The sequence below is a fragment of the Halichoerus grypus genome, chromosome X (assembly GCF_964656455.1).
Source record: "Halichoerus grypus chromosome X, mHalGry1.hap1.1, whole genome shotgun sequence".
Classification (NCBI taxonomy): domain Eukaryota; kingdom Metazoa; phylum Chordata; class Mammalia; order Carnivora; family Phocidae; genus Halichoerus; species Halichoerus grypus.
The window spans coordinates 27,506,799-28,083,514 of NC_135727.1; the positions used below are offsets into that span (position 1 = coordinate 27,506,799).

Here is a 576,716-nt window from a genome sequence, read left to right on the forward strand (position 1 = left end):
CTCTAGGTGATCCCCACAATCCCAACCTAAGGTCTGGGTGGCACACTGCTATTTAGGTCAAGGGCTCTGAGCCTGACTATGTGTGGCTGCAGTTGAGTGTCGGGCAGGGGTGGCGTCATCCTTTAGGAGAATCACCGGCAAGGTGACTGTGACATCGTTGGCAAAACTTCCGGTGGGAAGTAAATTAGTGAACAATAACGTCTTAGCACCTGCATCCGAGTAAATTTTAAACAGTCAAAGCACAGACATGAATGCTTTCTTTACAATTTTATTTACAAAATGTATTAAAACTTTGTACAATACCTCATGGCAATGAGGCTCCGTAATTTATGCCCACACATGCAATTTACGCTTTTACAGCCATTAGTTTGCTTGGCAATTTTTCTGTTCACTGAAGTACAGCTTTAACAACGAAAAGAAAAGAATCGGAAAAAAAATCCTCAAGTGACTACCGCCAAACTCCCATAGCTTGAAGTTAGTAGCAGAGATTTGAAGCAATCAATGTTTTTTTTTAAACATGCAAGTTTTTAAAAAATAACAAACCAATTTACCCGCCTCTTCATTCCCAGTGAAGTTTCCTCTGAAAAACTGGTTTGAGTCAATAAACATACATTTCTCTTTATACAGTGCCTCTGAAAACATTTGTGTGTAGGTTGGTTGATTCGTTTTATACAACTTCACATTTGCACGGCGTCAGCTTCCTGCTCTGGACATCATAGCATTCAGAAGTTGAAAGTCACAGGTTCATGAAAACAAAACAGAACAAAAACACAACAGCTTTCTTTTTGTTTGTTCAATACCATTTAAAATTTGACAGGTGAGTTATTCGCTGATGACACAATTTTTGGAATGAAAGTTTATATTACACTTTTCTGGAAACGTTTCATTGGAACGAGACTTCTTCCTTCCTTTTCTGAAGACAAGAGCAAATGGGCAGCGAGTCGGCTAAGCATCTAAAGGTCACACTTGGGAAATGAATTCGAGCTCCTAGTTTTTACAGTCTGGAAACTTCCCAATGCATGTCACTGATGAGAGCGAACTACTGAACTACAGGAAGCATACGTCATTATATAGGAGGTAATTAGTGAGCGGAGACTATTTCCTCTGACTGTTCTGATAATGCCAACGGCAGGTGCGCAATTAGTTACTTGATAGCCCGTGGAGCAGTGGAGCGTTCTTCTGAGAGAGCCAGTGGAGAGACGGCTCCGAGCAAGGACCTAGGAGCGATGCTGAGGCCCTGGGTTTAGCAGTAGGTTTGGGAATGCGTTTTAGTCTTTGCAAACTAGAAAAGGACACATGCAGTCTGATGGAGAGCCACGGGCAGTAACAGGCAACAGCTGGGAAGACAGACCTAGCAAGAGTAAAAGTCGGACTGAGAACTGTGGTCTGAACCCACTGGCCCGCCTTGCGACGCGGTCCTGTCTCCGGGGTGTACACTTGAAAGGCATACTTAGCGGAGAAAGCAGAGCTAAACACAGTGTTGTTTCTGAGAAAGATACTCTAAACACATTTGGGAGTGTAGGCAGCATTTCCCTCACCTCAATGCTAAATACTCAGCTGTATTGACTTAAAATGCACACTGAAGCAAGAAAAACAGATCTGTGAGCTGCAATTCCAGGCTTCTTGGAGAGCCCCGGGATCCGTTTTAGGAAAGCACCGAGAGGTTTGCCTGATAGTGCCCCGTCCCTTGCTACACACAAAAGTCAATTTCGAAAGCTCTGTTAATCCCTTCACCGAGTGGGAAGTTATCAAAGCATTTTCACAAAACCATTTCAAGAACACAGAGAAGTCAAGGCTTAGTCCCTTTTCCAAAGTGTTTGAATTTTCTTATGTGTCGCATTTACATTCTAAAGATACACACATTTCAGCAACGTTGAAAGGAAAGAGGGTGCACACAACATCACTACCAACAGGAACTACCAAAAACATCTGGTCAGCAGATCCTAGAAGAAATGCCAGTCTGTCTTCCCAAACACAGGGAGTCAGAGATTTTTTTTTTAATCAGGAGGAATTAATTATTTTAGCTGAGATGGGCCTATTTGCTGAACTGGAATTAAAGATTTTTTTTGTGTGTGTGTGTGTGTGTGTGCTGTGCGCGTGTGCGTGTGTGCGTGCGTGTGTGTATTAAAGAACGTGGTGTTTGTATATTGAGCAGTGGTATCAAAGAATGGCTTTTGTTGAATTGACTTTTTTTAATAAGATTTTTTTTTCACATACTGGAATCTTGCATGTCCATTTTTTTTTGTTGGTTTTATTTTAATTTTTTTTTCAAGCAAAGCAAAAAGATTTCAATGATGGTTTGCATTGTCGTGAGTCTCAGAGTGTTCCGTAAGGCACTGAAGGAAAAAAACATCAGTTTTTCCTATTGAAAGGTCATTGCACCATCAGCAATATTCGTGTCACGCCCGACACCAAGGAGAGTGAAATCTGGCTCAGGATCCTTGAAGCAGCCACGTTTTCGGTGATTCCTCTCATCACATGCCGCCAGTGGGACGGGACCTGCAAAGGCAAGGGGGTAACTTCCATGTGAATGGGCTTTCTCTTAGGGATTTCGACGTTTCTTACGGCTCAGTCTATCTTGGACGAGAACCATGAGTGTTTTCTCAAACTGGCATCGCTGGGGCTGCACCCAGTTTGACTGGCTTTAGGCAACAAGTCTGTTTAAATTCTCTCTCCCGATGCAAAAGCTTTGCCATCGGTTAAATTAGGTTCCTTCTCTACTGTGCCTTGTACTAAGGAATATATGGATGTCACGTGAAGTCTAACTCCAGGCATTGATCACTTAGGATGCAGGTAGACTAGGAAGTCTTGGTAGCATTTATATAGACATATGCAGAACAACTAACCTGTGGGCTGTATTCTGATTGCAGAACCTGTGGCAGGGGACTGTTTACCTAAGACAGAGGATAAACAGTGTTCTGTGTGGCTTGCTCAATTGAAATCCATTTGACTGTGAGAAGAAAATGTGCCGTTCATTGCTGGAAAAGTGACAGCTTGTGTCTCTTAATACCTACAGCCTTGGTTATTCCAATCTGAAAATAGCACACGGGCTTTAAAGGGGCAGCACATACCAGAAAGAGGTCAGAACGGTGGTACCCAGGCTTGGCATCCATGGGGTCTTTGCTTGGATGTTAGAGGCCTGATTGGAATGCTGATGCTGCCCCCACCGTAGGAGGGATTAACTTGGGCAGGGCATTCATTTGCCCCTGACTCTGAAGCCCGCAGGGCACTTTCCTGCCTCCTCTTCAAGCTCATACCCTTCTCCTCCATCCTTTCCCTCTATACCAAGGGAACCCTTGTTTTTCTCCTGAGCCGACAATTTCCCCAGCAAGAATGTTTATGCATGGGCTGCAGAAGGAAAATTGATCATTTTGAAAATGGGCCACACGGACAAAGTTAACATTTTCTGGGAAGACAAAACGGAACCGTCTTAGGGGGAAAATGGAAATCGTTTCCCTTAACTTCAGGCATCTTGAGGTCTTGAAAATGAGAAGCATTTCAAAAATATTGTTGAAGAAACCAAAGAAGCTAGAAGTAGCTCTTGACGGCAATGGGGAAATTGGGAAGAGTCTCTTAAGACAATTAGCAGAGCCAACTCTAGGGTGCAGGGAATCTGGAACACTCGGCGGCCAGTCACCTGCCGAGGCATGCTTGGGGGCCACCCTTCCAGGAGTTGGTCTTTATTAACCAGGTTTCACCTGGATCATATTTTTGCAGGTGATTTGCCCTGGAGTCAGTTTTCCTGAAGAATTAATGGTACCCCAAACTCCTAAGGCGGGCTCTGATAACTAGCAATAAAAGTAAAATCTCAGGGTGCCTCTTGATCTCTGTGCCCCTGCATAGGCCGTGACAGATCTAGGCCAATTCAGAGAACTGGAAGCTTAATAACTAGGTAACAAATGAGAAGTCATTAGGAGATCTTCCAGAACTTCGTGGGAATTAAAAGATGAATGGATAAAGGGCTCACCCTTCACTTAACCAACATTACGTGACCAAACTGGCTGAGAACAGCAGACAGGTTTCTGTTTCCTGCTCAGCTTGCTGTGTGCCTCTTGGACTGACACATGGAAGGATTTTTCTGGCATCCTCTGAGGCTTTTCCTTCTTGTGTGGAGACTTCACATAGACTCAGAGGACAGATTTGTTTGCTGAGGCTTTCCCCAGCTTTTCTTTTCATCCTAGGATGGTTGCCAAGGTGCTAGCTAACTGGGCCCTAACAACATTGGCATTGATGTCTATTAAAATGTGATTTTTGCCTCTTTTAGCCTGCATTTTGCCTCACAAAGTGGATCAACCAAGATGACTAAAGGGAAGCCAGGGAGACAGATGTTGTGGCAATCTCGTTTCTGGGTTTCCATTTGAGGACTGCAACATTCTGCCCAGAGGCTTGCCGACCCCAGCTTTCTCTTTCTTTCCCTTCCTCTCTTTTTCTCTCTTCCTCTTTCTGTCCTTCCCCCTCTGCCCTTCCCTCTGTCCTTCCCTCCCTCTTTCCTTTCCTTCCTTAAGTTACATGCCCTGAGATCATTTTCTCTAGAATATTACTACTCCCTGGACCAGCAGCAGCAACATGGCCGGGGAGATTGTGAGAAATGGAGACTCTCAGGTAGCCTCGCAGACCTGCTCAACCTGAACCTGCATTTTCATAAGTTCCCCACGTGATTCACGACGTACACTGACGTTTAAGAAGCACTGCTCTGGGGCTTTAACAAGAGACTGAGGCTGTGGTAGTCGAGGAGTAGAGACTATAGCTTCCCGGATGGAATGGCTGATAATAAAGAGGGTCTGGGGGCTGTGTGACCCCAAGGCCTGATGCTTGTCTCAGAAAGATTCTTTTTGGGGAAAGCAGGAGATACTGACTATACAACCTCACGTGCAATGTGTAAGAAGGGACGCACATGCCTTTTTTGGTAAACAAGTGGGACACAGACTTAGGATCTGCTTTCCATTTGACGGGATCCCGTTGGGATTTCAAGGTTCCTGGAGGCCACCAGGCCATGGGTGGTTAGAGGCTGAATGGTTTAGCAAAGGGAATCCATCTATGGGAGGAAGGAGGACTGGGTCCTAGTCCTAGAATGGCCACTACCTAGTTGTGTTGCCTTGAGCAAGTCACTCGGCGTGACTGGGTCTTAGTTACCTGAAAGGGAAAACACTTCGTGACCCATTGCCTCAAACGAGGCAATAGATGTGAGAGCACTTGGAAAACTGTTACGCCGATTTCAAATATATTCTTTCTTTGGATGCCAGTATTTCGGAATTTGGGAAATAATTAAGGTAAGCTGAAATCACCCATGTTCTACTCTCTGAAAAAGCAAATCATGTGCCCCGAATTGTAATGGGCGTATATAACTTACTCAAGAATAAAATATTGTAAGCACACTGGAACATGAAACGCTTGCATGCAAACAATGCTAATTACAGATGGATCTATGTATTGTCCATTCAGCAATGCAATGGGAACACTCAGCGGGTGGGTTAGTTCATGTTGCAGCAGAGGGTTGTGGTCTGCAGTAGGAGAGAACAACCAGCAGCTTCACCAAACAAGATAATGCTTTCCATGGTGAAGACACATGATTTATGTGCATGAAGTATTATTTAAAAGGGGGCCGAATTTCGTTCCACAATGTGAAATACAAGGAGATCAAAATGCAAATACTGCATTTGTAGAAACTCGAGAGCATTCAAGGAATTCGTATTGATGTTGACTCATGAGGTAAAACACCTCCCACCTAGAACGGGGGCTGTGAAGTTGCTAATTGTTCTGTTCCCCTTCAGATAGGTGTGTTAGTGATGACAGATGCACTTGAAGGTGACAAGACTATATTCTCTTAAACACTTCCAGAACAGACAGATTAGCCCACTTTAAGCTTGCCTTTGAACACATCTGAGCTACTGGTTGGCGTAGGGGTGGGGGTTTGGCTGTAGCTGCAGGAGTCAAGGTGGCATTAGTCAGGTTCATCTAAATATGGATTTGGGGCAGCCAATAGCAGGGAGCCTAGACTGTTCTTTGGGAGACACTTACCTGAATATCAGTTCCAAGAAAGGGACAACAAAGGAACTCAAAGATTAAAGAAATGGTCTCAGGCTTAGGCTTAAGAGAACCACCGTGCCCTTACAGAAGCACTGCATTTGTCAAGACGTCAGTGCCCCACTCCTATTCCTCACTCTACCATCGGTTCAAGGGCCGCTGCTTTCTCTAGAACTGCACTGTCCAATATGGCAGCCACATGCAACCACTGAACACTCGACAGGTGGCTAGTATGAGTTGAGATGTAGCAGAAGTATAAAATACACCCCAGATTTCTAAGACGTAGCATGAAGAAAATAATGTAAACTATCTCATTCACTTTTGATATTGAGAACATGTTGAGATGAGATCTTGGATATGTTAGGGTAAAGAAAATGTAGCATTAAATTAATTTCACTTGTGTTACTTTTAAAAAGTGTGGTGAGTAGAGCACTTCAGATCATACATGGGGTTCACATATGTGGTTCACAAACATTCCCATTGAACAGCGCTGCTCTAGAGAATTTCTTCTCCTTTTGGGTCACACACCACAGTACGATTACGACGGCGCTATTAGAAAAGCAGCACTGCCTGACAAGAAAGTGCAACCATTGTTCTCAAAGAATCAAATGGTTGCAAAGAACAGACAATACTTGAAACAACAAACTGAAGTGAAAAAACAAAGAGAGAGAGAGAGAGAAAAAGAGAGAGAGATTAACATATAGTAAGGTAAGGCTGATTAGTTTACTAGACCTTGACCGTACCCCTAGATCTTAACACTCTCTGTTCCATACACGTTGTAGCCTTCTCTGTATGTAGCGTAATTTTGAGTGTTGGTGGCAGGAGCAGGCTTAAAGTTTTGGGTGTTCTTTGTGAGTTTCATGCGTTTGGACTCTGCCCGTGATTTGTAACAGAATTCTATCAAGGCCACCATCATGGCCAGCCCCAGACCTCCGACAAGTATATAGAAAACGCCTGCCACATTGCTCAGGCTCAGAGCGCTGGTCTTGTCCTAAGAGAAATGAACAACGCGATTAGTTCTTGGGAAAACACAAGCAATGGGACATCACAATACATGACAACTATATAGGATAGTTCTAAGTTGCAGAATAACTAAACATTGATGTAAGTAAGTGTTATGAGTCGACTCTGGCAACTGGCTGATGTTTCACAATGGCCCGCAAGATGGTAGATTGTGCTTCTGTTGACAGTTGTGGTCCTCACCTAGCTGTTCATTTACTTTGACTCCTTAATTCCTTTGGTACCTCAAAATGGTGTCAATGACTAAATAAAACAGCGCTTGGCCACGGGAGCAAAAGTGTAAACACAAGCCCAATTCATTCCTCTGCCGGCCGCAAAGTGCCATTTGCCAGAGTTGAGCTGTGCCATAATCTCTAGAAATGTAACACTCTTTTCATTTGGGAACTTGAAGCACTCTTTCCCCTCTCTGGCCCGCAACGCCCCTTTCTCCCTCATTCTCCCTGTGACAAACTTGTCAACAACTTGTCTTTAAGATACCAGGTGAGAATATTAGGGGTTCCTGATATTCTTATCTGGGGAGTTACTTATCGAGGGTTTGTTTAAAAGGGATTAACTCTCCCCTTTCCCCTGGTGGCTGAGAGATTACTCCCTTCGGGGACTGGTTGCTGAGCTCGCATCCTCAGGGCAGCAAGTCTTCACGCTGCTGGAACAAGGGCCCAGCACAAAGAATTAGCTCCCTTCCATCTTCCTGAGAATTTAAGGAAAACTGTCAGGAGGACCCACTGGGTCCTGAATTGGCTCCATACAAATCAGAAAGCTTTTCTAAGAGGCTGATGATTAAAAAAAAAAAAAAAAAATCCAGCTCATTTTTAGCTTTACTCCAGGGAATGTAGTGAATATTTAAAAAAAAAATACTATGCTTCTCTGTTTTCTATTTAAAATGGGGGGGAAAAATTGAGGAAGCCGGTCAGTGACTTTCAGGTCGAACTGTGCAAATCTGACTATCTGCCTACATGAAAAAGCAAAAACTGAGCTGCTGAACAATGGAAAGAAAAAAGTTGGTGCCTTGAGCCCTACCTGGAGGTAGGACACACCAAGGGCCCGGAGCCTTTCTTTGGAAAAAATAAAATAAAATAGCATTTTGTAGTCTTTTTAGAGGGAATGTGACCATTTTGCTGCTGAATGCCATTGGATGGAATACCCAAACTGTCACATCAGTGAATTGGATATCGTATTGACATGGTAACACAGTGAGCAGATAATGGCCAGAGCTGACACGCAACACTGTGGCTCAGCTAGCTGAGGATTAAATGGAGAGATGATACGGCCACGTCCTGATTCTATTGTTATAGGAACCAGCACTATACTTGTTTACTTTAATAAGAAGGCCAATTGGAATTGAAGTGCATGGTCAGGGAGGGGCTATGTGTGAGCCTCATGTCTACAACAACCTCTCAAATAGTCACTCTTCTAGGGTGAATGACAGGTAACTAGAGAAGTGGGAATGTCTGTCACTTATGAAACAATGGGTCATTTCCTTCAGGAGGCTGGCCAGGCTTTCTGCAAGGAATGCTCCACGGTCCACTAGGAAATGGACCAGTTCCGGCAACCGTCCCTCTGCCCTGAGATTGCTCCACGTATGTGGTATTTGACGGGGGAAAAGGACATAACCTTGGACATAAGCCGCATTAGGTCGCAGCAACAAGAACAGTTTCCATTTCCACGTATTTAAGTTTCACAGAATTCCCTGCCGTGGGATGTGGAAAACCAGTAGCAAAATGGTTCACTGCGCAGGGGAAATGAGTGGCATTTCATGAAATGAATTAACTGATACCACAATATTAGTTCAAAAAAAGGCAAGGCAAAAATTGAAACTAAAAAGAACTTTCTTAGGGGAGCAAAGGGGGCAGGAAGGAGGCGGGGAAGAGTGTTTCATGCTTATCAATGTGATGTTATCCTGACAATGTATACCCTTAAGGAGCATGCGACTAAATTTCAAAAGTATTACGTACAGAGATTCAAATGACACCTTTGGAAGAGAGAAGTGTGACAGACTTAATGATATTTGAGATCCAAATAGATGCTGAACTCAATACGACAGCAGCTGGGAGGAGGCTAATCACTCTGCTTACAGAGACCAGTCTTTGTTATTTCTTTCTTTGACTGTTTTCACATGGGATCGACATAATGTACAAATAACCAAAGGTATTTACAACTACAAAGTCTCTGACACTGTAAGAGGTTAAGAGAAAGTACTGTCACAACTGGATCTTTTTTTTTTTTTTTTTTGGTTGTGGTTGTTGTTAGGTTTTCTCTTTGAACTTTCGAAATGTGAAATACAGTAAAACCCCTTTATAACACAGCTCGGTCTTTGCACAGCTTTGAAGTGCGGTGGGCCGGATTGCGTTCCAATGTCAACACTAGCTCGGTCCGCTCAAGGTCAATGGTTGATGCCCTGCAGCAGGTCTCCGCCGGCGGGGCGCCTGCCTTGTGCCTTTAGCGCTGGTGTTATAAAGGGGTCCCACTGTGTCGGGGGGGGGGTGTGTGTTGGGAAGGAAAGCTGTTTTGGGGTAGAAAATAAACAGTGGTTCAAAATGTGATTGCTAATCAGTACAAAAAGACCTTCAGCGACTGACCTTACTCCCGGAGTCCTTGGCTCCACATTCCCCCTTATCGTACCACCATTTGTTTTTCAGCTTGTCTAAGATGCCTTGTTCACTGAGTTTCAATACTGCAAGGTTTACAGGCGTTCTTCACGTGGGAAATAACATAAATAACATTATATTATGTTATTTTATGTTATTCAAGCTTCAAACTACTTTAAAACTATAGAAAGCGATAAAGCAGGGGGCCCTGGCCACAGAGTAATTTTAGAACACTGCAGGCAACCTGAGCATTACCTTATAAAAAGTTAACACTACAGCAACGCTATATTTACCAGGGCCTGCCCATATCGCTTTGAGTAATCGGCACACACTGTTAAATAATGAGGATAGAAAAACAGGCACTCCTCGGATAGGTTGTGTGTGGTGGGGAGGGGGTCTCCCCTCAAGTGACAATTGTCCGGCGGCAGCTCGTGGTAGCTTTGTGGCGGAGGTGTGTTAGGTTTGATCTAACCGGGTGTCTTGTTGTACTTCCAGACAGAAAGCAAGCTCTATGGAGGAGCAGGGGGGGGAGGGGGCAGGGACAAGACAAAAGGATGAATCGGAACAGAAGAGAAAGTAGATTCTATGTGCACAACGTGCCTTCTGATTAGTTGTCCTTTATTATACATATCTGTTGCCCAGATGAAACTGATCTCAGAAAGAACTGTCCTACAGACATGTCTTCACTCCACAAACTGAATTCTTACGCACGTCCTGGCCTTAGGATTGAGAGTGGAACGTGGACCTCTGAGTTGTGGCTGAGAGGGGTTTCAACCACGAGAGAACTGGACTCTGGCTTGTTTCTGTTACTGACCGGCTGTCTCTCTGGTGTGGCCGTAGGTCGGCGGTCCACTCAGATAACCAGAGGGTGAACCAGATTGTTTAAAAACGGATTATTAATATGGCATGATCTAAGATGGCAAACTGATTCTGCCACTGTGGGTAGTACTGTAGAGAAGCAGTTTAGGTAAGCTGTTCTTCTAAAAGAAGACTTCCTCAACTGAGAGGCTCCTACAGCTCCAGGAGGCCAGGCCATTGCTCCGTAGCCCTCTGCCTCTTAAAGCATTGGGCCTGCTGTCCGAGCCACTGGGCAGATGCAGGAAACCCTACTGGTCCCCGGTTAAGATTTCTTCTCTTAGAAATTTCTTCAGCTGTAAAATAGGAATAGTGACCTTTACCCTGTCGTCTTTCTAGAACTAATGGATTTTAAGTAAAGTATCTCTCGTAACTTCAGATAAAAAATGCATTATATTTAGAGGGTGGCATAATTCTATTACAAGGCAATAAGCTACTGTGGGTTCAGAGTCACATGAACAATATTGCGAATACTAGTGCATGTTATGCTGAACGCCACCAGTTCACAAGGGGGAAAGCAGACACATTTCTGTGACTATGAACATGCCATAGAATTTCTTAGCTTAGTTGGGATATGTTGGACCCACCAACATATCCGGTCATTGAGAAGACTTCCTGTAGTCCCAGAGATGTGGCCTCTATCGGACCAAGTCCCCGAAGGCTATTTCCTTTCTCTCCCCCTTTGCCTTTGAGAGCAGAGGGACCATCTCATCCTGAGATATTCCGAGAAATGTATCATCATTTAAAAATAATATGCAATTTCAGAGTACTTGAGATTTGGAAAGCTATAAACCTTGAGTGTCAGGGAGGTGACACTTTCTCAGTTGATGCCGGGCTTGGCAGCTGGAATATCTGCATTTTGTATCTCACCAGGAAATTGAGGTCCTTTTATATTTTAAACAAGTTCCTTCAATCAGTGCTCAGAACCTTAGCCTTCTCAAATGCCAACAGGTTTGGCTTGGGATGCAAAGCAACAAAAGATACTCAAAACTTGGAGCCTCTTGAAGATATTATTGGCAGTGAGAGTTAAGTCTTAGACTTTTAATTTCACTTATTTATGTTTAAAGATTTTCTTTTTGAGTAATCTCTATGCCCAACGTGGGGATTGAATTTACAACCCTGAGAGGGAGAGTTGCACGCCCCACTGACTGAGGCAGTGAGATGCCCCAAGTCTAAGACTTTTAAAGGACAGACAGGCCATCTATGGCCCTGAGATCAGTGTTGGAACTGCCTTCTCTCCTACTTCCCACTGCTTGGCCCCCTTCTGTTTCTTCTTTCCCCTTACTAGTTTTTGTTTTATCACCAGCTCACCCCCAGTGCTATGCCTTAAGCCAGGCACTGGCCCCCAGGCTTCGCTGGTGGGGGATGCTTCCCAATGGCACCTGGGTGCCTGATTCCAGCAGGAGAACAGCACAAAGTACAAAGCATTTTCTTTCTCCTTTCTGTGCTTCCCCCTTTCTTATTGCACAGGGCGCAGCGTCCTCCCGCTGCTCTCTGACGAAGCCCTTACCGGTCCCTGTCCTCCCTCAAGTTACTATGTTCTTCAGATGACTTCATTCAATTTCCTTAGGACAGTGGCTCTTACTGGATCTCCGGAACAGAGCAGTCTGATTAAAGGCACTCACGCTATGGTCCAAATAGAGATATCTCCCTAGAGAGCCCGGGTTTTAAAGAAGGTTGTCAACCATTAAGTGAGCTAGGTTGATACGAGTGTTACATGTTAGTTTAGAGGGATAGTTCTCAAAGTGTGGCCCAAGAACCCCCAGAGGATCCCTGAAACCTTTTCATCAGAGGGTTCCCATGATCAAAACTATTTTTCTAATGATACTAAGACCTTCCTTGCCCTTCTCACTCTCATTGCCTCCTGCTGCACAGTGGAGTTTCCTGGAGGCTTCACGACACGTGATCTTGCAACAGATTGAAGGATAAAGCAGAAATGAGAATCCTATTCTCTCCTACGAAGCCAGATATTAAAGAGATTTGCAAACTCATAGGACAGTGCCACTCCTTACTAATTTTGTTTTGGAAAACTATAGTCAGTTTTCATAAAAACTATGTTATTTATGTTAACATATATTGGGTTTATTATTTTAAAATAAATTAATGAATACATGCTTTTAAAATGCCATTTTAATTTCCAGTACGGTAAATATTAGTAGGTATAACACACATAAAATCTTTTGGGAGTTCCCTATAATTTTTAAGGGGTCCTGGGACAAAGCAAAGTTTGCGGAACACTGGTTTGGGAGAAGGGAAGGCTTTTCCTGTGCTGGGGCCTATCCTAGGTTGCCACCATCCACTCTTGCCCAAACCCAGGCTCAGTATGTCAGCAGATTAGAATGCAACTTCTGACAAATGGCCTGTCCCTGCCCAAGGCCATCCAGTGGCCTCCACAGAAAGGCTGGTAACTGCTCTCCACGTCTGTGGCCTCCGGGGTTACCATGGAGGTTACCTTAGGGCAAAGGTTCTCAATCAGGGGTCCTTTTGTCCTCCAGGGGCTATTTGGCAATGTCTAGAGTCACTTCTCATTGTCACAACTGAGTGGGGCGACACCACGGGCACCTAGTGGATAGCGGCTGGGGATGCTGCTAGACATCCTACCGTGCACAGGACAGCCCCCCCCCCCCCGAAGCCCCCAGGGTCAGCTGGGCCGAGGTTGAGAAACCCTGCCTTAGAGCATCCAGACCTCATCCGGTGCCCCAGGACTTTAGAGAAACCTGACAAATGATATACTTTTAGAAGTTTAGTCTTTGGGGGAAAAAAATCACAGGGCTTATGAAATCTGGCAGGGAACCAATGTGTGTTTGGGAATTTCTAAATAAAAATGAAGGAGAAAAACAAACATTTCAAGCAACAGCACAGCCAAGGAGCATAAAAGCTGTAATCAGAAATCACAGATAATGCCACTTAACAAGGTTAGGATAGCTGCCAAGAAAAGAAAATGATTTAAGGGCCTAAATCTCCTAGAACTGTTTGTTACTGTGGGGTGGAATACATTCCTGAGATGGCAGAGAAAAACTGCCAGGATTTTCTTTCTCACTGTACCTTACGGGATTGCCCAGCTCAATCCGAACCAACCGCATGTGCTGACACCCTCCCCCAACACACGCACGAACGCACGCACAATTTGAGCTTTTACAGGAAGAGGATTTAGGTGGGCATTTGGTCATTTTAAATGTCACTTTCTCCATGAAGCCATTTTTGCTCCCCACCTCAGTATTTTCTCCCCTCCTTATTATCTGTACCCATGTCTCGTAACTCCCCCTAAACTGTGTGCTTCTCAAGAGCAGGGACCGTGGCTTACATATTGGTATCCCCGCTTAGAATTGTTCTCTCAACAAATGCTTGTTGAATAGATAACTCTCTTTTAGCGTTTTGCTTTTCAGCCTGGGATCTCACAAAATTATCATACTTCTACTTATTGTTCGAATTTAATGATCACCCTAAGAAGGGAGATTTATGGCCTCTACTTGGTAAGTAAAGAAACCCAAGCACAGATAGGTTAAGCAACCTGCTCAAGCCTGCACAGCAAATGATGGCGCAGGCCAGAGGGCAAATGAATATCTGTTCAACTCTGTACAGTGCATTTTCCAATGGAACACACGAAAGGGTGGCAGTCCTTTTTATTTTTGTTCTTTGCGCTTGGATGTTCCTAATGAAGTTTGTCTTTGGGGACCACCATACTCCACATAGCTATCAACCTAGCTAGGGCATATCTGGTGGCTGGGGCCTTTCACTGTGCTGCCGCCATAGGTCTCCAAGGGAAGGCTTCAGAGCAGTTACTGCAGGCCCTTAACTGATACCTCAGAGAATTATAAGTCAGAAATATTTATTGTACTCACCTCAACAGAGAACAGAAAGAATTAAACAAACTAGGTCAGATTCCTATCATGGAGATTAGTCAGGCATTGTCCCCTTTGGCGGGCTTGCTGTGAACGTTTTGTTGAGTACAGCCCTCCCAAGACAAAGGCAAGGGTCCAGAGGCTGAGGGGGAGAACAGGAGAGCTTTGTGATGTATTTTCAGGGGGTCTGGGGAGTGTCCCCCGCTCCAAAAATATTTTCTTCACGGGGACCTGAAATTCCATCCTGAGAATCGCATACCTTTAAGTGTGCACAACATTCCTTGTTAAAATACAAAGCTTCTTTGGGAAATGGGACATGGACCAGAGTAACTATTTACAGACTCCAACACTCTATTTCGTTTTGTTTAAAAACTGTTCAGGGAGGAAGAGTGTAAAGCTCCCCCTAAGAAGAGAACGATCCGCCGCACCTGAAGTCATAGAGATGTGTATGGACTGGTGAGCAGATAGAGAGCATAAGAGCAGAGGTGAATTAGCGTCATTTGAAAGCACATGAAGCTTTCCTGAGCATGGGGAACAGTCATGGAGTGACATCTATTTTTTTTTAATAGAGGTAGTAATGTAATTCATAATGTTTTGAAAATGAGTCCTACCTTGGAAAAAAACAAAACAAAACAAAACCCGTAACTGGCTGATACAGATTTTTGCTTATCTCTGCCATCCACACCTGGCAGGACCTCAGCTACAAAGGACGGTGCTCACAAATCCAAGGCATCCAGGCCTGGGTGGCGGGTGTCCAGGTTTCCAGCTCATTCCTGGCATGTGCCAGCTGGGTCAGTGTTATCTTAGTGATGGCCAGTGTTACATATGGAGACAGTTTTAGGATAAGAAGACCATTTCCTTTACTGTGAACGTAGAAACTGTTTACTTAAAAAAAAAAAAAACACAAAGTAACTAAAATTTTTGATATATTTCAAAAGAAGTGTCCTATTTATTTTTCAATTTTGAGTTCAGGAAATACCCCAAAATAGGTAGTTTGGAGCCATGAACAAAGAACAGAGAAGTGTGGGGAGAGTGATGCAAGGGTGCTGAGTTTCCCCAGAGTGGGAAAGAAGAAAAAAATGGCCTAGTGAATTAATGACCAAGTTGCTTCCTCCCAATGGTGATCCTGGAAGGGTTGATACAAAAATCTGTACTGTGGCTATGTCTCTGAGCCTGAAAAATACAGGATCCCAGGGGCAGTACGATTTATCTGCCCAAGAGACTATGGGATAGGTTCTGCTCTGAATGGCTTCACTTCTCCTTTCTGAGCAGGGACACCTAAAGAGCAAATGCCTGTTTAATTAATGATGCCAGAAGATCTTCAATGGTGCCCTTAGGAGGGGTAGATATATGTGTAAATACATAGCTTACAGAGACAGACAAGGAGATCACAGAGAAGTAAAAGAAATATATGAGTAAGGGTGATGTATTTGCATAGTTAGTGAGGAACCTGCTCTAACAACACAACCTCTGGATGATGACAATGGAAGCTTATCACAACCTAAGCTGGAAGCCCTCCCCTCACCGCATGCCTCATCTAAACCTCACTTCAACTTACTGACCCTTGCTTCTTGGTACCTAGTGATTTTTTTCCTGTTGAATGACTTCTTAGAATTGTCTTCAGCCCAGTGGAGGGAGGATTGCCATCCTCTCTTTCACTGGTTTTTCTACTGAAGATATTTCAGGTTTTCATGGGGACAAGTCACCTTTCCCAATTGCTCACTTGCTTCCCTCGCCTTTTCTGAAAAACTCCTAGCATCACTCAGGAAATCACAGGCATGTGCAGACAGGCAGCTAGAGACATCTCTGCCCAAGTAGGTCTTGATTTATTAAGTTGAAGCCAATTGATGACCAACCAAGAGAAGATTCTTTGCTAGATAAAAGGATTTACTCTAAGGTCCTTTATATTCTTTTCTGTTGGTTACCGTGGGATAGGTCACCTCTCCATACACTAGCTGTTAGAGGTCATCGTAGTTCAATATATGCCCTAGGCTACACTAGAATCTGGAGCCCTTAAAAAAAAAAAATCTCTATCCAATTCTTTCACAGGGCTTTCTGGATGCAGGACTCTAGGAGAATGAGGATTTAAGTCATTTCAATCCTTCTACCCTTGGATCAGCCTGAGCTTTCTCCACAACCTGGGAGCATGTTCCATACGACTGCTGACATTATTGGGCTCTGGCCACCCAGGCAACCCTCAGTCCCCAGGGGCAGCTACAATGATTTGCAGAGTTATGCAGAGCTTAGCTGCTAGAAGCTCCCTCTGAGTGAGAATTTATATCTATGTAGTTCACAAATGTAGCTCAAACCTATTTAACTCCTTGCTAATTAGACCATAATTTAATACAAGTGCAAAGAGCAAATTCAATAATGCATGCACATAACATGAGGAGTTGAAAGCTGTGAGTCATTTTACTAAGGGCCTAACAATGCTAGTGACTGAAACCTATCAATGAGCATCTATGCTAGAGGAGCAGCTCCAGAAGTCAATTGTGGATATGTGAGTAAAGCCAGTGCATTTCCAGACGGTAATCTCTCAGATTCAAAGTGATAGACCCCTTGAGTCCACAAGTTGTGAATTTCACTGATGGACTTCGGCAAAACCGGGACTTTGTCCAACCTCTCCCTTTAGAACAGGAATCCAAAACCATTATTGGTGTGGACTAACTCACACAACCCAATTTGTTTGGGAGGACTTCTTACTCTGTTTGTCCCTGATAGAGAGAAGGAGCTCAGGGAAGATGCTAAGCATCTGGAGAAGCCAGTTTTGGTTAAAACGTGGCCACAGATACTTCCCCCAGTCATAATTGATATGATGCACTTGAAAACTCTGTTTTAAGATCCATTAAAAACTCAAACTATCAAATTTGGTTGGGCTTTATGACTTATAAACGTGTTTCCTTTAGTTCATCCCAATGGCACCAAGAAAGAAAAACCTAGCTGGACAAGACAGACAGAAACCGATCTCATGTTAGATCAGAAACTCACATGACACGTGTTTCTGAAGATGTCGAGTTCATGCCCCTGACTCTAGGCAAAATGTTCATCGAGAGTTTAATCTGATGGGTGTCGGCATCTTCTTTTCTCCCCAAAAGCCCTCTCTTCAGCATGACCCATAGAAAAATAATCAGTCTTAGCTTATGCTCCATTAGATTGCAACAAATGGGGTCTATCTATCAGATCCGAAAGCTGACTACTGGTTGCCAGGCCAGGACACATTCCATCCTTTCCTAGCATGCAGTCCAGCATCCACTTCTCTGCCCTTTCCAGCAGTGAGGCTACATAAGACACACCAGCAGACTCAGTCTCTCCCTCTCATTCTCTCTCGCTTGCTCGCTCGCTCTCTTTTTTAGATGCAAAGTGTGCTATTGCCTTCAGTTTGTATTTTGAGAAATATTTCCTTCAAGGCCAGATGAAATTCAGCTTTACAGGGAATTTAGTGCTTGCAACACACTTTTGCCACCTGCGACCAATGGGGATTTGCCTCACGTGCCAAGGGCCAAATGCTGTACCGCTCTCTAGAAAGTCAAAAGAGAATGGATTTCCATTGTTCTCCATAAATTTGCCCCCACCCTTCTCCACCAACTTCAACTCCCACCCTCATTGCATATATTTCAATCATTTCAAATCTTTCATGTCTCGGTTCCATGGCTGTCTTGCCTTTCGGAGAGTGTAGTTCTATAACCTTCTCTCCAGATGAAAGGAAACCAAATGATTTGGTCTTAGTGGGGCAGAAAGGGTATAAACACACACCATTTCACTCTGCCTCTGTGGCCGTGTCTCTCCTGTCGGCAATTGTATAACAGCATTCTTACCTGCAGGCTTTTCTCTCCTGCTGCTCTTTCAGTAGCTCAGGTGTTGAACATTTAGTCATTATTTGTCAATAAGAAACACATTCAAGTTATCAGGATAACACCAAAGGCAAATCATCACGTCTTAATCATAGAAATCATGTTAAGGCCACGCAATTGCCAAAAAAAAAAAAAAAAATCGCTAGAATGGATTAATTAAAACAATTTTTTTTTCTGGGACTACAACTTTTTCCTGGTGGTAGAATTGATTCTTTAACACCATCTGGCAAAAATCAGTGGTTTTGGCAGTCACTGGACTGGTTCAGTTCTTAAGGCAAAAAAGGTCCCTTGCTTGAAGCAGCCACTTGAGAGAAAGTGAGGGTTTGCTCTTGGGAAGAAGACCTGAGTAAAGTTCAAGGAGCAAATTTAGTCACTACCAGCAAAGAAAACTGTCAGGTTCTTCATACTTCCAGGAGGCAGCACCAGCACAGAGACATGCAAACCAACGAAGAGCATAATATACTCACCCTACTCCTTGATCCCAAACCAGTCTCGGTGATTCACAGGAACTTCTTCTAAGACCCAGGAAGTGCCATCGATCTGTAATGATTCTTGCCTACACACATAACAGTGTCAATAAAGAGTCATTGGGATCCATCTTAACCCTGGGCATCCAAAATGTCTACCTTTAGGGATGGCTTCTGCCAATAAAAGGTCCATCTTGTTGCAGGTAAAAGGCAGATGCAGATTCACATCCGTGACCCAAGGCCCAAGAATGTCAAAGAATTCTGGGTGTGGAAGAGAAGTGGTTAAGAGACGGTGGCATAGGAGAGGAGGATTGTAGACACACACGGAAGAAGGAATACACACACAACTGAGGCTCTCATTTATACATATGGGAAACATAGTATCACCTCATTCAGCTAAGGGCCACCAAATAGGAAGCTGAGGGCATTTGAAAGCAGGCTGTTCTAAAGTATAACTTTTTACTGTCTTTGAATATGAGACTTGCTAAGCAAATGCAGGAGATCAAAAACATGATTGCTAGTGATAGGAAGGAAGGACGCGTTTGAATTTCTTAAGAGAACAAACTCTTTTTAGGTCCTCTAAAAGCACCCACATGAAAAGAAACACAACTAATTTTAATTGCAAGCCACTTTTTGAATTTAGGAAAACAAGTTCCCTAAATGCTTTCCTAGCGTCACAGTGGCTATTCTAGTCCCTATATAGTTTTGAAGATAACAAAGCTGCGTTTCTCTAACGAGGTTCTGTAAATCATAATGATCACTCAACCATTTCTTTACTTAATCAAAGTTTAACTGCATTTCTCCCATCGTCATCCCTGACTTCCCGATATGCCTTGCAAGGTGAGGCACTGGTTGTGCAACTCTCCTTCCAGACGAGCGGTTCAGGGCGGTTCCATTGAAACATTCTGTTCCAGTGTTCCCCAAAGCACACAAAGCGTGCTGATTGTCAGCTTGGAAAAGACGGACACTAGAAGTCTAAATTCCTGGATAGAACTAAAGCCGGGACAATTTTAGGGTGAGGTGGGGGGAGGGCTTACAAAGTCTTGTCCCGCCAGGCACAGGTAGCTTGTTTCATAGAGCAGACCCCCTCTAGGAAGGTACAGCTACACAGGAAAGCTAAGCTGGTGCCCTTTCCCCAAGATTAAGGGAGTGAAGCAGGGTGAGCGGGGGCGGAATCAGAAGAATTTGGAAGTTTGAGGCGACAGGCAGCTGTGGAGGGAGGCTGATGTGCTTATGTGGTAATTCAGCAGCTAAATCCCTATTCTGCTGTGATTTACAGAGACAGACTTTCACTGGCTATGTCACAAACCCCCCGTGATCTGGGTTTATCGCTGAAACAACCTACTGGCTCTTAATTACCGCATTTACACAACACATTGTAATAACGCACTAACACAAAAGGGTGACTTGCAGGTTAAAAAATTCCCAAACCACAGCTCTAATTTTCATGATCCTTGGCTGTACATTTATAGTCCATCAAGGAAGGATCAGGTCTGATTTGTTTGTGTCCTATTAGCCCAGGTTCAGGAAATGGCTAAAACAGAGCAGGATTTCGGTGCAGGGGCCACCTTAGTGGCTGACCTTGTCTTAATTCCTTGCATTCCGAAAATGAGATAAAATCAGGGAAATGAAAGAAAATAAATATCTGTTGCATTAGTTTAAGCATGTGCACATTTAAAACAGCCTGAAAAATTGTCGGTTCCTTCCGTAGAAGGGTAACTTTTTGAGAGTAGGCTGAAAATTCATGATGTCTCATGCCAGGGGGGAAAAGTCAACAATTTAACATAATTGCCCACTTATTATTTTAAGGTTGCGGGAGAGAAACAGAGAGATAAGTATTGTAGGTTTTTCTCCCTCTCCTGGTTTCAGAGATAATAGGTGTGGAAGTGTTTTTGAAAAAGTAAAAGCACTCATAAATGTCAGGCTTTGTGATTATTGTCATTTTTAGTAATCAGCACTGAGGGCTGAAATGGCTTAAATATGCCAATTGCCTTGTAACCAAGGTAGTTGAGAATGAACCTGGTTTTCGTGGAAATATCTTACATGCAATCAGCTTTGCATTGCTCATTGGATGGGTCTATGTGATCAATTGCTGTCTGCAATATTATCACAAGAGGTGACCCTGAAAGTCAGCAGAGATTTGTGACAGCATTAGCTGTGTGACCATCTCAAAGTCACCACCATCTCTGGGTCTCATTCTCCGTGAAATGATGGTACATTCAACAGTCAATTGTCAGGTCACCTGGGGATGGGATACAATGCGGAAGTGTAATTCTCAAGCCACTTTACTAATACAGTCAAACCTCACTGATTTGGACTAACATAGGGGAAGGACTGTCTCAATGAGAAAGTCCTGAATTACCAAACAGGCTTGAGGAATGACAGCTTTATTACTTTAGGTCTGTTTTGTAATTCAAACTCACTATAATACACTGCCGTAGTAGAGGTCCTTGTGAGAACTACTTTAGCAGATAGATTTGTAATAAATATGATGCTATCTAACGAATGCTTGCAATGTTTGCGAAAAAAATTTGTTCTCTTAAGGAAGAAATTCAACTGACAATCTAAACTCTTCATTTGCTTAACAAACCTCTCCTGGCCCCTTTCTTGATGCTATGCGGGTAGACAGTCCACTGGTCCCTGTCAGGTTTGTCACAAATTGTAAATCTGAGGGCTCCAGATTAATGGGGCTTCGCTGCCTTTTCTACCTTCTCCACTGATTTGCTTTTGGCGTCACCACCAAATAGTGGTAAAAACAAATTCAAGTTCATCTCTTGCCCCTTCTCTTGCTCACTCTCAGCAAACAGCAGGTAGCGAGAAGGGAGAGGACAAAGGCAAACTCCTTGGTAATCCGGAAACAGAATAAGCAATCGTTGGAGATGCGGCACTCATCATACTATTATCCATAGCTGAGAAAGGGGTTGACTTATTTCAAAAGGCTGGCTGGAGGGATGACCGAAACAAGTGATTTTGAAAGATGCCTGGCAGGTAGCACTAGTGTCAAAGAAGCTGGAAACATTTAGGCTCTACTGAACTGTTTTTCCTACTTGCATATCGAAAATCAGATCATCTGGAAATCGTGGGCTGGCAATAAGGTTACTTGATAACCTTGCAGCAGTATCAGCTGAGGAAAAAGAGAAAAGCTTGATTGTTGGTTGTAATTAGCAAAGAGCCGGTCTAAAGTTTTAGGGGTCTTCAGGATACCAAAACCTCGGGGTGAAAAGTAAAAATTCGGCCAACTACATGCAGATTTGTTTTTGGTTTGTGTAACAGCAAACATCTGGTTATTTGAAAACTTCTGGGCACTTGGCATCATGTGGATGTTTTAGAGGCATCTTGACGCAGTCCATGGCTCCTCTGTAACCATGCTGAGGGTGAAGGATGGAGTCACGAGAGCAATGTATCCAATCCAGCTCACTTTTCATTCTGCAACTCACTTGAGTGAGAAAATTAGGTTCTCCGTGGCTTGCTAAGAACACGAGAAAAAGACCAGGAAGAAGGTGCTAAATGCTCTAGGCATCAGGTTAGCCCCTGCAAACTCAACTGAGCCGAAAGCTTGGCTAAGCTGTCAATGTTATCGGTTCACACTGGTGGGAAAGGAAGTTACTGCTTTCTGACACAGTAAAACCTTGATTAATTGGAATCCATAAGGGAGGAATAGAATTTTCACTAAGAGTACTCATTTTGTTTCATTCTTGGCTAACAACATGTTTTTCCCCCCCCCAAAATGCTTGTATCCACTTTCTCGCCTCCAGGAAGCAGCCTCTAATGTTTGAGGGTCAATCCAGATGGAGAGAAGATATGGGAGACAAAGCTGAATGTGACCTAACCATAGGTCATCTCTTGGCAAGTGATTTAAAAGAAAAAAATCAATTCCTTGCAGAATTCTTCTTTTTTGGTACTATTGCTGCTTTCTCATCAATGTGGAGTACTGAGGAGGGGAAATTCAGTTAGTTGGGGTACTGGTTAGATGAGTTCTGGTTAATCAAGGTTTTACAATAAAAGACCTCGCCAATGCGTGGTAAGATTATGGGCTGAAGAAAGTTGTATTTGAATTTATCTCTTTGAAAGTGCTCTGTATCAGTGTTTCCAAACCCATAATATACTGCAGACTGGCCAACTAACTTTTCCATCAGGATCCTGAGGAATGGAGAGAGAAAGAGAAGAGCAGAGGTGTAACCATTGTCTCTGAAGGAGAAAAGGGTTGGCTTGCCTGTCTGTTGGCCTGTGTGTGGGAAACACTGTTCTTCACCTTAAGATGCCCATGGGTATCTTGGTTGTACAAGAGTTGATCTTACATGCTTCAATATAATTCGCATGCCCTTTAGGTCATGGAGGATTTTGTTTTCAGGTCCTCTCTTGTACTTACCCAACGTGTCCTTCCATTACTTGGTATCATGGCTTCTGAGCTTGCCCCTATTTCTTGTTGCTTGGATGAAGGCTATTCGTTTCGTTCTTTCTAGCCCTGAAGAGCATTGTGGAGCCAAAGGAATGCCAAGTAAGATGGATTTTCTCATGAAGGCAGCCTGGATAACAATTAGACCTACCTGAACCAAGAACATGGCTAAGGAGAAGCCAAATCAGGGATTTATACACATGGAGTATCACAGTTAGACGACGCACTTGTTTAAATATACAGAATGTCTTTGCCAAATCTGGATATGGGGTGGCCTATTGAAGAAAGACCCCATTTAACTTGAAACCGAGCTGGTTCTTTGGCTTTCAAGTTAAGTGGGGCCAGCTTAAACAGGCCATCACATATCAAGAACACCATCTCATCACTCACACATAATTGAAGAAGCCAACTCTAATCAACCAACCAACCAACCAACCAACCTCTGTGAGCAACCGTCATGCCTTGGGGAAAAAAAAAAGGCTGTAACCTGACTTTTCAGTAGGTAGATTTGATTTCTCACACCACTGGTGTGAGGCAGGCAGGGATAGTCTTAAGGCAAGCCTGGGGCTCTTGAAAGCCTAGGCCGTTGAAACCCACACTATGGCCTTCATAAGGCAACCAGTCTGGCGTGTGAGGGGAAGGGAGGGGTGTGGAGGGGGAGCCTCTGTCTGGGAGTTTAAGAAGGGACCCAAGTTAGATCAAAAATGCGGGCAGTGCCCTGGAGTCTTTCTGGTTCCCAAAGCTGCCAGGCAGGGGAATAACCTGGTCATTCCACCTTATGTGTGAGTCTTGTGCTCTCTCCTCAATAATAAGATAACAGTCTTGCCGATTACTCGTCACTAAGGGTACCCGGTTGTGGTGACATTGAGGCTGACCTTGGAGTCACCGCCCCCGCTGCCGCACTCTCCTTTGTCGTACCACCATTTGTTTTTCAATTTGTCCAAGAGGCCTTGCTCATTCAGTTTTAATACTGCCAGGTTAACAGCATTTCTTGAAACGATAAAACATAACTTGTAAGAAAATGCACAAATGCTTAGGAAATCGTTAACGTATAAAAAGGAGCACAAGAGGACAAATTGGCTAAATTTCACAGAACGTGGAGCTATAAAAATGTCTGTACAGCAAATACAGGGTTAAATATTGGAAGGTGGCATGGAGGATAACATTTGCTCAAAACTGAAGTGTGCGGGATGGGGAAATTGTCTTTGAGAAAAAAAGTAACAAGAACACCACATCCATGCAATTAACATTCGTCACATATGGCACCATAACTTGGCTTTTACCATTTAAATTGAAAAAGCCGTTGAACTGTAAAATTAAAACAGCAACAAACAGTCAGAGAGGACAACACAGAGAGAGAACATTAAAAAAAAATGGATGCATTAAATCGATGAAACCATAATTTACCGTCTTATTTAACTCCATGGAATAGTGTAGGTTTTAAACTTTAAAAGTTACCTCAAAATCCACAAGAAAGAAAATGACAACAAAATGCATCAGGGTAGGTGGAATACTATAACAACACGGATATTGTTATATTATTCCACCCACCTTAATGCTGAGCCTTTAGGGGTTGCCACACCATAGCCTTTGGAATCCAGATTTCCACCAACTTTCATGGTATCACACGGTTTTCTCTGCTCAATGTACTCATTCATGGTTGACTCCAGCAGGAAGGCAAACTTCCCCTTGGACTTCCGCACTCGGGCCACTCCGTCTGCTGTCGTTTTGGTAAACACAGATGGCTCTGCTGATTTCATGTAAGACCACATTTTCTCATAGACTGCAATTTTGGACCTCTGCAACAGAGAGAAGGATTCTTAGAGCTACCAGATATTAGCACTGGAAAAGGCCTCGGCACAGTGGTTTTTGAACGTGCTCGATTGCCGCTCGCAGGAAGAAGAGCAGGCCACGCTGTGACCCGGTAGGTACACGCATACGTATGTAAGCGTGGTTCCACAATCGGTTTCTCAAAACTGCCCTCGTCTTTGCGATGTGTGATGCTCTCTGATATTTTCCACCCTATTCTAATTCACTGCAAACACACACACACACACACACACACACACACACACACACACACACAAGTCAGGACGCACTGAATTGATTTCGTGGCTCCACTAATGGGTTTGCAATCTAGTTTGAAAAACACTTTCTTGGTTCAATCTTCCTCTCCATTCAGGAATCTCCCCTATGATATCCTGCTCTGTGGTTACCTTTACCTGCCTGAAAAAAACTGCCATTGGAGGGAAGCGTAAACCATTTTAGTGAGCCCACTCCGGCACAGGGCATCAATTATTGGAAGAAAGTCCTTTCTTATTCCGAGCTGAAATTTCTCTCTCTGTAACTCCCAACCTTTATCACTATCTGCAAGAGCTCTGCAAGGCAATCCCATCTCTGCTTCTGCATGATGGCGGTTGTTAAACCCTCTCTTCGTCTGGTCAAACTCCACTGATGTCTAAAGCTATTTCCAGAATGCTCACAGTTTTGGTCTATCTCCCATAGGATTTGAGCTAGCAATGCCTCTCTTTAATTAGATTGCCTAGAGATAGACATGGTACCCCAGATATCCGACAAAGACAGAATGGAAAGACACACGGTTTGCTTCTAGTCATTGGAGCATTATTTTCTAGCACAACACTGCCTGAGTTTGCATTAATGTATTTAGCCTTTCATCCATCCTTTTAACAAATATTTCTTGAGCATCTGCTATATCTAAAGCATTCTACTGGGGGTGTGAAGAATATAATAGAGAGTGAATAGGGTCCCTCTTTCAACTCAGGTGGAGGCCAAACCCCAACTTTTAGTTCTTCCTGCCAAACCAAGTTTCCCTCATTTTTACCATTTTGGATTTTGAATTTAATGCCATTAAATTTCATCTCAATTCAGGTGGTCCTTAGAACATGTACTAAATGCTTATAGCTCTGTATTAGGCATTCTGGAGAATATAAAGGGAGTGTGATCTCAATGACCCCAGAACTTCCAACTGAGTTGGGAGCTAGGTCCTTAGGAATGAAAACCCTACAGAAAAATTCTGAAGTGCTATTTGACCAGAGGTGAGGAAGCACGGTAGAAACTAGAAACCTATGCCATGATATCAAGTGTCATTTTATGGGCTCTCCTGGCCCCGACCTCAGGTTTTTTGATTGTTAATTTAGCTGCTCTCCTCTGGATTTTGGCTGACAACCTTCTTGAGGCCAGCTTAAGTAATTCCAGCTCCCAGAGCTATGGCCATGGAAAGTGTTTATGGCAATCAGATCCCCCACTGAGGCCCTCACTGAGCCACTGAAACTGTTCACTGAGATTGGAAATATGGTTTCCATGTTTGCTTTGCAAAAAGAACAGGAAAAAGAAAAAGCCAATATGGCTGAAGCCAAATGAGCAAAAGGGAGAATGGTAGGAAAGGAGTTTAGAATGATAATCAGAGGTCAGATCTTGTAGGACCCTGTAGGTCATGGTAAAACATTTGGATTTATTCTGACTGAAAACGAAAGATTGTGAGGAGGGGTGTGATAAGATCCGATTTAAAGTTTTAAAACATTACTCTGGCTGCTCTATGGAGAATCCACTCTAAGGTGGGCCAGAGTGGAAGCGAGGGGACTGGTTAGGGGGCTATTCTAGTAGTCCGGGGAGAGATGGTGGTGGCTTCGACTAGGTTGGGAGCAATAGAGGTAGAAAGAAGAGATATGTTTTGGGGAGACAGCACACAAGCCTTGCCGATGGACATCTCCACCTGATGGTCCTATAGACACTTTGAGATTAAACATTTCCAAACCCAACTTACTATCTTTCTTAGAAAGCCTGGCTCTCCTAAATTCTATCAGTAAACCACCTAACATTCAAGCTAGAAAGTTTGGTTTTGGCACCTTCCTCAGCCTCTCATTATGCCATGTCTATTCTGACACAGAAATGTAGGATCTGTCCTTTTGTCTTCTTTCCATCCTCATTACCATTGTCCTGGAGCAAGCTCCCATCATTTTTTGGTCTGGACTACATTGCTTCCTAATTGCTCTCCTGGCTTCATCTCTCTCTTCAATTTATCTTCCAGTGATCCTTCCAAAATGTAAATCTGATCATTCTTTAAAATCTCCTGATAGTTCCCTAAAACCTACAGGACAAAATTCAGACTCTTATGTATGATATTTAAGAGACTTTATGATCTTGAACTACACTCTCCTATGATCTAGTCACATCAGACTACTCACTGTTCACTGAAATAGGCCACACAACTTCACGTCTTATGCCTTTGGTTATGCTTTTGCTTCTGCCTGAATTATCCCTATTCACCTTACAAGGTCCAGAGCAAATATCATGTCTTCTGTGAAATCTTTCCTGACTCTCCCCTGGTCCCACAGAAGTGCTTTCTTGGGTGCTCCGAAAGCACTTTTGCTCATACCTTTGCTACAGAGCTTACTGGAATGCATTTTGGTGAGTTGGCTATGTGACTGTCTTACATTACTGGGTGTTGTTGAGGACAAAGTCCATGCCTGATTCCGTTTGGTAGCCCTCTTGGCAGCCAGCACAAGATATATTTGCTTAATAACTGAAGCTTAGCCTGATCAGGGTGACATCTAGATTGTTGGTCAAAGGTATTGGAAGGTTGGTGAAAAATGGCTACCAGCACTAGTTTTAGAGCACTGTAGAATTCTAGAGCTGAAGTCACTCTTAAGATCATTGGATCCAATTTCCAGCTGAACCAATCAGGATATATGCTTTGTAATCCGTTTTGTTTTGTTTTTGTTTTTGCCACGTGGTCCGCCTTTGTTGTCCACACCAGTAACTCTCCCCTAATAATCAGGTCTTCTAAGATTGAAATCTCACCCATCAACATTTATGCTCATTCCATATCCCATTATCCTCATCTGACACATAAAACAACTTCTAAACATCACAATGAAATGCATTCTCAATGACTGAATTTTATCTCAGTAGGAATTTCCTAGTCAGTGGCTCAAAGAATTTTTAAAAACAGTAAATAATTCAGATGCATTGAAAGATACAAAAAAATAATGTAAGAACACCTTGTATCTGCCACAAAACGCAACAAAACATTATGAAGTCAGTTGAAGTCTGACTATATTCCCCTTCCTAACTGCATACCCTTCCTCTAGACCAAAAGTAACCATTACACTGAATTTGGTCTTTATCATTCCCTTGCATCTCTTTATATTTTTATGAGAATAAATACATCTCCTTTGTGATAGCTGCAGAACATTTCAATCTATGGCTATACCATACTTTATCTACACAATCTTCTATTGAAGGACTTTTAGGTCAGTTCCCATTTCTTTTTTGGTATTAGAGATAACACCGTAGTAGGTGCATATCTCTGTGCACTTGTAAAGAGGTATTTTGTGTTCATCTCGCCCGATCAAACCTGAGTGAAAGCGGGAGGCGGGTAGGCCAATTTGTGTCTTATGCTATTTGCAAACAGTCTGTGGCTTCCAAAGATAAATTTATAAGGCAAAGGCAAAGGGGTCTGTGAATTCTGATCCGAATACACTATAATTTGGATTCATTTACTTCATCATTTACTTGAGCTCTTTGATTGCTGATATAGGTTTAAAGGTTTATTCTTTTAGGTAATGATGAATGTCTAGGAGAATAAATGGCACTGCTCGAAGTGGGCACTTTAAATGTGTGTGATGTACATGCAGCAGATATTAATGAATGCAGTAAATGAAAAGTTAGTTAGTGGCAGAAATGACTGGGTCCTGGTTAATGACTGAATTCTGAACTAGGTTAAGAAGGGGAAAAAGCAATGGCTCATAAGTGAGAAAAATTAAGCTGAAACGTTTGTCTTCCTAACTAGCGTTTAAGTGACAGTCTAACATTTAGATCAAAAAGAAGAAAAAAAAAATCACTAGCATTTTTTTTTTTTTTTTTGCAGTCTGTCTTATTTTGGCTGAAATACTGAAGGCAATAAAAGGAATTGAATCTTAGCTCAATCATCTGGGAGAAATTAAAAAAATTATGGGCAAGTTCATTTTTCTCAAACCCGCCATGATTCATCTATTTCGTCCCACAGAGTACCATGTTGTACCTAAGAAGGAATGAGCGAGGGGTATGCAGAGAGGCTGCACGGAATTCTCTTAGCACTACTAGATAATTAGCATATGAGATCCAAAACGGAGAAATCCATGAATGGAGGAGGAGCAGATGAATCCAAAACAGCAGATAAAGCAGAGCTCTAGCATTCATGGACTCAACAGTCACTGTTCCAACTACTTGTAATAAATCATGAAGGTCAACCATATGGAGGAATTTGCCTTCTTGTTGAGTGGAGATTTGAATCTTGGGCCCAGTGAGGTTGACGCGTGGAAACGTGATCAGTGACCGCACTTAGCCTGCCACTCCGACTTTGTATGTCTTTGCAGTGCTGGTTGCTCTTCATCACTGTGCGTAAGTATTCCTCTGGAGACCCAGGTAATACAAGGTAACTGTATAGCGCAGTGGTTGAGAGTGTGGAGTCACAATGCTTGGGTTTGAATCCCACTTGCTGGGTGCATTAAGTTATCTAAGCCCCTGTGTGTCTCAATTTCCTCATCCATCAAATGGGATAATTTTTTTTTTTTAAAGTGCCTACTTCAAGGGATTCTTGGGAGAAATTGCATGAGTTAATACATGCATCTCACTTAGAACAGTGCCTGGCACACAGGCAGTGCTGAAACCATTACATGTTTTTATAGTACAGAAAGTGTAATTTGTTTTCGTGGCAGAATTTAATAGCTTTATCAATTACTTTAGTCCCATAGTCACAGAATCATTACTTCATTTCATGGAGGGAATGATATGTTCAAGTGTTACTCACGTATTTGGGTCCTCAGATATATTCCTGGTGAATGCCCATGGTCTGTCATCAATAAAAGTCGTTCCCATTTGATTTGGATTTAAAAAACTTGTTGGAAGAAAAATGGGTAGGATGGCAAATTTTCCTTTAAAATTTATGTTTGGTAGTTTAGTTGAGGTTCATACATTAAAATCCCCATTAACCAGAACACTGCTACTAGGGAGACCTGGTGAATGAAGCTTTCTGCCTCCCTAAGAGTTAAATTAGAATATCCACTTGGTCAACAGAACATCCAATTGGAATCAGTAGAGGAACAGGCTTTAAGAAATAGAAGAGACCTTAAATACTATCTGGTCCCGCCTCTCACCCAATGCAGCAATGGCTTCGCTCCTCAAATGTCTGTGGTGGTGAGGCACTCCTGAGTTCAGAAGAGGCTCATAGTTTATGACAGTTCAAGTTGATGGAAAATTCTTTTGGTTGGACTGACATCCTTCATGAGAGTCCCTCTCCCCTCCAGTCCTAAGCCTTCTGCTTGAATTGGGCAGTCTCTCCTTTCTGCTTCCATTTCTCCACTGTAGGTAGCACTGGTTTTATTGCTTTGTAATGGTCATCTCCAGTGCAATCTGAGCTCCTTGGGAATAGCAATTATGTCTCTCTCTCTTTCTCTCTCTTTTTTTGTCTCTGCATTCCCAGTGACTAGCATAATGTCTGGCACGTAGGAAACTCTCACTATGTATCTGTGGAATGAATGAATATTACAATTGCAGTTCTACCTACTGGTCCGAATTCTGCGCTCTGTAGCAATACAGAATAAATATGCTCTTTTCCACATGGTGTGCAGCCTGAAGATGCCCACCACCATGTCGCCTGTTAACTGTCCCTTTCGCAGGCTAAACATTGTAAGGGCCTTTGTTTATTACCCTCATGACATGAATTCCCGTGGTCCCCCTCCCCTGTCTGGGATCCCCCATCTTCTAGACACTTTGTAATTTTGCAGAGTCCCTCCTAAGCTGTGGCTCCAGGAACTGATGCTAATGCGCTTGTTACAGCGGCACTAGCACAAGCGGCAGTGACACGGTCTCTTCTCATGATCTGGACATGAGCACAGTTTTTCATTTTGACAGGATTCCACAGGCACTTTTCGGTATGTTGATAGTCGAGAATTAACTGCATTAACAAAACAGACCAATAAATTGGAAGCATGATTGTCAACAGAGGCGTGCATAATCTGCTAATTCACTTATGGTATTAATTTGCTGTCAGCATGCAGTAAAAGTATTACATAATTTGCCAAGAAAGTATTGGTGTTTGTGATATCTCCATGTCCCAAACATGGACTGTGTGTTCTGAGTAACTAAATTGCAGAGGATAGAATGAAGGAAAGGTCAGGGGAAGATGGTTTTAGGTACTTTTTAAAAAGATTTTATTTTTAAGTAATCTCTATACCCAATGTGGGGCTTGAACTCACAACCCTGAGATCAAGTGTTGCATACTCCACCGGCCAAGGCAGCCAAGTGTCCCAGTTTTAGGTACTTTGTACCCCAGCATTCCTCAAATTGGAATGAGCTAGCTTTATGCATTTATTTTTTGACCACATTTGCCATCATGCCTTTATTGTCCATTTCCACCACTGGATGCGTAAGACTAGCTTTGTACATGTCACAGAGAGGCTGGGTTCTCAGTCTCTACCTCTCTCCCCCAATTTCACTGTCTTCTTTACTCAGAGATCCATTCTGTCCCCCTTCTCTAGCATCAGTAGTCTTGGTCCTCATGGAAGTGCTCACTGATATTATAAGGGTTTCTGTTACCCTTGGGGCACCTGGGTGGCTCAGTCGGTTAAATGTCTGACTCTTGATTTTGGCTCAGGTTGTGATCTCAGGGTCGTGGGACTGAGCCCCATGTTGAGCTCTGCCCTCAGCATGGAATCTGCTTGGGATTCTCCCTCTCCCTCTGCCCCTCCCCCTGCTCATGCTCTCTCTCAAATCCTCTCTCAAATTGTTTAAAATAAAATCTTTAAACAAACAAACACCCCCAAGGGTTTCTGTTACCCTTGAGCAAGGGATCATTTTTATTTGAATAGGGGATTGGTGTCTCAAAAAAGGGAGTGGGTTTCTTGGCATTGTAAAAGGTGCTGTTCAGGGGCTGGAAAAAGCCAGCCCTGCAAACAGGCCACTAACAAAGGGGAAAATGGCACGTTCCAAACAAAAATACCTTACCCTCACTCAGTTTAGCCTTCTCTACTTTTATCGTAGATTATTTATTGCTTAACAGTTTCATCAATTTCTTCTCTAGATTGTACCTTTAGTTAAGAGAACCTCATTAAAAACTCTAGTCTGCTTTTTCTTCCAAATTATTTAGCCTCTCCTCTGAAATTTCACTTTTTAAAAAATATTTATTTATTTATTTATTTGAGAGAGCGAGAGTGCGAGAGTGGGGGGAGGAGCAGAGGGAGAGGGAGAGAGAATCTCAAGTAGACTCCTTGCTGAGCACAGAGCCCAATGCAGGGCTCGATCCCACAACCCTGAGATCGTCACGAGCTGAGCCGCAACCAAGAGTCAGATGCTTAACCCAGGCGCCCTGAAATTTCTACTTGTAATAAAGGTTTGGGGCACGGGTGCTGCTAGCTGGTACAGATTCAAAAAGGTGGTTTTGGCCAACTGTCTGCCTGAACTGAGCACTGCAGGACTGCTGTGTGCCTCCTGTGCCTTCCCTAACATTCAGGAGCAGATGTTGCGTCATTGTGTTTCTCAAATACCGGGATATGGACAGGTGATCCTTGTGAGGGAAGGCACTGGAAGAAAGGAAGCTGGTGACACGACTGCTCTGGAGAGCTCCTAACCTCCTCTTTCCTCCTTCTCTTCTCTGCCTTTCCTAATGCTTGCTGGCATTAGAAGAGGACAGGTGCTTTTGGGTCCTAGTGGGAGGACGGGGGGTGGGGGGGAGAGCAAGGCCTGGATGGAGGGTGCCCATTCTCAATGCTTTAATGTGGTTATAAGTCTCAGGTCTACAAAAGTTCTTTGCGTGGTGACTCTGACAGTGGAAGGTTCAAGCACTTGGGTTAGGCCTGTAAAGGGGAGATTTTGGGGGCAAGAGTGTTGCCCGTCACATAACCTTTCAAGTGTTTCCCTTTCTTATTCAGAGACACCTTAGATTCATCATGACCAGAAGCAGGAGATGGTTGAATTTCTTTAAACTTTCTATTCGCATAGGGCTTTCAGGTTGCCAAGGAGATTTTATACACGCCATCCCATGTAACTTCCACGGCAACTTGGTGTGGTAGAAGCAGCAGGAATTGTATGTTCATTGCTTCATCCCCAGCACCTAGAACAATGTCTGACACGCAGAGGTGCTCAATAAAGATCTGTGGAATGGAAGAATGAATCCCCATTTTATAGACGAGGGAATCAAGAGTGAGAGAGGGTAATTGTAGGGCTGAGGCCAAGCGGTGTCACAGTGGGCGTGTTCCATCAGTCTAGTCCAGAGTCACCACAAACAAACAAGTCTGGGTAATGTGGTGCTTACTACGTGTAGCCTCCAAATGAGTCCCAACCAGAATGCCACCCTGCCGGGCTTCCGATACAGAAATTCGGGAGTTGCTGCTAGCCCCGTGACTTGCTCCAGGTGACACAACTAATGAGGACCAAATCCGCGACGCCCTCCAAGTCTGCGACACCCTCCAAGTCCGTGGAACTCACGGCTACCGATTGTTTTCCCATGACAAGCCCAGACTCGTCGGCTCTGACACTGACAATATCCTTTTTGGTGAAAGAGAGCAACTCATCTTCAAAAACGTTTTAAATTTCTTGTTCAAGCCTTTTTTTTTTTTTTTTTAAATCGGGATAAACTGTCAATTAACCCCAATCTCCTCCCGCTAAGGCACTGGAATCAGTGAATGTTCCTGTCACTCACTGTAACCCTGCTACCGGCCCCTAGTGTTTGCGCCTCACCACGTGATGAGATCCGAGCAATTTGGAGCAGAAGAGGAAGAGAGGCACATCTGGCTTGCCAAATGCATCCAACACATGGTTTTCTTCCACATCTGCTTTGAAGAAGCCAGCCGCTCTGACGAGGTGCATTTGGAAAAAGTAATCATTGAATTTTACACTTTCTTTCCCTAAAGCAAAGGCAATGGTTTCCATTTTGACTTGGAGCAAGGCGCACAGGAAATTACTTCATTTCTAAAGCATGACCAAACCCCAATTTCATTGTCTTTCTTTTTTTTTTTTTTTAAAGGTTTTATTTATTTGACAGAGAGAAAGACAGCCAGAGAGGGAACACAGGCAGGGGGAATGGGAGAGGGAGAAGCAGGCTTCCCGCGGAGCAGGGAGCCCGATGAGGGGCTCGATCCCAGGACCCTGGGATCATGACCTGAGCCGAAGGCAGACGCTTAACGACTGAGCCACCCAGGCGCCCCTTCATTGTCTTTCTTTCCTCCACTTCAAGGTCACACATTTCTAAGCATTCAGACAGGTTCTGCTTGTCAGTTTCCTCTTGCTCAGTCAGCAACTGCCGTGTGACTATGTATTGTAGGTGCAAGCCACGGGGGAAGAAGGGGAAAGAAATACTGGGTTCTATTCTTAGTTTTTCTATCGGTGCATTGGGATCCTGTCCGAATTATTTTGGGGGCTGGGCTTTTAGACAACTTCAGTGGAGTTGGAGGTCACCTTTTGCCCAGACATTGAGTTTTGCCCTCAAGTGTCAGGTGCTTGTTCCAAGTGCCTTTGCCTAACTTTTTCACGCTGTGCTCTCAAGTCCAGGGACAGGTTTCCTTCCACCTCAAGGAGTTTCAGATGTCTCCTCTCCAAAGGTGCAGGTGACAATCCAGATCAGTTCCCAGTGACCTTTCTAGCATCCCTCCCTAGCATGCAAAGTCAGATCACTATTCTGATTTGTCTTCTGCTTCTCTTGCCAAGTTAGACTAAGAATATTCCAATGGGTTAAAAGTAGCATCGGTGGCTGTATGACTTTGAAAGCCAGAGTCAACAAAGGCTTGGAGAAAATGGTTCTAAGGTCCTATTACCCTATTCTGGGGGAACAGAGGAAGGGACCCAGTATCCTCCACCCCTGTGACTCTCAATCAGCAATGATTCTGCCTCCCAGAAGACATTGGGCAACATCTGGAGACTTTTTTATTATTATTACAACTTGGGGAGAAGAGTGCCTACCGGATAGAAGCCAGAGATGCTGTTAAATATCCTACAATGCAAAAGACACCCTCACGACCAACAACAACCTGGCTGGAAATGTCCGTAGTACCACAGCTGAGAAACCCTACTTTATGGGCTTTGATGGAGCCACAATTTAATGGGCAAAACAACAATAATTAACATTTAATTGAGCCCATTCTCCCAGATTCTGTTTTAGGTGTTTTACGTGTGTTGACTCATGTAATACTCACAACAACTTTGTGAAATACATTATAATATTATCCCATTTTAAAAGTGCACAGACAGAGGCACAGAGAAGTTAAGTAACATGCCTAAGGCTGTAGAGCCAGCAGGTGGCGGAGCTGGGCACTCACTCATGCAGCCTCCAGAGTCCATGCTCTCCAACAGTACACTGTGCCCAGGTAGCTTAAAGGATGTTTGCAAATTATACTCTAGGGCTGGACCAAGTTCACATAAATTCTGCTCAGAATGGTGCCTATACTTTAGCATGACATCAAGGGGCATATTTTTTTCTTTTTTTTTTTAATGTTTTATTTATTTATTCATGAGAGTCAGAGAGAGAGAGAGAGAGAGGCAGAGGCAGAGGGAGAAGCAGGCTCCCCGCCTAGCAGGGAGCCCGATGTGGGACTTGATCCCAGGACCCTGGGATCATGACCTGAGCCGAAGGCAGACGCTTAACCATCTGAGCCACCCAGGCGCCCCCAAGGGGCATATTTCTATTATTTCCCCCCCTGAAATGTGAGATTGAAGACCAAGATGCCTTACCCTTAACCCACATTAAGTCCTCACTTTTTAAACCAGAAGTCAACAAATTATTTTTTCCCCTTTATTCTGAGAATGAAAACATATACATATGGACCACTAGGGCTGTGATCAAGCAAGACTGAATCAACTTTTATTGTTTCTGATATTCTCATGTTTCACTCCCCGACCTGGACAGTACCAACTCTTCCCATTTGTCTTACCAGATACAAGATGCCCTCCCCACTCCATCCTGCTCACAGAAAAGGATTGGAAACATTCCCAACTGAGCAAGAAATGATGGGTAAAAGCCTAAAGTGGGATCCCGTGGCAGAAGAACTTGCATTTCAGCAAAGATCAAAACACAGCTAAAGGAATGATAGCCCAATAGTGGACACATCAACTGGTTAAGGGAGAGGTGTGTGCGAGTATCGAAAAGCTGACTTTTCTAACTATATACCTTCACCTTTAGATTGTAGGATCTATTTTCAGGACAGAGAATGGGCCACGGAGATAGTGTGCCTGCCACACCCTTTAACTACTAGCTAAAGCAAAGCCTCCAATTCCCTGACTCCCAAGCAATGGATTGCCTCTAGGACTGCTATCGCTGTTGAAACCTCTAGGGTCACTTCCCTCAGCTTGCTGGACTTCTATTTTTCAATGAAATTTCATCTTCAGCAATCCAGAGCCTTGGCCAATTGGATTTCACTTTCAAGCTGTATTTGTATTTTTTATAACTAAGGTATTTAAAAGAGAAGTTCAATACTCTTATTATTCTTGAATCAGTTATAATTGTAATGCAGAGGTCAAGCCTGACAATCCAGGGCCGAGGAAATGAGAAGAACAAATATTCTTCTACTAAGGAGAAAAAAATCTATCCCGGAATTGCAATATTTTGAGTTTCCACGGTGGCTGTTTCTTCCAGGTCCTTAGAGCAAGAAGTATTTTCATACTAAGGGGGAAAAAAAGCAATAGAAAAAAAAAAAGTAATTTGTTCAGGAAGATCAGGAAGAGCCCAAATTTTCCACTTAGTGTTTTTTGGGGAGAGTTAGTTTTCCAAAAGATGAGCTGGAACTAATCCGAAGAGAAGTTCTCTTAAAGCCAGCCCATCTGTTTCCTATCTGTAAGTAATATATACCTGGGCAGCTACTGATCACAGCTCCTGTGATTCTGATGTAATTGGCCTGAAGTGGGGCCGACAGATTTTTTTAAAAAGCTTCCTAGGTGATTCTAATACTCAGTCTGGGTTTAGAACAATCAACAAAGATTCTGCAACAGCTAGCCACCAGTTATTGCAGTGAATACTGACAATCAGAAGGCTACCATTTATTAAACTCTTGGGTGCACCAAGAATGGCGCCTCATTCTTTACATACATTATTGTGAATCCTCCAAATGGTCTAGTGAAACAAACATTACTCCCATTTTATTGATGAGGTAACGGATGCTTATTTACTGGTTCATTTACTGGTTAATACTCATTTACTGGTTAATTTACTGGTTCAAGATGATACAGCTGGTAAGATTTCTAGCCCTGACCTCTCTAAACCCTGGACCCTTTCATCCAACTGCCTAAGTGGTGTCTCCACTTAGATATCTCATAGGCATCTCCAACTTAACATGGCCAAAATGCACCTCTCGATTCTCCCCACCCCCACTTGCTACTCCTCCAGTGTTCTCCATCAGAGAAAATGGCGCCACCACGCTGTTCAGGCCAATCCCAGGCAGTCATCCTTCACTTCTTTCTTGGCTCTCACATTCCGTTACCTGTCAGCTCAATCTCCACAATATATTCAAAATCCAACCACTTCTTATCATCTTTGCCCCAGTCCAAGCCAGTCATTTTTCACCTGAAAGACCATCTTCGCTTCTTATGTGGTCTCCCTGCTCCTCAACTTTTACCCTCGCCTAGCAGTCTGCATGTCCTTTTGCGCATAAATTGGATCATGTCATTCCTCTGCTCAAAGCACTCAAAATGACTTCCTATCAGACACAGAATAAAATCCAAAATCCTTACCAGGGCTTAGGAAGCCCAGCACAACAGGGCTCTGGTTTGTCTTGTCTCATCTCTTACTGTTCCTTCTCTCTCTCACTTTGCTTCAGCCACGTGGGCCGTCATTCTCAAACCCACCAAGGGCGTTCCCATGTCAGAGCCTTTGCTCATGCCATTGCATCTGGAACGAATCTCTCCCCACCCAACTCCACCTCACGTTTGCATGGTCTGCCCCCTTGCTTCATTCAGGTGTCTGGGCAAATGTCACTTCAACAGAGAGGCCTTCCCCCATCAGCTGAGACGAAACAGCGCTCCCAACATGTCTCCTTACCTGCTTGTTTTCATTTCACTTAACACCAGCTGAAACATATATGTTATTTACATATTTGTTTATCTTTTTTGTTTCATCCACTAAGACAAAGTCCAAAAGGAATTTGTTTCATTTGAGCACTTAGAACAAGGGCTCTCACATAGAAGGTCCTCAATAAATATTAACTGAATGAATAAATGAATGAATGAAGTGGCTGAGATTTAAACCCAGATCATTTGACATGGAAGTCTATATTCTTAATTACATTGTCATCATTTGTCTCCCCCACCATCTTTCAGAGCGTAGAGAGGTAAGGTGATAATTGCATAGATGCCAAGTGCCAGAAGTAGTGCTCAAATCTAGGTCTGTTGGCTTCCAAAACCTGTTTTTTTTTCTACTACTCCACATTGCCTCCCAGTGGAGAAATTGCTAGTGATTACATTGAACAAAATGCCAGTGAATTCATTGAGGTTTACTTCTTTGACCTGTCATTTCAACGTGATTTTATATAGCCTTCATCTTCCTTGGTTCAGCTTTGAAGCCCGTGCAGTACGCTATGAGGGAAAAGGCACCAATATAATACTCCACTGGCTTGTCACAAGCTCCTAAATCCTACCATTATAGAGCATGCCTTCTGTTTGACTTGGACAAATTACTTAAATTCCCCTAATGCTCTAATAATTATCTCTGAAATGGAGATAGAATGTGAAATGAGATAATTTATATAAAGCACCCAGCACAGTGCCTGGAATGTAGTAAATCCTCAATAAATTAGATTAAGCTATCATAGCAAATGCGAGGGCAACAAAACTCATATTCACCACCTTTGTATGATTTGGTTTATTAGAGAATTTGTGCTGGAGGAATATGGGAGGGACAGAGAATCAAGCTAGGTCTTGGGGAGGGCAGGCAAGAGGGGATGCTGTGGGATGATAAGTCAGGAGCACACTGAGGGCATGGCCACATGTGGGTGGGAAGAAGAATGATGCCAGGTTATGTGCTGTCAATGCTGCTGAGGCAGAGAGTAGGATAAAAGCTAATTCATTAGGTGCTTAGCAGAGAATACCTTTAAGTCCAAATGGGGCCTCTAAAATGTTCAATTTCAATATATTCTCTGGTGGCTCTCAATTTTGAACAGTTGGGCTTTAGATTTAAGTCTTTTCCTTCTTGCTGTTAGGAGTGTTCCGGTAAGTATTATTTCTAAAGGTGCTATGCTGATTTAAAAAAGTGGCTGGCTGGGGTTTTGTCTGGCAAACACACTGACTGTGAAAGCTGCAGGAAAATTGATTTTCTGGCATTCGTGTGTCCTGGCACAAACTCTGCAGCATGGAAGCTCAAGTTACAGAACCTTCTGGTAAGTGCAGCATGTGGGCGGTGACTTCAAAAAATAATTAGGTTTCACTAATCTTCATCATTGGGGGCCAGAGGCAATGGCCTCCCTATACAAAATGGCAGATAAGGCTACTACTTTGCTCTTATTTCCTTTAGAGAAGTAGTCAGCCACTTAGCTTGATACTTGCTCACAAACACAAATCAACCTACTTCTTTACACCCCCATTCTTCATGCTCAGGCCCTTGATCCCAGCCTGTTTTTATTCTGCCTTGGTCAGCATGAGTGTTGTGAAGAAGCCACCCAGTCACCAATGTTCTGCCAGGAGCTGGCTTGTCCATGGTGAAATGTGCAGATATGTGTTTTCTTTGGGGGCATAGAGCAGAGGTTAAGAACATAGGTCCTAAAGTTATAAAGACCTGGCTTTGGTACTTATTACCTGAGTAACTTTGGGCAAATCATTTAACCTTACTGAATCTCAATTTCCTCATCTGAAAAATGGGAATGGTGATAAGACCTATCTCACAGTGCTCTTGCAAAGATGAAATGAGAGATCACTTATAATGAATTTAGCACAGCTCTTGACAACATAGTAAGTTAGGAAACTTAGTTAAGGGTCTCCCCCTTTCAATAGTTGTATCAGGCACTGTGGTAGAATGATATAGGGCACAGAGATGTGGTCGTTACATCAAGGAGCCAAAGGAACGAACAGAAGCACAGTCCAATAGAACTTTCTGAAATGTTCTATATCTGTGCTGTCCAACATGGTAGCTTCTAGCCACACATGCCTGTTGGCCACTTGAAATGTGGCTAATGCCACGAGCAACTGAATTCTTGATTTTAATTTTGTTTAAATTTAATTAGTCACATGAGGTTAGTGGGTACCACATTGGATAGTGCAGGTCTACAGCTTAAGGGAAGCAGAAGGCCGAGGGACTAAAAGGTAGCAAAAGGGCACCAAGAACGGCTTTGTCTTCTTCACAATATTTTTCGTGTTTGCTCTGATGGTGGAAGTGACGGCCGTATCAAAGTCCTGTCTGCCCCAGTCGAAGGGATTGATTATACCCTAGGTTGAGGGGCGGGGGAGGAGGAGCCATAACTCCTGCTCCATTCAGGTCTGATCTGTGGCTCTGGATAGCTTACCCAGCCTGTGTTATGAAAGCCCACTCTAGAGAAAGGTAAGCTGTATTATTTGCATGGGCAAAAATCCCTTGGGCATACACAGGAACTGTTTCGTTTAAATTTATTCTATTAGTATAAAATTGAAAATAAATGAACTCCTGGGTCTAGGTATGCCATGAAAGAATATTCTCGTTACTGCTGTCTGAGAACTATACCATCCTTCGAAAGAGCAGAGCGTTATACAAGGGAATATTTGCGCCAAGAAAAATAGAGTATGCTCCCTAAGTTCCCACCTGGCCTGATTTTGTCTTTCTGGCTCTGTGAGTTGCTACATTAAGTTGTTTGGATGCCCTCTCTCTGAGTCTCCTTTCTAAGAGAAGAATTCCAACAGAGGTGGGCAGGCAGGTGGCAACATTCACAATTTCCCCCCGTTTTTAAAAACTACTACTTCCCTGTATCAGCTCTGATAGACGGGTTGAAGGATTGAGTATAATCAAAATTGAAAGTAGTAGAATCTCCAGAGATGCTTTCCACTAAAAATTCCAGATAACTTTGTCAAGTACTCATTCCAAAGGCCTTTGCCTAGCATTTTCAAACTGTGTTACAATCACATTAAGGTCACTTAATAAAAAGGCTGTAAATTTGCCTTTTCTGAGTCACCAAAGGGAGTATGGGACCAGCATTTCATATGGAGGTAAGACTGGGGGAATTAGACGGGTTGAATGTTAAGGCCATTGGGCTTGGTTACTGTCATACGGTGACCGTGATATTGAAACAAGCCCTACCAAAAGTTCCACACTGAGGGGTGCCTGGGTGGCTCAGTCAGTTAACCGTCTGACTTCAGCTCAGGTCATGATCTTAGGATCCTGGGATTGAGTCCTGCATCAAGCCCCACATCGGGCTCTTTGCTCAGTGCGGAGTCTGTTTCTCCCTCTGCCCCTCCCTCTGCTAGTGTTCTCTCTCTCAAATAAATAAAATCTTTAAAAAAAAAAAAAAAGTCCCACACTGAAACGAATGCTGCCAAATCACAAATTTGCAAATCAAACCCCATTATAAATAGAAACAGATTCATGAGCTGAAGCAAAATTGTTCTTGTTTTTAAGAGTCATCTAGAAAACTAGGTTGTTTCATATTCAGGCCTGTTGTATTTACCGCAACTACTGAACAGAAACAAAACCAAAGTACGAAAGCTCTCCAGAGTAAATCCAATCAAACCATTATTTCATTTGACTTGAGTTCTGATAGATAACAGTTATCACCTCTATTCAGTAAGGATCAACAGTCAAACTGCAGAAGGAAGCCATGTTGAATCCTAAAGGATTTGGAAGAGTAAAGGGAACCTGAAAGTCTTGGTTGCATTTCCAAATTTCGTATATTTTCTAGTACCTGTGAAACCTGTGGCCTGTGGGATAATTTATTAGGAGTCGTTGTTTCGAAATTCATTCTCCTTAAGTCCCCATTTTGGTGCCAGCACCTTATTACCAAAGAAATACAGTAACTTGAAAAACAGGCTCTCTATATATCTCAAGCAAGACCATTATTTTCTGGTGCTATTTCAGAAAAGTGGAGTAGGCCAATAATACTTTAAAAAAAAAGTTATGTGTTTTCCTCTAGGATTCTCCCGCTTGCCTTCTATTCCAACTCTGATCAACCAATGGCCGACCTTTATCAGCCGAAATGCTTACCGCTCACTACCTCCCACCTTCCATCCCCACCAGTGTGCCACTAACAGTAGTGAACTCAACAAATTAAAGACTGTTTATGCAGACCCGTATGGTTTTCAGAGCCCATTAGGATAATCTGTCACTGTTATCTGGTTTTCTTTCTCAGAATTAGAGAGCTTGTTTCTCTTAACCCAAGATTTTTTTCAGTCACTTGCAAATTTTAATTTCCATTAGGATGCCTTTTCCATTAGGATGCCTTTCCTGCATGTAAAGACAAGGGAATATTTAATTAAGAACCCTCCTAGATAGTCATCTCTCTTTGAGGCTTGCTTTCAATACCTTCTGCCTTGAAATTGTTTGTCAGTATGGTGGAAAAAAATGGACTCCCTCCCCGCTTCTACACCTAATGGCAATCTGCATTTCTACTGATTTCTATCCAGGTCATTCATTATCTACTCACCGAAAAGTATGTTATTAATGAGAAGCAGGTAGGAGTCATGCTGTCCTCCCCAGGTTTAAATGAATCTTTAAGATGGTACAATCAAACAGATATGCAAAATAGGCCATTAATGCAACATTAAGTTTACAAATTTAAATACAAAATCAGGGAATGCAGAACTTTTTAAGTTTCTCATCATTTCAGTCTTGGCAACATGGGACATGCTGAATATATAGTACAGTGTTGGGAAGACACGGATCCAAAGCATTGAAAAAATAACCGATGTTTAGAAGGGAGACTCCAAGATTAGCTACCAGACTTCTGGAATGCTGTAACTGTATCTATGTAGATTGGCTCAACTTCAGGAAGTAAGGTTTTCGGCACCTTCAAACTTGCCTTTCCCTGGTTTGTGCTGCTATGCCTAGATAAGAGTATGCCTTCCATCATGTAACAGATGAATTCTTAGAAAAATCTGTGCCATGAATTAGATTCATTTTTGAAAATCAAATTTTACCTCTTTCGATGCATGGGCTGTTTTATGTTTATTTCTGACAGCCCTCCTCTTAGGTTTTTCTGACAAGCAGTTAATGATCTGTAAACACCAAAATGCACTAAGGGATCTCCATTTTCCAGGGAAGACTATATTTCTAATGTGAGTAATTAGTATTTATTGCTTTTATAAGTTGTGAATTTTCTGATATAAGGATTACTTAAGGAAGAGTCCGGCTGTGTTGTGTAGCCAAAGGTTTGGGAAGAAAAGGGAAGCTTTCAAGATAACAAATGGTTTTAACTAGCCCCTGTTAATCTCTGGACTGGCAGAAGGGCAATCCCCATAATTGCCGGGGAAGACGAAAACGCCAGCACAAAGCAATTCGAGGTGGGAGGTCCTGATACACTGGATACTGTGCTGCATCCCTGAAGTGCCACTGGCCACCAGAAGAGGTATCCGTGGTAACAGTATGGGTCCCAGTGGAATAGAGGGGAAAAAGATTGGACACTAGGTGGACAAAAACTCATCTGGTCTCCACAGAAGAGAGAAATTACTCTTGAGTGAGGGGGAGGGTGGTGGTCTCGTCTCTGTCGTAATCAGCACCCATGCTTCTGTTTGGGAGATGGTGATGGTGGCACCCCATGGGAGGTTAGAAAGAAGGCATGGTCCCTCTTAAGTATTCATCAGCATTGCAAATAATTTGTGGTGGGAATACTCAACTACCTTCTTAACATTTCCCCACGCGGGCTTCACCCTGTATGAGTCTGAGCAATGCCCAGAGCTCACACTGACTGGAAACCTGTTCAAATGGCCCCTAACCGATGGTGTGGATGAAGGCTGGGCAGTCTGGTCGCTGGGCCGGAAAGCATTTCTCTCCTGCTTGGGAATCAGAACGCTCTTGCTACTGCCCCGGTGCATCACACCCCTGTTTGCCTCATGCTCATAGCACGCAGAAGTGGCAGGGACGATGCAGAATTAGCAAAAGGGAGGGAGGAAGAAAAGAGCACAGCCATTCCACTTTTCTTGAAGGCCCAAAGAGCCAGCACTTCGGTCTGGTTACAAATATCCACCATACCCCTCTTTCCTAGAAAGATGAGCCCTCATGAACCCTTCTTAGTAGAGATACCAGGAGGAGGGTCCAGCTCAAATTCCCCTCACCAGTCACCTGCTCTTACTCTTGGGAGGCTTCACCCTGCCATGTGGGTACCTGGGGCTGTCCACTCCACAGGTCTCCTGTGTGGGAAAGGTTGAACCTCTGGTCTCCCTAATGCCTCTGTAAGAAACAAATGCAATTGTGTATGTGGCCCAATGCCCAGACCCAGCAGGTTAAATAGGAAAAGGGAGGGGGGTAAGGAACAGGGAGGGGTACATTAGAAAAGTGCTTCTGAGACAAACCAAAACCACGATGAGATACCACCTCACACCTGTCAGCATGGCTACAATGAACAACACAGGAAACGACAGGTGTTGGGGAGGATGCCGAGAAAGGGGAACCCTCTTACACCATTGGTGGGAATGCAAACTGGTGCAGTCACTCTGGGAAACAGTATGGAGGTTCCTCAAAGAGTTGAAAATAGTACTACGATCCAGCAATTGCACTGCTAGGCAGTTACCTAAAGGATACAAAAATACTGATTCAAAGGGGCATATGCACCCCGATGTTTATAGCAGCATTATCAACAATAGCCAAACTCTGGAAAGAGCTCAGATGTCCATTGACTGATGAGTGGATAAAGAAGAGGTGGTATATATACACAATGGAATACTACTCAGCCATCAAAAGAATGAAATCTTGCCATTTGCAACAACGTGGATGGACCTAGAGGTTGTTATGCTACACGAAATAAGTCGGGCAGAGAAAGACAAATACCATGATTTCACTCAAATGTGGAATTTAAGAAACAAAACAGATGAACATAAGGGAAGGGGAAAAAAAAAAGAGAGCGGGAAACAAACCATAATAGACTCTTAAGGATAGAGAACAAACAGGGTCGCTGGAAGGAGGTGGGTGGGGGATGGGCTAGATGGGGGATGGGTATTGAGGGCACTTGTGATGAGCACCGGGTGTTGTATGAAAGTGATGAATCACTGAATTCTACTCCTGAAACCAATATTGCACTGTGTGGTAACTAATTAGAATTTAAATAAAAATATGCAGGAAAAAAAAAAAAAGAAAAGGCGTCCAGCTGAAGGACAGGTGTTTCCCAGCTCCTGGCTCGTCTTTCCTTTCTGGACCAGTTTAAAAATACACTCCTCTTCCTGATAGTATTTACGTCCTCCTAATTCTGAGCTCTTCCCAGTGACCGGGTTCATGTCTACCCAGCGAAGTTCCTCTGGACTCCCTGAAGCGTCTGAGGAGCCCTTAACACAGCACAGCACAGCCTCCGCATCATAAAAGACCAAAAGGACCCAGAGGGAGGGAGGCCAGAGGTCATGTGATAGTGGCGAGAGCTTTGGTAATAGCCAAGAGTTCAAAGCTCTTGTTGTAATTTCTCATTCTGCCCCTTTTCATTTTTAAAAAGGCCCTTTCTCGTGCCCATAGTTTCCAATGATATTTTAATACTTGAACTTCCCCAAGTGAAGGCCAGCTGTTGTGTTTGTCTATCTACTGTCCTCTGGCCTGGGGAATTTCGGAGCTTAGGAGTGCCTGAAGCCTCTGTAAGAACCCCAACACAGCAGCCCTGACCCCTTGAGACCCCGCAGGTTACACGGGGAAAGAGATGGAGGGAGGGCTGGTAGCTTCTGTCATGCTGGCGGGAGATTTCAAGCTCCTGAGCAATCTCTACCCTCTGTCCCATTGTTTTATTTCTCTTTATGACATTTCTTGGGCCCCTGCTGCTTTCCAGGTTCTACTGGTTTTGTTCTTCTGTGCTGACTAGCATCTAGGGATGTTCACCGAAATTCTTCCAGGTAGAGCCATTGGAGGTAAGAGATTCTCTGAAGCCTCTATGAAATCGCTAATATGGCAGCCCCGACCATGTGACACCCAGCTGGTAAGAGAAGGAAAGAGAAAGGGAGGTGAGGGGCAGTTAAAGGGAAGTAGGAGAGAGCTATCTTCTACTTCTGTCCTGTTTTTTCCTAGGAAATTCCTCTACTCACAGCTTTGACCTAGGTCATACTGATTGAAATCTCCACTGATAACCAAGCCCTGGACCTAGCCACCAGCCATCCTCTAGGATGGGAAGTTGGAATCAGGGGCTTGCTGAAGGGTCCACAAAGACACTAATACAACAGTCCTGGTCACTCAAGACCCACGCAGTAAATGAGCAATGGAAAAGGAAGGGTGTCATAGGGATCATAGGAGAAAATATAAACATTCCGAGGCCTCTGGACATTATTACCCTGTAGTGTCATTTCTTCCTCACTTTTAGGACTTCTATAGTCCATAGTCTCCAGATACCATTGCTTGAGCTTCCCTATAGATTTCTGTCTGCTCTTGGGGCACCCTAAAGCCTCAGATTCCAGTCCCTTAAACAATCATCTCCCATTGGTTCCTGTTGATCAGAGGAAAATTTTTCCTTTCTTTCCCTCTCTGACAGGAATACTGGGAGGAGGAGGCTAGCACTCAGCCAGTCAGCTGTGTTCACTCTCAAGATACCTCTTCCTGCCAGACAGGCCCTAGCTACTTCTACTCAGGCTTCTCTCTGCCTTATAGGCCCAGCCTCCAGCCTTCCCCCTGTATCCTTCATGTAGGATTAATGGAAAAAAAGCAAATCCAAATCATCAAAGTAGAAATTCTCTTCTATGTTATGCAATCAAACGTTCTTCAAAGCAGCTCTTAGTCATCTGTGTTGGTATCACTTGGGGTGCTAGTTCAAAAATGCTGATCAATAGAACCTATGGGATCAACATGGCGGGAGGAGGCATTAGCCCAATAATCTGTGTTTTAAAATAGCTCTCCAAATGATTTTATATGAAAACATTGCTCTAGTGCAGTCATTCATCAGATTATTGAGTCCCCTATTCAACATCCCTGACAAGTGGCCATTAGCTTATTCCTGAATCCCTTCAAAGATGAACAGCTCACTATCTATGGAGACAGCTCATTCTATTTTTGGATTGCTCTATGAGAATGTTCTTCTTACAATGAGCCAAAAATCTCTATCCCTGTAATATCTACCCTTAGAGTTTTGTTCTGTCCCTTAGGGCCCCACAAAACAAGTACAATTCATCTTTGAAATGTCTACCCTTCAAATATTTTTAAGACAATCCTAATATATTCTACTGCTGCATATTTTCTTCAGGCTAAATAGTCTCAATTCTTGTGATGTGAAAAACAATCTTGTAAAAAACTGTAGGCCAGTCCCTGTAGGTCAGCTCTTTGGGCAATTTCAGCAAGGAGTGTTTTAAGACAAGATCAACACGGAGCTATGGGAAGCATGGTTGTCCTCTTGATGTCAACTCTAAAACTCTGAAGGTGTCCTCCAAGCACCTGTCTCTTACCTTGGACAACTTTCTATGGATCTGTTTTGCGTGAATGTATACAAGCCTCCTTGAATATATTTATATTTCTCCTCAATCACTGACCATGCTATTCTCAACCTTCTTGCTTATACAATTGGCTGAAACCCCAGGCCGAGAAAATAAAGCAAAAATGTGCTTCAGGCTTTGGCCAGTGGGGTAGTTTGCTCCCTGCTGCTTTCACATATAACAAACTTCAGATATTTGTTCATTACGATTACCCAAATGATGGTGGTGGTGGTGGTGTGTGTATGTGTGTGTGTGAGTGTGTGCACATGTGCACACATGTGTATGTGTGTCTGTTTGGAAGAAAGGGGCAGGATACAAATATTTGGAAATCAAACTTCAAAACTCGGTGCAAAGGGGCTTTAATATGATTCTCTTCATGATTACCCCATTAATACTACCACATTCAGGAAAAGGGACTGCTCATTTTGGCTGAAATAATGTCTATTATAGTGGGGTTATTTTTAAATATGAAGTGTTGGTTATGAAATCTTTCATTTGATATTGTTTGCCAAAGCAGCGATGGATTTTGCTTTTCAACACTGGTTCTTCAAACTCATTTAAAAGAAAGCAAAGTATTCTTTGGAGAGTCTCTTTTTAATGAACCTCATCTTCACATGCCAAATGTGAATGATGAAATTAGAAATAAGACATCGCTCAGAGCACCCTGGTCTCAAGCAATGATTTCCAATTTACCCGTGGCAGTCTATAGATTGATTTCTACCATGATGCTATTGTTTCAAAGCAATACTTTTCCTGGGAAACTTTTTTTCCATCCTAAATTTCCTCCCCCAAACATATACACATACACTATCTTGTACAAACAAACTTAGTGTGAACCCTATAGAAAACTAACAGTTCCTCAGTCAAGAATAGCCATAATCTAACATGATATAAAGTCATGGTCTTGTTTTTTTGTTGTTGGTTTTTTTTTTTTTTTTTGTCACATATATATTCTCACGTACCGCTTGAACTATTTTTAAATTTTTTCTACTTTAAAATCTTTTCTCTCCAAATATTTTGAAGATGTCCCTTTCTCCAGAAACCTTTTCTGATTAATTCATCTGACTCCCCTATTGTTTATATATTGGACTCAGGGGTCTGGATGGCATCTCCTATTCATTCCCAGAATGTCTAGGACAGGGTTCTTTACCCAGTGGGTTGGAAAATCAGTGCTACTGAATGATGCTAGAAATAATCTGTGGGTACCTGTGTGGCCTAGTCAGTTAAGTGTCCGCCTTCGGCTCAGGTCATGATCCTGGCATCCTGGGATGGAGCCGGGTGTCAGGCTCCCTGCTGAGTGGCCAGCCTGCTTCTCCCTCTCTCTCTGCCGTTCCCCCTTCCCCCTGCTCATGCACGTGTGCTCTCTCTCTCTCAAATAAATAAATAAATAAAATCTTAAAAAAGAAATAGTCTGTAACCCAGACCAGAGACTCAAAGAAGATAAAATTGAGAGTCAAATAAATCAGGCTGTGAACACACAAGAATTTTTACAAAACTGAGAAGTAAGATTCAGTTCCAGAATTCAGGTTTCTTTAGGCATAGCAGCTAAGCACCTTCAACCACCTTCAGGAACCTCTTCATTAGGGCACCAGGGAGTGTGCACATAGGAGATCAGTTTTGGGAATAATGTACAGACAGATGCCCACAATCAGAACTGGAAAGAAATGCAACAGATCATCACTATCCAAGTCCTTCCATCAGACAGGTAACATTCTCAACCATTTAGAACAGAAAGAAGGTGAGTTTCATTCTACCATCCATCACCTGCATTCTGGTGCAATCTTGCAGGGGCATCAGAATTGCAGCACAAACACAGAAAGAGAAAGCATGTTCCCTCAAAGTTTTGTTACAAGCTGGAATTGGTAGCTAAAATATCCGGGACCCTCCATACACATACGTGATATAGACAGGACTTTAGGTTTTTTTCAACACTTACATACATACACATACCTCCCCCTCAGCTGCAGTCCTATATCAAGATGAAACTTTGTGATACTAATGAAAGTTCTGCCCTAGCGTCCTCTTCCTATTGGGAGAGTGGCATTTATAGCCTAAGAGAAGAGTAGGATTGTTTGAGCAGCAATGGGAAGAAAACAGAACAGAAAATGTCCTCATCTTTTGTATCAAAATAGACCTTAAAAGTTAAAACAGAGAAACAAAGAATTGTCATACAATCCAACAATTCCACTCCTAGGTATATACCGAAAGGATCTGAAAACAGGGATTCAAAGAGCTCTTTGTACACCAATGTTCACTGCAGCATTATTACTTGGATAGGGTTAATCCTCAAAAAAATTTTCAAGTCCAGAAGCCCCTGTGTTTCATGCCTTTACTGTGTCTTACTGCTTTCTTCTTAGAAGATGGATTTATGGTAGAAGTGTATTTTCACAGGTGACTAACTCCATTTTGCAAAAACATAACTACTGTCCCCCTGGTGCCTAACTTGATATGATAGACCCTCAATATTTATTTGCTCTCTGATTAAAAATGTAGAAGATGTTGAAGACTGGGATGAATATGACTGCAGGACATCACCTAGTAGTTTTTTTGGAAAAAAAATCGTATCAAGGTTTTGTTTGTGTGAGTTGCCTTTTCCTTTCAAAATTAGAGTGCAGGGGGGCTGGGTGGCTCAGTCTGCCACCCAGTAATCGTTGGGCGTCTGCCTTCAGCTCAGGTCATGATCCCAGAGTCCTGGGATCGAGTCCCGCATCGGGCTCCCTGCTCAGCGGGAAGCCTGCTTCTCCCTCTCCCGCTCCCTCTGCTTGTGTTCCCTCTCTCACTGTGTGTCTCTCTGTGAAATAAATAGGTAAAATCTTAAAACAAACAAACAAACAAAAAAACAAAAGTAGAGTGCAACCAACCATTCTAGTTGAATGTTTTTGTTAGCTGCGTTTCAGGAAGTTGAAATTTTACTTGATCCTGATGGTCAAGTTTTTAGACATCTGCATGGTGATGAAGGAGAATTTAATAATTAACCTGCGCCAGCTTGCCAGGTGAACTCAAGGAATGTCTAATTGAACAGATGGGCCCAATTCCTCCAACTAGAAGCGCTGAGGGGATTTGATTTTGTCAGCTAAGGAAAGAAAGTGAGATCCTGAGGTGAATTACTCTAGGGAAGAGAGTTTCAGAGTTCTCCCCAAGATCTGGGGATCCTGTGTGGTGTTAATTACTCTGGCATTGTCTGAGAGAGTTGGCAGCCTCAAAGAAAAGGAAGACTCCCTTAGGCTTTCTAGGCTGTGAAATGCTCTCATAAGCAAGTAGGTTACCTGGGAGGACTAACAGAGAAATGCTAATGAAATCCATATGGTTGGTTACTTTGGGCAGATGGCCTGCATGCCCCCTTGGAAGCACCTGAAGGTTCTAGGTGGTCTTCAAGGGCAGCTCTGAATCGTGCATGCTGAAGTGGTTGAATCTGCAGGCCACAAAGGAATGGCTGAAAATGGACTAAGAGATGAGGTCAGGAGTAGTATTTTATAACAGGGGTAGGGATGGGATCAGGAGGATGGGGAGGGGGGAGGATACAAATGAGCTTTCTCTCTCCTCCCAAAGCCAGGCAGAAACCCACCTCTCTTCCACTGAGCCAGCAGAGATTATTTTATTTTCTCTTATTTTCTTCTTGGGAAATACCCCTCCCTCGTGTCTCCACAGAGCCTTGTTGGGAGTCTTTACGCTTTAATTGTTCTAGTGTTGGGCCCTTCCTCTGAAGTCTCCTGGGATTTGGGGCGCCTGGGTGGCTCAGTCGGTGGAGCATGGGACTCTTGATTTCAGCTCAGGTCATGATCTCAGGGTTGTGAGATTGAACCCTGCGTCAAGTTCTGCACTCAGCTTGGAGTCTGCTTGTCCCTCTCCCTCTGCTCCTCCTCCTGCTCTCTCTCTCTCAAATAAATAAGTAAAATCTTTAAAAAAAGTCTCCTGGGACTTACAGAACCCTTCCTACTTTTAGAGATCTTTCTGTGATATTATCCTCTTACTAACCCTATAAGGAAGGTAAAGCAGAGAACATTCCCTTGATAGATGAGGAAACTGAGACCAAATGCTTCTTACCCAAAGAAAAACAAGAAAGTCATGAGTGGATGTAGAACTAGAAATCATTTTCATCCTCTCTCTTTTTCTTTCCAGTTTTATCCAGCCACAACATAACCCTTGGCATATCAGAAACTATAATCAGCTGTGAATAATGGCGGTTTGCTGTGTTTGTGGCATTCACTCTAGTTTTATGGATGTCTTCCTTTTCTATGCCATCTTATCTTGGATCCTTTTGAGGTTATCAGAGCATGGGAAAATGTCATTTAAAAGTGTGTATAGGTTTTCTTTTCTAATTGATCCATCAAGGGATATAAAGACAAAGATCAACTAGGAGATAATACAGACGCCTTAGCATGTGCTGCACCAGAGGCTCGATTCATGCATAACACCCCCTGTTTCTGTGAACACTCAAGCCAGAAAGGCAGTGAGATGGGATGGACAGAGGACCCAATCTGGACTCAGAGTTCTAGCTCTTCCCCGTGGAGCTGAGTGACATTCGGCAAGCCACAAAGCCATTTTGCCCCATGTGTTTCCTCCATGAGGTAGGGGGCAATCATACCTGTTCTGGTAGCATTGCAGGATTGTCAAGGGCATCGAATGTGGTAATGTATGTGAATATGTGTTGCAAATTGACAGCCTGCTGGATTGTGAGCTTCCAGAGGGTAGAGGCCATTTCTGTTTTATTCATTACCTACCTGACTTTCGTGTTGGGGTTGTGAAGAATCATTAACCCTACTGTTATTCACCATGGGGTGTACCCACAGATTGGCAGGTGCGGGGAAGGAGCAACATAAAACTAAACACTGTCAGCTGCCCTGGAGGTGTGATCATCTAGTTTCCTGACATGCCTATATTTCAGGTCAGTCTGTCCCCTGAAATAACCTCCAAATATGGTGGAAAACCCTGTCTAGGTGTTTTCATGTGATTTGGCCAAAGACAGGCAGAAATTTAATTTTGTGTACGGAGATGGAGCCTCAGAGCTTAGCCTGGAACTTGGTATATGGAGTGTACTCAAAAAAAGAGTTATTATTGAAAGAGTGAAGAATACATAGTAGAATCTAGGGCATTATTATTAGCCTGTCTTCATTGCTACATTGTCTCCTTTCTCTTGGAGACAGATATTAGGTGTGTTGTCAGTTGTGGGCAGTTGTCAGGTCAACCAACCTCCACTCCCTTGGAAGGTGTCCTCTCCACCCAGGTCAAGACTTGCATGCAAGGAAGACCTACAGAACCACAGATCCCTGGCTGCCGAGGGCTGGGAAAAGCCAACAGCTGTCTGGGTGTACTTTTCCCTCTTCCAGAGGCCTATGTGGTCAGGCCTCAGCATCCTCTCCTTGTGCCTGCGCCTCTACCTCCAGTCTTGACCTCTGAGGTCTAGGAGTCTTGTTGTGTACGACATAGGAAAATAAGACTGTTTTTGATAAGGTGGCATCCAAATAGCCATGTCAAAATTAAAAGACAAATTTTTTTTTGAAAAACTGTCAAGTGGTATGTACCACAGATGTCTCTGACCTGCCATCCTTCGATGTCAACTCATCTCTGGTTGTTGCTATTATGTTGTCCCTAGTGTGTGGTTTGGCTGTGTCCTCAAACATTTGGTCTCATCATATGTGTCTTCAAACCAATTAAATCTGGTTGCAGTTGTCCAAGTATATTGTCTTTCAAAATTGCAAATTCATCATAGTACTTGGTGAGAAAATTTTTAACAAAAGGATTTTATATTTTGACATGTTTCCTAAGGCTAGGGGTTGGGTTATGGGGTTAGGGAGGTCTGTTGTGTGCATAGCTCAGTTGTAACAAAGCATAAAGATTCACGGTTAGTTTTCTTGACCATGTCAAAAGGTCAACATACTCAGCAGAGGCGCATCTGTGGGGAGACTTTTCCCCTTTCCCCATATACTTCAAAAGCCCTATAATAGGTGGCTGAGAAATGCTGACATGTGGACTCCAATTGAAAATTCTTGTGTGTGTGTGTGTGTGTGTGTGTGTATGTGTGTGAGAGGCTGGGGGAGAGAGAGAGATTCTGAATGTGTAAGCAGGATCTAAATACTATTAGTAGGGACTGTTTTTCAAATCAGTTTGGAGGGCTCTTCATTTACAGCCTGAATTAAAAAAAAATTAAATGACCAATGACAATTAGTCAAAGAGTCCTGTGTTCAAACAAAACAATTTCCGTGAGTAATTCAGTTGTGCTACACGGGGCGTACAACGTCTGCAAGTCAGAAGACGGTGGTCTCCAGATGAAGTTCAATTCCTCTGTCCTGCCCAGGGCCCTAGAGCAACTCACTCTCTTTCCACTCCTCTCCTTTTATGTTTAATTTCTTAAAGGGGTTCAAATTCATATTAAACATTTCATTAAAAAAAAAAAAAACACCTCCTTTAATCCCCTGAACTACCTTCAGTGGGGATTCGGCCAAGTCTCTGGAAAAGAAATCAAGCATCATAGTCATCTCATTATATTGCTAGGGGTCTGAACGCAGAGAGAATGTTGGAATTGCTTTTTCTCCCAGTGCTATTTTTTTAACATGAGTCTGTATCAGGTTAAATTTCCAAAACCTAGTGGAGAATGATCATTTCGGCGCAGCTTTCGAAATCATAGCGGCATTTCTCTGGGCAATGACAATAAAGCTGTCAACTGGCTTGTTAGCATGGGTACTTCCACTGTGGTTGGGACATTTCGTTTTGGAGCTGCTGTCTAAGGAAATCAGTTTGTAAGCCAAGAGGGCTGACGGTAATATTTCAGAAGTCTCTTCCAGCTGCATGCATTTTGCTCAGTCCACCCCCCCAACCTTTCCTGATGGAACAGGCCTCTCTGTGCCCGTGACTTTAAGTGATTGATTGTCAGATAACAGCTAAGGATAGCTGGAAAATGAGAGACACAAAGGAATCATTTTAAAATACCATCATTTTAATGGCAGCCTTATCCAGGAGGAGTAAAAATGTCTGCAGGGCAATTAGAAAGGAATTGTATTTTATTTATTTCTTTCTCTTAGTGGAAGAACTAGAGGGCTGGCCCCAGGCTGTTTTATGGTATTACCATTTGGTCCCTGAGGTTTTAGTATGCAGGAAAATGGGAAGAAATGAGCTCATGTTATGTTTGTAAATGTTGCATGTGATCTCGTTTTATTCTCTAAAGTTCAGAAGGCATGCCATTGGAGGGCCTCACTTTTTTCTTAGCATGGTGGAGTAACTATTCTTAAAACTGCCTTGAGATCATTGGGGGGTGGGGGAGGGTGGTGACAAGCTAGTTCAGTGAAGTCCCTGAGTGAGAGATGATGTGTTCTGGCTGGCTGTCTTCTCTGATCAATGTGGTTCAAGGAGGGTGGAGTGGAGAACATGGAGAGGACAGATGGCTTCCGTTGGCACCCCACCCCGATTATATGAATACCAACCTTACCCTTTGTTAGGTCTACGTGACATTTTCAATACAAGCAGGCTAAAAAAGTTGATTTTTCTAGATTGCTCAGTTTCACTCTTAGATCATCAACCTTTGTGTGCTGCCTGAAAGAACTTCCCCACAGAATCCTAATGCTGTCACCAGCGACCGTTTGGGGAAAAAGAAAAGTGGTGTGTGAGAATTAGAAAATGATTTGCATTTTCTTATACCTAGAAATATCCAGCCCCCTCTCTAATCAGATTTTCATAACAACTCCATTTCCATACGAATTACTCATTAGCTGTAAAGGTCACTAGGAATTGGTGAACATTAGAAACAGCAAACCAATTAGAATGTGGCAATAGCTATGTTCAGAATTGGATGTTGATTAAAATTGGCTCTGGTAATATGATGCTTTTTAATGAAACCATCATTGAATGGATTAGCAGACACTTTCCTGGTTTTTGAGAAAGACACAAAATGCATGGGCGGGGGTGGGGTCTGGGTATGGGGACAATGACTATTTGGTCACGCTTTCCAGTCTTAATGCTAATCAATCTTCCCAGAGAGGTCTTTTGCTGGCAGTATGGATGAATGGCCTTTGAAAGCTTAACGGGAATTGATGCCATCTATCGATTACCATTTAAAGCACACCTTCCTAATTTCTAATCATTTTTGAAGGTAAAATGCTTTCCAATGGAACACGTATCTCTTATCAGAGGGCCCAAGTCTGGTGTCTTGATAGCCTAAGTGATCAATTACCTCATACAGCAACTTGATGCCGATTGGGATGCTGTTGAAGGTTGATACCAAACCAGCTTGCCATGGAGCTGATTATATGCTGACTACTCAGCAGATGGAAATCCCTGGCTTGCTGCCCTGAAACATGCGAATGATTTCATGCAGGCAGGGGATTATTCCGAGATAAGTTTCTGGGACTGCCATAGTGGTGAGGGTCAAGGCCAGCTTAGTTCCAAAAGGTCTTCATTGGTGGTTCCAATACTGGGCCCCTCTCCCTGGTTGGGGATTTTGATCTGCTTGGTAAACAGTGGTAGAAGTGATAAAGGGATATCCAGAGCCATTGAGAATTCTTGAAAGCGTCCCAGAACTAATGCTTTCTTTTTTAGGGAATGAAAACAGTTTTTAGCTAATTGCTATAATTTTAAGAAAGGTACTCCTGGTTTCCCAGGAAGCAATTGGACAAATCTCATGATAATACATGCAGAAATCTATTTCTTACTGATTTCTTGAAATAAGCTGGTTTTGACAACAACATCTATTTACCCTGGACTTGGAGGAAAGGTCAGTAATTAGACCCGCTATCCAATAACTTGATTATTGGCTGGAGAGACTAAGTGTTTCCCTTTTACCTACTACATAAGTGGCTTCTGGATCATTGCTATAAGCAGTTTTACTGAAGACAGTAGCCGGCAGTGGTAATGTATAGAATGGGCTCATTTTCTAATCACCATACTTCCCTGCTTGGGGCAACTAAAGCAACATTTGAGTTCTTAAACACTCCGCTGGTGGCCTTTCTTATAGTTCAGTTGGTATAGAACAAAGATCTTGATAGTTTATGTAAAAGTGGCTTGTCCATCCTATTTTCTTTCTATAATTTTCTGCTTCGATCTCCTTTCATCTTTCCTCTTGGCAGTGTTTATGCAGCTTTACTAACTTCTGCTCGTGAACACCTTGCTGTTTCCCCACTAAGATCTGGCCGATGATGGGGTGGTGGGCGTGGAATAAGTGTACTCAAGAAATTTAAACAATTACCAGCCTCCCTGAAAATTGAATTATCAGCATGGATCTGAATCCTTGAAACAAGCATAAAACATTTCAATAGGAAACCATTGTCTAAAATAGAATATGCAATTTGATAGTCTGTCACTCCTCAGAGTCTTAGGCAGAGCCATGTACCTACCTTCTGTGAACTGCTGAGACATAATAAAATCATGCTTTCATAAAAGCTAGAAAGGACAACGCATATTATTTAGTTCAGTCCCCTCATTTCTCAAGCAAGGCAATGGAGGCTGACAGAAGTGAAATGACTTGCCCAAGGACAAACAATCCCTGTGTGGCAGGGGTGGGATTCAAACCTGGGAGTTCGAGACTTGCGCTCTCAATATGCCCCTTGTAATGCTGCATACAAGTCTTAGTTGTCAACAACAACGAATTGGGTCACCAACCAAGCCGTGCTGTATTTAAGACACTCTGCTTTGATAACATCCCCACACTTTCCCCACCCTCCTTTAAAAGCCCTGTGAATTTGCCTTTGTGAGAAGACGATAAAATAAAAAGCAGCCGGCCCAATTCATGGCAAAGCACTTACTCGGAAAAATTCTTTTGTCGAACCGGAGTCCAGGGTCCCATACGCAATTTCCGTCTGCTTAGCTAAGTCTTCGGCACTCTCTATGGGAGAGACCATTCTCTCCACAGTCAGAAAAGCAGCGAGATTGGCAGTATAGGACGAAATGATGATCAGGGTGAAGAACCACCAAACCCCTCCGACAATGCGCCCGGAAAGCGACCTACGAGACAAAACAAAGACCAATCCAGACCCAGAGGAGCCGGATTTCAGTTTAAAAAAATCCTTATCTTTATTTCTGGAAAGAGAAGTGGTTTCAGGATAGTTGACATAGATGATGTCAGGGAATTAAAACACCAAACCAAAGTAACAAGTTCACAACATCCCATGTCATGACGACAGATGATGATGGTACATGGATAATGCTCTTTGGGCATTTATGGTTTGTAAAGCAGGATTTTTTTTAAAATCCTAGGAAAGATATCTTTTTACCAGCTCCTGCTTACATGTAAGAACTGTACTTATCAGATTCTCTTCCCGTGTGAGCTCTCCCACCTCCTTTAAGGCCAGGGGTTCTCAGCCTGCACGGTAGGATCACCTAGGATCTTCATTAAAAAAAAAAAAAAAAAATCTCATGCTCAGGCCTACCCAACACCAGTTAAATCAGAGCCTGGGAAGTGGCACCCAGACATACATTTTTTAAAGCTCACCAGGTGATTACGGGGTACAGCCAAGGCTGAGAACCACTGATGTAAGCTGATGTCATGGGAGAAACACAGAGTCAAAAAGCCTCACATATTTGAAGAGAAATGGGTCAGTGAAGGGGTACTCTTCACTCTGAGTTTAGTAAATTTAATAAAGACTGCCATTTTGTGGAGTTGGTCACCCGTGAGGCAAGGAGCCATGAGATAATATTTATTAGGATCTTAATAGAAATGGCTAGTGGGGCTCAGGAGCTTAACTCCAGGAATCAAAACTCTCCCCTTTTACAAACTAAGCCTTAGCACACGGGACAGGCCTCAAGTGAAGTAGGGAACTACCTGTATAATAGAATTTGCCAGGCACTAAAAGGTTTGTTTCCACCCCTACCTCCCCCTACCCCCAATAACCAAACAAAACCATCCTCACCAGCCTGCCATAGAAATTCTTCGGATTGGAATCACCCTCTGCGTTTTCTTTAGAAGACTTGGTCAAAATGTTAACCAGTAACTTCAATAGAACCTATTATCACATGATTTTGGATGAGCCAATCCAATTAGTAGAGAATGGGACAGAAGACGGGTGAGTTATCACAGGGGAACATTTGGTTCTTTAAAGGTAGCCACGCCTTTGGCACTCCGTGGGGTGTTTGTGAACACGCAGACTCGGATATATCTGAGTGCTCAAGAACTTGAGCTTCGGACGCATCCCTGGTGATTGCAGTGGTCTGCAGACCAAGCTGAGGAATATTGTTCTCCTACCTCAATGATTCTCGACTCCGCCTGCACATCAATATCATCTGGGAAGCTTGAGATGAAAGAAAACAAAACACACACAAAAATGCCTGGGCTCCACCCCAGACCAACTGAATCAGACCCTCCGGGGCCGGGGTTAGGCCGAAGCAGTAGCATATGTATAAAGCGCTGGTGCAGCCGGGATTGGGAGCAACGGTCCTGTACGTGAATGCTGCCCAGGGAGAGGGTCTGTGGGGAGCCAGGGGCCAGGGAGGGCCCCGGATGCTCAGGGATGGGATGCGGCTCAGCTCGTTCAGAGGCAGCTTCGTCTCCTTCACAGTGTTGCTGAAGGCTGGCTCTGGCTGCAGAAATGAAAATCTGGTCCTTAGGTTTTATAAAACATCGCCACATTCTCTCTAGGCTAGTTCTCTCCGTGGCAGAGCTCCATCCTGATTAGGCTCTGCTCTCCCATGCCCAGAAAAGCTCGCAGGAAAAGAACCCACTCTGTCATGAAGGGAAGAATCGGCGCAGGAGCCTGGCACATCCCCAGGCTCTGTGGGAAAGAGGGCAGTTCTGGGCTGAAAGCCGGCAAATCAAGCTCGTCTCTGTTTGTACTGGCATTTGACCACTTCGAAGCAAATTTAAATTCCCGTGTCCCAAGATAAACTTTTATTAGCCTCTGGAAAATTCAGTTGTTTTTGACTTTACATTCTGGTCAAATAGTTTTGGCAGGTGTTTTGATAAATGGTGTTCTTTATTGATGAACTAAAACAAAGCTACTTGATTTTTTGAAGTCTGTCATTCCTATTGGTTCCTGGATGCTTAAAACCACCCTTCCTTCTTTATTTTTGAACACACTTTTTGCCTTTCAGATGTGAAAATCTGCTTTGCAACGGATTTCTCTAACTGTTATATTCTCTCAGTATCTCCTCTGGGAACATGTCCCTCTTAATCAGAAGAGGTAAAAACATTGGGATGAGACAGAAAGAATGTGTCCAAATGCTAAACGTTTACAGGATATTTCAGTTAGGAATTTAGACCTTTATAGTCTTTCTTCATTGTTGCCATATATATTTAATTTATCCTCGACTGATCTGACTCTGGCAATAATTTTACCACATAAAAGATTAATATTTCAAAGTAGCATCTGTAGTAATAGGGTTATAAAAATGATAACAATAATAGCTAACCCTTACTGAGCCCTTCCAGACTGTTCTGATTGCTTTGGGTTCACATGGGTCAACTCTTTCAATCCTTCCTCTCTATGGTTAGGTACTATTTTTGCAGATTAGAAAACAGAGGCATTTTACAGATAAAGAAACTGAGGCATGGAGAGGAGAAATAGGAAATAAATAACCTATACTTAGAAAATAGGAAAGAAATACCCACATTTTGGTGCTACAAAACAGTCATAGTTTGTCTAAGAAAATCCAGAATGGTGTATACATTACAGAAGATGCAATTTTCTGACAATAACTGAGAATTATAGTTGTAGGAAAAGCAAACATGTTTGGATAATTATTGTTTATTATCTGTTGTTCATTTGGAATGGAACTGGGAAAGCTATCCTTATTTGGAATGATGGGGTTTTCCTGAGACCAAGAGGAGAACTGATTTTGGAGTATTTCCAGAATCATGGTTTGGTATAGAAAGGGGTGTATTAAGCTGCTGCGAATACCAATGGCAGTTTATGCATTGTCTACTTGAAATGGGGAGAAAAATAAAGTAATTTATGGAAATTGCACTTGTGCCATTCTATCAAGGCTAATGGACTGCGTCTGTATGATCTAAAATCAAGCCTGCCCATGCTAATCTGGTTATTTGGCCACCATAATAGGTGACCCAGATAATCATGTGGTTGATCTGTAGGACTTAGCTGAGATTGGCTGTTGACATGACTGAAAATAAACCTAAATGCAAAATGGTCATTTTTGTGGCCTCTTGTATACATGGCTATTGACTCGGGCAACTGTGTGGTTAATATGATGATATTCCTATGTGCATGGAGAATTTTGGTGAATATTCACATAGAAATGGTATAATAGTATCCACAAGCCTCAGCAGAGATGGAAAAGGAGCTTCCTTGGAATCCGTGTGAAATGCACAAGCTTGCATTCAACATTCTCCCCTCAAGGCAGCAGTAGCTTTGACAAGAGTCTTGGTGGAATTTCTACCGCTTTCTTTCCTTTATGGCATGAATGCCTAAATCCTTTCACTGAGAAAAGGTACAGTGGAACTCACAGGGAAGAAGCTCTGTAAGAATTTTTACATTTCCCTTTTCTCATTAATGAAACTAGAGTCATTTAATAACCCACATTTCACACAGAGGCTATATAAAAAGTGACTGATGGGTCAGCCCCATGACATTTTTAAAAGGATCTATTAAAACAAGACAAGACTTTATAGTTGAGTTAAAAAGACCTGTCATTTTCCAGTTTCTTCCCCTCCATTAATGCAGCTTCAAAATGTTTAACATTCATTTCAAATAGTTTTGTTGCACAAGACAGATTTTGAGGTTGGCATAATGAAATGGCTATAAAATGCTGCACATTTAGTATTTATAAAAATGCATTATAAGGAGCATATCGTACCTTTTGAAGAAATGTAAGAGGAAGTGAATGAAAGTAGATTAGCAACAAGAGAAAAACGACATAAAAACACCGCAAAATAATATACAACGCTCTTGTTATCTGTAATCATACAGAAGTAGAGTTTCCGAGTTAATAATAAAATGTATTTTATGACCTTGGGAATAATAATAAAAGTGAGCTATGTGCTATAACCTTCAGCCTGTAAGTAAATTTTGAAATCTGCACTTTACTAGCTTTGCAAAATCAAGAGCTGAAACTGTGACCACTTCTCTTGTGCACAAACTCTTCATCACACTCTCTCACCCCATTCTTTCTTCCAAAGTATGTGTCTTTTCTACACTCTATTCAATGCCGATTCTATGACAGATTTTTAAAAAATGTGCAGAATCAATCTTTGGCTCGTATAGTATTTTCTGATGGGAATAAGAAACCATCTCCCGAAGACTGAGAACTATGGCTTTCAGCCAGAAAAGTCATAAAATGGTTGCAATAAAAATTCTGCTATTACATCATTAATTGATCCCCACATCACTACTACTTTGAAGAGAATTTGCAGTAGGATGAGACTCTGGTCAGACATCAGCAAAGGAAAGGCTATTGTTTAAAATGGAGCTCCCAAATCCTGTAGTCTTTGGTCCCATTCATTTCATACCCTTCGTGTCTTTTATTATTTGGCTTGTATTTTCCGTTTGACAAAAGGATCTGTATGTCAACTAACCTGGATAGATGCCCTGCCTGCTCCTCTCAAGTCTCTGATAATTTGCAGAATTAGAGAAGAGTAATGCCTTTGGAACAATATGCACACAGTAATCAGATTCAAGTTAGCGTGTCCCCTCCAGTTTCTCGGCTAGAATTCCCCCAATCCTCCCATTTTCAACTTAGTTAGCCCTCAGATGGCCCTGCAGCTTCGAAGAGAGTCAGCAGGGGGAGCATTTGTCTGGAAGGACTCGGACTTTGGACTGCTCAGCAAGGTTCTATCCAAGTTTTACAAAGGAAATAAATGACAGATTTAAAAAATTGTAACGTTCTGTCAGTATCAGTAAATCATTATAGAATATACAATCAAAACATTTGTACGAGGTGTAATCCTTAAGGAGGGTACTATATGGATTCAAGAAGGCAAGTTGTTGGTTATTTCTCATCAGGAATCAGCTGTGTGGCACTGCCTACAATTTCAACTGTATTCCCAAGGAGTTTTAGGGACTCACATGCAAGTAAAATATTAACTGTTAATATTTGTGAAATTAGGGTGGTGAAGAGCAGCCAGTTTAATAAGGAGGATGGCTACCCTTTACCGAGAACTTACTGTACGTATGCCAGGTACTATGCTTTACACTTTACGGATGAGGAACTGAGGCTTAGCCAGATTTAGTAACGTGCCCCGAGTTACACAACTCCTAAGCAGATTGCGAATCCAGTGAGACTAAATCCCGCACCCGCGTACTTAACCCCTACGTGCTACCTCCATCTGGCTACACCCACTGCCGATCTCCCCAACCCCCTCCGGGGCAAGAGGGTTGAGTGGAATCTCCTCATAATTTCTTCTCCCGACTGCCCCAAACAAATCAGTTTGTATATGGATATAACCTCAGCTGATCACCTTGATTAGCCTCTCTAAAGGCAATTCAGCCTCTAGCTGAATTGTTCACTCCGAACAACTGGAGTAGTTGAAAATATCAAACCTAATATTGACACGGGCTCTTTAAGCTTCTAAGCCCCTGACAATACCTTTATTTGATGGAAATACAATGACGCTCGGTGCTCCTCATGCTGTCTCACTGCTGATTTCCCACTCTTTTACTCTGAGTGGACACACACCCAGCAGCATTTTAAGCGCTCACTGCCTAAAACTTTCTTTAACAGCCCGGGCGCCGGCAGAGTTTCATCGGAGGTCGGGAGACTGGAAAATAGTCCTGGGCACGCACATGAGGAAAAGAATGGAACAAGCAAATGCACCTTCAGGTCGGGAGTGGGAGGCAGTGTGTGGTAGTGGGAACAGTTACACTGCTGGCTCTTAAAACCCCTTGACCCTGACCTCCACCACAGTATCTCTCTGCATAGGGTTCTTCTGTCTCTGTTGTGAAAAAAGCAGCATGAAGTGGAATAGCATAGGGTGTGGAGTTGGAGTTAGGTTTGAATACTGGCTCTGCCATTAGCTGTGTGACTGGGCCAATTATTTACCCCGAGCGCCACCTTCTTCAACTTAAAACCAAGCACATGGCGGCAGTGTTTGGAGGATTAAAATCCACAGGATAATGGAGGAAAAGTGCCCATACGCGGTGGGAGCTCAGTGAAGGTTGTTTCCCCTCTGTCCTCAGGACACAGAAGCAGTTGGGTTAATTTATCTGACATCTCCTCCTGCTCTGATAGTTGATAGTTCTACTTTAAAATGTGGTCTCTTATAATTTCTTGAATTGCTTCAATTTTGGGAAAAGTCAAGAGTGTACAATGCATGTTCACATTCGGCGCTTTCTGGAGAGTCTGCTTTCTAAGTGTGGCCATTAAACAGAAATAAAGTATAACACTGGCATTTGCTGTCAAGGCAACCATGAATCTTAGAGCGCAACTATGTCACTATCAGGAATTTCGAAATCTGTTAGTAGAAAAGCACATTTCAGTGGAATTACTGTTATACAATTGAGCACAAATATATAACCAATAGAGCTCTCAAGACAAGGAGAAATACGTATGCTACAATGTATAAAATTTTATCAAAAGGCTTAAAGATATAATTTCCTTTGAAGGACACAAAAGACAATATTGAAAGAGGGATCATCCATTTGGTAGAAAATATACAGAGTAATAATTTATTACTCAAAAGCACAAAAGGGAGAATATTTGTTACTCTAGACCTGTGTTATTCCATAGCCTGTGGGTCCCACTGCTGGGTTGAGTTGCAACCAGCATTTAAAACAGCATGGCATGCTGTAAGGGTAATTTTTGGTGATGCTTATATATATATATATATATATATATATATATATATATATATACATATACATATACATATACATACATACACACACACACCGACTCATGATGGAAAATGTATTTCGTACTGAGGGACATGGTCAAAAAGTTTGAAAGCCATTGCTCTATATGACAGTATCTAGTGCAGTGTAATGATATATGTATCCTGGGAAACAAAAAAGGATTTGTAGCTTAAATTCTGCTACAAAAAAAAAAAAATCTATCCAGCTTGTCACTTTCAGGTCATCATCTTTAAGTTAGTACTTAATGAAGCAATATGCATAAATACTTCTAAAAACAGATAGCTTTTGAAGAGTCCTGTTTGAGTATACAGAGTAGTATGTAGCACTCCGGTGGGGATATCACAAATTTAGTTTTGAAAATTCACTTACAGAAACCGATAAAATCTCTAGCCTTAATGACTCTTTAGCATTGCCTCAACACAGATTATCAGCCATGTTAAAAATCACTCAATTAAGGATTGTTCAGAACCCTCGTCTCTAAGTGAACGTTTTAAAAAAATAAGAAAAGAAAGAAACTAGCAAAATAAATGAACTCCCAGATGGTATCACAAAATGATACACATTATAAGCACAAAAGGAACAGGGAGTGAAATCATTTGGAGTATCTGACCAAGCAGATTGAGAGTGGCAAAAGGTATGACTTAGACAAAAGAAGCTTGCCCCATACACGTTACATTAGAAATTTGAAGATGGTTACCCATGAGTTATGCTGCAAATCTTCATTTGAAATGTTTTGTGCTCCAGGTGGATAATCTTAAAATGAAGTATGCTGTAAAACCATAGTAGGTGACCTTCTGAGTCCTTATATTCTAAATGAAAATCCCCATATGTTTGTATAATGGACTCTAGTCAGTATTTGGATTAATGTTCAATTTTGCCAAAAGTATAACTTTTTATTTCAGAAAAATAAATAATAATATAATTTAAAAATAAATAAATAATTCCCCCCCCACCGATTTTAAAGATACCACATTTGCTTACAATATTTTATGATTATGAATTCAACACTGTTTTTGTTTAGGTGAATTACCACTAAAATAAGTGGGCGAGGTCCAGGACATTCACATTCAATATTTTCAATAGCTTCGCTGAGATAAAATTTGCATTTCATCAAATTCACCAATGTAAGTGTACAATGAATGAGTTTAGTCAACTTAAGAGTTGTGCAGCCATCGCCACAATCCAGTTTTGGAACATTTCCCTCACCCTGAAAAGTTCCTTCATGCTCATTTGTGCTTAATCCTGACAGGGCCAAGGCGAGAGTGAGACCAGTGAGGCATTTACCCCATGCACAAAATTTAGAGGGGTACCAAAATCTCATTAATCAAGATAAATAACATTTCAGTGCAATATTTTTAAGAAAATCAAGATTAATTCAAAAAAGCCATGATGAACAAATATCAGAATTTTAAATACTGAATTTGCCCCTTGTGCTTGCTGTACTCAGCCTTGCCTGCCTCAGCCTAATCCTCATCCTTCTTAGCTTCACTCTGCTCCCTCTAAGTCCCTAGAGACTTTCTGTCTCTATGGGTTTGCTTATCCTGGACAAATGGAACAATGCAATAAGGGACATTCAATAAATAGAATTCAATAAATGGAATCATATAATATGTGGCCTTTTGTGTCTGGCTTCTTTCATGTAGCATCATGTTTTCAAAGTTCATCCATGTTGTAGCATATCGGTAGCTTGTTCTTTTTAATTGCCAAATAGTATTCCATTGGATGGATATGCCACATTGTGTTCATCCATTCACTTGTTGATGGACATGTGGGTTGTTTCCACTTTTTGGTTTTTATAAAGCTCCTATGAACATTTATAAGTCTTTGTGTGATATAGGTTTTCTTTTCAGTAAATAAGTAGAATTGCCATGTCATATTTTAAGTGTGTGTCTAACTATAAGAGTCTGTGGAACTGTCTTCCTATTTGGCGGTAGCATTTTGCATTCACCCTACTAATGGATAAGAGCTATAGTCATTCTGCATCCTCGCCACCACTTGGTACTGTCTTTTTTATTATAGCCATTCTAGAGGATATATAGAGGTATCTCAATATGATTTTAATTTGCTTTTCCCCAATGACTAATGATGTTGAACATCTTTACATGTGATTATTAGCCATTTGTATATCTTCGTTGGGGAAAGGTCTATTCAAATATTTTGTCCGTCTTAAAAATTGGGTTGTCTTCTTTATAGTGAGTTGCAAGAAATCTTTATATATTCTGGATATAAGTCCTTTATCAGATGTATCATTTGCTAATATTTTCTCCCAGTCTGTGGCTTGTCTTTTCATTTTCTTAATGATATCTTTTGAAATGTGAAAGTTTTGAATTTTAATGAAGTCCAGTTTGTCAATTTTTAAAAAATGGATTGTTCTTTTTTGTGTTTTGAAAACTCTTTGTCCAATCCGAGATCATATAGACTTCCCCTTAGGTTTTCTTTTTTTTTTCTCTTATGTTTTCTTTCAGTACTTTTATAGTTTTAGTTATGAAACTTGGGTGAGATACTACAATGAATAGTTCTAGGCAGTCTAAGAGTGAAATGAAAAAGGTAGGACAGTGAAAGGGGAAAGTAGGAGGGCTTTTAAGAAGAGTTCTATATTCTTTCAAATTTTTTCTAGATCCCATCTCTAGACAAATGAGAAAATGTTTTAGCTCACTTAAGGAGGAAACCATGCCTGATTGATCTGATCAAGATTTAGTATTAGCTTTATCCAAATAATATTAATATTAGCTGATAATGCTGCCTTTATCCAGAGTCCAAATGTTTGCTATAATAGATATAACTATACAATACCACAGAAATGCATGAAGGACATTCAGAACAACACCAAAACACACTCACTTCATGGACGCAAGCAAACAAAGTGGCTTGATGATAATTTGTTGTTGGATGGAATGTTAAATGAAAGAAATCTGGACTTGAGATGAGTGAATACCAGATGTACATGAATGGATCATGGCCACAGAATGCAAGGAGGCATTGGGTATGACATGGAAACAAACCTTGGAGAAATATCACATCCTTGCTGCATAAAGGCACCCAAGGAAAACCAAAGACTGTTAAATATTCCAAATTCATTTGGAGGGTCAGGAGGGCTTTGTGGATCACGAGGTTCTTCATTGTTGTCTTCCAAGTGCCATTCATAGGGGCTGAATCTGCTGACTAGGAAAAGAACTACGCTGACTCCAATGTAAGCAAAGACGATGCACATCCAGATTTCATAAGCCAAGGGATCCAGAAATGAGAATACTCCTGGTTTTGACTTCTGAGGCTTCTTTATCATGATGGAAATGCCCAGGCTCATAAATGGCTTTGAGAAATCTATGACTTCTTCACGAACCAGGGTTATAGTGAGTGGAGCAACCGCTATATCAGCCCTCTGGAAAAAAAATTTTGACTTTTAGAGACAGTATTTCCATTAGTCATTTGCTACTTACTCTACCTCTTTGGTGGAAATATAAACTCTTAGGTCACTATAACCAATTGATTTGTCAATGCTTTGGTCAGAAAAGTAGTAGCATTCGATGGGTTCTAAAATGCTTTAACTCGATGGTAAGTAAGAAAAGGAACCGGTGGCCTTTTGTCCTTTGTGACCTATTGCCTTAGGGCAACCAACTCAATTTTTTTCTTTGATTTTTTTTTTTTTTTTTGCTATCTTGCAACTCAACTTGTACTTCCTTGTGACAGATCACTGCTTAACTCTTTTAATTTTTTTTAAAGTAAGTTCTACACTTAACGTGGGGCTTGAACTCATGATCCTGAGATCAAGAGTCACATGCTCCACCGACTGAGCCAGTCAGGCGCCCCGATCACTCCTTAACTCTTGTTTTCTTAAAGACTCATTTATTTATTTGAGGGGGGGGTGGGGAGGGGCAGAGGGAGAGGGAGAGATAGAATCTCAAGCACACTCTGCGCTGAGTGCAGAGCCTAACGCAGGGCTCAATCCCATGACCCCGAGATCATGACCTGAGCTGAAACCAAGAGTCAGACGCTTAACTGACTGAGCCACCCAGGCTCCCCAACTCTTGTTTTTTTAATTTTAATTTTCATGCTCTTATGTCTTAGCTTCCTCACATAACTGGGAGTTCTTGAGAGGCAAGCATATAGTCTAGACTCCTTATACGTGCCTCCCTCCCCACCATGAGGGGCAACACAGGACTACAGTCCTCAGTTTAATACTTGAGTGTTTGCTATTATTCTTGAGTTATTTTCTCCAGAGAATGTCTATTAAAACATAGGTTCTTTAAAGGCAGGGACTCAATCTTCTGGGTTTTTTCTTTTTTTTTCTTATCTATCACTGCAGCACATCCTAAATAAAGAAACTCTGGATGCCTAGAAAATTAGTTGTTAACTATTGAATATAATCTATGCAAACATGAAAGAATTCTGAATGGGCAATAACAAGGGTAAAGCAGTTCTTAGAATACATATTAATCTCTATAGGAAGCCATCATGTCTAGTGATAAATATCAGTGTAGCGCTCACGCGTATTGGATCAATGAAATAAATGTGTCAGTAGTGCCCTGCATAATGGGCTCAGGCAAAGGCAGACAATGTTTTTGTATTAATCCCATGAAAAAAGGCATTAGGAATTTCTTTTCTTTTCTTTCTGGCACTAGGAATTTCTGCACTTATTTCTTTGGTCTTCCACAATTGTTCCTCTACCCCAGTAGTAGGTTTAGTATACTTTAGTCTGGAGCCAGGCCTTAAAATACACACCTAGAAAAATGCTTCTAAGGAAAGCCTTTTGGATGGTATATCAGATATGAAGTAAAAACACCAATTTTGGCGGGCTTGGGCGGCTCAGTCAGTTAAGCACCTGACTCTTGATTTTGCCTCAGGTCATGATCTCAGGGACATTAGATCGAGCCCCGTGTCAGGCTTCATGCTGGGTGTGGAGCCTGCTTAAGATTCTCTCTGCCTCTCCCTCTACCCCTCCCCCTGCTTGCCCGCGCACGCGCACTCTCTCGTATCTCAAAACAAAAAACAAAAACAAAAGGACCAATTTTGAGAATTCTTTTTCTACATTAAATAGTTATACCTCAATATCCTTACCAGTGGGGGGAGGTGGAGGAGGAATGATGAAGTCTGAGATACAGGATGTTTTAAAAGAAATGTTTTACTACCTTGAGTCCCATATGGTGACTCAAACTGATTAAAAAACACATCTTAATTAATTTAAAGGGAAATTCAGATAATAAACAGCCAGCTAACATTTATTCAGTGCTCACTCTGTGTGTAAGCACCTCGTATATATTATCTTATTTAATTCTCTCAGCAAACTTAAGGTTGGCACATAATCATTCCCATGTTAAAGGAGAAACTGAGGTCTGGGATTAGAAGCCTGGTCTTCAGATTTCAGAACTCATGTCCTTTTATTCTTTCAGGTTTTTATTTAAATTCTAGTTACTTAACATACAGTATAATATTTGTTTCTGGAGTGATTCATCACTTATATATAACACCCAGTGCTCATCACATCATGTGCCCTCCTTAATGCTCATCACCCATTTAGCCCATCCCCCACCCACCACCCCTCCATCAACCCTCAGTTTGTTCTTTAGAGTTAAGAGTCTCTTATGGTTCGCCTCCCTCTCTTATTTTTTTATTCCTTCCCCTATATTCATCTGTTTTGTTTCTTAAATTCCACATGAGTGAAATCATATGGTATTTGTCTTTCTCTGACTTATTTCACTTAGCATAATACACTGTCACTCCATCCATGTTGTTGCAAAAGGCAAGAATTCATCCTTTTTTATGGCTGAGTAATATTCCATTGTGTATATATACCACCTCTTCCTGATCCATTCATGAGTTGATGGACATTTGGGCTCTTTCCAGAATTTGGCTATTGTGGACAATGCTGCTAGAACTCATGCTCTTAATCACCAAAATGTTCAAACGCCATAGATATGTGCAGGTTTCTACTATACACTGTTTTTATGTACGATAATCAACCCCTCTCAGATTCACTCCAGTGCATATTCGAGTGCCTATTCTGTGCCAGGCCCTACTCTTGGTGCTGGAGATGAAGCAGTGAGCAAGACAGACAAAGCAGACAAAACTCCTTACCCTCATGGAGGATGTCCTATAGCCCAGGGGGAGCTGCAGAAAGTATGCATTTCTTAAAGCCAATAGCTCGCCGACCCAATCTACCTGAATGGATCACTACCATCTCAAACTCCCCATTTCTGAAGTTAAATCCATCATCTATCACAGGAAAGCTGATTCTCTTCTAAGTCTGTGAGTGATGCTTATTCCAAACTTTTTGCAGTCCCTAATCCTTACCAGCTCCACCCTCCCTGCAGGTGAACTTGCCTCTTTCTCTTCTTTTTTTAAAGATTTCTTTTTATTTATTTGAAAGAGAGAGAGAGAGAGAATGAGCAGGGATCCTGATGCGGGGCTCGATCCCAGGACCCCGAGATCATGACCTGAGCCGAAGGCAGACGCTTAACCGACTGAGCCACACAGGCGCCCCAATCTTGCCTCTTTCTTTACTGAGATGGGAGCCAACTGATACAAGCTCTATTGTCTCCATGTCCTTTTCCTTCTCAACATATTGCTGTGTCTTCACCTATTCCTTCTTTTTTAAAAAAATATTTTATTTTTTCTTAAGTAGTCTCCACACCCCATGTGGGGCTCTAACTCATGACCCCAAGTTCAAGAGTTGCATGCTTTTACTGACTGAGCCAGCCAGGTGTCCCGATTTACCTATTCCTTTTGTCACTAACTCCTGAATCACCAGTTCTGCATTTATAACTGGACGGAAGCCAAACCCAAATTTTACCTATTTTACCCTTTTGCCTGGGGCCAGACTTGATCTTAGAAACGAAAGCTATTGAGGAGAATGGAATTGGCCAGAAAGCTAGTGGGGTTTTTTGGCAGAGTCTGCATCAGCTAGAAAGAGGCTTGTCGTGCCAACAGAATTCACAGATGAAGCCACCTTCTATCCTTGCCAATGTGTTTCTGCCTCCATGCAAATGCCCCACTCGTATCATTTCCCATTTGATCTCATTTGAATTTAATTACTTAATTTAACTAGTTTTTTGATCATTTAAGTCTAAATAATTGATCGTTCCAAGAGAAATGGCCATTTCCTTGTTTTGGAAGGCAGAAATAAGGGGCATTTGTCTGAGAAAATCACTTTGGATTGAATTTTGGGGAATTGGGCTCTTTTCCAGCAGGTAAAGAAAGGAGTCTGAGAATCTTGACACCCTTTATGAAGAAAAAAACCCAAAAAACCTCAGCAAGAAACACCCACTAGATGATAAGCACAGCTAAACACTAACAAGAGGTGGCTAGATAGACAAAGTGGGGCTTCTTGTCTGGTTCCCAGGAATATGCAGCAAAAGAACAGATTCCCAAAGGAAGCCATTCCTAGTATGAAGTACTTTTGAAGTCACATAAGACAACAGAAAGAACCTGCTCCCCTCAGGCACTTGCCTTTTTCCCTCAGTCTGGCTTTTTTTTTTAAAAGGATTTTATTTATTTATTTATTTTGGAGAGTGAGAGAGAGCACACATGCGTGAGCTGGGGGAGAGGGAGAGGGAGAGAATCTCAAGCAGACTCCCCGCTGAGCATGGAGACTGACCTCATGACTTCGAGGTCAAGACCAAAGCCGAAACCAAGAGTTGGACGCTCAACCGACTGCGCCATGCAGGCGCCCCAGAACTGTTTCTTTCTAAGGAGCTTTTCCAAAGAAGGTGGAGTTCGTCTGTTTTTTGGAGGGTGCTCCCTCAGTGAAGAATAGCATTAAATCTGTGCTTGGTTAAGCCTTATTGATGTGGACCTGGCTCCAAAATGAGATTTCCCCTGTTGAACCTTAAAAAAAGACCTATTATAGCCAGAAAAAGACAAAGGACTAGCAAAAAGCAGGTGGAACAAGGATCATCCAACAGAAAGGAAGGAGCTCCTGATGAAGTCACAAGGATGGCCAGCTGGGTAGGGGACTTAACAACCCCTCCCATCCCTTCTATGCCTGCCTGGTGGGACCCACGCAGCAGGACTGTCCCATCAGCTCCAAGGCAGCTGGGGAGAAGCCCTTGTCCTCTGCCACCACTATCCCCTCATCCATATGAAAAGGATGTTGAAATGGTCAGTTATTTCAGAGCCCAAGATCTGCTTGGCATTATGTCTGTGGAGCAATCAACCTGAGTAGTAAGGGAAATGGAAGGAGTAGGTAACGAGTGTCAGAAAACACCCATTTAGCTCTCCTGGAACCGCCACACACGCAGAGGAGGGGGAAGGTCATTTCCAAGGCAGGCTAAAGATTTAGGAGGCCAACAGTGTTATGAAAAAGTGAGAAAGGCAACTCCCCAGACAGGCTTCCTTTCCTGGTCTCTGCTCCTTACAGAAGGCAGCTGTGCTGGGAGAGAGGGTTAAGAATGATCGACGGGGCTAGGGAGCATAGGGAGGAGGTGAGGTGCTGACTCCCTAATGAAGTGCCTCTCACTTCCGGTGTCCTGAACCAGTCAGTGGCCTTTTGTTCTCAAGCTTCAGCCTCTGCTAGTAACAGTAGTAGGCAGGCCATTTCCCCAAATCTAGGTGGGTAAGTTGGGTGGTATGTAGGTGCCTCAGGTAACGGATAAAAACCAGCAAATGGGAAGAGCTCAGGGTTAAGAGTTTGCTAGTGCTTTTGCTTGCATCTTGACTACTTAAAGCATTTTAATCAAGCGGCTTACGAGTGGCTGTGTGGGCTCAGTAAACACGCCAAATTAGGTTTGATTTTTCCACTCACCAGTGGCAAAGCAAACCTGGAAGAACTGCATTACTGGAGGGGATTTAACTTGAGGGGATTTATAATCCTTTTCATAGGTGGGTTGCCAAAGTCGTAAATTTCATAAAACTTAAAAACCAACGAACTCCTATGTATAGGGATGATACACTAAAGAGTCTGACAAGTTTAAGACAGAAATGACAATTTAAATGGCATTTAAGACTTTTTTTTGAGCTAAAGGCTTATGTTGTATCTTAAAATATTTTCATCTGATATAAAACTTATAACCGACCTGGAGACAACACATGAGCAGAAGCTTGTCAGCCGCCATTTTAAAGCACTTTCTGAAAGCAAGGGGGAGGATGGGAGAGGAGAGGCAATGTACTGGAGTGTAATGCGTAAGAGATTATGTGCAGGGCGCCTGGGTGGAGCAGTCGGTTAAGTGTCCGACTCTTGGTTTCAGCTCAGGTCATGATCTTGGTCCTGGGATCGAGCCCTGCTTCCGGCTCCATGCTCAGGGTGGAGTCTGCTTGAGATTCTCTCTCCCTCTCCCACTCATGCTCGTGCTCTTTCTCTCAAATAAATAAATACATCTTAAAAAAAGATACTATGCTAACCAAGAGAACAGGCAGACATGACCTGATCCCTTATCCCTGTATCAGTCATAAGGTTCTAGTAGCTTTGGGCAGACATTTCCTTGGCAAGTTTAAATGTGTTGGAGGAAGGAGTGGACAGAATCAAGCTAGACAACAGGAATATAATGAAGACAGGACTTAAACTGCTTTATTGGCTGTACCCTACGGGATATTCACTGTCTGCAATTGTTTAGATCTGGAGAAAGGGATGAGGTCTATTTAAATCTGTTCAACAACAAGCAGTGTCACAACGGGATTTCCTCATCTGCTTAGCCAGAACAGATGTCCCAGTCTAGATCTACTGGTTAGGGCTCCTTGTCCTTGGGGAGCTGAGAGAGTTAAAGACAAAGTGAAGATAAAGGAGCATCCCGGGAGCTGGGTAAAGGCCTTGTGAGACTAAATTTGGTTGGTAATCTTTCCCCACCCTCTCTGCTCAGAATGGCAGACGTCCATGTGTCATTAATGCTCCTTCCTGGAGTTTATATACATCATTTCAAAGAGAGGGGCACTTTTATCAAACCATCAGCCCTTCTGCCAAAGCCCAGTATAATCACCTGAAGAATAGAAGAGAATATTTGGTGTCTGTTACTGCACCCTTGCTTCTCTGCCTTTTAGCGGGAAGGACAGATCGACTTCCTGTCTTTCTTAATGGAAAATGAATCTATCTTAGGATAGTGACAACCTAAGAGATAATTTCTTCTGGGTAGAGAAATGTCAGTGTGAATAGCATCTATAAAATTGCCATTTGTCCTGGGAGTGTGAAGGAGTCTGAGGGTGCCCAGGGGATGTGACCTGGAATCAGCCATCCGCCAACCCCATCTCTGTCCCCAAGCTCTCTGCTTTCTTCTAAGCCAGAGGTACCAATCTGGGCAGTGGTTTGGCCTTTCCCAATGCAACTCTTTCCCTCCCGTCTTTTCTAAGTGCTAGGAACATAAGGAACACAGCAGCTGCCTGCTGGCAGGCGACCCTTTGTCAGTTAGGACCTCAATTTCTTTCCAGCCCTTTCTCTCACTCTCTTTTTCTGTTAGATCTTATCTCCTCTCAAAAGGCAGAAACCCCCAGCTGTTGACTTTGGGTTTTCAAATATTTCTTTTTCTTTTTTTTTTTTTTAAAGATTTTTTATTTATTTATTTGAGAGAGAGAGAATGAGAGAGAGCAAGCACATGAGAGGGGGGAGGGTCAGAGGGAGAAGCAGACTCCCCGCCGAGCAGGGAGCCCGATGCGGGACTCGATCCAGGGACTCCAGGATCATGACCTGAGCCGAAGGCAGTCGCTTAACCAACTGAGCCACCCAGGCGACCGGGTTTTCAAATATTTCAAGTGATAACTAGGGATGTGCATTACGTTATTCTGGAGGTCACAGATAAGCAGGATCGGTATCTTGGATGGAAAAGCTCATAATCCAACTAGATTGTAAGCCCCTTGAAGGCAGGTGGGGATGTCATATCTGATACACCAATCTTCCCGCAATTTGATAAGCTTAGTAAACTGAGCCAGTATGACCCGGTGGACAGAGCACTGGGCCAGGAGTCATGAAACCTGAGTTATAGTCTAAGCTCTGCCAAGCTGTGTGATTTTACGACCTTGTCATAATCCCTGCCACCATTCCTGTCATCCCTGTCTTATGTCAGGCCTTGCCTGGTTTACCCAAATGGCAGTCCTAATGGCCAATCCTGGCTGATCCCCATATTTATCTGTAAAATGAATGAAACGGTAGCCTAAAAGATGTCTAAGAGCCCTGTTAGCAACAAAATGTTTTTAAATGTCCTCTTAAAACACATGCTATTTTGGGGGAACAGCCGGTGGGCCATGGCACCGGCAGCGGGAGGTGGCAGGATGGTGAAACTGACGGCAGAGTTGATTGAGCAGGCAGCTCAGTACACCAACACTGTGCGGGACCACGAGCTGGACCTCCAGGGGTATAAAATTCCTGTCATTGAAAATCTAGGTGCTACCTTAGACCAGTTTGATGCTATTGATTTTTCTGACAATGAAATCAGGAAACTGGATGGTTTTCCTTTGTTGAGAAGACTGAAAACATTATTAGTGAACAACAATAGAATATGCCGTATAGGTGAGGGACTTGATCAGGCTCTACCCTGTCTGACAGAACTCATTCTCACCAACAATAGTCCTTGTGGAACTGGGTGATCTGGACCCTTTGGCATCTCTCAAATCACTGACTTACCTAAGTATTATGAGAAATCCTGTAACAAATAAGAAGCATTACAGACCGTACGTAATTTATAAAGTTCCGCAAGTCAGAGTACTGGATTTCCAGAAGGTGAAACTAAAAGAGCGTCAGGAAGCAGAGAAAATGTTCAAGGGCAAACGGGGTGCACAACTTGCAAAGGATATTGCCAGGAGAAGCAAAACTTTCAACCCAGGTGCTGGTCTGCCAACTGACAAAAAGAAAGGTGGGCCGTCTCCAGGGGATGTAGAAGCAATCAAGAATGCTATAGCAAATGCATCCACCCTGGCTGAAGTGGAGTGGCTGAAGGGCTTGCTGCAGTCTGGCCAGGTACCTGGCAGGGAGCACAGACCAGGCCCCACTGATGATGGTGAAGAGGAGATGGAAGAAGACACGGTCACAAATGGGTCCTGAGCAATGTGGCCTGAGTATCTGCAGGATGTATAATATGCCTCCTTGGGGCAAGTCCTGCTTTTTGAACTTGGAATAATAGCCTTGTTTGGGTCAGCAAAGTGGAGTTCATAAGCATTGTCGAAAGGCTTAAGACTGCTGCTGGTAATTTTGTAATATTATTAATTTTGAAACCTAAATGCCAGTTTTCTACAAATAGTAAAAACACAATGACATTCACTGTGCTGCCATGTCGTCTGTCATGGGGGTGTGTGTGTGTGTGTGCAGCGCAGTGAGGTATATGGACATGTGGAAGTTGGAAATGCCTGAGGGCGGTGTTTCTAGGTAGGCTTCCCAGGCCTCTAGAAAATGTTTAGATTTTTAAATTCTTAATAAAACTCAAGATTAAAAAAAAAAAACACATGCTATTTTGGAGACATAAAAACTTGTGGTCTGTAAGCCATTTAAGCTAGGGACAATTACCATGTGGTGATGTTATAGACATCCAGCTCAAAAGCAAAACCACTAAAAGCAGGTGGACAGTTTCAAGTCCATAATGTTCTGAAGAGCTTACATAATGGGGCACATTGTGTCCTACTGACGTTTGTTTCAAAAATAGCCTTCTTAGCAATACAAGGTGCCCCAAACATCAACCTTGATTTGGTTTTCTTTAGAGGGAAAAGAAAACCATTTAGGAATCATCTGAAAAGAGGCTGATTGGCTTCTTTCTTCCTGAACAAATTTAATTCATTTTGACTCTTTCTTGAGACTTTATGGTAGATACTGAAATCTTCGCAAAGCTTTTTTCATCTCTGCCTTTCTTCATATTTTTCCTACTCTGATCTGTTTTACATGCTAAAGGCATAAGAGAAAATTCCCTAAGGATAAAGCTGTGCCTATCTGTGTAGTTTTCATGTTCATTGCAAGAGAGTAACCCCCCCGCCCACCCGCCCCATTTTTTAAAGTAGGCTCCACACCCAGTGCAGAGCCCAATGTGGGGCTTGAACTCATGACCCTGAGCTCAAGACCTGAGCTGAGATCAAGAGTCAGCTGTCCAACCTACTGAGCCACCCAGGCGTCCCACTTTCCTTTTTTTTCTTAAGGAACTTGCAAACTACAAGATGCCAGGCCTGCCAGAAGTGAATGCCTGCGTTTTCACTTCTCTCCATTTCTATCATTGAAAGAGAAGTGGAAAACTTGCCAATGCTGAAAGATTAAAATTTTAAATGAAGATGAGGACACGTTCAGCTTATGAGATCATCTGCCTGAACAGAGAGGTTTTATCCAAGCATGACAAGAACATCCATTTTTCATAGCCACAAGTTTTAGGGGAAAGTGGAATTCAGCAGTTGGTTTGCAGTCAGTTCCCTGGAAACACCTTGTGTTTTAATCCCAGAAAGCATCAGAAACTTGTTCCAGGTCAGACGAGGGCGGAGGACGTTTCTTTGAGACTTCCCTGGCTATTGCTTTTTGTCTTTAGTGGAAAGAACTGGAGGGAAAAGGTGGGAAGCCTCTTTCAGAAGAATTTTTACCTATTCAGCAGTAAAGAGCTGGTTTCTAAATTACTAAACAAGTAAGGGACTATTTAATTCTCAAGCTCCCTCACTCACACATATTGGGAAGAGGGAGAGAATGTGGAGATTAGGTGGGCACAGTACAGAGGACATGCCAGAAGAGAAGCCAAAACCTGGTGAGAAAGCTGGGTCTTTGAACAGTGTCAGGAAATCTGTCTTGCTCTACATCACTGGGTCCAACATCTTGCTCGATGCCAGGAGGGACCTGAGCTATTTACAGAATGTGACAGGCTTTCTTCTGAGACACTAGAAAGCTCTGGCTACTGAATCACAGTGGGCTGGTAGAGCTCATGTCAGTTACTCTGGCCCAGTAGAAATTGACACCCCAAAGTCTTTGCCATGCTCCTGGGGCCAATCTTCTCCCCAGAAAAGCGGACGCACCAAAAGCCTTTCAACAAGTTTCAGCTATCTTTTAGGATGGGATGGGTCTAAAATAACACGTCAGCTGTCGGGCAGTCTAGGGCTGTGGTTAAAGAACACGGGCTTCTGAGGCACCTGGATGTCTCAGTGGGTTAAGCATCTGCCTTTGGCTCAGGTCATGATCTCAGGGTCCTGGGATCAAGCCCCATATCAGGCTCTCCGCTTGGCGGCGAGTCTGCTTCTCCCTCTCCCTCTGTGATCACTTTTGCTCTCTCTCAAATAAATAAATAAAATCTTAAAAAAAAAAAAAGAACATGGACCTCATAGAGACTGGGTTCAAATCACCGTGTCACTACAGGCTGTTTGGTCTTGGCATAAGACCACCTCTCTAGGCTTCAGTATTTTCATCTGTAGAATGTTAATAAGGTGGCACCTCCTTTGGAGGTGTGTTGTGAGGATTGAGTTACATAATGCCTATAAAGCACTTAGCACAGTGTCCGGCAACCAGGAAATAAGCAACAAATAGCTAATTTGCAAACAAGTAGCTAATAATAAGCAAACAAGTAGCTAATAATAAAAATAAAATAATAATGGCAACGATAATAATAAATAATGGTAATGATATAAGATTACCTCCTACCATGAGGTAAATTTAATGAACATTGACTGGGCATTACTGCATACCAGGCATTCATTTGTTAGAGCAAAAAGTGAGTATCTACTATGGACCACATAATGTGCCAAGTGTGGGGTAGATTTGTGAGCAAAACAGGACCTCTTGGAGCCTGAGTGTTGGGGAGATGAAGGATAGAGAAGAGAAGACTTAATCACCAACTCAGAAAGAGGTTAGAGCTGTGTCAAGATAGTTCAGAGCTTCTCAGGGTCCTTAGAGAGCACGACAGGTGCTCTGCCCCTCGTTCAGCCCCGTGTCCGGCATTAGAAGTTCTTCTCTTTCTCATAAAGGAGTTCACTTGAATCTCATCTGCAACTCAGCCTTACCCCAGTTCCCAGGGCCAACCTTGACCCAAGATGGGAGATAATTGGCTCCAGCCCCACTGCTGGGGGCTAAGGTTCAAATTGCCTTGCTGCTTGTCTGACTGGAGGATGGTGCCCTAGTTTTGATACTTGAGGTCCAGTCTCAGTTTAAGCCTTAATTCCTTTCCTGTGCCCTTCTTTTTAGAAATGAGCGTCTGCCTTTGTGCTTGTTCCTGAGGACCTGTTCCAAAAACTTATTTAGTGACCCCAGTCCTTCTGAGGGGAGAGCTGCACCTTATTCTGGCTGCTTCCCATCTCAAGCACCAGAGTCCTTATCCTGAACCTCTGTCCAAAAGATAACTTGGATGTTTGCTTCTTGCCAACTTCTTCTCAGTATATGCACCCGCTAGATTTCTTAGTCTTCCCCTAACCTGTTGTCTAGACTGGGACCGGTCATTGCGAGTACTCCTTATCTGTCAGAAAGCAAACCTCTGCCGAACACACTTGTCCTGATGAACACTGGGTGACGTACGGAAGTGTCGAATCACTGTGTTGTGCACCTGAAACTAATATAATGCTATATGTTAACGACACTGGGATGAAAATAAAAAGCAGAGAGAACTAACCCTCGGCTGCCACCACCTACCCTTGGGTGAGTTTTCTAGTGACTGGTTCACCCAGTGGGCGGTTCTTATGCCCAATTCTGCCTGTCTCTATAGGCCTCACTGGGTGGCCCAAGATCTGACATTCCCAATCAGGGGCCCAAACCCTTTCAAGTGAAGCCATTGCAGAGCTCTGAAGATACTGCTGTACCCCTTTTGAAAGCCCTAATTATCAGTATAATTCTTCTGTACTTGACCCATGGGCAAGCCCTTGGCAGAGCGATTCTGTTCATTTATTAATTCATTCAACAATTATTTGTTGAACCTCCATTCTGTGCTGTGCTCTGGGATATTGAAATAAATCAGATATGGCTTCTGTGCTCAAGGAGTTTATAGTCCAGTTGGGGCAGCTGAACTTGTAAACAGATCATTATAATACTGGTTCAAAGGTTCTACAAGAAAGCAAAAAGCAGGGGCACCTAAGCAGACCACAGGTGGGTAAATGGGATTAGGAAAGGCTTCCTGAAAATGCTGCCACCTGCATTCTGGAGGACTGCGAAGCGAGGTTAGCTGACGGACAGGGGCAAAGGTACTTCCAGGGATGCCCTAAGTGGCAGGTGGGCACCTTCGGGGAATGACACATACTTCTTGGCAGCTGGAACACTAAGTATGAAGGGGGAAGAGTCCAAGACGACTTAGAGAGGGAGGCGGTGCCAGATGATGAAGTGCGTTATTTGCCATGCTCAGGGACTCGAATTTTATCCTGATTTTTCACGTGGGAAATTACAATGATGTGGAGATCTGATTTGCCAGGGTAAGAGTAGAGGCAGGGAAATCAGTTAAATGACCAACAAGTGGTAAGAACCTTAACTTGAAATGGTGAGGGTGGGAATGAAGAATGTGTCTGGGTTTGAGAGACAGAAGAGTAGATCTGATTTGCCAGGGTAAGAGTAGAGGCAGGGAAATCAGTTAAATGACCAACAAGTGGTAAGAACCTTAACTGAAATGGTGAGGGTGGGAATGAAGAATGTGTCTGGGTTTGAGAGACAGAAGAGTAGGACGGATAGGACATGGTCACTGCCTAGAAATGAGGGAGCAATGAGCAAAGATGACCGGGTCACTTAGGCGAAGTTGTTGAGGCAACGAGGTGGGTGGTGATTTTGCCGCCCGACACAGGGAACACAGAAGGAACAGATTTTCAGCAGAGGGCAGGCTGCATTTAATGTTGCCAAATAAAGTTCCCCAATCTTACTTTGCTTTTGGCAAAATAATCCTGTTGCCCAAAGGATGCTATCGACAACCTACCTTTACAAAAGTCAACTGGAGAAGAAAAAAAAATTTTTTTTTACAGACCACACAGAAACTATACAATTGGATAAGTACTACCTTTGAAAATAAAATCTATCTTTGTTAAGTGGAAAGCACAGAAGTAAATGAAAATAGAGTTGAAAAAACTTACCCCATAGACAAGTTCCCCAACCATGCCATTCCATATTTTTGTCTCTGGATCCCTTGCACCGTATTTCCCGTCGCCGACAATGGACAGCTTGTATTTGATCCTTACGTGTTTGGCTATTTCATAGGCTAAGTCGACGCAATAGCCTTCATATCTCTCATTTCCTTCTAGTTGCTCATGGTTCTTCTTATACATGACATATGGTGATTCCTTTGGGACAAGAGGAAGATTGAAGGATTACTCCCATACATTTTTCTAAGAGATGACACATGCCATAATCAAGTTTTTTCCCCGTGTAGTTGTTGAGGTTTGGTGTGTGAAAAGAGCCTTTAAAATATGTTTGCTTAAGAAGCAGAAGAACCCAATCGACTGACTATTCGCTGGGCTATATATTCCTTGGAGTCTTTAACTGATGATTTAAAGATGTAGAGAAGGACTTAAGTTCTTTTTGAGGGTTTGAAAGCAGGACAGGTTTCCACCTATAAAGTCTTTGTCTTAGTCAAACTGGGCAGAGGTATTTCCTTTACATGAAGGTGAACTGCCTTTGATTTCTCGGGATTTACCACAGCCAGCCCAGGCAAGCCCTCAAAAAGCACTGTGGTCTTTTTGAGGTCAGAGTCTGTGGCTTATTTGTTTTTACATCCTCAGGGTCTAGTACAGTACCCAGGACAAAGAGCGTATTTGACATGTCTGTTTAAATGAAAGGTAAACTTCAGTTGAATCTTTATCCAATTATTCACAACTTCAGACCTAGTGGTATACTCATTTTTCACCCTGGTTTGTACTTCACCCAGTAAGAACCAGCTTTCAGAAAAACATTTTAAAACTAAATGAGAACACTATCTCACATTTCAACTGTGCTTTGAGTTTCACAGAAAAGCTTTAAACGGTGAATTTTGCCTTGAAATGGTCTTATGACCTTTTTACACCCATTTCGTAAATTAAAAGAAACATAACCTGAGGCTCAGAGAAGTTGTGACTTGCATAGTTAAACACAGATTAGTGGTAGACCTAATATTAGAACCCTAATCTACTCTCTCTTTCACATCATGCTGTCTCCCCCACAATGAAACATCAGTCCTACAGTGTGTGTGTGGGAGGGGGGGTAAAGAGGAGAATGATATGTGGAACTGTCCCAAATTCCTATTCTTTTTCTTTTTAAAAATGACATTCCGGGGGCACCTGGGTGGCTCAGTGGGTTGAGCATCTGACTCTTGGTTTTGGCTCAGGTCATGGTCTCAGCATCCTGGGATCCAGCCCCACGTCGGGCTCTGCACTCAACACAGAGTCTGCTTGAGATTCTCTCCCTCCCTCCGGCTCCTCCCCTCACTTGTGCTCACTCACGTGTACGCTCTCTCTCTAAAATAAATAAATAAATACAATCCTAAAAAATGAAATTCTAAAAAAATAATAAAATAAAATAAATTAAAAAATGACATTCTGTTCATGATGACGGCAAGATACTTTAAGAGGTTCCTAAGCTGACCTATTGGATGTTTTCACGGCTTGAACTTGATGTCTTTTTTACTGGCTGAATAATGCTTTTCAGAAAGCAGAAGTCTTGCTGTACAGAAAGCCCACCCATCTTCTCTCCATACTTACCAGAATGGTAGTCACTACAATGGTCCGGTTCTCTGAGGATGCGCTGTCATTGCTGATTTGCTGATCTGAGAAAGGCACAAATCTTTCATACTCATTCCAGTAGCCAGCCTAGAAAGAGCAGACATTTGACCTGGTTGCCTGTTTTTCACTCAAAAAGTACCACAAGAAATCCAAATGTTGTCATGGAGTAACACTTTCTTTTTAGTTGTTGGAGCTTTCCAAGGATTGATGTCCTGTCTCCCTTTGTCTTGCCACCCCCACCAGGACCCCAACCCTGAGACACACACCTTCATCCTGGGGGTTCTCATCCCCACCTCACCTTTACTAGTATTTTGTAAAATAACTTAGCCCACTGTAGGATGGTCAACCTTTTTTTCCCCTTTAAACTTCTATAGCAGGAAAGTGCTGTGCTCTGAACTATAGGAAGGCTGGAATGTGAGGGTGGGAAACCAAGGAGTGTCCTTAGAAATGACACAGGCTATTTTACATTCTGAGATTTTATCACATGGCTATGAAATCCTCATTTCATGCCTAACTTAACTATTAGTATGAGAGAAGCAAAGCGGTCATTATACAATTTGGCTGTAGAGAAAGGTACTTTGTCCAGTGTCCTTCGGAGGGTGAGGGGCAAGGTGGAGAGATACCTATTTCCCGATTATTTTTTTTAATTTTATTTTATTATGTTATGTTGGTCAACATACATCATTAGTTTTTGATGTAGTGATCCACGATTCATTGTTTTCATATAACACCCAGTGCTCCATGCAGTACGTGCCCTCCTTAATACCCATCACCAGGCTAACTCATCCCCCACCCCCCCTCCCCTCTAACACCCTCAATTTGTTTCTCAGCATCCATAGTCTCTCATGGTTCATCTCTCCCTCTGATTTCTCCCCTTCGTTTTTCCCTTCCTTCTCCTAATGTCCTCCATGTTATTCCTTATGTTCCACAAATGAGTGAAACCATATGATAATTGACTTTCTCTGCTTGACTTATTTCGCTTAGCATAATCTCCTCCAGTCCCATCCATGTTGATGTAAAAGTTGGGTATTCATCTTTTCTGATGGCTGAGTAATATTCCATTGTAGATATGGACCACATCTTCTTTATCCAGTCATCTGTTGAAGGGCATCTCTGCTCTTTCCACAGTTTGGCTATTGTGGACATTGCTGCTATGAACATTGGGGTGCATATGGCCCTTCTTTTTACTACATCTTTGTCTTTGGGGTAAATACCCAGTAGTGCAATTGCTGGGTCATAGGGTAGCTCTATTTTTAATTTTTTGAGGCACCTCCACACTGTTTTCCAAAGTGGCAAATGTTCATCATCATTAGCCATCAAGGAAATTCAAATCAAAACCACACTGAGATACCACCTTACACCAGTTAGAATGGCAAAAATTGACAAGGCAAGAAACAACAAATGTTGGAAAGGTTGTGGAGAAAGGGGAACGCTCTTACTCTGTTGGTGGGAACGCAAGTTGGTACTTTCCGAATCTTTTGCTAAAACTAAAACCATATGTACCTTGGCAGCTTGTTTAAATAACAACATACTGTAAAATTTGTGGTTCCTTCCCTCTATGGTTGGAAGCTGTTAATAACTCTTGAGTTTATGACTTTTATAGGATCAGCCTCAGAGGGAAATGCTCCTTTCAAAATGTGTAGATGGAACACTTTGATCACAAAGCAACTCCGTATCATGTCTACGCTGTTCACCAACAGAAAGGCAAAAATAACGTGTAGGAATTTGCTTTGTGTGTCTTTCCTAACACCTGTTTTCTTGCATTGGAGTGCTGTCACCTTCTGAAAGACTTTTTCTTTGGACATCTGTTTTGGTTACTTACTTTTCGAGAGCCAGTGACTTTCATCTCATACACATCGATGGTGTAATTTGTCCTACGTCCGTAAGTGTCAAATTGGATGTTTCCAGTCATTCCTTGTACTTGCACCTAGTAGAAAGGGAAAATGTAAACATTTTAAATAGCACCACATTTTTGCCTTCTAAGTCTCTGAGATCAGGTCTACTGACAGATCTTAGAATCGTGGAGATCTTTTATCTTGAGTCATTGAGCTAAATCCACCAGATCAGTCTATATAGATCTTCATTTCCTCCCCAGTGTTTTCTAGGTGTGCCTTTTAGTTGTGAAGCTTTGAGTGGGTGATAGGCAGTTACCTATATGATACAGTGAAGGCCCTACCACCACTTTTTCAAGGGCCTGAAATTTCTACCATTAGTCTCTTCTTGAGGGAGTAGCCTGAAGGGTATTCTTTTTTTTTTTTTTTTAAGATTTTATTTATTTATTTGAGACAAAGAGAGAGAGAGAAAGCACAAGCAGGGGAAAGGGCAGAGGAAGAGGGAGAAGCAGACTCCACTAAGCAGGGAGCCTGACGTGGGGCTCAATCCCAGGACCCCAGGATCATGACCTGAGCTGAAGGCAGACATTTAACCAACTGAGCTACCCAGGCGCCCCAGCTTGAAGGGTATTCTTTTTTTTTTTTTTAAAGATATTATTTATTTATTTGACAGAGAGAGAGAAAGCAAGAGCACAAGCAAGGGAAGCAGCAGGCAGAGGCAGAGGGAGAAGCAGGCTCCCCACCAAGTGTGGATCCTGATGCGGGAGCTCGATCCCAGGACCCTGGGATCATGACCTGAGCTGAAGGCAGACGCTTAACCGACCGAACCACCCAGGTGCCCCCTGAAGGGTATTCTTAACTAGCATAATGCTTTTTTTTAAACTATGAGTTCCATGAGGGATGTGTCTGTGTCTTATCTTAGCACTCCCAATATCACATAAACTGGTTTCAATAATATGGGCTCTGGAGCTCCTAGATTCACATTCTAGCTTCATCACTTACTAACTCTATGACCTTCTATATGTTCCTTAATGCTTTTGTACTTCAGTGTCCCAATCTGTAAAATGGGAAATCCCACTGGTACCTATCCCTCAGAGGTTTTGGAAGATTTAATGAATTACACACGTGTAGAGTTTAGAACAGCACCTGGCACATAGTATGCTTTGCAATACATGCTAGCTATAATAAAATTATTGTTGATTGCAAAGAATTCGGTTCTGTTTCTTGAGAGTGTTCCACATTTGCCAGCTGTCACAGTAACAAAGACGACTTTTTCCTCTTATTTAACTTATGCGCAGCTACAAACAGGTAGCAGCGAGCTAGGCCCTGGAGGAATAAACCACACACTGGTGAAATTTGTAAGTTGGGCGCCTGGGTGGCTCAGTTGGTTAAGCGACTGCCTTCGGCTCAGGTCATGATCCTGGAGTCCCTGGATCGAGTCCCGCATCGGGCTCCCTGCTTGGCGGGGAGTCTGCTTCTCCCTCTGACCCTCCCCCCTCTCATGTGCTTTCTCTCTCATTCTCTCTCTGTCAAATAAATAAATAAAAAAAATCTTAAAAAAAAAAAAAAAAGAAATTTGTAAGTCTAAGGAATCAGGGGTATGTAGTACTAGGTAAGAAAGATAGAGGTACTAGAAGAGCCTGGACCCCGATTTGGGATGCCAACTGCAAATTCACGTAGGCCACAATTTTTCCTGGGTCTGGTCCCAGTATTATGAACTAATAAAAGGCTATCTCTGCCGGGTGGAGAGATTTCCTTACCAATTATTTTACAGTCCAGGGACACTGCACGAAAGACCCTCTATAAATAAAAGTCACTGGAATTACTTATCTGGTGAGTAAGGGTCAAGGAATTTGCTTCAGAGAAAAAACATCTGTCTCATTTTCTAGGATGAAAGGATAGAATACTTAAAACTTATAGGAAGTGACAAGCTACTAAGCAAGTCAGAAGTAGTAATGGGCTTGAGCTGCAGGAGGGAAAACTGATGCCAAATATTAGGGAGCATTTTGTGAGAGGAAAGGGGGCTTGTTCAGCCCCAACAGGAAAATGAAATTCCCGTTGAAAGAGAAAAGCTCCAGTGGGACTTCCTGAGGACAAGATGACTGTCCTACTGACCCAACAAACCGAAGCACTACTGTCAGCTCAGGCTTGCAGAGAAGGTGATGTCACACTTCCGGTTAAAGCAAAGGTCCTTTATTGAGACAGAAATTACTTAGCCTGCCTGGTGCATACTGGGATGCATGAAGGGTTCTTTACACTCTACTCTGAGCATTGAGTTCTAGGAGAGGAGGTAGGTCAGGCAGGGACACTGGCATAGAAACTTACTAAGGAAATCCTTCCTTACTGAAAACAGCAAAGGCTTCAAGTCTCTTTAAGAATGGCATATTTTGGGGGCCCCTGGGTGACCCAGTCAGTTAAGTGTCTGCCTTCGGCTCAGGTCATGATCCCAGGGTCCTGGGATCGAGCCCCGCATCGGGCTCTCTGCTCAGCAGGGAGTCTGTTTGTCCCTCTGCCCGAGCCCCTCCCCCCCGCTAGTGTGCTCTCTCTCACTCTCTCAAATAAATAAAGTGTTTTTTTTTTTAAAAGAATGACATATTTCTAAAGATCTAGCATATTTGGACATGATAGAGAAACTGGACAACAGTCTAAGTATGTCCAGGAGATTCGAGACTCCAGGATTAAAACTTTTGGTGAGCAGAAGTAGGACTGGACTACCGCTCAGAGGGAAGTCTATTTTCACCGGAGTGTCGGTTACCGTTTCCCACCATCCCATCTGGGATCCCTTCTTTAATCATCCCCCACCCCCCGCCCTCCACCCCAATCTATATTTGGTGCTTCTCCTCTGGGTTCCCATAGCAGCCTCTGGAGGATCTAACCACCATCCCATTTTAATCATCTCTGTATTTTCATCTCCCTTACTAGATGGGGAACATCTTGAGATGAGAGACATTCTTTTCCTGGATTCTCAGCAACTAGTACAGGGACTGGAATAGAGCAGGTGCTTAATACATGTTTACTGAACAAGGGGACAAGTTTTGATGACTTAGAATTGTGACATATTTCAGTCAATCAGGCTCAGGCTGATATTTGTATTATCTGTAGATTGTGAGGAGGAGGATTACCCAATATTCAAGTGGCTTTAAGGTCTTTAAAAACACTTGTTTGCATATTAACAATGTAAGTGTGAGCGCTCCTCCGCTTATTTCATGTTTGCATACTAACTTCGAGCCTGATACATAGTCATTGGTGCTCAATAAATATTTACTGCATGAATGGTGTGCTTATTTATTCATTAAAACAGGCCCTGTAGGCGCCTCTATCAGGCAATGATTTTGTTTGCCAGATTTCTTTGAAGGAAGAGAATGATTTATTGAGCAACAACTATGCGCTTGTCACAGTGAGGGATGCTTTTACACATGCATTCTCACTTTTAATTAACTCAAATAAAATGGGATTTCTTTTAATATAGTAAAACCTTTAGTACTCCAGACCATCCTCCCTTGTAGTCCCTCTGAAAAGCGGAGTTTTACTGAGCATTTATCACAAAGGGAGCATCTGCTTCTGGAAAAGGTCAATGCTTTCCCACCTCTCTGGAGCAATCGGAAGAGGCTGGCCTGCAGAAACTGGTAAAGCATCCTTTCAATTGAGCGTTTCTTGGGGCCTGGGAGGAAGGTGACTTCCCTGGCTTCTAACTTGAGCTTTATCAGTGAGTTAGACATGCAGAAACTATTTGTGCAATAGTATGATCAATCTGCTTTTTTTCTAGCCAAATGAATTTCTTATCCTTTACTCTGGTAGCCAGTTTTCTATTTGGGGAAGGTGGTTGTTTGTGTCATGAATGGGGAGTCCGTTGGAGATGCTGGTACTTGCCCCTTGAGGTTTTGTTGATGAAAACTCTTTTTGATTTACTCTGAGGGAGTTTTGTATTTCACTCATCATTATGTTTCACCTGACAGTACAAATCTTGTAACTGCTATGAAGGTTGAATTTAATTAACTGCTCTTCAAAACTGTGCAGTGCTACCTCCATAAAACTACACTTAGGGCATTTGTTAGGGAGCTGACATAATGACATAAAATCTACATGATGGGAGAATGAGTCATACCTCTTTCTTGGAGAGAGACACAGGGGCTACTAACCCCTTTTGATTGAATGCTTCCAACTTGGCAAATTGAAGGCAGCAGTAGGAGAGCCAACTACACAAACTGATGTACATTAGGAGGCCATTACAAATTCTTCGTTGCTGGGTTGTGCACAGAATTATCTTATCATTGCCTATCTCTTTGTTTTTTGGATGTCCCAAACATTGGGATAATTAGATAAGTAGCAATAAGAGAGGCTTGTACTCTCAAAGGCTCATTTTTAATGCATGCAGGCGCATGTGGCATAAAGCAAAATATTCAGGAAAGTGCTCTTGCTGGGAAAGCTGCAGTGAATGACTGATACTACTCCTGGTGTGAAGAGTGACATCTGCTCCAAGGATGCCACCTGAAGCCTTAAATGATCCCCTACCAGTAAATACTAAAAACAAGTGATGCATTTGACTGTCTATTGATTCCTTGTACTGCTCTGTAGGCTTTTTCTTTGGGGCATTGGGGAAAAGCTTCCTAAGGAGGCCTAGAAATATAGCAGGTTTCTGCCTTTCCCCATGTAGATAGCATGTAGAAAGGTTCTCTTTGGCAACAGAACTACTACCACACTGGCTCCCTTCCACAGTCCATCCAAACTCAAGAGCTGTTTGATGAGCCAGAGGATGCTGCTGTAATGTCCACCTTCAACTTAGGAGCTTCCTAGAGAATATCCCAGTCCCCCTAAAGTAACACCATATCTCTGGAAAGTTTAAAATTTTTGAAGCTGTTTACATGTTCAATCCATAATTCTTGAGGGTAGTGAGTTTACTTTACCACCCACAGTGTGGCACAGAACTAAATATTCATTTGCCCTCAACTGGCCATTTCTCAAGCATCAAGGAAGAAGTTTAGAAGCTTCTACTTTGGGATTTCTAGATTTTGATGAATACATATCCATGCTCATTTTTCTGCACACTCTGACATTCTTAGACTCTGATCCTATTCCCTTTTCGGATGGCTTTTCTCCAGACCAAGGTCTCATTTTTTGTGTGTTGTTATAAGGCCCCCGCCCGCACCCCAAAAAGCCATTATGGTCTTTACCATTTTTAGAGCTCTCTCGATATCAATTCCTTGACTCCAGGGCACAGCGGGATTTGCTAAGCAGTCTCCGGCACTGCCTCTCCGGGACACATCCACTCGCTGCCTCCTCAGATAACGGAAAGCTTCTGCTATGACCAGTATTGCGTCGTGCGTCAGTGCAGATGTATACTGAAATGGATGTATGGAAAACACGATATCATGACAAATGACGCCCTCAAAACCTGCCTTGCTCCTTATAATGCTCATTCATCTCCACCTCTTGTTCTACAAAGTCACCCTCTTAATTATTTGAATCAAGAGATCTCTCTGGGCAAGCCTGACTTTGATTCATTCTAGAATGATCCTTCTTTCCTCGTGTGTGCACATGTTAAGATTATTAAGATCAAATGGCTCAAGGGAGTCTCTCTCTTGCTCTCGGTACTGTGTTTTGTCTTGAGTGAGTGACTACTAAAAGGCCAGGTCCTTTATAGAGAAAGAAATACGTGTGAGGCTAAAGGATGGCATATGTAGATTGGTTATTGCTGTTTGTAATAGAAAATTCAAGTCTGGTGTTTACTTAGGGGAAAATGGAAATAGCTAAGTTAGACAACTTGAAATTAATTTGGAAGGAAACATTAATCATTTCTGTCTGGACCATGTTTCTGGTGAACTAGGACCTCTGGCCAGCAATAAATCAGTTTTTGTTTCTTGGGGGGAGCTGAAAACCAAAGCTGGTTTTTGATTGTAGAAAATTACAATTGTTATTGAGTTTTATATCTGATAACAGTGACAATTCACAGGCAATACTTCATGATACTGCCTCTTTCAGGCAAGAACACTTAGTTTCTATTCCTTGGACATACTGATATGCTCTACTAGGGATGAGGCCAGTCACTTAATACAAGGGATTTGATTATCTGCGATTTGACGGGGTAGAGGCCTTTTTATTAAATGAATCAACAAAGTCTGATTAAAATAAGCTGGCCCCTGTTTTCCAGGTGTGACAAATACTGGGAGGATAGAAAATTCTACAGATTTTTTTTTTTAATGAAGCAAAATGTCCTACGGGGCGTTTTCTCTCTATAGTATGTCCAAATACGACCAAGAGTGAATAGAATACATTGTCATTTCTACGACTATCAATTTACTTTTCTGACTTTCCTCATGTTACTTTTCTTTGAGGAACAAATCTTCAAGTGTGACTGTAACAGGGGGCATATGTTCTCTCGTGGAAAAAAAAAATCTTTGTGTCTGTCCATCCTAGCGCTACATAAAGCCAACATGGTGATGATCTCTTTTCCAGCTGACTGCATGAATAGTCTGCGATTCCAAGCCATGCCAAAAGAGCTATTTAATTTCTACTTTTTCAGCTCCTACTTACCAATGTGTGAGCATGTAAAAAAAAAAAACCCGCAAAGGAAACATTCATAAAATATAGAATAAATTAAGCATCAGGATTGTAATCTCCAGACAATTTTATTTCCTAATAAAAAATATTACCATTTTTAAAAAATGGGCTTTTTGTCTGATTGCTATAGAGCGAGTTTCCATGACTAATACTAAGCAAAAGCAATCTGAAAGTTGTAACCATCTATTTAAAGATTCCATTTTCTTAAGCTATTTAAAGGGTTTTACTTACAAACCCCACTTCTCAGCAAGTTCTGAGAACTTTACTCTATACATACCATGAGTTATCAATGAATAATCCAGAACTAAGATTGTTTTCCTTCTCTTTTGTACAACCTCTACAACTTCTGAGCAAACATAAACTACTCTGTAGTATACTTCTCATCCTTTTACCCTTGTCCGTTTTTTTTTTTTTTTTTTGGTGCCTAAGACACAGTGCCTGACACTTGGTAGGTACCTCTTAAAATATTGCATAAATGAATTTCTTGACTCTACCTATTATCTGCTAAATCTAAGGATGGCAAAGCAGTAGACAGGCAGTTTATGAAAATCTAAATTTGTATAAGCTCATTTAAATGTAGTGGGTGGATTTAGTACCTTGAATTTGAATGTAAGTACAAAATTTGAATCATCAGGGAAATGCAAATCAAAAGCACATGAGATATCACCTCACACCTGTTACAATGGCTAGAATCAAAAGGACAGGAAATAATGAGTGTTGGCAAAAATGTGGAGTAAAGAGAACCCTCTTGCACTGTCGGTGGAAATGTAAGCTGGTGTAGCTACTATGGAAAACAGTAGGAGGTGCCTCAAAAAATTAAAAATAGAAATACCATATGATCTAGCAATTCCACTTCTGGGTATTTATTTCAAAAGAAACAAAATCACTATTACAAAAAGATATCTGTGGTTCAGTGCAGCATTATTTACAATATCCAAGACATGGAAACAATCTAAGTGTCCATCAACAAATGAGTGGATAAAGAAAATATGGTATATACATACAGTGGAATATTATTCAGCCACAAAAAGGAAGGAAATGCTGCTATTTGTGACAGCATGGATGGACCTTGAGGGCATTATGCTAAATGAAATTAAGTCAGACAGAGAAAGACAAATACTGTGTGATCTCACTTAAATACAGAATCTAAAAAAAAAAAAAAAAAAACCAAACCCCGAACTCACAGAGATAGAGAACAGATTGGTGGTTGCCAGAGGTGGGGGGTGGGGGGTGGGGGGGCAGGGGAAGTGGGTGGAGGTGGTCAAAAAGGTACAGACTTCCAGTTATAAGATAAATAAGTCCTGGATTTGTAATGTACACCACAATGACTATGGTTAACTGTACTGTATTGTATTTTGAAAGTTGCTAAGAGTAGATTTTAAAAGTTCTCATCACAAGAAAAAATTGTAACTACGGTAGTGGTGGACGGTAAATAAAGTTATTGTGGTAATCATTTTGCAATATATACATCTACCAAGTCATTATGCTACATACCTAAAACTAACTTAATGCTGTAAGTCAATTATATCTCAATAAAAATTAAAATAATTATCCTAAAAAAATTGGACTGCAAACCCTAACCCTAACATCACAGGGATTGCGACCATACTTGCTGAAACATATAAGGACACCTGATCTGACCATGGGACAGAATGTTTTAAAATGGGACTTCCCTGGAAAAATCCAGCATGTATACTATAATCACTACAACTACAGAATACCACTTAACTAGTGAGTGGCTTAAATGAATGAACAAATTATGTGTAACTTACTACTTTTCTAGAACATAGCAATTGTATAAAGTCAGGGCCCACTTGTATTATGTTCTGATGCGACTCATTTAGGGTGGACCTGACTAGGTGATACAGAATGTGTCTCTTGTCTGGTCTATGGCCCCTTTGTTCTCCCTTATTCTATTCTTGCCAGGGAGGATGTGAGGATGGGTATCTTGAAGCCATGAGAAAAGAAATATTCGCCCCCTTTCCTTTTTAAGGGAAAGGCCTTGACTCTACTTTGATTCCTTATCTTGATCACAGGGATCCCACAGCCATGGTATGTACATACTTTCACTATATAAGGAAGGAAGAATTTAAAGTCTGTGTCATACTTGGATCGATGCACTGAGGGAATGGTTACTTAAAACATACACTTGAAGGATCCTTTGTGTTACATGAATAACTTTCCCGTAATTTATCTGTTTTAATTCCTAATTTTTAAATAATAGGATTTCTAGCCATAAGGGAACACATGTGAAAAATGTACACTCTAAGCATGACTTTCTACCTTTAATATTCTTATCTTGGTTTCATGAAAATGAGCAATTTAGGTAATCTAATTATTTTTAAAGATACTTTTCCAGGCAGGAAAACATTTCCGTTCAATATACGTATAGGCAACACGCACTCTGTATTAGAGCCCAATTCACTTGGGTGTACTGAGATTCATGAAACTTATTAACACAAAGCAATCACATAAATAATGTAAAATCTAATTTTCTGTTTCAGACTATCAATCTTCCTTACCTATTCCCACAGCCCCCACTTTTTGCCCGACTCAGGTTCTTGTAATATTGTAAATTGTTTTGAGCATGTTACAAATGAAATTCATTAAAAAATTAGTTAACATTCCCAAACCCTGGGTTTTAAAAGACCTCCTTCTCAATCGCTTCTTTATTTGCAAGTTTAGTTTTCAAATGCAGCGGCACCTGCCGTTTGGTTTTTAGCATCGTTGAAACACTTCTGAGTGAAGACCACTCGATCACAGGATGGCCGTAAATATATAAAGGCCATACTGAGATGCTGTGAAAAGTTGCCTAAGGTTTCTGCATGCCATGGGACATTACCTTTAGTGGTGCATTCTTGGCTTCCGGGAATTCCCTTTCATCTAGCCTCACCCAGCGCTGAATAAACTGCTGAACCATAGGGTTTTCGTTGTTGACAATCTGGAATCCGGTGATGTTGGCTCCCCCGTGCATGACTCTTTCTAGCAAGATATCGGTAAAACCCTAGAAAGAGAGTGAAAGAGAATCATTACTGTGGGGGGTGGTGTGTTCTTAACGCTCTCTGTTGGTTAGAACGCTAAGGAGGAAATGAAAAGTCCTTCCTCAGGATCACTCTTTACCACTCTTTACCAATCAAGAAAACCCTGAACACAGTGCTATATGTCAATTACATCTCAATTACAACAACAACGATGAGGACAGATACAAAAAAATGCTGGATATGGACTAATTCTTAGGGCACTATGTCTCCAAAACTACAGGCACAATGGAGAAAATATGCATTCTTCCATTTTAGTGCCTGTGTCTTTATTTAGTATAGCTGCTGCAAGGACAAACACAGGTGCCAACTTCAAGCAAATGTTTTGATCTGTTTCATCTACCTGTATTTTTAGTCTTTCTTCACTGAGTACAAATACAATGCTTCCTGTAATTGGGAAAGTGTTGAAACGTTTGACCCTAACTAGAGGTTTAAAATTTTTTCTTGAGCGTAACATGCCAAGCACAGCAGATTGCTTCAGATTCTAATGATGAGTACTTTCAATATTTGTGACTTACAGAAATGCCAAAGAGCGAAACTGACAGCTTGGTTGTATATGATGGTACAAACCCCAGGGTATGTCTCACACGTGTTTATAAACAAGTCTTGACATCTACTTCAGATCACCCACCATTTTCTTCTCTCACTCTGGTTACCATCTGGTGTCTCTGTCACCTAAGCCTTCTGAAGGAATCTCTTCAGGTTCACACCAACCCATCCGCACCTGGGTACTGCCAGCTCCACTGGGCACTGCTCTCTTCTGGAACACTTCTCCCAGGAATCGCACTATTGCTGCTGGATGCCTGGCTCTTGCTAGTTGCAGTGGATGCATTTAGGTCCTCAATGGGCTGAAGCCAACATTTATATTCATAAATGGGGAGAATTCTTCCTCCCTTCTTTAGACTCTCCTGCCCAACATTTTAATATAAAATTTTCAAATATATAAAAAAATTGAAAGAATTGTACAGTGAATACCCATATAGTCTCAACTCAGATTTCACAATTAGTATTTTTCTATCCATCCATCAATCCATTTCATTTTTTGGATGCATTTCAAAGTAAGTTGTGGACATTAGTATACTTCACACCAAAAGACTTCGGCAGGCAGGTCATTAACTAGAGTTCAGTGTTTGCATCTTTCTTTCTTTCTTTCTGGTAAAATTTACATCCGATGAAACAGACAAATCTTAAATGTAGCACTTAATGAGTTCTGATAAATGCATACACCTGTTAGTCCTCTAAAGTTTTCTTTTCTTTTTTTTGCAATCCAAGTTTTTTTTTAAGATTTTATTTATTTATTTGTCAGAGAGAGAGAGCACAAGCAGGGGGAGTGGCAGGCAGAGGGAGAAACAGGCTCCCCACTGAGCAAGGAGCCCGATGTGGGGCTCGATCCCAGGACCCTGGGATCATGACCTGAGCCGAAGGCAGATGCTTAACCGACTGAGCCACCCAGGCATCCCAACATTCCAAGTTTTTATTGAAGTATAACAATCATATAGAAAAGTACACATATCTTTAAGTATATAACCTGATGAATTCTCACAAACTGAACACATAAATGTAACCAATATCCAGAAGAGTCCCCTCTGTGTGCCTCTCTAGTCACACCCCTACACTTCTTTTAATTCACCTTTCTTTATATTTTAGTGATACAGCTTTTTCTTTTTTTTTGTCTTGATATTATAAAAGTATATTTCCTTACATGGATCTAAAAGTCAATGAAACTCAATTAAAATACTAGTTGGATTTTATTTTATTTTATTATGTTATGTTAATCACCATACATTACATCATTAGTTTTTGATGTCGTGTTCCATGATTCATTTTTTGTGTATAACACCCAGTGCTCCATTCAATACATGCCCTCTTTAATACCCATCACCAGGCTAACCCATCTCCCCACCCCCCTCCCCTCTAGAACCCTCAGTTTGTTTCTCAGAGTCCATAGTCTCTCATGGTTCGTCTCGCCCTCCAATTTCCCCCCCTTCATTTTTCCCTTCCTACTATCTTCTTTTTTCTAACATATAATGTATTATTTGTTTCAGAGGTACAGGTCTGTGATTCAACAGTCTTACACAATTCACAGCACTCACCATAGCACATACCCTCCCCAATGTCTATCACCCAGCCACCCCATCCCTCCCACCACCCCAACTCCAGCAACCCTCAGTTTGTTTCCTGAGATTAAGAATTCCTCGTATCAGTGAGATCATATGATACATGTCTTTCTCTGATTGACTTATTTCGCTCAGCATAACACCCTCCAGTTCCATCCACATTGTTGCAAATGGCAAGATTTCATTCCTTTTGATGGCTGCATAATATTCCATTGTATATATATACCACATCTTCTTTATCCATTCATCTGTCGATGGACATCTTGGTTCATGAACAGCTTTTTCACTTACTACTTGCAGCCCCCTCCCTGTTGCTTTCACAAGTGGGCCTTGAGTCCATGGGGACTGGACAAAGAGTTTGCATCAGTGAGTATCATTCCTCCTTTCTGATAATCAAAAAGCTGTTTTCAAAGTTAACATTAACTTGTTAGGTTGAGTTTTGTCCCAAAGTCTTCTTTCATGAAGGGAACTAAGATTGCTTTCTCCCATTTGCTGCCCCCCGCACTACAATCAGCAAGGAGACTTACTTGGTATGAAGTCTAGTAGAGGCTCCAACTGGGGCTTAAGCCTATTACCCAACTCCCCACTCCCACCCCCTAACATATATACAAATAAAGAGCCTGGGCAAAATTTTAACAAATGGCTTTAATTCACTCACTGTGCCAAACGGTATTTGTCAGTTAACAAGTATTACACAAGAACATTGACCAACTGTGCACCTGCCTGCTGGCGGGGATGAAGAGTGGGCCTTCTGATGCTGTCCTGTGTCTTAAAAGCCTGGGCTGGACAAGGGGAGCTCCTTTCCTTGAAAGAAGGGGGTTGAGAATGCTTGTGCCACCATCTTGGTCTTCAGGGTCAATGGCCACAGCATACACTAGGATGCAGTATCTCTTACGGCCCTCGCACTTTGGTAAGCATCACACTCCTGTTTTCCTAATATCCAGAGCAGGTTAAATGGCAACATAGAATTAACAAAAGGAAGGGAGAGAGAGAGGACCCCGGGACTCTCACATCTGTCTTAAGGCATAACAGCTAGCACTTTGGTCTGCTTACTCACCATTCCGCTCCTTTCCAGAAAGATGTTCCCTCACCTTTTCTTGGCAGGGCTACTAAAGGGAGGGGTCCAGCTCAAATTTACCTCACCAATCACACCCACATACTCCCAGGAGGCTTCATTCTGTCATGTAGGCCCCACATATTCCTGCTTGGGTATCTTCCTCTCCAATAAACACATTGTAATTTGAAAACATCTTTAAAGGCATACTCTGCACTCATCTTTCTACCACACAGCAACCATACCACTGAGGACCTAGAAGTTTCACAGTCGATCCATGTTTTATGACAGACATGCCTGGGAATGAGTTGTGGTACACCTCGGACTGGAATCAGCCTGGCTGTCCTCATGGGATGAACTGCATCCACAACAACGCAAATCAAGCCAGGGGAAGGTCCCTCAAACTGTTCTGGCTGGGAAAACCTATACAACACTAGCTCCTACCGACTGCCCCGAGGGCTTATCCTTCCACAAGGGCAGAGAGCACTAACACAGCCCCCACGGACAAAATGGAGAGAGAAGCATGGTAGAAAAAAAAAGGAGGTAACAGGTATTTAGGGAAATGAGATCTTGTCGCTTAAGGGCAAGAGTTGGCTGGCTTCTGGTCTCCCTTTGTTTCATTTGTGTACATTTTGCTTATCTGTAATCTCTTGGATTCTATGGCCGAATGTCCTCCTGGTACCCAGCATTTGGATGCAGCAACCCATGTCCTTGAGGTTGAGACATTCAAGGCTAGATTCTCCCTAAACCCTCTGAAAAGACATGAATACAGCTGAGCTGACCAACAAATCTCAAGGAAGTAGAAGGGGAAAACGGAAAGGAGGTGAATAGTAGAGAGGGGGCTGTAGAGAAAGTGGTTCTGGCTAACAGGTACAAGTTGGTTGACTCTTCATCATCCTATTTCTGAAACTTTTTTTAAAAAGAATTTTCTTTTTGTATCAAATATTGCTAAATCCCATGGTTCGAGTGGCCATGGACAGTCCCCAAGATTATAAAAACTAAAATTGTTAGATTTTTTTTTTTGAAATGGCAACATACCCACCTCAAGTTTGAATCTAAATGCCAAATACTTCTACACCCTCTGTAAAAAGACTAATGTGAAAGAAATGACCACTAAACAGATAAAATGGGTAGATGACATAGAACAGTGACGAACAGTGGGGGAAAGAAGGAAGTTAGGAGAGAGTAGCAGAAACTGCCTCACTCTTAGCCACCCTTCATTTCTGTTCAATTGTTTTAAAACATGTTCTGTTTTCTTTCACATATTTCCACTGTAGTTGTGGATAAGCACAGTCCATGATGTTTTGAAAATTGAGGCCCGAGTCTCCCCAAAGCCTCAGCAAAGACACTAATTCAGCCGACCTGACCGCCAAACCTTCAACAGACAAGTGATGCTATGAGCAAATGGGGGAAAAGAGACAAATGGTAGGTATGGTGGCATCAGGGTAGAGATTCTGGTTTTCTTTCTCCACTTACCTTTTAACTTTAAATAATTATTCTTGCTTATAACCTCTTGCTAGATTTCCTTTTTTGAGCTTTTCGTCCACAGTCCTTGAGTTTGGAAAACTGAGGACAAATGCCCTAAACTCTCTGTTAAGACAGTAACTGAACAGATCTGACCACCATAGATCCAGTAAGTAACAGCAGAAAGGAAGAGGGAGAGTGAGAGCCTGGGGGATGGTAGAGGTTTGTGGTTTCTGGTCTGTCTTTTCTTGTTACCTCTTGGTGATCTTTACTTGAAGTCTGCCACCCAAAGTCTGCACTTTGGGGGATTTTGATCCCCTGTCTTCCCTAAACCTTATAAAATTGTGCCCCCCTCCCCATCACATTGTGATCTACAAGTGGGACTTGCCATTCTGTCTGGTTTCTTGTTTTTGTTTTTTGAGAACTGAAGTCTCTGGCCTTCCTGAAGCCTTTGTAAAATTGCCCACACAGATTTTATCACCCAAAGCCACTAGGTAAAAGTGGAGAAGGGAAAGGGCGGGGTTAAGATGTAGAGACAGATCTTTAGGAGAGGGCTACTTTCCTCCTAGTCCCCCATGTCCTTCCTTCCCATGATCACCAGCACTGGGGGATGGCTACCAAAATCTGCTATGTGGAGAATTTAGAGTTCTTAAGTACTTAAAACTTCTGGAAAAATCTAATGACTCAAAATAGATGAAAGACCTAAATGTGAGAGAGGAATCCATCAAAATCCTAGAAGAAAACATAGGTAGCAACCTCCTTGACCTTAGCCGTGGCAAGTTCTTGCTAGACATGTCTCCAGAGGCAAGGGAAACAAAAGCAAAAATGAACTATTGGGACTTCATCAAGATAAAGACTTCTGCACGGCAAAGGAAACAATCAACAAAACTAAAAGGCAACCTATGGAATGGGAGAAAATATTCACAAATGACATATCAGATAAAGGGCTGGTATCAAAATCTATAAAGAACTTAGCAGACTCACAACCCCAAACCAAAAAATCCAGTTAAGAAATGGGCAGAAGACATGAAAAGACACTTCTCTGAAGAAGACATACAAATGGCTAACAGACACATGAAAAAATGCTCAACATCACTTGGCATCATGGAAATACAAATCAAAACCACAATGAGATACCACCTCACACTGGTCAGAATGGCTAAAATTAACATCTCAGGAAATGACAGATGATGGTGAGGATGTGGAGAAAGGGGAACCCTCTTACACTGTTGGTGGGAATGCAAACTGGTGCAGCCACTCTGGAAAACAGGATGGAGGTTCCTCAAAAAGTTAAAAATAGAACTACCCTCTGACCCAGCAATTGCACTACTAAGTATTTATCCAAAGGATACAAATATAGTGATTTGAAGGGCATATGCACCCCAATATTTATATCAGCCATGTCCACAATAACCAAACTATGGAAAGAGCCCAGATGTCCATTGACAGATGAATGGATAAACAATAGCATATTACTCAGCCATCAAAAAGAATGAAATCTTGCCATTTGCAACGGTGTGAATGGAACCAGAGGGTATTATGCTAAGTGAAATAAGTCAGTCAGAGAAAGACAAATACCATATGATTTCACTCATATGTGGAATTTAAAAAACAAAGCAGATAAACATAGGGGAAGTGAAGGAAAAATAAAATGAAAACAGGGAGGCAAGCCATAAGAAACTCTTAACTCTAGGAAACAAACTGAGGGTTGCTGGACGGGAGGGGTGTGGGGGGATGGGGTAACTGGGTGATGGGCATTAAGGAGGGCATTTGATGGAATGAGCACTGGGTGTTGTATGCAAGTGATGAATCACTAAATTCTACCCCTGAAACTAATAATATACTATATGTTAACTAAATTGAATTTTTATTTATTTATTTATTTTTAATTTTATTATGTTAGTCACCATACAGTACATCATTAGTTTTTTTTAAAGATTTTATTTATTTATTTATTTGAGAGAGAGAGAATGAGAGAGAGAGCACATGAGAAGGGGGAGGGTCAGAGGGAGAAGCAGACTCCCTGCCGAGCAGGGAGCCTGATGCGGGACTCGATCCAGGGACTCCAGGATCATGACCTGAGACGAAGGCAGTCGCTTAATCAACTGAGCCACCCAGGCACCCACATCATTAGTTTTTGATGTAGTGATCCACGATCCATTGTTTTTGTATAACACCCAGTGCTCCATGCAGTACGTGCCCTCCTTAATACCCATCACCGGGCTAACCCATCCCCCCATCCCCTCCCCTCTAAAACCCTGTTTGTTTCTCTGAGTCCATAGTCTCTCATGGTTCATCTCTCCCTCCGATTTCCCTCCCTTCATTTTTCCCTTCCTTCTCCTAATGTCCTCCATGCTATTCCTTATGTTCCACAAATAAGTGAAACCATATGATAATTGACTTTCTCTGCTTGACTTATTTCACTTAGCATAATTTAAATAACAAATTAAAAAAGCAAAAAGAAAAAAAGAAAAAAAATCTCTAAGGAAATATGGCTCAAAAAAAAATCTAATGAAGCAGAGTTAGGCTTTCAACACCCAAACCCAAGAAGTAAAATGGGAAAGAGATGGGGTTGTTAGGGGTGGGCAGTAGTGGAGGAAGGCATCCTACCTGTCTGCCTGCCAGCTGTCAAATTATTTTCCACAGCCAGCTACCTCAGACTACACCCCTGAAGCTGGTCAGTTTTTATCATGTGACTTTTTCCAGAAAGTTCCATTCTCACTCCTCCTTGACAGAAACACACATGGGGTGGGACACAGTTCCCTCAGCCAATTGGCTCTGAACCCTCTCATGAGCCCTCCTTCTGTCACATGTACTCTTAAGTATTCCCACTCAGGCTTCTCTCTGGCCCACAGGCCTAGCCTCTCCTTATACTCCAGTTCTAACTCGGTCCCCTGAAAATGTCTGTGAGTAGTAGTACAGTGACCAGACAGCAATATATGTACATAGATACAGATTTTTAAAAAATTGTTATTAGAGAATTCTTGTCTTTAAAAAAAGTATAAGTTTGATTACCAGTTTAAATATGTGATAAATGAGTTCACGAGGTTCTGCTTTTTCACTCATGCTCTTGGCTCAAAACTAAATTGACATTTGGTTTAAAGTTCTTTAAGTCTTTTTAGTTTGTTCTGACTTTTGTTTCAGGGTTTATGTGCCTGACCTGGGTACTTTTCCCAATGGCGACTGCTCAAAAAAGGACAGAAAACCCATATTCTTTTATTTAATACATGTATTTTAGCATGTCTGACTCCAAAAGAAATTTCTGTGTCATGAATTCTATTTTCTCACTGAGCTTCATCTGCTATTAAAAATTATGCATTTTAAAATAACATATTTTTATCAAAAATAAAATGTTCCAGTGGATTTCTTTGATATTTTGCGTGGGAAAAAATGGCTCATTTTGCTTAAGCAGGTTGCTGTTTTATAGCAACTGTTCTATCCCTTTGCTGAATCATAGCAGTTCATTTTTTGCTTAAAAACTGGTTTCACCTTCTGGCATCTCCTATCCAAACAAAGATACTAGAATTTCTTTTTTGTTTTTTCTTTACCTTTTTTTCCATTTTTAATTTTGAGTGTAGAGGTAGTCATGATTTCTCATCTAGCTGGCCTCTGAGAACCTACTTTTTCAAGAGGATGACACTTACCATACATAGTACCTCAGCCAATCAATTTGTTACATGTTGAAGCTTTAGCGTCTATAAAATAAACTAACTCTTGTTTTCTTTTGGAATTTTTAATTTGAGTTCACTTTGAATGAGACACCAATGAGTCTCCAATTAGAGCCTGTCTCATACTCCAGCACCCCTTTCCTAACTGCCTGCTGATTATAGTAACTTCCATATTCCATGAGCATCTTAAAAAGAATGTGCCCCAAAGGAAAGTTATTATATTCCCTCAAAATCTCTTCCTCTTCCTGTATCCCTTCTTTTAATTAATGTACTTTAGGTCTACTGGGTCAGTGGGTGTGAGGCCCATACACCTGTAGTTTTATAAATTCATCAAGTGACTTGGAAGCACAAGTAGGTTTGAGAACCACTGGCCTAGATTATTGTCCTAGCTTCCTAGTTGGTGCTCTAAAGTCCAGTTCTTTACCTCTCCAGTTCATTCTTCACATAATAAATTTACTTTCCTGGGATGCCTGGGTGGGTCGGTTGGTTGAGTACCCAACTCAATTTCAGCTCAGGTCATGATCTCAGGGTCCTGGGATCAAGCCCCGCGTCAGGCACTGTGCTCAGTGGGGAGTCTGCTTGAGATTCTCTCTCTCCCTTTCCTTCTGCCCCTCCCCCAAATCATGTTTTCTTTTGCTCTCTCTCAAATAAATAAATAAATCTTAAATAAATAAATAAATAAATACACTTACCTTCCTAAAATACCAGTTAGAGCATAATATTCCTTTCCTCAAAACATTGCAATGATTCCCTACTTTCTACAGATGTATTAACAGCCAAATGTCTTGACTTGGCCTTTGAGAATTTCCATTATTTGTTATTTTCTGCTCCCCTGGCTCACCTGTACCACTTCCTTCAAGAGACCTCATGCTCTAGTCATATCATGCCCTTTTGAACAGTGCTACCTTTGTCTGCTTCATCACTGACAGCTCTGGCTGTCTCTACTGAAATTTCATTCTTCAAGAACTATTTCCTTTAGTAAAATAATGACTAAGGAAGATTGATATCAAATTTGTCTCTACAGTCTCTACCAGGTAGTAAGAAGGCCCATTTGTAATCCTTTTTGGCCAATTATTATGTAAGCTCTTGCACATTGTTGACTGCTTATGGGCTTTTGTCCTTCATTACTGCATGCCTTCCCATGCCTTCCATGGAATAAGTATATGTGTATTGTCACAGCATCCCTGCTAAGTGACTCCAAGGTTCCCAATTCCCTGCTGTACGAGGTGGAATTTCTGTTGAGCCCCTTTTACTATGTCATAGGGATTTTATTAACTAGATGTGATGATGAGGTACTCAATGGCTTTTGCTTAGACTGGACTTAACAAGTTCTAGTGCTGTTTGCGTCTCACCAGTTCTGTTTGATTAAAATTGTTGTTGTTGTTTGGCTAATTGCCAGGATGGTATCTTTTCCTTTAGTTGGGCCAAAACAGTGTGCAGAAGGAGAGATGAAAAGAGATGAGAGAAGGCAGAGGAAGACTGGAGGCGATCCTAGTGCTCACAGATAGGATGAGTTGAAACTCTACTTTCTCATTTTTTATGTTTTGGGTATCTGTGCAGTTGACTATTTGCCTCTGTGTAACAATGGCAATATTTGTTGGAAATATGGATATAATCTCCAGGAGTTATTCCCTTGAGAGGGAACCTACTCATTTGGATTTGTAAGTTCTGCTATATTTCATCAATCATACCACTTCTCGATCACGATACATCTGTTTGAGCCAGTGTACTGTTGCCCACATCTGAATGCAACTTTATAAAACCAACCATGACTTTTGTGTCTAAGCAGTTCACATGGGGACTTGTAAGCTACCCTTTACTGACTGATTCTCCAGGGTCATCTTTTATACAGATACTGGTTACACAATTGGCATCCAAACACAGATTATCCCGATTTGAGAATAGCCAGACAAGTCAGTTTGCAAAGATTCAAATGACTTTAGTGTTATCCTGTCTCCCTTGATTTATACATACTGTAATTCAATTTCCTTCTGGTACTGTGGATAATGGAGAGTTGCAAATAAATATATTCAAAGCTTACTTTTTAGAGCACTTATTTTCAAGATATTATTTGGAGATTTCCTTCATATAATACTATTCTTAAGGTACATTTTGTTCCGAAAGGAAAACAGAGACCAGATAAGTTGGGTGACTTTCATTGAGTTGATAGCAGATTATGGGTGAGAAATGGGAAAAGTGGCTTGCCTATAGGGAAGATAAAAGCAGTAGAAAGAGGGTTAGGAAGCTGCCAAGGGCAAGTATCTATCTCATAATTTGGATGAAGGCTGGCTCTGTCTTTAGTGTCACTTGAATTGTTCATGTGGGTGATGCTTCGATAGGGAAATGCATAGTAATTGTGGTGACTCAAGTTACCAGGTTGCTAATGAGAGACACAAGTCTTTTTCTAGAAGCAGGTCCATCCTCCTGGGAGGGTGTAGTGTGTGGAGTTGAAGATTACACCATATAAATTAACACTTGATTATAGGTTGCTTGTATTGTTAGCTCATTGTTCTATTCTCTAATCCAATCAACATACTTTGAAACCTTTTAAGTGCTATCCATTGGTAGGATGGTGAGCCATATCAAACTTGCCCTGACCTCATGGCACTTTAGTCCAGGGGGAATTATTTATATGAATATAAGTTGATATAAGTGCTATTAGCAGGAAAAATAGCCACCAATCTCTTTTATTAATAGTTGTATGGAGGTATAATTTAAGTACCATAAAATCCATCCATTTGACACTGATATTTTTAAAGCAAAAATCAGATCATGCACCCCCGCCCCAGCTTGAAATTCTTCAGTGGCTTTCTGTCACTGTTGAAAACAGCTAAAACTCCCTTAACCAGGCTTACTAACACCTTACATAATCTGGAACTCTGCTCTAGCCAAAATTGCCTTCTGACAGTTCAGAGAAGGTATCAAACTCTTTTCTGCCTCAGGACCTTGGCACATGCTGTTCCCTATGCGTGACATGAACATTCCCGATTCTTTATATAATTGGATCTTTCTCATCATTTGGATCATTGTTTCAAAGTCATCTTTTCTGAAAGGTCTTGTCTGGCCATGCTACGCAGAAATTTGATTCTCCATACTCTGCCTTCTCTTCATTCCCTGTCCTAGCACCTGTTCTGTCTCCATGTCAATTATCATAAGCTCTGCAAGTTTTATCTGTCCATTATGACTATAAGGTTCTTAAGGACACCACCCTCTGTCTTCCTTGCAGGGGAGCGAACAAGGTATTGGGCATACAAGTGATACAGAGGAAAAATAACTTACTATAAAGATCTTTAGAGAAAAGTGTATGTGGACTGGTGCTGGTCTGCTGTTTGTTAGTAATCAGAGATGAAATAAGGAAAGAAACAGAAAGCAAGCTTTTACAAATATTTATAGCAATTTGACAGGGTAATATTATGTCTGTTAAGTATAATACTAAAAAATTTGGCTTGTATTTTTATATATCTTGTTTTGTTTATTTCATGTTTTTAGTAATTTACTTCTATTGATCTGTGAAAATTTGGAGGAAAAAACTGGCCCTTCTTCACAGATAGTTTGAGAAGCGCTGTTTTAGAGGACATGATTTGAGAGCCTGGGGAAGAAAACAGAATTCTTTCAATTTATCTTGCTAGAACGTTGGCTAGAAAGTGATCTTGTTGAGAGAGAGAGAGAAGGAGAAAGGGATGAAGGGAAGGTTGACTACAATGGGGGCATTTTTGGACAGGGAGAATGGGAGTCTCAAAGTTGGCAACTTTAAGTTGACAAGTGCCTGTGGATTTCTAAATGCCAGGTGGGAAGTTGGACCCCAGCCCAGTCCACAACTCCTCATTCCCTTGGTGCTCTGTTGTAACCTATCTCCGTTTGGAGAAGAAAGTGAATCCTCAGCCACCAGAGAAATTGTGTACCTAGGGGAGGGGGGCTGGGCTCCTGGCATTTGGGACCAGTGGGGATTTTTCCCTTCAATCCTACCTCTTTTGCCTGTAAGGCCAGGCTCCAGCCCAGTGAGCTCTGTGTTTACATGCCAGCTTCTGAGGTAGCATTGTTCACAACACATGGTTTTGAGCATTTGAAGTTTTTTTAGAGAAGGAGAGAGAGGGAGAGAGAGAGAGAGAGAGAGCGAGCAAGCAAGTAAGCAGAGAGAGAGAGAGAATTTTAAGCAGGCTTCATGTCCAGCATGGAGCCCGACGCAGGGCTTGATCTCACAACCCTGAGATCATGACCTGACCTGGATGCTTAACCAACTGAGCCACCCAGGTGCCCCGAACATTTGAATTTTCTATTTAGAACATAAAAATGGAAGAACAAAGGAAGGGAAAGAGTAGCAAGCAAAACGAAAAGACCTGGAAGGGGAAGGGAGCAGAAGGGAACAGTTGTTATTGGCAAGCAAAACACATGACCCAATCTCACTTGAAGTTGTTTTCTCTCTAAACAAAGTGGGCCCCTCTCTGTTTCAGGTACATTCCAAGATCTAGTAGGCTGCAGAGTTCACTTCTTCAATCTTATATTATTCCTGGTTGCCTCTTTTGGGTTCTGTGTTATGAATGGTGCTTTTGTTTTAGTAAAAATTTGAAAAAATTAAATGTAAGCTAGTGCCCCCCCCATTATTTCCTGGCATGTTAATAATATGAATGGGGCATATAGGGAGGAAAAGAGAAAAGAGGGAGCAAGAGCAAGAGGGGAAATGAGAGAGCAGGAGAGAGGGGTGTGTGTGTGTGAGGGAGAGAGAAGGAAGAGGGAATGTGGCAGGAGAGAAGAGAGTGATGGACAGATATAATTGGTGCCTGTTAAGATGCATTTCAGATCGGCTCTTGGACAGGTTTCAAACCCCTATTCACAAGGCTCTCCTTGGTTTAAGCCTTTTTCTCTCTGATCACTTTACTGTCATAAATGTATAGTTTGTATTTCATTCGTATGCATTTATGTCTTTGCAAATGTTCTTATGTGACCTTTGTGGGGCTGGCCTTTTGTCTCACTGAGATGCTTGAGTGGGTCAAAGGGCAAGAGCAAGGTGCTCTGTCAAGAGTCTGCTCAACCTGCATTGGAGGCCTAGCTTTGGCAATGGATTAGCTCTGAGACTTTGGGCAAGTCATGTATTTTTTTCTGAGCCCATTTTCCTGATCTCTAAAAAGCTTAGGGAGGTGACTAGGTAAGAGGTCTCTCCTCATGGGAGTTCTGAGTAAATTTAGTAAGAAATCTAAAGAAAATAGCTGGCCCAGCAGAGAGGAGTCTGAGATACGTTAGCTTCCTTTTCTTTGCTTCCCTAGCGCAATGGCGTCCTTGACTGCCTGCTCATGAGGCCCCTCTACCAGTGGCAGCTACATGACCTAACTTCCACTTGTAGGGTCAACAACAGTCCCCCACTCTGGGGTTGGTCTTGACCTAGGCAGAGAAACTGTTGGGTCTTCTAAGATAGTGGTTAACTGGTACAGCACTGAATGAGTCCAGTATGGCTCATGTTCTCCCCTAGGCACCCCAAATGCTTGGGGTTTTTTTTTTTTTTTTGGTCTTATTTTTGGGGCTGGGTGCAGAAGATCTGTTGCTGGACCATCTCAACCCAGATCTAATTCACTTTGTGTTGACCACAAGGTAGTTTTGATTGATCCTTCAGATCCTCAGCTCTGTTCAGAACGTAGGTAAGGGTACTCATACCCTTCTTGGCTTCTGCCCACCTGGAATGATTTTAAGCCTGTCTTATGACTTTATATCTCTAAGGATAACAAGGCTCTGGTTTTGTTCCCCCATTTATATCCTCAGCTTCTGCCTAGCTGTTGTGCCTATACTCTCACTCCTGGCCTTCTCTGGTCCAAACTGACCCTCCATGAGGGAAGAAATGTAGAGCTGGAAGTGACCTTGGAGGTTTCCCAAATTTTAATCATTAATATGCCACATATGCCACCTTTATAGTTTTTTGCCATAAAGGTGGATCATCTGAGCTGTAATTTACCTAATATTTTTCTTTATATGGTCTAAATTTTTTTAACCTAAATATCTACTTTACCCTCATTCTAAAGAATGGTATCTGTAAAATCACAGAAGTGAGAGGATAGTTATCTTTTTGCATTACATATTTAATACAAATTCAAAAGTAATAAGTTTAAGAAATTTTGCTGTGTACTCCCTAAAATCATCTTGTGTACAAGTAGCACACTTAGGGAAATAGTAATCTGGTCTAACTCTCCATTTTATGGATTAGGAAACCTGTTTCCTAGCTCCAGGTCTAGTGCTTGTTTTCATCATGCCTAGGGTTGTTAGTCTAGGGTTCTGCACACAATGACTGAGCTATCATTACTGACATATATGAAAAAATTAAATCACAATACACAATATTCCTGGGGATGCAGTGTAAAGGATCCTGATGCAGGACCTTGCCTTGAAAGAGAGAGAGAGGTTGCCTGACTGACAGAGTGTATGCATGCTGGTTACCTCTGGTACCAGAGTGGCAAACATTACCATCTTAGAATCCTGGAAGAGAACACAATTATGGAACCACTCCCCAAAAAATGACATCACCAACTGACACAGAATTTGTAAGAGACTTGCTCGCTGTCTCATCATTGGGATGTCCACCTCTGGCCTGTGTGTTCTCCAGATCACATCTCTGGCCTGTGCTTCTGATGGAATCTTTTGTTTCTTCCAGGGACTTCAACAAGGTAGAACTTTTCTGCAGCTTGTTGTCTGCTGTGAAATGTGCACCCTGACCCATGAGAGGCCTGTTGAAGCATTCCTGGACTGTATGAGTCTTCTCACTTTCGCATTGCTACCAGGGAAAGTCCATGTCAAAGCACATAGAAGTCTTTGCAGATAGATGGAGCTCCGTGGCAAGGGGCGCACATGGCGCTCTGGTACAGCTGATTCCAGAAAGCTTAGGGAAGCGCCGTGACTGTCTTTGATTTTGCATTTGTAGAAGAAGGCAAGGGTTCTGTGCTATTGTTATACCAAGACTCAGATTAGACTGTTCCCTTGTGTATCTGTCCTCAGCTTTCATGCAGCTGGCTCATTTTGAAAGGAAACATCTTAGCTCCACTTACCCTTTTTGACCATCTAAGGAACTTCTAAAGAGTTTTGGGGTGTGTGTATGTGTGTGTGCGTGCGTGTGCGTGTGTGTGCATGTGTGTCTTTGGTGGAGGTATTTGGGGTATTTTTATCTGCTTTAAAAAACCTGAAAACCATGACGGGATAATCTGTCTCATTTTTTATCAGAGATTAGCAACAGTTCCTATCTCTCTTGCCTGCATGCAATTTGATATAGAGTACAGGGACTTATGGAAACACATGGCTGAGTTCAAATGAAAAGAAGGTCACTCGAGGAAAAGGAGTGGCAGTTCAAAGCATGGCGAATGAGTTCACGTTTTCATTAGGCAGACTGACATGACGCTATGTATTACAGTCTTTCTGAAGGACCAGACTTTACTTGTTCTTGTAGTAGGCTTCCTCCCACTGTCTCATGATTCTGAGTCCTGGTTAGGCATTCAGTTAACCATTCTTTTCTCCAACCTTGTCCTAATGATTCTCTCTTGCAGTTCTAATGCTCCATAGGCTTTCATTTCTGTCAGGTCCGGGTCTCAAGTTGAAACCAAAGCTCGTCTGAAGGATTGTTGGTAGGAATAAGGAGGCCCAGTTAGAATTCTAGAATGGCGAAGGTCTCAATGTATCATCCAGTCATTGATGCGCATGGCTTGGATCTCCCTTTAAGATGGAACCTGCCTCGAGGAGTTGAGTGAGCTGATAGCCTCCAGTTTCAGGACCTGCCTCAGCTTTCAGGCAGGAGGTATGTTCTTCCTGAACAGCTGCCAGCCAATGGCTGAGCAAGGTGGTGGTGCAGTGGCTCGCTGTTTCGGGGCAGCATGGGGTTCTTTGCACTGGAACTCTCGGTTATTCTGGCCAAGACTTTCTTAGAACTATACCGCCATCTGAAGCTCTTCTCATCAAACTTCCTTTCCCTCTCCTTGGCTGATATCAGACCTGAACTGTGGTCTTAAGCTCTCCCTTCCCACTTGTGACCCTCTCTCTTTTATTTTTCACAGGTATCATTCCCAGTAAATGTCTTGCACTTCTAATTATATCTTAGCATCTGCTTCCAAAGGGCCTAACCATTACATCAAAGAACTCCCCCATTCCCATCTGAGTTTTACAGTAAAGAAACTGAAGTGACTTATGCAAGGTCCCATAGCTAGTTAGTAAGTAGCATAGCTAGTTAGTAAGTAGCAAACTCCGTATGACAACCCAAACTTTCTGCCTTCGTTCAATGCTCTTTCCCAAACTTTAGTCATCCACATGCCACCACAGCCACATACACAAAAGCCAGACCTTGCCATATGTTTATTCCCCATGCTATTGCTTACACGACACATTTGACACATTTGACACATTAAATCTCTACGTTAGCCCTGTATGAAGTAATAATGTCCATGAAATTTGGATTTCGATGTGCTCATTTTATATTTTTCTAACACACAATAAATAATACATTACCATCATAATAAAAAAGTTTATGTGTGCACTATGTAAAGTCATCTCATGTACTGTCAGTGATGGGTGAACCCTGGGATGTATAAGGCAGAAAAGAAGGAAAAGGGAGAAGGAAGGAAGGAAGGAAGGAAAGAAAAAAGGAAGGAAGGAAGGAGAGCAAAATACTTATTGATGAGAAAGAAATGGTAAAAACCCATCAGTAACTGCCCTCAAGTGCCTTGCTGTGACATCCATATTTCCTGCCAAGCCCTGGTCTAACTTCCAGTGAGTCAGCAAACATCCTTTACTTACTGGTTGCCTAAAAAAACCAAATTGAAAGTATTTAGATGTAAACGAAGAATCAAGATTTCTCCTCTTAAAAGAGTCAATACATTTACCCCCCAAATGGTCTGAAGTGCTCCACTTTGAGCAATTTATTGGAGAACATGCACACTACATTTCAAAGCAGTAGCTCTAATCGTCATTTCATAAAGTGTTGGAAAACACACTTCCTAAGACAGAGGTTTAAGTAACATTTCCTTTCTTATTCAAAAAATTTTCATCATTAAAACAAAATAAGATTTTTTTCTTTGATTTAAGAAATCTAAGAATATAATTATAATAATCTTTCACCTTTGTTGCTATTCTTTTGGTGTAAGAGCTCCATAATGATTATCATTCTGTTGTGCTAATGAAACAAGATCGGGGTTAGAACTTATGTTATGTAATAATGTAATAGATTCTTAGTATTACAGTGATAATTTAACATTTCTCTTTCATTTAGGGGAGATAGTATTATTCAGAACCTCTGCCAAACAGATATTCCTGATTTAGAAGCCACTTTGTTAATTCCTAAACCAATTGTCTTTTTGGAGAAAGAACTATAAACTAACCTAAATGAAATACTAGCTTCTAGAGTTTCATAGATTTTTTTTTTTAAAGATTTTATTTATTTATTTGACAGAGAGAGAGAGAGAGACAGCGAGAGAGGGAACACAAGCAGGGGGCAGTGGGAGAGGGAGAAGCAGGCTTCCCACTGAGCGGGGAGCCCGATGCGGGGCTCGATCCCAGGACCCTGGGATCATGACCTGAGCCGAAGGCAGACGCTTAACGACTGAGCCACCCAGGCGCCCCTAGAGTTTCATAGATTTTAAAGGCGTGGGAAATGTGAAGGAAAAGATTCAAGTTGTGTTTCATTATAAGTATACAGGTGGCTGTATGCTTTGACAGGGTCCCTTGATGTTCTGTGTTCCAACCTACTTCTGGCATCTGATTTGAAAAGATGTGGTAGTGATCTGCTTCTGGAAAGACAAACCCAGTACTGATATGCACATCTACTTGGGTTAACTGGGGAAAGAGTCGGTTTCCTGTGTCCCCTGTCCCTTGTGTTATATTTCAAACCTGGATAAAATGGTTTACATGTCAAATCCAAATCGGATCTAAGAAGAATCAGTCTCAAATTACTGTTTTAAATGAGAAGAGAATACGAGCTTCACAGCTAAAACAGAGACAGCATAATTGAAAACAAGGCTATTGCATTCAGGTTTTGGCATTTACTGACTCATTTCTCCAAGTGTCTAAAGAACACATTAGGTTCTTTGTGTATTTCTTTTTTGGATGATTACGAACAGCACAAACTAAATAGAATATATTGCCCTGGGAAATAAAAACTCTGCTTGTTCTTACCAGGTTCGCAAGCATGTAGTGATAACCTCTTGAATGTTTCCCCAGGATCACAACCTGCAAAAGAAGAAATAAGAAATATTGCTTATTTAAGAAGGGCATTTCCAATTGCCTAATCAATGGGAAGTGCAATCAATCAATGGGCTAGTGTGAATTACTTTTAAATGATCAACAGAGTTAGGTCTTTGTATACGGTAAAATCACAGTTAATAGGACCAGAGTTCTTTTTGCACATTTCAATGTCAGGCAGAGAATACAGGAAGAATTGCTAACATTGAAGTTAAAAGTGTCAAAAACAAGGGAGAAAAAGCTCTTGAAACTGCCAGGTCAGTAGCATCACTGTCACTAAAAATAGATGGCAGAAGTGATGAAGCTGCTGATCCCCCACCCATGAACTGGATTCTGTACTCAGCTGCTGAGATGGAAAATGGGCTGAACGTGGAATACAAATTAGAAAATAGAATGTACAGTACATTTTTTTGTTGTTGTTATCTGGGATGCTTAGGGAATAGAACACTCTGGGAATGGGGTTAATGGGATTTTCAGGTTAATCGAGGTTACTTTTGCTTATTGAGACTTTTCTAAAATGCTTACCTTCTTTTTCCTGCCTTAATAGGAAAGATTTGTGACCATCTGTACAGCTTTTGCTGCTGGATGCTAGGCTGCAGGGCAGTGGGGGTGGGGATTGTCCCCTAGGGGACATTTGGAGCTGCCTGGAGGCATTTTTGGTTGTCACATCTGGAAGGGTGACTAGTATCTAGTGGGGAGAGGCCAGGGATGCTGCTAAACATCCTACAGTGCACAGGCCAGCCCTCCACAACAAAGAATTGTCTGGTAAAAAATGTCAGTAACATCTGAGGTGGAGAAGCCCTGCCTTGGGGTCATCATTCTTACAGTAATTTTCATGAAAAACACTGTATTAATTCTAAGTCTTACAGTTTACAAAATGCATTTTTGTTATTTCAAAATGTGTAAGTGGATTGAATAATTTCCAACCAAATGTGTTGGTTGTCATTCGCAAGTTTTTGACTAAATACCTGACATAAGCTTATTTCCAGATAGCTAAGTACGGCAAATTCCAGTTAATTGAGGATTTTATAAAATGTCACTTTAATAAGTACTGATTATGTACAAAGTACTGTACTGAATTCAGGGAGTGGGCACCAGGAGGGGGATCACATAGAGGGTAAAGATACAACCGGAAGTGGAACCAGGTTTTGTTCCGGGTCTGACGTTAATACCACTTTAGGAGCCCTCTTTAAGAAAAGTGAAACAAAGTCGTGAATAGTAAAGCCTTGGAAAGAACCCATAAAAGTAAGGTGCCATTAAGCTTAAGCTTCCTGACAAGTTCACCATGGGCACAGTTATCAAAGGGTTTAAAAACAACTTGAGGGGGCGCCTGGGTGGCTCAGTCGGTTGAGCATCTGACTCTTGATTTCAGCTCAAGTCATGATCTCGGGGGCGTGGGGATCAAGCCCCGTGTTGGGCTCTGTGCTCAGTGGGGAGTCTGCTTGAGATTCTTTCTCCTTCTGCCCCTCCCCCCGCTCTCTCTTTCTCTCTCTCTCCATAAATAAATAAAATCTTAAAAAAAGATAAAATAAAAACAACTTGACAAGACAGCAAAATTGCATACATATCAAACCATAAGTATATATAAAAGGCCATAAGAACAGTGAAAACAATTGCCCTTAACTGAGTGCCTAGTATATGGCAGGCCCTGTGCTAGGTGCTTTTTATGTACTTAATCGCTAGAACAATTTAACAGATTAAGTATCATTAGTTTCATTTTACAGAGGAGGAATCTCAGCTAAAGAGAGTTTAAGTGATATGCCCGAGGCCACACAGCTCAGAAGTGGAAAAGCTGGAATTAGAACCTGGGTCTGTCGCCTCTAGAACCCATATTCTTGGCGGTACATTACATGGTTTCTTAATATGCGCTAAATGTCAAATACCAATAATTGTTCTAGGTTCTTGGAGAAGAGGAAGAAGAGGTATTTAAAGTCTGCCGGGATGGATAGGGAAGGTTTCCTGGAGAAGATAAGGTTTAAGCTGGCTCAGAGGAGTGGAACCACATATTTAAATATGCTTATCATGCTGGCATTAGAAGCTTTCCAGTCATTTCAAGGGCTGAGAGAGAGAGCGAGAGCTGTTTTCGATTAATTTAAAATATGAGCCACATTTCTGACTGATTATTTATGGAGGAAATGAAAGGTTAATGAATGTCTTGAGGAAGTGATTTCTCACACTGCCACGACACAAAATGAGCTGTTAGGTATCTGCTGGGAAGTATTCTTCAGTGTCCGCTTGTGAGAAACCTCCTTACTGGTGACATTTGTTAACTTTGGATGGCAAGTTGGGACCATATATCTGTTGCATTTTTAATTCACTGACAACCCTCAACATAATAAAAACAGAGGGTTTTGAGTTCTGCCAGAAAAATGAGCGAGATTCCTGAGGACATCTGGCAGAACTTAGAGAAATAAAGCAGCAAGCCCAAAGGAAATGGGGTCTTTCTCACCAGAGGAAGGGCTTAGTGGCCTTTTGAGCAGAGGGGAGGTGAGAGGGAGCCATAGAAACATCAGTGTTGTGAGAAAAGCCCCACATGAGAAGCCAGGAGCCCAACCTTGTCATGTATTCACTGCTCGCGTGTGGGCAAATCACTCAACGTACCCCGCCTCCATTTCCTTATCTGTAATCTGGGACAGTGAACCTGGCCCTTCCTGTCTCGGCAGAGTTGTCAAGATCAAAGTGAAGAACATCTGCACTCGGGGTGGGGAATGTGCCTCATGTAATCACACAGGGGGTTAAATAACCGTGAGAGGGGGTCACTCCCTAATACACTGTGTTTTAGGTTCGGAAACAGTTGAAGCTATTGGAATATCTGCTTTAGTCCCTGCCCAGATAGTCTGCTCAGAAGAAACTCACTTATTTGAAGGTAGCTGTCTCATATTATCACCTCACAAGACTTAGCTTAAACTGGAAGGGATGGGCAAGTTAAAGATAGGAACCTTTAGGTGTCACAGAGCTACTGCCTCGAAGGCCCTAATTATTTCCTCATCCTTACTTCCAGTGCCTTCTTAACTCTTACTTAACATACAGTTCTTACCAATCTTGGTCTTTCAGTTCACAGTCAACGAAAAGCTGCAAATTAGAAGGGGTGTGTAGAGAGGGAGGGCGTAATATTAGAAAGAGGCACTTCAGCAGCAGAGGAAGTGACAGGCTGACTTAAAGGAGGTAGCAGACAACATCGTACTCCTGCACAGGATCATCATGGATGTTTGTCGTCAATGCCTGAGTCATCAGGGTCTGGTTGATTGCGTTGGTAATTTCTGCTAAAAAAAACCCCACGATATGTTTTGTGGTAGGTTTCCAACAGAAATGCTCCTAGTCCCGATACTTAAGAGAGCGCCCTCCGGAACCTTGAAATCTTAACTTCCGTGAGGCAGCAGTGATCCTGCCAATGTGAGCTCAGTGAGCCCTCGCTGCAAATAGTGCCCTGTTTTGCGCTGGGTCTTTCCTTGTTTTGCATTTTTGGTGCAGGGCTTGTGGGAGGGAGGGTGGGGTGTGTGATAGAATGCACAAAAGAACTAGTTAATGGGAGTGATTCTGGTGCCGTTAGTCCTCAGTCTTGATTCTTGCCATCTGCTGTAGATGAACAAGGCATAAATTGTACCCTGAGCTATTTAATGACTCTGGTAACCAAGAGAATATTCAACTTTGCTTTTACAGTAATTACAATAGCTCTTTCTGAATTAGTTTCAGAACTTCAAGGAGAAAAGCTGTCTTAACAGTCTACTGTGAAATTTAAGGAGGAAATACCAAGTTCCCAAATCCATGTACCATATTCACTGTGCCTTTGTAAGATTTGTTGGAAATGATGGATGGTGAGATAGATGGCAGATATGATAAATGTAATAAGGAGAGATGTGTCAAATGTCGATACAATTCATTGTTTTAAGGAAATTTATTTTTAGCCTCACAAATAGGATCCGAAAGAACAAAATGCCATAATCCCGATTCATTGAAACTTAAACAACAGTTTTGTTTGCAGATAAAAACAGCTCTTCCATACTAACTCACTGAGTCAAGCATATAGCAGAGCATTAAATTATTTGTTAAAGCATCCAGTGAATCATGGTCTACCCATTTGGGGGAAACGTTCCCTTACTGACTCCTCCATGTGCTTATCTGTGACATTGGAGGCTGGGTTTCACTGAATAGTTAAAAATAATTCAGAAAATGTTCAGTTGGTTTTCTATGTAAGAGGCCATTTCTTTTTCAATCTAATGCTCAATCTAGACATTTTCATAATTTTAGAAATCTGAAATTAAATTGCTCCATAAGACTACTTGAGAGAGGCCCACAGACCCTTTGGGAGCAAAAGCATCTGTTTTTCTATGCTCACATTAAAAAAAAAATATGTGTATGTGGAAAAGTGTCTATGATTTTTTTCCCCCTTAGATCCATCTGGTATGCAGATTAGGTTATTTGCAGACCTAAGTGTCTCCATGTTTGGATTTTCTACATCGGTGCCAAAAAAGGATCTATGTATAAAGATTGATCTTGCTTTGCGTACAGAACATGCCTTCCCGCTCACCTTAATCTGCTTCTCTTCGATTTAGGTACCCTGAGAAGTCTGGGGGGCTGGGGGGAGAAGTGAGGGAGGTTTCCCATTTTAATTCGCCCGATTTACCTATTGTATAGGTGTTTTCTCTTTACGGAAAAAACCACATTCCTTGTGTTCAAAGGGAAAACATTTTTCAGCACCCCCCTTCTTTTCCTGCTTCCTCAGTTATAAAAAGATATGTTGTCCTATGGCAACCTATCTAATTTCAGCTGTGTTGGGAGTTAAATAGTGGTATGCTACAAAAATCAGCCTTAGAATATGCCACACTTCCCAGAAGAAATCTTCCATCAGATATGATAAAAGGCATTCATTTTCTTGAATGAAAACCCCGAGCTACTAAATTGCTTTAGTCTTAGTAAACATATATCAGAAGTCAATTCCGTTAGAATTATTTTGTAATAATTTCAGTCTGCACATGCATGCTCTCCTCTAACTGAAAGACAGTGAGTGCCTCATATTGCGGTCATCTGACTTGAATAAATGTGCTGGATTAGTGAGGCAGAAAGAGCCAATCACCCATCCCAAAGTCAGCCCAGTGGCTGTGGGGGTGGGGGTGGTGCCAATGGAGAAAGACGGGCTGAAGCTTTTCATAGAGAAGGAAAATGGGAGTATAACCGAGAAATCTCATCAGTGCTTATGCTGTCTAGAGGGGAAGCTTATGCAGAGTGGAGGCAATAGAATAAAGCATCAAATAAAATGCTTGGATATGAGGATTAGAGGACAAGGATTTCACCAGAGAACACGTCTTTGGGAAGTTTCACTTCCCAGACTTGAACAGTGCATCCACTATGACTGAATGGAATATACAGAAGATTTAATGCTAAACAGCAGGAGAGGCAAAGAGAACGTACAAATGAGAGGCAATATATGGCCACGGGTAAGTTAAAGGAGCAACAGATTACTCTCGCTCCTGTGGATAAGGGACCATTTCAGTGCATGTTGACCTTGGGGGGAACACCTCACTGTATTAACCCGGAAACAATATTTTTCAAATTTCATTCCTTCACAGACTTCCATTTGTGTCCTATCCACATCCCGCCGGACTATTAGTTACTTCATATATATCTTTATAGCTACTCCTTTTCTTAAATTTAGCCATGTCGAAAGCAATAATATCCATGAAACTACATGCAAGAAAAGAAATACAACTGTATAGAAATAAAATCTATTCACCCAGATGTTACCGAAAATCCTGCGGTATACTACAAGGGGTGCTGGGAAATAATGCCTTAAAGCCGCCCCTCTTTGGCAAAGAGAATGTAGATTGCGTCTCCCTGTCCTGACAAAATAAGGTTAATTTGTCTGGTGGTTCAAATCTTGAGTATCCCTGCCTACTTTCAAAGGTTCATGAGTTTTGTAAGGGAGCAAAATGATGGGCAGTGTTTTGGAGGTAACAATGCCCAGGACTGGGTACAAATGACAAATCTGGAAAATTACGAAAACATTTCCTAAGGCAATTTACATGTAGTGCCTTACCCAGGAAGTCCAGCAGCTTGGAGCGGTTAGAGTCCTTGGTCAGGGGGCCAATAATGAATACTTAAAACACCGGGACCTTTCCCCCAGAACTTCCTGTAAAATGATGCATTTCCAAACACTGTGCCTTTTCTTGGAGTACTTCATCTGGAAGATCTTTCACAGTACCCTATTTATAGTTGGAAATATTCTAGATGTTTCTTCAGGTAGGTAAGGTAGGGTGATTTTAATTAGTATTCAACCTAGAATAATACGGCAAAAAGGACCTTAGTTTCTCTTCAACGTATATACCCATATGTATGACTTTTGTAGTGTCTCTGCATTTGTATTGGCTATCCCCCCAAATCAGTGATAATTTATTTTACAATACATTTTTATTTTTTATTTAAAAAAAGATTTATTATTTATTTGGTGGGGGGAGGGGCAGAGGGAGTGGGACAGACAATTTCAAGCAGACTCCATGCTGAGTGCGGAACCTAACACAGGGCTCAATCTCACGACCCTGAGATCATGACCTGAGTCAAAACCAGGAGTCAGACGCTTAACCGGCTGAACCACCCAGGTGCCCCTAAACAATACATTTTTATATACCAGAGTTCTTCACATATTCTTTTATGAAATTTACTGTCAGTTATTTTATGTTCACGCTTACAACTTTGGCTTTAATATTTCCAACTTTATTCTAAATAGCAAATGGTATCTTTTTTCTTTGTAGATTTTGCAAAATCATTTAGGACCAAAGCACTATAATCCTGGATTCCTAAGACCTACTTGGAGAACTATACAGCTGGTAAGTAGAAGGCTTGAGAGTGCCAGTGGACTCATTCCTTGTATTTTTTTTCATTTCTTGAATTAAAAAAAAAAAAAGGAATGGCAACCTCTGGCATACAGCTGAGTAGTCACTCAAATATTTGTTGTTTTCAACTGTAACCACTTGGGGATAGGTGGACTAATGCAGGACTTCCTTCATTCCCGCACGAGTCACACTTTCCCATCTTTAGGTATTTATCAGCATCAACAACTCTAGTACTGCACCTAAAATGACACCTTATAGTGTTTATACTTTTCTTTATAGATGTGATCCGAATCACCCTTAAAGCCTGGAAAAAAATTTGTATTTATTAAAGGTGATGTACTAGAAAGAGCCAGATGGGTCTGGATTCAAATCCTGCCATTTACCCATTAGCTCCATACGGTGTGCAAAATTGAGCCATGGGTGGCTGGGTAGAGTATTAGAAACTCAGGTTCAGCCCAGAATGATGGAGCCTCCATGTTGGGAGGAGAGAGGAAAGAACATTTAATGTGGGGATATGGAGAATGAGATGTTCTCCTTAGAACTCCCTAATTATGCCTCTGGGAATGAATCTTCTGTTTGTGCAATGCTTCCAGCATTCGACACCCCAATCTGGGAGATTTTCTGATTGTTGAAAGAAGGGAGTGAATAAGTTTATATTTTCAAATAAAAGGAAATATCTCTCAGAAACCCAGTATATTTGGGGGGGCCTTTGTTTTTTAGGAGAGTTGCTTACTTGGCAGATTTCTCCATCTTCTAAGACCCATGTCATCGAAGTGTCTCTCCATTTGGCGATGGATGACAAATGACAGAGGCTTCGTTCATGGCAGGCCAAACATAGAATTCTCCTAATTCTCAAATGTTTGGTTTGCTTTGGTCTTTCACTCTTGCTATTTGAATTTGGCATTATCTTCCCCACTCTGAAAGCTTATCTACCTTTGTGATCCTACTGACGTGATAACAGTTCAAGCACTGTAGGCAGAATTACAGACTTGCAGCCCAAAACAGGGGGCTCCTGAAAGCCGATCATTAAATATTCAGGAATTTTGTGAGCCATTTATTAAGCCATTGGTAGCTTGAAATCAGCCATGGTGGGAGTATTTACACTATAAACATCAGCCAACGCGACAAATCAGGGCTTTTCCCCCTTGAGAGCCAGTTTACCCGTACACCACACCTGCATGCCACTGGACTCAAAAGGAATATGGATTGATGTTCCTAGTGGATGGAAGAGTTGCCTCCCTTAACCACATCTTTCATTCATCTCTTCTTCTAATGGACATTTGTTGAATGCCTGCTCTGTGCAAATCCTGGGGCCAGACGCTGGGGAGACAGAGGTCACCAAAACTTGGTCCCAAGCCTGGAGGATCTCAACACCAGAGGCGGAAAGACTGCCAAGTTAACAGACAATTACAACCCAGCGGGAGAAGTATGAGGACGGAAAAATGTACAAGGTACAGCTGAGGAGAGCATGATTAACTCATAACCCACTTGAGATAGAAAGTGCTTTGTCTCCAAACTAAAGACCTAAAGAATTTTTTCCTGTGGTTTTTATAAAGTGGGAATCTGACAAACAGGTAATTTAAAGAGGATGCTATTTTGAAAACAAAGAGAGATGTCTTTCGGAGGGCTATTTCTCTTGATTTCAGGAGAGCCTCGCCGTTTTACAGTGCTCACACACAAGAGGAAAGATTTTTATTTAGGCCAAATAGGCATTTGTTGTGATGGCAGCCAGGGCTGGCTCCGGAAGAAATTGTGAATGAAATGATTGGTTGGAAAAGCTAAGTTAGAAGGGGCATAAGTGGTTATGTGGTAAATAGAATGGGATCTGCTAAGGGCAATGTGTTCCAGCTTTGCCAGTTACAAGCTGTGTAACCGTGGGCGAGTTACTTAACCTCTCAGACTCAGTTTTCCATCTGTAGAACAGAGTACATAATAGTGGATAGGGAGCTGAGTCGGGTGGTCAAGAGCACAGGGTAGACTGCCCGGGTTAGACTCTCTACTTTGCCCTTTCATAGCTGTGTAGCTTTGAGCAATTCACTTAAACTGTGTTTCAGTATACTCATCTGTTAAATGGGTCTGTCATTAGTACCTACTTCATAGAATTGCAGCTAGGAGTAAATGAAATAATGTACCTATAGTTCTTTTTTTAAAAATTATGTTCAATTAGCCAACATAGTACATCATTAGTTTTTGATGTTGTGTTCTCAACGATTCATTAGTTGCGTATAACACCCAGTGCTCATCACATCACGTGCCCTCTTTAATACCCATCGTTCTTAACATAGTGCCTGATGCTTATCCTATATTCATTATGTTTTCCCTTCCTTATTCCTATTGTAATGCTCCCTCCCTCCATCCTTTTCCACAGAAATCACATCTGTCCTTCAAGGCCTGCTCATATGCAGCCTCTTCCATGAAGGCTTCCCTGATTTCATGTCCCTTACTCTCAAATGTGCAAAAGTGGTTTCCTACTGCTGTGGGGTTAGGGAAAAGGAGAGGCATCAGAACTTGGTGCAGAGGGGGTATTGGAGCCACTGGTCAGGACAGCACGGGGTTGGAGGTGCAAGGAAGGAGCTGAAGTTTGCATGCAGGGTTCAGGCATTTGACTCGAGGGTGAAAAAAGGACAAGAAGCGGGGAGGGGGTAAACCAACAACAAAGTAACCCACACTGTCACCTTCCACCGCCCTCTCCTCTCCGGCCTCCAACATTGATCGGGACCAGGAATCCAAACCACACAGAAACCATGGTTGAGAACATGCGTGTGGGGGGCTGGAGGTGGGGCAGGGTTCTACCCAGAGACAAAGAAGCGCACACAGGCCATTATTGAACCGAGCACCTGTAGTCATCACAGGGTTTGTAGCACAGGAGAGAATGGGGGTTGGGAATGGGCAGCGAGAAAGGTGAGAGCAGAAATTTGGCAGAGTCTGTGAGATGGATCTCTCCTCTGCATGGTAGACAGTTGCCCGGGAGTCTCAGGCCGCCCCACACTGCCAGTAACAACTGGTCCGTGGCTTTATCCACGCTTCATTTCTGGAGCAAGGGGGCAGAGCAATTCCAGGCTTCCCTGTCTGAATCCACAGAGGCCTTGGGGGCAGGGAGAACATGAGGAACACAGTTCACATTCCTTGGAGGCCCAGGCTACAGTAATGTCTTAGGACAGTATTCCTCAAAGCGCATGCTGTGGGGATCAGCTGGAGAGCGTATGACAGTGCAGGCACCTGAGCACCTCTCCGGAGAGCCTGATTCAGAAAGTCTGGGTCAGGGCCAGGGAGTCTGCATTGGACACTTGGTTGATTCTGATGCACACTGAAATCTAGAACTACCTTTCCATATGGTAATAAATGCACTTTGAAAAGCTAAAAGGATCCTCAATGATGGGATTTTCATGAAAGGAGATAAGACGGGAGACACTGGGGGGCACCTGGGTGGCTCAGTCGTTGGGCGTCTGCCTTCGGCTCGGGTCATGATCCTGGAGTCCTGGGATCGAGTCCCGCATCGGGCTCCCTGCTCTGCAGGAAGCCTGCTTCTCCCTCTCCCACTCCCCCCGCTTGTGTTCCCTCTCTTGCTGTGTCTCTCTCTGTCAAATAAATAAATAAAATCTTTAAAAAAAAAAAAGAAGGGAGACACTGGGCTTATGAGGTACTCCCTTGAGAAGCTTCCATGGGAAGGGCAGGGGGCAGCATGAGGACACTCACACAGACTCCTGGGGACAGGAGCCAAAGGAGGAATCTCTGACAGATTCTTGTTTTAGACAGGACTGCACCAGAGGCGGACTCTTGAGACAAAGATTTGAGGGCCAGAAGTTGGGATTCCAGGAAGCGCTGGTAGGGGAGTGAGGAAATGAGACAGCAAAGGGAAAGAAGCCAGTCCAGGGGCTTTCCGGAGCAGGTTAGCTCTGAGTACCTCTGGGGGTGGTGTGTGAGGGCTGGGAAGCTGGGGCCTTTGTCCTTCACTCCCTATTCACCATTGGCTGATAGCTTCCATCAGGAGTATTAATTACTGCCCAGGGCTTCTTTTTTAAAAAAAATTTATTTATTTATTTGCGAGAGAGAGAGAGCGTGAGCGAGCAGGAGCTGGGGGAGGAGCAGAGGGAGAGAGAGAGAAGCAGACTCCCTGCTGAGCAGGGAGCCCGGCATGGGGCTTGATCCCAGGACCCTGGGATCATGACCTGAGCCGAAGGCAGATGCTTAACTGACTGAGCCACCCAGGTGCCCCCTGCCCAACACTTCTGACTTGTCTCACTCTCAGGCTGGGAGAAAGGCTTCCAATGGAGAATAACATGTGCTTTTGATAGGAGACCGCTGGTGTGGATAACAAAGGCTAGTGCCAAGGGGCCATGGGTAGGGCATCCCCAGCACCTGCTACAACTGCAGTGACCCTTAAGTCACACGTACTGCATCTTACAGTTTACCTATTGCTTTGCCATGCATCATTGCAACGGATGAAAAAAAAAACAACCTGAGGTGAGCAGGAGAACATCATGGCGGTGGGAGTGGACCCTGGAGTCAGACTGACCTAGGGCACCAGTTCTTCCTCTTTGTTAGCTGAGTGGCCTTGGACAAGTCATTTTACCTCTCTGAATCTCAGTTCCCACATCTAAAGTAGGAATCATAACGGCACCTACTTCTTAAGGTTATTGTGAGGCCTAACTGAAGAAATGCATTTAAGGTTTCTAGCAGAACACGTGAGCTTTAAAGGGATTCCCTCTTTCCCATCCCTATGTGTTTCCTCATCTCATGTACCCCACAGCACAGAGCCCCAGTGTATGGCACCGAGGTGATGCTTAATAGATGTTTCGAACACAGAAGGCTTAAGTACACCTTGGAGAAAAGTCCAGGTTCCTTAGGAAGTGGTAGAAGAAGGTGCCATTTAAAGTAATATAAAATCGAGAAAAGCATATTGAGGGGATGGGCATTGAACAAGTTCAGACGCAGGGAAGGCTCTCTTCTGGAGAAGAAGATGCCTTGTAGACTGGATTTTGAATGATTGGGGGCAGGGGGCTGTTGCTGGCAGAGAGAAGGGAGAAGAGGATCCCGGGTGGGAAGATGCCTTGGACAAAGGCCTGGTGGCGGGACAGAACAGAAGACAAACATAAGCTCACATTTATTGAGCATTTACCATGTACAAGGCATGGTGGAAACTGATTTTTCACATGCTTTACCTCATTGGATCCTCACCACAACCCTTGAAGGTAGGTACTAGTATTAATTTCATCTTCCATGTCAGGAAACCGAAGCCCAGAGAAGTTGGGTAACTTGCCCGAGGCCTCACAGGCAGGAAACGATGGAGCCTGGAGTCGAAATCAGATCTGTCTGAATCCAAAGCCCAGTCATCGGGGTAGCAGCTCTACTAATCATTCCTGATTATAAGAACTATTATTATGACTGTGGGATGATCAGCTCCCACTATGAATTTAATACAACAAAGACTGAGGACCTACTGTTATTATGTATTATTACCTAACAGGGGAGCAGTTATGGCCTGAATCTTTGGAAATTCTCCTTTGTTGCAGGGCATCCTGGGAATTTCCCTTTGGTTTCCCCTAATTATTTCTCAAAGCCGTGGGCCTGGTTCATATGATCCTGACTCCAATTTTCGATTCCCTCTCAGCGTACAGCATGGGTTGTCATTGTTTCATCGCAAGCTGCACTTGTGATGAATGCTGGATAATCAGAACAAAAGCCTAGGAAAAATAATTAGGGGGGAACCAAAGGGAAGAGGCTCACAGCCTTGAATGAGAGACTGTGCGAATGTTTCTAGGACTCAGTCCCTGAAGCTCTGACAATGTATTTTGATCCGTGTCTGCATGCAAATGAATGACTCCATCAAATCAGAGGCAGTTTGTCACAGTGCAGGTTATTTAGCTAGTTAATTAAAAGTCTGAGCGAGCTGGTGTCTCTCTGCACTGGGCTCTGAAGATAACCAAACCTATGTCCTGACCAGGCAAGTTAATTTAAAATAAGTGACCTCAATTGGGTAATGGCTGCAAGTTCAAGTTCAAGAATCGCTGTAATTAGTCCCAGATGGATCTTAATTGTTCTTTCAGGAAACAGAGTGGGGAAGGGGGAAAGAGAAATGCCCGAGCCCAAAGTAAAGGTTATTAGCCCTACCTTTCGAAAGCAGGGGAGCTGACAGGGGCAGGGCATAGGTACTATGGTGTAACAAGAGTTTCATTTGCTGCTTTTCCAAATGCATCCTTCCAGAGGCGGTGGGTAAAATGGGTCTAGCTCTTTTTGAAATAAGGTTTAAAGAAACTCATCCCTCTGAACCATGTGATCTCAGGCAAGTTATTTAACCTTCCTATGTCTGTTTCTCATCTACATAATCAAGAAAACACTATTCACCCTACCTACCTCTGAAGTTTGAAGGAGATACGTTGCAAAAAATCTTTGAAAAAATATGGAAAGATCTATGGGGCAGTGTGTATTCTTGCTTTAAGCCAGGAGAGTTTCCCAATCAAAGATTCTTGATTTGAGAGTAGAAGGCCCTACGTATGGACCTCTTTATTTTTCCCTGAGACTCTGTCATAAACCAGGTACCTTCTGAACGATACCTCTCGAAAGGAGAAAGGGTCAGAGTGGGTGGTCTGTTCAGCCCCATATCCGTGTGGTGGTACGTGATGTTCTACTTTCTTGGGGGGTGTACCCACGGAGCTGAAAATGATTTCGGCTTTATGGGTTTTTGGAAGAAGTCAGATTATGAAATTGGATCCTTCTCCATTCATGTTAAAATAAATCTTAGACTTGAAATTACATGCTAGCACAGCCCTGTGGTTCCATGAGGTCAGTGTCCATCACGGTGAGAGTAGGATGGTATTATCCCCACTTGTTTTTTTATATGAATGCTTGGGTTTCCCTACAGTGTTCTGGTACATTCTAATTGCCCATATCTTCCCCAGCCCTGGAAGCCAAATTAATAAGAATTTGTACAGTGGTAAAAACAATATAAGCGAAAAACTCCTAACCTAGTTCAAAGCCTTGGAAGACCAAGAATTTGACCAGGTTGGGCTGCATGAACGACTGCTTTTGAAGCTGCTTTTTCCCCCTTGATTCCACTTTTTAAAGGGAATTGTATTGTGATACCCATTTGAGTCCCTCTTAATGGAATATAAACATCTAAGACAGATTTACAACCTATGCCTACTGACAGTAATCACAACTGTTTATCCTTCAAGCCTAACCAAAACTCACTTAAGGAGCTTGCTTTTAAATCAGAGTCTGCATTCTGCCTTGTTAGATGAGCCAAGTAAATAATGGAGTTGTGTCTCCCAGAATTGCATTGTTATTGAAGGGCCGTGCCTTTTACTGAAAAGAGCTCGAGGTCATAATGAACAAATAAACGAACAAAAAACCCTGGCTCCACATTACCCTTCATCACTGGGAAACGCTCATCCATGGTAGGGAGCAGCAGAGGACACAACTCTGCTAGGATTTTGCAAAGGTTTAAGTTATAGACTGAGCCGTCCTTTCTAGAAATCTCCCCGGGGAGTTCCGGTAGTGCACGCAGAATGAATAAAAGGCACAATATGCAGTGTGTGCAGGACTGGCAATTATTCTCCAAGTGATACATGTCAGGACTTTTTTTTTTTTACTAAAAAGTTAAGAAGCTATTTATTTAATGCAACAGATATTTATTGAGCACTTACTAGGTTCCAAACTGTTTTGGATGCTGGGGCTACAACAGTGAACAAAACATAAAAAAACCCTGCCCTCACGAAGCCTAGACTCTAGTTGGGTTGGCTAGTAATTACTCTGTCCTGTGAATTCCTAGGTGGTTTCTAGCTCTCATCTTTCAGACTACTGATGATGTACCCGATTTAGGCATGTGTTCTGCCATCCCGATTAGACTCTGGGTCCTTGAGGGCAGGGCCTCAGTTTAAACTTGTTTCATCATTCAGCACAGTGAACTGTGGGCACGTATTCAATCAATGTTTGTGGATGATGAGAAAGAAGATGACTCGAAATACAAGTAAGAAGGATGAGAAGTGCATTAACTTCAAATATTATCTTTCTGGGGTAGTATGCTTTCCTATGAACAGATTATCTTAACCTATACACTAATTCCAGGCAGTTGGGCGGGAAGTGGGATGGGGTGAGGAGGCTGGTGACCTATTCAGGGGAACCCATCTGTAGATTTCTATTTGGTCCATGTATTGGCATAATCTTGGGTGCTGTGCCATGAAGAGTATGGACTCTAAAATCAGATCTGGGTTTAAAAATTAAATAAATAAATAAATAAATAAATAAAATCAGATCTGGGTTTAAATCCTTGCTTTTTCACCTCAGTCAGTGTCTTCTCTGTAAAATGATAGTGTGGTTTAATCCCTAAGTAGAAGCCTCTCATTCTGGAGACCATGGTACTGCATTTCCTGGTGGAAAAATCCCATTTCTTGGGGATCAAAAGGTCAAGGTCATGACGAAAGGTAGAGTCATGTTTTGGCCAATTTAGCCCGTGTTCTTCTTGGTATCAAGTTTCTACCATTCTGCTTTATGACATCCTAGCTTATTAGCATTCACTCTGACAAGTAGTAAGTGGCGTTTATCATACCTATGCGAATAGAAATTCCACCCCCTTTCACCAAACCAGATAAACTATCGGGTCCTTGAAGACTCAGTTCAACAAATCATCAGGAAAAGGCCTCCCTGATCTCCAGGTCAGGCTGAAGGAGGCATGTTTCTTCTGCATTCCAGGAGGATCTGTGTTCCCCTTATCACACTAGACCACGATCATCTGTTTACTTCACTGCTTCCCTACTGAACCACGAGCTCCTTAAGGGCTGGAACCATGTCTTATTTGTTTTTTATTTTTTTCTTTCAACTTCTTACTAGTTCTTGTTTAGGACAACAGACATAGGCAGCATGAATAGGAATGTTGTCTTGCTTTCAAGGAGATCTTGAAACCATCTCCTTAAATTTCAGCAGATCTGCTAGAGGGGACTGTGCGTAAGAGTCTTCTGTTTCCTTTTTTCATGCAGTTAAGAAGATAAAGCCATTCACTTGTTTCTCCCACTTCAAGTAGTATTCCTGTTTATGTAGATTCTATGAAGAGGACACTTAAGTAATGGGTCCTTTTCAGTTTCCATAAAGAACCCAGTCTGAGCTAGTCTTGTTTATGCAAAAAGCCTTTGTTAGATATGTCGGGTTCTGTTGAAATGAGATTGCAAATGGAACCATCCCTGTCTTCCTCTGGACGACAGTAAGGGGAGATTCATCGCCATCTGACAACTTTTCAGCTAAACTCTGAGCAAAGCAGATAAATGGAACTCATGAAATCAGTTTGCAGACTGAACAGCTTTCACTATGTTTGGAGAAGCCATACAATTTTCTCTTGGCTCATAAATCCTCCAGTACCTGGACCATTATTAACATAGGCCTTCTTTAAAAAATACAGTTTGATGGCAAGATTGCCATGCATGCATTGACATGACTTAAGAAAGTTAAGAGAATGAGTTTCAGGTCACTGAGTGGTAAGGACCATAAAAGAAAAGTGGGTAGGATTTCACGTGTATTGTCTTTTGAGGGTTCGAGGTCACTGGCTATAGTTTAGCAAGCAGGGTATTGTGGTGGAGGCTACAGGGGACAGAGTCGCTGGGGAAGGAGACCACTGGGAAGTTTTCTCAGGCAAAAACTGTCCTCCTGCTTGGTTTCCATATTCCACAATTAGTGCTGTATCTTCAACAGGTTGGGTGTGAGAAGCAGCCCATAAGTCTTCTGGGGAGGAGATGAGAACGACATTCCCCCTCCCTAATGAAAGCAAATGCCCGAGGATTTGGGGAGGGACCCGCTGCCACCTGCTATTGATATAGCAAATGCAGAGGAGCTAAAGGCTCTGTCGGGAGATGCACTTTCCTGTCACTCCTTGCAACTCTCTCTGAGCAGCCTGGTGGTTGTTGCCATGGACACCAAATAGCGAAGGGGTTTGGGTCAGAGTTTGAAGGATTGCGCTGTGCTGGAGTGGGTGAGACTGAAATTAAGTTAATGCATGTACAAATAAGGTGTGTTTCTTTCCTTTGTGCCTTTGAGAAAACTGCAACAAAGCAGTCTGTCAAGCAACAATTGATTTTATATTGGCCAGGGAAGGGGGAAGAGGAGCGATTTATTGAGTAGGAGGTTCTCAAGTGAAGCACACGCAGTAGTTTGAAATAGGTCAAGAGAAGTGAAAAGGACTCTCAGAGCTGTTGAGGACATAGCAGTGAAGGAACCTAAGAATGGCCTTTAAGAAGCTTTTGATAGTACCATCTTTGACCGTCAAGTCTCCTGATTCAGTGTCCCCGGATCTTCATCTCTTAATCTAAGACACAGTGTTACTGAGGTCCCACTCTATTTTGGTTCTTCCCTCTTATTTACCTCTGCGTGCGTGTGTGTGTGTGTGTGTGTGTGTGTGTGTGTCTTTTAGATAGCATCGTTTCAAGGTTCTGATTTGCAAATCGGTTCACCCAGTTCTGTGTCCCCATTCTTAAGATCGGCAGGCACATTTTCTGGCAATGCTGAACTTTGAAAGAGATGGCACCCTTCCTGCCCCTGTCCCCAATAATGATCCACTTACACCTAGAGCTAGAATTTCCACTGTTGGGGCAATTAAAGGCATGAAAACAATTGAAGTGAAACCATGGAAGTTTGAGTACAATACCCATGTTTAGGACAGACCTATTTGGTCCACAAAACCATAATCAAAGCCCCTGGCACCCCCTTGGTAGCACTCACAAATCCAGACGTTTAAGGTGACTCCCTCACTTCAGTCTCCCTCTCTTGAGACCCGCCTCAGATTAGAGAAGCAGCTTAAATGCTTTTTGAGTTCTCAGGCTCAGGGACCACACATTCCTTTCCTTGTTCATTTTCTCCTCCTTAAGAAATGAGGTGCAGTGACTCTAATTATAATGCTTGCTATGCTTGATATGTGTAGACTTGCCCTCTCTGAGGATCTTAGAATACTTTAGAGAAATTGTCTGATTCATCTTAATGTCATCCTAGTCAGGCAGGGAAGGCTTCTTATATTTTATGGCTGAAGTCGCTAAGATGATGAAAGGTGAGGTGGCTGTACAAGGTCACACGGTGATCTTGAGATAGAGCTCAGCCAGCTTTTGGGTCTTTGGCCTAGCGCTGGATTACTTCAGAAGATATTTGTCAACCGCTATTCTTTTCCCGAGTAGGGTGTTGGGGGCTCATGTGTATTTGGGAGGCTCTTTGGTAGCTATATTTATCTTAAAAGGTTGGAGAGAGAATAGTGGTGCCTGGCTACTTCTCTCTTCCACTTACCTCTACCTCTGGTGACATGACAGTAATCATCACCAATCTCCCCAAGCCCTGGTCCTGGCCTGTTGAATGGTGCCCCTTACTTGGCACTTTGTTATAACCTCTGGGCAGAGACAGATGTGGACTGAGGGAAGGTTGCCCCAACAGACATGGGATTTGATCGGAACGGCCAGTGGGGTGGTTGGTAACAAACTGACCAAGGGCTCTTTCCCACACTCTGTCTCATCAAAGTCCAGACCTTGGCATGGATCAAGTAATCGCCATTGGCCTTCAGTGTTAGGGCAGTAAAGAACGTGAGTTTGCATCTTCTATTTTATTTTTTATCGCTGCACTTATTTTGCTTGGTGTCTCTCTGTGGGAAATCCCAGAAATCTAAATTATTTTAAACATAAGGGTCCTGTGGCAATGGGGGCAATAATTAGCTTTTGTGTTGCTGTCGTAAACTGTGGTTCTTGCAGCCCTTATGAAACTGTTTGTTACAGCATCTGTTAGAATCTAGGACAAGGCTCCTGTAATCATGCAGCTGTGTGATGAACCTTCTAATTGCTACATTTTTGTTGCTCTTAATCTGGGGAAATTTCCTAATAAGGCAGGATGATGATTCTAAAAAATTCATTAATGTTTACAAGGCAGTTATTCTAACGCATAGGACTTAGTCAAACTCTCAGTGCCTGTAGAGCCTTAGCCGGCACATTCACAATGTAAGCCATACAAAGGAACAGGTTATCAGGGTGTTTTCCTCCCGTGCTAACTGAAAATGTACTCATTGCCTGTGGAGGGATGAAACAGCTATGCATGGTCAATGTTTCCTTTCTATTTTTTTTTTTTTGAAGACCGGCAGTCTCACTTGATTAAGTGATGGAATCAACTCAAAACAAAGGAAGATATTTGTATTAGTTTTATTTTTGCATTTGAATTGGTTCATATCTTTAGAATTTTGGAATAAGGTACCAGCCTTAATCCTAAAATATTGGTATTACTAGATGGGAGAGAAGGTCTTTTGATTGAATAAATCTTTACTGCAATCTACTCTACATTGCTATGTGTGAAGGGCGCCTGAGCAGGAGTATGGCAGTGGATAAGGATATAATGGGGAACTTAGGATAGGCTTGTGAGGAACAAACAAACCACAGTTAATCAGAAGCCAACTACCAGAAATTCCTGATAGGAATTTCCCCCGGTCATTTTCCAGATATAATAAGGGCTGATGTGATATTTCCATATACCTATGTGCACAGCTTTCATCAATCAGAAAATCCTGTTAATGGGGGCATTTGTTATTCTGTACTCTAAGGAGAGAGGTAAATGATAAATTTCCAGGCTGTGTCCTGGCCTTGGAGCACAGCATCTCAATTCCCCCCTCCATCCGTGTCTCCAAGGCTAAGCGAAGCTCACTGATATTGAGGCTTGCAAGATTCACAGTCAGCAACATTCCGTGATGGTCACCAGCCTGGCAATCTGAGAAAGCAGGAACGTTGACTCACACAGTTCTAGATACTTATCATACTCTGCCTTCCAGAACGACTGTATTGCCTTATCACCCCTACTACCATAGCATGAAAGACATGGCCTCCCCCCTGCCCATATCTAGAACCATGTATGGTAACATAGGTTGGGACTCAATATTTCTCGAATTGCCTACTTTGTTTTTCACAGCTCTGGGAATCACAGCCTGTTGGAACTGGAAGGGACCATCATATAGAACACAGTCATTATACAGTTTAGGAAATGGAAGCACAGAGGGATTAAGTGACTCTTTGGAGTCCTACAGCTTGGGGCTAGAACCCAGGTCTGTCTCCAGGCCTCTGTCCTCTGCTTTATAAAACTCCAAGATGCCTCCAGTCATCCCAAGGACTGTCACGAGGTTCCCTAATGAAAACTAATTTGAATTTGTGTTGATTTATTGAAATAAAACCCCCAAACCTCATAGGAAATAATCAAGCAAATAATTAGGTACCACAGTTTTTTAAAATAAGGGGAGGGAACTGTTGGTTGAGCAAGAGCTGTTCCTTTTTGAGACCAAAGCTTCTATCATCTGAAATAAACAAGTGTCTTGCTGTTTCAAAGTAATGATCTTGAATGAGTTTTTTCTCTTTATTTTCCCAGAGGGGATTTGTTTCTAAATAGTCACAAAGCCAGTCTAGCCAGTCTAGTGTGAAGTATGACCAGAGAATCAGACCATCTTTTTTAATAAGCCGAAGATAAAATCTCTAAATATAGAACACTGGTGTCTGCTACTAACTCTTAGGATAAATATCTTTGCATTTTAGGGAACAAGTTTGTTTAGGGCTGCCAGTGAGTGTTGAAATCACCTAACATGCAGAAGACTTTTCTTGCAAGTAAAAGTGTGTGGCTCTGCCCATTCACGTAGGGCCTGGAGGCCAGATGTTAGGCTGGATTTAAGAGAAACAATGTCAGCTGTGAGCATTTTAAGAAATCCAACCATAGGTTCTGCTTTCTGGGACACTGTTCTGCAATTCTGTGGTGCATTTTTGCTTCAAAATATTTATTAGGGTAGTCCAATATATGTTAAGTAATAGCTTTAAATCACCATGTCAATAAGGTAAGAAATAGAGACCACGGGACATCATAATTGGTGAAGTAATGAGAAAGGTCCCTGAAAAGGATGTATGAGGCAGCCAATTTCATTTCAGGTAGAAAACTGGAATGGTTGGAGGTGGGAGAAGAGAGGGAACATCTCGTAAGATACAGTAAGAGAAGAAGGAAGGCCAATGGGTGTGCTTGGCTATGTATTACATGTAGGTCTGGAAGTATGACCATTAGGAGATTGGGGAGCAGGGAAAAGCAAAGAGGAACGGGGTCTCTTTTTTTATATAAGGGCCTTACCGTGTTCCCGGGGGAAGAGGATGGAGAAGCAAAGGTCTTGGAAACACTTTGACCTTACATTCTATGATGAATAAACTCATATGCAAAAATCAGCTGTGGGCTTTTCTAATTCTTTTATTTTACCAGCACATATGGACTTTGTCTTTATTATATTATTTTACATTTGTTGAGATATGCTGCTCTCTCATTTGATTTACATTGCTAGGGGCTGTTACAAATTTTAAAAAGGAAAGAAAGAGAACTTTTGTTTCTTCCAATAGTGCCTAGTATAGTACTCTAATATAAGCCCTTGTGTGAGGTTAACCTCAGAACAGTTGATTGGCCCTTGTCTTGGAAGTGTTCCATGTAAATTACAATGCCTGTTCCAGAGGTCTGATCCCTTTGTCTTCCTTCTTCTTCATGAGTTATCTCATAATTACGCAGTGATTTCTTAGATAGGTGAGCAATTATTTATCCATTCTAAGAGATCCCATTCTGTGTGGCCCTTGTTTCTCTATCATCTCTATCATGGGGATATGGCCTCAGATCACCCTTAGAAATCCAGGTAAATAACACCAGCCAAATCTCTTATGTGTCTTTTTGTTTAAAGATTCTGAAAGACTTCTCATTTAGTCTACCTGTAGACACAGCTGGTAAATAAATAGCACTTTGCTTTGGTTCAAGGGTTCTTCAGTGTCGCTGTACTATCTCCTATCTAGTACCAGCCCATCATATAATCTGAATGTCATGGAAGACATAGACCTAAGTGTGAAGTATAGAACCACTACCACGTGGTGGTAGAAGAATGTTTAGCTCTCAGCTTGTAACGATGCCTCTGAAAGCAGGTCTCTAGAAGAACTATGGAATTCTAAGCATAGAGAATCTTTCTTAGACAAACTCTAGTGTTGAAAAGGAATTGACCAGGGGCTCCTGGTTGGCTCAGTTGGTTAAGCGTCCGATTCTTGATTTCAGCTCAGGTCATGATCTCCCGGTTGTGAGATGGAGCCCCGCATCAGGCTCTGTGCTCAGCATGAAGTCTGCTGGAGATTCTTTCTCTCTCTCTGCTTCTGCCCCTCCCCCCACTCATGCTCTCCCCCCCCCAAAATAAATAAATAAAATCTTAAAAAAAAGAAAGGAATTGACCATAGTGCTTGAGGGTGTGTTGTGGCAGTGGGCATGGAAAGGAGGAGAAAATTGAGTAATTTATTTCCCTATCACAGCTCCTCCAGACCCATAATTTAACCTAACTGTGTCCCCTGACCATCTTCTCCTTTGGACTTTGGATAGGGTAAAAAGGAATATCTATGGAATAAAGCAAAAGATATGAGAGTATCAGAAAGATTCTCTGGAGTAGCCTATACCCACCCCTAAGAGATAAAAGTAGGATAAAAATCTTCCAAGAGTGATGGGCATATCACTCTCATCCCAGTTCTACCAGATACTTGATTAACTTTCCATAGCATCTAAGCTAGTCAGGAAGAGATTCTATTACTGTGAAAAAGCACCCTCCCTAAACTGCCTCACCAAACAAATATCATGATAGGTGACTGGGAGAACTACATTCACACGGAATGAGCCTAGAGTGTTCAGAAAAACCTACTCTTCGGGAATAAACTGGACATTTTGACAGGGGCATTTATGTTTTTAGGTATTAAAGATATAGGTGAATAGGAGCAGGCTCACCCCTAACGTTTCTGGAAACCAGGGCAGGAATACAAATGGAGGACCACATACCACATACCCTATATTTAAATGTTAAAATGTCCAAAAACAAGGTATGCCTTGGCCTGCCTGTGTATCTACCTGTCAACCCAAATAAAGAGGTAAACTGAGGCAAGCTCGAATGACCAGAAATTGAGTTTGTGCAGGAATAGCAGAGGAAGTGCAATTCCAGGAAATGCAAACTGTAGCAAGCTCCAGGCAAGTCTGTCTAGGGTGTGGGGTGGGCAGTATTTATGGGCAAGGAATGCAAAGAGTGGGGAAGTCTGGTCAGTGTCCCAGCAATAAGTTCACTGGCTTGAGGATGAACAGAAATTCTTGATGGATGTTCATTGGTCAGGAGAGAGGTTCTGGTTCTTTGTGAAGTCAGGCATTTATGGGAAATCAGTCCTCTCAGTTCTTAAGTTTCATTTTCCTGAAGGCGCATGTGTGAGATTCTCCATTTCAGATCCTCTAGTTCCATTTTAGATTGAAATCCTTTCACACGCCCAAAGCTCTGCAGGCCATGCCCTTGAACTAGATCAGGATGCTCAAAGACTCAGGCTCTCTCCCAGGCCTGTGAGATCCACACACGTGGCTGGGGCAGGGCAGGGTGGGGTGGAAGCTGAGCCCCGGGGGCCCAGGACTCCTGCCTGGTGACTGGAGCCACCTGAAGCCAGGATGGGGTGGAGCTGTCAAGTTCTCCAAGAAGCCAAGGACAGCAGCTTGCCAGCCCCAAGGCTCACTTTTCTGACTTGGAGTTGCCAAGCAATTCTACATGTCTTCCAAAACTACATCATTCAAGTAGTACAGAGGGAGAGAGCACAGTTATCTGGAGAAACCCATCTACCAAGTTTCTTCACTTAGGCTGATTTGGGGCGGCCAATTGTAAACAAAATTAGTCGTTTTTCTCTTGTTTCCTATGGCATAAGTTGTCAATTTCTCCTTCACTGCCCCTGCCCTTGCCCCACTCCCCCTTAATCCCATGTGCCTTTGTGCTCTGATCTGGGGAGCCCAGTTTGGCTTATGTGTCCCACTCCCTTTTTTCCCTGATGTTCAACCAGCTACTAACTGTTCAAAAACTCTCAAGACCAGAAAGGCAAAAAAAACCATCACTGTGTTTTAGTGTTTGAGGTATGAGGAGCCCTCTAAAGCATGGAGCTCAAGGCAGTGGCTCCTCTCACCTGGGTTTAAGGGTGATATTGCGTGGGCGTGAGGAACATGCCCCTTGGAGGACTGTTGCTCAAATCTAGCAGTCCACAAAAGCTCAACACCCACCCCAAACACTTATCCTGTGGGCATTTATGCTTTCCCAGAATGAGTCCTATTTTATGCTTGGTTTTCTGGGGGTTAATGAAGGGAAGAGGAGCTGTGCCTTCCAGACTTTTTCAGTTACATTCAGGTTATTCCCTAGCAAGAGAAGGAGGAAATGGGCAACATCTAGAGCAGCTGGGGGTAATAGAATGGAGACTGTGGTTCTTTACCTGAGAAGAACTGCACACAGATAGGAATGCTAGTTGTACTTTTATATCACTCTGATAAAGTACCTCTCACAATTTATTCCTACCCTTGTGGGGCCCATTGCAGATGATTGTTTTGGCACCATAAGTAAATGAACTTGTTCATCATAAATGAGCTTTTCACCAGAGGGTGGGTTTAAGGAGCATATTTTCAATTCCATGTGTTAATGGAATATGGATCCTCATCAAGTGGAGAAAATATCTGTGAAATGCTTGTTGTTTATCAACGCTTGTTGTAAACAAAGCTGTTCTAGGCCTCATCAGGATGCTTATCTCTTATAACCTCGGGTTGAATCTACTCTGCTTGCAAACCTCAGTCAGACCCAAGGCTGATGAGTGCAGTGATTCACAGCATTTGGAGTCAGAGCCCCGGATTCAAATTCTGGCTCCACCAGTTATTAGCTGTATGACCTCTATGTCTCAATTTCTGCATCTGTAAAATGGAGATAATATTCCCATCTACCTTATAGGGCTAATACGGGGATTAACTCACAGGAGATATATAAACACACATATCCACACGCATTGATTAAAGTGGTATCTGGAACTTTGTAACCATCTAATACCTATTTGTTATTAAAAATGCCCAGTTGTCATAGGTGGCTCAAGGTTTTAATGCCTTTAATTAATTTAATTGATGCTGAAAAATCTAGTTAATTCTCAGATAGTCCTTGAGCTTATCAATCACTGTGTGTGACCCAGTATCACACTGGAGAGAAAAATAGAGAGGTCGCCTAACATGCTAAACTCGTATTAGTGAGACCTGAGGCTAGCTCAGGTCTTAAACCCTGTTCTTATGTGAAGACCTTAGATTGAACTGATATCTTGGAAAATCCATGAAGACACTGTTCTGGAGCAACAGTCCCTCAATAACTAATTTTCACAAGCACGAAAACCTCCCCCTCGTGGACAAATAGCTACGGTTACCAGTTCCTGAGTGCCTACTGGGTACCAGACGCTGTGCCAGGTGCTCTCCACAGATCTTGCGTGATCCTCACAGCACATGAGGATCACGTGAAAGGAAGGGAGTGGGATGGTCTTTCAAGATGAGAAAGTTGAGCCTCAAAGAAATTAAGTCACTTTTTCAAAGTCATGCAAAAGAGAAGTAATAGAGCTAAGATTTGAAGTCGTGTCTATTTGATTCCCAGGCTGGTGTTTTATTCAACTGTACCACAAACAAAATCTTCCAAGAAGAAGGGATGCTAACACAACCTGTCTCATGGACTGGTAAGTCAGCTAAATGTTCTATAAGGAACGTTGAAAGTAAGGGCTGGAGCAAAGGGGGGAGCAAACAGAGGGGAGGAACTGGATGGTGCCACTCTGTGTTGAGTGGAGAGTGAGGCCAGGAGCAGGCATAAGCCTATATAACATTTTTAATTCACTTGACCTAGGTCTAGCCATTGGCAACAGTGCTCTAGTGACCCCAATTGCTACACACACTTTGGAGTGAGCACTGTCTCTTTTGTGTGATGGCCTCATACTTTAGAAGGGCCCCTAATAGTGTTCATCTTGCTTAAATTGTTACCTTTAGAGACCTGACTTACTAACTTGGATGTTTCATTCTTAAAATGACTGTCTTTGAAGGGACAGAGTTCTCAAATGAAAGGAGCCTGAAGGATTGACCTGCTTCAGGATTCTGTCCTTAAGAAGTGTTCCTTTCACATCATCCACAATGAGGTGATTTTAGCCTGAAATATTTCCAGGGGAAATCATATATTCTGTATTTTTCCTGAGAGTAGCACATTGCCACATGTTGGTTTGGGTCCCACCAAGTTTGCATATGCCATAATTCAAACAGGGGCTACGCTGAGATTTCCCTTTGAATTATCTGTGAAAAAAATAAAAACACGGTAAAGCCCGAAGGGGGATGTTTTTAAATTGAAGAGACAAACTTTTAGATATCCAATGGAGAGGCAACTTAAGAAATACCCTTATCTGTTCATTAAAATAAATCTTCTATAAGGATATTTACTTGTCAACAAACAGGATTAACTCAAGAACATTTCTCTATTCTTGAAAACAATCTTAAAACTATTCTAGATTTAATTTTTCACTATTCTGGAATGGCCTCACCTCCACATTGCCTCAACTGGTGACCTTTTACTTTCTTCCAGTTTCCTCTCTCCTTGTAATGAGTCCTTTTAAATGCCTACTCTCTAATCCTAGTTAAGCTCATTTGCTCTGGTCCCGTCCTCAGGCAGGCAGAGTGAGTTGGCCAGTGCCTTCTTTATGATACCTCTTTATACTTGAGGATGGTGATGAAACTGCCTCTTGGTTCTCTTTCACCAGCCTAAACAACCCCAACCCCATGTAGTCTTTCCTCATAGGGCCCGTTTTCTAATGCTTTAATCATTTTTTGCTGCTCTTCTCTGGATCTTCTCCAATTGCTTTGTAAGTGTTTTTACAACATAACCTGATGAGCAAGCCTAATCTAGGATCTGGCTTTCACTAAATATTTAATAAATGACTTAGAAATTAATGAAGGTGGGTCAGTGTAGGGGCAAGAGCACTGGACTAGGAGTCAGAAGACCTGAGTTTGTCCCTGCTTTGCCACTTACTAGGATTGAGCGGAGCACCACATTTGGACAAATCATCGGAGTGTCTCTAAGTGTCCATTTATCATCTGTTAATTTGGGATAAACACATCTGCCCTGCCTGCCTCCCATAGTGAGGCTCAAATGAGATAATGTATGCGAAAACACATCATTTAGCACCAAAGCACTACCCAAACACTATGTGTCAGACATCTTCTAAAAGCTTTGCCTATATTAGGTCATTAACGGACGGTTACCATCCCCATTTTACAACCAGAAAATGGGGGCACAGAGAGTTGAGTAACTTGCCCCAGGTCACACAGCTAGTGACAGAATCCACACCGACTGGCTCCAAAGTCCAGGTTCTGAAATTCTCCGCTCTGCTGCCTCTCCAAATAAGTTTTAAATGTCCAGCAGAGCCATATCATGTTATGGGGCCTGACTTTCAAAAGCAGTCCACAGATACATGCTACGGGGATGGAGGATCTATTCTGTCACGAATAGGTAAGTCCACGAGAGGCAACCTTTTCAAAAGTGAATGTTTAGATTGGTCATTGCATGAAGGCAGCTGTCCACCAACGGGAGGGCCTCATGAACAGAATACAGTAATAGGAATGCTGTATCAGGTCGGGTCAGTGGTTCATTCAGCCTAGTACACCTAAATCTTCCTATACAAAGTGCTCTTCATTTTTAGATTAAAAATCTACCATTTCTAAATATTCTCTGTGAACCCTGACCATCTTTCATGGTTTCTTTCATCTGTCTCTAGCTCTTTTTTCTATGTTAATTCTTAGAACTGTAAGTTTGGAATGCTTTCCTTAGAGTTGAACTGTTAAAGAGAGATATTAGTACCTCCTTTGAGTCTTTTTTTTCTGCTGTAGTCCGAGAGTTGGAAAGAGTTCAAAAAAGAGCTTTGGAGAGAAATGTTAGAAGAATTCATATTTACCCTCTAAGTGTTTGAATATTCGCAGGGAAATTAGAACCTATATCATGAAATGGGGAGGTTATGCTATATAACACTGTATTGAAGACCTGTTTATATTTTAAAAATCGTACCATATTGATGTCTTTTCATTCACACCCATGGGATATAGAGTACAATATGAACTTTATGCCAAAATCAAATCTGCAGGGAATAGCGTTATAACGGTGTAACAGGCTCTTCTACCCCAGACAGTGGCATGAAGTATCATTTTGTGGGAGACTATAGAAGTTTCTTTTTATGAAAAAACCTCAGTCAAAGTTGAAAACACCTTTGGAGGATAGGGGCGTCTTTTATAAGAACATGATACTGTTTGAATTATAAATGCCATCATTCTAACCAGGATCTGTATAGTGAATTAGGATAAATTTGTCAAAAGAATGGTTAGGAACCAATGAGAAAAGTGACATCCCTGTATCTTAGCATTCAATTCATTTTTTTCAAATGTTTCCTCTAAAGAAACAGCATGTTGAATTTGTTGCTTAATTTAAATAATTTGTTTAATGAGAAATCTATTTTTATATAAAAAAATAAATTATGGCAAATTCATGATATCATCAGAATAGGTTTGAGCAGAGAGCCACTATCTTAAACCTTTAGAAAACGTGTGCTTTAATAATCTTATCATGTGGCGGCAGGCACTTTTTTGCCTCTCGATGGAAGCATTGCAAAATCACAGCGAAACTTACTGAAAATGTGCTGGTTCAATATTCATTCATTCATCCGTCCATCCATTCATCCACCCATCCGTCAAACACTATGTGCCAGGTACTTTCTTGGACACTGGAGATATAACCGTGAACAAGACAAACGTGGCCCCTACCTCATAGTACTTATGGGCTAGGAGAAATTCCTTAAATGGCAGAGTAAACAATCATGAGTTGGTAGTTCTATAACAATTCTTTGAAAGAGGGAGAAAAAATAAGTGAAATGAACTCTTTAGCCTTACCTGGATGTTGCTAAAACTTTTCTTTGAACAATGTTCCCTGAAAAATTGTATGTATTTTGAGGGATACTGTGAATGTACATATAGAAGAAAGGAAGATAGAAAGTGATACATGAAAAGAGAGAATGGGCCTTTTGAATAATGTTAGTTTAGTTTTCCTGAAAGCGTTAGGTAATAATGACTATTTTTTTTTTTCTATAGCAGTTTATGTCTCTCGGAGCAATTATACCAATCATGTGAGATAGAGCAAGTTTTATTTTCCCCATGATGTAGATGAGAAAACTGAAGCATAAGTATTTTAATTGCCCAAGACCCCATAGCTACATAAAATTCAGAGCTCTACCCGCTGCATTTTCTATTACATTATGCTGAAAAATCCCAGCCTCCAGTGTAAGACCCTATAAAACCCAGATGACTTAACCAAATGTGACATACTCAAGAAGCCAAAGTTCCTGATAACAGAAGAAGGAAAACAAAGTACAACAAGGAGGACGTTCCTGCACTTTAGGCTATTAAGTAGGTCACCCACTAAAAGGCTATTTTGGTATACAATTTTAGAGGGCATGTAGTACATATACCAGAATCACTGACCTGATTCTTCACTTTCAGGATCTAAGAAAATCAAAGGTTTTTTTTTTTTTTTTTTTTTTAGAAGGGAGGGGTGGATCATTTGGGTAGTTCAAGAGAACGTTAGTTGGGAAATTTGATTTAGCCAGGCTATGCTCTAGATTTCCTGTGAGATGTGATTTCTCTAGAGGTGATGCCTTTCTCAGGAAGGGGACTGCTTTGTATCTCCACGATGCAGACTCAGCGATTTCTCTCTTCCTTCCTCTCTTTTTTTCTCCCTCCCTTTTCCCCTCCTTCTTTCCCCTCCTCTTCCCTTCCCTTTCCTATTTTTTTTTTTTTTTGCATTCTCTTCTTATGGGGGCATATCTGACAAATTGTTAATATTTAATTTGCTATAGAAACAGCTCTCCCAGGCAATGGCTGCTCACTATAATTTCAATCTCCAAAGCTGTTTTGGCCCCCAGGTACACTGGGATCGAATTAGAATGGAAATGTTTCCCCTACAGTTTTGTTTATAGCAGCATAGGCACTCTGTTATTAACTGGAAAATTGAGACTTCTAAGGAAAATAATAAACTTTCACCGCATTTCAATTTGACTCTTCAAACAGAGTATCCATCTGGCTTAGGGTGAAACATTTCGTCTAATATTTTTTAGTCTTAAATTTAAATATCCGAGCTTAGGAACGAATACATTTGGGCCCACTGAATTGTATTTCTCCTTCAGTCTAATTCTTTTTCAATTTGTTCACATTTTAAAAGCCCTAAACACTTTTTTTTTTCTCGTATGCCATCGTACTTATAAAAGGGTCTAAATTACGTATACACATTCTGTCTCTCTCTGGAACCGGAGGGCTGTTCTGCAAAAATATCCACAAATTCGAACCTAGGGAAGATTGCCTTGACACTCTGCAAGTACGTGCCTGACACAAAACCCGTTCCTTCTGCCCTGCCTCATCCCTTGTCTGGTCGGTGCTGGGAGGAAGGTATAGAAAAGGAAGGGAATTACTTTGAAGCAATCAGTGATCTATGAAACGGAGGTGGGGAAGGGTGTGTTTATCTGATAGTTAGCATTAAATTGCAGAGACTTCCAGATTAATCATGGTATGCAATTTTCAACAGCTTAGATTGTGTTTTCTTTTCTTTTTTTTTTTTCCTGCAGCCACTGGGGAAGAAAAAAGATTAGAGAGACTATCAAAAACTGTTGGCCCATCTAGTCTGTTGGCTACTTAATTTATTAGCAGATATGGGAGCTGCCTGAGGTTGATGATTTAACATGTTGGCTGGGGCTGGAATAAATCTCAAACGTACCTGTTCCAAAATTGTGTTAATCCTTTCGACTTCGCAGTCAATCAGGTATCGCTTTTCCTGCCTCCTGTCCATTTCTTCAATGATGCGCCGGAATTCTTGGACGTCTTTTATGTTTCCCACAGACCTGGCTGTCACTTGCCAGTTGTTTTGCACTGCTGCTTCCATAATCGCTTGGAGAATGGAAAATCCTGGAAGAAGGAAGAACAGCGACGGTGAGGTTTTTCTTTTTAAACTCTTCCTGTAGGTATTAAAGGTTCTACGGTGTTTTTATTACAGTCCGTCGGGTCCCTTTGAATCTTATCCACTGTGGAAAGCAGGCTTACTCATGACCCCAGACTTAACCATCCAGATAGTCGTCATCTCTATCTTTAATTTTTTTAAGATTTTATTTATTTATTTGAGAAAGGAAGGAGGGGCAGAGGGAGAGGGAGAAGCAGGCTTCCTGCTGAGCAGGGAGCCCGATGCAGGGCTCGATCCCAGGACCCCGGAATCATGACCTGAGCCCAAGGCAGACGCTTAACCGACTGAGCCACCCAGGCACCTTCTATCTTGCTTTAAAGGAAGATTCTACAAACCAGGCTGGGTGTTCAATCAAGCCCAGATGCAAGCAATCACAGCTGAATTATATAGTACCTAACCGTTTTGATTGACATGCATTATCAAAACATCTATGGAATGAATGCCAAAGCCTTTTTCCTTGTTTCTGGCCTCAGTCTTTCCTATTGCAGCTCACGTCTTTCATCTTCCACTAAACATTCTTTGGAATGAGGCATAGCGTCAGTAGAGATAGAACTTTATAACATGGGTGATTCTTACATGGGTATGACTATCCAACAAGATAAATTATGTCTCCCAAGTAAAAGAACTAAGAAAACCTGACAAAGACAGTTTCTAACAAAGATATCATACTGGTCCTTTGATCCCATCATTATGAAAAAGTTCAATCATGTTAAGTCTTCCTCAGTTCTTCCCCTTTTTAAATTAAATTTACCAGGGATTCTTGGTTCCTTTTTAGTTAATTTACATCTGACAACTATTAGCTACTAACACCCTGGATCTATGCTGAATGGGAAAGACGGAAAAGATGTGATGCTTGAGTTCTGCGTAACCCTTTTGGAGGTAGGGTTTGAGAAGTTGGGAAGAGCAGTATATCTTAAAGTATGAGCCACAGAATAGCACAGGGTTTTCTATGTACTGGTCTTTTCAAGTACTTACATCTCTAGTATTATATCATGTCTATATTTTTGCTTCTGGTAGGAATCTGTAATCTGAGTATAATTTCATCAAGTACGGACATCATTTTATTGGGAGCTGGTCAAAAGCAGCTCCCTTCTTCCCATAAATTTAAATTGTTTTCCATTTATATTTAGGCAATAACTAATGGAAATGGGTAATGGGAATGATTTGCAAAGCCAGAATGATCTGTGGCATGACCATTTGGCCACTGGAGCAGTACAGGACGGAGGAAGATCGCGGTGCCCTTTGAACACATTCCAGGACCCGTCCTGTAGTGTAAGCAAGCTACGGTTGGGAATCTTCATCACTACACTATAGAAAATGTACTGACATTTGGAGAGCACGTGTCAGGGAGATGGCAGTAGTGACTCAGCCGGTCATTATGACTCCTTTGTGTGCTGGGTGTATGCAGGAAGAAGATCACAAATGAGACCCAAGCACTTGGTAATTTCCAAATGAGCAATTTCAGCATAGGAGCTCAAAATTACAGATCAGAGTAAATTACCATTGCTTTAAATGTTAATTCTTACTCTTTTTAAACCAACCACGCATATTTATTTCTCAGATTTACATTTTCGTGTGGGTTTTCTGTGTGCTCTCTGCTTCAGTGGGAGTTGAGGGCACACGGTGGGCCAAAGCACGGGATTAAGAAATAAACAGGAAGAAGGAGATTAAAGTATTTGAAAATCTTTCTTAAGCAGTGTACAATAAGGTCTCATTATTTTGAATCCTACTAATTAAAAATTTATGAAATTCAGCAAGGACTAGTTTGAATTTTACTTCTGTACTGTTTATGAAGAATGTATTATTGGCTGAATAATAATGGAAAGGAAATGACATCGGGGAGGCTCTGATATGTTTAAAAGACCCTTTAACAAAAGACAAATTTTTTTGTGTATTGAGTCAAAATCTACATTTTTTTAAAATGATTTTATCTATTTGAAAGAGAGAGAGAGAGAGATAGCAAGAGAGAACACGAGCAGAGAGGAGAGGGAGAAGCAGGCTCCCTGCTAAGCTAGGAGCCCGATGTGGGACTTGATCCCAGGACCCCAGGATCATGACCTGAGCTGAAGGCAGATGCTTAAATGACTGAGCTACTCAGGCACCCCGTCAAAATCTATATTCTTATCATTTCTATTTGCTAGTCCTATTCCACCACTTGGGGTGACGGACAAGTTTAATCTCTTTTCTGTATGACAGTCCACATTTTTTACTGACAGTTAACATATCTCCCCTTATTTTTCTTTTCTTCAGACTAAAGATGTCCCAATACTACAACAGTTACTTTTATAACATGATGATAATTTCCCTCACTGTTCTGTCTCTCTCTTATGGATATTTGTCAATATTTTATTGACCTGGATAAATCAGATGTGATCTGACCAGTGCGGATGACAATAGGATTATTGCCCGCTTTGATTTGGGCTGTTATTTTGGCAGCCTAGGGTTGCTAATATTTTTATTTATTTATTTAAAAAGATTTTTTAAGGATTTTATTTATTTATTTGAGAGAGAGAGAGCACCAGCCAGAGAGCACAAGCAGGGGGAGTGGGAGAGGGAGAAGCAGGCTCCCCGCTGAGCAGGGAGCCCGATGTGGGACTCAATCCCAGGACCCTGTGATCATGACCTGAGCTGAAGGCAGACGCTCAACCGACTGAGCCAGCCAGGTGCCCCAGGATTGCTAATATTTTTAAATCGCCACATTATACTGTTAATTGACACCACCCTTGGATTCAACTAAAGCATGTCGGTTCTCTCCAGAAAAGCTTTGCTATGTAACGACTCACTATCCATGTATCAAAATTTGTTCCATTCCAACCTGCTTCTGTCTCCCTCTCTTTAATCGCTCACCCCATACCAGTTTGTACTTCTCCCCCATTTTTACATTCGCTCAAATCTGGAAGATGGTTTTGCACATTTATCCAGTACTCTCATTGTTACCTGCTCAAGGCAACTATACCTGATGTGTCTCTTTTTCTGCTACCTATAGACCTTTGTGGATGACTCTCCTCCCCCCATGAAGCTTCCCTAACTGACCTCTCATTCATTTCTCCGGAGACGAGTAGACTTAAATGCAAGGGAAATCAGTTCCAAACAATAAAGAAGCTGGTTGGAAGAACTGTATGACAGGCGTTTAAAAATTCCAAATAAAACTGGATAAATAAATTCTAGTAGAGACGCTTGGAATGCTATGCTGCTGTAAAAAAGATGGCCCAATCTCTAGATAATAGAAGAAAGGACTTCTGTCAAAATTTTATGGAGAAAAGAAGCTGAGAATAGCACTTACACTATAATTCTAGTTTTGTAAAGAAAAGCCCCACCTATTTGTATATGTGTCGAAAGAATGCAAAGGAGGTAGGAGTGGTTATCTCTGAGGTTTAGGATTCCCAAGAACTTCTACTTGCACCACCCCTTATTTACGGAATGTTGGACTATTTTGCGAGAAGCAGGTATTATTTTCTGTAAGTACAAAAACAATAAAGATGAAAAAATATGACTCATGCTGGCCTCTCCGAGCGTAAGCTCCTGGAAGACACAGGTGACAGGTGAGCGCAGCTCTGTGCGCTGCCCGCGGCCGCCAATGAGCGGCCTCTTAATAAACACTGATTTTATAGATCTTTGTGTACTTTTGGTCTTTGAATCATGTCAGTGTCTTACCTATTCAAAAATTGAGAAAGCCCCTGAGTTTTTAATGAGCTGGCCTCTGGGGCCTCCTGGGCAATGAGCCTTGCTTGTAAGTCAGCACTGTGGCTGCATAGGGCGGGGTCTTCCACTTGCAGAGTCTCCAGGTGGCTGCCAGAGCACGTGGCCACGTACTTGACAGCCCTGGGGGCCACGATCACCTCAATTTAGTACATATCCATGAGTAACCCCCCCAAGCTCTTATTTGTTTTTGTACCTAATTTATTATGGTTTGACTGTTCCCCGTTGCAGCTGCCCGAAGAGAGTAAGTAACGAGTTTGAGGGTGGGGAAAAAAAAAAAAAGAGAAAAGTTCGTCTCTGGAGGCAGAGCCAAGGCAGGCGTTGGTGCTTGTAGGAGGTGAGGTGCTTAACAAAGCACCTTTGTAAAAATAAGCCTGCTGTTTTAGCAGCTTTAGAATTGTCCTCCACTCTGTGTGAGCTTTAGCATGCCCAACTGAAAGTTACTTCCGTTTGAGCAGCAAATTCTCTCATCTTGATTCCAGACCCCTGTTGCTGTCCACCTTCTTTTTCTTCCTCATTTTATTTTATTTTTTAAAAAGGATTTTATTTATTTATTTGAGAGAGAGAGAGAACGAGTGATGGGGAGAAGGAGAGGGAGAGGGAAAGGGAGAGAGAGAGAGAAGCAAACTCTCCACTGAACAGGGAGCCCGAGGCGGGGCTCAATCCCAGGACCCTGGGATCATGACCTGAGCCGAAGGCAGATGTGTAATGACTGAGCCACCCAGGCGCCCCTTCTTCCTCGTTTTAAAGACTGGGAGTTACCACATAGGTAACCGGGCGAATGATGGATTGTCGTCTGCCTTCAACCAAGATAATGCAGGAGCAGGACAGCAGAGGCACAGCAAGGTGACTATGGATGAAGAACCGGGCCCCACCTATGACCAGCTCAATCCTACTGGACTGGTCACTGGGCTACTCTTGCTAAACAAGGAAGCCATTGTGGGAAAGGCGAGTGTAGGGATGCTGTGCTGTACCACCAGATACCCCTTCAGCACTGAAGGGCTTATTCCTTCAGCTTCTGGAAAGGTTGTTGGCTGAAAAAAGCTGCCTAGCTTCAAGTCATGCCCCCGACCCAGAACAGCCTGCATCCAGTGACCCTTGTTACAGGGTATGAAGGCCCAACCCCTTCACCCCAGATGGGATAACTCTAAAGGGCCCTCCCAACTTCAGAGCTCCCTGAAGGGTAGGCGGAGGCCTTGTTAGGACAGCACCACAGCCCAGCTCCTCCTTCTGCCCAAACCAGCTTCCTTCTTTTTCTTCCACAAGTGTTGGTAGTGAAGATACTCCCTGAGAAACTTTAGCATGCTGCTCTCCATCTCAGAAGCTGCTCCCAGGGAATTCAATCTGTGACTATTGGGTTGACCTCATGGCAGGGATGGCAGCAGATACAAAAATATCTCAAATCTACAATTGTCAAAATCATTTTCACAGGGGGAAAGAAGGTCAGGATTTTGTTCACTATACAAACGAAATGAAAAACTGCTCCATGCTGAACAAATTTAGTATTTGATCTAAAAACAGAAGAACGATAAACTTGCCCGTCCTCTGTTCCATTCTCTCAGCACTCTGTCCTTTTCCAGGTGCCAGTGTAAGAATGGCCCATGGCTTTAATGTGTTACCCCTCCAGCTAACACAGTTGCATCTTAACAGTGGCCTTCACACAAGCCAGTTTGGAAGGAAAGGAAAAGAATGTTGAGCATTGTTTTGGGGTCTGCCTATCTCATGAGGTCATTTACATGATGGCTCTGAAAGTTGGTGATGTGCTTTATGATCCTCAGGCTACACCATTTAACAAATGAACAGCTGGTAGCTGGTGGGTATCTCCAAGGCCGGTCAGGTGTGGGGTCAGTGTCCATCCTGCCTGTTACTCAACTGATTTCAGCTGAAGGAAGCATTACTCTATTTTTCTGCATCTTTACTTACCTCTGTGGCTCTTGACTCTGGCTGCACGTTATAATCACTTTGGAAGCTTTAAAAAAATGGATACCCAAGCCTCACCCTGGATCCAGGCTTTGTTTTATTTTATTTTAAATTCCCCGGGTGATCCTCATGTACAACCAGGGTTGAGAACTGTTGACCTATTCTAATGGCTACCCAATACAGTGAGGTATGTGGAAGCAGAGTTCTTTCCTTTTTTTTAAGATTTTAATTAATTAATTAATTAATTAATTAATTTGAGAGAGAGAAAGAGAACAAGTGGGGGGAGGGAGAGGGACAAGCAGACTCCACACTAAGCGAGGAGCCCAATGTAGGGCTTGATCTTAGGTCCATGAGATCATGACCTGAGCTGAAATCAAGAGTTGGATGCTTAACTTACTGAGACACCCAGGTGCCCCAGAATCAGGTTTCTTCTTAGTATCCTTCATAACTGGTGGAAAGGTTCTGGGTGAGAAAAGCATGATCCAAGAAGAGATAATATACCCTCCAGAAATAAGCAAACAAACGTACAAAGGCAAGAGGGGAAGGCTCAGGCCAGGGTTATGAATTGCTTCTTCCTGTGGTAGATGAGGAATCTGGGAACATTGAGTATGTGGGAAGCAGACCCTAATGTGTTCAAAGCACTTTACAAATGTCTTTGTTCTTCTGAGGTAGCATCTGTGTTTTTCTTTCTAAGTATAAAACTAATATGTGCTCATTTTGGACATTTGAAAAGACACAAAAAGTATCAAAAATAAAATACAAGTATAGGTGACTCTGTTCCTTAAGGATAACCACTGTTAATATTTGATATATTCTTTCCATTTTATTTTATATAAATATACCGCATGCACTTTTTTTAGTAAAATAGACTGTACTATTTGTGTCTTGTCTTTATTTTTTAAAAGATTTTATTTATTTATTTATTTGATGGAGAGAGAGACAGCGAGAGAGGGAACACAAGCAGGGGGAGTGGTAGAGGGAGAAGCAGGCTTTCTGCCGAGCAGGGAGCCCGATGCGGGGCTCGATCCCAGGACCCTGGGATCATGACCTGAGCCGAAGGCAGCCGCTTAACGACTGAGCCACCCAGGTGCCCCTGTGTCTTGTCTTTAAAAAGGTACCATTGGGGCACTTGGGTGGCTCAGTTGTTTAAGCGGCTGCCTTCAGCTCAGGTCATGATCCCAGGGTCCTGGGATCAGGCCCCGCATCGGGCCCCCTGCTCAGTGGGGAGCCTGCTTCTCCCTCTCCCTCTGCTGTTCCCTCTGTTTGTGCTCTCTTTCTGTCAAATAAATAAATAAAAAATCTTAAAAAAAATAAAAAGCTAACATTATATCTTGAACATCGTTTTATGTTATTAAATGTTTTCAGACATGATTTTAATGACTACATAATATTCCATCCCTTAGACATATTTAATTTATTTAATCATTCCCCAATATGAAAATTTCAATTGTTTCTAATCTCTCCCTATTACAAATAAATGCTGTGATAACAACATTCATATAGCATCTCTAATTATTTCCACAGGATAAACGTCTAGAAGTAGTAATATCAGGTCAAACATTTATGGACATTTTTAAGGCTTTTCATACATATTGCCAAATTGCCCTCCAGAAAGGTTGTACCACTTTATGTCCCCATCAGCAGAATACAAGAGTACTTGTCTCTCTGCCCTTTTGTTAGCACTGAATAAGACATGTGACCATTTGATAGGGAGATATAAAAATATTCCCTTTCTTATTAGCATTTCTTTGATTGTTAGTAAAGTTAATGATTTAAAAAAATTTTTGTGTCCATGTTTATTCCTTCTTTTGATAATTTCCTGTTTATTTCCTTTGTTCAGATTTCTACTGTGATATTAATGGTGTTCTTTTTTTTCTTTTTTAAATTATTTTTATTATTTTTTTTAAGTAGGCTCTATGCCCAACGTGTGGCTTGAGCTCATGACCCTGAGGTCAAGAGTCGCATGCTTTACTGACTGAGCCAGCCAGGCGCCTTGATGGCTTTCTTATTGATTCATAACAGTCCTAATATATTAACGATATTAAGTGTCTGTACTATATGTCACATATATTTTAATTCAGTTTATTTGACATTTAATGTTGTCTGTGACATGTTTTAATGAACAGAAGTTTAACATTTTATGAAATTAATATTCTTGTTCATCAAAAAATTACGTGAGATAGAAAGAGCAAATGAAAATTTCTCTTCTGCTCTTATTTTATAGTGTTCACCTGAGCTTTAAACCCAAAACTTATGCGAACCACTCTCTTCATTTCTCACAGCTTCTTTGGTCTCCATGGAATTTCAGGTAAATTTTTCTAGTATATTTTGGCAAAGTAAGTGAATGGGGGAAGCTACATATGGAATATGAAGATGGTTTCTGAGATACAAGTGAAGAGCAGAAAAATAGAGGCAGAGGAAAGAGAGAGGTGAGAAGCCCAATTCAGTTATTTTGGGTTATGTTTTGTCATATCTAAGAAACCTGATATTCAAAGATCTGAACTCAAACCCAATACTTCAGGGTATGTTTATTCATATTACAAACGTACTTTTCTTTTAAGATTTATTTATTTATTTATTTATTTATTTATTTATTTAGAGAGCATGAGTGGGGGGAGGGGCAGAGGGAGAGGAAGACTCCTCAAGTAGGCTCCCACTGAGCACAGAGCACATGGGGCTCCATCTCACGACCCTGAGATCATGACCTGAGCCGAAATCAAGAGTCAGATGCTTAATCGACTGAGCCAGCCAGGCGCCCCAAAAATGTACTTTTCTTTAAAAAGAATTCATGGAAAGATTCCGATAGACCATTTGAATCTACATTTTGTCATTTTGTTGTTGTTTGTTTTCTTTTAACTTGATTTAAACACATTTGGTTTCCACCAAAATCAATATAGTGATTGTCTACATTTGAGATGTTAATGCAGAAACTCTTTTGTGTATGAGGAGCTCAGGATGGGAAGATCAAGAACCCCTCTGTGTTTGCATATGGATGTCAGTCTGTGGATTTTATGGAACAGGATAAAAACAAATATTCACCCACGCCCAGCCCAATTTACCCTTAGCGAATTAAGATTTCCCTGAGGTCTTCATGCCTCATAATTGTGTTTGTTTAAGTTTCCCTTTAATTAAGAACTGACCCTCTGCAAATCTTCTCTTCCTTGCAGCTGCATTATTAGGATGGGAACTTAGCTAATTTGGGAGTCAGTGAACAGAAGGTGCCCCCCCCATGTCCCAGTTCTATGTCCTTTTCCTCTTTCCCAGTACAAATCCTCCCTCCACACCAACCCCTTTACTCATACTAGACTGCCCGTGACAGATTAAAGCTTAATTGTGACCTCTTCCATGAAAGATTTATGTTTTAAAGTAGAGTCAAAGCCTGAAAGTAAAGGGGCAAACTCTAATGGAGAAATTGTAGATAATAGTAAGCGGGAGGTATTGTTTGGCAGCCTGAGGTATTCCTAAGACCCAGATATCCCCCTCGAAGTGGCAACTACTGACAAACTACTTGTCAAGTTTAAAGTTGGCTCTGAAATGGGCGGTGTGTGTAATCCTGCCTTTCCATTTTTCTTTTTCATCCTAGTCTTCATTATGAACTTTCTCTCCTTGCTGGTGAATTACATTCTCCTCTAGTCTCCTCATCATAAGCTGAGAGGGCACAGCCAGAGAGATACACCCAGATAGATAGTGTTGTTGAGTGAAAGTAAACTTGGTTTGCATTGTCAGCTGAGAGGAAATTTAGAAGACCATCTGGAGTAGATTTGCTTAATGTCTGGAAAAAACAGAACAGGCAAGCTTTCTGATCCTCAACCACACAAGGTCTGATAGAAAAAATAATAATAAAGAAACAAAAGCAAAAATTAAAAAATGGGATTACAACAAACTAAAAAGCTTTTGCACAGTGAAAGTAACCATCATCAAAATGAAAAGGCAATCTATTGAATGGAAAAAGATTTTTGCAAATCATATAGCCAACAAGGCATTAATATCCAAAATATATAAAGAATTCATACAACTCACCACCAATGAAAACAAACAATCTGATTAAAAAATGAGCAGAGAATCTGAATAGACATTTTTTCAAAGAATACAGATGGACAACAGGCACATGAAAAGATGTTCAGCATCAGACTGTTAGGGAAATGCAATTGAAACCACAATAAGATATCACCTCACACTGGTTAGGTTAGAATGGCTTTTATCAAAAAGACAAGGGGCACCTGGTGGCTCAGCTGGCTAAGTGTCCAACTCTTGATTTTGGCTCAGGTTGTGATCTCAGAGTCATGAGATCGGGCCCTGCGTCAGGCTCTGTGCTGGGTGTAGAGTCTGCTTGAGATTCTCTCTCTCTGTCCTTCCCCCTGCTCAAGCTCTCTCTCTCTAAAATAAATAAATAAAATCTTAAAAAAAGACAAGAAGCAAAAAGTGTTGGAGAGGATGTGGAGGAAAAGGAACCCTCATGCACTGTTGGTGGGAATGTAAATTGGGGCAGCCACTGTGAAAAACAGAATGGAGATTCCTCAAAAAATTAAAAATAGAAATAATCATATGATCCAGTAAGTCCACTTCTGGATATTTATCTGAAAAATAGAAAAAGGCTGATTCAAAAAGATACATGCACCCCTGTGTTCACTGAAACATTATTTACAACAGCCAAGACATGGAAACAACCTAAATGTCCATCAATGGATGAATGGATAAAAAAGATATGGTATAGGGATGCCTGGGTGGCTCAGTCGGTTAAGCGTCTGTCTGCCTTTGGCTCGGGTCATGATCTTGGGATTGAGCCCCACCTCGGGCTCCCTGCTCAACAGGGCATCTGGTTCTCCCTCTTCCTCTGCCCCTCTCCTCCACTCATGCTCTCACTCTCTCTCTCTCTCAGATAAATAAATAAAATCTTTTAAAAAAAGATATGGTATATATGCACATATATATATGTATCTATCTATCTATCTATCTATCTATATATGATAGAATATTACTCAGCCATAAAAAAGTATGAAATCTTATCACTAAAACAACATGGATGGACCTCGAAGGTATTATGCTAAATGAAAGAAGTCAGACAGAGAAAGACACTCATATACGGAATTTTAAAAAAGTGAAACAAGTGAAGAAACAAAACAAAAACAAACTCACAGACACAGAGAACAGATTGGTGGTTACCAGAGGGGAAGGGAGGGGTGGAGGGTGGGCAAAAAGAGCAAAAGGGGTCAATTATATGGTGATGGATGGTAACTAGACTTTTAGTTGTGATCACTTTGTAGTGCACACAGATAATGACTTATAATGTTGTACACCTGAAACTTACATAATATTATATACCAATTTTACCTCAATTAAAAAAAAAGAAATCTAAAAAAAATAGAAACAACTGAAAGCAACTGGAATTTGGATTAAAGGGGATACTACAGTTCTTGGGCATAATTCTTTCATGTTTCTATTTGGTATCTAGGTAATTGTCCTGGGATGGACTGCCTGCAATGCAAACTCATAGAGGGTCCAAGTCATCTCAAAGCTGCTCTGGGGACTGCTGTGCACTTAAAAGATGTCATGTGGTGATTGATTGTGCCCATTGAGAGGCTTCTTATTTAGCATTTCCTCACTTGGCTTTTAATCCCCTTGAAATCAGTAATTTTCAGTACTCATGTGACTGAATCTCCTAGTAAAGCAAGTGGTGAGTGGCCTGGGTGTTAGCAGGCACTTTATGGGCAGCTGGGGGAGAGCTGACTATAGATGTCAACCAAATAATGCACTAGCCAGCTCTGGTTGAGTGGGGTGGTGGGAAGGCTTTTCACATGATTAAAAGGGGGCCCCACTTATGGGTTGGGGGAAGAAGTGCTACCAATCAGCCACAGTATATCTTCTCCCCAAGCCCAAGCTATTCCAAATAGAACCTAGTGGCCACAATAAAGATAACCCCTTACCCTGCCATCCCTCCTCCAGCAGGGGAGGAATTCTGAATGGATTCCCAGAAGTGGGTGTATTTTGCATAAGCATCCACATTATGGGCTTCCCTTTGGACACAGTAGTTTATAGTTTACATTGTGGCTGTGCCTATGGAGAAGTAAGGTGAATTGACTGAGGTGGGACTTAAGCTCAGAAAATATGTGCTTGCCTTCTATTAAGAAAAAGATTTCTTACCAGGAGAGTGACTTCTCTGGAAATATTCTTTGACATTCTTAATTTTGAGAAAGCAAGGCTAAGCCAAACCTCTTAACATTCCCGAGTTTTGGGGGTGAGGCATGGATGCTGGCTACCAGCAAGGAAGAGAGGAGGTGGAAAGTGAAGGCAGATTTATGTCAAAGATGAAAGGGGTCTGGATGTGACTGGAAAGGACTGTGGCTTATTCTGCCTGGAAGTGCAGAGATTTCTTGATCCTGATACAATTGGAAGGCTGTCAAAGGTAATATTAAGGGCAAGCTTTTGCTTAGAGGATACAGACGGGCTAAAGATACAGTCCTAAGGACAACAGAGAGCACACTTTTCCTTTAAGAAACTTTCCTTTGACTTAATCCTGTGGTCTAAAAACTGCTTGGGAAACATCCAAAGTGGGATGTTCAGAACTTACAAGGTAAATAAGCATTTGCACGTGCCCTCTCAGACTAAAAAAAGAAGCACACACACAAAAACATCACCAAGATCAACTAATTTTGATTAGTTGTTTTCTTTCAATTGAGTTTTTCCAATGGGGATATGACAGTGGATTTAACAGTATGTGGAGGGTTAGAGGCTAGTGTTTCATCTTGTGCAGGCCTTGGGCTCCCAGAAGAGTAGCTGAATCTTGCCTGAACTGTAGAGAAGTTAGGTTGTCTGAGATGGCCAGGATTCTCCCAAGTCTCTTAGCATTCTCAAATATGAGAGCCAGAATTTAGCGATGGTCCCATCTCTTCATTGTACAAACGAGAAACGGGAGTCCAGAGGGAGAAAATGGTTTATACAGTGGTGGATCCCAACTTGACAATGACCACAACCCTTTTCTTGTTTTAACTTTCAATAGTAATGTGAAATGATGTTTCTGTTGTGTTTTCTGGATAAAGGTTCATTTTGGTATTGAGTAAAAGTTAAAATCCAACCGGAAAATTGTTGTGGGTATTGCATGTAGCTTTGCCTACAAGACTTCGGTGACTCCCTTAAGGGCTGTGCTCCTCTTTGCTTCAATACCTTTGCATGGAGGAGCCAGGGATTCTACAGGTAAGTTTGTGTATTAGAGCATCTCTTCCTCCTCAAATCTAACTGGGACTCCCCTTTGGTGCTGGGGCCCATTCTAATCTACACAGGCTTTTGAAACTCGTGGCTTGATTCATCCTGCCTAATCACACAGTCCTCATGCAGGACACAGCTTTCTCCAGCATCTTCAATTTCTAGTGACTTACTTATGGCTGCCCTCCACACCTAAAAAAGCCTCACTTCCATCCCATCAGCCGCTCATTCATTAAAACTCAGCTCAACACATATCTCATCAAACAGCTCACCTGATTGAGATGGTGGGGAAATGAAGGCTCCATGCTCTCACACCCATCCTCTATTTGCTTGAGAATCTTAGATTACAGAAGGTGAACACTATCTCTCAGGGGTTATGGTTGAATGCCACCTTTAAGCCATTGCTGGAATAACAGATTTTTTTTTTGAATTATCAGATATAAATTTTCATTCTCATTCCTCAGATTTTTAAAGATTTTATTTATTTATTTTAGAGAGAGAGAGAATGCAAGCGGTGGGAGCAGGGGGGAAGGCAAGGGAGGGGGAAAGAATCTCAAGCAGACTCTGAGCTGAGCACAGAGCCCGATAAGGGGCTCGATCCCACCACCCTGAGATCATGACCTGAGCCAAAACCAAGAGTTGGACGCTCAACCGACTGAGCCACCAGGGCGCCCCTAATTCCTCAGATTTTATTTTATTTTATTTATTTCTTTTTAAAGATTTTATTTATTTATTTGACAGAGAGAGACACAGCGAGAGAGGGAACACAAGCAGGGGGAGTGGGAGAGGGAGAAGCAGGCTTCCTGCAGAGCAGAGAGCCCGATGTGGGTCTTGATCCCAGGGCCCTGGGATCATGACCTGAGCCAAAGGCAGACGCTTAATGACTGAGCCACCCAGGTGCCCCAATTCCTCAGATTTTAAATTGAACTGCTTTTACTTTCCCTGCCAAGTTTGGGATAGGAGTATAAATTCACATTGCCTACTTTGGGCTCAGCACTGTGCTAAGCCCTTGTACACATTATTACATCTAATCCTCCCAACAATCCTAGGCAAAGTAGTTATCCCCAATGAACAGATGAGGAGACTGAGCCTCAGAGAGGTATGTGTTTATAACTAAATGCACATAACAAGTATATTTTGGAGCTGGGATCCACACCCAGGCCTGGCTTCCAAGCTCACACTCTCCTTTCTCCTCATCAGTGGCTGAAATTACTCCAACCTGTGCACTTGTTCATGGACTATGGAGTCATACATTTTTCTATGTATTTCTTCATGACAGAGAGGACTTTAAAACACATTGTTGTATAACTACCTGAAGACACCCCAGGATTTTTCAGGCCTTCTAGGATGCATGCCGCGCAATCAGCTGTAAGTGAATGCTTAACAGGGACACAGTCAGGGTTCTCTGGATAATGGCATATCGCTCATCAGTTAATCACCACCTTTGGAGTTGAGCTGGAGTTACTAGATTGGGTGGGTTTTATCATTGCTTGTGCCCTTATTTATTTCTCACACTGTCTCAGATGCCCGCTGCCTCCAAAGTAGCTGTTTTTTTTCTGACTTCCTTATTTCTGTCAAATTTCCTGGTTATCAAATCTGAGCATTATCTGTGACTCTTCCATTGTCTTAAGCAAACATGAAGTGAAACTCATTCATCCTTTCTGTGTCTTCACCTTTCTTTATATTCCCATGACTACCAGCTATTTTAAAGTTATTACTGGTATTTGCTTGGGCTGTGCAAACAGTCCTTCCCCTTCTGTCCAAGCTGCTCACTAAGACCGGCTTTCACGTTCTCATTCTTTTGATTATATAATAGCCATGCTCATTCTCAAAAACCTTCAAAAGTTTGTCTTTGCCTCTAGGATAAAGTTCAGAGGAGGTATTATAAATGTTTCCACTTGCTTGCAATCTAGGATTTACCTTCTAAGAAAATCTTGAGTGGCTCATTAACTGGGTGAGCTTGTGGTTGTTCCTTTCCCATTCTGGGACTTAGTTTCCTCAATATTCTATTTTGAGGGGTCCCTTAAGAACTGTATTCATAGGTACTGTCAGACAGTTTGGAGAGGGTGGATCAAGAAGATTCTATTCTGCTAAGAGACAAACAGAGGCTAGGACTTAGAGGAAAGGAAAGATAATCTGAAAGAGGGACGGTGAGGAAAGATCTTTATAAAAATGTCTGTTCACTTACCCTCATTGTTGCTAATTAGTGTTTCGCTTGGAAATGGACACTTTAGCTCGAGCTATGAGTGTGCGGTTAAGAGGTGCAAACAAAGCCAGCCTCACCATTAAACCCTGCTTGTTTTGCCACCCATGGCACAAATTACTAAGAAGGGTGGCTGGCCAAGATGTAGGGAAAACAGAGACCCATGGACAAAAAGGAGGCTAACTGGCCCTAGCAGCAGTCAAAGTCATGGCCTGGGTTTCATTTAGCCAGGGGATCTACCTCACTGAGTTAATGAGTTGCAAATGACAAACAACCTTACGGTTATGACTGAATTTAGGAGTGCTTCAGCAAACTAGAATCTGGGAGGTTTACAGAGGGAGAACCCTGAATCACTTACAGTTAAGATGCTAACTCTAGTGATGTACTGCTGGGAACCGGCACTGGCGAGGAATTTATTTGAATAAAATGAATCTAATTAGGAACCATGTAGCTAGTCATCATAATGATTGGGTTAGTGGAGGGACTAGTCAACCATGCCCAAAAAGCTTCTGTGCTCATTGAGGCAAAGTGCTCAGTGACAGAACTTAACAAAATGGCTAAGTGAGTTCCTCTTGGCTGGAAATTTGATCCCACTGGCCAGTGTGCTAGGTCTATGTATCATTTTGAAGGAGAGGTGGAGTTGTAGGGTCCTATGCAGATGAAAGTATTTATTAAGTCCTCCAGGAGAGTTAAATAACCGGCATAGGAGGGCAGGGACAGTGGACAAGAGGAAAACAGTTAATGATGAATATTTTGGCTTGGAGATCCTACCGGAGCCAGCAATGAGCCGGTCCAGCAGTACTTGTTCCCAGGCAGCTACTGGGGAGGGTAGATATGGGACCATTCTGGATCCTCAAGTAGGCCTACTTTTAAAACCATCTTAAATTTGCCAGTGTATTTTAAAACATTGCTTGACAACTCCCTTAGGCCATAAAACATGTTTATATTTTGGCTCAAAACCACATAATCATAATGCTCTGGAATCTTCTTAGGGGAATCTTCCCATCTGCAGTGTTTAGCTCTGCAAATATCAATGTAATAGAGCATCCCCTAAACCAAATACAATGTTCTTTAAGGTTTATTTTGAGTAAAGAACACAATCAGCTGCAAAGCTAAAGAAGAAAGGATTCAGGAATTACTTTAGGAGAGAACCAAGGCAGTGCATTTCTCCAGCAAATTTATGTTTTAACAACCCCAGGAGTTATACACCTTGCGCCTCAGGGGAGAAATGGGCTTGCTCTGTCCGGCCCACTATTGATGCACTAATGACATCTGGGGCCTCCTGTAGGGGTACATTGCTCTCCACTGAGGAGCTAAATAGTACAAAAGGCATATTTCCTATAAACTCAAAGCTGTGGCAACTGCCCAGCTTAGCTGGCCCCACTTGGATAGAAGATTGTTTTTTTCAGCATGAAATAAATGGATTGTGCCTTGGATGATGTATCTGCTTCCATTGTCTTAACCACTGATGCAGATTACAGCATGAGTGATGTGGCGGCAGCAGCCTTCCAGAGCCACTGTGAAAGGAGATGCAATAAATGGTGTGGCTGGACCCAAAATGAGTTTGGCCTGCATGATTGGCTTCAGGAAGCAGGGCAGGTGCCCAGGAAGGTTTATTTAAGTAACCCAGGTCCCAAGAAAGATCGTCTATGCCAAGGTCCACATTTGCCACACCCTCTGCATAGCTCTGGTTACACTAGAGGATTATTTTAGCCTCAGTATAAAAGGATGCTATTGTTAGCTGCCAAGAAGAGAGGTCACTATCTCTCACTCCAAGCAGCGTGGTTGGGTTTAACTCATTCAGAAGATGGCAGATGTTCTCACTACTTAAAGTATGGCCCTTAGATCTGCATATTTGCCACTTAAAGTATGCTTCATGGACCAGCGACGGTGCATCACCAAGGCTGCTTGTTAGAAATGCAGACTCTCGGGTCCCACCCCAGGCTTAAATGAATCAGAATCTACCTTTTAATAAGCTCCCCAGGGATCTGTAAGCACATCAGAATTTAAGAAGCACTGGTCTGGCCATTATTATATATCTACTGAGAACCACACTTCGGCTTGTTAACACAGATGGGTGATTCAGAAGGAGGGAAAGCCTAGGCTTTGGTAGAGGTTATGGATGGGAAGTAAATAGTGTAGGGCCCGGAGGGGACCAGGGCATGAATTGGCAAAGGCCGGAGAGTGACTCACGTGCTCGAGCTAGGCTCAGAACAAGTCTCTTGACAACATGCTGAGAAATTTACACTGATGGTTCTATGACATACTGAGAAGCAAGTCAGGGTCTTCATCTACTGGGGATATTTCAAGGCTCCAACCAAGATAGTCCCAGGGAAAATCTTAGATCCTAGCGTTAATGGGCTAGAAAGAACTCTTTACTGCTTAGGCCAAATGGGCAGCCTAATCTCATCTATTACTCTGTTGTCTTGCCTTTCCCATCAGCCAATGGAGGCTCACAAGGGGCCGCAGTCAAAGAGTTCTTGGCAGAAAGATTATAGAGCATAGTGGCTTCCCCCACAGGCATGAAGGGCTGCATGTAGGGAAGACCCTGGACTGAGTCCTGTAGTAAAGAGGAACAAAAGATCCAGAAGACTATACCCAGAGCTACCTGCCTAGGTAGCATGGAAGCTGTAGATACTTGATGAGAAACTCTCAAATCCGCTCAGAGGGGAGCTATGGGGAGTTAACGCAACATAGGTACCCCTCAGTTGTGTCTCTGTCTTATGTGAGATGCTTCTATTGGATTCCAGTTTTTGAAAGGCTCCTGAAATTTTGCCTCCAGTGGTTGTAGCCAAAGAACACATTCCATAAATCCCACATCAAATCCTACCAACTTGAAGCCATCCAGTTTTCGTTCTCCTTGAACCAACCACAAAACCCACATGACAAGACAAAAAGAAATGCTACCTTCTGTGAGCATCCCCCCAACACCAACTCCAAAGTTAGTCAGCAAGTTCTATGGAGCTGAGCAAAATTTGCTAGCTGATGGGATATGGACATGAATGAAAATTCTGAAAGTGGCCCTGAAGGCAATCCAAGGTTGTTTCCAGGGTGAAGACGCTGTGAGGACTTTGTCCTGACTTTGCCTCGATGGTGATTGCATGGAGATGAAAGGCTTGTAAATGGTTTCCTGTCCCTAGAGCCTGGCAGTCCCCTGTGCCATTTTAATTTAAGCTTTTTGGATCGGAATAGAATGAATGAGCAGGGGAGGTTAATTATCCTAATTAGAAAAGAAGTGAAGTTATGGCCCTTCTAGGTCAGGCACTTGGACAAACCTCCCTTGGCTCCAAGCTTTGGGCATTAGCTCCTCACTTGAATGCCAAAGGATACACAAAGCAAACTCTCCAGTCTTCTGCCAAAGTCCCTGGTGCAAGACAGAGAATTCTTTTCAGGAAATGGTGTGTGATCAGCCTGTGTCCTAGGGCCAGAGAGAGGGTTATCTGGAGGTGGCAGATATGTGGGCACAGCTGGGTGGGTACAAGTGTGTGGGTCCACCCCCAGGCCTCCCTCCTCTGTCTGTAGTGCTGAGCAAGCTCAATGTAGCTTGCTTGAAATGTGATCATTTCAAAAGATGTGCATCTTTCCCTGAGCCTCCCCGAGCCTATCTTTAGCTGGCCAAGGATGTTGGTATCTCTCTGGAAGGCAAACTCCTCTGGGACTCTGCTGGTACTTTTTGGATCCATATTTTGTTGTTGGACTCGTTGATTCCCAAATACAACACCTTCCCCTTCTTCCTCTCCCAAGCACTATCTATTCTTTGACTAGATCAACCCTTGCCTTCAATACAGAACATGCTCTAGATGATGTATGCGAAATTTCTTAGCACAGTGTCTGACACATAGTAGATGCTCATTAAATGTTAGTTTACTCCCTTCCTACTAGAGAAGAGTGTGTCTGGTACACAGTCATAATCGTCACCTGTTCTGCCCTCTGAGCCTTGTATTTGATGTGTGATGTGATAGCAATATGTGATCTGGTGACATAAAGGGAAACATAAAGACTTAGATAAATCTAAAGTAGTAACTGTATAATATTAAAGATCAAACTGGCCAATTATTCAGACAGACCCAACAGATATGTCTAGTACTTGCCTTTGAATTATCCATGTACCCAAGGGATGAATAAAAAAAGACCTTAAGCACCATCTTTCAAAACAGGCCTCAGATTGTTGAATGATCAATTTGTGGGTCTATTACAATTTGCCTTATCCACACAGAACAGTCCAAGAGCATTAACATCAATGACTCCTAACAGAATGATAGAGCAAGTGGAGGTCTCAATAGACCATTTAATCTACCCAACCCTGCTTCCCCCGGCCTCCCATCTCCAGCCATTCTGTCTACCTGCTCTTTAAAATGTGCTGTTCTGGATTATTTGCAATAGGGATAGGGAATCCAGGGTGTGAATGGCACCAAATAATGGATACACTTCAATTCACTTATAGTTAATTTTGGCAATTTTTTTATGCTTTATAATTGAATATGTATCCTCATGATACAGGAATGGATTTAAATACAAAGGCCTGGTGCTAGAGGAAATGTGAAACCGTCCCATTTTCTTATGCTCATCCCTCGTGCAGTTTGGACTCATGACTCCATGCTCACCTCTCAGACTTATACAAAACATTCACCTCTGTAGAATTGCACTCCCCCAAATCTTCCCTAGTGCAGAGGCGGTGGGGGGGTTGTCAGTTTTAAAAGACAAATGGAAAGGAAACAGAGGACATTTGGCATATTGGGGAAAAAAGTAATTATGAAACATAGATGCTAATGGTCCAACTCAAAAGCTGTATTGGCATTGAGGGTAAGTAACCCCAATTACTAGGCAAGCAGGATACAGGAGACATGTCTTCTGAAGTCTTGGGGTTTATTCTTGGTACAAAAACTTTTGGATATGTGTAGAAAAATCTGTATGTTGTGATATATAACTGATACAGACAATAGAGTGATCATGCAGTCATTCTTTTGATTTCTTGGCCTTGCTGATGTTTTGCTTTGTTCTGTTAGCTCCCACGTCTTGGCACCACGCCCCTTAGTAACTGGAACAAGTCACCCCCACCAGCAGTCAGAATTGGTGGCAGAGTTTTACTTTGGTCTTGGGTGGGCATGGGTTCAAAATCCGATCAGCTGGTATAAACTTGATTTGAAAGTAGGTTTTTCTTAGACTCCTAGAAGCCTAAGTCCCAAGTTTAATGACTGGCTCAGACAAGCTTCTAGGCAAGTTCTTCTAATGGGAGGAAGTATCCAGGTGCTACGTTTACTTGGGGGATAAGTGATGGCCTCAGAAATATTTATCATTATAGAACTTTCAAGGTTTATTTTCCTGCCACTGAAGCTTTATACTATCGCTGTTTAGGGGAAGAAGGACCAGAAATGCATTTTGGACCTGCTGAGAGTTGGCAGAAAAAAACCTTAAGAAGATAAGGCATTTTTGTTAAGACTGCCACCAAATCCCAGGACTGCCTGTGGCATTATTGACAGTAAGTAAAATCATCTTTTTATTATTTTATCTGATTTATTCCAAGACTCTCTTGCCTTTCAATTAATAATGCAAACTTAATCTCAAACTTGCTCCAGGCCAGTCTAACCCTCTTGGAAGCAGTTGCCAAACTTCTTTTTATTTAATTCTTATTTAATAATTCCATGCATGTCAGATGGACTTCCGTTCTTACATGGGAGGTGGCCTCATCAGCTCTCTTGAGGATAGTCATCAAAAGGACTCTGATAGCCTTCCACAGACAGGCTCAGCAAAACCTCTGCCCTTAGTCAACCTGGGCTAATAGTCCCCAGACTGTCTCCCTGGTTTTTGGTACATCAAAGGCACCAAATGATAGAGGTAGGCCCTGCTAGAATTATGCATAATGCCAAAAATGCAGAGACCATGCAAGAGATTGTAGAGATGAAATAGTCATAGAACATCAGAATGGAAAGGGACCTTAAATATCATCTAATCTAATATTTTTATTTTACGGGTGCACATACTGAGGGCCAGAGGGGAATGTGGCATGCTCAGAGAATTGGAGAGGGAAGAGGAGGAGGAAAGTGCCTTCCAGTAATGTGTATGGAATATTCTGGGTGCCTGAGTGCTTGACAGAAAGTCCTTGTGTTATTATTGAGATGCTATAGAAAATATCTCTAATGCATGTAAGTCCAGATTTCTTCCTTAACAAATATAACCAAATGAATATTGTGGAATCTTTCTTGGTGGTACGGGATCTTGCAATATCTCAGGATTATCCGTCTGAACATAGGTATTCCTTGCCCAGGACTACAGAAGTCAAAAGTAAAAGCAGTTGGCCAAGTGTGTACTGACCCTGGTGTAGCCCAAGGAAATTGTCACTTTTACAAATCTCTGGTATCACCTGCTCTCTCTCCCTCTCTTTTTAAATCACTTGTTTCTTTTCTAAAAACTCTGGGCAAAAATTCTGGCTATTTGAAGATTCTGACCCCTCAGACTCTGAATGATTGAGATTTTCCTATAAAAAGATAGCTGAATGTTATTTTGAAACCAGAAATTAAGGCAGACACATTGTATACCTTCATTGGATTCTCCTTGGGCTTAGCACTAAAACTGGAGCCTTTGGGTTGTGGGAGACTCTCCCCATAGAGGAATGTCGGAAGTAAGCCAGGATGTTCCTGGGGCATGGAAATCAGACATCGGGGTAGAGGGGTTGAGATTGTGGGATCAAACAACATGGCATTATTGCAAAGCACTAGGCCAGTACTGACCCTGCCTGAGATCAGTAATGATGCAAAGCATGGAGCATAGAAAGAACTTCATGGAAAGGGATGGACCTGTTAACCACAGTGCCTTCCCAGATACATGTTCCCTTAAAATGTTTAAATGGTGAGGCATGTGACTCTCAAAGTGGATGACAGACCATTGCCAGCAGATATCTCACTGGGTGAATCATACATTTAATTCACTTTCACATCCTTTCCTGAACCCAGCCCATTGTCACCCAAACCAAGGTGACAAGTATTCCTTGAAAGTGTCCTTTCATTTCTCTGACTAGGGAGAACCATCTCCCTCTGACTAGGGAGAACTAAGCCTTCCTACTTGGACCAAAGCACTCCTCTGGAAACAAATGAGTGATTTTATGCTTGTTTGGTTGATCAAACTTATATTCTGCCCACTACTGAGTAATTTTGCTTCCCAACGTGATTGATCAGGAGCCTGGACATACCCTTGCTAGATCCTGCAGCCTATCTTTCCCTCAAAGTGCCATAGGTCATATCTGAATAAAATCTAAATACACTAAAATTAATGTGACTTTAAAGAAATTTTTCAGTAGTCCTTGAAAGTAATAGGAGATCCTTCAGGGGTGAGAAATGGTGAAGGGCCTGGCAGTGGAAATTTTATGCTCCAAAATGCGAATTTGAAACACTCCCTGGGCACCCGGGCCATAGGAAAGAAATCCTGTTGTAGGTGTGTAATGGTGGACACTTGTCCTTTCAGGCTTAGAGGATAAAATCACCAAGGGGAAAACCATGACCTTTGAAAGAGCTGCTTCCCCAGACTTTCTCTGACCTTATCAAGAGATTAAAGACCCTCAATGGAAACTTCCGGCTTAGAGGGAAATATTTCAGTATTAGAAGAACACACGGGCCCAGGTTACCCTTGACTTCTCTTAGCGCACAAAAGTGGCTCAGTGTTGATAGAGTGATAGACCCATATAACGATCCTCAGAATGTCAGGAAGAGATTTACAGCAGTAAACTGAGTGAATGCCTTCTACTATATAAAACTACCAGCAACCCAGGGGGATGGGAATATTATTAGCTCTAAGAGGATATTAAGGTCCAGAGAGGGGCATGTTTTGGCCAAGATCGCCCAGCTTCTGCTGGGAGCAATGAGGCAATCCTAGGTCTGTCTGCTTCCAGAGCCTACCTCTTCCTACCTCACTAGAGACCTGGGAGGAGAAAACTGGTATGAATGAAAGATGCTTTCAAAACTATAGAGAATATATTGGGGTTGGAAAGACATTTAAAGACAATCCAATCAGTCTTACTTTATAGACATGGAAACCGAGGTCCAGAAAAGGATACTGATTGACTCAAGGTGACATAGAAGAGAGCTTAGCCAAAAATTGAACACTGAATTCATTTTATCTGAATGAGAACCCAAGTCTAAAAAGAACCAAAATCTACTCTTTAATCCAGTGACATCTGACTCTATGACTAAAATATGATTCCAAAGTATTCTGAACATTTTCAGATCTGTCTCTTAAAGGCATGGTTTGCCCAGAAGCTCCATTTATTCCGTAATAGGCTCATCAGGGGCAGATATCTTTATTCTAGGCCTTGGGAACAACCTGAACCCCTTACTCTTGTAAGCTATCTAGGATGTCTCTGCCACTGGCCATGAAGTTATCCAGGCAGAAGAGTGGGAATTACTGGATAAAGCAATACCCACTCACTGAAAAACAAAAGTTTTTATGAACTTTGTTTCAAACAATGAAATCTGCTTGAAATCTTATATGAAGACATTACCACAAACATTTTCAGCTAACCGTCTAATTCTTTTTTTTTTCTTTTAAAGATTTTATTTATTTATTTGAGAGAAAGAGAGAGCACAAGCAGCGGGGAGAGGCAGAGTGAGAGGGAGAAGCAGAATCCCCACTGAGCAGGGAGTCTGACACAGGGCTTGATCCCAGGACCCTGAAATCACGACCTAAGCTGAAGGTAGATGCTTAACAGACTGAGCCACCCAGGCCCCCTTAACTGTCTAATTCTTGTGTAGGCCTAGCATCAACAGTAAGATTGGGCTCACAGTAATTTGAGAAATTTAGATTTAGAGTTGTTTTCTCCTTCTCCCTCCTCAGGCACATTTTAAGTTATGTAATGGATTTAAGAGTGTGGGCTCTAGGGGCGCCTGGGTGGCTCAGTCAGTTGAGCGTCTGACTCTTGATTTTGGCTCAGGTCAGGATCTCCCGATTGTGGGATTGAGCTCCACGTCGGGCTCTGCACTCAGCATGGAGTCTGCTTGAGATTCTCTTTCTCCCTCTCTCTCGGCCCTGCCCCCCAACTCACTCTCTCTCAAATAAATAAAATCTTTTTTTAAAAAAGAGTATGGGCTCTGTAGTCACGCAAAGCAGTGTTCAAGTTCTAACTCTACCACCTGTAAGCTGTGTGCCTCTGGAAAAGCTATTCAACCTCTCTGTGCATCAGTTTCCCCATTCATAAAATGAAAATAGTAATATCTGATATTTATTAGATGGTCGCTATGCACTAGACATTGTTCTCAGTGTTCATACATTTCAACTCCTTTAATTCTCATGGGTAGCTATCCTCTGAGGTAGGTGCTACTATTTCCATTTTATAGAGGAAGAAAGTAAGGCACAGAGAGTTTCAATATCTTGCCCATGATCACACAGCTAGTAAATAGTAAAGGTGGGATTAATCCCAGACTGTCTGCTTTCAGAGCTGGCGCACTTAGCCACAGCACTATATCAACTCACTGAGTTAATGCAAAGATTAAGTGGCATAATATATTAAAAAGTGAAACCTAGGGCCTTGACAAATGGAAGCACTTGATAAACATTAGCTGTTGTTACCAGTTTTCCCTACTTCCCAAAATATTGATTGGTAATCTGTATATAACTCCCATTTCTGAAAAGCCTTTCTTGAATAACTCAACCCACCTGATCTTCCTTATGATTGCATTATTGCAATATAAAGTACACAATTTAGGATTAGATTACATATTGTCCTGGGTAAAAGAAAAAAAAACATGTATTTTCCTTTTTTGTATTTTCCACAGTGCCTAATAGACCCATAGGGACTCAGAACATGTTTGCAGACTGGAATCTGCAGTGTGACTATTAGTGTCTGGTGACAGGAATGACAACTGTTCCCACAGCACAGTGCTTCTCAAGTTTATTTATTTATTTATTTATTTATTTATTTATTTATTTATTGCTTCTCAAGCTTTTATGTGCACACGAATCACATGGGGATCATGGGAATGTGGATTCTGATTCTAGATGTCTGCAGTGGGGCCTGAGGGTCTGCATTTTGGACAAGCTCCCAGGTGATGCTGATGCTTCTGGTCTATGAACCACACTTTAAGTAGCAAGGTTATAGGGTACAGCATCTTTAGGGGCTTTTCCAGAATTGGTATGTTTTGAGAGAGGCAGACTTGAATCCATTTAATAAACTAAGGTGTATAAGGACTTACATATCACAACAGAAGGTGAAATCAGACATTTTATTCTCATGGAATAAACAATACGATGGAAATTTGAGACTGGTCATGAGCAGCCATTCATTTAACAAGCCCTCATAAAAACCCTACTACATGCAGAGCTTTGTGCTAACAGTCAATATGGGCAGTGTGAAGATGAATTTAAGGTAAAGTAGGCCACACGTTGCTATGTGGATTGTCAACTTTGGTAAAGGCTTCTGCTTTCTGCTTCAGTGAACTAAGTGGACTTTGCATGTCCAAAATTGAAATCTGGAAGGAGAGGAGTATAATTATTTGTGTGCAAGAATTAGTAATGCCGATTAAGGCCATTTAGATTTGCTGATTGTACTTAACACTGTATTTTCCACCATTTATCACTGGAGTAATTATTTGTGTCAAAGTAATTTCTGAGGGAACATAGTGTAATTTATCTCAAGCCCCAGTTAGATGATCTTGATATTTCAGCCTCTTGAATAGTAGCAGGAGACGTAGGTTTTTAAGTGGCATGTGGAAGTAGGGTGGGAGATGGGGAGGGTGCTGGTAACAGGAGCGGGGAGATGAACCAGTTTGATTCATGAGCATGGGGTAAGCAAACGACATCCTGGACATTTATTTACAGACTCTTCTCAAAGTAAATGAACCGGGGGCAGCACAGGCTGTAGTAAGAATGCTGGGCCAGAAGTCAGGAGACCTGCAATCTAGTCTGTTTCCTCTATTGATCTCGGTGTGGGACCTTGGATAAGTTGCCCCACCTCTCCAAACCTGCCGAACTAGAGCTAAGTATGGCAGTCCTAGCAGTGAGACCCAAAGACATTATCTGGGAACGGTAGGTTGACAAGCAAAAGTGGTATTAAAAAGTCAAGGTAGCATGAGCAACTATTTTGCACACATTGGATATATATGTTCTTCAAACCTCCCAGATATATAATGGAAAACCAAAGATCATTCTCTCTTCATTCTAAGTGGGAGTGGGAGAAACTCTGTTCCACTCACAGAATACCTTTTCCACCAGACAAAGAGTCTCTTCTCACATATCATTTAACTTAGTGACACATTCCAATGTTTTTAAGAATGGAGATAGAAAAGAGGGTTAAGAGGTTGGACCCTCTCCCACACTTCCACCAAATGTGTCCTTCATTGGAAAAAATTGTAACATGAGCCTTGCATGTGTCTGTGTGCCATTTGCCTCTTACATCTAAAAATCGGAGTGTGCCAAAACCCCAATCAGAACTAATAAATGTTTCTGATCAATCTGCTCCCAGTCAACTTGGGTTTTATTGCAACAATTATTCATTCCCTTTCTTATAGATCCTAATTCTGACTCAGTGAGCGTCTGGCAGCAGCTACGGGCCATGACACTTAAATCATAGTGTACTTTGGATGGTGCCCCTCTTGCAGGGTGACCATAACTCAGAACACTTCCTGGGTATGCTATTTAAATATCCAACTCAGCATCCTGCGATATAAAGAACCCCTCCATGCCATTTGTTATGATAGGTGCTGTGAGGCACGACTCTGATTCCTGGGACTCAAATGTACAATAAATCCGACTACACTCCGCTGGCAGTGCACATAATTATAAAATATGCAGAATGCTTGTTATTAACTAGTCTCATGGAGAAGATCTACTGTGCCATGCAGGATATATTTGGGAATAGAGCTACAAACAGTGATTGATTTTTTAAAATTCATGTGTCTCCTATCCTTTTAATCATTCAACCTCTAAGAACTAGCAAACATTCATAGACATTTAATGAATGGGAAGCAAGGCCCATTTGCAAAGCCTGATAAAAATTATTGTTTGCCTCTTAAGTGAAGATTAAGTTCCGGTTTTGTTTTTAATATGAAATTGTTTAACATAGCATTTGTTATGGTGCCTATGCAGAAATAGAGACCAAAGATATAAATCAGCTGGGAATTATCAAGGGAGCCACCTAATAGTTATAAAAACAATGAAAGCCATTCGTAATCTTTAACTGTTTGAATCCCAGTTGAATAGGCTATCATTCTTTGGCCCATACTTATTCTCAGAAGACAGGCTTTCATGTACATTAAACATCAAACAACAAAAACACTAAAAACATACAATTCCTTCCTCTGCAGTGAAGCTACAGCAATTCATGTTTGTAGGGTCCTTGTAGAAGAAGGAATGCTCATAGGGACTGACTGAGAGCCCTAAGGATGGTGCCAGGCCCCATTATAGGGAGAGGCTGCAGGCATGTAAGAACAGAAACTGGCTACGCTCAACTGATGCTGGCTTCCTGAATCTTTTCAGTAGGGTGCTTCCCAGAGCGTGATGCTACTGGGCTTCCATTCCAGGAAGTATTCCCAGCCATGGCCACACAGATAGATGCCTTCAACATGGCCTCTTCCCTTTCCTGTGTGGAAGGGAGTCTCTTGGGCACAGCAGACCCTAGAACTTGCTTCTGTTAGTGCTAAGTGACTCCTCACTGGAGAATCAAGACTGCAGGGCACCAGAAGTAACAGTTTCCCAAGATTAAGGAGCCTCCAAATAGATGCTCACCTGTGTAGCAGCTGATTTCTTACAGCTGTGAGAGGGTGGCTAAAACTTTATCAGGTTACTCATTAAAGGGAACCCTTGGAATTCAGCTGCCTTCAGTTTCTGCTATTCACTGCTGACTGGTGACATTCTCTTCTATGTGTCTGTTTGTCTGTCTACCACAGCTTATGAGCACATAGTCCAGAATCAGACTGTAGGACTTTATTTCTCAGCTCTGCTTCCTATTAGCTGCGCAACTCTAGGTAAGTTATTTGTCAGGATTAAAGAAAATAATGTGTATGAAGCACTTAACTCAGTGCCTTGTCCATAATAAGCAGCCAATGGATGTTGTCATTTCTTAAATTATTGGTAAGGGCTCTTTGGGTTACGAGGGGCAGACAACTGACTGAAACTGCCTTTAAAGAAGGCATCATTGGCTTAAGTAACTGAAAAGTTTAGAGATCAGATGATATCAGGACTCAGTTTCTTCGTTGCTTGTCCCTGCTTTACAAATATCAAATTTTGACATAAACTCTGTACCTCCGTTTCTTAGTATGTAAAATGGGATAATAATAATAAATCTACTTCATAGGATTATTGTAAACATTCAGTGAGTTCATGCATATGCGATGCCTCCCACAGGGCTTGGTACTAGTGTGTTAGCTATTAAAATTATTTTTGCTGTTGTTATTTGAATATGCAGCATCTTTTCTCCCTGTGTTTTCCCTTTATGTCTTGACATCCCGTCTCCCTTCTGCTTCTGCCTTCAACTGCTTCTTTTAGTTTCCTTCCTATGTCCCTTCCATACCTATTCTATTTACCCTGCTCCGTGAGTTATTATCACCCTCCCCCCACCCTGCCGATTCCAATGCCTCTGATCTATGGAGATGTTATGGCGGGCAGGGTTTCCTATCGGGTATGGGCAAGCAAAAGTACAGGGGATGCCTTAGATGGCACAGAGTAGATATGAACACTTCCATTTAATCCACTGATGTTCTGCCCTTCCATCAGCCATATCCTCCCCCTTAAATTGCTTCATGCAGTCTTTGATGATAAAGATTTATCAGATACTGTCTCTAAGTATCTATGAGACACTGCCACTCTCCTGCTCCTCCCAGTGGTCCCCTGCTCTTCCTTGCCTACCCTGGACTTTCTCTGGGGAGCCCTCACTTAATTCTGCCTGGGCCCTAAACTACAAACCATCCTTTTCCTATCCCTCAAAAAAATGCCCATTTTAGGGCCCTGATCTCATCTGGGTGACAATGGGTCAACCAAATAAACTAATACCATGTAGCATGTCATCCTTCCCTGGGAATGGAATGCACCTGTCACCAGAAGGCCCTTAAGAAACAACATTAATGGGACTTTCACTCTTGACAGGTCAAGGGAAAACAATCTGTGGGCAAGAAGTTCCTTCTCAAATCACATTCTGTGGGTGGTTTTGCCAGCCTGCAGAAAGGTTAATTTTGAAGAGTCTATGCATTGTGATCCTACTGGCCACTCCCAGACTTCCCCAAAGTCCTTTTCCATTCTGCCTTTCCTAAAAACAAAGTGTTACTGAGCTTGGGTTTCAAACTCTAGGGAATATGTGGCCAGCCCCATCCACATCAAAGCAGCAAAGATCCTTTCTTTCCTGGGAGCCATTCATTCATCTTTCCTTGGAGAGAGAATTCCCAGGAACAAACCCTCAATAGAAATTATCCAGGAGCTCTTAATCATTTTGCCTTTGCTATTTTGCAGGGCAGAGGTCTTCAAAGCTTGTTTTCGGGTTATAAGAAGTCCTTTGTACTGACCAGTCAGCAAGTAGGATGAGATTGGGGTCTGTATGGGAATAAAGGTAGGGAGGCCACTGCATTGCTGTCCATAGCTGGAACCTATTCTGCAGCCCATCGTTAAAAGCAATTTGCAGTACATCCAGGCACAAATCCAATTAAAAAGCAGAAAGGGATTTGCATGCATAAAATAACTCCGATGCACGGTTTTAAAAAATGACCCTGATAGCTAAAATTCAAAGGCCTTTCTTTGTGAAGGTCCATATCTGGAGCGGGTTAGCTGATGTTTGAGTCTCTGCCCCAAAGTATCTGAAAGATTAGATGAAATTACATTCTCAAAGCTCAGGGCAGCTTGGTGGGGAGGAACAAAATTAAACCTGACACACAGCTAGACGCTAGTTTCGGTAATTTACCCTAGTGAAGAAGCTTCATTCTTTGAATTCTGGATAGCCTGAGGCAAAAGCCAGATGTCAAAGCACATGGCACAGTGTTTGGCACCTAGTAGGTGCCCAGTGAATATTCGTTGAACTGAATGAGTGACCAATGCTCTCCTTTGGTCTTTGGCAGGCACTGTTTGTTGTCTACCCAAGATCAATTTCCCTCTTCTTTGCTCACATAATCCTGGTTTTGTGTAAGGTGGCAATGTGCCCAGCTAAATACTCTCTTTCCCAGTCTCCCTTGCAACTGGTGTTGAGTGGGTGGGGCATGTATATAGTGCTAGCCAAGGAGATGTAAATGGAAGCCTATTGGGGAAACTGGCAAAGATTTTGTTTTCCCGATAAAAGGTGATAGATGTGGTTGGTACTGCCCTTTCTTCATCTTCCTGCCTCTTGGGAGCAACGATGTCTCAGCCATCTTGTGACCATGAGGTAACAACCATGAAGGTGAAAGCCAGCATTCTAAGGATGGCGAAACAGAGGAAGAACTTAGGTCTTTGATGGCATTCTTGAACAGCGGAATCCGTGCCTACAACGACCTACTTGGAGGCTTCTGGTACATATTTTGAAAAGCCCTATTTGTTTAAACTGCTGCTAGTCAGGATTTTGTTACTTGCAGCCTCACGTGATCCCAATAGATACCTATCTCCCTGCCACCGGGTTTCCAGGACCTTAAAGTTAGCTCCTGGCTATTCAGTGTATCTCACTAGGGCACTTCGCCCAAGTCAGGCTGCTGTGCCAGCGCATTGCATAGACTCTTCAAAATTAACCTTCCTGCAGGCTGGCAAAACTACCCACAGAATGCGATCTGAGAAAAGTTTCGGGTCTTTCGTGACCTCCATCCACCACCACCAATAAAATCAAAGCGTAACCTGTTCTGTGCCATACTTCCTCAGGGCCTGGCGAAGTGATAGGGGCTAATTGAATAAATGCCTGTGTGTGAAAGCTTTGACTCATAGAAGAGTTCTCCAAACTGTTAGTCTCCAAGGGTGGCTCCTTCCATTCTAACAACTGGGGTTTGATAGCTGTGGCAGGGACATCAAAGGACACGTTTTTAGCCAAAGATTTTGGGTGTCCATCAACGCCATGTTGGAAGCAGTCACCTTCAAAAGGTCTGGCTCTATTTGGAACTATTGTGGGATGACTTTTTATTCTTTTCACAGATTTTATTTAGTTGTCAGTAACATTTGCATGATCCCAAAAAGTAATGCAAAAAAAAAAAAAAAAAAAAAAAGGCACTGGATCTGATCCTCTGCAGAATTGTAAAAGTTACTGTGCTATATAAATTGAGAATATGATTATGATGTCTAATGCTAACACATTTTTTCAGACAGACTCTCTCTCTCTCTCTCTCTCACCCTTGAAGAGAGGGAGCAAAAGAAACAGAATTTAGAAGCTCATTAAAGCACATGCTGGGTGCCCCTCCCATGCAGAAGACTCACTTGTTTGGTTCTCTGTCTCTGTGTTCTAGCAACCTATGCCCCCGTGGTGTTTTCCGACCTTTATTAGTTAATCCACTGTGTGTGGAATTGTATTGAGGAGCTCATAATGAAAATAAACAAAAGTTATACAGTGACTCGCCGGAAGACACAAAATATATACTTGCTCTAACTGGACAGTGAACCAAAAAGCAAAAACACTGGCAGACTTATAGTTGCCACAGCAAGGGAAAGGATTGCATTTCATCCTCAGACTTCCAAGATGTTCCCCACTCTTGAAAGATAGGAAGAGGAGCATGCCAAGTAATGAACTGACAGTATTTCAGTGCTGTGGCAGGAGAGTTCCAACCCTTGTGTCTGACTATCTTTCTAACCGACGTTGCTCTCAGGTACTTTCCTCACCATCTCCCCCCACCCCTTTTTCGCTTGTATCTTAGTGCATCATTTCAATATAAGCTATGGCATTTCTCAGAACATTAAAAAGACTTAAGTCAGTATGGAATATAAATAGCTTTGAAACATCTCCAGAATGTGTCATAAAGAAGCAGGGAGATAAAAATTTAAAGAGAGAGAAGGTATAAACATAAAATAAAATAAAATAAAATAAAAACATCTTAAAAAAAAACAAATCTTTTCCTCACTGGGTGGAATTTGTCAGGGACTTAGGTGTGTGTGCTTTAAGCAACCTGAGAAATGTTCTAGGCAAATGGATTCATATTGTTTGCGGGGTGGGGGGGAAGGGAGGGGCGTGGGAGGAGGGAGGCGGTGGTGTCATGTGGAAAGGTGAAGGAGGAGGGAGGAGCCTGGTGTCTCTCCTAGTCTCCCGAGGTTTCTTGTGGGACACGTAGATCCACGAAAGAGGGAGTGGTGGTCCGTTAAGAGAAATGAGACTTCCTTAAGGTCCTTGACTAAACCTAACATTTGGTAAATCCTTCCTCTAGGGGTTCTCCAATTTAGTGTGTACCAGAAACACAAATAACCTGAAGCACTTAAGCACCTGAAGCACCCACATTCCCATCTCACTTCTGGAAATCTGATTCACTAGGTCTACAGTGGGTCCCCTCATTTTCATTCCTAATAAACACCCTGGGTGAGTCTGCCACTGTTCATTTGGGGAATTAGACTTTGAGAAGCACTGCCTTCTGCAGTGGGGAGAGAGACCATTCCCTCTGTCGCTTCCTTCAAGACTCCAAAGCAGGGGGCTCTTCTATTTCATGAGAAACCAGGGCATGAAGGAAGCAAGTGTTTCCATTAGAAATGGTGCTGGCCAGTGCATTTGTGGTAAGAAAATGGCATTGTTTTCACAGGTCAGGAAGATGTCTTTCTGTGACCGAGGTGCAAGGATGCATGACCCTGTGTGGGCAGGTAGAGGGAAAGAGGAGGACACTGAGCAGACAATAGAACATGACAGGTAATTTTGTTTTAATTTTCTTTCACACATATATTCTGAAATCTCTCTCTTTTTTTTTAAAAAGATTTATTTATTTTAGAGAGAGAAAGAGAATGCGGTGGGGAGGGGCAGAGGGAGAGAGAGAGAGAGAGAGACTCTCAAGCAGACTCCCGACTGAGCACGTAGCCCAACTTGGGGATTGATCTCATGACCCTGAGATCACAACCTTGAGATGCTGACCTGAGTCAAAATCAAAATTTGGGTGCTTAAGCGATTGAGCCACCTAAGTGTCCCACTAGGCATCATTTTAAATCTTATGGCAGTCTTAGGGTTTAAAAGAGATATTTCAGGGGTGCTTGGGTGGCTCAGTTGGTTAAGTGCCAGACTCTTCATTTCGGCTCAGGTTGTGATCTCAGAGTCGTGAGATCAAGCCCCATATTGGGCTCTGCACTCAGTGGGGAATCTGCTTGAGATTCTTTCTCCCTTTCCGTCTCCCTCTACCCCTACCCCGACTTGTGCACTTGCACGTACACTCTCTCTCTAAAATAAATAAGTAAATCTCTAAAAAATAAATAAATAAAATGCTACCTAGGCTAGTGGTTCTAAAAAGTGTGGCCCTGGGACTAGCAGCATCAGTATCACCTGGGAACTTGTTAAAAATGCAGATTCTTGGGGCACCTGGGTGGCTCAGTCATTAAGCATCTGCCTTCGGCTCAGGTCATGATCCCAGGGTCCTGGGATCGAGCCCCGCATCGGGCTCCCTGCTCAGCGGGAAGCCTGCTTCTCCCTCTCCCACTCCCCCTGCTGTGTCCCCTCTCTCACTGTGTCTGTCAAATAAATAAATAAAATCTTTTAAAAAAATGCAGATTCTTGGCCTCCATCTCTAGACCTATTGAGGCAGAAATTCTGGGGCCGGGGCCCAGGAAGTCATGTTTAAAAAGCCGTTCAGATGATTCTGATGGATGCTAGAATTTGAGAACCATTGACTTAGCAGCAAACTACCTTATAAACTCCCCAAGGCAAAAGTCTGAGTCTTGCATCTTGTGTGTCCACTTCTAACATGGGGTATGGTGCTGATCACAAGAGTATGATCATGAAATTGTTGCTCTAAGCAGCTGCCATTCTCTAGTATCTTAATTCCTTCATTTTCAGTAATAAAATTAAAATGATATCAGTTGATCTTAATAATCTTATGAGGTTGATAGGGCAGGCAATTTTACATATATATGTATTTTTTGAGTCTCGTCTCTGAAAAATCTGATTCAGTATGCCTGGGATGGAGCTGGGGAAGGTGTATTTGTAACACACTTCTGGGGCATTCTGATGAAAAGTGGGCTTTGATAAGCACCATAGGAGAAAAAATTTGTGTTGCCAGGTTTAGGTTACCATAACAACCATGCTGAACCTCAGGACCCACTTCTGCAAAATGGGACCATGACACCTGCTCTACCAACTTCATAAGATTAAAGATCAATGGAGATGATTTATTTTTATTACCTAAAAACATACAAGAAATCTCAGATCACACATTCTCCCTTTGTTTCAAATATTAGCATTCTCTGAGAGCCTTTCCCCTATGGTCACGAACAAGACAAGGATGTCCACTGTCACCATTACTATTTAGCATAGCACTGGAAGTACTACTCAGCAGGCAGACAACAAAAAGAAATAAAAGGCATCCAAATTGGCAAGGAAGAGGTTAAACTTTCACTATTTGCAGATGACATGATACTCTTTGTAGAAAACCCGAAAGACTCCACCAAAAAATTGCTAGAACTAATACATGAATTCAGCAAAGTTGCAGGATATAAAATCAATCTGCAGAAATCTGTTGCATTTCTATATGCCAATAACGAAGCAGCAGAAAAAGAAATCAAAGAATCGATCCCATTTGCAATTGCACCAAAAACCATAAGATACCTAAGAATAAACCTAACTAACGAGGTAAAAGATCTGTACTCTGAAAACTACAGAACACTTATGAAAGAAATTGAAGAGGACACAAAGAAATGGAAAAGCATCCTATGCTCATGGTTTGGAAGAACAAACATTGTTAAAATGTCCGTACTTCCCAAAGCAATCTACACATTTAGTGAAATCCCTATTAAAATACCACCAGCATTTTTCACAGAGCTAGAACAAACAATCCTAAAATTTGTATGGAACCACCAAAGACCCCAAATAGCCAAAGCAATCTTGAAAAAGAAAAGCAAAGCAGGAGGCATCACAATTCCAGACTTCAAGCTCTATTACAAAGCTGTAGTCATCAAGGCAGTATGGTACTGGCACAAAAACAGACACATAGATCAATAGAGAATAGAGGACCCAGAAATAGACCCACAACTGTATGGTCAACTAATCTTTGACAAAGCAGGAAAGAATATCTAATGGGAAAAAAGAGAGTCTCTTCAACAAATGATTTTGGGAAAACTGGACAGCCACATGCAGAAGAATGAAACTGGACCACTTCCTTACACCATACACCAAAATAAATTCCAAATGGATGAAAGACCTAAGTGTGAGACAGGAAACCATCAAAATCCTAGAGGAGAACACAGGCTGCAACCTCTTTGATCTCAGCCGTAGCAACTTCTTACTAGACATGGCTCCAAAAGGAAGGGAAATAAAAGCAAAACTGAACTATTAGGACTTCATCAAGATAAGAAGCTTCTGCACAGCAAAGGAAACAATCAACAAAACTAAAAGGCAGATAAGGAGAAGATATTTACAAATGACATATCTGATAAAGGGTTAGCATCCATATCTGATAAAGGGTTTGCATCCAAAGTCTATAAAGAACTTATCAAACTCAACACCCCAAACCCAAATAATCCATCCAGTTAAAAAATGGGCAGAAGACATGAATAGACACTTTTCCAAAGAAGACATCCAGATGGCTAACAGACACATGAAAAGATGCTCAACATCACTCATCCTCAGGGAACCATGATGAGATACCACCTCACACCTGTCAGAATGGCACAAACAAACAAACAAACATTAGCATTCTCTGGCTTCTCAGAAGTCCAGCAGCATATCTGGGGAAACACCAAAACCTTTCTGGAAAAAATTCATCCCCCCTACAGCGATGCCACAGACAAGTGTCCTCAACACAAGGATGCAAATGAGCATTTAGTACACCAAGATCATATTATGCAAAATGAATAGTTCTCAACTGGGGTGCTTAAAGACACTATTATCATGGCAACCACTATTATGTATGACTTTCACCTAAGCTATTTATTCTGAGTGCTACAAAAGTTGAGCACACACTCAGATATTTCTCTGACTGTGGTGGTATTAGCTGAGCCCAGTGTGGCGGGGGGGGGGGGGGGCGGGGGGAGGAAGTCAACCCAAATACAGGGAAATTAGAATCACCATGGGTATCACAGTGGGCTTTCTCGTGAAAGGACATGAGACTGAGACTCCAGACACTTGGTGAGGTCTCAGCCTTGGGCAAGCCTCTTAGCATCTCCAGGCCTCAGTTTATAAAGTGAGGAATCTGCCTCACAAGAGTGTAATGAAGATCAAATAAGATCTAGGCGTGACAATGTATGGACAAGTTGAAGGTATAGTCACATTAAATTTTAACCAGAACTGTCACTCAACAGCACTGTTCTCTCCCTATGCCTTTGATTTAAGAGACAATAGACAATCAGTCTCTGAAACTGGAGATGCCACCAAAGTTGTGTCCTGAGTTCAGTCTCTGTCGGTGCTATATCTATCTTCATTTCTCCCCCTGGACATCGAGAATGCATGATCGAGAACTCCAAAGCCCTGCCAGAGCCTCAAATACCAAAGATTCAATGGTATTTTCAAGGCAGGGACGTGAAACCAGACATTTTAGAAGATTTGCCCAAAATAGACCAAACTAAATGGATTGTTTCAATATTCTTCTAATGTTAGCTCAACAGTTTATCAGAAGATTCTGCTAATTAGAACAGTCCATTCCCTGAGAATTTTGATTAATCCTCAGCTTCCTTATTTGTAATAATACAAAAAAGTGAGTTATTTAATTTGGCTTTCTGCCATAGAACTGGTTCGACAGCCCAACCCAGAAGCACCACAAAGATGAAATGTTTTCTGTACAGTTTATGGGCAACAGCTGAACAAGAAATAAGGTGAGACTATAATGGAAAGAAGAAGCATCTGTATGACCTGTTTGGGGTTTGGTGTCCAAAACCTTGGGGCATCTTTTCCAGATTGACTCAGGAATATGGCTGTGATTGATAAGTGATACAGTGATGATTGGTTTGCCCTGGGAGCCCTTTTTGGAGCTATGACACTCGTTTGTGAAGTGAGAGCTACCAATCTCCATTTGGTTCTTTTTCTCTGGTTGGATGGAGTTACAAACACCCACAATCCTGCAGATTTTGTCTTATGCAGTTGGGAATGGGGTGCCTTGATTCATCAAATATTCTAGTTTAATAAAATACTTCCCTATTCACCCTTTAGGGATTTCTGATTTTCAAAGAGTGAATATAAAGCAAAATATCATTAATAATATTGCATCAGGTTGAACATAATTTTATCTTTCTTTGGTAATTTAAGGAGGTACTTCAAGGCCTTGAAGGGTTCCTGAGCTGTGAGGTGGAACGTCAAATTTCCTTGTGTTTTGTTGACGTGCAGAAGGGCTGGCTAACAGAGAGATCGTTGGAGCACTGAAGTGCTGGCAAATGAGCCTTTGCTGTGCTATTCTGCTGGGGCCCAACAGGATGCTCTCGATGCATTAGTTGGAATAGTCGCCCCCCATTTCCCTCTCCCTCGGCCAGCTCCTCTCAACCCTCTTCACCTTGCATTCCCCTGTACTCCCATCTGTTTCTTTTTTCAATTTTAATTCCAGTAAACTTAACATACAGTGTTATATGTTTTTTCTGTTCTAAAATGTACCTTTTTAATGAAGTTTTTCTTTTAATTCCAGTAAACATACAGTGTTACATTAGTTTCAGGTGTACTCTTAATCACCTTCACCTGTTTCACCCATCCCCCCCCACCTCCCCTGCCTGTTGTTTTAAAACTTCTATTTCCTTGAAATAAAGCAATTTTGTGTGATAGGAGAAACCTTTGAACCAACATCCAAACTCTAAATCCATTGCCACTCTATAATGACTCGTTAATGACTCTGTAATGACAATAAAGACACATGGTATTACAGTCCTGGGCTGGAGGTTCTGGGTGCATCTGTCACTTGGTGGGGAGCGACTCTGCCAAGCAGCCAACAGGGACCCTACACTCTCACTAAAGAGGCTGTCCTAGAGTTGGAAACCTGGGCTGTCCATGATGGCTGCCACACTGAGTGCTCGTGAAGCCTGCAGCCTGCTGTGAGGACCCAGGTAAGTATTTTGTCCAAACTGACTGCTAATCTTTTTTTTACTGTGGGTCAGGGCTTGAAGTTCAAAGCTGGAAGGGACCTCAGTGGGCAGGTAGTTCAATGATTTTTAACCCTAGTTACTCCCTAGAATCACACGCGGGAGTTTAATGTCCAGGTCCTACTCCAGACCCTGAGCTCACTGTCCTCATTATCCTACCTGATTGTCACATGTATCTGGAGAGTGGGTATTATTGGCTACATTTACAGAGAGGCAAACAGATGCTCAATGATGTTAAGTGGCAGTGCCCAATATTACACAGCTAATTAAGTAGCAGAGCTGTGATTTGAGCACAGGTCCTTGACTCCATTTTAAAAGTGAGATCTTTCTTTTTTGTAAGCATTGGAACACTTCTTGTCACTGCTGGGGGGGCACCCAGTCCCCTGGGTGGCATGATCTTCAGACCTCTCTGGTTATTTACTCAGACTTCCTCAAAGAAGTGAGTTTGATTCAGGTCTCAACCTGCACTGGCTCTGTCTATCAGAAGAAATCCATCGTGCTCTACAGGATGAGGTCTCACTTCCATGGTGTGGTACAGCAGGCCCTTCATCCTCAGGCTCCTGCTCCTTTCTCCAGCCTCATTTTTTCCTCCTCATTTTCTGTCTTTGTGCTAAAAGTTGGTAGGAACCAGACTGCAGAACACTTGAAACACCAGGCTGAGGAGTCCAAAGTTTAGCATCTAGAGAAGGGCTGTCCAATAGAACTTTCCACAGTGAGGGAAATGGTCTCTTATTTGTGCTGTTCAGTATGGTAGCTACTAACTGCGTGTGGCTTTTGAGCACTTGAAATGTGGCTGGTGGGACTCAGGAACTGCATTTTAAATTTCATTTAATTGTAATTAATGTAAGTTACATTTAAATAGCCACATGTGTCTAGTAGCTTCCATGCTGGACAGCACATATCGAGAGGCAGTAGGGAAGAACACAATAATGACACAGTTGAGGAAACGTATTATGGCGGCAGTATGTCAGCTGTTCTCAAGGGGATCACATAAAGACTAAGAGCATGGACACTAACAGTAGACTGCTTGTGTCACGTGCTAGCTGTGTCACCTTAGGAATATCAGGATCCTTGCTTGCAAAATGGGAACTATCATAGTGCCTACACGAGGGAGTGTAGTGCCTACACGAGGGAGCACTACACTATGAAATGAGATAAAATTCATGCACCGTTTCAGCACAGTGCCTGGTCCACAGTAGGCATACCTCAGCAGAATTTTAGAATCTTCATCTGCTCATGGCTGAGTGGGGGAAAATGGGAAGAGGTCCCATGTTTCTCAGCTGTTTTACAGGACCCAGCTGAGTCTCTATCAATTAAAGAATGTAATATATGGAAAATCATCACCTCGCTATGGGAATTTATGGAGAGGATGGAAAACATGATCCTAAGGCAGAGGAATAGGTGGTGGGGAGAGGGAACAGAGTGACTGTTTTCCAAGTGAACTTCAAAAGCAGGGAACCAGAAGGTTCAGGAAGTAAAAAAAAAAAAAAATGCACTAGAAGAGCAAGAATGTAGAGGAGAAATCATTGCATAGACCAATGTCATGAAACTTTTTCCTCTATGTTTTCTTCTAGGAGTTTCACAGCTTGGGATCTTACATTTAAATCTTTAATCCATTTTGAGTTGATTTTTATATATGGTGCAAGATAAGGGCCTCCACTTCAGTCTTCTGCATGTGGATATCTAGTTTTTTCAACATCATCTGTTGAAGAAACTATTCTTTCCCCATTGTGTGTTCTTGGCACCCTTGTCGAAGATCGGTTGACTATATATACATGGGTTTATTTCTGGGCTCTGTTCTGTTCCATTGGTCTATATGTCTGTTTTTATGCCAGTACCATACTGGTTTTACTTACTATAGCTTTGTAATACATTTTGAAATCAGGAAGTGTAATGCCTTCAGCTTTGTTCTTCTTTCTCAAGACTGCTTTGACTATTTTGAGTCTTTTGTTGTTCCATATGAATTTTAGGAGATTTTTCTATTTCTGAAAAAAATAGGGATTGATATGGATTGCACTGAATCTGTAAATCCTAAGCAATGATTTCTTGGATATGACCCTGAAAGCACTAAGGGGGACTACATCAAACTAAAAAAGCTTCTCTACAGCAAAGGAAACAATCAATAGAGTGAAAAGACAATCTGCAGGAGGAGAGAAAATATTTGCAAACCATATATCTGATAAGAGGTTAATATCCAATATGTACAAGAAACTCCTTCAACTCAATAATAAAGCAACCAAACAACCTGATTAAAAAATGGGCAGGGGGGGCACCTGGGTGGCTCAGTCAGTTGAGCATCCAACTCTTAATTTCAGCTCAGGTCATGATCTCAGGGTCGTGGGATCGAGCCCTGTGTCGGTCTCCACGCTCAGTGCAGAGTCTGCTTGAAGATTCTCTCTCCCTCTCCCTCTGTACCTCTCCCCTGCCCCCCGGCCCCGGCTCACACTAAATAAATAAATAAATAAATAAATAAATAAATAAATAAAATCTTTTAGAAAATGGGCAGAGGACTTGAATAGATATTTCTCCAAAGAAGATATACAAATGCCCAACAGGTATATAACAAATGCTCAATATCACAAGTCCTCAGGAAAATGCAAATCCATACCACAATGAGATATCAGCTCATGCCTTTGGGATGGCTATTATTAAAAAAACAAAGAAAACAACAACAACAAACTGAAAAGATAAATGCTCATGAGGATGTGGAGCAATTAGGACCCTTATACACTGTTGGCGGGAATTTAAAAATGGTGCAGATGTTATGGAAAACAGTATGGAGGTTCAAAAAATTAAAAATAGAACTATCATATGATTTGGCAATCTTACTCGTGGGTACATATCCAAACAAAGTGAAGGCAGGATCTCAGAGATATCTGCACGCCCGTTTTCACTGCAGTATGATTCACAACAGTCAAGATATGGAAACAACCTAAATGTCCATTGACAGATGAATGGATAAACAAAATGTGTTATGTTCTTACAATGGAATGTTCTTCAGCCTTTAAAGACAAGGAAATTCTGCCGTATGTGACAACACGGATGAACCTGTCGGACGTTGCACTAAGTGAAACTAGCCAGTTTCCGAAGGACGAATACTGCATGATCCCACTTATGTAACGAAACTAAAAGAATCAAACTCACAGAAACAGAGTAGAATGGTGGTTGCCAGGGGCTGGAGAGAAGGGGAGATTGGGAGTTGCTCTTCAAGGGTATGAAGTCATACAAGACAAGTAAGTTCTAGAATTCTGCTGTCTAACACTGTGCCTATAGTTAACAATACTGTATTGTGCACTTCAAATTTTTTAAGAGGGTAGATCTCTTAAAAAGTGTTCTTACCTTAATAAAAACAAAATTAAACTAAACTAAATGGATCAGGAAAAAAAAAAAAAAGAACGTGGAGGAGAAAAACTGAACCGGTTTAGAATCTCCAGAAAAGCATCCTTGGATAGTGGACGCAGCACTGGATTGGGAGTGAGGAGACCGCTGCTGACCTGCTGTGTGACCTTAAGTAAGTCACTTCCCCTCTCTGGGCCTTTGTCTCTCATCTCTAAAATGAAGGTTTCGACTAGCTTTCTTTGTTTCACACACACTCAACGTGTGTGTTTGGGGGAAATGGATGCTTTAAAGGCTTGCTATCATTATTATTATCACTATTCTGTCATTATTATTACTACTCAAAAGCTTAATTTCCAGAGTGTGCCTTCTTTTGCCTCTAGTATTGTCTGGGAAGTGAGTCCCTCTACTGTTCATGCCCTAATTTGGTCATTTCCTCAGTTTGAACTTCTTAGTAGGTGCCCTCGTCACTGGACTTGGCCCGCTAGCAAGATCCCAGTGCTCCCCCTCCCTTGGGTCCAGTTCAACTTCCATAGTCAGTCCACAAACCTGCCTGACACGAGCAGAATTTTTAACTCTGCAGTTGTGCAAATTGCTAATTAGGCTTGTAAACGTTCTCCACTTCACTACCCTAATATTTTTTGGCCCTGGAACTCTTCCCACTGTTACTCCTGGGGTCCGCGCCTGGTGTTTCATTCCATTTGGGCAGCCCTGCTGTACAGCAGCCTGGCCACGCCCCTCCCGCCCGCCTTGCTGTTTGCTCGCAATATGCCTTCTGAGGCCCAGAGCACCCTCGGAAAACGCAAGGCTTGGCATTTGCCAAAACTTGTTCCTTTTTCAAAGAGCAGAATAGCATAGCAGATGGCTGTGGGGGGGAGGAGTTGGGAATGAGAGGCAAATAGTACTGACTATATTTCCTAAGAAGGCCTGGTGACATTACTTTTATGTCATGTACAGTGACTAAGACCAGTGTCATGATGGGCTGGCTAGGACAAGTTTCTTTCTCCCATAGCTGCTTTCACTCGTCCTCCCTCTCCAGCTCTCGGCCCTCCAGCACAGTGTCATGTGCTATAGGATCAATCACAACCAAGTGTCACAAGCCAGCAAATGCCCACTTGGCACTGTTTTGATGATAATTCTCAGCAGGCCAGGTCTTATAGTTAAGCCAGGGTTGACAGATTTAGCAAATAAAAAAACGGGAAGCCCAGGAGATTTGAATGTAAAGTAAACAATGTATAATTGTAAGTGTGAGTACATCCAATGCAATATTTGGGACATACTTACACTAAAAAAAATTGTTATTTATCTGAAAATCAAATTTAGCTGGACATCCTTTTTTTTATCTGGCAACTGTAAATTAGGCAGAATATAGATGGTCACTTCGGTAGTGTAAGTTAGAGAACTGTGAAGTTCATTTGCACAATAATATTGCCCTCGCTGGCCTGGCTCATTGCTTGAAGTCTTTGCCATACACAGGGTCCTTCACTTAAGGCATTAGAAGCTTCTGGTGAAACGTGTGGATGACCCAGGAGAGGTTATACATTGAGCCGTTAACCAGTACTTGCTCCCTAGCCCAGATTCACTCTACAGGTGAATTCAATGATCAGCTCATGACGTTTAGATAAAATGAGACACAAAACAGGTGACTAGAATTTGGGAGCGAGGAAGATGGGTGGGATAGAACTAGCTAGACCTAGAGCCAGGGTGGTGCCCAAGAACCCTGAGTTAAGCTCACACACAGAAAGTCACGAATACGGTAGGACTGAAGAGGTGTTGAGTACAGTCCCACGCATCCCCAAATACTTCCCCCTCCGACAGCCGCGATGCCCGAGAGGTCACCATGAGTCTTCCCTTTGAGTTGCCATTGCTTTCTCTCTGGGCATCCTTCCTAGATGAGAGGCAGCTGTATGCAATGAAAAGCGCCCAGCGCTAAGAGTCAGACCTGAGTTCGAGTCCTAAATCTGCAACTCACTAGCCGTGTGACTTAGGTTGGGCAAGCAAGGTGTCCTTCTCTCTGCTGGATTCCATGTCCCTTCATCTCTAAGACGGAGAAAAGGAGTCCTGCGTTGGGAGTTTCATAGGATTGTTCTGAGGAGCCAAGAAAACACTGTATGTATACACGCTTTGGAAACGAGTGCTGACACAATGCTTTAGTGTTAAAATGCATGTCCTCCTGGGAAAGGTAGCACAGTCCTGGTTACTTGGTGTATCACAGAACTGTCCTCCCTCAGCCGGAGAGGTCGACCCGAGGAAGGCCGGGGCTATCAGTGATGGAAGTGGCTGTGGGGCTAGAGAGGCGAGGACCAAGTGCCTAGGCAAAGAAAGCTGGGATTGCCCCTCCCCCACCCCTGCCCCCAAATAAACCGCCAGTTCTAGCATTTTGCCAACGACTGATCCTACGGCATGGGCATGAGCTCAGAGCAGGAAGGCAGGCCTGGAGGGAGGAGGTACGGAAGACTCCCTTGAAATAATGCGGGTGGCATTCACCAGTTCTCAAGGAAGAGCTCCAAGTTTAGGGGGGCAGGTGGCCAGCGGAGGTTTTGAATCTACCAGAGGAAATTATCCTCCCTCTGTGTGCTCAGGATAAAATCTCAGAGCCAGGGAATGTTTGTAAATGGACTCTCTCATTTAAATAAATCCCACTTAAATATTTATCAGATCATGAATATGCATGTTTCTCTCAGCGCTGGAAAGAGAACGGGCATGTAATTTTTAGATGGCACATAAATAATGTAAGGGGGGGAAAAAGAGATCTTTGTTCTGTGTTGACTGTGTATTTACAGCATCTCAAGAGGTCTTGAAATAATGAACTGATTTTTCCCCTTCCTGGTCGAAATGTGCACGTGGAACTTCACCTTTCCTGTCTTTAGGGTGATTTGCACTCATTTGTATCCTCAGGGAAAAAATTTCTGGAAGCAAGAAAATGAGGTTGGTCAAGCTCCAATTAACAGTGAGTTAGTTAACCATAGCAACCCATCCTGTCTCCACCTCCTAACTGGCTATCCCCACCTCTGACTGGGATGGGAGAGGGCCATGGGCAGAGCTAGTTCTGCATCCCCCAATTCAGACGCTCGGAAGGTGAAGGCCTAGAAGGCACTTCTTAAAAAGCAAATTTCACTGAGGTGTGCAACTGTTGTCCTCCCCAGCCATGAGAACTTGGGACTTGGCTCCAGGCATCTAGCAGAGTTCTAGGGAAAGGGGAGCAAGGCTGACTGTGGTAAGGGACGTGGGATAGATTGGAACAAGAGCAGGGCCCTAAGCTCCCCACGGGAGGAAGGGAGCGACAGACTGACTACCCCTACTTCACCCTTCTATTTGGTTGAGAACCATCTGTGACTGGAGCCCAGGGCTTGAGCAGGTAAGAGGCGTTGTACCCCTACCCTGACCCTGAGTTCTCTCTGCTGGATTCCATGTCCCTAGCTGTCCTTCCACAGCTGTGCAGTCAGGGCTTTGGGATTAGGCATGATTTGCCTGCTTTCTGTACTTCTCTATCAGTCTGAGGAATTGAGAGAGGACTGGCTTATCTTTTTGCCCTGAAGCATCTTTAAAAATAACATCCTTTCCTTGTTAATAAGAGAGCTGGAAGTTCCTGTCAGTGTGGAGTCGTGGAAAGAACACTTGACTGGGAGTTAGGGAACAGAGCATCTAGAACAAGCTTCCACACTCACAAGGAGTGTGGCGTTAAGCAAATCACTTCACTCTGCCATGCCTCTACTGTCTTATCTGTAAAATGAGGATCATGAGGACCTCCCTGTAGAAGTGTAGTAAGATAAAAGGAGATGGTGCATTTAGAAGGCAGAGCCTGGCACTTAGCAAATGCTCAGTCAAGGGAGGATATTGGTCCAAAGAACTAATTACTCATTAGTCTCCAAACCTCCCCCCTAAAGCCAGAGTCTCTCATTGTCAGTAAGGAAACAATCTTTTGACCTAAAATCATGCAGCAGGCTGGTGGAATGGAAAGATCGTGGGACAGGGTGTTAGGAAAATTGGACCTGAGTCCTGTTTTCATTACTCACTAGCTGTGTGACCTTGGACAAGTCACTTCCATTTGCAGGGAATATAGATTTTTTTGCACCTGTAAACCAGCAATGATACAGCCGCACTGCCCTCCTCATAGGGTGTGAATGATGACAAAAGACATGGGAAAAATGCTTGGAAGTGTAAAATGGCAGGTTTTCTTTTGAACAATATTAATGAAAATAAATGCTCTTCCATTTTGGTGGGTTCCAGTTAAGTAATAATTTCGATCTCTCAACAACATATTAGGTGAGCTCATACAAGCAAATAGCTTATGGCGATACTTCTCTAATTTCAAATTGGAATATTCAAAGAGCACAAAAGATAGGGACCGGGAGAGAAATCAGATTCACAGAGCTCTAAATTGCTTATCAGTAGCTACGAGGAATGATGAGGTCAGTGAGAAGGTTGCCTTCTTTCTATGCCTTGTTAAACTCAAGGGGAAGCAGTACCTACCGATACAGTGATTAAGACATCTAGGATTTTCTGGGGCAGGCCAAATTTCATGTATCTCCTTTTCTTGAAGTTAGTAACTAAATGCAGTTTCATGTCGATGTTTTTGCAAAATTACGATCATTACCATAGGTAATAATAGCTACCATTTATTGGGTGCATTTCTGTTTATTGGACACTGCTAAGCATTTCTACCATATCTCATTTAGTTTTTGTTAACAGTCCAATTAGGCAGATATTTTAACCATTGCTGCTTTATAGGTGCTCAGAGTGGTTTTTGCCCAAGGTTGTGCAGCTGATCGATGTCAGAACTGGGACTGAAATCCTTAGGCCTGCCTTGGAAAAACCAGAAGGAAAAGAAAACATACTGTCAGACCACGTGTCCTATTTCTGTGTTCAGAAGATATGGACACTGTACCATGGACTCTTGAAAGTCTGCTTGGTGGGGACAATGCCTAAGATAAAGTGATGAGGAAGCTGGGATTTGGAAGATGCTGACTTTAGATTTGTCGGTGAAGGTAGTTGTTCTATCTTATCTGTTCATCTCTAAGGCCACAGAAAGAATCCTTCGCACGATCTCTCCCCCAATAACCAGAGATTCCCCCCGCTGCTTTCTGTTGTTCTTCACTTTCTTTTCACGCCCCTCCTTGTGGGTGATGCACACACATGACCAGGTCCATCCAGTCCCATGGCCATGGCTGCAGGGAATGTGCCTGCAGGTGCAGGGAGAGACTGGAAGGGAACCTGTGGAAAGAACCTGGCCATCCCTCCCTTTCCCGACAGTGGCCGACTTTAAGCCAAACAAATGTAAGACCATAAACCGAGCTTTGCTTCACGATTCTAGGATTCCATATGCATACTATGAATCCAAGAGAGCCTAAAATATGTCAGAAAAGATATATGCTCCACTTTCTGTCAGCTTATTAAAAAATGAAAATATGGATATATTTTTGGTGGAGCCGCTGGCTTCAAGATTTTCCAAAGAGGTTGTCTGTTCAGCTTCAGTTGCCTTTAGGTGTTTCGATTTGCTTGTGAACGAAGAGAATGCCATCTTCTGTTTTATTATTCTCCAGAACATGTGCCCAGGAAAACCACCAAAATGCGCTGGTCCAGCTCTTCTAATCCTTCCCTTCTCTTCAGCAATGGGCCTAGCCTTAGCAATATGTGGAACAGACGGAGGGCTGGCTATGAAGTTAGGATTGCAGGAAGCCATCCTCCATCCCTGGTATTGGATGGAGATCCCCCTCCTTTATCACGAGTATCACAACTCCAGAGGCGAGCCTTCCTTCCTGGGACCTGAGGCTTTCTGCACTTACCAAAAACAGAAGATGTCTGTGTGAGGTTGTGCATCAGTCCTTTTGCCCCCGTGTCATGTAAATAAGCTTCCTTGCTCCTTTCCTAGGAATAGGTTCTGATTCTGATGGAGGAGAACCAAAATTAGCACCCTGGAGAGGCTAGCAGGGTCGCCCGAAAGGTAGAGAAGAGACCACATAGGGCAGCCTAGGATCTTCGTGTTGTGTCTCCGTCCTCACCCCTTCCCTGTGACCCTAGTAAGCGCCTAATAATGATGGCTGACGCTGACAGAATGCTGACTAGGTGTCAGGAACTTGTCTAGGTGCCTTTCTTGGATGTGATCTGCGCAACAGTCTTATGAATTAGGTACAAGGAGTCTCTCACTCTAAGGGCGTGGAAGCGGACATACAACCCAGAGCCTAGAGCCTGTGGCCATTCCTGCTGGCCATGGTATGGCCCCAGCGAGTGTGTCATGGGAGCCACTGGTCTGATGAGCATTTGTGGACTATTCCCATTTAATGCGGTGGCTCGTTGACTTGCTAATGGGTGCAAAGAAGGGATAGAACTGGCTGGATCCTCCGAGTGGGTGAGCACACGTGGAATGTGGAAAGGTGCGTGCTCTTTCAATTCTGTCCGGTAAAGCCTTGAGGACAGCTCTGTAACTCTGTGGGCACAGACGATGAGCCTGTCTTGCATCTTAACCACTTATCTACAGAGTTCTTTGAGCTGTAGGCAATTGCGCAGTCATGCTCAGCATTTGATTTTAGCTTACGTCATTATGCCATTCCTCTTTACTCCTGCGAGATAGGGTGTAAAGTATATTACTGCCATTATGTAGATAAAAGCATTGAGACAGAGTAGAAAAGGCTTAATATGATAAATCTGTGGCTAGCCTTTAGATTTTTGGAATCCCTCATTTTAAGTGGAATTACAGATTAGGAGACTTACCGACTCGACAAAATATGGGGCCAATCCATTTTTCAGAACCTGAAACCTCAGACTTAGGAACTTTAAAGACCTTTCCAGCTTGACATCTAAATTTTCTTTTTGTGCTACCATCTAGCACTGTGCTAGATAAAAGTGGTGGGATAAAAAAAATCACTTAGATAAGCCTTAGTGCTTACTCTTGAAAGTTACCATCTTATGGACAAGCCATAATACACTTACATTGTTGAAAAGAGTAAAAAAATGAAAGACAATGGCTAGTTTTGGCCAATAATATTGTACAGCTTCCTGCTATCCTGGGTCAAATGGAAAGCAGTTATTTCCTCTTCAGGATTTTCAGGAGGAATACACCTCTACCAAGAGCTTCCCAAGACAGGAAGAGACCTGACTAATCTTTAGAGGCTTTTTCTCAGCCTCTCAGAGGTTTACAATGCTTCTGTGTAATAATTCTGTAGTTTGCTTGTTGAAACCTGGAAATTTTATAGCTGATGCAATTCTTTTGAATTTCTTAAGCAATATAAAGCCCCACTTCAAATCTCTTTAGCAAAAGTTACCAGGCTTACGATGTTTACTGCCGATGGTCTTTGTTCCTGATTTATGTCTGTCAGTCATTATGGTTTCAGGAATAAGGCTGGTCATTTTAAGATCAGCAAAGTTTGTTTTGGGGGTCTTGGCATCACCCTTTTTCTCTCTGGATTCACGGCCCTCCCTCTCTTTTCTTCTGTGTCCCCCTTATCCACTTCTACTTCTCCATACAACTATTTTATATCCTATTCCTGCTAGTTCCTCAAAACGGTGCTTCCTATATTTGGGGGAATTTATAATTGAAAGGACCATATTTAAAGTTCCCTTCCCCTAGGGTACCTCCCTTTATTCCCATGTTCAGCCAAGCCTAAGTAGTATAGAAACAAGAAGGAAAATCTGTTATAAAAAGGCACTATTTCAGGCCCACAGGAATGCCCTTTGGCTTATCTGTGCCTGGCTCGCTTCATCTTGTATGGATAACTGAGAACTGACTGCATTGGTTCTCAGGTCACCTCTCATTCCTGTCACATTGTCTACACAGACATTTGGAAATCATTTGCTTTATTTACTTTTTCACTGGGAGCTGTGGAAATTAATATCATGCTCCTCTTGTCTTTAGAGAATTCATGTGGATCTCTAAATACCATTGGTTGGTATAAAATAGTACAGTATCTCTACCCTAGTTCTTGAGATTCTTCAAATGTTAATGACTCTGTATTGGCTGAGACTCAGGGACCATCTACTGCCCTGGAGGCTTGTCATTCAGCCAGAGACCTATAACTAAAGTTCCCAGCACTAAAATGTTCATTCTGCTTCCAAGTTGATTTGACCAGGAAGGTGATATCTTTAAAAAAAAAATTTCTTTAAAAGAAGGTGACATCTTTGGTGAAGAGGTTGGGTCACAGAAGGACTCAAAGTGAGGATTAGCCCAATGTATAAGGGGTAGGTGGGCAACATCTAATGTATGACCTGAGGAGATACAACCCACCCAAATCCTTCTCCTTCACCAGCTCCTCAAGGCCCCTCAAATCTCCCATTTTATTTTTAGTGAAGGTTCTGTTATTCATTCATTCATTTGTTCAATTGACAAATAATAATAATCATCCAGGCACTATCATACTCAGCACTTAGCACAGTGCTGGCAGAGATGAGTAAGACAACAATCTTCAATAAGTTCACTGTTTTTTGAGGAGGATAAAAGCATAAACAGATAATAATATTATAGTATGATCAGATCTATACTAGAGGCATATACAAAGTACTATGAAGACACAGGACAGGCAACCTGGGACACCTAGGCCTGGGGAAGTGAATATTTGAGCAGAGTTTTGAAGGCCATGTCATTTAGCAGATAGAGTGTGTGTGTGTGTGTGTGTGTGTGTGTGTGTGAGAAGGTGGAGGGAGTGGGGTGAGGGGGTTGAGTGCCAGAAAGTTGGAACAGTATATGCAAAGGCATGGAGGCAAAAACAAGAAATGTACAGCACCTGTGGCCTATTGAAAGTAGCATAGTTCCAGATGGCTAGAGTGTAGAGAGCTAGCAGGTAAGAAATGAGAGGAGATGAGGCTAGGAAAACAGGTTGGAGTCAGATCAGGTAGGGCCTTCTGTGCCCTGCTAAGAAGCTAGGATGCAATGGGAGGAGTCACGGGCCACCACTGAAAGCCTTTAGGCAGGTGAGTGACGGGAAGGGAAGACTGCGGCCTGGTGGCAGTGGAGGGTGTAAGATGAGGGAGATGGGTTAGGAGGATGGTGCAGGAGGTGATGGCAGACTGCACTTGAGTCAGTGGTGGTGGGAATGCAGAAGAGGGTCTTGGTGAGGTGTGTGAGGAATGATGAAGAGGGAAGATTCAAGGATGAAATTTTTGCTTCGGGCAGCCAGGCAGTACCATTCATGGGGCCTGGGAACACAGGTGGAGGAGAGAATTTTCTAGGAAGATGATAAATTCAGAGAGTTCAGCATGTTGAGTTTGAGGTCCCAGTGGGGCATCAAGGTAAAGGTTTTAGGGGGAGACGAGACCTGCAGATCTAGACTTGGGGAGATCCTCTGGAAAGCCCATGTGAAACTGTAACTGTCTTGCCTAGTGAAGCATTCTGAATCTTTACAGAATTTGAATGTAGGCAAGAAACAAAGCTGCATTATTATCCTAGAAATCTGTATCATTTTTGGTAGGAATGCATTCATTTCACAGAAGCCTTGAGATTAGAAAGGGCTGTGTGGGGCTATGGTTTAAGAATTTGAAGGGTGCTGGCAGTAAAGGCCTTAGGTAGGGGGAGGGAGGACTGCTGAAAATTCCAGCAAACCTCGTTAGAAGAAAACCTATGAGATCTATCATGAAGGGTTTTAAGATCTACTGGACATCCTAATCTACCAACTTGGCCTTGTTTCCTTTTCTCCTCTGCCCAGCAGGATCCAGGAAAGGTTAAGGGCTGGCCACTAAAGGGTGAGCCAGAAGGAAATGTGAGCATGCTGAAGTTGTCTGGCTAATTTCCAAAGCCAATGTGGGTGAATATTTAGGTCTCTGTGACCCTCCCTAAGAGTGGTCATTTGAAAAGGAGTTCTGGTTTCATTATGGGGAAAAGAAGAGAAAGAAATGGAAGTGCTATGATAGCCCACAGAATTTTAGAACCTAAAAGAATCGCTGTAGATTCTACTTACTTATTTACATGTCTTTGCTCCCCTTTGAAACTGTGAGCTGCTTAAGGGTAGGCACTCTGTTCCATTCCCTTCTATAACCCCAATAACGCCCTTGACACACAACTGCCGCGCTCGGCAATTGTTGGTTGAAGACTGATTGAGTTTCACTCCCTCACTTTGCAGATGTGGGATCTGAGGACCAGAAAGGCTCTGTGACTTGCCCAGGATCACACATGCTACTTAGTGGCAGAGTTAGGCATGGGACTAGTTCTGGTTTGATGATGGTTTTCTTCAACATTCTTAGCTGGGCCGATCACCTCACACAATAGGGGGGTGTTCTTGCTGTGTGGCTGGAGGTTCTGATTCCATGAGAGTAGACAGAATCGTCCTGAAGAACGTTGCCCTATTTCTCAGCATTCCTCTCCACCTCCTAGATGCATAGTGGAGTCTTGATAATCGTGAGATTATCTTTAAAAACCTGGGGCACAGAATGCCAGCACTCTGTGTGACCATTTGCCCACGAGAAGGCAAATATGGCCCCTGAAGTCTGTGCAGTTTGTGGTGACCTCAGTTTCGAGAAATCTCCAAACATCTCTTTCCCTTAATAACTCACTATGGGTCTGTCATCCATGAATTCACCTAAGCTTTTATTGGGGGGGGGGAGGGAGAAGCTATTTTTATTTTCGGTCTAATCCACCACTTGGTGTAATGAGTTCCATATGTTTCCTCCATTTTCTACCTGCTGTGAGAAGTAGGGCTTCCTTTACTTGTCCTAAACTCACCTCTATGGGCTATATGCTAGTAAGACAGACAGACAGACACACACACACACACACACACACACAGTCTCTGTCTCCCTCTCTCCCTCTGTCTCTCACACACATGATTTAGGAGGGAAAATGACCCCACTGTTAATTGTTATCTTTGTTTACAAGCATATTAAAAATTCAAATGAAAGGGAGCCGAAATAATGCAATCGAGAGCGAACACAGTGGCAGCTCATTACCCCAAGGAGAAGGATGTAAATCTTTGACAAAACGGAGGCCCGTTGATGCAGGAATTAGTGGAAATAAATGCAAAGCCTACCATGGAGTCAGTGCCTGGCCAAAGTTCCGTGTGGCCCAGGAACATAACCTGTCAGCCTCCTCGCCTGATGTGATCTTAATTAGCCTCAGTTCTACTGCCGAGAAAGCCCGCCGAGGCAGTTAGCACCAGAGAATTAATCAGACGTTTGTGGAGTTGACAAAGCAGGAGAGCAGTCAACACTGGCAACTTATTGATGGGAAAGGATCCAGGAAGATGGGGAGGGATGTAGTCTCTGTTAGGGCCCCCACTTGCCCCCTGAATGAAGATGCTCCATAGAGACTGCGGTGGGGAGAGGGGAGGGCGGGGTGGAGCGAGCTGTGCTCCGCCTTAACCTCCCACTCATATCCTGTCTCCCTTGCTTCCGCCCGCTTTTCTGCTAAGGCATCATGTGCAGTGGTGCTGATGCCAAACAGTGTGTTTGACTGCAGGAGAGAGGGCCAGAGCACTGTTGATTTTGTTGCAAATTGCACTTTTGTTACAGGATTAGTCGGTGGGGGGGGGGGGTGGAATTTTGCCAGTATTTTCCTCCCTTCTTTTGTTTACTGCCTATTTTCAAACAGCTCTGTAATTGCTTTCCATTTAGTAAAAGGAACATTGTTCCTTTTTTTGGTTTTTCTTTTAATTGTGTTTCTTGCCCTGAGCTCAGACGTTTGGGAGCGTTGATGGGAATGCCATGTTGTTTTGGTTCTAGATACCAACTTGGCCTTAGCAATCAAGGAAGGTCATTGCTAGTTGGGTGGTGGGCTTAGAGAAATGTCTAACTTCTTCCGTTGAGCCTTCCCTGATGGGTCCAGCTTGCCTATTGTGAACTCTCTCTTATTTGGATTCCCACGGTACTTCAAATCTGTACTACACAATCTAGCTCTTGCCTTATGCTGTTTTACACTTATCTTTATTTCATGTGCATTAATCTTATCCTGTCTTGCTGACCATAATAGAAGCTCTTCAAAGCTGAAGGCTCTACCTCCTATTGAACCTACTGGCTTTTAACACCAATCTAAGCACAGTAAGAGACAGTAAATGCTAGATTGGTTCACTGACAACCCGTTGAGGAGGTCGTGCAACCATCTGTCCTTTGACCCTGCTGCTACTTGGCACTATTGATATTTTGTTCCAGATAATTCTTTTGGGGGTGGGTACTGTCCTGTGCACTGTAAGATGTTCAGCAGCATTCCTGGCCTCTCCCCACTACTGAAAATGTCTCCAGATAGTGCCAAATGTCCCTGTGGGGGGCCAAATCACCTTCCCTCCCCACTGAGGACCACTGTTCCATTATGATAATAAAATAATAAGAGGTAAAATTTATTGAGCACATTACTATGTCCAGCTTGGTGCTAAAGACAGTACATGCATTCTTTTGTTTAACCTCCACAGCACTCCTGCCCTGGCTTTAGTTGTTTTCTAAAGGGGCTCCAGAGGACAAATCTTAAAGCCACAGTTGTGGGTCTACACCACAGTCTCTCTCTTCTCCCAAGGAACATTTAGAAGAGCCTTCTCAAGGACCTCTAGGGCTCCACTCTGAATTTACCAGAACATACCAGCTAACCCTCAACAGTGTCAGGACCACCCACTCATCGAAAACGAGATATTCAGCTTAGTGAAGGTTAATTCCTCAAGGAGCTGGATGAAAAGCAATGGAAGGTCAGAGCAAAAGCAACCCTACCAGCTGTCACCTCCTTTTTTTCAGAGATGTGAATCCCATTCCAACAGCTAATGCATGGTAGGGGGGTTGGAGATTTATTTCTTTTGCTCTTATGATGGCATTTTAGCTCAGGAAGCAGAATTTCGAGCTAGCCCACTGAAGTGTCATTCCTGCCCTAAATCCTGGCCAGCTGTCTTGCAAACAATGCAATCGGTCACAGAGGGACAGGGCAAAAGAAGGTGGATAAACCGGTGCCAATTTGTCCTTCTGTGTGTGTGTGTTGGGGGCAGGGGTGACGACTTGAAGCACATCTCCCGATGGTCACACCATCTTGGAATATGAAGGACAACCCAAGAGAGCAAATTTGACAGTTTAGCTTACTGTGTCTCTGGAGAGGCACGGATCTCTGGCTGTGAAGTCAACTCAACCTCAAATTCACTGCCACCAAGGAGTTAATGATACATTAAAATTAGTCATGTTGTCTGATGGAGAAATATTCTACTTATGGAAAATACCTTTATAGGAAAACTGCCTTTCTGAGGCTGAGCTGGAAATATTACAGTAAACAGGATCTAATCACAGCGAAGCCTTTTTTCAGCTTTGCGTGACAGCTGTAAAATATGACAGTATTTATTAATAGTCGCTGCAGTCTAATCTGTAGCACTGGAGAGTTACAGCAAAATATGTGAAGCCACTGAGAGAACAATTTCCATAGTAACTAATGTTCAGCGTTTGAAAGGGTAGTTTAATGTCTTGCAATTTTTTTCCCCCTACTGATGGTCCAACCCCAGGAACAAGCTACTAAGCTAATAACCTTTGTGGAGGGGAAGTGTTTAAATGATAATTTATTTCAAGAGCTGACAACAAATTGCTCTGCGCTTTCTCTTTTTATGCCCCAAAGCAGTCAAGGATGTGCAAATCGAAGTATTAAAAAATATGACAGCTTTGGTATTTTCATTTTCAATGAAATTCTCATTATAGACATATGTGCGGTCTTTTATTCACAGTCCAGTCCAAATAGTCATTCACTGTTATTATTGCACAGGCTCTCAAGATGCTCTCATAGTCGAGGACTCATCACAATGGATTAGGCAGGCCGCAGAAGCTACCAAATGTCTCAGGTGCTGTCAACCCCGATTACGGCCGCTCAAACAAGGGAATTTAGTATCTGTCTCTCACAGCATAATGTACTCTCTGGGCCTTCCTAATTTATTCAGATGTAAAAAGTAGCTTGAATTTCAATAAAAACTCTCTTGGCTTTGCTTTTCCCAGAAGGCAAATGGACATGACTAGAATTAGAGCCATCTGTTACCTTCGCGCATCCTTTACTCGGCTTTTAAAGTGGAGGAGAAAAAAAAAGTCCACAATAGTTGTCCTTCTTCTTCTTGTTCTTCTTCTTCTTCTACATCAAGGTACCTGCTACTTTTTTTTTTCAAGTTTCTGCCAAGTAGCCATGGTAGAACCTATCATCTGTCTCTCCTTGCTTTCTTCTTCTCCAACCAAAAATGGTGCCATAGTGATGAGGATCTGCAGGTTCAGATCTTTCTCTGCTCTGGGAACCGTTTCTGCCCCAGAGAAGAATCTCTGAGTTCACTTCACCTCAGAGCCAGGTCCCCACCACAGCTTTCCATGAGTTTGCACCACAGACAACCCCCCTTGCCACCTCCTGTCTGGCTGCATTTGCTACTGTCGCTACTCATTTGCCCCTTAACCTGGATTTTTGATCTGCTGCCTATCTGGATTCCTGGAACTCTGGGACCACGACTTGTGGTGTTCATTTGTGGACACCAGGCTTTATGAAGGAAATCGACCCCTGGAGTATATCCACAGGAGGACACCTAGGGTAGGGAGGGTCGAGGTACCAGGTCCTCCAATGAATGGCTGAAGGAAGGACTAACGGAAGAGGTAGTAGAAGTTTTCAAATGTTACAAGTGTGGGAAGCAGTGTTGGTGCAGCGAAAGCATATGCATGGACTGTGAATGCGGCAGACCTGGGTTGAAATCCTGGTTTTGCTACTTTGGCACACCGAGCTGTGTAATCCTAGGAGCCATAATTCAGCCTTTTTGTGCCTTGGTTTCCTCAGTTGGAAAGATGCGAGGATGCCATGTGGATTCAGTGTGGTAATCCAGAAACTTATGGCCTAGTGCGCAGTAAGTGCTTATAAAAAATGGCTGCTGCTCTTATCAAACTGCTTTATCTTATGATAAAATGATGCCAATAATAGAGATTTATTGATTTGTGCCACCGATTGGTACTGGGATGTGTACGTGTGTGCGTGCACGCCTGTGTGTGCATGTGTGTGTGTGTGTATGTGAAGGGAGAGGGAAGCAGGAAGGAGGGAGGGAGGGAGAGCAAGAGACAGATAGAAACAGAGACAGAAACACAGAGGGGAGACAGATTCTGTGCTTTATTTGGGAATGGAGAACTGGATGGGAGGGATGAAGCCAGGTTGTGTAAGTAGGTGGTAAACGACAACATGCAGAAAGTTGTGTGGCACTGAATCTAGTCAATCCGAAAACACTTCTCTGAGGAAAGGCCCCGTTCTCCTTGTCTGGGGGGAAATCTCTTTACCTCTTAAGCCCTCAGGCTCTTCCAACATTTTCCCATCTTCCTCACTATCTGGCAACACTTTTAATCTTTTCACAAGGTGTCTGCTCTAATGAATGCACATGTCATTATTGGATGAGGGAACAGTTGGGTTAAAAATTAATTTTTTCCAGGCCCCTGAGATAAATCACCATTTCAGCAACAGGATTGTGAACTCTTCAAAGGCAGGAGCTAATTCTATCTCTCTTAAATACTGCCAGTGGCCTGGCACAAGCTAGCACTAGAAAATGCCCAATAATTGCTTGGTGACCGATGGACTACCTGTTGCCACCGCCCATGTTTCTGCCCCAACTTTCTAGAGCAAATAGAAAGGTCCGTTAGAAGGCTATTGACTTCCAGAGAGTGACTTGGGAACTGAGTAGGGAGTTTCAGGTTGAGAATGGGAAACAGCAGGAGTTTATTGAACACTGGCAAGAAGGTAGGGACTAGTTGCCTCAAAGGGCACTTAGAGCTATTATCTCATTATCTAAGCTAAGAGCCACAGCCTGGGCCAGAACCTTTCATCTCTGTGGGCTGTGCCCATTGAAGGCAAGGAGAGTTGTCAGGGGCACGAAAGAGTCTGGCTGCAGTTCTCAAGTATGTTGCTGTTCTGGGGGAAATGTTCGCACCACAGATAACTAGGTCACTTATACCCAAAAGACAGGTCTAACAGAAAACTGGGAGAGGTGGCCACCTCCCTGGCATGGCTTTAGGACTTTTGGTGTGAGAAGGTATGTGGGCAAGAGGCCTCCCCAACTGGACTTGTGGTGCCTGGGATCCCAGCATCAGAAAGCCATGCTTTGGACTAGGGTTCTATGCCACAGAAGGCCCTTACCTGACTAGAAATTTCTTCCTTGGATGCGCTAACGCATCACGTCATTAACAGCCATAGAGAAATTAGCATGAGTACATTGGTCAGCTGAACTCTTGTCACTTGCAGAGAAAGTCTATTAATCAGTGGAAACGAAATGTGGGACAGGAAAGTTTCTGTGGAGGTGTAGAGGCAATTTGGGACAGAGAGGTTAAGGCTTTGCTCCCGCCAGGGAGGGCAGGGGTAGAGAAGTGACACAGTGGGGAGCCCTGGGTAAATAAAAAAGGGGTGTCGGTGAAGAGGAGAGGGTACAGAGGGGCAGGTATCTCACTTAGTCCACCTTATAATGTTTCCAAGAAATGAATTTCTCTGTCTATAGCACCAAGAGCAGAATTTTCAACTTTGTATTAATGAAACAACGTGGTATTTTGGTAACAAAGCAAAGTGAAGACTGCAAACACAAAACCAGACCTTTCCTGGCAGACAGAAATCCACGTGTAGCCAACAAAGCCTTGAAATCCATTCGCTGTTTCATAACTTCAGAGGCAATGTTACCCTGATTGCACCACAAATCTTTTAAATGACCTCAACTGTGTAACCCATTTCTCAGCTTCTCACTTACCCCTGCCTTTATAGAGTCACATCATTTGTGTATTTAGCTTATTTGAATGTAATTAGAGGTGTTCCCTTCTGTCTGTCTTCCATTTCTCTCTTGTGTAATTTAAAATATTCTAAAATTCGATTTCACAGTTGTAATTTCTCCCTACAATTTTTATTATGAAAGCAATAGATGATTATTGTAGAAAATGAGGAAATACACAATAGATACTTTATTGAATATTTTAAAGAACTGTACCTCATGGTTTGATTTACAAACTGGGTTCTCTCTCTCCCCTCATTCTTCCCTTCCCATCTTCTTTCTTCCTTTCCTTCCCGCCTTCCCACTTTCCTTCTTTCCTTTCTTTCTTCCTCCCTCCCTTCCTTCCTTCCTTCCTTCCTTCCTTCCTTCCTTCCCTCCCTCCCTCCCTCCCTCGTCTCTCTCTCTCTCTTTCAGTCCAACAACAAAAAAGGACATGGGCTTACTCTTGATGAATCAGTAATGGCATTGGGAAAACACTAAATGTGTCCCCAGGCCTGTGCTATGTACCCCTGTAGGCACAAAGTATACATCTAGGGGTTAACCAATTGTTTATTATCACACTGGAGAGAGGGGCTTGGGAAGGTATATAGCAGACCCAGTGAAATAACAATGGAGAACACGTATGTTAAGTGCCAAGTGAACGGCATGGACCAAAGAGTTCTGTGGTTGTTCAGAGGTAGGCAGGATCTCTGCTCCTCAAAACTGGTTCTCCTCCTGCCCAGTCACCTTAGTACACAGTGTTATCATTTTGCCCAGTCTCTCAAGCCAAAAGCCTAGCATTCATCCACGAAGCCTTCCTCTCCCTCATATCCCACAGTCAACCTGTCCCCAATTTCTGTTGATTCTGTGTCCAAAATGTATTTCAACTCCATCCACTTGTCTCCATCTCCAGCCTAATCTAAGCTCCCATCATTTCTCACCTAGATAACCACGGTGGCCTTTTAATTGGTTTCCCTTCTTTCACTCTTGCACCACATTCCGTTCTCTACAGAAACTTAGATCATGTGACTCCCCTGTTCAGAATCCTCCAAAGACTTCTCATTGAAGTTCGAATAAAATTCATACTCCTTACCATGGCTCCTGTTCATTCTCCATGGCTATGCTCTGCCTCCTGTCTACCTCTACAGTCTCATCTCAGGCCACTCTCAACCTCCTCACTCCCCTTTACCCACACTTGTCTTCTTTCACTTCCTCAAACATGCCAAACTCTTCCCTGCCACAGGGCCTTTGCACTTGCTATTTCCACTGCTTGAAACTCTTTCCCTCTTTTCTTCACATGGTTGTCTCCTTCTGATCCTTTACTTCTCAGCTTAAATGCCCCTTCTCAATGAGGCTATCACTGAGAATCTTTTTAAAATTAGGTCCTATCCATTAGGATAGGTGCAGAAACCATGTCTATCTTGTTCACCATTGTAACCCTAGCACTGACTGACTGACTGACTGAATGAATGAATGAATGACTATGAGCTGGAGTGGCCAGGGAAGGCTACCTTGGAGAGGTAGAGTTTGAGGTGGGTTTTGAAAAATGGGGAAGCACCGACAGGATTTTCATAATCAAGATGGAGAGAATTCTAGGTAGTAGTAGAAGTGAAGTTGCTGAGACCAAGCATAATTCTCGCACATTTGGGCAATGGTGGAAAATGGGAGCTGCCTGCAGTGGAAGGTGCTCATTAGGTAACACAGGCACAACAGGTTTGTTAGTTGGCTGAGGCATAATTATGTTGAGTCTTGAAGAATAGACTACTTCCCACCCCCACCCCCCGTGTGGGCAATAAAAGCCATTGGAAATCCTGGAACAGGGTCATGGTTCAGTGTTTTAAGAAGGCTTTCCAAGGAGGAAGTTACTGTAAAAGTTTATAGAAAGTAGTTCTGAAGCAGACCAGATCAGTCCTACTGGCTAAATGGCTATAGAGAAAAAAATATGAATACACATGAGTAAGAAAGGTTTTTTTTAGCTCCAAGACCACAGATTTGTCCAAACTATTTAGTGAGATGATTTGAGAAAAGAGGCAAGGATAAGAAATAGACCTAGATGGACTTCTGCTTCCTTTCCTCCAATTGATAGCTAATGGGCAAAGAAGGGCCATGGGAGATGAGGAGAAAATACATGAACTGTATCTTCTGCTTTTGAATAAATGAGAGGTACAGTATTCGTAAAACTGATAAGTAGTTTACAAAAGGTTTCAGGAGAGAAGCTGTCTGATTTACAAACTTCTGTTCTGAAATTTAGGTTGTTACACACTGGAATACACCATATACATGGAAATAGGCTAATTCATCCTCAGTGTTTGAAAGAAATGAAATGCATTAGGATTTAGCAAATTGTGAATTAGAATGTTGAAACTATTTTTGTACCCTTGTCAGGCAAGGCTCTGCATGAGCACACAACACTCCTTCCTGATTCTGCCCTTGGTTCATCTCTTTTCCCCTTCTCCAAACCATACCTCCCTCTTCTCTTGCAATCTACAACTTCCACATCCTTTAAAGCCTAGATCATCTAGCCAGCCTTCTCTGAAAACTCTACTTTCCTGGGGTACTACCTTTTCACAATTCTTAGAGCAATCAGAGTCTATAGTGTAACATTCAACTTGATAGTGTTCCATGTTTTTCATGAATGGTTTCATGAATGTCCTTTTCTGTCCACTCCCATTGGAACTGTATTATATAAGCATCTACCACAAGACTGGAACACACCATTAGGGGTTGGTAACAACTTGTAGAATTGCTTGACTAATTAACTGATAATATATGAGTTAGGGTTAGTAGCAAGATACAAAGTGTCCTATGTCTGGTATAATATCTTAAAAAATCATAGAATGTTGCATTAAGAAGAGAGGCACCTTAGGGGAGGAGACAAGGCCAAGAGAGCTTCTATGCATTAGTCAAGGTCAGAGAGCTCGTTAAATGGCAGACCTTGAACTAGAACTCCTGTCTCTTGCTTCGGGTTCATGAAATCTGATAATATCGTAGAAGTAAGTACCGTAGGCAAATACAGGGAGTTCTTTGGATTTCCAGGTGCCACTCAGGCAGACAGGCCTTCCATTTGTTCCTTCTTTCTCTGAGTCAGAAAGAACCATCCCCAGCCTACAGCCAGAGTTGCAGGCAAACAAATGATAAAGTAACATTGTTTTTTGGAAGGATCCCTTGGTTTTACTGAGGAGTCCCTCAAAGATAACTGGGCTTTCGAGGGGTCTATTTGGCTGAATTATAATGCGTTATATAATTAACAAATACACCTAACTGTGTACTATTTAAGATCAGACCCTTAATTTCTGAGACTGTTTCAATAGAATGTGTCCTCAATGTATTACCTCACTGTTAGAAAAACATCCATTCCCAAAGCCCAGTTTAGCTACTCTCCACTCATTATTTCCATCAGGTAATTGTTGAGGCCCTGTAAGCTGAAGACTTAATGTGATCTAGTAGAACAAGCCCTAGAAGCAGGAGATATTGACACCAGTCCCAGTTCTGTGGTTAAATGGCTGAGTGAAAAAGCACATTTCTTCTTTGAGCTTTAGTTTTCTAATTTTTGAAATGGGAATAATTACACTCTGATAGGATTAATTTTCTGAAACTTTCCAGCTTAGGCCTTTCTCTATTTTGGACGAAGCTACTTTTACTTCGTGCATTTTAGACCACCTAAGTTATTCTGGGGGGAGAGGGTCCTTTTTCAACAAGAGTGACTCAGCCAGGAGAGTCTGAAACCCCTTCCCACGGCCGGGGGTGGGAGGATGTATTTAGTTCGAAAAATTAGATTCTAAAATCACCATTGCATTGATATTTTGGGGGTCTTAATTTAAATTCATCTTGAATTTAAATACAGTTTTAAAAGAGTATTAGATTGTATTTATTGAAAGAGAAGGGAATAAACATGAGTTGTGGAGGGTTGAACACCACTGTTACATGAATATTCAAAGAGAAGAGCACATGCCTCTTCTTACCTCTTTCTGTGTCGTAGAGGTACACGAACTTCTCCCACTTGTAGTGACCGAGCAGACTCAGAATGGCGCCCTTCAAGGCTGGGCGCATCTGGATGACAAACTGCACATCTGCATCAGTGGGGAAGCTGGGCGTCACAAAGGATGTGTGCAGGGCCCCACAGAAGGAGGTCAGAGTGTTCATTGACATCTGGTCATAGAATCCAAAGATGGCATACACTCCTCTCGAGAACTGGGAGCAGACTGCAATGAGAAAGAGAGCAAGATATTTCAATAGCCCCATGGTCCCTTGCTGCAGCTTGTAGGGTTGGAAAGACATGGATAGTTAGGCTTTGGCTCTAAAGGACATGCCTCAAAGGAAAACCAAGATCTCTGAAATCTCTAGAAGCCCTTGAAAGCCCTTGAAAGTTGCTCAGCAAGAGAAGTGTAAGGAAGGGAAGAATTTATTTGATAGAGTTGCATGTTTTCTATGTCTACCATGAGCAAGAAACTAAGAAAATGTGGGAAGGAAAGAGGTGAAGATTGCCTTACCCTCTTTCTGCAACCCTCCCAGCTCGCCCACAAGGCATTTGGTGTTCTTGTACTTCCATCTTAGCTTCCCAGTGGTCTCTTCGTGTACCCATGCCCCCATCAAGGTACAACTGTCTTGTGTCCCACCCCTTCAGTGCTTTTTCCACTAGATGACAATAAGGACTGATGACTTAGTTAGACAAATTGCTAATGTGCCTGCTAGGAAATGTGTTACTCCTTTTAGGTTACATACTGCTTTAACAATAGCTATGTCATGATTAAGACCCTTAATGGAGGCTACTAATGAAGATTTCAGATTCTGGGCAGGCCATTGGAAAGACTGGCCTTTCAGTGTCCAGGGAGTCACATGAGGTAGGTGTAACTGGCAAAGTTCTATTTTGCTCCTTTTGCATTTTCCTTCTAGATCTATCAGCTCACACATAGAACTTTTATGTCCTTCATTTCAAAGTGGGCCACACCACCACATTTTCCCTCTTCTGGCCCAGATGAGCTTAAAAAATGTGAACCAATTTCAATATTAGCTTAAGTAGAACATAATTAGCAAAGCAAATCAGCTACAACAACACCGTGTGGTGCATTCCCAAACCAAGTGGAAATGATCTTTAGATTATCTGCTCTACTGCTCCCTTCCATTCATGCGAAGCAGACCGAACAGGCAGCTGATAATGTGGTGTGATTTAAGGAATTCTGCATGGTCTCCCTTATCTGCTAGGAAGCCACTGTTAGGCTTACTTCTTCAGGTTTAGGGTCTTGAAAAAAACTCTGTGATTTGGGAGGGGGATTAAATAGAATCTTTTAAAGCTGTTAGCATATTAAGATGAATTAATATGTCTGGGACACCTGGGTGGCTCAGTGGGTTAAGCATCTGACTCTTGATTTTGGCTCAGGTCATGATCTCAGGGTCGTGAGATCAAGTCCCGTGGCAGGCTCTGTGCTGGGCGTGGAGCCTGCTTAAGATTCTCTCTCTCCCTCTCCCTCAGCCTCTCCTTCCCCCTCCTCTCTCTCTCTCTAAAAATAAAAATGAATTAATATGTCCTATGTCCAATTAGACACCAGGGAGCGTGTGTAAACAGGTAAGTTTTGAGAGGGAAGGGTGAGTCAGAGAAGAGAATGTAAAGGGTCTGGAGTCTTTCCTGAGAGGAGAAACAGTGAAGGCACTGGGCACCAAAAAGAAGGAATGTGTTGAAAGTAGGAGGATGACAAGTGGAAAACCAATTTAATTCATTTCTTGACCCGATTGTGAGAAACAGAGAGTTCTCAGTATCTGTGGGATCTCGCTTTCCCTGCATTCTATTTAAACCTGTTACTGATCAGGGCTGTTCCCCTTTGTTAGCCAAACTCATTAGTCATTGGCTTAAGGGTAGCATTTCAAAGGTCATTCAGGCATCTCCATCAGGGAAGACCATAGCCTCCAACTTGAGGAATTCTAAGTGACCCCCAAACACAGGCATAAAAAAAGTCTTTATATTAAAAGGAGAAAACCAATTAGGAAATGAATCTGGGGCACTTCATGACAGGGGGCCAAAAGAAGTATTCAGAAGCAAAAAGGAAGAAGCAGGATGCCACTTTGCCTTGGTTATCACCAAGGAAGATGCTAAGGAAGGTCGGTTCCCAAATTAATCCTGTAAATGGAGAGCTTTGCAGTACCAGGTCAGATCTTAGCTGGTGCGCATAATGTTCTATATAAAACTGACAATAATAATGATACTAGCCATTGAGTGCTTAGTATGTACCAGGCATTATGCTAAGTACTACACAAATATCCAATATTCCCAACAACTTCATGGTGTATTGCTAATATTTCTATTTAATAGATGAGAATTCTAAGACAAAAATGTTCTGTGTCTTGAGTGGAGGAGCCAGGATTTGAACTGAAGTCAGTCTGACTCTAAAACTCATACTCCCTGGGACGCAAATCCAATAATGACATTAAAGAGTAGTTATTGGCCTAAATGAGATAGGGCAAGATTTAGCAAGTAAAATAGAGATTCTGTATGCTTCAAGTTCATACATCTACTAAATAATTATTTGGGTTTTTTGAAAGATTTTCCTTATTTGTCAGAGAGAGAGTCAAGTAGAGGGAGAAGCAGGTACCCCGCTGAGCAAGGAGCCCGATTCGGGACTCGATCCCAGGACCCTGGGATCAGGATCCAAGCCAAAGGCAGACACTTAACTGACTGAGCCACCCAGGTGTCCCCAAGAATTATTTGTTGTTGACCTGAAATTCAAATTTAAGGATCATGTATTTTTTCTGGCAACAAGCAATCATGGCCCTTCAGCGAACATTATTCAGGAGGTAGTTGGTAATTCTTGGATCCATATCAACTAGCATGCAAGGCCCAAGATGAGGATCCATGAATCCCAGACAAATATAGTCTTGTGGGGGAAATGCAACATATTTCCAATGAGGAAAACCCCAATCTGACTAAATTATGGACAATAATTGAGGGGGAAATTAACTTGAAGAGAGGCAAACTTACAGCTGTGATCCACTTAGAATTTTAGAAAGCCCTTGACATTGGAAGGAAACAAAATAAAAGTATGTTATGGAAGTGAGATTCTGTTAATAAAAAAATCTTGCATTGCTCTTAGAATCATTGTTTTTGAAACGGGAGCAGAATTAATCATTACTAGGTCAGATATGGACTTTTCATACTTATGACATTTATTTATTTATGAACACTGGTAATGAACACCCATAAAACCATCACCCAACCCCAAAACTATAACATTACTGAGAACTTATTTTTACCTTCGTCTTCCCCCTCTTTTCTATCCCCCTGTTTGGACATCCTCCTGGCCCTCTCTCCATAACTACTATCCTGAATTTTGTGTTTATAATTACCTTGGTCTTTTAAAACACACACACACACACACACACACACACACACACACACACACCCCTAAGTGATATAATGTTATTTTTTTTAAAGATTTTATTTATTTGACAGAGACACAGCGGGGCAGGGAGCCCAATGCGGAGCTTGATCCCAGGACCCTGTGATCATGACCTGAGCCGAAGGCACACGCTCAACGACTGAGCCACCCAGGCGCCCCTTGTTATTTTTGTTTTAAACCTTTATAAAAAGGGAATCATACTGCATATGTGAAAACCAGACTCCAGGAAGGAACGCCTGGTGAAGTCCTTCAGCCTACGTATTATGGTAAACAGAATGACACAAAGGAAGACCTTATACAAATGTGTGAGTGAGCAGGTGTGAGGGAAGCCAGTTGTGGCTCATTTAAAGGGATTTAGAAGTATTACAGATCAGCAGTAGTCCTCAGAGAACCCTACTAGGCTACTGTGGTCCAACAGGCAGACACATGGTGGTGGACATCAACAAAAAGAATGGTAAGAGAAAATCAGTAAATGTTCTAGTCCCTTCATATAAAACAGAGGTGCAGCTGCTCTGCACATACAGTTGTGCAGAGTTACCCTTGCTCTATCTCAACATATATAAGTAATGTAAGTAGAAAGCCCGATGGGGGGGATTAAAGAGTACACGTAACATGATGAGCACTGAGTAATGTATAGAATTATTAAATCACTGTATTGTACCCCTGAAACTAATGTAGCACTGCATGTTAACTATACTGGAACTAAAATAAAAAACTTAATAACAAAGGAAAAGAAGGTCCAATGGGGAAGACAGGGTTAACCCCCTCTGAGAGAAGCCGGGGCACAGGGGACCTGTGAATGACCTCTCACGGCAGATCCCTGGGCCCATTCCTGGCTGTAGAAAGTAAGGCTGAATGGAACGCTGTGCTGACCCAAAGGACAGTGTTCATGTCTTTAGACTCTGAGAAGGTTTGAGCTAGAAGGAACTAAAGACTATTTTATTCAGTGATTTTTTTTAAGCATAGGTTTTCATGTGGAATCCTTTCTCCAAATGAAATTTTATGTGGAAAAGTCCAATACATAAAAGGGATAAAGTAAAGCTCTTCTGATTCAACAGAGTTCCACTGGTGCCTCCCTGTCATAAAGAAACTGTGACACAAAGAGAGGAAGTGTCTTGCACAAGGTCACGCAATGAATTATGAACTAGTTTCTTAGAAAAGCTGTATCAGCATCTCTACACCATCCCTACTCTGGAGCTATGTAGGGCAGCATGGGTCAGGATTTGCCTGGCATGAAAGTGACTTGCCCTCAATGCCTAGCTCTCAGCATAGATGGCTCCACCAGGAGTTTCCCATGATTCATCTGCCGGCCACTGCTCTCACCTCCCTCCAGCCCCAAATACCAACAATGAGATCGGGTGGCAGGTTGGTGATCTTTGGGACTCAGGATTCTCTTGGGTGATGTCTGTTACCTTTATCTGAGTCCTTAATGAACCACACCCACTTGTTTATCTCAGAAGATGAGTCCTTGGTAAAATGATAATGGAAGAAATCATTATCTTGGCGGTGATCTTCGGAAGCAGCAGCGAAGTACAGAAGAAAGGGCAGCAGTTTCCGGCAGACCTTGGTTTCAGTCACAGCCCTGCCAGTCTTAAACTGCATGGCTTTGTGGAAGTTACTTAACCTCTCTGAGCCTCAGTATAGGATAGTGATTACACAGGCAGGTTCTGCAGTTAGACTGTGTAGTTTGAAATACTTAGGCGATCCCTTATTGGACATGTGACTTAATATCTCTGGGCCTCCAACCCAGTTTCTTCATCTGTGAAATTGGGATAATAATAGTTCCTGTCTCAGCATTGGCTGTGAAAGTTAAAATGAGTTTAGTCATGCGAAGCCATCTATAACAGTGCCTGGCACAAAACAGATACTCGATGCTAGCTCTTTATTCATGCAACAAATATTTACTGAGCATCTATTATGTGCCAGGCATTGTTATAGGTATTGGGAGATACAGGAGAGAAAAAAGTTCCTGTCCTCTTGGAACTTACATACTAGTGAGGCGGAAAGACCATAATGAATGAGACAAGTAAAAATGATGTCTCAGTTGTTAAGTGTTGGTTTGGGTTACTGTCATGAGGTAAGGAATAAATGAAATGGTACATGGAAAATATTTACAGTGCCTCACATATAACTTGGGAACCAAATAGTTCTTTCCCAGTTTCTTTCCTCTTTCCCGCTCTTTCTAGCATACTTTGCCCTATTAACCCCATCAGGTTAGCCTCCCCACAGAAACCACTGCCTGCAACGTCCCACTGAGTACCCAGGTAAGCGTAGCTTTTCTTCTCTTTCCCTTGCCCTATATATTTCTTCAGTGTTCTTTCCTATTCTAATTCCTAGGGAGTAATGGTTTAATAAAGAAACCCTGCTAATTTGACTTGAGAATGAACTGTTGTCCTCTGACTCTTTCCCTCCCTATATAATGCCTTTGTGCTGCTAAAATGCTGTCTCTCCTTGGGACTTCTGTGCCTTCCCAGTAGGAAATATCTTGGTTGTCTGCTTCCTAACGGTGCCTGTCTCCATCTCTTCCTACTAGCAAAACACCAAATTCTTGTTGAAGATGCTGTTTCTGACTACATCCTGGATTCCTGGGGACTCTAGTGTAGCTCCCGGCTGTGTTCCCTTCAATGGTGAGTGACAAGCAACGCTGGAGCCAGCTGTCACGCTTTTATTTATAGTCCCCAAGTCTATAGGGTCGGGACAGGTATTGTTAATGTACAATGTAGCAGCTAATTACACCACCCATATTCCAAAAGGCATCATTACAAAAATGTCAAACAACTTGATTACCCCAAAGATCAGAATAGCAATATTGCATATCATTTACAGAACACTTTTCATAGCCTTCTGAATCAGGGGGAAAAAAGGAAACTGAAGTCTCTTGCTGACTTAATGATCACATTTGAAGCAAGCAGGAAGAAGAAAAATGTAGCTCTGAAGGAACCGATAGAGATATATCACAAGAAAGTTCTCCAGGTAATACCATAGTACCATGAATTCCAGGGGAACAAAGAAATTTAGAGCTGCGAGGGACCTTAAGAGATCATAAAGTTGTGCTCTTTTTTTTTTTTAAGGTTTTATTTATTCGAGAGAGAGAGAGAGAGAATGAGCACGGGGAGGGGCAGAGGGAGAGGGAGAAGCAGATTCCCCGCTGAGCAGGATGTGGGGCTCCATCCCAGGAACCCGGGATCATGACCTGAGCCGAAGGCAGATGCTTAACTGACTGAGCCACCCAGGTGCCCCTAGTCGTGCTTTCTAAAGCTGTAGTGTTGGTCCATGGTGAGTTTCCCGTCTGGTGAAATATGTTCACACGCGTTTGTGTGTATGTGTGTGTGGGGGGGTGGTTAGAGTAAGGTTGACAACTGTCCTTTTTTAGGAAGGACAGTCCTTTTCTTTATATCATTTCTGTTTTCCATTCCTGTATGTAGTCCTTTCTCTTCTGAAATGATGATGATCATGTTAATGAGAAATGGTGTGTGTGTTTGTGCATGTGTGTGTGCATACATACATACATATATATTTGGTCTGTGTGATAGACTGAATAATGTCCTCCCAAAAGATGTCCATGTCTTAATCCTCCAAATCTATGAATTAGGTTATATGGTGAAGGGGAATTAAGGCTACAGATGGAATTAAGCTTGTTAATCAGCTGACCTTAAAATAGTGAGATTATCCCGGATTATCTGGGTGGCTCAAGATAATCACGAGGGTCCTTAAATGTAGAAGAACGGGGCAAAAAAAAAAAAAAAAAAAAAAAAAAGAGTCAATATCAGAGTGATGTTATATGAGAAAGACTTGACCAGCCATTGCTAGCTTTGAAGTTGGAGGGGACTGTGAGCTAAGGAATGTGGGCAGAGTCTAGAAGTTGGGAAAGGCAAGAAAACGGATTCGCCCTCCGAGCCTCCAGACAGGAATGCAGCCCTGTTGACTGCAGGCTGGTGAGACCCCCTACCAGACTGCTGACCTACAGAACTGGAAGATAATAAACTTGTGCTATTTTAAGCCACGAAATTTGTGGTCATTTGTTACAGCAGTAAGTAGAAAATTAATACACTTAACAGAGCAAAATTTAAAAGTCAGCGACTCTAGATCAACCTATACTCCACTCACCCTCCCCGCCCCTTTAAATATTACTGATATGAGAAGTCCAAAAGTTTGGAAACTAACTATCTAGTCCAGTTTCTGATTCAGGACAGGAACCACCTGCCGTGAGGTCGTGTTACTGCGCCCTGAATACCTCTAGTGACAAGGGAGCTCACCACTCAAAAGTAGCCCTTTCCTTGCAGGGTAGCTCTGATGACTATGGAGCTCTTCCTTAAATTGAACCTAACTCTACCTGTTGGGGTTCTTGAGTGTTAAATGATACACTGAACTCCAATTCTGCATGACCTCAACTTTTTTTTACAGGAAGCTCAAAAATACAACTGATGTACTCAGGAGATACATAATGGTTATTAGCTATTCAAGTTTGTGCATTTAGTCTCTCTATGCTGCCTTCTTCCTGTCAGGCTAAAAAATTTGCTAAAAGACCTCATCTCCCCCTTGATCCCTGCCGCATCCATAAACGATCTTCCTAACTCCTTCTTTACCATCGTCGCTCATGATGGGGTGATGAGGACCTTGCAGCCCTCTGCATCTCCAGCCTAGTTTCTGCTCCCATCATTCCGCTGAACCTGCTCTCTCAAGTTTGATGATGACCTGCTCACTGTTAAACCCAACTCTATCCACAGACCTCATCCGACTTGACTGCTGAGCAGCATTTGATTTTGTTGGCCAAATCTTTCCTCTTGAAACTCTCTTCTGTTTCAAGAGCACCAGACTCTGCTGGCTCTACCTCCTTTATTGTTCCTGCTCACTTTCCTCTTGCTCCACCCCCTCGATGAAGATGTGTCCAAAGATTCTGTCCTTGGCCCTCTTTTCTTCTTACTCCAAATGATATTTTTTTCATTCAACAAATATTTATAGAGTTCCTGCTATGTGCCAAGCAGGGGTCTTAGTTCACCCTCTCCATGCGGATGGCTTCCAAGTAGATACCTCTAGCTTCAGACACATTCCTGGGCTCCAGATCCACATTTCTGACTGCTCATAGAACAACCTCACCTGGAGGACTTCATATTATTAGGCCTTCATATTCTCATACTTGGCATATTATCTCTCTCCTCTTACCACCCCCCCCCCCCCCGCCCCGGGGATCTGCTTCTCTTGTCCCTGTTTCTCCTAATGCATTGCTCTTCTTCCAGTTACCCAAGCTGGAGTCTTCAGGGCCATCTTTGGCTTTTCTCTCTCAGCCTCATCCATGTGCCATTCTCTGGTGATGTTCCGTCCATTCCACCTCTACAGCATGTGGGGGACCTTTTTCCTGTTTATCTTTAGTTCAGGTTCTCATTCCTTCTCTCTTAGACTATGAGAGTAGTGTCATAACTGGTCACCTGCTTCCAGTCTTTTCCCCAATCCATCACTGGCACTGCTATCACATCACTCTTCCTTCTTTCTCTCCCAACTGTCCAATCAAAATATACCCATCCCAACTCCTATTTCGGCAAGAATCTGCCCTGTGTATGAGTTGTTAATGGACTAATAAATGAATCTTCATGAGTCAGTTCAGGGTTTCTCAACCTCGGCGGGTACTATTGATATTTGGAGTTGGATAATTCTTTATTGTGATAGACTGTCCTGTATATTGTAGAATGTTTAGCAGCCCTGGATGCTACTCTAATATTAGAGGGCCATAGCACTGCCGTTGCTCTCCAGTTGTGAAACTCCAAATGCCTCAAAACATCATCAAATAGCCCCTGGGGGGCAACATCACTATACCTGTTCCTTCCTCCCTCCCTGCCTCCCCCATATGAGAACCACAGGGTTAGCTTATGACTTACTCTCCACAGAGAATAAGGCCTTAGCCTAATGAAAATGCATATACATCTAGAACATCCCAAAGGAGTTATTTTAGTGGTAGAAAGTCAGGAAGGGTGGATATTTTGGGCTCTTCAAAGCCTACCATACAAGCAGATACCTCCCTGGCCTTGCTCTTAAATTGGCTATTTGTGTTTAACTTGGGGATGTAGGAGCGGGCGAGCTAAATAAAAGATGTTGATGGTGGGGTAGGCGTGGGATAGTAGCCAACACATACCTTCCCTGGGTTCATATAGATCAGCCTCCTCCTCCCCACCAAATACCCTTTGGTCTTGGGTTCTAGTAACCACAGTGGGTGCTTATAAAGTACCAGATTCAGAATAAGGTATCAGCCCCATTCTCCAGCTGATGATTCCATGGTTTAATTACCATCTTTGGGTTAATTCCCTTGAACATTTTGTTCAGCTCTCAGGAGTACACTGCCTTCCGACAGTCTAACTAGTTATTTTTGCAATTACATGGCATGTATCTAAATGCTGGCAAAGAAAACATTCATTATCAACATTTGATCCTACTTGAATATAACGGCTTTCAAATGCAGGCATTAACATATGAACACATGTATTTTGGAAAATTCATTTTGCAACTGTTAAGTGCAATCCACCCTTCCATAGCAGCATCAGAAATGGCAGGAGAGATGTTGAGGTGGGTTGGGATAAAGGGGTGCTTTTTAGGCCCTTCTATAGCAAGACAATATGATTAAGCATTGGAGCTCAGGAGTTTTAAATTTTTCTGCTTGTTCATTAATTACTCATTCACCAAATAAAGTTTTGAGTTCCTACTGTGTGACAAACATGGTCTAGGTGCTGGGATACAGTAGTGAGCAAAACAGGCTCTTTGTCCTCACGGCACTTATGGTTTAGTATTGGCAGCAAATATTAATAAAATAATTATACCCTTGTGTGCTTATCATGGTCTAAGTACTAAGAAGGGAAGGTATTAGGGTGCTATGAGACTATGTGACAAGGTGACTTTAGGTCAGGGAAACGTTAGCTGAGGACTTGACATTTGAGCTGACACCTCAGATAGAAGAGCATCCGATGCCAAGAGAATAGCACTTGCTAAGGCTCTGAGGGAGGGCAACATCGGATGCCCTGGAGGCACTGAAAGAAGATTAGCCTGGCCGGAGTATGGCCAGCAAAGAGGAGGGTGCAAGATGAGTCTGGTAGGAGGCAGGGACCCAACCGTGGAAGACCTTTGAGGACCCTGGCAAGGAATTTAGATTTCATTCTAAGGACCATGAGAGGAAATCTTGGAAGGATCATGGGTGTTCCATGAGTTGATTTATATTTTAGAAAGATTTATCTGGCTGCTATATTGACAGTGGATTTAAGTAAGGGGGAATCCGTGAAAGCAGGGAGAACATTCGGAATGTTATTTCTGTAGTCTCGGTTAGAGGGAAGAGTAGTTGGATTTTTGTGGCAGTGAAGGTGGAGTGATTTGGAGTTTATTTCTGAGTTCAGATTAATGGTTGAATAGCCTTGAAATAGTTACTTAAACTCTCCAAACCTCACTACTATACCTGTAACAATTGGGATAATAATTCTGCCCCATAACATTGCTGTGCCTGTTAAATGAGTATGTTCAGAGTGCTTAGGACTCTCATATAAGACTCTGCTTAATTGATAAAGTGGTATCTGCTACTAATGTTATTATTATTATTTTTAAAGATTTATTTATTTATTTTAGAGAGAGAGCACGTGCAGAGGAGGGGTAGAGGAAAAGGGAGAGAGAGTCTTAAGCAGACTCCCCGCTGAGCGCAGATCCCAAAGCGGGGCTCAGTTGCATGACCCGGAGCCCAAATCAAGAGTCAGCCACTCAACTGACTGTGCCACCTAGGCGCCCCACTAATATTATTTTTAAAATTATTCCTCAGGGCTTCTGCACTGAGATGGGTTTTTATATGGTTCAGGCACTAACTTGCTGTGTGACCTTGGGTCAGTTACCTCACTAGGCTTCAGGCCTGTCATTTGTAAGCCAGCAGAACTAACAACTGCCCTGCCCACATCAAAGGGATGTGCTGAGAATAAATGGAAATAATAGTTGAGACTCTCCTTTGAAAAATTATAAAAGCTGCTATCTGAGTGTGTCAGTGAGGAAGTAGTTGGTTCTTGACTCTCAGTAATCATTTTCCCAACAACAAAGAACTCAACAGAATCCTCATTCTTCCCAGCCCCAGTCTCTGGCATTCACCCGCATATCTCTACCAATCATCTAAAGTAGTCAGGGGCCTGTCTTGACTTGCAACTCATTTTACATGGGATTTAGCACAATTCTTAATTGAAAAACTAACTGATCCAGTGATCCAGTCAGACAATGAAACAATTTCTAAAGCTGGGCAGGAAACTGATGAACTCTTATGATGCCTTCGAATCAGCCCTAAGATTTGTCATAGACCGGTAAGAGCTTCAAGTTTGATATTGTACCATATAGCATTTGAAAGCCATTTTCTTTAATTTTGCAGCCTGTGCAGGGGAGGAGGGTGAGCTGAGTCCCTAAACAAAAATTATTCTTAAAAATTAATTAATGGTTGTCTTGTCTCGCGTATGCTTGAAAGACTTCATAATTCAAAACAGAACCATATAAACATAATAAAATGTTTAGGGCCATTGTCAGTTGGGAAGATATACTTTTATTTCCCACTGTGTTTGAATTCCTTAGCATCCCATGCTTTTTATTGAGTGTAATGGCCTAGGTCACCCCCTCCAGCTTCTTAACAGTGCCACAATCTCCTCTGTAATTTGACTTACAGGTAGGCATTCCATCTCCTCTTGAACACTTTTGGATGACGGCAAGCTCACCACTTCCTAAAGCAGTTCATTCTACTTTGGGGCAGCTCTAATGATTAGAAATGTCTTTATTACAGTGAGTGCAAATCTGCCTCTGTAACTTTCACCACCTATGGTTCCTTCTTTTTTTTCCTGAAGCTCACAGAAAATGTCTGTTCCCTCTTCTAATGGCAGATTGAAACCATCTGAAGGTATACATTCTACCTGTCTGTGCCTTCTCTTCTTCAGGCTAATCACCATTAGCATGTCAGATGTATGTCATAGATCCCAGGCTTTCAACTCTGGCCAGCTTCCCCTTGACGTGTTTCAGTTTGTTAAATGTCACTCTTAAGAATTTGGTGTCCAGGACTGAGCACTGCACTGTAAGTGAGGTTGAACCCACCCAGAAGGCAGGAGACTCCCATTTCGAACTAGACATCTTACATATCTATCAGTGCTGCCTAGGATGGCATTGATTTTTTTTTTTTTACCTTTCTACTATCGAATTGGGGTATACTCATACTTTGTGGTCTTGAATTTATATCCCAGGTATCTTGTTAAAGACTTCTGCCAAGCCAGGCTTCTCCCAACCTTGGATATGTGCTGTTGAATATATATATATATATATATATATATGTGTGTGTGTGTGTGTGTGTGTGTTGTGTGTGTGTGTGTGTATTTTTTTGGTAGCTAAATGCCTTTTCGATACCTTTTACCCTTTTAGAATGTCCTCATGATTTTGATCCAGCCTTTTAAATCTGGATTTGGTTAATAAGTTTATTAGCTATCACTCCCAGTTACTTGTCATCTACAAATTTGATCAGCCTGCTTTCGGTAGCATTATCCAAATTATTTACAAAAGTGCTAAAGAGGACAAGGTCAAGGACAGAATTATCTGGCAGGCTAATTCATTTTTCACCCCGAGACTTTCCAGGATGACAACAATTAGGTAATAAATACTCTAGAGTTCTTCGGTCTGCTCCAAATGTATCTTTAATATACTTCTGGTTTAGGTAATACAAATGATCCTTAATATTGACCTTGGTTCTTCAGACATGTTCACAGGTCTGCCTTTCAGGGAAAAAAAAAAGTAACTGGAATGATTTTCTTCTTTCCTGGCATCATCATCCCTGATCCTGTATCTTTACTATTTATCACTGAGTCTTATAGAGAAGTGAAAAAAGAAGAGGATGCTGAGAGGAAACAGAAAAGTGCCTTCTGGTAAAGAATGAACTACCAGAAGAACTGGAAAACTGTTCCTTTCTACCCTCCAACTCAAGCAGTCTGTCGTTACCTAAGGTCAAAAAGCTGATTCATTGCCCTTTGTGGTCAGGAAACAAATGGCCTACCCATTTTACAAGTGGAATAATTGATATCTGATTAGCTCCTGGAGTCCGTGGTCCTTAGCATCCCCGCTTGCTGGTAGACTTCAAAGAAACTATAAGCAGCCTTACAAAATTGCCCAAATGCAATCCTGATGGGAAGCAACTATTGAAAAGCCATCTTCACAGTACCCAGGTTTGGTGGTTATACAAAAATTTCACCCTATTGCTATTTGAAAAATCTATACAACCTCAGTTCCCTCAAATATGTTCTATCAGCCTGGAGAACAAAGAACCCGTTTTTCCTTTAGGAAAAAAAAAGGCAAGTTTAAATTAAAGACATTTTTTTTTTCCTAAGTCAAATTCAACTGGTTGGAATTCTGAAAGTAATTCCCCATTCTAGGTTTGGGAGGCATTCAGGGTCTGTGCAGAACTTTGTGCCAAAGATGTCCATTCAGAGGTGTTTGTCTTGTCAAGCATAGAGCTTACATTCAGGCAAACGTCAGTGGCCCTTGCAGGACATTGCAGGGTCCAGCTACTCTCTATTTTTTTTTTAAGATTTATTTATTTACTTGAGGGGGGAGGGGCAGAGGCAGAGGGAGAGAGAGAATCCTCAAGCAGACTCCCCACTGAGCGTGGAGCCCGACGTGGGGCCCTGAGTTCACGACCTGAGCCGAAACCAAGAGTCAGACACTTAACTAAGCCATCCAGGCGCCCCAGCTACCCTTTATTTTAAAAGTACTTTGATCAGGAACTACAGCTACTCTAGCTCAAATCTGAGAACAAGACCCTCTGAAACCAGCTTCAGTAAGTCCTCCCATACTCCTTTGCCTTAAAATAAATAAGGACATCTCTCGAAAGAGAGGAATTTCCGATCTTGAGGCTTATTTAGAAAAAGATCCAGCTTTTTAACAAGGGCGCCAACAAGAGGTACTTCCTCAAAATGTGTTTGCTACGTCTAGTGATTGCCTAGATCCGGGTCGTCTGATCTGGTAGCCACTGGCCATGTGACTATTTGAATTAAAATTAGTTGAAGTTAAATAAAATTAAAGATTCAATTTCTCAGTGACACTGTCTGCATTTCGAGTGTCACATGCATTGGGAAGTGCAACATGGTACATTTCCATCATCACAGAGAGTGCTGGTCTAAGTAGGTCCTATTCAAGTTACCTCCTGCACCTACCCAACTAAATATGTTTGATTTTAAGTCATCCAGCACTTCTTCGTTACCCTCTTCTAGGCATTGTACTAGCTACTTTCACACTTTTTTGGGGGGTTGGGGATGGTGTGGTTTAATGGTTCATGGAAACGCTAATGGGTTGGCAGAGTAAGTAGTTGCCTTGTAGTGTGGTTTGAGGGCCCCTGGAAAGCCTTCTTGCCTTCAGTTGTCTTCTCCACTGACTACTATAAGGTTTGAAACACCCACCTCTGTTGGCCAGAATGGTGATATTCCCTGTCAGGTGACAAATGTGGCCCGAAAGGGCAACATGCGGTTGGTGTCACTCATGACCATGTCAGTATGGAGTGGTTTGCCAGGTGAACTCTGAGAACCAGGTACTGAGGGAATAGGACACAGATCAGGTACATTTTGAGAGCCGGTGGTGGGAGTTAGGAAAGATCTGAGTCCATGATCTCCTACCACAGTGCCTCTCCATTTGGGGGCACCACAGTCTGGGGCCTTTCCGCCACATGAAGGCAGTGCTGGGTGTTATGAGGGCAGAAAAGAGGGGGAGGGGTAAAGTTGGTGACAATACACCACGTCAGCACTGCTGTTTGCTAAAGATGGGTTCTCATCTTCCCTGTATTTTGATCAGACACAGATCTATTTGAACCGATCGAGGCTGTTCAAACAACCTCTAACTTGTGTGTGTCAATTCAGCAGGTATTTTTCATTCAACATTTATCGGACAGTACCAAGTACTATGCGAGATGGTGGGGATGTCCAGTTCCCTTTCCTATGACCTCCTCCTAGGCGTTCAGAGCTGGCCCAGGGACAGCCACACTTCACCTTTCCTCAGCCCTACTTTTCTCTGCTCCCTCTCCTCATTTACCTGGAACCCACCTTCCCCATTCTTATCCCATGCCCCAGTGTTTCACCCTCACTGCTGACTTGTTGCAGACCAGAGTCTACGACTGACAAGGAAAGGATACAGGAAAATGAACCCTCCCTCCCTTTCCTTACAGGAAGTGTTCTGTAAATTGCAGGGCACAGCCCACCAATGGGTTATAAAATCGATGTGAGTCATGACCTAGCCTTTAAAAAAAAAAAAAAATACAATAGAAAAATGCCATGTGTATCCGTGTAGTAAGAGTAAATATTGTTTCATGAAACTTTTGGTTATCAAATATATGCATGTGTATTGTGGGTCATTAAATAAAATGGTATCTCTTTACCACTGTACACCACTGTAGCCCCACGGCCCGTCCCAGGCCTAACACTGGTCTGGTCTACATTTGTGTCCTCACTGTTTATCACCTCCTGCAGAAATCCTGTCTTATTCCTTCTCCTGTTTTCCCAATCCATTCCTCCTCCCTAGATCCTCACAGCCCCCATCTGGACTCGTCTTCCTCCCATCCAGCTGGAGTCCCATTGAGCTGCTGCTTGGGGATGGGGGCTGGAGGACTCTCTGTTCCCTCTAGCTCAGATGGGAGTGATTAGGGAACTTGCGTTACTCAGCTTTCACACTGGGACTGTGAATGCATCTTCCCACAAAAACCTGAGCACACCAAGGGGGCTGGGTTCAGCACCATACGTACAGTCCTTCAGTTCCAGCCTGCAGCCTATGTGCTCCAGTGGACAGCTCTGGTGCCCAGGCCACCTGTATGCCAGCCAGATGACACAACTCCTTTCAGAACTCAATCCATTTGGAAGCTGTGAAAGCACTGGTGCAGAGCATCATTCAAATGGATTCCTACTTTAACTTCTTGCAGCAACACAGAACAGCTGAGTCCTCTTCCCGGGGCCCTGCGGATGCTCCTTCAGTGGTTTGAAAGTGAGACTGTGTCTCCCAAAGTGCCTAACTTGATCCGCAGGGAAGAATCTGACTAAAAATAGCTAGAAATAGCTAGAACGAAGTAAACACATGCAGTTTCAGCCGCAGACAGAATAAGTAGCCCCGGCTAGCGCTTTGCTGCTCAGTCATGTATTCAACTTGTAACCATGTGCTACCAATGAATACATCTGACCATGTCAAAGTTGTCCAAGAGGAGTTAGGCCTCTGTAATTCTCTTTGTGCAGTGCCATGCAAAATTAAAGGCTTCATATTTTCAGATAACAATGGCGTTGCCTGAGAGAAGCTGTGTATTTAGTCAGAGAAATACCCCAGTGAAGTCCTCAGAGGTTGACCAAGGACATGTGAGTGAGGTAATTGAACACACTGTCTTATTTTAGGTATTGGGACCCAGTGACTGGACCCTCGGCTCCCCTATTGCCTGTCAGAGTCCCAACCCTTCAGCCTGGAATTCACATTAGAAAAAAACATGATGCACAAAGCTGGACACGGTAAGTACTCAGTTAATGTGCATCTTTGTTTTCTATCCCATGGGCCAACATCATTAGGGCTTATGATCGATCCAAAATAGTCTCCCATAATTCTCCAGCAGCAACTTTCTGCTCCAACCAAGTTGGTCTTTCTGTGCTCAACACACTTCTTACTCCTTTCTGCTGCTCAGCATTTTTCATGTTGTGTTCCCATCCTGGAATGCCATTTCCCAAATCTTTACCACTCCAATTCTTGCCCACCTTTCAAAACCAGCCTGAAGCTCCCTCCTCCATGGAGCTTTTGGTGCACATTTCATCCCCCAGGAGACCCATTCCTTCTCCGAGTGTCCACAGCACTTGGACGGAAGCCCCCATTTGGGTACTTGACCATAGCATGCCTCAACCAAGCGGCGGCCTGCTTGCCTTGTGTATGTGAATGGGAACTTTCACCCATGGCAGGAAACACAAAACACATGTTCCGTTAGTTGTGTGTCCAGTTCGGTGTAATCTGGTTCATACTGTAAGCACTTAATGAGCCCATGGCATAAACTGGTACTGAAAAGCAGAATTCTCCAGTTCTGTCTCTATGTTGCTGCTGACTCAATCTGCGACCTTCTCTTTACCTTCTTCTGAGCTCTCACTCCTCTCCAGCATAATGGCAAGGGCAGTATTTATATATCCTAAAGAGATGTTTTGTGGATTAGCCATAATGAGTATAAAACATGTAAAAAATATGAAGATCTGTAGAAACCCTATTATTATAGGAATAATAATAATTACAGCTACACTTGGTTAAATGCTCCAGAAATCATATAGAAGACGCCTTCCCTGGGGGGAAAAGCAGCCAACTGTACCAGCAATTAGTCAATTATGAGTATTTAATTTTATTTCATTGCTTGTGATTTATGTTTCTATGCACAGTAGGAGCCTAGTTGCCTCTTATATATTTGTTTTAAGATTTTACTTTTAAGTCATCTCTACACCCAATATGGGGCTTAAACTTACAAGCCCAAGATCAAGAGGAGCATGCTCTACCAACTGAGCCAGCCAGGTGCCCCAACCTCTTTTGCCTTTTAAAGGGAATCTCTGGTGAAGCTGGTTGGAGATCAGTCTTTTTGGGGCTAGGCTCCCCAGAGCAATGTTATAGACACAGTGACTCTACGACTGTGTCTTACTACCCTTTGTCCCGGAGGCTCCTGCTTCAGCCAATGTTCCTTCCCATGTTGGTTTACATCTGTCTCTGAGAAGGAGTTGCAGCTCTGAAAGCACTGAACATAAGTGTTGGCCAGGCAGCAATGGCATCTGAAGGCACACTGAGTACAGAGTCCTTTGACGGGTGCCTGGGAGAGACACAGAGGAAGCAAAATATGCATTCCCCTAGCCGTGAAAGGGTCTCTTGGTCTATAAGAGGCTTGAAAAAACTAAGAAGAGCCCTTAGAAAAATCGAAGAATCTTTCCCTCTGGAAAGCAGATGCACTTAATTTATTCAGAAAAGCTTCCATGTATTCCTGGTTGGAGGCAGAGAGATGACCTCTAGATAGTTCCGCCTTCGCTGAGAACCTCCAACTGTAAAATATTTTAAAAGAAGTATTCTTTGGGACTCATTCTGCATCCCTATCTTTATCCTTATTTATCTGACCACCTGAATTGTTCTACACAATGAATTTCTATAAAGTGTTCTGAGATTTCTAAGTCAAAATTCTTTTGTGCATAATTAATAATTTCTCTGAGTAGAGCATGTGAATATATTTGATACAAAAATAATTGAATGATAACACAATTTCCCTTCTTTTTCATCTGCCTAGCTAATACAGAAAAGTATTATCAATGTGCTGTCACTCATTAAACAAATATTTATGTGTCTGGCCATCAAAATTAGAAATCAGTTGGAAGATGAGGTTTTGGTTTTTTTTTATTATTTACTGTGCTTCATGTTCATCAGTTAGCAAGCACTGACTGTCTTTTTTTCTGGAGGATGGATTGCTGTATTCTCATGTATTAGAAAGTTTTTGTTGTGCTTTTTCTCTGAAGATCTCAACGTGAGCAGCTTTGGGAGGATTATAGGGAGTATACTTTAAAAGACATTTCGAGTGCCACAAAACATTCCTTTCCCTGAGTACTGCTTTTGCTTTCAAAGTTTTGTGAATCCCTCTTTGGTGGAGAGCCCCTACTTTCTGGCCCTGCCCTGCCCCATCCCTTCCTCCCTTCCTCTGGGGCCACCCCAGAGCCAAGCACCCTCTGTTGCTGAGGAACTGTGGATCGAGCTGGCGACCCCCAGCTTCCAGGAGCAGAAGTGACTGCTCTGGAGTCTGCCACACAGTGAGGAGGTCTATTTGGAACTGTATTATTTTCCTACATTGTTTTTCTACACCGTTCAGAATTTTAGATTTTTCTACTTTTGCTTTTTCCCTCTTTTTTTTTTTATTGCTTCAGATTTCTGATTATGTATTCAGCACACACCACCGGATGCCAATCTAATTTTATTGGCCCATTTAAAGGGCAAATAAACCTTTGTTTTTATAAGGAGAAGATAAAGGACCAATTATCCTGGCCCTCAATGCATATTTGCTATTTGAGCTTATAATCCAGTTATGTATCTCTAGGAGAGATTTTGCCATCTGCACCCTCTTGCCTTATTTCCCGATATACTGTTGCTAAGACATCATGCGTTTGTCAATGAAGACCTTACCCTTTAATGCAGAGTTATGATTTCTTTACCTGCAATTGCCTTATTTCTGTTCTAAGCTCCCATTAGGAGTGGGCCAGGCACTGAGAATATTCCACTCCCTTGAACCGAGGGGTCTCCTGAATCCCAGTATGTTGCCATGATGCATGAAAGGATCGGATACATGTTGTAATTGGATTGTCACCCAATCAATTTCAGGGAGCTGGGTTAGCACTACTTGCCTGCTTAGAATGCAGTTTCCTCTAAGAAGCTCCCCCTGAACTGGCCCATCCTGCAGATCATTATTGCCTCTACATATCACTTTGCCACTCTAGTTATAATAATACTATCAGTAGTCCAGAGTCAGAAACATTTGTGAATTGGATTCCAGGAGAGAAAGTACAAACCCTCTGAGGCTAGAAGCCTTGGGGAGTGGCGTGAAGACCGGGAAGGTGCTTGTCGTGGGGATGACTGTGGCTTTTTGTGGAAGCCATAGACTCAAGCCCCCTGGAGGGAAGTGGCTGGAAATTCCCTGCCCTGCTGAGGCCAGAACTGGTAAGGGGACCAGTTGGACTTTCATCACTGGACGGACCCCTGACATCCAGGTGGAAGCCCCTGTGAGGGTGAGAGCTCATAAGAAAGAGAGCCTGAGACAAAAGCACCATTTTCATCTACAAGGACAGCATTCTTTTTCTAGGGTCTTGTGATGTTACTCATGCAAATGGAAGGAAGCAGGAAGAAAATGAGTGGAATGGCTCTGGCCATAAAACAGGGGCTGTTATTTTCCTAATTTTAGTGTAGTCTTTTCCTTGCAGGAGAGGAAAACATGACAAAAGGTAAGTACGTGGGAATTATTCATAGGAGTGCTTTTAGCTCCTATCAACTAGCAAATGGCTTTATATAGCTAATACTTTTCCTCAAATACTTACTATTCATGGCTTCAACCCCTGATCATCAGATTCCCTGGCAGAAGACATCCTACTCGTTCTTTCATTTCTAGATCTTAAGCATAAAAGGACTTAAGTAGGGATAAAGGCAGAAGTAGTAGGAATGGCTCTTCAGAACAGGTAAGAAATCACTGAATTCTACATATTTGGTAAATGCAGGCAGGTTCCTTAGTAAGTGAAGGTCCAGCAAATTCTCAAGGCACCAGACCTATTTACAGGACTTCAGCAAGGGGACGTAAGCCATTAAGGGTGGGCAGCTAGAGATCTAGTGCCAGTGTGTTAGTCAGGAAGGCTGGAGAGCTAGAAGGAACCTGGGAGATAAACAAGAAACTGAGGCTCAGAGAAGGCAAGTGATTTTCCAAGGGCTTCCCCATTTCACAGATAAAGAAATTGAGACCCAAACAAGTGACATCACATGGTAGCAAATATCAGGGTTAGAATGTGAGCCTGGGACTATCTGAAATACCCTCATGGTAGCTAAGCAAGGCCTGTGCTATCTGGAAGGCTCTTCACTAAGGGGGTGGACCTAAGCTTAGGTGTTATGTCAGGAAGAGTTATAAGACTCAGGGAGCCCGGAAATGGCAGCAAAGATGAGCAGTTGAGAGCACAGTGTGGTTTCCAGATAAGAGATTATAAGGATTGAAATAGATGAGGTGTAAAGGGACAGCAACCTTGGAGGCAGTGTGTTCAATGGGTGAGTAAAATCTAGAAGATTCCAGCTCCACCAAATATTTACTGAACACTCATTCTGTGTCAATCACGGTTCTCAATGTTGGGAATATGTCAGTGAGCAAGGCAGACACAAATCCCCGCTCTCGTGTAGCTCATATTCTTATTTGGGGGTGGGGGGAGATTGATTTTCTGTGTGACCTTGGCCAAATTGTTCAGCTTCTCAGAGGCTCAGCTCTCTCAGCTGCAAAACGGCAGGAATGGAGCTCAGGTCAAAGGGCTGCAGTGAGGATCAAATGATATAATGCATCTACACCACAGAGTGCCCGAAACGGTAGCTTTTATTATTATCATGCTGCATATGACTGATCACAGTTAATATTAAATTAATTTTCACCTGAGGTGCAATTGGTGGGGGGAGGGCAGAATTTTAAGCCCATTCAAAGTGACATGGCAGAAATGGGGACCTTGAGAGAGTCAGAATTGTCCTTCCACATCTGGGGTGCAGGACTCCAAACCCCTATGCAGCACGTGCTGCATAGTTTTGTTGCTCGCCCTTGTGGACAAGGCACTTCTAGTGAGAGCTGGAAGGGGTTAAGGCCTGGTCTCTGCCTGCTGACATATTGCTATGTATATCCTTTTCTGCATACATATGTGAAAATGCCACCATTCCTTATTTCTACTTCAAGCTGTGGACTTGATTTCAGTGAGCATCACTTAAAATCTACTCTTTGAATATAGGTTTATTTTATTTTCAGGTGCCTTGCCAAAGAATGAGGATGTGACCTTCTCAGAAGCTGGAAAAAGTGATTATCTGCCTAGGTGTATGGCGCTGGTAAGTAAAAATAACTGTTTAATCAGAGAAGTGATTTAATAATTATTTTAATAGGTCCAGATGGCTACAATTCCTTTCTCTCCACTGCACCCATGCTTCTGAGGAAATAAAATATACTCGAGATCCTGCTGCTTTATAAAAAGTGCAGGATGTCTGGACTCTGAGAGAGGAGCTGGGATAGCTTTGAGCTGACTGCACTTTCCCATGTGCACTCTAGAATGTTCTCTCTCCTCACATCTCTCCCCCCAACCACAAGGACAGTTTTACCCTGCTAGTGGACTCGCCCTCATCCTTTGTTTCTTAGACTAAACCATGACCTCCCCAGGGAGAGTTCTCTTAGAACTCCCCCTACAAGCCTAGATTGCTCTCCTAGCATCCGGTACTTATCCCTCACAGCATGGATCATATTTATAGACAATGAGTCACTTGTTCAATGTCTGTCTTCCTCAGCTTTATAAGGACAGAGACAGAGACACTTGTATAGCCCACCCCCAGCCCTAACTTAGCACAATGCCTGACACATAGTAGGTGCTCAAGAAATTTAGTTGACTGACTAGATGAATGAATAAATATCCTTCAAGAGTTCTGGATTCTGGTCCCAGCCTTGTTATTTTCTGGATGTGTGGTCAAAGAGGTATTGACCTCTTTGGGCCTCAGTCTCCTTGCCTAAAAAATGAGGATTCAACGATCTCTAAGGTTCTTTCTGGCTTGAATAGTTAACCATTCTACTAAAGTCAGGATTTGGATTCTTATCAGTGGGGGAAAATTAACCAGTTAAACTACCCAGGGTTTGCTGCCTCTTATTTCCAGGGATCTCCAGTATGCTAATGCTTTGAATTGTCACGGTAAAAACAGGTTTAATTAGTGGATTCTTCTTCAAAGGCCTTGTAGCAGGGACAGTGTTGGTTTGTTTGGGAAAAGACTAGCAATTTGCCCACTGCAGACTTCACTTCTCTGATCACTTGCTCTTTGTTTAGCTTTTACCTCTAAGATTACGTGCTTTCCCAGGGAGATCTTCATCTTCTTTGTGTTTGAAATACAAAGAAGTATTTAAAGTAGGGAGGGAACTCTCAGATGCTAAGTGGTTATAAGCAAACAGCTGCCAGGCTTTTCCTGCTGTTTTATTTCATCTGTCAATCAAATACGCAGCTTGAAGTTGTGTTAGAGACCCCAGCTGGACCACAGAACTAAGAGCTCCAAGATGTGTCACAGCCGGCTTTGTATCCACAGCAGCTAGCACAGTGCCAGGTTCAGAGTAGGTGTTCGAAATGTCTACAGAATTAGATAAGGTGACAGCTGGGAGGCCCTACATATAGGTTGAGTAGGCAATTTTCCCATATTTTTGTTATTTTTACAATTTGTACCCAGTTGTATTTCCAGAATGATCTGAAGCACAGTTGCCTACATAGTGTGGTTTGAGCACTACCAAAATGCTCCTATATGTCTCTGAATCGCTCCCCTACCAGCCTACTCAGGTGCCAGAAATTTCTACCAAGTTGTTTTAGGTGAGCATAGTGGGTTCATTAAAATAAAAGTGTTACATTTGGATCAGAGGGGATAAATGAGGTATAGGTGATCATTAATACCTCGGAATGAATTAGTTTTTGTATTAGCTAATGCCAGCGTCCCAAGGGCAGGGCACTGGCCTCTCCCACTTGGCAGTGGCACCAAAAGTCCGGTGGGGCACTGAAAACCATCTGGGACTATTCCACAGTGGCAAGAGACCTTGCATCTGGTCTTGAGAAAGCTTGAGCACCTCAGATCAAGACCTGAGCTGAGATCAAGAGTTGGACCTGGCTCCTGGGTAGCTCAGTCAGTTAAGCATTGGACTCTTGATTTCAGCTCAGGTCATGGGATCGAGCCCTGTGTAGGGCTCAGCACTCAGTGGAGAGTCTGCTTGGGATTCTCTCTCTCTCTCCCTCTGCTCCTCCCCCCACTCACATGCACGCTCTCTCTCTCTATAAATAAATAATATCTTTAAATAAAAAAAAGGAGTCACTCAACTGAGCCGCCCAGGTGCCCCAAGAACTGGGACTTCTTTAGCTTTCTTAACACTCCCTCCCCACCCCCAGCTTCATGCATTTGACAAAGACTCCTCTATTAGCATCCCCACTTCTCTCTCAGCATCCAGTTAGTAATCCAGACCCCCTGGACAGCTTGAGTTCTTATGGCACACATTTTTTTTTTCTTAAAATAATAGTAATAATGAGTACTATTTGACGAGTACTCACTATTTGCCAGACATCATGCTAGGTCCCTACATGTGTTATCTCAACTGTCAGGTCCATTTAAGTACAAAATGCATGATCTTTCTGTGAATCTATAATGACTCATCTTACTAAGCCCATGGCCCTCTCCCCCATCTTCAGTAAAGCATCAAGGGCTGGAGACCTCTGTGATCCACCAATGAGCACTTATGGACATTACCGTGTGCTCCACACCATGCCAAGTGCTGTGGAGGAAACGGAAAGAGAAAATATTGTCCCAGCCACACACCTTGCTCTGAGAGCTGGCCTCTGTCCTTCACTCTGGTCTCCTTTGTCTAGTTCTTAGACAGAGTCATGGGTCCCCTAAGTAAGCCAGGGAAAGGATGCAAGGGAAAGAGCACATTCCATTTCCTAACACAATATGCTATCTGGCAGGGTTAGGGAATGGGCTATTCAGATTAATTCAAAGTTGTGTTTAATGGTGAGTTCCTATAGATACAAAAGTGCAGAAAAGTAAATGCAATACAATTCACAGCACACTGGCAATAGAAGAAACAGAGGACGATTTTTGCTAATAATTCAGAAGGTACCTTAAGGTCTTTTGCAGTTTCAGTGTCATCATGATGAATATATTATAAACAGTGAGAGGTAGTATATTATAGTGGAAAGTGCATCCATCTGGGGAGTCAGAGAACCTGAGCTGTAGTCCTAGCAATGCAACCTTGGCTATATCCCTGGGCTTCAGTTTCTCCATCTGCAAAGAGGAGAGGTCAGTCTCTAATTTCTAAGGTGTCTTTCAGCTCTCAGATTTTTCCACTGCTAATTTTCACTACACAGCATGGAGATGGGCAAGGCCCTGGTGAGTTGACTGCCTGAACCTAGAGTTTCCAGCATTTTACCCTCAGTGAGACACTCCTCCTTTTGAATTAAACAAGTATGTTGCCTGTGGTGATCAGGCTTCAATGAACCGTGTGCCCCATTTCATAACAATATGTTATATAATCAAACCAGCTACTTTGCTGACCTCTGTGTTGAACTGTCCTCCTTCTCTGGCAACTCTAACTTCCCTCCATCAGGTACATCCTGATTTTCCCAGGTCTCTAGAAATCCAAAGGAGCCTCCTCCCTTCCCCAGCTCTGCTAGGACAATTACCTGATTTGTGCCTTTGGACTGGATATATTTTACGTGTGCTTGCCTAAGTGCTGAATGGGAGTGAAAGGGAATGATGTTGGACATGGTGAGGCATTGTCATAAAACCTCAGATTCAGACATCTGCTTTTGAATGGATCCTTAATACCAGAAGGCATCACTGAGGCCAGGCAGTGAACTCATTGTTGTTGTTAAATCTCTTCATAAAAAATATTCATTTTTGGTTCACCTGCCAAGTACTTCAACTCTGAAAAAAATCATCTGTGCTAGCCCCTAACCAAATTCCCAACTACCAAAGTCATGCTCTCATCGTTGGACCCATTAGCCAGCCTTGGGCTCACCCCTAGCACAGTGGTGTTTCAAGCCACGGGTTGGAAATGCTCCTGTGGCCCTTTGAGGCTTTCCCAGACACCCTGGAATTCTGTAAATGTACAATAATACAATTTACTATAATATCCTTTCCCTTTTCAAGCAACCCAGCTGTCCGTGATCTCCAAGTCCCAGCTCACTATATTTGATGGAGGGTGTATTTAAAATGAACAGCTGAAATGGTCCCATAAAATGTCTCTTCCATATCCTTTTTATCCCCTCATTGACAAGCATAGGGCAGCTCCATGAGGTTGACCGCTGAAAGGCTGACAGTGTTGGGTCAACAAGCCCACGCTATTATGATCATTTCCATTCTTCCTTTTTGTGCTCTGTTATTGTTATTAAAGCAAATTTTTCCTAAGAGGTTCCAGAGAGACAGCAGGAGAGACTGAAAGGCTCCAGGCTCTAAAGTGGAAGCAAAGTACAAACACCTGGGAAGCCACTCCTTCCTCACCCCCCTACAGCTTCCGCAACTTCTCTGCAATACAGAATGTCTCTCCAACTTACGTTCCCGCTGGCTGAAAGGGATGATGATGGAGCAAAGGAGACATCATAACAGTGATTACACATCCCAGTGCTTGAACCTTTCAGCTCAACTTAAGGGAATCATGCAAAACACAGAAATATTCTGCCTCCTAAATTATTTCACCCCGTGTGGTGGAGAAAAAAATTGACCATGCTACACATGGACAACAGTGACAAAAAGGCAATGGGGCAACTGTGTTTCACTTCGTGACTTAGACACAGTGGATTTCCAATTCTAGGCCTCCCTTCTCTTTCCCCCAGAATATCTGTGTCTGGCAGATAGAAGGTGCTCAATAGTTGTAACTGTGGACTGAACACTTGCAGGCCATCCTTCTTGCTGGCAGGTGCTGTGAAATCCATTAATCAGCGAGGTGACATTCTTGGGTGCTGTCTTTTCATCTATGTATTTGTTAATCCATTTCTTTCTTTCTTCACTCAATATTTACTCTATTGAGGATCTCCACTATCAGGCACTACAGTAAGGGTAGCTGGGGAGACAAAGGTGAACAAAGCACACTCCCCGCCTCAAGTAGCTCATGGTCTACATGATAAAAAGCACAGCAGATAGAAGGGAAGTACTCAGTATGAACTGTCGCATAACTCATGATCTAGTTGAGACAAGCCTTAACCATATTAAATAATTCAAGAACAGCATAAGATATGATGAAGTCCAGCATTAAAACATGCAGCCTAGGTAATTAAGCAGGGGGAAGCTGTGTGGGTTTTGGGGGATGTGGAAGACTTTACTAAAGGAAGGCCAGTTTGAGAAACAAAGGTAAAAGGCCTGAAATCCGAGCTTTCATTGATTCCAACATTAGGTTTTCATGAACATACAAAATGCAATCTAAAACAATTATTACCCTCAGGGGGGTGTGTGCACGCATACTGGGGAAGAGGGACAGGAAGCTACAAGTTGCAGATAAGTATGATTTAACACACCTCAAAGCATCAGCTCTCTTCTGCTCTAATGGATAATCAAGGATTAACTGCATACAAGAATGACTATTTGCATATTGTTCTTTTTGGATCTGAATGGACTTTTTCAATGTTCTCTGGCTTTTAATTTTTATTTTTTAATATCATTAAGATTGAAGTCATTGTCACTAGAGAATCCCCTTCTCTCCTCGTGCCATTTCTCTTTCAGAGTCCAAATTGAAGTAAAAAGGGCTGGTCATTATGCCATCTGGACTCTTATTTTTCTCTGAAAAACTGAAGCCATGGGAAAACCTTCCAGGCAGTCATATGATTAGAATTACCGTTCTTCTGAAGTTCTTAAAATCTTCTTAGTGTACCCAGAATGCTTAAGAGGCAAGCTTTGAAAAAAATGCAGGCAAATGAAAACAAATGGAAAAATATACAGAAATAATTCTGGTTGTATGTGGATAATGGAGTTTTGGAAGAGCCCTGCCTCACTCTCACTTTCCAAACTTCCTGTGTTTTTCTTAAATTGTTTTTATAATAATAATGATACTGCTAATGTCTGGTTTACAATAGACTTGACATAAGTGTTTTCCTCTGGGCCTTTTCTAGGACCAAATAAGGGGAAAGACTACAGGGTTTATCTTTTCCCAAAGGATAGGGCTTCTATTGAAAGTGTGCCATGGGGTGACTGGGTGGCTCAGTCGGTTAAGTGTCCCACTCCTGATTTCAGCTCAGGTCATGATCTCAGGGTCATGAGATTGAGATCAAGCCCTGAGTCAGGCTCTTCGCCAGGTGTGGAGCCTGCTTAAGATTCTCTCTCTTTCTCTCTGCCCCTTACCCTCCCCATGCATGTGAACACTCTCTTTAAAAATAAAAAAAAAAGAGCATGCCAGAATTTGGACTTTTTAAAGGATATTCCTTATCAAGGGACATTAAACAGATTGTTCTGGGTTGAATATGAAAGGTAATCTTTTAGGATTTCATGACTAAAATGGAGGTCAAGAGATTAAGATGGATTATAGGTAAGAGGGGGCAAGAATCAGAAATGCCATTAATTTAAATTTTTGGTGGTAGAGGAGTTTGGAATTAGTTAAACCTCTCAGGTCCCAACTTCAAGACATGTTGCTGAACCTGACTCAGAGAATGGTATTTTCAAACATGCTGGACTCAATTATCATTACATCTTAAAAGTTATTGCTTGCTGTATTAAATAATTATCACATTAATTGAATCATCCTATTTGTCAAATGTTAAAGTTGAAAAAAAAGTCTGAGAAAAGAAGTTTGAAATGCACATGTCAAAACTTATATTTGCTGGGAATAAAGATGTGATAGGTTCAGATTCAAAAGATAAAATGCACATACAAAGCTTGTGGTTTCCCCAACTGCCACTGTAATGATCTGGCTCCAGAGAGGTCAATTCATTACATAACTCAATTTTTATGCCTCTGACAGGGATCCCAAGATCCAACAAAGGAAGAAACTGTCCGTTTCGCAAGTGTTTTTCAGTCTTCCATGCTATGATGAATTTATTCAGTAACCATTTATTATTTGTTCTCCACACCACCATGTGCCAGTAGCATAGAAAAAAATTATAGCTAACATTTATTGTGTTTATTATGTGTCAGGCACTATAAGTGTTTTATATGCATTATCTCATTTATTCTTCCTGAAACACTATTGTTTTGCAGATGAGAACACTGAAGCTTAGAGACATTAATGAACTTGTCCAAGATCACACAGCTAGTAAGCACCAGAGCTGGTACTCAAATCCAGGTCTGTCTGATTCCAGACTCTGAAATATTAAACATGAAGGCTGAGGCAGAATCCCAGCTCTTAAAGAACTCTCACATACCTCATTGTAAAATAATGTGCATGAGTGCTAGCGTTATGGTCTGTAGAAAGTTCAGAGTTCAGAGAAGACTACAGTTAATTCTGCCTGGAGATTTTACACAGGAGATGACATTATGGTTGGGCAAAGTGACATTTTAAGAATATGAATTGGAAATGGGAAGGAGAAAGGTTCTTCTAGCTAGAGGAAGTAGTATGAACCAAGAAATTGAGACATGAGCTGGCATAGCATACTTAAGGAGTGGTAGAATATAGGAGAGGTGGGATTGAGGTGTTGGGGAGTGGTCAGAATATCAGAAGTAAAACTAGAAAGGTAAAGCAGGGTCAGCTCATTAGATACTTTGAATACTATGGGGCAAGTATTAGAGTTATTCTATAGGTACAGGGGAGCCCCCCTAAAAGTTTTTAAACAGAGCGACAAAATCAGATATGTCTGTTTTTTCAAGAGAAAGTTCTGGAGATAATGAGGACAATAAAATAGAGGTAAGAAAGAGATTGCAGATGAAGAGACCAATTAAAAAGTTATTGTGACAAATGGAACAATACAAGAGGAAGAGCAGATTGGGAATGAGGATGAGTATTGGCTATAGGGCCTAGCGAAGATGTTCAAAAGAGAGTTGACCATATGGGTTTAGAGTCTGGAAGAACGACTGGGACAAGAGATAAAGATTTGAGAGTCCTATAAGTCATATCACAGGAGCACTTATAAAGCGTGAGAAGGGCCAAGAAAAATGTCCATTATTTAAGGGTCGGAAATAGGAAGCATAGCCTAAGAAGACAACTGAAAATAAAAGTCGAGAAATAGGAGGAGAATCTGGAGAGAGATTGTGTCACAAAGGTTGAAGCAGGAAAGAATGGTCAACAGTGTCAAATAATGTAGAGGTGGCAATCAGGATGAGGATTGAGAGCTGACCACAGGATTTGGCCATTGGAGATCATGGATATCTTAATGAGAGCAGTTATAGCAGAGTGGTGAATATTGGAGGCAAATTTGAAGGATGAATGGAAGATGCAGAAGTAGAGGCAAGGTGAAAAGATAACTACCCTTGCAAGGCATTTGGCAACGAAGGGAAGAATGATCTCATGTACTTTTGGCAATTTGTCCAAGGGTCTACAACAAAACACCTCTGTACTTTCCTATCCTTGAAGGGCACCTAAGCTGTATATCACTAAAAGGCCATGCCAGATTCTAATTTTTCATATCTGTATTTTAGGATCTTATAGTTTGGGAATTTTTCATTAAGGTTCCTGCCCTGTGTTTCCTTTCACCCTGATTCTGCCTTTCAGCCTTTTCTATCTACACACAGAGTAGGCAAATGTTTCTGATCGAGTGCCTCTAGAATAAAGCTGTCTTATGACCTTGAGGGACCCTCTGTTCCCTGTATAGTGTTCACACTGTTCATCTGAGAGCCCGCCTTCCTTTAGAAGCCCTATGTTCTGAAAAAGAATTGTTGATAGAATGCTAGTGGTTAAAAAGGCTCATGTCTTTTTGAAAATAGCCTAGAATATTTTAATTTGACATTTCTAAATCCTTGGCATGTCTGCTCTTCAGCAAGCCCAGAGCTCAAGGATGTTTTGACAGATTATGAAAACGCTAAGATGTCACTATATTGGTCTTCCTGGCTGATGAGGCACTGGTTCTCGCTGTAGCATTCAAGGGCCATTATGTGGTTTGTATGTTAAATCGATACCTTATAAAACTCCTGCGTAACTGTTGGCTTATTATTTAAAGCAAAGGAAGAACAAATCAATTCCATAAGTGTCAAGGACATTCTTGACAAAGGGCCGAATGGAATGGGCAGGCTCGGTGCCATGAAAAAGTCCAGTGAAATGGAAAGTTGTGCATTGTGTTTATGGATTCCTTCCAGATCAGCAGGAGGACTCCAGGCTGCTCATATTTGTTTGTTGGGCTTTCCCAGCCTGGAAGCAGGGCAGGGTGGCTAGTGCTTTAAAGATACATCCTGGGATCAGAGGAGCTTCTTTGATGGCAAAATAACCCATTTAGCATTAAAAAGCAAGATCTCAACAGCAGTGCTGAGGAGCCCCAAGACTATGCGCGAAGTTTTAAACCAATAGATAAATGAGGGGAAGTGAGATGTTAAGTTGTTGAACAATCCATTGATAGATCTTGTGGTGTGTGGTATTAGGAAAGTAGAGAATAGGCAGGGCAGCCCTGATATCAAGAGAGACCCAGCTGTAGTCGGCATATCGATCTTCAGAGTAAGAAGGGGCCTTATGGGTCATCTAGCCTAGTGGTTCTCAACGCTGGCAGCATATCAGGCTCACTGGGGAGCTTTTAGAAAATAACAATGTTCAGGCCTCACCCCACAGCAATTAAATCAGAAACCCTGGGGAGAGGATCCAACACCAGTAGTTTTAAAAGCTCCCCAGATGATTCTAGTGTAAAGTCAGAGATGAGAACCACTGATCTTGCTCAGTATTGTTAGTTTAAAAATGGGGAAACTGAGGCTTAAAGAGGGGAGACATCTTCTGTTAGTTCCTCTGGCTGGAACTGATAGTTTCAGATAGATATCAGAACTCCTCTGATAGATTTGAGACTAGAACAAGTGTTATTAGGTTAGTGATTGAGGAAAAGGAGAGTTTCTTGGTAGAAGCTAATCATTAGATTCCTCTCAATTTTACATCTTTTGTGTGTGTATGATCTCTGATAAAATTTCCCAAGGACCCTAATAAAATTAAGACATCTAGGACACATCCTCATCATTGCACATGGTCCTTATTGATTCATCAAGTATTTGGAGTGTGCACTATGGGTCACATCCTGTGTTGGATGGCTATGGGGACTATTTGGATAGAATGTTTCAGAGAAGGTCTTGGCCTTCAAGCTTCTCTGTGACTGGGAGGCTGAGCAAAGAAGGATATGGCCATGGATGAGTCTGATCCCCCAGGAGGGTCAGTTAGCTTTCTTAATAGAGAACAGCTCGTTTCTTGGTCATATATTCTACCCCATTTGAACAGGGAAACAGTGATAACACTTGTAGGCATGCTTGTGGAACTTAGTCGTGGATTACCAGTGGGGTGGTCATGGTAAGGGGGTGCTCATGTCAGAAAGGGCCAGGAGCAGTGTCTCACTACCACCCAAGGTTTTGGCACCATTTCTGAGAGAGGGAATGTGGTCTGGGGAAGTGGTGGCTTTTCTTGTAAACAGTGTGGGTATGGGAAGATCATATATACTTTGGCTTGAAACCCAACTTCCCCCATTATTAGCTGCATGACTGGGAAAATAACTTTCTGGGTCCCATTTTCGTTGTCTAAGGTGAGGACAAAAATGTTGACAATTCTCATCTTTCTGCTCCCTACTCTTGGGGGGTCTCATCCCTGCTTTGCTAATTATAAAGAACAAGGTTTGGCTACACCAGTAGCCTGCCACTGGTCAGGGAAGAAACATAATAATAAAAAAAAAAAGATGAAAAAACAAAAAACTACAGGTCTGCAGTACCCTGGACAGTACCCATGTAGTTGTTTGGACCAACTGGCTACATTTTGAGCACGCTTGCCTTCCTCCCAGGTTGATAATCCTTATCCTAAATGTGTTTTCCAGTTTCTGCAAACCATATTATACTTTTGTGACATAAATTATGGGAAGTGTCACCTGTTTACTTTCAATTTTATCTGAGAGATGCAAGTTGATGCCAAACTGACCTGCTGCATCATTGTCATCTGTACTTCAGATTCTATTTGTGTGTATGTGTGTAAGCCTGGTTTTCTTTAAGGTCAAATCTACTTGATTCTAAAAGTTAGAATTTGAACATACTGACATATTGTCATTTTTTTATCCCTCGCTATTTTATATGTAACAACAAACATCTACTTCATAGGATTGTTATCAAGAAAAATTAATGGATGTGAAAGGGCTGGGTATATAGTAGGTGTTTGATAAATGCTCGTTTCCACATACCCCTTGAGTATTTCTTAAAACAGTCATATTTCCTTATGTGTTTGGAGGGTATTGAAATGTTCAAATCATTTTCTTGTCTATAATCATATTTTCTTCCTGGGCCAAGCCACGAGGCAAGTAATAGCATTATCCTTATTTTATAAATGAAGAAAATGAAAATGAGGAACCTGTCTCCCTTAATGTTACCAAGGGAGTTAGCGTCAAGATTAGAACTCAGACCCTCCCAAAAAACTCGGACACGGGCTCTCTCTGCTTCCCTTTATCACAAGTCAGCTTTTTGCTGTTATAATGACGGACAGCATTAACTCATTAGTTAGGGCACAGCAAACAGAATTAATTGGAAGCTGACCGTTTACATTCTTGTAAGGTTAACAGTAGCCAACGTGCATTGGGAGAAAGAGGGAGATTTTATCAGAGGCAGAATGAATTAGATCCTTCTTGAGTTACAAATAAAGACAGCAAGCGGCAGCTCGGTGTATATTCACTTAGATCATGAGGCTAGAGCAAGTCTGGGTCTCCGGGACAGCTGATTAAAGAGACACCTACCACTATCATCCTTCTTCCTTACCTATGGGCATTAACATCCTTCCAGGACAATTCCTCAAGCTATCTATAAATAAAGACTATGAAGGGTTTGGCCAGGCCTTTCTCATAGGTGGAAGCAGCTCAGGTTTACCCTGTTGTGGGTTGTTTATTCTCCGTCTCTTTTTGTTCCCCACTCAGTAGCTGACTCATCATCTGACCTTGAGCAGAGGCTTTTGTTCTAAACTCAGCACTTGAAGCATGAGGCTAAGAATACAGACCCACTCCCAGGCTGCTCAGGTGGACTAGATAATTTCTGCTTTTCCAATGTAAAGGATTTTCTAGTGAGTCCCATGGGGCTGAGGATCCCCTGAGGTGATGTGACAGGGGGCAGGCCCATCATGCTCACAGTCTGTGTCTGCTGTCCCCATCCGAGTCTAGGCTGCCTGCCAAGTGCTATTTTGGAAATGGCTCAAGTTGTCCGTCTTTTGAAGGTCGTGAACATTCTGCTCCATGGGAATGCACGTGGCAGAGTAGACTGAAACAAACCTCAGTGTCACTGCTAGAGCTTTAAGCAAAGTGACCACGGTGTACATTCAGGGTCAACCCCAGTACCTGGTGCACAAGTGGCTCCGAGATTACAGATGATATTCCCAGGGCAAGGCACATGAAACAACAGATCAGAATAGGTTCCAGCTATGGTCCTGGAGGTCCTCTGCCATGCCAGACGTTACATATCAGTTGTCAGATCTTGTGGAGGTCTGGGGATCTCAGAGTAGGGTCTGAGGCAGTCAAGGCAAGGGGTAGTGGCTATTTACCAGCTGTTACGGGAGTATTTACCATTTTAACAACAGGTGTGCCCTCTGGCCAAAGATTAGCCTTGCACTTTTTTATTGAATGAGTGGATCAGATTTTTTGGAATTCTTTCCATCATAGACCAGTTCAGTGATGTGTGCTTGCGGGTATGGCCTTTCCTATATACACATCTTTTCAATAGTGCAGTTGTTGGTTCAAGGGAGGTCTACTTCTAGAGTCTTAACAGAAGGAGAAGGATGGGGATGGGATTAGGGGCAGGCTCATTTCAAAATAGTAGTAAGAAAGAAAAGTTTTTAGATGGCTCAGGAAAAAAATGCAATACCAATTTAGCAACTTACTTTGCCTCAGGTGGATTCAGGTGAAAAAAAAAGGCAGCAGTGCAAAAGACAAAGCAAAAATCATGGGCAAAATACACCGCCTGTTAGGAATAGACACCTGCCTGTGCCTGGATTTTTGGCAACATTAATAGGTTATTTGTGAATTAAGCTGATTGCTTTCATCTCCTAAAGCAGCCAAGGCACTTCCTCTGTCCTATGTTTAGGGCAAAGAAGGCAGCCATTTCCATTGTGTGATGGGAGGTGTGTCAAATGGTGTCCTTGTCCCCAAGAACCATCCCCACTAGCCTGAAATGCTATCATTAGAAATTCATTCATTGTTGGGGCACCTGGGTGGCTCAGTCAGTTGGGCAGCTGCCTTCTGCTCAGGTCATGATCCCAGGGGTCCTGGGATCGAACCCTGCATCGGACTCCTTGCTCAGTGGGGAGCCTGCTTCTCCCTCTGCCTGCCACTCCCCCTGCTTGTGCTTGCTCTCTCCCCCCACCCCGTGTCAAATAAATAAATAAAATCTTATAAAAAGAAATTCATTCCTTGTCAACCAGTCTCCTGTAATTAGAAGGGGCAAGAATTTAACTCATTATCAGCCATGACCACTTTAGCACATAACAACTCATTAGCCCCCAGATGTCTCTTTGGAAGGTGGGCAACAGAGGTCTCAGAGGAAGGACTCAGGATAGAACTTTGGGATGGGAGGGAGGAGGGACAGAAAGTACTGGAGACTATAGAGGCATGGTGAGCAACCTGGACTGAGTAGGCCATGGGGGGCCCTAAGCTGCCAGGAAGAAGTGGGTCCCAATGGTAGGGGTGTGGAGAGAGTGAGCTACGGAAAAGGAAGGAGAAGGAAATCAGAGAAGCTTGCTCCGTTTGCTCGGACTGCTCAGGTAAGTCCACTTGCAACAAGTGATCTGAGATCACAGCATTCTTCGCCCAGAGAAGTCTCATTATTAGACAGCAATGCTCATTTGGAATCAGCATCACTAGATGCTTTCTTAGATACTCTGGAACTCAGAATTCTGTACTATATGCTTTTATTCTGAAAACTCAGCCATAACTCCGGACTCAGACTACTGAGTCCTCAATGGTCTACAGCCTCTAATAAAATGGGTGACCTAAATGCCAGGTGTTTATCTTCCTTCCAGAAACCCCCCCACCCCATCCTCATTCCCAGCTGTCAGGCACACAAGCTGATGCCATGGGCAGGCCTTCCAGGTTCTACATTGTCTCATTTAGAACCTTGGATTTCAAAACTTCTAAGTGGACGATTTTTGTCACACTGTGGGTTACTTTAAAAATTTTCTTCCTTATGGGGGCGCCTGGGTGGCTCAGTTGGTTAAGTGTCAGACTCGATTTTGGCTTAGGTCATGATCTCAGGGTCCACGCTCAGCAGGGAGTCTGCTTGAGATTCTCTCCCTCTGCTGCCCCCTGTGCGTGTGCACTCTCTCTATCTCAAATAAATAATCTTTTTAAAAAATTGTCTTCCTCACAATTCGATAATAGGACAAATTCTCTTAACTCCTGTATTTGCTTTTTCCCCTAAGCAATGATATCACAAATTAGCAGTTTGCAATCTGTTGGAAATAGCTCAGATGAAGTTCTTGTATTTTGGGGCCCATATAAGGAGGTATCTTGATATTGGGCCCTAATTCGGTTTAGGCTTTTGACCAGGTGGCTATCTGTTGGGCTGGCTTATGCTTAAACAAGGAGGTAGGTGGGTGTTCTTTCACACGGAATTGAAGGTGGGGATCTCTCTGCTTGAGGCCCCCACTTCACTGGAAATCCTTTCCCTACATATACTCTTTGGAGTGAAGGTATTCTGTTGCCAAGAGACAGCTGTTTCATTACCAATACGTGACCCTGGTGGGGACCACACTAACTCACGAATAGCCATTGGTACATTGGCTTAGATCAGTTATCATGAAGGGACAGGTCAGAGCAGTGCTGAGGGAACAAGACACTGCTTTGAGAGACAGTGGGATCCCGGGGAAGGTCTGGGGAACGTGGGTCTGCTGGGGGAGGGAGAGATCTGAGGGTGGTAGGAAATGCCTGGGCAGCTGGCACCGGCACGGGGGGTCAGATGCTTTGGGAAGGGAGAAGATGTAGTGGGATAAGAACATGTCAAAGATAAATCTGGCCTGCTCTCTTCTTTTGCCGATGCTGAGGACAGGTAGTTTTGCCTTTCTGTTCTTTCTTTCACCCTCTCCTCCATTATCAGGGTGTTCCAGGTTCTTACAGAGCTTTTTCCTTGGCTGCCTGGCGACAGGCCTGGCTCTGGGGACCGGCCGGGCTTCCTCAATTCTCCTGACTCATCCTGCAGACTCATTGTCCTCTCTAGCGACCTTCTGTGGGCCCTGAGCTCATGGCCTTGACTTTGCTGGCTCAGGGAGGTCTCTGATGAGGGGGAGTTTGCAGCTGACCTATGCTGTGGTTTTGTTGGCTTTGCAAGATCTGAACACTGTTTGTTCTGCTGGGGGAAAAAAGGCATTGCGGAAATGTCCATGGTTCCTGTCAGCACCTTTTGCCCTTTAGCAGTATCAGGTAGTACTGAAAACTATTTGAGGAGTTGGATGTTAGGAATGAAGCACAACTGTTCAGTGGAAACTAGGCTGAACAGCTGAGACTAGACCAGAGCTTTAAAACCTCACTTAGACTTAACTATGTAAGCCGTCTCAGAGGAAAGCCCAAGTATTCAGATATGGCTCTTCAGATATGGCTTCTCAATGTAGTCTCTTCCTACAGACCTTTCTGGAAGAAAATCAGGGGCAACAAATGTTTGCTTAATTTAATCCCTTCCCCCATCACTCATTTTCCTATTTAGGAACAACACCTGTGCTACTCATGGAGGCTTCTTTAATCAGGGTATGTTTTCCCCTCAGCGGTGGGGGAAGGGCTTGGCATAGGGTTAAGTGAAAGGTGCAAGAGATTGCTGACCAAGGGCGCACTTCATCCTCTAGTCCTGACTCAACCACAGTTGCCCCCTCCCCTCCATCTCTGAGAGGTGCCAACCTTGTCACCTGGAAAGCCCCGCTAGGTATGGGAGGAGGTGCAAGTGAAGAGGGACGTGGCAGGAGCCGCCTGTTGTTTGTCCCACTGTCCAAAGAAGCTTAAGGCCCAGATGGGAGCATTAGTAGGAAATATTCCATGCAAGGATCACTGGAACCTCACCTCTCTCTCACAGACAAAGCCTGAAGAATCGCTAAAGAGAGAAAGAACCGTTAAGAAAGCCGAATTCCAATTAGTTTGACCACTGATTATCATGCAACTCCGGTGAAATCGATGTTTAAAAAAAAAAACCTAGTGGCAAGTATCTCCAACTCTCTTGACAGATTGCAGAGGAGCTAAGCTTTTCAATCTTCGAGAAAAATGAACAGGAATCTGAGAAGAGAATGATGTGAGTGAATGTGGTATTTATCTGTTTGCTCGGTGCTAACTCTTCGACTATATTCAGGTGCTCTAAAGGTTGGCCTTCATCAGTATTTTTCCTCCTAAAGGGCAGGGGTCACCTCTGCTTTATTGGCTTCGTCCTGTATGTAGTACGACACTAGACTCAAAGCACACCACAGCCTGTGACCGGGCTTGTGCTGGCTGCTGGAATGGAGCCCTGGAACTGCAGCCCTGGGTTAGGTCAGCGCTTGGCTCTTCGGGGTAGATCACGATGACATTGGGTGTCCTTGGACTCTCTGATTTCACTCAGCCAGAATGCGCTTTGCATTAGTTTGATTTGCCTCTATGACCAGCTGCACTCCTCGCTCTGGCCCCCATTTAAAGGGTTCCCGTTTTATGCCACAATAGGCCCACAGGGTATTTTCACTATGCCATGAGCAACTTAAGGGCAGGACTTGTCCGTTCATCTCTGTGTACGCCAGCGCGTGTTGACTCCTAGTTAACTGGACGGAATTGAGTGGGTCCGTCAGTACCTTGCATTTGACATTGTACCACTGACATAGGGGCTCACTAAAGAAAACTGCCCTTGGAAAAGCATAGCTCCTCCAAAACCAACAGCAAAATTTCCTCTCCCCTCCCCCAAACTCCTCCCTTTCACAATTAAGATGACATCACGGTGCTACACCAGAGGAGGAGGGGAACAAGAAAAGAGGAGAAAAGAACTAACATTTTTTTAAGCTTCCTGTTTGTAACAGAAAATGTCTATATACATACCGCCTGTTTAGTTCTTACAGTGGCGCTCTGAGGTAGAGAAAACCATTCTCATTTTACAGATGAGGAAACAGAGAGGTAAAGTGACTGTCCTAAAACTCTACAGCTTAGCAAGTGGTAGAACAGATCTGCCCACCTATGTTCTCCCATTGTTCCCTGAAGTGGCAGCAGAGCTTTGGGGAATATTTAGCTGGGCTTGTTCTGTGCACCATTTCCGGATCCCAGTTACTTAAGGACAAGCATTTCCCCTGTGAACAGCCCTGTTTTTTTTGGACTGGTCAGGTGGTGAAATTTCAAGCATCAAAATGTAGTCATGTCATATTTTCCATCTTTGGAATTTGTTTAATTTTCAGTCAATGTAGCTAGAAAGATTCCCCTCACCTTTGGAGCAATGATGGACTCTTCTGCTATAGGCTAGAGCATTGTATCTAAGAGTTACCCAAGAATGCAGATTCCTTACTAGCCAACCCCTGCCCCGCAGAGATGGATTCTACAGGTCTGAGGTGACGACATTTTGATGCCACTAAAAACATTTTGAAAAACACTGCTGCAGAACGGCACGTCCTCAAAGTGTACATCGGGAGATTTTCCTCATAAAAGGGGCATATGATCAAATAGGTTTTGGTAACTCTGAGTTACCAAAATTGATTTCATTCCTGAAAGGCCTTCTTGGAGCTCTTAATAGGTTCATGGGCCTTGTGAATGTTCCAGAGGAGGTTACAGACAGTAGGCAAAATTATCTCATGATGGAATGTTTTTAATCCAGGATTTTAGGTCTTGTAATAGTCCCTGGTACACAGTAAGCACTCAATTAGTTGCTATTCATTACCGAGGCTTCTATTCTTGCTTTAGACTTGACACAGAACAGAAATATAGTTCAACTTCATTATTTAGGGCTAAATTGACATTAAGATCAGTCTTAATTAGGGTGAAGTCTAAGTTACAGAATGTTCTTAGGTGAACATTAAACTTTATATAGGGACCTTCAAAAAGCTAAAGGAAAGCTACTAAGGTATTTTGCATAGACATGTTCCAGCCACTGTGTCCTGCTATAAGGACTGGGTGGATGGATGTCAACTAACCTTAATCTTCTCTCTGCCAACAAGTGCTCCTAAAGTACCTTAAAAGCTCACGTGAAATGGTTTGTTAGTATTAATTAATTCAAGGGAGCTTCCCTCCTTGGGGTAAAAAGAAATTCAGCTCATCTGTGTCTGAGCTTCCCAAATTCAGAACTAATAAGGCCCGAGAGAGGAGCATTTTATCACTTCGTACAGTAATTCACAAACCTTACTGTATGTCTAGGTGATCTGAGGCATTTGTTAAAATGCACATTCATAGGTCCTGCTCTCAGGGGTTGGGCTTCGGTATCTGCATTTTTAATAAGCACTCCAAGGGATTCCTCTGAGAAATGCTGATGAAGTGTTTCTATTTGGAGAGGCTGTTACAGCTGTCAGGCCACTAAGAGTAGAGGGCCTGGCTTCTTGTGCGAAGCTGTAGATCTACTGGCATGAAGGAGTTAAGTCATCATCTCAGAGCAATCTTGCTGCATATGGAAAGTTTAGAGAATTTTGACTTTTAGTGTCTATTTTCTCTTCATTTGTCCTGAGATAATTCCGGAGAATGGCTTCAACCAGTTCTCATTCACTGCTCTGAAAGCTAAGAGTGAGCAGAATGCTGTAACTCTGTGTTCCATAGGATAAAAAGCTCTGTGTACAGGAGGGATGGAGAATTTCCTGTTGGCATTGGCTTTGGGATTGGCTTTCATGACTAAGGTTTTAGATCCGAGGAAACAGAATATGGAATTCATTATTAAACTGTGGTTTGTCTCCTTTGCTGGCTTGATTTTTTACTTCATAGTAGAAAGAGCATGACCTTTAGGGTCAAACCTATCTAAATTAACATCCCAGCTTTGCCCTCTTTAGTGGCATGACCTTGGGGGAAATTCCTTAACTTCTTTGATCTTCTCATCCCTTTATCTGTAAAGTGTGTTTAAAAATAACAATCTCATAAGGTTGATGGGAGTATTAAAAGAGGCAACTTATGAAAAGCACTTGGCCCAGTTCCTGGCACATGGTAAATGCTCACTAAATATTAATGCTCCTTCACAGGAAACAACTAATGCAATTCTGAACGTGTGTCTCTACCCGGTCATTTGTCTGAGCAAATGGCCCTTTGTCTGGAGACACCTCCACTTCTCTAGGCTTCAGTTTCCTTATTGGTAAAATGAGGCTAACAAGGATACCTATGGCATAGGTCCATTGTATGGATTTAAATGACATAATGCATGGAAAAGCATTTAGCAAACGCCTGGCACAGCATGAGAAGTGAATGTTTGTAGGTATTATTACTGTTTTATTATTACTCCTCATTCTCTCCTGGACACTGCAAAAACTCCACATACTAATAGAACAAATGGTGGTGTTGCTTTGGATGGAAGACTGTTGGGATGATTTCTTATTTTTATAAAATGTTATAAGTAATTATTAATTTGTGCCAGAAACCTAAATATAACTTTTGGCACATAATAGCAAACTCTTTGTCACTGGCACCATACCACCTGGAACTCTTGACAAGTAAATTGGCATTTTGTCGAATGTATTTAAGCCTGAAGTTATGACAATGCAACATAGTGAAAATGACCTCTCAGGGTAGTATCTTAAAGGCCCAAAAGATAAAGATGTTTCTAGAGAAGTAAACATTCTGAGTTTCAAAATGAGATATCACATTATTCCTTGTAAGAGCAGAGCATTGGGATTTCTCATTTGAAAATAAATGGAAGACAGGGTAGTTTGCAATCTCAAGGTAGAATTTTTTTTGCTTTTTATATAACAATTCTGGTGATGTTTACTCACTTTAAAAATAATCTAGGTTGTTTCTTTTCCCAGGGACCTTAGGATCAGTTGTTTTACCTAGAACAGACTTTCACGGTCCCGTCATTCCTAAGATGGTACCTTTCACTTAACTACATGAAGTCCTTCCAGGGCAGTGCTGAATCATCAATGAGAGATAACTTTAGGTACAGTGTATTGTTAGTCATGAGTAAATTTTATTTTCTTCTCTTAAAAATTGGTAAACTTTACATGGAGGGTTTAGCAGTTCCCTAGCAACTTGAATACCCAAGTCTATTAATTTGAGTGTTCCAGTCCCTGACAACACTGGAAAACAGAACTATATGATACAATAAAAATCAGCCCACCAAGCCGATTTCTGAACACTAAAGTGGTATGTGGTGCTTGTGTGTGTGTGAGAGAGAGACAAGAGGAGGCAGGGGGAGAAGAAGGAGGAAGAGTGGGAAAAGTAAGAGTGGCAGTCAGCTGTTGTCCTGTTGTATGTAAAGGAAGAGTTTTTGAATTTTTGACAGAGATTTGGGGGCCTGTTGACTTAGCCACTGACTCTTAGAGCTTTGGGCGAGTCACTGAATTTCTCCTATGAGAGGAGGGATGATAGTATATCACGCCTTGAAGAGACATGGACATGTTTATGTTCCATGGATCAAGAGAACTCCTTTGTGTGCAAGGTCTTTCAAATTCAGATATTCTTTGGTGATAAGCAAAAATACAAAACCTCAGCTGCTTTTTTATGTGGCTTGCTTTGGGAGCGGCTTGAGGATCCTTATCCTCACTCTTGACTGGCTTCCTTCACAGAGACAGGCATTTTCTACCTTGTACACTCACAGTTTCCTTCTTTTGACCTTCTCACTACCAACATATATTTATTGTGTGCCCCTTGGATGCAGGCAATGCATCACTTCCTTTTCATTAGGGAAAGGGAAACTTATTTATTTATTTATTTATTCATTTATAGGGAGAGAGGGAGAGAGTGCACACTTGCATGCGTGAGTGGGTGGGGGAGGGGTAGAGGGAGAGGGAGAGAGAGAATCTCAAGCAGACTCCACGCCCAGTGTGGAGGTCAATGCAGGGCTCAATCTCAAGACCCTGAGATCATGACCTGGCAGAAATCAAGAGTTGGACATATAACCGACTGAGCCCCCCTGGTGCCCCAGGAAAGGGAAAGTTCTTATTCAAAGGATTTGAGGACATGGCTTTTAAGGCATGGATTGTCAATCTTTTGCCCTGGGGTCTCAGGCAACTCTCTTGAAGGTGTCCTGTATAGTACCTGAGGTGTGTGTGAAGGAATAAATATCAGTAGAAATTGTATTGTAATATTAGGCCCTCTTGAATGTCTTCAAGTGATGTTATATGGAGACTCCCAGGGTTAAATACACCCCACAGTCTATTTCTGTGTAAAGTATGAGTTCAGTATTAAACTGTTATGTATTATTTGTAGCTCTTTGTTGATGATGTTGGGGAATTCTTATGGTTGATCATAATGCCTTCACTTGGCTTAAAAAATTGTTTAATTTTCTAAATATCCAAATTAAATGGAACAAGGTGATTGATTTCTGACCCGTATACATTTTTGAAAGACTAATATTAAGCATAAGCAACAGGATATTGTTCTAGAATGTACCTTGTATCTATTTTCAAGAAAGGCACAGGGTAGTATCCAAGCATGTCAAACATATGTATTCTCAGATAAAGACTGAAAGCAAACACAGATTAAATATGTATAAATCAGCAAAGGCCCAGCTTTATGAAGTTCGTACATGCATATCAATTACTGGAACACTAAAATAGACAGGAGTAGCTACAAAACCTTCAATATTAAAAATATCACAACGTGTTGAAGTCAAATAAAGGATCTTGGGTATATCCCCTTGACTCTGAGAACCACAGAATGTTAGATATGGAAGAAACTTCAAATATCATCCTGTTTAAACCCCTCATTTTACTGATGAAGAAACTCAAGCCCAGAAGGGAGAGGTGAGTTTCCTGATGCCACAGAGGAAATGGGTAAAAATCAGAGAAAAATCCAGAAAGTGCAGTGTCATAGAAGCTAAGGAGAGAACTTTAAGAGCAGATAAAACCGGTGTGTCATCACAAAGAGGTTGAGGATGAACCACTGAAAAACTGCCCTTGGATTTGGCAAGAAGGAGATCACTGGTGAACTCAAAAGAGAAATATTGGTAGATTGGTGAGAATAGAAGCAGACTGTGGGATAGAAAATGGAGGCAATTCAGATGAGAAGAATTGAGAAAGCAAAAGGAGGAAGATGGCCAAAAACATGGCAGGGTGAAAGAGTGATGTTATTTTTATATGGAGCTTTGAGCATGTTTTGAAAAAGGTAGAAAACGAGCCCTGAGCCCCAAATTTACCATGTTTCTACAATAGAAAATAAAAAATTGTAGAGTTGATTGGTCCCTCCAAACCAGCACTGCCTCCCAAAGCAAAGAACAGAGTAAGCCCCAAACCCGAACCTGACCACATTCAGGCTAATTGTGCAGAAGGAGGGGCCCAGGCCAGAATTTAAGTGGTGGAGACTGGCCAGCCCCAACCTTCCTCTAATTATCTTTGATGAGCATATGGACTCTGTACCTTTCTCTAAACCTAAAACTTGTACTAAACCCATAACATTTCATTTGTTAATAACTCTCTTCTCCCATAGTAAGATTGAAATATATGTTGGGGACATTTTTTCAAGAAAGCCACTGGGTATGTTGACTCCTAGTTGGAGCTAATTAATTAGGGAAACCACTCTGAATTCCTATTAACTGGGCGAAGTTGGACGGGCTTGAAATCACGGTCCCTCTCAAATTATGAACATAGAACTGGTCTCTTTGTGGTTGTAAATCTCGATCAAGGTCTGGGTTGGCATTTCAGTTGCTTATTAGTTGATATTCTGGCTGGTGCTTGAGTCAGATATTGGGCTAGCTCCATGGATGGTTAAGGCAACTTGAAGGTATTACTGGTGGCTGCAGACGTGTGCATCAACACCATTCATACGCGTGGGTGCAGCAGAGGCGTAACCAAGCAAGGACACATCAAAGGCCATCAATCCAGGGCAACCCTGTGGATCTGGGGCTGAAAGCATATTGAAATCAAGTATGTGGCCATTATGGCTTTGCATGACAATCACATTTAATTCTCAACAAGATCCCTGTGTAGTAGACATTATTATGCCCATATTACAGTTTGGAAAACTGAGACTCAGGTTAAGAGACATGGTAAAAAGAGCAGTTAAGTGGCAGAGGTGAGATAGAAACCCAAGTCTGACTCCAAGTTGCCACACATTCTATTAGGCTCCCATTATAGGTGCTTCACCCTGCCCTCCATTCCTATTCTGTATAATTCTTCCCTGTCACTGAAGCCTATTTCACTCTTTTCAAGAATTCTGTATATTTGAGCTCTTTCCTATTAAAATCTGCTTTCATGATAGGATCTGCTATGAGTCACGTGTATCATGCTATGAATTTAGACAGTGCCAACTCTTCCAAAGGGATTTGTATCTTATATATTTTCAATGCAGAATGAAAATCTAGGCCTTCTGTCAAAGGGGCTTATGGCATCAGTGAGCAGGAGGAAAGAGCTATTTGGGGGCGAGGGTCAGAGGACCCATCCCAGCACCTGTGACTTCCAGCCAAGTAAGCAGCACCTCTTCTGCTTATATATAAACCTGGCACTAATCCCATGCTTAGACTGGCTATGTTTGGACAAAGGGAAGCCTGGCCCTGGAGGGAGATGGGAAAAGATGACCTTTAAGGTCCTTTCCATCCCAGAGATTCAATAAGCCTATGATTCGAAGACTCAGAGGGGTGAGCAATTATCTAGCGATATCAACTGGGAGAGACCAGACCAAAAAGAAATCTACTTTCTGACTCCAGTGGTTGGAGTTGGTTGCTCAGAAACACCCCAAAATAGCTCAAATCTTTGCTTCATTTGGTCAAATCATCCTCTGAGTATCCTTGCTGCTCTAGGGAGAATCAACTTTCATTAAAAGTGTGGGGGGGGGCGCTAAAATCAGGCAAGGTTTAATGTTGGAAAAGCTCTCAGAGCTTATTTACTCCAACCCTTTCATTTTAGAAAGGGTCGAACTGAGACCCAGAGAGGCCATGGTCTGTTAGAGACAGAGCTGGAGCCGGAACCCAGGTCTCCTGGCTCCCAGCCCAGAGTTGTGTTTAACGTACCCCACTGTCTGGTAATATCCTTTTCCAAACTCATATTTTCATTCAGTCGCTGGTAAAGCCAGAAAGATATAACCACCAAAGTGAGGTTTAGCAAGGGAAACAACTCCCTCTCCACTCAATCCCGTCCCACTAGGGGCCTTTTCTTTTGAACAACTTGATACCCCAGTAAGTCCCTAGGCTTGGGATGCATATATTTAATTAGAATCAGCTTTTACTGTTTGCTTTTCCAATCGAACTGGCTCTGAGAAGCAGGAGAGAGGCTGGACTTCAGTGGTGTTTCGTTTGTGTGGTGGCTTGGCCTGTGGGTTGAGGGGAGCGCTGAGCCCGAAGCAGCGTGACCCGGAGGGTGTGTCCCAGCAGAGTCCCTACCTGGATTACTGGTGTGGATGGGGGGCTCTGGGGCCCTTACCTCCTTTTTGGCCTTCTCTTGTCAGCACGGTTGGGTGGACTGGTGCACAGCACTGAGGTGACTGATCCAACGACTAGCACCCCACCTCCCACCTGAAAATCCAGGCTTTTCTCCTACCTGCCTGCAGCCTGGGCTTGATTTGTCTGCTTCAGCTTAGTCTTAATGGCAGTGACACGTGCAGACAGAACATGCACTTAGCAAGGAGCAAGCCCTGCTGAAGACGAGGCCTAATTCTAACTCGCACAGCAGTTTGAGCAAAGAAAACCTCCTACAGATCTGCAAGGAAACAATAGGTCACTTCCAAGGAGCATGTGGTTCAAAGCGAAGGCTCTGGGGCCAGGAGCTGTGCTCACCTTCAGCCCTGCCGCTTACTAATTGTGTAGCCTTGGGCAAGTTACTCAACCCCTCGGTGCCTCAGCTTTCTCATCTGCGAAATAGACCTAAGTCAGAGGGCTGTTCTGATGATTGAAAGAGTAAATATATGTAAATCACTTAGGAGGATGCCTGGTACGTTGAAAGCACCCTGTTAGCTCTCCTCATTCCCAACACTGTTCCCAGCAGTATCTACCAAAGGAGTCTTAGGGAGAACAAACAAAGGTGGGTTCCTCTGCAGTTGTTTGAAACCACTGTTCTTTTGGCTTCTGGAATTTGGGGCTAATTAAAACACTGAGGTAATTCCCCCTCAACCGGGTATGTTAACATCATAGTGATTCCTTCTTCTCCAAGCTCAAGCTGGAAATCTGTCTTGCATAGATAACCTTGCATTCACATGCGTTTTCTCCGGAGAGGGGAGCCGTCCTGTTGCTGCAGCAGAAGCGAATACTGCGCTGAGTGCAGAGGAAGTGAAGGGCCCTTGTAACTAAAGTAGAAAATTAGCGATGATCTTGCTAGCAGTTTTAAAACAAATGGATTGAAAGAGATTTCAATGACTACATGCCTAACTTGGAGCTGCACTCGAAGCATTTAGTAAACATGTCATTCCAGTATTGAAAACAGCATCTAATCAAAGCATGCTTATAATTAGACATCACATATAATATCTCTCAAAATTAGGTTCCGCCAGGTAAGATGCCGTTCCCTGGAATGCTGAAATCGGCTGTTTGTTCGGCCTTTTTATTATTAAAAAGAACAGGTTGGGGGTACCAAGAGACTCTCAGATCAATGAAAGCGCTTAATTTTAATTAGAGAGAGAGAGAGAGGAAAAAATACAATATGTATGGGTAGCCTGTACATAGAACCTCGTGCCAGTAAAACCTGCCTCAAAAGGTATGACTCTATATTAATTTAAATCAGACAGACATTGGCACTGTGTTCTTTTATTTTTCATTAACATTTTGATTTAGAACAACAGATTGCTGCAGTGAGGGGACAAGAACGGCAGCCAGTGAGCCATCTGCCGAGCATCTCACTGACGACTCCACTAGCGAAAGAAGCCAGTGACTCTGGAATGTATGCAAGAGGGACACACACCATTAGCTAAGTGACAGGATGAAAGATGGGAAACTTTGCCGGGTCAGAGGAGACAAAGATGGAGAAGGCAGAGCAGAGCCCATTCGGATTGGAACTTGAAAAGATCTGAGTAATGGCAGCAAGCCAATAGGATGGTGCTCTCTGGTGGGTTTGCTCAAAGGGATTTTTTTTTTTTTTAATCACATGGGATTCGTTTTCCAGATCAGTGAAGATTTGCCCCTTTCAACACATGCACTCTTGAGCCATTTGAGATGGAAATCTTTCTAAAATGAATCCCCCTCTCCCTGCCTTTTTAAACACAGTAGAGCACTAGCACACCAAGGCAGGGGTGGGGGCGGTCTGCCTGGGGTGCCAACAAGAAGAGGGTGCGTTATACGTATAGGGTTTAAAGACAGTAATAAACTGTCTAAAAGTCTGCCTCTTATTACCACCGGGGATGAGCCACTCTAAACAGTATCAGTGAAAAAAAAAATACTCCTTCCAGCTGGGAAGGACCTCTCCCCATCACCCCTTCCCCATGGTAGGCCAGTGCAATTAAATCAACACAATTCCACTTTCTATTGGAGGATTCTGGGTCTTTATTGGGATCTCCAGTCCCAGGACTGGCTGTGTCGTCCGTGAGGCTATTTGGCCTCTCGGGCCTCTCTGTCCCTGCCCTAAATAGTCCTGGACTGCCGTACCTTCATAGCTGCTGATCCTGCAGGCTGTCGCCTCACTGTCAACTGTCACAGTTCAGTACGCCTGCTTCTAGGAGCACCCCATTTCTCATATGCTATCTTCAGTAACCTAGGAAGTATTGAACGTTGTCAGCCTCACAGTGAGAGAAGAGATAGAAGGCTATGAAAATAGACAGAAGATTAAAAGCACAGTACTCGGTATCTTCTGCATAATAAGGCATGGAGGTGTGGGATGCATTGTAGAAAGTTTTTCTTCAAAAATGGCTAAAATAAAAATAGCACCCTCGCGCTGCTGAGAGATGTGTGCTTCAATTATCTGGAAAATTAGCTTATGTGGAACCACTCATTCCTCTCCAGTGCTAGTTACATGGAGACAGCACGGTGAATGGAAAGAGCTCAGTATTAGGAGGCAGATTTGGGTCCTATCCCTGCCACTTACTGGGAACGACACATTTAGTTCTCTGGGCCTCAGTTTCTTTAGCCATGAAATGGGTATTGCCTTGCCTCCCTTACTGTGAAGTGGGTATTACAGCAGCCTGCATCCACGCATGCTCCCAGTAAAGTGCACAGGTCACCGTCTCTCTCACCCTCCTTCACACTGGACCTGGCACATACCTTCAGGAACGATCTCCCCTTCCTTCCTTCCTTCCTTGATCCATTAAACTCTGAAGGCATGTCTATGTTCGTGCATGTATGCCAATTAATTACTGGGGTCTTTCCTCCAAAGATGGAGGGCTTCTCACTCAGAAAAGCCTAAGAAGAGAAACTATCTTTAGGTAAACTGTGTAAGATGAGTTATGGGGACCCCAAGTCAAAGCGGACCCTCTGGTCAACCGGATTTGCATTATTAAGAGAAGCTGAGTCTCCATGCTAGCTGCTCTCATCTCCCCCCCACACCCCCGAACACACACCCACGCAGCAGAACACAGGGCTTGCGGAGCAAAGTAATGATCCTTTATTAACCTTTCTTGCAATTTCATCAACTTTGATGCCGTTCCATCTCAGCTTTGTCTTGTTATTTTATCTCCAAAAGGCACTTCCTCCTATCTTGAAAGTGAGTTTGGGCTCGACCTGCCTCCTTCCAGCTACGCACACTGAGGCTGAGCCTCTCTCTTTGCCGCCCCCCACCCCCACCCCCACCCCGTGGTGCTCACTCAGTGAGAACCCAACAAGGGAGGAGCTAGGGACCACTGTAGGGGTCTTGTTCTCGCCACACAGTTTAACTTCACACCCTGAACAGGGAGGGGACATACTGGTCAGCACCACGAGGGGATGAGCCATGTCAAGGAGTTACCTTTTGGATCCCACCTCTCTGTCAGCCTCCCTATAGGATCCCCACGGGCCGGGCTGGCTCCACAGGGGAGTGAAAGTAGCATCCATCCAAGCAGTGTGATTTAGAGGGTGACCCAAATGCCACCAGAAATAAATTTCTTGTGGGCCTATGTAGTTTCCAGAAGGCCCCTACTGAATTGTGAATATGCTGTTATTGGGACCAAAATGGGGCGGGGGGAGGGGGGCGCTGAGAAGCTGAATGACTCGCTACTCTTAAAAGTGACCGTCTTGCTCATTAGCTCAATATTGATTGATTTAGTGGTTTTGATTTGTAGCTTGATTCTGTTTAGTGACGAGTAGAGAAGTGTGCCCACTGGTGGCAGCATTTACTGCATACCAGGCGTTACGCTGAGCGTTTGATGTGAATTCTCCCTATCAGTCCTCATTGTCACTCTAGAACGGAGGCAGGTTTGTGACTGTCTTTCCACGGAAAGAAACCGAGACACAGAGTGTTGAGGTAACTTGCTGAAGGTCACACGGCTAGAAGTGGCAGACTCTGTGTTCTAACCCAGGTCAGCTCAACCTTTAGAGCCCACACAATGCTGCCTCTAATATTTGGAGCCCAAACTTGCCTACTGCACTGAACAAAACCAACCCCCCATAGAGAACCAGTTCTACCTCCGTACAAGGCAGCAGGGGGCTTGGGGGAGTCGAGGAACAGGCCACGAAATATAAATTCTGCTGTGGAGGCGGGTCTTGAGTGGGACATCTTGGTGGAGTCTGGGGCATCCTCTGAGCATACTGAAGGGCTTGAGCTGCTGAGCAAGGGAGGGCAAGGAAAGGTGCAGAGCACCCCCAAACTCTCCAATGGAACTTTCTGATATCATTTGAATTAAACCAATTTGAAGTTAGAAAAGGACCTTTGGGGTCACCTAGTCTAGTGCCCTTATTTTACAACTAGGAAAAAGGGAGGCCTGGAGAGAGGTGGTCATATGGCTAGTTCGTATCGGCAGGGCAAGGGCAAGGGCAAGGTTGTATGTTCCGTAACATATCGCCTCCCTTATATGTGTGCAAGAATTGAACTCTGAACAAACCAGAGACTTCAGCAACTCAGTTCGAGCCAACCACCTCTAAATAGCCCCTCTTTTTTTTTTTTTGCTCGCTTAATTGGAATACATGATCACAATCCTAAGACCATGTCTTCAGGCTCATTGAGGGAGGCTGTCAGAGGACCTAGTTGTCCTCACTGATTTTGAGCTCAGAGAGTAAAGATGTCCCCACACAGCATGAATGGACTGAAACTTCTCAGACTGTATTTACATTCTCAGCCGGCATCAGCTCTGGGCGAAGGGTTCCATATGTTTACTTCCCACTTGGTAAAGTAGACCCTGCCTTTGACTTGTCCGAAATTGGTTCCTTTCCAGCTTCCGGGGGGAGCCCCTTGTTCTCCACGAACAGGGCTTGGCGAACAAGGTCAGTTCACCTTTCCACCCTTCTTGTTGATTTCAGATTAGGGCCACTTCTGCAGATGCAAGAGGCCTGATTTCGGCTCGCCCTCACTGCCTCATTTGAGGCACAGCAACCAGTGATCTCTGTAGCATGATAGAGAACTTTCTAAGGGCTTTCTCCTCCCCTCCCGCCAAGGCAGGGAGTCCCTCTCCTCGGGAGCCCTGCAGAGGACAAGGTGAAAGCGAGTTGCCTCTGGCAACAGGGTCTCCTTCAGCTGAAGGGAGGAAGGGGGGTGGAGCTTCAGGATTGGGGGTGGAGGGTGAAACTTGATGGACTCTGTCCGGGCCACAGGGGCAGCTGGGTAAGGCAGCCACAAATCTGGAGCTAAGAATAGTGAGACCTCTTTCGGGTTCATCGTATTGACACATTTCACACTACATTTCCTAACGGGCCGCCTCGTTGGATAGCGTTTTTAGTCACCTTTGGAGTCTGCTATTGAAAAACCCCTTTCTTGTTTCTTTTTAAAATAACCTTCTGTTGGTGTTGAACTTGAAAAGGTTGTCAGATGGAAGTGTTTATGTGTTCTCATCTCAGCTAAAATAGAGTAAAGATGAAAGTATCCAACACATATATTTACTGAGTACCTGGAGGGATATAATTCAGGGGATGCAGTGATATCTGAGCTGCCATCAGTGATGTAGCTCTTGCTTGACGTCAGCTGTATGCGTGCCAGGGTAAAATGAATGGTCCTCTGGCTGTAATCAATCTACTTCATTCCAACAATTGGCAATTGTATTTTCAAGCAACTGGCAATTTCATCTGCTTTACCAAGTTCTCCAAAAACACACAACTGAGGACCGATTGCAAGGATAAATATTAACAATCAAAGAAAGGCCATCTGCTGCAGCGGTCAGTGCTGGGAACAACAGAAGTCCCTTGGGAATCTGTCCAAATCTGAGGGCATACTCATCCCACCTGACTGAGACCCGCCCCCCCATCACCTTCCTGCCCCTTTACTCTCCCTTTCCTGGAATGAGGTTGGCATTTAAAAATATAGCAGAGCTCTGCTAGATGCGGCTTGTCCCTGCAACAAAACTCCAATTGATCAGCTCCTACCTACAAGGATTCCACAAATAACTACATCTTTTCCTCATCCCCTTTGAGAGAAAGGCCAATAAATAAAGAGTTGCGGTGATCGCTTTAGGACTCTGCTCAGGAAATCTGGAGACCTGAGTTCTGGTCTCAGTTCTGTGACTAGCTCTGTGATCTCAAGCTCTCTCCTCTCTGCAACCCTGCTCTTCCGCATAATAGTCAGATGTCGGGCTAGGTGATCTCTAAGGTCCCATCTGTCTATAACAGTCTATATTTCCAATAGCGGGGGTTTAGTTCTGGAAACCACTCTCTAGGCGCAGTATATTCCTCCTAGTCTCCTGCGCCTTCCGCATCTCCAGGCCTACTGACAACAATCACACGTGACGTCTGACTTGACATACTTCGCAATCATACTTTACTTCATGGTTCTCAAAACACTTTCACATTCATTCTCTCATTCGATCTTCATAAACTCCCTGTAAGGTTCCCAGCTGAGGGATTAGTATTCCTGTTTTGTAGATGAAGCAACTATGACCTAGACAAGTAAACTGACTTCTGCAAGGCCATAGGGCCACATAAGAGCAGAGATGGAACAAAGAACCAGGGCATTCTGACTGCAAGTCTGGTGCTTTATTCCTTTGACAGATATAATATTCATAATGGTGACTAACATTTGTTGAGTGCTCACTATATACCAGGTGCTTTCTTCATATTTTCTCATTTAATTTTTACTGCCATCTTATGAGGTGGACGCTACTATTTCCCCATTTGTCAGACAGAAAAACTGAGGCTTGGAGGGGTTAAGTGCCTCGCCTACGGCTGTACCACCAGAAAGCAATGGGTCCATGACTTGAGCCCAGAAAGCCTGACTTCTGAGCATAACCACCATTGCTATACAGCCTGTCTTGAGCTATTTAACATGTACCTTAAGAGAGGATGGAAGGTCCAGCTCTGGCTTTGGCTGCCCTATCTGGGGGAGGAATAATGATCACTCCAGAAAGGCCAAGGCAACTCATTAGTCAGCAAGTATTTATTATTTGCTGTGTGTTCAGACCTGTGCCAGGATGGAGATATTACAGGAGGCGAAGGTGTAATTATAAACCTCAGTGAATTGGGAATCTGGCTAAATGCATAAAATTGGGTAATGGTTATATAAAAATCATGGTATATATATGCCATAAGGTGACACTATGTGACACAATAATTTATAGACGTTAAAAAAACAAATTTTTAGAGAACATTTAAGGACTCTGGAAAAATGGTCCCTATATAATACAGAGTAAAAAGGCAGGATACACATCTCTCTACATATGATAAAACCCAAGTTTGGGGCAACTTTTTACTTTACTTGGATGGTTCTTCTTTCTATATTTTTGAAGTTTTTTTTTTTTTTTCAACGATGAACATGAGTTAATTTTCCATTTTAACTTGTATAATCATAGCAAAATATCCTATGCTTTAAAAATCTGGTTGGGATACTATGACTTATACTCATAAAACAATTAGAGAAAAAAGAGAGCAGCAAATGGGAATGTAATAAACCTTGTGGTGCTGCTTTAGTACAACACTCTGCTGGTAAGGTTGCAAACCGTGGTGGGCAAGAGCCCACTCTGGGAATCTGGCCGTCTAGACCCTCAGCTTGCTTCTGCCACTAGGGAGCTGCCTCGCATCGACTCTGGCAAATCTCTGCCCCTTCCTTGGCCTCACTACCCTTATCCACAAAATGAGGTAGTTGGACTAGAACTACTTGCTCTATCTCCAACAGTCTGTGATCTATAACAGGCCTTCAAGACTTAGTTTGGCTCATTTGTGACTATAAATCAGAGGGTGGTAAGATGACAGGCTAACATCGGAGGCACTAAATAGAAGATACCATTACATGTGGTGCCCGAAACTCGTGCTTTCCTGCATTTCTAATTCACTTGCTGTGGATTTATTCTTCCTCTCTGATACCTACTTATAAAAGACAAGGCTGTTATTATTTTCATACATAACATCATGGCATCACCGTGAAAGTTAAAACAAAAGGGATTATGTTGGGAAGACAACATAGAGAAGTGCCAAGAAGGAGAAGACCCACACTATAATCTCGGTTCAGCCATCACTGGCTGTGTGACTCTGAGAAAGTGACTTAGCCTCTCTGTTCCTCAGTTTCCTCATCTGAGAGGGGAAAAAAGCCCAGTGATCCCTTGAGGCCGCATAGCAGTTGGCTTGGGTAGGAAATGAGAAGAGGAGGTGATGCAGGCAGAGCAAGGGCGCCCTGGGGTAGGAAGGAAAAAAAACTGCTCTTGGTCATCACCCAGGTTTGGGCCTGCTGGAGACACCATGCTGGCAGATCAGCCCCAGAATACAAAGGAAGAGAGGGTAGGAAAAGGACTGCATGGCCCTGTGGTCCTCAGCAGGATCCTTTCTAGTGAGTCTGTGCTTGTGGAATTAGCTAGTTAACCTTTGCTCTGGGGAGAAAGGAGGCTGCAATGCTGGAAAATCACATTAGCAAAATTTCTCTTTTAACCTCTTCCATATCTCCTTCCTTTGCTATTTTTGGTCTGACTTAGGCAAGCAACATCAAAAGAAGAAAATCCATCCACTCAAACTGATATGCTCTCAACTTCCATCCACACATCACCCTTAATTAAAAGAACTCAGAAAAATCACAGCTGGGAGAACTCAACTGGCACCACATTTTTCCTTGTCTAAGTGGAGATTCCAGGATCCACTTTTCCACTCTCCCACTCTCCACACATGAAAATAGACTTTACATTTGACGAAAGGTTGTTCTTTCCTTCGAGCCAGCAAGTGCCAAGGTTATCGTATTACTATCCATGCTGCTTTTCCCCAAGCATATCTAGTTCAGATTAAAAAAAAAAAAAAACAAACCAGAAGGGAGCATGTCCTTTTAGACAATTCCACTCAACGGTGGCATGATTGAACCTAGTGGTGTGTATGCACTGGCTTTTGGGGTCATCAAGTCAATTCTCTCTCCTTTGCTTTGCCCTAAAGCAAATCCCTTATGCCCGAGGCAGCACTGTGAGTACTCAAAAGTGATCCCATCTGGCCTGGTTTCAGCTACAGACCCCCAGAGGGTACACACTAGTTTGAAGGGCTTGAGGGATGGCCAGAGATGGGAAGAATCTCTTCCACAGTTTGGTTTTGACTAATTCTATTCCTCTCCTCCACTTACCAACCGCCTCAACACTCCATGTTAATGACAGCTACCATTTATTGAACGCTTACTCTACGCCAGGAGTGACGTTAAATATTTCACATGGATGATCTGAGTCAATCTTCACAGCCACTTTATAAGTCAGTTATGATTATATTCATCTTCACTCTGCAGATGAGGAACCCGAGGCTCAGAGAGGCTAGGTAATTTGCCCCAGGTCACATGACCAGGAAGAGACAGAGCCAAGATTCAAATGCAGGCTGTCCAATTTAGAGCCATCCTTTGTCCTCCAGTTGCTCCCAAACTAAGTAGGAGAAAGAGTAGCCCCTGGCTCGGGAGAGACAGGTGCAGAACCTAAGGGCCAGCAGTGAGTGCACACAGAGCTTGGCAGCTCTGGGTCTCTCTGCCCAGGGGCAAGCTCAACTTTCCTCATTGTCTTTTAATCCTTGCGGTCTCCAGATCTACAGGCAGCAGAAGGAAGAATGGGGGACAGGAAGAGTTGGGACTGACAGAAACCAGGAGGTCAAAGGACACCGTTAGTAACCCTTGCACAAAGTGGACTGAACTCTTGGAAGAGGCTGTGATATTTACTCAAAGGGTTGACTGGACTCAGATGTGCCAGAAGTGGGTCTCTGTTGAGCTGTCATCATCTGGATGGCAAGAGCCTAAAAGGATTAGACTAAAAGGATTAGCAAATGCTCAGTGTCACTAGGCAGCGGGAAGGACTAGGGGAAGATGAATGCAACGTGTGCGCTCCAGGGCACTGCGTGCTCTAGAAAAGAAAGGGGGGTACAGAGTGCCTGTCTCCTCAGTTCCCTGGGCTCTTGTCTCTGGGACCCATGGAGGAATCTCCCTCCCTAATGGGCCAACGATGCCCCCCAAAATGAAGGGGCTTCCTCCTGGGAGGCCCGGAGCACTTCCTTGCTTCTTTTCCTTGCATCCCTCAGCGGGCAGCCCCATGTCTAAGAGAAGCTCTAGGGCTGAAGAGCCAGTCCCCTGGGAGCTTGGCCCAAATGTTTTCTTCCGAATCAACCGTCAGAGAGACACATGGATGCCTCCTGGGCCTTTGGGAAGGCAGGGGGCTACTTGTGTACTGTTTGCTTAATGGCTTGTCACAAAAGAACAGAAAGGAGGATTCATTTTTGGGATTGGAAGTAGTTGGACTTAGGGATGAAGAAGACCATTTATTTGGGAGAGAAGACTTGAGGTCTTCCCTTGAACCCATAGTCCTTAGATGATGCAGAAAACTGCATCTCTGAGTTCTTTGACCACAGAGTGTATCTGAGTAGCTGTCGTTCCCAAGAAGCAAACTGGATGGGTTTGGGAATTTGGATGCATGGGTGAGGGATATAGAAGGTCATGGTGGTGGGCTGGTGATCTGAAAGGATGCTGGGATGGTTTTCTTGGCAGGAAAAAATAATCTTGGGTTCGGGGAAGAGCCGAAAACTATAGAAAGGCTCAGAGGGCAGCTGTTCAGGAAGGAAATCTGGTCCCTAAAGTGACGAGAGATTTTACTTTCCAAATGAAATGAGGTTTCTGTTTTTAGGACAAAAAGCTCAAAGGATTTTAAACTAATGATTATGTTGATAATAATAATATCCAATATGTGCCAGGCACTATTCTCAGTGCTTTATGTGGATTTGCAAATTGTCTCATTTTGAAACTCTCCACAACCCTATGAGGTGAAGACTATTATTATCCCCACTTTATAATTGGGAAATCTGAGGCACAATGAAATTAAGTAAACTTGCCCCAAGTTCTCACAGCTAGCAAGTGGAAGAGGTGAGATGCGAGCCAGGATAAGCCACAACTGGCTAGAAGCCCTGTCCATTGGTTTCAAGGATTTATTAGTTGGATCATAGTCTTGAAAAGCCGAAGAATAGATGGATATAAAGAGAAGTTTCTAGATGTAGATGAAGAATTTGAGGGGCTTTCATTTTGGATGATCTTTCCTCAGTAAGAAATGAAGTGAGACTGTTACTAGAAGAGGAGGTGGGAGGGATTAGACAAGAGGGAATGGTAGATGTCAAAAATGGAAGCCTCCTTAGAGATCATCCGGAAGAACCTTCCCATTTTACCAAACATAAAAACTTCAACAGAGAACAGAGTGACTTGCCTGAGGTCATCCAGGTAGATCTCCTAATCCTGCTCCATTGTTCATTTCACCATGCCCCTAATCCCCCCTACAGTTTATACTGCTTTCCAAGGCCATAAGAAACATGGTAGCTCAAGTGTTATATTTTCTGTAATTTATAAGACTTCGACATAAATTGTGTGGTATAGATGTGGGTTATTTAGTCTGAATCTACACCCTGGTGGGGGGGCGGGTCCAGTTACTCTTACTTGGAAATACACAGTGCAGGAGTGGTTATCTAGCATTTAAAAATTCCAACCCAGAAGTGGTTCTACAAGCACTTTGGGTATCTTTATCTCTAATGAACACCAGAGGCTTTTAAAATTAACATTAAATTTCTCATTGGTGACTTCGGTAGTGTTCAATATATGTTGATGGGCTAGGAATATGGTAGAGGTGGTCCCAAAGTAGCAGAAAGAAGATATAAGGATCTAATAAGCTCTACCGTGTTATCCCTTAGAACTGGTACCCTAGGGTTAATTTGTAAATAGTCCTGTGGGCAGCCACTAAGGAGGATTCTTGGTTACCTGCAACCCGCCACTAGAGTATTGTTTGTCTGCCCCAAGTGAACCTTCAGGCAAGGTGCTGTTCAGCACCTAAAAGGAAAGGCAGCTGGACTTGCCTGAGCCTACAGAACAAGCTGTCCAATTATTTTTATGCCTGCTTGCTATTTTAATGAGAAACAGAGTTTTGTCTGAGGCTTACTTTTAAATCTGATAGTGAGGTTATGGGGAGAAGACCTATAGTCCTCCCTTTAACAATGGCAAATTACTGATATCCAACAAAACATACCCAGTCATCTGAATGACTAAACTGCCTTAGGTCAGTTTATACAGCTCCACACAACTAACTGTATGTCTCTATTTTGGACCCAGTAACGGTCTAAAGTTAATAAGCCTCTTTCTTGGGGTGTTTGGGAAGTTCCCACCCTGGGTGAATATTGGCACGGCCGTACTTGACCCGGTGGCCTCCCATTTGTGGAGCTGGGATTTGCATTTACCAGAACCTAAGCAGTTTCCCCTACCGCACCCCCGGTAGTTCCTCTTCTGACCTCCTGGGCACCTGTTAATGACCCTGTGCCAGCATCCTGCTCTTGCCGCACGCCTCAGCATCGCCGGGAGGAAGGTTAGTCATGGTTAGGCAACCACGAACGGCCACTGCATATACAGTGAATGCACACAGGACCATAAGTGTGTGCACCAAGGGGAGAAAGTTCTGCCATATTGAGGTACCTTGATGGCACACCAGGAGGAGAAGGTCAAACAGTTCTTTTGTGCAGGAGAGATTTTCTGATCTTCTCAGTACTTTTAACTACAAGTTAATAGAACTTCCCTCAACTAGCAACTTAGCTGCTAGAGGAAGGGGGATAATGCAGTGTAGACGGCAGAGATTCACACCTTCCCCCAAGGCCTGTTGCAGATGTTCTGTTTGTCCCACAGTGGTTTTTAAAAAAATGGATTTAGGTGTCTTCAGGTGAGGGGCATGGACTCTCCAGATGGCCCAAGCCCCACCACTCCACACCTGGCCCAACTGACACATTTATGCGATCCACCTGGCCCCTGTAATCATTGGAGACTTCAGCCCCAGTTGAAATTGAGTCCAGGCTCTAGAGGCAGGAATATCTCAGCTAGAATCCTGGCCTCACTAATTAGCCAGCTGTGTGACCTGGAGCTAGTTGCTTATGTATGTTTTGAACCACCTCCGATTCCTCTTTTATAAAATAAAGATGAGAGTACCTCCTTTCTGGCAATGTTGGGCTGACTCCATGAGATAAGACATGTGCCATGTCTTCTACAAAGTATGGGTTCAATGAATGATAGTCAATATTATTTCAGCCTTTGTTGATAACAAGGATGGCACAATGAATAACATATAAAGTGACTGCAGTGCATCTGTTTTTTTCACAAATGGGTTGGCATTTGTCATACCACCTAGTTTATAGCATGGCTAAGGACTGATCATTAGCTAACAAGCAAAGAAGAGAAGTCAAAAATAAAGTCATTGCCTCATCTCTACTTACCATTGCAAAGAGCAGTTTTGCTTTGTTTACCTCAGAGACTGTGACTCAATTGAGGTTAGTCTTAGTTCTCTCAAGTCTTGGATTTCCAACCTGAGAGCCACTCACTAATGCTCGCATGGGCCAAAAGCACCTCGCTTGCTTACAGAAGTCACGTATGTGAAAGTGCCTGGTACAATGCCTGCAGCTTAGTGGGTGCTCAACAAATGTTCAGTTTGAATCCACAGATCTCTGTTTGCAGTACCAGGGCTAATTAAACTAGTGATTCCCAACGCGAGTGTGCATTAGAATCACCCATAGAGCTTGTTAAAAAAAAAAAAGGCGTATCCTTATATTTTCTGATTTAAAACATCTGGAGTGTGACCTAGGAAATCGTATGTTTAACAAACATCTCTGGCGATTTTGATGCAAGTGGTCCAATTCAAGAAATACTGTTTTAAACTAACGAACAAGTAGCTTTGGAGATAACAAAGAAATATAAGAATATTTGAGACTCTGTAACAGGTTCTGGCTGACTGTAGATGTTGGCAGCCTTTCTACCTTAAATGTGTAAAGGTGTTCACCCACACAGAGACCCACAACCACATCCACACAATTACTGCTGCGCAGGCTGGGTCCTGTCCTTTCCTGTCTCATTCGTTGCCTGATCCCTTTCTGGGCAGCTTCAAGAATGAGGTCCCTGTCGCAATAAGTAATTGGCAAAATACATCAGCCAATCATGGATAATTGAAAGGGAACTAGTTTTGATTGCAACATTTTTAAAAAGGTTTAAAAAATCCTCACCATCCCTCATCACAAACTGGTTTTACTTCCGAAAATATCCCACAGTAATTGTGGGGAATCTAGAGGCTGAGATCATCTGTTGCAGCAAACAACCAGCGTGGCAGAGAGGATACACCCACCACTATCAAAAGGGTGGGACTTGCAGGGTCAAAGGCAACTAAAATCTTAGTGAAGAAACTCCCAGAATTTATCCAGGGAGAAAGTCAAATGTTGCCAGATAGGTGAAGTGTATTTGAGGGACTCTTCCTCATCTTTAAGAGTCTCCCTGTGCTCCCTGACTGCCCACCATCTATTTGATGCCCCCACTTTCTTGGGAAGGTGCCTTGTTTGGGGGCACTTATCTGTCTTGGAAAACTCCTCTAAGGATTCTGCAAGGTAATAGGTGGTAACCTGGTCAAAGAATTCTGGTTGCAACCTCAATGGCTGATAAGGATTTAACTCATTCACTTTCAGATGGTATGCTTGCATTTTAGCACAGGCCTTGAAGTGCCATACCACAAATAAATAGTGTGGAATTTCTAATGGCCGACCGCCATAGGGGGACAATATTTAGGGTAGTAGGGTGTCATTGGGCAGCCTTCGAATGACACTGGGTGAGCTTCTAATGACTTCTCTGGAGCAGTCCTCAGCTCAGATACGTTCGAGAGTGACATTACCTCCCTTTCCTCCCCTCTACCTCACAGTGTGTTCTTGGCACCAGCCTTGAAAATGTAGTCAATTTTTCAGTTGTTAGGGAACCAGACAGAATTCGAGTTGTGTTGTACCTCTTGATTCTCACCCTGTTTAAGGGGGTCAGACAGCTGAGAAGCAGAGCGGGAAGGCAGCTGCCACTGCATGCCAACCTTAACTCTCGCAGGCAGGTTGTTTCTAAAGGGGACACTTTAGGGTGTGGCAAGGAGCCAAGACTCTGTCATCCTGGCTCATGAGCTACCTCCTCTCTCAGCCTGCCTTCCAGTCTCTTCCAAATCCCTACAAAAAGCAACCTTAAGTAGACGCTCTCATCAGACATCTCATCATGTCACCTACAGACATGGCTGAACCGGGCACAGGGTTCCTGGGAATGTGATAGGGACATCCTTGAATCAGAATGAGCCAAATGTGTCTCTTACAGAACCTTCTTTGGAAGGTCAAGAGGTACAGATAGGGGTAAGAGCTTGTCTGGGAGAGCCTTTTTCTTTGGTAATCATGGTCTCCCTGCTCTGGACTCTTACTCGAAGTGGTTTGAGAACCAGCAGCATCGGCATCACCTCCGCGTTTGCCAGAGATGCAAATTCTTGGATGCTACCGCGGACCTACTGAATCAGGAACTTCATTTTAACAAGATTCCCGGGTGATTGGTGTGCCCATAAAAGGTTGAGAGGTGCTGTTCTAGACTAAGCTGTGTCCCATGGGGTGAAGGGGTCCTTGCCAGCTCTGTTTCCTCTCCTTAGCACTCCGGAGCTACCATTTAGTGTCTGTGAGGGGGGAATGCTGCCTTGTAATCCCTGCATTCTACATGCCAGCTTCCTCACCACCTTACTCCCCCCTATGACCTCTGTCCCATGCTGGTGTACCTCCCGCCGGTGCCCACGGAGGCACCTTCCGATTCTACAACAGCCTCTTTTTTTTTTTCTTTTGGTAGAACATATGAAAAGTTCACACTTTTTTAGACCATTTAATCGAGGTATGGTTGACATAAAAAAAAAAAAAGCCATACATATTTGCCTCCTGAATAAAATGAATCCCTAGGAACTGTGGCTACTCTCCCAATTACAACAAAGGCCAAGTTCGACATGGTGAAGTTGTACCCGCCCTGTGCCTTCGGTGTACTTACACCGAACCCCCCACGTGCAGGTAGCTTTTTACTTTGGCCTGTAGAGGTCTTCCATGACCAGGGCCAGCTGATCTTTGTTTTGGGTAGAGCGAACAGCCACTCTGTGCATCACGTCCAGAAACACACCCACTTGAGTATCTTCCCTTCCTTGAAACTGAAGCATTATGGTTCCCACAGTCTCTGGCTTTAAAGCAAATATTCACATTAGGTATACTAACCCCTTATCGGCCACTTTCAGCTAGATTCCTGTATTAGGGTAAAATACTGCCACCCCTAAAGTAGAGTGCAGGCCCTCAAGAGGATAGATCAAGAACAGGGATATTCTGATAGAGAAGGAGCAGAAAAGTCCAGAGCGGAGAACAGTGCCGAGGTCAGTTTATTGTGGATGGGATACCAGAGTCGGGGGCCACTCAGAGACCAGCAAAAAGCCGTGGGCTGGGCAGGCAGAGCCGGCGGGGGAAATTGTGGCAAGAGAAGAAGTAGAGGTGTGAAAGAGGACAGACACATTCTGCCTGTGTTCACCTTTTGCCAAGTACTGACCCCTTTTGGGGGGCTGCTGCCCTAGCTCAAGGCTCATCCCACACACAGGCTGAGGCTATTTGTAGCTCTACGTCTGGAGCCCAGACATTTCCCGAGCAGGGAGGGAGTTCCTTATGCGTCTGCACAACTCCCACACTCGTGCTGAAGAACACCCATCGCCCCCACCTAGGGTTTTAATTGCACCCTCCTGTGGACATTTTATCTAATTAGACCCGAAGTATCAAAGCCAAAGGAACAAAGTCAAAATGTGATTTCTTTTAACAGATCAGGTAAGGTATGCAGATAATATTCCTGACCCGCAGAGAAGGTAGAAAGTTTTATGAAAGGTCCTTCAAATCTGTTTGCGGTCTCAATCTGAGGAGCTCAAAGCTAAAGCATCCGAATAAGCATGTTTACTCCCCCAAAGTTACGAATGCTTCCTTCTCAAATTCTGGCCCTCTCTGAAAATCCATACTGTCTGTTAATCCTTTAACCCACCGTATAAAAATGACAAATCTCTATCCACAAAGGAAGACTAACAACAACGCCTCGGGAGCCTTATTTATTTTCCAGTCTCTTAAAATGAAACCAGCCAATCACTTCTGACTACCCCTCATAATGACATTTCAAAATAAATCCATCAGGAGCCAAAACCAGAACATAAAAATCTCAGCCAGCCCCCACTATTCTCTTTCCATCTTGGGGAGTAGGGAGGAAAAGGCAGAATTACAGAAACCTCGGGTAGAGGTCGAAGTGGGGGGATGTGGAAAACTAGTTTCATTTTAGGGGGAAAAAAGTTAAAATTGCGGAGAGGAAGAAAACCCGTGGCTCATTTGGCTGTAAGCACAGAGAAAGAACAATAGTTCTCTTTGTTCCTTCCACTCAAACCCTTCCTGGCCTCTCCCCCTCCCCCCCCCCCGCCCCCACTTAGTAGATAACAGGAAGCTGCCTTCTAGGGGAGGCAGTACACTTTGCTAGAAGCTCACCTTTACAGCCTGCTGATAGCCATCCATTTTTACGGCCCAAATGAACAGCATCACCTTCCTCCCTCCTCTCCACATAAAAAATAGATTTTAAAAAACCCATAATAAACCTTGTGAGAAGGTGACTTAAGTCTTTGGCACCACAGAGGCGACCTCTTCGTGCTTCAGTGGGCTAAGCCAGCTGGCCAGAGGGGCCAAGAAGTGAGCTAAGCCAGGGAGCTTATTGAAGACTGGCCAGCAGACAGAGGAGAGGGACAGCAGCCGAGGCACAAAGATGGGGAGCTGGGGGGTGGGAGGTGGGGCTGGAGCAGTCGACACTGGTTAGCATAACGCAGATCCGTTTGAGGGCAGTGATACTGCAGGTCTTCACCCTGGGTCCAAAGACTCCGTGAAAGAGACCAACGCGAAAACAAAACCAAACCCACCAAAGAGCAGAGAAGCAGATCAGGGGAGACATTTCCTTTCCAAATGGACCTAAACAGTTAAATGGATCCTGGCAATTAGAATAATTAGATAATTAGATTGTGATCTGTGGGCAAAGAGACGGAAACCTGTCTCAGCTAAGTACACTTGGTAGCAAAACGCGCTCAGTTATAAAGGGAGCGTGCTCTCAGCAGGTATATTTCACGGGGCTCGAAAAAAAAATTAATGGAATAAAAATGTGCAGCTGATGAGTTAGATTTAGGCAGCCAAAGGGATTTTGCCTGGGGCTCCATTAGAGCCTGCACTCCGAAGTCCTACCATCACTACTGCGCCTCCATCAACGGATTTTTATTTAAGCCAACGCGTTTAGAGCACAATTCCGTGGTGAATAACCTTTAAGGTTACATTTGCCTTTTCCTTGCTTCTTGCAAACAGTGCGTAATCCACGAGCACATTTGTTGGCTGTAAAGGTGTACAACAGCAATTTTTGCAATGACAGTGCGGAGAGGGAATATGAGATCTGTGTGCTAATGAGCTGACACTGCAGAGGCTGGGGCGATGTAGTGTGGAGTGCACTACAAGTGCACAGCAGCAACACACGGGAGGGGACTTCAAGGGAAGCCGAGGCGCCTCCCGAGGAACCAGGGCAGCAAAGCCACGCAAATGAGACCCAGCCCTCCCTCGGTGTTTCCACAACCCCCAAAGCCCGGGGACGATCAGATGGGGTTTTTCAAGAACAGACATGTAACTTAAAAACATGTGTGTACATCTCTTTTTATACACCCTGGTTGTGTGTGTGAACGCATGGATCCTGAAACCATATATGCACACCATCCTCCCTTCTGGGGTCATCTAGCTAAACTGAAAAGTCAGATAGCAAACGCAATTAATTCCTATGAAATGGGAACATGTGCTTCAAATCAGATGAGTCTCTTCAATAAACTTTAATTCACCTGTGAACCGAGATCCCAAATGAGCCACGTTTCAAAGCCAAAGAGGCGTTTATTGGCCTCTTAAGACACAGAACGAAGTTGGAGTCTGTCTTAAGTAAACCTCTTGGGGGTTGTGCAAAAAAAAAAAAAAAAAAAAAATGGTTGCTGGTGAAGAAGAGTCTTTAAATATGCTGCCGGGGATTCATTGCGAGGAAACCTTCTGAATACATTGGGGGAGGGGAGGTGGAGCAGGGACATACACAGAAAGCATTACCCTTTGTTTATTCTTCAGGGGTTTGTTTACCTGCACACCTAAGCCCTGGAAAGTGTGTGCCCACCCAAGGATTGGGGATGCAGGGAATATCATGGGAAGAAATTAATTCTAGGGCTGAAACTAGGAATTCTGAATGGAAACAGGGAAAAGTTTCTTTAATTTTTGCCTTCCTGTTCCATACTGAACCAAATAGGAGAGGTGGGAGACCAGATTTGGACTCATCAGGGGTTTTCTCCAATTCTCCCTAGGTCTCCAGGAAGGGGCAGGAGAGAGGATCCAGGGTTTCTTCTCTGCACAATAGTGCAATCAGTTGGAAGAATGGAACCTGGGATCACCTGCCAGGCTTCAGTCCTGAACTAGTATTATTATGTCAGCATCTGAGATACATGATCTCTATTTCTCTAGGAAAAAGAACAGTTAAGCCTGGGGGGGGGGGGCGGGGAAGATGAGTTACACCTCCAGGGCTCCCATGGACCCTAGAAATGCTTGTTTTCTGCATTCAGAGACTATTAGATTGTGGTTGGACTAGTCATCTTTCTCATACTAAGCTTCTAAGCAGCAGCTGCCCGGAGACAGCTTTGGGATCTGGCCCCCATTCAATGATTGTGACATTCAGAGAGGAACTGTTTCGGGGACCAGAGAAGATGGTAGCTTTCCTCCTCTGTCTTCTGAGCTGTAAAGTCTGAGAGTGCAACAGGCAGCTGGGTACACATCACTGGTTTCTGGATATTTCTCCTGTGTGTGTCTTTGTGGGCATATATGTGTATTTGGCATAACTAAAAGCAAGGTCACTTTTTTGTATTGTCTTTCTCGTTGTCCAGTGAGCCACACCCATTATCCCACATTTTCAAGCCCCCAGCCATAACCTAGCCTTATAAGCTTTTAAACAGAAGTGCTGTGGATCGGGGGTATGGGAGCTGATCAGTTTCTTTTCCTTTCCCATGGTTGTTCCTTTATTGCCCTGGGAGGTTAAGACATTAAGGCAACTCAACACCGATATGAATGACTTATTGCCTCAATTGTTCTCAAGCCTGAGCTTTTCACAGGGCAAGGATCATTTCCTTCTTGCTACTTGGTAGGGTTCCGATAGCCCTTAGCAGGTGGGTGTCAATCCGATCTGACCATAGAAAAACAGGACGAAAGACCTCGGAAATCAATCCATTCCTAAGAAGTTAATTGGCACTCTTATCCCAGTCCTCATCAGTGGAAAGACACTAAAGTGAGTTGAAATAGATATTATTCATTATTATTAATAAATCCTGCTAGTTTGATGTATTTGGTTTTAAATCTGTTCTAATTGATACTTAGGAAGCTGCATTTGAGATTCAGCCTCTTGACAAGATCACAGTGCTGCAGGATTAAGAGTCAGATGTGTGTTGTAAGTGCTGTAGCGACAGGCTGGGATTACTGAAATAAGATGCAAAGTATAGACAGACATTTTGTAACTTTCACACTTAGCTGGAATTAATAAGTTCCTATTTTTGTCAATGTCGGAAAGCCAATGAATGTCAAATACAGAGTATCTCAGAACATGTTCATATAAGGATCTGTACCTTCAGCTAAAATTTTCTTAAACCTGCTGAAGTGTCACATTTCTTGCAAAGTACTTCACCCCCATCTCCTTGACCTAAGCCTTCAAATCCAAGGAACCTGTGCCCTTGGTGACCCTTTCAACAGTTTTTGGAAGTCACATATCCTTTGAGGCAGAAGAATTAGAAGGAAGTTATATACAAAGTTTCCCCCAATGAAACATAAATATCATTTCTCCCTTGAAATAAAACTTAAAAAACCCAAAATGCCAAACTACACCAGCCGTAAAAGCAAAACATATTTATGCCATCATCAGCCTCACTGTTGTGAAAACTTTTAGTAAAATAAGCTTAGATGAAGAATTACCAGTCTTTCTCATAAAACATTCCATTCAAGAAAAACCTGTGTCCAACAGGCTATTGGTCATTTGGGTTCCCATGGTTTTACTTCTCAAAATGTCCCCTTTCCAGAGGAACAATCAGAGCACAACTAGGTATTTCAGAAATGGCTTTGGGGCTGATGAAATTCCTCCCTTTTGAAATTCAGGTTTTCTGCTGCAAGCCTCCCCCCTCCCCTCCACCTTTTGCCCTAAGAAGAATCAGGGTGGGGGGGCGGTGAACAATACTAGGGGAGGTAGAAGTAGCTTCCCAAATAGTAACCCGAACACTGTCTTCTCCCTTCCCTTCAGTTTGCCAGGCGTTCATCACTTGTAATGAGTTTGTCTTATCAGTTCCTATCAGAGCTCTCTTAGTAAGAAAGGTGATATTATAGGACAGAAAGAGGCCAGGAAACCCAGCCTGATCTGTGCCTCAAGGTCACTTGTTTGCAGAATTTCTCATATTTGGCTCCTAAATATTAGGTGATTGTCAAATTCAGCTCATTCCTATAGCCAGGCGCGAGCTTTAACAATCAAGTAATGTACATCCTGAATTGACTCAATCAAGAGTTGTGTTTTTTTTATCCCATCTGAAGAAATTTCCCTGAACAACCATGCTATTTTTTCTTTCTTTCTTTTTTCCAGCCCAAAGAGGGGAGTGTGGGGGAGGGAACGCCAGTTTAGCAAGGAGGAAAATAAAACTTTTGCATCTAACATTATTCACAACAGAGTTTTGTGCACTGCCTTAAGTCCCTCAGCAGGAACCTACGGAATTGATTTATGCCGCATGAAACCTGGATTGAAGGAGAGCCCCTGATACGTCTACTGAGGCAATCACCCCCCCCAGCACACACGCAGACCCCAAGTCCCACAAGCAAAATGCAAGTGAGGTCCCGAAGGTCCCAAAAGGGAGAAAAAGCAGATCTACTTACAAGCATTAGTCACAGAAAAACTATTGGAAGAATCCAAGTGATCTACGTGGTAATTCAAATGGAAGGGCTTCTCCGTGGTGTTCTGGTTGGTGTTGTATAACTGCACGGCAAAGCGGAAAGCGCTGTGCTCCTGCACCGTGTTTCTCATGAAAAGTCCACCTATAAGCAAAAGGAACCGAGATTTGGTTCGTGTCCCCTCCCAGGACCGGCTAGAAACTGGGGAGCACTACAGATAGGGGATATCTCTCGATGGCACTGGGGTGTGCGGTGATTATTGATTTTCAACCTGTGTGTCTTTCTAGACTCTTGTGAACTCAAATTTTGGCCAAGAGAAACCTGGTTTTCCTCCTGACTGAAGAGGAAGAGAAGAGGCCAGAGGCAAGGGGGAAAGGGGAGAGGGGGAAGAGGGGGCTGCTTTGGGGACTCGGTTCTTTCTCGGGCAGTAGCTTCCTCTCCACTTCTCCCCCCCGCCAACCCTCACCCCGATGCCCATCTCCACAAGCTGGTTCATCTTTTCCTGGTGCAAAGGGAAGGGTTGGCAAGAAAAACAATTCCGTTCCCCCTGCTGCCCCATCCTGTTCCCGGCAGCCATCCCCCCATCCCCCCTGGACAATTCGGGGGTTTGGTTCAGTAACGGCAACAATTCTAACTTCTCAGACTCGAAAATACAAGACAGAAGCTGAGAGAACTCTCTCCCAGCGCCCGGGAGCCGGGCTCCAGACAGACACAGCGGCAATTCATGAATTCGTGGTCTGCGTGACTTCGCCGCCCGCCCGCTCGCTCGCACGGCTCCCTGCCTCACACCCGCGCCTGCCCCATCCGCCACCGACCCTGGCTGCCGCCCGGGTCTGGGGAACCCGGGGGGGGGGGGGGGCTTCCAGCTCCCCCAGCTCCAGCCGGTCTCTGGCAGACGGACACGCGGGACGGGGCGCCCTGGCGCGGCCTGACAGGCAGCATCACCCTGGGACAACTTCCAGCCGCGGCACGCACGCCATGGCAAAGTCCAGAGCAGCCAGCCGAAAAGCCGCGACTCTTCGCCCCTTTGCAGCCTCCCGGCCTCCCGCACGCCTCGCCTGCTCCACTCCTCTCCGAAACCCCCGGGAGCCCACCGCTCCCACCCCAGCCCCGGGAGACCCCTCTCGCGTCCCCGCCGCTCCCCAGACCAGCCGGCTCCCTGGGGCTCAGATCCCCGAGGCTCCTGCCGGGTTCCCGTCCCCGGTCCCCTCCCCTGGCCATGCAGGATGGGGCCCCGCGGCCGCAGCAGCCCCGCCGGGGCAGTGGTCTCGGGTGCAGGGGAGCCCGGCCCGACTGGCTGCTTGCTCGCGCTTACCTATGCTGATGGTGTTGGGGAATCCTCCGTGAGAATGACCCAAAAGCCCCAGGACTAAAAGGAAGACCGCCCGGAGCACGTTTTGCCCCATTTTCTTCTGCCTGGCCATGCTACGCCTAAAACGAAGCTGACAAGAGCATGGGCGCAACTCAGGAGTCGTCAAAATAATAATAGAAAAAGAAAAAGAATTCGCCGGCTCTTACACCCCCTCCCCTCAACTTGCTCTCGCTCACTCTTCCTTTCCACCCCACACTAGTCCTCCTCCTCCACCGCCTCCTCTCTCTCTCTCTCTCTCTCTCTCTCTCTCTCTCAGTCTCTCTCTCTCTCTCCCTTTCTTGTTCCCTCTCCAGGTTCTCTCACACCCCCTCCCCGCCCCCCACCTCACTTCTGTCTTCACACCAATCTGGAAGGCGGGTTCATTGGCTGCAAGCTCGGTTCGCCAAAGCGATCTCTCTCCCTATCACTACGAGAGAGAGAGAGAGAGAGAGAGAGAGAGAGAGAGAGAGAGAGAGAATGAGAGAGAGAGAATAAAAACCTAAAACACCGAACAAAACAAAAAAGACAAAACACCGAGAAACAAAACAAACAAAAAAACCCCAAAGAAACAAAAGAGAGAGAGAGAAAGAAAGAAAGAAATTATAAAGAAAATCCGAGACTTTTCTTCCCCCAGAAGATGGTGGGTCTAAAAAGGGGAAAAAAGAAGGAAAGAGCGGAAAGGCTCAGCGCCGGTGAATTGGGCTCTTCCAATTGGGCCGGTAGGGGGATATTGATCAAAGTTGATCTGACGTGGAATTAAAGCCGCACACCGCTTAGCTTCACTGCAAACTGCAGCCCCGGACTGCAAAGCCTCGGCGCTGGCGTTTGTCAACACCGGAGATGGGATCGATAGAAATACACTAGTCTTCACGTGGGCTAGCCTTTCAAGCGGCAACTGGCCCTTTGAAAAAAAGAAAGAAAAGCTGCATTGCCTCTGCGTTTGTGTGTCTGTCTTAAAGAAGGGGGGTCTTGGGGGGGGCGGTTAGCGGTTACTCCGGAGTCTTTGTAGAGACTCGGAGAAGCAGTTCCCATCACAATGCGCCCGAAGATGCTGCGCATGCCTGATCCCTGCCGCTCAGTTTTTACAGCAGAGATCCGAGGGCCAGTGAACAACCGCCCCCCCCACCCCCGCACACCCCCATGGCTCTGCGAGGCCAGTACCTCCCCTTACCCAAGTGCAGAGCCGGGCTTGCGGCGGGGGAGAAGGCAGTGATGGGCAGTGTGAGGCTGACTGTTTTGGAGGGCTTAGAAAAGTATGTGCGTGGAAGTGGTAACTAAAAGGTTAAGGAAAAGGACGCTCAGTCCCACGGAGGAAGGAGGAGAGAGGTGTGGGAACGTGCTGGGATAAGGGTGGGGATTGAAAGTTAAGGTTGGAGGAAACTGTCCCTAGCTGCTTTGCTCCCTTGCTGTAGCCTCTGGACAAAGCAGCCTGGCCCCTGACTGATGACCCCAGAGGCTATCGATTCTCCTCCAGTCCTCTTTATTCCCTGTTCTAAGGGGAGGAAAGAACCTTCCAAGTCAGGCAGTTTGGCCTGGATCTCCATTGGGGGATGGTCCCCTCCACAAGATCTTGTGTGGGGCTATAGATGCTTCTCCCTAGCCCCTTTCTCCGGTGGTGGGAGAAAAGAAGCTTCCTTATCTCCCAAGGCTTTCACTCCTACCCCAGCTACTCTGGAAGAGACGAGTTTTATTCCTCTCGGTGCCAGCTACTCTCCTCTTCATATCCTCTCCTCCTGGTCTATGGGAAAAATGAACTTTCCGGCCAGTGTACAGGATTCGTGGTATGTGTGGGGCAGGGGATATGGGGCAGGGGCCCAACTGGTCCACCAGTGACTCCAGAACTTTGGATTTGGCATGACCACAGATTGGAGCCTAGAATAGAAAATTTCCAAACCCTCGAGCAACCAGAAAAATGGTTCTAGGCTCTCCCCAACTTTATATCCAGTTTGATAATGCAAAATCTCTTTCTATCCCACCACTCGTGGAAATCTTTTTATCTCCATTTGGATAGTCCATGGCTAAGAATGAGGGAGAAACGTGGCTGTTACAGGAGACTGAATTTGCAAGTGATTGGAGCATTAGGGCAAAGGAGGTAGCAGAGACCATGTTGGCCACCCCTTGATGAGTGTGGAGAGTGACACGGCATGGTTCAGGAATACAGGCTTAGGAGACAGATTTAGGTTCAAGTCTATATTCTATTACTTATAGGCAGTGTGTGACCTTGAGCGGCTTTCTTAATCTGAACTCCAGTTTTGCCATCTGCAAAATGGGAATATTACTACTTCTTTCCCTATAAAGTGGTTGTGGATTAAATAAGGATTAAATGAAATAATGGATACAAAACCATCTAATTCAAATGCCTGACTCATAGAAGAATCAATAAATGTTAATTTCCCAACTCCCTTCCCTCTTTCTCACCTTTAAAAAGTGCCCTTTCTCCCCCAGAGTGCCTCAGGCTGTCAGCCTCCCCTTTCTCCACCATCCCCAGACCTCACACCCTACTACCAAGGCTTTGCCAGTGTTCCATCAAAATCTTCCCATCAGGGTTCCTCAAGAGCCCTTGGAGACAGGAGAGAATCTGGTAGATGAATCTTGACTAAGGTTCTAATGGCAGACAGTGACAGTTTGCTATGAAAAGTGACATTTAGAGAACCTCTACTCTGTGCCAGGCACTGCGTGGTCCTCCTTTTAGATAACATCGTTGCATTGTAATAGGAGCCTTCAGTACCTTGACCCAAAGGACTAATGCTAATGCAGAGTTGCAGTTTTGATTTCAGGTGCGGAGACAATACATTTTGGATGGAGCACACCTCACTTCCCTCCTGAAAGCATCCGGGTCCCCATCCGTGCTTGGCTAGCCATTAGAAGAAGTAGATGAAGAGATCTGTGGCCATCTTCACTGTCATTTGGCTTGAAGAGTAACGGGGTGGATCAGTAAGAAAAGATGAGTGGAAGAAAGGCATTTCAATGCCTCTGCACTTGAAAATCCTCCATTGGATTCATCACTGTAAATGGCACCTCTCCTTCCTGTTTTCAGTCTCCCCTGCCCACTACCTGTTTTCCTCTCTTGCATCTGCTGCCACTTTTTTAACTTTTAGCTGCCAATGGCAGCTGTTGGCAGAATTGGATTAGTCCCCTCTGAGCCAGCAGGGACCCAGTGCTGAACTAGGCATATTGCTGTTGGTTGAAAAGTCCGTATAATACATGCAAATTCTTTTGCATTCAATCCCTCACGCAAGAAAGCAGTGAGATGCTTTTTGAACTTCAGCTTTGTTTTTCCAGTGAGGAGCCAGAGATTGTTCTAGCAGCATCATAGCTGCCTGAAGTTGCCGACAAAACCCCACATCTAGCTCTCTCTCTGCGGTTAAGAGGGATCTCTGCTGGATTCGGAATTACCTGGTAATCTTAGGACCCATTGTCAGCACTTCTAAATGAGCTCTATGAGACAGCTGAAGTCGCAAGAAAAGAATTCATTGCAGTTCTTATGGAGAAGTTGTTCGTAATCTCTCATGAAATGGTTTAGTCAGGTGTAGCCACAAGAGGGGACACAAGAGAGGCACCAGAAAAGAAAGTTTATTATACTCACAAGTTTCAGAGAAACAGAGTCACTGTATGCCATGAAGGAAGGCCACACAGGGCAGGGGAGCACCGAAGGAGTGGGCTCAACCACACAGATGGGGAGAGAGAGAGAGAGAGAGAGAAAGAGAGAGAGAGAGATTGACCCATAGGCAAGTGCTTTTATCAGGATGGAGCACACAAGCAAAAGGCATGAGGGGGTTTCATTGGTACATTTGAATGACAGTAGATCACAGGGGAGGGCAAGAAGGGGGACTTGTGGCAGGGGCCATCCTTATCACAGTGGGGCGCCCTGTCACCTGGGCAGGGTGCTCCCAGCCCTTTTGGTTTGTGGGGATGTTGAGGCAGAAGGAAGATACAAATTTTTTTTTTTTTTGAAAATACAAAGTTTCAACGTTTACAATACAAAAGGGAAAACAGTGCTTCTCTTCATGAGGTTTCTGTTCGTTTCAGGCTTGGGATAGATAGGGGCACTTGGGTAAGCAGAAAGAAATGTCGGCCAGTGGATTGGGGGGAGAAGATCTAACTAGACATTGATCTTCATACTTGTTCACTTGACATATAAGTGAAATAAGGAAAATAATGACAAAAATCATCCTGATTCATTGGAAGGAAACTGCTGTACCCTTTAAAAGTAAGGAAACCAAGATTCTATATCCTTTGCCTAATAGAAAGATAACTTCTTCACTGTTGGACTTGAAACTTTGATATCTTCAACAAATGTTGGACCACCTGCTATTTGACAGACTCTGGTAGGTACCAGGGAGGTAAGGGAGCAAGAGAATTTCTGCTTTCAGTGAATTTCAAGTTCAGAGAAGGAGCAGATGCATTCAGTGGCAATGACAATGTAACATGGTAAGTGCTGTGAAAACAGTAAGCACCAGGTACCATGGGAGTACAGAAGAAGGTGTTCAAAGATCTGAAACAAGGTACTTTCCTTATCCCAGATTCAGTCCCGTGCCATCAAAAAAAGAAGATAGAACAAGGTGATTTCTAAAGACCCTTACTTCAGGTCATGATCCCAGGGTCCTGGGATCGAGCCCCGCATCAGGCTCCCTACTCTGCGGGGAGCCTGCTTCTCTCTCTCCCACTTCCCCTGCTTGTGTTCCCTCTCTCACTGTGTCTCTCTCTGTCAAATAAATAAATAAAATCTTTAAAAAAAAAAAAGATTTTATTTATTTACCTATTTGAGAAAGAGAGAGAGTGAGTGAGAGAGAGAGAGAGAGAGAGAGCACAAGGGGGGGGGGGGCGTAGGTGGATGAATAAGCAGACTCCCTGCTGAGCCTGGGATCATGACCTGAGCGAGGGCAGACACTTGGCCAAATGAGCCACCCAGGTGCCCATAATGCTGCATTCTTGATGGATTGTTGCTTTAGGTATAAGAAAAAAAAAATAATAAAGACCCTTACTTCTCTCCTATTCTATGGTCCTATGGTTCCAGGAGGCAGGATTATCTTAGGGTCAGAAAAACTGTCCAAACTGTAGCCTACAATTCTAATCAAGGAACTACTTTAGGTACTCCCGATTCTTTATGGCCGTCTCTTGCACTTTCATTCCTGGATTCTTTGGCAAGAATAGAGTCGGTCATATCTGGAGACCCAGATTGGGTGTGACAAATAAGAAAGCCTGGGTCTTCCATCTAACTTCTCTGTCATTCAATCTTCTCTCTACTCCCCCTCCAGGAACCTCTGTAGAAGTCCTCTATGTAGATGTCATCCTTGGTGTTGCTGAATAAATCCACAGCCCTGCAGAGCTGAAATTCTAGGCATGGGCCCAGTTGGCACTGCTTCTGGTGGGAGTTTATGTGTAGCTCAGAGGAGAGGTCTTATGAGCTTAGGTTTGATATGCCCAGAAATGGATCCATAGCAATATCCAGGAGGAGACAGTCTCACCAAGTGAGCATGGTCATGGAAGCAATTGTTTATCTTGAATTATTTTCAGATTGGCTTGCTTTTTATAGATGGGAAGGGTGTTTACAACTCATTTGTTTTGCCCTAAGGATATCTCCAGGAGGTATTTGCGGGGGCATAATTACGGAGATGATCTTTCCCCTTTAGTATACCTCTGTTCCAACTTTTTCTCTCTGGACTAAGCACTTTCACATTGCCTTCTTTAGGTACTCTCAGGGCTAGTGACCATGCTCTTGACTCCTTCAGTTCCTATATCAGTTAGGATGCTTCGTGCTTCAGATAAGACAAAACCCACTAAAATTGGTCTAAATAATAAGGGAGATGCATTGACTCACATCTTTGGAAGAGACAGAGGTAAGACTACTTGAGAATTGATTAGACTCAGTAGTTCAAAAATTTTATCAAAGACCTAACTTCTTTTCCTTTCGCCCCCCTCCCCCTTTTTTTGCCTACCATATGATGGCAAAATGTCTGTAGCATGTCTTATCTTCACATCTGCATCACTGGTTCAAAATGAATCACATGAACATTCATGATCGAATCCTGTGGTCAAGTAATGTCATGCTTAGACCTGAGCTACCTGAACCAATCACCTTGGCATGGGGGAGCAGGATTATATCCTATCCGCAGTGTCCCACAATAACCACTAAGATCCCTACCTTGCCAAAGGTCTACTCCTCATGAATGTGGGTGGTAATCATTTTACTCTTGAAATCTCTACAGGCCCATGGTAATTTGCTGAATGGTCTTGTCTTTCGTCCATTAGAGGTAGGCTGCTCGGTGGTGAGATCCTTCTGCGATTTTAGTAACTCATCCCCCTAAATTCAGTTTGTGATGCATCTGCCTGATATTTAATTCTGCTCCTAAGAAAGTAATTTTATATTGAGTGTCCGGGGTGAGAAATGAATGTAGAAGTAATTCCTTTTCCTGCGGGTAGAGGCAAACAGGCTTTCAGATCTTTACAGATAGGGACCTAATGACTCTTCTTCATGTCCTTCTCAGGGTAAGCAGAGGTCTGGGGTGTTACTCCATAGACTGTGGAACCGAGGAATCAGAGAGGTTTTGTGAACAGCTCAAGGTCACACAGCCAAGTGGTGGGGAATGGAGTTTCTTATCCCTCTAGGGCTTCATCCACCAGACCAGAGTCTCCTTCATGCTGTGGGAGAATTGAATCATAACAAATATATTCTGCTGGGATGGGTACATCTTAGCAAGTAATTATCCCCTGGTGGGCTCTGAATGGGCTTGCAAACTGCAGATGGAAGTCACATGGCTTTGGGACTCCCACTTCTCACAAAGTGACATTCTTAGAAGCTGCAATGTCTCTCTGATGGGAAGTGTTAATTTATTGTGAATTATTCCAGGTTACCTCCCAAAGATGTTATTGTTGACATTTTTATTAATGTATTTTTTTTTTCTACTGCTCTGGGAAGGTTAGGAACTGTCACTGTCAAATAGCACAGGCAAGTCTGGGGGAAATTAACCCCCAACCTAAAACTGGCCCTGCCTCCCAGCCCGAGTTGGGGACAGGGTGCATGTTTGAGCAGATTTGAGAATTTTGTTGAGGAATTCTGGATGCCAATTGGCTGAGGAATTATGCTTTTATACTCTCCTAGAAAAAAATTTCCGTTTTTCAGAGTACTTATGAAAACTAGAAACTGACTCCGGATTCTGAAGCTTACATGACTGTATGTCAGGAACTGAGTCAGCATTATGTCACATCGTATGAAGGCAAACAGACTCCCCCCACCCTTCCTGAGGTATGTGTATGTGTGGGGGTGGCGGTGATGAGGTTGGGATGGGTGAAGCATATGTGTTAGATTGAATGAGTGCTCTAATTGTTCACTCCTTCCTGCATTCATACCTTTATCATGGCCTCATTGGGGGCAGTTTATTTCTTTGCCCCTTAATTTTGGGCTGGGCAGTGTGACTTGCTTTGGCCCGTGGCGTGTGGGTAGAAGTGGCAGTGTGCCAGTTCTGGCCTGTGTCTTAAGGAAACTCATGGCAGTTCTGCTTGCCATCTTCACCTCTGTGGGTGTCACGAGAAGAACACATACCAGATAGTTTTCTGGTCCAAGAAGGATGAATGACACGTGGAGCAGAACTGGCTTGGTTGACTCACAGGCCTGAAGTGAGAAACAGCCATTTCCGTTGTTATTACGGTCTGTAGCAGAGCTGCCCAGTTGAGATCAGTCTAGATCAGCTGAACCACAGCCAACCTACACATGGGTGAGAAATGATAAATGGTTTTGTTTTAAGCTACTAAGATTTGGGGCTCTCTAATATGACAAGTGTCTGGGAGTGGTGTGTTTCTATGAGCAAACTAAGGCTAGGGTAACCACGCATCCTGGTTTGCCCAGGACAATTCAGTTTATGCCCATCGTCCCAGCACAATTATTACCAATGCCCCCTTTCACTCTCACAAGTATCCTAGTTTAGATGCTAAACTGTCTGGTTCGTCTAGCTGAAGCAATGGGTGACTTATGGGTTGCTTCAATTGCCAGATGGAAGACTTGCTATCTGTTTGTTTGCCACGTCTGCCACTTAATTTCTGTTCCTGATCTGTTTGATTAGGGGGTTTGACCCTAGCTATCTTTAGGAACAAGGTATTTTTTCACACTCCCTTAGATAGAGGAACGTCTGTGTTTCTTGCTTTAAAAGTGAATTCCGCGTATTTAGGGGAATGAAAAGATAACTGGAAACAGTTGAATTTTCAGATATTTGACTGTAGCTAATTCTTAAAGAGGAATTGCTGGATTTGCTAAAGTTAAATGTGTTCTAATCTGTATGCTGTGAGCATATTCTGTTGAATCTTTGTGACATCACTTCCATGAACATAATATTTTGAGGGAAAAGAAAAGCATCACATTTTTCTAGGTGATTACCCCCACACAGCCCAAATCGGTGGTTTTCTCCTTTGAAAAGGAGGTATCTTCTAATTTAAGAGAATCTAGTATGTGGAAATACAAATTTGGAGAGAGCAGAGAGTAGTTTACTAAAGGATTCATCACATGTTCCTTTAAACAGTGAAGTGCTCTCCTGAAGTGGCTATCAGTTGGATGTTGTTTGTTCCCCAGGGGACAAGTAGCAATATCTGGAGAACTTTTTGATCATCACACATGGCAGTGGGGGGTTGGGGGCGTATTTCTACTGACACTTAGTAGGTAGAGACCAGGGATGCTGCTAAACTTCCTATAAGGCACAGGACAGCCCCCAACAACAAAGTATTATACAGTTCCAGAGGCCAATAGGGCCACTGTTAAGAAACCCTCATTCTATGTACTCAGACCAGGAGTTTAAAAAAACCAAATGTTTTCCACACACCTTTCCAGAAATGTGAATATTGTACCAGGTATCTGAAAACCTGGATTCTAATTGCAGTTAGGCCCAAATTATTCTTTTGGAGCCTCAGTGTTTTGAGCTGTGAATTGGGGATATATCTTACCTGCCTCTTCATATAAGGCACTGAAGAGAGAGAGAGAGAGAGAGAGAGAGAGATCATTAATAGAACCCACTCAATATTGTGACATTCAGATTGGTAAAGTTGATTAGCTCAAGTTAAATAAGGAAATGTGAACTTTCTCAGAGAATTTCTACTGCTTTTACTTTTCTAGACATTCTAGAGCAATAGCTCTTTGGTGAAGAAACTGAGACAGGTCAGAATGCCCATCACTTCCCCGCACCTGCCACCAAGGCTTTCTGACTTCCTATGCTGCTTTTGCCTTAATTCATTGAAAGCTACCTATAGTTCCTGTTACTAGACATCAGTGCTTCAGGGTACGAAAATATCTCTAGAGTGATCCTCAGAGTGCAGGGTTCGTTAGAAAGCTAGTTTTCACTGAGCCGCCACACTTAGTGGGACTGAAGGGTGGGGAATGGCTTGGAGTCTGCTGAGTAGCAGCAGGGAGAGAGACTAATGAGGTCCACCCAGTGTTTAGAAACTCTTCAGGGCAGAGAGGACTGGCTGTATAATTTGTGGGGTCCAGTGCAAAATGAAAATGCTGGGCCCCTTGTTCAATCATAAAGACTTTCAAGACGGAGACAGCAGAGCATGTAGCAAGCACTGGGCCCTTCTAGCATGGGGCCCTATGAGACTGCACAGGTCAGCCTGACGAAGCCAGCCCTGAGGGCAGCCTGCTCTGGAGGAGGAGTGTCTCCCTTCTCAGTTCCCTGGGCTCTTGACTCCAGGCCCCAGGGAGAAACTCATTCACTAAGGGTCTTACAGGGTCTAAAGGAAATGAAAGGGCTTCCTCAAGGGAGGCAGCAAACAGTTCCTCAACACTTCTGGCCTCCCCAGTGGGTAGCCCCGGTCCCAAGAGAAGTTCTGTGTTACAAAGGAAGAGAAAAAAAATATCACTTAAAATCACTGTATCCTGGCAGGAGGCCAAAGAGTGGTCTTACAATCTTACCAACCCTGCTATCCAAACTCAAATTGAGTTCCCTAAGGGGAAGATCATTTTACATCCAGAGGCACCACACTAAGAAAGTCCCTGTGAGGCAATGCCTTGAAATTCAAAACAACAGAAGACAAAGCAAAAACAAACACACACCCTGTCCCCCTTAAAGGTCCGGCTCAAAGTTTAGAACATTGTCATGTTTTACTAATAAAGGGGAAGGGACTCCTCCCCAGTTCTTAATTGCCTTCACTCAAATTTCTGCTATATACAGATTAACTTGATTTTTCCCCTGATGGTGATGATGACGACAATGAGATCAATGATCATGGTGATGATGACAATGATGATGACTAACATATATTTCTTGCCAGGGACCAGGTACTTGCTAAATGATTTAAGTGTATTGTCTCATTGAATCCTTAACTCTTGGAGGTAAGTACTGTTACTATCCCCGTATTTAATGCAAATCAAAATTAGAAGCATTTCATACAAATTTGAAAGGAAAGAGACCCCGAGAAGCATCTATTAAACAAGGAATGGTAAATGGAGAGTAATTGCGTAAGTTAGAATGCGAGAAGTGTCATTGCCTTTTCCTTTTATTTAGGATGCTTCCTTTATGGTATATTTTGTGAACACAGAAATTCATTTTCACATGCCTTTCATAATGCTTGGTACCCAGAAGCTTCTCAGTAAAGGTGTGCTGGATGAATTAATGAGGGCTTCCATGAGTTCACTCAAGATCTCACCCTTCTTAAGAAGTTTCTTGAAGGCGCGCCTGGGTGGGTCAGTCATTAAGTGTCTGCCTTAGGCTCGGGTCATGATCCCAGGGTCCTGCTTGGCGGGAAGCCTGCTTCTCCCTTTCCCACTCTCCCTGCTTGTACTCCCTCTCTCACTGTGTCTCTCTGTCAAATAAATAAATAAATACATAAATAAAATCTTTTAAAAAAAAGTTTCTTGAAAACATCCTAAGCTCTTTAATCATGAATTCTGCCACAAGGGTTTTGAGAAACAAAATTTTGTGGTTGGAGAAGTACACTGTACCTTCATTTCAGGTATATCATACCTGTATTATCAACCTGCCCTTCTGATATGGTTATAAACTAAGGCATCATTACCACCACCTTGTGGGTGTTTCCAATAATTGCAGACCAATTATCCAAGCACAAAGCCATAGCATCTTGACTATTGAAATCTTACACTTCTCCATCAGTACAATACTTGACTTTTGCTTAAGTTAGATTCATGGCAAACAAATTAAAGCAAGAAATTTATAAGTCTTATATTATAGGTTATTTCCAAGTCTTTTTGGAATTAGGAACAGTGTGATTAATAAGTACATAAATGGATGGAATGTTTACATTCCCAAACTAATCATTTTTTTTTTGAAAATTATTAACACTTTATTGGTTTTGTTTGTTTTTTAGAGAGAGAGAGAGAGAGCACGAGCAAGGGGCAGCAGGAGAGAGAATCTTAAGCAGGCTCCATGCCCAGCATGGAACCTGACTTGGGGTTCGATCTCATGACCCTGAAATCATGACCCGAGCCAAAATAAAGAGTCAGATGCTTAACTCACTGAGCCACCCAGGCACCCCACACTTTATTGTTTTTCTAACTAGAGGGAGACTTGAGGGAACCAACTTCCTTGGTATTGGAATATACTGTAGTTCTATATCTTAACTCTAACTAGATATTTACTAACTTGTTTTATTTAAGATGGTGAGTTCTGTGAGGATGGGGACTTTTTTTTTTTTGGTCTGTTTTGTTTATTGCTGTAATCCCAGCACCCAGAAAAAATGTATGGAATATAATTGATGCTAAATAACTTTTGTCAAATGAGTGAATGAGTGCCTGAATTAACCTAAAGCAAGATCCAATGGTGCTCTGTTTAACATTATGGGTCATAAGTTAGGAGGAATCCAAGGGAGAAAAAGTTTCTGATTTCTAGGGATTCTGTCAGCTAAGTGGTTGGTACCATCTACAAGGTACTTGGCAGAAAGCAGTCCTTGTGTTACCATTAAGGAACGGATGGCAGTTGAGAAGAATTGGAGGTTTGAGTTAGTATAACATTTCCGGTTTCTTAAGAACATGGAGATTGGCTGAGTGTGTCTGTAGCTGGCCACAGCATGATAAGAGGCTGGGTGGTGAATGCCGACAAAGTGGAAATGGACGTCAGCAATTTACTGCTATACCTTATAATATGGGCAAATCTTGCTTTATGAAATGGGCGTGCATCTAAAAATTTGTGTGGAAAATGAATTTAGGTAAATTGAATTCTATTTTAAATCCAGGACACGCGCTTGTCACTTAAAGGAACTGTGGAGCAAATCATCTTCTCAAGTGAAAAAATTGGCTGTTTTGTCATTTTTGTGGTTTCCTATATGTACTAAAAAAAAAACAACATCCCACAGTCCCCTATAATTTAGAGGGCAGATTCCTTTAGATAAAAAGATGTAGTTTGGGGCTGTTTATTTTTCAAGCCTTCTGTTACCGAGGCTTAAATCCGGAAATATCTGGCTTCCACAAAACCCCAGTATTCCAATCTGGTATGTTTTCGAAGTATACTTCTGAAGCAAGGTCAGTAACTTGCCGGATTATCTGGGTCAAGTCGAAGCGTTAATGAAATGCATATGGTACCACCCTCCCATGCCTCAAATTGCCACCATTCACTTCTTTGCTGAAGCCTTGGATATATAACATAAGCTGTAAAGTTCAGGTCAGTGGGAGAGGAATTATAGTATGAGCTATTATCTATCAGGTGCTTACTATGTGCCAAGTATGTGCTAAGAGATTTAACACATTAGTTCATCTACTCTGCATAGTCCCTGTGAGGTAGGTACTACTATTATTTCAATTTTACAGCCAGTATAACTAAGACACACATACACAGAGATTAAGTGACTTGCCCAAGGTCACACAGCTCTAAGTTGCAGAGGTGAAATGAGATCCAGGAAGCCTCTATGCTACCCTGCCTCCACATCACACTGTGTGTGTGTGTGTGTGTGTGTGTATGGGCGTGCGTGCGTGTGTGTGTGTGTGTATGGGCGTGCGTGCGTGCGTGTGTGTGTGTATGGGCGTGCATGTGTGCATGCGTGCGTGTGTGTGTTCTGACATCCCAGCTACTTTGTGTGTTCTCAAAGGGCAGGGAGCAGCTAGCTGCCTCTGTACCACATAAACTCAGGGGCCACTCAACCAAAGACTTGGGAAAGAGTTTTATTTTGTTTTTATGAATCTCTCCCTCCACCTTCGCTAAAACAGATTGATTTTTCCGGGGGATGGAGGAAGTACTGTTTGTTTATCCTAGAAAACAGTTATTTACTGCATGGTAATCACACGCCGTGGAAGGGTTAACTTTATAGTCTGAGAGGGGATGGGCAAATGTGCAGAGGGCCATACTCTTCTTCTATCAGAACCATGGTGGGTGGTTTAGAGCAAGGACCACTCTCTCTGGGTTCAAAATCCTCCGTCCATACCTAGTGTTAGGGTGATTTGACTTCCGTGGGTCTCACAGCCCTTGTCAGTACGATGGGGATGATGAGAGTAACCCATACCCCACAAGGGTATTGTGAGGGTGGAATGAGGTAATTAAAGTGCGGAGAGTAACACCTGACACGTAATAAATGCTCAGTAATGTTAGTTATTATTGTTATTAGCCCCAGACCTGACAGCATATTTTAGCATAGATCCCCCTGAGCTTCTTTGGTTCTGGGGGGCTCCAAGAGAGTCCATTTTGCTAAGCTGGACAAAGCAGGAAAGGCTTGTGCATTTGCAGAATCTGTCAGCATTTGAGTTTGTTTAGCCCTGGCAGAAAATGGCTTCCTGCTTTGAAAACAAAGAAGAAAATATATTTTAGAGTGAAGAAACACCTTTTTAAAAATACTCAGAAGACTTATTAGACAGAAAACAGCTTTTACAGAGCAACGTCGTGGTGATGGAGGGGAAAACATTGTCAAGTGTCTGAATCAGATTGCCTTTAATGGAGAAGCGGAGCTGAGCATGGCAGAGCCAGCTGGGATGGCGGGGAGAGGGGGAGGGCAGGGGGATGCAAAGGTTTTGCCAAAGAGCCCCGGAGATTGGATTGTGCCAGTGCAGAAACCACTTGCCAGTGAAAGCTGCAGTCACTCTCACCCACTGCCGCTCTGCGGTAATGAATGCATTTTTGATTAGTTTTGCTGATTACCTGCTCTCTATGCACACAGCACAAGATAGAATAGCCGAGTCTGGGGCTCTTGGTGAAGACTTTCGAGGCAAGAGGGGGCGGCAGGAGGGCTTTGATTATCTTTTTTTATTTTTCTCTCCTCACCTGCTCCTCAGTGTACGTTGAGATAATGCTGGCTTTTCCTGGCAGCAGCTGAGAGGCCAGAACCTTGGGTTTTTTTTTTTTTTTTCCCACACATTGGTGCTGTTGCAGGGTAATAAAGCTAGAGCCAGAGGGGCAAGGAGCTACACAGAAGCCCCCATCCAGAGCTCTCCTCTGATTTCCTCGTAGCGTGTAACTCATCCCCTCAACCACAGGAGACGAATGTCTTTGCATATATTGAAAAAGAAATTATGTCTTTGATTTCCTAGATACATTCCAAGTATTTACCCAGAGATGAGAATTAGGTGGGGAAATAGGTTTTAGGCTCAGAAGGCAATGTCTCTGAAGATTTAGTGCAATTTGGATGGGAACACAAACTTTGGGAAGGAAAAACACAAGTTATCAATTTTGGAACAATTTCCTCTCTGGTGCTGTAAGGTGAGAACTGAAATCCAGTGTTTATAATCAAATGATTCTTCTTTCTTCACATCATGTATAGTGGATTATTTTCATGTGTTTTCTCTGTGCACAGGCTATTAATGTTTTTTCTTTTTGGTCATTGTCATTGTTCTGGATTTGGCATTGCATGAGGACCGATCTGTTTCTTACAAGTTGAGGGCTTAAGTAAATGGCCAAATGCATCTATGGATATTAGCCCAGCCCAGGACTGAGGGATCCTGTCTAGAGCAAGCACTATTTGCATTATGGGTGAAAATGGAGAGTATGGCAACTGTTTATGTACCTGGATCAGGTCCAGCCCTGTGTCTAGGAGTGAGTTCTTCCTCTGAGTGTGATTTGAGGGGCTTCTAGGGCTTCCATGTCACCTTCTTTGTGTCCTCCCCACTGGCCTTGTTCTACTTTCTGAAATTCCTGTCTTCACCCTGTCCTTTGGGACGCCCTCTGTTAAAATGGCGGTACTTCCTGCATTCGGTGCATGGCTTCCCAACATTTCTGCATCATGGCAAACAGGCAGCTCCTCCGAACTGGAGTCAGGAATTTGGGGGACTCAGGCCACTCCAAGACCTTGAGACCCGAAGGCACTTAGTAACTCAACACGGCTCTCATCTATCCGCATGACACTGTCACCTGTCCTTCATAAGGGTCACTGCATGGTTTATTGTCCAAGCTAGGACACTTTTGAGAGTGGAAGAGTTCACTTAATAATTAAACCAGGACATCAGACAAACGGTATAATCTAGGAAATGTGTTCACCCTAGTCAATGACACCTTGACCCAGGTTAGTTTTCCAACTAGCCCTGCTGATACCAGACCTTTGAAATGTGTGCTTTTCTGGTTTCCTCCATTAGCCCATTTCTTTATCTGCCTTTCTGTTTATACAGCTGCTAATCACTGCTATTATGTTTTTTTTTTTTTTCAGCCTCCATTTTACAGACGAAGAGATAGATAAGAGGCTAAGTGGTGTTTCCCCCCTGTATGTTTCCATCAGAAGTAAGCGATCAGGTAGCATAAGGATCACTGGGGGCTCTGGGGCGAATCTGTGCTCTTTGAGTCTTTACTAGCTTTATCTTTTGGTATTTTCCAGTTTCCTTTATCTTTTCTCTTCCTCTAGCTTTCCAGTGCCTATGTTCCCTCCCATGTCTAGAACTTTCTTCCTTTTCTCACATTCATTAGAGCTTAACTATCCTCTACAGTATTCCATTCCCTCAGGACTTTGCCCTCTGTTCAAAAATGAATGACAAACAATTCACATATTAGTCTCTCTAGACAGTATATTCACATTTTAATAGGGGACTTCTGGAGACATAACTGCATTAGTCCAGTGAAGCAATGATAATGGTGGGAATTCAGGAACCCTGGCAAACCAGGGGCATTGTTTTGGTTAGAAGATACAGTCTCAGTGCGACCTGAAATATACCACACAAGGCCTGTCTTGGACAGGGCTCTCAAAGTTGGATAAACTGTAATGCCTCTGGACAAGACTCCTGCAGTCATCTGAATGACATGCTGTATGGGATTGTGCCATCATTTTAGATTTACTTGAATTTGTGAAAAGACAATAACAATGCTTTTCATAACAGTAGAAGTTGATGAAAGAGTAAAGAAACAAAATAATCCAGGTTATGTGTCTGATCTGCTCCAGGCAGAAACATGAGCTCACTTTGGTGTGGTAGAGATTTGGAAATGATTATCTTTTGTCTTGTCTTCTTGGGATGATGAGACATAGATTGCCTAGAGGATGGACAAGAGCTCTTAGAGCCCTCCACTTTAGTATCTTACCCATCTGCATTCCTTTGAAACTAAAGTTTAAAACATCAGGCATCAGAATTCTTTGGGAAATCATTTTCCAAGGACAATTATAATTTATTTCTTAGTGTTTGTACATATCCTCTGCGCTACCAATTGCCATCTAAACCAGCTAGTTGGTTCTCCCTGTGGATGTGATATTTGGTCATTCATCTACAAATATTTCTTGAGCACCTACTATGTGTTGGATACTGTGGTAGACACTGGTGAACAGGGTAGACATAATTCTGCTCTCATGTTAGATAAACAAAAAGTAAACAAGTAACAATCCATTTGGATTTGCTTAACAAAGAAAGCCAATAGGATGTTGCAATATGAATAGAAGATGAGGACCAACTTTCAACAGCCAGTAATGGAAAACCAAACTAAAATTAGGTCAAGTTGGGGCGCCTGGGTGGCTCAGTAGGCTAAGCGTCTGACTCTTGTTATCGGCTCAGGTCATGATCTCAGGGCTGTGAGATCGAGTCCCTCTCCCTTTCCCTCTGTGCCTCTGTCCCCCCTGCTGTAAAATAAATAAATAAAAAAATTAGGTCAAGTAATATGGAATTTATTATCTCACTGAATAAGAAGTTTGGAGGCAAGGCATCCAGGGTCAATTCAGATATACGACATAATTATTATGAGGGACCCAGGTACATTCCATCTTTCTATTCTACCATCCTTAGCATATGGGTAATGCTTCACTTATAATTGCAAGATGTTTTACACACTTGCAAACATCACATGTAGACACATGACAGCTAGTTAAAGAAAACTGGTATTCTCTCTCTTTCTCTCTTTCTTTTCTTAGCAAGGACCTTTCCAAAGCAGACTTCTCTTTGTGTTGTTTTGGTCAGATCCACATCATTTACTCATCTCTAAACCAGTCACTGACAAGAGGGCAAGATATGATCATGACTGTCTAAGACCAGTTGTTACCTACTATTTGTGACTGGGAAAGGGCCAGGCTCCCCTGACCATGTGAGACATATCTTTGAACAAAATCATCATTGTGCTAGCCAAGAAGGTAGGTGGGGGTTGTTGCCGTGGGGGCAGTCCATATTTTCTGCCTCAGAGTGGTGAGGAAAGGCCCACTTGCTGGAATGACATGTTAACTGAGACATTAAGGATGAGATAAGTCAAACGAAGTGGGGGAGATAGGGCTTGTGGGCAGAGGGAAGAGCCTATGCGAAGTACTGGAGACTAAAGAATTTGGCATCTTTGAGGACCTGGAAGAAAACAAGTGTGACTAAAATGTGGCAAGTGAGGGGAGAAGTCCATGAAGTGAGGTTTGGGGACAAGACAGGGGCTGGTAGGGCATGGTATAGATTTAAGATTTATTCTAAGTACAGTAGGGAGTCACTGAGGGTTTTAAGTAGGTGTGGGACATGACCTCTATTTTAGGCCACTCTTGCTGCTATATAGAGAAGGAGTTGAAGGGTGGGCAGGAGTAGAATTTGCAGACCAATTAGGAGATTTTTGCAATGGTCTAGATAACAAATGACGGGAACTTGGAATAGGGTGGTAACAACGTAGGTGGAGAGAATAGGCTTTGGCAGAAGTGGCAGTGTTGATCCAAGGGTTCTGCTTAACCATGTTAAGTTTCAGATGTTTGTGAGATATCCAAGTGGAATGGTAATGTAGATAATTGTGTAGGAGACTGTAGCTCAGAGGAAAGGTGAGCTACACCTTGTGTAGGAGACTGTAGCTCAGAGGAAAGGTGAGCTACACCTTTGGAACTCAGCATTCGAAGCCAGAGGGCTGGATGAACTCACTTAGGGAAAAGGAGGAGAGAGAGATAAGACAAGGGTTTAGGACAAAGTCCTAAAGTCCATGAACATTGAAACATTGGGGAGATGAAGAGAGGTCTGCAAAGCAAATTGTGAAATGGAGGCCATTGAGATAGGAGGAAACCCAAGAGAGACTACATGCCTTACCTAGGGTCCCACAGCTCACATTCCTCTCTTGGGGACTCAGGAAGATGGTGTAGAAGTCTTTGAAGGGACAAGGTAGATGAGAATAGGAAGAGGTAATTTTACACAAATTAAAAAACATTGCTTTCTTTCTAATATAAAAATTATAGTCTTTGAAAATTTAGAAGACATATAAAAATATGAAAATGAAAATCACTCCATTTGTTATTATTTTCATGTAAAACTATCTAGTCTTCCCCTCCTTCACCTCCCCTCCATTCTCTCTCTCTCTGCCCACAACACACACGCACATGCACGCACACGAACACAGGATAAGCAAGGATGGGCTAGGCTATGTTGCGTTAACCACCCCCCCCAAATCTCAGTGGCTTCATACAATAAAAGCTTTTTACATATCCAACATATGTGGGCAGGGAGCCTCTGCACATCATGGTCACTTAGAGACCCAGGCTGATAGAAGACTCTTTTCAACACATGCTTCCACGATTGTCAAGGTGGGAAAAGGGCATGTGGCACATTGGTCACTGGCCCTTAAATGTTCCACTACATTTCACATTCCAGTTGTGTAACGTGACCATACGTAACATCAAAGGGATTGGGAAGCACAATCATACTACATGCCTTGAAGGAGAATATGAAAATATTTATGAACAGTCCTAAGGATTACTATAAATATGTGTATATATATAATGTCATATTCTACATACTATTTTGCAACCAGCTTTTTAACTCAGTATGTTTGAAAAATATATCTTTAGACATTTTCCATGCCATTAAATCTTCTATAATTTGCTTTTTAATAGCCACATATATAGGTATACAATAATTTATTTAATCAGTCCCTTATTATTGGCTATTTCAACTGTTTCCCATATTTCACTATGGCAAATTATGCTGTAGTGAAGCCCAATTAACATATATCTTTGTTTTCATTTATGATTCTTTCTATAGAATAAACTCCTATTTGGTGTTGCAGAATCAAAAGATATTCAAACTGTTAAGACTTTTGCTACTTATTGTTGAATTTTCCTCCAGAAAAGTTTTATCAATTTATGCTCTTACAAGCAATATGCAAGAGTCTACATTTCCCTAGATGTCACTAATTCTGGCTGTTATCTTTTTTTTTTTTTAACATTTGCTAATTTTCTCAGTAAAAAAAACCACATTGTTTTTGCTTATGTTTTTCATGGATTAATGGTGAGAATGAGCATTTTTATATGCTTTCTAGCCATTCTTATTTTGTGAATTGCCTATTCGTGTCCTCTGCACTTGTTTTTGGAGTGAGCCTTATACCAATATCTGTACTTCACTTTTACACAGCCCCCACTCATGAGCATACTTCTTTTCTCTCTTTCCCTCTTGAGCTTAAGATGCTTAATAGTAACTAAGGCAACAAAACGTGCTAGGTGGTTGAACTCCAAAATAGTAGCGGTAATCATATTGAAACACTCAGCGGTAACTTTTATTAACTATTTCTGGTCTGAACAAAATTGTCTTGTACATTCTGAGTGTCTATCAGGGATACGGAGACATTTTTCATGAGTGCTTTTCTAGGTATATGGAGTCCCTATCCTGAGGGCAAGGTTGCCACGTTCTATGTGAATGGTGTCACCTGAACTTGTGCGATGTGCTCGCCTTGCTGAGGGCCTGAAGGTCCGAGAACCGAGGTCTTGTTCCTAACTCTTAGCTCCACCTGATTCTATCATTTTCTACTTCATCTCCTCTCCCTCACTTCATTTCTAACCATCAAGTGAATATTTTTCATCATAAAGGATATTATAAGTTAGCATGGGTAAAGGATTGCTTGCTCTTAAGAAAAAAATAGTAGCACAATAATTGACTTGAGTAAAATCTGACACACACCCTCAAAATCTAAAATAGATGAATGTGAAGATGTTCTGATTGGAGCAGTTGTGTGTTCTCTACTTGGCCCCACCCTCATACTCCCTGCACAACTCAGGATTCCCACGGAGCACAGTTGGAAAACGATTGGTCTAATTGATGGGCACTGGCCCTGGAATGAGGAGTGGAACTAACAGGCTGTAGGACCTTAGATGTGTTGCTCAACATTTCTGAGCCTTACTTTCTGAATCTATGAAATGGAGAGAATATTAAGTTGGCACTTACATATTGAGCACTTACTTTGTGTAGAATCACCCTACTGAATACTAGGGAGGGTTCAAATAGAGTTAGTCAGTCCTTGCCCTTAAGAGGCTTATAATTCACTTAATACCTACTTTACTGATCTTCTAAGAGGCCTATGAGATCCAATAAAATAGCAGGTGCATATGAGGATAACAATGTGAAAATGCTTGGAAGAAGTGAAAAATCACACAAATGCAAAACGGTATTATACATATTGAACTACCATTAATATTTTATTGAGTACATCAGAAGGTGGGAGCTTCCTTAAAGGTAAATGAGGCTGCTTTATAGAGCTTGAACCAGTCAATTGAGAAGTGGTAGTTGCCATTCTGCCCACATCTCCAGAGCTCCCCAGTATTTCAAAGAGTCATGAGAAAAGCTTCCCGTCTGGAACTACCGTCCTGAGACCCGGCGTGAAACCCATGCATGGGGAAAGGGCAGTCACCGAGGAAACTTTCCAGGATTCAGAGACTGGGCTGGGTTTGGAGGTACAGCCCTCTCAGTAGGATTAAAGCAACAGTCAACACTAGAGTATACATTCTTATGTTAGTGTGTTAGAAAGGTAGATGCAACACATGGCAGTAGGTCTTCAGGGCTCCGTAGGCAGACAGGTGCATTTGGGAGCTCCATCTATTGGTAGCAGAATCCTTACCAATGGATGGAGATCCAGGGGAGGGAGCTGAGCCTAGCAGGAGTATTGGGGTCCTAATCAGAGGAACTTGGAAGTAGGAACCTGGTCAGAAGCGCAGGCTAATTAGAGGCGACCTTTGGATTCTTAGTGTCTTCCAGGCTATAAATTTACATGAGCTAAGTAGCATGCAAGAATTTTTTGGGGGGTGCCTGGGTGGCTCAGTCAGTTGAGCATCTGCCTTCGTCTGCCAGAACAGGGTCCCTAGATCCAGCCCTGCATCTGGCTCCCTGCTCAGCGGGGAGTCTGCTTCTTGCCTCTGCCCCCCATCCCCCACTTGTGCTCTCTCTCTCTCTCTCTCTCTCGCTCACTCTCTCTCAAATAAATAAATAAAATCTTAAAAAAAGAAGCATTTTTTTTCTACTGCAATACTTATGAGGTAGTAGCCAAAATTGAGAGAGAATAAACGGGACCTGGTTGCAAGAGGAATTCCCTAGAAAGAAACTTTTTCAATACTCGCCCCCACCAAAGGATATCTCTTTGGGAAGAATTTAAAATGCATTTTATTGTTACATTTCCTGTGCTCAGTTGCAGTGTATTAAGGGAAGGGGATTTGTGACTCAAAATGTTTCCCAGATACTAAAGCGTTTGTTATTTTTAACAACAAAAGGCAATTGAATTCTTTAGACTGTGATGATGATAATGCTGCATTGTTTTCTGTCTGATCAAGAGAGATTAGGGCAAAAGCTTTCCAAATTGACAGTTCTTTGCTCTCACAATGCAGGGTAGAGGATGAATTAGGGTGGGCTAGAGTTGATAGGGAGAGTCTACCTGTAGTTGGACTAGAGAGTATTGTAGCAATGCAAGTGAGAGACACTAGCCGTTCACCTGGGAGTGGTGGTAATGGAAACAATGAAAAGAGATAGATTGCAGATACGTCTTGGTTATAAAATCAACAGAACTTGATGATGAGTTGGACACGTGTGTAGTGTGGGAAAGGTGCGCTGGTGGGAAGGTGACATGAGTGGGAGGGAGATGTCAAAGATATAAGTCCTGGGCTTCCGGCTCACACATTCAGATGTATGATGGTGCATTAACTAGGAGGGAGGACACTGGAGACAATTAGGTTTGGGGATAGAAAACTCTGAGTTCAGTTTTGGACATATTGAATTGGCACTGCTTTTGAGACTTTAAGAGGAAATGTTGAGTGGGAAGCTTGAAGTTCAGGAGAGAGGTCTGTGCTGGAGACATAAATTAGGTGAGTCATTTATGAGTCACACTATACGTATTATTCTGTGATTTGCTTTTCATCTTTAATATGTCCTGTACAACCTCAATTCAATACATATTAATCTCATTTAATAGTCATGTAATATTCCATAGTATGTACAAAGGCCCTGTAATTTATTCAACCATTCCCTTATCACTTCTTTTATCAAATTCAGATTGGCTTCAGCATTTTTTAAAGTATTACGAATTCTGTAATAAATAAACTTACATGTATATCTTGATATACTAGTGCTTTTACATCTGATGGATAAATTCTCGGAAGTGAGATTGCTGAGTCAAAAGCTGCGCACATTTTAATTATAATAAATATTTCCAGGTTGGCAGTAGACTACACTGGTTGAGAGCATGAGTTCCAGAATAAAAGTGTCAGGTTTCAAATTTTGACTCCACCTCATACTTACTAGCTTTATAACCATGGACAAGTCATTTTTTTTAAAAGATTTTATTTATTTATTTGAGAGAGAGAGAGAGAGCATGTGCACAAGTGGCGGGGGAGGGGCAGAGGGAGAGAGAGAGGCAGACTCCCCGCTGAGCAGGAAGCCAGATGTGGGGCTCGATCCCAGGACCCTGAGATCCTGACCTGAGCTGAAGGCAGACCCTTAACTGACTGAGCCACCCAGACACCCCACCATGGACAAGTTATTTAATCTCCTCTGCTTTACTCAGTTTCCTCTTCTGTAATTAGGAAGTACGGATCTCATATGGCTGTTGTGAGGATTACAGAAATAATAGATTTAAATAAACAGCTTAGAAATTTTGAAACATACAATGAACTCAATAAGTGTAATTTGTTATTACTGTTAAAAACTTGGTATTTATTTATATTCCACCCACAGCATCGAAGAATACATATTTCTCTCACAAACTCAACAGCACTCTATGTTAATCAATTTTTTAAGAAGTTGCCATGATTTCCAGTTCTGACCATGACAGAGTACCTGGTATCAGGCTCACCCTCTTGCCATGAACAACTATAAAAACTTGACAAAATAGGGGTGCCTGGGTGGCTCAGTCGGTTAAGCATCTGACTCTTGACTTGAGCTCAGGTCATGATCTCCGGGTGGTGAGATTGAGCCCCACATTGGATTCTGTGCTGGACATGGAGCCTACTTAAGATTCTCTCCCCGCCTCTCCCTCTGCCCTTCTCCCTCTCTCTAAAAACAAAACAAAACAAAACAAAACAAAAACTTCACAAAATATATAAAACAACTATTTAGAGGTATTTGGCAGTGATCAAAATGGGACTGCAATCCTTGAGGGAGACAGCAAGTATATGATTCAAGCCCAGCATTTACCCAGGGTGAATGTTCTCCCTGGGTGTATTTCCCAGGATGGCAGAAACCAAGCAGAGAATGGTAGGCAGAAGAGGCAGAGATCACAGTTTTGGGACTATTCCAGGGGTTGGAATTCGTGAGCAGGTTGCCAGAGAGATTAGAGACATGGAGAGGTAACCCCAGAAGGCTGAATGTTGTCATAGTTATTCCTAACGTGTGCCAAGCCGTAGCCTAAGTGCTTTTAGTTTTAATTTAATTCATTTTTTAAAGATTTATTTATTTTAGAGAGAGAGAGAGAGAGAGAGAGAGAGAGTGCAAGGGGGAGGGGCAGAGGGAGAAAGAGTTTTAAGCAGACTCTGCGATGAGCGTGGGGCCTGATGGGGGGGCTCTATCTCATGACCCTGAGATCACTACCTGAGCCAAAACCAAGAGCCAGACGCTTAACCAACTATGCCACCCAGGTGCCCCATAGCTTTTATTTAATTCTCATAGTAATCCACAAAATCTATAATTTATTATTATCCCCATTTGACAGATGTAGCTTTTTTATTATTCCTCTTTGTAGACAAAGGAAAAATGGAGGCACAGACAGGTTAAGTAACTTTCTCAAAGTCACACAGCTCACGGTAGTGAGCTTGCCTTCAGTATTTTTTGGGTGTATACCCAGAAGTGGATTTGCTGGATCATATGATAATTTTATTTTTAATTTTTTTGCGCAACAGCCATACTGTTGTCCACAATGGCTGTACCATACCCACCAACAGTGCACAAGAGCTCCAGTTTCTCCACATCCTCACCAACACCTGTTCTCTTCTTTTTCTTTTCTTTCTTTCTATTTTTTTGATAGTAGCTATCCTAATGGATATGAGTTAGTATCTCACTATGGTTATGATTTGTATTTCCCTAATAATTAGTGATGTTGAGCATATTTTCATGTGCTTATTGGACATTCTGATATCTTCTTGGGAGAAATATTTATTTAAGTCCTTTGCCCAATGTGAAAAGTACATTTTGGGATAAATTTTAGATAAGTCATGATTTCTATTTTAATTTCTTCTTTTATCCAAGCATTCCTTAATTTCCAGATGGCTAAGATATTATTATATTTTTGCTGTTGTTTCTAATTTTCTGTACCATTGTTAGGTAATATGGCTTTTAAAAACTTTATGAATTTCTTAAGGTTCCTTTGTATCAAGTACATGATTGATTTTTATAAATCTTCCATAGCCAGAGAGGAAAATGTGTATTCTTTCTTTGAAGGGGACAGAAATTTTTGATTGAATAACTCCCATCCTCCATATCCTTACTTTTTCTGAAAGACATCTATTAACATTCTTCATTCTGTGTAGTTATATTGCTTTCTCTTTCTAATTCTGGGAACTTTTGCTCTTATATTGTTTGGTGCATAAGTACTTGTGACTTATATATCTTCTTAGTATCTTAATATCTTTTACCATTACACCTGTTTTGAGTGTAAGTCCTTGCTCAAATGTTACCTTCTCAGATAGCCTTCTCCCACCTTACCTAAGGCCTTCCCCACTATTCTCTCCTGCTTTTTTTTCTCTCCACAGCATTTATCAGATTCTAATATGCCAAATAATTTAATTTTTTGTTAATATCTATCCTCTGCTATTATAATGCAAGGTCCACAAAAGCAGTTCTTTTATTCTGTTTGGTCATTGTTTTTTCTTTGTATCCAAAACAATGCTTGACACATAGTAGCTACTCAATGAAGAAATCAGTTATCAATGTTTCTCTTTGTGCCATTTAATACTTTTCACTTCGATTTTCGTTTCCTGATACCAATATCACAATTCTTGAATTCTTTTTGTTAATATTTACCTGATACATTTTTGCTTATTCCTTTATTTTCAACATTTATTTCTTAATTTAGTTTGGAATCTTTCTTTCTTTCTTTTTCTTTCTTTCTTTCTGAGTTCAATCCATTCACATTTGTTGGGATAATTAATATATTTACATTTTTCCTTTTTTTCTTATTTTATGCTTATTACTTATTATACCTGTTATTATTTGCTCATTTACCTTTTATTATATCTAGATTTCTCAGAGTGAGAAAATTTCTCTTTTGTCCTCTGTTAATTCATAAATTCTCTATTTTTCTAGTGATATATTTCTATATTTTTGTGGTATTTAAAGCTATATTCCTCTATCAAAGTACCAAAGCTAAATAAATTATGCTTTGCAATCCCCAAAATGTTTTACTACTACGTTCAAACAAATTTCTTACAAAGCTTTAAATGCCCCACTCCCTATTTTCTCCACCAAATCCTGAACTTTGTTAAAATAATAATTTATTTTCAGTTTATGACTATATATTTTACTTTACAAAATGTAAATTATAGTTCAATACACCTTTCCTAACATTTATGTTACAGTTTGTGCTCATGTTATTATTCATTTAGATTTTAACAATACATTTTGTAAGAAACACCACTCACTACTCTTTTGTATACATTTTTATCTTCCCTCATCTTGAGTTCTTTCATCTGCTATAATTTTCACTTGGAAACAGTTTTTGAGTAATTTACTTATAAAGAGTATATGAGTAGTATACTTTCTTTTCTCCCCACTTTTATGATTTTTATTATTTTTGTACCACTTATGCTATTACTGGCTTAATATTTTTTTTTAAGTATAATTGACACAACAATGTTACATTAGTTTCAGGCATACAACATAGTGATTTGACAACTCTATATTTTCAGTTTTTTGAAATTGACAAAATGACAACTATTTTATTTCAATAATTCATTATGCCATGTTCACAAGTGTAGCTCCCATCTGTCCCCATACATCCCTATTACAGTATCATTGGCTATATCCCTTATGCCGTGCCTTTTATTCCTGTGACTTATTCATTCTATAACTGGAAGTCTGTATCTCTCACTCCCCTTCACTCATTTTGCCCACCCCACCTCCCCTCTGGCAATCATCAGTTTGTTCTCTGTATTTATAGGTCTGATTCTACTTTTTGTTTATTCTTTTTTTTTTTTTTTGATTCCACTTGTGAGTGAAATCATATGGTATTTGTCTTTCTCAGTCTGAGTTATTTCACTTAACATAATAACCTCTAGTCCATTCATGTTGTCTCAGGTGGCATGATCTCATCCTTTATTATCACTGTGTAATATATATATATATTACACACACACACACACATACACACAGACATACCACATCTTCTTTATCCATTCATTTATTGATGGATCCCTAGGTTGCTTCCATTTATCTTGGCTATTGTAAATAAGGCTGCAATCAACATAGGGGTGTATGTATCTTCTTGAATTAGTGTTTTGTTTTCTTTGGATAAATACTCAATAGTAAATTATTGGATCATATGTTATTTCTATTTTTAATTTTTGAGGAACCTTCATACTGATTTACCAGTGGCTATATCAATAGTGCTATACTTTCTGAATTTACTCATGTTCACAATTTTTTTTTACTCACATGTGAATATTACTTTGATTAAATCCTTCCCCCCCAAATTTATACATATTGTTCCAATGCCCTCCAACTTCCAATGTTGAAGAAGAGAAGTTAAATGCTAGTCTAATTCTCTTTTAGTTATAAACAACCTGTTTTATTTATCTGGGTGTCTAAGATTTTACTCTCTTTGTAGCTTAGATGTTTCCATAGGCCTTCTAGGTGTGCATCTTTTTTCATTAACAGTTCATGAGATTTGGAGATCACTTTTAATCTGAAAACTAAAGTTTTTCTAGTTTAGGGAAGTTTTGTTTTATTATTTCTTTGATCATTGATTTCTCTATTTTTTTCTCTTCCTGTACAACTATTATTTAGTTATTAGTTACATGGACCTGCTCTCAATATATCTTATCTTTTCATTAATAAATCCCATTTCAATGTATATTTCCCTATGTTTTAAAATATTTTTTATTTGATCTTCCAATTTTCAGCGTTGGCCATCCTGTTTGCCTTTTTCATTATTGAATTTTTAAATTGTGAAAAAAATGTTTTCTGGTCTCCCCTTTTTTTGCATTCTAATTATGTCTCTTTGAGGGTCCTCACTATTTTCATTTAAAGTTTTCTTCTTTCCCTTATAATTATTTCTGCCTCAATAGCAGTCGCAAATTGTGGTTGTTCAGCTCGGCCATTTTCTCAAGTTGCTGAGTCTCCTTAGCTGGCTCGTGAATTTTCAATACTTGCTCATGGATGGGATCCTTCAGCACACATGAAGATCAGCTCATTAGGGGTCTCTGGCAGTAGTGAACTTGGAAGGTGCTGGAAGATAGAGCAAGACTTTTTACTCCAATAGTCCCTTAGCATGTCGAAGAAAAAAATGGAACCTCTCTATGGGGTGTGTGTGTTGGAGGGAGAGGAGGTTCTTTTCTCAGTCTTCTTTGGGTGCAAGTAGAACAGTGTACAAAATGGGAGCGATGCAGCTATTGCTCTTCTGGAATGCCTGGGGTCGGGATGGTGAATTATCCTCATTGAGGATTACTCTAGAAAGTGGAAGAACTGGTCAATGACATTCACTCATTTCTTGGCCCCTCCTGTATTGTTCTGAGAAATGACATCATGCACTTGTTATGTCCTCAGGAGATGTGGCATTCTCAGATGCAATTAAGATTTTCTCTAGGTTTTTTCACCATCAACCCATACTTATTTAAACTAAGTAGCCCTCAAATGTATTAGATATGTTATGCTAGATATTAGAATCACTTTGGGGGCATATAACCAAATGCTGATTACCTGCTTCCCTCTCCTCTCTTAAGACAATTGAATCAATTTTTGGTAGTGGCACCTGGACACTCAGGCCACCGTTTTCCAAATTTTTTGCTTGGTTTTTCCCTCTGCTAGATATTCATGTTTATTGCTCTACCCTGAGGTAAGAGGTCAATAAGGGTTTGCTAAATGAATCAATTACTGCAATGTAATTTAAAAAATTATAATTAGTCATTTGAATATGTAGTATTTGCACATTATATAAGCCCCTAAAGCCCCAAAATACAGCAAGTCTCCCTTTAGCCCTATTTCTAATTCAACCAGTTCCTCTCTCTAGAAGAAACCACTTGTTGCTAGTTTCCTATATATTCTGGAGACAGTCTATGTGTATTTAAGCATATAGTATCAACCAGTTTCCTGTTAATGGACCTTTATATGGTTTTCCATCTGTTGCTATTACAAACAATGCTGCAATGAATCAGTACTTTTCTTACCTAAATCTCTTAACATGTGTATCTGTATGAATCCTAGAAATTAAATTATTAAGCTCAAGGGTATGAAATGTCCTTCTATTCCTGGAATCAGCCCTACTTAGTTATGAAAATTTATTGTTTTACTATACTATAGGATTCTACCTGACAATATTTAATTTAGATGTTTTGTATAACTTTTACATAGCCATTCATGAATGAGACCCATGTATCTTTTGTACAAATTTCTTTTTTTAATTAAATAAAACTTTGGTAAGGATAGATAAAGTATCAATATGTTACCCCTCACAAGTAATGTATTTATATTCAAACCAAAGCTTTCTGGAAAATGATATTCTAATTTAGTGTTTTCCCAATACTTTTGCCGTGCATTTGAATCACTTGTAGAATTTTTAAAAATTACAGGTTTCAGGCCTTATTTGAGAATAGGGGTCAGAAAACTGTGGCCTAGGGGGCGGAGCAAGATGGCAGAGGAGTAGGAGACCTGGATTTCCTCTGGTCTCAGGAATTCAGCTGGATAGGGATCAAACCATTCTGAACACCTACGAGCTCCACAGGAGATCGAAGAAAAGAATAGCAGCAACTGAACAGAAAAGCGACCACTTTTGGAAGGTAGGACATGTGGAGAAGTGAATCCGAGGCGATATTCAGGAGGATAGACGGCGGGGGAGGGGGCCTCTGTCGGCCGCTTCTGGCAAGTGATAGAGCTGCAGAGTACAAAATCGGAACTTTTAGAAGTCGGCTCTGCTGAGGGACATCACTCCAGTGGCTAAGCTGTGGGTGGAACCCTCGCTGGGACAGTGTGGTCTCAGGACCCTCGGGGTCACAGAAAGATGGGGGCTGCCTGAGTGCGGCAGAGCTCCCAGGGATCAGAGCAGGGAAGCCGGCTGCAGAGATGGAGCCGAGGAGTGGGCTCGCAGCTCGGGGTTGTCATAAACCATGATCCGCGGCACAGTCGGGCCACTGCTCCTCCAGCAGGGACCCAACAAGCGGCAGATCCGGGGAGACTCCCCTTCCTTCCCTGGGAGGAGCAGTGCGGGAGCGCACCGCAGGGATCTGCTGGGTTTGGAGACTCCACACGGGGTCGGGTGCCAGAGATAGAAATGCTCGGTCACAGGCCGGGTGAGCACGCAGTGTGGCCAGAGACCGGGGAGACGGGAGTGACTGGCGGCTTTTCTCTGGGGGCCCACTGAGGAGCGGGGCCCCGAGTTCTCGGCTCCTCCGGGCGGAGATTGGGAGGCCGCCATTTTCACTCTCCGCCTCCAAAGCTGTACGGAAAGCTTGCAGGGAACAAAAGCTCCCGAGAGCACACCCGAGCAGATTACTTAGCCCGGACCGGCAAGGGCGGGGCAATTCCGCCTCCGGCAAAGACATTTGGGAACCACGGCAACAGGCCCCTCCCCCAGAAGATCAGCGAGAGCAGCCAGCCAAGACCAAGTTTACCAATCAATGAGAACGGCAGAACTCCAGTGCTAGGGGAATACTGCACATAGAATCCATGGCTTTTTTACCATGATTCTTTAGTCTTTCAAAGTTAATTTTTTTTTAACTTCCTTTTTTTTTTGAATTTTTCTTTTTCCCTTTTTCAACCAACATCTTATCAATCCCTTTTTTAAAAAACATTTTTATTTTTCATTTTTAGGGTCATATTCTATCCCTTCATAGCAGTTACCCTTATTTTTGGTATATATATATATATAAGTTGTTCTCTCTTTAAAATTTTGAGATACAGTTTCTTCTAACAGATCAAAATATACCCTAAATCTCTAGTGTATGGCTTTGTTCGAGTCCCCTGCCTGATCACATTCTCTCCCTTTTTCCCCCCCTTTTTTTTTTTTAAAAATCCTCTTCTTTCTTTTTTCAAACAACTTCTTATCAATTCCTTTTATAAAATCTTTTATAATTTTCATCTTTACAGTCATATTCTATCCCTTCATCGTATTAACCCTTATTTTTGTACATATATAAGTTTTTCTTTCTTTAAAATTTTGGGAGGCACTTTCTTCTAACAGACCAAAATACACCCAAAATCTAGTGTGCGGCACTGATCTATGCACCAGCCTGATCATATTTGATCATATTCTGTTTTTTTTTGTTTCGTTTGTTTTTATCTTTTTCTTTTTTCTTTCTTTCCCTTTCTTTTTCCCTGATTTCAGGTCTTTTCTGATTTATTTAGAGTATATATTCTGGGTACATTGTTACCCTGTTAGCATTTTGTTCTCGCATTCATCTATTCTCCTCTGGACAAAACGACAAGATGGAAAAAATCACCTCAAAAAAAAAGAACAAGAGGCAGTACTGACTGCCAGGGACCTACTCAATATGGACATTAGTACGATGTCAGAACTAGAGTTCAGAATGATGATTTTAAAGATACTAGCTGGGCTTGAAAAAAGCATGGAAGTTATTAGAGAAACCCTTTCTGGAGAAATAAAAGAACTAAAATCTAACCAAGTCAAAATCAAAAAGGCTATTAATGAGGTGCAATCAAAAATGGGGGCTCTAACTGCTAGGGTAAATGAGGCAGAAGAGAGTATTAGTGATATAGAAGACCAAATGATGGAAAACAAAGAAGCTGAGAAAAAGAGAGATAAACAACTACTGGATCACGAGGGCAGAATTCAAGAGATAAGCGATACCATAAGACAAAACAACATTAGAATAATTGGGATCCCAGAAGAAGAAGAAAGAGAGAGAGGGGCAGAAGGTATGTTGGAGCAAATTATAGCAGAGAACTTCCCTGATTTGGGGAAGGAAACAGGCATCAAAATCGAGGAGGCACAGAGAACCCCTCTCAAAATCAATAAAAATAGGTCAACACCCCGACATCTCATAGTAAAACTTACGAGTCTCAGAGGCAAAGAGAAAATCGTGAAAGCAGCGTGGGAGAAGAGATCTGTAACTACAATGGTAGAAACATTAGATTGGCAACAGACCTATCCACAGAGACCTGGCAGGCCAGAAAGGACTGGCATGATATATTCAAAGCACTAAATGAGAAAAATATGCAGCCAGGAATCCTATATCCAGCTAGGCTGTCATTGAAAATAGAAGGAGAGATAAAAAGCTTCCAGGACAAACAAAAACTAAAGGAATTTGCAAACACGAAACCAGCCCTACAAGAAATATTGAAAGGGGTCCTCTAAGCAAAGAGAGAGCCTAAAAGCAACATAGACCAGAAAGGAACACAAACAATATACAGTTAACAGTTACCTTACAGGCAATACAATGGCACTAAATTCATACCTTTCAGTAGTTACCCTGAATGTAAATGAGCTAAATGCCCCAATCAAAAGACACAGGCTATCAGATTGGATTAAAAAACAAGACCCATCGATAATGCTGTCTGCAAGAGACTCATTTTAGACCCTAAGACACCCCCAGATTGAAAGTGAGGGGGTGGAAAACCATTTACCATGCTAATGGACACCAAAAGAAAGATGGGGTGGCAATCCTTATATCAGACAGATTAGATTTTAAACCAAAGACTGTAATAAGAGATGAGGAAGGACACTATATCCTACTTAAAGGGTCTATCCAACAAGAAGATCTAACAATTGTAAATATCTATGCCCCTAACATGGGAGCAGCCAATTATATAAAGCAATTAATAACAAAAGCAAAGAAACACATCGACAACAATACAATAATAGTGGGGGACTTTAACACCCCCCTCACTGTAATGGACGGATCATCTAAGCAAAAGATCAACAAGGAAATAAAGACTTTAGATGACACACTGGACCAAATGGACTTCACAGATATATTCAGAACATTCCATCTCAAAACAACAGAACACATTCTTCTCTAGTGCCCATGGAACATTCTCCAGAATAGATCACATCCTAGGTCACAAATCAGGTCTCAAATGGTACCAAAAGATTGGGATCATTCCCTGCCTATTTTCAGACCACAATGCTTTGAAACTAGAGTTCAAATACATGGAGGCTAAAGAGCATCTTACTAAAGAATGAATGCAGGAAATTAAAGAAGAATTAAAAAAATTCATAGAAACAAATGAAAATGAAAACACAACTGCTCAAAATCTTTGGGATACAGCAAAGGCAGTCCTAAGAGGAAAGTATATAGCAATACAAGCCTTTCTCAAGAAACAAGAAAGGTCTCAAATACACAACTTAACCCTGCACCTAAATGAGTTGGAGAGAGAACAGCATATAAAGCCTAAACCCAGCAGGAGAAGAGAAATAATAAAGATCAGAGCAGAAATCAATGAAATAGAAACCAAAAAACAGTAGAACAGATCAATGAAACAAGGAGCTGGTTCTTTGAAAGAATTAACAAGATTGATAAACCCCTGGCCAGACTTACCAAAAGAAAAGAGAAATGACCCAAATCAACAAAATCATGAATGAAAGAGGAGAGATCACAACCAACACCAAAGAAATACAAACAATTATAAGAACATATTATGAGCAACTATATGCCAGCAAATTAGATAATCTGGAAGAAATGGATGCATTCCTAGAGATGTATCAACTACCAAAACTGAATCCGGAAGAAATAGAAAACCTGAACAGACCTATAACCACTAAGGAAATTGAAGCAGTCATCAAAAATCTCCCAACAAACAAAAGCCCAGGGCCAGATGGCTTCCCAGGGGAATTCTACCAAACATTTAAAGAAGAATTAATACCTATTCTTCTGAAACTGTTCCAAAAAATAGAAATGGAAGGAAAACTTCCAAACTCGTTTTATGAGGCCACCATTACCTTGATCCCAAAACCAGACAAAGACCCCATCAAAAAGGAGAATTACAGACCAATATCCTTGATGAACATGGATGCAAAAATTCTCACCAAAATACTAGCCAGTAGGATCCAACAGTACATTAAAAGGATTATTCACCACGACCAAGTGGGATTTATCCCTGGGCTGCAAGGTTGGTTCAACATCTGCAAATCAATCAATGTGATACAATACATTAATAAAAGAAAGAACAAGAACCATATGATCCTCTCAATAGATGCAGAAAAAGCATTTGACAAGGTACAGCATCCTTTCTTGATCCAAACTCTTCAGAGTATAGGCATAGAGGGTACATACCTCAATATCATAAAAGCCATCTATGAAAACCCCACAGCGAATATCATTCTCAATGGGGAAAAACTGAGAGCTATCCCCCTAAGGTCAGGAACACGGCAGGGATGTCCACTATCACCACTGCTATTCAACGTAGTATTAGAAGTCCTAGCCACAGCAATCAGACAACAAAAAGAAATCAAAGGCATCCAAATTGGCAAAGAAGAAGTCAAACTCTCACTGTTTGCAGATGATATGATACTTTATGTGGAAAACCCAAAAGACTCCACCCCAAAACTGCTAGAACTCATACAGGAATTCAGTAAAGTGGCAGGATATAAAATCAATGCACAGAAATCAGTGGCATTCCTATACATCAACAACAAGATAGAAAAAAGAGAAATTAAGGAGTCGATCCCATTTACAATTGCACCCAAAACCGTAAGATACCTAGGAATAAATCTAACCAAAGAGGCAAAGAATCTGTACTCAGAAAACTATAAAATACTCATGAAAGAAATTGAGGAAGACACAAAGAAATGGAAATACGTTCCATGCTCATGGATTGGAAGAACAAATATTGTGAAGATGTCAATGCTACCTAGAGCAATCTACACATTCAATGCAATCCCCATCAAAATACCATCCACTTTTTTCAAAGAAATGGAACAAAGAATCCTAAAATTTGTATGGAACCAGAAAAGACCTCGAATAGCCAGAGGAATGTTGAAAAAGAAAAGCAAAGTTGTAGGCATCACAATTCTGGCCTTCAAGCTCTATTACAAAGCTGTCATCGTCAAGACAGTATGGTACTGGCACAAAAACAGACACATAGATCAATGGAACAGAATAGAGAGCCCAGAAATGGACCCTCAACTCTATGGTCAACTAATCTTCAACAAAGCAGGAAAGAATGTCCAATGGAAAAAAGACAGTCTCTTCAACAAATGGTGTTGGGAAAATTGGACAGCCACATGCAGAAGAATGAAACTGGACCATTTCCTTACACCACACACAAAAATAGACTCCAAATGGTTGAAAGACCTAAATGTGAGACAGGAGTCCATCAAAATCCTAAAGGAGAACACAGGCAGCGACCTCTTCGACCTCAGCCGCAGCAACTTCTTCCTAGAAACATCGCCAAAGGCAAGGGAAGCAAGGGCAAAAATGAACTATTGGGACCTCAACAAGATAAAAAGCTTTTGCACAGCAAAGGAAACAGTCAACAAAACCAAGAGACAACCGACAGAATGGGGGAAGATATTTGCAAATGACACATCAGATAAAGGGCTAGTATCCAAAATCTATAAAGAACTTCTTAAACTCAACACCCAAAGAACAAATGATCCAATCAAGAAATGGGCAGAAGACATGAACAGACATTTTTCCAAAGCAGACATCCAAACGGCCAACAGACACATGAAAAAGTGCTCAACATCGCTTGGCATCAGGGAAATCCAACTCAAAACCTCAGTAAGATATCACCTCACACCAGTCAGAATGGCTAAAATTAACAAGTCAGGAAACGACAGATGTTGGCAGGGATGCAGAGAAAGGGGAACCCTCCTACACTGTTGGTGGGAATGCAAGCTGGTGAAGCCACTCTGGAAAACAGTATGGAGGTTCTTCAAAAAGTTGAAAATAGAGCTACCATAAGGGGTACGTGCACCCTGATGTTTATAGCAGCAATGTCCACAATAGCCCAACTGTGGAAAGAGCCAAGATGTCCATTGACAGATGAATGGATAAAGAAGATGTGGTATATATATGTATATATATATATAATGGAATATTATGCAGCCATCAAAAAGAATGAAATCTTGCCATTTGCAGTGACATGGATGGAACTGGAGGGTATTATGCTGAGCGAAATAAGCCAATCAGAGAAAGACATGTATCATATGACCTCACTGATATGAGGAATTCTTAATCTCAGGAAACAAACTGAGGGTTGCTGGAGTGGTGGGGGGTGGGAGGGATGGGGTGGCTGGGTGATAGACACTGGGGAGGGTATGTGCTATGGTGAGTGCTGTGAAGTGTGCAAGACTGTTGAATCACAGATCTGTACCTCTGAAGCAAATAATACATTATATGTTTAAAAAAAAAAAGAAGATAGCAGGAGGGGAAGAATGAAGGGGGGGAAATCAGAGGGGGAGACGAACCATGAGAGACGATGGACTCTGAAAAACAAACTGAAGGTTCTAGAGGGGAGGGGGGTGGGGGGATGGGTTAGTCTGGTGATGGGTATTAAGGAGGGCACGTATTGAATGGACCACTGGGTGTTATACGCAAACAATGAATCATGGAACACTACATCAAAAACTAATGATGTAATGTATGGTGATTAACATAACATAATTAAAAAAAAAAGAAAAAAGAAAACTGTGGCTTATGGGCCAAATTCAAGCTACCACCTGTTTTTGTAAATAAAAGTTTATTGAAACACAGATACATCTTTTCACATATGTATAGTCTATGGCTGCTTTTGCACCACAGTGCAGAGTTGGGCAGTTGTGACAGAGTCCACATCTCCAGGAAATCCTAAAACATTTACTGTCTAGACCTTTACAGAACAAGTATGGTGATCCTTGCTCTATATCCATGGAATCAAAATCTGGTACTGAGGCCTTGGTGTATGTATTGTGGAAAAAAAAAATCCATCAAAGCTGGTCCTTATTTGTACTAAGGTTTGAGAGCCAATATTTTCACACAAAGTTAAAAAACTAGGTGATTGTCATTTTTCTTTCTATGCCAGTTTCCTTTCTGTTTCCTGGTCTACTACCCAGTCCTGACCTTGAACCTCCAACCTTATAGTTGGGGCTCTATGAATTTCTACCAGATCCCCCTGTCCTGCCATTATGTTCTTACCAACTCCTAATCAAAGCCCTGGTGATCAGTGAATAAATGTTTATAGAATAAATCACTTGCCCATTCCTATTTTAACACTTCTTTAGCCTGTATTTTGTTGTATATATGCTTACAGGTATATAGGTGTGAATCTCAGTCCATAAACTCATGTGTCCAAAAATGAACCTATTTTTCTAATAAATTTCCACTTGGAATTTTTATTCCAACAGCGTTTGGAAACATAATTGTAGTAAGTTTAGGGATTTCATGCTTCTTTACTTTGGGTTGTGTCTAAGTTATTGAGGGGTCAGTAGAGATCTCATATATTACCAAGATATTGGGAGATGATTTATTGTATCTTCAATATCATCTGCTCATTTAGGTATTTATTGAGATACCCATGGCCCCATTTGAGTGTACAACAAGAGTTCATAAACAGCACCAGGAGGGATGATCCTTGCTCTTATCTTCATGGCTCCCTTCAGTTGATTGTTTTTTAATGCTCCTTCCATGTCACTCTTGTGCTCACAGCAATCACTCAGCTGTTCCTGCTCCATGACGAGATGTAGTAAAGTGCTGTGAGGCAAAGTCCCCTTCTGCCTAGACACATTTAAGAGCCATTTGTCCCTCGTGTATCTTATTGTCTCCCAAAGGCTTTATCTGAAAATGGGGCCTAAATTCCCTATCTCTTAGAAACCAAAAACCTCTTGTGGCTTTTTATTTCTGGCCCCATCTCTTGGACCACTTGATATCTATATTCTCCTTGCTTCCTCTCTACCTTTCCAGAATTCTCTCATCCTAGGAAATCTTTTCCTGGTCCAGTGGGGGATGGTTGGGGTAATGTTTACTTTTTACTTCTCACCAGTCTTACTTGTCTATATTGTGAGCCCTTTGCTAAGCTTTTGAAACCCAAATGCTAAGATGAGATGCCTTTTGCTCCCCCACTGCTTTATGCCATTTCTGCTGTTTGCTGTCTGCCAAAGCAAATGAGCACAGAACTGTTTAGCTGTTCAGTGAGGGGAAGGGCAAGAAAAAGCAACTCTCAGGAAGAAATGGTTGATAATTTAAAAATATCCTTCCAAAAAGGTACATTACTATCACTTAATGACCACGAATTAGCATAAATGTGCCTTGTCATTGTTTTCTCCTTCCTAGTATGTTCCTTTGTCTCTCCCAGTTAGGTCCCTAAAGAACCTAAAGAACTCTCTTTCAAGAGTTATTTATTAAGCACCTATTCCAGGCTTAGCCATGTTTCCTTTAAGTGACTCAGGCAGTGAATAAATGTGAAATCCCATTTATTTGCTTTTGTGGCTTCTTCAGATACTTATTTTTCTTGGAATGGTCAATGATCATAAAAGGTTGAGTCCCCGGTGGCTGGAAATGTAAATCTGGGCAAGCAGCAGAAGACAAATCAACTATCCAAAAATAAATAGAAACATTAGGAAAATTCACAGCTATTCCTTTAGGTCTCCAGGTTAAGTATTCCATAGAGACAGTAGGTGAAGTTTATATCTCACTTTTAGAATTTAATATGCTGTATTTCATATTGTATTAGTCTATTATGTTTATATGCAAAATGTAGTGAGTAAAGAACTCGATTGAAAAGTCTTTCCTCTAGAATTCATGTTTGTTTTTTCTCCTTCCTGAGCCAGAGCTTTTTGCATTGGTTTGATGTACTGTAGTTACTTGGGGTTTAATCTTGTATAATAATTAACTTCAATTGATCCACTGCAGTGTGTTAGCAAAGTGCCCGAGCCTATTAAATCCGACTAAGAATCCTCCATTGCTTTCCTAATTTCCAGCATCATTATGCTGCCGGGAAAGCTGATTAATGTAAAAGCATTCCAAACTGGGGCTTTTGCCTGGTGAAATTTTGGAGAAGGTGCGCACTATTCCAATTTGCAATATTGCATCTAATAAATACCAACATAGAGGATCTCCATTCTTAGGAGAGTCCTGGATCTACGAGTGAGGTTTCTTGTTCTTCTTTATAACAGAACTCTTAAAGAGGGAAGCCAGAATCATCAGAGCTTCACTTCTTAATGGAGGCACATATGGTTGATTTAAAAACAAGTAGAAAATGGAACATTACTGAAAGTGTGCCATGCTCAATAGGCCTCTGGAAAAGAAAACAAAGCCTACCAATGAGAGAGAGGACAAGAGGAAGAAATTAGCCAAAAAAAAAAAAAAGTTAAAAGGTCAGTGTAAATGAAGCTGTTAAATTGAATATTCACAGTGGATATTTTCAGCCTTTGAGGAAATTTTAAATAAAACATCCAAATTAATCTGTTGAAAAGCTCTGGGTAGGGGGATTTCTAGTGAAATGCTCCATCTGGAAAACTTTCCTGAGACTCAACTGTATGTCAGGGAGACAAAGAAGATTAAGACTTGGCCCTTGACTTTGAGGACTTTACACTTTTTTTTTTTTTTTTTTTTAAGTAGTCTGTCTTGATTGCCTTGGTGAAGTACAATCCTATTTTGTTTTTCCTCATGTTCTTGGAAATTTTTAGTCTGAGTCTACTTTCGTGCCTTAGCAAGTAAAATCTAATGAACATCTTTACTTTTGCCGATTCACAGGCATATCATCTCAAGAATCAGTGATCAGTCTCCAAGAATGGATGGAACAGATGTTGGATGGAATAGATTTTGGGCATGAGACTGAGTATCTACCAAGACCAAGACACCACCCGGAAGGTAATTAAAAATTAAATTAGCTTATTTTTTTTTTGTTTTGCCTCATTATTTTAAAAGTTTTATGCAAAGGAATTCTACTTAATTAAGGGTTTTGGTTGTTTGGCTTCAAATAGATTTTTTTCACTGTAAATGATCATATTACTCTCAATTTTATCATCCGAAGGAGATGGAGATTATCTTGATGATTTAATTAAAGTTATCAAGAATGCTAGAGGTAGTGAAAGTAATGAAGTTAGGATTTCTCAGAAAGATAGCATTTTCTAACCCATGGACTGCAATCCCATTAATGTTTTCTCTGATTATTCCCTCTCATGGTGCAGTCGCAGTCCAAAGACAGGCCACTGAGGATTGCAGGTGTGGGTGTGGGGGGGGAAGCTCTATGGATGAGGTAGGATTTGTGTTAGGCATAAAGGGGAGGTAGATATCCCATTGTAGGGGGAAAGAAGAAGGGTATTTCCAGTTAAGGGAACAGCATGAACAAAACTGTTGAGGTGGTTGTGAGCATGAGGTATAAAGAGGGTGATAATGAGATTTGTTTGAGGGACCTGAGGGCAGGGTTCATATAGGCAAATAAATTTTGGCTGAGAGTAGGGTGAAGATGAAAGTATTTGATGAAAAATTTGAAAACTAAATTTGAGGAATCTCAGTTTGAACCAATTAGGGTAGAAAAGCAGGTGTTACAAACATTGAGGAAAAAGACTGATTAAGAACTGAAGTATTATGGAGGAATCTGTAACAATTATTAGTTGAACATCATAAAAATTAACAATACTTTTAGACTTTTGTCGCTTCATCTGTTGCCACATATAGACTAAACTGATTCTTTCAGAACACAATTAATTAAATGAGTTTGGTGATAGGCGGGGAAGCCAGACGATGCTGCATCACAGACAAGCTAGAAAAATTCTTTTAAAGCTTTTGGAGAACTTGGAGGCTGCCAAAAATAATTTGGGAAAATGTCCTCATAATAAAATTTATACAGATTATTTAATGGTAGAGAAACAGTACAGGAACCCCCCCCCCGCCACTATTTGCTATCTCAAAGTAGAGCATTCCTACGAAGCCTTTTGTAAGCTGAAATGGTGTAAAGCAAAGAAGCAATTATCATTAATTTATATGGAAAACATTTGAGCATACCCACACCCAAAAAATAACCTCTCTTAGGCTTTTCTAATACCTTAGGACACATCTTGCTAACAGACGCACAAAATAAATCTAGATAAAGCACAGATGCTCACAGACACAGCGAAAAGCTCTGGTGGCTTGATGTGGAGATGCTGAGTATTGTTAGAGGGGTAGGAGTTGGGCGGGGCCGCTCTCCCCGCTCCGGGTGCCTCTATAAGGGCTAGCTGCAAAACAAATGCTAAACACTATTTTTGCTTTTCACTTTTTTTTGTAGAAGTGACAATCTTCTTTGGATTGCTTTCAGTTAGCGAAAAAATGTACTAATGTGGGTCTCTGGTAAAAGCGAAGTGGCCTTAACTCGAACTTTTGAAAAGTGGGGGATATCTGTATTAGGTAATCCATGGATAGAATAGCCTTTGCAGTTCAAGTTTGGGTCCTGGTTTTACCACTAATTGTGACACTGTCAATAATTATATTACTCTCAATTTTATCATCAGAAGGAGGTAAAGGGATTATCTTTTTCTTCAGTTGTGCTCTCTGACATTGGGCAAGTCATTTAACTTCTCTGAGCTTATTTTATCTCTGAAATAAGAATAATGGTACTTATTGTCGTGTTGTTAAGGAATAAATGAAACAATGTGTCTTATGAACCTGAATAATGAAGCCATCCAAAATATATCATAATTATATGGATTTGGATACGAAGCATATGGCGAGGGTCTCAGTAGAAGGTTGTCATTGGGGAGACAGCGGTAAGCTGGGACTTGGAAGCAGGATGAGACCTAGTGGGCACGGAACCTACTGGACCTGGCCCCAGAAAATGGTGGCCAGTAGGCTAAGTAGAATATTCCAGGAGAAGGTGATGAAATCCTGTGTAGTCTCAGCAGCTATCCATGGAGATGGTTGCACAGCTATGCAAATACACTATAAACCATTGATTTGTACACTTTAAAAGACTGAATATTATGGTACCTGAATTATATTTCAATTTAAAAAATAAACGACAGGGGTGCCTGGTTGGCTCAGTTGGTTAAGCATCTGCCTTTGGCTCAGGTCATGATCCCAGTGTCCTGGGATCGAGTTCCGCATCAGGCTCCCTGCTCAGTGGGGAGTCTGCATCTCCCTCTGCCTGCCTGCCTCTCTCTCTCTCTCTCTCTGATAAATAAATAAAATCTTCAAGAAAAATAAAAAATAAAAAGTAAATGACAATACAAGTTCAATATGAAACTTAACCAAAACCAAATGTCACCAAAATAGAATGAACTCATGAGACCCAAGGATAAATGTAAAATCTCTCCCCCAAATTAATTTTTATAATTTTATTTTATACATTTTGTAGTCAAGTAAAAAATTTGACATTGTAGTGTAGAAATCATAATTTCTTGGTACTGACTGATGCCGGAGTATTCCTGGCATCATTCTACTGCATATTGGTGATCCTAAGTAGATACTCATCTTAAACTGAGGTTTATGCAAGAGTAAGATAGTTATAGGGTAACCCATTTTTTTCTAATACTTCCTTATTAATTCTTACTCTGTATTCTTTATTCTGTCTGGATCAAAGACAATTTATCATGGAGGTTTTGTATGTGATTTTGGAGTTCTTTTTCTCATGAAATTTTGAGATGGCAAAATTGATATTCTGTTTTTAATTCTTTCTCTTAAGATGTGCATAATATTTAATTATGACTTTTTCTTTTAATAAATGGGATTAAATACCTTTAAATCAAATAGAGGTTTTAAATATCATTTTATTTAACTAGTATACCAAATAATTTTATAAAGATGAAAATTATAAAATCTAATATCCATTATTCAGTGTTTGTAATGATTATATTTATAATCATTTTATAATAATTATTATATAAGTATTTGCCTTTGTAATTATAAATATTTATAAACATTTGAAGGCTGAAAAGTATATTCTTTCTAAATTTATCTGGATCCAGCATTCTTTTAATGTTTGCATTAATTGTCACTGTTTCCCAATTTATTTAACCACCTGGAAGTCTTTAATAATTGCTTTTGTATGTAAGAATAGTTTTCACAATCTTCACTAATTATTAAAAGATTTTATTATTGCAATAATATGTATATATTTACACTTCAACTGGTTAATGAGAATTTCAAAATATAAAGCACAAAAGAAGATTTTTACTCCAGGGTTCAACAAGAATGCTCACATATTTTACAAGTGAATATTCAGATATTGACAATAAGTCTAAATGGTGTGCTTTGTTTCTATTACTGATATTGGTGTGCAAACTAGATGTGATGGTAAACTTCATGGACTCATGGATAATAATCTTACACAAATTCAAGAATGCTAAATATATTGTTGAAGTATGTAGTTGGCCGTTTGGCCTTGTGAAGGCTGGGGTTGAAGCTCAAGCCAGATATAATTTTCCTGAATATGGAGACTGATACATGCTACATGCTATAACATGAAGCTGGATTTTGTTGCAATTCTTTTTTTTTATTTTTTATTTTTATTTATTTTGAGAGAGAGAGAGTGAGAGAGAGCTTGAGAGGAGGGATGGTCAGAGGGAGAAGCAGACTCCCTGCTGAGCAGGGAGCCAGATGTGGGACTTGATCCAGGGACTCTGGAATCATGACCTGAGCCGAAGGCAGTCGCTTAACTAACTGAGCCACCCAGGCGCCCTTGTTGCAATTCTAGTATGTAGGTTCTTGAGGCTCATCCCAAGGATATTAAATGCTAGCTTTTAGGTGGTAGGTTTATTTCATACCTCTGCCCTTTGTATGGTAGAACTCCTATCTGTTTATAGGACTGGTTCTCAGTAGAGGTGGGGTAGGTACCCTCCTTGCTTTGATCTCTCCTTTTTCCTTTAGACAACCCTGGTCCTTTACATGTCATGCCATCCTAATCTACTACCTGCTACCTCTCCTTGTTATCTTTTAAACCAGTCACTTCCTTTCATTCAGTAAACATTTCAGGATATAAAAATACTGATTTGAAGGGATACATGCACCCCAATGTTTATAGCAGCATTATCAACAATAGCCAAATTATGGAAAGAGCCCAAAGGCCCATTAACTGATGAATGGATCAAGAAGATGTGGTATATATATATATATATAATGGAATATTACTCAGCCACCAAAAAGAATGAAATCTTGCCATTTGCAACACTGTGGGTGGAACTAGAGGGTATTATGCTAAGCGAAATAAATCAGTCAGAGAAACAAATACCATATGATTTCAGTCTTATATGGAATTTAGAAACAAATAAATAAAGGGAAAAAAAGAGAGAGAGAGAGACAAACCAAGAAACAGGCTCTCAACTGTAGAGAATGAACTAATGGTTACCAGAAGGGAGGTGGGGGGGGAGGGTGTTGGGTTAAATAGGTGATGGGGATTAAGAAATGCACTTGTGATGAGCACTGGGTGTTGTGTGAAAGTGATGAATCATTAAATTCTATACCTGAAACTAATATTACACTGTACGTTAACTGGAATTTAAATACAAACTTGAAAAAAAATAAACACTTCAATACTTGACCCACTTTCTTCCTCTCCCCCCTAATGTTGATATTATTCTTGGTGACTTCAACATTCACATGGAAGAGTCATCCAATCTTCTGGCTCTTCAGTTCTTTGACCTTTTCATTTCCAATGGTCTTTTTCTTTATCCTGCCTGACCAACCTAATCTCAGGGTCATATCCTTGAACTTATCCTCACCAAAAACTGAACCACCTCCAAAATCTTGATTTTAATTATCATAGAGTCCTTTCCTTGCATACCTCTTCAACTGTTGCCCATCTCTCCCTCTCCTTCAGCTGTTCTTTCCTTGCACAATCCAAACCCTGTTAATACCCTGCTCTCTGCCTATTTCAGGTCTGTACGTGAGCAGCCAGACACTACTGGGAAAAATATACAATCATTCTGTGCTCATCAGAAAAATGCCCCCCCAAAGATAGCCATGTCCTAATCTCAGTAACCCGTGAATGTTACCTTATATGGCAAAAGGGCTTTGCAGATGTGATTAAGACCTTGAGATGGGGGAGATTAATTTGGATTATCCAGGTGGGCCCAATCTAAATCCATGAGTCCTTAAAAATGGAGCAGTGTTCTCAGCTGTGGTTAGAGAGAGACGTAGCATAAGGACTCCTGCTGTTGCTGGTTTTGAAGATGGAGAAAGGGGGCCATGAATGTGGGTATCCCACGACATGCTGGAAAGGGAAAAATCATAGAGCCTCCAGAAAGGAAGCCAGTCCTGCAGATATCTTGACTTTATCCCAATGGGACCCACAGTGGACTTCTGACTTACAGAGCTGTGAGATAAATTTGTGTTGTTTTAAACCATTAAGTTTGTGGCCATTTGTCATGGCATCAATAGAAAACTAGTCCATGTGCTACCTGGTCTCCTTTTAAATTCGTGTCCTCAAATTTCAAACTTAACAGCCTGGGAATTCTGTTATACTGTCTTTGCATATTTGCCTTTCTCCTCTTTGAAACAGTCACTTCATTCATTTTCCTCTCTGCTGAAACTTCTAAAACACCCCCCTCAAAAACCACATTATCATATGGGGGTTCCCCTCACCTTTCTACTATTAAATCTATCTAACCTACTTCTGTATATTCTTTGTTTCTATCAAAGGCAATCCCTCCATTTGTGCTCTGGATCCCATCTGCTCTTGACTTCTCAAGGACTTTTCACCTGCCATTGTCTTCTCTCTGTTCTGCATCGTCAGTTCCGGCACAGTTAATAGATCTCTTGTAAACATCCGACACAATTGACCACTACCTTATTCTTGAACCACTTCTTTTTTTGTTTTCTAGGACACCATATTTCCTTCAAAACTAGTGGCTGTTCATTCTTAATCTGCTTTGCTGGCTCCTTTCCTCTGCCCTATTTCTAAATGTAGAAATGCCCCAGGACTCAGGGCTGGCCCACCTTTTCTTCTCTATCTATACACTCTCTCTGAATGATTTTATTTAGTCCCCTGACTTTCAGTACTGTCTATATGCCGATGACCCCAAATTTGCATATCCAACCCCGATTTCTCCTCTAACCTCAAGATTTATAACTGTTAACTTGAAATCTCCATTTTCATATCTAATAGGCATCTCAAACTTCATATATTCAAAATAGTTATTTATCAAGAAAGGGTTAGGTTTCCTTCAAGTAATCCATAACTTCCCACTCAATGAAACATATTTGTAAGATTCTTGGCTTGGGGAAGAGCTCTAGTCTGTGACTGAAGAGCCAATTTCATAAAGAATCTTTGATTTTTCCCTAGTCTCATTAATATTGTAGGTTAAAGTTATTTTGGTCGCAAGGAATAGAGGCCCACTCAGGCTAATTCAAGTAAAGGGAGGGTGATTTGACAAAGGAAAGTGGCATTCAAATCCAAATAGAGAAAATGAAATGTAGCTAGGCCTCATTGGGACTGGTAACTAAACTAAAATATCATCCAGAAAGGAGATTCTCAGGGATGGAGTCTCTCTCATTATCTCTTTGCTTCTCTCTGTGAATCTACTCTATTTTCTCCTTTCTTCTGGCATCTTTTGCTAACTCATTTTACACATGGTTCCTAATGACTGTCCCACCAACTGAATCAACCTGATGGCCATAGGTTCTTTCCTATCAAGAAGCAAATGCAGTAACGTACTGGTGTTTAATAACTGGCTCTTGGAGTAGAGGAGAGGGAAATGTCCTGATCTGTCACATTTTCCAATTTATGTGGCTTGAATATTTCCACCCATGGCTGATTTCAAGCTACCAATATGACATCAATGAGCTTGCTAAATTCTGAAAATATAACTTTTGTCCTTCATAAATGGATATGAGTTGGCTCTCGTACACTACTACTTAAAGAATGCAAGCTTCATGGCTCCTCACTTCCAAGAGTCCCTTCCCAGGCCTTGTACCTAGTTTCAAATTTTGTTTCTTTTTCTACAAATTCTTCTGCCCTGCCCCAACGGTATAAGATCTATGCTGCACAAAACCTGGATTTGCCTTGTTAATGACATTTCAGTTCAGTTCCTATAGCTAACTTGCAATTACCCTGTGACTTTTCTGTGGCTTTTTGTTTAAACTACCAAGAAAGGAAATTAGTGACTTAGTTCACCTCTTTCAGGGCTGATCTCTTTATGCCAGGCCATGCCATAGGTCAGTTATAAGTCTGTGGCTGAACTTCTCTGGTTTCAGTGTCCATCTATAGTCTAAAGAACTATAGCTAGGAAAGTAGAATCATGTGTTTCACTGTCAACTTAACAAGGACTGTGTGTGGGCCAATTTCCTGTAGAAGAATCTGTCAGTGGAACATGTTTTACCTAGAGATGTCAAACTTCCTGAGTGTCCTAGCCATCAATACAAATAAGACTTCTAGCACAATAAAGCACAGCCTGTCTTTGATGTAATAGTTGAAAGTCAAAATGATCAGTCTGCCTTCTAAGTAAAACCATGAAGAGTATCTTCTGATCTAGAGACTCACTACTTTTTGATCTAGACTATTCCAAGAGTTATTGCAATAAATAAGCAGACAATGATATAAGATTTATGGTTTTGACCAAAAGTAACAAATGACCACATGGGAATTCCAAATGAAGATGAGAGGCTGTAAACATGTTAGCATTTACGTAAACTGAGTCTCATTGTATTTGTATGACCCAACACATAGGATGGTTCAGCAGAAATGAAGATAGATGGTAAGTGATTAGCCTTGAGGATTCTTTTATGCCATTGCCATTGTGATGAGTTCCTCTCTGTAAGCCCTTTTCACAAGAACATTCCCACTTACAACTGTCAGTAATTTATAATATGATAATTCCTGAGTTGCCCCAAGCCCTCTGAAAAAGACTCCCAGAGAGGGGCTCAGGAACCTGTCTTTTTAGGACAGCTCTTGAAGCTATATTTTATTAAACAATCCTGATGTACACTGAAGTTTGAAAGCCTTGTGGCAGACTATCTGGTCCTGTTTACCACAGCATCTCCAGCACCTAGAATAACTCCCAACACTGAGCAGACACTGAAGATGGTTGAATGAATGAATATGTCACTTGGGGTCTGGGAATTAGTCACCTATATCTTCTTTGGAAATCACAAGGAAGAGGACATGAAGATATGTACTACATGCTTTTTAATTGCTGGAAACACTAGCCTGTTTTGGATGTTATCCAAGACATATGTATAGAAAGCAATCATTTTTATTTACCTCCTTCATCCACCTAATCCTCCAAATCTCTGCCTTATTCAGCCCATTTAGCTCTGTAGGCTGTCTTGCTCTAGGGATTTACTCTAATTGCTCACACTGTCAGGGTGGCACTTCTCAACTTGTCATTGTCACCAAGGGTGAGAGTCAAAGTATTTAACAACTGATATAGTGCAGGCACCAACCAATCAGTACAGATTCTGACTATGAACAACTGGGAGGGCCTTATCAATCCATAATGCCTGAAGATCAGCTTTGATCATTAGCCTTGTATAGAAGAATGTGCTCCTAAGCATTTGGCTTTATGGGTCCTTACCAAAAATGATCCATAAAAGGGTGAATCTTCCTGGATCTTGGGTCATAGCTCAGATTATCCTGTGTGATAGGTGAGAATAATGGCCCTTTAAAGATATCCATATCCTAATCCCTGAAACCTGTGAATGTTAGATGGCAAAGTGGACTTTGCAGATGTGATTAAGTTAAGCATCTTGAGTTGGGGAGATTATCCTGATTATGTGGGTGGGCCCAATATAATCACAAGGGTCCTTATAAGAGAAAGGAGAGTCTGAGTCAAAGCAAGAGATATGATGAGGGGAGGGGGGGGAAGTGGGGAAAGATGCTATGCTGCTGGAAGGTGGAAGGAAGGGGCTATGAGCCAAGGACCAAAATTTGTCTCTAGAAGACAGAAAAGTTAAGGAAACAGCTACAGATTCTCCTCTAGAGCCTAAAGAAGGAATACAGCTTTATTGACATCTTTATTTTAGAACTTCTGATCTCCAGAACTATGAGATAATAAATTTGTGTTGTTTTAAGCCACTAAATTTGTGGTGACTTACTATAGCAGCAATAGAAAACCTGTCGTAGGTATGATTTTCATAGTCAAATTCAAGTATGTAAAGGTGTGATTCTCCTTTACCAATATCATTTGTAGCCCATATTCTGTTTGGTCTCGGAAACCTTAATGTTGACAATTAAAAAAAGTTACTACTAGTCAAATGTATGATTAAACATTTTTTTTCAAGTAATAACCTAGTAAAAAGCAAGGTTTTGTTCTCCATTTTTTTTTCCTATGGGGTAGCATCTAAGTACCAAAGTGGAAAGCAGGGTATTTTGTCTGTGATCATTCTCTGTTTTCTTTTGGTGTCTGAGCAGGGGAATTTAGCTCCTGTTTATATTTCAATTGTTGGTCTTTATCCCTATTGCAGTGTCTCCTAATGTCCACAGTCTGACCAGATGTACATTGCTCTGTTGATACGGAATTCACTGTTTCCTTATTAAAATTACAAGGCCCCTACCCATCTCTCAGTCATTTGTACCCTTCTTGAGGGCACAGATAACTTTGACATATCTTCCCATCACTCTCTGGGGTCTTAGGAGATTTGGAAGACTTTTTGGTCCTCTATATCTAGACCTTTCTGGCCACCATTTTTGCAAAACTTGCTGCTTTCTTGAGCTTCATCAGGGAAGTTAAGCACAGGTCTCTGCTCTCAATATTCCCCAAATATTTCAGGGGTTTCTATCACCCCTCTTCCCAGAAATGACTTTCAACTCTCCTCCCTTCATTAGCCAATTGAACTTAATTTCATTTTGGATGTGGAAAATCAGCTCTTCTTTCACCATAAATTCTTCCCAGCTCCCTTGTTTATGAGATAACCTTTGTGCTCTAAGTCTTTGTACTAAGTCTAAACTTTTGAAACTCAAAACCTTTTTCTCTCTCAAAAATGTTGGGTTTTGTAATCCACAGCTTTATCTATAAAAACCCATCCGTTAATACTTGAAGATATTATGCCTCTACATTTTTCTCCATAGTAAATCATTGCATTTGGATTCCTCAACACAAGTCTCCCCTCCCTACTGCTCCCCACCAAGGTATGCAAGGCCATTGCAAGACTTATCTGACCTCTGTGGAGGCTCTGCCTTCAGTTATGGCAGAATTCAGAAGGGAACTAAGTCTCTGACTGGGATCTGTGCATCCAGAATAACAGCTTCCAGAATTCATAGGGGGTAGTTATTAGGATAAGCTCCAAAAATAAAGGTGACCAATTTTTAGCTCCTAAGCTCAAAAAGAAAAAAAGCCACTTTTTAAATATAATTGAGAAAAGAGTTAGAAAGAATACAAGATCAATGTGAACATTTTCTCCTGCCTTTTCATACTCTCCCCATGTCCATCACATGTGCAACATGTGTGTGCATGTGCATGCATGCACACATGAAACAGACTTTTCAAGCAGGGAGCAATAAGCACAAAGAGTTTTGGAGAGGCAGAAAGAGAGTTAGACATGTATTTGGAGGTTCTTGTATTCTATCCCCCCATCCTGTTGGGCCAAATATGAAAGGTAGTAAAACATGATGAAAATCCCAGTTAAAGGTTGAAGAAATCAAAGGAGGAGTGATTTGAGCTTTATATCCTAGGTGAGGACTAGTGAACTGGGAAGCCTGGTTGAGCAATCCACTTCCTTTCAATCCAGTGTAGCAGTCTTATGGTAGAGCTGTACTGTGTGACAGGTCTAGGCAAGAAAAGGTCAAAGATACGTCTCCACTCAGGGCGCCTGGGTGGCTCAGTCAGTTAAGTGACTGCCTTCGGCTCAGGTCATGATCCCAGGGTCCTGGGATCGAGCCCCGCATCGGGCTCTCTGCTCGGCAGGAGGCCTGCTTCTCCCTCTCCCTCTCCCCCTGCTTGTGTTCCCTCTCTCGCTGTCTCTCTCTCTGTCAAATAAATAAAATCTTAAAAAAAAAAAAAAAAAAGATAAGTCTCCACTACTCTTACTACCTGCCAACTCCCATCCCCTAAGTTCTATGAACCCTCCACAAATGTGGGAGACCATATGAAAATGTCCTGTGGTTCCCTGAATTGACTGGGGGGAGGTTATATGAGGGAAAGAGAACCAATGTGTTTCTAAGGTGCTTTTATCCAGGATAAGAAGATTCCGTGTATGATTTCAATAGTCTCTGCCATGAATTGAGATATAAAATACCTTTCACTGGCTCATCAACACAAGAGAGCTAAGTGGGAGCTAAGTGGGAGTTAAATGATTATAAAACAAGCAATTTCTGGAGCACCTGGGTAGTTCAGTTGGTTATGCATCTGACTCTTGATTTCAGCTCAGGTCATGATCTCAGGGTCGTGAGATCGAGCCCTGTGTCAGCCCCTTAAGATTCTCTCTCTCCTCCCCCACCCCCACCACTGCTCGCACGCACAAGGGTGTGCACCCTTTCTCCCTCTAAAAAAATAAATAAATAAAACAAGCAATTTCCATTTGTGGCAGGTTAATTCTAATTTTTTTATTTTTAATTTTTTTTAAAGATTTATTTATTTTAGAGAAAGCAAGCACGTGGGTGTGGGGGGAGGGGCAGAGGGAGCAGGTGAGAGAGTCCTGAGCAGACTCTGGGCTCAGCATGGAGCCTGATGCAGGGCTCGATTTCACAACCCTGAGAGCGTGACTCTGAGATCACTACCTGAGCTGAAACCAAGAGACAGATGCTCAACTGACTGCACACTCAGGCGCCCCTAATTCTCATTTATTCATGACTTTCTGTTTCTATACTCTTTGATATCATCCTTCACATTGACTGTAAGCTTGGCCATGTTGCTTGATTTGGCCAACAAGGCAACAAAACATGATGGCTAGTAGAAACTTAAAGGAGTGCTTACATATTAGGGTTTGCCTTCTCTTGCTTCCGTTGGGATTCCAGATCACTCTGTGATCAGCTTGTTGGATTATGAAAGACATGTGGTCCAGCTTACTCTCTCATCCCAGCTGACAGCCAGCCAATCTCCAGACATGTGAATGAGGTCCTTGACTGCCAGCTGACTGTAGATGCGTAAATGAGTCCAGCTGAGTCCAGCCCAAATTGCTTACCCACAGAGTTGTGAGCTAAATAAAAGGTTGTTATTTTAATCTACTAAGTTTTGAGGTAGCTTGTTAAACAGCAAACATCAACTGATAGAGAATTCAAGGGAGCATCGTGCAAAATGTGTGCCTAGGAACAGATGGGATGAGTTACATCTGCAGCAGTAAGAAAGCAAGGCCAATACAGGGGCATTCCCTTTAGCTGCTGCCTCCTTACCAAACATCCCCAGAGCTGATCACTGATCCTGAGGAAGGGATTGAACCAAGGAGGAAAAGAGTGATTATGACTGAGTATCCAACTTAAACTGACTGGGAAATTGCTGAACTTACCTGGACATAACTGGCTGGAATTCTCTGTATTAGGCAGAATGGTGGTGGCTCAGAGGAAGATACTTTTTTAAAGCATGTCTGAGCCTGTGACCAGGGAAATCTATGCTTAATGTACTTGGTATTTCGGTATTAATGCCCTAGACCGAACCTGATATATCTGAATGATTAAACCCAGAGCCATGCATCACACTCATATACAACTATGAAGACCTGCATCAAGGGGCGCCTGGATGGTTCAGTCGATTAAGTGTCCGCCTTTGGCTCAGGTCATGAGCCCAGAGTCCTGGGACTGAGCCCTGCGTCTGGCTCCGTGCTCAGTGGGGAGCCCGCTTCTCCCTCTGCACCACCCCAATAAATAAATACAGTCTTTAAAAAAAAAAGGCCTGAGTCAAAATCAGTTTTGAGTTACTTCCCAAGGTGCAGGAAAGGGGCTGACTTGCTGTGAGTGGGAGAAACATGAAAAAATATGGATTCCTATAATGGGTTCTCATTATTCCTTTAGGTTTGTTATAATGGAGAGCAAAATAGGACAGAAAAAGATAAACATTTTCCATAGGTTACATTTATTAATTTTAATATTTTAACGCCTAACATTAGATCAAATACTTACTCAGCACTCTGCTACACTCTTTATGTGCATTGCCTCAATTAATCCTTGCAACAACCTATGAGGTAATACATTATTTCCCCCATTACATAGGCAAAGAAACTGAGACTCACAGATAAAATTACTTAAGTTCATGTAATGAATAAAATGGCTAAAATCCAGAACTGTCCATCTCCAGAGAATGTGATTTCATTTTAGCAAAACACTGCCTCTTGAATGCATGGTAGCATCTTGAAATTTATTGCTAGCAATGAGTTTTCTTGCAAGAGAAAACAAGTATTGAGAAGGACTGGAGAGGAAAATTAAGTGCTGAAGAACTAGGTACAGTTTCATGGGGGGACTCAGGACATTGGGCAGAGCAAAGTTGAGAGAGGGGCCACTTTGTTGCTTTTGGATGAATGATCTTGCTCAAGGGGCTTCACACAGACAGAGATGATGGTGATGATTCGTATTGAATTTGGCCGGGGGAAGGAAAGGCCGACCAAGTTTTTCTCTTTAAAGTAATAGTGCTTCACAATGAATTGTCCTGATAATAGCTCTCTTGTAAAGAAATAAAGAAGAGAAAGCACAACTGGTCTTCAGGCCTCCCCCAATATCCAGCTCAGTACTAATTCCCAGCATTTAGAAATTGGTATATTTGATAAAATGTGTCCTGATTGTGATTTTCCACCTATAATCACTAATTTAAAAAATGAAATATTTGCAGGTCAAGAGATTCTCATCTGAGATAATTTGCTATGTATCATGGTCTTCACATCTCTCAGTCATCACTCCCAGGTTCCCGCAGAGGCCTTGGAAGATAGAAGGCCCTTTGCTTTCTATCCATTCTGTCTGGAGGGTATCATCAGTGTGGCACCAAGCTTTGGCAGAGCTGTTTGCCTCAGTGCTATTCTGACATTCTTGCAGTCTGTGCTAGAGAGCCACATGGCTTTGCCTTGAAGCAATGACCATTTTGGCCATTAGGTCACTGGAGCCCCAACTACCCTGACTGCTGCCAGACCTGCCTCCATCCTTGAATGCCAATCAATACATAGTCACCCGATGGACTGGCTACACTTGGCCCCCAGTTTTTTCTCTGAAAGTCAAGTGTGTTCATTAGGAAATACCTTTCCTGGAGGCAGGAAACAAAATGATTAGGTTGAATGAATGGGTGAAATGCCATCTTTAGACTAAAAAGATATCATGTGTGTGGAAGCACCTAGGTAGGAGGCACCAAACCTTTGTTTCCTTCTCTTTTCCCCTTCATTTTCAAATGAATGAATATGATGTGGGGAAAAAAAGAGGTAATTTTGTTATGAGAAACTGAGCTATTTTGAAGATTGTCAACAATTAATCTAGTTTCCACCTTTTTCCATGAAATCTCCATAATTTTTTTGAAATGTGTGCCCTTTGGTTAGTCTAGAGATTGTCAGTGTTCATAAAAGCCACTTCTAATATCTTTGTTCAAGTACATTCAATTTTCTTTAATACTAGGCAAAATGCATGATTCTGTCTGAGATATTGCAATCCTTTTAGAATATAATTTCTGAGATGTTAGAAATTTCATTTTAACTCCAGACAACCAAGTTGTTAGTTTCTCGTTGCTAAGGAAACCATTGTGTATAAATCATCAGTAAACACAATAGATGGTAGTTAGACTCTTGTTTGGTGGGGGCAAGTGCCTCTCCTTTGAGATTAGAAAATTACTATCTTTTGATTGGAAAAAGAAGTCATGTGGGTTTAGGCTACTGCTTTAGAGAAACACACCTGCAGGATTCTGTTCTGCTTTTCCTTCTGTTTTAGTCATGGATGAATAGGCAGGGAACCTAGGGGTAGTTTTTAGAAAGACCTGGCAGACAAGCAACTCTGTCTTTCTCCTTCCCTGCAGATGTCCCATTCCTAACAGTGAGAGGCAGAGATCCTTCACTAGTGTCTCCCAAATCCATCCCTTCCTTTCTTTTCCACTTCTGTCTCCCTGATCCAGCCCTTGTCATCTCGAACCAAGACTTTACAATAACCTTTAAATTGGTCTCACTCTGTCCAGACTCTTTTTCCTATATTTCATCCTTCATGCATTGTAACAGGTTAATTCTGAGCCAGACTACTTGTGTTTAAATCTCAGCTCTGCCACTCACAAACTGTGTGACCTTTGGGCAAGTTACTGACCATTTCTGTCTCAATCTCTTCCTCTGTAAAATGGAGATAATAATATCTATTTCATAAGGTTGTGATGAGTAAATAAGTTAATTCATGTAAAGCTTTTATTACAATGTCTGATGCAAACACTCAATATAAGTCAGCTCTTACTAGATTCCCTAAAACATCACTTTCTGTACCACTATTTTTTCTTCTCGATTCAAATACTTCAATGATTCTCTATCATACTCTTTGCCTTGATGTTTAGGGTCTTCTCTGAATGTCAATATGTAGCAATATGCCATGCAATAAGTGGCAATATAGAGTCAATTCTTACATTTCTGAAGGGACCCCTCTAAGTAGCCCTGGGAGGTGGCAGTGTGTGGTGGCAAAGATGCTGGCTTGGGAGTCATTCACAGCTGAGGTTGAATTTCAACTCAGTTACTGTATAATCTTAAGCTGTTTGGTCTTCAGTTTCTTTTTCTGTAAAATTCAAATGACAAGTGCCATTCTCATGGGAGTTCTTTGGAGACTCATATAAGAAAGGCCTTATAGAAGCCCCTAGCATAGTACCTCCCATAGCAGGTGCTTAACAAAACTTATTTCCTTCTCCCATTCCCTCAATTCCTCTTCAGTCATGATGATTGTTATGGGCTGAATTGTGTCCCCCCACAAATTCATATGGTAAAGCCCAGACCTCCAGTACCTCAGAATATGACTGTATTGGGAGATAGTGCCTTCGAAGAGGGAATTAAGTTAAAATGAGGTCATTAGGGTGGGTCCTAATCCAATCTGACTCTTCTTATAAGAAGAGGAAATTGGACACATGGAGAAAAACCAGGGATGTGGACACACAGAGGAAAGACCATGTGAGGACACAGTGAGAGGACAGCCATCTGCAAGCCAAGGAGAGAAGTTCAGGAGAAACCAAATCTGCTGATACCTTGATCTTGGACCTCTAGACCCCAGAACTGTGAGAAAATTACTATTTGTGGTTTAAGCCACCCAGTCTATGGTATTTTGCTATGGCAGCCCTAGCAGACCAATATACTGATCTACTCATTATTTCCCAAATGTGTGTAAACTACCACCTTTTTATCTCCAGCTTGGTGGACAGACCATGAAAGGTGAAACCAGATATACTACCCAATGTGAGACGTCACTCGCATGGCTCCTTCTGAGAAATTTCCCACGGGTCACTACCATGCTTTATGACAGATGACTGTACCATCTCAGCCACGACTGATTGGGCCTTACCCAAAATCAGTCATCTAGACAGGTCAGTGATCTATGGGTGGCTTAGCATAAGCGTTCTCCTAAAAGGGGTACTCTGAACTTGACAGTGACAGTCCAGCCCATTTCGATTCTTTGTGTTGTGGCACGTGTATGAAAAACACACACATGAGTGTCAGTAGATGGAAGTCAGGAGATGTCAATCTGAGTGTCAGTAGATGGAAGAGTGGGCAAGAACCTAGAGACACAGGATATTATAATAATCAGAAGCTACAAATAAGCAGAGAGATAGTTAGAGAGAGAGAGAGGGAGAGAGAGAGAGAGACTATCAAGTCATTTGTAGGAGCGTGGGAACATAGAAAGATGTAACTAGAAAGAGAAAAACAGAGAAAAAGTGAAAAGTTGAAGATGTGAAGTAATGATTAGAGTTGAAAGTAATAGATATCTACTTGCCTGGTTACTTGCTGGATCTTTAGGGTTGCTATTCAGTTACTAAAACTGCACATCCTAAAAGATCTTTAAGGTCCACACAGTGCCTGACTGTGAAGCCACTGAGACCATTTCCTGTATTTCCCTACTTCCCCACATAGTCTTACACTGGAGGGTTACTTCTCTCCTCACCCAAGTGCCCTGATTGTGCCTTTGTTCCTTGAACTTCAAGGGACTAACACACTTGAAAAATCATTGCCTCTCCTCTTTGCTTTTCTAAGTCCTGCCCTTCCCTTGTGACCTAACTCAAATCCTGTTGTTCCAATAAAGCCCTCTTCGACTGCTTTAGGACTGGAAAACGCCTATAGCACTTACTGGCTTAACTATGTATTTGGCCCTTAGCGGTTAATTTAAAATATTTATTTCTGCATTAAAGAACCCTTACTTATAGACTCCTGAGTCACTGGATATGTTTGAATGTTCTAAATCTCTAAAGATTCATAAATATGGAATTTAGACTTACACTAATGAACAGTCTTCTCCATATTATTCAAATTAGTGAGGTAAGATTGTCAGCCCAACCTCACATCTGGTCTTCCTTGTTATCAAGAGAGGTCCTGATAGGGCTTTATTTGGCACCTGACCTTCTAGTGTCTTAACAGCTGTGGCACTCAGATGAGGCCTGATGTCACATGAATTCTATCAAGGCACCAGATTTATTTGCAGAGTCATGCTCTAAAGACCAAAAGGTCAACATTATGCTGTGGGATGATTCTGTTGTATGTCTTTAATAAGCAGCAGTCAAAAATGTTGTCCGTTCTCCCCATGCTGCCCATTGGGATGGACCTCCCCTGCAGTGGCATGAGGGCATGCTGACAATTGTGAGTGCCTGGCTGTCTAGAGTAATAAAGGTGATGGCCACAGTCAGCTCCTCAGCTCCTGTTGGAAAATTACAATTTGCTCTTCTGTGAATTAAACTCCAGAGGAATCAGCTAGCTGTCTTAATAATGACCTGATGAACAAAGGTATTTCTAAGCTAATGCCTGGCCCTCTCTATCTCCTGCCCTTTAGATGTATTAGTGTCCAAGGGTTTGGGTGAGTTTGTTTGAAAATGTCTGGAGTAGCTATTCTGAGAGGGTGAAGGCTCTTGTGCAATATTTGGGAAAAAAAAAAAAAGTAGGAGAGCTGTGCTATTATCACTCTGCGGAAGACAGCCTACATATTTCCTCAGCACTAGCAAGAATGGCTTTGTCCTGGAACGACTTGACTCTAAACTCTGGACCCTCCCTTTACTGTCTCTTGTTGCAGTTCCTTAGGTGTTGATTAGCTTCACTAAAAGGCTTTGGAAAAGTGTTCCACAAACCAGGAAATGTTAAATTGCCATCTACTCTGGATAAATTGAGGCATCAAAAGCCAGTAGAATCTCTAGAATAGGAGATGGAACCATGTTGCAATCTTGGTTAATAGCCTTCCAGGGCATATTTGGTGCCAATATATTGGGTTTTTGGTTCCTTATCATGATCACTGGTTAATTGCACAGGTGGAATCAGAACAGAATACCACGGAGAGCTCTTACAAGTAAATTGTTCTGGGACAAAAGAAAAAAAAAAATGGAGATTAGGAAGGAAGGGATGGGGCAAGATACTGAATACCTTCTTTGTACCAGGTGTTCTGTTTGATGCTTTATCTAATGTAACACAAAACTCTGTGAGGTAAGATCTACTCAATTGCTCAGGAAGGGGAAACTGAGGCACAGGGGGGTTAAATGATTTATTCAAGGTTACACAGCTTATAAAAGTGGCAGAGCTGGGATCAGAGACCATATTTGTTTTACCCCAGGGCTGATATTTTAAACCATGAAAGCAATATATCTTAATATATTTTTTCATGTTACTATTAGGCCTTAAACGCTCACTAACCAATTTCATTGATTTATCCGATTAGCTAGAATTCATCTTGCATGGGTCTGAGTTTATGATACACAGGGAAAGGGAGTTTTAAAGGGTGATTTAAAGAAGGGAAGCATAGTCCAAAGCAAGAGATCTAAACCATATTTATCTTACGGTATATTGGGAAATAAGAACAATTTCAACAAGGGCCTTCTGCAGGGGTAGCAGGAATAACCTCAATAAGAGAATACTATCTACTAGTAGATCTTGAAACCTTACCTGATAGGTCACCAAGTTGTTTGTCAGTGTCATTCCCCATTCTTTCATCAAAATGTACCCTCCTAACAGGATCAGTTACATCTTAGTGTTCAGCGCTGACAAGTTTCTAACATGGCAAGGATGCTAAAGAGTTGTAACACTTAGATTCATTATATTGTATTAACAATTTTATTATTTTATTTTATTTTACCATCTTCACAAAAACAATTCTGAAGCAAGGCAGGGCTAAGTGGTTGGGAATCGGATATTCCATGTGGACAATGACTATATTACTAGAGTCAAGGACAAATCTTTATAAGTCCTTACTGACACTGTCTACCTAGTCTGCTGATTTAAGCCTTTTGTTGACAGAAAGAAGATCATTATTTATTCTGGCTCAGCAGGAATACAAACAGCGCTGTCCCCTCCCCTTTCCCACCCCTCCTTTTGCCTTCAGGCTGACCTCCTCATTACATATTAGAATCCTAAAATAAAGCTTCTGCCTATTGGCCCTCACATCTTGGCATTATTAGAAACTTTAGAAATCATTGGCTAACACCATCATTTATGCACAGATTGAAAACAGAAACCAAGAGGAATGATGCGACCTGCACAGAGCCTTCCAGCTAGTTATTTAGTTAATAGTAAAATGAAAAATTCCCTGATCTCCCATTCAATGCTGATATTCTATGAGGGTCTTCTTCTTTTTCTTCTTTTCCTTTTGAATCCAGGAGTCATAGCAGAAACTCTATTTCTCCCACCTTTGTTATTATTAATAACATTATTTACAAAATACCTTCAGCTTTTGAAAAAATGGCTTCCATCGTTTTTGATCTTTGTTTCCTTGTGTAATTTTCCTGACTTTGGGAATTCATCTGTTAGCTGGAGAGATGGGGGATAGAGGGAGAGCCACGGATAGTTTTAAAGGTTCTCTGTTGCTGCAAATTGCATTTCCCTCACAAACAGCTTCTGCGGTCGCCATTCCTCTATGTTTAGCTTAAATGTCAATGGCAGCTCCAAGTCCCACAATTTTCCAGTCCCTTAGGGATGGGATTTCCTAAGTGGCAGCATAGGCAATTGAAACACAAATTTCTTTCCATGATCAACATCTCAAATGACAAATAATGCATGAGGCTTAAATATTCCCTCTGTCTCAGCCTTTGCATTTTTATTTTCTGAAAAGCTAGCAAAGGTTTTCCAAAATTTCTTTGCTGAAATATTCATGGCTGGTCTATGAGGCTGAAGGACACATTGATAAGACAGAGGTCTCTCTAACATAAACAGGAGGCTTTGGGCTCAGCTGGTGTTTGACAGTGGGGATGTTTATCTTCAGTTAGCTTTTTGTTGAGGGACTTTCCTCATCACAAAAGCCCCCTTTTAGTATTCACTAGTAGACTTCGTTAACTCCTTTGGATCTGGACCATTGCTATTGCAAACTGATATCGTAAGAGCAATCAATTTATAGGACCCTATCAGACATCAAAATCAGGCAAGAATACAGCTTATGTGGTAAACTAGGACACTGATCTGGTATGAAAGTAAAAAATCTGAAATGACCATTTGGGAAGAAATAATTTTATTCCTTTCAAAGGGAATGTTAGAAATTAGCACAGATGAAAATATAAGCAAAATTTTTCCACATTACCTAATTTTGTCTCAGAAACAAAGGGCTCTGAATATATAAACAGTATTTAGTTCCAGGTGGATCCAGGCATTTTTGAAAAAAGTAGGAATTTCCTGAGCTCTTGGAACTAAGAAAGGAAATTAACATGTACTGAGTGCTGCTTTGTACCAGGCAATATATTAGGCACTTTACGTAGACTCCCTAATTAAATTGTCTCAACAATCCGGGAGGTAGGTACTATTGTTCCTACTTTATAGAAAGGGAAATGAGTGTGCCGATTCTGGACCTGTTTGCCCCCAGATTCATTCCTTGCCTTTCCCCTACCCTGCTTAGTAGCACAGGAATGCTAACCTCTGCAGACTACATATCTCAGGCTCCAGTGAAAACTAGCTTCTGGCTGTGTTCAGCCAAAGAGAGATGCAGGTAGGAGACTGGAGATCAGGAGGAGGGAAGAAGCCATGATATTTCTTACCACTCTCCCCAACCCTCCAGCCTGGGGCACCACCTTTAGGAAGTGACTGCCTTTCCTTTGTGGCTCCAGCTCCCACCAGACAGGCTTGATGGGGTTCTAGCTTCTTCTGGGTATCTCTGGCCCCTGGGCTCCAGAAAAAAACATTTCCCTTCTTTGCCTCTCCACTTGTAGGGGTGGTGTGATCTCCTGCTGTTGCTAATCCCTTCCCTTTATTTGGCTTCTCAGCTCCTCCATCAACTGTATAATGCATTTCTTGTCTTAAATACCCTCTACTTCAATGACTATATCAAAAATAGTTTCTGGTTTCCTGGTTGGGCTAGGAGGTGATTAAGACTCAAAAGTGTATACTCTTCCCTCTTGGTTTGAAAATATCACAGATTTATGATTCTCTCTCAAGACTTGGAAAATCTTTGGCAGAAAAAAACAGCTTTAAAATATTTACTCAACAAGATCATATTTCTGTTTCCCCAAGAGTCTCCATCTGTACCTTATTAGACCCCAAATTGACAAGAGTTTGTTCTATTACCTTCTAGCTAGCCATTGATGTTATACATTGAGGTGTTCATTACAGAGCTAGTCCTTTGCTAGCCCAGTGGAAATATCTTTTAGGTTTCTTAATTCCTCAATGTCATCCCACTCTACCCTTAGAACAGTATTCTATTTTTCCAGTTTTATTTCTTCTAGTTATGTCAACTCTAGTGCAGTAGACTTTTTTGAGGCCTGGACCTCTGCAGAGAGAAGTGCCTCAGGTCATACTGTCAGTCTAGATCTGAGCTTCCTTCAAGTCACTGAGAGGAATGGGAAGGATGAATGCAGGGAGGGAGAGAAGAAAAGGCACAGGGCAGGAAAGAGGGAGAAAGAGAAAGCTAGGAGGAGGAGGAACACAAGAGGAAATGCAGTGAGAAGCAAAGATGGGGGGAAGACATAAGGAAGGAGGGAGAGAAAAATGGTTTTAATGGCTTAAGGCAAATGTCATGTTGAGTTTTTCAGGACACATTTAAGAATATAGGGATTTGTAATGACAGGATAGGAAGATAATAATTGTCAATTTTCCTTCATTACTGAATATTGTCATTTTTTCCTCATGGAACTGAGACAATTTTCTAAACAAAGGCATCACCTATAAATGATAGATCTTGCTTTAAAAAGAACTTGCCATTATTAAAGAACAAATCAGCAGAAAGCCAACTAGTCTTTCATCCTGGGAATATAGTTGAGATTGGCTTGACTTGTTCAGAATCTTTTTGCCTGGGAGTTTATGAAAATTAAGTACAACATCCCTCACTCCCTATGCATAATTAAAACTATTTGGGGGCTGATAGTTGGGGTGGGAACAATGATTGGCAGTTTTATAAGATACCTGACTCAGCTGGATTTTGCTAGTCTCATGTTGGAGGCTGTCATTCTTTCCAGGTGACACATGATGTGGCTGAAGCTTGGTTTAAAATATAGCACAAACCCCTTTTCAGTTGGCTTGGAGATTTATTACTGACTTCTATAAACAGGCAGCAAGTGACTTGATTGAAATAGAATTTTTAGTGGTAGCCTAGTAGAGGGAGCCCTCAAGCCTAAGGAGGAGGCTTTAGGAAGTTTGTCAACACCTCTTTCCTCCACTGGCACCTAGACTAGACCCAGGAAGACTGGGAAGTCAATGACCTTTTTCTTGAATGCTCCCTCCACTTTTAGCAACCCTTCATTTCTCTCAACCTTCTTTATCCACCCTTCCCATAAAATGCAAGCACATACACCCACAGTCCTTGTCCAGAACCCCAAGGACCTCAGGGCACTCATCCCAGTAAGTAAACAAGACTCTTTCTCCTTGCCCATCATGATGTTCAGGTGCTGGGCCTTTTCCCTTGGGGATGACTCTCCAGCACAATCTGAGATTTAAAATTCTGTTTTAGAAATGCCTGGAAGTGTTTTAATGCCATCTCTTTCTCAAGCATTTTGTATGTGGTAGGGGTCTTCAGTTCATAAAGGCAAAGGGATGGAGAACAATTATCTAGAGGTCCTGCAGGGAGTTTTGTTTTGTTTGTTTCTTTTTTTTCTTTCCAAATTCTTCTTAAATCAGGTCTGCCTCAGGGCTTTGGGGATGGCGCAACATCGCTTTCCCACCAGTCCAATGTCTGACCTTACAAGAGGAATTGAAGGCTGTGCCAAAAGGAAGCCAGGGTTCGAAAAGTTTCATCACTTTTATCAGCAAAAGTGTTTGCTTTGCTCTTTTGTTTGATGAAGCATTGGAAGTCCCTCCAGTCAATAGTCTAACATTAAAATGTGGGAGGGATTTTCAATTAGCTAGTTAGTGGCTATCACTATTTAAACTGCATCTTAGAAACTCAGCTCTGAGCCAGTCAATCTCATTGTCTGACATGTCCCCATTAGTGACAGTCCTTTGGGCGAAAGCAGAAGAATTTACTAGATAAGATATATGAATGCTGGATACTGACGACTTAAACATTGCCATTGAAAACTGTTGGGGCAAGGAGATTGGCCCCATGAGGCAGTTTCAATCCTGTTGAATGCTGCAGCTCTGGGCCTAGTGGGGCCAGTGGGAACCCTGTGTGAGGGGGAAGGAGTGCTAGAAGAAGGCTGATGAAAGATTCAAAGGAGTGGCTAGGGCTGACCTTGTCCTGGGGACAAGCCACAGAGGGAACCTCCACTGTATTCTGTTCTTGGCTGCTGACTGGGACCATTCTGCATTCTACTCCAGGAATCCGCTTGATTTCTTAACCATTGCTTAACTTATTCTTGCTTATTCAGACTAAGGTTTTTTCTTTTTCTTTTTTTTTTTAATGTGCTGTGAAGAGTTCAGAGAGAAAACTGCTTTGACCATTTCTGTTTCTTGAATTTGACTGTTTTTTTTTCTCCTTCAAATTGTTTGAAATTACCTATTTCTCCATACTAAGTGTGTCACTCCAAATTCCTCTCTTTTCTAGGCAAATCATGCATTTGTCCTGCAGCTTTTGGGGTTATTTTCCTGAAAGCTAAAATAGTCTGGTCGATTTCTATAAAGGGAATAGGAATAGGTGGAAAGGTATATTCTTGGTATATTAGCCTTGCTACTGTTCAACCTGGATCAAATTCGGAAAGTTGCTCAGACTGGTCTGCTGGTCCACAGAGAACCCAGTCTCTCCTCTTAATCCTCATTACTGTACCCACCTCTGGAATGATGTCAGCCATTTTTCCCATTTGGAGAAAAGAATGAAGAAGCCATTCAGAAAATAAGCACCAGAGAGCTACAAATATCAGTAGGATAGCTTAATTTCTCAGAGTGATTTGGTCTTGACTTTCAGTCCATACACTGGCAAATATATTTGTAAGCACTAACTGAGGTATGGGTGTAAGGCTATGAATAGCAATTTTCCAGAAGTATTCTTTTCCAGTCCTTTCTATCTGCAGTATGCCTGTAATTCAGTTGTGTATCTATCAGAAGTGTTTCTTTATGGGTTGGGTCTTGGGTGACGAGAATTCACTCCTATGCATAAAGCAGCCTAATAAGTTCTGTGCTTATTTCAATCTGTTTACCCAGCCCCCATCCTTCTCAGTAGCATTGGTGGAAACTGAGGCAGCTTAATAGTTTCAAAAGTAGGCAGTGTGATTAAGGACTTGCTCTGTATGGACATAGGACTTTGGGGCAGAAGACCTGGGTTTAATGTCCAGCTTTGTCACTTATTAACCATGTGACATTGGGGTGAGCTAGTCAACATTTCCCCACCTATTCTTCATCTTCCAACTAGAAATAATAACACTTGCCTTGTAGAACTTCTAGGAGGATTGAATGAACACACATGTAAAAGCTTAATCCAGTGCCTAGGAGGCAGTGGGACCTCAACAAATGTTTGCCAGATTAATTCCTTTCTGGAACACAAACAGTGAAAACTAACCAAAACCTGAGTCACTTTGCTTTGCTTCGAATGGCGGCTGCTGTGCCTTCTCTGATGATACCTCCTCCTCCAATCCCCACACTCTCTGGTCTTGGTCTTTTTGTTGCCCAGTGTTGCTCTGGGTTGGAACAACCTTGTTTTGCTTTGGAATATCTATGAATGTGTCTGCAATGTTGTGTCACTCTCGCTTGGACTGTGAGGCCATGGAAACAACCTTGAATCATTGCCCTTTAAATGTCACATCCTGAGCCTGGCAGTATGAGGCATGTTTAACTCTCACGGGGGTGCCTCAGTTCAACATCACCCCTCATCCTGAAAGGTTCCCACTTAAAGGGATCTAATACACAAACAAACAAACATAATCAGAGGAGAAATTATTCACATAACACAAGAGATTCTCAACTTCACAAAAGGTTTAACTTCGTGGTTTACTTAAATAGCAAGTCCCCATAGCGGATTTAAAATGATTTGATTTTTGAAAGAGAAATTCACAGTTTTCAAGGACATTTATGGTGATAAGTGTTATGATTAATTGAATGTATGACATTTGAATTCTTTCTATGGAGTTGGTGCACATCTCTGATCTTACAAAGTACTGGGTCCCCAGGAAAGAAGGCATTTTTGTGGCTCTCATCTATTCTTATCTTCTTCTGAGAGGTAGGTTACCAGCTAGCCAGTCATCCACGTGGATGTGATGCTGATTGGTAAGGTTTTGCATCCCTCTTTCCTTTTTCTCTTTCTTCCCTCCACCATTCCAGCAACAGCAGCAGGACAGTCCATTTTGACTCTAGGATGTATCTTTGCCAGAGGCTTTCAGCAGTTCCAGACCAGTATTCTCGTACTCATCCTCAATTCTCTTTATTGCCAGGCTAGCCCTGACCTTTTCCTTTCATTCTGATAATTGGCCAACTGTCTTATTCTGAGAGCCAGTCCTTACTTTATATCTTGGCTCTGATTAATGTCTTGTTTCCTGTGCTTGAGACCTTATCTTGGTAGCCTGCCCGACATCCTCATTCCCAGAGGACTGACCTGTATCTTGATTTCGTCATCACTACTGCCCCCCCCACCACACTGTGAAGACTCCCTGAATTTCAGCCCCATGTCTGGGTCCGCTTCTAACATGTCTATAGAAAGTCAGCTGCGAGGATTATTGAAATACCCATCTTTCTTGAATTTTCTTTTGCCATTTTCCTTCTAAAAAATCTGAGGACAAAACTATGTCTCACTCGTATCAATTTTCCAAGTATTCATCTCAAGGTTTTTCATGTGCTCAGTGAAATTTGTTCAATGGGTGAGAAATTGGATAAAAGATGAATGAATAAGTGAATTAATAAATGAAATACTCCCTAAAAGCTGGTGTTGCATGAACTCTGGGACATGACTCTGTCCTGTATGGACTCCTAATACAAATATGCTCATTCATGAGTATCCTTGGGAGATCTGGTTCGTTCATTCCTTTTTTCTGCTTACTATGTGTTGAGATATAGGGAAGCAATGAGCAATGGAAGTGAACAGCAATAGGAGCATGGAGCCCATTGGGATAAAATCTCTAAGGTTTTGTTAGAAGGGTCTATGATTGCCCTGCTATAGGACTGAGACTGCTACTAAGCCTGTACTGAGAGTAAACCAGCAACAAGGTTACCAGCATCAGGCCCTGGTGAAATAAATACTGACTGGACTAATACACAATGTGATGTTAGATGTTGGCTGGTTCTACAATTGGAATTTGTGGCAACTGTTCTAATCAGAGGGCAGCCATCCATCTAAAGGTATTCATATACACAATTTAGAACAGTACTGTGCAAGACAAACAAAACATGTCTGAGGGCAGCATCTGGCCTTCAGGTCTACATTTTATGACTTCTGAATTTTGCCTGGCCGATAAGTGTGAGAGGGTGATCAGTGGCTAAGTTGAAGAATGGGGAAAATGGGATAAGAGAGCTATAGTGCTGATAGCTGAAAGGTGGGGAGAGGTTCTTAATATTCATTTGAAGAAAGACTCAGGAAAATATTCTCAGAGATGATTGGAATGTTGTCAGGGGATTCTGATGCTACTTTAGGGCCAGTCTGTAGTGCCTTGTTTACTGCTGGGCTTCTGGGAACAGTTTATTAGTGAACAATATACTCTTCTCTCACTGGCTCTCACATGGGAAAGAATTAGGGAATGTTGGGCCTAACCAAGCAGGACATAGCTTAAGTTATTTTTCATGACTATTATTTTTAAGATCCATATCTTAGAGAATATAATTTGTGAGTTAGGTATTAGTATTGCTTTAAAATTTAGTGCAATATTTATTCTTCTAAGCTGCCTTTATGTTAACAAATCATGATAAGATTAGCATTAATCTGACAGTAATATATTGAGTTATCCAATTCTCTGTTAATTTTGTTAGACCAAATTTTCCACCTTACTCTTTAATATGCTCTCTTTGACCAAATGTATGGCTACCCACCCACCCCCACCCTCACAATACACTTGTTAAATCATTTCTATTCTGAAAAACCCTGGAAGTGTTTTGTAGTTAAAGTACTTTAAGGAAGATGAATATAGAAGGAACCAGGACAGGATTGTCAGAATTTGGAAATGGGGCTGGCCAGGAAAGACTTAGATGTTGGGCATAGCCAAATAGTGGAGTCTGGCAGATACCATAAATTAATGCACAAATGGGATCAAGTCCACAAAGGCCAACTTAAGCCATGGGGTGACAGGCAAGGTCCACGGTCTTAGGGGGTCTGACACTATGAATGGTTAGATATGTCAATCCTGAGACTGATGGAACTCTGCTATCTTGAAACATTTGTAAATCCACAAAGCTATTCTGCTGGTGATCAGGTAGTCAAAGACCTATAGGATCATTAGATACTTTTTATATCTGGTTTCCTACTATATATATCTTAGATAATACCATGGACAACCCAGAATGAAAACCTGGTTCTCAAATCGCCTATCTGTCCTATAAGACAGTTATTCCAAAATGGACCTGGGACAGCTTTATATGTAGATGTAAATTGGCTAATGCTGATGTCTTCCCAGAAATGAAGGAAGTTTACCAGATTTAGGCAGTGACGTTGAGTGAGCTTCTTATAGGCATTCCAGAACATAACTCCTGGAAATTATCCAGTTGTCATGGCATCTTGCCATTGATTGTGAAGGAATGGCAGGCATTGAAAACTCCTGTATATTTTAACAGTTTTCCAGGGGAATGGAAATAAACTTACATATTACAGAATTCAAATGACATACTTAGGTTTTATTTTTCCACTGAATTCAATTTTTTAAATTCTTTTTACTTTGTTCAATCACACTGGTTTGATTTGCTATCTTTGTACAAGTATGGAAGGAAAAAAAAGAACCTTACCATTTATTGAGCATTTACAAAGTACTAAGCATTATATGGTTTACCAACATCATTGTAGGTAACCTGGTCAGGCAGAAATTGTTATCTTCATTTTAGAAATAAGGCAACTGAGTCTCAGAGAGTTTAAGTAACTTGTCTAAAGTCACACAGCTAGTAAAGGGCAGAGCCAAAATCAGAACTCCACTGTATCTATCTGTCTCCAAAGTGCACGTTCTTTTTGCCATACGCTGTGTCCCTGAGCAGATTTTGTTATATTCAGACAATATGAATCCCATCCAAGGAAAATAGAAGTGCAACTCATTTTGTAAGAGGGCACTATGCACAATCAGTAGACATGATAAATTTTGTCACATTAGTAAAAAGCTGAATACTTCAAAATACGGTGGTTTAACAGGAACGCTCACATTTGACTTCTTTTGTACAAAACCAGGAGTAAAATAAAACCTTTCTGAATTTTAGTGTGAGATTTCACCTCCTGAATTTTAATTACTGTATTTTTCATTACCCGATGGTGCTTCTGTATTTTAATAATCATCAGCTTTCAGTAACTAATACCAGTGTGTATCAGTAATAAGCCTTGCTTTATGAATGAATTAATGAATGTATTGGCCATCTTTCCCCCACAGGAGATGTTAATGACATTTCCTGAAACCCAATGAGTCTACTGAGTCTCCGAAATGTAAAATTTTTAAATCTGTGATTTTAATCTGGAGATTGTGCATTTTATTTTACTCTGGGGGGAACCCCAATGTTGCTTTATTGTTATTTTCTTAGTTGTTTCTTTTGAATCTCAAGATTCAAGTAATGCTTTGGAAAATATGAGAAGCTAAATGCCACATTTACAATTGTTTTTGAAAGGTCTAACCTTTATTAAAGTAACTGGGTAAATACAATTCAAAAGGGTTTACTTCTCTTGTAAATTAAATGGTATGTTTGTAGACTGAAAGGTCAATTTTTCAGCAGTCTGGTTTTTAAAAACTATCATTTTTTGTCTACAATAAATCAAGAAAGCTAATTTGTTTTACATGTATGATACATAAGCAATAATGCTATTCGTCTGATTTCAAGCTCAGTTACTTGTGGCACAAAAGCGCTTTTTATGATGAAGTGTAAATGTTGTCTTCTGAAGACAGATGTAAGAGAACTTTGGACTGAAGTATTTGGCTTCCTGTACTCAAGAACTGAATTTATCTTCAGAGATATGTAACCCAATCATGTTCTACATGTCACTTTGTGTCTATTGAGTCATTTCATACCTTGCTACAGAAAATATTATTTTTCCTTTTTTCATTAGAGAGAAAAATCACCTTTTCCTTTTCATTATCCAAAAAATTCATTAAAAATTATAACCCACTTTAAAAACTCTCTCTCTCACACACACACGCACACACGCACACGCGCACGCACACACATGCACGCGCACACGCGCACACACACACACGCACACACACACGTGCACATGTGCATGCGCACATACATGCACACACAGAGTTGCAGTCTTCCTTTAGGCGTTGTTTTCAGATACTTGTTTTGGGTCTGGAGTCAGTTTTGAAATACTGTTAACTTAAAGAAGAAATGCATGAGGGAAATCATGCTTTGAGACTGCCGGCTTTGAAAAGAGCCTGCCTAGAGAAAATTTAATTGATAGGTGGAGTCTTAGGCCTGATTCATTCCTTGGGTTTTAAGGTTTTTGGTTGGTTTTACACAAATGAATAGGTAGTCATCTATAAAATGATGGAACTACATGAATAATAATGGCAGATACTAGATGTTAAGTATGCTTACATGTTAAGCATGTTAAGATGTTAAGAATGCTAAATACAAAGAATAATAAACGCTAGTTCCAACAAGAGTATTTGAACAATTGTTTCTCTTAATATGCTTTTTTTTTTTTTTTTTTTTTTGGTCAGTGTAGGGAGTTCAGCTTAGTTCAACATGTTAATTAAGTACTTACGTGATAGGTTTTGTGCTCGGGACTGGAAATTCAGAGAATATGATATGGCACCAGGTGTCCCATCCTTTTTTCTTCTTAATTCTGTTTTCTTGGTCACAGGAGCTTGCACTTCCTCCCTCCCTTCCTTCCTTCCTTCCTTCCTTCCTCCCTTCCTTCCTTCCTTCGTTCCTTCTGAAGTCAGAAAAATGTATGAAAACATCTGGTCTAGAATCTTAAGTTGGGGGATTGTTGACTTTTTTTGTTTTTGTTTTTGATACTCACCAGTTTGCCTCGAGGACAAAGTATGTGGCAAGTTCTTTTCCTAGCTTTATGGATAACTAAAAGTCAGGGGGATGACAAATCATTTTACTTCTCTGAACTTGTATTAGATTAGCTTCTTATTTTTACAATTCTCACCTTGCCTTATTGGCTCAAGATATTTGGCTTAGGCTCCTCATAATTTAACCTAATAATATGTTTGTTGCAACAGCAATGGATTTAATTTAATCCAACCAACACTGCCATTTTACAAAAGCACTCTGCTTGGTCCTGTGGGCGATACAACAAATAAGATCCAGTCCTGTCCTTTGGGCTCTCCTAGTTTTGGCTGGGGAGAAGATAATTATGCAAGTAATTATAATAAGGCAGGATATGAGAAATGCTATAACAGAGGAATGAACAAAATGCTATAGTGATTTGAAGGAGGGAGAAAGTACATGCAACTGGAAACATCTGGAAAGGTTTCCTGGAGGTTGTGATGTTTGAGATGGCCTTTGGAGAATAGAGTTGATTTAATAAGCAGGGATGCACAGAAGGTCCAAGCAAAAGGAGTGAGGGCAAAAATGTGGGATGGAAACACACAGGGAATGTTTGTGTGCAATGCAGGGTTCTTGTTGGGGGTGGTGGGAGATAAGACTGGGAAGAGAATCTGGGATCATATTGAGGAGGAACTGAGCATTTTGAGCTAAGGCATTTCTAGTTCATTCTGTGGGCAGTGTTGGCGTAGCAATAAAGATTTAAAAACATACATACATGGGACTTATTTATTATTTATTTATAACAGGGAGTGACATGCTTTTGCAGGGGGGATAATCTAACAGTAGACTGGACTGAAAGGGGAAAGCCAATTTGAAATAACTAATAAAATCTTTTTCCTCTGATTACAGCAGTAATGCAAGCTCATTATAGAAACTCCAGAACATAAAGAGAAGCACAAAGAAAAAAAATTACCTGTGATTTCATCATCCACTGTTACCCATTTTTTACATTGTAATGTATCTCTTGCACTCAGTTTTTAATGGTATTGTCGATCATCTGCTTCTTCATATATCAGGAACAATTATCAGGCCATTCAATTGAATTGAAAACTCTGTTTTAAAAAGGGGAATTGTGTTACTTTTAAGAAGAAACAATAAGTTTAAAATGTCATCAAGCAGAGGTCCTGCTAAGCCTACTTTAATAAATATATGAATTATTTGTAGTTAGAATGACAATTATTTCATTAGTTAGTGCTGCTATGGTGTATACTTTTTGTAAGTCAGTTCAACATGCTGCTGCTGTCATATTTCTTCCATAGTTAGCTCACTAATATTTAAAACATATTAGTATAATATTAATCTCTAATTTTATTTCTGTCCAGATTTTCAAAAATTCCAAGTTAGTGTGTTCCAGATCAAAGACGATTTTCAGTATTAGCAAGCTTATTTAGGAAGAGAATTTTTCATCACTCACTGTTTTTTTTTCTTTTTAATGATCATCACATTGATCTTTTTCTGGTTGGTATTCCTTGATTGTTAATGTTTCAGTTATTTGGAGGGATTATTTTGATATTCCAACCAGATTTTAAAACACCTGACACATCGACACATTTTATTTAATTGCATGTATTTATCAGAAAAATGTAGCTGTTAACGGGTCCCAGAGCATTCGATAATTAGGAATATCCTGTTTTTTTTTTTTTTTAAATGAGATTTGTTTCTCAATGTTTTATTATTCAATCAGAGGATTAAAAAATCAGGGGCGCCTGGGTGGCTCAGATGGTTAAGCATCTGCCTTCGGCTCAGGTCATGATCCCAGGGTCCTGGGATCGAGTCCCGCATCGGGCTCTCTGCTCCTTGGGAGCCTGCTTCTCCCTCTGCCTCTCTCTCTCTCTCTGTCTCTCATGAATAAATAAATAAAATCTTTAAAAAAAAAAATCACTTTGCCATCTCTCTTTTGGTCATTAATCCCTTAAATTCAGTTTTAGTGCCCTCCCCCTTACAGGTCATGGTGATGCCTCAGTTTGTAAACCTATGTCCTATCTGTCATGAACTTTCCACTAATGTGATGCTTCAGTGCTACTTACTCAGTTCAGCTTGTCGGCAGCCTTCCCTGGATTCCCATCTGCTTTATAGCCCTGTATTTCATAACCAGGATGTGGCTCCACCAGCCTCTTGTGGATGATACTATAAACTGTGTTGTAATGGCTCATAGGATTAGATAGAGGCTATTATACATCTAGCCTGGAGTGCTAATGTCTAAAATTAGGCATGGATTTTGTAAACTGTAATGAAATAGAAAGAAATGACTTTCAGATGTATTTTGGCCCTGTGCTATGCAATCACAAGTCTAATGTATCAGGGTACCTTGTCGTCCCCCCACTCATGATTAAATGCTGTACTCTTCCTTAACTAGACTGTTGAATTGTGTGTGTAAATCTCAGTGTCCCTTAAGTATTATTAATGCCATAAAGCTGGGATGCTATAATGACCAATATTTCTCCCTTCTTGAATTACTTGCTCTTTCCGGGCTGTCTCTGTGACTTCAGTACATTAGTGGCTGACCCAATCTCAGACCTATGGCCTCTTCCCCCTCATATAGTGTTTTTGTTTAAAGAGGTGGTAGGAATGCATTTAGAAAACTTCCCTTAAACGATGGGGTTGAGAAAATGGAGTCATTTCTGTTCAAAAGGTCTCTGAAAGAGAAGGGTCTGTAAATCATTATGCAGGATAACCCTTTATCCGGGATTTAAAGAAAGCACAACTTGTCTGAACATAGAAATGTATGAACATAGAAAGCATATCAATTAGTGATCGATTTACTACATCACAAGAGGAATTTTCATTCTGCAAAGAGACTTACCATGAGGTTCCTAAAATGGAGAGCACTTCTTAGGGCATTTGACAAATTATTGCCTATTTGGCATTCACTGTGGACACAAGCAAAGAGAAAACGAAAGTAAAGGAATTACTACCTGTGGAAGATTTATGTGCACAAGTCACCTTGTTTCTAAAATTAGTGTATAAGCTAATGGGAAAAACAAGGGTCCATTAAATTTCTGTCTCTTGAGCCCTTACTCTGTTCCAGGCACTTTATACATATTATGTCATCAAATTATCACATCAACTCTATGAATTGTAAACCAGCTTTACAGATGGACTGACCAAAAAGCTTGCTTAGTGTTATACAGCAAGTAAGTGGTGAAACTGAGTCAAATTCATTTCTGTCTTCAGGGATTGTACTCTTTATACATTATAAGCCAATGGAATTGATTTAGGAAATGTGCACTTTTTCCACACCCAAAATTAATATATACAGCAAAGGACACATGTATGGATAAATCTGGTTTTAAATCATTGGAAATCATTCAGTAAATAGCCTGAGATTCTTTCTCTTGTTCATTCAGTATGGTCTCCAAGAAATTTCTTTGTTAGGAAGGTACATCTGCTATGACAGTGATCTTAAAAAACATTTCAAAGCCAGACAGAGAAGGTTTCTGAATTTGCCTCTGATTGGAACGATCTGTGTTGCATTTCCCTTCCATTAGAGTGACTGTATCATGTACAATGTCAGGTTTTGAGGTTTCTTGACAAGTCCAATTAAGATACATTTCTTGGGGCGCCTGGGTGGCTCAGTCAGTTGAGTGCCTGACTCTTGGCTTCCGCTCAGGTCATGATCTCAGGGTTCTGAGATTGAGCCCTGTGTCAGGCTCTGTGCTCAGCGAGGAGTCTGCTTAGGATTCTCTAACCCTTAGCTTCTCCTCCTCTCTCTCTCTCTTTCTAAAATAAGTAGATCTTAAAAAAAGATGCATTTCTTAAGACAATGTGGTGTGGTAAAAGGAACATGAACATTGGAGTTAAACAAGAGTAGGTTCTAATTCCTCTTTTCCTAGTCATTGCCAGTGAAACCTTGGTGAAATCACTTAACCTCTCTGGGCCTCAGTTTCCTCATCTAGCCATTTTCTTTAAAAAAAAAAAATCAAATTTCCTTGCTCTCTGCTTTCACTCCCAGTCATAGGAGAGTTGCAGTCAATCACCTCCCTAATCATATGGATGAGTTCTTTTTTTTTTTAACATACAGTAGTTTATTAGTTTCAGGTGTACAAAATTCAACAATTCCATATGTCACCCACTGCTCATCACGAGTGTGCTCCTTAATCTCCATCACCTAATTCCCCCATCCCCCCATCCACCTCTCCTCTAGTAATTATCAATTTGTTCTCTATAGTTAAGAGTCTGTTTCTTGGTTTGTCTCTCTTCCCCCCCCTTTGATCGATTGTTTTGTTTCTTAAATTCCACATATGAGTGAATCATATGGTATTTGTCTTCCTCTGACTGACTTACTTAGCATTATATCTAGCTCCATCCATGTTGCTGCAAATGGCAAGATTTCATTCTTTTTATGGCTCAGTAATATTCCACATTGGAATGGATATCTTTGTTATCCATTCATCAGTTGATGGACACTTGGGGTGCTTCCATATCTTGGCTATTGTAAATAATGCTGCTGTAAACATGGGGGTACATGTATCCCTTTGAATTAGTGTTTTTATATTCTTTGGGTAAATACCCAGTAGTCCAATTGCTGGATCATAGGGTAGTTCTATTTTTCACTTTTTGAGGAACTTCTATTCCGTTTTCCAGAGTGGCTGCAACAGTTTACATTCCCACCAACAGTGTGAGAGGGTTCCCCTTTCTCCACATCCTTGCCAACACTTGTTTCCTGTATTGTTTATTTTTCCCATTCTAACTGGTGTAAGGTGGTATCTCATTGTGGTTTTGATTTGTATTTCCCTGATGCCGAGTGATGTGGAACATTTTTTCATGTGTCTGTTGACCATCTGTATGTCTTTGGAGAAATGTCTGTTCATGTCTTCTGTCCATTTTTAAATTGGATTATTTGTTTTTTGGGTACTGAATTTTATAGGTTCTTTATATATTTTGGATACTAACCCTTTATCAGATATGTCATTTGCAAATATCTTCCATAGGTTGCTTGTAAGTTTTGTTGATTGTTTCATTTGCTATGCAGAATCTTATTTTGATGTAGTCCCAATAGTTTATTTTTTCTTTTGCTTCTGTTACCTCAGGAGTCATATCTAGAAAAAAGTTGCTACAGCCAATGTCAAAGAGGTTACTCCCTGTGTTCTCCTCTAGGGTTTTTATGATTGTAGGTCTCACATTTAGGTCTTTCATCCATTTTGAGTTTATTTTTGTGTATGGTGTAAAGAGTGGTCCAGTTTCTTTCTTTTGCATGTTGCTGTCCAGTTTTCCCAACACCATTTGTTGAAGAGACTATTTCCCATTGCATATTCTTTCCTGCTTTGTCAAAGCTTAAAAGACCATACAGTTGTGGGTTTTTTTCTGGGTTTTCTATGCTATCCCATTGACCTATGTGTCTATTTTGTGCCATTACCATACTGTTTTGATGAGTACAGTTTTGTAATATCATCTGAAGTCCAGAATTGTGATGCCTCCAGCTTTGCTTTTCTTTTTCAAGAGTGCTTTGGCTACTTAGGGTCTTTTTTTTATGTGGGGTCTTTTGTGTTTCCATACAAATTTTAGGATTGTTTGTTCTAGGTCTGTGAAAAATGCTGTTGTGGGGGGGGCGCCTGGGTGGCTCAGTCATTAAGCGTCTGCCTTCAGCTCAGGTCATGATCCCAGAGTCCTGGGAGTGAGCCCCATATTGGGCTCCCTGCTTGGCGGGAACTCTGCTTCTCCCTCTCCCACTCCCCCTTCTTGTGTTCCTGCTCTGCTATCTCTCTCTCTCTGTCAAAACAATAAATAAAATCTTTAAAAAAATGCTGTTGGTAGTTTGATAGGGATTGCATTAAATGTATAGATTGCTTTGAGTAGTATAGACATTTTAACAATATTTGTTCTTCCAATCCATGAGCATTGAATGTGTTTCCATGTTTTGGTGTCATCCTCAATTTCTTTGGTCAGTGTTTTATAGTTTTTAGAGTACAGGTCTTTCACCTCTTTGGTTATGTTATTCTTCGGCATCTTATTTTTGGTGCAATTATAAATGGGATCGTTTTCTTAATTTCTCTTTCTGCTGCTTTATTATTGGTATATAGAAATGCAACAGATTTCTGTACATTGATTTTGTATCCTGTGACTTTACTGAATTCACTTATCAATTCTAGCGGTTTTTTGGTGGAGTCTTTTGGGTTTTCTATATACAGTATCATGTCATCCACAAATAGTGACAGTTTGACTTCTTCCTTCCTTCCTTCTGATTTGGATGCCTTTTATTTCTTTTTGTTGTCTGATTGCTGTGGCTAGAACTTCCAGTACAATATTGAGTAGAAGTGGTGAGGGTAGACATTCCTGTCTTGTTCCTGACCTTAGGGGAGAAGCTCTCAGTTTTTCCCCATTAAGGATGATGTTAGGTGTGGGTTTTTCATATATAGCCTTTATTATGTTGAGATATATTCCCTCTAAACTTGCTTTGTTGAGGGTTTTTTATCATGAATGGATGTTGTGCTTTGTCAAATGCTTTTTCTGTGTCTATTGAAATGATCATATGGTTCTTATCCTTTTCTTATTGATGTGATGTATCACGTTGATTGATTTGGGAATATTGAACCACCCTTGAAACTCAGGAATAAATCCCACTTGATTGTGGTGAATGAATTTTTTTTAATGTATTGTTGGATTCGGTTTGCTAGTATTTTGTTGAGGATTTTATATCTATGTTCATCACGAATATGGGCCTATAGTTTTCTTTTTTAGTGGTGTCTTTATCTGGTTTTGATATCAAGGTCATGCTGGCTTCATACAATGAATTTAGAAATTTTTCTTCCTTTTCTTTCTTTTTATGGAGTAGTTTTAGAAGAATAGGTATTAACTCTCCTTTAAATGTTTGGTAGAATTTGCCTGTGAAGCCATCTGGCCCTGGCCTCTTGTTTGTTGGGAGATTTTTGATTACTGATTCAATTTCTCTGCTGGTTATCAGTCTGTTCAAATTTTCTATTTCTTCCTGTTTCAGTTTTGGTAGTTTATATGTTTCTAAAAATCTATCCATTTCCTTTAGGTTGTCCAGTTTTTGACATATGGTTTTTTGTAATATTCCCTTAAATTATTTGTATTTCTGTGGTGTTGGTTGTTATTTCTTCTCTCTCATTTGTGATTTTATTTGAGTCCTTTCTCTTTTTTCTTGGTAAGTCTGGCTAGAGGTTTATCAATTGTATTGATTTTTTTCGAAGAACCAGCTCCTGGTTTCTTTGATCTGTTCTATTGTTTTTTTTCTTGGTTTTATATCATTTATTTCTGCTCTAATCTTTATTATTTCCTTTCTTCTGCTAGCTTTAGGCCTCATTGGTCATTCTTTTTTTAGGTCCTTTAAGTGTAAGATTAGGTTGTTTAAGATTTTTCTTGCTTCTTGAGGTAGGCCCGTATTGCTATAAGCTTCCCTCATAGAACCACTTTTGCTACATCCCAAAGGTTCTGGACAGTTGTGTTTTCATTTTCATTTGTTTCTGTGTACTTTTTAATTTCTTCTTTTATTTCCTGGTTGACCCATTCATTGTTTAGTAATATGTTATTTAACCTCCATGTATTTGTGGTCTTTCTAGATTTTTTTCTTATGGTTGATTTCTATTTTCGTAGTGTTGTGGTCAGAAAAGATGCATGGTATGACTTTGGTCTTGAATTTGCTGAGGCTTGTTTTGTGGGCTAATATGTGATGTATTCTGGAGAATGTTCTGTGTGCACTCAAAAATAATGTGTATTCTGCTATTTTAGGATGGAATGTTCTTAATATATCTGTTAAAAATATTTATAATTGTTATATCTTCTTGTTGGATTGTTCTGCTTATTACTTTATGGTGTCTTCCTCTGTCTCTTGTTACAGTCTTTGTTTTAAAGTCTATTTTGTCTGGTATAAGTAGTGCCACCACAGCTTTTTTTTTTTTTCTTTTAAAGATCTATTTATTAATTTTAAGAGAGAGAATGAGAGTGCACAAGTGGGAGGGACAGAGGGAAAAGGAGAGAAAATCTCAAGCAGACTCCACACTGAACACAGAGCCCAACACAGGGGTTTAGCTCATGACCTTGAGATCAAGACCTAAGCTGAAACCAAGAGTTGGACATGTAACCGACTGGGCCACCCAGGTGCCCCTAGTCTGGCTTCCTTTTGACATCCATTTGCATGATAGATGTTTCTTCATCCCCTCACTTTCAATCTGAATGTGTCTTTAGGTCTAAAATTAGTCTTTTGTAGGCAGGATATAGATGGGTCTTGTTTTTTTAATCTATCCGTTCACACATGGATGGGTTCTTGGATGGATATATAATCAGATCAGAGTTGTACCCAAGACTTTTGGGGGAGAGAAACTAATTTCCCCTGAATGTGAAGCTGAGGTTATGTAAGTCTGGCATTGCTGTGGCCATTTTAAAATTGCCAAGAGAGAGACTGTTTCAGAATAAATCAGATCTAAACCATGAGTCTGAGAGTATCAGGTCCTGGTGACATCATTTGAGTCCCTGCATCAAGCTCTGCCCAAAGTTAGCAAGATTCATCCTTGAGATTTTCATTTATGTGAATCAATGTCTCCCTTCCCCTCTTAAAAAATTCTTCTTTTCAAAAGACCAGTTAAAGTGGGCTTCTCTATCCATTGAAATCAAGAGAGTCCCAATTTTTATACAATCTATTAATGCTTTGACTGTAAGGTTCAATGAAATGTTTAAAAAAATGCCTTGGTACAGAACCTAACCTCTAAGGGTCTATGAAGCTTATCCTTTCTCTCCCTTCAGTAGGATCCCTTGGGTCTGGGTCCAATAGGAGCCTACTGTTTAATTCCAGCAATATCATTTGCATCTCTGTGTGACTTAGCAGAGCTTTGCATAGGAAGAGGTGAGGGTCATTCAGCAGTGCCAAGCAGCTGAGTTCTAACACTTTCTTTCCCAGATCTTTGTACACAAGCCATAGACCATGTCAGTGAATCTTCATCAATGCCCAAATGCTGAAGTGGACTCTCATTTCTCTTCATACAGAAGCTATATATAAACAAAGGTCCACTTCAAGTCCTGGGCATAGATGAAATGATTGATGGCTTATATATACCAAGATCAGGGAGAAGAAGTATAGCTCTGCTTCTGATCACTGCTGGTGAGCTTCTGTGATCACAGACTTGCATAAATATATTCTTTATTCATTTTTAATTTTCCATACTTCTATATAAAACTATTATTTTATTTTTTTAAGAGTTAGCGAGCAAGAGAGAGGGGTGGGGAAGGGCAGAGGGAGAGGGAGATGGAGAATCCCAAGCAAATGCCATGCCCAGTGCTTGAGCCCAACATGAGGCTCCATCTCACAACCCTGTCTGGCATAGTGTCTGGTACCTAATAAACACTTGGTTCATTTTGCTGAATTATTGAATTTAATATAGTGAAATCCAGATGCTTAACTGACTAAGCCACTCAGGTACCCCAGAACTATTATCTTTGGACACTTTCCCATCAGTTAATTAGATGAGTATGACTAGTGGAAGCAGATCATGCCATTTTTCTCCTTAAAACCCTTTAGCTTCTCATTACTTTCAGAACAAAATCCAAGCATTTTACTATTACGTATAAAACCCATCATGAAGTGGCTTCTGTCTACTTTACAAGCTTCATACCTTGCTATGTTCCAATACAAACTCCATGCTTCAGGCAGGTCAAACCTATGGCAATTCCTTGAGCATCTCTGGCTTTCACACAAGCTATTTCTGCTGCCTGCAATGACTTTTCCTCACCTTTTTCATCCTGTGAGCTCCCACGTGCCATTTAAAACTCAACTCAAGCTACAGTGTCTCTGTGGAAGACTTCATTGTGTGCCCTCTCCCCATCTGATTTAGATGCTCCCTATACTTAACCCCATCAGCCTACAGCACCATCATGTCTGAGTTACTTCTCTGTCCCCTTCTCTAGAACATGAACTCCTTTGAGGGCAGGGACCCATCTTACTCATTTGTGTTCCTGTCATCTACCATACTACCTGGAACAGAGTAGGTGTTCAAAACATGTTTGATGCTGCAACTTCATCTAATTTGTAGTAAACAGCAGAATTCTAGTTATCATGCCACAAGTCCTCAGGAATAGAAGTGTTATTTTGTGTTAATATAAAAGTGAATGACTATTTTATAGTAAGAAAAAATAGGATATTTTAGATGAAGTTGAAAAAAATCTAAGTTGAAGTCTTGTTTTATTTAAAGAAGATAGAGTATTTAAGACAGACTGGTATCAGTACAGAGATAGTCAAATTAATCAGACATAATAATAAAAAGCCAAGAGAGCAGTTCAAGATTATGTAAGAATTTAGTATTTCTTAAAACAGGCATTAATAATACTTATTCAGCAAATGATATTGGGACAATCGACTAGCCATTTAGAAAAAAAAACTTTCATAGCATGCACTGAGGAGTTACAGGTAGATTAAAGATCTAAATGTAAAAATTAAATAGTAACATTTGCAAGACAGTATAGATTGAAGCTAAGCATGCCTGGATTCAAACTCCAACTCCATCAGATACTAGCTCTGTGATCTTGGCCAAGTCACCTAATCCATTCATGCCTTAGGTTCCTCATCTGTAAAATGGAGGTAATAAAAGTACTTACTTGGTAAGGTTATTGTGAGGATTAAGTGAGTTAATGCATGTAAAGCAATTAGAAGAGTGTCTGGCACATAGTACATACTTTATATATGTTGTATTTTGTTACTGCTAGAAAAAATATAGGCAAATCTTTATAGCATCGTGAGGTGATAAAAGACTGTCAAGGGATAATAAATAGAAAAGGCACACTTGGAAGGGGATAGATGAATATATTTGATTACATCGAAAATAACTTTTGCTCACTCAGCCTGCTTTAACTTCTCTCATTCGTAGGACTTAGCTTACATATTCTTGCCTCAGAGGAGCCTTCCTTGATGTTCTAATTTAAATCATGTATCCTCCCCCATTTTTCTTTCTCATAGCATCCTACTTTTTTGCCTTCAAAGTATTCATCACAATAAATATACATGTCTGTTTGTTTATATGCTCAGTGCCTGCCTAGACACTTAGAGTAGACTCTAAGTTCCATGAGTGAAGGAACCATATTTGTTTTTTCACCAACTTTTAAAGCCAATGTCTGGCATAGTGTCTGGTACCTAATAAACACTTGGTTCATTTTGCTGAATTATTGAATTTTTTTTTTTTTTTTTTAAGATTTTATTTATTTGACAGAGAGAGAGACAGTGAGAGAGGGAACACAAGCAGGGGGAGTGGGAGAGAGAGAAGCAGGCTTCCCGCGGAGCAGAGAGCCCGATGTGGGGCTTGATCCCAGGACCCTGGGATCATGACCTGAGCTGAAGGCAGATGCTTAACAACTGAGCCACCCAGGTGCCCCTGAATTATTGAATTTAATATAGTGAAATCCTGATTCATGAGTGTGCTCAAGGTTGTGTGCCAGAGGAGTCTGACTGATGCTATATTTTTCTAGAAAGCTTTTTTTGAGAGACAGTATAGTGTAGTGGTAAAAATATAGACATTATACAGCACTTTACTAGTTGTATAGCCTGTAGGCAAATTATTTCACCTCACTCTCCATTGGTTTTCTCATATATAAATTGGGGCTAATGTTAATGATATGTTAATGATTTATATACAGGTCTGGGGATGGACATGGAGGAAGAGAAGAAAAACTATATAAGGGGTAGAGCTAATGCCTCTTCAACTCAGAGAATATGCTGCAACTTATTTTCTTTTTAAACTAAGTCCTAGATTTCTGCTTGTTTTATTCTAAGTGGTATTGCATTGATAATTAAAGGACCAAATGAATGAATGAATGGGTTTTTTAAAAGATTTTATTTATTTATTTGAGAGGGAGAGCATGAGCGGGGGGAGGGGCAGAGGGAGAAGCAGACTCCCTGATAAGCAGGGAGCCAGATGTGGGGCTTGATCCCAGGACCCTGAGATCATGACCTGAGCCAGAGGCAGACGCTTAACCAACTGAGCCACCCAGGTGCCCCGAATGAATGGTTTTGATATCTAATATAACATCTCATTGATCCTCTTTTAAAAAGAAATTGGCTATTTTTACCTATTTATTTTTTTTCAGATAAACATTATAATCATTCTGGCACAAGTTCCAAAAAGAAATTTATTGAAAATTTTGATTGGTATTTCCTTCAGCTTATAGACTTAATTTGGGAATGAATTGACATTCATATACTGTTGAGTCTTTCCATTCAGGAACATGGTATGCATCTCTGCTTGATAAAATCTTCTTTTAAGTCCCTGAATAATTTTTAAGTCTTTTATTTATTTATTTATTTATTTATTTATTTATTTATTTATTTATTTTAAAGATTTATTTATTTATCTGAGGGAGAGACAGATAGTGCAGGGGGGAGGGGCAGAGGAAGAGAGTCTTAGCAGACTCTGCACTGAGCACAAGGCCCCACACGGGGGTTGATCTCAAGACCCTGAGATCATGACCTGAGCAGAAACCAAGAAACGGATGCTTGACCGACTGTGCCACCCAGGTGCCCCTAAAAAGTCTTTTAAAACATTCATCCTGTATCTGAATACCCAACTTTTACATCAACATGGATGGGACTGGAGGAGATTATGCTAAGTGAAGTAAGTCAAGCAGAGAAAGTCAATTATCATATGGTTTCACTTATTTGTGGAACATAAGGAATAGCATGGAGGACATTAGGAGAAGGAAGGGAAAAATGAAGGGGGGGAAATCGGAGGGAGAGATGAACCATGAGAGACTATGGACTCTGAGAAACAAACTGAGGGTGTTAGAGGGGAGGGGAGTGGGGGGATGGGTTAGCTTGGTGATAGGTATTAAGGAGGGCTCGTGATGCATGGAGCACTGGGTGTTATACGAAAACAATGAAGTGTGGATCACTACATCAAAAAATAATGGTGTATTGTATGGTGACTAACATAACATAATAAAATAAAATGAAAAAAAAACAAAAAAAAATTCATCCTGTATCTTTTACAACATTTATTGCCACTGTTAATCGTATCTTTTGAATATTTCTAACTGATGATTTTGTGGTTGTATATAAAGGAGATACAGATTTTTAAGTAATTATTTTATAACTAGTCATGTTTATTGTAAATGCCAATAAATTTTCAGTTGATTTTCCAGGTAATCAGTAGTATCTATGATAAATAAAACTTTTGTTTCTTTTCCAATATTTCTTTTTATCTCATTGCAATATCTAGAATTTCTGGAAAGAATATTAAATGATAGTGGTGATACTGTCTGCATTGTCCTCATCTTTTCTATGATGGTAATGCTTTAGAGATTTATGATCAGGTATGTTATTTTTTATCATGTTAAGATAATATATGCAAAGTCCTTATTTACTTTTATTTGGGAATGGATGTTCAATTCCTATCAAATGATTTTTTTTTTCCTTTTTGACCTATTGATAGGATAAATACATTTATCACACATCAGTAAAATAGCACATTATTGGTATGAAGTGTATAGATTTTAAACCATTGATGAATTATTAGGAAAAGGCAAATTTGGTAATAACATTTTTTTTTTTAATTTGAGAGAGAGAGAGAGAGAGCATGCAGGGGTGGGGGGAAGGGCAGAGGGAGAGGGAAAGAGCATCCCAAGCAGACTCTGAACTGAGCGTGGAGCCCGCCTTGGGGCTCGATCTCATGACCGTGAGATCACCACCTGAGCTGAAACCAAGAGTCCATTGCTCAACCGACTGTGCCACCCAGGTGCCCTTGGTGATAACTTTTGTAACAACTTTTAATTCAATTAGTAGTTATGTAGTAGTTTTGCTTTTATAATGATAAATGAGTTTGACCTCTCAGTTTTCTTTTCTTGTGCTTTCATTTGACAATCAGGCGCTATGCTAGGCATGGGGTGCTCTGTTTACTTTTCAAGCCACAGACCTCTCCTGTGTGTTGGGAAAATGTGAAAACACTACATAGCATTAGGGTTATTAAAAGTTTATAAAGCGAGTCAGAATATTTTATACCCTTTTCAATGATTTGTAATGATTTAAGTAGCATAATTACCTATGCTTTGAATGTGTGAAATAACATGCCTATAAAATCACCAAGTGCTTTTTTTTAAGTAAATGTTTAACCTTTTACCAACTTTCCTTCCTGTTTTTGGCTGTAATTAATTTTGGGGGTTATTCTTACATAAAAATATGGTAGGGTCACACTTTATTTGAAAATCAGCTATATTTTGACAAGTTTGATAATGCAGATCCATCCATATGGAAGGGAACATCGGGAACAGGGAAGAACGCTCCTCTCTCCAATAATATAATTCGTATTTTTCTTTCTTTTTAAGTTTTTGTTTACATTTATAATATTTCCTATAACAAATTTTAAAGTAAGGAAAATTTAAAAAGACTATTTGAACATTTAAATAAAGACTCAAAATGATGTTGAAGAAATCCGATATTTTTATTCATTCAACCAAATGATGAACTTTGAGAGTACCGGCTAGCAAGATAACTTTAAATATAGCAGCAATTAGATTCATCTGAGAGAAAAAAAATGAACACAGAAGAAGATTCTGTGAAGATTATGTCATGCGTTCTGATTTGATAAATAGAAACTCTGAACATTTGACATTTATTATGACTTTTCAAGGGGAAAAAAAGAACCAAATAACATGCCTTAGAGAAAAAGAGTAACTCAGGATAAAACATTGTCATTTTCAGTCCAAGCTAAGCAAGACTGTCATGGCAAAACCAACATCTTTAAGTCCTCGAAAGGCAACAAGACTAAACAACATGTGAGGACTGAATTGCTGTGCTTTTCTTGCCCGTAGTCATCCTAGAGAGTCAAGCATTCAGTTTGGATTATCACATACTGATCATGGAGCAAAGGAAGGGGATCAAAGGACTTGGGGAATTGTCATGTACTTTGTGTGTATTTTCTCATTGAAGCTAGATAGCCACACCAACCTTATGAGTCAAATAGTATTATGGCTGTTCCTTTATTTTTTTTTATTCAAAATTTTATTTAAATTCAAGTTAGTTCACATATAGTGCAGTATTAATTTCAGGGGTAGAATTTAGTGATTCATCAGGTGATCCAACACCCAGTGCTCATTATATCAAGTGCCCTCCTTAATGCCCTTTTCTTTAAAATGAGAAAATAAGATCACAAAGAGGTCAAATAATTCACTCAAGGTCATACAACTAGTAATTGGCAGTCGAGTTTTGAACTTAGGCTCCCTGACTCCAGCATCTGAGCACATTAGTCTCTAGGCTTTCCTTGGTATGGACAGTGCTCAGGGTAATATGAGTGGACATTGCTAATGTGGCCAGATCTAACTGGCATATTTTCTCCCCATCTTTTGGTAACCCTAGATTAGTGTGTGGAGGGTATTTCTTTTCCTAACAGGCTAAATCTCCCTAGTATCTTCTTCCCCCTCTCCATAGGCAACTGCCACGCTGGCAGAATATAGCCAGCTATAAAGTCCTACCAGCAGAAACCAAAAGAGGACTTAGTTGGCAGAGCAGTTGTTAGGGAGTATCAGGGGGGCACAAATACATGTTTTTCAAAAATGCCACCCAAACTATGTCCTCTGAGCAGCTGTTTAGAGCATTTGCTGCCACAGTCCTCTGGAGGCCCCTGCTCCAAGATGGGGGCACTTAGCAAGGGTAATTGGTGACCCATCCAATTGGTACAAAATCCACACGGCTATTGATACTGATCAATTTGTGACTTGCTTTATAAATATGAACAGAAAAGGAAAAGCCACTAGACGTATGGACAGAATCCACAGTTTGATAGAGAGTAATTGTACAATCAGTACATTTGGCCCCATAGGAAATAGGAAATAACTTAGAGAAAATTACAGTCCAGTTTCTTAATAACATTTGAGAGGTTATAGCATCAATAAAATAAGACCAAGCTGCCATGACAAAGAGGAATTGGAAGAAAAAATCACCTTCTCTGGCCTCTTCCACCTATCTTCTACTAAAGTTTATCTCAGGACCTTATTTGTATTCTTCCCAGCACTTACTAAATTTTGCAAGCATTTTATTTATTTTTCAGTTTACTTTTCCTCCACCTCCTTCTCCACAATCTACTAAAATACACTTCCATAAGAACAGCTATAAGATTGGTTTTATTCAACTTTTTTTTATCCCCATCCCAATTTTATATTGTATAGCACTTGATATAAAGTAAGCAATCAGAAAATATTTGCTGGATGAATTAGAATTTACAAACCCTATTACTAATACAAAATAAACAAAATGACTCAATAGAGGGAGCAAATAGAAGAAAAAACACTGCCTCAGCCCAAAGTACTGAATTAAAGCACTCTACTCACCAACTCTCCCCATAAAATTAGGATGGGGATAAAACAGAAGAGAAAAGATAGTCTTGGAAATTATGGGTTTTAACTTATCAATTTGTGGGAGGTAGTAGATGATGTTTAAATGATGCTATTATTGATAAAGAGATACAGGTTGAAAATGAGGTTTTGAAATATAAAGGGAAACTCAGAAACCATGAAACAAAAGATTTGTATTGTTGGCTACCTAATAATCAAAACTTCTATGTGACTAAAATTCTACAATAAACAAAAATAAAAATAGAACCAGTGAAAACTGGGAAACATATAACATATTAGACAGACAAAGGGCTTCTTTCCTTAATTTAGAGAAAGTCTTTATGAATCAGTAAGAGAATGATGAATGACCCAATACAAAAATGCATAGAAGATACAAATAGGCAGTTTACCAAAGAAAGAAATAAAAAATGACCAAAAATACACATTATAATTCTCAATTTCACACATAATCAAAGAAATAAAGATCAAAACAGTGAGATTTCACTTTTAATTATCAGATCAGCAAAAACTAAAAAGTTAGATGAAACCCAGTGTGGGTAAAAATGTTGGGAAATGAGCAATTTGTACATTGTTGATTGGACTGTAAATTTATGCAAAGCTTCTGGAAAACAATTTATAATATTTTTAACAAATTAAAGTACTTATGCATTTTGATTCAACAATTTGATTTTTAACAAAATTTTAGGAAATATTCTTGCAAATGTTAACCTAGATGTCCATCGTAGCATTTGTGTGTGCATGTGTGGGCTTGTGCGTGTGTGTCAACACATAACAAAAAAGTGGAAACAGCCTAACTGTGATTACTTCACATGGTGAAATGCTATGTATTGTTGAAAGAATTAGGTAGGTCTCGAAGTGCACATGTGGAAGAGCTCTGAGATATGTTACTAACTGAAAAATACAAGCAAGGTTTAATATTACCTCATGTACTATGTATAAATAAATATATTTGTGGACATGCAGGGCTTTGTATTTATAGAATCACAAGAACCTGTAGTTAACAGGTGCAGGGCCAGATAAGGGAGGCTTTTAATTCTCCTTTTGTATCTTTTCATACTATTTGATTTTTAAAACTTAATGTGTATTACTTTTCATTTTAAAAATATTTTTATCAGTTATTAAGGAAGAGGAGATTCTGAGAGTCTTTTAATTTTTGTTTTTTTTATTTCTCTGCACTTGAAAAGGCATTTTATATTAAAAAGTAAGAGAATTTATTAGTAGAGTGGACCTATAATATGGCCTTTCCAAATAATTAGAGAGATATAAAAGCAGAACATACACTTGGTTAATTCGGCAAAGTCAGGAATACATAACAATACACAATTATCGTGGGGAATTTTAACTTATCTCATTTGAAACTTGGTAGTTCAAGTAAACAAAAAAAAATAGAGAGATTTGCATAGCATTATTAACAAGCTTGGTTTTATATAGATACACTTGTATTATGCACAGTATTTTAGAATAGCCATGGATACTTCATAACAATTTAACGTATGCTAGGTCACAAAGAATAAATGGAGGGACACCCTCACATTCCTTGGGAGGAATTGGATGGAAAGACTCAATAGATTTTTTTTTTTAAGATTTTATTTATTTATTTGAGAGAGAGAGAGAGAGAGTGAGCAAGAGAGAGAGCGAGCATAAGCCAGGGGAAGAGGCAGAGGGAGAAGCAGACTCCCTGCTCTGCGGGGCTCGATCCCAGGACCCTGGGATCATGACCTGAGCCCAAGGCAGGTGCTTAACGACTGAGCCACCCAGGCGCCCCAATAGACTTTTTTTTTGATGTAGCGTTCAATGATTCGTTAGTTGTGTATAATACCCAGTGCTCATCAAATCAAGTGCCCTCCTTAATGCCCATCACGCAGTTAGGACTCAATAGTTTTTAAATGTCAATTATCCTCATGTAATTCCAAATGAATTTCAAATAAAACATTTCAAAGATTTTGAGGAAATTTGACAAGTTTATATTCTAGTTTATCTTGAAAAAATAAAAGAGTATAACTTAGACAATTGGAAAAAAACTAATTATGGGGGAGGGGAATTGTCCTACCAGATGAAAAACATCCTATAAAAATAAAGTGATTAAAGTGTGTGACTAGCATGGGAACAGCCATGTACATTGATGCAGTTGATCAGAAGGTTCAGAAACAAATGCATATCTATCTGTCTACCTACCTACCTACCTAATAACATACTGATTTAATATATATGAAAACATTTCAAAAGACTATATTATTCTGTAAAGGGCTTGGGGGCAATGTGTGAAAAAATTATATATCTACTGACAGCTCCTACAAAAGAATATTCCAGAAGGATTAAATATTTAGATAATGGTATTAGAAGAAAATATAAGTGAATGTTTATATAACCTTGATGGTTGATGAGGATTTTCTATGCATGACCTCAAGGCCAGGGGAAAAAAATGAAAGAAATTATTTAAAACATTATTAAAACATACACACATGTCCCCATGTACACCTTTTTTTTTTATATCAAAGGCCAACATAATAATGTTTGAAAGAGAAACAAATTGGGAAAACTATTTGCGACATTTATGACACAAAAAGATAATGTTTTTAATATATTAAAAACTATTGCAAATTGTTAGGCAGAACACTTTCAGTTATAAGAGATAAAACCAACTCAAACAGAAAAAACAGGAAAAAAAGGAGAAGAAAGAAATAAGAAATTCAAGCCAGTAATCAAGAAAAGATATTCAGTCTCACCAATAATTGACAATACAGTGGTTTAAAAGGATTAGGGCAATTTATAGCTGCTGATATGGATGTGTGTCTGTGATATGTTGTTAGGAGAAAAAAGCAAAGTATGAAGATATGAATAGTATGTTTCCATTTATGTGAAGCAATAAATACATAAATAAATTATATTTATATACAAAAATCTAGAAGGATATACAGTTGACCCTTGAACAATGGAGGAATTAGAGATACTGACCCTTGTGCAGTCAAAAATCTGCTTATAACTTTTGACCCCCCCAAAAATTTAATTACTAATGGCCTACTGTTGACTGGAAGCCTTACTGATAACAGAAACAGTTAACTCATATTTTGTATGTTATCTGTAGTGACATACTGTATTCTTACAATAAAGTAAGCTGGAGAAAAGAAAATGTTATTAAGAAAATCATAAGGAGGGACGCCTGGGTGGCTCAGTTAGTTAAGTGTTTGCCTTCGGCTCAGGTCATGATCCCAGGGTCCTGGGATCGAGCCCCACATCAGGCTCCCTGCTCAGCGGGGAGTGTGCTTCTCCCTCTGCCTGCCTCTCTCCCCAGCTTGTGTGTGGGTGCACTCTCTCTCTCTGACAAATAAATAAATAAATAAAATCTTTAAAAAGAAGAAGAAAATCATAAGGAAGAGAAAATACATTTACAGTCCTGTACCATACTCATCGAAAAAAATCCGCATATTAAGTGGACCTGTGCAGTTCAAACCTGTGTTGTTCAAGGGTCAACTGTACTGTTAACGTGCTTGGTCTAATATGGTAGCCAGGAGCTACGTGTGGCAGTTGGGCAACTTGTGGCTACTCAGAATTGAGATGTGTTGTAAATGTAAAAGTACCTACTAGAGTTTGAAGATTCAACACAAAAAGTATGTACAATATTTCATTAATAATTTTTATATTTTAACTTTTACATGTTGAAGTGACAATATTTTGGATCTATTGGATTAAATTAAAATATTATTAAATTTACTTTCCGGAATGCCTGGGTGGTTCAGTCAGTTAAGCACCTGCCTTTGGCCCAAGTCATGATCTTGGAGTCCTGGGATTGAGTCCCCTTTCGGGCTCCTGCTCAGTGGGGAGTCTGCTTCTCTTTCTCCCTCCGCCTCTCCCTCTTGCTTGTGCTCTTGCGTGCACTCTCTCGCTCGCTCTCAAATAAATAGAATCTTTAAAAAAATTTACTTTCTTTTGGTTGTTTTTGTTTTGTTTTACATTTCAGTGTGGTTACTAGAAAATTTTAAATTATTTAAAAAAAGAAAATCTAAAATTATATATGTTTTCTCATTATTTCTTCTGGACAGTGTTGCTATAAGCAGTTAAAAATGGTTGTTTTTGAGGTAGTGGGATTATCAAAAGAAACATTAACTTCCTACTTTATGCATTTATATATTGAGTGCATATTATTTTACATGCAGCTAAAATCAGGATACATTACTTTATATCAAGAAAAATATATATTTATTTTGGAAGGACAATTAAATGATGTGACTGGCTTCTTTGCCTTTATGACCTAGCTCATAATGTCTGCTTCTGGTCGTCAGATACTGACCAGGAAATGAATTTTCCAGTTTATTCATCAGGCTCCTCCCCAAATTCCTTTTAGCTCCTTCCTCAAATAACATCCATACTCTAAGAAGAGAGACTTACGATGAGCTTTTCCAGACAAATTTGATACAGCTCTGAAAGTAATTCCCAAAGAGAAACTCCAAATGTGTGTTGAGCAATGGCACAAAATCTTGTCCAGGTGGAGCAGATATGGGTAGGACACCTAAGTGTGTAGATATAGGTGAATATAGGGCTGCCTGAGGACAGTAGGCATATGGAGGTCAGGATTGGTTCTAAAAGAGAGCCATTGAATGTCTAGGCCAGATGTAGCTTTCCAACTTTTACTAAAGCATGATGCCTGATGGAGAATGGAAATATAGGTGTCACATTGGGACTTGGGTGATAAGAGGACAGAAAAATCTGGGAGTGGGGTAGGGCAAAGATGCTGAGGTTCAGCTTCACAGGAAAGGGGCTATTAGGTATCCCAAACCAGGCAGGCCTGGAAAATCTTAAAAGGCAAAGAGGAGCAAGTAGGTGCCAGCAGTTGAGGGATTTCAACTAAAGAAGGAAAGCAGGGTCCAGAATCCAGGGAATTTAAGTAGATCATAAGCATAGGACTGAAGACTGGAAATCATGGAGTGAGCTTAGTGAAAAGATCTGGGCAACAGTGAAGCAGGTATCTGGAACCTAGGCTGGAAGTTCTAGACGGGCAAAGATGAGCTCCTAGGGCTAGGTAACAGGTATGGGCAATAGCACTATGATTGAACCAAGTGTATACCTGATATCCAGAAACAGTCCTTAGACTCAGAGCTTGGGCAAGCCGTAGCTTTCAAGTAGGGGCATTTGGTAGGATTAAGGGAGGGGGAGGGGCGCAAGGAGTCAGTGGTTCTTATTTGAGAAAGGGGCTGAGGTGAGATTTTTGTGTACTAGTCTGGGCAGATATTCTGGGGATGAATGTGAAGTAGGTCAGGATCAGGCCTCAGTGCATCATTCACCTTCAGTTCCCATTAGTTTACTTAAGTAAGGTTTTGAAGCCAAAGAATCAAGAGAAAAATCAACCAGCATGGTTGGATTGTACTTTGGTGGTGAGGGATGGTATTTGCAATGGTGGATTATTTTATAAGACTGTGACCAGTGCAGATTATGGAGGCAGTATTGAGACAGCTGGGTCCTCCCCAGAAGGGCATGGTGAATGCATGCATGGGGAAGGAGTGCTTAGAGTATGTGCTTCGAAGGCAATTGGATCTTAAAACTCACAAGTGTTGAAAACTTAGCTTCTCTTCTAATTATGCCAATATGACCTCATTGGGAGACACTTGTACCTATTAGTGGGTGAATTTTATGGTTTCTTCAAGTTAGCCAACTTAAAAGCATGCATTCTAACAGGCTGCGTATTTAATGGCATGCATAATTTAAGGCAGATGTTACGTTTCTGTTCCAAACTGTTTTCAAAAACATGAACACAATTAGTAAATTATGATATATCTGTAAGATAGAATACTATTGAATCCTTAAAATGATGTTGCAGAAGACTAATGTGTTTTTTTGTCACCTGGAAAAATTCAATACATGCTATTAAAAATGCTTTATGGTATTTGCAAAGCATATTGGCTTGGTCACCAGGAGACCTGTGTTCCACAACCAGTTCTGTCACTGAATTGTTACATGACCTTGGACAAAGCACGTTTTCTGCTCTCGGGCTCAGTTTTCTCAACAGGGGGTTAGGCTGGATCAGTGGTTTTCCAGCAATATTTTGGGAAGCCCTAGGGTTCTGTGATGATGCCTCAGGGACTGCTAAGGGAGAGAGAGGAGGAGGCTAAACAGGTAGGGTGTAGGTCTTTCAGATTACTCATATATATGTATGTATATACATATGTAAGTATATATATGTGAGTATGTATATATATGAGTATGCACATATATATGTGAGATATATATGTATATGAGTTTGTGTGTGTGTGTGTGTGTGTGTGTGTGTGTGTGTATCAGAGAGAGAGACTGAAGTTTGAAAATCACTGGGGTAGATGATCTCCAAAGCTCCTTCTAGCTTTGACAGATTCTCTTCTTTAGGCTTTTCACAAATTCCCTGAAGCCCTCTCCTGAATTGGTCTAAATTTGTGTAGTTTTATATTAAATTTTGGATAACATGCTTGGTGCCAAGAAACAGTCCCTTCCTGCCTACGAGGCCGTATGCAGTGTTGCAGACACAGGACTGTGCAGTCAGCGGAATGGATTAGCTTGGGTTTGTATGGAACCGCAAAGCTAATCAGCAGGGGGAGAGTTCCCTGGTGGTCAAGGGCTCTTTGAAGCCTGGTACAATATTTTGAGGCAGTTGTAAGACGAGGTCTCTAATGACCTGTGGCAAGAAATCTATATATTTTCCCAAGAAGGAGAGACAAATCCATTGTTTTTCAGTTTTAAATATTGAACCCTAGGGTGGGAAGGGGAGAGAGAGCATACCCCTTTGTGACTTTCCTTTTTGTTTCATGTACCTTATGTGGCTGTATGCCTTGCTGGTGTGGAAGGGGGTACTGAGTAGTGAGGTGCTTAGCAGGAGAAAAGCAACGGCAGCATCTAGCTCATATCCCTTCTCAACATTCCTCCTTGTAGACAAGAATTCTCAAGAGTGGGTGGGACTCGTGTGTTCCAAAACATACGGAAATAGGACAATAGAGCTATTGATTAGAGGATTGGCTGGTAGGGGGGCATCTCAAGGCAGAACTAGTTTTTACTGTTAACCTAAGGGTTTGGTTGGGATCCAGCCTACTCAAAATGAAGAGGGTAGTAAAACTATCTCTGGAACACTCAGCTTGTCTCCAACCCGGCACCTTGTTCTTCCTCCTCCTAAATCCTAGGTATCTCATGGTCCCCTGCTCTCAATTTATTTGGTTGATTATAGAGCACAATTGCTGATAAAGTCATTCTCTGAGTTACAAATGACAGATCATATAACAGCCCCCTCCATAGAAAAGAGCATTGATACCCTTGAGCTGGAGGAATAAATCCACAATGGTAGGATTTTAGGCAGCACTGAGTGCGTGGAGTTTCTTGAGGAGGCTCCCCAGCCTGGTACTCCTCTCTACTTAGTCAAGAGGCTCTAAATCCCACTCCTTGCGTAGCCATCTAATCACAGGCCTGAGACCGTTCTTGTTTTCCTAAATAGGTGTTTGTTGTGATAATTAGGAAAAGTGTAAAAGTGTAAAAATGGGGTGCTCATTAGCCTTGGTGATGTGAGAGTCTCCCAGGGGGTCTAGCTAAGAAAGATCTCTGGGAAAGCAGCCTCTTTCCTTAGGGGTAAAGGAGTCAGGAGATAAAGCAAACAAACCAACCTGTGAAAGTAATCCACAGGACCAAAGGATTTCTGGTAGAGAGTTAAAAGAAAATTGCATTCAGTCTATTGCCACTGTTTTGAATGGTAGTCAAGATTTATCAGAGGTGTTTAATTTTAGCACAAAAGAGAAGAAAAAGTAGTTTAAAAATAAACCAGAGATTTAGAAAAAAAGGCTGGTGAGCCTAGTTTAATTTCAGGCATAAAGGCATAAATGTCCTAAGTTGGATAGATGGGAAGGGGCTGAGACAAGTAGGGGACAAGCTTGAGCGTTACCATCTGTGAATTGTTAGGTCTAATTACTTGTCAGTGGCATTTCCAAAAGGCTCGTAATTGGGTTGGATGGTGGGAATGGGTGTGTAGTTTATACAATAGATACAGAAAACCTATTTCATACCCACTGTTAGGGTTCAGTTACAAAATGAATTGGAGCAGAGTAGGATCAATTCAGAAAGGCTTGCTACAGGAAGGAAGTATCCTTTGTGGGGGATATCAACATATAGCATGGCAGTAGTGATTTCCAAAGGAAGCTGCATGTTAGAATCATCTGGAACACTTTCAGAAAATTAGCTTCTTGGGGTCCTCTTCAGAGGTTATGATTCAATGGTCTGGAGCAGAGTCTGGGAATGTGGACTTTTAGCAGAACACACTGGAGGAAGGGGAAAGTGCCTGACGGGGGGATGAATCGCCCAAGGAAATGAGAAAACCATGGGCAGAGAAGCATGGAGAGAAGGACCGTTTGTTATTTTGGCAAACATTTCCTGAATGTTTATTAACTAGAGGCGGGAACAGGACAGATTTCGTTCCATCCTTAAAAGGAGTTACCAGTCAATACCAGTGGTTTGAGGCCCTCAGTGTGGATCAGAATCACCTGGGGGATAGTTCACCTGTCAGCTACCGCCGCCTACCCTCAGCATTTTAATTTCAGTTGGTGAGTGTGGTGCCCAGTCCCCAGTGGTTTTCAGAGTTGCCCAGGTGACTCTGAAGTGCAGCCAGGGTCGAGGCAGTCAGGCAAGTAGACAAGATATTACAATCCACACAGGTAAATGCTAGCAGGGTCTCTCAGAGCCTGAGAGAGACCTAAGCATCTTCCATGTTTTGAGGCACCTCGTATATTAAAGAGATGAAGAAATGCCAAAACAAAATTAAAATTTTTATTTAAATTTAACAAATGGATCCTTTTTACATACACAAAGAATACAATGTAATATAATTGTGTTATTCATAAGATAATTACACAGAATTGATAAGTTTATTTCAGAGTACTCTACAGGCAGTATAGTAAGGTAACTGGATACTATTTAAAATTGTGTGAAGAATTCTGTTTTCTCCAATCCTGCACTGTACCTCTGTGACCATGTATTGTCTCAATTGAGACCTCTCTGGGTGCTGTGAGCACTGAGGGACATTTGACCCAGTTTATGAAGGTCAGGAAGGACTTCTTAGAATTAGTGCTGATTGGAAAGAGTTCCACATGTGTTTAGTTATTACATGGCACGAAGTTGTTACATTGTCAGATTATAATGGGTAGACTTCTACAAGACTGTTTTGCAGGGTGAGGGAGGAAGCAACTGCATGGGTCACCACATAGAATTCTCCTGGGGTAAGTGGTGATGCCGAAGGGAGGCAGGAAGGCTAGATGCATTTGGGCTCAGGGGGGCCAGTCTCTACAGCCTTTCCTGTCAGCTTGGAATTAGCTCATGTCCCTAGGCTGGAACTCAGAGAAGGATTGTGTGTGGGTGAGGCAGGTTTGGAAAAAGTTTAGTTTGTGGGTTTTTCTTTTCCTTTTCTTGGTTTTTTTTTTTTTTTTGGCTTAAATGAGGTGACACACTCCCCCTGGGGACCAGGACTGCTTCTGAAAGGGAATAAAAGGAAGAAAAAAAACTTGAAGGAGGAACAAAAACTCAGTAGAGGTGGTGTGAGGTCTACAAGAACAATTATCCATTACCCCTTAGAGATTTCCTTCCAGAATTTATCCCCTGCTCACTAGAGAATATTCTGCTTCTTTCTGGGTACAAATCCCTGAAAGAAGGCAAAGAAGTTGGTTTGCCCGGAGCAGAGAGTCTGTTTTGGGAAAATGACAAGCCATGAGGCTGAAGGCAGTCGAAGCCCTTGTGAGAGCACCCTGAGCTCAGTGCGGGAGAGTGTTTCTGAGATGATGGACAGACGCTGTAGTGAGCCTCGGTAAGCCCTATGGACTGGAATGCTTGAAGATTAGTGGGCCTTGCCTATAGCCAAGTGCATTTACCCCCACCCTGAACTTTCAACCGGCCAACAGGCAAGGCCTAGCATGACTCATTCTGCCCTGCATACCTGGACCCAGCCTATTTGGCATGAGTCCTGGGCACACACAGGTCCGCTGAATTGCAGCCCTTCTTTCCTCCCACACTTGCAATCCCCTACTGGATTTTTCTGTCAGTTTTCTATTTAGTGCTACAGTCCCTTGCTGGGACTGGAGCCTTGCCCTGATTTTCAGCCTACTTTCCTGGGCCCCTGACTTCTCTCTGGTTCTTTCCATGCCTTCCCTTGCACTGAGTTTCCTCATCTATAAAACAGGATTATGTAAAATAGGGATAATGATAACATATTTTATATAGACTTCTTATGATTAAAATAAATGTAAAGTGCTGGCATGGAGTAGCTATAGAACATCTGGTAGGTGCTTTCATTGTTATTTTAATTATTATTAATACTACTTAAATTTGTGCTTTTAGCTCCCAGTCATTTAGTGGGGTCTTGGTTCCTAATACAGTGATCACCCAGTCCTAAGATGATACCTTTGGTGCCTATTCTTATCATGCCCCACCCATGGGCCTCTGGGAGAGGAATATTGGTCCACATAAATCCTGAATTGGTTATGCCCCTTTGGGTATTATTTATTAGATTACTTGTATTAGTTTCCTATTGCTGCTATACCAAATACTACCAACTTCATGGCTAAAAACCGCAGAGTTGTTATCATACAGTTCTAGAGGTCAGAAGTTCCAAATGGGTCTCGCTGCACTAAAACCAAGGTGTCGGGCTGTATTCCTTTTGGAGGTGCTAGGGGAGCACCTGTTTCCTTGCCTATTCCAGTTTCTAGAGGTTGCCTGCATTTCTCCAGGCCCAAAGCCAGCAATCCTGTTACAGTGACCTTTGCTTCCATCATCACATCTCCTTCTCTGACTCTCCTGCCTTCTCTTTCACTTATAAGGATGCTTGTGATTACTTTGGGTCCACCCGGAAAATTCAGGATAATTTCCTCATTTCAGGTCCCTTTTAACATGTGAGGTAACATAATCAGAGGTTCTGGGTATTAGGACTTGGAAATCTTTGGGGGCCATTATTCTGTTTACCGTACTGCCTCAATCAAAATCCATATCCCAGTGGCTGAATCAGAAGGAAAGGGAAAGCCAGATTCATGTGTAAAGGTGCTTGGGAAGCTTGGCTTTCTCTTGGAGAAATCTTTAACACCGCCGTTTGCAGCTTGAAGCAGTAAGGATCTTTACCTGGCCTGGCTCTACATTTACATGATATTCATTCTCTCCTCCAGGCCTTTGCTTATCCCTTGAATTCACTGTGTGTCCCTTTCTGCCAGTTCAGGTTCTCCCTATCCTTCATGTTTTAGCTCCAGGCCCAGCTTCTATGTGGAGTCTTCCCTTAATTTTTTTTATAGGAACCATCAACCCTGTACATCTTCTTATCTGACATTTTACTTCTCTCTGCTGCCTACTTTGGGGGGTGTGGGGTACATGGATGATAGACTGGCATCCCCCAGAAAGTGGGCATTTCAACTGTCATTTCAAAGTAAGGAAGAGAAAGAGTAGGAGACTATTTTGCCTCTAAGTCCCTAAGCGTCTTGGACAGCAGAGAAGCTGCCAAATCTAGTCCATTGCTTCAAATCTGATAATCCTTTGAGGCTGAGCATTTGCTCTTGGTTACTATAACTACGGGTTTGTAGGCGAACATTAGAACATAAAAAGATGTGAGTCTTTCAGCTAGTTTAATGAAATCTGGAAATGAAATCTCCCTGAAAGACAGTCCTTAGGTCTAATCATGTCAACTGGTTATAATAATTGTGCCAGCCTGCCCCTAGGGGGTCTTCTTTCAGAATGGGCATCAAAACAACTGGGAAATTTGTTAGAAAGTATGTGTCAAAACAGTTGCTTGGCTAAACTAACAAGTTAAGTTCAGAGTTCAGTCAAAAGAGTCTGGAAATATCACCTTCTAAATTAATGACTTCCTGATAAATTGATAAATAACCATCAAGGTATATAAGAGTGTATCTTAAAAAAAAAAAACTATTGAATTTTTTGTTCATTCATCTGCCAGAAATCTCCTGGAGACATGTCAAGTATTTACAAGTATTTCTGAAGAGGCTATAGGTAAACCAAAGCATGCCAGCCCCAAAGGGCAAATATCTAAGAGCACTGGTGGAAACAGCAAACATCTGGATTAAAATGAAAAAAATAAGAAATAAAAAAAACAAGTCCTGAAGCATCCAAATCTCCTAAATACCCCCATTTTTGATTATCTATCTGAATGATTGCATGGCTTTTCTACTTTTCTTCTGGATGTCCTTTGGCTTAAGAGATATAGTTTGGGTATCAAAATAGGTGGTGGGCTTCATGGGTTAGGCCATTTGCTGGTGATTTAGATTACTCCTGGCTTTTGGGGCTCAAACAAGGCAAAGTAAAACCCATTCCAGCAGGGATGAAAATACAACAATGGGAGTTAAATTAATGCACGGAAGAGACTGATTAAAAAGATATGCTGAGGCATATGCTTCATTGATTCTATTTCTAATTCTTTGTGCGCAAGTTTCAGCAGTAAACAATTTTTTACAGAGCTTAATGTATTGGTGTTAAAAATTCTTTCTCTTCTTGGCCAGTTGCCACTTGAGTAGCACTCAGTGTGCATCATAGGTAATATTTCCATTTGAGAATATTAATATTTTATGAAAGAAGGTTTTGGATCAAGACACACAATAGTCTGCTCTTTTGGATTGAATTATCACTTATATTTATGCTATCTTCTTCACTTTTCTTGGAATTGTTAAGTCTTAGGTTGTATCCACATATCACCGAAAGTATTTAAACGTGAGAAATCCAGTCTCTAAACCAGGATTTATTTTGGTTAGTGTGTTGAAACAAATACACCAGTTTGACAAAGAAAGCAGCCAAATCAGATGGAACAATTAGGCATTCATTGTGAACATAAAACCCAGAGAAAGACATGCCAATTTTACTGTCCTCAAAAGATAGCTCAAATATGTTCCTTTCTATCCCACTCCATGGCTACCACCCTCTTTGAAGCCTCTTTTGCGTGGACTATTGTAATAGTGTCTTGTTGGGTCTCGTAGTTTCCTTTCTTGCTCAGTACAGGGCAAATGCCAGGCTGGTAACTAGATATTGTGAAACTGGGGGTCAGTACAAGATCCAAGAAGTCTAAATTTTAAGTCCAAGGGGCTGACCGAAGGTCCAGGAGCTCCATGGGACAATTGTAGCAGCCAAGCTTAAAGGATTGCTGTACAGCCTTCTCTGGAACCTGTTCGAGCAGCGACCAGGAGGTCTAAGGCCATAGTTGTTGGGCAGCTGTCTGAAAGTCTCTCTAGTCCTTTCTGCCACAGCTGCTACACCTTATGGCTTCACCCCGTCCCTCCTGGCTAACCCATCTGGGTTTAAAGAACTCTTGCTGGCTTCCGATAGGGTTCCTTCATTACCAGTCTCCTAAGTAAGCTCAGGCTTAATAAACATTTAGCACAGGGCCTGGCATAGGGTAAGCAGTCAATAAATATTATCAATAAAATATTATAATATGAACATAATATACATATTATGTAAATGGTATAAATATTATTTACAGGAATATTATCTATATATTATCTTCTCTGGCTAGATAAAGAAGCCCAGAGAGGCATGTGAATACTCTGGGCCTGGCCATCTGTTGTCATCACAGTTGTCACCCTCTCAGGGCTGATCAGAGAGCCTGAAATTGGCTGTATTTTCCTTAGAGCAGGGTGTAGCTGGAAAATTCTGGAAATTTGAAGTTTGTATTTATAGAGTCCTGGTTAATCAAAGTTTTACTGGACATCACTGAAAGTACTGAACAAAAAAATCTAGTACCCACTCATCTCCTGCAAAGAGCTTGGTTCATATTTAATGTAGAAATTTCAATAGATACAATAGATATTTTTTTTCTCCCCCCAACCATCCTTATGAAGTATGTCTCCAGTTCTTTCCTGCCTGGATTATCAGGAAGAGTTGAATTGTATGGTATTTGAAAATGTTTCCAAAGGTAACTGTTCTTACCTGCTTTATCAGCATAGGCTTCTTGAAAAGAGGGTTTTTGTTTTTACTAAATTAACTCCTTCTCTGAAGTGAAGGGCATTTATTGAAGCTCCTGGTTTGTTTTTATTCTTCTCTGCATTTTGATGAGTTTATTAGTAATCACTTTACAATGATGTTGTAACAAATCACACAGGGCCTGGACAAAGTGAGGGCAATTAAAAAGGTAAAGGAGAGAACTTTTTCCATGGCTTTGTTTGGAGTTGATTTTGCTCAGAGCAATGGTTGCAGGAGTCTCAGCTTTTCTGCACTCACGGCTGTTGCCGAATGATTATAATTTTAAAGGAGCACCACAGAATATTAGAGCCATCTCCCTCATTTTACAGATGGAAAATCCAAGGCCCAGAGAGGTGAAGTTGCTTGGTCATGGTCACACAGCAAGTGAGAGTCCAGAGATTCACAGAGTCTCAATGTGAAGGGAATTCAGAAGTTTCGTCAGCTGATTCCAACCCAGTGCAGATATTCCCTCCATACCATTCCTGCATATGGCTTCTTCTTATACGTCGTGCTGACTTCTTCATTGGAATTGGCAACCCTAAAAAGGAATGTGGATTCTTGCTTTGAGGTAGGTAGGACGATATCAAATAATTGGTTCAGGTCAATTGAAACCAATGTGAGGCTAGGTATACACTGTAATAACACAATCAACCAAACTGGAATAATTTCTTCAACAACTTTTTTGGTCTGTGCTGCTCAAATCTCATGGGCTGGAGAGAGAGTTTTGTTTCACTTTACTTCATACTGGTTTTCCTACACTGACTTTTTATAAAAATCAGATGGCTTACATCAGCTGTTGAAATAGCTCCAGGTTTGTTTTTTCTTTTTTGGCCTGAGATTTCCTTTTGTAATTCAACACAAGTGTACCTCATTATGGAATAAGGAATAATGGTAGTTAGAGAATCATAATAGCTACCATTTATTGAAGATTTTCAGTGTACCAGGCATTGTGATAATAGATACTTTCCATGTCTCCTCATTCTTCCTATTACCCTCCAGGCGGTAGGTTTTACTAAATCCATTTTGTAGATAAGTAAGTGAAAGCTCAGTGATGTTGAATAGCTTGCCTAATGGAAAGTAATTAGTAGCGGAACTGGGATTTGAATCCAGGCCTATCTGATGCCAAAGCCCATGTATTCTATAGCATTGTGCTGCTGGAAAAAATAATTAAGAAATTAAAAGATGAATGAAATAATAATTACTATGAAGTGCCAGTCACAAAAAGTGGAACCCATGGAGAGCCTCACATTTACCAAATCCTTTACCCTTTTCATCCCATGTAATTATCCCAGCAGCTCTATGAAGTAGGCATTGGTATTATCCCCATTTTATATGTGAGGAAACTGGGCAAGTTATTTCACCTGTTTTGAACCTCAGGCTGCACACATGTAAGTTGCAGAGAGGGAAATGGAAGAGTGGGGATTTAAAGCCTGTGCTCTTTCCACCTTCCTGAACAGTATTACCAAGAACTGACATTTAAGTAGGACAGCTGTAAATACAGTGCTGTTTCCAAAGCACAAGGGATGCTCACTATCTAAGCATCCTATTGTGAATCTGTTTGAAAAACAGTGAAAATCCTTTTTTTTTTTTGGTTTCTTTTTTAACTTTTTTTGGGGAAGCAAACAATGCCTCACTTTTAAATTGGTCTTTGGAAAGATTGGAATGTTTTGTGTATTGCCTTAGCCTAATCAGGGCACATCTATGATATCAAATGACTCCTCATTTGATGTTAGCGGTCATTGAATCTCTAATAGGAAGCTAAAACTGCCAAACAGCATGACTTCTGCTTTGTCTCAGTTGCATTGTACATCGAATGGGAGGAAATGGGGCGCGATTTGGCCAAAGACTGAAACCCAATTACCAGAGCCAGATGAATGTTGTAATATCTGAGTATAAAATAATCAAGTCTTGGAAGAGTGTTGGTTTCACTTACATTATGAAGACAGGCTCCACAGCCTTCTGTGTAGAAGGTGTGTTGACAGCACCTGACCAATCATTAATATTTGAAGGAACAAATTTGTGTGTTGGGCTATGTGGTGAAGAGCAGGTAAGGGAAAGCTTCCTAGATGAGATCAATTATAAGAGAAAATTTGAAAGTAAGTAAAAATTAGCTAAGCAAGTTGGTAGAGTAAGGGAATGGATATGTGGAGAGAGATGAGGGGAGAAGCTTGGAAAATAGTTCAATAGAACTGGGGCATAGAGTGCAGTGAGGGGAGTGATAATACACATGATGAAAGAAATAAGCAGGGGCAGATCGTAAAGCACCTTGTAAACTATGTTCAAAAGTTTGAACTGTGCCCTAAGGGAAATGGGAAACCATTGAATAATTTTAAGCATTTGGTTTGGAACCATCACCTGATGGTTTTGGAGAGGTATTGTGGAGTCTGGGGTAACTTTGTGCCTTTAGAGAAGATACTGCATTTACCATTTATTCCCACCTCCCTTGTCAATGCCATATCTCATTGTCTTTCCTGCAATTGAAGGAATGTCTGGTTGCAAAGACCATCATAATTATGGTACACAGAGGTACTAAATGGTACCATTTTTGCTGTAGACATCATTGGCGTACTGGTTTTAGTATCCTAATCTCCTCTTATAGATCCAGTCTTCTCTCACTCGATTTCTCAACAGTGGTCCTTCTGCAACTGCTGGTCTCTTCCTGTGCTCTGAAGCTGTTCATTTTCCTTTCCATCCTTTTGATCATGTTATATCATCCATCTTGAAATATGATCCCTTTTCCTTTTTGCCAATCCAAATCTTACCCATCCTTCAGGGTACAGCTCTGGTCTCACCTTCTCTGGGAAGCCTTAACTGATCACTCCTGTCCCATCGATCCTATTATTTTCTTACTTCCCAGAGCATTTTGATTCTTCCTCCCCCTGCCAGATTAATCTAGCACTCCTTTGTGTACCCTTTGTGTTGTCTCTCTTTTAGTGGTTCCCCCAAATGGACTGATTATCAGAATTACTGGAAGAGCTTGTTAAAAATATAGATTTCTGATCTCTATCACCAGAGATTTTGATTCAGTAAGTTGGTGGTGGGCCCAAGAGTCTGTATTTTTATAAGGGCCTAAATTATTTCTGGCAATTAACTGCTCTGCATGTTTCACATAGATTAATATTTCCTTTGGATCTGGATGGAAGTCCCTTGAAGACAGGGCTCATCTTCAAATGCCTTTATACTTTCTCCTTCACGGCCAATCCTTTTAGGAGCCTACAGTAAAATACTTGTTGACCTGATTCCCTCATCTCATTATTCATTCTCTTATTTTTGTGTATTCAGTTATAATTTACTCTTCTTTCTCATCTCTAGATGAACAAATATAGTATGCAGTAAATATGCCAACATATTTGCATGAGTATCTGTGTGTGTGTGTGTGTGTGTGTGTGTTGTTTGGCATTGGGGTGACCAAAATTCAATCTCAAAAAGTTCCCAAGGCATTCTTGCTAAAGTACATGAGACCATCTCTTCCTCCCCAGACCTCATTTAATTTGCATAATTCCCATTAATATTACAATCATCATTATCCACCCATCCAAAGAGCATTGTGAGATGCCCTTTGTATTGGGAGCTTCTTTTTAATGTAACTTAGGAAAAGAAACAGTCGTCTTTGAAGGAAATTATGCTGTTATAGTCCAGGAAGGCTTTCCCAGTGTGAGTTGTTACACATAAGAATCTGCAAGATTGAAATAGGAAAACTGCTGCTCCACTGTGGAGGATGGTAGGTGTGTGTAACATCAAATGCACTTGTCTCAGTACTTCTGGAATGTCAAATTAAGTTTTTTAAAGATATGTCCTTTTTGTGACCAATCTTTGTGCATGGAACTTGCTTTAGACTTCTTATGAATTCTAGAATCTCAGAGTCAAAAAATTTTAGAGCTCTCCCACTCGCACACATTTATGTATGTATGTATGTACATATGTGTGTATGTATCTATCTACCTATCTATCTATTATGTATATTGCAGAAAAAGAATGTATCCATAAAGAATCTGGGAAAACCTAATTTGGAAAATGAAGTAAACACACACACAAACACACAGAAACACAGAGTACACAAAACAATGAGACTTAGGTTTTGAAATATACTCAATGATTCCAACTGGCTAACTCACTTTATTCTAATTCAGATGTTTGTTTCGTTGTGGCACTGACCTTGGTTTTTTATGAAGTTCTGGATTTTCTCACTCTGATGATTTTCGTAAGTGGCTTGGAAGTGATGGTGAGAGGGCAGGTGCATGTGGGAATGTGTGCACATGCCATGTGTCTGTATGTTAGAATGTATTTGAGGAAAATGGCAGCATATCCACCTATGGTAGTGGGTGTCTAATGGGTTGATCAAAGGAATTTCTTGCATCAAAAAATGAGTCTTAGCAGAGCTACAGGTATGAAAAATTTTGAACAAAGAAGGGAAATTTGGGCACAATCTATCTCTGACATGTGCCACATATATCAGTAGCTTAGGTCACACTATTTTTGTCCCCTTCATTATTTTTCTTATTTTTTTATTGTGCAAATAATATATGAATACACACTTGTAAAACAATCAAAGACTATGGAAGAATACATAGTAAAAGATGAAAGTCTACCTTCAACTTCTCACCCAATCCCACTCCCCTCTATAAAATAAACATTGTTAACTAGAGTTTGTTTATATTTCCCATTATGTTTTAAAATGAATTTCTAAGTACAGGGAAAGGAGGAGGCCAGTCCTTTACAGTTTAACATGTCATGATGTTTTGCTTTTTGTTTCTGTACAGAGGCTTCTGGAATGAGAAATCCTTTTCTTTTTGTGAGGCGTGTGTGTGTGTGTGTGTGTGCGTAGGGGTGTGTGTGTGTGCACACGCCTGTATGCACCTGTGCATTTTGGATGAATGTGTGCCTAATATTTTTTTTAAAGATGGCTTTACATACATTTTCGACACATGTGTCAATTGATGAAGTTGTCTTCATGGGGTAGGGATAAGAATGGGAAGTTGTTTCTACTTCAGTTGAAGTCACTATAAACAATCATCTTATAGTCCATTGGGTTTTATGGTTAGTTCCTGCTATCTTTTCACTTCTCTGGGGCTCAGCTTTTAAACAAGATCCCAAGAAGCCCCAGGCTGTCTTTTGCTCTCCAGGGTCTGTTCATAGGTTGTAGGGTGATCTTTTGAGAGAAGGGCAATCATCCCAACTACAGGTTCATTTTTTATATATATATATATATAAATAATAATATATAAATATTTATACATTTTATATATTTAATATATATTTTATATATTTAATATAATAAAATATAAATTTATATAAATATATATATATATATATATATATATATATATATATATATTAAGCTATCTTTGGGCTGAATACTGACTTAGGGTTTTTTCTTTTAACAGCAGTAGTAGATATTTCAAGACTACCTGAGAACTCTTTTCCAAATATCAATGCAGTGTGGTGGAAATAAAAGTCTTTTTGGTTTCACATGTGGGCTGGTGATTCAATTCATCATGAAATCAATTCTACTTGCAGGAATGGATTTGCCTAAGTAAGGAAGTTTCTAAGTAGTTAGTGGTTAAAAATGGTTGCATCACTGCTGCCTCTCTTGAAATTAAAATAATTTAAAATGCCAATTGAGTCATGGCAAAGAGCTTTGTGTCTGCCAAATCATCATAAATAACTCTATAAATGGGGGAAGGATTAAGGAGCTCAGAAAAAGACCTAAAAAAAGGAAACTAATGAAAATCATGGTTCGTGTCCCAACAACAAGGAAGCCTGGGGGTGGGGGAATAATGACAGTTTGCTTGCATCCGAGTAGGTTCTCTTATTGAAAAGCTTTGTCCATGGCAAGGCTAACATGATTAGTGTATAAGACTTACGTTATGGTGAAGGAGTCCTTTCCCAACTGGGCCAGTTCACTATATTTTTTTTTTTCTTTTCTTATTTTGTCCATTGCCTGCTTCTAATATAGACACGCCAACTGGCAAACGTAAGTTATCAGTACACTCACAAGGAAGTCTAGGCAAGAGATTCTGTGTACTCAGTGCGAATCCATACCTACCCACAAACATCATAAATTCCACTATCTTTCTGAATCTTTACTTTTTGCCAGGCATTTTGCTGGGCACTTGAGAGTATGAAATGCGTATGAAAAGGGTTCCAGTTTCCAAGAGGTGTGTATATGTGTGTGTCTGTATGTGCATGTGTGTGCATATGGCTGAACTCACTTGTGTGCTCACTAGTGTACGTGGCAAATAAACACAGTGTCAGAATATGCTGGAATCTCTACAGAGCTTGGTAAACAAGGTTAAGAGAATGACTATACATGGTGATGCTAGGATGGTTTCCCAAGGCTGGGTCTTAAATGATGAGTTGAGAAGAGGGTAAAAATGAGAGCAAGAGCAGGTATGAAGGGAAAGAGACCTGAAAGTGCCTGGTATGTTGGAGGGGTGGCAAGTATTTCAAGGTGTCGGGAGAGAGGTATTTTCAGGGAGGCGTGGGGGAATGGCAGCAGATGAGGCTGTAAAATTAGGAAGGAACAAGACTGCAAAGGGCCTTATATGTTGTAAGAAGAACTACATCCTGAAGTGTGTTTGGAGCCACTGAAGATTTTTTTTTTAAGCATGGGACTTACGGTGCCTCAGTAGTGCCCTTTGCTGATATAACAGTTATGTATATTTCAAAATAAAGCTTTTGTTTCAGCCAATAAAAACTTTAAGTGGGGCTAGCATTGCCCACGATTTGCCTTCAATCTATTGCTTATTAAACAGAAAGGTTAGTTTCATTCATTGCATCTGACACAGGTGTTTACTGTAAGCCAGTTAGAACATCCAAATACTTGGGCTTCACTTCCACTATTATTACAGTAGGAAATGGCTGCTCACAAAGGTTTGCAGGCAAGACTTGGAACTTTGGGATCCTAGGCTTTTTCCAAGTGGCTGCTTTGAATCTTCTCATCTTCTTTCTGCATGAGAAAAAAAAACAAATAATAATAAAAGGATTCTAATGTTCCCCCCATCTTTGTACCTTTTCTCTTTTGCATTCTTTAATCTTGACAAGAGAAGATTTGATATACGATAAAAAGACTTGATTAATACTATTAAAACTTCTTTCAAAGTCTTATGATTGTGTGATTGTAACTGCAGAGATTTCATTTATTGTCTCCCTGATCAAAGTTACTGAAATAGACAGTCTGTGAATTAGAGGAAAGGGCTGTGTTTGCATATGGCTTGAAATAATTGTCAATAGATCACTTAGGAAAACACATACTCTGCCTAGCGCTGTGTAGTTTGCACTTCCTCTTCACCATAGAAATATGTTGCCGAGGCTCTGGGTAACAAATCTTAAATCAGTAGGATGCCTGCCAAGCAGAAAATGCAATAATCTACAGCATTCCATGATTCTGGAGTTTCAGATATTAGAGCTAGAGTCATCAGCAAATCTGGAATTCTTGTGTGAGAGAACCCTAGGCTTGGTGAAGAATGTTGTGTCACAGCCAGGCTAATTTCATGTGGGCTTTATGATACCCATTGGAACTTAAGTTTGGGAAGGGGCACAATCCAAACCAATTACTTGAGATTGTCTCATTAATGGTAATCGTATAAAATTTCCCAGGATTTAGACCCTTTGGAAGGTTCACTTTATCATACTTAGATAACTCACAGCAGTGGAGGGTGTTTAGAAGCCCTATAACGGTCTCTATTAAATGATACATTAGAGCTGATGGTGAGAGGGTCCATGTGAAGAGCTTTTATTGAGTCTGTGTGAGTGTTCAAAGCATTGGATGTGTCTTAGCAGCTGATTCAAGATTAGCTCAGGTGGGTGTGGAGCTACAGATGCTCAGGGCTCTGAGAGCCAAGATTTTTCTGAATCAAAGCTGGAAATCAGCACAACGTCTCCCCACTCTTTACATGTTCTGCAAAGAGAAGAAATGTGCAGATCTATTCTGGTCACTCAGTCTCATTGAATATTTATGGAAGTTCTGAAGCGAGTGAAATATTCCCAGATATCTCTTGAAGCTGAAACAGGCAGCTTGGAAATAGATAACTGGCAGTACTAGGTTTGTCTGTGTAGGGCAGCATACATTTTAAAAAAAAAATCACACAGGAATTGTCAAATGTGCCATGTCTTGGTGATTTACCATAAAATTAGTGAATTTTTCTGAAATCCAACAGATTAGGAAAACAGAAAGCAAAGCAAAATTAAAAAGAAAAAGAGGCATCTTTAAATAACTGTTTGTTCAGTGCTTAATGATGCAAGTTCTTGATTTAGTTGACCAACGGGATAGAGGTTTCTGTTTTAATCCAACTTCTTGCCATTTTGAACCAGGCCATGTATTTGGTTGTCCCTAAATTATTTGTACTAAATTTAGGACTCTTTTAATAAAGGATCTCTTGATTGCAAAGAAAAGACACTCACTCAGGAAAGTTCAGGTAAGGAGGATTTGTTATAAGAAAACTAACCAATGTCACAGACCTAGGAACCAGAGTACAGTCACAGCTCTTGGGAAGTGGAGTTGGAAAGGTACTAAACCAAACATTCTTTTTTTTGTCAGGGGTTGTGGAAGATTTATTGCATATTGTTCTAATTAATGGTCTTCCTATACCTTCATCCCATGCCCTGTAACTTTGAAGCCCTTTCCCATTCTGACTGTGGGCTCAGTCATTTGACTTACTTTGGCCAATAGGATATTAGCATACATGATGTAAGCAGAGACTTGGAAAGTGTGCACACATTTCCTGTCCCACTCTCTGACTTTGCCATGAGAACATGCTCAGGTTAGCCTGCTGGACAATGATAAGTATGGAGCAGAGCCAAGTCAGCTCAGTTGTCTCAGCTGAAGCTCTAAATATGTGAGAAAGTCCAGCTAATATTAACAAAGTTACCTAGCAAATGCACATTTGGCCATAGATGCATATGAGATCCCATGGAGGGGCGCCTGGGTGGCTCAGTCAGTTAAGCATCTGCCTTCGGCTCAGGTCATGATCCCAGGGTCCTGGGATCAAGCCCCACATCAGGCTCCCTGCTCCCTCTCCCTCTGCAGCTGCCCCTGCTTGTTCTCTCTCTCTCTCTCTCTCTCTGTCGAATAAATAAATAAATAAATAAATAAATAAATAAATAAAATCTTTAAAATAAGAGAGAGATCCCATGGAGCCTAGGTCAGATCAAAAGAACTGCCTAGCCAACTCAGACTCTAGAACAAAAATAGATATTTATTGTTGAGTGCTAGTATATTTTCTTTGTTGTTTATTGTACAGCAATATTGTGGCAAATAGATAATGGAAGCAAAGTTTAAATTATCTTTCATCTCTGCTTCTTCCTCCCTCCCTGCCATCAAGCCCCAGCTTGTACCATTGCCCAGTATCACTGCCAGACCTTTGTCTGCCTAACCTTTGTCCAGTGCACATCATCAACTACAGTCTCTTCGTTCAAACTCTTGACATAGGAGAAACTCTGATTGCTCTGAGGAAAGCCACTGAATTGGTTTGCTTTGGGTCAGGTGTCTACCAGGTCCAATCAGCCATGGTTGAGGTGGTGGTAGTGGTGAAAGACAACAATGTCACACGGTCTGAGGGGTTGCTCAAAGAAGGCAGGTCTTCTCGCAAGGGGGCTATAGCCAGAAAAACACTGCAATTTATGTCTCTAATCAAAAGGGCAAGCCTAAAATGTAGGAAGATACACAGAAAATATGATTTGTGGATCAGCACACCATCTTGACATAAAATGCTAATGAATAAATTCTTTCAAATATGCCAATAATAATTCTCGTAGCTTATATTAGTGAGTTGGTTATGTGATAACACTGTGATAAGTATCTTAATTTTCACTACCATGTTATGGATATAAGACTGTTATTATCATTCCCATTTTCAGGTGGGAACTGAGGCCTAGGGAGGCTAAGTTGCCCTCTATCATATAACCGGAGAAAGGTAGAGGCAGAAATAGAATCTGGGTTAAGCTGAATCCAGATCTCATGAACTTTATCTTTTCTTCAATTACTGACTTTACCATTTATAAAATGACTAGGAAAGTAAGACTGTAAATTGATACCTAATGGTAAGGCTTACCAGGTACCTGGTTGAGCAAGTGGGGGTCAGTCAACCTATGTGTGATTCAAAAGGTGTTTACAAGATAGTGTTGCTGGGTACAAGTTTCCTTGATTGCTTCTTCCTCAGAGATCTGCTCAACCATTCTTGGGGAATTAATATCAACTTCTGTTTTCTGCACTCAGATTTCACTATTCAGTAGGAGACTAGACTTTCACTTAAGTTCCCTGTTTTCAGTCTTAAACCTCACTCCTGTCTGGTGTTACCACATTCAAAGCCTCTCAAATTCAATATCTTTAAGAAATAAACCTTTTGTCTCCTTTGGGAGGGAGGGCAGTGATTTGGCTGCTCGGGGTAGAGGTTTGAGACCTGGAGTTCCAATTGCTCAGTAGAAAGACTTTGAACAAATCTCATTGTTTCCTGTACTATGCACATTCCTGCCTTTCGTGGTACCTCGTGCCTCCAAGACATGACATTTCCTTTGTTCTATAGGGAAAACAGATTTTTCTCCAAAGAATATAATCTCTCTATGTAGGTTCTTAGATTGTAACATGCTCTGCTAAATTAATTACCTCACTCCCATATACTTTCAGTCTTCAAAAATTTCATTAAAATCTCTAGTCCACTGTTTCTTTTTACTCTGTCCCTGTGAGTTTATCTACTTTTAAAATTTGTTTACTATAATTATAGTTGGGTTTTAGGAAGAGATTATGATTAATCAACTATGTTTAGGAAATTGTCCCACCCCCATGAGCTTTTATTTATTTATTTATTTTTTTAGATTTTATTTATTTATTTGAGAGAGAGAGAATGAGAGAGAGCAGGAGAGGGGGAGGGTCAGAGGGAGAAGCAGACTCCCTGCTGAGCAGGGAGCCCGATGTGGGACTCGATCCCGGGACTCCAGGATCATGACCTGAGCCAAAGGCAGTTGCTTAACCAACTGAGCCACCCAGGCGCCCCCCCATGAGCTTTTAAATAGAAACTTTTTCATTTGAGTTGTTTCAAGTTTTATCTGAAAATTTTATCAGTAATATTAGTTAATGTTAAATTTTAGCATCACTTCCTTATGAAGCTTCCAAACAAATAAACCAAACACTTAAATTCTGGTCCTAAGTGCAGTGATGTGATTTTTTTTTTTTTTCCGCTGCACAAATTTTAACTTAATAGTACTCTAATTTTAATGGTACTCTCACTTCAAACCTTGTTCATCTGGGCAAATATTGTTTGTGAAGTAGTCCTTCATCTTGTTTTCTTCCAAGGCAGAGAAATTTCCCTTGACCTGCACCTTGGGAGAAAGTAAAGGCCTGTGCTGAGCTAAGGAGTTGACATTTAAACACCTGTTATTCTGATGTGTTGCTAATTCTTACCATTGATATCATCCCTGGTTCATGATTTGAGATTCATCTATGTTCCTTTGGGCTCATGTGCTTTTGTAATTTGTATATTGCTATGAGGTCATAACATTTTAGAAGATTATTTAGTATTGGTTTCCCAGAAATCCACGGGAATGTTACTTCTAACAATAACATACTCATGTAACTGGCATTATAAATGCTCAGTTCTGCCTAGGAAGAAGGCTCTTAAGAAGGACTTCCAGGGCTTGTGAGGATTGATATGTGCACTCCAGTGTACAGGAGCCTTTGGCAAGAATCAACCTACTGTTATTGTTGCCTAAGAACAAGACAGGCCGAGCAAGGCCTCATGTCTGTAGCCCTCATGCCAATTAGGCATGTAAACATTTGAAAATATTATTGTATCATTGTAGCTATTTATTTCTGGGAAACTCTGGGGAAAATATAAATATTGAGAAACCTCCCCCAAATCTCTATAAATCATCAAATGGGATTCTTGCCAAATACCCTGAAAATCTTAGGGGATCAGATCATGTGACATTAAATTAGTGCTTTGATAAAGATTGAACAAGTGGCTTATGTGGCCAGATAAATTTCCCCATAAAAGTTGTATCTTGTGGAGGGGAATTTTCTTTTTTTTTTTTTTTTTTTTGGCGGGGAATTTTCTAGATCAAAACCACCTTATGGCTTTTAGTAAATTACTTCATTCATTCAATACATATGTCCTAAAGTCCTACCCTGTCTCAAGCACTTTGCTAGATCATTATAAGCTCAAAGAAATTATAGTTTAGTGTGGGCATATTAGATATATACTTATATAAATACAAAACAATGCAGTATAAGATAGATGTCATATGAGCAATATAGATGATGTGTCAAGGATGAAAGCTTGACTACTTTAAGAAGGGGTGATTAGGTAAAATGTTCTATTTGAGCTAGATCTCATAGTTTAGTTAGCAAAGGGAAAAATGCCTAGGAAGAGAGAATGTCATGATCAAAGTCATAGAAATGAGACAGCATGGGGTATTTGGGTAAACAGTGAGTAGGGATTCTTGATTGGGGCTTATGATTCATACTGGGGATTAGTGGAAAATAAGACTGGAAAGATAATGAAGGCTACCCTATCAGAAATTTAAACGCCAAGCAAAGTAGTTTAGGTTTTAATTTGTATTTGGTAGAAAGGTATAAAAGTTTTTGAATAGAGTTATCAATAAGATTAAACAAGTGGACATTTGCTGGATGATTTAGGGAGGAGATTCTAGAAGTAGGCAGGTTAACTAGGAGCCTAAAGCAATCATCTGGCCATAAAAGGATTGGGGCCTACACTACAGAGATGACATTGAAAATGCCAAGGAAGAGAATACAAAAAGAAACATTATAGCCAACTTATAGTTTGAGGCAACTGACTGGATATTGGGAGAGAGACGTAGTGAAGAATTCATCGTCATTGAGTTTTTATTTTTTTATTTTTATTTTTTTAAGTTTTCTTTTTTTTATTATGTATTGTATGGTGACTAACATAACATAGTCATTGAGCTTTTAAATCTGGGTGACATATGGTATTCTCAACAGAAATGAGCAATCATTGGGTTGGTGGAATGAACAGTGAGTTTAATTTGTTTAGTTTGAAGTTTCTCTAGAATCCAGGTGGAGATGTAGATAGGCAGATAGGCAGTAGATAGGCGGATATATAAGTGTAGAGCTAGGGAGGATGGTTGGATTTAGAAATAAAGATTACATTCATCTTCATAAAAGTGATAGTTAAGCCGAGGGAGTGGGAAAACACTTCAAGAAAGAGAGTATACAGAGAGAGATGGGCCAAACCTTGGGTAAGGGAAATAGGCAAGGAGACAGAAGGAACAGTAATTGAGGTAAGAGTAGAACCAAAAGAATGAACAGGAGACAATGAAGGAGCAAGTGGTTGGTCTAGAATGTCAAATGTAGAAGAGAAGCAACTTCTCTATTTGTTCTAGGATGGGGAATTGGTCTGTTACAAACTAGTTCATAATAGCCAGAAGTAGAAGTCTTTTGTTTTTTATTTGACTATTGCAAAGTACTTCCTCCTAGGAGTGTGCAATTTGTACTTAAAAATAACTTTGTTGTGATTGTAAAATAATACATTATTTTTTGTAAAATTTGAACAAATCAAAAAGTATAAACTATTAAAATAAAAATTACTCATGCTAACATCTAAGAATAACCCATTTATTATTTGTGTGCATTTCCTTCCATTAGTTTTCCTGTGTTTGTCATAAAATTGGGAACTGCATATATCAATTTGCCAGCATTCTTCATGAATGCTGAGAACACAATTCTCAGCCATTAGAACACAATTCTCTCAAGTATCTGCTTTTCTTCACTAAAATCATTTGATGAGTTCTTCATGTTTCTTTTTACAGAAACTATTTTTAATGACAATATTTTTTTAGAGATGTATCCAAATATATTACCTCATTCATAGATATTTGTTCCCAAATATTACCCTTATAAAATAATAATTTCTATCAAAATTTTTTGTACTTCGGCTTATACCCTTTTGAATGAGTTTACTAGGTTAAAAGTTATGTACATAATTTAAAAAGCTTTTGATCCATTTACCAAATGACTTTCCCTAAAAGTTGTTGTAGTTTGCTTTTACCTTTGTGGATAGGATGTTCCACAGTTATTAAGCAAAGTGACTCCTGCAATAAATGAAGATTGTCTTTAGTTTTCCATCTCCCTGGGTTACCATTTTCCCACAAAACATTTTAACGAGCATAATTAAAAAATATTACCAATCAGCGCACATGGCAGTAGTGTGTAATTTAATGTAGAATGATTTAGGTGGTTTTACACCACTTTTACCTTTTTCAGTCATAAATTGTAGACAACTAATCAAATAAAAATCCCATACATATTCCTATCAAATGCTAAGGTCATTAACTAGTTTACACCTAAAAAGGTCTGTAAAACCTTTCAATGTAGATGATCGAAGACATTTACATTCACTTAACGAGAACCAATGAAATTGGCCCAGTCATATCCATCTTTTTTTTTTTCATTTTTCTTACTTATCTCCAGGTTTTAATTTCTCTAGAATCAAGTTTTCGTGGTCAAGTCATATAAAACTTTGATAACGCATTATTTAATTTAAAAATTGACTAACATGAAAACATATGCAATCTTTTATAAAAAGGTGGTGTAATAATAGATATCCATATTCCTTTTTAAATGAATAAAAACACTCCAGAAGGATACACAAATAATTACTAAGAGTGGTTACCTGGGGATAAGGGTGGAGTGGTTTCTATGTGGATGATGGATGGAATAGGAAGGAATTTTGAGCCATGTCAATGTTTTACTTATTCAAAAACTAAATTAAAAAAAAGCAAGTTCATGATTTTGTGACTTAAAAAAAGTAAAGAAACATATAAAAGAATGTCTATTCCAGTATCACCATTTTTATGAATAAAAAATTGGGAAAACCTAAATATTCATTAAATGGAGAAGGATAAATTATAATGTAGTCAAAGAATTGATAGCATTTGGTAACCATTTGAATAGAAGATATGACTACCAGATTTCTCGCTTGGGTGGGTGCTGGTACCATTTAGCTAAGAAAGGGAATAGAGGAGGTGTGGTTGTGAGTTTGGTTTTTTTTTTTTTTTTTCAGTTCAGTGGACATGTGTAGGAGGTGTTTGTGGAACATCTAGGTAGAGATGTGTAGTAGGCATTTGAATATTTGAGTCTAGAATTCAGAAGAGAGTTCAGACTGAATTTATAAATGTGTGAACTCTCAGCATAAAAGTGGTAGTTAAAACCACATACATAGGGTGATATTTGAGGAGAGAAGAGGGATTAAAGGCATCTTTTATCAATGAAGACTTATTACTTTCATGGAGCAAAGAAAATACTCTATATTATTTTGTAAAATCATACATGATTTATAAGGTCACTAGCAGTTTTTGTTGTTGTTAAAAGATTTTATTTATTTATTTGAAAGAGAGAGAGAGAGCCTGCGAGATGGGGGAGAGGCAGAGGGAGAGGGCAAGCAGACTTGATCCCAGGACCCTGAGATCACGACCTGAGCTGAGGTCAGATGCTTAACTGACTGAGACACCCAGGGACCCGGTCACTAGCAGTTTTAATGTTCTTACCTGTTTCTATTTTATTTGTTAGGTGTTTTGTACATTTTCATTATTCTGGGTTTAACATAAAGACAGTAATTTGTGACTAGTTGGTACTGGATGAGGGTTATACTCTACTGGGGCCAGGTGTCAGGATTTTAAAAGATACAGCACTAAGAAAATGTAAAACCTTAGTATCTTCAGGTGATTGGGCCAGCTACTCTGAAGGCAGGCAAGGCAAAAGACATGGGAAAGAAAAGAGAACAGGGGTGCCTGGGTGGCGCAGTCTGTTAGGCGTCCAACTCTTGGTTTTGACTCAGGTCATGATCTCAGGGTCTTGAGATCAAGCCCTGCATAGGGCTCTGCGCTCGGCAGGGAGTCTACTTGAGACTCTCTCTTCCTCTCCCTCTGCCCCTCCCCCCTGCATGCACGCCACTCTCTCTCTCTCTCTAAAATTAATAAATAAATCTTAAAAAAAAAAAAAGAAAAGGGAACAGACATTTTATCAAGCACCTTCCATGTGTCAGGAATAATGTTAGGTGTTAAATATATATTACCCTATTTAATTGTAACAATAGATCTATAATAGTATTTTACCCAGAGTTTACAGATAATATAACTGAAGATCAAAGAGGTTAAGTGACTAAACCTCAAGTCACCTTTGAGGAAAGGTATAATAAAAGCCAGCATTTCTTCACCGTAGTGTTGGGAACTGTGTTCCATCTGTGAAACTTCAAAAAATGCACATTCTAGGGCTCCCCAGGAGATTTCAATTCAGTAGCTTATTGGTGTGGCCCTAGGTGATGCAATTTTACAGTGTTCCATGGGTGATTTGGTTGTTCTGTAAGGGTAGTAGTTATGAGCATCAGCTCTGGATTCAGATAGACTGTGGTATGGGTCTTGGCTCCAGTTACTGGCATTGCGATCTTGGGCAAATTAATCTCACTAAACCTCAGTTTATTAATCTATAATAAGGATTATAGTAGACCTACCTTTGCCAATGTTGTAGAGATTCAAAACACATGTGTGCTGAATAGTCTCCCATTTCCCCTCTAAATCCCAGCTCTTTTCTGTTCTCCGTTCTAAGAGGCTGGCTTGTAGTGCCTTCAACAAGGGGCTCCCTTGCCTTCCAGCTTCTGGTTGGGTTCAGCCAGCAGGAGGTCAGAGGTCAAGACGAGAGTGTGGGTGTTTATCCCCCTGGTTCCCTCTGATGGTTTGTCAGGAGTTGGCAGTGGGTGTGTTCTTCTAACCTAAAGTCACAGCTCCTGTAAGATGTCTCCTAGAGCTACAGCTAAAGCTGTAATATTGTCTCAATCCCAGTAAATCCCTACCTCCTTGTCCCTTCAGCATAGGTGATAAAGGGTTTCTGGCTATTGCTATCCCTGGAGTACTGCATCATCCTTGAACCTTGCTCACCCTTTTGCAAATAATCTCTTCATTAAACTCTTAATTATCCCATTTGAGTGTGCCATCTGTTTAGTTGGACTCTGACAGGTACTACATATAGAATGCTTAGCACAGTTCCCTGCACATAGTACATTCTAAATAAACGTTTATCATTATAGACAAAGTCCTGTGTAATACATTCTGCAAATGTATGCATTTTGTTATCTCGTTTGGAGTTTATGCTTCATTTGGTCCTTAAAATTTAAGTTCAGTAGAAACTCACTTAAACAGAATTTAGATGACAAGGACCCTCAATGAACCAGATTTTCTTCTTCTTTTTTTCCCTGCTACATTTTGCTTTTTAGAAAAGAAGATAAATGACTAGAAGGTAAACTTATATTTAGGATTTTGTAAAAAGGGGAACAACTTTTTGCAGCATGTTCTACAATAAGTGTTCATTCAACCAATGTGACACAGACGTGGGATTGCATCCTGGTTCTGCCTCTACTAAGTCACTTAATTTCTCCTAATTCATAGGGTTGCTTGATAATCCAGTGAGACAAAATATGTAAGGCGCCTAGCACAACTCCTGAAACATGATAAAAGCGATCCCTTTCTTTCACTCTCTTAGTCTTTATCCCAGGCTTTGGGAAATTGATAGCCCTGTCCCTATAGGGTAACCACTCATCACCCACATGTTCCAAATTGTTTCTGGACTGGATTTCTTCAGGCAGGAAAGTAGGGAGTGTGTTTTTAAAAAGATGTTTAACAATGATGCAGAATCCAAAGTAGGTTTTTGGTTATTACCTTCTGCAAACTTGAAAATTCCAATAACAAGATTCCCTGTGTTTGTACAGAATTTTGTCTAATGAACCTTTGTTTTATTATTACTACTTAAGGTAATTGTTTAACTCCAAGCTCATATTTCATTTTTTTTTTTTTTGCTTGGAATAGCAATAATTTCAGATAGGTCAGCTCCATGTTCTCCATTGTATTAAACTCTTCCATTAAACACAAGAGCTGTAAGGTTGCTAGGTCTGATAGAATGGAGATAGGGCCATAACCAGCAAATAGCATCATGTATTTTGAATTTTTATTTCCATTCCACCTGCCAGTTACAGGACATTAATTAAAGGCCACTTTAAAGAAACACAGCTCCATCTCACTTTAGGGAATACACATTAAAATATGTAACCCATATTTTATGTCATTGTTTTATGAAAAGGATAGAAAGAAAATGGTACCTTAAAATGACATGTGATTTATTCTCCAAATATGATTTTCGCTTTGTGCTATAAAAATGAAGCTTGAAGACACTGACTGGTAATGACAGTGATTTTAATTATTTTTTTTATTGTAGAGGCCTCATTACATTATGTTGTATAACTATAGAATATCAACCTTTCTTCATGACTTCAGTCTAAAGAATAGGTCAAGTTGATAGGATGTGTAAATGAGCAAAGTCGACAGTGATAGGCAGTCAGTATTTTTCCTCTCTGTAATTTTGTCCCAGACTAATTGTTATTCCTGTATTCTGATTTATGGTTTTACGTATCTACCACATGAATTAAGGAGAGTTATTTACCTTACATGTTAAAAAAAGGATCATTTACTTTACAACAACAAATACATTTAGGTGTTTAGTGATTCACTCTTGGAAACTCAAATGTTTCCCAACTCAAGCTAAAAACTCAAGTGTTGGAAACTACTATGCTTTGAAAATCCTTTAGAAAAGAGAAAATAACTCTAAACGATTGTGCAGACCAATGGGAAATATGATTGAATTGACAAAAGTCCCATTTACTTATGCATTTTTGGTAGCACATTATATTACAAGCCTATACATAGATCCTGTCTCCTCTCTTGAGCACAGGATTAGAGTCCAAGGCTCTCCCTTCCACTTCCTTAAACCTGGGTTTGGTTGGTGATTCTGGAGGACCTTCATGGCTTACATGCCTGCTTACCCAAATATTCTATCTCCTTTTTAGACAATTCACATTGCATATTACCATATTAAGGATTCTGCTATGTTCTGCAGAAATCTCTTTAACCTTGTTGAACCTAGCAGTTCCCAAACTTATTTGACCATATGATTTCTCTCCTTTTTTTCAGTGTAGTACCTAAAAACACCTAAAAGGATTTTAGAGAAGTTCCAAAGTTTCTGGTAAGCCCCTTTCCAACATTACTCCTACAGCCTGCAAAGGAGGCCTTTAGAAAGTTTATTGAAACTCCGGCCATTTGACCAACTGCGTCTCCTTGTTAAAAGTCATCTACTGAATTCCTGGCTATTATCCACATTCACTGGAAATTTTAGCTTTTGACTCACTGCTTTCTCCCTATTCTTTTTCCTTTCATCATTCTTGATGACTCAAGTGTCCATGTAGGTATCCTTCCAACTCTCTGGCTTCTCTATTTCTTCACATCTTCTCTTTGAATTATCTTGACATTCACCCCACCTTAGGCAACACTTTTTATGGTCATCATTTAGAACTTGTCATTACTAATAAACTGCCCTCCCTCCAGAAACTTGACTTAGAGCATCTGACTCTCTGAACACTGCCTATCTTTCTAGCTTACTTCATTTGGTAACTCTAACTCAATGATTCTTTAAATAGTCTGGGATCTCCAATCCATTGACTCCTCACCTTGCTTAGCTGTCCATGATTCACTTCATATCCTCATTTCCTCCTTACCAAATGTAGATTTCATGTTCTATCACCATAATCTCAGCTTTGCAAAAATATTGAACTCCTTTTTTTCTCTCTACCTCCATCATACTCACCTGGAAAACCTTTAACCCTGGTTCATTCTAATACTCCACCAACTCAGAGTCTACACATAAGCAGTCAGACCTGACTGGAAAAAAATCACAGCTCTCCTGACTGGGTTAAGTTTAAAATTTTAATCTATAAATCTCACTGTACTAACATACTTCTCAAATCATTTGCACTCCCATGTTCCCAGGAAATATTTTCACCTGCTTCCCTTATAAAATCCCAACAGCTTCTTTACTCCTCAACCTGAACTGATAATCTTATTTCACTGAAAAAATAAAAGCAGTCAGAATGAAGCTATTTCATCCTCCCACCTCCATATCTATCAACCCACCTCTGATGTCTTCTTACAATTGATAAACTGCCCCTGGTTTCATCTAAGGCCAGTCTTCTGCATATATACTGGATCTCATCCCCTCTCAGTCTCTCACCTTCTCAACTATTTTGCCCCAACAGTTATCTTCTTTTTCTCTTGCAAAACAAGATTTCTCCCTCTCAGGGATCATTATCATCAGCGCATAAGCACATAATTTTTTTCATCTTAAAAAAAATTCCTTCATTGACTTCTAGCCTCCACGCCATTTCTCTGCTTTCTTTTATAACAAAAATTCTAAAAATAGACATCTGTACCTCCTGTCTCTATCTCCCATTCTTTTTTGAACAAACTCTAATCAGACTCTCTTTCCCATCCTTCAACTAAAATGGCTTCTGTTAACATCAAAAATGACCATTATCTTGTTCAATCCAATGGTCAAATATCTTTTCTCATCTTAAGTTGCCTCTCAATATCATTGATACAATTAATTCTGTGTGTCAACTTGGGTCCTTTAATGGGATTAAAGGGATAAGAGAATTATTGAGGGCAATACCTACAAGTAATAAAAGGGAGTAGGAGAAGGTAGGGAAAGCCTCAGCCTGTGATGTAGATCAGAGACATGTGAAAAGAGAGAAGGAAAATAGTAGAAAGTAGAAAGAGGCTCAGAGGAGTCAATGAACCACAGTTGCCCATTTGGACTCCCACATCCTACAGTAGAACTCTGCATTGTGTTCAGCCATTGGCTGGCAAGAGAAGCCTGGCCTCAACACAAGTGGCATGGTGGATACAGAAAGGTGGAAGCTGGGGTTACTGGTCAACTATACCCCTGCAGGTAGGTCTAGGTGGAGCATTAACATGGCCACATACACTCCTTTCTTTTTGAAACACATTCTTTACTTGGTTTCCGGGATGCCATATTCTCTTGATTTTCCACCTTCTCAGTATTCCTTGTTGATCCTTCTCCTCTTTCGAAACTATAATGATTGGAGTATTTCCAGGACAAATCCCTCCACCCTCTCTGTTATCTATGCGTACTACTTAGTGGAATTCACCCAGTCTGATGGATGATATACAGATTTAGACTATAATTTACAACTCCTATACTTGGACAACTAAAAAAATGCCTCAAAATTAACATATCCAAACAAGAATTACTGATTTTCTACTGTCCCACAACCCACAAAACTTCTCCTTCCACAATGTTACCTAATTCCATAAAAGACAACAAAACCATTCATTAATTATTCAAGCCAAAGGACTTGGAATTATCTGTAAGTCTTCTCTTTTTCTCACACTGCATGTTTAATTTATCACCAAATTCTGTCAGCTTTGTTTCAAAATATGCCCTCATATGACTATTTCTAAACTCCTCTACCTCTACCACCATAGTTCCAAAATACTGCTGCAGGCTCCATTTTTACCCTCCTAATAGAATGTTATTATTTTGTCCTGGTGTTTCTAGACTTTTGCATCTTTGCATTCCTCTTCCCATGCTTTAAAACTGGTGCTCTGGTTGACATATCTGCTTGGCTCTTGATTCAAACCTCACCCCTGAACACTATTTTTTAACATTTCCTGTGGCTCTGCACTATGCAGTTGGCAACTCATTCATTCATTCAACAAACATTTATAGAGTGCCCCCATGTATAATGAATAGTTCTAGGTGATGGAGTATAGCATGAACAAAATATTTGTCACAGCCCTCTATAGAACTTGTGTTCTAATGGAGGAAGACAGACAATAAATTAATTAATATATAATTTGTCATGTGGGGTAATTGACAGAAAAATAAAAACAAGTATGGGGGTATCAGAAGCACTGGGGAGTGTTTGCTATTTTTATAAATGGTGGTTAAAGAAGGCTGCTCTGAGAAGGTGACGTTTGAGCAAAGCTGGAGGGAGAGAGCCATGCACCTATCTCGTGAGTGTTCCAAGTAAAGAGAATAGTTAGTACCAAAGCCCTAAAGTAAGAGTGTTCCTGGTGTGTTCCATGAGGCTGTGTTAGTTATCTGTTACTGTGTAATACATTACCCCAAAACTTAGTGGCTTAAGACAAAAATTATTTATTATCTCACAGTATCTGTAGGTAAAATATTTAGATGTGACTTAATGGTGTACCTCTGTCTCCCAAGGCTGCAATCAAGGTATTAGCTAGCATGCTTTCATCTCAAGGCTTGACTTGGGGAGGATCCACTTATCTTATTCATATGGCTTCTGGAAGGCTTCAGTTCTTGCAAGATGTTGGACTAAAGGCCTCAGTTTCTTGCTGGCTGTTGGTCAGAAGCCTCCCTCCATCAGTGTCTTTTTCACAAGGCCCTTTCCTTGGGGAAGCTCACCATGTGGCAGCTGGCTTCCCTCAGAGTAAGCAAACAAGAGAGGGTGAAGATGGGATCCAGATTCTTTCTGTAACCTAATCTCTGAAGTAATATCCCATCACTTCTTTCATAGTCTATTTCTTTTTTAAAAAAGATTTTATTTATTTATTTGAGAGAGAGAGAGTGAGAGCGAGAGGTACCACACAGAAGGAGAGGGAGAAGCAGACTCCCTGCTGAGCAGAGAGCCCAACATGGGGCTTGACCCCAGGCCCTGAGATCATGACCTGAGCTGAAGGCAGATGCTTAACCTACTGAGCCACCCAGGAGCCCCTATCATATTGTATTTCTTAAAAGCAAGTCACTAAGTCCAGTCTTCACAGAAGGAGAGGAAATTACACAAGGATGAGAATATTAGGCAGCAAGGCTCATTGGGGGCCATTTAAAAAAGACTCTTAGGGGGCGCCTGGGTGGCTCAGTCATTAAGCTTCTGCCTTTGGCTCAGGTCGTGGTCCCAGGGTCCTGAGATCGAGCCCCACATTGGGCTCCCTGCTCAGCGGGAACCCTGCTTCTCCCTCTCCCACTCCCCCTGCTTGTGTTCCCTCTCTCGCTGTGTCTCTCTCTGTCAAATAAATAAAATCTTAAAAAAAAAAAAGGACTTTAGTACAGAGGTCACTGTGGCTGAACAGAATGAGGGGATATAGTGAAAGGAAATGAGGTCAGGAAATGTATGATCATGTACAGTCTTATAGGCCCTTGTATGGATCTGAATTTAAAAGAATCACCTTGGCTGCTTTTGAGAGAATGGACTATATGAGAGCAAGGACGAAAACAGGAAAAAACAGTTTAGGAGACTATTGTAATAATCAGGGCAAGGTATGAGGATGGCTTGGTCTTTCGTAGTGCCAGTGGAGGTTGGATATTCTGGATATTTTCTGGATATGCAGTGTGAAAGAGAAAAGTCAAGGATGACTCCCAAGTTTCTAATCTGAGCAACTGGATGAATAAAATAAGCATTAATTGAGATGAGGAATGCTGTAGGAGAAGCAGGTTTAGAGAAAAAAATCAAGATTTTTGGTTTTGGACACAGTAATTTTGAGATGCTTACTAGACAATGTCAAGTAGAAAGTTGAACATATAAGTCTGTTGTTCAGGGAAAAGTCCAGGCTGGATATATAAATTTGGGTAACATCGGCATGAAGAGTATTTAATGTCATAAGACTGGATGACATCACCTACAGAGAGAATGTGGAAAAGAGAGGTCTGAGAACTGAGTTGGGGGACATCTCATTTGGAAGTAGGGGAAAGGGGAAACACCAGCAAAAGAGACTGAGACAAAGCAGCCAATGAAGTAGAAGGGAAACTAGGAGCAATTCCCTCTGACACTAGCATTCATTTGCAGTACCATTTAATTCTTGGGGCTTCAGGCAAGGGTGTGCCTTGAGGATATAAAAATAAGAGTGAAAAAGTAACAGACACAGTTAAGCTGATTTCTGCTCAGCCTCCTCAGCAGAGCTTGAAGATTGGATAGCTCTAACCCCAACATGAGAAAGGAGACAGAGAGAGAGGGAGAGAGAGAGAGAGAAAGTATGTGTGTGTGTATACTCATACACATACATCCTGAATTTGAATGCTCTATGGTTTGGCAGAGGGCCAGTGTTTTAAAGTCTATTTTGGGGATGGCTTGGTGGCTCAGTCAGTTGGGCATCTGCCTTCGGCTCAGGTCATAATCCCAGGGTCCTGGGATTGAGCCCCACTTCAGGCTCCCTGCTCAGCGGGAAGCCTGCTTCTCCCTCTCTGTCAGCCCCTCCCCTCTCTTTGTGCTCTCTATCTCACTCTCTTTCTCAAATAAATAAATAAAAGTCTTAAAAAAATAAAATACTTCACATTTCTAAATGTATCCTATTCAGTTCAATTTAACAAAGCACAGAAATAGGAACAATCCATTTCAATAAAAATATCAGCTAAGTCAGTCTCCTAACATTGATAAAATGAAATATTTTTTCTCTCTAGAAAAAAAATCAATAATATTAAAGATAATTGATATTTGTTTGGCATTTTACCTACATTATCTCATTTAAATTCCACTGTTACAATGTGATGTATTTGTTTATTATTATTTTCATTTTATAGATGAGGTAAATGAAGTTCAGAGAGCTTAAGCAGGCTGCTCAATGTCATACCACCAGTAGAAGTCAGAGCTGGGTCTTGAACCCAGTTTGTGATCAATTTTCTATCCTATGTACAAGCAATTATGGTGCTTGGAAGAAAGGTCACTCTCAAGCAGGGGCTGGGAGAACAAACTCTGAGGAGGGCCTTGGGAAGATACAGGCAAATCGACTACTATGTGCGCTGCATAGATAAAATCATTATCACCGTATGTGAAGTTCTATAAAATATTTGCTATGAACTGGATTGAAAGAAGCTGTGCTTTTTGCAGCTCAATGAATTCCTCAAGTTCCATTGGTTTCTCCTGGAGGAGAATCAGACTTCCACAAACACCTGTAGTAACATCACATCTGTGTATTCAGTGGAACCCTCTCCCCCCATGGTGGCATCCACTTTACTCAGGTCTAAAGGCCTCTTGAATATTGACAGGAAGAGATTATATTTAGGGAGCCAAATCCAGTTATCTCAGACTCATATAGCCAAATGCCACATGCATTTTCTTCCCCGAAGCCATTCCTGCCTTCCCTCACTTTGCTTTATGGAGGAAATTAGAAAGCCACAGTGACTCCACTGGCATCCAGTTCACCATCTTCCTTTCTCCTGGGCTTCAAGGAGAAACTGTGCTCATTAAAGGAGATTTAAATTATGGTGTGGTGAGGACGCTGTTACCACTCACAGTTCCTTTCTGTAATATTTCAAGCTTCAGTGCCTTAGCTGGTTACAGAAATAAATCTTTAATATTTTTATTGCATTCATATTATTTCTTGTAGAGGTACCTGAAGCTTACCTCTTGTCCAATGATGCAGCATTTATTGGAATTCTCACATCTATCCCTATGTGTTTTTTTTAAATGAAACAAAATTCAACAGTATCAAATTATGACAACGTGGAGTTCAAATCCATCTTCTGTTTTGAGCTGATGTCCTGTCTTTCTTTACAGAATAATTTGTAGTTTGTTACCTGTCAGCACCAGAATTGTGGATTAATTGAGTCATGAATTAAAGGTAGAATTACTAAGTCTAGGCTAATGTTATATAGATTTCAAATCTTTTTAGTAGATTATTTGTTTCAAATGAAACTTTCTGTGAGACTCAATATATTTTTAAAAAGATAACAGCATTGCTCTGGTTAAAGCTCTCGTTGGTGGGGGTCCCTGAGCTATGTCCCCTGAGTCTCCTCCTTACGCCACAGTGGCCTTGAAGTAACTCAGTAGAACCCCCAAGGCTTCCAGTAGTTTGAAAATCATAAGAGTATAGGATTAGCACATAGGCATACAGCACTCAAGGCAGAGCTCAGAAACCTATGGTCAAGGATGGAGCTGGGGGAAGGAACAATGGGAGAACTCTGGAATGGAAACTCATTCAAGTATTGAGGAAAAGTATGGACATGGCTAGGAGTCAGACCCATGCAGGCAGTTAAATCATAGCTTCCCACAAAGAGGGAAGGTTAAGGTAAGTGGTACTTTCAAGACCAGGCAAACAGAAAGAAGGACATGCGGGAAAGGAGAGAAAGGCAGGTCATTAGAAGGTTATAAATGTTATACTTAACTAATGAATCATTGAACACTACATCAAAAACTAATTATGTACTATACTGTGGCTAACTGAACATAATAAAAAAAAAGAAACCAGAAGATTCCCCAAGAGCTAAGGAACAGATAGAAACAAGTAGGGAGGTGGAGGGGAGAAGAGAGAGAGAGAGAGAGAAGTGAGTGGGGTGCCAACCTCAGGTTGAGAACTTATATAAACAAATAAGGGATAGACTACAGGAAAAAATATCCTGCTGGGAAAGCAGGAATTAAATGACTGAGGGTATAAAAAAGCTGACTTATTGGGGCACCTGGGTGGCTCAGTCGGTTAAGCGTCTGCCTTTGGCTCAGGTCATGATCCCGGGGTCCTGGGATCGAGCCCCGCATCGGGCTCACTGCTCAGCGGGGAGTCTGCTTCTCCCTCTATCCTTCTCCCCTGCTTGTGATCTCTCTCTCTCTCTCTCTCTCTCTCTCTCTAATAAGTAAATAAAATCTTTAAAAAAAAGCTGACTTATTTATGAAATTAGAATACACAATGGTGCCTGTTAAAATGTCAAGTCCCACAAGGATCTGGGGAAAAATTGCCTTTGGAGAATAACAGTTTTTTTTTTTTTTGTGAGGGACCAGATAGAATAGGGTTAAATAAATAAAATATGCTGAGGAGAATCTAATGTGGAGAGGAACCATCTGGCAAAAATCTCCACTATGCCCACACTGCCTTCTTTCTCAGTGCCCTTCCCTAGGGACCTTGGAACAGCTGTGTTGAGATACTAGACACAGAGTTTTCATATTCATATCAAAAGTGAAACCCAAAATGTCTGCACTGCTGCTGATTAGAGAGAGCATTTGAGTTGTTCAATATTGAAAAGATTTGTGGCACATTGGACTCCTTTGCTTTGAAACACCCAACTTGTTATGAGTTTGTTTCCCAATGCTACTTGGCTCAGCTTTTATTTTTAAATCTTCCTGCTTTACTGCTGTATTGTCTCTATTGGTGATAAATACAGAATTTAAAGGAAATGCTTTTTAGACATTCTATTGAGCCAGGATTTCTGTGCTGCATGGTATGTTGAAAACAAAAAAGGCTTTAAGGTCAACAAGGCTTGTGTGAAAATTTGTCACTTAAATGGGCAAACTGCTTTACCTCCCCAACCCCACTTTCATCATTTGTACAATGGGAGTGGTCATAGTCATCTTGCATGGTTGCCCTGAACAATAAAAGATGCATAGAAGGTAAAGCACTAACTATGGTGCCTGACACATAGTCTTTGCCTTACAAATGTTGTTATTATTGTTTTTATTATTACTAACTTCTCCTAATGAAAATATATGCTTCCTAACTTGATGCACAGATGTGTGTGTGTGTGTGTAAAACACATCTAAGTCTTCGATTAGTGATGGTCATTCTGATTATTGTAACAATATTTAATTTAGCTCTGAGTGATATAAAATGCAAACACTATATGTATATCACTTAGAATTGTTCTTGGAACACATCTTCTCACAGTTTGTAATTTTGAAACTTCTAGAGGCTTTGGGGATAATATTGAGGACATGGGTCAGGGACCCTACTCCTACTTCTGCTTCAATCAGAGAAACTTCATTTTTACCAGAAAAGCACAGAAGTTTTGTGCTAGGAGCCAAGGAAAGAAAGTGTTTCAAGGAGGAGGAAGTGATCAACCATTTCTAATGCTAGAAGCATTCAAATAGCCTCTGAAGAGAATGTGAAGCTTCAAAAGTTCATTGGCATTTGTAGAGAAAGCAGGAATCCTAAGCAGTGGTGACTTTATGGCCATGGCCCAAAGTGTTGGGGGCAGGAGCCCAAGTGTCTGATCAATGAGATGCCATGAAACCATCTATCAGAAGCCATAGATAAAGTCAAGAAACCAGAGATGAAGGAGTAACCTTCCTGGCTCCTGGCATCCTGTTCTCTGTGGGGATTAAGTCCTTTTACTTTCTTTCATTTACTGGAAGAGGGAAAATAAACCCTATGGACTTTCTACAAGATGTTAATTAAAGAAAAAAATCCTGGTGGAATGTCATACCAGAGCATTAGACAGAGTGGCAGAAGATCAGTGGCTGGTAAATCAGATAGGTCAGTGATCAGGCAAGTTCTTGAACAGCAGTTAAATCATGCTACTATAAGCCAGGGCTGGAAAGTGGCTAGGGCCAAAAACGGTATCAAAGGCAGTGATCAAGAAATGAGATTATCAAAATGAGACAAAAGGGATCAAATTCTTGGACAAAGGGGAAACTAACCCAAGGAGCAGCCCAGTGGGGAGTAGGGGTAGAGATCAAAGAATTAGGTTGGCCCCACGATCCCTGAGTATCTCTGTAGTTCTGACATGTTATCATTCTTTGTCCAGTGAACACACTATGAAGCATTGCCTTTGAAAATTTTGCCTTAGATGTGACCATGCCTTCAGGGATCATGTAGTCTACTAGAAAAAATAGGACAGGATCTAAGCAACAAATACAATTTATAGAGTTTGCTTTTCAGGCATCCAATGCTCCTTTCCCACCCAAATCTGCTGTCAAGTGGAAAGAATCTTATATACTTCGCATAATGTCTGCGGTGGTACTCCAAGGGGATCTGATCTTACACAACTTTCTAGCATCAGTGATAGGTCAGTGACCTTTTTAGAATAATCAAACACACTATGTTTGCTGGTGCTTTTCAAAGGGTGGCCTACTGGCCAACTACATTTAACTCACTTGAAGGACTGTATTAAAAGTGTGGATTAACTGACTCTCTACCAAATTAGCTGAGTCAGAATATTTGAGGACAAAATCTGGGAATCTGCATTTTAACATACCTACCAGGTGACATTTATCCACAAGTTTAAGAACTGATGTGTGAAGTCATCCACTCAATTGTTTAGGCTAGGCTTGAGATGTGAAAAACTCCTTCCCTGGAGTGGATAGTATACGTATGTGACATCCTAAATACAGTTTACTTATTTAATCCCAAATGAGTGCAGATTAACTGCTACTGGATGATGTCCTTGTTTTTTTATTATTACTATGTTACGTTAATCACCATACATTACATCATTAGTTTTTGCTGTAGTGTTCCATGATTCATTATTTGCGTATAACACCCAGTGCTCCATGCAGAACATGCCCTCTTTAATACCCATCACCATGCTAACCCATCCCCCAACCCTCCTCCCCTCTAGAACCCTCAGTTTGTTTCTCAGAGTCCATAGTCTCTCATGGTTCATCTCCCCCTCCGATTTCCCCCCCCTTCATTCTTCCCCTCCTGCTATCTTCTTCTTCTTTTTTCTTTTTTAACATATAATGTATTATTTGTTTCAGAGGTACAGGCCTGTGATTCAACAGTCTTACACAATTCACAGCGCTCACCATAGCACATACCCTCCCCAGTGTCTATCACCCAGCCACCCCATCCCTCCCACCCCCCACCACCCCAGCAACCCTCAGTTTGTTTCCTGAGATTAAGAATTCCTCCTATCAGTGAGGTAATATGATACATGTCTTTCTCTGATTGACTTATTTTTTAGATACTTTTAAACAATTTTCACATACCTTTGGATCCCATTTTCACCCTGAGTATGATCTGAGTGCAGAGGTCAGAGTAGTGGACTTAAAAAAAAAAAAAAATCTTTTGTTTTTTAGTGAATCTAAGATTCATTTACCATAGTCCCTGTGAGCACAGGCAGAATACCAGTTTCATCTTATTTTTGTATAAGATGGAATGAAGGAAAGCTGAGGGAAATGCACTCCAAATTTCTTTTCTTCCATAATCATGTTATTTGAAATTTGGGGAAATATCTGGGAGAAAGCACTAGAATTAGGGAAAAAGGCATCTAAATCATACCCAAGTACTAAATAATGAAAACATTGACCTCTGGATGGCTAGGATTGATCTTACAATAGTGGGGAAGAACAAAAACTGCCATTATCATAAAGGTGATTTAGGGATAGAAGTCTGACCTTTCTTCATTCTGCAAAAGTTACATTATTAAAGACCCAGTAAGTTATGACGTTGCTGAAGTGAAATATTGTTATTATGTTCTGGTTTTTTTTTTCTCTAAAGAAAATTCTTGATCATTTTATTTGCTTTTTCAGGGAGTCTAAGAGACAGTCCAAATATTATGAAACAGTCCAGATATTATGAAATGCTAAGTGGCAGAACCCAGGCAGAGATAATGAAATATTTCTAGAAAGAGAAACAGAAAAACCCCCTAAAAGACCATTTTACTTTGGCTCTGTCCCTAGAAATATGACTAATCCCCTTAGCTCCTAAAGCTGCTGGGATGGTGGTTGGAGGGACTCTGAGAGGTTAGGCTATTGTTTTTTTTTTTTTTCAAGGTTTTATTTATTTATTTGAGAGAGACCATAAGCAGAGGGAGGGGCAGAGGGAGAAGGAGAGGGACAAGCAGACTCCTCGCCGAGTGGGGAGCCAGACACGGGGCTCAATCCCAGAACCCTGAGATCATGACCTGAACTGAAGTCAGATGCTTAACCGACTGAGCCACCCAGGTACCCATAGGCTATTGTTTTGAAGAAGTAGCTTGGCTGTTTAGTCAGTCAAATGTTATTTACTAAATATCTCTAGTGTGTCCATTATTGTGGTAAATGCTATATTAAGATCACCCCCAATTTACTCTTTTTTGCATTTTTCTCTCAAAAAGGAAGAAATGATGCAGACATTAGCTTTGCCTATAACGCACCTGAACCAAGTGTTCAATGGATTCAACAATTCAGTCAAATTGTGTTTTTGGCATTTATTAAAATTACTTCCACCCCTTTCTACTCATTGCTTTTAGTCAGTTGAACTTAACCTGTAGGCGTTCTGAATTTGGTCAGCCTAATTTGTGCATGTAGACGTAGAATTTGGTATTCAAAAAAAATATGCTTAACAGAATATCCCATACTACCCAACTTCAATTGAATTGCTTGAGTCACTCTCAACAAGCCAGATCGAAAACAGGAAAAACCTCGCCTTGGCTCATTCAACTTAAGGATTGAACTCCCGGACAATATCAACCCTGATAAAATATGAGGCTAGATAAAACACAGTGTAAGAGGATCATTTCGAGGACTGATCAAGTGTGGGAAGGCGCTTTTTATTGCTATTGAGATTTCAAGGCAGAACAGAAGCTAATAGTCTCTTTGGTAGTTATCTTGGGGTAGGTGTGACTTCAGGGTCATAGATAAATAAAGATGATTACCATCTGTATACCCAGACACTATACAGTCCCTCAACTTTGCAAATTCCCATTATGCCCATCCAACAAGATTTTATTACAGGTCAATAAATAAGAGGGAAGGAGAGCGATTGTAGCTGGTGCTCTGAGGTGGAAGGAAAGGAACAGGGCTGCATTTAATTGTGTCGTGATTGTTATGTTTGGCTTCAGGTTTGCATTCGGTTAATCATAATTTGTTTCTCAAGCAAGTTTTTAGGTCTCCCTTCATAACGGACTCTTCAATCTACCTCCTCAAATGGCTTTTCAGTGCTTAACGAGCTTACTACAGTGGTCTCCTGTGAGGTAATAGCAATAAAGTTAAAAGGAGGGGAATCATGAATCACAAGCTTTGTTCACAGGCTGTGGTTTTTCCCGGATGTTCGCCTTAAGATGCTAATTAATGGGCACCTCATCAATCAGCTGGTAGATAGACACTTGTGTGCTTGCTCAGCCCAGAGGAGGATCTAGCCTCTGTAGCCTCATGTTACTTTGGGTTAATATCAATCTAACCACCATGCCTGCTTCTCTATTTATTCTGGTGGAATAAGGAGGGGACATGACAAAATCCGAATATAGGATGGAAAGAAATCAGGTATAGAAAAAAATAATAAGGCTGCTTATTGTCAGGGTCAAGGTTATGGTTGGTAGGTAAGATAGGGATACTTGGAGAGCTTCAGAACTTGTGTGAACATAGCAATGAGTCTGTGAAAACACACGTGGCAATTATCTTGGGACCCTGGCTCCTTAAAAAATATAATCTTAAAAGAAAAAAAAAGTGTGGCATAATGACCTCAGCACTATATTTTCAACTCAGATCTTGCCAGAGGGTCATGAAAATCTCAGAGGGTCATGGCCCAGTTAGTTAGCAGTGGCCTTCCTCTAGTGGGAATATTGAAGTGAGGAAGTAATTATTATGCTCTCATTGTAGGTCCAGAACCGTGTTATAAACAATAGGGATCTGGGGAATAAAATAATAAGAAAGGCAAGATTCTTGCTCACAATTAGCTTCCAGTATAATGGAGAGGAGGGTGGGAGCTTTATATACATAAAGTAGAGAACAATGCACAAAATCATTGATTCTTAGACTCTTAAGGGACCTTAAAAAGCATCTAAGTCAACCAACATTCTGATGCTTAAATATTCTTAAATCATATCAGTTAAGAGCTTGCCTGTTATCTGTTTGAATACCCATAGTAATAGGGACCTCATTAATTCTGGAGGTCATCTACTTGGTATTCAGACAGCTGACTTTTATTTTTTTAAAAGATTTATTTATTTATTTGAGAGAGGGGGTAGAGAGGGAGAGAGAATGAAAGTGAAGGCACGGTGGGGAGGGACAGAGTGAGAGAGAGAGGGAGAGAAGCACTCTCCCCACTGAGCACAGAGCCTGATGTGGGGCTCAATCTCACGACCCTTAGATCATGACCTGAGCTGAAATCAAGAGTCAGATGCTTAACCACCTGAGCCACCCAGGTGCCCCAGACAGCTGACTTTTAGAAGGTAAGTTGCTTATGTAAGGCCCAAATCGGCTTTCCTGGAGTAGCCATCTAATTCTTCTCCTTGAGACCACTCATCATAAGTACACTTCCTTCTTTCACGTGATAGTGAAAGTAGGAGCTATGCATCATGGAATCTTCTAATTTTTCAAAAAACATATCTTGTTCCTTCAACAATTCTATTTTAAGACAATGAATGAGCATATTATTTTGTGACACAAAGAGTCATTAACATAGAATTCAGAGAAAGGGCTAGGTTTTTGAGAAAAATGAGGAGGTGGTACTTGAATTATTTAGTTGTCTATTTTCTGTCTCTCTTCCTAGAATTTAAGCTCCATGAGGGCAAAGACTTTGTCTTATTTATCATTGTATTCCCAGAACATAAGATTGTGCTTGGTAAATAGTGGGAGCTCAATAAAAATGGGATGATTTGGAGAAAATCACTTGAGGAAAGTGTCTTTGGCCTATCTTACCAGCATATAAACCATAAATTTAAAACCACTGTGTGAAAAGATACTTACTGGGATAGGCTTGCTGCATATAGTGAAGAATGGATGTAAGTACAACAGCTGAAAGAGCCAAAGTGCCCTGGAAAGTGTACACTTATACAGTATGTAAACTAATGGCTGTAAAGTTTGCCAAAAGATCTTATCTGTTGGAAATCTCCAAGGGAGAATAACCAAAGCATTTATTATAGTTTTGATATTCATTTCCATTTTGTACAGATTCTTACTGATTTTGAAATTATGAAAGAAGAGCAAAAGGTAGGGGGATCAGAGTTTGTTGCTTTAGCCACCCTACCAACATTTGCCCCTGAAGGTTCTCTACTTCTTTCTGAAGGTAGTGTCTTGTTTAGCCAAAGACCGCCGGGAGCATACCTCTAACTGAATAAGTTGGATTTCATACTCATTGCAATGAGGAAGAACAGAAACCATGGAGAACCATGGGGTTCCTCAGTGAGAGAACATTAGAAAGGACTTATTACAGGATTTGGGCTTTGATCAGGTGATTTGTTGGAGGGCCCAAGGAAGAGGGATTCTCTCTGAGTTGGGTGTTGTCAGGAAGTGGGGACAATTCTATCATTGGATAGCTCCATAAATTCTATCTACAGAGAGGGCAGGCTAGAGTTCAGGTTAAAGCAGTAAATGGTAAAGAAGCCTTGGCTCCTCATATTAGCCAGATATTTTTGTGGTTTGGGAAATACAAATGTTTGTGTTTGTGCTTAGATGAAAATTATAAAGTGGTCTGTTTCCTTACTTTATTTTGGTCACAGACTGATGTTGTCTCATGTTAGCATTCGGTGAGATTGTTTATGCCCAACAGGGAAAAAACATGGCCTACCTATGATTGCCAGGCCAACTTCTAAGAGTACCAAAGCTAAAGTGTCAGATCTGTTCCTGCAAATCAGGGCTTTCTCAGCAAGAAAAGCATGGAAGTTGAAGGTGACTCCTACCATGGCAATATTTTCTCTTCTCCAAATGAATCATTCACCAGGCACTGACCCTACACTCAACTAAGGGAGAGTCTTGCCCAGAGGGTTTTGCCAATGTATAATCTTGATCTCGTTGGTTAATTTTTGTTCTTTACAGGGTCCATAGATACCCACAGGTGCTACTACAATATTTTGTCATAGTCTATCTGTGGTCTCCAAGATCATTTTGAAGCACATTCACAGAATTGCTCAATGTGGCTGCTCTCTTCCTGTTCACTGTCCCAAGTTTTGCTCTTCATCTCAATCATTTTTGAATGAAAAAGATACACATACTTTCAACTCCACACACTGGGCTCCCTCCCACTGAGCACAAATGAATTGTTGTGTGTACCTACACAGCCTCTCCTGCTGCAGGTGTAAAGGCTATTAGGGCTCACTGGGAATTCATTCTGCATAATATATTAGGCCATGTTCTACCTTTTGGTTCATTTAGGAATGTCCTCCCTTTGTTGTAGATAATTAATATCATTTGACCACCTGCAAAACATTGTAAACCAGCCAGTAAAGAGGCAGAAAGAACAATTAATTTTTATTCATGGTAGGTCTTCTGAGCAAGACTTTCTGGGTCTTGTATAGTGCTATTATTTGGACAATGATTGATTAAGAGAACAGAAAATATATCCGGTGGAACAACCTCCTCTTGCTTCCCTAATGTTTCATGATTTGAGGAACATTGGACAATTTCACTGTGTGCTCTTCCTATGAAGAATGAGCTTTCCAATGCTAGGACTCTATGTTAAGTATAGGGAATCTTCTGATTCTCATGTACATAGATTGATATGTTTCCAGAAATACAGTCCTCACAAACATAATTGAGCCTTAGAAAGATCTGTAACAATGGAGAGAAGATGGGTGAGGTGACAGAGTTGCTGGAAGTTGCAGACCGGGTCTTGGAAAAGAAGAGTTGATTTTCATTGAGTGGCCAGATTGATTCCATTGCAGCATCTGAATGAATAGCAAACTATCTCTCAGTTTTTACCTGTCACCAGACCATAGAAATGGGCCACAGAAAATCACTTGGTCATTTTTAAAAATTGAAGTATAATTGACACACAATGTTACATTAGTTTCAGGTGTACAACATGGTGATTCAACTACTCTATAGGCTGTGCTGTGCTCACCACAAGTGTAGCTACAATCTGTCACCAAACAATGCTATTACAATACTGTTAAAACCATGCCCCATAAGGTTAATGAGGTAGCAGAAAGTTCAAAGCTTGTTTCTCAGAGAACTGTTTCCCCCTAATCAGCTATTGTGTCTTTTCAGACCCCACTAACAAACTCACTATCTGTCTCTGCAGAAGGCTGGACTCAAGACCAACTCAAGATCTAACCTAGAAACAAGCAAGGCCCTGCATTCCTTACCCAAGATAACAAGCTCAAGACCCCATTCAGAGCATGCCCATAGCCCCTTCTCCTTGTCCTAAGATAATCTCCTGACATCAGGAGCTAAATTTTGCCTTGTTCTGTAAGTGTCCATCCCAAAGTGGACATGGGATATATGTTATATATATGTTTGCTCAGTGCGCATGCTCCATCTTTCCTCATGAATAGTCGTAAATTTCCTTGTCCTTTTCATCAATATGTTTGTAATCTCAACCGCTGTGATTATAAAAAACTTGTCTGGGGCGCCTGGGTGGCTCACCCGGTTAAGCAGCTGACTCTTGATTTCAGCTCAGGTCATGATCTCAGGGTCATGAGATTGAGCCCCTTGTTGGGTTCTGCCCTCAGTGTGGAGTCGGCTTGAGACTCTCTCTCTCCATCTGCCCCGCTGCACTCTCTTTCTTTCACTCTCTCTCTTTCAAATAAATAAATAAATCTTGAAGAAAAAAATTTGTTCTCTCCTCTGGAAAGGTGGATTTGAGGCTTGCCCTCCCATCTCCTTGTTTGGCTGCCTCTCAAATGAATGCTTTCCTCGCAGCATACCTGATATCTCAGTGATTGGCTTTGCTGTGTATCAGACAGACAGACCTGAGTTTGATTACACCATTGACTGTATTCCTTATGCTGTACCTTTCATACCCATGACTTATTCATTTCCATAACTGGAAGCCTGTATCTCCCACTCCCCTTCATTCATTTTGCCCATCCACCACCCTCCCCTCTGGCAACCATCAGTTTGTTCTCTCTTTCTGCTTTTGTTTGTTTGTTTATAAACTTGTTTTGTTTTTTACGTTCCATATATAAGTGAAATCATATAGTATTTGTCTTTCTCTGTGACTTACTTCACTTAGCATTATACCCTCTAGGTCCATCCATGTTGTCACAAATGGCAAGATCTCATTCTTTTTTATGGCTAATATTCCTTTACATATATATATATATATATATATATATCACTTGGTCATTTTTTATCTACCTAGTAATACCATCAAAACAGGTTCAGAAAGAAATGATAAAATGGTATGTTTTTGGTTCCTTCCCGTTTGTCCAACCTAGATCTTATGTCTCCAAATCTTCCTTTTCCATTTCACACTTACAAAGGGATGTTTATTTTATTTTTTACTGAAGCAAAATTGGAATATAACCTTATATTAGTTTCAGTTATACAACATAATGATTCAGTATATGTATGTGTTACAAAGGGATCACCACAGTAATTCTAGTTACTATTTGTCACCATAGAATTGACCCCTTTCACCCTTTGTGCCCACCCCCTCCCCTTCCCCTCTGATAACCACCAATCTGTTTTATGTATCTATAAGTTTTATTTTGTTTGTTCATTTATTTTGTTTTTTATATTCCACATGTAAGTTAAATCATACAATATTTGTCTTTCTCTGACTTACTTCATTTAGCATAATACCCTCAAGGTCCATCCATGTTGTCACAAATGGCAAGATTTCCTTCTTTTTTTATGGCTAATACTCTGTTGTGTATATTTACCACATTGTCTTTATTCATTCATCCATGGATAGACACTTAAGTTATTTACATATCTTGGCTATTGTAGATAATGCTGCAGCAAACATAGGAGTGCATATATCTTTTCAAATTAGTGATTTGTTTTCTTCAGATAAATAGAAGTGGCATAGCTGGATAATATGGTAGTTCTACTTTTAATTCTTTGAGGAAACTTCATACTGTTTCAATAGTGGCTGCACTAATTTAATTCCCACAAAAAGTGCATGAGGGTTCCCTTTTCTCCACAACCTCTCCAATACTTATTTCTTATCTTTTTGGTAATAGCCATTCTGACAGGTCTGAGATATCTCATTGTGGTTTTCATTTGCATTTCCCTGATAATTACTGATATTGAGCATCTCTTCATGTACCTCTTGACCACCTGTTAAGTTGTCTTTGGGAAAATGTCTATTTAGATCCTCTGCTCACTTTTTAATCAGATTGTTTTTGTTTGTTTTATTTTGGAATTGTATGAATTTGTCATATATTTTGGATAAAAGCTTTATTGAATATATGATTTGCAAATATCTTTTCCCATCCAGTAGGTTGCTTTTTAATTTTTTGATAGAGTCCTTCATTGTACAGAAGCTTCTAAGTTTAATGTAATCTCATTTGTTTATTTTTGCTTTCATTGCCATTGCTTTTGGAGTCAGATCCAAAAAAAATATTTGCCAACAGCAATGTTAAGGAGTTACTGCCTATGTTTTCTTCTAGGAGTTTTATGGTTTCTGGCCTTACATTCAAACCTGTAATCCATTTTGAGTTAATTTTTATGTATGGTGTAAGATAGTGGTCTAGTTTCATTCTTTTGCATTTGGCTGTCCAATTTTCCCAATACCATTTATTGAATAGACTATTCTTTCCCCATTGTATATTGTTACCTCTTTTATAATAGATTAATTGACCATATTTGTGTGGATTTATTTCTGGGCTCATTATTCTATTCCATTGATCTGTCTGTCTGTTTTTATGCCAATACCATACTGTTTTGATTACTATAGCTTTGTAGTATAGTTTGAAATCAGGGAGCATGATACCTCCAGTCTTGCTCTTCTTCCTCAAAATTTCTTTGGCTATTTGGGGTCTTTTGTGCTCCCATACAAATTTTATAATTATTTGTTCTAGTTCTGTGAAAAATGCTATGTAATGCCCTTTTTTGTCTTTTATTATAGTCTTTGTTTTAAAGTCTATTTTGTCTGATATAAGTATAGCTGCCCCAGTTTTCTTTTAATTTCCATTTTCATGGAAAATCTTTTTCCTTTCCTTCACTTTTGGTCCATGTGTGTCCTTAGATCTGAAATGAGTCTCTTGTAGGCAACATATAGACGAGTCTTGTTTTTTTTTATCCATTCAACCACTATTTGTGTTTTGACTGGAGAATTTAGTCCATTTACACTTAAAGTAATTATTGATAGGTATGTACTTATTGCCACTTTGTTAATTGTTTTATGGCTGTTTTGTAGTTCCTCTCTGCTCCTTTTTTCTCTTGCTCCTTTCCCCTATGGTTTGATGAATTTCCTTACTGTTATGTTTAGATTCCTTTCTCATCTTTTGTGTATCTCTGTAGGTTTTGCATTGTGGTTACCATGAGGTTCACATATGACTATTTCTATCTATCTAGCTAGCTATCTATATCTTCATCTATCTATCTATCTATCATCTATCTATCTATCTATCATCTATCATCTATCACAGTCTATTTTTAGTTGGTAGCAACTTAAATTTGTATTCTGAAAACTCTACATTTTTACTCCTCCTTCCTCATGCTTTATGTTTTTGATATATATCTTTTTATTTTGTGTATCCCTTAACTAAGTATCATAGTTATAGTTAATTTTTACTACTTTTGTCTTTTAACCTTCATACTAGCTTTATAAGTGGTTAATCTACTACCCTTACTATGTATTTGCCTTTACCAGTGAGATTTTTTTACTTTCATATGCTTTCTTTTTATTGGTTAGTGCCTTTCTTTTCAGATTGAAGAAGAGCCTTTGGCATTTCTTGTAGGTCTCATTTAGTGGTGATGACCTCCTTTAGCTTTTACTTGCCTGAAAAACTTCTTATCTCTCTTTCAATTCTGAATGATAGCCTTGCTGGGTACAGTATTCTTAGTTGAAAGTTCTTTACTTCAGCACTTTGAATATATCATGCCACTCTTCTGACCTGCAGAATTTCTGCTGAAATTCAGCTGATAGTTTTATGGGGGTTTGCTTGTACATAGTTGGTTTTTTTCTTGCCACTTTTATTTATTTATTTTTTTTTTATTTTTTTTTTTTTAAAGATTTTATTTATTTATTTGAGAGAGAGAGAGAGAGCGCAAGAGGGGGTAAGGTTAGAGGGAGAAGCAGACTCCCCGCCGAGCAGGGAGCCCGATGTGGGACTCGATCCCGGGACTCCGGGATCATGACCTGAGCCGAAGGCAGTCGCTTAACCAACTGAGCCACCCAGGCGCCCTTCTTGCCACTTTTAAAATTCTCTCTTTATCTGTAAATTTTGGTATTTTAATTCTAACATGTCTGTGTGTGGATCTCTTTGGGTTCGTCTTATTTGGAACTTTCTTGCTTCCTGGATATCTGCTTCCTTTCCCAGGTTGCAAAGTTTTCAGCCATTATTTCTTCAAGTGAGTTTTTGGTCCCTTTCTCTTTTTCTTCTTCTGGGAATGTTATTCTGCTTGGTGTTGTCCCATAGGTCTCTTAAACTATCTCTGCTTTTAAGTTTTTTTTCTTTTGACTTTTCTATTTGGGTGACTTCCACTTCCCTGTCTTCTAGGTTGCTTAGTTGTTTATTTATCTAGTCTTGAACCCCTCTAGTGGATTTATCAGTTCACTTATTATATTTTTCAGCTCTGTGTCTTCTGTTTTATATTTTCTTATATTTTGTATCTCTTCATTGCAGTTTTCAATGTGTTCGTCCATTTTTCTCTGAGTTTGGTGAGCATCTTTATGACCATTACTTTGAACTCTTTATCTGATAGATTACTTATCTCCATTAAGACCTTTCTCTGATGTCTCATCTTATTCTTTCATTTGGAATATATTCATCTGTTTCCTCATTTTGCTTGACTCTCTGTGTTTCCATGTATTAGGTAAAACAGCTACCTCTCCCAGTCTTGAAGGAGTGGCCTTATGTAGGAGGTGAACTTTATTGTTCAACCTTGTCCTATCTCTTGGTTATCTCTTGAATCTTTGTAATTGTCTAAGTAGCCTGATTTATTCTTGGCAGGCTCCAGTTGTTGAGGGTGTGCCAGGATTTGTCAATGCTCCAAAAGGAGTGATGTTTGTCAGCTGATTGAATTCAGGCTGAAAGAGTCAGGCTGATTGAAAACCAGATCCTCAGGCAGCAGCTTTTAACGTATGCAAAAATATACAGGCCTGTGGTACTGCAACCATAGACACTGGTGACTTCCACTTCAGGAGATCAGAAGGTATCCCCTGGATGACACTTGTAAGAATTGAAGCTTCAGATAAGTGTATAAGCTCATTTCTGGGAAGTACCAACAAGCGTGGTGAGGTCAACAGAGGGCACACAGATGGTTCTCTACCTGTGTTCCCCCTGAGAGTGCCTCAGTAGCCTTTAGATGTGTGGTAAATCTGAAGTCTTCCCTTAGGTTGAAGCTCCAGGACATTTAAATGAGCCTTTTCAGATACAGACTGGGGGTATGTTTAAGTTGCAGTCTGTGCAAACCATAAGAGACTCTTAATCATAGGAAACAAACTGAGGGTTGCTGGAGGGGAGACGGTGAGGGGATGAGGTAACTTGGTGACAGGCCTTCAGGAGGGCACGTGATGTAATGAGCACTGGGTGTTATATACAACTGATGAATCACTGAGCTCTACCTTTAAAACTAATAATACATTATATGTTAATTAATTGAATTTAAATTAAAAAAAGTTGCAGTCTGTGTTATGCCCTAGGTGTGGTATCCTGTTGTTCTGATTGTTACAATCCTGTGGGGCCCAGGAGCACAATCCCCTCTGGCCACCAGAGCCAGGCAATTAAGAGGTATCCCCTGTGTGGACTGTGCTCACCCAATGGCTTTAGTGAAGCTGCAGGAGAGTGTTGGGGTTGGGGCACAGACTGTGGCTTTAGGGAGGCTAGGAAAGAGTGTTGGGAGTAAGGCCTGCTGGTAGTTTTAGCAATATCCAAGAAGAATGCTGGGGGCAGGGCACACCCATGGCTTTAATGAGACTGGAGAAAAGTGTTGAGAGTGAGGCATACCCTCAGCTTTAACAAGGTTGTGTCTGCACATGCTCATCTGCTCTAGCAAGGTAAAGGGAGAGTACAAAAAAATGGCACTCTTCAGCACCTCTGTCTGAGGAAAATCCCAACTAATTTCTGCCTGTCCAGCAGATGCTTTAAGATTAGCAACTGAATCTCCTTCACATATAATCCAATTGCCTCTCAAACTGCTGTCTCTGTACTGGTTCCTGGGACAAGTGAGTCCATGTGTGAGCCCCTCAAAAGGAGTATCTCAGATCCCTACAGCCCTGTAGGTCCCCTGGATGTAAGCCTCATTGGTTTCCAAAGCTAAATGTTTTTGAGGCCTCATCTCTCTGGTGCAGGTCCCAAGGACTAGGATGCCTAATGTAGGGCACAAACCTCTTGCTCCTCAGGGAGAGGCTCCAGGCCATGAGATCCTTCCCTATTGTGTGTTACCATGCCAGGGGTGGGATTTTGGATGAGATTACATCTCTGCCTCTCCTATCCATCTTGACGTGGCCCTTTCATACCTTGTTTTGGAAGAATCTGTTCAACTAGTTTTCAGGTTTTTTCCAGCAGGAATTATTCTATATGTAGTTGTAGATTTGGTATGTCCATGGGAGGAGATAAGTTCAGGGTCATTTTGGACTATCCAAAGGGACCTCTTTTAAATCACCTAAAAACTTATACAAGCTAACTTATGTTAATGCTGATAAGGAGTTATTGTGGTTTGCCTTCCATGGATATTTGCATTTTAGTGCATGTGACCCACACTGTCTTAGCCCAAAAGAATAACTCTAATGGTGGAATTTCAGGAATTCTGTTAGGTTAGAGATGGGGACTACCTTTAGTTTGAGAAGCATCCTAATACTCCATATACCGTAGCATTTAGGCTGTCACAGACTCCAGCTATAAATGAAGCCTGTTCATATCATGTAAACAAAACCTTTAAGGGGACAGTGTCATGGGACTCCCTTAAAAGTCAGCCAGCAGAAAAACAGTCAGGGGGAGTGATTAATTTTATGTGTCAACTTGACTGGGCCATGGGGTGCCCAGACATTTGGACAAACATTATTCTGGGTGTGTCTGTGAGGATGTCTCTGGATGTGACTAACATTTGAATGGGCAGACTGAGTAAAGCAAATTGCCCTCCCATATGTGGGTAAGTCTCACCCAATCAGTTGAAGATCTGAATACAACAAAAAGACGGAGTAAGAGAGAACTCCTTCAGGCTGACAGTTGAGCTGGGACATTGGTCTTTTCCAGCTGTCAGATTCAGACTGAAACATTGGCCTTTCTTGGGTCTTGAGCTCATCAGCTTTCAAACTGGAACTTACACCATTGACTAACCTTGGTTCTTAGGCTTTTGGACTCAGACTGGAACTGTACATTGGCTTTCCTGGATCTCCAGCTTATTGGCTACAGATCTTGGGACTTCTCAGCCTCCATAAATGCATGAGCCAATTCCTTTATAAAAATAGGTTTTGTTTCTCTTGAGAGCCCTGTCGAATATAGAGAATTTACTCTTTTCTCAAAAAATGGTAGGACTATGTATAATTAGAAGAATTCAGTAAAAATATTTTTTCAGGTTTTCCTACTTGCCATAGTTATTTCAACTTCAGATTGAATTCACTAATCAATTTAGGGAAATACTAATTTGGTCAGATAGCTGATTTGTTATACTGCAACAATCAACAAATTCAGGCAAGCTAGTCATTTTAATCAAACCACTATTCATCTTCATTCTTATTAACTAACTCAAACCTTTCTCAGCTGGCCAGGACAATAAAAACCAGCCAAGGAAGTAGTTTAAATTACTCTATCCTATGTAGGAACTGTATAAGCTACTTAAGAGGTGTAATAAAACTTCATCAGGGAGGCACAAAGGGCAAGCTTTGGCTGATATGACTGAATCAAACAAAGCAGTCACAGTGGTTTGTCAATCTATGACTATATCTCATCCAACAATGGGTAAGTTTAGTTCATCTTTCGTTTTGATTCATTTTGAATTATTTGATCACTTTGGCTGAATGAACCAACCAATCCCATAACTTCATAAAGACACACACTTAGAATGGGCTGCATGTTTCAAATCTAATTAATAAAAAAACCATAGACATAGGTAGCACATATGTAAGGGTTCTATGAACCCCTAAGATAGTCAAGGGAAACTATTACATGATTGAGCCAAATGGTGTAACAAGTGTAATCTGGTTCCTTCAGTTGTCCAAACGGGAAAAGACCCTGCTGAATAGAATCTATACAGGAAGATAGTATTACACAATCAGGCTGGTTTGTTGGTCATCTCTCAGTGCCAGTATAAAACCAAATATTCAAAGCAACGTATCAGAAAAAGTAATAAAAGAGAAAAATGGTTACAACTTCCTACCTGATCTCAAAAGATTTTATTCATAAGAAGAGAATCCCATATCCTGAAGAAACATTAATTCGATTCATGTTCTATTCCTTTGAGGATTATGGTATAAATTATTTCCCCATTGCCTGGCTCCTGCCCTGAATAAATTTCAAAGACTTTTTTCGTCAAAGAAAAGCAAATTAAGATTTTTGCTTCTCCCTCAAAAGCTAACCATGTCACTGAAGTCCACAATGGTGTCAGAATATAAGTGGGATACTGTACGTAGGCTGTAAAAGACCAAACCAAACCAAAACAAAAACACCACATTTTTCCAGGGTTTTGGGGTTACATGAATAAAAGCTATTTCGAGTATAATATAGACAAAAAATTCAGAGGCAGTGTGCAAATGCAGTCCTGCAATTTTCTACTTTGAGGAGTCATGTGGTTAATGTTTAAACCCAGGCTGACCCCTCCCTGCCATCCTGCATTCTACCCAGCTGCATCCTGAAGGGAGAATGGTACACTACACTATAGTGCACTTTTTTTGTTGTTGTTATTATGTTACAGATGTAGTGAAAAGAAGGGACACATGCACCCCAATGTTCATAGCAGCAATGTCCACGATAGCCAAACTGTGGAAGGAGCCGAGATGCCCTTCAACAGATGAATGGATAAAGAAGATGTGGTCCATATATATATAGTGCACTATTTTTCAAACTGTGGGTTACAGCCCATTAGTGAATTGTGAAATAAATGTAGTAGGATAGAACTCATCTATTTTTCCTTTTCTTTCTTTTTTTGGTGAAACAAAATAGGGTAGAAAATATTAGAGTGCATTGTCCACAGTATTGGTAGTATTATTTTATGATTTTTGTGTGTGTGAGTTTTGTGATCATAGTCTCTGTGTGTGTGTATCTATTGTGTATGTGTCATGTATGTGTGTTTTTACTGGGTCATATGTGAAATATATTTCTTACTAAGACCTGTGGTCAAAAATTTTGAAAGATACTACATTAATGGGAAAAGCATGCATTTTTACAGTTACACAAATCTGGTTTCCAGAAGTATACCCAGCGTTGGAGGTGGGAGGACGATTGGTAGCAGTGATCCTCCCAGGCAGGGAGAGAAATTATTTCTCTGACATGTTTAGAAGTGCCAGTTTATGTTAATCATAAAAAAGAACTACTGAAGTCAGTGTTATTATTTTAAAATTGTTTACTGCTGATGTACTTCCTTGTTTCCTGCACCCATGATCTTTGTGCCTGATACATAGTAGGTACACATCAAACATTTTTGAGTAAATAAAGCTAAGATTTCTTTGGGGCTTTTTACCTGTTATGTCATAATTTGGGCTTATATTGGCATGGTGATCAACACAGACCTCCAGTCTTTTTGGATGTGAATCTCTAGAAAGACTTCACTTAGTTTGCCTTTGTTGACTCAATTTTTGAATATATATAATGGAACACTACATCAAAAACTAATGATGTACTGTATGGTGACTAACATAACAATAAAATTAAATTAAATAAAAAAACTATTGTTTGTTAATCGGTGAACCAACTTCCATAAAGCTGTCTATAAATGAAAAAAAAAGAATCTTCTTTAATCTGGCTCTGTTAATTTGGAATACTTGTTGTATCTTATTGAGTAATTTGAATCTTAATTCTGTCTTAGCTTTCTTTCCCACTTTATGAACTCTGGAACAAAAAATAAACCACCACCAATAGCAAAAATAAGTAAAATAAAATAAAAGCAAACAATCAATTAAAAAAACTCTAAAATCACAACTCAAAAAAATAAATAAAATAAAAAAACTCTAACTAAAATGACAACAACAGAATGCCCTTTATATATCTTTATCCAAACTTGACTCAGACTATTTAAAGACAAGTAATATCAAATAATGTGCTGCAAAAATCATATGCATTTTATTTTTAATTTTATTTTATTATGTTATGTTAATCACCATACATTACATCATTAGTTTTTGCTGTAGTGTTCCATGATTCATTGTTTGCGTATAACACCCAGTGCATTTTAAACCTAGTATTCAGGCATTTTGCATTTAGTTCACTAATTTCAGATTGATAATTCTATTGGCTGACTACAAAGTGGATTCTCAAGGATTCAAGATGGTACCCTTTGCCCTATCTGGATGGCCTCCAAATGTGCACCTTCAGTTAAAAAGGGCATGCCTGATTAGCACAGTTAACTTCCCCACTAAGCAATCAACCCTAAGCTCTACTTATGGGGATCAAAAGGGCAAAAACATGGTCGATGGATGACAAAGTGAGTCCTGAGGTGGCTGACTTAGGGAAAAAATTGCTGAGAATATTGCCAGAGGTATAAGAGTAAACTGATTTATTTTATTTTATTTTATTTTATTTTTTTAAAGATTTTATTCATTTGAGACACAGATACAGAAAGAGAGAGAGAGCATGAGCAGGGAGAGAGGCAGAGGGAGAGGGAGAAGCAGGCTCCCCACCGAGCAGGGAGCCCGCCTGATGCAGGGCTCAATCCCAGGACCCTGGGATCATGACCTGAGCTGAAGGCAGACACTCAACAACCGAGCCCACCCAGGCGCCCCAAGAGTAAACTGATTTTTAAATATTAAGATTCCCATGTCATACAATTCAGAACTCACACAGAGTTCTCTTCTAGATAAGTTTATCTTCTCAGCTTGCTGATTTCTGTTCTGTTCAAACTTTCGGTTTAAGAAACCTTATAGCCATTGTTCCGTCTTGTCCTTTCTTCCTTCACATCTGATCCAAGGAAAAGTTCTTTCTTTCTTTCTTTTTTTTATTTTTATTTTTTTAAAGATTTTATTTATTTATTTGAGAGAGAGAGAATGAGAGAGAGCACATGAGAGGGGGGAGGGTCAGAGGGAGAAGCAGACTCCCTGCCGAGCAGGGAGCCCGATGCGGGACTCGATCCAGGGACTCCAGGATTGTGACCTGAGCCGAAGGCAGTCGCTTAACCAACTGAGCCACCCAGGCACCCAGGAAAAGTTCTTTCTTTTAAGTAAACCATAACTAGGTTCAAATTCTGCCTCGGCCTTTTACTAGCACATTTTTTTTTTTAATTTTTTATTGTTATGTTAATCCCCATACATTACATCATTAGTTTTAGATATAGTGTTCCATGATTCATTGTTTGTGCATAACACCCAGTGCTCCATGCAGAACGTGCCCTCCTCAATACCCATCACCAGGCTAACCCATCCTCCCAACCCCCTCCCCTCTAGAACCCTCAGTTTGTTTTTCAGAGTCCATCGTCTCTCATGGTTCTTCTCCCCCTCCGATTTCCCCCCCTTCATTCTTCCCCTCCTGCTACATTCTTCTTCTTCTTTTTTTCTTTCTTAACATATATTGCATTATTTGTTTCAGAGGTACAGATCTGAGATTCAACAGTCTTGCACAATTCACAGCGTTACTAGCACATTTTTCTCAACAGTAACATATCTTGTAGTAAATACTCAAAAAATGTTTATCTCTTTTTTCATCTTCCTTTACAATACCTTTCTAATTTGCTTCATTGCTACCACTACCATTAATCACTTCATACTCAATATACTGAAATAAATTCCTAGATCAATGGGATGTTAACCTTTTTATTGCCCCAACATAATGGGAATATGACCGGTTCTTATCAGCTTATCAGTAAAGTGGTTCCCCATTCTAGTGATTATCCTCTGGACTTGTGTGGGGGAAAGGAATTTATCAGAATCTAAAGGAGCTGTATTTTGAAGCAAACAAAAGAAGAAATGTATGAACAAAGAAACAAACAACAAGCCCCCCAAGATTCTGATTCACTTCTATGGGCAGCTGCCCATATGTTGCATAGAATCACTATCAACTTTCCTAGCTCCAAGATCCTCCAAGATTTGGTTCTATCTACCATGTAACAACAGGTGATAATAACTGACACTCACATAGAACTTTACATTATTAAGACTCTTTCACATAGATCTTTAATTTCCCTCTAACGCACGGTAGGTATTGCTATCCCTATTCCACCGACGAGGAAATGGGCTTAGAAGTGTTAGATAACTTGATAGAGCTGACATAGAGAGTATGGGGCAAAATAGAATTTAAACCTAGGTCAGTCTGGTCACAAAATACATAGCCTGGGTCCTGGTTGCTGTTGGCCCTCTCTGGTTCCCAGTACTTTCCTCCTTTTCTGGTCTTTGGCTTCTGGGCTCTTGAGCTTGTTTCATGCCTTTAATTAACACATTTACTTCTCAGATTGCATTGGTTGATTTGGGGCCCTGATCTGACATGGCTCTAGTTTCTCTTCAGGTCCCTGTATTATGCCGCTGCCCATAAGACCCAGGTCAGACTGTTCCTTTAGACTTAGGAGTGCCCTTGGTCCTCTCTTCTGTCACTTCAAGTCCTCCATCCTTCAAGGCCTCACTGGATTCCTAGGCACCACAAGGCCTTCTCTGAACAATTCAATTCAGTTTTTCTCCCTTGTCTGCCTACATTAAGCATTCATTTGTACTGCATAAATGAGCATTTTGTCATAAATTGTCTTTTCTAATAATTGCCCCATGGGAATTCCTTGTCTATTCACTAGGTTGTAGATTCTTTGTTGGCAAGGACTATATCTCATATATTATTGTACCCCTTATAGTGTTTGATATCATGCTAGATGCTCATACATACTTATGAATTGAATGGTTTCAAGTGAGACAACTTTGATGAAAATAAAATGGAAGTGACCATGTATTCTGAAATGCTCCTCAAACATGAGAACTTCCATGGGAATCTTAAGGATTTTAGAGCCTGTCCAGAGATTCTTTTGTTTTTGTTTTTGTTGTTTTTTGTTTGGTTTGGCTGCATTCATTGCATGTCATATTGACAGACTTTGAGATGAAGTTTGCTGCTGAAGCAGAGCCCAAGGAGGGCTAACTAAATTTATGGTACAATGAATGTCATTTTCTAATTTTTCTGTGACCTTTATAAAAGCTTGTATTGAGATCATCTTAAAGCCCTTCCAATCTCCAAGATATTTAAAAACCATTAGTACCTGTTCTCTTCAATTCTATGCTTCTTATACTCTCAGTGCTTATCACAGTGGGAGATACATAGCAGGCACTCAATCAAGTGTGTGGAATGATTTTTTTTTTTTATCTTTTGCTATGAAAGGCAGTAGAAGTGAGTGACTAAGAGCATACTTCTGGAGCCAAACTGCATGGGCTCCAGCTCTGGCACTTATTAATGACCTTAGGAAAGTCACTTGAATTTGTCTCAGTTTCCTCACCTATAAAATAGGAATAGTAATAATAACCATGTCCCAGGGTTTTTGTGTATATTAGCTACAATAAATCTAATAAAATTCACATAATAAATCTAGCGCCTGGAACATAGCAAGTGTTTGTTGTCACAAGCATTCTCCTTTTCTCTGCAGTCAGTATCTCTATTTCATTTCACTGCTTGTCCAGTGCTTCTTCTGTATCACATATAACTTATTAAAAAATGCGACCAGTGTTTATATATAGTATTTTCTAATTGTGTCCCATGTAGACTCTCTCTTACTGAGATATTTCCTCAGTGTGCTGAATCCTTAATATCTATAATTACTATAGAATCCACTGCTGAAATGCACCCTCATATGTGTGAGCAGTGTGAATGTGCAGCTATTAGGAAAACAGTACGGAAAAAGTAATAAAGTTGAATCGATTTGCATTATTCATGCATCATCCTTAATGTCTTTAAACAGTTCCATTTATTGGGTTTAGTAAACTCAGAGCAAGTTTGATATGTTGCCTGGATATTTTAGTGATTTTTCAACTTTAAACTAACCGTTCTCTAAATCTTTTCTACAGCTTCTAGTTGAGACCAGTCTAATACATTCTTTGATGGGTTTCAGACTAAATCGTTTTCTTGACTGAAGAACCCAGAGTCCTATATTTAAAAACAGATTTTCTTTTTTTTTTTTTTTGAGTGAGGCATTTGAGTGATAGATATGTATTCACACTGCATCCTCCCTCCCAGTTTTGAAGAGTTACTATGATACTTTTTCTCTTGCTTTTCCTTGCGATGTCCTTAATAGAAATCTAAATGATCCTGTGTGCTGGAAGGCAAAAATGCATGCTTTAACCACTGTTCACACCTCTTTAGTTACTCTAACAAGCCCTATTGTGGCAATGCTGATGGCAGATGATGTTATAGAGTGCAACTTCTGGCTTTCTGAAGAAAGCATAAAGGGATTTGGCCCTATAATTATATTTTACTACTTGAGCATTAAAATTCCTTTTAGAATGGGATTGGGAATGAGACTAGATAAGTCAAGTAAATATAGGGAAGCATAGCATAATTGTTAAGCTTATGTGCTTTGGAGCCAGTCTGCCTGGAGAAACATTGGCTCTGTTGTTACCTGTGTGGCCTTTGGCAAATTACTTAACCTCTTTGTGCTTCAGTTCTACATCTGTAATAAGTATAATAATAAATGTAAAGCATTTGCAGGAGTACCTGGCACATAGTAAGTGTGCAGTAAATGGTTCTATTATTGCTCATGGGTAATATATGGAGCTTTGTTGATGATAGAGAGTTATATTTAGAGAACTTTCTAAGGAAGCTTCTAGCAAGCTCTTAGTTCTAATCTGGTGCTGGATTAGAATTTACCTATAGGCATAATCTGGTTGTGCTATCACTATGCAATTGGAGAATCCGATCTCTTAATAGAATGTGGTGGTTAAGATGAGCCTGCAGAGTACTACTTCTCTCTGGATATTTTTTTTTCTTGTCCACCCTCACAAGGCTATAGAGTTGGCATAGGCTGACTTTGGAAATGTGCTCTGAAAATCTCACTATACCTGTAAACGTGAATGATAGCATAGTAAGTGAAAACAGCATGGATTTGACTTCCATTTCTAGCAGTATCACATACTACATACTCTGGAAACTCTCACCCCACTCCCAGCTACAAAACATCAGAGATACTGGATAAAGTTAACTTATTCATTCACCAAGTATTTTTTTAAATAAGAGATTTATTGACATGTAGTTTAGATACTATACAATTCACTCATTTAAAGTGTGCCAGTAACATAATAAAATAAAAAAAAAATAAAGTGTGCCAGTAAATATTTTTTAGTATACTCACAGATGTATGCGGTCTTTACCACAGTCAATTTTAGAATATTTTCATGACCTCAAAAAGAAATCCTATACCCTTTAGCTATTGAACACCTTTCCTATGTGCCAGGAAGTGTTCTAGGTACGGCAAAAAGAAGTAAGCTAAATAGGCACAAATTCCTGATCTTGTGGAGTTTACATTCTGGTGAATAGAACAAACAGTTTTCAAGGCATGGTTGAGTTTTCAAGACAGAAAGATACTTCCAGGGACCAAGCACAAAGAGGAAACTGTAAACTAGAGTGGTACCCATGAGTTAATACTGTGGTTCCCCTGAGTATGTTGGAAGTTTGGATATTAATGACCAAGGTTTTTGTTCTAACACCCACACACAGTATGAGATTTGAGACAAAGACCTCCATGTAAAACTGGGTCTCTCAAAGTGCTTTATGTGCAGTGATAGAGTGTACTTGGAAAACTCTTCTTCACAGGGGAAGATGGCAAGGGAGTTTGTCTCAGGCTGCATTCCTGGCAGAGAAAAATGTCTTTCCTGATGATGTGTAATCATGGGCCTGCCCTCATGCGGCTTTGGAGTTTGAATTTAAACTCCTTGCATAGTCCAGAAATATACAGTAACATAAAAACAGTAACATAAAAGTGCTGGCATTTGCTGCCAGTTGTTCCATGTGAAAAATCCTGCCATCATCCAAATTCCAGCCAGCATAAATAAGGACAAGGAGAGAAGGTCTTGTAGTGACTAGACCTACAGTAGATATTTTGAATCATGAGATAAAAGCCTAACATTGAGGGTCATTGAACACTACATCTAAAACTAATGATGTACTATACAGTGGCTAACTGAACATTATTAATAATAATAATAATAAAAACCTAACATTGAGAAATATGGAACAATGAGATAGATCTGGGATCTGGGTTCTTGATGATAATGGAGTCACCATACTGGCCCTTGATTTTCTACATTAACATAAGAGAGAAATACACTTCTATTTTGTTTACATTATTTTTTGCTATTTGCAGCTGAATCTAATACCAGTTAATACACATAGTGTGAATAAAACAAAGGCATTTTCAAATAAACAGCAACTTAGAGTTTACCTCTAAAAGACCATCACTGAAAGAGCTACTAAAGGATGTATTTCAGGAAGAAGAAAATTAACTGAGAGGGAAGGCATGAGAAGCAAAACAGTTTTTTCCAGCAAATTAGTATATATGTGAATAAGTCAAAAGTAACATCAATGACACAAAACAATTATAATAGTTTTGATGGAGTATAGATTTTTAAGTTAGAAAATAGGGATCAAATCCAAGCTTGGCCATTTACCTTCTGTGGGACCAAAGACAAATTACTTAACTTCTCTGAGCCTCAGTTTCCTCATCTGTAAATTGGAAGAAGTACAATAATATCTACATAACATAGTAACTTAAATATTGTAAATAATTTATGTAAGACTCTTGATATGCTGCTCAATGCATGCACTTAAAGTATGGCAAATTATAATATGAACAATTATAGAGACAACAGAATGTTTGCTAGTAATCACAAATGACATTGGAGATGGCTGGTACTTTGCCTGGGTAATGGTCATTTGACTATTTCCCCAAATATCTCACAGGGTAGCAATTAGTACACTGGGTTTTTTTTTTTTTTAAGATTTTATTTATTTATTTGACAGAGACAGAGATAGCGAGAGCAGGAACACAAGCAGGGGGAGTGGGAGAGGGAGAAGTGGGCTTCCTGCTGGACAGGGAGCCTGATGTGGGACTCGATCCCAGGACCCTGGGATCATGACCTGAGCCGAAGGCAGACGCTTAACAACTGAGTCACCCAGGCACCCTGTACACTGGGTTTTGTACTTTGGTTTAAGACCTAGCCTTCAGCCTGTTTGCTTAAACATCTGGTATTGTCAGCATATTTGGAATAGATATGTCACTTAGAGGCAGATGCATACTAACCTCACAAGAGTGATGTATAAAACTAGAATCTCGGTGTATTAATGAATGATGAACAACATGATTGTTACACAGACAAAAAAAAACTTGTTTTGGCATGACCAGAAATTCTTGCCTTCAGTCCAATCTACATGGGAAGCCAAATCATAATCAGAGTATCAGTGTATTAAATCACAATAAGAAATAAATTTCACAGGAACTGGAATATATAAAGTCTTTATGACCAACATACCCTCTCCTTCTAGACAGATGGATATGGGAAATCAAGTCAAAATTGTGGGACCTTTAGCAAGTCATTAGCCATGAAACTTGATGAGCTTTTAATCAGGTTAAAGCTAGTTAGATGAAATGAATATTTAGTGGCATAAAACTAAGACTGATACATCTCAGATAAGGGAGGTCTTGCAATGGGAATAACATACTTGATTTCCATTATCTCAAACTTTCTATGGTTATTATCACAATAGAGATGGAGAATCTTGCTAATGGTATCAGAATGCAAAATCCTTTGGCTAAGATGTTTTTCCCCTGGACAGTGCTTGGCTGGGCACTGTCAAAGGTCAATATTTGTTCATTGACTATATTTTTCTTATGTCTGTCTGCTCAATTCCCCCTTCTCATAGCACACATTCTTCCTTTAGCCATATTAATAAAGTTAATCAGGTTGCAGTCTAATTCTGCTGGCCTACAAAAATTCAGTTTGTTGAAAATGATTTTGCCTATTCTTCTTCTCATTTATTTTGTGTTTTCCTATTAATCCTGAAGACAATCTTATTGCCCTCATTTTTAAGTACTTGTGTATATATGTGGGGCTGGGGTAGTTTATTGTAGGCTCCTATATGAAGTCAGTATTACTGATCTGCCACTGATTATTTGATTAAGATGCATTTGGGCTTAGCCTCATCACTGTGGAAAATAAAAATGGCATATATGTTGTTCTCCCAATAGTGGAGAATGGATTTGCACTGAGTCATCCACACATTTGTTTACAAATTTCTAGTGGCTGAATTACAGAGTATGCATGGTACTTCAGCAGCCCAGACCAGTGGGGAAAGAGAAGTTTGGGATGTGGCAGTGTCAAGGCCTAAGATGAATGATGCACCTGTAGTACTGCATTTTGGGAAGGGACCCAAAGTCCAAAGTGAACTGGTTTGGTGGAATTTAGCTCCATTGGTGGTCAGCGTTTACATCCAAGGATGATCTCATTGGTGGAATTTGGCATTAGTGTAGGACAGCTAGAGTCATTCAGAAGACAGGGCTGTTTGAAAAATCCTTCAGGTTTGAAACAGGTCTCCAGGCTCTATCTGAAAGTATAAAGACAAAATTCAGAGCCTGATGTGGGACTCGATCCCAGGACCCTGGGATCATGACCTGAGCCGAAGGCAGATGCTTAACAACTGAGCCACCCAGGCGCCCTGTACACTGGGTTTTGTACTTTGGTTTAAGACCTAGCCTTCAGCCTGTTTGCTTAAACATCTGGTATTGTCAGCATATTTGGAATAGATCTGTCACTTAGAGGCAGATGCATACTAACTAAGTATGAGAAGTTGGCAATTGCTCAACAGGGAATCAGGATCCCAGCCACATGGGGCTGAGGTTAACACAGTATCTACAAGGTATTATTTAACACCCACCTGCCCATGCCAGAAGCAGAAAGACTAGATGACTTGAAGATAACACTTAAAACTTATATGCCATGATCTTCTAAGAATTTAGAGCATAGAGTGAGGGATGGGGGTTGAGATGCCCAAATTTATTCAGTACTTCTGATAAGATGAACTCCCTAATAAAAATGGAGTTATAGAGAGAAACTTATTACTTTCTGAGAGTATTTTTAAGAAGTTTCTTGGATCCAAATAATCTACAATGGAATTCAAAAAGTATGGATGAGCTTCAGGCGACAATGATGAAAAATAAGAATTGTGTATATAATCTTATATATAGCATATATATAAGATATAACTTATATAAGATATATAAAGATATATATATATATATATATATATATATATATATATATAATATAACTTCTCTCATTATAGATTTTTGGCTTCTGTGATGAGAGGAAATACAGGTTTTGAGTGGTTAAAAAAAGGTTGCATATGTCTGGAATTGGTTTGGGGAGCTGGTATCTCCATGGCTACAAGAGTATCCAGCAGCAGAAGGCTAATAGTGAAAGGACAGGCTGAGATTTTTTTCTTCCCAAATATATTTCTTGAGCTAAATCTAAATTGATCAAAGGCATTTTTGAACAAAATCCTTTTCAGATACTTTATTAATTATTTCTCTTTATTTAAAAATCATAAGTTCAACTATGAGTTCTGTGTTTAATGACTACTAAACCAGTATTTCTACTCTCCCTCTACTTCTTTTAAATCCCCCAAATATTTCTACTGATCAATGGATATATCCAATTGGATGTCATATGGGGCCCTCAAATTTGGCAGATATAAAAATGAACTCACCACCTTCCCCCTTTCCCTTACTGTATTTCCCATTTTTGCATATTGTATTAATGATTCACAGGCTCAGACCATCAGAGTTTAATGTTTTCCTTCGATTACATAGCTGATAAATGGCAGAGTTAGGACTAGAATCCAGATCTTCTGATTTCAATCTTGTATATTGTAGTGGATTGGGCCAGGTGTCAAATGATCAAACCCTTGAGTCTGATAATCAAGGCCCTTTACACTTCAGCCCTGAATCTACCTTTCCAACCTCACTGCCCAACACTTCTTCTCATGTTCTCTTTGCCTAATAATGCCATGCCTATTTTAGTTTGACAAGCATGCCTGGATATTTTTGTTCCCATGACTTTGTTCACACAGTTCACTTTACTTGGCAGGTCTTCCCTAATGCCCACATCCAATCTTGTCAGATCTTCATAGACTAGCACAAAAATAATCTTCTACCAACTCTTTCTAATTCATCTCGGTTAGAAATGCCCTCTCCCTCCAATAAATGACTATAGCAACTTATCTATATGTCATTCATCATGCTTATTACTATTTACTTTGTGTTGTTTACCTTGTTTGGTTGGTTTATCATTTATTGAGTGTCCATCATTTGCCATTTCTATTTGAAATGTAGGGATACCTCAGTGAACAAGTTGGCCAATGTCACTGGCCTCATGAGATTCATTGTCTAGTCACAGAAGAAAGACAAGTTAAAAAGCAATGGCCATAGGGTCTAGAGTCACAGTCTTAGAGTGAAGAGCAGGTGCTATTGGATCCTAGAGAAGTGCACCTTACCCAGACTTGGAATGGTAGAGACAATTAGGAAAGCCTTCTTGGAGGACTTGACACTGTAACTTCTTTAGGGCCAAGTCCTTGCTTGAACCCTCCAGCCCTGTTCTGTGTACTGAGTAGGCTTTCTCTGGCATTGTTGTATTTCCTTTCTGGGGCTACTCCCTTATTTAAATGTAGTCAGTTATACTTCATTCTTTTCCTGATATTGGGAGTGCAGTTATAATGACTCCTCAACAGTGAATATCTAATGATAGGTTGAAGATCTGAGTTAAGGTCTTTCCTAAAGACCCCCTTTCACATGTGTCCCCATTCACATGTGTCCTAGTATTAAATGGCAATGCAGATGACCACATGCTCACTGTAAAACAAATTCATATAACAGATAAGCCTTGCAGAGTAGCCTATTTTCCCTTTGTGGCAGTTATCATGGTTTGTCATTATGTATGTGTATAATTATTTCATAGACATCCATCTTCTATATAAGATCAAAAACTCCATGAGGGAAGGTATTACTTCTGTGTTGCTCAGATTTGTATCCTCAGGGTCTAGCACAGTGCATGGTACTTAGTAGCCACCCAATAAATATTTGTTGAATGAATGAATGAATTGCTTAAACAGCCAAAATTTGATATAATTTCTTACCACTTACTTTAAAGGATTGCTTTGTTGATCGATATTGGAACAAAAAATGATGAGTGTTGAGAAAGTCTTTACATTATAGGTTCTCTTTTTTTTAAAGGGAGAAACATTGTGTTTTGCCATAAAAAGGCAAGAGACATACAGATATACATGTGTATTCATGGCCTCCTAATGGGTCTCCCTGCTTCTACCCCTATTCCTCTAGAGTCTGTTCTCAGCATAGCAACCAGAGTGATCCTTTTAAAAATGTAAACTAAATCACGTTACTTCTAAAACCATCTATACACTCAAGTTAAGGCCAAACTCCTTACCATGACCTACAAAACCTTCCATGAACCTGCCCCTGCCTACCTCTCCTTCTCTTGCTTATTCTACTCTTGCCACACTGGCTTTATTTCTGTCTCTTGAACTTGCCATGTTCTTTCTGAGGAACTTGGTACTTGCTCTTGCCTCTGGCTGGAGTGTTCTTCCCTGGGTGTTTTGCATGATTTGCTTCCTCCTCAAAGAGCCCTTCACTGGCCACCCTGTCCAATGTAAACTCCATCTGCCACTACATATATATATATATATATATATTTTAATAAATATATATATATATAATTTACCTAGTTCCATTTTTATACCAATTATCATTATCTGAAATAATTTTATTTATTTGTTTACTTTTGAAGGGTCAGTCTCCTCTACTGTAATATAACCTCTATGAGGGTAGAGATTTTTGTCTGTTTTGCTCATTGTTGTATCTTCGGCACTTAGAGTCTGGAATAGAGTACACAATCCTTAAATAAAATATGCATCTTTTATTTATATTTATATTAATATTGAATTAATAACTATTTTATTGTTATCTACTTCAAAAGACTATAAGCTTTTAGGGGCAGGAACCATGCCTATTTTCCTTCAGCATTTTAGCCCCAGTGTCTTGAAGTCTGCTTAGGATATAGTAGATGTTCAATAAGCATGCTTGAATTGAACATAGTCATACCCATAGATATATAGATTAAATGGAACCCAATTTATTTTTAACATTACATAGCCCTTTCTGAAATGATAAACACTCCAGAAAGCACCCAAAAATTGAAACAAATTTTGTTTACAAACCTCTAATCCTTAACTAATGTGCAAATGTGATTCTTTCTTCTACGCCACCTTTGGTGACCTCTTTGATTTTTCCAACCTAAAACTAGTCATTTACCAAGTCAGACAGTTTGTATTTTTGGATTCACCCACTCCTTTCCATGCCCACTGACATTCTCCTAATAAAGGCTCTCATTGCCTTTTGTCTGGACTTTTACAGAAAATTTTAAACATGTCTCCTTGCCTCCTGTCTTTTTGCCTCCTACCCATCCAACATAGGATGCCAGATTAATCTTCTGAGAGTTCATATTTGGTCATATAATTTCTTCATTCAAAAAACTCTAGACCTACAAGGTGTATGTGGCCCTGTATAATTGAACCCTGTCTACCAAATTAAGCATAAAATTCCCCTCCTCACATTCATAGCTCTCAGTGGTGTTCTACCAATCTAATTTTCCAGCTTTACTTTTTATTATCCACCCATGAACTCTACTATCCTTCAAACCTTAAGTACTTGCATATCTAGGACACATCCATGACTCTAGTCGTGCTGTTTCTCCTAACTCAAATGCCCTCTTTTTCATACTTGTTTGCTAAGATCCCTTCAACCGTGTGTTAAATATCATCTCTTCCTTTCATGCCTTTCCTAAGGGAGATGTAAATAGATGGCTTTCATGGTAGGTAAACTAAGATGAGCTGAGTGTCACACCAAAATAAATCACAAAATAAATCTGGGATGCAGAGCTCTGTGAGGACATGGAATGTGTCTATCTTGTTCTCCGTTGCATGCCCAATTCATAGCAGTTTCTGGCACAGTAGATACTAAATAAAAGTGTGATAAATAAATATTGAATGACCTAGAGAAGAAGAAGATCATATTCCATATCATATACTTCTTGAAGACAGGAATTTCTTTTCTAAATTTATGCTTGTGTCCCTTATAGCCCTACATAGTAGATGCTCAAGAACTATTTGTTAAATTTAATAGAAAACATAGTGTCCTATAAACAGTGTCATTACTTGAATACTGATTATCTTTGAACTCAGTTTGTACTGGGCCAGTGTCATTAACAAGATGTAGGTCTGGGGCAAAATGATGTATTGCTATTTTACTGACAGATTCAGGGAAGATGGAGTCAAAAGAGGCCAAACTGAGGGCTTCATGGAGTCAATTAAAATCTCTACATAAAGAAGATTGACTGGAAAACACTCAAAGGCCAAATAAACTTCTCAGGCAGATGATCAGTCCAATGAAGCATTAGTTTTTACTGTTTATCACCAGTGAATCATTTCAATCAGTTGTTTGTGAAGGGAGTTAGAACATCTTCACCTTGTGGTTTCTGGACCCTGTAACTTGGTCCAGCCATGTGAAACAATGAAGCAACAAAAAGAGTCCCATTGTGGAAGAGGTAAAAACTTAAATTGTGTTGACACTGGTGTTATTTGATGCCTTTCTTCACTTGTCTCTTTTTGATTCCTGTACATATGCACAGGGCTGCTGTACTTATTCTTTTGTACCCCATGTTATGCAGCAGACCCTCTATGATTTGGGCCTTTCCCCATATATTCTTTCAAAATCCAAACTGACATAGTCCTAGGTTGTCAAAAACCAATGTGGAAAAAAAAATAAGTCAAGGTGTTAAGTGATTGCTTCTGTCTTCAAGTGTGACATCCTTGCATTTTAATGGGTTTTTAAAAGCAAAGCCTTTACCAAAAAAGAAAACCCTAATCAGAGGGGTTTCAAGTGCTAAGGCAGGGTAGGACAAACCAGGACACTTCAGTGTAGCCCATCTGACCCTGAGTCCCCTGAAAACCAAATGCAGTTACATTAGCCAAGACTCTCAGGGGAAGAATTGACATGCTCACTTGTTACTAGGTTATTTGGGGATATCTTTAAAGCACTCAGAACTCATCAAAGACAAGTACTATTACTTGGATCTAGAGGAGGTATGGCTTGAAAGCAATAAAGTAGAAATACCAGAAGGTGGTAAACATATGGAACCCATTACCTTAGGAATTGATTCAGGCTGAAAATAGAAAAAGGGTCAAGAAGGGCTGAGAGAAATTGGATTCTATATCCAAGGGGAACATACATATGTCGTGGACCTTTCAACTTCTTAAGGGGATGCCATAGGTGACATAGGTTCGTATTTGGCTTGATGATAGAATCAAGAACAGCATTTCTTATATTCTCACCTTAATTCTTTTGGAAGTGTCATTCCTTCTTTATGTCTCCCTTTTAAAATCTACCCTCTTTTTCCCCCCTCTTTGCTCCTTCCCCTTCCAAATCCAGAAGCATTTCAAATATTTTTTCTCCCCATCAGTCCCAGAATTCCGAGCACCTAGAGCCGCACTGTCCAATACAGTAGCCAGTAGAGACACATGGCTACTTAAATTTAAATTTAATTAAAGTTAAATGAAATCAATATTTTAGTTCCTCAGTTGCACTAGAAAAATTTCAAGTGTTCACATGGTGCCATGTGACTAGTGCTAAGCTATTATGGCTCAGATAAAGGATTTTTCTATTATTACAGGAAGTTTCACTAGACAACACTGAACTACATTTCCATTCCCCTCTCTCCTAAAGGCGTAGACATTCATAAATTTGACAACAGAAACATTTCTTAATGCAAGTTATCCAGGCACTACACTCAGATTTTTACATATATAATCTCATTTAATCCCTTCAACATTCTATGAGCTAGATACTATTATCATCTTCATTTCATAGATGAGGAAACCAAGTCTCAGAGAGATTAAATAACTTGTCTGAAGCCACATAGCTAGTAACTGGCAGAGCTGGGCCTGGAACCCAAGTCTGATTTTAAAGCCCATGCTTTTAACCACTCAACTAGACTGTCTCCCATTAATTCCTTTCTTCCTCTCAAGTTCATGTTGCCATCATCCTTCTGATATCACACAAGAAGGAGATGACATTGCTTGGAGAGACCCTAGCATCCATCATGTTTTGAGCCCCATAGAGTCAACTTGAACTTCCCCTTTCTCTCACCTATCACCCAGCTGTCCTTTCCTATTTACCTCCCCATCTCTCTTTTCCTATCCTGAAATATGCATATTATAAAAATGATGTGCATTACTGATGCATTTCTTCTTCTTCTTTTTTTAACATATAATGTATTATTTGTTTCAGAGGTACAGGTCTGTGATTCAACAGTCTTACACAATTCACAGCACTCACCATAGCACATCACCTCCCCAATGTCTATCACCCAGCCACCCCATCCCTCCCATCCCCCACCACTCCAGCAACGCACAGTTTGTTTCTTGAGATTAAGAATTCCTCATATCAGTGAGGTCATATGATAATGTCTTTCTCTGATTGACTGATTTCGCTCAGCATAATACCCTCCAGTTCCATCCACATTGTTGCAAATGGCAAGATTTCATTCCTTTTGATGGCTGCATAATATTCCATTGTGTATATATACCACTTCTTTATCCATTCATCTGTCGATGGACATCTTGGCTCTTTCCATAGTTTGGCTATTATGGACATTGCTGCTATAAACATCGGGGTGCACGTACCCTGTCGGATCCCTACATTTGTATCTTTGGGGTAAATACCCAGTAGTGCAATTGCTGGGTCGTAGGGTAGCTCTATTTTCAACCTTTTGAGTAACCTCCATACTGTTTTCCAGAGTGGCTGCACCAGCTTGCATTCCCACCAACAGTGTAGGAGGGTTCCCCTTTCTCCGCATCCCCGCCAACATCTGTCATTTCCTGACTTGTTAATTTTAGCCATTCTGACTGGTGTGAGGTGGTATCTCATTGAGGTTTTGATTTGGATTTCCCTGATGCCGAGCGATGTTGAGCACTTTTTCACATGTCTGTTGGTCATTTGGATGTCTTCTTTGGAAAAATGTCTGATGCATTTCTTAAAGTAAACCACACCAACATTGCTCTAGGTCCAACTGCTTTTCCTCCAGAGCCCACTGTGGACAAAGGTTGGAGAGAGGACAGGTAAAATAGAAGTCCTCCTGACAACAATCAGTGTCAGTGCTTTAGAAAAGAAAATGTGGTTATTTTGGAAGACTATAAGAATTTTAACCTCCTTCTCCCCAAACCCAGTGCAACTCTGAGATTTACTCAGTACCCTGTTTAAAACTCAGGCAAAAAGGTCAGTATTTGTCTACATCATCTGTCTGCCTGTATTCATCTGTATATCTGTATTTTCAGTATATCTTCAAACATCCCATAATACTGCAAAACAGATATTTTACTCACAAATTTATCTCAAGTATTTCCTAAAATGGTGTGCTATGGGATACTATTATGCAAGATGTTAAAATGTGTTCTATAGGGATCAAAGTCTTTAGTGATCAAATGTACTTGGGAACTACTGGATTAAAAATGCTAAGCAGATTTCTTTAAGGTGGGGCTTCTCAAAGTCTTGATGTAAATTGAGTTAAGCCACTTTCCTGCTCAAAACCATCTAATCCCTACCACAGTTTACAAGGCCCTACATGAGCTGGCCCCTGCCTTCCTTTTCAGTGTCCTCTGGTATCCCTCTCTCCCTTAACACTACCCTCTAGCATGTCAGCTTACTTGCTGTTCCTTGAACACACTAAACTCTTTCCTGCCTCAGGGCATTTCCAGTATTCACTGTTCTCTATGCCAACTCTTCCCCTTGCTATTCCAATGGGACCGTGTATAAATATCAGATCAAATATCACCTCCTTGAAGAGCCCTTCCGTGTTGATTCTATCTAAAGTGGTTCCAACACATCCTCCTGCATTGCTCAGTCACATCCCTCTGTTTTATTTAATTCAAAGCATTTATTATCTTACTATGATTATCTCATTTATTTATTCATTGACTTGTATATTTTGTCTTTCCAACTAAGATATTAGCTCCATGAGAGCAGGGACCACATTTACCTTATTCACCATTCTGTCTCCAGATCCCGCAATAGTGCCTGAAACATTTGCTAAATTGAAATTGTAAATAACGATTGAAATGGTAAATAATGGAAATTATTTAAATTGATTGAAATTATAAATAATGTCCACATATGTAAAAATATATGATATAAAACTCTCCCAAAACCTGTTTGAGCATACAACCTCCTCCCTTCAACACTCACTTGAAAAAATTAACCCTGAACTCATGGTCTACAGTACACAAGTTAGATAATGATGATCTAAATTTTTTGAGGATTTACTTTTTTAATTGGCTGTTAATAATTTCCCCTAAAATTGATAGAGACTTGAACAATTTTGACAAAAAGCTGTCACAATGTATATCCAAGAATAAAAGCCAGCAATTTATTTTCTTTCTTCCCATTTTCTCATCTCTTACCCAATCAAGTGCTCACATAAAGTTTCTCCATAGAAAGTTAGCAGAAAGATAAAAAGAAAAACGCTAAAAGGAGATAGCAACAAATAGCTTTTTTTTCTGGGGGCAATCTGGTAACAGACCCTATTAGGGACAAGGAAATAAAAACAGAGGGGCCACTCTACTTTCTCAAAATGTCAGTGAAATGAAATAGCAATGCAGAGCATCCCTACCTGCAGGCACATAAGAGGAGACTGTAACTAACAGGAATAGCAAGCCAGCACACCAACAGTTTTAATTTCATCTTTTGAACAGAAGGTGGCTAGACAGATGCGTGGTCCAATGTGATAATTACCAGTGTCTGCTCGGAATATAAACTTTCTTGTCTTCTGCTTTATTTTCTTTCCCAGTGAATGGGTTTAAAGAGCCATTTTTGAGATTTTTGTTAGACTTTCTGCTTTTCTGCCAAGGACATTCATTAAATATTTAATGAAATTCTGGAAGTTCACTTTTAATTATGATATGCAAGCAAGCTGCTTAGTCATAGGTCAGAGAAACACCATAGTAATCCAATGAGAGGGGTCTCTGACTGAATGCAATTATAAAAGTAATGCTGATGTGATTTTTCAAAAAGGAGCAGATCAGATTCTAGAAATTATAGGCCAGTGATGTTGACATCAATCCTTAGTGGAAATCTCTAGTGGATTCATAAAGAAATGGTTGCAAACACTAAGAAAACGCAGTGGCGATCACGAGGGCCCAGTATGCTTCACCAAGGGTTAAGTTATGTATAGTTAATTCCATTTCACTTGTTCAATAACAAACAAAGGAATATCAGAATTTAAATATAGCTGTACCCCTTATTAGCTGTGAGATCGCAGGCAGTTGAAATCATCTTTTGGTTCCCCAGTTTTCTGATCTATAATATCAAAATAAAAGTAGCAGTTATTTCATAGGATTGTTGTGAAGATAAGAAGTGTTTATAAAGGTAAAATTTTTGGAACAGTATCTAAGGACTTTAGAGCAATATCTACTAATTGGTCCATTAATGTTACCTATTATTATTTGGATGCCTGGAATGTGAGCTGTATGGAAATAGTGTTAGGTGGTTCCATAACTAGTTGAATAACTCCAGTGCAAACATACTAATTAAGGAATTTATGTCAATAAGAAAGGAAATCTCTGATGGTGCTTTGTTCATTATTTTTATCAATGAAATGGCTGAATGTTTAGATGTTAAAAGAGATCTAGAAAGATAGAGTGAAAATAATAATAGCTCACTTAATATGTGCAAATTTCAAGTTCCAATTCTTAGATTTAAAATCAACTGTACAAATGTAAGGTGCAGAAGCTGTGGTCCAACAGGAGTTTCTATGTGTAAATCCTAGAGGTTTATTTGACTGTACCACTGATCAACTATGCTAATGGAGCCTTAGGCTACACTGGTAGAAATGTAGTATACAGAACAGGAGAGGTGTGTTGGCCCAGCCAGTCCTTTGGTAACTTTGGGTTCTTTTTATTCCTAAAGTTTATGTATGTATGTATTGATGTATTTAAGTAAACTCTATGCCCAACGTGGGGCTCGAATGCACAACCATGAGATCAAGAGTTGCATGCTCTTCCAACTGAGCCGGACAGGTGCCCCTGGTAACATTTGGTTGTAATGTCCTGTTTTAAGAAGTATTTTTGACAACTGGACATTTTTTGAGGATAGGAACTGTTTTAGTCATTGTTGTATCCCCAGTATGTAGCATAATGCTTAGAATGTAGTAGGTGTTCAGGAAATGTTTGACGAATAAAAAAATGAATAACCAAACATAACTCATCCATAAAACATGACCAAGATGATGAAGAGGCCATAAGCTATGTGATATAAGGAACTGTTGAAAATGCTGAAGCTGTTAATCCTGGGGGTACATAATTATCTATCTTCAGATATTGTTATGTAGAAGAGGTATCAGAAATTCTGTGCAGTATGAGATTAGTTTTAGAACAGATTTCAGCTAAATCTGATAACATTTGTATGGCACTTTATAGTTTATTGAGCACTTTATCATATATCATTTCGTGTGATTTTTATTTTTTTACCAACCCTATGAGGTAGTTACTGCAGAAATTTTATCCCAATTTAATGAAAAACAGTAAAAGCTAGCACTTATATTGTGCCTACTGTGTGCCAACCATTTTGCATATATAAACTCATTTACATTTCATCAGATGAGTTAGTTACTCCTATTTTCAGGTATACCTTACAAGACAACAAGCCAAGGCATGGAGGGGTTACATAACATTCCCAAGATCACATATCTAGCAGCTAGCAGAGCCAAAGTTTGATTCCCTTCAGTCTGGACTTCAGTCCACACTCTTAACTGTTACACTACACTGCTTTTCACATTAGCACCTTTCTACAGAGGAGGAAACTGGGTTGTGGCTCGATCAAGTGATTTGTTTAAGATCACATAGCTAAAAAGTGGCAGTTAAGATCTAAATTCTGACTAAACATCCAGTGCTCTCTCCACTATCCCTGGATGTTTCTTTTGTTGGATGAAATTTGGACTCTTTAGAGCCATTCAACAGTATGATCAGGTGCAGGGGCTGGAGACCTACCTGTGAGGTGAGCTGTGGAGGAGATGCCTACATAGAGTGTGAAAGGCCCTTCAGTGATCTTTAAGGTTTACTCCCACTCAAGATTTTATGAGTTTATGAACACAGTATTTCAGGAAGAGTAGAGGAAATCAGCTGAGGAGGAGAAAAAGAAGATGAGGGAAGGTCAGTCTGTATGTGCTTCTCAAAGTATGGTACTCAGAATATCTGTGTCAGAATCTAAGGCACTTGTTCCATTACAGATTTCCGGGCTTCTCCTCAGACTTACTGAGCCTATTTCTGGGATAGAACAAACATACCAAATGATTCTTATTGACATATATTTTGAGAACACCTCATTTACAGTTGAACAGGGTGAGATTAGCAAGAGTCTTCAAAGTCATGCTAAGGATAAATAAATAAACAAATGGTTTTAAGGGAAAAAGTGATATGAAAAGATTTTCTAATGAGGAAGTTCACCCAGCTATAATGAGAAGGATAGGTAAAGAAAGGTAAAAATGGAAGTGGGAGGAATAGACAGGTGTCTGTTTTAATAATCCAGGCAAGATATATTTCCAACTCAGAAGAGTAGTTAGAGGTAGCATTTTGAGAGTCTCAGATTGGCATTATAATGTAGGATGTTGAAATCTTTGGTTCCTGCACTCTCAGTGACCCCTCCTTCTTGCAGTGTTCTGTATCAAGGAAGAACAATAACCAAATGGGACTCTAATTACCACTTCAGTAATAGCTGAGCCAATACTCAATAATCCTTTAGTAAAAGAGAATGGGATGATGGGACTTAAACTGGAGGCTTAATGCAGTCTCTTACTTACCCCCATTCTCTAATTCTAATCTTGAGATCTGTGTACTCAAACGTGCCTGTTTGGGGCAGGATGTAAGTGGAGAGTGAGTGGGAAAGAGAGAGAAGCCAGATCTCAAGAAGGGCCCGGCCCAGAGTCCATTGACCCCACCAGCTATATGGAGTGGCACAGAGAGAAGACAGAAAGAATGCCATGTTTGTTCCTGAGGCAGGAAGGTAAAAAAGAGGAAGGTACAGAAAAAGAGGATGACTGAATCTGTACCAATGATATAGACCCCTTCTAGAAGTACAAGTGAGAGAATGTCATAAATGGGTTCTGGAACAATAACTATATCCACTGTTCAAATGTAACACGATCTATGTTTTAGGCTTTGCCCGATAAATATATCAGTTCTTTTTCCCTTGTGGAGGTGTTGTTAAGGGGACAGAGGAAAAAGTTTCAAGAGAAGAGTGGAATTTGCCTCTGCCATACTCCAAGCAGGGAAACTTTTATTATATGGTGACAGTATGTTCTCTAATTCCTGGCCATGGTTCTAGCAGAAGGCATCAGGAAGAAGGCAGGGGGATAATTCAGAGGATGCAGATAGATGCTTTTGAGTCAGTATCTCACTGGAGAAAAAAGAAGTCTGTCTCTTGAGTTCCTCAAGAAGCATTTTAGATCTTTATGCTGTGGAATAAGAATAAGCCCATAGCTATGCTACATGACCTATTCAACCAGAGTTTTGCAATTCTTTTCACCAAGTTCAACTACTGTGAAGAAATCAGGATGTAGGCCCAAGTCATTCGTCCCTTAGTGACATTACAGAAAATGTCCCTCTCTGTTTCCTTTGCTCTTTGCCATTTGTTGATTAGAATGAATCATTCTTTACTAAAGAAAATATCTCAATCTCATGTTCCTTTTGTGAACTTGGCTGCAGTGATTTGGAGCTGCATCCCAGTCCAAACCCCAATCAAAATTCCACCCACAAGTTTTCTTTCTTGAGAGAGTAATCTTCTCGGGCACGAGCCTGGGAATCATTGCAGCCTAATCAGCTTGTCATTCCTTAGTGCCACATATTCTTGTCTTTGGCAAGCATTCATTCTGAGGTGCATCCTGTAAAGCTCATGATGCTATCTTCATTGAACTCATGCTTATATGAAGAAAATAAGGGGCTATAGAAAACTTATTTTTAAATTGAATTTAAGTAGTTTTGCCACATTTTAAATGTCAGACGGAACTGTTCCACAGTACAAATCTGCCAAGTCTATGCAGGCGGCTGTTTTCAATAGGACTGTTCGTGCCCTATTGTACTAATCTTTTTTTAAACACACACCTTGCTGGAAAAGGCCAAGAACACCCACACAGGCAGTGGGCACTGTTACTTTTTTCTTGCTCCAAGTGGATGAATAGGCTCTTGTTCCATTTGTTGTGTTGCACTGTGCAGCGTTTCCCAATCATTTTCTTTCCTTGATGGACATTGAGCCTTCTTAGGACACAGCAGGCGACAGTCCCTGTACTCTCCCACATGGCCATCCACTCCTCCAGCCATCTGCCCATCTATGTGCCTCCTCTTGATCACCCTCCCTTCTTCTTCCACATAGAATGGATCCTCAATTCAAGAATGATCAGGAATTACATGCAGTGGATGAGTGTGGAGATGATCTGGTGAACCAGAACTCTGTTTTTTTTTAACCAGGAATACTGACGATCTTCCTCTTTTGTAGACTTTTTCACCAAGGTACACTCTTGTTACCAACAGATAATTTGTAAAGTCCTTAGGACAGTATCTGTCCCATAGTTAGGCAGGATGCCTGCAAGTTTAAAACTCAGATTCTGGAGTCAAACAATCTAGGTCCTGGCTCCTCCACTTACTAGCTATGTAATCCCAGAAAAGTTACATAACTTCTGTGAGACTCAGTTTCCCTATCTGTGAAATGGAGCTAATAATACCTACCTCACAGTGTTGTTGTGAAGATGAAATGACATATCTGTCAAGTGCCTGGCAGAGTATCTGCAATACAGTAAATACTTATGTCTATTGCTTTTAGTAAGCAATTTTTTTAGTAAGCAATTGCTTTTAGTGTTCAATAAAATGTTAGCTGCAAGTGACATTATTATTTAATTTTATTATTCTTCAAGCTGTATGTCATCATCCTGCCAATTAGTGCTTACTGATTCTACATCTGTAATCTTAGACAATCAACAGATATTTTGGGGGTTATATAAGATGATCTGGAAGAATACAGAGAAGTTTGGCATAACCCTAGCCCTAAATAAGCTTTCAGTGTACTTGGGTAGATAAAATATTTACACCTACAAATAAAACTAATTATATTGCGGCACCTGGGTGGCTCAGTTGGTTAGTGGCCGGCTCTTGATTTCAGCTCAGGTCATGATCTCAGGATCCTGGGATCAAACCCCATGTCAGGCTCCGCACTCAGCGCAGAGTCAGCTTCAGGATTCTCTCTTTCCCTCTCCCTCTGCTCCCCTGCCTCAAATAAATAAATAAGTCTTTAAAAGAAAACTAATGATATTAAAGTACCAGATGTGATATAGATGCAGTAAGATATTAGAGTTCAGAGAACGTAGATGCCCTGTGGGCTGGGCTGGAGGTTGAGCTATGAGTTATGACTTAAAAAATGAAAAAGGATAATAATGATGATGATCCTATTTGTTGGAAACCTTACATGGGCTAGGTGCCTTACATGCATTATCTCATTTAACTCACTAATATTCCTACAAGGTAGGCAACATTATTATCACCACTTTTCAGGTGAAGGAACTGAGTTTTAGAGAAACTAAGAAACTTTGCCTAAAGACATACAACTGTTAAGTGGCAGAGTCAGGATCTGAACCCTGGACTTTTCACACTCCAGAACTCATTCTCCTTTCAACATACTAGACCGCTTCCTGTCAGTGAAGAGAATCAGTCTGAGACAATCAGGCAGAGGAGATGATGCAAGCAAAGGCACACAGGAACTGATGTTCAGGGACTAATGAAGGGACTATCTGACTGGTATGGAGAGGATTTATGTGTAGGAATAAAGAGAGAAGAGCCTGGAAAAAACTGGGGCCTGACTGTGAAAGGCTGTGTAAGGTAGGCTGAGGAGACCAGTCTCTGTCCCCCAGGCACCAAGGAGAGGAGATGGGGATCAAGTAGTGTGGTGTTGACACCTCATTCGAGTAGTCTCTGACTAAATCTTTAATTTGGGTTTTGGTTTTGTTTCTTTCCTTTCTTCAGAAAAAGAATGCTATTAATAATGCCATTTGTTTGAAGTTTGGGGGTAGATTTTGTTTGTTTAGGGGTCCCCTGGGAAAGTGTGTACATGTGGGAGGCAAAAGAGATTGAGACAGCTCAATATGCCTTGACTCACAGATATTTTTGTAATGCACCAAAACGTCCTGACACCCAGTCTGAGAGATGCTGGTCTATGTCTCTCACTATATGTTGGTAAGATGAAGCAGACATCACCATGCAAAAGATGTGGATTTCTTCTGATTAGCAAACAAAACAAAACAAAACAAAAACAACCAACCAAACAAAAAAACCCACAGGATCTTCTATAGTATAGTGTTTAAAAACCTGGGAAAATACCACATACATAACATAAGCAGTTCCTAACTTGCAAATGGGTTGACTTCCAAAAGTTCATCTATCAAGCAGTTTTTTGTAACTCAGAACACACTGTGCCTTGGAAATAAGGCTATATAAAAATGGTACTTGGTTTTTCTCTACAATAGAGAGGATAGAATACTTATGACTCTTTTGTGTAATCTTATGTTCCATAGGAACTTGATAGCTGGCAGTAATTATGCTTTCAAAGTCCTAAAAAGAAAGCCAGTCAGAAGATGTTGGTCCAGACAATAGCTAAAGTTGTATACTTTTCCATGCAATGTACTATTGTCCATTTTTTTAAAATTAAAAGACATAAAAACTCCTGGTTTTCTAAGGATATTTCCAAATATTTAGAGCTGTGTAGGTAAAGACAGCTTTAGCAGGTCAATGTGATGAGATACTTTTTTAGAGCAATTTCTTTATAGCTTATGTATGTTCTATAAAGGACTAGCCTTTTGCACAAGTGGAGTGGGAGGGTACTTGTAGTGTAATTTGAAGGGTACCACTGTTATGTCCTCATATCCCAAGTAATAATCCTACTATGCTGCCAGAGTGCCAGAAATTCTACTATAAATATTCAGTTTGTGCTCTGGCATTTTTTTTCTTCAATAACAAAAGTGAGAATCCTTTTGTATAGGGTAACTCATCAAGGTATTCCCAGTGATCAACAACTCAACATGAGTTAGTTTTTCAGGTAGAGGGTGCTGAGGGCACTCATCAGGAAACAGGTAAATTTGATGGGAGATGCAGAAACTGGAAATAATATTTTCAAGTTTGATACAGAGCTTAGACAGGACAAGCTTGGGTAAGATTGTAACAAGGTGTCTTTGCTCAAACGCATTAATTTCCTATAGAGGCAAAGAATTTGCTCTAGGTGAAAGAGGGTAGTTTTTACAATATGGAATAAGTGACAAAGGGTGACTAAGAGGGTCTAGAACTTGTGGTTTGGTTAAAGTTGTAGCTTGGAGGAACAAACTGTCTATGAAAACTCAAGTTGACTTTGCTGATAGGCAAGCTTAGTTAACGGAAGACAGCAGCGTAAGACAGTTAAGCAGCTCAGAGGTCAACACTTGTTAGACCAGCTAAGGTAAGAAGGAAGAGTTAAGGAGATCTATGTAGGCCCAAGAGTCCAGAAAATTAGAAATGTTGACAACAATAAACAAGAAATACTGAAGTAAGCACTTGTCTTAGAGAAGAACCCACCCCACTTTGTTCTTTGTACCAGTGAGTATAACCTGGTTTTTATAAGTGTTAATTATATATAATAAATGCTTAGAAGTCTGTGGGTATAGCTGATTCTACTTGGCAGGAAAAAGTGTCATCAACCTTGCCTATTCCAAATTCCACACAAAACCTGCTATTATTTGCTTATATGTGTATCTTAAAGGAACTCATTTAGGTCTCAGGCAAGAAAATCCCCTTATGCCAGGCAAGATCAGTTAGGGAAGTCTTCCTGGACCTGAGTCAAGAGGTGAAATGGTGGCAAGTTAAGGAAGGAACAGTCTAGTTTTATAGCACTTTTCAAAAGCCTGTCTGGCAAAAACTAGAAATAAGGGCACAAATGAAACTAATGAAAATCATAGAAGTACAAGTAAAATCTTAATGTAGTTTTTATTACTAGACTTAGTGTCTGATTCTCAGTACAAGGATTTCTTCTGAATTCAATGGTGCAGTATACTCTAGTACCTGAGGGCAACAAGTCAGACTAATGATCTACTGGGAGAGTCAATGCAGAGTTTTCTGCCTTTGGATGATATTAGAGACTATGCTAGACAGCTTCTAAGATGGCCCCCAAAGATCCCCAACCCCTGGTATTTATGTCCTATGTAATCTTTTCCCTTTCAGTCAGGCCTTAAGAAGAGATTGCAGCCCGGGCAGACAGTTTGACTGTGACCTCAAAAAAGACTTTGAGGGTCACCTGGATGGCTCAGTCAGTTAAGCGTCTGCCTTTGGTTTAGGTCATGATCCCAGGCTTTGGGCATGGAGCCCCACGTTAGGCTCCCTGCTCAGCTGGGAATCTGCTTGTCCCCCCTCCTCCTGCCACTCATGTTCTCTCTCTCTCAAATAAATAAATAAAGTCTTAAAAAAAAAAGACCTTGAACCCAAGGCATCTAGCTAAGCTATGCATAAATTCCTGACCTACAGAAACAGTGAGATAATAGATGTTTTAAAATGGCTTTAAAATGCCACTTGCTGAGTATGAGTAAATTATACAGACAAGGCTTTGTTTGTACTTGAGCAGTTTATTTCAGTTTGGAGCCCAGTCAGAGCTCCCAGGTTGCCTGCTGAGGTGCTCAGGTCAGCCTGAAGCCCCAATAGCCAGAGTTGAATATAACTGGTTGCATAATAGTTCACATTTGGTGATCCCATATTCTGGCCTGATGTTTTCCTCATATTACCTTTTTTAATCCTCAAAACAGTCCTATAGCAATTATCATTTCCATTTTACAGATGAAGAAATGAAGGCTCAGAAAAGTTGGTTAATATGTTCAAAGTCACAGAGCAGAAATTTGAACCTAAGTGTTCTGACTTCAAAGCTTATTCCAATAGAACCAGAAGACGTGGCCTCTCTATTCCTTAATACCTCTTTATAAGAGCCATTGACCTCATAAATTGTGCCTACCTAAGGCAGGGCCCTGTACTGGTAACTACTTAATCCAGAGTAGAAATGACAGATCTGGTACTTTTAGGGACTGTTCTAGAAACGTAATCGATTCTAGAGGTGAGTGAGGAACCAAGGACCCTAAGCAAGCAGAGACATGGCCCATGGGCAAATAATAAACTGGCTCAGTGGGTTAATAGTGGCTCCTTAGAATTTAAGGCTGTATAAATCATTGGGTTCTTCTCACACTAGTTCAGGAGAAGTCAGACCAGAGCAATGATATTGAATCCCAGCTCTGCCTTTTACTAGCTGTGTGACTTTGGACTAGTTACTTAATATCTCTGATCCTCATATTTGCCATCTATAAATTGATGGTAACATTAACTACCTTATATGGTTGTTGTGAGGATTATATAAAATAAATAATGTATGCAAAATGCTCATCACAATGCCTGCATACAGGAACAACTTAATAAATACTAAGTATAATTATCACTAATAAGTATAATAAGTATAAATAATAATAAGCTTTTAATGTTATAATAAGTACACAGAGGCTTGAAATACTCCCATGAGATTTCTCAAAATCTCAAAATTTTTAAATTGAATCAGAAAATTTTTAAAATGGATTCAGACATTTTAGAGGAAGCAGGGGATGGGATGTGTGGTTTGGAGTCAGTCTACTTGGGTCCAATTCTTTACACTTTGTAGATGTTGTGATCTAGAGCAACTTGCTTAACTACTTTGAATCTCATTATTCATCTGTCAAAGTGGTCTATCAGTCAGTGTTCTCCAGAGAAACAGAACCACTAGGATATATATATTTCAAGGAATCAGTTCACTTGATTGTGGGGGCTGGCACATCTGAAATCTGTAGAACAGGCTGGCAGGCTGGAAACTCAGGCAGGGGTTGATGCTGCAGTCTTGAGGCGGAATTTCTTCTCTGAGAAAACTCAGTTTTACCTCCAACTGATTGAATGAAGCCCATCCACGTTATTAAGAATAAATTCCTTTAGGTAAAGTCAACTGATTGTGTATGTTAACCATGTCTACAAAATACCTTTACAGTAACACCTAGATTAGTGTTTGATTGAAAACTTGGGTACTGTAGTCTAGTCAGGTTGACATATAAAACTAACCATCTCAAGTGAGTAATAATAGAATCTGTCTCATGGGTTTGTTAAAAGGCTTAAATGAAATAATCCATGCAGAGAATTCTTCACAATGCTTTCCCACATAATAAGCACTCAAAACAATGTTACAATAATATCACTTCTCTACTTAGGGCTATTGGAGAATGACACTCAGCTGTGCTGTGGGAGTGGCTTCTTGAGTTTCTGTGAGCCAACACCCAATGTCTCATGGGTTGGTTTTTGGTTTATGAAGGCAAGTGAAGTTCTAGTTTCCTGGCTAAAGGAACACTACTGTAGGATATTTTTCAGTCTCCAGGCACAGAACAGGTACCAGTCCTGAAGTGACTAGAACTGGGCTGAGACCCGATTGACAAATAGGTGACATCGCTAGTTAATTGGGCTAGGAGAGAGCAGCAAAAGAGGATGGATTCTGTAAACTTTAGCAGCAGTAAGGTCAGCAAAGGCAGGCCCAAGGATTCTGGGCTAGTCAACAGAGGCAATAAACTTTGACAACCTTCCTGAGGCTATCTCCCCGGCCTAAGCCACTGTCCCCTCTCACCTGCACTAGAGTAATAGTCTCCTTACGGGTCTGGCTTCGCCCCTTGCCCCTTTCAATCTATTATTCACATAGCAGCCAGAGTGGTATTGTTTAAATGTAAGTCAACTCCTGCCACTTCTCTACTCAAAACCCCCATGGCTTCCCCTCCCACTTGTAGTAAATCCAAAGTCCTCACAATGGACTATGATTGGGCCTCTAGTTCCTTAGCTTGTCCCTTTGCTACTGTTTCCTTAGTTCATGCAACTTCAGCCACACTGGACTCCTTGCTGTTCCTCAAACACACCAAGCACATACCTACTCCAGGTTTTCTGTCCTGGCTGTACCCTTTGCTTGGAAGTTTCTTCCCCTCAGATCCCCATGTGGTTCTCTCCCTGATATGCTTCAGGTCTTTGCTCAAATACCACATATTAGTGAGGCCTATCCTGACCACTGTATTTAAAATTGCAACCCCTTCCCACAACATACCATTCCTCTTCCCTGACCTGATTCATTTTTTCTATAGTCCTAATCACAATATAATATTAATCAATTAATTTCCTTTGTTTAATGTCTGTCTATCCCTGCTACACTCTGAGCTTCATGAGAGTGGGGACTTTGTTTTATTTCTTGCTGAATCCCCAGTGAATGGCACATATTAGGTGTTTAGTAATATTTGTTGAATGAATGAATGAAGAAATGAATATAGGAGCTATGAGTTTTAATATCAGTGTTTCAGATTTGAACCAAAGGGCTATGAGTTTTTATATTAGCATTTCAGGCTTCTGAGAAACAAAAGGCTGGGTTTGTTCTGGACCAGAAGACATGCCTAAGTCTCTCAGAAAGAAAAGTTTCTGGTCCTGTGTCCAGGATCTGAGCCAAAAAAGGGTTGCTGATAATTCTGGGCTTTCATCAGATATGTGACAAATTCTCTGGACATTCACATCCTGGAGTAGGATCCTCATAGGTTGATGGTTACTGTGATCATCAGGCTAGCACTGCTATTGCAACAGAGTGAAGTGACAATCTGGCTAGAGTGGATGGAGATTGAGTAGACCAAAGCAGAACCTAAACAATGAGGACTTGTCATTACCTTTGTGTTAGGTCCTTCATAAGAATGACTACTGTCCCAAGGTACATAGTAAGATGCAAGAACACATGATAGGATCTTGTATATAGGACCAAAACTATGTTACATGTGGGTTGTGGCCTCCAGGTTTATACCTAGGAGTCATGAAAAACATGCCTTAGTTTATTGATATGGGAGTCAAGGACAACATTGTTGTCTTCTTGCTACAAACAGAAGCTTTACTTGCCCCCTTCCCCAACCAATCCCCATGCCCCTCTGCCCACTATCACTTGGAAGGTAGCCAGATAGCCAATCTAGCTTACTGGCTACTAATGGTGAGTAGGATTAGCTATGGGTCATGGGTATTCCCAACTGAGATCCTAGTCAATCTGAGACTTTATGGACTGTCAAGTGGGCCTTGGGTTGTAGTGAGATAATCCAGAACAAAGAGGGCTAAGGCCTAGAGTCCAAACGGCCCTATTGGGAAACAGAAACTGATCCTGGAAGTTCTTAGGAGTAGGCCACAGAATAAGCATATAGAACATGGCAATGATGTAGTTTTAGGTAATAGGCAGAAACTCCTGGGAATCTCAGGTACTAGTCACAGAAAGACATGTAAAAAAAAAAAAAAATGCCCAGTTACTGGAACAAGGAAATAAGATAGAACTTGATCATAAGAAACAAACCAAAAAAACCAGTTTCATGTCAGAGGAGGATCTATGAGCTGGGTATACTGGTTATGAGTTTCTTAAATTCTCCCTAACTAGTGTTCTGATTGATCCAGAGGTTAGAACAACATTGAAGCTGAAGCATGGGACTAAATGATCCCAGAGAGGATTGAAAGTCTTTGTGGACAAGGAGTTGGGTAAGTGGTTATGTGGGTTAATTCACATCTTACCCAGTTGTTCTGAGAATTGAGGTATCTTCCACAGGGTATCTGTTCTCTATGTCAGATTGTGCCCTTTAATTTGGATCCTTAGAATGCAAAGATCTAGAGTATAAAAAGGTCTGCCTCTGAGAAAAGTTTATTTTCAGGGTCATTCTAACCCCCTCCCAGGGCCCATTAGCATTTTGGATATACATTAGAACCAGCAGAACCTTGAATACCAGGGCTTTTTTGCTAACTTTTATAATTATGGCAGTGGTGACACAAACAATGAAAAAAAATAGTACATCCATTTTGGGAATACAGGTATGGTGAATTTGTGCTGACACTGTGGGTGATCAGAGACTTTATGGTTTCCTGGAAAGATAACCTCATTCAGTGATGGGAAATGCCTTTTTCAGGTAAAGGACAGTGTGCTGTGATGGCAATTTGCATTACTACCCATCAAACCTTGTCTCCCCAACATAATCATACCATTCAGTAGTATGATATATTTGGGGGTAGGTCCTAACCTCTGGAAACAGTATTATAAAAAGATACTTGTATGTTTTTTGGGGAAATGGACTTCCAATGGCCTCTTCTGTTATTTATGGGCTTTCAGTAGAAGAGGCGAGGATGTTGTCATGATGTTTTATGAGGCTGGTTAGCTTTATAGTGTGAGAAACTTGAGCTATGCTTTTGGGACCAAAATCATACCCTCGCTTCCTCCTGCCAACACACACTAGAGAAAGAAGAAAAGAAAGAAAGGAAGGAAGGAAGGAAAGAAGGAGGAAAGGAAGGAAGGAAGGAAGGAAGGAAGGAAGGAAGGAAGGAAGGAAGGAAGGAAAGATTGAAAAAAAAAAATCACTACAGTTAAATGACTGCCTTTGGCTCAGGTCATGATCCTGGAGTCCCAGGATGAAGTCCCGCATCAGGCTCCCTGCTTGGTGGAGAGTCTGCTTCTCCCTCTGACCCTCCCCCCTCCTGTGCGCGCTCTCTTTCTCTCTCTGTCTCTCTCTCACTCTTTCTCTCTCTCTCAAATCAATAAATAAAATCTTAAAAAAATTCAAATAACTACCCCCAAATCAAACAGAAATCTGTGTCCATAGTTTGTCAGAGAAGATTGTTTCCACAGAAATGATAATCTCAGTAAAAAGGTAGCTGGGAAACTGGCAGCAAAGAAGATCTGGACAGCAAAGAAATCATCTGATTGAGACTAAGTAGAATAAGGACCCCCAAGAAAGACAGGTGAGGTAGGAGCGGGGAGAGAGAAAGATCCTTCTATAGAGCTTGAGTGAGCCTATTGACGACCCACCAATGTTAATTTGGTCTTTTCACTTTAAGAGACCAGACAATAGGCATGGGGCTCTGTCTTTATTGCTATCATCAGGTGCTAAAATTGAACAATCGTTGTTCTAATTAAAAGACTTTTTAGGATTTTATCTCGTTTGGGGGATTTTGGATTACGATAGTAACCTTTAAACCATTTCCTTTGGCATTCATGGAACTCAATTATGTTGAAAGTCATGGGTTTCCTGATAGGCCCTCTTAGGCTATGAGCAACAGTGTTAATAGACTGTTTTTCCTGGCTCCCTTGCCTTGAGGCTGGGTAGCTTACAGGCCAAGATGGCAGGTCCGGTGCAAGGTGAGCTGGGATGAAAAGTTGGAAGTTCTTTGGGGCTGAATTTAATACCAAGCAAGTAACTGTTAGCGTTCCTTTTCATATCCCTTACACATAACTGGGGCCCTAAGAAGTCCAGAACCCATACTACAAACACCCCTACTAGTTTCAGTGAAATATTAGAGCTATAATTCTAAAAGCTTGTTCAGTTTAATTCTTTCATTTTACAGATGTGAAAACAAAGGTTCAAAGAGGAAAAGTAATTTATCTAAGATTACCCAACCAGATGTCTCCTAACTCCAAGTGAAGTGCTCATTGTAATATATCTCAAAAAATGAAATTCTAGGGTCTGTATTTGTAAGTTGCACTCAGACAATTGTATAGAATAGAGGAACCTATTCTCTTGGAGCTCTTCCAGCTGAGAGTGAAAAGATTGCTGTGGCTCAACCACCATGACACTTTGCCTAGTACTTTGGTCTCTTGGGCATTTGCCCAACCAAATTTGGAGTCATTTCCTCTGGAAAATCCTAAGTGTTTCCCTGTGAATGTTTCTGTCTATAGTCGATAGACTATGAATTGATATTTAAATTCTGGTACTAACCCCATATTGTCTGTCAGACTAAGGTGAAGAAATGGGATGATTCCAGAATGGTTTTTAGGGGCTGAGGTAAGATTGAGTTAAGAACTAGGATGGGGGCGCCAGGGTGGCTCAGTTGGTTTAGCATCTGATTCTTGATTTCAGCTAGGTCATGATCTCAGGGTCCTGGGATCAAGCCCTGTGTGGAGCTCCACGCTCACTGGGGAGTCTGCTTGAGATTCTCTCCCTCCATTTCCCTCTGCCCCTCCCCCTGCTCAATCTCTCTCTCTCTCTCAAATAAGTAAATAAACCTTTTTTTATTTTATTATGTTATATTAATCACCATACATTACGTCATTTTTTTTTGATGTAGTGTTCCATGATTCATTGTTTGCATATAACACCCAGTGCTCCATGTAATACGTGCCCTCTTTAATACCCATCACCAGGCTAACCCATCCCCCCATTCCCCTCCCCTCTAAAACCCTCAGCTTGTTTCTCAGAGTCCATAGTCTCTCATGGTTCATCTCCCCCTCCGATTCTCCCACTTCATTTTTCCCTTCCTACTATCTTCTTTTTTTTTTTAACATTTAATGTATTATTTGTTTCAGAGGTACAGGTCTGTGATTCAACAGTCTTACACAATTCACAGCACTCACCATAGCACATACCCTTCCCAATGTCTATCACCCAGCCGCCCCATCCCTCCCACCCCCCACCATTCCAGCAGCCCTCAGTTTGTTTCCTGAGATTAAGGATTCCTCATATCAGTGAGGTCATATGATACATGTCTTTCTCTGATTGACTGATTTCGCTCAGCATAATACCCTCCAGTTCTATCCACGTCGTTGCAAATGGCAAGATTTCATTCCTTTTGATGGCTGCATAATATTCCATTATATATATATATACCACATCTTCTTTATCCATTCATCTGTTGATGGACATCTTGGCTCTTTCCATAGTTTGGCTATTGTGGACATTGCTGCTATAAACATCGGGGTGCACGTACCCCTTCAGATCTCTACATTTGTATCTTTGGGGTAAATACCCAGTAGTGCAATTGCTGGGTCGTATGGTAGCTCTATTTTCAACTTTTTGGGGAGTAAATAAACCATTTAAAAAAAAATAAAAGAACTAAGATGGTTAAATTTTCTTGAGCTGAAGCAAAGGAAAATACATTACTTATACTGATCATAGATAGATAGTAAACTTGGCCCCGTTCTCCAGGCAGGAAAATTGTGAACATAAATGAATAGGACCTAAGAACTTAGGTCTCCTCGATCAATATGCTACTAAGTTTCTCAGAAATATTCCAGCCTCATGGAGTTGCTCACTGTGGCTCTGTTGTCTTGACTGCTAAACCTTTAGTTGAGATTTGGACTAGACCAGTGTTTTAAAAACTGGTTAATCATCAGAATGACCTGGGGGTGGGATGGTTCTTATTTAGTTAAATCTGTTCTACTGTTGACTGCAAATATGCATGGTAATTAAATCTGGAATTGTAGCACTTTTAGCATACTATTTCCTAGGTCCTACCTCCAGGGATTCAGTAGGTGAGGGGCATGGCCTGGAAATCTGTATATTTAACCAGCTTTCCAGGTGATTCTGATGATAATCTAGGTCTAAAGGCTGTTGGACCAGGCTGTTTCTCTTCTTGTCCAGCTCTGCCTGTAAAAGGCTTCTCTGTGAAAAACTCACAGGATGATAGACATGCTCTGCCTAAGAAAACCAAGGCCTGCAGATGCCTAGGGAAGAGGTTATTGACATAGCCAGAAGAATTCTTTGTTTTAAGGAGAAAGAGTCACAGTGGCAAACCATTAAAGAAGAGGCTTTCCTACTGTTTTTAATTATTTATTTACAGAATTACATTTAAGTAGGTGACAGAGAAACTAGAGGAGGAGGCAGAAAAGATTTGTAATTCGTGTCAGGGGATCATAACACATTGAAGATCCAGAAGATATGACTATAAAAACATTTCCGAAGTGATGTTGAACCCAAGGAGAAAACAGCATTTGCTTGATAAAAATTTGATTCTCTCACCCTCATCGCCTGGATATTTTCAGAAGCATGTTGATTTGGCTAAGTGAGATTTCACCTATGCTAAGCTGAACCCAGACACAAGTTGGAACATGTCTAGGAGGCAAAGCATCGAGTTTGTATTCCTTTCCATAATTACCCACTCCCTAACCATTTCTTCCCAGCCTTCCTATAACTTGTGATAAAATAGATAGTCAAGTGGTACTGCGAATCCCTCACCATTTGTGTAGAGTTCTAAAGTAATACATCACCAGGGAGAGCCTGCTTTTAATTTAAGATGCTGTGAAGTGCCCTGAGAGAGTGCCACTAGAAGTTCTGTAACACTAAGCCAAGGCTGTTGAGGTAAAAGTCACCAGGAGTCAAGAGGCCCTCCTCCCCACAGGCAGGTTGGAACTGCTTCTATTTGCCCCTCTGTTTACCATGTTTATTCCATAGGTCTTCACAAACACAGAACCTGGGCCCTCAGGATTGGTAATCCCTGCTGGAGGCACTCGATTTATGCCTGCCTTCCTGGCCATGTCAGCTCCATAGTAACCCTCCCTTCTCCTCAGTGAAAAGCCGAGTTCCTTCAGTCCCTGAAGTTATAGTTAGCTAGTTATAGGAGAGAAAAACACCTACCACAGTGCTAATCAAGATAACAATGATGCTTAATATGATACCCAGGAAGGTTTCCTTTACAAAATAAGAATCCTTTACAGAATGAGAATTACAAAATAAGAAGATGATGGCTCTCTATGGTGGCACTTCGGATCCTGTCGCAGTGGGCTGGGAAGAGAGATTTGGGCGTGAAATGTGCCTTTTTAAAATAACTCTTAATAAACTTCATTTTAGAATAGTTTTAGGTATACAAAAAAAAAGTTGCAAGAATATTCAGACTTCCTCTCTGTACCACATTGTTAACTGGTGAAAAATTAAAATTAAATTGATTATTTATATAGTTGGATTATAGAGACCATCTTTGCAACTGTTTTCTATTAGCTTCATCATTGCTCTATTTCTTTTTTCCCCTTTTTTCTACCTTCTGTGGCTTTGAGTATTTTATGTGATTTCATTTGATCTCTCTCGAGATACTTCTTTTAAAAACATTTTAAATAACATTAATTGGGCGCCTGGGTGGCTCAGTTGGTTAAGCGACTGCCTTCGGCTCAGGTCATGATCCTGGAGTCCCTGGATCGAGTCCCACATCGGGCTCCCTGCTCGGCAGGGAGTCTGCTTTGCCCTCTGACCCTATCCCCTCTCATGTGCTCTCTCTCATTCTCTCTCTCTCAAATAAATAAATAAAATCTTTAAAAAATAAATAAATAAATAACATTAATTATTTATTAATAATTATCAACCATGACCACAAGGAGAACTCTTCTAGATTCTTACTGTGAGTACCTGGTGAATTATGGGAATGAAAGCCCACGTTAAGTGTGAGGAGCCCTCCTATGACTGCAGCCCCCAGGAGTTTGTCACTCTCAAGGTAGTCTGCACTTAGCCTTCAGAAATTTGTCAAAATAGTCATTTAAGTCTCCCTACTAACTTACGGATTTCAGGGGCTTTTGTTCCAGGTAAGCAAATTTCAATGGCTATATCATTCTGGATTTGACTATCTCTCCAAATTTTGGGGTAATGTTTGCTCTGCAACATCAGTTCTGTGATAGGTCTAAGAAATGTCATTGATTTTTTTTTTGTCCAGCTTTTTGTTGTTTCAAGAACAAGAGTGACAATTTCCAAGCTCTTTCCATAATCTGAACCCGAAGCTTGTCTTTTTATGTCCCAAATCATAGCCTCAACGTACCCCCTCACTCCACTACTGCTAACTTTGAGTAAGGTTGATTCTGATGACCATATCTCTGTGTGTCTAGAATCAGTTTATGCTCATAATAAAAGAATGAAAGATAGGTTCAATGTCTGGTAGAACATTAATTGGCTCATTAACTGTAAGTATATCATTTTATTTTTATTACCCAGGATCAGGTTAAGAATAGGTAGAATCCTAAACTCAAACTTTTAGTGATGAATATATACTTTTTTGGGCAATTACTATAAATAAATAGCCACCAAAAGGTGTTCAGAGGAAATAAAATGTAAAACATATGTTTTCTCTAGGTCGATTGCAGAAAGGCATGAGAGTGGACATAACAGTGGTTACTGGGCTTTCCTGGAAGACTAGGATGGGGGGCTGGCTTGAAGAAAGTAAGCTTTCAAGGCAAGATGATCCCTTCTATGCTGTGGGGTTCCACCCTTTATTGGGTCATCCATCCTTTTGAAAATCTGATGAAAGAAAAGGACCTTCTTTTCAGAAAAATGTACATTCCTGCAACATTTTAAATCCATGTTTCCAGATAGAATTTTCTTTTGCATTTTGGTTATGTGGAGAACAAATAATGATCTCTGACATCTTTAGCCCATTTAGATGCCTTGTAGGGCAGCCTCTCAATTTTCTCCTGCTTCCACCTATTTAGGGACCTTAGCCTTCCTATTCAGAGAAGTTGTGTTTAGATCAATGTTTGACAAAAATTTGGCCAATTGGTGGTGGTGGGGGGGATGTAAAATAAAGTTTTATTGAAATACTGCCATACTCATTTGCTTATACACGATCTCTGGCTGCTTTTTTCCTCACAACTGCAGAGCTGAGTAATCATGTCAAAACTAAAAATATTTATTATCTGGTCCTTTATAGGAAAAGTTTTCTGACCCTGCTTTAGATGAAAAAGTCCAGAAAAGCACAGCTGATAAAAGAGTTAACTTATACAAGTGTTACCCTGCCCAAGGATGTTTACATTTTAACAGGGATCAAAATGCTTTTCAATTAGATAGACTGAATCTTAAAAGTGGAATTTTATGTTTTACTGAACAAATGCCTAAAATCAATTGATAAACCCCTAACTCAGATCACTTACATATGTATTCAGCTGTGCTAGTAAGCAGAAAAGGCTTCATCTGGCTATTTCCTGTAATTCAAGAATTCCGAACCTATTGGCTCACACAATAAATTCTATCTTTTGGTATTATGCTGGACTTCCTTTCTTTTTCCCCTTAGCCAGTACTCTCAAAAAGCATCCCAACTTTCCAGAAAAAGAGGAGCTCTATCTGATGCTCTTTTCCGTAGGGTCTCAATATGGTGGCTTTCTAATACAAATACTAGTCTTCTAGTGCTCTTTGCTTAGAGGACCAGAGTAAGCAGTTGTAAACAGCTTTTTCTGCAAACATTAATGTTCACAGGGCCAGCAGAGGAACAGACACAGAGTTCACACAATGGCATTTCTCTCCAGTTTAATATTTACACAAGCTACTCACTGGTTTGAAAGGCCAAAGAAGCCAGTTGTGCTAATATCTATATAAAGGCTGAATCAGGGAAGAGTCTCTGACACAGAATCCTTTGAATGCAGGGCCCAGCTGGCCAGTCAATGGTGCTGAGCATTCAGGCTTTTGTTTCTATTTGTCCTCTCAAGGTTCCAGGCTAATCTCATGCAGGATTTTTTCTTAATTGCGGGAGAGATGTAAAGACAACCTATGGTTGTTCTTTTGCTCTTTGTGCTACATTTTTACTAGCTTCTCCTATTTGCTGCCTTGTACTTCCACCTCACCCTACCCCATCTGTTGCTTATTTCCTGTGAACCTACTGCATACTCTTTGGCCATTTTCCAAACATCTTTGTCCTGTTTCTGTGGAGATAACATGCTGTGGTAGAAGGATATAGACTTTGGCTTCAGAGAGAACTAAGCTCAGCTTCATGGCATACTAGCTGGTGTCACCAAGCAAACCTCGATGAGTCTCAGTTTCTTCATCTGTAAAATGGGAATACAGTACTTGAGATAATGTGTATAAAACACCTAGAATAGCACCTGATATATTGTAGACACTACCAGTTCTCTTCCCTTTTATCTTATTCTTCTCAATGGGGCCTCTTGACTTCTGTGGCTTACCTGTTCTCTGATTCATCTTCACCCAGGCTTTTTTGATTTATAGATGTCCTTCCTCCCTGGGCTCACAATCTTGCTATCCTTCGTTTCATGATCCAATGGAGCACACCAACTGACTTTTATTGGATGGCTCACCATAATTCCTAAAGACTTGGAAAGTCTGTACCCAATAACACTCTCTTCAGTCATTTAGAAGGGTGGTAGAATCATTATGTAGTGATTTGCAAGTAAATGGTGCTGTGTTTTATTTAGCCATGACAGAAAAGAATGTGTAAACAACAGCGTCTGCATGAATATGCATGTTGCTTAATGACATCATTATTTAATTTGCTTTTTTGCCAAGACTCACCTCACAGATGGTTCTAGGAAGGACCCAAGAATTACATTGAAATCACCAAATACTCATTCTTTTCTTGCCAACTTAGTAGTCTTTCAAGATTTGTTAAGGCATATATAAGCAATAGCACTACCTCATGTTGATTCAGATTCTTCTTTTAAGTAAACATTTGAAGAGCTAAACTATTCAAAATACCATGTCCTGGAAATCAGAAACTTCTATAACATAGCCTTATATTACATGTCTCATGTTAACTCCTCTCCCTATAATTCTTACCCCCTCTCTACCCTCTTACCCCATGTATACTATCGACCTAGGCTCCAGTTTTCACTGCCCCTTTTTACTTTCTTCTATTGTGTTAGATAGACTTATTGATCATAATTCTTTACTCCCTAGTAAAGAAGTGGTATCATATATTCACATCACTGCAAGGACTTAGAACTTTGACCCTGACAGGTCACCTGGGGCTAATTACTTTACTGCAGTTTCTCTTGAGGGCCAAAGAAAAATGGAAAGGCTCTTTGCTTCCTTCAAAAACCTTTTTTATTGCTTTGTGTCTTTTCTGAAATATCTATCAGTAGTCAATCTTTCAACTTGAGACAGTGAAAGACTTAAAATGCATACATGCTACATAGAGGAAGGAACATACAAACACAGTGCTCATTATCATCTGGAATGACAAGTTTATCAAATGGACTCTGGATTCAATAGAAATTTAAGTAAGTATATTTTATGTGCCAAGCACTGAACTAGATATTTTCCAGTTGCTTAATCACCTCATGAATCCTCATAAGGACACTGTAAGATAAATTTCATTATTTTCCCCATCCTATATATGAAGCAACTGAGACTCAGAGAGGTTCAAGTTATGTGCTCAAAGCCACAGCTGCTTAGTAGTATATCTATGACTGAATGCCAAGCTAAGGAAAGAGGCAAGTCCTTGAGAAGGCATATAGTGTGAGAATGAGAGACACCCTAAAAATATACTTCCTACATTGCCAGACAGTGTCAGGTCTTCCTTTTCCTTCCCTCCCTCAACTTTTGAATTATAAGAATTTATATCTTATTTTCTCTCCTTATTGCTTAGTCCCAGGGTAGAGGGAATTCGAATGGTGGTCATATTTGCTAAGCAGGTGTTGAGGAAAGGGCCATTTTTCTGTGCTGACCTGCCTCCTGTCTTTCTTCCACCTTTACTATGTATCTCTGTAGTCTGTGGGGAATGGAACAACTTCTGAATGGGAAGTTATTTAGAACTACAACAATGTAGAGTCAGCAGCTTTGGCTACTCTTCCAGGGACTTGAGATGATACTTGGCAGTCTTCTATGTCAGATATTTCCAAAGATAGTTCAGTCTCAAGGCTGAGTGTGTGTGATTGCCTAGCTTCCAAACTGCTCAGAGGAAACCTCTGCAACAACCCACCATCTCCTACCCTTTGTGGCCTTTGAGCAGGAAACAGAGACTGTTTTTGTGCAAAAAGTGGTCTGGGTCCTAGCCCCCAAATAGCTATTTGGCGGAAATTTAAGTCTTCAAAGTACTCTCAAGGTGAAAATTTTGAGGGCTTCCTTGTCTTCCACAGTTTAAGACCTATGGAATCAGGCCCAAGTCAAAACATTTTTCCTTTCCCCAAGCTAGATACTTGAACCAAACTATGAACTCCATCCTAGAATAAAACATGCCATTCTCTTTAAGACTCAGTTTTACCTCAAAATTGTTTTTGTATTACAGATAATTTTGAGAAGTCAAAGTACTTTTGACAATACACTTTATAAGTCTTTTTTTTCAAGTACCAATTTGGCTCTACTCTAGTGTTCTCCCAACTGAATCTGGGCTGAATGAGAATTGTATATGCTTCAGAGATCTTCCTGAGCAGAGTAAGATTCTCCTCCTCATCGTCATTAGTATCATCACAACCAACAAATTAAAGAGAAGTAGAAAGGTTATTGATACTTACTGAAAATTTATGATGTGCAAAGAGTTGTGTTACTTTATATACATTATCTCTAATTCTATATACATGATGTACATGATATCTAACTCAAGATAAACTTCTGAAACAGAAACTATTATTCTCACCTAACAGATGAAGAAAATTAAGCTTAAAGAAATTAAATATTTTGTCCAAGATCGCCTAATTACTAAGTGGCAGAGATGGAGATTTTTTAAAAACAGTTTTATTGAGATATAATTTGCATATCATAAAATGTACCCATTTTAAGTGTCCAATTCAATAATTTTTGGTAAATTTACAGAATTGTGCATCTATTACCATAGTCTAGTTTTAGAACATTTTCATTACTCTAAAAAGATCCCTCATATCTATTTGAAGTCATTTCCCATTCCCAGCCACCAGTAGGGCAACCACTGATCTACTTTCTGTCTGTATAGAAAAAAAGAAATAATAAAGATTAGTTCAGATATAAATGAAATGGATAATAAAAAATAGTAGAAAGAATCAACAAGCTCTAAATTTGCTTCTTTAAAAAGATCAACAAAATTGAAAAATCTTTAGGTAGATTTACCAAGAAAAAAAGAGAGAATACTCAAATTAATAAAATCAGAAAAGAAAGTGTGGTCATTACTACTGATCTTACAGAAATAAAAAATGATTATAAGAAAATACTAAGAACAATTATATGCCAACAAATTAAAGTAGATGAAATGAAAAAATTCCTAATGACACACAACTATTAAAACTGATACAAGAAGTAGAATTCTGAATAGCCCTATAACAAGTAAAGAGATTGAATTAGTAATCAAAGACTTCCCAACAACAACAGCAATAACAACAAAACCCAGAACCAGATGGCTTCATTACTGAATTCTACTAAATGTTTAAAGAATTAACACCAATCATTCACAGATTCTCTTAAAACAGAAGAGAAAGGAACATTTCCTAACTAATTCTATGAGGTTAACTATTTTATGATACCAAATCCGGAAAAAGATATTACAAGAAAACAACTATAGACCAATATCTCTTAGGAATATGAATGCAAAAATTCTCAACATGATACTAGAAAACCAAATATAGCAACACATTGAGAGGATTATGTACCATGATCAAATGGGCTTTATCCCAAGAGTGCAAGGCTGGTTCCACATATTTAGTTTAGTCAATTCAACACAACATATCAATAGAATTAAGGAAAAATGCTACATGATTATCTCATTAGATGCAGAGAAATCATTTAACAAAATCTAATACCCTTTGATGATAAAAACACTCAGATTATGAGTAGAGGGAAGCTTCCTCAAAATGATAAAGGGCATCTATGAAATACCCACAGTTAACATCATACTTAGAGTTGAAAGACTGAAAGCCTTCCACTTAGTATTAGACATGACATGATGTCTGCTCTCTCACCACTTCTATTCAAACATTGTATAGAAGTTCTAGCTAGGGCAGTTAGGCAAGAAAAAGAAATAAAAAGCATCCAAATCAAAAAGGAAATAGTAAAATGATATCTATTTGCAGTTGATATAATCTTTCACATCAAAAATCTTAATGAAACCACAAAAAAACTCTTAGAGTTAATAAACAAGTTCAACATTGTTGCAGGAAATGAGATCAATTTACAAAAAGCCAGCTGTATTTCTATACACTAACAATAAACAACCCAGAAATGAAATACAATAGTATCTAAAAGAATAAAATACTTAAAAATAACTTTAACAAAAGATGTGCAAGACTTAAATACTGAAAACTACAAAACATTGTTGAAAAAAATTAAATGGAAGGACATCCCATGATCATGGAGAGGAAAACAGCAATACTCACCAAATTTATCTATGAATTCAATGCAATCCCTGTTAAACTTTCTATTGCCTTTTTTTTCTTGGTGAAGAAATAGACAAGCTTATCTTAAAATTCACATGGAATTGTAAGAGACACAAAATAGCAAAAACCATCAGGAAGAAGAATGAAGCAAGAGAATTCATGTTTTTCAATTTCAATAACTAATACAAAGCTATAGTAATCAAAACAGTGTGGCCCTGGCATAAAGATAGATACAGAGATGCATGGAATAGAATTGAGAATTTGGAAATAAGCCCATTCACTGATGATCAATTGATCTTTGACAAGATCTCCAAGCCATTCAATGGGGGAAAGAATAGTCTTTTCAATAAATGGTCCCTGGACAACTGGATATCCATATGCAAAAGAATGAATATAGAACCCTATATCACACCATATAAAAAATTAACTCAAAATGGATCAAAGACCTAAATGAAAAGCTAAACTTATAAAACCTTTGGAAGGAAAAATAGGCATAAATCTTTATGACCTTTTATAAATCAACATTTTCTTAAATATGACATGAAAAGTACAAGCAACTAAAGAAAAACACATAAATATGAATTCAAAATTAAAAACTATTGTGCATTAAAGGACACTATCAAGGCAATGAAAAAATAATTAACAGAATGCAAATCATATATCAGATAAAAGTCTAGTATTCAGAATATGTAAAGAACTCTTACAACTCAACAACAAAAAGACAAATGACCCAATTAAAAAATGGGAAAAACACTTGAATAGACACATCCCCAAAGAAGGTATACAAATGGCCCACAAGCCCATGAAAAGATGTTCAACATCATTAGTCATCAGGGAAATGTAAATCAAAACCACAATGAGCTATTACTTCACATTTGCTAGGATGGCTAGAATTAAAAAAAAAAAAAAAAAGGAAAATAACAATGGTTGGTGAGGATGTGGAGACATTAGGACCCTCATACATCACTGGTGGCAATATAAAATGGTGAGACCACTGTGGAAAACAGTATAGCTGTTCCTCAAAAACTTAACCATAGAATTGCCATGTGGCCCAGAAATTTCACTCCTAAGGGTATTTCTAGAGAATTGAAAACATGTTCAAACAAAAACTTGTACATGAATGTTCATAGCAGAATTATTCATACTAGTCCCAAGTGTAAATAATCCAAATGTCCATCATCTGATGAATGGATAAACACAATGTGGTAAATCCAAATGTATTATTACTCAGCCATAAAAGAATAAAGTACTGATACATGCTACAACATGGATGGATCTTTGAAAACACACTGAGTGAAAGAAGCCAGACACAAAAGGTGACATATTCTGTGTGCTATGGTGTGAATGTTTGTGTCCTCCCAAAATTCATGTTGGAATCCTAACCTCCAAAGATGATGGTATTAGGAGGTGGGGTCTGTGGGAGATGCTTAAGTCATGAGGGTGGAGCTCCCATGAATGGGATTAGTGCTTTATAAAGAGGCTCCAGATAGATCCTTAGCCCCTCCCACTATTTGAGGACACAGTGAGAAGGCACAGGTTATGAACCAGGAAGAGGGCTGTCATCAGAATTCAACCGTGCTGGCACTTTGATCTTGGACTTCCCAGTCCCCCAGAACTGTGAGAAATAAATGTTTATAGCTTATAAGCTACCCACTCTGTAGTATTTTGTTATAGCAGCCCAAGTAGACTAAGACAATATGATTCCATATATATGAAATATTCAGAGTCGGTTAATCCATAGAGACAGAAGGGAGGTTAGTGGTTACCAGGGGTTGAGAGAGTGGGGAATTAAAAAATGAGTGTTGAGTGGGCACAAGATTTCTTTATAAGGTGATGAAAATGGTCTGGAGTTAGATATTGGTATTTTGAATATACAAAAAAACACTGAATTGTACACATTAAGATGATTAAAATGATGAATTTTATATTATGTGAAATTTATCTCAATTTTAAAAAGTCTTTTAAAAATGCTTCAATTCTGGAAACTCCAACCCATTACCCCAGAAACAGGTTCAACCTGGAGCAGGGAGAGGTTCTCTAAGCAAAGGATGAAGATCAGATGATGATGGTCCTGCTAACTATGATGGGGGCCACACAGAGTGGTTTGTAGTTTACATTACAAAGTTCATGGGCCATAAAGAAAGTGAGATGCAGTAGCTCTTGAAATGACCATATTGTGGCGATCTCTGATTAATTGGTTGTGAAGCCCTACACGTTGCCTGTAATCTCAGTCTGGTATAATTCTTACCTGATTGAATAGCTGTCGCAGTTCTCACTCACTTTGTTTGGGCTGCTATAACTAAGTGCCACAGACCCGGTGACATATAAACAACAGAAACTTAACTTTTCACAGTTCTGGAGGTGGAAAGCCAGAGATCAGGGTGCCTGCATGGTTGAATTCTGGTGAGAGCCCTCTTCTGAGCTGCAGACTGCCAGCTTCTTATTGTATCCTCATGTGGCAGAGAGTAGATGACTCTTAAAAGGACACTAATCCCATTCCTGAGGCTCCACCTTCCTGAGTTCATCTAATCCTAATTACCTCCCAAAGGCCCCACCTCCTCACTATCACACTGGGGAGTAGGGTTTCAACATATAAATTGTGGGGGGACACAAACATTCAGTTCGTAACACCCACTCATGAGTAACTCCCCTCTAAGGGGAATACATACACCTGATTTTTTTCCAGTTAAGACATTGCTATGGGAAGTTAGATTTATTCAATTCAGTCACCAAATATTTATCAAGCACCTAATGCTATTTATTGAGCATTTATTGTGTGCTTGACCACTGTACATAAACAGTATATTCTTTATATATATAAACTCAGTCCACTTAACAAACCCATTAAATAGATATTAATGTTCCCATTTTACAGATGGGAGACTACAATGGAAAGATGTTAAATAATTTGCCTAAGGCCAGATAATCACTTAGTGGCAGATCTGGGATATTAACTGAGATCTATGATTCCATACCCCATGCTCTTTCACACTATTCTGTAATGAAAATTAGCTTGGGCTAGAGGGTGAGGCATATGGAGATCGTAGAGAAAGAAGGCTAGCATGAATTCTGGGTGTTATTCCAGACCAATTGATTGAATTTCTCACATTTCAGACAGTTGTTTAGGCTTCATGAAGACAAGGACTTAAATAACCTGTTTCTCTCTCCTTCACTCTTACAAAAATAAAATCTTTTATCCATTATCATTTTCACAATTTCACTGTGCAGTAAATTGGGCCTGTTGAAATCTCATAATATTGTTGGAATGGTGTTAGGCATTTACAGTATGTGTTCCAGTTTGTTTATTTGTTAACTGTGAAAACCTGTTGATCATGCATTAAATTGAGGCAGATCTATAGCTTCTGACTTAAAAAAAAAGGAGACATATTGTAAATGTGGCTGTTGACAGAATGACAGGATTTTAAGCTTTTACAATTAAAAACGTCTACACATTCTGTGTGACATCCAATAATTAAATGTCTGGCAAGTGTCATTAAACAAAATTTACATACCGAAGGTGTTGGTTTGCAAATAATCAGGATAGGAAGAGTGGATGAGTGTATACACAACTGTGTTTACTTGAATAACTGCCTGTAACTTAATGAAACCATCATTTCATCTACTCTTCTCAAAAGTCTAAAATATATCAAAATTGCTATTTATGCTGTACTAAAGCATTGTATTTGCTGTTCTGCAAATAATTATGAATACAGACAGATAAATTAGGATTACGTTATTTAATTGCCATACAGTGTTGTAACTTCTTTTAACCATATAAACCTTAATCCACATCACCTCTTTCAAGACTCATACCAGAACATGCCTCCTCTTCAAAGCCTTCCCTCACTAAGCTGCCATGCTTGCAACATAATTTTCATACTGGGCATGCTGTTTAAAGAGTGCCATGTTCTTGTACTTATTAATATTATTTTAAAATGACCTTTCTGGCTATTTCAGGAATATCCATTTTCTTTCTATCTGGCAAGCTCCCCAAAGAAGTCATTGACTTCTTTTTTATAGCCACAAAATGTTTAATGATAGTCCTCTAAATAATAGGTGCCCAATAAATATTCCTGGAATTGCAGATTGCCTTTCTAAGTTGCTAAGCTCATTTAATGTCTACACTATTAAAGGCCATGATATCTGGAAATTTTGAGCATAAATCCAGTGGTATCTGAGAAATCTGGGAATTGTTTTTGTTACTGGAAAAGAAATAACAATTCTTTATTTTTTTCCCAAGTGATTGGACAAATACTCTAAACACAGCCTCTTTGGCCTAAAAGGCCTCAAGCCTCCCCTCCCTCCCTTCACCAGGATATCCCCCACATCCTTGTTGTGGAAGGGCCTCGATTCTTCTTTGTAGCATTTTGACTTATACAAAAAGGGATATCTCTCAGGAGAGAAATCTCAAAAAGTAATACTTAGTTTATCTGGCATAATTTATCCTGAGACTGCTGCAGGTTAAGTTAGGTCCTCATTATCTGTAGAAAGAAGAAGAGAGTGGTTCCACTTCTGGCATGACAGTAAGGAGTTCTTTTGACCTGCTCCTCAAAGTACTGGTGAAAATTATTTTTTAAAAACAATTTAAAGTTTCTGGAAATTGTCCTAAAGGCATACAGCACATGAAGAAACATGTTCTAAAATTTTTAGTGATGGATGCATAACTCTGAATATATTGAAAACCACTGAATGGCATACTTTTTTTTTCAGAGAGAGAGTGCACAAGCATGAACAGCAGGGAGGGGGAGGGGCAGAGGGAGAGGGAGAGAATCTTAAGCAGACTCCACACCCAGTGTGAAGCCTGATGCAGGACTCGACTGGGGGCTCCATCTCATGACCTCGAGATCATGATCTGAGCCACAATCAAGAGTTGGACACTTAACCTACCAAGCCACCCAGGCATCCCTGAATGGTATACTTTTAATGGGCAAATTGAATTGCATGTACACCGTATCTCAATAAGGCTGTTAAAAATTAAGAAAGAAACAGGGAAAGCAAACTTCAGATTCTGTCTTCCGGAGTGCACCCAGAATAGTATTAGTGAAATAAAGGAGAATATAAAACTTATCTATTGCTGTTTAACAAATTTCCCCAAACTTAGCTGCTTAAGACAGCAAAGATTTAACTCTCAGTTTCTGTGGGTCAGGAATCCTGGACACAGTTTATCTGGGTCCTTCCCAGTCCCGGTCTCTTATGAAGTTACAGCTAAGCCATTGGTCAGAGCAGTAGTAATCATATCAACTCTTGGCTTAGACTGGAGAATTTGCTTCTAATCTCACTCACATTATCTGTTGACTGGGAAGATCAGCTTCCAGTTCATTTATGTGGTTGCTGACAGGCTTTGGTTCCTCATTACAAGGACCTGAGTGTTCTCAATATATGGCAACTGATGATGAGGAGAGAGAGAAAATATGCTAAAGAATGTCCAAGATGGAAGCCACAGTCTTTTTGTAACCTTATCTTGGAAGTGGAATCCCATGACTTCTGTGTATTCTTTTCATTACAAAGAGCCAATTATTGCACCCACACTCAAGGGCAGGGGATCACAGAAGAGTATGAATACCAGGAGGCAGGGATTATTGGGAGTCATCTTAGAGGCTGCCTGCCACAGAGAGAATTTCCCAGACTATAGATATTCTATCTTTTCTTTTCTGACTATGTCTGTGGAGGATGATACATTTATAGAACAAAGCTAGAGTAAGTTATAATACAGTATAATATGTTATGTGCTTGGGATTGCACAGGTAGTAAGGAGGCATTTTATTTTATTTTATTTTAAGATTTTATTTATTTATTTGAGGGAGAGAGAGGGAGAGAGCACGAGCAGGGGGGAAAGGGAGAGAGAGAGGGAGAAGCAGGCTCCCCGCTGAGTAGGGAGCCCAAGGTGGGGCTCCATCCCAGGACCCTGAGATCATGACCTCAGCCAAAGGCAGACACCCAACCAACTGAGCCACCCAGGCGCCCCGAGGAGACACTGTATTCTAATGCTGGAAGGATCTGGATGTGTGGTCAAAGAATTGATCTTGGAAGATGTGATATCTGACCCTTGTTTTGAAGTGAGTAACTCTGGCTAAAAAGATGGGGTGCAGGAGGGATAAAGGGCATAGAGGCACTGTATCTTAAAAAACTGCAGGCAGTTTGATATAATTGGAAATGAGGGTGTGTGCATGTGTGTATGTGTTCAGGAGGATAAATATATGAAAGGACTAGATCCTCAAGGTCTAGATATGACATGCTAAGGAGTTGGAATTTTTAAACTGAAGACACTTGGGAGTCATGTTATAAGAAGGGAAGTCACTTGGTTCTTATGGGAGCAGAGCTAAGTGAAAATATGTCGATTGTGCATTAAATTAAATGGAATCTATAACTTCTGACTTTGAAAAAGGAAGAAATATAGACAGGAATTTCCAATAATTATTCTCTAAACATGCCCCATGTATTCCTACTTTGGTACCATTGCTTACTCTTTCTACTGCCTTTCCTGCTATTTTTTCCCCTGTTCTCAGCGCCCCTTTTTCTTCAGAGTCCACCTTAAAGAATGCCTACCTCCACGAAAATGTCCAGTATTTTAGCGCATAAAATTACCTTTCTCTGAACTTCACAGCTTTTGAATATTATACTGCTTCTTTTGTCCTCTAAATAGATAATCTGGTACATTTAGTTATTTCATCTTCATTCATCCATTTTATGAATACTTGTTGAGCAATCTCTTATGTGCATAGCATTGTATAAAATGCTTCAGTGATATCCAGCTATCCATGATATGGAACACTATCGCTGCCCTCAAGAAGTCCCAGTCTAGGCCTGAACCACCACACCAGATTACCAGAAGCGAATATAAAACAAGTCAGTTCCAGGGCCCACCCAAGACTCACCAAATAAGAATCTGAGAATAAGGCACTCAAATATAGATCTTAATACATTCCTACTGTGATTCTAAAGAACATTAAGTTTGGGAACTAGTGGTCTGGTGAAAGAGATAAGAATATACATAAATAATCCCAACATATCAGATGAACATAGGGAAGGGCAGGAAAAATAAAATAAGATAAAAAGAGAGAAGGCAGTAAACCATAAAAGACTCTTAACACTAGGGAACAAACTGAGGGTTGCTGGAGAGGTGGTGGGTGGGGGGATGTGGTAACTTGGTGATGGGCATTAGGGAGGGCCCTTGATGGAATGAGCACTGGGTGTGATATGCAACTGATGAATCACTAAATTCTACCCTGGTAACTAATAATACACTATACGTTAACTACATTGAATTTAAATAAAGAATTAAAAAAATAATCCCAACATAAGGTAGAACGTGATTAGTGTGTGCCCCATGAAACCGATGCAAAACGCTTTCAGGAGTTCAGAGATCACTTGTAGATGGGGCAATTTAGGGAAATTTCATGGACAAGATAGTATTTTGTCATATCTGAGGGACAATTACTGATATATCCTCTCTTATTTGTTTATTTTGATTCCCCTGTCTTTGACATACAAGTTTTGGCTTTCTTTTGAGAACACTGCCCCTTTAACAGGAATAGCAAACAAATTTTTAAAACATGTGTTTCCATGAGGAGCTTTTCCAAGTTGGTCTTAAGATCTTGATTCCATTTGCTAGCCTCTTCTGCCACATCTTTTTAAATCCAGACTTGAAAAACCAAAACTGCATTTACTTCCCCATCCACTTATATATGCTGTTCACATTCACTGTGCGCTTGTGGGAGGATGAGAGCTATATAAATCCAAGGTGTTATTATTATTACGATCTCTCACTGCTGTTCCCTTTTGGCCCTTTATTCTAGGCTTTCAACTTGACTTAGTTTGAATTCTGCTTAATCTGATCTTCAATTTAATTCTATTTTAATAAAGCAATCTATAAATAATAACAATGATAATTATAAGAAACAAGTCAGATCTATTTACTGCAAACCTCAGTGGACTAAGACCAATTTTCCCTGAATGGGGTCCTGAAGATACTCAAATGCAACATCTCTATTTAGGGACATGTCTGCTGGGTGGATTTTATTTTATTTTTTGACGTTCATAGGGTTGATTAGCTCTGGTAATTTGTTTTCTTTACAGATACTCTTATTACTGAAGAATAGAGGTACTGTTACTGGAGAGATTAAAGAAAAACTGAACATTAGCCCACACAACAATGCTCAATCCCTTTTAGGAGATTGTGTTGCCTTTGGCATCTCTTAGCTGGCATGTATCACCATCTTCTGATATTAAATCCTGTATCAATCACTGTCCATTCAGAAAAGCAGAAGCCATTTGGGGTATTTTACATATACAGAGAGGTACACAGAGAGTAATTCACGGAATTAAAAGCTTTTGTTCCATTGGAAGGAGTGCAGTAAAGAACGTCAGGAGATTGCTTTCGGGAAACAAGGATGTGTGAGGATCTCAGCAAAGCCACCACTAGTGATATCTGCTGCCTGCTCACAAGGGACATGACCTCAACTGCCTGCATTGAATCAGAGGCACAAGCTGGTTCTCATGAGAAAGGTGGACAGAGCAGCCTTGCTCCAATCTCTGCTTTTTCCACTGTCCTCTGTTGGCACAGATTTGGCATTTTTTTTGTACCCTTAGAATGACATACATGTTAAAATATGTGGACACAGCTCCAAAATGTAAAACATTTTTTCACTTAGTAAATTATGAGCATATTCCTGTCACTAAATATGATGCACTATGATTTTAATGGCTGTGTGGCAGTCTTTCATAGGGATAGATCATAATTTATGAACACTAGATTATTTACAGCAACAGGGGGATAGTGCCTGTGTTGGAATCCTTGATTTGGTGCCCACTGGCTTTGCGATCTTGACAAGTCACTTAACTTCTTTAACCCTCATGTTCTTCATTTGTAAAATGGAATTGAAAATATTAACAACCTTTTGGGTTGTCAAGGACGTTGAAGGAGATTGTGTATACAAACCGCTTCCCAGTGTCTGGCATATTAAAAGCTCTCAATAAATAGTGAGGATTATTATCACTATTATATCATAACTCTTAAGACTGTAACATTATTTCCTATTTATAAATTCCTAGTGATTGCACTAATAGGTCAAATCTATGTGCCTTTTTGTGATTTTTTTTTTTTTGTAGAGAGTATGAGTGGGTACATATAACACATTTTTTTCCCAGATATATTGGGCAATTTATATTCCTACCAATAGTTGTATAATTACCTATTTCACTAAACCCTCACAATTTCAGGATATTATAATCTCAACCATTATGGTATAGCTTTTCAACTGTCAAATTGGTCTTGTTTTAATTTATGTTTTCCTTTGTTTTCTGTCCTTCTACATTATGAATTGTTTGTTAATTTCTATTTCTTTTTAAAAATTTTTTATTTAAATTCAATTAGTTGACATATAGTGTATTATTAGTTTCAGAGGTATAGTTTAGTGATTCATCAGTTGCATATAACATCCAGTGCTCATTACAACAAATGCCCTCCTTAATGCCCATCACCCAGTTACCCCCCTTTCCCTCCAGCAACCTCAGTTTGTTTCCTAGAGTTAAGAGTCTCTTATGGTTTACCTCCCTCTGTTTTTATCTCATTTTATTTTACCTTCCCTTCCCCTATGATCCTCTGGTTTCTTTAATTTCCATTTCTTACTGATTTGTAAGATATTTTAGATTAGATGACATATATAAAACTACTATAAAATATATATTATAACATAAAATACTAATATAATATTCTTTTGGTACATGTTACACATATTTTCTTATTTATTGTTTGCCTTTTAATTTTGTTTATGGTACCAGTTGACATCCAAAGTTTTAAATTGTAAATTGGTCAAATCTGTCATGTTTTCTCTGTTTCTTTTCTCTGTTTCTCTCTAGTTTCTTTTTTCATATTTAGACTTAGAAAGGTATTCCTACCCAAACAGCAGATATTCATAAAATTTTCTTGAAATCACTTTCATTTCACTGTGCAATATGTAATCCTAACTTTTATATTTTTAGAAAAATGTTCACCAATTACAGCATTACCATAAATAATCTCTCTCAATTGTGTTGTAATGCCATTGTTATTATATACCAAAATTACTAAATATTTAAATATACTGGTTTATTTCCCTGGGCTTTCCAATTTGTTTCATTGATATGTCTATTTCTGCTCAAGTACTTCACTGTTTCTATTGTCAGAATAATATGCTTCAGTGTCTAATAATGCAAATTCATCCTGTACTTTCCTTTATATAGACTTCAAAAACATTTAGAGTAGGTTCAAAAAAATCAATATGCTTTGGATTCAGATTGCATTAAATTGATATATATGGGAAGAATTAACATGTTTTTAATACAAGGCAGAGGGAGAGGGAGAGAGACAATCAGGAGCAGAGTCTGTGCTGAGTGTAGAGCCCTACGTGGGACCGATCCCATGACCCTGAGATCATGACCTGAGCAGAAATCAACCAACTGAGCCACCCAGGCGCCCCTGATTCATCCCTCTTTTCATGGATTTTTTTTGTATTTTCCATTTAAAAATTATGCTTTTCTTCTTAGAAATTTCCCCTCTTTTTTTTGGCTGAAAAATTATTTATATTTATATTTATATTTTTGGTTACCAGTAAGAATAAGATCTATTTTATATTTTAATCATTATTTACTTATTCCAGTCTTATATTATTTGACACATTAAGCATAAAGTTTACAATGAGGATCTGTCATGAAACTATTATCAATAAACATTGACTTTCCCTGTCTTCTTCAATGGTTCTTACCTTCAATTCTGCTTTTTGTCTTGAATGTTGATATTGACAAGTCTGATTTCATTTTCTTTGTTATTTGTCTGATTCAACCTTTGTTTCTTTTACTTTTAATATTTCAGAATTGCTTAGCTTTTACACATCTGTCTCATGACAAACCTGTAGTCTGTTCATAGTTGTTCAGTTTTGCAGAGGACAAAACTGATTTTATTTCTTTGTAGATTAAAAAAAACTTTAAAAAAATGTGTCCAGATACTTATACTATCCTTTCTTTATCTGTGGAGGTAAAAAACAAACAAACAAAAAACAACCCACATTATTTGGATATTTGAATATGTTTAGGAATTAGTCCTTGAAGGTCATTTTAGTCCAGGATCTAGTGAATGTTTTCCATCTGCTGTCTTAGGTCTTTGTCCACCTCAGGAAAGCTTTCTTCCTTATAACTTTGCTTCTTGCTTCTTTTCCATTTGTTCCACCGCTTCTCTAAGTACAGCAATACTATCCTCTATATAGTGCATCTTTAATTTATTTTTTTGTTTTTATTTCCATTTACTTTGTTTTCTAGAGAAACTCTACTTCACTTACCATGGCCCTTGTCCACCTACAACTGAACTGCTCAATTGTATGTACATTTTTACTGTCTGCTTTCCTCACTAGACTCTACTCTGGGCCCATCCTAGCTTGTCTGTCCTTGTATCTCCAGTACTCAGAACAGAGTCATCATTTTTTAAACATTTTCAGTGGCCAGAGCTAGAAAAATATATCATGATTTTATACTAATATTTTCCACTCAAATTTATGAGTTTTACTTAATTTCTTTTTTCTTACATGAAAATTTGGGTCCCTATTACACTAATATAATTGCTTCTTTGGTATGTATACTTTCAAAACAGTAATATAAATATATTATTACTAATAAAGTGATTACTGAAAGTAATTTGAGAATTCTTTGCAGATCTTTAAAATTTTTTTGTCCTTGGGGTATATCCTGCTAGAACGTATAATCAAACTACTGTGTTTTAAAGTCCCTTGAGGGGCGCCTGGGTGGCTCAGTTGGTTAAGCAACTGCCTTCGGCTCAGGTCATGATCCTGGAGTCCCGGGATCGAGTCCCACATCAGGCTCCCTGCTCAGCGGGGAGTCTGCTTCTCCCTCTGACTCTCCTCCCTCTCATGCTCTCTGTCTCTCATTCTCTCTCTCTCAAATAAATAAATAAAATCTTAAAAAAAAAATAAAGTCCCTTGAAATAATTATTTTTGTACTTATGCCAACAACTTGATATATAATTAAGTTCATTTATTTTATTTTTGTTTTTCAACAATCCTTTTTTAAATTTAACTTTGTTTTATAGTTATGTAAAATATTCACATTGTTCCAAAGAAAACAAAAACAAGGTACGTTAAAAGAAGTCTAGTTTCTCTCCCTATCCCTTCCATTCTGTTCCCTCTGCCCCTATTATAGATTACCATTAAAAACAGTTTTGGCTTATCCTTCCATTGTTTCCTTTTTAAAATATAAGAAAATATAATTATCTATAATTCATAGCTTTTTACACTTCCTTATATAAAAGTAGCATAATAAAACAACGAATCATGGAACACTACATCAAAAACTAATGGTGTAATGTATGGTGATTAACATAACATAATAAAATAAAATTTAAAAAAGGTAGCATAATATAACACACTGTTCTGTACCCCACTTTGGTACAAAACAATATGAGATCACTTCATGGTAGTATAAGGAGCTCTGCCTTATTTCTTTTCTATGGCTGCAAGCTATTCCATTGTATGGATGCCCCAGTTTATTAAAATAGTTTCTTACTAATCCGCATTTGGAGTGTTTTCAGTCTTTTGCTATTTCAGTATATGTCATTTTATATTTTTGACAATGTATCACGGGATAGACCCCTAGAGGTGGGATTGCTGAATCAAATGGTGAATGCATGTGTAATTTGCTAAATCTTACCAAATTTCCCTCTATAGTAACTGTATCATCTTGCATTTCCATTAGCCATGTACGAGAGCACCTGTTTACCCATAGTTCCACCAACAGAGTGATAGATATTACTAAACTTTTAGATTTTTGCCAGTTTGATAGGTGAAAAATGGTATCACAGTCCAGGTCTAATTTGCATTTTTATGTTTCAAATGTTTTAAGAAAAGAGTATTTGCATTTTTTGGTGTAAACTGTTATAGCTCTCCAATTTTTCTATTAGGTTGTGACGAAAAAGTTTTTAAGAATGCAAAGAGTTGTACCACATAACATTCTTTGTTGTAAAGATAAGGACTAGCCAGATAATATCTACAAATCAGGTACGAAGAACAAAAAGAGTAGGGTAGGATAAAGGGCCAGCTAAAGTTTAATCAATACTTAATCTGTATCTTGTCATCATCACATTGAATTCTTAACTAATTTGTTTGTGCAAAACTCTCCTGAAGTATTTTACCTTTAAAAGATTGGTCTTATCACTTGTGAAATGTAACCTCTAACCTTGGGACAATCTTAATGACAATGAGTATTTCATTATGTTTGTCAGAAGAAATTGAAATTGCTTGTCAACCTTGTAATTTTTAACTCACTGAACAGGATCACTCATATATTGTTACCATTTGCCCAAATGGCATATACATTTGTATATTTTCTTGCTAGTCAGGAAAGGATCTTTATTTAGTTTGAGGGTTTTTTTTCTTTACACAGATTTATGGAAGTAACATGAAATGATGTTTAAGAGCAGATTCATTATTAAATGCCAAAGCGAAATCTTACAATACCATTAAAAATCTGTTTTAGCATTATTTGCTTCTATACATTCCCTGGTTCAGCCAATTTTCTTTTTAAACCTAATTGTTTTGTTTTAATCAATCTGCAATAAGAGTCAAGGTTAAATTTCCTTTAATTTTATTCTACACAAAACAGATACTATTTTAAATTAACTTCTGTTTCTTATAGTAAATCTTTTTCAAAAATCTGAATGCTCCTCTTCCACCACTCACTTCACTTTCTTCCCCCTTACTTTTTATGCTGCAGCAGGATTTCACTGACCTTGTCTTAGTTTCAAGTTCAATTCATTTTTGAATGAGGAGGATATATCTCAACTTGGAATATGCCACTCAAATGAGTGGGTAGATTCTTTTTTCATTCTTTATTTAGCTGTGTGCTGTTGCAATGATCTTATCCTACCTTAACCTGAATGGCTAACCAATATAAGTTTAAATTAATGTAATGATATAATTGGCAGAAATACATGGTTAGAGAACTGGGATTGTTGATAATCCCATTAGGCAGACTTGTTTGATCATTTCAGTTGAGATTTGTGAAGGCACATTTTAGTGCATTTGTTCAAGTAATGCCCTTAGTTTAAAGGCAGTCTGTAAACTTTTTGGCAACAAATCTTTAGGTGAAGCTAACTAATCAATGCTTGAGATAATCATCTGTGCTCTATGAGACTGACTTTGATTCTTTTTCCATAATTACCATCAGAACACTTTTCTGAAGCATCCAACTCTATACTGAAAATGAAATGACTCTGCCATACAAAATATTTAAGTGGATAAACACTATATTTTATTGAATGAATAAAATACATTATTAAACACATTAGGCCCCAAAGTGATAATACTGGACTCTGATGGACCAGCTTCTACTTATATTTCTGATCCCTGCTTGATAGGCATTTCCTCAAAAGGCCCTTCCTGAATGCATCCCATTCAAACCAAATTATTCCCCCATTATACACTTATATGCTCTGTAGTATTCCTTAATTGTATTAATGGTTGTTGGTTATCTATTTGTTAATCGTTTTATTAATGTCTGTGTTGCTCACTAGATTTCAAATGTCACTCAATAAATGGCACTCAATAAATACTATTTGAATACATGGGTGAGTACAAGATACAAATATTAAATCACATCCTACAAACCAAAGATAAAGACTAAAGGGATATATTTGGGGTGGAGGGATTGGATTTGGGCTGGCAAAGAAATGAGCTTAAAATAGTGGGTAGAGTACTAGATTTAAAGTCAGAAGGGTTTGTGTTTTGATCCTGCTACTTAGCAGTTGTGTGACTTTAATAAAAACACCTTCTCTCTCTGATCCTTACTTTCTGCATTTATAAGATGAACGGGAAAATCAAATAATATAATATTTTCTTATAATTCCAGTCATCCTTGATTTTCTTAACTTCTATTTCCTCATTCCTGAAATGGAGATAATAGTAGTACATTTCTCATAGACTTGTGAATATTAAATGAGACATCTGTTGGAGTTTTTCTTTCTGCCCCTTCTTCACGAAGCAACTAAGCAGTTTTCAAATCTTTTTTGAGCCTCTTTTCCTTATTCCAGCAGTTTTATCTTTGGATAGATCCAACACATCATCAGAATTCCCTAGAAACTTCTAGAACAGTATCTGTCAGCTAGGAGGCATCCAATTGTGGAATGTCTTCCCCATTCACTAGTAAACTCTGATGGTATGGAGGAGCATCACACATGGAGAAACAAATACCCTTATTAATAGTCCCTTCTCCTTAGTTTGAACATGAAATGGTATCCAGCACTGGCCTAATTTTGAATGGTGCTTTCTAATCTCTAAATTGTGGTTCTTTTCTTCTTCCATTTAGGATAGAGGCACTTGTTTACTCTTATGGTCCAAATGTATTCATTGGCTACTAAGTTGTTTTTCTAGGCTAAATAAAAATGCCCCTTTTTCCATTAAGGCAGCAAATTTCCCTGTTTCCATGTTGCCAGGTGCTGGCTATATTAGAGAGTATTTAGCTGATGAAAGTCTGTCTTTTGCAGGCAAGAGAACAAGAAAACCTGGAGGGATGGAACGTCTGTTTCCTTGGCTTTCTCACTGAACTTCCATATTGGAAAGAAAATCACCTAAGAGAGCCATCTCTTCCCAGCTCTGTCTGGCCTGAGGATGCTTCCTTAGGCTCAAAGCCACAAGATGGGACAGAAACAGCTACAGTGGGGGACTGACCACAAGGAGAATGGAGCCATCCTTACCTGAGCTTTACCCATTCCCAGGCTAAAACCCCCACCTAAAGACCATATGTTCATTCAACAAGGTGTAATAAGCCACTATTTGGTGCCAAGAACTATCCTAAGGCAATATGTTAGTGGAGATTCAAAAGAAGTAGAAGCAAAATGAGCACTTAATCTGAAGAAACTCCAGACATCTCCAAGAAACTATGAAATTGAAATCAAGGGCTAAGCAGTGGGCGTTGTATTGCAAGCACTGCAAGAGGCCAAGAGAAGGAAAAATACGTGTGAATTGGGGTTGGCAGGAACAGCTTCATTGCGAATACAGGTGGAGTGAGTATGGGTAGCAGGAAAAAGCACATGACATACAAGAAAATAATTACTGTATATAGCTTTGTTAAAATGGTTTTGTTTCCATATGATCTTAAGCATTCTTTAAAAAATGGAATTCTGGTTTCTTTAAGACAAGTAAAGCTTTAATGGATTATAAAAAAATGCAAAGTTTCTGGTAGGAAGGGCAATGACCTCTTCAAACAAAAATAAAACACTGGTTAAAAAAGGAGGGGCATTGGGGAGGGGCTGGCCAAAAGTGAATGAATTAGCATTTTACAGTTATGGTCTGTCTAGTAACCTTTTCTGTATTGGTCTGTCTAGTAACCTTTTCTGTATTGAAACAACAATAATTATGTAGAAAGAAATGTGGTCTGTGACTCTGTTCTGGATCTTTCTTTGAAGGTGCGTTGAAGAGTGAGTTGAAGGATTAAGAAGACCACTTGATGCCCTCTCTCTTAGAGGAGCAGAAAATTAGCTAGTTAGCTCACATACATCGAGCACTTCTCATGTGCCAAGCATGTGCCGGGTGCTTTGTATACACTGTCTCATTTAAAGTTCTCAATAGTCCCATAGAGACAGCTTTCTCATTGGACCTCTGCTGTCAGATCCAAGGTACTGCCATTCAACTGCAGATTTGCTGGCCCAATATCTTGTGAGAATCATTCTCAGGGGGTTGGCATTGCAAATTAGACCTAGGGAAGAATGGCACATTTGCAATGTATATTCAGGCTGAGGAAGAGTGAGAGGGGAGGCCAAAAAGGTAAAATGGCACAGAGTAGAGTGCCAGGTGTATGGGTTTCAGTTATTTCTGTTCTCTTTTCCCTGGTGTTAAATAATGGACTGTGTATTTAACTGGGGGTCATATTAGGATTCTTGTCATAATTCATTTATTTTTCTCAGGGAGGAGAAAGATTTATTTCCCCATATTGGATTCTGTACATTTGGGCAAAATTGGGGAGTGGAAGATGAGATTAGGAAACTCTTAAAGGTCTTGATGAAAACATTTATTAATAGTTTTGCCAACATTCATTCTTTTATTCATTTATTCTCTCACCTGACAATTAGCCAAGCACCTATCATGTGCCAGACATTATGTAAGTTGCTGGGTTTATGACAAAGTTCAAGACACAGTTCCTGACCCAAAGGCTCTCTGAGATTAATAACAATATAGTAAGGTAAGTACTTTGATGAACAAAAGAAGGAATAGGAGACAGAAGAGGGGCTCAACCCAGTTGCAGGGTCGTAGTGGCATCTCAACCTTACAAACAATGATCCTAATAATGAGAAAATATGAGCTCAACTTAATTTTCGGTCATACCCTATTTCCTTTCTCAGCACTCTATCTCTCCAGGCAATATGACCCGAAAGTCTAAGATATTTTAAGAGCAAGGGCATTTGCTGGCACTTATATGCCAGAGGGTCAGTTAGTCAGTAGCAGCAGAGGGAAGACCTTTAAGAAGGCTAAGTGCTCCATGTGCAAAGATAGTGTTAAAAGAATTCTGCTCAGATATCTCATCTTTGGAGATCAATGCCTGAGAGCGGCCAGAAAGAATATTAAGTCCTAGAGGTAACTTCCTATGGATGACGAATGAGGTGGCAGATTGCATCCCACCAGGAAAACCAGCATAAGCTAGTCAGAACAGAGAGCTTTTAAGATCTGGGATATCATTTTGGCATAGTGCAAAGGGCAGACAATTCAGGCCTCAAGTGTCTTCTCTGGATTTTAAGTCTTGTGCTAGTAATGGGAACGAGTCCTAACTCAAACATTTTGGTCAAGGAAAGGAAGGAAATCAACATATATTGATTGCCTACTGTGAACCAGGCACTGTGCTGGTTTTGCATGTAAAGAACCATCCTCAGGGGTGGAAATCAACAAACAAGAACATGAGACTCAGAAAAGTTAAATATCTCAGGTTCACATAACTGTTAGGTAGCAGAGCCAAGATTCAAATTCAGCTCCAAATTCTAATTGGCAACAATAAAGTCAGATTCAAAGGCAAGCAAATATGTTTGGAGGGTGGACACATTTACATGCAGGAAATGTTTGATTTCATTCTTCTGCTTTCCTTGGCTCTGAAGAAGTTGTGCCCTGGGTAACAGCTTGTGGGTGCTTAGGGTTAATCACTGTATTACACAGCCATAAATTCCCTTTACAAAGAGCTGTCTCGGTGGATTTGCCACTCTTGTCAATCCCTTCTAGGCACTAGCTAATCAGGTCAGGAACACAGTAGCCGAGACCAGAGCCAAAGAGAAACTTGTCAAACTGTTTTGACTGTCTTAACATGACTGAAACACATTCACAGTGAAAACACTTGGGAAATATTCACAAACTTCAAAGCACCAGTTCAGTGTGGTTTCCATCCCTCCTTTCTCCCACTCCCAACACCTATACTTCCAATGTGTTTGGGGGCTGATGTAGAGAGGCCATGTTACTGGAATGGAAAAGGTTTTAAAGAAAAGTCTGTGCATAAAAGTGACTCACTGACAGCCAATTAGGAGGCTTCTGCTGGGAGTCAGCCCTGGATTGACAGCAGAACTACAAATCCAGAGTAACCTGGCCAGGCTGAAACATTCCCCTAATGGCCCTTGAAATGAGCTTTTGGGTGAAAAAAGCCCAAACTGTTATGTTGAAAGGTCAGTTGGTTAGTTTTTGCTTTATTTTAAGTAGAAAAGAAGGGGCAATGAATAGGTGATTTCATGATTTCTTGCCTCTGTTTCTATCATTCTCTTTCCAGGTAGAATATTTATTTGCTCTTGTATAAAGAGAGACCACATCTCCATGATGCTGCCACATACATGCACAGCCTTATTTAGGGCTCTTTCAGATGGTGAAAGATGAATACCCACTCCAAACACATGCTTACTTTATGGGTGACAGTGTCAAGAATTAGTCACAGTTACAGTGGCTTTTGATTAAGATTGATTGTCTTCTCTATATCATAAATCATAATCCCATGACACTCATTCTGGTCATCGCTCTATGCCAGGAGTGGAGCAAGATCTTTGGGAGAAGCCATGTAACTCAGAACAGGGAATCCTTTTGCTTTAATAATAGAAACATGACTGGATGGAGGCCAAGATGGCAGAGTAGGGGGACCCTAAGCTCACTTCTTCCCACGGATAAAACTAGATTAACACTCAAATCAGTGTAAATAATCCAGAAAACAACACAAAGACTGGCAGAACAAATTCTGCAACTAAAGTAGAGAGGAGACCACACTGAAGAGAGTAGGAAAGGCGGAGACATGGTGGTGAGTGAAACCCCGGTTGTCTGCCATGGGGAGGGAGCCAGGGGTGCAGAGAAGGGTGAGAAACAGACTGTCACATGGGGGAGCCCTCACAGAAAAGACAAATCCCCATAACGGCTTTGAAAGCAAGATGGGCCAAATTTCTTAAGTTCTTACAACCAATGAGACTTAAAGCCTGGAATTTTAAGAAACAGTGGGCTCAGCTCTGGGAAAGCCCAGATGGTGTTAGGAAGCTGAGTCCCTGCCCTTAAAGACACGACCCTCGAAGATACAGCCTAGAAGCAGCAGTTTGAAAGACACCTGGGGCTTAGGGGAGGGAAAGTTAGTTGATTCATTTCAGAGCAAATCCTAGAGGGGCAGGGCTCATGGAAGGACTTCTCCAGGAACAAAGGAGCTGGCAGGCATCATGTCCCTCCCCTGTCTCCCAGCATAAACACATACCACCTGCAGGAACCAGGGCAGTCCAACGTAAGTATTGCTATCCTGGCTTTCTTTTCACTTCCACTTGCATGATAAATGTTTCTTCATCCCCTTGCTTTCAATCTGCAGGCAATATTCACTACTGAATTTGCTTACAGCAAGCCTTGGCACCCGTGATTTGGTGGATCCACCCTTCCCAGTTACCTATGCCTCAGTCCGGGCACTGTGGGTCCCCTCCCCCAGGAGATGGGTGCAAACTGTGCCAACACCGCATCTCCTGACCCGCAAGTTTCACGGGGCCTTGGTCTGGCTGTGGCAGTGGCCCTGCAGAAGCTCGGGGCACACCTTGTTAAAATTGTGTGCCTGCCCAAACAACCCCAGTCCTGGTGGGGGGGGTGGTGGCAGGATTTGGCAAGATCAGCCCACACCTTATTAAAACTGTGTGCCCCACCCTGGCTGGGGGCCAAACACTGCCCACAATAGGCAAAGAGAACCTCTGCAGACGACTGGATTGAAGGAAAAAACAGCCAGGGCACAACAACTGGGTGCACACAATACAGATAGGAGACACCCCTGAAGTGCCAGGTTCTGGCAAACAGGAGGCACTGCACTGCAGGGCACTACAGGACCTCTTCTTCATAAGGTCATTATTTTCAAGAATAGAAGACATAACTGAACTCTCTAACACACAGAAGCAGACACACAGAGTTAGACAAAATGAGGAGACAGAGAAATTTATCCCAAATGAAAGAAGGGGACAAGGCCATGGCCAGAGATCTAAGTGAAACAGATATAAATAATGTGAGGAGACAGAGGAATATGTCCCAAATGAAAGATAGGACAAAATCACAGCAAGATAGCTAAGTGAAATGGAGATAAGCAACATGCCTGTTAGAGAATTTAAAGATTTTTTAACTTATTAATTAATTAATTAATTAATTTGAAGGCGGGGAGGAGCAGAGGGAGAGAACCCTGAGATCATGACCAGAGCGGAAACCAAGAGTTGGATGCTTAACCGTCTGAGCCACCCAGGCTCCCCCTCCCCCGCTTTTTTTTTAAAGATTTTTAAAATTTATTTATTCAAGAGAACAAGCGAGAGAGAGAGTGCACACCTGTTAGAGAAAGCAAAGATTATAAAGATACTCACTGGACTTGAGAAAAGAGTGGAGGACATCAGTGAGATCTTTAATAAAGACATAAAAAGAACCAATCAGAGGTGAAGAGTGCAATAAACAATATTAGGAATATGCTTGATGCAATGAAAGAGAAAGGAATCCAAGTATATCACTAAAGAAAGCTAGCAAACTGGGAGAGAAGAGAGCAAGAAAAGAAAGGAACAGAGAAGAACTACAAAAGCAACCATAAAACAAGTAACAAAATGGCAATAAGTACATAGCTATCAATAATTACTCCGAATGTAAATGGACTAAATGCTCCAATCAAAAGACACAGGGTGACAAAATGGATAAAAAAAAACGAGACCCACCTATATACTGCTTATAAGAGACTCATTTTAGACCTAAAGACACCTGCAGATTGAAAGGAGATGAAGAAATATTTAACATGCAAGTGGAAGTGAAAAGAAAGCCAGGGTAGCAATACTTACATTGGATAAAATAGACTTTCAAACAAAAACTAGAACAAGAGACAAAGAAGGACATGATATAATAATAAAGGGAACAATCCAACAAGAAAACATAACAATTGTAAATATTTATGCACCTAAGATGGGAGCATCCAAATACATAAAACAGTTAATAACAAACATAAAGGAACTAATCAATAATATTATAATAGTAGGAGATTTTTACACCCCACTTGCATCAATGGACACAAACACAAAATCAACAAGGAAACTATGACATCGAATAACACACTAGACCAGATGAATTTAACAGATATATTCAGAACATTCCATCCTGAAATAGCAGATACACATTCTTCTCAAATGCACATGAAACATTCTCCAGAATAGATCACATATTATCCCATAAAACAAGTCTCAACAAATTCAAAAAGGTTAAAATCATACCATGCATCTTTTCTGATGATAATGCTATGAAACTAGAAGTCAACCACAAGAAAAAAATCTGGAAAGAGCACAAAGACATGGAATTTAAATAACATGGTACTAAACAATGAATGGGTCAACCAAGAAATCAAAAAAGAAATTTAAAAAAATTACATGGAGAAAAATGAAATTGAAAATACAATGATACAAAATCTCTGGGATGCAGCAAAAGTGGTTCTAGGAGGGAAGTTTATAGCAATTTGAACCTATCTCAAGAAGCAAGAAAAATCTCAAATAAACAACTTAACCTTACACCTAAAGGAGCTAGAAAAAGAACAATAAACAAAACCTAAACCCAGCAAAAAGAAGGAAATAATAGAGATTAGAGCAGAAATAAATGATATAGAAACTAAAAAAACAATAAAACAGATCAATGAAACCAGAAGCTGGTTCTTTGAAAAGATCAACAAAATTGGTAAGTCTCAAGCCAGACTCATCAAAGAAGAAAAAAAAAAAAAAGAAGGAGGAGGGGGACTCAAATAAACAAAATCACAAATGAAAGAGGAGAAATAACAACTGACACCACAGAAGTACAAAGGATTGCAAGAGAATATGAAAAATTATGTGCCAACAAATTGGACAACCTAGAAGAAATGGATAAATTCCTAGAAACATATAACCTCCACACACTGAATCAGGAAGAAATACAAAACTTGAACAGACTGATTACCAGCAAAGAAATTGAATCCGTACTCAAAAAACTTCCCACAAACAAAAGTCCAGGACCAGATGCCTTCACAGGTGAATTTTACCAAACATTTAGAGAAGAGTTAATACCTATTCTTCTCAAACTATTCCAAAAAACACAAGATGAAGGAAAACTTCCAAATTCATTCTATGAGGCCAGCATTACCCTGATACCAAAACCAGATAAAGACACTACAAAAAAGAGAACTACAGGCCAATATCTCTGATGAACATAGATGCAAAAATCCTCAACAAAATATTGGCAAACTAAATCCAACAATACATTAAAAAAATCACTCGCCATGATCAAGTGGGATTTATTCCCAGGATACAAAGTGGTTCAATATTCCCAAATCAATCAGTGTGATACATAACATCAATAAGAGAAAGGATAAGAACCATAAGATCATTTCAATAGACACAGAAAAAGCATTTGACAAAGTACAACATCCATTCATGATAAAAGCCCTCAAAAAAGTAGGTTTAGAGGGAACATACCTCAACATAATAAAGGCTATATATGAAAAGCCCACAGCTAACATCATCCTCAATGGGGAAAAAAATGAGGGCTTTTCTCCTAAGGTCGGGAACAAGACAAAGATACCAAGGCTCACCACTTCTATTCAACATAGTATTGGAAATCCTAGCCACAGCAATCAGACAACAAAAAGAAGTAAAAGGCATCCAGATTGGTAAGGAAGAAGTCAAACTTTCACTATTTGTGGATGACATGATCCTATATATAGAAAACCCAAAAAACTCCACCAAAAAACCACTAGAACTGACAAATGAATTGAAGAAAGTCACAGGGTACAAATCAATGTGTAGAAATCTGTAGCATTTCTATACTCTAATAATGAAGCTGCAGAAAGAGAAATTAAGAAAACAGTCCCAATTACAATTCCACCAAAAAATAATAAAATATCTAGGAATAAACTTAAAGAGGTGAAAGACCTGTAGTCTGAAAACTGTAAAATGTTGATGAAAGTGGGGCGCCTGGGTGGCCCAGTCAGTTGAGCAGCTGTCTTCAGCTCAGGTCATGATCCCAGGACCCTGGGATCAGCCCGACGTTGGGCTCTCTGCTCAGCAGGGAGCCTGCTTCTCCCTCTCCCTCTGCCTGCCATTCTGCCTGCCATTCTGTCTGCTTGTGCTCTGTCTCTCTCTCTTTCTGTCAAATAAATAAATAAAATCTTCTAAAAACTTGATGAAAGAAACTGAAGATGACACAGAGAAATGGAAAGACATTCCATGCTCAAGTATTGGAAGAACAAATACTGTTAAAAAGTCTCTATTACCCAAAGCAATCTACACATTTTATGCAATCCCTATCAAAATATCACCAGCATTTTTCACAGAACTAGAACAAACAATCTTAAGATCTGTATGGAACCACAAAAGACTCCAAATAGCCAAAGCAATCTTGAAAACAAAAAACAAAACTGGAGGTATCACTATTCTGGACTTCAAGTTATATTACAAAGCTGTAGTAATTAAAACAGCATGGTATTGGCACAAAAAATAGACACATAGATCAATAGAACAGAATAGAAAGCCCAGAAACAAATCCACAATTATATGGTCAATTAATCTTTGATAAAGGAGGCAAAAATATGCAATGGAAAAAAGACAGTCTCTCCAACAAATGGTGTTGGGAAAACTGGACAGCAACATGCAAAAGAAAGAAACTGGATCACTTTATTACAGCATACACAAAATAAACTCAACATGGATTTAAGACCTAAATATAAGACCTGAAACCATAAAAAGCCTAGAAGAGTGGACGGGCAGTAATTTCTCTGACATTAGCCACAGCAACATCTTTTTAGATATGTCTCCCGAGGCAAGGGAAACAAAAGCAAAAATAAACTATTGGGACTACATCAAAATAAAAATCTTTTGCACAGAGAAGGAAATCCAATCAATAAAACTAATAAGCAACCTATGGAATGGGAGAAGATCTCTGTAAATGACATATCTAATAAAGGGTCAGTATCCAAACTATATAAAGAACTTATAAAACTCAGTACTCAAAAAACAAATAATCCATTTAAAAATGGGCAGAAGACATGAACAGACATTTCTCCAAAGAAGACATCCAGATGGCCAACAGACACATGAAAAGATGCTCAACATCACTTTCCATCAGGGAAATGCAAATCACAACTACAATGAGATATCACCTCACACCTGTCAGAATGGCTAAAATCAACAACACAAGAAACAATAGGTATTGGTGAAGATGTGGAGAAAAAGGAACCCTCATGTGTTCTTGGTGGGAATGCAAACTGGAGCAGCCACTCTGGAAAAGAGTATGGAAAAAGTTAAAAAATAGAAGTACCCTAGATCCAGCAATTGCACTACTGGGTATTTACCCAAAGAATACAAAAACACTAATTCAAAGGGATCCACGCACCCCCTAGGTTTATAGCAACAATTATTTACAAAAGCCAAACTATGGAAACAGCCCAAATGCACATTAGTAGATGAATGGATAAAAAAGAGGTGCATACGATGCAATATTATGCAGCCATAAAAAAGAATGATAGCTTGCCATTTGCAAGGACATGGATGAATCTAGAGAGTATAAGGCTAGGCAAAATAAGCCCATCAGAGAAAGACAAATACCATATGATTTCACTCATATGTGGAATTTAAGAAACAAAACAGCAAACAAAAGGGGAAAAAGAGACAAACCAAATAACAGACTCTTATATACAGATGGTTACCAGTGGGGAGGTGGAATGGGTGAAACAGGTGAAGGGGATTAAGAGTACACTTATCTTGATGAGCACTGAGTAATCTGTGGAACTGTTGAATCACTATATTGTACACCTGAAACTAATATGATGCTGTATGTTAACTATACTGGAATTTAAATAAAAATTTAATTTAATTTAAAAACCAGAAATACTACTGATGATGGTGGTGATGATGATGTCCTTAACTCTCTAGCTCCAATATAACTCAGGCTGACATTTCTTAAGAGAAGCTCATTTAGAGAAGGAACTCCATAGCAATATTTCTCAATTATTGTCTTGTCATTCCAGATAGACTAATATTATTTTCACATAGAGTAAAAGGAAAGGACTTCTCACTGCCAGAGCTGAACAGTCCAGGGCTCTGGCTGCCCCAGGCCTCTCCTGTTGGGAGTGGTCTTAGCACACCTGTAACCCTTGCACATGGGTTGGAAATCTCTCTCATCTAGATGACAGCTAACAAAGATCATCTTCCTGATTCAGACCCACAGAGCAGTTTTCCTAGGCATCTCCTATTGCCACGCATCTTAAAACCCCTTAGATCTAACTTTTAATAAGTTGAAAATGTCTTCAATTTACTAAGTTTAGCTGAAGTGGCTTTGTCTTTTGTTTCCATTAAGTGCTGTGTTTATTGGTATCTTGAAGGACTTTGAGAACCCTATGTAAATACTTTGCTATCCTAATTTCATAGAGATGATGCTGCAAGCTCCCCACTCTATCAGAAGGATAGATGGTCTGAGTTATTCTCCTAGGGATAGGATGGGTTTTCTCTGATCCAGCTGTTCTTTCTCTGTCTAAGGGACTCATGAGACACTGGGTGGAACTGGGAATCCAGTCTATTAAGACAGAAAAATCAGCTATTCTTTGCTCATGCTGTCTCCTCTGGCAAAAGCCTCTCTTCTTTTCTCCATCCTGGAAATAGCTATTCTAAACTTAGGCCCAGCCTCCTCCAAGAAACCGTCTCTAAGATCTACTGTACTATGTATGTTCTATCACAGCATTTATTACACCATGTAGTAGACATCTTTCACTGAGGCCCTCTATGCTGTGATCCGCAAAGGGGCAGGGACTCCTAGGACTGGCTCCCCAGTGGCTGGTTCATGGAGAAAAAGTTTGTTGAATAAAATCTTGAATATATGAACTGACCCATATGAAGATCAGAGTTCACAACTTCAGGCTTATTTATTGTGTGTCAGGTGCTTTCTACATATTACCTCACATAATCTTCCCAACAAGATGAGGTGTCTTTAGCTCCATCTTACAAGAAGCTTAACAGAAGGGACGTTAAGTGACTTGCCAAAAGGAAGTGGCCAAACCAAGGTTCCAAACCCAGCTTTGACAGACTTCAAATCTATTGCTTTTATCCACTGGACCTCAGTATTTTTTTCGAATTGTCCATTTCTAAATAATCCATTGGTACAGAGAAGATCCTTTTTTTTTTTTTTTTTTAAAGATTTTATTTATTTGACAGACACAGCGAGAGACGGAACACAAGCAGGGGGAGTGGGAGAGGGAGAAGCAGGCTTCCCGCCGAGCAGGGAGCCCGATGCGGGGCTCGATCCCAGGACCCTGAGATCATGACCTGAGCCGAAGGTAGACGCTTAACGACTGAGCCACCCAGGCACCACCAGAGAAGATCCTTTTAACAATAACAAAAAAGGAATTCTATACGTTGTGGTTCGGTATTCGGGGCCCACTAATATTTCTGAGAGTCTATGATTTTTAGAAACTATTTAGACTGTAGCCATTCTATGACTGCAGCATTATCAAGTGAGATCAGCTCATGCCTGTACTTTTGAAAAATGAGATTTCATAAGTGATGTTACTCAGAGACTCAAAAAAGAAAAGACATCCACAACCAACTTCAAGCTAGAGCTCTAAACTATTATTACTATAAACTGTTATTATTGGAATATTTCCATTTCCAACTCTACTCAGGAAACTGCTTTAAGCTCAACATTCAGGATGTGTTCCTGAAATATGGGTAATAGTTTTCAAGAACTACCTGCTGTTATCAGTATTATTATGCTGGGAATTGTTAATGCTTATCATAATGGTCTCACTTTAAATGTGAAGGGTGAATTAATGATGGTAAACCCATGGTGAGAGGCTGCCCACTGTATGCTTTACATACAGACATTGTTAATACACTTGTCTAAGGCTGCAATGAGCTAGGCATGTGGAATCCTAAGATTTTCTCAGCTGATGGCGTCTCCAAATTGTCAAATTATGTGGCTGTCTTAGTTGCTGGTTATAGGCTGTGGGTAGTGAGGTAGAGGTTTATGAGTTTAGTTCCCTACCCAGGCCATTTGCTGAACTGGGTTCTGGAGCTCAGGTAAGGTTTCTTTCTAAAGTCCACCTACCCAGGAAGCACAGAGGGCTCCCATGGACTTCTTTGATGAGAAGGACTGCAGAGATCACTCATGTTCAGGGTACATAAAGCTCAGTTCTACTAAAACCTGCACACAAACACACACACATACATACAACTCCTCCTGAGTTCCTACCATATGTAAAACCCTATGTGGGCAATTTATAAATAAAACATCCAGTTTATAAATAAAAACATATAGGATCTTCCTTGTCCTCAAATAGCTTATAATCCAGTCCATGAGGAAGATCTAGATTTAAATAATTGTAACGTAAGATGAAATGTGGAAAGCTCCATAACAGAGGTAAAAAGTTAGATGCTATGGGATTATAAGGGGAAAAGAGAGAAATTCACACTGAGGCTTTTTAAGGTGGCTATGTGGTTGAGGTGGGATTTTAGGGAAGCTTGGAAGATGAGTGTGCATTTGAAACATGTCTTTGAGGGAAGAGAGACTTACACAGGATAGTCTAAGCAGAGAGAACAATGTAAATGTATGAAATTCTGTGGTAAAGGTTGGATCAGCTTTGGAAAATACCAAGGGGAATGATAATTTAGGCTTAGAAGGGGGTTGAATTGGTAAAGGACTTTGAAGGCAAGATTACTGGGTGAAGGGGTTTGAAATTTTCAACTTGTCACTGTTGCGTCTATGCGTACTTCTAGACCAGGGAGTTGTTCTGTTACATCTATGAAACTGGAACAAGCTAAAGGACAGGTAGAACAGGTGGAGGGTGGAACCAGTGAGCTTTGTTTGGTAATTACTATTCTAGTTTGGACAAGAAATAATAAGGGGTACAACCGAAAGGCATTAGTAGAGTTTCAAGCTCTGGTGGCTTGGGAGGGTGGTGAGACCATTAACTGAAAACAAGAAACATAGGAAGAGGGAGAAAGGTGAGATCGCCAAGCTTGACATCCAGCAACAAATAGAAATTCAGGACTCGGGTTTAGTTGAAGTTAAGGTCAGAGTCATAAATTTGGGGCTCATCCACACAGGGCGAGCTCTCGTGGCTGCAGTAGTAGATGTGATTGCCTCATAGGAGTGGGCTCAGTAGGAAGGGGAATGTGTCAGGGCTAGAACCTTGGCAAGTATCCATTGAAGGGGTTGACAGAGAGGAGCTTGTAGTATAAGAGATATCTCTCTAGGCAGCAGCAACAGAATGCAATTTTACAGTGACCAAGAGGAGAGAAATTTAAGACAGAGTAGTGGTCAATAACACACACACACACACACACATACACACACACATGCACACACATAGCAGACAGGGCCAGTAAGGATGAAACTTGAGAAAATAACATTAGAATTGACATTTTGGAAGTGATAGGTGACCTTTAAAAGAGTAGTTTTAGTAGAGTGGTAAGTCTACAGCTGGAAGGAAGTAGGAAAGAGGAAAGTGGGATGCAGAGGGAGGCAATAGGTAAAATGGCTTGTTGCTAGGCATCCTCTCCTCTAGTCCTTGCAACAACCCCAGGAAATATGTAGTAGGATCCCTGTTTTGCAAAGAGAGAAACAAATCCCACAGACAACACTTCCTAATGTTTGTTGAACATTCTCTCTGTGCCAGGCACTGCACGAAGCATTTTACCTAGCTTACCACATTTGCTATGCAGAGCATTCTTTGAGATAGATGCTATTGGTATCTCTTACAGATGAGAAACTAAGATTTAAAGAGTGTAGGTATTTTGCTTAAGATCTATTTGTTAGTAAATGTTAGAGCCAGAATTTAAACCTAGTTTTGCCTCGTGCCAGAGCCTGACCTAAGATAATTGACCCAAGGTACAATGATAGTCTGACTCAAATACAGGGCTTCTTGTATAGAGTGTAGCATGGCAGTTTTTCAGAACAACGAAAATGGATTAGGCCCAGGATTAGGTGGTGTCTCTCAAGGAGAGCACAGTCTAGTTTAATGAGGATTTTAGGGCCTAGACATAGGAAAAAATGGTGGCTCTGGAGTTATTAGTACTTTATCTTGGGACAAAAATCAAGAGGACTCTGTACTTTATGGTTTACCCAGGTGATTAAGAGCACAGAAATTGAATCCACATTATTTGGGTACAAAGCCCAGCTCCAGCACTTCCTAGCTGAATGACATGAATCAATAAATATAAAATATAAAATCACTTAGAACAGTGCCTGACACATAGAAAGGGCTGATTAAGTGTTATGGATGTTTTGTGGGTCAATGGGGTCCTGCTTTTTAGCTTCTTATAATGCTTCAGTCAGATTATTTCTGGGTTTCTTCCTCTGAGGAAAAGGGGAGATGGATTTTTCAGCCCTAATTTCACTTGTACATTCACTAACTTATTCAACAAATACCTAATGAGTACCTGTTTTGTACCAGCCACTGTGTTAGGCACTATGAATAGAAGAGGGAATACAAGTCAAAAACTAATGATGTAATGTATGGTGATTAACATAACATAATAATAAAAAATAAAAATAAAAAATAGAAGAGTGAATACAAGTATGGTTTCTTCTCTTATGGAGCTTACAGTCGTGATGGAAGAGACAGGCCTGGAACCAAACAACCACAGTACAGTAGGGTCAGTGTTAGTGGTAGGGGCAGCACAGGGCTCTGTGGAAGCATGCAAGATGGACACCAAGCCAGGGCTTGAGTGGTGTGGAAAAACTACCCCGAAGAGGTGACATGTAAACGGAGATCTGACCTCTGGGTTCCTCCAGGTGGCAATGAGGTTGCTGTCAGCTGCCATTTTTTGATCCTCAGGGATTGACTACATAATGTCACTTTCTTCCTTCACCGAGTTGTCCTTGTAGTTGCTGAGTCTAGGGAGATCCTGCACATTGAAAAGAAAGTTCCGAGACTGCTGATGGCCTCACAGCAGTTCTGCCTTGGCCCTACCCTTCATTAGGGTATGTTAGGGAAATTTTCTTTTTTGTGGAAGTATCCTGAAGCCAGAGATACACTCCTTAGCTCTCATGACACGAAACCAGACTGGGCAGTGAATCAAGACTTGTGTACTGCGACCTTGTCCTAAAGGAGGTACCATCTATAATGGGCAATGGAACCTCATCCCACTCACAGTGATTAAAGATTCCTTTGATGTTTTCTTGGCAAAAATCACATCAGCAAATTATATCCTGTCTGTCTGGGCTGCATATAGTGGCTTAGGATGGGAAACTGTTTTTTTCTTGTCTGGTTCATGATATTTAAAATTCCTACCATCAGCCATCAGAGGCCTTGGACTAGTGGGGACCAGAATTTGAATCTTAGATCAAGCTTTTACTATTAGACCTTGGGCAAGTCACTGATTTTCTCTAAAGATCAGTTTCCTCATTGCTAACTGTGAATAATAATACTCCTTATGTCACCATACTGTTGTAGAATTAAAAGGAGATAACTTTGTGCCTGAAACACATTGATAATAAATGACAGCTTTCTTTCTACTCGCATTCCTTTGGATCACTGATGACCATGTTACTGTATACATATGTTACATGTAAGAGTAAACATGCTGTCATTTTCAGCTGCAGACACATTAGCTCATAGTAGGTGCTCAATTAGACTTGTCTTTTTCCTATTCACCTTGATTTAATTGATCAGATTTTCTGACAAAGAGAAGAGGGTTAGAACATAAGGCAGAAGAGGTACCAGTCTTGTTCACTCTGACCCCTCCCTTCTATTTTTAACCCCATTATATAGTGTCTGGCAAATTTTAAGCACTCAGTACATAGTTGTTGAACAATTGAATGGATGACCAAATGAATAAATGAATGGGCCAGTGATTGACAGGCAAACTATTGTGAGAATGGGATTTGGAGGGAGCATGAAGTAGTTACTGGTAATGGCATGGCTGTACTCAAGGTAAGACATCAAATCAGTTGGCTGAACTGATAAGTAGCAGCTTGAAATGATCCATTTCCGTCCCCAAGTGGACCCCGGCTAAACAAGCTGACTGGCTTGGGACCACATTTTCAATTTTTTTCAATATTATAGGAACTGAAGTAAGAAGTAATGTTGCGCTAACAAAGGTGTAACTTTTTGAGGAAAAAAAAGGACTTTCAAAAAATATCCCATGGAAACCCTCTTACACTGCCGGTGGGCATGTAAATTGGTACGATCACTCTGGAAAACAATTTGGCTTTATTTGGTAAAGCTGGAGATGTGCATATACCCTGCAGTCCAGGAATTCTGCGCCCGGGTACACACCCTAGAGAAACTCCTGAACATGAGTGTCAGGAAACATGCTCACAGTGGCATTATTTGTAATAGCAGAAAGGTGGAAATAACCTGAACATATGTGTATGGAGAAAAGTTATAAATTTGTGGTGTAGGAATGCAAGGCAGTAGACACAGAAATACAAATGATTCAATTAGGGTTATGTGCATCAACACAGATGAATCTCAACAACCACAATGTTGAGTGAATAACAGCATGTAATTTATGGAAAAGTACATACAGCGTGACACCATAAAATACAAAATGATATTATATGTTGTTTATGGGTATATACATGTAAAGCATAGTATAAAGTATGCATGGAAATAGCAAACACCAAATTTACAATAGTGTTTACTTCTGGGGAGGGAGGGAGGGAACAGGGACAGAACGAGATGCACTGCACGGGTGGCTTCATTTCTATCTGTGATGTTTTATTTCATAAACTGAACGGTAGATAGGAGAGTGTTTGAATTATTTGCTTTGCTGCTTGCAGTTCTTAAATAAGGAGACATAAATTTAAAAACTGTATACCCAGGGCATTCTCTGGCAATCTGGGAACCAGCATTTCTGTGCATGGTATTCTGTATTCATTGTGGTCCATGGCTTGAAATTACCAAGCAAAAGTGGGAGGTCCTACTGACCTTAGAATATTTTACAGTGCACAGAACCAGGTGCTTTTGTGATGAAGTCTGAAGAAGAAAAGTAGCTCCACACTTGAGCAAGATTGTTTTGGGCAGCAAGGACTCCAATTGTCCAACCCATTTTTATTTTTTTGTATTTTTTTAAATTTTATTTTATTATGTTATGTTAATCACCATACATTACATCATTAGTTTTTGATGTAGTGTTCCATGATTCATTGTTTGCGTATAACACCCAGTGCTCCATTCAATACGTGCCCTCCTTAATACCGATCACCAGGCTAACCCATCCCCCCACCCCCTCCCCTCTAGAACCCTCAGTTTGTTTCTCAGAGTCCATAGTCTCTCATGGTTCATCTCCCCCTCCGATTTCCCCCCTTCATTTTTCCCTTCCTACTATCTTCTTTTTTTTAACATTTAATGTATTATTTGTTTCAGAGGTACAGGTCTGTGATTCAACAGTCTTACACAATTCACAGCGCTCACCATAGCACATACTCTCCCCAATGTCTATCACCCAGCCACCCCATCCCTCCCACCCCCCACCACTCCAACAACCTTCAGTTTGTTTCCTGAGATTAAGAATTCCTCATATCAGGGGCGCCTGGGTGGCTCAGTCATTAAACATCTGCCTTCTGCTCAGGTCATGATCCCAGGGTCCTGGGATCAAGCCCTGCATTGGGCTCCCTGCTCCGCAGGAAGCCTGCTTCTCCCTCTCCTGCTCCCCCTGCTTATGTTCCCTCTCTTGCTGTGTCTCTCTCTGTCAAATAAATAAAATCTTAAAAAAAAAAAAAGAATTCCTCATATCAGTGAGATCATATGATACATGTCTTTCTCTGATTGACTTATTTTCCTTAGCATAATACCCTCTAGCTCCATCCACATCATTGCAAATGGCAAGATTTTGGGGTTTTTTTTGATGGCTGCATAATATTCCTATATATATATACCACATCCTCTTTATCCATTCATCTGTTGATGATGGACATCTTGGCTCTTTCCATAGTTTGGCTATTGTGGACATTGCTGCTATAAATATTGGGGTGCATGTACCCCTTCAGATCACTACATTTGTGTTTTTGGGGTAAATGCCCAGTAGTGCAATTGCTGGGTTGTAGGATAGCTCTATTTTCAACTTTTTGAGGAACCTCCATACTGTTTTCCAGAGTGGCTGCACAACCTTGCATTCCCACCAACAGTGTAGGAGGGTTCCCCTTTCTCTGCAACCTCCCCAACATCTGTCATTTCCTGACTTGTTAATTTTAGCCATTCTGACTGGTGTGAGGTGGTATCTCACTGAGGTTTTGATGTGGATTTCCCTGATGCCGAGCGATGTTGAACACTTTTTCATGCGTCTGTTGGCCATTTGGATGACTTCTTTGGAAAAATGTCTGTTCGTGTCTTCTGCCCATTTCTTGATTGGATTATTTGTTCTTTGGGTGGTCCAACCCATTTTTAAATGGACTTTGCATGGCTCTAAATACATTTCTATTGCATTTGATTTGTGGTCATATGGAAATTGCCCTATTTTCTTTTGTCACTGACAACAAATGTGAGAATAAATGAATGATTTGCAAAATTAAATTTTCATCTAATGGGTTTCCATCAAGCCTGGTACCTCTTGTACCAAGATAACATCGATTTCTCAGAAAAGTGAAGTTTAGTTGGGGTGTTTCAACATTGTATTAGTACCTCAGTTCTTCTGAGAATTGAATGAGTTATGGGAAAGACCAGGAGTCCCTTTCCTGGGGATCTAGGGACTCCTACATCTCTATCTTAAGGCAGCTTTGCCAATGCTAAGAAGATCTTAATGCACTTGGCTTGGAGGACTCACTCTCTGGTAGAACAAGGTAAAGGGGGTCCTTTTTTAATTCCATAAGAAGTTCATATAAAGCATTTGTAACTTTCTCGAAGCTTGGCTTTTGGTCTATTGATCACTTTGGCTGAATATTTAATGTTTGCAACCACTGTTAGTAATTTATTATAATTAGTTCCAAAAAAGCAGCTTTCCATCATTAGAAATAACTTGCACGTGAACATGGCCTAAATAAACATCTAAATTGCCTTCCAATTAAAATGCACATTATGCATATTATGTCATTGGAGACTTTTTTCTTTTTAGTTATTCATACAATATATCATTAGAAAAATTCCTATAGCACTGAGGTGGAACGTAGTGATTAATTACCTATTGACAGTGAAAGATGCAAACAAGAGGAAGTGATAGGGTCTTTTGCTCTTGGAAAATTTGTCTGGTCATCCTAGTTACTTTGGATTGGATTGGACATTCCGAATGGCTTGTGAGCTCGATTACAGAGCACAGCTGCTGACCTGAAGGCTGGTCTGACATCATACTCATTTTATTTTCCTAACTTACAGAATGTTGTCAAATGTCTGACTTGATGAGCCCAATTAACTTGGTCATTAGTTCTTCCATTCTTAAATAGAACCAAATCTGTAGATGCTTTGGCACTTTGGAGTATAGCTTTTGGTGAAATGAAAATAATTATTTTCCCTTAGTACTAACAACTTAGTGTGTGGGTGTGGGTTTGTGGGTGTGTGATGGATAAGGGTATTCACTTTTATTCCTGATGTTATTGGTAGCACAAAATTCACTTTCTTTGCAAGGGAATCATTGTAGAAGTCGGTAAATTAGTGATATATGATCCTTGAAATCATTTTCTAGAAGGATAGAAAGTACAGGAAAAGACCTGGAAATCTTCCAGAAAGTTTTCTTGTTGAGCCCCAACCCCGCAGAAGGTAAGCTCCTTCAAGTTATAGATTTGTTTTATTCACCACTGTATCTCCTGTTTCTAGTAGAGCACACACAAGGGTATTTGCTAAAAAAAGGAAGGAAGGAAGGAAGGAAGGAAGGAAGGAAGGAAGGAAGGAAGACAGAGAAATGACCAAATGAGCAGATTTAGCTGAATGGTTTTGGGTCCAATAAACCCAGCACTCTAATTTAGAAAATGTGTGGGATGTACCTAACTGCAGTGCTGGGATGAATGCTGTTATAATCCTTATAAGCTGGGCTACAAAACCCACTAGGATTTTAGAGGGCCAGTGGGGGAGGAAAATAATCCAGGAGAGAACATAGTTAGGGCTGTGGAACTAAATCAGTTTTAGCAATAGCTTTGAAAGGAGCAAGCTAGCAGTTAATGTCATAGTGTCCATAAGCAGCATAGCAAGTTCAGGCCAAGCTGGCATAAATTTCCAAGGGAGAGACAATGGGATGGTATGTGGATGCTCATAAACAGAAGTTTCCAAGTGATAGTTAGCTCTATATGGGAAATATGGTAGCACTGTGGTTCTATATTTGTTTGAAAGCAAGGAATGAGGATAATGTTCCCATCAGCAAAGGGTAATCACACAGTCAGAGATTCAGGCTCTAGAGCCACCAGAGAAGCTGCAGTGCAATCTGGAAACAGGCAGAATCCCAGTTATCTATACCAACTAAACCTAGCAGGAAGCAGTAAGGAAGTTGAGACTAATGGTAACCCTGAGCTGGTATCAGACTTAGGACAGAGAAAATCATTCAAAATCCTCTCCACTGGCAGTGAGGCTCAAGGACTTGATGGACTTAAGTCTGCAATTATAAAGGTTTTCAGCCTGTACAGCAGGGACGCATGGAGAAAGCAGAGGCTGAGAGGTCTTATGGAGAGCCAAGCAGTTAAAATCAGTCTCTGACTTGGGGTGCCTGGAAGGCTCAGCTGGTTAAGGTTCCAACTCTTGATTTCAGCTCAGGTCATGATCTCAGGGTCATGAGATCAAGCCCTGTGTCAAGCCCTGCATCGAGCTGGGTGTGGAGGCTGCTTGAGATTCTCTCTCTCCCTCGCCCTCTGCCCCCACCTCCCCCTTCTAAAAAAAGATGTCTCTGACTCCTGAGGAAATATTCCAACATTAATTCATTTCATAAAGGGGAAAAGATAAATAACAGTAACAGCAGTAATAGTAACAATAATAGTAACAAAATAGCAACAATAGTAAAAGCAGCACCTGCTTCCATTTAATGAGTAATTACCATGCCCCAGGCCTGTACTAGGCACTTTATTTATATTATCTCATTTAATTCTTACAATAACTCTATGAGATAGATCCCAACATTGTCCTCATTTAATAGGTCCGAGAAATTAACTTACATGCCCAAATTCACATAGCTAGGGAATGGCAGAGCTGGGACTGAGCCCAGACAGTCTGATTCCTAAACCCATTAATACATATAATGCACATATGATGTCTTATCATCTATATGTAATGCTGAATAAATATTATGAGACAGACTTTATTATCAATTTTACTTACATGAGAACAAAAGGAAGTAGATTTCAGGTGGTGATTCAGCAAACATGTGTTGTATGTACACTTACTATGTGTCAGGCATTGTGTTGTGTGCTGGGGACACAGCAATGAACAAAGTAGGCACAGTTGCTGTCCTCACAGAGCTTACTTTCTAGTGTGAAGCCCTGGGGGTAGTTATAGGCTACACTTGACCAGCCAGAATTCAAAGAAGTCAGCTAGATTATTCAACTCTTAGGTCCTTTGGAAAAATCCATGGAATGAAACTCTTCTATGGAAGTGCAAAATAGCATAGTGTTTAAGTGCATGGACTCTAGGGCTAGACTGAGTTCAAAGTTTTATCTGTTAGGGTCTTGCCAAGAAAATGGAAACTACTAGACCTTTCAGCTAAAAGGGATTTAATATAGGGGAAGGGCTACATGAGTAAGACTTATTGAGAAATCAAGCAAGGAATGGTGAGACCACCAAGAGATTAGTAACAGCAGGAAGCTGCTTTCACTTCTAGGGCTAGATGGGCCATGAGAGGAGGTGGTGCTACCAGAACCTTGAAGCCAGACTATGTGGTTAAAGCCAGACTATGTGGTTGAAGCCAGACTATGTGGTTGAACAGAGGCAGAGGCTGCCCAGACAGACCTTGGGCTATGGCGGGAGACGTGTCCACCTTTAGCTGGAGGAGACACAGCTGCTTCCAGAGATGCTATAGGAAGATGGCAGGGGGAGAGATAGAAATAGAGATGTAGAGAAAGAGAGAGAGAGAGAAAGAGAGACTGGCCTTTCCCCAACTCTTGTTCTACAATTTTCTTTTTACCAGTGCCTCCCATTGATCAATTTTAGTATATGTGCTGCCGAAGCGAGCACGCCTCCCATTGATCAAACTTATTCAAAGCCAGAGGACAGGGGAACCTAGGAAAGTAGTTACTGTGATGAAGAGCAGAGCAGGGGAGGGGAAGGAGAGGAGTGAATATGAAGCTGTTAACAGCTACAAAAGCCAAACTCCATCATTTATTAGCTATCATTATGGGTAAGTATCCCCATGCCTCAGTTTCTCCGTCTATAAAGTTGGGATTTCAAAATAGTGCCTCCCCAGAGGGCATTTGTGAGAATTAAATAAGTAGTTACATGTGAAGTGTTTGGAAGAGTGTTTGGCAAATAGTAAGCCTGTTAGAACTTACTGTACTAAGATATAATAAGGTACTAATAAGACCTACTATTATTATTTTTCTCATATACAATATTACCAGTTCATAGTGTTTAATAAAGGCCTCATAGCAATGGGAGCCCATAGTTCAAGTGTCTTGGCAAACAGTAACTATAAATGAATGAGTCTGACTATTCTGATCCATGCCATCCCTCTGTAAAAGCCATTCTTATAAACCTAAGCAGTGTTAGGGCCGGAATTTAGGGACGCTCATGAATCACTTGATAAGCCTAGCCCCTGCCAGCACTCTCAGCAAGAAGCTCTCAACAATAACCCGCTGTGTGGAGTTAGAAAAGCTCCATCAGATTGAAAAGAAGAAACACAAGAAAACATTATTTTGAATTTACCCCACAAACAAGTGCCCTCTGGCTTTTGGGACAAACATATACATTAGTCCTTAATCCTCCTTTACAACTGCCGTCATCAAAGTTCTCGAATCAGAAGCAAAAGCTGGAGGTAAAAGGGAGAATGCAAATAAGGCGGAGATAAGAACAAAACCAGTAATTCATAGAAAAGAGAGAGAGAAACTTCACTTGGTTTATAGATATGTAAAAAATTATAGCAGATCATTTAAGGGTAAAAAGGACATAAAATGTTCAATCAATGAAGGCAGTTATTAATGTGTCCTTCTGTATAAAAATGGAGAAACGTATCAGGTGGCATATGAATGACAAGAAGGAAGAAAAAAAGCTCCAGGCAGCAGAGTAGTGTTTAATGCTTTAATGCTGCGAGGGACTCAGTGCTTCTGTTGCTTTTTGGCACCAGCTGAGAGACAGATTGGTAGCAGTCTAGCAGGTATTTTATATCTCTAATTTCCTTATGGTGCACCCATTGGATTACTAAACTTGGAGAAAATTCCAGTATCTTTGAAATAAACAATTGTTCATCAGGACCTGGCAGGTAGATTTCTGTAAATATATTTTTAGATGTTTGCTCTTTACCGTGAGTGAAGATAAAATTGTGACATTGGTAAAGATGTTGGATATTTTTGTTTGTCTTTGCAATTGGGTGGCATTGGTTAGAGCAGCACTTTGTTGACAATGTAAGCCAGAGTGCTGGGCCAGTCATTCCATCAAGTTAAGCCCTTGGCTCTACTTGGGCTTTACTGTTTCAGATATTTCAGACAGACTTTTGGGGACATGCATTATGCAGGTAAATATCCTGTGCTCTGTGTCACTTTCCATGTTCAGACTTGACTGAAATGTTTATTAGATTGTATCTTGTATGTCAGTTTTTTCCCAGACTAGACTGTGGGCATCATGAGAGCAGGGACTGATCCGTCCTTTTTACTGTTATATCCCTAGTGTTCAGATAGTGCCTAGTAAATACTAAGCCCTTTGGGATTGTTTGTTGGATGAATGAATGAGTTTCTAGTAACTAGTAGACATTTCTGTATGCACTACTGAAAAACAACATGAAAAATCTGCCAGCCATTTTCAAGGATATCGTTTGTCTCAAGAAGTTGGCAAATATTATATTCCTAGTGTAAGGCTGACTTTAGAGAACCCTGATTGTTTTAGGTCATATTTGTTGTATGACAAATGTCAGACTTGTACCGCTTTGGCCAATGTCACTATGTTGATGGCTATTTCCTCAAGTTTTCTTGAATGAAACTTCTCACTTCAGCATTCTTAACAGCCAAATTGAATCAATAGGATCTACCACTTAGTACTTTACCGCATATGCACTTTGAAATTGATGGTTAACAAATTGGAAGTTGTAATTCATGCCTTTTGGAGGCTGATGAAATTCTATCTTGGTATAGTGTAGTTTTCCAAAGTGTGTTACATAGAGCGCTAGTTCCACAAGATACTTTTTAAGAGAAAGAAGAAGGTTCTATGCTCAAATAACTTTGCAATAACACTGTATGATGGTATAGTCCCATTTTGGAAATTCATGATGTACATTAATTAACATAGTAAAAAGCTCTGAGAAGTTATACAGTTAAGGAAACTTATTTCTTTCTAACTCTGAATTTCTCAAATTGAGTTAATTACAGAAGCTATCCCCCCATTAACATTCTTACAAGATTATTATTCCATTGAATGACGTTAGAAAAGTTTAGTGGAATAAAAAGAAGACTGATTTCCCTATTAAAAGAATAAACGTCCTGTCTGGATCTCCTACTTAATAGTTTTGTTTTCAGGGGTGCCTAGCTGGCTCAGTCGGTAGAGCATGCGACTCTTGATCTCTGGGTCATGAGTTTGAGCTCCACGTTGGGGTGTGGAGCCTATTTAAAAAGAAAAAGTTTTGTTTTCATACTTTAAAGTTTTTGAAATCAGAATAAGTCTTATGGTGTATTTAATAAGATATTTATTTTTTTCTGAGAAAAGTTATAATTAAGTTGATAGTTCATCTTATAATTTATGGCATCCTAGAGGCAAAGAAATATGGTAGAACCTCCCTGCCAACTTCTCAGGGTTATTGTGAAAATCAAATGAGTCAATGGATGAGAAAGCAGCATGTACAAATTCATAATAAGGATTATTTTCATTATGTCTTGTTTGTCTGGCTTACATGGGAGGAGTAGGCTATCAGGCTGCCTTTTAATACCATTTCCTCAAGTGGACAGGAACACGCCAAATCCAGGTATCAGAACTGATTTACTTCCATTTTCATTTGGTTGCTTGACTTGACTTGAGAGTTGTGCTTTATGTACATAGTCATGGACTTAATTACAAAAACAAAAATAAAACCATTTTTAATATTCAGTAACGATTTCTGGCAAAATAAATAATTTGAAAATGTGTGATAACTTTATTTGCTGTTGAAAGGAATTTGGAATGAAATGGATGCTTCTTGGAACCCATCAGGGGAATTAATTCTTCAATAAGCATTTACTGAACTTATGTGCCTACTTCTGCATTAAGAGCTGTGAGAAATACAGTTAGTAGGCACTAAGTGAATGGTTTTAGAATGACTTTTGATTTGGTTCTTGATAGGTACTCACTATAATATGGATGAATGAAGTCAGATCACTACCCTGGAGCAACTCATAGACTAAAGAGGAATACGGGCTGGTAACCGGTTAAGTGCCATGATATAAGTATTTATAAAGCATGGTTGAAGGGCCAAATAAATGGTTACTATGAACTAACTCAGCTTGGTGGGGTTTGAATGGGATTTGAAGCTTCACAAGATGAAGGAATATGGGCTGAGCATTGAAAGATCAGTAAGAGCTGGGCAGAAAGTATGGGAAAGCAGTGAAGCCATAAAAACATCACGTGTAGAAACTCAGATGAGATTGCATGTATGCCCCATGATCTCTGCAAAATGCTGAGTTTGTTGCTATGAACATTTCATGGAGTCATAGTGAAAGATGAGCCTGGAAATGAGCCTGGTGACTGTGAAGGACCATTTGCATGCCATGTAGCAGTTTTGGCCTGTGTGGTGGAAGCAATTCTAGCCATTCAAGGTTTTTGAGTTGGTGAGTAATATGATCAGTTTTGCATTAAAAAAAAAGACAAAAAACAAACACGCTGGTAGCAGCCTGGAGCACAGATCAAAAAGTAGAAAGACTGTTTAGGAGACTGTTGTAATAATCTGGTCAAGAGATGATGATAGTGGGGAGGGGAAGATAATAATAGATTTTGAGAGATGATAATTCTAAGGTAGAGGCTGCAGAATTTAGAGATTAGCAGACATGGGTGGGGTGGAAGGAGAGGGAAGAATCAAAGAGTAAAATCTGTGCTTTTGAGTTTGAGATATTGAGTAGATGGTGATGTCATCATTTATAATAGGGGATTTGGAAGGAGGAATCTGCTTAGAGAAAAGATGACTTTAGTGGCAGTGTTATTTTCAATAGTCAATAGGACGTATGGAAAAAAGATAATATTTCTGCCTTTCTAGAGCCTGTTATTTGTTTAGCATGACCGAATTACACATATCTTTCAAGTGGCTTCTTCTGTAGTCATGAAGTCTGCACTGAGCCTGAGGACAGAATTCCAGCAAGACTCTCCAGCATTTTTTTGTGCCAGGGAAGGCTTAATAAAAGAGGTGACATTTAAGGTGGATCTGGAAGAATGAGTAAGAATTCATAAGATTCATAAGAAAGATTCATAAGAAAGCCATTCTATGCAGGGGAAATGGCATGAACAAAAGCAGGGAGCTGTGAAAGATCATAGAATGTCTGGGAATTGTAAGAAGCTCAAAATAGCTAAAGCGTGTGTGGTGAAATTGGTGGGAGAAGAGATCTAAAATTAAGTTCTCACCAGCACCAAAGTCAAGGATTTTACTCTGTAGGAACCAATGGAAGTTTAAAGCAGAGGAGTAGCATCCACAGATCTGTATATATAATTGGTGATGAGGCATTGAGTTCAAAAGAGATCAGAAGGGAAGTCTACAATTCCCTTTGTAGTACCAGGTTAAGCTGTGAACCTTAATGACTCCTTTTTAAGGGCTCCCATTAATCTTGCATCCCAGGAGCTTTGGCTCTATTTGGGATCTTCCTGCTATTATTTGAGGTTGCCAGCCATTTCTCTTTTATACAGAAACAGCTTCTGCCACTGAAATATGGCATCAAGCAGGCTTGAATTGATTCTGCTTAGCACAGCATGCCACACATTGAGATTTCCCTTGGAAAAATTATCACTAAGAGTCCCAGACTGTGTCTGATAGTGCTTTATATTTTATTAAAGGAAATGGTTCTAATAAACTCCAGTGAGTGCCTGGTAGATATCAAATATCTGGTTAAAAAGGCAATTGGGAATCTATCCAACCTATCTGGCTATTTCAAGGTAGAAAAATTATGTTTGGGGGTGTGTGTGTGTGTGTGTGTGTGTGTACAGAGCAACTTCTTTCAAGATACATCTCCAAAAGCTAGTGAAACAAAAGCAAAAATGAACTTTTGGGACTCATCAAGATAAAAAGCTTCTGCACAGCAAAGGAAACAGTCAACAAAACAAGGAGGCAACCCACAGAATGGGAGAAGATATTTGCAAATGACACTACAGATAAAGGGCTGGTATACAAGATCTATAAAGAACTTCTCAAACTCAACCACCCAAAAAACAGATGTTGCTTTTTAAATACAACAAAATAGGCTTCCTTCAAAACAACCCCTGGCATTCTCAGGCCAGAGAACAGAGCAGTGGATTAGAAAGGGGACTCCAGCTGCCAGATGTCAGGGTGGTCAATTAGGACAATGAAACAAACTGAAAGTAATAATCAAGCCTTTATTTACTTACTGTGATACTGCAAACAAGAGGCAAAATTGGTGCCAACTCTCTAGTGTTCCATTTTCCCCCATGGAATGGCACTGGGCAAGGGTCAGATGGATGCAGTGCACAAGTAATCATCTTGTAATCCTCTTGCTACTGAGAAGCCCCTAACAAAAGGCTCTTTCCTCTTTATGGACCCATGGGCTGGAGATAAGAGAGAGGGAAGGGCTAGTAGTGGAAAGGAACTCAGACAGATCAGAGAAAAGTACTTCCACCGAGACCCCTTACAAGGAGGCCATGGTGGAGATGTGAGGGAAAGGCCTTAGCTGAAGCTTCTGATAAGAAGGCCTCCAAGTGGGGGTGCTTGGGCCAGGAATGCAGATATGTGTCTGAGCATGACTAGCCTGGAGTGGGCAGCCTGAGTCCATGACAGTAACTCCCTCCAGAAAGTTGCAAAGCAATGGCTGTGCACCAAGTCTAGTGTGGCAAGGGCAGCTTCCATTCATGAGGCCTGCCAAGCAAAGCCTTGTCATTGCTTGTGGCCAGGTCTGAAAGATCAACATAGGATTTTAGTCTGGAGCTGGACTCCTCAAGAATTTGACTGGGAACCAGGAGATCAGAGTTCTAGGCCAGATTTTGTGAGTGATTCACCGGGTGAAGTCAACTTTTCTTTTTGGGCCTGTTTCCTCATTTATCAAAATGAGGAAGCCCTAGTTTAATATCCTCATGCTCAGCCTAAAAAGGTTCTTTCATCTCTCATGTTTTGTAGTTTCATTTCTGAAAGAAGGAGGTTTGTGTCCAAAGGCGACAGCGCCTGGACTATACCTCCTGCCACAAAAGCAGCTCTCACGTCCCCTGGGGAAAATAGTTGATGACCACTAGGCAGCCCCTTAGTGCTCAGCATAAGGACAGTAGCATCTTCCTCAACTTAGGACTAACTGGAGAGGCTTTTGAGCAGCTTTTTGCTTTCTGAGGATTCTCTTTGGAAAATACTAGGTAAAGGTCAAAGACAGTAGCAGCTCTATTAAAGGTGACTCTTGGCAAGAGGCTTCTCTCTCCCATCTGGCTTACTGGGTTCTGCCATTTATGATCTGAAGGCACAAGGCCAATTTTCCATGGTGGGAGGGGCCAGTAGCACACAACCACACCATCTATAGATGAGGGCTTATATTTAACAGAACTCAGCAGCAAGTTTCAGATAGTTTTAGCAATCTGAGGTGTGAGCATATAGATGATTAACTGCTCCAGAGCAGGTCTGTGGCTTATACCACCTTGGAGCCCCAGTCCAGAGAAGGTAGTATGTGGAGAAATATCTTGTTATAATGGGAATCATCATTATGGATAGTCAGTGATTAGTGAGTGCTTACTCCATTTCAGGCACTTTAAATACATGCTCTTGTTTAACTGAATCCTCACAAGCCACCCTATGAGGTGAATGCTAGTATTAATTATCCTCATTTTACAAGTGAGAAGATTGACCTCAGAAAGACTAGATAACCTACTCAGGGTTATATAGCTAGGAACTGGCTAAGCCAGGATTTGAATCTAAGTGTGCCTGACTTTGGAAACTATATTCCTAGCCACTATCTTATGCTACCTCTTTTTTTTTTTTTTTTGGTCAGGTCAATTCAACCAGGGATAGCCACATCCTTGAGTAAAGCAGATAATTACCTAGGTGGTATGATTTGAGGATTGCTAAAATATTCAGTCAAGTCAGACATTAGTGTTCCTTTCTATGTTGGACTTTACAGGTGGATTCATATATAGTTTGACAAACATATGTAATTTTCCAGAAAAACGAATCACTAAGGCCAATGTGCCCTTTTACTTTCTATACCTTTTGCTTTAATGCACCTTTCCCCCAGCAAAGACCTATGCTTCCAGATGGTCCAGGCTCAATGAGACAATCTTGATAAATCCAGAATGTAAGATTCAGGGAGGAAGTTAAAATCTGACCATTGAAAGACCTTGATAATACAATACTCTACTACAATACTAGAGGAGTTGATGGTAATTTGTCATACACACAATGAATGTGATTGTCAGGATCAGGAATCTGTATTCCTGGCCATTGAGTGTTACTGAGGCAGAGCAGCCGTCTGTGGGTGTGTGTACACCATGGTACAGGAGAAGACCAGATGAACTTGTACTTCCTCCAGTCTGTGTCTCTTTGTTGGTGTCTGTTCTCAGTCACAAGACGGGAAGCTAAGGCAGCTTAGAAAACTATCTTTGGGCTAAGACATGGTATCTTTGGAAGTTTATTGTTAAAATATCAGTACCATTTGGGAGAAGCATTGACTGCCTTCATCAATTCCTTAGTTGTAGTTTATCCACTAATGTGAAGTTTGAGGAAGACCTGGGTAACTTAATTTTATCCAAGGGTTAGATCTGAAACATGAGCCAGGAGAGTTTGTGTTTTGGACGGTGGTGAGATGGCAGAGGTGGTAGGGGAAGTGAACACTTTGGCTCTGGGCAACTGAGGCAGATGGCACCTCCAACTCCTGGGGGAGAGGCAGAGGCAGACTAGAGGGTCAAAGACTGCCATCATTTTCCTTTTACTTCCCTTTGATCCCTGGCCTAACTCTGAGTACCTCCATCTTGACAGGGACAGAATTTCTGAGCAGGTAAACTGGTGTTGTTTCTTTAGCATTGATTATTTGTGTCCTGAGCTCACTGATGCTTGCACCCTAAAAACAGTGAGACCAGAGGCCATAACTGAATAATCCTCAGCAGCCTGAATGAAGTCCAAAGAAAGTTCACTGAACAAACTGAAAACTTTGTGGTGAAAAGAAAGAATACTTTGGAATGTCGTTCTCATGTCAGAAACCAGAAGAGCACTTTGCTCACACTGGGAATTAATTGGTTGATGCATGCAGTTTACAAATGATTCCATGCAGGTGTTCTTAAATAAGAACTGTGGCAATGCAAAAAGATGAATGCTTCCAGAAAACTGAAAGACACTGTGGTGCCGTGGAAAGAGCACGGGCTTTGGAAGCAAACAGACATAGGCAAGTTCCTTCACCTCTCCGTGCCTCCATTTCAGTTTTCTCGTCTGTAAAATGGGGAGGAATACAGTACTCGTCCTGTCTCGCAGAGTTATTGTGAGGCTTCGGTATGATACCATATGTAAGTGCCTAATACAGTTCCTGGCATATAGTGGAAGAGCTATGTTGAGGTAGAAAAGAAAGATTAAAATGTAGAAGAACAGGAGCCACAGCTCATGAAAATCGATCTTAATGAAGATAAGGCGGCATCGGAAGCATGATGCAAGTCTATAGACAAAGACAATACAATCTCTACAAATGGTTTGTGCACAGTGTCTCAGGGAGCAAGCTTACTGCAGTGCCTGGAAGAAAGAGATAGTCGCCAAAAGACGATGGCAGTGCAGGACACCTAATCCAGTGGGCACGGACACCCTTGTCACTAGCAAATATGGCAAGAGGCCCTTCAGCCCATGCTTACTGTACCAGAGCCATCCCTGTGTACCGAGACAGGAATTGCTTACTTGGGCAAGATTTTCACTGTGGGTTGTCACTAGCAATCAGGGAAAAATTCCCATTCAAATACCACCATCTCGTCATAGCTATTCAAACAGACAAAAATAAACAGTCTTTAGTGTGGAGAGGACGTGGGGAAAATGCACTCACATACACTGCTGGTGGGAACGAAAATAGGCACAACCCTTTGGAAGATGGTTTGGTAGTTTCTATAAAATATGAAAACAGGTCTTTACATCAGCGCAGCAATTCCACGTCTATGTATATATCCCAGAGAATTACCCCGTGTGCATTTGGAGACATATACAAAGGATGGTTATTGTTGTTTTAGTTGTAATAGCCTGACTGCTCATTAGTTGGAGTGGTTAAACATTATAGCACATTCATGTGATGAAATATTATGCAGCCATTTAAAAATGAAATGTATTAGATGCAAGGACATGAAAGTATTCCTATGATTCATTGTTGGGATTTAAAAGCGAGTTTCAGCACACTGTTTGTAGCATATCCAATTTATTTTGTAAAATTTTCAAGAAATGGTATAAACTTATATTTGCATAGAAAACAAGTCTGAAAGGATAGGAGTTACCCCTGGGGAACAGGGATGGGAGTGCTGTTGGTGGGGGGGGAGAGGGGCAGTCCTGAAGAGTCACTTTCCCTGTTTACTTTTTAGATGTCTGCATTATTTGAAATTCTTCAGATGAACATGTTCTACTGTCTCAGTCTTTAAATAAATCAAAGTAATGAAACAAATGTATGTGATAGATTGGCTCAGTCACTTCTAGCCCATGCTTGGTCTGCATTTTCTCTGTTTTCAGATGATAATAATGATGATGATGCTCATGACAGTAGCTAACATTTATGAAGTGTTTACTATGTGCTGGGTAATGTTCCAAGTGCTTTACATATATTAGCTCATATAATCTTCACAAGATCCTTATGAGGTTGTTTTAGTCTGTTCAGTCTGCTATAACAAAATTACCATATACTGGGTGGCTTATAAATAACAGAAATTTATTTCTCACAGTTCTGGAGGCTAAGAAGTCCAAGAGGCACCAGTAGATTTGGTGTCTAGTGAGGGCCCACTTCCCGGTTCATAAACTGCAGTTTTCTCGCTGTGTCTTTGCAGGGTGAAAGGGGTGAGGAAGTTTTCTGGGGTCTCTTTTATAAGGACACTAATCCCATTCATGAGGGTTTTACCCTCATGACCAAATCACTTCCCAAAGGCCCCTACCTCCAAATATCATCACTTTGGAGATTAGGATTTTAACATATGAATTTCAGAGGGAGGGGCACAAACATTCAGTCTATAGCAGAGGTAGAAACTGTTATCATCCCCATTTTACAGATCAGAAAACTGAGGCTCAGAGAGTTTAGAATACTTGTTAAATTTCATTCATCTCATAAGTGATGAGGCTGGGATTTGAAATCAGAGATCCTTGCTCTCAAAGAGTTAAGAGACTGGGGAGATGCATACTCTCTGTCTCTGTCTCTGTCTGTCTTCCCCCCACCACACATATTCAGGAAGGCACACGACCAAATGCAATATAGAAGAGTATTACAGAGAATGAACGCTACAGATACTACACATGGTCTTAGCCAAAAGGCCGAGAAGCGATAAAGCATCTGGGAGAAAGAGTGGTCATTGTAGGCTCAAGGACTCAGGGACCAATGCTTCAAGTTGGACACACAGCCCACCTGATTCTTCTGTGGCCAAGAATATGCTTAGTGGGGCATCTGGAAGGGACACCTTAACAGCTTGTAGCTAAAAAATAAAACAAAGCCTAGAAACCCACCCAGACCTCTGCGCATACATTATTCTGAGTTGGGCTTGGGCACCGTGCAGCAGCGCTGAAGCTAGCTATGGTAACGAGCACATGTCTCAGTAATACGGACTAACTCCAATCTAAGGTCATATGAAACCACAGCTGGAAGGGCCTTTTGATGCTCACTCTTCACTCTTTTTATAGATGAAGACACTGAAGCCCAGAAAACGGAATTAACTTGATCAAGGTCACACTGCTATTTTGGTGGCCAAAATATGGCAGGATGTCACTTAGAAGTAAAATACATCACCTGGCTAAAGGAGTCCCTCTGCCTTGTGATTTAGGTAAAGGATTTAGAGGCTTTCTCCCTTCCATTCTCCCTCTCTTTCTCTCTCTCTCTACACACACGTACACGCATATGTATGACAATTTCACTTCCTGATGCTTTTGTTCATGTCTTTCTCCAATGATTATCACTTACCCTCCATATAAAGTATTGGTGGAATTTGGTCAGTCTCTTTCCTCCCTGAACATGGGTGGAGAGGGAAGAATGTTTGATCTGTCCAGACACGACTTTTCAAAGGGCATCATTATCATGGCCAGAGGATGAATGATGGGCCTCCAAAGAGAATCTTGAGAACGGACCCCAGTTTTCAGGGATGGCATTTCACGTGCTTGCTTGGAGGACGATGAGTTAGTACCTCTGTGACATGATCAATTATATAGGGCCAGGGTTAGGGTTACATAACAGGCCTGCCTGCAGGAAAAATCTTATAGAACAGAGGGGTGGAAAAAAATGTGCTGTGCAATTGCATAATAATCCTGTGAAAAACAAAATGCCTTACCCATTTTGATAAAAACACTGGGAAAAAAATGATGAGTCCTCACTCTGTCTAATCAATTGCAGGGCTTCATAAAAGAAACGAAGCTGCTTTTCCCCCACAAATAAGCACAAAATCAATCTTCAAAAGCAACATATTTTATTGCAACTCATCAATTTATAAATGGTTATTTTTTTTTCCCTAAGTTGGGTGGAGATGGGTGGGGAAGGGCAGAACAGGACTCATAGGTGTCTCTAGTTTTCTGAGCTATGTGCCATGGGGCTGTTTTCCAAGTCCTCGGCAGTACAATAGCAGCAATCAGTTAACTTGAGGGTTAATTTGGGGATGGGTCATGTAGAGTAGAAGCACACAAAAAGGTGTGCAGCAAAGAGCCTTAATTCAACTCTGCTCTAGATAAGCTCTGGCACTAGACAAAATGGCAAAATTCATGCCTGTTTCTAGGCCTAACCAGACCCATTATTCCTAATTCTCTTCTGGGTTGTTTCATAATAAACTCTGCACATAAACTCTGGTGCTCCCTTTCCCATGCCTATCCAAACATCCAAACAATACCTTGTCTCTTCTTTTTCTTTTATGCTGAAATGGGCTCCTTGCCTTTAGCCTAGTTTGTCTGATTCAAAAGATTTCAAAAGGTGATTTCTCCCAGGAAGCATTTCTTAGCTCTCCCCCATACTCTCTGCCTTCCAGTGTAGATTTAGATACTTCTCTTCAGTGTTACCTTAATACATTTTGCTTTATCTATCATTGTCTACATGGCATTCTTGCCCCATTTATAGAATGCTCTAGGAGAGGAATCAGGTATGCTTTGGGTCTGTATCTATATCAGGCAGCACTGTGCTTGGCACAGAGAAGGGGCTCAGTCTGTATTTCTGGAATCGACCTAAATGCAAGGGCTAACTTGATATCATGAGATGAGAGGGGTACATACATTACCAAGTATATGTCACTGCTAGAGTGGATTTTGAAGACTAGCAATCTTTAAAGAGCCTAAAAGCAAGAAATACGGAGGCTGTGAGCTGTAACAGCACTGTAAAGAGGGACACAGAGCTTGAATCTGTGGCCTGGACATGTCTGCCTTCGGTTTGTGTCCTTGGAGCTACCAACTGCCAGGATTAGTTCTTCGGAGAGGTGTCTTCAGTGAGTCATATTTATAATCTATTTCCCCAAGTTGAATTGGATTTCATGGGTGGTTCACCTAGTCCAGGGACTCTCAGTAACATTCAGGGAACACTCCGTGCCCATGGTGAGCACTAAGGTGCACCTGTCTCATTTGCTGAGCAGGGAGGCAGGCGGTTCCAGGCCAGCATTATTACGGCGAAATAGTTTTGTTTCGGTAGAAACTCCACTGGTCAAAGTGATGTTAAAAAAAATGAGGGCATTTCTAAGATAATGAATGCCAGTGCAAATGGAGAAGAGGGATAGGAATGTGTGTGTGAGAGACAGACAGACAGACACACACAGAAGAGAGGAACTACTTCATTCCTGTAATTTAGACTCATCTAAAAATGAGAGCAAACATTTACATTGAGCATCTTACTGAATTCTTACAATCTTCTGAGGTAATACTGTTATGAATCCTATTTTATATATGAAAACAGTAAGCTTGGGCAAGTGAAATAACTTGCCAAATGTCACAGAATTGATAAATGGCAGAGCTGGGAATTTAAACTTCATTTGTTTGATTCTGAAGCTCACATTCTTCCCTCTAATTAAAGATGTATTTTACCTGCAGTAAATGACACAAACCTAAAGATACAACCAAATAGTATTTTACATATGTATATACCTACATGATCACCACCCAGGTCAAGATGTAGAACATTACCATCATCCCAGAAAGTTCTTTTGTGTCCCTTTCCAGTCAACACCAACCCCTCACGCCAAGGTAGCCACTCTTCTAACTTCTGTCACTATACATCTGTGGTTCTCCAAGTGTGGACCTGGAACTAATAGCATCAGCATCACCTGGGAACTTGTTAGAGATGCACATTCTCAGGCCCCACCGCAGCCCAACCGAGTTAGAAACTCTGAGAGTGGGGCCTAGAAAACTTTTAACAAACTCTTCAGGAGATTCTGTTGCACAACCAAGTTTGAGAACTGCTGCACAAAGCAGTTTTGTGTGCTTTAGAAATTCATATATATATGAATAGAGAGAGAGAGAGAGAGAGAGAAAGAGAAAGAGAAAGAGAATCATATAATATGTATTCTTTTGTGTCTGGTCTTTTTTTTCTCAGCAAAATATCTGTGAAATTTATTCATATTGTTCCATGTATCGGTAATTCCTTCATTTTAAACTTCTGATTAGTATTCCATTGTATAAATATATAATGTTATCTCTTTGATAGGTTGTTAGCAGAGCTTTTTTTAAAGAACATTTGTTAATGGAAATCTTACATTTGTCTAAGGCAAATAAATTTGTGGAATCACAAAAATTAAGGAGCAACTTAAGCAAGAGTGAAGCAGGTTGCTGTATCATATGACACGATTTCCAGAAAGGCAGTGCTATCCTCCTAAGTCTCTTCATTACTTGCTTGCCAATGCTGGAAATTTCATAGGAAGCTAAGACTTTTATTCCACAATAAATACTAAAACCTAAAAGGCATGTGTGTACTCCAAAAATTAAAAAAGGAAAGAAAATAGAGTGAACGTCATACTAATGTGTTAATGATCTCTCCTTTCTTGCCAGTATATAGCATGTATACTATCACTTACTAATCCAAGCCCTTAACAGGCATTACTAATCAATCGTGCTACTTTTAAATGTTGATTCCCAATGCAATCTCAGGATCTTTCTCAACAAATTCTCTCAGGTCATGCCAACTCTGGCCTAATTCATGTGTGTCTGTGTGTGTGTGTGTGTGTGTGTGTGAGAGAGAGAGAGAGAGAGAGAGACAGAGAGAGAGATTGTAATAGTGTTTAGAACTGAAAAACGGAAGAAGACACCATGGAGGGGATGTATGTATGGCTCAGAAAGAGAATCAAAGTCATATTTTGTCTTCTGTGACCTATTATCTTTTGTGTTTATACTGGGAAGCCCAGTAAGTATGGGTAGTCAGGATATAGCAAATTCTTAGCTAACTGAATTTGTGGGAAATCAGCATAATAGCACCAAAAACAAAAATAACAACAGCCAGCAGTTTCACTGAGAACTATGTGTTGGGCCTTGTGGTAAGTGATTCACATGCATTGTCTCATCTAATTCCCAGAACCCTGCTAGGCTAGTATTATTACCTCTATTTTATTTATTTATTTATTTTTAATTTTATTATGTTAGTCACCATACAATACATCATTAGTTTTTGATGTGGTGATCCACGATCCATTGTGTTCGTATAACACCCAGTGCTCCATGCAGTACGTGCCCTCCTTAATACCCATCACCGGGCTAACCCATCCCCCCACCCCCCTCCCCTCTAGAACCCTCAGTTTGTTTCTCAGAGTCCATAGTCTCTCATGGTTCATCTCTCCCTCCGATTCCTCCCCCCTTCATTTTTCCCTTCCTTCTCCTAATGTCCTCCATGCTGTTCCTTATGTTCCACAAATAAGTGAAACCATATGATAATTGACTTTCTTTGCTTGACTTATTTCACTGACCATAATCTCCTCCAGCCCCATCCATGTGGATGTAAAAGTTGGGTATTCATCCTTTCTGATGGCTGAGTAATATTCCATTGTATCTATGGACCACATCTTCTTTATCTCGGCTCTTTCCACAGTTTGGCTATTGTGGACATTGCTGCTATGAACATTGGGGTGCATATGGCCCTTCTTTTCACTACATCTGTGTCTTTGGGGTAAATACCCAGGAGTGCAATTACTGGGTCGTAAGGTAGCTCTATTTTTACATTTTTGAGGCACCTCCACACTGTTTTCCAAAGTGGCTGTACCAACTTGCATTCCCACCAACAGTGAAAGAGGATTCCCCTTTCTCCACAACCTCTCCAACATTTGTTGTTTCTTGCCCTGTCCATTTTTGCCATTCTAACTGCTGTAAGGTGGTATCTCAATGTGGTTTTGATTTGAATTTCCCTGATGGCTAATGATGATGAACATTTTTTCATGTGTCTGTTAGCCATTTGTATGTCCTCTTCAGAGAAGTGTCTTTTCATATCTTCTGCCCATTTTTTCACTTGATTATTTGTTTTTTGGGTGTTGAGTTTGAGAAGTTCTTTATAGATCTTGGATACCGGCCCGTTATCTGTAGTGTCATTTGCAAATATCTTCTCCCATTCTGTGGGTTGCCTCTTTGTTTTGTTGACTGTTTCCTTTGCTGTGCAGAAGCTTTTTATCTTGATGAAGTCCCAAAAGTTCATTTTTGCTTTTGTTTCACTAGCTTTTGGAGATGTATCTTGAAAGAAGTTGCTGTGGCCAATGTCAAAGAGGTTACTGCCTATGTTCTCCTCTAGGATTTTGATGGATTCCTGTCTCACATTGAGGTCTTTCATCCATTTTGAGTTTATCGTTGTGTATGGTGTTAGAGAATGGTTGAGTTTCATTCTTCTGCATGTGGCTGTCCAATTTTCCCAGCACCATTTATTGAAGAGACTGTCTTTTTTCCATTGCATGTTTTTTCCTGCTTTGTCAAAGATTATTTGACCATAGAGTTGAGGGTCCATATCTGGGTTCTCTATTCTGTTCCATTGGTCTATATGTCTGTTTTTGTGCCAGTACCATGCTGTCTTGGTGATCACTGCTTTGTAATATAGCTTGAAATTGGGCAATGTGATGCCCCCAGCTTTGTTTTTCTTTTTCAACATTTCCTTGGCGATTCGGGGTCTTTTCTGATTCCATACAAATTTTAGGATTGTTTGTTCCAACACTTTGAAAAATGTCATTGGAATTTTGATCAGGATGGCATTGAAGGTATAGATTGCTCTGGGTAGCATAGACATTTTAACAATGTTTATTCTTCCGATCCATGAGCATGGACTATTTTTCCATCTTTTTGTGTCTTCTTCAATTTCTTTCATGAGTGTTCTGTGGTTCCTAGAGTATAGATCCTTTACCTCTTTGGTTAGGTTTATTCCGAGGTATCTCATGGTTTTTGGTGCTATTATAAATGGAATCGTTTCTCTAATTTCTCTTTCTACAGTTGTGTTGTTAGTGTATAAGAAAGCAACTGATTTCTGTGCATTGATTTTGTATCCTGCCACATTACTGAATTGCTGTGTGAGTTCTAGTAATTTGGGGGTGGAGTCTTTTGGGTTTTCCACATAAAGTATCATGTTGTCTGCGAAAAGAGAGAGTTTGACTTCTTCTTTGGCAATCTGAATGCTTTCATTTCTTTTTGTTGTCTGATTGCTGTTGCTAGGACTTTTAGTACTATGTTGAACAATAGTGGCAAAAGTGGGCATCCCTGACGTGTTCTTGATCTTAAGGGAAAGGTTCTCAGCTTTTCCCCATTGAAGATGATATTCACTGTGGGTTTTTCATAGATGGATTTTATGAACTTGAGGAATGTTCCCTCTATCCCTATACTCTGAAGAGTTTTAATCAGGAAAGGATGTTGTATGTTGTCAAATGATTTTTCTGCATCAATTGAGAGGACCATATGGTTCTTCTCCCTCCTCTTATTAATGTGTTCTATCACATTGATTGATTTGCGAATGCTGAACCACCCTTGCATCCCGGGGATAAATCCCACTTGGTCAGGGTGGATGATCCTTTTAATGTATTGTTGGATCCTATTAGCTAGGATTTTGTTGAGGATTTTGGAATCCATATTCATCAGGGATATCGGTCTGAAATTCTCCTTTTTGATGGGGTCTTTGCCTGGTTTGGGGATTAAGGTAATGCTGGCCTCATAGAATGAGTTTGGAAGTTTTCCTTCTGTTTCTATTTTTTGAAACAGCTTCAGTAGAATAGGTATTATTTCTTCTTTGAATGTTTGGTAGAATTCCCCAGGGAATCCATCAGGCCCTGGACTCTTGTTTTTTGGGAGGTTTTGGATCAGTGCTTCAATCTCGTTACTGGTTATTGGCCTATTCAGGTTGTCAATTTCTTCCTGTTTCAGTCTTGGCAGCTTATAGGTTTCCAAGAAGGCCTCCATTTCATCCAGATTGCTCAGTTTATTGGCATATAGTTGTTGATAATAATTTCTAATAATTGTTTCTATTTCCTTGGTGTAAGTCATGATCTCTCCCCTTTCATTCATAATTTTATTAATTTGGGTCCTTTCTCTTTTCTTTTGGATAAGTCTGGCCAGTGGTTTATCGATCTTATTAATTCTTTCAAAGAACCAGCTTCTAGTTTCGTTGATCTGATCTACTGTGTTTCTGGTTTCTAATTCATTGATCTCTGCTCTAATTTTAATTATTTCTCTTCTAATGTGTGGCTTAGGCATTGTTTGTTGCTTTTTCTCTAGTTCTTTAAGGTGTAGAGTTAGTTGGTGAATTTGGGATTTTTCTATTTTTTTGAGTGAGGCTTGGATGGCTATGTATTTCCCCCTTAGGACCGCCTTTGCAGTATCCCATAGGTTTTGGACTGATGTGTTTTCGTTCTCCTTGATTTCCATGAATTATTTAAGTTCTTCTTTGATTTCCTGGTTGACCCAAACATTCTTGAGCAGAGTGGTCTTTAGCTTCCAAGTGTTTGAATTTCTGCCAAATTTTTTCCTGTGATTGAGTTCCAGTATTAAAGCATTGTGGTCTGAGAATATGCAGGGAATAATCTCAATCTTTTGGTATCGGTTGAGACCTGATTTGTGACCCAGTATGTGGTCTATTCTGGAGAAAGTTCCATGTGTGCTCGAGAAGAATGAGTATTCTGTTGTTTTAGGGTGGAATGTTCTATAAATATCTATGAGGTCCATCTGGTCCAATGTATCATTCAAAGCTCTTGTTTCCTTGTTGATTTTCTGCTGAGATGATCTGTGCATTGCTGAGAGTGGAGTATTGAGGTCTCCTACAATTAACGTATTGTTACCAATATGACTCTTTATTTTGGTTAACAGTTGGCTTATGTAGATGGCTGCTCCCATGTTAGGGGCATAGATATTTACAATTGTTAGATCTTCTTGTTGGATAGACCCTTTAAGAATGATATAGTGTCCTTCTGTGTCTCTAACTACAGACTTTAGTTTAAAATCTAATTTGTCTGATATAAGAATTGCTACCCCAGCTTTCTTTTGAGGTCCGCTGGCATGGAAGTTGGATCTCCATCCCTTCACTTTCAGGCTGGATGTATCTTTAGGTTCAAAATGAGTCTCTTGTAGGCAGCATATGGATGGGTCCTGTCTTTTTATCCAATCTGCAACCCTGTGCCGTTTTATGGGAGCGTTTAGGCCATTCACGTTGAGAGTGATTATTGAAAGATATGAATTTATTGTCATCATGTTGCCTGTGAAGATGTTGTTTTTATAGATTGTCCCTGTAAATATCTGTTGTATGTCACTCTTGGGGTCTTTCTGCTTTTATAGAACCCCCCTTAATATTTCTTGCAGGGCAGGCTTAGTGGTCACATATTCTTTCAGTTTCTGCCGGTTGTGGAAGCTCTGCATCTCTCCATCCATTTTAAATGACAGCTTTGCTGGATAAAGTATTCTTGGCTGCATGTTCTTCTCATTTAGTACCCTGAATATGTCTTGCCAGCCCTTTCTGGCTTGCCAGGTCTCTGTGGATAAGTATGACGTTATTCTGATGTTCCTCCCTCTGCACGTAAGGAATCTCTTCCCCCTAACTGCCTTTAAGATGGTTTCCTTGGTTCTAAGATTTGCAAGTTTTACTATTACATGCCGGGGTGTTGGCCTGTTTTCCTTGATCTTGGGAGGGGTCCTCTCTGCCTCTAGGACTCGAATGTTTGTTTCATTCCCCAGATTAGGGAAGTTCTCAGCTATGATTTGCTCAAATACATCTTCTAGTCCTCTCTCTCTCTCCACTCCCTCTGGGATTCCAATTATTCTGACATTGGCATGTTTCATGGTGTCACTTATTTCTCTGATTCTATTTTCATGGATTCTGAGTTGTTTTTCCCTGGCCTCCTCTTTTCCCTTTTTATCTATTATATTGTCTTCCAGGTCACTTATTCTCTCTTCTGCCTCACTTACTCTAGCTGTTAGATTATCTAGATTGGATTGGATCTCATTGATAGCATTTTTAAGTTCTGCCAATTCAGCTTTCATTTCTGCCCTTAGAGACTCTATGTTGCCATTAATTGATTTCTCCATTCTAGCCATTGTCTTCACAATTGCTAGCCTGAATTCCATCTCTGACATCTTGGTTATATCTGCATCCATTTGTAAATCTGCAGCATAAGTCATAATCTCTGAGTCTTTTCTATTTTGGGGGCTCCTCCTCCTAGTCATTCTGTTGATGGGTGGTTGAGGGAATGTATAGAGTCCAAATTATTGACCAGAACCCAAGCAAGATGCACCTGTTTTCTAGGGACTTTAGGGTTGCTGGCCTCTTGTTTTCCCAGCCTGTCTTCTGTGGGAGGGGCCTGCCACACTGTTACTCAGGCAACCCTGTTTGGGCAGAGTTGCCTTGCCCCCCTGTGGCAGGGGATGGGCTCAGCGGGAATCAGTTTTCGGGGCTTTTGTTCTCTGGCGGCTTTCCCTGGCGGCTTTCTGTGTCTCTTCCATGAGTCAGAGCAGAAGAGACCGTTTCCAACCCTCTGCCTCAGAGCAGAGAGACCGCAGTCTGTTCTTCAGTGAGCTCTCCAGGCCACACCGTCTCCGTTTCTGTCCCTGCTGCTATAAACTGCAGCATCCTGGGTTGTGCGCCCCTCCGCAGCGCCCCCAGTCCTGCCCCCAGGTCAGGGCACGTCTCTGCCCTTTGTGCTTCTAAAACCGCCAGCCGCTCCGGGTTTCCGCCCGGGGGGCTGCAGTTCGCAGGCGCGACCCCGGCGCTCCAGGTTTCTGTCCCGGAGGCTGCCCTAAAGTCCTTTCCCCACCGCTACCGGTCTGCGAGTCTGTGCCCGTCCCCAGCACGTGAGGCTGTCGCTCACTGGCGGTGTACAATTCCCACAGCCAGACACCCTCCTGCTGCCGTTTATCCTCCGATATCTGCCCGCAGAATCACGGCTCCCCGCTTCGTATCTCGGAACCAACTGCCTGCGTTATTCTGTTTGTAGAGATTCAGATCTTCTTACATCTCAGGCTGGTTTCGTGGGTGCTCAGAGTGGTCTGGTAGATATCCAGCTCAATTCTGGGGACCAGTTGAAATAGGGTCTCCTCCCTCCCTACTCCTGTGCCATCTTTCCTCCTCCATTACCTCTATTTTAAACATATAGTCCTAAAGAGGTGCCCAAATGCATGTAACAGAGCTGAGGTTCAAATCCAGGCTATCTCACTCCATATCCCATGTTCTTTGGAAACCACTACACCATACTGATTCTGAGATATTAGATTTATTTAAGATGACTTGGAACCCCTTTTCTTCCCAACTCTTGTTAAAAGTGTCTGAGTCCACTTTCTTGCCTTAATAAAAATATAGTGCTCTTCATTGAAGATCCCAGGGTTCTCACCCTTACCTTCAGTGGGTGTATTCATGACTAGAGCTGTCAGTGGCACAGGTGTAGATTAGGTGAAGTATATGAGATTCCCCCCCATGGTGTCTGTTTCCTCTCTCTAGTTCTAAATACCATTATGACTACACACACACACACACACACACACACACACACACACAGAAATTAGGGCATTTCTTAGGAATTAACCTTGGAACTACAGATAAACAAATAAACTTATTTATTTATCAAACATGTAACACATTTCTACTATGTACCATTCACTAGACCTTAAGTTCCATGAGTCCAAAGACCTGTCTTATTCACTCTTATATTCCTATTACCATGTGCCTGGTAAATATTTGTTGAATGAATGGAATTATGAATAAATAAATGTGTTCATGAATGCCAGGCACTGTACTGAGCTCTGCGGTATGAACTTGACTTCTAATTTTGGAAATTTGCCTCAAAAGGAGGAGTCAGTGCAGGGATCTTATTAGTTGGCTAAAAGTTATGTGCTTCTGACTATTAGACTTCTGGAATTTGTCTATATCCAATGTGTATGGGAAATACAAAGTTTGGTCTTCTCAGGTTATATCTGCGATTTTTCCCCAATAACTTAATGGTCAAGATTTTTTTCCATAAAAAAGGATGAGATCTTGCCATTTGTAACAACATGGATGGACCTAGAGGGTATAAAATAAATGATATAAGTCAGAGTCAGAAAGACAAATACCATATGATTTCATTCATATGTGGAATCTAAAAGACAAAACAAATAAATGAACAAACAGAATCAGACTTATAAATACAGAGAACAAACTCATGGTTGCCAGAGGGAAGAGGGGAATGGGCAAAATGGGTGCAGGGGAGAGGGAGGTACAGACCTCTTTATGGAATGACTAAGCCACAGAAATACATGGCGCAGCATATCGGGAATATAGTTGATGATACTGTACAGTGACAGATGGTAGCTGTACTTGTAGTGAGCAGAGCATAATGTGTAAGGATGTTGAATCACTATGTTGTACACCTGAAACTAATGTAACATTGTGTGTCAACTATACTCAAATAATGAAAAAGTTAACTTGAAAAAAAATTTTTATTTCCAGGAGACAGAAGCTTGCCTTTTTAAAAAATAAAGCTGAATTTATTGATGCTGGAGGAAAATGTAAATGTTGTGTCCATAGTGATTTTTACATTGGATGCTTCATTTTAAAAAATGCAAAATAATGAAAGAAGGGAGAGAATTCCTTACCATCCTTTTCACAGTTAAAATGCATTACATGGTAAGATAGTCTTTTTCAAAAATAAGTCAGTGTTGGTTCAGTATTGAGCAAAATGCTTCAGTGGTTTTTGTAAAATTGAAAGTAGCTTATTCCTAATCTAGTGAAAGTGAACATTCCAAAAGGTCTCCTTTTTTTTTTCTGAAATTATGCACAGGACCTGGAACAATGGCAAGCAACTTACCCAGGCATATTTCCATGGACGCTCAGATATCTTGCCTCTCTGTCTCACACCAAAGCAGTACAAATAGCACACTAACAGAGTTGGAGTGCTGCCCATGTCCCCTCAGCATCAAATGCAATTGGATTCTGATGAGCAGGAACCAGAAGGCTTGCATTATCCATAAGAACAGTGCCAGTCCCTCACTCAGTTGGTGCCACCTCTTAGGCACAGGTGGGTAAAGCAGACCACTTTTTCTTAAAGGGTAAAAAAAAAAATGATGAGCATCTTTCTTGCTATTTTTGCAGCCCTAGAGTGAGAATCATCCACGAAGAAGGTAAAAAAATATCAATACAAACTTCTCTTTTGGGCCCATATAGCCATTCTAGGACCATGTTCTAAGAAATGTTACCAGTCCAATCAAGGGCTTGTATTCCAGAGTGATACTGTGTGATTTGGAAGAGAAATTCAGGTTTTATTTTTGTTTTTGCCTTTATATGGGCAACAGCTGCTATGGTGCCAAACTATGAAGATATTTGGTGATACCATCCACAAAGCTGATTTTTTTGGAGGATGCTGATAATACACTTAATTGTTTTCATCAAATCCAGATTTATTAGTTTCCTATGGCTGCTGTAACAAATTACCACAAACCTAGTGACTTAAAACAACACAAATGTATTCTGTTACGTTCTGGAGGTAAGAAGTCTCTCTCTTTTTTTTTAAGGATTTGTTTATTTATTGGGGGGGAGCGGCAGAGGGAGAGAATCCTCAAGCAGACTCCCTGCTGAGCATGGAGCCCGATGAAGGGCTTGATCTCAAGACCCATGAGATCATGACCTGAGCTGAAACCAAGAGTGGGTCACTCAACCAACTGAGCCACCGAGGAGCCTCTAGAGGTAAGAAGTCTTAAAATCAAGGCATCTATAGGGCTAAGTTCCTTTGGCAGACTCTAGGGGAGAATCCATTTCCTTGCTTTTTCCAGCTTCTAGAGGCCAACTGCACTCTTTGGCTTATGTCTCCTTCCCTATCTTCAAAGCACACCACTTCGACCTTGGCTTCCATCATCACTTCTCCTTTTTCTGTCTGTGACCCTTTTGCATCACTCTTATAGGGACCCCTGTATTTACATTGAGCCCACTGAAAAAATGCAGTATAACCTCCCCATCTCAAGATCTTTAATCATACCTGAAAAATCCCCTTTGCCATGTAAGGTAACATTTTCAACAGTTCTAGGGATTAGGACAAGGATGTCTTTGCAGGGGCATTATTCTGTCTACCACATCAGTCCAACTCTAATGATAACAATGTTTTGCTTACTTGGTTAGGGTACCTAAGTTTGTGAAGCTAATATTGCTTGTCTGATGCTCCATAAGTACCATACTGATGATTATGGATTACATAATATAATCCCAACAACAACTGTTACGAGGTAAGCATTGTTATAATCTCATTTTGGAGATGCAGTAGTGGAGCTCATAGGAGTTAATAAACTTGCCCAAGTTCATATAGCTGGGAAGAGGTAAAGCCAGAACTGAAATCCCAATATATCTTACTCTAAAGCCCCTGAAATTTCTAGTTCTCCACTCTGCCTCATTAGTTTTGCCAAGTTTATTTACTTCATTTTCTGGCCACTGTATGTACCTAAACCTTTACCAGAAATATCACACCTGGGTGCCTTGACCACATATAGCTAGATAAGGGCAAATTCATCACCACCAGCCCAAGTGCAATTCGGGTTAACTCCAGAAACATTGATTAAGCATCCGTGTATGCCCCACCCTGTGCGAAGTCCATGTCTCACTGATGGTGATGACTCATTGGGGTTGTATTGATATTGTCAGAGATTTAGACAACAGCTATATCATTTCATACTTTTCTCTCAGGATAAAAGGGAGCAGATACCTCTTGAGCAGTTCGGTGAAAAGGCCATGCCTCGCCACTGGGAAATTGCCTAGTTTCCTAATCTCCTTTAGCTTGGAAACCCATCAACCTCCAGGAGATAAGAGATAAGGGATAGTTTCCTGCATTGTTTAACTGTTCAGAGATAGTCCCTGAGATAAGCAGTGTCCCTGGGTCTATAGAGGTGGAAGGACAATTGCAGACCCTGGAAAGTTTAATCTGGAAGTAGCATGGCTATATTTGAATGTCCCTTTCTACATTTCATTTAATAGTATGTGACTTCATCTTTTCAGGGACAGTGGTAGGTCAAACCCAAAGCTGATAATCATGGTGACATTAATCCAATTGTTTTATTGGTCAATAAATACTTTACTCTTTTAGAGCCCCCTGGATTTTTCATATCCCATCTCAGTTTCCCTGAACCCCCATTTCATACAGATCACCAGATGCTCTGCTTCTGTTTATATTCTAATCTCAGACTGATTGTTCCTGTGTTCCATTCCCTAATGGGTCTCTATTCCTTATAGTTTTTATAATAACTGTGTACAAAGTTATTAAAATATATAGCTTTGTTATTCATCCTAAGTAGTAACTTTATTGAGAGAGGGAGGGAAGGAGAGAGGGAAGGAAATGGAGAGGAAAAGGATGGAGAAGAGGATGGCAGGGGAAGGAGAAGAGAAGAGGATGGCAGGGGAAAGAGGGAGAGAGAAAGAGATTTTCACTTTCATACCTGGAAATTTCTTTCCTACCCCCCACCCCATGTGATCCTCTTCCAAATTCTTTTTATCATATTTTCTTAGACTTCCAAGTGCCAAGCAGCCTCAAGAGCTACTTCTTTCCCCATTCATCAAAAGCTACCTATTCCTATTGATTCTTTGGTTCAGTTTTACACTTTTTAAAACTTCAGTATGTGCCAGGCACTGTGATGGGTTCTAGAGAAACAAACAAAATCACACAAACCCCATAACCTGGGGCACCTGGGTGGCTCAGTCAGTTAAGCGTCCAACTCTTGGTTTTGGCTCAGGTCATTATCTCAGGGTCGTAAGATCGAGCCCTGTGTCAGGCTCCACACTCAGCGCAGAGTCTGCTTGAGATTCTTTCCCCCTCCCTCTGCCTCCGCCTCTGCTCCTCCCCTTCTCTCTCTCTCTTTCTTTCTCTCTCTCTCTCAAATAAATGGATAAATAAAATCTTTAAATAAAAAAACCATAATCTGTAGGAGTTTTTAAAGTTAAGAAGAAACATACATGATAACAGAACATTTTAGTGTGTTGTAATATGGACAAATGCACTTAAAGCTGTGGGAAAACAGAGTTCTTGAAGAGCTAACTCTTCATTTTGATGGATGAATAGAAAGAAATTAATTAGGCAAAATAATTGAGAGGCTTCATAACAATGTTTTTGGTTTACATCCTTTCCTTTCCAGGTTCATGGCTCCACTTTGATCCAGAGCTAGGTCAGCTCAATCTCAGACTGTTTATTGAAATATTCTCCCAGCCAGTCTTCAAGTTTCCTCTCTGGTGTTTTAACTTCCCTGCTATCCACTGCCTCCTGTCCATCCTCCATCTTGTTAACAGATTAATCTTCATAAAATATTTCTTTGTAGAAATCATCACTCTTTCCTTACCACCTCTCCCAGCTTTGGAATCTTCTTTGACTTCTTACTGCTTTCAAGATAAAACCTTGAGCCCTTCATCTGGTGTTCAGTGCTCTCTACAATCCAGTCCTCATATATGGGCCTAGATCTCCTATAATTTCTGACACATACGGAGAGCTTCTTCAGTTGAAATGGTATCAGTTGTCAGAGTGTATTTTACTATCTGAGGGAAGGGGATGAAGATATATTAAAGGCTAGTTTCTAAAGCTTAAAAAAATAAATAAATCTACAACCAAAAAAAGACATCTGACACATAACCTGCTCCCTACTCAAAGTAAATGTGTGTGTAGTTTCTCAAACTTCCCGATAAGTTCTTGTTCAGAATGCCTTCCTCTATCTAATCCCCAGCCAGATCTAAGTTCTACTCTCCCTTCAAGAACTAGCTCAAGCCCCATACCCTCTATAGAGCCTACTTGGCCCAACCCATCCCTCTGTAGTCACTGCTTTCTCCAGTAGACTCCAATCATCTAGCATTTAGCATATGCAATCTTCTATTGAACTACACAATCCCAGTCTCTCTCACTGGGCAGTCATCCCCATAAGACAGTCTGTATCTGGTGTCCCTTAGTGTCTCCAGTGTTTAAGGAGCTCAGGACATTTTTATGATAATGGTAATGAGTCGGTCATGTAGTACATATAGGGGAGATATGTGGAAAAGAACTCTTGGGATCCCTCATATCACACCCTGTAGGGAGGGACACCCAAATTGCTTACATGAAACGCCAAGGTGAGAGCTTTTTTGGGGGATAAAATTAAGCCAGAGGTACAAGCCCAAATGTTTATAGGGGCCAAGGAGGGAATAATTAAGCTAGAGGTAAGCCAATATTATATTTAACAAATCTTTACACAGCACTTACTGTGTGCTGGGCATTATTCTAAATGCTTTACGAGTATTAATTCACCTAATTCTCACTACAACCCTACTATTACTATTCCCATTTTATAGATGAGACAACCAAGGCACAGAGAAGTTAAATCATTTCTCAAAGGTCACGTGGTTAGTAAGTGATAGATCTTGAATTTCAACTCAAGTACTCTATTAGTGTCTCTATTCTTAACCTTTGAGAAGTGTTGATTTTCCAAAAGAGACTGCTGTGTCCAATGGTGACCTGGAGCAAGTATGATAAACCAAAGGACTCTTAAATTTATTTTAAAGAAAATTGTGAGCCAGAATAAACATGTCTGTGGGCCAGGTCGGCCAGGGTGTTAAGCATTTGCAACTCCTGGATTGAGTCTAAAAATGACAGGGAAAATTTATTCTTTGTAACACCACGTTTATTCCAGGACAGCAAGAAGCATCCTCAATTATGTCCTCTCTACCTTGACATCAACTCACACACCTATTATGAGGATTTGTCAAAGAAAAGGAAGTATCAGTGTTCACTGTCGTCACTTTATATGTTTAGGTTTGCAGATTCAACTTGCAAGAGATTTATGAACCTCTCCAAGGAACTAATGACTCCCCTGCATTTGCTCCCATAACACTTTGTTTATACCTTTACCAAGTTGTTTATCAAATGTCACTCTTTTCCCTATTTGAGATGAAGAATTTTTTACTTTCTCTTAGAACAAAAGATACTGTCTCCAGATACTTACCTACAGATTTTAGCAACTTCTAAAGGTTTTAATGTGTATTGATTAAAATATGTTCAGCAAGTCTCTATCAGTTTCTAACTTTGGCACTATGCATGCTGACAACAGGACCCCCTCTTTTATGGTGCCTCTAGATTTAAATTCAGACTTCTACCAGCCCAGAACTTTTAAAACTAACATAAGGTAATCTGCATCTTTGAAAAAACATTTTCAAATAGCTTTATTTTAATGTTTGTTTTGTTCAGGTTTGAAAGAATAAGTGTAAATATGCAGTACATTTGGAAAATTCCAGAAAGTTTAAAGAAATATAGAAGTAGAAAATTTCACAATCACAACTCAACTGTACAAGACTGCAAGGTTCTTTATTTCCCTACAATTGGAATTCACCTAGCTTTTAACTTGCTTTTCAATTTTCTGCAGTAAACTTAGTTCTGCAATATATCTTAAGTATTTCTGATTTTAAACTCAGTCCTTTATGAAGGACTCAATTGCTTCTTCCTTTCTTCTGGGTGTTCTAATTTCCTTAGGGTGTGAACATCAACCCTCTATCCTGATTGACCTCCACTGAGGTGTGTGTAGCTTCTTTAGCCCGGGCTTGTGTATCAGCACCTGTGCATTCCATGCTGATGTGCTTACTTGTGTACTTCTCTTGGTGTGGGCAACGCACAGTAATGGTTTGAGGGTAGGGTAAGTGGGGGAACGGGAAGCCTGACAGTAATTTCAGGCTAATTGGACCTCCTTTTCAGCTCATATAGATAAACTCAGTTGCTGAGACTCAGTCAAGTTCACTAGCTTCAGACTTCGGCTGTCTAGTTGCACCTTCCGCTACTCGGTTCCTTGTCCCTGGGCTATGATAACACCCTGGCAAGACATACTGTTTATCAATTCTTGGTAATTTTCCTTGCTCCTTTCAGACACATGGGAACTTTTCAAATTACCTACACACACCTTGGAAGCCAAGGAAGATTCAGGAAAAAGTGGCAATATATCAAGTCCCTTTGTGCCTAGACATGCCATCCTGCCATCTCTACTCCAGTGCAGCCATTTCACAGTCACCGGGGGCATTCTTAGAGGCTGCCTCCTCCAAAAGATGTAGTTGAGAAATGGGGCACATTTAGAATTCTCAAATAGATCTGATTTTTTTTTTTCAACTTTTCATTCTCATTTCAGTGGCTTTTGACCTGGGGAGAGGGCATCTTTAGTCTCTCAAACTTTTGCAAACATCTACCAGTACAGAAGGGATTCTTTTTTCTTTTTATGGCTGGAAAACCCCTCCTATATCATTACAAATTCTTCCCTACTAAATGATTTATGCTATAAACCCTGGGTCCTCCAGTCTTTATGAATGGCAAGTTTTAGAATTCCAAAATGTTATTTTTCTCTCTTGGGTGCCTCACTCTAGCAAATCAAAGTTTCTTTGGCTTTCAGTCTCTCCTCTTAGCTAAGGACTTTACAGTTTTATTTTGAAACTCAAATGTAAAAATTTTGACTCATTGTTTTCCTGGGTTATTTTTTGTCCTTCCTTCCCTGGGGCAATAAGCTTCAGAGCTAGTGTCTAATTTTAATTGCGGGATGTACTGCAGGGCAGAAAGGATTATCAAGAAGGAAAACAAGCATCAATTAATATTTTAAAATGCTGTGCTGCATAAGAAAATAAAAATCACTTGTAATTTCAAACCCTGGGAAAACACTAAGATTTTGGTGTCTTGCCTTTTGCTCTTTTCCTATGCAGACATATATGATGTATTTTATGTGTATATATGCTGTATGGTAGGCTTCTTATTTTTTGGCCCATGTGATTTATCTTTAAATATTCTCAGAGGAGTTGGAGATCAAGGGCAAATTTTCTGGCTCAGTTATTGCCTTTTTGGCATATCTCCCCAAAGCCCTGTCGACCATTCTTTGCCCTCCTGTGGGAGTGGGAATGAATATTTCCCTCCCGAAAATAGTTATTATCTTATGACCTTCACAAGTGAACATCACAGAAATTTGCAAGAAAAGAGTTCAAACTACTTTTTCCTCAAGGCCTCTGGTGATTAATCCAAACTATACAGGGAAGTAATAGCAGACAGTGCCTATAAAGTTGGTTGGTGAGACCCTGATTTTTCTCTCTTGTCCTGCTTACTTTACTGAGGGTGTGTTGACCCCACTTTTGGGTTTGTTCTGGGAGGGTTTTTTCTCTAGCTGTGTGAAGGGGAATGCTTTCTCTTTCTTTTCTTCTTTTCATTTTTGTCCTTTTAAATTCCTTCCTTCCTCCTGAAGTCCCCGCTTCTCCTGTTTCTTCTGGGTCTGTCATTTGCAAGTTCCAGGACAATGCCAATCGCTCTCTCTCTCTTTCTCTCTCTCCTTGTAAATTGTTGGTCTCCAGTACAGGTTGTCAGTTCTGTTCTGCCAGGTAGAGGGAGAGGGGTGAGTTCTGAGTCCTATAAATGGAGGAGGGAATGGTGGAGGAAGAATGTCAGGGTGATCCTCTGTTCTGGCTTGCAGTCTGCTATTTGGTATTTTTATATTCTTGGGCAGAATTATTTTTTTTTAAATAATTTTAAAAGATTTTTTATTTTTTATTTTTTTTTAAAGACTTTATTTATTTAACAGAGACCGTGAGAGCAGGAACACAAGCAGGGGGAGTGGGAGAGGGAGAAGCAGGCTTCCCGCCGAGCAGGGAGCCGGATGCGGGGCTGGATCCCAGGAGCCTGGGATCATGACCTGAGCCGAAGGCAGCCACTTAACGACTGAGCCACCCAGGCGCCCAGTAAAAAATAATTTTAAAAAGCACATCTCACGGGGGAATTTCTTTCCTGCCCAAATCCTTCATTGGGTCTACATAGGAGATGAATCGCTCCCTTGTCAGCATATGCATGGTCTTATAACAAAAACCATTTGTCCCCTTCTCAACTTGGATTACATTTCAAAGCTTTTTTCATTAACTTGACACTGAATGACATCACTGAGCTATCCGTTCTTTTTACTTACAATCATATAGCAAACATTTTCTTGTGGTAATTTCGAAAAACATATTTTTAAATATCAGCATACTACTGCTTTATGTCTGCCCCATAACATATTTAATTATTCCTCTAATGTTTAATATTTAGACTGTGTCTATGTTTTGGTATTATAAAATTTATAAGGATCATCTGGCATATCAAGATTTGTGCACACATCTACTTATTTCCCTAGGATGGTGTTTTTAGAAGTGGAATTAGAAGCTAAAAGATACAACTTGTTTTTTTTATTGAAATGTTTAAATTAAAAAGGAATTTTGAGGGGCACCTGGGTAGCTCAGTCGTTAAGCATCTGCCTTCGGCTCAGGTCATGATCCCAGGGTCCTGAGATCGAGCCCCGCATCGGGCTCCCTGCTTGGCAGGAAACCTGCTTCTCCCTCTCCCGCTCCCCCTGCTTGTGTTCCTTCTCTCGCTGTGTCTCTCTTTGTCAAATAAATAAATAAATAAATAAATAATAAATAATCTTTAAAAAAATAAATAAAATAAAAAGGAATTTTGAGTTTAAATTATAAAAACAAGATAAAACAGGTACTAAAAAAATAAGCATAGAATATAGGAAATGTAAATCATTTCTGCCATCTCACCCCTCAGAGATCATAATTTTTATCAGGTTAATGTCTATTTTTAGTATGAACAATTTTAATGCTCTTTTTAGTATTATCTATGGCTCTCCCCAAAGATCAGCCATTTTAAATTCCCAATAGCAGTTGATAAAAGTGCTGATCTCACTGCATACTCATCAAACTTAAGTATTCTTGTTTATTAATATTGTTCACATTTGATGAACAAATTGATATTGAGAGTGCTTTTTTACATTAACATTACTGATTTTATATATAATTTATATATGCATATTATAAATATTTTCTTCACTTTTGTAATTAAAAATTTTTGAAGTTTTTTTTTTAAGGATTTATTTATTTATTTGAAAGAGCGTGAGCAGAGGTGGGGGACAGAGGCAGAGGTAGAGAATCTCAAGCTGACTCTAATGCATATTTGTGAAGTTTCCTTCATGTCCTGTGTTCACAGAATTCCAAATTAGCAGAGGAAATATAACTGTGGTCTTCTAGCTTTATGATCAAATGATAACGTGGGTTATCGTGGGTTCTTTAGCTTTTAAAATGACCCGCTTTGTTTTAGGAAGGTGGTAGTAGCCAGTCTTTATTCTTGAAATGTTGGATGGAATGCCAAACTGGAGTTGCCTGCCATTTTCCTTTATTGCCAAGGTTCTTAAAGTTATTTTTATATTACTCTGGAATCAAGTATTTTAAATTGCCTTTAAAAAAAAATTGTCTCCCACAATAATTGTTTGAAAGTCATGGTTTTCTAGTTACTGGACCTAGAGTTACCTAAGAACTACGTGTTTGTTCACTCAGAAATACACCTTCGAAGTAGGTGTGGGCTCCATGCAGTTTCAAAGCAGTAAGACAACCTGAAGCTACATAAAAGTCAAGACTCAGGTATGGAATCTTTTGATAGCAACAGTGATTTTTTTTTTAATGGTGTCTAGAAGAAAAAGGATTAAATTCTACTTAAAAAAACAAAACACTAATTTCTTTAAATTGATGACCTTCACATATGTTCAAAATGGAACAAAAAGAGCTAAAACCTGTTATTTCTATTAACATTAATTGTTTTTAAGTTAGACTTCAAATGTTAGAAACAATGATACGAAGTGCCCTTATCTGCTCAGACCTAAGGAAGAACATTTAAAGCGGTGTTAAACAGGAAATGATTGTTTTGATTTTGTACTAGTTAAAAAGTGCTAAATATACTACATGAAAATATTGTTTACAGATTAGTGACAAGGGCTGATGATAGGATCCATTTGGGCTGTGATTTCCAGATGCCCTCAAACATACAGTACTTCCAAACTCAAGTCCAGCCATAAGCTATTTTGCTAACATGTCAGAGTAATCTGTATTTTTGTAATGTGATTTCTACTTTTATAAACCTGTTTTAAAATAAAACACATTTTTGGGGTGCCTGGGTGGCTCAGTCATTAAGTGGCTGCCTTCGGCTCAGGTCATGATCCCAGGGTCCTGGGATCGAGCCCCGCATCGGGCTCCCTGCTCAGCGGGAAGCCTGCTTCTCCCTCTCCCACTCCCCCTGCTTGTGTTCCCTCTCTCGCTGTGTTTCTGTCAAATAAATAAATAAAAATCTTTAAAAAAAAACAAACACATTTTTATTTAAAAAAAAATTGAAAAAAGGCGCCCAGGTGCCCCTGAAGTATTTTAGAATTTTTACCTTTTTATGTAGTCACATTTATCAATCTTTTCCTTTATGATTTCTCTTTCATATTTAAAAGGCCTTCCCTTCTCCCATGAGCAGATAAATATTTTCTTACAATCATTTAAGGTTTAAACATTTTTAAATGTAATTTATTTATCTATTTAGATTTATTTATTTATTGGAGAGGGAGAGCTGGGGGGGGTGGGGGCAGAAGGAGAGGGAAAAAGAAAATCTCAAGCAGGCTCCCCAGTGAGCTTGGAGCCCGATGAGGGGTTCGATCCCATGACCCTGAGATCATGACCTGAGCCAAAACCACGAGTCAGATACTCAACTGACTGAGCCAACTAGGTAGCCCTTTAATGTAATTTAAATCATGATATATTTCAAACATAAGAAAAGTGCATAAATTCAATATAACAAGTACCCATTAATCAAACACACAGATTTAACAGACACTAACATTTTGCCATATTTACTTAAGGTTTTTCATAAATACAGTTACATCTATAGCTAAAGACTGACCTTCATCCCTTTCCCTTCCCTGCCTCTGCTAAAATTTGCATATGTAATTTACCTGCATTTTCTATATTTTCTACATATGTTTACAACCATGCACATTGTGAAGTATTGTTTTGTGGACTTTACAATTTTTACCAAAATAGGATCCTTTTCCACCTGATTTTTGTTGTTCAATATTATACTTTCAGGATTTACCCAGATAGATGCCCTATATTTCTAGTTTACATATTTTTAATACTTTATTACATATAATTGTATAAATTTGGCATTCTCTTTGTGAATTGCCTATTCATTATCACTTGTTCACTTTTTATTGCATTGTTGGCTTTTTTTGAGTTATGGATTGTTGGGATTATTTATTCTTGACCCAAATCCTTTGAGTGTTATATATGTAGTAAACATCTGTCCCAAATCTGTGACTTGTCTTTAAGTTTATGGCATTTTATGATATACACAAGTTTTTAATTTTAATGTAGCATATTTATCAACTATTGCCTTTATGGCTTGTATTATTATGATGATGAATATTGATACCTGGTAGGGAAAATGCTCCCTTTTTTTTTTTATCATTCTTTGACAGTTTCTTGATTCTTTTTAGGTCTTTGATGTCTCCAAATGAATTTCAGAGTCAGTCTGTCCATTTCTGTGAAATCCCCTTTTAGAACTTAAATTGGAATTCCCTTGAATTTATTAACTTGGAAACAACTGTGACCTTTAAAATATTTTCTCCCTATCAACAAGCATGGTACAACTCTCTATATCAGTCATCCCTTACAGCATTGTCACTTGTGAATGATCATAGTTGTGGTTCTTCATATTCAATTGTGCACTTTTTTTCCCCTTGTCTCTTTGCACCAGCTAGGATCTCTAGTATATGCTTAATAAAAGCAACAATATGTCATTCTTGTTACTTTCTCAACTTTAAAAGGAATACTGCATTTTGAAAATTTTCCCAGTAAGTAACGTGTCTACTGTTTATTTGGGGTTTGATAGCTCTTATCAGGTTAAGGAAGATCCCATATATTTGTAGTTTGCCAAAAGTTATTTCACTCTTGAATGAACTTTGGATTTTCTAAAAAAAAAATCTGTATCCACATTATGATAAGATTTTCCCCCTTAATATGTTAAAATTATGATTTTTAGTGATAAATATTTTAATGTTAAAAGATCTTTGCATCGGGCGCCTGGGTGGCTCAGTTGGTTAAGCGACTGCCTTCAGCTCAGGTCACGATCCTGGAGTCCCGGGATCGAGTCCCACATCAGGCTCCCTGCTCGGCAGGAAGTCTGCTTCTCCCTCTGACCCTCCCCCCTCATGCTCTCTCTCTCAAATAAATAAATAAAATCTTTAAAAAAAAAAAAAAAAAGATCTTTGCATCACTTCTTGGCCTTTTGGCTAAGATCAAGTGTAGCATCTGTTCTTTTTTTTTTACTTTTTTTTAAATTAATATATAATGTATTATTTGTTTCAGGGGTACAGGTCTGTGATTCATCAGTCTTACACAATACACAGCGCTCCCCACAACACATACCCTCCCCAGGGTCCATCACCCAGCCACCCCATCCCTCCCACCCCCTCCACTCCAGCAACCCTCAGTTTGTGTTCTGAGATTAAGAGTCTCTTACAGTGTCTCCCTTTCTGGTTTCATCTTGTTTCATTTTTTTCCTCTCTTCCCCTATGATCCTCTGTAGCATCTGTTCTTATCAGTTTAAAAGATCTTTGCACTCTTAGGTTAAGCCACACATTGTCATCATGTTTTTTTTTTTTTTTTTAAGATTTAATTTATTTTAGAGAGAGAGAGCGCCCATGGGGTGGGGAGGGGTAAGGGGAGAGGGAGAGAGAGAATCTCAGGCACACTCCCCACTGAGCTCAGAGCCCATCATGGGGCTCCTCATTCTCACGACCCTGAGGTCATGACCTGAGCTGAAATCAAGAGTCAGATGCTTAACCCACTGACCCACCCAGGGGCACCATCATGTGTTTTTTAATGCATATCTGATTTAGTTTTATACTATTTTCTTTTTTTTTTTTAAAGATTTTATTTATTTATTTGAGAGAGAGAATGAGAGAGAGAGAGCATGAGAGCAGGGAGGGTCAGAGGGAGAAGCAGACTCCCTGCCGAGCAGGGAGCCCGATGCGGGACTCGATCCCGGGACTCCAGGATCATGACCTGAGCCGAAGGCAGTCGCTTAACCAACTGAGCCACCCAGGCGCCCAGTTTTATACAATTTTCTTTAGAATTTTTACATCTATATATACATGAGATTGATCTACGATTTTATTCTTGTGTTGTCCAAGTTGGGATTTTGTATCAAGTTTGTATTTGCCTCAAAAAATGACTTGGCTAGCTTTACCTATTTATTATCTTCTTCACTAGTTCAGTGATTCCCAGGTGCACATTTGGATTACTTGGGGAGTTTTTGTTTTTTGGTTTTTGTTTGTGTATAAAATAATGTTCAGTGTTTTTTGGCCGATACCAAATAAATCAGAATCTCTGGAGGTGGATCCAGGCATCAATATTTTAAAATGCTCCCCAGGTGACTATAATGTGAAGCCAGGTTTGAGAACCACTGCTCTAGAACAATTTGTATATGATAGAACGCATCTGTTCTCCAGGGGCATAAGAAAGAAAATACTTGTTCTGTGAAATTCAGGTAGAATTCGTCTGCAAAAGTCTCTGGCCTGCTGATTTTGTATGTAGATTCTAAAATGTTTTTTCAGTTTCTTTATTGGTTATATAGATATATTCAGGTTTTTTCTGTTATTTCTTAAGTCCGTTTTAGTAATTATTTCTTAGAAAACTCATTTTTTATGCTTTCTAATTTATTGGCGTAAAGTTGGTCATGATATTTCCATATGAATTTTTAGTCTCCACTGTATCTCTAATTATATCCCTGCCTTTCATTTCTTATATTTTTAACATGTTTTTTCTTTCTTTTTTTAAAACATATTCACTATGTGGTTTCCATATTTTACTAGTCTTTCCAAAAGACCAGCCTTTGGTTTGTTGATGCTCTGTATTATTTTCTATCTCATTAATTTCCTCTGTATTCTGATTTTAGTTTTTCTAATTTCCTTAGGTTTACTCTTCATTTTCTAACCTCTTGAAATTTTAAATTCTTAATATTTTCTAAGGCCTACTTATCAGGCTATAAATTTATTATTTATGTACTGCTGTATCTGCATCCCCTGAGTTATGATTCACAGTGCTTTCATTGTTTTTCAATTTTAAATTTTTTTCAAATTTCCATTATAATTTTTTCTTTGAACTATATATATATATATATATATATATATATATATATACACACATATATGAATTCATGAATCTCTCTCTATATATATGTATTCAAATCATAGATGTGAGTAGGCCCTCTCTCTCTTTTTTTATTGCTTTCTATGGGTATTGCAGTGTGGTCATACAAACTGTTCTGTATGACATCTGCTTTTTTGTTTGGATTTTTTTGTTTTGTTTTGTCTTTTGGTATTTATAGAGATGAGGTTCAATCTAGTCATGTTCACTGTTTATATATTACCCAATAAACTTGAAAAGACTATATTTTCTGATTGCGTTGTGTGAGGTATTTTATATATATATATATACGTATATATATATATATATACGTATATATATATGTTAGTTAGACCAAATTCTTGTTAATTGTGTAGTTCAATTTTTTGTAGCCTTACTATTTTTGTCTCCTTGATCTATCAGTTATTGATAGAGGAATATTAAAATTTCCCATTATAATTGTGGATTGGTCAATTTTTCTTTCTAATTCCATCAATTTTTTTTCCTCATATTTATTTAAGACTATGTTTTTAGGTTCATGAAATTTAATGATTACTATATCTTCTAGTGAATTGCTCATTTTATTATTATATAACTAATCCTTTTTGTACCTTATAATGCTGTTTACTATTTTGTAAGTTTTCATTTTAATTCCAGTTAACATACAGTGTTATATTAGTTTCAGGTGTACAGTCTAGTGATTCAACAATTCCATGCATCATCCAGTGCTCATCACAACAGGTGCACTCCTTAATCCCCATCACCTATTTAACCCAACTCCCCACTCCCTTACCCTCTGGTAGCCATTAGTTTGTTCTCTAGAGTTAAGAGTCTGTTTCTTGGTTTGCCTCTCTCTCTCTCTTTCTCACTTTGCTCATTTTTTGTTTCTTAAATTCCACGTGAGTGAAATCATACAGTATTTGTCTCTCTGACTGACTTATTTCACCTAGCATTGTACTCCCTAGCTCCTTCCATGTCATTACAAATGGCAAGATATCATTCTTTTTATGGTTGAATAATATTCCATTGTGTATATATGTATCACTTCTTCTTTGTCCATTCACCAGTTGATGGAAACTTGGGCTGCTTTCATATCTTGGCTACTGTAAATAATGCTGCTATAAACGTAGGGGTGCATGTATCCCTTTGAATTAGTGTTTCTGTATTCTTTGGGTAAATCAGTAGTGTGATTGCTGGATCTAAGGTAGTTTTTTTTTTTTTTTAACTTTTTGAGGAAACTCCATACTGTTTTCCAGAGTGGCTGCACCAGTTTGCAAGCCTGCCAAGAGAGCACAAGTGTTCCTTTTTCTCCACATCTTTGCCAACACTTGTTTCTTGTGTTTTTGATTTTAGTCATTCTGACAGGTGTGAGATGATATCTCACTGTAGTTTTGATTTGCATTTCCCTGGTGGTAAATATGATGAACATCTTTTCATGTGTCTGTTGACCATCTGGATGTCTTCTTTGGAGAAATGTTTGTTCACATCTTCTGCCCATTTTTAACTGGATTATTTGTATTTGGGTGTTGAGTTTTATAAGTTCTTTATATAGTTTGGATACTAGCCCTTTATCAGATGTCTCATTTACAAATATCTTCTCCCATTCCATAGGTTGCTTATTAATTTTGTTGATTGTTTCCTTCTCTGTGGAGAAGATTTTTATTTTGATGTAGTCCCAATAGTTTATTTTTGCTTTTGTTTCCCTTGCCTCAGGAAACATATCTAGAAAGATGCTGCTATGGCCAATGTCAGAGAAATTATTGCCTGTCCTCTCTTCTAGGATTTTTATGGTTTCAGGTTTCATACTTAGGTCTTAAATCCATTTTGAGTTTATTTTTGTGTGTGGTGTAAGAAAGTGGTCCCGTTTCTTTCTTTTGCATGTTGCTGTCCAGTTTTCCCAACACCATTTGTTGAAGAGACTGTCTTTTTGCCATTGGATATTCTTTCCTGCTTTGTCAAAGTTTAATTGACCATATAATTGTGTATTTATTTATGGGTTTTCTATGCTATCCCATTGATCTACGTGTCTATTTTGGTGCCAGTACCATGCTGTTTTGATTACTATAGCTTTGTAGTATAACTTAAAGTCTGGAATTGTGATGCCTACAACTTTGCTTTTCCTTTTCAAGATTGCTTTGGCTATTTGGAGTCTTTGTGGCTCCATATAAATGTTAGGATTGTTTGTTCTAGTTCTGTGAAAAATGTTGTTGGTATTTTGATAGGGATTGCACTAAGTGTATAGATTGTTTTGGGTAGTATAGACATTTTAACAGTGTTTTTCTTCCAATCCATGAGCATGGAATGTCATTCCTTTTCTTGGGGTCATCTTCAATTTCTTTCATCAGTGTTTTATAATTTTCAGAGTACAGGTCTTCTACCTCTTTGGTTAGGTTTATTCCTAGGTATCTTATTATTTTGGATGCAATTGTAAATGGGATTTTTTCTTAATTTCTCTTTTGCTGCTTCATTATTGGTGTATAGTGATGCGACAAATTTCTTTTCTTTATTATTTAAATTCAATTAGCCAACATATAGTATATATTTAGTTTCAGATTTAGTGTTCAATAATTTATCAGTTGTGTATAACATCCAGTGCTCATCACATCATGATGCAACAAATTTGTGTACATTGATTTTGTATACTGTGACTTTATTGAATTCATTTATCAGTTCTAGAGGTTTTTTTGGTGGAGTTTTTAGGGTTTTTTATATAGAGTAACGTCATCTGCAAATAGTGAAAGTTTGACTTCTTCCTTACCAATTTGGATGCCTTCTATTTCTTCTTCTTGTCTGATTGCTGTGGCTAGGATTTCTAGTACTATGTTGAACAGAATTGGTGAGAGTGGACATCTTTGTCTTGTTCCTGACCTTAGAAGAAAAGCTCTCATTTTTCCCTCCCACTGAGTATGATATTGGCTGCAGGTTTTTCATATATGGCTTTTATTATGTTGAGGTATGTTCCCTCTAAACCTACTTTGTTGAGGGTTTTTATCATGAATGGATGTTGTACTTTGTCAAATGCTTTTTCTGCATCTATTGAAATGATCATATGGTTCTTATCCTTTTTCTTATTGATGTTATGTACCACATTGATTGATTTGCAAATATTGAACCACCCTTGCAGCCCAGGAACAAATCCCACTTGATCTTGGTGACTGATTTTTTAATATATTGTTGAATTAGGTCTGATAGTATTTTGTTGAGGACTTTTGCATGTATGTTCATCTGGGATATTGGCCTGTAGCTCTCTCTTTTAGTGGTGTCTTTATCTGGTTTTAGTATCAGAATAATGCTAGCCTCAAAGAATGAATTTGGAAGTTTTCCTTCTTTTTCTATTTTTTGGAATAGTTTAAGAAGAATAGGTATTAACTCTTCTTTAAATGTTTGGTAGAACTCACCAGTGAAGCCATCTTGTCCTGGGCTTTTATTTCTTGGGAGTTTTTTGATTACTGATTCAATTTCTTTGCTGGTTATCAGTCTGTTCAAATTTTCTATTTCTTCCTCTTTCACTTTTGGTAGTATTTATGTTTCTAGGATTTGTCCATTTATTCTAGGTTGTCTAATTTTTTGGCATATAGTTTTTTCATAATATTCTCTTATCCTTTTTATTTCTGTGGTGTTGGTTATTATTTCTGCTCTCTCATTTGTGACTTTATTTATTCAAGTCCTTTGTCTTTTTTCTTGATAAATCTGGCTAAAAGTTTATCAATTTTATTGATTTCTTTTTTCAAAGAACTGGCTCCTGGTTTCATTGATCTGTTCTATTGTTTTTTTAGTTTCTATATTGTTTATTTCTGCTCTAGTCTTTATTATTTCCTTCCTTCTGATGGTTTTAGGTTTTGTTTCTTGTTCTTTTTCTAGTGCCTTTAGGTGTAAGGTTAAGTTGTTTATTTGAAGGTTTTCTTGCTTCTTAAGGTAGGGCTGTATTGCTGTAACTTTTCCTTTTAGAACCGTTCTTGCTGCTTCCCAAAGGTTTTGGACAGGTCATGATCCCAGGGTTCTGGGATTGAGTCCCGCATCAGGCTCCTTGCTCAACGGGGAGCCTGCTTCTCCCTCTGCCTGCCACTTGCTCTTTCTCGCTCTTGTTGCTCTCTCTGACAAGTAAATAAAAAAATCTTTTAAAAAAATAAAGTCTGTTTTGTCTGATATAAATATTGCTACTCCAGCTTTCTTTTGACATCTATTTGCATGATAGATGTTTCTCCATCCCCTCACTTTCAATCTGCAGGTGTCTTTAGGTCTAAAATGAGTCTCTTGTAGGCAGCATATAGATGGGTTTTGTTTTTTTATCCATTCTGTTACCCCATATTTTTAGATTGAAGCATTTAGTCTTTTACATTCAAAGTAATTATTGATAGATATGTATTCATTGTCATTTTATTGTTTGTTTGGTGGTTGTTCTGAAGATTTTCTCTGATCATTTCTTGTATTTCTCTCTTTCATGGTTTGCTGCTTTTCTTTAGTGATATTTTGGATTTCTTTCTCTTTATTTTTTGTATATTTATTAGTGATTTTTGATATATGGTTACCATTAGGTTTGTATATAACCTCTTCTGCATATAGCATTCTATATTAAGTTAATGGTCATTTTTGTTTGAACTCATTCTTTACTCCTCTCCTCCCCACATTTTAGGTATACATTGTCATATTTCACATCCTTTTATGTTGTGAGTTCCTTGATTGATTTTTTACAGAATTTTTATTTTTCCTGCTTTTGTGGTTCCTACCTTTATACTGTCACTTTTGGTCTCTCCTTTCAACTCAAAGTGTCCCCTTTAACATTTCTTGCAGGGCTGATTTAGTGTTCATGAACTCCTTTAGTTTTTTGTTTGACAGCCCTGTTGGATAGAGTATTCTTGGCTGCAGATTTTTCCCATTCAGCACTGCCACTCCTGTCTGGCTTCCCAACTTTCTGTTGAAAAATCTCCTGCTAGACTTATGGGTTTTCTCTTGGAAGTTACAGACTTCTTTTGTCTTGCTGCTTTTAAGATTTTTTTTTATCATTATATTTTGCAAATTTAATTGCAATACATCTTGGTGTTGGTCTACTTTTGTTGATTTTGATGGGAGTTCTCTGTGCCTCCTGGATCTGGATATTTGTTTCCTTACCCAGATTAGGGGCATTTTCAGCTATTATTTCTTCAAGTAAATATCCTGCCCCTTTCTGTCTCTTCTTCTTCTGGGACTCCTATAATATGAATGTTATTACATTTGATGGAGTCACTGAGTTCCCTAAATCTAATCTTATTCTGTGAAATTATTTTTTCTCTCTTTGCTCAGCTTGATTACTTTCCATTACTCTGTCTTCTAGGCCACTAATTTGTTCCTCTGCTTCTTCTAGCTTGCTATTCATCCCATCTAGCTTTTTCTCGGTTTGTTTATTGAGCTCTTAATCTCTGCTATGTTATTTTTTATCTCTGTGTTAAGGGTCTCAAGTCTTCCACACTTTTGTCAAGTCTAGTGAGTACCCTTATAATCACTGCTTTAAATTCTCTATCACGTATGTTACTTATATCCATTTTGCTTCAATCTCTGGCTGTGGCCCTGTCCTGCTCTGCCATTTGGGATAAACTTTTTTCTCCTCATTTTGTCTGCCTCTCTGTGTCTGTTTCTGTGTGCTTAGAAATTCAGCTATTTCTTCTGCTCTTGAAAGTAGTGACTTCATGAAGAAGAGGTCCTGGAGTGCCCTGATGTGCAACATTCCATGTTCACCAGAACCTAGCACTTCAGGAGAGTATCTTATGTGTGTTGCTTAGGCCCTGCTATTGTATCTGAGTCACTTTTCCTTTCAGTGCAGTCATCTTCACTGACTGTCTGCCTATTGTAGGCTGTGCTTGCTCTCTGTGGTGTTAGTGGGACCCAGGTAGGCCAGCTATGAGTTGGCATGTCCACCAGGGAACTTGGGAGTGGGGCAGCAGTGTTAGCACAATTTGTGCTGGGCCTCTAGTCCTATACCAGATCCCCCAAAGTGCTGCTGTAGCTGGGGGCTGTGCACAGAGGTGGCTGGGGGCACAAGGCCTGATATGTGGTGGTGGCTGGGTGGGATATGTTCAAGGCTTTAACAGAATTTGTCCTGATCCCAGGGCTGAGCCTAGCAGGCTTGGAGTGGTGAGTCTTCAGGAGAACTTTTGGCCTGGTGCACTGCTAGCAGTTTAGGTAGCAAGTGTCTGTTCAGGGCTGCCTCCTGCAGGTGGCTCTGTGTTTATGCTGGGGAGTTGGGGAGGAAAATGGCAACTGCCAGCTCCCTCATTTTCAAAGAAGTGCCTCAACATGTTCTGAAATCAGTATGAACAGATCTGTTTCCTGTTTGCTCCCAGTGTTGTGTAAACTGCCTTTTTTATGTTGCCTCTGTGTGCAGGCTGCTGTGTCTTTAAGGGTGGCAAACCAGCTATCACTCGTCCTTCAGGCTCACCCAGTGTTGAGTCAACTGATTTGTAAAGCTCTAGGCTCCAAGTATCACTGGTTTTACAAACTCATGGAATTCGGCCACTCTGGTTTTTAAAGCCAAACTTTGTGGGGATAAGTGTTACCTGTGTGAACTCCCTGGTATGAGGGCCCATTTCTCTTGCTTCTGTGCATGCAGCACCCTTCCTCCTGTGGGCAACCTCCCTCCACCTTTCTGACCTTCCTAACCTTTTGGATGCAACTTCTTCTCTATATTTAGTTGTGGAGTTTGTTCTGCTAGTCTTTAGATCACTCTCCAGTTTATTGATTTGGATGTAGATGATATCTTGTTGTAAATGTGGTTGGAGTGAGCACAGGGTCCTCCTACTCAATCATCTTCCCAAGCTCCTCCAATGCTGTTTACTTTAAAGTTAACTTTTCTGATATGCACATAGGTGACCCAGCTTTGATTTTGTGAATCATCTATTTTTATCTATCCTTGACATTTAGTCATTATATTGCTAAAGGTTTTAGGCAGGTCTCTTGTAAATAGCATATAGCTGGCTTTAAATAATTCCTTTTTATGAGTATCTATCTTTCAACCTGATTGTTTAGTGAATTTAAATTTATTGTGATTACTGAGCCTAGCAGGCTTGGAGTGCAACTAGCAGTACTTGCTTACAAATCAGTTGACTCAACACTGGGTGAGCCTGAAGGACGAGTGATAGCTGGTTTGCCACCCTTAAAGACACAGCAGCCTGCACACAGAGGCAACATTAATAGGCAACTAGCAGTACTTGCTTCCTCTTATCATCTGTCACTGTTAAGTTTCTGGGTTTTGTTTTTTCTTTTTCTTTTTCTTTTTCTTTATATTTGAATTTATATTTGCCATCTTATTTTAGCTTTTCTATTTACCATGCTTTTTTTATTTGCTCTTTTCCCCTTCATGCACTCTATTGGATTGCTTAAATTTTTCTTATTCTCAAAGATTTTGGATAGTCAGCTTGTGAGTCTACTGCATACTTCTCCTTGTTTCTGTCACCCATTCCTTTCTCTTTCTTTGAGAGTAGAGCCATGAATTACTGGAACTTCATCAAGGTAAAAAGCTTTTGCACAGCAAAGGAAACAGTCAACAAAACCAAAACACAACCAACAGAATGGGAGAAGATATTTGCAAAAGACGTATTAGATAAAGGGCTAGTATCCAAAATCCATCTCTTTCATCCATTTTGAGTCTATTTTTGTGTGTGGTGTAAGCAAAAACTCTTGCTTTATTTGATCATTGAAATTAGTGAACCATTTTTCTAGAAGTAGCAGTCTGTAATTAATATTTTGAGTCCATCTGTAATTATTCTTGATGGATAGTACAAACTAAGAGATCTATTTTTTAAAAATTTTCCAAATTGCCAACCAACTGTTCCAGCATCACCATTGAAGAATTCCTTCTTTCCTCATTGATTTGAGATGGTGTTTTGCCATATACTCCATTCTTCTCTAGATTAAGATCTTTTTCTGAGACATTTATAATGGCATATAGATATATATGTCTATTCTTGTATTTTTATCATATTGTTCTAATGATTAGAGTTTTAGAATATACATTAATGCCAGGTAATTTAACAACTTATTCATTATCTGTCCTTTGTAAAATTTTATTGACTATTTTTATGTTTATTTTTCCAGCTGAATTTTGAGAACTTTTTGTAAATTTCAAGGAAAAGTATGTTTCAAGTTTTGTTGTGGGATAATTAATTTCTTTTTAAGTCACTTTATCATGTGTGAATATATTCCTGTATGTACTTCAGTAAGGTCACTCATGTTATATATATTCTGAATTTTTGTTTATTACTAAGCATTTTTGATTACTTTTTTGTAGATTAAAAATAACTTAAGCAAAGTTAGATATTCACATGGCAAAGCACATTAACAATACAGAAATATGTGCAATGAGAAGTATATCTTCTTCATAATGCCATATCTTTAGACTTCCAGTATGATTTTAGAATGCATTTGTCTACAAATAATGGAACATCCTACTAATAGTGGCTTAAATACACAGGGGCTTATTCATTCTGTGCAGTAAGAACTCCAGTAGTAGGCAATATGGAGCTAGTATGGCTCAGAAAAGCCATCAGGGACCCAGGCTTCCTTTATATATTTTTTTACCCTACTTCCTATAACATGTAACATTTGCCTTCATGCTTGTCAACTCATGGTATTAAACCTCCAACCTCAAGTTCATGTTACAGGCAGGATCAAGGAGTAAAGGGAGTGTTAACCAACTAAATCTGTCCCCTGAAGCTTTCCTAGAAGCATCATCTAGAAATTTTTACTTATGGGTATTATATAAGACTGATGAATCACTGACTTCTACCTCTGAAACTAATAATACACTATATGTTAACTAATTGAATTTAAATAAAATTTTAAAAAGTGGAGTTTTGCTAGTAAGAAAGAAATGGAGAATGGATATTAATAGGCAACTAGCAGTACTTGCTTCCTCTTATCATCTGTCACTGTTAAGTTTCTGGGTTTTGTTTTTTCTTTTTCTTTTTCTTTTTTCTTTTCTTTCTTTTTTTTTTTCTGACTTTTCTATATGTATATAAGCATATACCTTTGTGTGTTCTATAATTCCGATCATTGTTTAACACTAGTTCTATATTTAGCAGACTTAATGCTCACTATCTCCTTTTACATTGTTTTTTCCCATGCTTTTCTAGTTTGCTTTGATTTTGATTTCAAGTATTTTTCAGAATTGCTCATGTCTACTCTATTTCCTGTGTTCTTATATGTTAGGAATTGTTTGCAGTTACCTTTATGTTTGAAAGATAGCTTGCATGGGCATAACATTCTTGAGTCACATTATCTTTCCCTGAAGACTTTTTAAAATATTATTCTAAGATTAAGAGTCTCTTATGGTTTGTCTCCCTTTCCGGTTTTGTCTTGTTTCATTTTGCCCTCCCTTCCCCTATGATCCTTGGTCTTGTTTCTCAAATTCCTTATATCAGTGGGATCATATGATACTTGTCTTTCTCTGATTGACTTATTTTGCTTAGCATAATACCCTCTAGTTCCATCCACATTGTTGCAAATGGCAAGATTTTAATTTTTTGATGGCTGCATAATATTCCATTGTATATATATACCAAATCTTCTTTATCCATTCATCTGTTGATGCACATCTAGGCTTTTTCCATAGTTTGGCTATTGTGGACATTGCTTCTATAAACATTGGGGTGCATGTGCCCCTTTGGATCACTACATTTGTATCTTTGGGGTAAATACACAGTAGTGCAATTGCTGGGTCATAGGGTAGCTCTATTTTCAACTTTTTGAGGAACCTCTATACTGTTTTCCAGAGTGGCTGCACCAGCTTGTATTCCCACCAACAGTATAGGAAGGTTCCCCTTTTTCCACATCCTCACCAACATCTCTCATTTCCTGACTTGTTAATTTTAGCCATTCTGACTGGTGTGAGGTGGTATCTCATTGAGGTTTTGACTTGTATTTCCCTGATGCCGAGTGATGTGGAGCACTTTTTCATGTGTCTGTTGGCCATTTGGATGTCTTCTTTGGAAAAATGTTCATGTCTTCTGCCCATTTCTTGATTGGATCATTTGTTCTTTGGGTGTTGAGTTTAAGAAGTTCTTTATAGATTTTGGATACTAGCCCTTTATCTAATACGTCTTTTGCAAATATCTTCTCCCATTCTGTTGGTTGTGTTTTGGTTTTGTTGACTGTTTCCTTTGCTGTGCAAAAGCTTTTTACCTTGATGAAGTTCCAGTAGTTCGTTTTTGCCCTTGTTTCCCTTGCTTTTGGTGATGTGTCCAGGAAGAAGTTGCTGTGGCTGAGGTCGAAGAGGTTGCTGCCTGTGTTCTCCTCAAGGATTTTGATGGATTCCTGTCTCACATTTAGGTCTTTCATCCATTTTGAGTCTATTTTTGTGTGTGGTGTAAGGAAATGGTCCAGTTTCATTCTTCTGCATGTGGCTGTCCAATTTTCCCAACACCATTTGTTGAAGAGACTGTCTTTTTTCTATTGGATATTCTTTCCTGCTTTGTCGAAGATTAGTTGACCATAGAGTTGAGGGTCCATTTCTCAGCTCTCTATTCTGTTCCATTTATCTAGGTGTCTGTTTTTGTGCCAGTACCATACTGTCTTGATGATTACGGCTTTGTAATAGAGCTTGAAGTCCAGAATTGTGATGCCACCAGCTTTGCTTTTCTTTTTCGATATTCCTCTGGCTATTCGGAGTCTTTTCTGGTTCCATACGAATTTTAGGATTATTTGTTCCATTTCTTTGAAAAAAATTGATGGTATTTTGATAAGGATTGCATTAAATGTGTAGATTGCTCTAGGTAGCATAGACATTTTCACAATATTTGCTCTTCCAATCCATGAGCATGGAACGTTTTTCCATTTCTTTGTGTGTTCCTCAACTTCTTTCATGAGCATTCTATAGTTTTCTGAGTACAGATTCTTTGCCTCTTTGGTTAGATTTATTCCTAGGTATCTTATGGTTTTGGGTGCGATTGTAAATGGGATTGACTCCTTAATTTCTCTTTCTTCTGTCTTGTTGTTGATGTATAGAAATGCCATTGATTTCTGTGCATTGATTTTATATCCTGCCACTTCACTGAATTCCTGTATGAGTTCTAGGAGTTTTGGGGTGGAGTCTTTTGGGTTTTCCACACAAAGTATCATATCATCTGCAAAAAGTGAGTTTCACTTCTTTGCCAATTCGGATGCCTTTTATTTCTTTTTGTTGTCTGATTGCTGAGGCTAGGACTTCTAGTACTATGTTGAATAGCAGTGTTGATAGTGGACATCCCTGCCATGTTCCTCACCTTAGGGGAAAAGCTCTCAGTTTTTCCCCATTGAAAATGATATTTGCTGTGGGTTTTTCACAGATGGCTTTTATGATATTGAAGTATGTACCCTCTATCTCTACACTGTGAAGAGTTTTGATCAAGAAAGGATGCTGTACTTTGTCAAATGCTTTTTCTGCATCTATTGAGAGGATCATATGGTTCTTGTTCTTTCTTTTATTAATGTATTGTATCATATTGATTGATTTGCAGATGTTGAACCAACCTTGCAGCCCAGGGATAAATCCCACTTGGTCGTGGTGAATAATCCTTTTAATGTACTGTTGGATCCTATTGGCTAGTATTTTGGTGAGAATTTTTGCATCCATGTTCATCAGGGATATTGTTCTGTAGTTCTCCTTTTTGATGGGGTCTTTGTCTGGTTTTGGGATCAAGTTAATGCTGGCCTCATAAAATGAGTTTGGAAGTTTTTCTTCCATTTGTGTTTTGCTTAATCACAGGAAACAAACTGAGGGTTGCTGGAGTGGAGGAGGGTGGGAGGGATGGGGTAACTGAGTGATGGACATTGGGGAGGGTATGTGCTATGGTGAGTGCTGTGAATTGTGTAAGACTGATGAATCACAGACCTGTACCTCTGAAAAAATTATACATTATATGTTAATAAAAATATAAAAATAAATAAAATAAAATATTATTCTACTATACTTTAGCAGGAAGCTTGAGACCTTATTTCCATTTATAAGCTCTTATTTCCATTTATAAGTGATTGTTTTGCATGAATGTCAATAAAATTCTTTGTTTGATTTTGAAGTTAGGTAATTTTACAAAGATTTACCTGGTTAATATTTCTATATCAGTCTTTCTTTGGAACACCATGGGCCCATTCAATCTGTATACTCAGTTCTTCTTTTTATAACTAAATTATCAAATGGGCTGGACTTAGTGAATATAATAATCGATTTTATTTATCTTTCACCACTGTTTTCAAGCATGCTTTGTTGGACATTTCTTTCTTGCCCCTGAGTAACATTTTGGGCAGATATAATAACTTTTTGGTGATTTTCAGGCATTAATATAAACATAATTTTTATGTATAAAAAGATAGTTAAGAGTCTTTTAAAGGTTTGTCTCCCTCTCTGATTTTGAAAAGACTCAATCTAATCTAAATAAAAGTTCTGTCTTATATCCAGCTTAAAACTTTCTATCTTCAGTTCAAGCCCTGACCAAGCTTGGAAATTTGCTTTAGGAAAGGGGTCACTCTACTGCTTCTGGATGGGGCAGAGAGAATGAATGAAAGGTTAAAATATATATATTAGCACTCACTAAATGCCAGCAACACTCCCACTCCAATCATTGTGACACTCTAACCCCCCCCCCACATTTATAAATGTCCTCTGGCAGTGAGTATTTTCAACCCAAATGGTTTAGTTCTTTAAGTGACATTTGTTAATATCTAGAGACGTTTTTGATTATCCCACCTGTGGAGGCCAAGGACACTACTAAACATACTGCAGTGCACAGGATAGCCCCCACAACAAGGAATTATGTGGTACAAAAATATCAGTAGTGTTGAGATTGAGAAACCCTGTTCTAAGGAGTGGAAGGTTATACTATACCCAGCTGAGAATCCTTAGAATACTGACTGGCTAGCAAGGAAGCTTGTGTGTTACGTTTTTTGTGTAATTATATTGCAGAGCTGACCACCAATGACCTTTTCCCCCATCCTACATTCCCTCATTCAACCCTTATTCCTCTGCCATTCCACAGATTTAACAGAGCTCAAGGACACACTGACTATTTTTAAGAAACTATTGGTTTGGACTATAAGAAGGTGCATCGTTTTTTATAGAATCTTCCATTTTACCAAAGATGTGCTGAGACTTGTGTTCTACTCTTGGTTTTCTCATTCAACCAGTTCAAATTTTCTCTGCATTGGACAACTTTACTCATATATTATGATCTGAAATTTGCATGTATTTTAATTTTATTGAGAATATAATTTTTTTCTCTATTTATCCCTTTCCTCATTGTTTTCAGCTGGTTTCAGAGAAGAGCACCTGACCAAGTTACCTTTGCTTTGACATCTGTAACCTCATGTTATTTATACCTGATTGCTAAATATTTTTTCTTACTATTTGTATTAAATCTTTTCCATAGTCTACTTTATAACTGGCTATTTCTGATAGAAAAATATTTACTTTATATATTTAATGTGAAACTAGATACCTTATTAAACCATTTAAGGGTTCTATTAATTTTTCACTGGAAACTCACTGTTTTTCTAGGTCAGCAGTGAGCCAATACTGAGAATTTTGTCAGCTCTTTTCCAATTATTAAAGCCCTTGTATCTTTTATTGTGTCCTCTGGAGTTGGACAAAAATTTTAGGGGCATATTAAAATTTGTGGTAACAAAGGACACCCTTTTATTAACATTGAGAATTCCACTAATGTTTTATTATTATTCAGTCATGCATTCATTCCTTCATTAACTATTTTTAATTACCTACCATGTAATAGCACTGTAATAGGTGCTGTGCATATGGTGAATAAAAAAGTAGTCCCTGCCCTCATGGAATGAATAGTCTCAAGGTGATATGAATGTTAAACACTCATGAAAATAAATTTATAGTAAATTCTGAGGTGATCTAATTTAAACTAGATATCAGGAAAATCTATTGTAGATAAAAAACATGTACGGTGAGTCCTAAAGAATATACAGGAGTTAGTTAAGAAAAAAGCATTCCAAACAGAAGAATAGTATACACCAAAGCCTTGAGATCTATTGTTTGAAGAACTGAAAGGAATCTGGTAGGGCTGGATCTTAGTGAGTAGGAAAGAGTGCTGACCAGAGATGTAGCTGGAGAGGTTATCTGTGGTTGGTAATTCAGGGCCTTGGTACACCTTTTGCATTTTCTTTTAAGTTAATGAGGAATAGGTGGTACTATTTACAAAGACCAGAAACATTGGAAAAGGGGCAGATCTCTTTTGGTGGGATAAAAAGATTAAGTCCAATTCTAGACATGTTGAGTTCAATACACCTATAAGAAATCAAATGCCAAGTAAGCATATAAATATTCTGTACAAATTTGGAGCTCAAAGCAGAGGTTGTAACAACGTGGGGAGCGGGGGGGCGGGGAAGAACCTGAGAAGGAAGAGCCACAAAGTTAGAAGGAAAACTAGGGATTTTCAAATGTACAGAGTGGTCAACTCAGTCAAATATCAATGTCAAAAAGTCAAGTAAGATGGTAACAGTAAAGCATCTACTAGATTAACATGGAAGTCAATAGGGACTACTTAAGCAAGAGATATTTCAGTGGAGTGATGAGGATTGAAGCCATGGAAAAATGAACGGGAAGTGAGAAAGTGGAGTTAGTGTATAGATAGCTCTTTGGGGAAACTTGACTTTGTTGAGAATAGACAGAGATCGATAACAGGAAAAAAGGTGGGAGCAAGAAAAAAATTTATTTTAGATGGGAGTTAATAAAGTATCTTCTAACACTGATTATAAAGGTCCTCTGGTGAGGTGGGAAGAGATGGGAAGCAGAGCATGTGCAAAGGATCTGATCTTTGTTAGCATGAGGGCTATTTTCCATTATAATTAAAGGGAAGAGGAAGAAGATAGAGTTGTAAGATGGGGTAATGTCTGTCTGAAGGCTATTTTTGATATGAGATATGAAATAAGATCATCCTCAAGAGAAGGCAATTAAGCAGTGGTAGAAGGTAAGTTTGGTGAGTTAGAAGAAAGGAAAAAAAATAAAACTAGTTCTTGCAGAAAGAGAGCAAACTTACTAGAGAAACATAATAAGACTTTTGCAGTGTTTAACACCAAGTTGATAATTTGTCATAAATTTATAAGCAACGCCCAACTTTTATGGCTCTGAAATTTTCTCTATCAACCTTTCAGTTGCAGTCACACATCATGCGAGTGGTAGGCTTCATCCAGTGTTTTATTTTACTGGTGCTAAAAAAGAAGGGAAAGAAAAGAGCATTAACACATTTTCAAAAGGCCAGTAGTAGTGATGAACTGTCAGATATATTATGAGTAGGGAGAAAGTGAGGTAGGAGGGAACTGAAAGAGAGAAAAGGAAGAGGTCAACGGAGATCTTAATGAAATAGAAGACCTGTTTCAGCAAAACTATGTGAGCAAGTGAACTGGAAGAACAGGAAGTTGTGTTGGAGAGTGGGATGTCTGAATTAGTGATTTCAAAGAGGATGCAGATTCTTATGACAACAAGGTAGTTCTAAAATGTGACAGGGAATGGGTGGCTGAAATAGAATGGAGAAGATTAAGTTTCTTGTTCTCTAGCAAAGGGAAAATCAGAGCCCCAAAATTGTCCCTTTATGGGTGGTGAAAGATGCCCTTGGCAATTTACATTTTGCCTGCCAGTCTTTTTACATTTGATTTAAGTGTGTGGCAGCAAGTCTTTGTTCCTAGGTGCCTGGACCAGATACCTTCTGCAGCATACTTCAGATTATACAGAAGATTGTTCCAATTTATAATTTCCTATGAAAACCCTGACACAATGAGTCATCTGCCTGATTTCCTACTCTGGGTCCTTTAAAATCTATGTTCCAAATCTTTCTGTTCCTTCATGACTGACTTCTTGCTCTTTCATTCCCCAAATTGGCCTGTTTTGCAAAAATTGAAAAACGGTGGCACAAATTCCTGTTATTTTAAAAAATTTATCACAACGTGTAAAATTACAGCATTAAAATGGTTCCTGCAGAATTTTCCGGGAATTCATTTTCTTCCTTTGCTTAGCATAAACCAAACCCACTGCAGACTGGTGGGCGTTCTGGCAATAAAGTATAGGATTTGGCATTCAGAGACATTTCTCTGAGCCAGCAGACCAAGTCGCAGAACTTGAACTCTAAAATCTTTTTGTTTCACAAGACCACAAGTGCTAATGTCCTGGCTTACCATTTCATTAATTTTACTAATTTCCTCTTGAGGCTAAAACTTGTTTCCCCAGTTGAGGCCATAATAAAACTCTTCCTTACTTCTTCCTGAAAGTAGATGTCAGTATGATTCAGGGTGGATGATTCTGCATGCTGTAGCTTCAGTAAGCCCCAAGTCAGGTCTCTAGCTCAATCTACTTTCTTCTCTTGTGATTCTGCCCACATACATGGTTTTTTCCTTAGTCCCTTCTCTGCTGTTTCTGATACTTAACTCCACTACTACATTTATGTATACATTTGGCATATTTATGCAATTATTCTCATATCATCCTTAAGTGGCTTGTTTAGGTGGTTTCATATCAAACCAATTTCTTTATCTCAGCTGGAATTCTCCCCAAGGACAGGGCCATGTTGCCCACATTTTGCATCCCCACACACAATACAAACTGGAGGCAAATTGAATAGGATATTTGCTATCTCACTTTCTCACTTTCTTATAAATGTGCCCTCTGCTTTGAGAAGAAAGAATCATATTATTAGAAAACTAGTTCACATCAGGGATTTAGGCAAACTCAAAAATGTGAAACCCTCCATTTCTGTTTTAGGCTCAATTCATAGTAACACCCTATTTGACACCATGTTCCTTTTCCTTTCCTGCATCTATAGTAGTTGATAGAGAATGAAGTCAATTTCCCACTTGGGAAACTAAGGCTTACTTTGGCTTCATTACTGAGCCTTTGTTTTATCTATTTGTGCTGCCCAGTCACACTAGCCTGGGGCTTAAAAATGGAGAGGAAGCTTCCGGGTTTCATGAGGCAGAAGCTAGAAAATTTTGTGGCTGTAAACAATAGTCCCATTCTCTCTTGCAACTTTTTGAAGACTATTATGACGCATAGAGTAAGTAATGCCATCATTTTAAAGCTTGTCTAGATAGAGGACAGGGACTGCTGGCCTCATCTATTTCTTACAGATCACCTAGAAGGGCTTCAGTAAATTCAAATTCACTTTAACCCATATTTATTGAGTACCCACTAGATGCTAGGTACAGTTTTAAGGCTTTAGACACAAGACTGAATAATAGAAGAATCTTGCCTTCACTAAGCTCACAGTCTAGTGACAGAGACAGGTAAGTAACCAATTATGATGCAGTATGGTAAGTACTCTAATAAGGAAAAACACAGAGTGCCTTGGGAACACAGAAGACAGGCATTTGATCTAGTGAAAGAGAGATGGTGTGTTACAGAAATCTTTCAGTGAGAAATTTTATAAAATCTATGAATCTGCACCAACCTAATTCAAGCCCCACCAATAAAATTGTGTGACCTTAAGGAAATCATGCAACCTCTGTGTGTGTCAGTTTTCTCATTGGTAAAAGTAGGCCAGTAATACCCTCTCTGAATGAATCAAGTGAGAGAAAGGATATGAAAGTGCTTTGGAAAATTAATGCTAACTTATTTTCTGTTATTACTAAAGGTACTCACCTAGACTGGTAGGAACATAATGAATGCATCTCAGGCTCAGTAGTCAGATATTGATGAATTCAAGGCCTAGTTCTGCCAATAGGCAGAATTTGGGCAAGTTATTCAATCTCTCTAAGCCTCATTTTCATTATTTATAAAATAGGACCTCATAGGATTGTTGTGAAGATTAAATGAAATAATGTGTGTAAGTTGCCACATACTAATCAATGACTGTTTGATAATATTGATGATGATGATGATGCTTATGATGGGGATGATTATAATGATGTAAAGTAATAGGTGTAGTGCTTGGCACATAGAAGTTATTATAATTATTAATGTTGGTGAGATGGGGTCCTGGATATTACTTTGGTAGTTTTATTCTGTCTGTGGCCAGAGGCTGCATCCTTAACCCTAGCTGTCCATCATTTATTAATTTCTCATAGCCAATAAGGAGAAAGGAATCCTCCAAGATTTTGCCCTCTATTATTCTCTTACTATATCTGCTAAGCAATTACCAACACTCTTATAGTTTCCATCATTATCTTTCTGTGCATTAATCATAAGTTTTCATCTTTACCTATTTCTCTGCCTATGTCAGTGGTTCCCAAAAGTTGGTGCTCATTAGAATCACCTAGAAATCTTCTAAAACTCTTAATGCCAAGGTTGTATACTATACTAATTAAATGATAATAACCAAACATCATTATTTTAAGTGATGCCTCAAGTGATTCCAGTGTGGTGAAGTTTGGGAACCACTGACCTAGGTCCAGGTACCTACTTACAACTTTCTGTTAGAAATCTGGATGGCTCTTTAAATTAAACTTTTCCAAGATTCATCTCATTACCTCTCCCTCCACAATCTGCTATTTCTCTCAAATTCTATATTTCTATATGTTACCCAGGCCTCAAATTTAGAAGTTATCAGTCAGCTGAACAACTACTATAGATTATATTTCTGATATAGAAATCATTTTGATCTCTCCTTTTCTATTCCCATTACCATCAGGTTCACTCAGGGCCCCATTATATATCATTTAAATAATCACAAGATTCTGGAATCACAAATTTTATAGTCTAGGTTATAAAAGTCAGTGCATAAGACAAACACTTGAAAACTTTTAGGAACGCATCACTTTGGAAACTGACATCATGTTGCAAATGATCCGGTGCAGCCAAGAGTTGCTCTAGGATTGGAATGGCTCACTCCTATTTTGAGCACTAGATAAAGTAATTGTCTTGAGTTTAGGAGCAATGTTACACCAAAACAAAATGCATATGTTTTAATTATAGAATCATGCTCAGCATGGTAAGATACTCATAATATGAGAGTCCCAGAAGAACTGAGAGATCTGCCAAGGAAACAGCTTACTCATCCTCCCATCTCATGCTCACTCCGGGGTATAAATTTCTTGAGTCAAAAGGTGTACAAAAATATCACAATGTTTTAAAAATGTTATTTTCCTTTTTCTATTGACTGTATATAATTAAATATGTATAGGTAGGCATGTGTGTGCATGTGCACGTGCATGTGTGTCTGTGTGTGTGTGTGATGTGCCTCCACTTCAGTTTACAGTGATTTCTCCCCCTTTCCCACGTATTTCTTCTCAACTCTAATCCATTATACACACTGCTGCCAGGTTAACCATCCCAAAGCACAGTCTCATCATATGACTTTCCAGTTCAAAAATCATCAGTGGCACACCATAACTTACTGTATTAAGTCAAAATTCTTCAGTCTGTCATTCAGAAAACTCTGTGATCTGGTTCTGAGTCTGCCTTTGTAGTCTTACCAACTAACCCTCTTCTTCATGGATCACATTCCCTAGGCAACCTGAAGTATTCACTTTCATTTGCCACCTTGATACTTTTCTTCATGCTATTTTTCCCTTTGCCTGAAATATTTCACCACTGTCCTATCTAGACGAGATGAAGACCAGATGAAATACTATTTTTCCTTCAAGACCTAGTTTGAATGGAAATTTGGAAACTTTTCTGGATTCTTTCCTGTCATTTCAATATATATATATATATATATATATATATATATATATATATATATATCTTTTTCCTGGAGAACTATGAGTATATTTTCTTCATATGATTCTGTATCACTGACTATGCCTAGAACTGTGTCACATGTAATAGAAATCCAGTGAATAAATAAGAAATTAAAGAATTCAAACCAAAAATAACTTCATGATTCCTCCTCCTCTCTCCCTGACCTCTGCCATTTATTCATTATACAGTGTCATTCAGTGTTATTTTAACAACGATGTTAGTAGTTCCTTTATGAGATGACTCAGATTTTTAGAATAAATGGAAACTCAAAGCACAGCAATTACATGAAGCGTTGAGGATGGGGGTGGGGTAGAAGAGAAACTAATTAAAGTTAATTTAATTACAGCATAAGAAAGAACATAACTTAAATACCACCATTAGGCCCAAATATGTTGAAACATTTGGAAGGAAATCTGAGCATTGAACACCCTTCCTTTGCTTTGCCCAGTGGGAATGGTTATGCTCACGTAGGTTAAGTGCTATAATAATGGGCCAATTTGCTCCTGAGAGTAAATGGGAGAAAAAAGAAATGCATCCTGGCACATTCATCTTCCAGTTTGGGACTCTGGGATACTTTTGCATGACATTTGCAAATGTGCGTTGGAATTTCCTTACCAAAACTGCCTGAAGCATCAAAACTGTGGGGAAGGGGTATAATATTCATCTATCTGGGAAGCCTCCAGATGCCCTGAAGGAAGTAAAATCCTCAATGAGTATTTTATCTCTGTCTCATTAGTTGAGTTTGCTGCATTGGTGTCAGTGCTGAGTAGAAGTAGGAAAGTAAAAAGTGGGTCTGAGAGAAACAGGTAAATAAAACCTGACCTGTGAGGAAAAAGTAACTTCATGGGTTTGGTCAGAGTCATAAACCACAATAGGAACAGAAACCATTGTGGTTGAGTTGGCAGTCCATGAGTAAATACACAGGTGTTACAAGAAGTAAATCCAAACCAGAAGTTTGAGAGACAGGCTTCTCTGCTATGAGTACCTCTCCAGAAAGCCTTGAAGGCATGATTCTCAATCCTTGGAAGTGTGTTTTCGTTCAATAAAAGGAAAAAGGAGAATGATATAAAGGAACTCAGTGGGATAATAACTAGCATTTCTGTAATCTAACAGTGTCTTTGAACAGCTTGAATCTTGGCTAATAAAGACATAGTAAATGTTCTCATGAGGAAAGTGGTTTCAAAAAGGCATAGCCTATCATGATGTCAAAAAAGCAGAGGTTTTTAATGGATAGACAAATGAACTAATGTTGGAATGGTTTTCTTTATTACTGTATTGAAGTAATGGCATTGGGTATAAGTATTGCAACCACAGTAGAGCAGTTTTATCAGTCAATCTATAGTTTGAGGCTTATCTTAATGGTTAGAGTATAATGATAATGAGTCCAGAATATATATCTCCACATAAGCTTTACTTTTTATGCTGGTCACAGATTTCAGCCCTAATCTCGACCAGCCTCCGGACAAATATACTGAGCTCATAATGGAGAATAGTTTAGATAACATGAGATGCTTCACAATGGCATATTCTTACAACTTCAGAAATATCTTAAGATATATGTCTTGCAGGGTTGCCTGGGTGGCTCAATTGGTTAAGCATCTGCCTTAGGCTCAGGTCATGATCCCAGGGTCTTGGCATTGAGCCCTGCATTGGGCTCCCTGCTCAGCCAGGAGCCTGCTTCTCCCTCTTCTTCTGCCTGCTGCTTCCCCTGCTTGTGCTTTCTCTCTCTGTCAAATAAATAAATAAAATCTTAAAAAAAAAAAAGATATATGACTTGCAGATGAGAGAGCCTATATTAGGATAGGCTAAGTATGTTGTGGTAATAAGCAAGATCACAAATATCAGTGGCTTAATACAACAAAAGTTTATTTCTTATTTAGACAGAATCCACTATGGGTCCTAGATGATTCCTAAAGGTATTTGTCCCCCATATGATGACTCTGCAATTCAGGTGCTTTGGTCTTTTGGCCTTGCCTTCTCAAGGCCTCCTTCATGAGTGTTATGGCAGGGAAGAAGTACTAGAGAATTACAGATGATTTTTAATTGCTTGAGACCAGAAGTGATAGGGTATTACTGCTCATATTTTATTTTCACATAACTCTACCCTATTACATAACAGCTGAGAAATACAGTCTTTCCCTTCTCTGTTCAGAAAGAGAAGATAACTAGATAATGGTGACCAGTAGTATAACAGATACTTGCATTGTCCCATATAACATCCCCACAGCCCACCTGATTTCAGCACAGCTATAATAGTTTATCTCATTCCAAGCACGCTACAGAGCTTCTCCACTTTGCACCTTGGAGGTATCTCTGAAATGTTGGAAGGCTGTTCAACTCACACAAAAGTATAGCCTGGGAAGGAGATGAAGTTAAAGTGCTTGAGGCTAACCCTTAACAAATGGGGTATTGGAGGTCAAAGGATAGAAATTCCAACCATCCAGCCCTTCGGAGGGAAAATTCTGAGGTGCTTTCTAAATAGCTTCTCACAAGGTCTCTAAAGGGATTGACTCCCCTTTGTTCATAGGGTAACCAACTCAATAGCTCACACTTTATTGGCTTCTTAGGATCACTTCCCACATAAGGTATATGTACCTTGTTCTTGCCTTAGGCTTCCCTATCAGGATAACCCAAATTAAGACAACTAAGAATGTCTACCACAGAGCTAATGCTTCATGGAATGGATTGAGAGCCAAGAGGTTTGTGTTTCAAGCTCAGTCCACCATTCACTAACTTCATGACCTTGGACACGTCAATTCTCATGACAGCCTCAGTGGGTTTTGTTTTTTTTTCATCTTTATCATAAATTCTTCAGACTAGCAAATCTGTAATACCATTTCCAAATCTGATACTCATAATTCTGGGATTAAATTCTGGTTCTGTTAAGGATTATTAAAACAATCATGGAGATCAGTGATTCTTCATCATCAAAGAATAAAGAAGAGGAAATTATTTTAAATATTAGCCAGAGGGTTTTCAATTAGATCCAAGAAAGGGCTGTTTGAATATAGAATTCTTTGCTAACGATTTTTTTAAAAAGATTTTATTTATTTATTTGACACAGAGAGAGCACAAATAGGCAGAGCGGCAAACAGAGGGAGAGGGAGAGGGAGAAGCAGGCTCCCTGCTGAGCAGAGAGCCTGATGTGGGGCTTAATCCCAGGACCCTGGGATCATGACCTGAGCCAAAGGCAGACACTTAACCAAGTGAGCCACCCAGATGCCCCTACTAATGATTTTTAAGATCAAGATTGCTGCATATACCTGAAAATTTCTAACTAGGTGACTCTTAAGTGCTCTCCTACTTTGATTCTATGAAGCTATTGGGGCTGTCGTGAAAATCATTTACTGACAGATTTAATGATTTGGTTGTCCTGGAATGGCCTCTCCATCCCCCTTTTTTGAGAAAATCAAAGAGGCAAATATCAATAAATAAATCCATATCAAGGACTTGGTTGAAATGACATTCCAGGGGATATCCATGCTTATCTCCTGCTCTAATATTAATAAAATTAGCTGACATTCAGTAAATACTTACTGTATGCCAAATATTAGGTAAGCACTTAATATTAATTATATCATTTAATGTTCACAAGGATAAATGAAATTAACACTAATATAAGATATATTTTACTGATGAGAAACCTAAAGCCCAGAGAGGTTAAGTTTATCTTCCCAGGATCACATAGCTAGTGAGTAACATAGCAAGAACTCAAAACAAGTGTGTCTAATTGTATTGCTTGAGCACCTAACTATATTGCCACATGGTCTTGCCACTGTATAATAATCATTGATGCTCCCAGTATAAAACTTAAGGTCTTACATGAGCATTAACAACAAAAAAAGAAAGAAAGAAGAAAGAAAGAAAGAAAGAGAGAAAGAAAGGCAATCACTTTTTTTAGTCTCTACTTATTGAGGCAGACATGTGCACCTATGAATTTAGAAAATTCCTTACCACAATTAGGAGAAATGAAGGTAATTTCTATTTCCTATCCACAGCCTTCTGATTATTTGTAGGATCACTCTACTGATGTGAAAGTACTTTGAAATTTTAATGACTTGGAATTGGGGTTAACCTTGGAAAAAATATCCAAAGCTTTCAAGAAAACATTCTTCAAGTTCATGCAATTATTTAGTCTTTTGATAAATATATATTTATGTTCAAATTCTCAGATCGATTTATTAGATTTCACAAATACTGAAAAGTAAAAGGATTATTCTTTGTTTACTTAAGAGATCTAAAAATATAAATGAACAAAGAGAAATTCACTGAATGTATTTGCTTTCAGGTTTTACATCATACAACTATAGAATGGGCTAATGCTCTTACCTTCTTTGGATCCTATATTCTGGAAAGAAGGAAACATGCTGAACAGGTTGTTTGAGGAAAGAGTGGTTGTATGAGGCTAATTAGAAGCCTACCTTTCTTTTCTTGTCTCACAGAGACCTATCTGCACAGAAAACCACCTTTTTATGAATTCTCCAGAAGTGTGAATGTCTTATTTCTAAACTAGAAGCAGGCTGGCTGTGTGTGTCCTTGTTTTGAAAGACTGTTGAGAGGCATTGCATTTTGAGCCTGCCTAGAGTCCACAAGAGAGAGTTGGTTGAGATGTTTGTGCAAATACTTTGAAAGTGTAAATTTATGTGTATAAATGTTAGTCACAGTTATTCCTTCTTTTGGTAAGAACAATTTTCCCTCTCTTTTGACATATTATGTGCATAAGAAAAGTCCCAGATTTTGGTAGAATGGTAAATGTCCCTTCAAATTTTTAAAAGAGCATCTCCTTTGAAAAAGTATTGAATCAGTAGCACCATAGAAATAATTTTAAAAAAAGGCATGGTGAAGACAAACACTTTTCATGGCCAGTAAAATTGGAGGCTTTTATCTTTTTATGGTCAATTTACATTTAAATGGAGAGACCCTTTAGTGCTGATGTAGGTGATGGGGGAAAAGGTGTCTGCATCCTGAATAATAAACATCAGGGGGAAATGTCAGTTTTTCAGCCCACTGGCACATTTTGTTGCTATGACAACAGAATGCAAAGTGTTCTCTTAAAGGGAAACATGACAATTTCTTGGGGATTAAAGCAAAATTCACCCAACATAATATATTTAAATATAATCTTAGATTCATAAATACCAAGGATATACTGAAAAGGACTTGAGTTCTCTGATTTTGAGGGGATGTAATTATGAGAAGAGCCATGTTGAGGGTAGTGAGAAGTATTAAGAACTTCTTTGTCTCCAATTCCTTTTAGAACCCACAGAACCACAGCCATTAGTAGGCCCATCTGGTGTGGAACCAGAAATTGGCACCAAATGGAGGTAGACATTTAAACAGGCTGTGTTTTAACATTCTCGCTGCATACATAATTTTTCTATCTGAGCCCATCCATGTTAATTATTTTTTAAACCATTAAACATGGGTTGAACTCAACTAAACTGAAAATTAAAATTTTCCATGTTAAAAAGTGGCACCTGCCTACCTGTTAAAAAAGGTAATGCTGAAAGATGGTTATGGAGATTCCCCATTTAAAATTCAGTAAATGTAGGGAATAAGAATTTCCCAGTGGTAGAGAAAATATTCTATTGCTTTATTTTAGCTCAGGTGGGGTTCAGATGTTTGATCTTAACACTATCAGTTCAAAATTGTCCTTGGAGAGCTTTTGCTTCCATACCAGATAAGATGTTTGTAGCCCATGGCAGATATCACTTAATTGATCATGGCACTCTTTTATGCCAAGCCTGGAAGCAGTTTCAGCATCCTTCTCAACACAGTGCTCTAGGCAGCCAGCAGCCACTATCTATTTTTTGGAATTAGCACAAGAGATGAAACCAATTTGCTAACTCTGCTTGATCCTATGAAACAACTATAACTCCTGTATCTCATTCTGGGTTTGGGGATTCAAAAAGTCAGCTCGAGTCTTCCCTCTTCCAGTCAGTTTTCCTGATTGTTCCAGTCCACACTCATTTTTTTTTTCTTAGAAAATCTTATTACCTTTATAGTTAGTATCACATATTATAGCCCTTAGTTATACCATGGATCTTAATTCTCTCCACAAATATGTATTTGGGAGGCTTTCCAAATGACAATTATGGCAAAGCTTTTATCAACACTGTGATTTATGCCTCCTCCTACATTGGCCATGACACTAGAATGTCAAGATTGTTAATTTTCTATCCACAGCCATAGAGGTCACTGGCTATTAGAGAAGGGGAAAAAGAAAGGGTTGAGGGAGGCATTTTTTGTTTGGCTTAGTGCCTATGATCAAATTGAGAAGTAGTTAAAGTTTTTCTCTGGTGTCCTACAACAACGCATTATCCCATTTCCATACATGGGACCCCATTCCTCTTATCACAGAAAAGTATCTCATAAATAAATTGTGATATGGAATTTCATATTATTCTTCTGGAGGTATTTTCATTTCTAAATGGATATCTAGAGGGAGCAATACTTACCCCAAGAATATATCTTCAATGAAAGAATTCCAGGCATTTTGATTTCTTGGGGGTATAGGGGAGAAAATATTTGGGGGCAGGATGGCCCAAATCATGACATTTGAATAACCACCTACTCTAATTATACATAAGGCTAATACTGGTAAATGAATGGCAGCTCTACTCATTCAGTTTGGTTTACGTTGGCATCATGCCATCAGCATGCTCTATGGCTTGGACACCTGCATTTGGTTTATTGAGAGCTGTTGTCATGTGCTGAACCAACGGAGAAAGTTGATATTGAATTGTCACTGGTCACACTGAAATGACCATGGAAACAAATTCATTACCCCAATTTGCAACTAGTCATTGCATATTAGTGTAGAAAAATAAAACTGTCCTGGGTGATCAGAACTCAAAAGTGCTGCTTCCTTGGTATTTCTTTAAGTACAGTCAACCCTATGCAAAATTATAATGTAGAGAGTTTGTCAGAGGAGGCTCTAGACTCCCTGAACGCCATTTTTGGAGACATCTCTTTCGCTCTCAGGGGCTTGAGCACTTGCCCCTCATTTCCTTAGCAAACCTGCTTCTCTTCCTTCACCCTAGCGGTCAGTCACTGAAACAACACAGATGAGTGTTTCTCAAGCTGGTGTTCTGTGGAACAAATTTGCTAAAGTTCCTGTGGAACGATACATTTAGCAAACCTGTGTTTCCATAGTACCTCTTGGAACTTCGCCGTGCATTTTAACACATCAAAAGCTTGGAAAAGTTCAATAGCGAAGAAATCTGTTTAACTTTGCTTCACACAGCATCTTGCCAAACTAATTTAACCCTTTTGTCAGATGACAATCCTTCAAAAAAAATCCCTCAGTATTAATGTTTATGGACCAAAATTTAGAGAATTCTGGCCCACATAGTGTGTTCTTCAAGGTTTCTTTTTTTTCTTTTTAACTGGTATAAAGCATTAAAAGAAAAAATAAATTCATAAGGGTAGATTTTTAGCACTCCTCTCGGGGTTGAAATAGTATTCTTATCTTTTATCCTTTTTAAAAACTTTTTTCTTTTTTAACCGTCAAAACTTTCCCAAAGACCATTAACCTTCTATAATATAAGCCTACAATGTTTGAGGAATAGAATATAATAAAAGTTATACAGGCTTTGGAATTGGACAAACCTGCCTTTAAATACAGTTAATTCACTAATTGTGTCATCTTTTGCAACTAAATTAGTGTTTTTATAACCTCATTTTCTTTACTTGTGAAATGGGAGTGATACCAATATCACAAGTTTGTTTTGAGGATTAAATGATATAATAAATATAAAGTTCTTGGCACAGTGAATATTTAAATGTCCCCCCTTCCCATCTTTTTTTTTTTTTTTTAAATTTTTTATTTATTTATTCATGAGAGTCAGAGAGAGAGGCAGAGGCAGAGGGAGAAGCCGGCTCCCCGCCTAGCAGGGAGCCCCATGCGGGACTTGATCCCAGGACCCTGGGATCATGGCCTGAGCCGAAGGCAGACGCTTAACCATCTGAGCCACCTAGGCACCCCCCCCTTCCCATCTTCATCACATGAGTAAGTTTAACCTTTTCTAAGTATGCTCTACTAGGAAAGGAGTATCCCATAAACTCTGCGTATTTCACCAACACATTGCTAATTTTTAAAATGAAGTGTTTACCTTTTTGCAAAATTAAAAGAGCAAAAATTTCCATGCATTGTCATGTGTATATAAAGAGCCATCCTTTTTCTTTTAGTACTACCGAATTCCAAGCCTCAAAAACTAGTAAGTTGTTATGACCTTGCCAGCAATAGCTCAAGCTCTTGCTATTAAATGTGGGATGCCTCACATACCATCCCAAAATATTGGCTTTAGCAACGAATGAATTATTAAACGTCAAATTGTTATTTCCCATGACAGTTTCCAAATGGACTAGGTCTGCACTAACAAGTAGTGAAATGTGCCTCCAGCCGCCTCACAGCTGTGGAAGAAACGGATCGCAACTCCAGTGGACTCATTTTACCTGGCAGCAGAGCACTGGAAGGCTCGCCCATCTGTCAACACACATTTCTCTTCCAATCTCCTCAAGCCCCTTCTTGAATTCTTTCTTGTTTAAAGAGAAAATCAAGAGCTATTCAAAGTAGTAGCTTTTTATAAGGACATTTCAAGTACAGTCAACTCCAAATAGTTTACTTATGGGGTGTCCATGTTGTCAATTAAAATCATTTGATTCTATTCTATTAACTTGCCAGCATTATTTTTCCTGTTTCACCCTCCAAATGAGCATATTGAAAAATAACAGATTCATTAATTAAATTAGTTATAAGCCAAACAGCATCTAATATTTCCAAGCAAAGAAAATCCGATTACAAAGTACATTAACCTAGGTTCTGTTTGTATTTCCAATAAGAAGGAAAATAATTTCTTAGATCAAGTTGAATTCTTTCTGATATGTGTTGATGAGAAAGTTTTACTGGGGTGTAGGTTCTCCCTCTGAAATGTGTGACATTATCACTTACTCATGGCTTTCAAATGCCATGAATAAAGGCTGACATCTTACTACGTACGAGCAAATGATTGCCCAGACTAGTCTTGTTAATTGGGACCACATGGGATGAAATTGTCAATTGTTAACTGTTATAAACATCAGCCCTGTAAAATTCCCTGTATCTGCAGGCAGGTATATCTAATAAGTGATTATTGAAATATATCATTATTAATGCATTCTCCCCACTATTCTTTCCGAGTAGGAAGTGAACTAGGAGGTTTAGTTCAAGCACCATTTAGTGGTAATATACCATTGTGGGCATTTTAAGATTACCTCCATTGGTGGGGTAGAGGTGTTTAGCTTATTCAATATCATTGCAGCTCCTCAGCTATCACCCAAGAACTTGGGTAAGAAAGCAAGGGAATAAGCAAGCAGGGAGGGAGGGTGGGAAGGAGAAAGAAAATCAGTGGCCAAGAGTATTGTATTGTGTATTTGCTTGCTAAGATTTTGAGTACTTGAGTAGCTATAGATCATCTGCAAACAGCATGTTCAAAGTTATACCACTCTGCAGAAGAAGCTCAGATAAAGGAAGCACATGTGAATACTGTTAATCATCCTGCATGTTCAAAGGAAGACCTAGCAAAGTTATTTTTTTTAATCTGAATATAGTTGACACACAATGTTACATTAGTTTCAGATGTACAACATAGTGATTTATACATTATGCTCTGCTCACCACAAGTGTAGCTACCATCTGTCACCATACAATGCTATTACAATACCATTGACTATATTCTGTATGCCAGCAAAATTATTTTGTCAATAGATCTATCATTCTCTGTTACCAACAATGCCTATGTAGATTGTTTCTTACATTCCTCCGGTAACTTTTATGATGGATGACTACTGGCAGCCGGCACTTTGGGAGGCATTAAAATATATAGATGCCCAAACTTTTGTAGGATCAAGAGGTACTCAGCAACTTGTTACTTTATTTTCATCACCATCTTTCTTTAGCTACATCTATTTGATGGCCTTTCAGTTAACAAACTGTAATAAATAAATAGTAAAGAAAGAAAGCTAGTAGTTCTAGCTTTGCTAGCTGGAATGACTGGGAGTGCTTACAAAGACTATACAGTGCCTGAAATCACAATAAATGCAAAAAATGAATGAGGCTTTACAGAGGCTGCATAAATCTCTGTCAAGGACATAGGGGTTTCTAATATCTAAATCTTCAATGATGTCAGCAAAAGTAGTGGAGTGATGATCTCCAAAAATTCTCTCCTCCATAAAATTAATAAGAACACTGACAAACATTGGGGTACCTGGGTGGCTTAGTCAGTTAATCACGTCTGACTCTTGATTTCAGCTCAGGTCATGACCTCAGGGTTGTGAGACTGAGCCCCACATGGGGCTTTGTATTTAGCAGGGAGTCTGCTTGAGATTCCCTCTCTTCCTCTCCCTCTTCCCCTCCCCGCCTTGCTTGTGCATGCTGTCTCTAAAATAAATAATCCTAAAAAAAAAAACAACACTGACAAACATTGTCAGAATCAACTTTTGCTAAACTCTGAGAATTAATCAAAGGCATTCAGTAGTCCAGGGGGCATTTACTCAGGAAAATGGCTAAATCTCCACAAGAACAATGGGCTTTGTGGCATTTTATTTTATTTTATTTTATTTATTATTTTTTTTAAAGATTTATTTATTTATTTGAGAGAGCAAGAATGAGAGAGAGTACATGAGAGGGGGGAGGGTCAGAGGGAGAAGCAGGCTCCTCGCTGAGCAGGGAGCCCGATGCGGGACTCGATCCCGGGACTCCAGGATCATGACCTGAGCCGAAGGCAGTTGCTTAACCAACTGAGCCACCCAGGCGCCCTGTGGCATTTTAATATACCCTATTCCCATCCCATCCTCTCCAACTCTGTGGTAGTTTTGAAGACAAATGGCTTGCAATCACAGTGAAAACTAGCAGCTTAGTTGCCACTTGAGAGAACAGAATAGGATTAGAGCTTCTCCAAAACCTCATTTCCAAAAAATTAACATTATTTCATTTGTCTGGAGGCTCCCTGGTAGATTCCACTCACAAGGCTGACTTTATATGATCTGACTCAGGCCTTTCCCAATAAAAACAATCTTTTACCCAGCATATTTGTGGAAAACAATCAGAAGCAATTTTTGAACATCATGGCTTCCCGAGGCACTGGTTAACAGCTGTGTCAAACAATATGTTAATCAAAAAGCTTAAAAGGAAAAGCTGGAAAATGAGATGTTTATAAGAAGCTTTAAAAATCTCTTAACATATTCCTGGGAGTCTAGAAGTTTACAGGCATGTGTAGAGCTGCAAACATGCCTATGATAAAACCAAAAAGGATCTAAGCTCTTATCTCTGGCTGATCATGGGGCTTTGCATAAGGAGGAAGTGAAGACAAAGGCGGAATTGTAAGCTGCCTGGATCTGTGTTGAAAATGAGCCCAAATATGCACACAGAGTCCCTCAGCAACGACTGGGAGACAAGTTAGTTACAGGCTTTTGAGGAAATCTTTGTATAATCATTATTTGACCACCTAGCTAACTGAGCAGTAGTTTCAGCTGCCACATATAACTAAGAATACAGAATTTACAGAATTAGTTCAGAAAAGTCAGAAGAAAATAAACAACAAAACAGCTACAAAAACAAAACCCTTGGGAAGGGATAATCTGATGTCTAGAGTTGCCATATTACAATATTCAAAGTGCCCAGTTTTCTTTCTTTTTTTTTTTTAAAAGATTTTATTTATTTATTTATTTGATAGAGACACAGCGAGAGAGGGAACACAAGCAGGGGGAGTGGGAGAGGGAGAAGCAGGCTTCCCGCGGAGCAGGGAGCCCGATGCGGGGCTCGATCCCAGGACCCTGGGATCATGACCTGAGCCGAAGGCAGACACTTAACGACTGAGCCACCCAGGTGCCCCAAAGTGCCCAGTTTTCAACAAAACATTACAAGACATGCAAAGAAACAAGAAAGAATAGCCTATACACAGGAAGAAAGCAGTCAATAGAATTCGTTCCTGAACTTGGGATTACTACAAAAACACTTTAAATCAGCAATTTTAAATATGTTCAGAGAAATACAGGAAATCAGGGGCTCCTGGGTGGCTCAGTCAGTTAAGCATCTGCCTTCAACTCAGGTCATGATCCTGGGGTCCTGGGATTGAGCCCAGCATCAGGCTCCCTGCTCAGCAGGGAGTCTGCTTCTTCCTCTGCCCTCTGTCTCCCCCACCCCCGCTCATGTTCTCTGTCTTTCTCAAATAAATAAATAAATCTTAAAAAAAAGAATTACAGGAAATCATATTTAAAGAACTAAAGGAAAATATGAGAACAATGTCTCACCAGAATACCAATAGGCAGATATAAATTAGGAAAAAAAAAGAGAACCTGATAGAATTTTCAGAGTTGAAAAGTAACAATAGCTGAAATAAAAAATTCACTAGAGAAGCTCAACAGCAGATCTGAGAAGACAGAACAGTCAGAAAAGCTGAGATAGGTCAACTGAGATTATCCAGTCTGAGGAACAGAAAGAAATAAGAATGAATAAAAATGAAAAATGCCTGAGTGACCTGTGAGACACCATAAAGTATAACAACATAGGTATAATGTAAGTCCAAATGGAGATGAGAGAATGAAAGGGGAAAAAAGAATATTTAAAGAAAAACCGGATGAAAACTTCCCAAATGTGGTGAAAAACATTAATCTATACATCCAAGAAGATTAATGAATTTACAAAAGAGTAAACTCAAAGATCCATACCTACACACATGACAATCATACTGTCAAAACACAAATACAAAGACAATCTTGATAGCATCAAGAAACAACTCATTCCATAAAGAAGACCCTCAATATATTAACAGCTGATTTCTCATCATAAACCGTGTAAGCCAAAAGGCAGCAAGATGATATCTTTTCAAAGGGCTCAAAGAAAAAAGACTAACCAGGAGTTTCATGTTTAACAAAACTATTCTTCAAAAGTAAAAGAAAAATTAAGACATTCTCAGATAAACAAACCTGAGAGAATTTGTGGCTAGAAAACCTACCCTCTGAGAAATACTAAAATAAATTGTTCAGGCTGAAACGGAAGGGCTTTAGTCAGTAAAATCTGCATGAAGAAATAAAGATACCAGTAGAGGTAACTATCTGGGTAAATATAAATTATAGAAAAATGGATTTTTTAGAACTTTTTTCTTTGAATTTAAAACACAACTACATAAAGCAACAATTATAAATCTGTATTGATGGGGAAACAATGTATCAAGATATAATGTGTATGACAATAACAGCACAAAGGACAGAAATAAAGCTTTTTTTCTTTCTTTTTTTTTAAAATTTTAACTCCAGCATAGTTAACATACAGTGCTATATTAGTTTCAGGTGTACAATGTAGTAATCCAACAGTTCCATACATTACTCAGTGCTCATCAAGAGAAGTGCACTCCAAATACCCTTCATTTATTTTACCCATCCCCCCACCCACCTGCCCACTGGTAACCATCTGTTTGTTTTCTATAGTTAAGAGTCTGTTTTTTGGTTTAAAGTTTTCATATATAATTAAGTTGGTATTAATCTGAAGTAGATTGGTATCATTAAGATGGTAATTATAAATCCCTAGGGTAACCACTAAGAAAGGAATTTATATATAAACTTGCATATATAAACTTTTATAAAATTGTATTATAAACATATATATAGTATATAATTATATATATATATATATATAAGAAACAAGGGAATTAAAATGGCACACTAGTAAATATATATTTATTACAAAAAGTGGCAATTAAAATAGAGGAAAAGAGAAAAGAGTATCTAAGACTAACAGAAAACACAGCAAAATGGCAGATGTAACTCCTAACTCATCAATAATTACATTATATGAATATGAATTAAAACTCCAATTAAAAGGCAGACATTGGCAGAATGGGCAAGAAACCTGATTCAACTATGTGGTCTATGAGTGATACACTTCAGATTCAAAAATACAAATAGATTAAGGTAAAAGGACAGAAAAAGATATACTATGCAAACAGTAACTAGAAAAGAGCTCGAGTGGTTATATTAATGTAGACAAAACTTACTTTAGAAAAAAAGTTAATAGAGACAAAGAAGAATATTTTAGAATGAGACAAATGTCAATCCATCAGTTAGATATTACAATTATAAACGTGTGCACCTAACAACAAAGCCCCCAAATACATGAAACAAAAACAGAATTGAAGGGAAAATAGGTTAACTATAGTAGATGAGGACTTCAATACCCTACTTTAAATAATGGATAGAACAACTAGGCAGAAGATCAAAAGTAAACATAAGATTTGTACAACACAATGAATCAAGTAGACCTAAACAGACAACTTAAGATCACTCCACCCAACAAAAACAGAACATACATTTTTTTTTCAAGTGCACATGGAACATTCTTGAAAACAGACTGTATGTTAGGCCATTAAACAAGTCTCAATACATTTAAAAAGAATTAGATCATATGAAGTATGTTTTTCAACAACAATGGAACAGAAATTGAAATCAACAGAAAAAGGAAATTTGGTAAATTCACATATATGTGTAAATTTAAAAAATGCAATCACAAATAACCAAGGGTTAGAGAAAAAATCACAAGGAATATTGGGCAACACTTTGAAATAAATGAAAATGAAAACACAGCATATCAAATCTCATGGAAGGTGATGAAAGCAGTGCTTAGAGGGAAATTTATAGAATAAAGACCTATATTAAAAAAGAAGTAAGATCTCAAATTGATAACATAGGTTTACGATGTAAGGAACAAAAACACAAGCAAAATAAACACAAATTAAGCAAAAGAAAAGAAATAATAAAGTTATAGAAGAAACAAATGAAATAGAGAATAGGGAAAACAATAGAGACAACAACACTAAAAGTTCCTTTCTTGAAAGTATCAACAATATTGACAACGGTTTAACAAGACTGATCAAGGGGAAAAAAAAGAGAGAGAAGACTCAAATGACTGAAAATCAGAAATGAAAAAGGGACATTACTCCAGGACTTACAGAATTTTTTTAAAGGTAGTATAAAGGGATACTATGAAAAATTGTATAACAACACATTAGATAACCTAGATGAAATTGACAAATTCCTAGAAAGATTCAAACTACTGAATCTGATGCAAGAAGAAATAGAATATTAGAATACACATATAAGTAAAGACATTGAATCAGTAATGAAAGAATTTACTATGAAGAAAATCCAGGACCAGATGGCTCTACTAGTGAATTCTACCAAACATTTAAAGAACTAAGTGGTGCCTGGGTGGCTCAGCTGGTTAAGTGTCTGATGCTTGATTTTGGCTAAGGTCATGATCTCAGGGTAGAGAGATGGAGCCCCACGTCAGGCTCCACACAGTGTGGAGTCTGCTTGAGATTCTCTCTCTTCTTCTCCCTCTGCCCCTCCTCTTGTTCACACACACGCTAAATAAATAAATAAATAATAAACAAATAAATAAAATATTTTACAAAATCTTATAGAACTGATATCAGTTCTTCTCAAACTCTTTTTTTTAGTTTTTTATTGTTATGTTAATCACCATACATTATATCATTAGTTTTGATGTAGTGTTCCATGATTCACTGCTTGTGTATAACACCCAGTGCTCCATGCAGAACGTGCCCTCTTTAATACCCATCACCAGGCTAACCCATCCTCCCACCTCCCTCCCCTCTAGAACCCTCAGTTTGTTTCTCAGAGTCCATCGTCTCTCATGGTTCGTCTCCCCCTCCGATCGCTGTGAATTGTGCAAGACTGTTGAATCACAGATCTGTACCTCAAACTCTTTTTTAAAAAGAATAGGAGGGAACACTTCCTAGCTCAATCTGAGGCCAGTATTCCCATGATATCAAAGCCAGATAAAGATAAAGACAACATAAGAAAACCACAGACATATCATTTATGAATATAAATGCAAAAATCTTCAATAAAGCATTAACAAGCTGAGTAAAGCAACATATAGAATGGATCAAAAACTATGATCATGTTGGGCAGGTCTTCAAGCTACAAAGTCTCTCAGCTTCAGTTTATCTGGGAATATCTTAATATCTTTATCTGGGATATGGCAGAATGATTCTCTCTTGTTTTTTTGAAGGATGGTTTTGCAAGATTTAGAAATATTAATCTTTTTTTTTTTTTCCTTTTGGCACGTTAAATATATCATTCTACTGCCTTCTGGTCTCCATAGTTTATTTTTTTAAACTGGAAATTGGAAAAGAGAGGAGAGGAGAAGAGAAGAGGGGAGGGGAGGGAGGAGAAGCAAAAGAAAGGAAGGGAAAGGAGGGGAGGGAAAGGGGAAGAGAAAGAAGAAAAAGGGAAGGAGGGGAAGGGAAGGGAAGGGAAGAGAAGGGAAGGGAAGGGAAAGGAAGGGCACGGCAGGGAAGGGCAGGGCAAAGCAAGGCAAGGCAAGGCAAGGCAAGGCACAAAAATGCTTACATAGTCTTTGCTGATTAGTTCTGTGTTGGGCCCTCCAAAGCTTATCCAGGTCATTTTATATCAATGCTTTTAGCTTTCACTTACTGGTTTCACTGAGCTGAAAGCTCAGCTGGTAGTGAAAGCACAGGTTCTTATCAGGTCTTTTCCAGCTTGCATCTTGTCCTCACTATGTATTTGGCTTTCTAGAATCCCTGGTATATGTAAAAGATTTTCAAAGCCCTTATCTCCCAAAGTATCTCTCTCCAGATTTTCTTCCCAGGATTTCTGTGTGTCTGTTATTTGCCCCAAATATAATATGTTGCCCCAGGTCTCCATAGAGTAAAAATGAAATAAGAGGTCACAATAAAAAATATTAGAGGCTACGTATTTCATTTGCTTATGTAACCAAATGACCATTCTCAGGGGTCTCTTTGACAGTTTCTATAGTATTGAAAAACTATAGGAAAGGAAGAAACCTGGGCAAAAGAAAAATTGTGAAGAACATGCTAACTCTTGATGACTGTTCTTTCAGGGGGAAGTGGCAGTGGCTTGTTCTTTTGCCTTTCAAAGTTTTTAAGGAATACCCTCTGCTTAGTCACTTTTCCACCCTGAGAAAGTTCTGAGTTAGATAAAACAAAGGCAAGTGCCTTGCATCAGTCCTTCAGGGAGTCCCCAGACAGGTCAAAACAGAAAAACACAATTAGAGCAAGGTCTACTCTGCTCCCTCCAGAACCAGACACACATATGGGGAATTTGGGATGCCATCTTCAAGACTGTCATCAAACTGGAAAAGTGTGTGGGGTGAGGATATGTTAAAAAGCCACAATGCTCTCTTACCATGTTTAAGTTGTCCTTTGTCTTGATTTGACATTTGCTTGGTTGCTGTAACCTTAAACTACTTTCCAGAGTTCTCATAAAAGTTCATTTTCAGAGTTCTTTTGCTCATTTTCACTGTTTCTGTAGAAGACCTTAGAGCTTCCTACTTTATATTTTCACTGATACATGGAGTTGATTTTGTAAACTTTTAGATTAATTCTTCACAATCAAAAAAGGATAAATGGCTGTTGCCCACCAACCATGTAAAATTCTCATCCACGTGAAGTAGTAAAGGAAGTAACACAAGCAAGAGGACAGAATTACTCTTGTGGTGATCTTGCCACATGGAAATAGGAAAAATGGGGAATAGTATTCCCTTCTAATACTGGGGAATATAGAATATATTTTAGTGAAAACTTCATCATATACGCTTCTAGCTCTTCTCTTCTACCCAGAATGCCAACTTCTATTATTAGGTATCTTGTAGCAAGGTGCTGATAAACCTCTGCTCCGAAGAAAAAGAATTCTGATGATCTTTATGATGCACAAATGAGAAATTTGTGAATCAGAGAAGTTCAGTGAGTCACTCAAGCTTACAGACTTAAGAAAATATAGATCTATGAATTTAACTCAGGTTTCTGACCTTAAGAAATTTCACTGTCATATATTGCCTTAATGATTTTTTTAAAAAAAGTTAAAGACTTAGTCATGTATGGGCTTAAAAAAGAATAAGTATTTCTTGTTGATTATAGAATTTCAAGAATGAGAAATTAATTGATGAATTTGCAAATTGCATGACATTGTTGAAGACATCAGACAAATCTGACTATGAGCTGTAACTGTAGTAGGTGTTGATAATTGCCTACCTAGTATCTGCACTCATTCTCCCTTGCTTACAGTATCTGCATTTTCATTCATCATCCTTTCCTCTTGATGTACTCCAGGGAGAAGCTGACCTGAGCACTAGGAGTAGCTTAAGCCAATTAACACATTTCATTATCCTGACTTTGCCAAATCATTGGTTCTGGGTTTGGCCTGTCATCTAAGTGGGTCATTCAGGATGAATTTCAATATTCTTCCTTGAAATTCTAAGTATAAATACTTTTTTATCTTGAGTGGTACTGTATGTGGATTTAAAGTCTCATCTAGTACAACAATATTACACCCATGATAGAAACCAGCTTTAGCATCATACTAAGATTATGGCAGAATGGAGAGGCAGAAAGAAACCAGATGCTTCACATTATTGAGACACTGAATCAGATAATCCTGTTGTCTCTTTCTTTTGGTCTTGCAGATCCATTAACCAATAAATTCTCCTAAGGGCTTACACCACCTTGGGTTTTCAGTTGCTTAGAACAGAATGCATAAACCGATGCAGAAATTTCCAGAAAATAAAGGGGTAAACTGATGATTTTTATACATAGAACTGAAAATTAGAAACATACTAGTTGATATGTGGCTTACTTGTGGCCTGAGGATCCATATGATTTTTCATGCCATAGAACACATGCCTAACATCCAACACATCTTTACTGAAGTCTCTCAGAACATTCTAAAGAGAGTTGCCATTCATAACACCCAGTAAACTTTTAACAAATCCTCTTCAGCCATCTATGAACAAAAAGCCCACTTATCTCAGCAAAGCAGATGACCATAATCCTTCCACTTTTCTTCATAAATAACTTAAGTTTTTTTTTTTTTCTCAAAACCAGTAACTGGCATTAGTCTTTTCCATAATATCTCACCCTGCTTTCCTCTTTTCCACTTACTCTTTTCTCTTCCACAGGAAACGTTCAGCTCATTTAACAATTTGGTAAGTTAATCAGTCTGGTTTTAGTACTTTCATTCATCCATTAACTTACTCTGCACCACAATGGCCTAGGAATCTAGCTAGCAAAGAAATAATATTCCTTCATTGTAAGAAGTCTTAAATATTCCATTGTTATTCTTCCCTATTATACTCATATTTACAATATGCAAGCCTTAGAATTTTAGAACTTTAGATCTAAGAGGGGCCTTAAAGCTT

At 40.6% G+C, this 576,716-nt stretch overlaps 1 protein-coding gene, 1 long non-coding RNA gene and 3 pseudogenes across 9 annotated transcripts; 3 read left to right on the forward strand and 2 right to left on the reverse strand.

Moving 5' to 3' along the window:
- Nucleotides 1-252: 252 nt before the first annotated feature.
- On the reverse strand, nucleotides 253-275,832 carry GRIA3 (glutamate ionotropic receptor AMPA type subunit 3). 6 transcript variants are annotated; one of them, XM_078064947.1, is made up of 17 exons: nucleotides 275,651-275,832; nucleotides 274,845-274,971; nucleotides 273,515-273,673; nucleotides 205,454-205,693; nucleotides 143,193-143,380; nucleotides 112,665-112,718; nucleotides 94,035-94,196; nucleotides 89,806-89,973; nucleotides 84,625-84,729; nucleotides 82,782-82,889; nucleotides 81,183-81,389; nucleotides 67,283-67,659; nucleotides 57,288-57,486; nucleotides 24,592-24,839; nucleotides 9,621-9,735; nucleotides 6,768-7,015; nucleotides 253-2,499 (listed from the first exon to the last, which is right to left on the reverse strand). In XM_078064947.1, exons 2-16 carry the CDS (start codon nucleotides 274,951-274,953, stop codon nucleotides 6,770-6,772), a joined length of 2,685 nt encoding a protein of 894 aa, XP_077921073.1. In that variant the 5' UTR covers nucleotides 274,954-274,971; nucleotides 275,651-275,832; the 3' UTR covers nucleotides 253-2,499; nucleotides 6,768-6,769. The 6 variants fall into 6 exon arrangements, 5 of the variants coding, with proteins under 5 accessions (XP_077921073.1, XP_077921072.1, XP_077921071.1 ...); XM_078064946.1 differs by lacking the exon at nucleotides 275,651-275,832 and adding an exon at nucleotides 275,230-275,576; XM_078064945.1 differs by lacking the exon at nucleotides 275,651-275,832 and adding an exon at nucleotides 275,225-275,576.
- LOC118537053 (U2 small nuclear ribonucleoprotein A' pseudogene) lies at nucleotides 75,429-76,450 on the forward strand (annotated as a pseudogene).
- Nucleotides 275,833-282,032: 6,200 nt separating the features above from the next.
- Nucleotides 282,033-479,701, forward strand: LOC144380441 (uncharacterized). 3 transcript variants are annotated; one of them, XR_013444593.1, is made up of 4 exons: nucleotides 289,387-289,498; nucleotides 304,179-304,385; nucleotides 314,238-314,354; nucleotides 479,112-479,701. It is a non-coding gene; the product is annotated as an uncharacterized LOC144380441 (long non-coding RNA). The 3 variants fall into 3 exon arrangements; XR_013444595.1 differs by lacking the exon at nucleotides 479,112-479,701 and adding an exon at nucleotides 330,665-330,830; XR_013444594.1 differs by lacking the exons at nucleotides 289,387-289,498; nucleotides 304,179-304,385 and adding an exon at nucleotides 282,033-282,126.
- Nucleotides 479,702-511,601: 31,900 nt separating this feature from the next.
- Nucleotides 511,602-511,772, reverse strand: LOC118532411 (U2 spliceosomal RNA; annotated as a pseudogene).
- Nucleotides 511,773-535,929: 24,157 nt separating this feature from the next.
- LOC144380663 (U2 spliceosomal RNA) lies at nucleotides 535,930-536,090 on the forward strand (annotated as a pseudogene).
- The last annotated feature ends 40,626 nt before the right edge of the window (nucleotides 536,091-576,716 follow it).

Excerpts from the sequence above, each read along its gene's own strand:
- GRIA3 (XM_078064947.1), bottom strand. The coding sequence starts at position 274,953 with ATGGCCAGGCAGAAGAAAATGGGGCAAAACGTGCTCCGGGCGGTCTTC. Across the intron at positions 205,694-273,514 it reads TTTTTCTGTGACTAATGCTT|TCTGCTCCCAGTTCTCGAGA; the intron begins GTAAGTAGATCT and ends TTCTCATTGCAG. Across the intron at positions 81,390-82,781 it reads TTGTAGTGACTACCATTCTG|GAATCACCATATGTCATGTA; the intron begins GTAAGTATGGAG and ends CTTGTCCCAAAG.